At 56.1% G+C, this 486,170-nt stretch overlaps 26 protein-coding genes and 3 long non-coding RNA genes across 95 annotated transcripts; 21 read left to right on the top strand and 8 right to left on the bottom strand.

Annotated features, from left to right (window-relative positions):
- Positions 1-849: 849 nt before the first annotated feature.
- Positions 850-60,218, top strand: XPO6 (exportin 6). 7 transcript variants are annotated; one of them, XM_085592506.1, is made up of 25 exons: positions 866-1,136; positions 16,910-17,000; positions 18,617-18,729; positions 21,550-21,747; positions 24,200-24,359; positions 25,262-25,339; positions 31,145-31,598; positions 31,691-31,720; positions 34,614-34,740; positions 35,787-35,896; positions 38,112-38,220; positions 39,561-39,653; positions 41,643-41,712; positions 43,776-43,935; positions 46,099-46,191; positions 47,378-47,552; positions 48,131-48,277; positions 49,467-49,656; positions 50,611-50,766; positions 51,931-52,045; positions 52,531-52,702; positions 53,950-54,111; positions 56,668-56,766; positions 58,024-58,254; positions 59,457-60,218. In XM_085592506.1, exons 1-25 carry the CDS (start codon positions 1,134-1,136, stop codon positions 59,556-59,558), a joined length of 3,438 nt encoding a protein of 1,145 aa, XP_085448632.1. In that variant the 5' UTR covers positions 866-1,133; the 3' UTR covers positions 59,559-60,218. The 7 variants fall into 7 exon arrangements, with proteins under 7 accessions (XP_085448636.1, XP_085448632.1, XP_085448633.1 ...); XM_085592507.1 differs by having other exon boundaries at positions 39,564-39,653; XM_085592508.1 differs by having other exon boundaries at positions 867-1,136; positions 47,408-47,552.
- A 2,196-nt stretch (positions 60,219-62,414) lies between these two features.
- On the top strand, positions 62,415-65,994 carry LOC110482680 (nucleoside diphosphate kinase D, mitochondrial). 2 transcript variants are annotated; one of them, XM_021552095.4, is made up of 5 exons: positions 62,421-62,867; positions 64,261-64,391; positions 64,468-64,569; positions 64,640-64,740; positions 64,801-64,961. In XM_021552095.4, the coding sequence occupies exons 1-5, from the start codon at positions 62,780-62,782 to the stop codon at positions 64,919-64,921; spliced, it is 543 nt and encodes a 180-aa protein (XP_021407770.3). In that variant the 5' UTR covers positions 62,421-62,779; the 3' UTR covers positions 64,922-64,961. The 2 variants fall into 2 exon arrangements, with proteins under 2 accessions (XP_085448661.1, XP_021407770.3); XM_085592535.1 differs by lacking the exon at positions 64,640-64,740 and having other exon boundaries at positions 62,415-62,867; positions 64,801-65,994.
- Positions 65,995-66,389: 395 nt separating this feature from the next.
- DECR2 (2,4-dienoyl-CoA reductase 2) lies at positions 66,390-73,868 on the top strand. 9 transcript variants are annotated; one of them, XM_085592526.1, is made up of 9 exons: positions 66,390-66,527; positions 66,604-66,672; positions 66,789-67,119; positions 69,430-69,565; positions 69,866-69,990; positions 70,480-70,573; positions 70,827-70,931; positions 71,797-71,985; positions 72,841-73,868. In XM_085592526.1, the coding sequence occupies exons 1-9, from the start codon at positions 66,412-66,414 to the stop codon at positions 72,873-72,875; spliced, it is 1,200 nt and encodes a 399-aa protein (XP_085448652.1). In that variant the 5' UTR covers positions 66,390-66,411; the 3' UTR covers positions 72,876-73,868. The 9 variants fall into 9 exon arrangements, with proteins under 9 accessions (XP_085448652.1, XP_085448654.1, XP_085448657.1 ...); XM_085592528.1 differs by having other exon boundaries at positions 67,068-67,119; positions 70,767-70,931; XM_085592531.1 differs by having other exon boundaries at positions 67,068-67,119; positions 71,797-72,014; positions 72,489-73,868.
- Positions 73,869-76,224: 2,356 nt separating this feature from the next.
- On the top strand, positions 76,225-155,811 carry RAB11FIP3 (RAB11 family interacting protein 3). Of its 3 annotated transcripts, XM_031506123.3 has the most exons (15): positions 76,228-76,956; positions 97,265-97,358; positions 116,234-116,325; positions 128,481-128,668; positions 133,995-134,168; positions 138,383-138,517; positions 141,504-141,539; positions 143,990-144,083; positions 145,490-145,593; positions 147,678-147,818; positions 148,637-148,718; positions 151,312-151,449; positions 152,362-152,517; positions 152,899-153,039; positions 153,704-155,811. In XM_031506123.3, the coding sequence occupies exons 1-15, from the start codon at positions 76,390-76,392 to the stop codon at positions 153,815-153,817; spliced, it is 2,256 nt and encodes a 751-aa protein (XP_031361983.3). In that variant the 5' UTR covers positions 76,228-76,389; the 3' UTR covers positions 153,818-155,811. The 3 variants fall into 3 exon arrangements, with proteins under 3 accessions (XP_031361984.3, XP_031361983.3, XP_021385363.3); XM_031506124.3 differs by lacking the exon at positions 138,383-138,517 and having other exon boundaries at positions 76,225-76,956; XM_021529688.3 differs by lacking the exons at positions 76,228-76,956; positions 97,265-97,358 and adding an exon at positions 103,563-103,707.
- A 3,679-nt stretch (positions 155,812-159,490) lies between these two features.
- LOC110470205 (uncharacterized) lies at positions 159,491-170,248 on the top strand. Its single transcript, XM_077786792.2, has 11 exons — positions 159,491-159,600; positions 161,882-162,811; positions 167,423-167,638; positions 167,997-168,125; positions 168,288-168,369; positions 168,464-168,601; positions 169,029-169,146; positions 169,223-169,318; positions 169,436-169,532; positions 169,741-169,792; positions 169,896-170,248. Exons 1-11 carry the CDS (start codon positions 159,546-159,548, stop codon positions 170,038-170,040), a joined length of 2,058 nt encoding a protein of 685 aa, XP_077642918.2. The 5' UTR covers positions 159,491-159,545; the 3' UTR covers positions 170,041-170,248.
- A 143-nt stretch (positions 170,249-170,391) lies between these two features.
- Positions 170,392-172,091, top strand: LOC110470225 (myeloid-associated differentiation marker-like). The gene has a single exon (XM_021529709.4). The coding sequence runs from the start codon at positions 170,964-170,966 to the stop codon at positions 171,822-171,824; it is 861 nt and encodes a 286-aa protein (XP_021385384.1). The 5' UTR covers positions 170,392-170,963; the 3' UTR covers positions 171,825-172,091.
- A 1,672-nt stretch (positions 172,092-173,763) lies between these two features.
- On the top strand, positions 173,764-181,043 carry LOC110470237 (cytoplasmic phosphatidylinositol transfer protein 1). 4 transcript variants are annotated; one of them, XM_085592533.1, is made up of 9 exons: positions 173,764-173,894; positions 175,085-175,199; positions 176,153-176,301; positions 177,911-178,172; positions 178,618-178,689; positions 178,768-178,863; positions 178,958-179,113; positions 179,189-179,252; positions 180,173-181,043. In XM_085592533.1, exons 2-9 carry the CDS (start codon positions 175,152-175,154, stop codon positions 180,436-180,438), a joined length of 1,113 nt encoding a protein of 370 aa, XP_085448659.1. In that variant the 5' UTR covers positions 173,764-173,894; positions 175,085-175,151; the 3' UTR covers positions 180,439-181,043. The 4 variants fall into 4 exon arrangements, 3 of the variants coding, with proteins under 3 accessions (XP_085448659.1, XP_085448660.1, XP_077642917.2); XR_014958549.1 differs by lacking the exon at positions 173,764-173,894 and adding an exon at positions 179,708-179,843 and having other exon boundaries at positions 174,868-175,199; XM_085592534.1 differs by lacking the exon at positions 173,764-173,894 and having other exon boundaries at positions 174,864-175,199; positions 178,958-179,053.
- Positions 181,044-181,045: 2 nt separating this feature from the next.
- MSS51 (MSS51 mitochondrial translational activator) lies at positions 181,046-184,461 on the bottom strand. The gene is made up of 6 exons (XM_021529708.4): positions 183,640-184,461; positions 183,218-183,373; positions 182,868-182,992; positions 182,135-182,698; positions 181,574-181,667; positions 181,046-181,500 (listed from the first exon to the last, which is right to left on the bottom strand). The coding sequence occupies exons 1-6, from the start codon at positions 183,930-183,932 to the stop codon at positions 181,230-181,232; spliced, it is 1,503 nt and encodes a 500-aa protein (XP_021385383.3). The 5' UTR covers positions 183,933-184,461; the 3' UTR covers positions 181,046-181,229.
- A 109-nt stretch (positions 184,462-184,570) lies between these two features.
- Positions 184,571-209,996, top strand: CFAP70 (cilia and flagella associated protein 70). 6 transcript variants are annotated; one of them, XM_085592519.1, is made up of 28 exons: positions 184,582-184,774; positions 186,107-186,221; positions 188,420-188,606; positions 188,901-188,996; positions 189,324-189,403; positions 190,429-190,602; positions 190,996-191,178; positions 191,594-191,685; positions 192,730-192,826; positions 193,853-193,987; positions 195,482-195,616; positions 196,124-196,204; positions 196,672-196,763; positions 198,379-198,439; positions 199,609-199,800; positions 200,374-200,505; positions 201,298-201,423; positions 201,948-202,081; positions 202,179-202,294; positions 202,450-202,605; positions 203,482-203,577; positions 204,250-204,326; positions 205,044-205,196; positions 206,521-206,682; positions 206,830-206,919; positions 207,895-207,996; positions 208,775-208,822; positions 208,937-209,996. In XM_085592519.1, the coding sequence occupies exons 2-28, from the start codon at positions 186,111-186,113 to the stop codon at positions 209,015-209,017; spliced, it is 3,189 nt and encodes a 1,062-aa protein (XP_085448645.1). In that variant the 5' UTR covers positions 184,582-184,774; positions 186,107-186,110; the 3' UTR covers positions 209,018-209,996. The 6 variants fall into 6 exon arrangements, with proteins under 6 accessions (XP_085448640.1, XP_085448641.1, XP_085448645.1 ...); XM_085592514.1 differs by lacking the exon at positions 196,124-196,204 and having other exon boundaries at positions 184,571-184,848; XM_085592515.1 differs by lacking the exon at positions 196,124-196,204 and having other exon boundaries at positions 184,578-184,724.
- On the top strand, positions 209,102-241,843 carry WDR90 (WD repeat domain 90). Of its 5 annotated transcripts, XM_085592503.1 has the most exons (42): positions 209,102-209,217; positions 210,118-210,209; positions 210,294-210,470; positions 210,747-210,864; positions 211,440-211,610; positions 212,784-212,907; positions 213,210-213,277; positions 213,372-213,478; positions 214,574-214,801; positions 215,470-215,538; positions 217,138-217,248; positions 217,334-217,479; positions 217,726-217,783; positions 218,988-219,106; positions 219,512-219,667; positions 220,336-220,463; positions 221,686-221,802; positions 222,321-222,556; positions 222,953-223,092; positions 223,587-223,717; positions 225,298-225,428; positions 225,771-225,932; positions 226,208-226,336; positions 226,857-226,990; positions 227,071-227,108; positions 227,528-227,647; positions 228,046-228,225; positions 229,592-229,692; positions 230,572-230,674; positions 231,291-231,412; positions 232,157-232,316; positions 233,518-233,708; positions 233,957-234,125; positions 235,115-235,226; positions 236,083-236,254; positions 236,847-236,969; positions 237,050-237,236; positions 237,693-237,823; positions 238,763-238,906; positions 239,985-240,104; positions 240,475-240,559; positions 241,188-241,843. In XM_085592503.1, the coding sequence occupies exons 1-42, from the start codon at positions 209,208-209,210 to the stop codon at positions 241,337-241,339; spliced, it is 5,472 nt and encodes a 1,823-aa protein (XP_085448629.1). In that variant the 5' UTR covers positions 209,102-209,207; the 3' UTR covers positions 241,340-241,843. The 5 variants fall into 5 exon arrangements, 4 of the variants coding, with proteins under 4 accessions (XP_085448629.1, XP_085448628.1, XP_085448630.1 ...); XM_085592502.1 differs by lacking the exon at positions 209,102-209,217 and having other exon boundaries at positions 210,076-210,209; XR_014958548.1 differs by lacking the exons at positions 209,102-209,217; positions 241,188-241,843 and having other exon boundaries at positions 210,076-210,209; positions 239,929-240,104; positions 240,475-240,504.
- Positions 241,844-241,922: 79 nt separating this feature from the next.
- RHOT2 (ras homolog family member T2) lies at positions 241,923-254,814 on the top strand. 4 transcript variants are annotated; one of them, XM_021529680.4, is made up of 19 exons: positions 241,923-241,978; positions 242,203-242,261; positions 243,105-243,186; positions 243,293-243,336; positions 244,434-244,487; positions 244,844-244,896; positions 245,565-245,673; positions 246,089-246,190; positions 246,775-246,873; positions 247,285-247,393; positions 247,659-247,779; positions 248,740-248,824; positions 249,872-250,017; positions 250,098-250,198; positions 250,270-250,400; positions 250,819-250,899; positions 251,074-251,196; positions 251,355-251,557; positions 253,113-254,814. In XM_021529680.4, exons 1-19 carry the CDS (start codon positions 241,942-241,944, stop codon positions 253,228-253,230), a joined length of 1,857 nt encoding a protein of 618 aa, XP_021385355.3. In that variant the 5' UTR covers positions 241,923-241,941; the 3' UTR covers positions 253,231-254,814. The 4 variants fall into 4 exon arrangements, with proteins under 4 accessions (XP_021385355.3, XP_085448646.1, XP_021385357.3 ...); XM_085592520.1 differs by having other exon boundaries at positions 251,358-251,557; XM_021529682.4 differs by having other exon boundaries at positions 242,208-242,261.
- Positions 254,815-256,891: 2,077 nt separating this feature from the next.
- On the top strand, positions 256,892-263,709 carry RHBDL1 (rhomboid like 1). Its single transcript, XM_021529720.4, has 8 exons — positions 256,892-257,083; positions 259,175-259,333; positions 259,547-259,771; positions 260,338-260,486; positions 260,567-260,679; positions 260,923-261,023; positions 262,708-262,768; positions 262,843-263,709. Exons 1-8 carry the CDS (start codon positions 257,045-257,047, stop codon positions 263,112-263,114), a joined length of 1,119 nt encoding a protein of 372 aa, XP_021385395.1. The 5' UTR covers positions 256,892-257,044; the 3' UTR covers positions 263,115-263,709.
- A 1,209-nt stretch (positions 263,710-264,918) lies between these two features.
- Positions 264,919-268,629, top strand: STUB1 (STIP1 homology and U-box containing protein 1). The gene is made up of 7 exons (XM_021529679.4): positions 264,919-265,130; positions 266,029-266,227; positions 266,329-266,494; positions 266,631-266,721; positions 267,229-267,285; positions 267,402-267,518; positions 267,871-268,629. The coding sequence occupies exons 1-7, from the start codon at positions 264,945-264,947 to the stop codon at positions 267,994-267,996; spliced, it is 942 nt and encodes a 313-aa protein (XP_021385354.1). The 5' UTR covers positions 264,919-264,944; the 3' UTR covers positions 267,997-268,629.
- A 249-nt stretch (positions 268,630-268,878) lies between these two features.
- Positions 268,879-271,009, bottom strand: JMJD8 (jumonji domain containing 8). 5 transcript variants are annotated; one of them, XM_085592543.1, is made up of 9 exons: positions 270,836-270,954; positions 270,675-270,758; positions 270,337-270,385; positions 270,141-270,237; positions 270,006-270,074; positions 269,818-269,881; positions 269,474-269,541; positions 269,190-269,324; positions 268,879-269,118 (listed from the first exon to the last, which is right to left on the bottom strand). In XM_085592543.1, exons 1-9 carry the CDS (start codon positions 270,922-270,924, stop codon positions 269,102-269,104), a joined length of 672 nt encoding a protein of 223 aa, XP_085448669.1. In that variant the 5' UTR covers positions 270,925-270,954; the 3' UTR covers positions 268,879-269,101. The 5 variants fall into 5 exon arrangements, with proteins under 5 accessions (XP_085448669.1, XP_085448668.1, XP_085448667.1 ...); XM_085592542.1 differs by having other exon boundaries at positions 269,190-269,392; XM_085592541.1 differs by having other exon boundaries at positions 269,190-269,413.
- Positions 271,010-271,175: 166 nt separating this feature from the next.
- WDR24 (WD repeat domain 24) lies at positions 271,176-278,974 on the bottom strand. 4 transcript variants are annotated; one of them, XM_085592537.1, is made up of 10 exons: positions 278,907-278,974; positions 277,435-278,347; positions 276,918-277,095; positions 275,475-276,150; positions 275,285-275,400; positions 273,423-273,544; positions 273,022-273,126; positions 272,613-272,950; positions 271,678-271,862; positions 271,176-271,564 (listed from the first exon to the last, which is right to left on the bottom strand). In XM_085592537.1, the coding sequence occupies exons 2-10, from the start codon at positions 277,913-277,915 to the stop codon at positions 271,396-271,398; spliced, it is 2,370 nt and encodes a 789-aa protein (XP_085448663.1). In that variant the 5' UTR covers positions 277,916-278,347; positions 278,907-278,974; the 3' UTR covers positions 271,176-271,395. The 4 variants fall into 4 exon arrangements, with proteins under 4 accessions (XP_085448663.1, XP_085448665.1, XP_021385394.2 ...); XM_085592539.1 differs by having other exon boundaries at positions 277,435-278,377; XM_021529719.3 differs by having other exon boundaries at positions 278,889-278,974.
- Positions 278,975-280,653: 1,679 nt separating this feature from the next.
- On the bottom strand, positions 280,654-294,446 carry FBXL16 (F-box and leucine rich repeat protein 16). Its single transcript, XM_021529676.4, has 6 exons — positions 294,314-294,446; positions 285,033-285,743; positions 283,767-284,275; positions 283,355-283,439; positions 282,766-282,829; positions 280,654-282,025 (listed from the first exon to the last, which is right to left on the bottom strand). The coding sequence occupies exons 2-6, from the start codon at positions 285,726-285,728 to the stop codon at positions 281,877-281,879; spliced, it is 1,503 nt and encodes a 500-aa protein (XP_021385351.2). The 5' UTR covers positions 285,729-285,743; positions 294,314-294,446; the 3' UTR covers positions 280,654-281,876.
- Positions 294,447-301,342: 6,896 nt separating this feature from the next.
- METRN (meteorin, glial cell differentiation regulator) lies at positions 301,343-305,745 on the top strand. Its single transcript, XM_021529704.4, has 4 exons — positions 301,343-301,492; positions 302,459-302,880; positions 302,999-303,058; positions 303,659-305,745. The coding sequence occupies exons 1-4, from the start codon at positions 301,407-301,409 to the stop codon at positions 303,964-303,966; spliced, it is 876 nt and encodes a 291-aa protein (XP_021385379.2). The 5' UTR covers positions 301,343-301,406; the 3' UTR covers positions 303,967-305,745.
- A 6,419-nt stretch (positions 305,746-312,164) lies between these two features.
- Positions 312,165-315,321, top strand: ANTKMT (adenine nucleotide translocase lysine methyltransferase). Its single transcript, XM_085592566.1, has 5 exons — positions 312,165-312,377; positions 312,940-313,044; positions 313,599-313,739; positions 314,228-314,278; positions 314,832-315,321. Exons 1-5 carry the CDS (start codon positions 312,180-312,182, stop codon positions 315,018-315,020), a joined length of 684 nt encoding a protein of 227 aa, XP_085448692.1. The 5' UTR covers positions 312,165-312,179; the 3' UTR covers positions 315,021-315,321.
- On the bottom strand, positions 315,256-334,066 carry CCDC78 (coiled-coil domain containing 78). Of its 8 annotated transcripts, none has more exons than XM_085592548.1 (16): positions 331,823-334,063; positions 331,474-331,602; positions 331,215-331,301; positions 330,466-330,582; positions 325,718-325,861; positions 325,579-325,629; positions 324,830-324,918; positions 324,091-324,268; positions 323,541-323,666; positions 322,577-322,788; positions 321,900-322,071; positions 320,949-320,992; positions 319,088-319,154; positions 317,351-317,451; positions 315,984-316,166; positions 315,256-315,915 (listed from the first exon to the last, which is right to left on the bottom strand). In XM_085592548.1, exons 1-16 carry the CDS (start codon positions 331,853-331,855, stop codon positions 315,597-315,599), a joined length of 2,052 nt encoding a protein of 683 aa, XP_085448674.1. In that variant the 5' UTR covers positions 331,856-334,063; the 3' UTR covers positions 315,256-315,596. The 8 variants fall into 8 exon arrangements, with proteins under 8 accessions (XP_085448674.1, XP_085448676.1, XP_085448675.1 ...); XM_085592550.1 differs by having other exon boundaries at positions 324,091-324,169; positions 331,823-334,060; XM_085592556.1 differs by having other exon boundaries at positions 315,778-315,955; positions 316,055-316,166; positions 331,823-334,061.
- Positions 334,067-338,407: 4,341 nt separating this feature from the next.
- On the top strand, positions 338,408-341,373 carry IGFALS (insulin like growth factor binding protein acid labile subunit). 2 transcript variants are annotated; one of them, XM_021529667.3, is made up of 2 exons: positions 338,408-338,517; positions 339,060-341,373. In XM_021529667.3, exons 1-2 carry the CDS (start codon positions 338,502-338,504, stop codon positions 340,874-340,876), a joined length of 1,833 nt encoding a protein of 610 aa, XP_021385342.1. In that variant the 5' UTR covers positions 338,408-338,501; the 3' UTR covers positions 340,877-341,373. The 2 variants fall into 2 exon arrangements, with proteins under 2 accessions (XP_021385342.1, XP_021385343.1); XM_021529668.3 differs by having other exon boundaries at positions 338,457-338,517; positions 339,063-341,373.
- Positions 341,374-342,220: 847 nt separating this feature from the next.
- On the bottom strand, positions 342,221-346,746 carry NUBP2 (NUBP iron-sulfur cluster assembly factor 2, cytosolic). 4 transcript variants are annotated; one of them, XM_021529672.3, is made up of 7 exons: positions 346,712-346,746; positions 345,200-345,318; positions 344,420-344,612; positions 344,029-344,183; positions 343,779-343,889; positions 343,432-343,501; positions 342,221-342,855 (listed from the first exon to the last, which is right to left on the bottom strand). In XM_021529672.3, the coding sequence occupies exons 1-7, from the start codon at positions 346,743-346,745 to the stop codon at positions 342,713-342,715; spliced, it is 825 nt and encodes a 274-aa protein (XP_021385347.2). In that variant the 5' UTR covers position 346,746; the 3' UTR covers positions 342,221-342,712. The 4 variants fall into 4 exon arrangements, with proteins under 4 accessions (XP_021385347.2, XP_085448685.1, XP_085448683.1 ...); XM_085592559.1 differs by lacking the exon at positions 343,779-343,889; XM_085592557.1 differs by having other exon boundaries at positions 345,200-346,746.
- Positions 346,747-347,067: 321 nt separating this feature from the next.
- On the top strand, positions 347,068-355,895 carry SPSB3 (splA/ryanodine receptor domain and SOCS box containing 3). 5 transcript variants are annotated; one of them, XM_085592564.1, is made up of 7 exons: positions 347,068-347,123; positions 349,614-349,747; positions 351,248-351,425; positions 352,026-352,213; positions 353,994-354,096; positions 354,512-354,637; positions 354,875-355,895. In XM_085592564.1, exons 2-7 carry the CDS (start codon positions 349,634-349,636, stop codon positions 355,219-355,221), a joined length of 1,056 nt encoding a protein of 351 aa, XP_085448690.1. In that variant the 5' UTR covers positions 347,068-347,123; positions 349,614-349,633; the 3' UTR covers positions 355,222-355,895. The 5 variants fall into 5 exon arrangements, with proteins under 5 accessions (XP_085448690.1, XP_085448686.1, XP_085448689.1 ...); XM_085592560.1 differs by having other exon boundaries at positions 347,074-347,123; positions 351,245-351,425; XM_085592563.1 differs by having other exon boundaries at positions 347,089-347,182; positions 351,245-351,425.
- Positions 355,896-357,422: 1,527 nt separating this feature from the next.
- Positions 357,423-366,389, bottom strand: LOC116184164 (uncharacterized). The gene is made up of 2 exons (XR_014958554.1): positions 364,299-366,389; positions 357,423-357,876 (listed from the first exon to the last, which is right to left on the bottom strand). It is a non-coding gene; the product is annotated as an uncharacterized LOC116184164 (long non-coding RNA).
- Positions 366,390-366,402: 13 nt separating this feature from the next.
- Positions 366,403-370,734, top strand: NME3 (NME/NM23 nucleoside diphosphate kinase 3). The gene is made up of 5 exons (XM_021529673.4): positions 366,403-366,457; positions 366,709-366,839; positions 367,233-367,334; positions 367,790-367,902; positions 368,602-370,734. Exons 1-5 carry the CDS (start codon positions 366,412-366,414, stop codon positions 368,717-368,719), a joined length of 510 nt encoding a protein of 169 aa, XP_021385348.2. The 5' UTR covers positions 366,403-366,411; the 3' UTR covers positions 368,720-370,734.
- Positions 370,735-373,392: 2,658 nt separating this feature from the next.
- UBN1 (ubinuclein 1) lies at positions 373,393-400,884 on the top strand. 12 transcript variants are annotated; one of them, XM_085592545.1, is made up of 18 exons: positions 373,393-373,463; positions 373,936-374,351; positions 375,920-376,006; positions 376,900-376,995; positions 377,525-377,659; positions 378,106-378,209; positions 379,331-379,760; positions 383,994-384,064; positions 385,746-385,875; positions 386,388-386,506; positions 386,968-387,090; positions 387,915-388,058; positions 390,811-390,861; positions 391,910-391,952; positions 392,261-393,484; positions 394,853-395,105; positions 395,411-395,500; positions 398,432-400,884. In XM_085592545.1, exons 2-18 carry the CDS (start codon positions 374,112-374,114, stop codon positions 398,539-398,541), a joined length of 3,450 nt encoding a protein of 1,149 aa, XP_085448671.1. In that variant the 5' UTR covers positions 373,393-373,463; positions 373,936-374,111; the 3' UTR covers positions 398,542-400,884. The 12 variants fall into 12 exon arrangements, 8 of the variants coding, with proteins under 8 accessions (XP_085448671.1, XP_021385334.3, XP_085448672.1 ...); XM_021529659.3 differs by having other exon boundaries at positions 398,451-400,884; XR_014958550.1 differs by having other exon boundaries at positions 394,853-395,500; positions 398,451-400,884.
- Positions 400,885-401,551: 667 nt separating this feature from the next.
- On the bottom strand, positions 401,552-428,450 carry PPL (periplakin). 2 transcript variants are annotated; one of them, XM_077786787.2, is made up of 22 exons: positions 428,277-428,450; positions 419,117-419,216; positions 417,808-417,962; positions 417,261-417,381; positions 416,659-416,784; positions 416,321-416,362; positions 416,043-416,204; positions 415,537-415,644; positions 414,935-415,030; positions 413,883-414,005; positions 412,860-413,006; positions 412,064-412,215; positions 411,497-411,594; positions 411,085-411,242; positions 410,064-410,242; positions 409,826-409,964; positions 408,316-408,509; positions 407,832-407,982; positions 407,460-407,543; positions 406,792-406,908; positions 406,069-406,161; positions 401,552-405,100 (listed from the first exon to the last, which is right to left on the bottom strand). In XM_077786787.2, exons 1-22 carry the CDS (start codon positions 428,336-428,338, stop codon positions 402,416-402,418), a joined length of 5,292 nt encoding a protein of 1,763 aa, XP_077642913.2. In that variant the 5' UTR covers positions 428,339-428,450; the 3' UTR covers positions 401,552-402,415. The 2 variants fall into 2 exon arrangements, with proteins under 2 accessions (XP_077642913.2, XP_085448670.1); XM_085592544.1 differs by having other exon boundaries at positions 406,069-406,157; positions 406,788-406,908.
- Positions 421,555-428,475, top strand: LOC146766093 (uncharacterized). The gene is made up of 2 exons (XR_014958555.1): positions 421,555-426,412; positions 427,622-428,475. It is a non-coding gene; the product is annotated as an uncharacterized LOC146766093 (long non-coding RNA).
- A 9,410-nt stretch (positions 428,476-437,885) lies between these two features.
- Positions 437,886-438,457, top strand: LOC146766094 (uncharacterized). The gene is made up of 2 exons (XR_014958558.1): positions 437,886-438,057; positions 438,187-438,457. It is a non-coding gene; the product is annotated as an uncharacterized LOC146766094 (long non-coding RNA).
- A 2,086-nt stretch (positions 438,458-440,543) lies between these two features.
- Positions 440,544-482,988, top strand: LOC110470215 (syntaxin-binding protein 4-like). Its single transcript, XM_021529699.4, has 22 exons — positions 440,544-445,826; positions 447,298-447,371; positions 452,664-452,759; positions 453,563-453,632; positions 454,629-454,703; positions 462,777-462,862; positions 463,576-463,696; positions 466,131-466,272; positions 466,460-466,566; positions 467,313-467,466; positions 469,036-469,108; positions 472,021-472,118; positions 473,704-473,800; positions 475,817-475,944; positions 476,434-476,526; positions 477,020-477,085; positions 477,181-477,369; positions 477,819-477,935; positions 479,053-479,102; positions 479,956-480,086; positions 481,320-481,377; positions 482,145-482,988. Exons 1-22 carry the CDS (start codon positions 445,603-445,605, stop codon positions 482,245-482,247), a joined length of 2,352 nt encoding a protein of 783 aa, XP_021385374.4. The 5' UTR covers positions 440,544-445,602; the 3' UTR covers positions 482,248-482,988.
- The last annotated feature ends 3,182 nt before the right edge of the window (positions 482,989-486,170 follow it).

Consider the following 486,170-nt stretch of genomic DNA (forward strand, 5'->3'; position numbering starts at 1 on the left):
CCAGGCCAAGGCAATCCCAGGACATGGGAACAGCCAAAGGATTCCAGCCGTGGAGCTTTGCTGTCCTTGCTGGGGAGGGCTGGAAGGGTTGGGGCTTTGCCTCGCCCTGGTTCATGTCATTACTTAATTAGCCACAGGAGCCACATCCGGAGCCCTGGGAGCTCTCTGTGGGGCAGGAGGCAGCCATGGGGGCTGGCTGGGGCCGAGCCCAGGGCCACATCCAGGGACAGCTCCAGCTCCAGCTGCAGGCCCAGCTGCAGGCCCTGGCTGAGGTCTGGGTCCATCCCCCTCTCTATTCCTAACCCCATCCCAGCCCATTATCCCATCCCATCCCAAATCCCAATCCATCCCATCCAGTCCCCAAGGCAATCTCCAGTCCAGTCCCCAATCCAATCCCATTCCATCCCATGCAATCCCCAATCCCATCCCATCCCCAATCCAAATCCCATTCCCAATCTCATCCAAAATCCCAATCTCATCCCATCCAATCTTCAATCCCAATCCCCATCCCCAATCCCCAATCCCATCCCAAATCCCAATCCATCCCGTCCAATCCCATCCCCACCCCAGGCCCCGCCCACACGGGGCGTGACCAATCATAGCCACGCCCACCAAAGAACAGCCCAATCACCTGCCATTTCCTGTCGCGCGGGAAACAGCCTCAGCGCATGCGTAGTGCTGCGGGGGCGGAGTCAGCCGTGCCCTTCCCTGAACGCCCCGCAAAGGGCCGCGCCCTTCTCCAAGATGGCGGCGGGCGCCTCGCCGTGGTGCGCGTGCGCAGAGCCGCTGCCCGGCTGTGATTGGCTGCGGGCGCCGGTGAGCGGTTCCGGTGGGCGGGCGGGGCGGGCCCGGGATGCGCCTGGCGTAGCCCCGGCACCGCCACCGACCCGCACCGCGCGGCCGCACCGCCGCTCCGCCCGCCCGCCCCGGCCCTGCCCGCGCCCCGGGGCTCCCCGTCCCGCCGCTTGGGGAGGCCCGGGGGCTGGGTGCCGGCAGCGCTCCGGTGCCCGTGGCTGCGCCGCCGGCGGGAGCTCGCCGGTGCATGGGCGGGGGGCCCCCGCCGGGTCATCACCGGCCATGAGATGAGCGGAGCGCGGCGCCCTGCGTAGAGCCGCCCCGGGGCCGCCGCGGCCATGGTGAGTGGGGGCTAGGAGGGGTGGGAGCAAGGGGAGCCCCCCGAGCTCCGCCGTGGGGACCGGGAGGGCGCGGGTGGCTCCCGGGAGCGCTGGGCCCGGCGTGCTGGGGTTGCGGGTTCGCGGCGGTAACGCTGCCGGGGGCTGAGGGGTGCCCCGGGATCCCCGGCGGTGCCGGGCCGGGCGGGGCTGGGGAAGGTGGCCCTGGACGTGGCACGGACGGGCCCCAAGGTCCCTTCCAGCCCAGACCGCTCGGTGGCTGAATTCCCTCCCCGGCGGCAGCTGCGGGCTGCCCTCACGGCCCCAGCGCGGGGCATGACCTGGACTCTGTTGGGCGCTGCAGACATCGGCCTGCAGCTGCCCCGCAGCGCCCGGGGCACAGGGACACGGACACGGACAGGGACAGCCCGCTGGGATCTGCTCAATCCCCTCCTCCCCTCGGTACGAGCCCCACCAGAGGTCTCGGGCCGCGTGGGTGCCCGCAGAGCCGGGCTGGCAGGTGGGAATTGCCCCCAGGCCTCGCTGTCACCATCCCTGAGCTGCTGCTCTTGTTTTCCCCCTGCTCTACCCACAGGGAGAAATTGTATCCCAATATGTCTTGGGGTGACAAAGGGCAGGCACAGACGTGCCCTTTGCAGGTGGACAGGAGTGGGGAGGAACAGCTTCTTGCTCCTGTCAGCACCCCTGATCCTGTCCCAGGATCTGCTCCTGGGACTCTGCCCTGGCTCACCCAGAGAGCCCCACTCAGCTCAGCCTCGAGTTTGTGGCCTGGTTCTCACCCCACTCTACCCTAACCTGCCTTTAGTGGTGTAGGATCAGGCTTTGCACCCCTTTTCTTCGAAATTTGGGTTTCTGGTTGTGAATTTCTTCACCCATGAGCTGAGGTAATTACGTTGCTCACTGTGTGATGTGCTCCTGGTACATGAGTGGTGTTTTTTTTGAAACTTTGATCTCTGTAGCCCCTTTGATGAGCTTCATTAGTCCCTTGGAGAGGTTTTGCTGCTTCATCTGGGATGTACTGGCGTGGGACACAGTCTTTTCAGTAAAATATGTATAAATATATGGTATTTATATCTCTAAATACTGGTAATATTTTATGGCAGTAGCCTGAGGATGCTCAGGGTGGGCTCCTGACGTGTCTGCCACGTGTCCCAGCTCTTTGTGGCTTTAGCTTCAGGCCAAGGGTGACATTTTTGTGGTGGATTCTTAGTGAACAGCCCAGGTTCAAAAAGGTGAATAAATGCTTTGCAGGGTTTGCCAGGCCCCAGAGTGTGCACTTCACAGTGCAGGTGGCAAAAGGACTCCTTAGTTCTCGCCTTGCTTCCTTGTGGACACACACATTTATCCTCCTGAATTACACCTTATTTTCTTCTTTTTTTCTCCCTTGAACATCCACTTTTTGGCTGCCTGTGGAAGTTGAGAAGCAGTCCCTGGGCTGTGCTGCAGGATTTACTGTTGTAACTCATCATGTGACTCCTGGGCAAGATTTTCCTTCTGTTCCCATTTCCCTGGAGCCTACAGATGGGCATGTTCTGCTGCTAGTGCACCCTCCTTCCCGGAAACAGTTGGGAAAGTGTGAAGATGAGCTGCTGGAAGGCACACAAGGAACAAATAAAACATAATTAAACTCTGCTCCAGAAGAGCAGGCTGCTGGGAGCAGGTTTTCCTCAGTGGGGCTGAACTGGGCTGATGTGGAAGGTCATGAGCAGGGGTGAATTAGTGCTTGATTAACTGGGCAGGAATTTTGGGAGGAAGTTGGGAAGGCAGGAGGGAATGCAGTGATGCACAGTGAGCTCAGGCACTGCAAATGTTGTGGAACAACCTCCTGTTTGCTGGGCTTAGTTGCCACTCATGGCTCAGAAATCTTAATGCCACTCAAAAGTTGGGTTCAGAGGAAGCTTTATTGTTTCTTTGCTTTCAGAGGTGTTTGCAGAGAGCTCTGTGTGGTGGTTCTTGGGGCTGCTCCTGCCTGCTGTGTGTGTAAATAGTGCTTGTGCACTATTTTGGGGGCCCAAACTCCAGTTTGGGCTTCCTGAGGGAAAGGAGGTGAGGATGCTGTGGTGTCTGTAGGGAAAACAGGATACTGCAAAATTCCCGTGGGTTTCTCTGGAGCTCATCTCTAAACACACAGAGCAGATCCAACTTCAAGCTTTCCTTCCACGCACCACAAATTATTGCATTGTTTCCTCCTCACCTTTTAGGATCCTTTTGAGGATTTTATGAACAGCTTCAAAGTAAATATTGTTCGTGGAGCTATCCTTGAAGGGCTTTATTTTCTGTCCACATTAGCCATGTCTTTGTCTCATCACTTTCCTTCACTTTTGTTCTTTCCACTGGTGAAGACAAACCATCTTTGAAGCCCTGGGAGCTCAGCTGGGACCTCCTGAGCAAACCCTCACCTGGGAATTGCATTTGCATCTCCCATGTGAGGCTGGAATTTCAGTGGTTGCCCCCTGGGAAATACATTCTTCACTTCTGTGGGATTTGTATCCTGCCAGCAACTAAAACAGCTCAGGAACAGGGATTTCCAGGAAATGCTGCTATGTGAGGTTTGGGATGCAGAGCTGCTGGAGAACTGCAGCCAGGCTTCTCCCAGAACCAATCACACTTCCCCCAGGCTGTCCCTGGGCCTGCCAGGCGAGCAGACAATGGAGGTTCCCAGTTTGGGGATCTCAGTCCCTGGCGTGAGTGAGGCACTGGAGCTGCTGCAGTGGGAGCAGGCAGTGGGTGTCTGCAGCTTGGATGTTCCCGAGTTCCCCACAGCAGCATCCTGGCTTTCATTCCACAGCCTCCCTTCCCACCTTCCCGTTTCTTACCACCGAGTGCTGTTGTTTTCTTGTGCCTGAAGCTGCCTGGTGATGTTTGCAGCCTCCCATTCAGGAAGGAGTGGAGTGTGTGTGGATTGCAGCGTGTCCTGCCAGGTGAGCCCTGGGTTATCCTGGTGCTCGTGGTTGCCAAGGAGCTGCTGCTCCATTACCAGAATAGCTCCTGTTTGTTCTGTCAGCCTCGCTGAGCTGCTGGCCCTGAGGCTGGCTCAGCCTGTGCCTGGGAACCAGAGCTGCTTTGGGGGGCACTCCTGCTCCTTGCAGGTGACCCAGGACATTGTGACAGGAGGGAGCAGCAGCTTCTTGCTCCTGCAGAGCCCCTTGGCCTGGCTGTCCCATCACTCTGGGGATACTTGGGCCCCATGTGGACTGTGCTCCTTGTCCCTGGCCCAGGTGAGCTCAGGGGTGCTGTGCCCCTTGTCCCTGGCCCAAGTGAGCTCAGGGATGCTGTTCCTGGCCCAGGTGAGCTCAGGGGTGCTGTGTTCCCTGGCCCAGGTGAGCTCAGGGGTGCTGTGCCCCTTGTCCCTGGCCCAGGTGAGCTCAGGGATGCTGTTCCTGGCCCAGGTGAGCTCAGGGGTGCTGTGCTCCTTGTCCCTGGCCCAGGTGAGCTCAGGGGTGCTGTGCTCCTTGTCCCTGGTGCAGGTGAGCTCAGGGGTGCTGTGCTCCTTGTCCCTGGTGCAGGTGAGCTCAGGGATGCTGTTCCTGACCCAGGTGAGCTCAGGGGTGCTGTGTTCCCTGGCCCAGGTGAGCTCAGGGGTGCTGTGTTCCCTGGCCCAGGTGAGCTCAGGGGTGCTGTGCTCCTTGTCCCTGGCCCAGGTGAGCTCAGGGGTGCTGTGCTCCTTGTCCCTGGTGCAGGTGAGCTCAGGGGTGCTGTGCTCCTTGTCCCTGGTGCAGGTGAGCTCAGGGATGCTGTTCCTGACCGAGGTGAGCTCAGGGGTGCTGTGTTCCCTGGCCCAGGTGAGCTCAGGGATGCTGTTCCTTGTCCAGGTGAGCTCAGGGATGCTGTTCCTTGTCCAGGTGAGCTCAGGGATGCTGTGCTGTGAGGAGATGGGAATGCTGCTGCCCAGGCAGGAAGTGCTGGGACATGGCCAGGTGGGCTCAGCTTCACAGCAGGGTTTTGGGATGAAGAGGGAGCTGAGCGTGTTGTCCCTTCCCTCTGTCCTCCAGCAGCGCCAGCTGAGGTGCAGCATCACAATTACACCCCTAAGCCTGAGGTTCTGTCTGCTCTCAGTGCATCCCCTTCATGAGCAGTTAAAATAAAAGAAACCCTCTGTAGAACCCTTCTGACTCAATCAGCTGCTGAGCAGAGAAACCAGGGAGTAGGAACTCGGAAGTTCCGGCCTCAGCTCCAACATCTGGCTTCCTTTTTTTGGCCAGCAAGTCATATTGGGAGTTTGTGTGCCCCCAGTTATCTCCCCTCTATTAAACCATCAAACTGGAAATGCTGATTAATGCTGGTGAACTTTCCCAACTCTGCAGCAAGGCCTGGGTAGCTCTGGAGATGAACCAGGAATGGGAACTGTAGCAGGAGAGAGCTGATCTCTGCTCAGACGCTTCCTCCAAAAGCAGAGCTTTTTCTCTGAAGAAAACAGCTCATTTAGCACAATGGTTGCACATAATCCCTTCCAGGACCTATAATAATTCCAACACATCCATATTTCAAAGACCTGGGTAGCTAAATGTAGGCTTCAGGAGGACTAAAAGCCATCAAGGCAAAATTGTGGAGCCTCCAGGTTCACTAAATGAGTTTGAAAAGCTCATTTCCACTGGCTGTTGCTGATGGATGGGTGGTGGTGGCTGTTAATTATTTCAGCAGAAAAGCATTAAAATCTGGCAGGTACCACAAAGCTCCTGCCATGGGGTTCAGTGCTGTGCAGAGATCACTCCATGCATGGATACCCAAAAACTCCAAGAATTTTGGGTTCAGTTGGGTGAATTAAGTGCACGTTGTTAGGTGGTGTCATTTAGGAACCAAGGAGCTGCTGTTAATGTTGGATTTATACATTAGTATATGCAAAGTAGAAGGCAATGTAGCTTTGAGGTGTATAGGCTCTACCTGCCTGGTAGAATGTGCTCTAAAATCCTTCCAAATTATTATCCTTTATCAGACAGCAGATATTTCCTCTTGGGAACTGTATTTATATTTGGGTCACTGCTGCCTTGGCTCTCTCTGCGTTTTCCACATGACAACCTTCTTCTCTGAGAGAAAGAAAAGAAGGTGTCTGGTGCTTTGTTTTATCAAAATAAAATGTTTAGACTCCCATTGATAGAGAATAATTTTTGGAATCCCATTTCCAGCATTTATGAAGTGTGCAGCATGTGCCTATTCTGCCTTGTAGGCCTCATTGTTCCAACCAAAATGTAAATACTGATATTTTGCTAGGGGAAAAGCAATTTGCTTTTCCCCTACTGATTCTGATGGTCAAGGACTTTGCTACTTGTCTAGGCACTCTGTGGGGTTTATTTGTGGGTTCTCTGTCCTCTGGAATTTTGGGATGATGGAGCTTCTCCTGGGCTAAGAAGCTCCTACAGGTTATGGTGAAGCAGTTCTTTTCCAATCTTACCTTCCTTCCACACACATTTGATTCCTTTCTTTATGCATGTTTCTCTTTTCTGTTTACACTCAGGATACTTTCACTCCACAGAACTATTCCAGGCTCTTCTAGCAACACCACGAATTCTTTAATTTTTTTTTTTCCTTCCCTGATCTTCCCTGACCCTTCTCCTATGTGGATCATGCCCAGAATTCTATTTCTTTTCCCATTTCCAACCCTTTACATTCCAAATTATCTTTTATTTGTTCCAGCATCTCCAAGCTTGTGGCTGGATCTCTGTGTGTATTTTTAGCATTTTGACTTAATATTTTATTAGAGCTTTAATTGCAGCGTGGAGCTCTTCCCAAGAGGGATTGTCCTGGTTCCTTTTTGTCCCCTCTTTGGAGAAAGGAGTGTGCTCATCTGTTTTGTGTACTGGCTTGTCAGGATGCCAAAGCCAGCATTGGATGCAGCTTTCCAGAGGGGAATGAGGGCTTTTTTCTGCCTTTGGAGAGATGTTTTGCCTGAAAAATCCGTGTTGTGCTCAGCTGGTTCCCTGCTGCTTCATTGAGTAAGAACAGAGCAGGTTTCTTCTGCATTGCAATTCCACCTTTTCTTTGGGATGAGGAGCAGTTTCTGCTGTGAAGGTTTGGCTCAGTGGTGCTGGTATTCAAAATTAGGTCTGGAGAGGCTACAGCAAAACCAGCTCCTTGGCATGGCTGCATTTGTTCTTCCTCATCCCATCCCCTAACCCTTGGGTTGTGGAGGATAAACCTGCATTTTCTACATTTCCTTGGCTTTCCTTTTTGCAAGTTGAAGGAAACCAAGAGGAGGACAAGTGCTCCATGACCTGTGGTCTCTGATGTGGAAGTGTGAGGTCAGTGCTCAGGAGGCAGTTCCTGCTCCCAGCCCTTCCTCTATCCCAGGAGCTGCTGGGTTTGGGGCTGGGGAAAGCTGCAGGGGGAAAAGGCAGCTTTGGCTTTCAAAAGCTGCTTTTTCCTGTGTTCTGCTGGTGCTTGATGGAGCTGGTTGGGTCGTGGTGACCCTCTGGGTCCCCCAGGACAAATATCCCCATGTTGGCCCAGCAGAACCCCCTGTTGTTGACAGGGAGCCTGGAACCTTCCCCAGGGCTGGGACACCAGAGCTGCAGGGCTGAGCAGCAAAGGGCAGTTGTGAAATCCCCAAAAGTGCAGCAGCATTGCAGATGTCAACATCTTGTTTTTCTTTAATTGGACTGGATGTTCTCCCTGCGTGAGCTGTCCTTTGAAAACATTTTAATTAACAAAAATTTTAGTTATTCCCATGGTAGCTTCATTATACACTCTTAAATGCCCAACACAAGTTTAAATGCTCTTGCCAGGAATGAAATTTAGAGTATCACAATCTTTTTTTTCTTTTCTCTGACAGGGGTGAGGGTCTGAAAATTCCATATTTTCATGTAGCATAATCACACCTCCTTGGAAATCAGATCTGGCTGCTGTAATGTATTGGATCAGGTATAATCCTGCCCCAAGTTTGCCTTAAATCTTGCACATTGTGTAGCCAGGTGTTGGGACAGCTCTTCCCCATGGTAATGAGCTTAATCCTGCCAGGCAGAAGAGGATGTTGGAGGAAAATCAGCAGGATTTGCTTGCTGGAGTTACATCAGAGTAGAGGTCCCCCTTTAAGAAACATGCTGAATAATAGTTTTTTTCTTACATTCACTTTCTTTTTTTTGCTTGCCCTGGTGCTTCCCATTTCCAGCTCTGCATATGTGCATAATTCCAGAGACTCCTTCACTTGGGGCTACAAACAACTGCGATTCAGAGCCTTCCCTGGGTATTATTGGGACTTGTCTGGAGGCTGAGATAAATAAGGGTTTATTTGGGGCTCTGCTGACAGTGAAGGATTTGAGAAGTGTTCTTAAAAATCTCTTCATGCATCTTGGGTTCCTTAGAGCTGCTACACAACCATGCCAGGTTCTTCCCTCCTGTCACTTGGGCATCTTCTTTTCTTGGCTTCTCTCTGGTAAAGGAGCTGCTACATTTGTACAAGTGGGGAGGAACAAGGGTTTTTTAAGTGTGAGATTTTCACCTGTAAGGGCATGAAGAGTGTTCTCTGTAGGAAGAGTCATTGTAACCACAGGAAGGATGTGGAGCTGCTGGATAGAGTCCAGATGAGGCCATGGAGATGCCCCAAGGGCTGGAGCCAGGCTGGGAGAGCTGGGGGTGCTCCCCTGGAGAGGAGAAGCTCCAGGGAGAGCTCAGAGCCCCTGCCAGGGCCTGAAGGGGCTCCAGGAGAGCTGGAGAGGGACTGGGGACAAGGGATGGAGGGACAGGACACAGGGAATGGCTCCCACTGCCAGAGGGCAGGGCTGGATGGGAGATTGGGAAGGAATTGTTCCCTGGGAGGGTGGGCAGGCCCTGGCACAGGGTGCCCAGAGCAGCTGTGGCTGTCTCTGGATCCCTGGAAATGTTCAAGGCCAGGTTGGACAGGGTTTGGAGCAGCCTGGGACAGTGGAATGTGTCCCTGCCCATGGCAGGGGTGGGACTGGATGAGCTTTAAGGTCCTTTTGGCCCAAACTATTCCATAATTCTGTGATAGGTGAGGGGTTTTTAAACAGACTTCAGCTCAGGAGGCTGTACTGGGTACGGTGTGAGTTCATTTGCCACTGCTGCACATCTCTTGGTCTCTGCACTATTGGAGTGAGATGATGAGGGCGTTTTTCTTAACACCTTTTACAAATACTTTCTATAAGGATTTTTTTTAACATCTTTCACAAATACTTTCCTCACCAACCTACTCATTTCCAAAGGATTCCTTGGGGTCTTTTTTCCACCTGCCTGGTTAGAATTTGGGTTACTTCACCTAAACCTCTGGAGGAAGTGTTGTCTCAAAGTGAGTGAAGCTGCACTTGGGGCAGCCCTGTGGTCCTGCCTGGTTTGTTTACGTAGAGAAAAAGGAAGAGATTTGTTGTTTGTGCCTGTGCTCCTGGGGCTCCTGCACAAGCACTGCCTTACAGGGAAGGATGGGATCTCCCTGCAAGGAGTCACAGGCTGGCTTGGAGTGTGGGGCATCCTGGAGAACACAGCAAAGGGAGAGTGTGAAGTGAAAGGAGCCATGCAGCTTCAGAGGTGTGAGTTTCTAGACTTCACTGGGGGAATTTAAGTGAGTTCTGAACTGAGACAACCAGAGTCACCTTGCAGTGTTTTCACTTCTGGAAGCAGCTCCTGCCCAGCTGAGTGCCCTTGGCAGATGCTCAGCTGTGTCAGTCTGAAGAATAGATTTTGTTTGGCTGGTTTTGCTGATAACCCACAAAATGAGAAGTTACAATCATTGATGGCTTAAAAATTGGTGGCCAGCAGCTGAGAACTGACTGAGCCAAGTATCTGCTGAGGAAAGGCTGTGGCTAGATTGTCAGGTTTAAGTTGCAAGTCCAAAAAGTGACTCCAGAGCCATCTCTGCCTGCTCTGCTTTGGTGATATTCAGGGTATTGATCTTGAGGAATCTGCTTTGGGCGCTTCTACACTTCTCAGCAGTGTATTGCTGTTTTAGCAACTGCTTGTTTGGGAAAATACTGTGTTGCTGAGCCCTTTCCAGAAGCTAAACCACAAGAAATCAATTAGGAAGTGAGCAGCACGTGACCAGCTGCCTTTCCTGGGTGTCAGGGACTCAGAAATTGCTCTTGGGCTCATCTTCAGCAAGCGTGGCTTGAAACAACACTGTGCCTAAACCACCCTTTGCTTTCTCCAGCCTGCTGGGATTGTTCTATTTCTTTGCTGGGTTTCTAAGAGAATTCCTGGGAGCTGCTGGGTGGAGGACACACTGCCTGCTGGGCTTGGTTTTGTGGGTTAAGAGTTACTGGGTTAGAAAGAATCGGACTCGGACACTTGAGCCTGTTAATCAAAGTTCAACCTTCAAACCTGATGCTTGGTTAAGTGAATCTGCCTGTCCAAGAGGGTTTAAGAAATCAGATCCCTTGGGTATTGAAAAAGGTGCTGATTACTCGTGGAGCAGGCAGTGTTCCAGGTAAGATGATCTCTGGTACAGAAATCAGGTTGGCACTGCTGGCTCTCCATGGCCTGTTCCACACAGCTCTGCTCAGCCTGGGGTCCTACTGAGTCTTTACCTGATATTTAAACTAAACACTCTGATTCCTGAAGTGCAGCCAGGTTCCTAAAGGAGGAAGTTGTCCAGGCAGAAAGGCTTGGAGCAGTTCTGGAGCCGGCCCTGAGCTTTGGGACCTCAGGGACATGGAGAGGAGCATGGTGCCTTTGCTCCTCTGCCAGTTGCCTTGAGGTACAGCAGCAATCTGTGACTTTTATCCTACAATTGAAGCAAAAAAAATCTACTCTAAGGAGATTGCAGAATCTCCATGTTGTTAGTGATGTGCTGACGTGGTGGTCTCTGAGATGAGGGAGCCAGGAGAGGGGTGAGCTCTGCTGCCAGAGCTGCCTTGCCACAGCCCCAGGAGCTGAGCTGTGCTGGGAGCACAGAGAGGGGCCCAGGCTGCTTTCGGTTCTAGAAACCACAAAAACATCTCTGAAGTGCAACAAGGAAACTGAGAATGAAGGCTGAGCCCTGGCCTGATAGCATCAGCTGAGCACTGCTGGGGAGCACGTAGGCTCTGGGCTCCTCGTGTCAGACCTCTGCTGAGAGACCCTGCAATGAGGGTGAGCCCCCAGGTTCTGCAATTTTTGATGGAAGGGATTAAATCTAATGAGTAACATTGCTTTTGAGCTCCCAGCTCTGCCTCCCTGTAGCGTATGTTTCTCTTTTCTGGAGGATGTTTTGGGTGTCCTACAACTTTTTTTAAAACACTTCATAATTCTGCTTTTCTTGCTAAAAATAATAGTGTACTTCTTCCATGAATTTTACTGTCCTGAGTGACCCTGGGCTGTCCCAGGGGTTCTCCAGGCTTTTGTGAGCAGGCTTGAAATGACCCACAAGCTTCCTGAGAGTGTGATTTCTAATTTCCCTGTTCATTACCATGTTGTGTTAGGGCTGAGGCAGGGAGGGCCTCTGAAAGACACCCTGGTAATCCTTCAATGAGTAAATTACTACCTCAGTACCTGGAGATGTTAGTATTGTTAATACTCACACCACATATGTGCATCATTAAGTTAGGCTTGACTATAAATAATAGAGAAAGAAAAAAATTCAGCAGCTGGAGTGTGGTTGTTTGTATTTTTAGGTGTGTGACTGCTGTTAATTAACTGCACAACACTGGGAGCAGAAGGCTCTGAGGTGGAAGAGGATGGGACATTGCAATTAGCAATGACAGGGTGATGATGAGTTATTTTATACAGGGGCTGTGGATGAAATTTCTTATTTCTTGTCTGTTTTTTTAACCCTGTGCACTTGCTTGTTGGTGGCATAGCAATTCCAAGTGGGAATTTTTCCATCAGCCAGGATTCTCCTTGTGTGCTCCCCTGCAATCCCTCCTCTCCTGGGAGAGCTGTCCCCAAGCTGGTAGACGTAGCTGATAGTGATTTTAACAGCTAAATGTGATAAAATCGGAATCCTGATAGCTGGGAGGAGGCTGAGCTGTGCTGGGCTGTGTGTCTTGCACTGGAAATGGCAGGAGAGGGGGGTGGCTGGGATTGGGGTTGGGATGGGGAGGAAGCTGCAGAGGGATCTGTGGGTGAGAATCAGAATCAGAATCCAAACCAGCATGGGTGCAGGGGGTGGGAACAGCTCCCCAACACAACTCCCAGCTGCAAATAAAGAGTTTAGAGGTGCAGAAGGGGAGTTTGATGTGCTCTGAGGGCTCCTGGGGTGCAGCAGAGCCTGGGCTTTTCCACCCTGCCACTGGAGGAGGTGTTGGGAGCTTGTGTGGTGGAAAATCCATCCTTCCACATCAGGAAGGTGCTCCAGCGCTGCCTGAAGGATGAAGTCACCTCTGTAACATTGCAGCTGCAATTAACATCTTACTAAAAAAAGCTCTGGAGAGGGAATGCCTTAAATTTGTCTTGGAGTGGTATCCATTTGCAAGCACATTAGGGAACAACTGAGCAGACCTAACCCTTCTCTCAATTGTCATTAGCCCGAGTTGCTGTATTTAGAACATCGTTTGTGTGATGGATGCTCTAATGGCAAACATTACAAGGTGTACAGCTTGTGTTTTTATGGCAAAGCAGTAGAGAAAATCTTTCCCCTCAACGAAAAAAATCCCTTCAGAGAGCATAAAATGAAATAAAAAGAGGAAGTGAACTCTAAATGAAAGCGCTGTGGAGAAAATGGCTTTAGAAAGCACTTCCATGTCTTGCAGAACGAGCAGGTGCTTCTTTAAGGGCTGTGATTGTGTTTGGTGATATGCAAACTAAAATTAGCTTTGTATCTGCTCTTCAAGTGCATGTGCAGTGTCTAAAGTGCAACCCAAGGATCGCTGCTCTGTTTGCTGGAGCTGCATGAGTAACTGTTCTACCCCAGTGCTTTAGTCACAGTCTCCATCTGAGCTTGTGATGGAGTCAGCAGCAGAGTACAAAGATTTTGCTTCTCCAGAGCTCACTGAGGTGCAGCTGCAATATTGAACAGGCTGAAATGCAGGAGGTTGGCAGCTTTTTTTTTTTTTTTCCCTTAATCAGCAGAAATCTGTTAATGAGTCATACAGCTTAAAACATAACTGGAGGATAGTCCTAATCAGCTGGTGGGGTGGGTCCTTCTTGTGGTGCTTTGGTGGATGGAGAATGTTGTTGGATGTGCAGGTTCTTGGTAGCAAATCTGGTGTTTTCTGTCAGGAAAAGGAGCTGTTGGAGCTCATTTTCCTGGTTGGAGAAGGGCACAGAGGGTTGGAGTCCAGAGGTAACTGGAGTGAGTAAGCAGCTCCACCCCTGATCTGATAGTGGTGTGGAACACTTTGAGCAAACTAATGAGGGGAGAGGGATGGGAAGGACACAGGCTGGCAGTGGCTCTCCCACCCTGATCCACAGCGAGTCCTGCTGGGATCAGAGGGGACAGTCCCAGGAGGAGCAGAGCTGGAGCAGAGCTGCTGCCTGCCTGCTCTGCTACCCAGCTCAGCACTTAGAGGTGCCTATTTTGGGGACAGTCACCTGTGACACACCTCCCAGAGATACTGTTTTGACCCAAATTCCAGGTCAAAGTATGGATGTGCTGCTGGAACACAGGAATCTGCAGCTGTGCTAGATTTAGCCCTGCTTGCTTTCATCTCTCATTGCCTTGTTCCCCCTAAGGGAGCTGTGACAAGGACATCACCTTTGGCCCCAGGATCTGCTGAATTTGGCAGCCAGGACCCTCCCCGTGGTCAGAACTCAGCCATGGTGTTGAGGCAGTGGAGCAGGAGTGGATGGTGACGTGGCACATCTTATCTCTCCTGCTTTTTGTGGGCTGCAGAGTTCTCTCTGCATGGGGAAAAGCTCACATTACCTGCTCTGCAAGAAGGACTTGGAGAACTGAATATATTTTCCTGTAACGGTTGGCAAAGGAGAGAAATGGTATTTTCTGATGTTTGATCCAGCCCTGGGAGACACTAGGGGTGAGAGGGGTCAGGTTTGACTTGTGAAAGAGAATGGGAAGTATTTCTGTTTTAGTGATTGCATATTTATTAATGCCTCTGGGACATGAGGCAAACTGCCAGCCCTGACACTGAATACTAGGGTAGATTCTGTTACTGATGCTCCACACTTTCCTTGAAAAACCTTGGAATATGAAATCTGTGCATGACCCAGAATTTCAGACCAGAACCTGAACTCGGCACTGCTGGTTCTGCCTCTCCTTCTGCTCAATGCAGAGTGAACTGGGAGCTCTAAAAGAAAGCAAACTGCTTGTTGACATGGGAATGATGCTAGGAAATATCCCAGGTACAGCCCCAGGTGCTCAAAACAGCTGGACTTTTATTGGAGTCTCACTAATCAACTTCCCAGGTGTCTGGGTCCAGGTGCAGGCACCTTGCCCTGCAGCTCTGCACAGAGTGTGACCTCCTTATCTCCAGTGGCCTCCTTATCAGAGCCTTGCTGGACAGCTGGGGGATGACCATGTGCCTCCAGGATCTGGGGAACTTCAGGAATACCCAAAGGCATCAGCAAATGCAGGTCCTTGGTAAGCCCAGCCTGGAGTAAGAACAGGATCCTGAGCTGGGCTTTGGTTACCTCAGACAATTTTTCCTTCTCGACCTTCCTTTGGCCAAACCTCCCAAAGAGCCACAAGAAGTCAAACGAGAGGAGGGAACCATCTTGGAGGTCCCACCTGTATCTTTGTGCCTGAGGTGACCTTGGCTGCTCTCCAGCCTGAGCTTTTATCCATGAAATCATGTTGTGCTCTCTGGTTTCATTTTTTTCCTGCTTTTGATGTGTTCAACATCGTGATCATGGTGTTCTGCTTTGGAAGATTAACTGTGTTCCTAAGGAATGGGATCTTCCAAATCTCAGTGCTGAAGTCAGTGGAGCACAAGGCAGGCGCTCAAGATTTATAAGAACTCCATAATTTATTTCCAAAAGCAGGATATAAATCTTGAAACTTGGAATAAATATATTTATGTCAACTGCTCTTGCTGAAGAAGAATTGCTGAATTAAATATCCAGAGATGTCTGAGCCCTTCCACCCTGTGAAGAACCAAGAGTTTTCCATGGATTGAGGTGCTCTTGGTATTGGATGGTAGAAGGTGGAGTGGGGAGAGCAGTGCTGCTCTTGAAGAATTTGCATCAAATTGAGATTGAAAACTCATCTTTGTGGGTTTGGCATCAGAAACTGCTGGTGAGACTCACTCTGTGTTGAGCAGCAGAGGATGAAAGTGCAGGGATTTAGGAAAAACACCGGATTTGTATGTGTGGATCTGCTTGGGAGGAGCTTAGGACAGCTTAGCTCCCACAAATGGCAGTGTGGCCATATCCTAAGTCATTAAGGATGCCACTTAGTCAGATATTTCTTTTTAAAGTGAGGCTCTTATCCACAGAGGTGCTGTTATCTGGGAACAGTGACTGGCAGGACGCTGATCCGTGGCTGAAGGGAAGTTTGCAGCCCAAGCAGAAATGGATTAAAGCTGGAAACTTGAGCTGCAAACGTGCCTCTTCTTGGATTGTTGGTTGTTAAAAGCCAATTTCCCACTATACCAACATCTCTTGGTAAAATAGTCCTTGATTTCTAGAGCAGGGCTTTAAAAAGCAAGAAAAAAAGAAAAAGCAGGGCAGGAAGAGGAAAAGGTAGGATGGAATTCAGCATTCCTTTGTAAATAGAAATGCTCAGTGTCCTGCAGAGCCCTCACTGTGGAGTTGTTGGTGTTCCTGGGGGTTAATCCAGGGAGGAGAGGCTCGTGCTTGGCCCTTGGGAAAACTGCTGTGCATGGAAATAGGAATAAGCAGCAGCCTGGAGTGTTTCTGCAGGATGTCTCACATGCTCTTCTCTGCAGGAGACTGCCAGGCACGGCTTTTGTTTCTGGTTTGGCTTTTTTTTTTTTTTTTTTTTTTTTCAGCAGAAATAACAGTTTTGTTAAATGTTTACTTTGTTCCTGTGCTTGAAGGTCTGGGCTTGAATCTTGAGGCATTTATTATTGATAGTGTGGGTTGAAAACATTGGGGACACAGCTATGATATGGTTTGTGCTGTAGAAGGACTGTTTCTGAAGCTGCTACCTTGCCAGAATAAAATCATTCCTACTCCAGAGCGCTCCAAAACTACAGCTGGATGTTAATCTTGATAATTTCTTTAGGATTTAAAACTGTAACTAATGATATCCAAGAATAAAACCTAAATTTGGGGGGAGGGGTGCTGTTCTTGAATCAGATTGTTCAATACTGGTGTATTGGTATGTACTGGTATACTGCTTTTTAGAGTGCTGGAAATTCCTTAATTTTTCAAGCTTCTTGATCAGCCGGATGGCATCAAGGCAAAGACAGGAAGAGGTGTCAGGGGTCACAGGATCATGGAATAACTGAGGTTGGAAAAAGCCTCCAGGATCATTGAGTCCAACCTATGACCCATCCCCACCTTGTCCCCAGCCCAGAGCACTGAGTGACACCTCCAGGGATGGAGACTCTACCACCCACCCAAGCAGCCCATTCACTATTTGATCACCCTTTCTGAGAAGGATTTCTTCCTGATGTCCAAGAGAAATCCTCTCAAAAGTTCATGCTTCCCATTATAGGATATTTATGATGTCTAAGCATCTGAAAACGTCTTTATCTGAAATTGCTGTCTTTCTGATAATTATTTATTTCCTTAAAAATCCTGAATGCCAACAAAAAAAGTGATTTTGTTGTGTTCTTAATGTAGCTGAGCAAATGGTCCTTCATGTCCAAAGCTTTCACCTGCAGTGGACAAATCTTGCTGCTCCTTGCCACCGGTGAGCACTTTGAGCTCCCAGTTACTTGCCCTGTACCGGTCCTGCTTGTGTTGGATTTTGGTGCATCTGTGATGTTCCAATGCCACTCTCCTGTGTCAGAGTGGGAATGAGTTTCCTCTCTTTTCTTCAATGTCCTTCCCAGGCATCAGAGGAGGCCTCGCTGCGGGCTCTGGAGAGTCTGATGACGGAGTTTTTCCACAACTGCACAACGAACGAGAGGAAACGGGAGATAGGTGAGTCCTGCTCTTCCAGAGCTGCTCCTGCCCCAGCAGAGGGGTCTGGTGCTGTTCACACAGCTGTGCCTGCACTCAGCATCTTCCCCTCTCCTGCTTAGGTGGGAAAGGTTTCCAGAGCTGGGGTTCCAGGGGATCTCTGGCAGCTCCTATGGATGATAAACCAGGGAGATTTGCTCTGTACACTGTTGGGTTGTGTGTCCTGGGAAGCCTCTGCCTGGAGATGGAGCACAGCATTCTGCTTTAGGAATGCAAAGCTAGGCTGTCCCAATTCTTGTGGAATGACAAGCAGGAATAATAGCAATTCTGTCTGGGTGGGGTTATTAAATATGTCCTGAAAGGCAGCAGAGATCCTGCCAGGTGCTCTGGGGGAGCTGAAAAGGGGCAGATTCCTTCTATTCCCAAACAGCCACAGGGATGCTCCAAGGGCTGGAACCCCTCTGGAGCCAGGCTGGGAGAGCTGGGGGTGCTCACCTGGAGAGGAGAAGCTCCAGGGAGAGCTCAGAGCCCTGCCAGGGCCTGAAGGGGCTCCAGGAGAGCTGGAGAGGGACTGGGGACAAGAGATGGAGGGACAGGACACAGGGAATGGCTCCCACTGCCAGAGGGCAGGGATGGATGGGATATTGGGCATTAGGAATTGTTCCCTGTGAGGGTGGGCAGGCCCTGGCACAGGGTGCCCAGAGCAGCTGTGGCTGCCCCTGGATCCCTGACAGTGCCCAAGGCCAGGCTGGATGGGGCTTGGAACAGCCTGGGACAGTGGGAGGTGTCCCTGCCATGGCAGGGAGTTGGGATGGGATAAACTTTAGGGTCCTTCCAACCCAAGCCATTCTGGGATTGTTCTGTTTCTACCATTTCCTACCAAAAGTGTGATCAGCATGAAAGACTTGCCCCAGAAATCTTGTAAAATAAACAGCACAAGGTTTTTGTTGTGGTTTTCTGACTATGATCTCCTGCTGTGGAGAAGGTATCCCTCATTTTCCTGCTTAAATTGCAGGAAAGAAAACAATTAATTAAGCCTTAAACTTGCTTAGCCTGTAAAGCAGCCTTTGTGGCTTTTCTTTGTCACGCTGTCACCTCATGAGAGATGACCAAATCCTTCCCTGAGCGTTCAGGGAGGTCTCTGACCCCCTGAGCTTCCACCAAGTCAGCAGCTCTTGGAGTTGCATTAAAAGAAGCTGAGTTTAAAACACTGATCTGAAGTGCTCCTGCTCTCTCACAATGACCTGAAATCCCAGCATTTGGCTTTTACAGATAAAATAACGGTGCTTGTAACACAATTGCTGTGTGATTTGTTTTAATATTCACCTCTTATCTGCTGCAGTTATTTATGTCAAAACTGATTTGAAAATGACACATCAGTTTTGTTTTCATTAAAGCCTGTTGTTACTTTGCTTTAAACACTGTAGAATGTGGTTTTATTATATTTTTTGCCCTCCTCCAGGTTGAGTCATTCCCTGAACACAGGGTCTCTTCCCTGCTCAGTTGCTGTGCTATCACTATACATTGTTATGGCTTTGTTTACAGCTAAAGAATTTTAATGGACTATTTTATATCAAAGTCAAATTAAAACTGAAGTACGTTTTAAAGTAATTTATGTACTTTTATGTTTTTTGCAGAGGAGCTTTTAAATAACTTTGCCCAGCAGATAGGAGCCTGGAGATTCTGCCTGTACTTCCTGTCCAGCACAAGGAATGATTATGTGATGATGTACAGCCTGACAGTGTTTGAGGTGAGGCCTGAGCTCCTCACTGCTCTGCCTGGTGCAGCTTTATCTGGCAATCAATTTTTTGGGGGAGATGTTTGTCTGAAATGGCATCCCTGGTAAGTACAGTGATGAAGGATGCTTTTATTGCTCTCTGCCAGAGAGGTTGCTTAATGGCAGGCTCAGAGTGGGAGACTGAATCTTTGTACACAAATTGAAGAATTCATTTCCTGGCATCTCTAAGCACAAATTACCTCCAGTTTCAGAGGCTGCTTCAGTTTCTGCACGATGCTTTTAAGGGTGTTATTGCTTTTATGCTGTTTTTATGATCAGAAATATGGGGGTGATTACCTGCTCCTGGCTCCTGCAGGCTTTGAGTGCTGAGAGGGAAGGCAGACTTACTTTTATTTTTCTGACATTTTGTAGTTGTGGTTGGTGCTCTTGAACTGCATCCTGCAAACCTGTGCTGGTTGGAGAGGTGAGGTCTCTCTTAGCCACATCCCGCTCTTCACCTACTTATAAAAGAAGAAAATTTGGGTTAAAAGGCTTGATATTGATCTGTGTCCTCTGGAATAAGCAAAAGTATTCTGTGAAGAGCACTGGTGAGTCACTGATTTGTCAGTGACCAGTCTGTCTCTGGGGATGTGCTGGGGTTTGCTCAATGTCACAACTCAGTCTGGGACATTTGTGGCCTCTGTGTTGTGTTCTTGGCTGGGTGGGCACTCTGAGCTGTGCCCCTAAATCAAAGGGGTTTACAGCCTTTGCACTGGGCCCCTTTTTAGACAAAATACACGTTTAGTTAAAAACTCTGCTCTTAAAGTTGTGTTGTTTTTACAAATTATCCACATCATTGTTGATTTCTTCTCTTAAATATTCATGTTACTTATTAGGGATTGCAGAGGGAGTCTGGACCCCATCTGCAAATTGAATCTGCTTTACCTTCCCCTCAAAAAGGGGTGATCATGGCAAGTGCCATGGGAATTATTCCTGCTTAGGGGATGGTGTCCCACTGATGATGAACAAAACAGGTGCAGGGCCAGGAGGTGAATTCAGTGATCCTTGGGATCATCCCATGTGGATCCTACCAGCTCAGGATATTTTCATGGAGTTTGGTTACTGAGCCTCTGCTTCCCTGGAGGGGCAAAAAGTAGCATTGAAAAACCTAATTGTGCCCAGAATAAAGAAATCACTGTGCAAGTGCAGAGGGAGGGACACGATTCCCAGCCCAGCTGGGAGATGGGGATCTCTCCATGGAGGAGCTTGAATTCCCAAAATTAACTGGTGCAGTGCTGGCCATTAACTGGTCCTCAGAGCCCTGGTCTGTCCCAGTCTGCAGCTTCCCCAGCTATCCTTGGCTGCTGGGTCATCAGAGGGGTGTGAACACAAGGATCACTCCCAAAAATGCCCAAGGACATGGATTTCCCAGACTGCTTAGGAAGGTAGCAGTGGATTTGGAATAAAACTCTTCCTGACCCCCTTTCAGATGAATTGTTTTCACTTCCTGCTTTTTGGAAATTAAAATATCTTCCCAAATGCATTTATAGGGAGAAAGCTGCTGCTGCCAGGTGGGAGGAGGAGGACAGAACACAGTGGACATGAAAGGATGGATGTTAAAGCTAAAACATCTTCCAGTTTTATTGGGATTCTGGACTTGCATCAAGGAACCCTCAGCTGGTTGGGCCATTGTTTCCAAGCAGTACTTGTATATTTTCTCTGCTAGGAAACACCAAAAACAACTTCTTTGAGGAATTTCTGTGTAATATCCCTGTGTAGCTCTGCACTGGGAGCTGATGTCTCTGTGCAGTGCATCCTACTGAGGATTGCATCTCTTTTGACCATCATCTTCCACTTTTGGATATTTGAGGTTTTTTCTAGGCTGTGATTGTGATCTCCAGCATTCTCGTTCTGCAGGCTGAATCCTGCAGATGGCACAGGATTGCTTCAGCCTCCTCTCTGGGTTATCCCAAATATCCCCAAGAGATTCAGCTCCTAATGCTCCAGAGCCCTAAATGGGATCAGGGCAGGGAAGCAATTTGTAACTCTGCTTTCCTTGGGATTTTGTCTGGCTTTAAGTGGACTGAGAGCTTTCTGTGCAGTGGTGCCTTGTCACTGCCAGGCAGTGCCTGCACCAGTGACCTCCCAGCTCAGCTTCAGGAGACCTGGGTGGCATCAGAGGCCTGGAAAACCAGATCTCCTTCCCTGTTCATCCTTCCTGCTTCATCCAAGGCTGTACTTCACCCTTTAGAGGGGCAACCCTTGGTGCCCAGGGTTAAAAGATAGAGGAAATGGTTCTGTGCCTGCCACTATAGTTCTGCTTAACCCAAAACCAGTTAATAAGTCAGGAACTTCAGCTCCATTGTGGTACTGCCAGTCCTGGGCCATGAGATGCAGCAGCCTTGCCAGATGCTCTGTCCCTGATTTATGTTGTTTAGCCTGGAGAAGGCTCTGAAGAGACCTCAGAGCCCCTGCCCCTGCCTAAAGGGGCTCCAGGAGAGCTGGAGAGGGACTGGGAACAAGGGATGGAGGGACAGGACACAGGGAATGGCTCCCACTGCCAGAGGGCAGGGATGGCTGGGATATTGGGAAGGAATTGTTCCCTGGCAGGGTGGGCAGGCCCTGGCACAGGGTGCCCAGAGCAGCCCCTGGATCCCTGGCAGTGCCCAAGGCCAGGCTGGACACTGGGGCTTGGAGCAGCCTGGGACAGTGGAAGGTGTCCCTGCCATGGCAGCGGGTTGGAACAGGATGATTTTTATGGCCCCAACCCAAACCAGCCTGAGATTCCAGATTCTCTCAGTGTTTCTCTCACATCCAAGATGAGCTCATTTGGGATGTCCATTGCTTTTGCAGAACCTGATCAATAAGATGTGGCTGGGGGTCCCATCCCAGGACAAGATGGAGATCAGGAGCTGCCTGCCCAAGCTGCTGCTGGCTCACCACAAAACTCTGCCTTACTTCATCAGGAACAAGCTCTGCAAAGTCATCGTGGACATCGGCCGCCAGGACTGGCCCATGTTCTACCACGACTTCTTCACCAACATCCTGCAGGTGAGAGCTCTGCCCATGAATGGAGCCAGCTTTTCCCTTAGAAACAACTTTTTGTTTCCTCGAGGAGGGATTGCTTTGATGAAGATCAAAGAGTAAATGTTGCTTTGTAAATTCTTTTTTAATTTTATTGTAGCTCTCAACACTTTACATGTTATGCTTCTCTCCAGTGTTAAAAGTGTTTTGTGGAAGGAACAATACTGTGGCACAAGTATTCACTTTGAATTTTAAATATTATGGGCTAGTTCTTGAAAATACAAGGAGTATGGGTTGTTCTTTAAACAAAACAGAATATAATTATGGATGTGTCACTGATTTTCAGAAGGGCAGTTTTCTCAATGGGGCTGTTGCACATTTTTCATCCAACAACCAAGGACACCCCAAAATCTCTGGTACCTCATCAGTAATGTCATGGGATGGTGGGATCCCATCCTAATGGGATGTTGTTGGAGTGTTCAGGAGGGCTCCTGCAGGAAGGCTCAGCTGTGAGCTGAGGACCCTGACTGAATCCATGTTATTAGCTGGAATGTTGGGTGTAACTCGGCATCCTTACAGGGAATCCTGAGCCTGGCTGCTGCTGGAGCATCACCAGGCTGGTGCAAACCTCTTTTTGTTGGATTATTTTGTCTCCAGTTCCCTTAAAATTGTTCCTAATTGGCTTAAAGAGGCTGAGTGTAAACTGAAGTGCTGCACTGGCTTTTTCTGCTGACATAATTACATGATTTGAATGCAGCAAAGCCCACAGCCAAGCCACAAGGCAGTTATTGAAATCTAAGTCCTTGAGTGGCAGGAGTTCATTTGTTAAGGCAAATGGATGTAGTATTAATTGCAAATTTTTTTTTTAAGTCCTGTCTTGGCTGCAGAGCTCATCACTGGCTTGTGTAATCACTTTTCTGATTGTTCTGGAGTAGGACATGCTGCAGTTTTTGCCTCAGTTGTCAATTTGACAAGAAATACTTGGAGATAATGCTATCCATGTGGAATTTCGCCTGTCATTTCACCTGGATCTGAACTGAAAGGCAGCCTGAGCTCTCCTGGCCTTTCTAGCACTCTGGGGTTATCTTAAAGGATTGCAGAGCTCACTGGAGCAATCTATTTTCCCTTAAGCCTCTCCTTGTGAGCTCAGCAGTGGAGGGAAATGTTTCCATAAATTAATTTATGTGGCAGACACATTCCTAAAATGTTCAGAGAAAGTGGAAGAAAACCAGTAATGCTGAATTCCAGGGCCTCGACAGAAGGCAGAGCAGCACAAGAGCAGAATGATTTGCTGTTGGAATTGCAGATGAGCCCTGTCTCAGGACTTTTTTCTGAGATTATTTGCAGCATGTTCTTTGTTCTTCAGTGTTAAATTGTATCCCAGTACTCTGAGTAGTCTCTAGACCTTTTACTGAACCACTGGAGGGGTGGAGAAGAAAGGTAAATTGGGATATTGTATTGTCATTATGAAAAGCCAGTCATGCTACATAAAGTACTGTTTCCTTAGAGGTGTAAAATTTGTTTAGCCTGACTGAGGTACTAGTGCCTGGTATTCCTAAAACTCCCTGGGTTTGTCAGAAAATATCCTGAGAGATGATTTTCGGTCCCTTCACAATTTACCAGTAAGTTGGGCGTTTCATTGAGTTCTTTGCCATCAACTCCTGTGTCTGGGACTTCCTTTTCAAAAGCCAAGATGAAGAGCTTTTAGATGGGCTATTTTCTCCTGAAATACTTCACCAAACTCTGTTTTTTTAGCAGTGTTAACTGAGCCTGGCCCTCCTTTGGAGGGTCGGGGGATCAGGAGCAAAGTCAGCCTGTATTATAGAATTATGGCTTCAAGGATTACTTGTAGCAACTGGGATTGGCTTTGGACTTTTTTCTCCCAGAGGGAGCAGTGCATAAATCACTTTGGATGTGTCTGGGCCACAGTGAAGAGCAGTGCTGTCCTTCAGCTGGAAAAAAAGCTTTGTCCCACTTGAAGTCTTTAATAACCCTGGGGCTGATGAAGGCACAAGGCAGCTTTTTGCCCAGTCCCATTGCAGCACAGGGCAGAAGTTGCTCTTTTTGGGGGAAATGCAATTTCCAGTTTGAGATCCAGTGCAGGTGGAAGGGGAGGTCAGATCCCTCGGGTGGCATCTGCTCCTGGCTGCAGCTCTGGGCCATGTGGGAAGGGGGAGATTTTTGGGGACGGTGCTGGTGCTGGGCAGGGCATGCAGCAAGCAGAAGGGACAGGCTGTTCTGTGACCGTGCTGGGGCACACAATGTGTGCAATGACATTATGAAAGCTCTCCTAAAGCCCCGAGGATTCCCATGGGGCTCGAGCTGTTGCAACATCTGAGATTCATGTCTGGGGAAGTCAAACGTGTCTGTGGGAACTGGAGTGCCCTCAGTGCTGAAGCTGTTGTAAACTGTGAGTAGTGTTGCTAATCCCTGTCTGTCAGTGCATGTTGTCATCACACTGCTCTCCTGTGCTCCTCAGCTGATCCAGTCTCCTGTGACCACTCCCCTGGGGCTGATCATGCTGAAAACCACGTCGGAGGAGCTGGCGTGTCCCCGCGAGGACCTGAGCGTGGCCCGCAAGGAGGAGCTGCGCAAGCTGCTCCTGGAGCAGGTGCAGACAGTGCTGGGGCTGCTCACAGGTACGGCCCACACCTTGTGCCATGAGCTCTGTGTCCCCTCAGCACAGAGCTGCTCACAGGTACGGGCCACACCTTGTGCCATGAGCTCTGTGTCCCCTCAGCACAGAGCTGCTCACAGGTATGGGCCACACCTTGTGCCATGAGCTCTGTGTCCCCTCAGCATAGAGCTGCTCACAGGTACGAGCCACACCTTGTGCCATGAGCTCTGTGTCCCCTCAGCACAGAGCTGCTCACAGGTATGGGCCACACCTTGTGCCATGAGCTCTGTGTCCCCTCAGCATAGAGCTGCTCACAGGTACGAGCCACACCTTGTGCCATGAGCTCTGTGTCCCCTCAGCACAGAGCTGCTCACAGGTATGGGCCACACCTTGTGCCATGAGCTCTGTGTCCCCTCAGCATAGAGCTGCTCACAGGTACGAGTCACACCTTGTGCCATGAGCTCTGTGTCCCCTCAGCATAGAGCTGCTCACAGGTACGAGTCACACCTTGTGCCATGAGCTCTGTGTCCCCTCAGCATAGAGCTGCTCACAGGTACGAGCCACACCTTGTGCCATGAGCTCTGTGTCCCCTCAGCACCCAGAGGTGCTGCTGGCTGCCACTCCTGGGGCTCCGTGGAGCCCAGTGGTGATGATGCAGTGGCTGCTGCTGCACTGTGAGCAGCCAGTTCTGCCCTCCAGCACTTAATATGAACCAACCCATGTGGCAGAGCAGCTGCTGAGCTCCCTCCATGGAGAGGGATGGAGATTGTCTGCTCTTAGTGAGCCCAAAGCCATTATGAAGTGTTTCTGTCCCTCCCAAATCAGTCGAGGCGTGTTCTGCCGAAGTTCTCCTGCAGTCTGTGCTGTGTTTGTGGATCAATGTGTCTTTGAGAAGGCACTTCTGAAAGGTCTCTCTTTGGCCAGGTATTTTGGAGAGCATCTGGGATAAGCACAGTGCTACTGCTGCCACTCCACCACCATCCCCAACCTCAGGAGAAAGTGGTAAGGAAATGTGGGAAATGAATTTGTGGAGAATTTTTAAAGCTACAAGATGGGATTTCTGTGTACTTAAATCTGCAGTATCAGGCACAGATTCTTTCCTTTACTGTCTAACGTCTCCTAATAACCTTTTCCCAGAGCTTTTCACAGGCCAACAAATTCCTGATTGGAAAGAAAAACCCTACACAAAGAAACAAATTGCACTATAGGGACACCCCACTGCAAATGTCATTAAAATGTGCCCACAGAGCTGCTTGTTGTCCTCAGATGGCAGAAACCTCCCTGAAGTTTGAGTGCAAAATGCTCTAATGACAGTTAACATCATGGAATTGTTAAGGTTGGAAAAGCCCTCTAAAGTCATCAAGTCCAGCTGTTATTCCAGCACTGCCAAGGCCACCACTAGCCCATGTCCCCAGTTGCCACACATGTAAGGCCTTTAAATCCTCTCAGGGATGGTGACTCCACCACTGCCCTGGACAGCTGTGCCTGACCACCCTTCTATGAAAAAGTTTTCCCAATATCCAATCTGACCTTCCCCTGACCCAGCCTGAGGCCATTCCCTCTCATCCTGTCCCTGTTCCCAGGGAGCAGAGCCCAGCCCTTACCCGGCTGTCCCCTTCTGTCAGGAGTTGTGCAGAGCCACAAGGTCCCCCTGAGCCTCCTTTTCTCCAGGCTGAGCCTCTTCCCAGCTCCCTCAGCCCCTCCTGGTGCTCCAGCCCTTTCCTAGCTCTGTTCCATTCCCTGAACACGCTCCAGCCCCTCAGGGTTCTGAGTTACACAGGACTGGAGGTGCCTCAGCAGTGCCAGCACAGGGGACAGTCCCTGCCCTGGTCCTGCTGCCACCCCAGTGCTGGTCCAGACCAGGTGCCATTGCCCACCTGGGCACACTTTTCCACTGAGCAGCTTTGCAGCTCCTCTGCCCAGAGCCTGTGGCCTTGCATGGGGTTGGCATTGTCCCCTGAATTCCAGCTGTTGGCACATCAAAGCCACTGGAGCAAAACTGAATCCTACCTGGGAAAAGGAAAATAAAAGTAGCCAAGTCTCTGTGAGATGGCACTGGGTGCCCAGAGAAGCTGTGCCTGCTCCATCCCTGGAAGTGTCCAAGGCCAGGCTGGATGGGGCTTGGAGCAACCTAGGATACTGGAAGCTGTCCCTGTCCATGGCACTGGGTGGGTTTAAGGTCTCTTCCAAACCAAACTGTTTTGTAATTGTGAAAGTTTTTCTATCTTTTCCTGTTAGACTTCTGTGTGAGTGCTTATCTGATGTTAACCCGTTTACATCTCTACTTCTTGGTTACCTCCGAAATGGAGAACACATTTTTGTGTCCTTGGCACACATTTCCTTGTCCCTGGGACCTTGAACAGTTCCCTGGGAGCTGCAGATCACTTCCTTGTGGCCAGATTGCACCAGGCAGCTCCAGACTGCTGCCTCTGATAAGCTGCTGGCAGTGTTTTGCTTAGTGCTAAACCTTTCACAGTGAAGCTTGAGCAGCATTTTGAGTGCTCCTTTCCTGTAGAGGAGCTTAAGATATTTCTATATTTGTATACAACCACAAACTTTAATGGGAAGAAATATTCCTTTAGTTTGGCAGGGGGAGAGTGGATTTTGCTGTAGCTGGGAAGAATTTGGACAGGAAATATTTACAGAAAAGATCAAAGCTTCTGGTGTCAATTATCAAGAATGGTGCTGGGGGAAGGGCACTGGTGGAACAAATTCTGGGCTGGCTCTTGTGGAAGCCTGGTGGAGATGTCCCTCAGTCCCCTGGGGCTTGTGCTGAGGCAGCTTTCATCCACCTGTGTGCTCACCTCGTGACTTGGGATCGTGTTTCCCAAACTGGAAATTGGCTGCTCTTCTGTGCTGGGCTTTTCCTTTCTCCCCTCTCAGGGAAAACAAACAAACTTTTCACACAGTGTTTTTTCAGGAGACTTGCTAAGAACCAGGACCACACAAGCAGTGCCTTTAGAAGTTTCATTTTGCCTGTGCAAACTCGTTTGTGTGAAATGCTCTGTTTTATTTTTCTGTGCTGTGTTTTTGCTGCCTCCATGGTAAAATTAGTTGTGCTTCCACTTCTTGAAGTCACAGAATCAGTAAGGCTGGAAAATACTCTAAGATTGAGTCCAAGCATTAACCAGCACTGCTAGAGCCACTGCTAAACCATGTCCCCAAATGCCATAGGCACATGGCTTCTGGATACTTCAGAGATGATGATTCCACCACTTCTGAAAGGAGCACCAGGTGCTTCCCTCTGATCCACTGCTTGCTCATTTTGTGTTCCCTGAGACTCAGTTCCCTTGTACTGGTGACTCTTGGGTGTTTTCATTGCTTAAGTGAGGCCACCACCCTTTACTCTTTCCATTCAGGTGAGATTAAAGGTGTTCCAAGAGGCAAAACCAGCTCCTGAGTCCCCATAAATGTTTAATATCTTCCATCAGAGACCAAATCTCTTTAGGAACTTGGAAAACCTCTGCTTCCCATTTTTCATTTGCACAGGGAAGTGGAGTGAAATGGTTACTTGCAAGTCTTGCATGGGTTTTAAATAGCACTTGAAGACAACATTAAGCTCATTTCTCATATCACTTAAGCAAAGCAACTCTGATAATGTCCCAAGCTGGACAACATTTGAGTTATTGCCATGGTGTAGGATTTACTCAGCAAGAGTCTCAGCCTCCAAATGTTGTTTTTGCATGATTTATAGCTTTATAGCACATTTCCTGATGAGTCCCTTCCTCAGGAGTATTCAGTCACCTATGGCAAAATGAGTAGCAGGAGTATTTGTGGCTGCTCTCCTGCTGCAGAGCCAGTCCCTGGGAGTTTTCTGCTTTGGCATGAATGCAGCTGATGCTGTGAATTTGTCACCTGTTTGCAAAGACACTGAAAATCCCTGAACCTCAGAGCTTCAGTGATTTAACTGTGTGCAAAGCACTTGAACCAGCTGCTGTGAGTTACAGGAATGTAATTGAGAGTTTCTGGTGTGGCTGGATTAAAAGATGAGAATCTTTAATTCTCATTGATTTTTGTGAAGTTGGAGAATAACAGTAGTTGGAAGGGAATAGTTAGGTTGGAAGGGAGCTTAAAGATCATCCCTGCTGTGGGCAGGGACACCTCCCACCATCCCAGGCTGCTCCAAGTGGCCTTGGGCACTGCCAGGGATCCAGGGGCAGCCACAGCTGCTCTGGGCACCCTGTGCCAGGGCCTCACACAATTCCATCCCATCCATCCCTGCCCTCTGGCAGTGGGAGCCATTCCCTGTGTCCTGTCCCTCCATCCCTTGTCCCCAGTCCCTCTCCAGCTCTCCTGGAGCCCCTTTAGGCCCTGGCAGGACTCTGAGCTCTCCCTGGAGCTTCTCCTCTCCAGGTGAGCACCCCCAGCTCTGCCAGCCTGGCCCAGAGCAGAGGGGCTCCAGCCCTTGGGGATCTCCCTGGGCTCCCCTGGACTCTCTCCAGCAGCTCCAGGTCCTGCTGCTGTTGGCCCCAGGGCTGGAGCAGCTCTGCAGGTGGGGTCTCACCTGAGGGGGCAGAGGGGCAGAATCCCCCTCCTGCTACCCATAGCAGGGCTCAGCCCAGCCCAGGGGGGTTTCTGGGTGCTCACAGCCAGGGCAGGTCCAGCTCTCATCCTCCAGCACCCCAAATCCTCCCCCAGGGCTGCTCTCAGTCTGTTCCCTGCCCAGCCTGGGTTTGTGTTTGGGATTGCCGCAGTCCTGGTGCAGTTGGCCTGGTTGAGCTTCAGGTGTGTAAAAGCACAGTATGAGCTGTGCAGATGTTCCAGGTGTGGATGTCCCCACAGGGGGGTTCATTGCTAAGATTGAAGGGCAGGATTGTCTTGCTCAGCCAGAGCCATGTGATGCCTTCAGTTTCTGGAGCACAGGAGAAAGAAGCAATGATAAGGCTTGGCAGGGAATTATGAATTTAGTGATGTAAGACATCAATCTTGGTGAAAAATGATGACTGAGAAGGGCTGTGTTCATCCCTCAGACTCTTGTGTACATTGGAAGTAGCTCAGTAAATCATAGCTGTTATTTTGGCACTGCTGGTGTGTCATGATGTTTCACTTCCATAAAAAAGTCACTCAGATTCTCTAAGAACTTCAGATTCTGTAGCCCAGCAAGTGCCAGATTTTTAAAGATGAAGAGGTACACAAGAAGAGAAGTGTGTTGAACAGCTTGGGGAAGGTGAAGAGTTTCGCAGCAGGTGGAAGCCTGGAGATTGTGGCAAAGGCAGCCTGGCTGGGGCTGGCCCTTGGGTTCTGAAAGCTTTTGAGGAAGCAAAGGCCACCAGGGCTAAGGGAGTCTCTGGGTTATTGGTGGCTTGGTTAGAGGTGGGAGGTGAAAGGTGAGTGCATGTGGTCCCTTCTTGCTGTGAGGGGGGAGTTCACCCTGGACTGGGCAGGATTAGCTTCAGAGCTTCTCCACATCATTCTGCAGAGAATTCACAGCAGCAGCAGTCAGGAATAATTCCCTGCTGTGCTGCTCTGTGGAACTGATGATGCCTTAAGCAGCTGGAACAGAGGCTAAACAGTTAAGGGGAATAAAGAGGATATTTATTAGAAGAGCCTTTAAAGGCCACACCCTGGCAGTACCAGAACCACAGCCCAGATGGCTCCAAGATGGAAGCAAAAGAGGGCTTGGTCACAAGATCTCACATTTTTGTAAGTTTGGATCCATTAACACATTGGAGTTAATTGTCCAATTACAGCTTCAGCCCATGCAGTCCCATCCTTCCTGTTTTTCTCTCTTCAGCCCACGTTGTTTATGCTTCTGGGCCTGAGATCTGGATTGACTGTCCTTGATCCCCAGCTAGAGAAGGAATTGTTGTTTCTACCTGTTCTGTGAAGAGAGCTCACCATCCCCTTATATGAAACCCTAACCCACACACCTAAGCAGCACAAAATCAAAAACATAAAAAGCTAAAACCCAAGGTATCAGAACTAAGGCTCATCTGCATCTTGAGTGGTGGCTGCAGTTCTGGTCTTTCAGTACCAGTAGGTGCAGAGGAGCAATGAAGGTTTTGTAAAGGTGATGGAGGGGTTTGAGTGGCTTCCCTGTAAGTAACAACAGAAGTAAAATCTTCTTTCTGTCAAAGAAACTGAGCAGGAGCTGGGTTAGAAACCTACTTACACAAAGAAAGTGAAAGCAGGGATTATTTCTGTTCCCTGTTTGGGTAGAAAGTGAAAGTAGCAGCTGGCATGCCCCAAACAAAGCAGCTTCATGGTGAAGCTGTGGAACTCTGTCACGAGATATTGCAAATATTAACTTCCTGTGGCTGCAGTTGGAGAATGGAGGACGTAATGGAAGATAAATCCTGAGGCTGTGTCAAGTTTTTCAGATTCCACTATTCTTGGGAAGCCTTTGTCATGTGGTTGGGAGCCTGGGGGATGTAGTCTGTGCCTGTCATGGCATTTGATCCCTGGGAAGAGGTGCTGGCCTGAATGAGCTTTTTGGTGTGACTGGGAACATAACCAGATGTCCTACAGGCCAGCAGAAGCCTCTGTGATATTCAGTGTAATGGGAATGTGCCATGTTTACATCAAGGATGCTCAGCCTTGCGGGGGAATAGAATTTTATAACAAATTCCTAAAATACACCCCATGGCATTGTATTTCCTGAAATACCACGAGAGCCCTGCCTGGTAAGGCCAGAAGGGTTGTGTGAGGCTGATTCCCGAATACAGAAATCACCAGTTCTCTCAGCCAAATAATCTGCTGGATCACAGGATGTGCTGAGTTGGAAGGGATCCACAAGGGTGGTCAGAGTCCAGCCCTGGCTGGGCAGCTGGGGGTTCGTGCCCTGCCCGACACCCCTCTCTCCCCCAGGTGACCTCTTGAGTAGCCTCTTGCAGAGCCCCAGCGCAGCCAAACTGCTGAACCAGCCCATCCCCATCCTGGACACAGACAGCGAATACATCTGCTCCCTGGCCCTGGAGTGCCTGGCACACCTCTTCAGCTGGATCCCTTTGTCCACGAGCATCACCCCGTCCCTGCTCACCACCATCTTCCACTTCGCGCGCTTCGGCTGCGACACGCGCGCCCGCAAGATGTCCTCGGTCAACGGCAGCAGCCACAACGCGCTGCTGGGCCAGGAGCGGGGCCGGCTGGGCGTGCTGGCCATGGCCTGCATCAACGAACTCATGTCCAAGAACTGCGTGCCCATGGAGTTCGAGGAGTACCTGCTCCGCATGTTCCAGCAGACCTTCTACCTCCTGCAGAAGATCACCAAGGAGAACAACGCGCACACGGTCAAGAGCCGGCTCGAGGAGCTGGACGAGAGGTAGGAGCAGCTCGGGGCCTCGTGCTTCCTCTGAAGGACTGTGGAGTTTGGTTGGGGGTCCTGCATGGTGTGTCTGATGGCCTTTCTTTCAGAGCACTGAGCCAGGGCAGCCGGGCAGAGAGGTAGGTGTGCCCAGGTAAGGGCTCGCTGCTGGGGGAGCTGCTGGCCCAGGGTTGTGCTCCTTGCTGTCCCTTCCCTCCCCTGTTGCTGTTTGGCTGCAGGTCTGAGGTGGCACCAGAGCTGAAGCTGTTGTCACAGAGCACAGAAGAGGCTCAGTGAGGTAAAGGCACTGCAGTGTCCCCTGTGGTCACTATCTGCCACTCTGCCCACAGCACACAGAGTGGGGACACATCCTGTGAGTCATGACTTGGGAGAAAACAGCAGAAGCTTCCTACCCTTCACTGAGCCATGGCCACTTCTGATTCTTTTTTATTTTGCTTTTTAAATTTATTTTTAAACAGAACAAAACACAGCTTGGGGAGCTCTCTTCAGTGGTGAATGGCTCCACAAGCTTGGCTGGAGGCAGCAGGGAAGCAGGAGCACCTTGGGAAGCTGTGTATTCTTTTTCCAGGGTGTTACTGCCACCTCTTGTTCCCTAGGACAGCTCCACTCTCTTAGGTCACATATTCTTACTTGCAGGGGACAAAGTGAGGCTCCTCCTGCTGTTGTGTTGAGTGGCTAAGCCTGGGTGTGAGCAGGGTGGTGACTTGGTGCTGCCTCTTGTCACAGGGCTGCTGGCAGTGGCAGAGGGGTTGTAACTGTGTGAAAGTGCTGAGTATCTTACTATGCCACAAGAGTGGCAATAAATTTCCACTCAGGATAAAACATCTAGGAAAAAAGTTGTGGGTCCATTTGTACAGAGGACTTGCACATTTCTGCTGTAGAATTCTCATTTTCAGTATCCTTCAATAAAGGTGTAACTTTGGGGTGGTACATCCAGACTCACAGGGAACCAGGAGTTCTCCTCTGGATTTCAGAAAAGCTCTCCTGGAAACCCACAATCCCCTATTTAACTGTTCTTTCTTTTATGGACACTATCAGGCAGCCTTTGGGGCCAGCTTTCAGTGGAGGATGTGGAGCTGTGCTGGCCTGGGCAGAGGTGGTGTTCCCATTCCTTGACATTCCTTAGACCTGTTCTCCACAGACACTGCTGGTGTCTGGAGCTGGGAGAATCCCTTTATTCATTGCTAAGGTCTGAAATAGGGAAGGAACCAAGATTTTCTGGAGACTGAAAAAGTCCAGCTGGCTTCTGGGGGAGTGGAGTTTTCTTTTCTCCTTGTCTTCTCTGTGGAAAAGGCCATGAGGATTTTCCTGTTGTCACTTAAGGGCACAGCTGTACTTTTTGTGTCCAAAACTGAAGGACTTAGTGCCTGGAAGTGTCATCCTGGCTTGGACTAACAAAATCCTGAAGGAAAGGGGCACTGAAGAAACCCCCTTCAGTAGAGGGGTGTGCTCAGAATTTGCAGGCCCTGGAGTCCTTCCTTGCCTTCCTCTTGTGCTGCTGGTTATTTTTGTTCTCTTAAAAGTCAGTCTGAACACTTTGGAACTGCCAGACTAGTCCAGGAAAAAGAGTAGGTTCAAATTGCCTTTTGCTTTATGTGTGTTTGGCTTTGAAGATCCCAAAAGATAGGAAGTGGCTGGTAAGGATCCAGGCAATGGCTCAGTGGTTGGAGAAAGGGACTGGGGGGCAAGGGAGAATTTCACTGGTCTCAGGTCAGAGCTGTTTAGAAAATAAAAATTAAAAGGATGAAGATGTTTGAGTCTGGACTTTTTTTTTTCCCAGCTTTTATTTTGAAGTGTTTAATCTGTGCTCAGGTGTGCTCAGTGATCTCCTGGCAAGTAGGCAGTATCAAATAAAGAAGGAACTTCATCTTTTTTGCATATTCAAAGCAAAGTGTGTGGTTTTGAAGGCTCACAACAACCCCCAGTGCTGCAGCTCTGTCAGCTGGCAGTGCTGCTAGTCGTGAGGGAGTGCTTGTTAGAAAGAGTGGGGATTCCCAGAAAAAAAAGCCCCAAATCCTGAGTTTACATCAGTACAGAACAGGCAGAGAGTAAAACCAGGCTGCTTATGCCTGTCTGAAACTGCTGAGCTCAACTGTTTCTTTAAAATACAAACTTGAAGTAGTTTCATGCATTTCAGAGCTCTAGGCATGAGGGAAGGCTGGCACTGCCTGTGTGGTGCTGCCATCCCTCCCGTGGCTGATGGAGTGTTTAACCCTCGCTGCACAGATGGATCTGGAGGTGGTTTTTACCCTGCTGGAGCTCGTGCTGTCAGGGTTGTTTGTTCCCCAATAAAAGCTCATCCCACTGGGGGCTTTGCCCTTTTTTCCCCAAGAACTCTCCCTGCTGCACTGAGGTGGTGCTCTTGCTGCAGTCCCTGAAGATTTGGTGGCAGGCTCCTTTTGGGAACTGCACTTTGTACATCCCCTGAGGAGCCCCATGCTTTGCAGGAAGATTTCTCTTTTATTTCCCAATTCAGGCCCAAGCCTGGGCTCAGCTCAGAAACTCTTGGATGGCTGATCTCCACTGCAGGAGGGATTTTCCTTTCCAGCTCTCAGCTCCCTGGCTCTCCCACCCCTCCTGTAAATGTAACCCCTCTGTTGCTGATTCCTGCATTAACTTCCTGCTTCCAGCTGAATTCCTCAGGGGTGTGGTTCATTTCACTAATCCTGTCTCCATCAGTACAACGACCTTTGCTATCAAATTATTTCTGCAGGGTGGAGGGGGTTGTGTTCATTTGCAGGCCTGGTTGAACTCAGTATTTATCTGAATATTAAAGTTGCTTTTGACTAGATTGTCTTTTCTGCTGTTTCAGGTGTTAATGGAGTGAAGGGTTGCCCATCCTGTAGGTAATTGTTGCAGGGCTTTATATTTTAATTGTTCTACTGATGCTTAATTGTAACTTTGCTTTGAATGAGAAGATTTTGAGTGGCTTTTACCACTATTTCAATGCAATTGCTTTCCCTTGGGGCACCTTTGCTGTTTTTTCTCAGTGCTTTCTCCTTTCCCTTGTAGCTACATTGAGAAGTTCACAGATTTCCTCCGACTCTTTGTGAGCGTCCACCTGCGAAGGATCGAATCCTACTCCCAGTTCCCTGTGGTTGAATTCCTGGCCCTGTTGTTCAAATACACTTTTCATCAGGTACAGCCCCACATCCTCGTTTTTCCCAATCTGTTCTGTTGTCCAGGGTCACCTTGTTTGCCCCAGTCAGCCCAAAAAAAGAGCATTTAACTGGTCTTACTGGCACTTCCCAGTGGTGCTGGGCACTCGGAAATGGCTTCATGTGCTCTTGGATTTAGAGGTCACAGGTGGTCAACCTGCAACAACAATTTGTATGATGTCTAACTTTGCTTCTGCTTTAATTATTTTCTAATCTTTGGAATGGACAATGTGTGGAAAAGTCTCTCAGATTTGCTTGGTTTGTGTTTGGGGATTTTGTTATTTGTCCTCAATCTGTGGCTTTCTTGTAGCTTTTAGTTTTTGTACTAAAAACTCCCAAGCCTTGTGGCTTTAGGTTGGTTTTACCTTGCTGTAGAAGCTGTCAGTGCAACTCAGCCCCATTTGCACAGGAGCAATGACAAGGAAACACAGCTTCATAATATCACAGAATCATGGAATAATTTGGGTTGGAAGGGATCTTAAAGCCCATCCAGTCCCACCCCTGCCATGGACAGGGACACCTCCCACTGTCCCAGGCTGCTCCAAGCCCCATCCATGGGGCTTGGACACTGCCAGGGATCCAGGGGCAGCCACAGCTGCTCTGGGCACCCTGTGCCAGGGCCTGCCCACCCTCCCAGGGAACAATTCCTTCCCAATATCCCATCCAGCCCTGCCCTCTGGCAGTGGGAGCCATTCCCTGTGTCCTGTCCTTCCATCCCTTGTCCCCAGTCCCTCTCCAGCTCTCCTGGAGCCCCTTTAGGACCTGGAATGCTGAAAACTGGTGTAGCAAGCCATGCTTAGGGTTAACACTGAGACCAGCCTTGTCATTCCTGGGTTCCTGCCCTTGTACAAAAGCTCTTGTTCATCTTTTGACAGCTCTGAATCTCTCCAGTGACATCCTAGAAGTGTTTCAGTAAAGCAAGAAGCTCTTCCCATAGACTGAAGTGGATGTTAACTCCTGTTTTCACTGTGTGAAATCCATCTTGCCATAGCTTGTGGTACTCATTGGGAATTTTGGTGTCTTTCAGCCTACACATGAAGGTTACTTTTCTTGCTTGGACATCTGGACACTCTTCTTGGACTATCTGACCAGCAAAATCAAAAGTCGCCTGGCAGACAAGGAAGCAGTGCTCAACAGGTGAGGGCTGGGGGCTGCCAGGGTGGGACAGCCTGGAATCATGGCATGGCTTGGGGTGAGGGAACTTAAAACTCATCCCATTCCACCCCTTCTACTATCCCAGGCTGCTCCAAGCCCTGTCCAACCTGGCCTTGGGCACTGCCAGGGATCCAGGGGCAGCCACAGCTGCTGTGGGCACCCTGTGCCAGGGCCTGCCCACCCTCCCAGGGAAGGACTTTTTCCTACAGCAGGAAAAAGCCTTTGTGGTCAGCATGGAAGAGCTGTGAGAAATAAGCTACTGCTTACAGCAGCCTCCTATGTGGTTGAGTCCTCTCTTTTTCTAAAATCATGAAGTATAAAAAGCATAAACCTCAGTGTCTCACACTCATTCACAAGAACTCAGGCTGAGCAGGTTTGGGTAGATAAACTGTCACTTACATATGTTGTGTGTGAGCCTTGCAGGCAGAGGAAGGAAGCTTTGTAGTCTAAAATAGAACTGGAGCACATTTTAGCACAAATTAAAGGAGGAAACTACAACACAAGTTGCTTTCTTAGTGTTCACACAGCTCATACAACTAATTAAATAATTAGGAAATAAATTTTATTTAATTAGGATTTTAAATTTCCTCTTTAAATAGAGGATGTGTTTCTGTGAAATACAGATGATACTGGAACTCAAAAGCTGCACTTGCTTACTACTATGTGCATGAGTTACAACAGTGGTTGGCAGCTCTTCTTTGGCAGATGCTGACCTTGAAAGGGGGTGAGTTTTGTTTGAGAAGAGTCTCTTTGCTGCCACTTTAAAAATCTCATGAATATCCTGGTGAGTTGTTTGGCTTTTGGGATTTAAAAGCACCATGGTTTATTCCATGTTTAGTTCTGCTGAGTGCAGAAGGATTCCCTTGAGCACCCTGAATAGCAGCAGTTGGTTTTTTAAAGCCAGCCTGGCATCATAACCACGAGGAAAAGTGGAACTACTGTAGAGCAGACAGGTCTTCCTTTCAGCATGGGAACTGTGGGGTTTGAATTTCTCAAGAAGTAGATTTGGGTTGGAAATTCATGGTTTGCTCCTAACGCGCGTGTCATGCGTGTTGTCTTGGTGTCACTCAGATTGTGATGGAGAAAATTGTAACAAAAAGCTGTCTCTGGGTCTGTCAGACTACAAAATCCTAAATAAAGCTTGTGAGTGGTTGGGGCTGTGCTGTTTGTCCTCAGTGGCAGCTCTGACTTCGCAATGTCCCTGCACACCCTGAGCCGTGGGAACCCTGAGCTGGGCGGTCTGGGAGTGGTGACAACACAGGGGCACAGGGGACATTTCCTGTCTTGTGCTTCAGAAACTTTGCATTTTGTACACTTTCACCACTGGAGAAGTTGCCAAATCCAAGGTTACATCACCTTGCCCAGAGCTTGCAGCTGCCTGGCTGGTGGCACAGCTGACTGGCACATCTGACACTTGGCTTGCGTCATGCTCTGCGTCTGTTACTCTTTTTTAATGCCTTTTTTTCCAGCCTGATGTTCGCTAGAAAAAACAGGATTTTTTAATGAGACCCCAGCTGTTTTGAGAAGGAGGTTTTTCAAGGAATAATCAGACTAACCCTGCTTGAAATCCCTGAAGTTTGGTGTTGTGGCACCAGGAGTGGCTGTGTGCTCTGCTGAGTTTGCAGCTGGGCATTATTTCTGCTGGCTCTCCGGTGTGCTCTGGAGCAGCTCCCTGGCTCCCAGAGGTGCAGGGACATTTCAGTGACATGTTAGTGCAAACAGAAAAGGGGCTGGCTTTGTTTCAGGGGAGAAGGGCCTGAATTTCAGTGTGGGGAAGGAGACAGCAGCTCAGACAGGCTCGAGGTCACACCTGAGGCAGCAACAACTGCTCTGGTTCCTCTGTTCCTCGTTCAGTGCCCAGAGCAGAGCAGCAGAGGCTGCTGAGGACAGCCCAGGCTGCAAGAGGCTCTTGGTGCCCCTTCTTTGTGGACACCTGGTGTTGTTCCTGGCAAGCTGCTCCTGCTTTTCCTGTTTTGAACTCTGGGGCCGTTTCTATTGCTGGCAGTCCTCTCTTTCCCTTCCAGAGGCAGAGGGATATTGGGTATTGCCAAGGCTGTTTCCTTACAGGTACCTTGTGACCTGAAATGAGCTGAATACCTTGAATCCCAGGAGCTGCTTGGTGCAACTGTTCTGTTTTAGATTTCCTTTGCTGGAAGGGTTTTACCCAGCTCTGTGTGTGTCTCCCTGGTGGTTGCAGGTACGAAGATGCCTTGGTTCTGCTGCTGACAGAGGTGTTGAACCGGATCCAGTTCAGGTATAACCAGGCACAGCTGGAGGAGCTGGATGACGAGACCCTGGATGATGATGTAAGCTGGACAGGACAGGGTCACCTCTGAGCCCCTGCACTGCTGCCACCTGCAGTGGCTTTTCCAGAGCTTGCACTTGGGAGTATGGGCTAAACAGCTGCTTCTCCCCTCCCTTCTGTGTGGGGTTTGAGCTGTAAAACAGCTTCAGATGCTTTTCACCAAAAGTCACACTGGAGATGTAACCTTTGGGTTTAATTTGGTTGTTACTGGAGGGAAAATTTAGATCCTTGTGTTCTGATTGTCAGAGGTGTTAGATGTCCATGTCTAAACACCTTTGGAATTTAAAGTGTTTAATTAGTTTGGAATTAATTCGCTGGACACTTGGGAATTTAAATGTTAAAATATCTCTGAAGCAAAAGCCTGAAGCTGTGTCTTGTTGATGCTTGTGTTTAAGCTTATTTCTCCTAAATTGGTGTTGATAAAAATCACCTTGAAGCTGATAAATGTCAAAATGGAGTAGGTGGCCAAAATGGGTGGGGCCAGAGCCCTGGGAGGGCAGGTCAGCTGTCACAGGAGGGTAGGTAAAGGAGCAGAGGAAATTTCATCATGGATGGGATCAGACAGAAGTTTAAATTCTGGGGGGATGAGGGCTGGTCACATCACTGCTTGTGAGCCTGACAGCAGCACCATTTCATAAGCAAAATAAATTATTTTCTTGATTCATTTGCCACTTGTGTCATCTGGATCTGTCATACCCCTGTAAAGACCATGTTGCTGTTTGGATGCCTTTCCATGGTGATAATAATGTCACAAATAAGGATATAAATTATCTAGAGCAGTCCTGATGATGTTGTCCTTATGCTTCCAAAATAGGGTGGCAAATGATGATACTTGCAAGACTTCAAGCTTTTGGTGTAAAACTTGAAAATATTTAGTTCCTTATTTAATGACCAAATGAAGTCAGGACATGGTGCTATTGATTCTATTATTTATGTTGCTGTGTGTGTTTCTTGTTCCATTTTTACCTTCTCATATTAATGGCAGGTTTGAGCTATGATGGTACGAGTCAGCTTCTTTCTCAGTCGGCTGTGTAGCTGAGCATGGAAAGAGCCTAACTGTTAAAATAATTGTTTAATTCACCTTTTAATTTAATTATTTCATTCACCTAAGTTCTTGCCACTCTTTCCCCTCCCTTCTCCTGCACTGTCCCCCTGGTTTCATCAATTCTGTATGAAAATAGAATGAATTCTAACATAAAAATAAGTTCCAGTGGAATGTGCAAGTTGCATTTCTCCACGGTGTTGTTTTGGAGGGGTTTGTCCCTCCTGTCCCTCCCTTCCCAGAGAGCTTTTGGGGCACGGGGAAGGGCAGTGCTGACCCCAGTGTCCTTTTGTGTGCAGCAGCAAACGGAGTGGCAGCGGTACTTGCGCCAGAGCTTGGAAGTGGTGGCCAAAGTCATGGAGCTGCTGCCAACCCACGCCTTCTCCACACTGGTAAGTCCTGCCCCAGGCCAGAGTGCCACCACCTGCAACCAGCACCAACTGCTGTCGATTTTTTTTTTTTTTTTTTTTTTTTTTTTTTTTGGCAGATGCCTTAGTGCCAAAAAAAAAGTAGGGAAATCTGGGGTTGGATGCTAAACTTGGCAAGGAGAGATTAGAAATTGAAAAGAAAAAATTGTTTCTTTGGCTTTGTTGCATTTCTTGGTGTGTTGAAGAGAGTGGTTCAGTGTCCAAGTCTAGTTTGGTGGACACTCTAGAAATTCTCACCTCTCAAAGTGTAAACATTTGGCAGCAGCCCCTCCAGGCTGTTTATCTTGGCCTTTATCTCAGAAGCAGGGCTGTGAATTGGGCAGATAAGTGTCACTATTAGGGAGATTTAAAGAGAATGGAATTTTTATTTTAATTAAAGTCTAGATAAAAATGCTGGAGAGAGGCCTTGGACTATTGGGAAGCAGATCTGATCTGGACAAGTGCTTCTCTTCAGCTGCTGTCACTAACTTTGGTGGAGTAAAATTTGTCTGCGCTTGTAGCATCCTAACAATTCTGAGGAGGAGATCTTGAGGATGGAAGTGTGGCTCAGAAATCAGAGCAGTCCGGGTGGGGTTTTGCTGGGTGAGGAGAAAGAGAAATAACAGCAGTGGGATCTCAGCAAATGCATTAATCCTGCTGGGAACACTGCACACCTCGACCTGTGAACTGTATTCCCAAGAAGCAGAGGCAGAAGGTGCCTGAGCTGAAGTGCCTTTGCAGTTGCTGTTGTTCTTGAAGCAGGGAAGCAGAAGCCTGTCACTAGGAGGAGGAACAAAGCAGAGGCTGCTGTGCAGCTTTGGTGTGAGCACCAAGGAGCAGAGCAGCGTTTCAGGGAGCAGATGGATCAGATGGAGCAGAGCATGTGGCTTCCTTGGAGTAACACATTCACATGAGGAAGGCTCTGTGGTGTTTAAAACTCCCCTCAGGCAGTTACGCAAAGACACTCCACTGTTAATTAGGCACAGCAGGTTGAAAGCCTGGGGAGTGTTTTCCTGAGCCCTGCATTTCGTTCTGGTGGACTGGGCAATGTGGGAGCCTCTCCAGCAGTTCCCAGTGCTCTTCCCAGTGGCTGCAGGGCTGGTGGGTGCAGTGGTTAGTTTAGGGCTTTTAGCAGTGGCAACTAAAGCAGTGGACAGCAGCTGCCATGACTCCATCCCATGCTGGGAAAGGAAAGGCTGCAGCTCCTTCTGCTGATGGGCGAGAGAACTTCCATCAAACCAACCACCAGCTTTAACCATTTCCCCCAACAGAAATTAAATAGGGCTGTGCCAGGCTGAAGGGGTTGAGAAAGATTCTTCAGCTGAAGCATGAGCAGGACCTGGCATAGTTTGCTGTCAGTGCTGAGTGATGGAGCTGGGCTGTCACCCTGCTCCCACACTGCAGTGCATGAGCACTGTGGTGTTTATTCCTTTGGCTGTTTTCCCCATGGAATTTCACTGCTGCAGCCTACAGCTTGCTGGCAGAGTGCTGCACTGCTTCCCTTCTGTACCCTGGTAGAGGCACTGAACTCAACTTTCTGGTGGCATATTTTGGGAGATTTTTAAGGATCACCTTTTGAGAAGGGGATTCTTGCAGGTGAGGTGTCACAGACCTCATGCACTTCAGACTCTGCCACTCCTCTGCTCCTTGGCCTGGGTTGTGCCTCCAGCTGTGTATTCCTGGTGCTGTGCCCTCACTTCCACTGTCAGACATTTCTCTTGTCAGGCTGATTGCTGGGGTTAGAGGCAAAGGAGAGGTGCCTTCAGGGAGTGATCTTTGTTTTCCTGACAGCTGTCAGGACCTGGGAAGTTGTGGGATGCAAGATCAGCCCGGAGCCCATCCTGCCCTTCTTCCAAATGTCTGTTTGAAGGCACTGGGGAGAAATGAGAGCACTCTGCTCTGGCAGAGCAGTCAGTCATTGGGTGTTACTGTCTGCCAAGCCCCAGGGTCACAATCAATTCTTCTCTCTTCCAGTTTCCCGTTCTGCAGGATAACCTGGAAGTGTATCTGGGGCTCCAGCAGTTCGTGGTCACTTCAGGAACAGGTAATAACCACCCTCTAACACTGTGCTCTTCCCTCTTTCATAATTGCAGAACCACTCTAGAACTGCTTTGGTGGTGTTTTTTCTATGTTCAGTTGATCCAAACCTGTGTGGTGTCCCATGGCTCACTAGTTAAACTCCAGCAGCAGATAGAAATCTCATAATATGATTTCTTATTATTGGCTTGATACTTCCCTTGTTCTGGCATTTGAAATGAAGGTACCAGAGGTGTTAAGAGCAGGTGTGCAGCACCAAATACTACAGCTCCTTCCTGAGAAACAAGGGAAGCAGCAGCAGTGAGATCTGCCTGAGGGGAGGCTGTAATTTAAGGTAATACTGAAATTCCCTGGTGTGACCAGGAAAGGAATCTGTCACATCTCCAATACTGCTGGACATGGCAGTATGGTGACTGTTGTATAGCCAGTTCTAGAAAAAATATTCCCAGTTTTAGGATCATTTTAGCCCTAGGATAAGCAAAGTGTAGGGGTTTAGTGCTGTGACACCAGCCTGTGCTAGAAGCTGTCCTGGGGTCTGGATCAGCTGCAACAGCTCAGATGCAGCTCTGGATTGAGCTGTGGTGGCACAAAATCCCAGAATGGGTCTGGGAGGGACCAGAGTGAGCCTCTGATCCAACTTCTCTGCTCATCCCAGAGCACGTGGCACAGGATCATGAGTTTGTGTTGATGGCACAAAAAGGAGAGGTTGCTGCTGAAAGCTTGATCTGAGAATAAATACAGGCAGTGAAAAGAAAATCTGTTTTTCTTCAAAAGATGGCATTGCAGAACATATTTGCTTTTTTAGTAGAAGCTCTGGACTGTTTGAGCCCAGGTGTCCACACCTGAGCAGCAGGAGGATTGTGTGGGGCTGGGAAATCTCATTAGTGGGTACCTGAGAAACATGGAAGTGCACAACACACCTCACATCAGAAGTTAAGTCATTAATTCTCTATCCTAAATCTGCTGTTGGATCACTGAAACTGCAGCCAGCAGAGGGAGTGTGGAAAACCACCTTCTCCAGGTGGAAAACCACTTTCTGCATGTGGAAAACCACCTTCTCCAGAGCTTAGGAGTGCTCCTGATGGCAGCAGAAAACAGAAAGGCTCCTGTTTGTGTAGGAGTTAACACTGAAAAAGGCCAATCACTTGGTTTTTAAAATTTTAATAAAATGGTTGTTAAAATAGTAATACAATTAGAGTAATAAAATTTAGAGTTAGGACAATTACAAGACAACAAAAAGCAAAGAATTAACAGATGTCCGGTACTCTCGGACACTAAGTCATGAAAAGCATCCCTTATGAACATAGGAATAACCTTAAAAGCAACAGCCTGTTGCATATTCATATACATCACACATGATGCATAAATTCCTTGCAAATTAAGAGCTTTTCTGGTTTTTACCAACTTCTTCCCCTTAATCCTGGTGGTTCCTTAAAGACGGAGAGAAGGTGGAAGGATGTTTGTCTTTTCTGATAAGGAGGCTGTAACTGTGGGCCCCAGACACTGCCATCTCTGTGTGAAGAGTTTCTTGATTATCTCATCTCTTACTTGAGCTAGTAAAAAAATCCTACATTGCAGAGTTTCTATTTAAAATTATGTTGTAACCTAAAACTATATTTAACACATTACTTAAGAGAATTAATACAGCATAACTTTCTAACATTACACATATAATATTCATTGTAATATTTGTGAAAAGCCAATCGTAAAATATGCATTTTTCACAACACCATACAGAAGGAAATAAAGGTGTAAAAGGCTGAAAGTAGTTTACATCTTTATCAGCCCTTGAAGTGCTGTCAGAAGAGCTGAGCTTCCTTTCCAAGCTCGAGTGCTGCAGTGCCTTGTCCAGCGCTGCCATCTGACCTGTGACTTAGTGCCAAGCCAGTTTCACAGTGGAATCACAACAAACTTGACATTTCCTGTCACTTTGTCACCAGCTTTCCCATCCCAAGTGCTTCAGGGATCAATCACAGAGCAGTGAGGCTCTCCCCTTGCCCGGGCAGGCATTTCCAGCTCTGGGGGCAGCTATTAGAGAAACTCTGCTTTGTGGCTGGGGTGTCCCTGCAGGTCACAGGCTGAACATCACGGCAGAGAACGACTGCAGGAGGCTGCACTGCTCGCTGCGGGACCTGAGCTCGCTGCTGCAGGCCGTGGGCCGCCTGGCCGAGTACTTCACCGGGGACGTGTTCGCCGCCAGGTTCAACGACGCGCTCACCGTGGTGGAGAGGTGGGTGCAGCTCACTTCCCTTTGATCCAAGGGATGGCACCACCATTAATGCTTTTTCTCTTCAAGCCAGGTTTTATAAGCTCTCAGAGATAAGCGTTTATACCCTTGATAGCTCAGCTACCTCAGGTGGCATCAAAGAAGTAGGATGGCTCCCGTGAAATGTTGGAAATAAAGTTTTAATAAAAGGCGAAATAAATAAGCTCTTTACAGAGAAAAACCGAGCCAGAGCAAGAGGTTCTTGCTCCTGCTAAAACACTTCAAAATTTACTTTTGTTCTCTTCTTTTTCTAGTGAATTGCTTGGGCAGGACTTTTTGGCTTCTGTCCAATTAGCTATCCTTAAGTTCGAGGTGAAGTCTCCAAGGTCCTATGAGGTGTCTTTTAAATAAATTGAGGAGAGAAACTTCTGGGATTTTTCCTTTTTAAGGAGACAAAGGGTAACTTGTTTACTCAACAGGGAGCACATTGCTACACACATCAGACTAAGAAGGGTTTATTGCTTAGGTAACACCAGTCTCAAAGGCCATGAGATTTAGAAGATAGCAAGCAGTTGGGCATAGTCTAAGATGGTCACAAATTCTTTGTTGCAAAACAGTATATAACTTTCTAATCCAAGGGACTGTCACCACACAGTATGTTTTGCTTTTCTGACCTGTCACCTTCACTTCTTCCTACTGCAATCTGGATATTTTTGCCCAAGAAGGTCTTATCACATGTATACATGTATGTCTCTATTACAATATCTAAACTCTTAGCTTATTCTATACAATCACAATTTAAGGGAAAACATGGTTGTGCTGAGAAGGGAAAATGTCCCTTAAATGTCCCTTACTCCATTACTACACTATAAAACCCTTCATCACCTTATCTAATACAGGTTCTTACTTACTTAAGGCATGTTCTTACAGCTATAGAAACATAATATTATTATTTCTCTGTTCAGTGTCTGTCTACCTTGCTTTCACATCAATCTAGGCTTCTTCTAAGGCTGTAAATCAAACCCTCTTAAGTCTGTGAAGATTTCTATCTCTCTGATTCCCACATACAGCCACTGCCACTCTGCAGGCACAGGGACAAACAGGGCTTCTTTCTGCCTCCCCCTGGCCTGAGGAGATGGAGGTGTAAGGAATTGGATGGGCAGAATGTGAATTGTAAAGAGTGTGCTGGGCTGAGCTCCCAGTGTGGGCAGCAGGGGTTGGGGTTCTGCCCCTCTGCTCAGGTGAGACCCCACCTGCAGAGCTGCCTCCAGCCCTGGGGCCCAGCACAGGAAGGATGTGGAGCTGCTGGACAGAGTGCAGAGGCTGAGTCCTGTAGCCAGGCTGCAAGAATTGGGATTGGTTCAGCCTGGAAAAGAAACAGCTCAGGGCTGACCTGATTACCCCTCCTGAAGGAGCCATCTGGAAAAATGGAGAGAGACCATTTACAAGGGCCTGGAGTGCCAAGACAAGGCTTCCCACTGCCAGAGGGCAGGGATGGATGGGATATTGGGAAGGAATTGTTCCCTGGCAGGGTGGGCAGGCCCTGGCACAGGGTGCCCAGAGCAGCTGTGGCTGCCCCTGGATCCCTGGAAGACCAGGTTGGACAGGTCTTGGAGCAGCCTGGGATAATGGAAGGTGGCCCTGCCTATGGCCAGGGATGGAATAATGTAAACTCAGTCACTTGAAAACATTGAGGAACTTGTGTTCCAGCACCTGCATTTGAGAGGCAATTAAATGACACGTAGACTTTGATTAGAATTGTGTCTTTCAAAACTAAATCACCGGAACCTCCTTTGATGGTTGGACTTTGTGATCCTCAAGGTCTTTTCCAATCTTGATGATTCCATGATTCTTCTCCTAAATGAAAAGACCTGTGAAAGCTGAAGGGGCAGACATTTTATTTTTCCTTGCCAAGATACTTAGTGAGCACATACATAGTTACAAATGGCAGAATTTCAGGCTTTTACACAGGTTTTGTGTTTTCATTTCTGTGCAGGAGCATCCGACTTGTTCCATTTTACCCCAAACAGTGCAGTAGGCTGTGGATTATTTTAAGCTAAATGGTGAAAATCCCATCTGTGTATAAGCTAAATATTGACCCAGACTGGGAAGAGCTGCACTAGCTCAGGTGCCGGAGCAGATTTGTACATTCCCTTTGCACTGCCACGTGTGTGTTTGCACCTCCAGGCTGGTGAAAGTGACGTTGTATGGATCCCAAATCAAGCTGTACAACATCGAAACCGCCGTTCCTTCCGTGCTGAAACCTGACCTCATCGATGTGTGAGTGTGGGCTGCACCCAAACTGGGCACTCACGGGGTGGGCAAGGCTTGCAATCTGCTGCTCAGACCCCCTCCTTGGCAGATCCTCTGGGAAACAGCCTCTCCAGCTGTTGGCAGCTCCCCAGGAAAACACCTTTTTCAGCTGATGAAAGTCAAGGCTGCTGCCAGCATTTTAGCCCAGTCTTTCCTCTAATGGAAGTACCCAGGTCATTTAAGGGAAAGCATGTTTGTGCTGAGAAGGAAAAATGTCCCTTAAATCAGCTCTGAAAGCAAACTGGGATTGTGCCCTGTGCTGGTGGCTGTAAAAGCAGGGTAATTAATGACAAAATAAGTGTTAACAACAGTGATATTTTAAAGAAATGGATCCACTGTGTAGCATGTAGTTCATTTATAAATCAAATTGATGGATTTTTTTGCTACCAAAGTCAGATCTGTGGCTCAGGTAAAAGAGGTTTTTCCCAGTTGAGGGTTTCAAATCCTTGTCTTCCAAGACAAACATAAGCCTTTCAGCTCTGCAAGCCATTTCTGGGACAAACAACTGCCTGCCATCCAGGCACTGCCATTCAGTGTGAAATCTTGGTGCTGCTGGTCACAGATCACCTCCCTCTGTGACAGACTTTTAGGGACCCTCCCTTGCTGAGGCTGTGCACACAAACCTGTTCCCTGCCAGCTGGAGCTCTGTGAGTAGAATTTAAGGTTTGAACTCTTGTTCTGGTTTGTAATTGCACCTTTAGCAGCTCCTTGAAGACCCCCTCTTGATCACTGTATAACTAATGGGATTTCTCCTATTAGTCCCAAGTTAATGGCACTGAAATTTATGGAGGTGATGTTGTCATAATGGTTTTTCCGGTTTACAGTAACTGGGGAGGTGTTTCCCATGATTTGTCAGCAAAGGTTCACCCTTTTCCCTGTCCCTGAAGAAAACTGTGATCCATTTTTAATGCCTGCCTAATGTGAGAAAGCAACACTGTCCCACATTTGGGGGTCACTCTCTGAAACACCCTGACTCGATGTTCACCTGATCAAAGTGTGATTATCAAGTGTGGTTACAGTTGGTGATAACTTGGCTTTATCTATTCACACCTTTGCCATGGTGGGTCCGGAACCAAAACCAAAACAGCAGCAAGGATTTTTTACAAACCCTGCTGCCAGCTTTGCCTGAAACACCACTGCTGTGTCCCCTTAGGGTGCTGACTGTGTCCCCTGCTGTCCCCAGGCACGCCCAGTCCCTGGCAGCCCTGCAGGCCTACTCTCACTGGCTGTCCCAGTTCTACAGCGAGGTGCACCGGCAGAACCCCGAGCAGTTCATCTCCCTGGTGTCCACGGCACTGGAGGCCATCACCCCCCTCATCAGCTGCAAGGTACTGCCCCCCTGGCTCCCCTGGGGGCTGCACTCTGCTCAGCTGGGCTGGGCTGTGCCCCAGAGCCACAGGAAATGTCTCAACTGCACTGCAGGTCAGGCTAATACAAGCATTAGCAACTTGAAGGGTTTTAAACCCAGTCTAATGATTTTATGGCTTGAAAGCAGGCAAGTCTCTCTCTCTCTCTCTCTCTCGTGGTATTAAGGGAACTCAGCTATGCTCTGGTAAACAAACAAAGCATAGAATTGTTTAGGAAAAGCTCTCCAAGATCAACCATTCCTCCAGTACTGCCAAGGCCACCACTGACCTATGTCCCCAGATGCCACATCCACACAGCTCTTAAGTCCCTCCAGGGATGGGGATTCCACCACTGCCTGACCACCGTTTCCATTAAGAACTTTTCCCAAAATCCAGTCTAAACTTTCCCTTGCACAGCTCGAGGCCATTTCCTCTCATCCTGTCCCTGTTCCCTGGGAGCAGAGCCCAATCCCCCTGGCTGTACCCCCAGGTCCTGGCAGCTCAGTGAGCTGACCCTGGCTGTGTGTGCTGCTGGGACTGACCACCCCTGTCTCTCCCAGGTGCAGGAGAAGCTGCTGCTCTCTGCGTGCCACCTGCTGGTGTCCCTGGCCACCACGGTGCGCCCGGTGTTCCTGATCAGCATCCCAGCCGTGCAGAAGGTGTTCAACAGGATCACTGACACCTCTGCCCAGCGCCTCCCCGACAAGGTCAGTTGGTCAGAGCTGTCTCACGTGCAGGTGTCCTTGGGAAGATGTGCCTCAGGTGGTGAGGGAAAACCTCAAAAATCAGCAACCATCTCTATATTGTGGATATCCGCAAATTACAGTGATACTGTATGTAATTAATGATCTGTTTTGAGGAACAGCATAAGGAAAAAACCACAATTGCACCTCTTAGATCTGATTCTTTTCTCATTTGTTGACACCACCCTCAGTTCTGCATCATCTTCACAGTACAGACACGTTGATTCTGACCTACACAAAGAGCTTTTTTGTAAAACTCGAGTATTTATATTGCAAAAGCAATGTAAACAATATAAATGTATTCCATTTATAGCACTGAAAAGCCACAGTGCTGGGATATAGTTGTTGTGTGCTGGCAAGAAAGCACAAAGTGCTGCACAAGTGCAGAAGCTCAGCACGTAAACCAGAGAAGGAGTAATGAAAGTAAAATCATCTTTGTTTTTGTAAACACCAGAGATTTACTGCTGCAGGAAAGGGCTGACAGAGCTGGGAGCTGCTTCCAGGCCTTAAATCCTGGAGCTTTGCTTCTCTCTGTCTTTGCAGAGCTGGTAATTCTCACTTGGGCTCGTGTTCTGCTGTTGAACAGTGAGCACTGCTGGTGTCTTGGACAGCCATAAAATATCTCTTCACTCCAGGCTTGTGCTTTAGCAAAAATTAGCTTGGGAAAAAAGTTAAAACTTTGTCTCTTTGATTAATGTTGCTCAGAGAAGCTGTGGCTGACTCTGGATCCCTGGAAGTGTCCAAGGCCAGGCTGGACTTGGAGCAGCCTGGTTTGGTGGAAGGTGTCTCTGCCTATGGCAGGGGTTTGGAAGTTTGTGACCTTTAAGGTCCCTTCAACCCAAACCATTCCGTGATTCAATGGTTTTGCTGTCAGTCCAACCCTGGTGCTGTCTGGGCTCTTGTGGGTGGCTTTCTGCTTCCACATCTCATTGTGGGTACCAGGAGCTCAGGGATGCTACCCACCTGTGTGGGTGTTTTGGGAGCTGCAGTCCACCCTCAGTGTCCAAGCAGCTCTGCAGAGCTCATCCCACACACCAGCGATGCGCAAAGCAGGGGGGGAACGCCAGGAGCTTTAACCTCCCTTCCCACCCAAGCCATTGCACGACTCTTCCCACCCAAAGCGTTCTGTGGCTGTGATTGCTGTCCCTCCCAGGCCCAGGTGCTGGTGTGCAGGGCTCTGTCCAACGTGCTGCTGCTGCCCTGGCCCAACCTGCCCGAGAGCGAGCAGCAGTGGGCCGTGCGCTCCACCAACCACGCCAGCCTCGTGTCCGCCCTCACCAGGGACTACCGCCAGCTCAAGGCCACGGCCAGCCTGCCCCAGAGGAAGGTGCAGCTGGAGGACAGTGAGTACCTGTGCATATTCTCAGTTCAGTCACAGAGAAAAAGAGAGATTTCTGCCAGGCTAAGCCTGGGAAAAAGTCCAAGAGGAATGTAAACAATCTATTATCTTGCTTTCTGTTCACATTGTTTATAGATATGTTCTACCACACTGACCCAAGTCCAGTGTGCCAATCAGGCGAAATGTTTTTACTTTAAGACCAATGGAATTAATGTTCACGATGTTCTCTATAAAAGAGAGAAGTGCTTTTGAATAAACGCTCATTTTGCTTTCTGAAATTCTGCGAGTCTTTTCACCCATCCCTGGCTCAACAGCGTCAAGCACCAGTGTGCTGCTCACTCCTGCTGCACTGGGGAGTGTCATTAAGCTGATTTGCCAGTCGTTATTTTGGCTGAGAAACTGTTTTGCATATAGGGAGGGTGGGAAAGGAGCAGGTTGGGTTTTCTTTCTGTTTTTAGAGCCTTTTCTGCTCTGTACAGGGCACTCTTTATTGCAGGTCACCTGTAACCTCTTAAAATAAAGTGCTGTCTTGCTAAGGAAGGTGGGATAAGGGTTAAATAGTAAGGATTGCATTGGGAATACTGTATAGCCTCTTGTATGGTATTAGAAATACTGGCTGGAAGCAGCATTAACGAAGATTATGGTTGTAAAAAGGAAAGAGGGACAATAAGAATTCCTTCCAGACTTGGGAATAACTGGAGAGGGTTTGTTTATATAGAAGGAATGCACAGAAACTCCTGGCAGAGGTGCAGGGAAACTGCTGTATATGCTGCTTTGGGCCTGGTTTTGGGTGATTTTTGGGTTTTTTTCATTGAGGATCACTTTAGAAACCATTCAGAAATCTGCAGTGTCACACGTCAGTTGTTTTAATTACTCTGTGTGTGAGCTTCATTGCTCTTCCTCTTACCTGTGAGCAGTTTTGGCACATGCAAGAAGCATCACTCCTCTTGTTTTGCAGCCAAAGTGATCATCCACCAGACACTGAGCGTTCTGGAAGATATTGTAGAGAGTGTCTCTGGAGAATCCACCAAGTCCCGGCAGATCTGTTATCAGTCGCTGCAAGAATCCGTGCAGGTCTCACTAGCCCTCTTCCCAGCTTTCATTCATCAGTCAGGTATAACCTCAGGCCAGGGGTCGTGCTGTGAGTAGCTTTCTGAGCTCCTGGTGACACCCAGAGCAGCAGCACAGAGTTGTGGTGTGCGTGTGGAGCGTGGGTTTGCTGTGCCTGGGTGTGCTGGGAGAGCTGGGCTGAAGGGACATCCCTGCCAGCCAGGATCCAGGCAGGATTGTCACAGTTTCAAAGAAAAGCTGGTCCTGAGCAAAAAACAAGCTTTAAAATACCCTCTCTGGCTGTGTTTGCCACTTACATTATCTGCAGAAGCTTGAAGACTAAGAGGAATGAATAATTGTCATCAGATTGGGTCAAATGATGATGTGGGATCTGGGGATTTTTTTTTCCCTGAGATGGAACCAGGACTGTCACTTGGCAGCCTGCTGGCCAGCAGCTTGCACTTTGTGTCACACCAGGCACTCTCCTGTTCCCCTTGGAGCTGGGTGGGATTTTCTCAGTGATGGGGATTGAGGGGGAACAAAAGCAGTGAGATGCAGAGGATCCAAGGCAGCAGCAAAGGTGCTGTGACTCCAGGGAGCTGTTGTCTTCAGAACAGGCTGGCAGCCTCATCAACTGCAATTTAGTGGCTATCAAAGGCTCTGTGATGAGGGAGGAGCTGAGCAGCTCCAGCTTGGTTATCCAGTCTTTATTGGGATGGATAAAGGATCAGCTGGGTGCTGATCAGCTCACTGCATCACCACGTGCTCACTTCTGAAGATAGAAGGGTCATCTCAGTTCCTGCCAAAAAAACAAGCTGGATTCTGTCTCCTCCACCCCGAGCTGTGGGGATGATTTGGATTTCCTGGTGTTTCCTGTTAACCCTGTAGGAGCAGTGAGAACTGGGGATGGGCCTGGAGCTGCCCCTGAGCTTTGTCCCAGCACTCTGAGCACACTGAGGCTGTGCTGGCAGGGTTGTGGTTGTTCTGAGGGGTTGGGTGCTGCCTGTGCTTGCATCCCTGGCAGGTTTTGGAAGGGGATGAACAATCTTGAAGCCCTGTAGGAACCAGCTGATGGTTTCGGTTTCTCAAACAACCCTGTTGGTAAATTCCCAAGAGTAAATGGGGTTCCCTGAACAGAAGGAGCAAACTTTAGATTTAAACATAAAAGACTTATTGATGCACTTGGATGTTTCCTTAACATGTTCTTATTGTTTTTCTCTTCTCTTAGATGTGACAGATGAGATGCTGAGCTTCTTCCTCACCCTGTTCCAAGGCCTGAGGGTGCAGATGGGAGTGCCTTTCACTGAGCAGATCATACAGACCTTCCTGAACATGTTCACCAGGTACTGCTCCACCCTGGTCACTTCCTTCTTACCCCTCAGGATGGTTTATCTGAGGAGCTGCTCACCCAGCTGGTCCCTGTCCCTAAAGTGGGCTGTGTCCAGCCTTTGTGGCCAAACTTTTGTCACATCCCAGGGCTGAATCTGAGGAAAACACTTTGAGTCTGAGGAGACCCCATGCATGCTCATCAGTCATACCTGCCATTGTGCAATGCCAGCTCTCCCACAGACTTTCTGGCTGTGTGGGGTGTTGAACTGGACTCTCACATTCCCTCTTAGCTGCTGCCCAAGGTCTGAGAGCATCCTCTCACTCATCTTCTGTTGGGGAGGGGGGGTCTGTCACCCTCAGTCACAGCCTCCCTCCTTTCTGTGGCTTCGTGTACTTGGCCAGTATTAACTGAGCATTTTAGAGGCATCACCTATTTTCCCGTAACCCAGGTGAATCTTTGGATCTCTGGGAATGTTCCTAATGCCTGTTTGTGTCCCAGGGAGCAGCTGGCAGAGAGCATCCTCCACGAGGGCAGCACGGGCTGCCGGGTGGTGGAGAAGTTCCTGAAGATCCTGCAGGTGGTGGTGCAGGAGCCAGGCCAGGTGTTCAAACCCTTCCTGCCCAGTGTGATCTCCCTGTGCATGGAGCAGGTGTATCCCATCATTGCAGAGGTATTCACCTCCCAGGGCAGGGAAGGGGCAGGGAAGGCATTGCTGGGGGGTGGAGATGCCTTAAGGAGCTGGAACAGAGGCTAGATGGAGTTAAGAGGAATAAAGTGGATATTTATTGAAGTGCCTTCAAAGGGCACACCCTGAAAGTACCAGAGCTCAGGTCCTATCTGAGCCTGTGCTCTCTGGGCATGGGAAGAGGTGAGAGATGTCCTGGGACTAGCTTTGAACTACTTGGAAGTCCAGGGCAGGATCTGGGGGTTCTGTGCCACAGCCTTTGGGTGCTTGCCTTGCTGCAGGTGGTTGGAATGGAGTTACCACCCCCCTGATACTGGGACCTGGGAATGGGAGGGATCCCAGCTCCAGGCAAACAAAGCCTGGGTGTGTTTCCTGCTCTGACAGTGAGGGGAAGCAGAGAACACCCAGTGACAGTGAGGTGTGTCTGGGGAAGCAGCAGCTGGGACCATCATGGGACAGTGAGTGCCTCCAGCATTCCCACCTGGGCAGCTGCAGGTGTCTGCTCTTCCCAGGTCACTGGGAGTCTCCTCTCTTTGGATCCCTCCTCCACAGTTGTGGTTCTGCCCAGTTGGCTCCAAGATGGAAGCAAAAGAGAGAAGACCAAGAGGATTTGGTTACGAGATCTCATTTTTTTATAACTTTTAGTCCATTTACAAACAGCAGCCAACTGTCCAATTAACAGCTCCAAATGATGAAGTTTCATCCTCCTGGCTTGCTTGCCCACCCTCTTCTTTTCATGTTCTTTGTGCTTTGGGCCTGAAGTTTGAAGAGATTCTTCTTGAGTCTCCAGCTGGAATAGGATTGTTTTGTCTTCAACCCCTGTGAAAAGATCCCAGTAACACTTCATATAAAGTGCTTAATATAAAAGCTGCACACCAAAACAGAACAGAAAAACTTAAACCCCAAGGTATCAGTGGCAGCAGTGAAGCTTTGATTTGTCAAGAGCTGCAAGTGTGGAGGGAAAAAACCCTGTGGGAGAGCAGTCAGTAGGACTGGAAGCAGCGTGGGTGGAGGATTTTGTCAGGGGTTTCAAGAGAAGCTAAAATTAGGGAGGTGGTCAAAGCAGGGGGTACAACTCAGAGTCAGGGATGTGATTTCAGCATGATCCTACAGCTGCTGGGTCTGGTGCTCCCTTAGGAGAAGTGCTTTGATGCTTGGCTGCAGAGCCCTGGGTGGGTGGGTGGGATCCCAGCAGAGGAGCCTGCCCTGAGCTCTGTCCCCTCTCCTGGCAGCGCTCATCCCCTGATGTGAAAGCAGAGCTGTTCGAGCTGCTCTTCCGGGTGCTGCACCACAACTGGAGGTACTTCTTCAAATCCAGTGTGCTGGCCAGTGTCCAGAGGGGAGTGGCAGAGGAGCAGATGGAGAACGAAGCCCAGTTCAGTGCCATCATGCAGGTAACTCACCTTTCCCACCATTGCCCTGAGCCTGTCCTGCAGGGGAGCACTAAACATGGAATCACAGAATCATCAGGGTTGGAAAAGCCTTCTGAGATTGAGTCCAGTCATTCCCCCAGCACTGCCAAGGCCACCATTAAACTTGTCCCCAGTGCCACATCCACACGGCTTTTAAATCCCTGCAGGGATGGGGAGCCCACCACTGCCGTGGGCAGCTGTGCCAGGGCTTGACCACCCCTTCCATGAAGGGATATTCCCAAAATCCAATCTAAACCTCCCCTGACACAGCTTGAGGCCATTTCCCCTTGTCCTGTCCCTGTTCCCAGGGAGCAGAGCCCAAAACCCCCTGGCTGTCCCCTCCTGTCAGGAGTTGTGCAGAGCAACAAGGTCCCCCTGAGCCTCCTTTTCTCCAGGCTGAGCCTCTTCCCAGCTCCCTCAGCCCCTCCTGGTGCTCCTGACAGTTCCCAGCTCTGTTCCCTTCCCTGGACACGTTCCAGCCCCTCAGGGTCTTTGTTCTTGTGAGGGTTCCACATAGGCACATGTGGATGATGGGTTTAGATGAGTTTGAGTGAGGTTTTGCCTCCCCAAACTGCTGAAAATGAAAGTTGCTGAGGAGTGCCCCAGCTGCTGAGCTCACAAGGCACAGAGCCATGCAGGCTTGAGGAAGGAATGACTATTTCTTTGCAAGCCTCTTCCTGAAATAAAAATACATTACTGCCACTGACCCATTTAATTCTGAGTGTTGTGATTGGCACTGGGAAGAGCTGCCAGTGCTGGGAAGTGTTCCTGAGTGTGTTTTGCTTTCCAGGGGCTTGTTGAGTGCTGTACCATGGGCCCTGGTGGGGAAGGGTCAGTGGGGTAACCCCTGACAGGCTTTGGCCTGGGGAATAGAGAATTATGGAATGGTTTGGGTTGAAAAGAACTTAAATCCCATCCAGTTCCACCCCATGCCATGGGCACGGACACCTTCCACTGTCCCAGGTTACTCCCAGCCCTGTCCAGCCTGGCCTTGGGCACTGCCAGGGATCCAGGGGCAGCCACAGCTGCTCTGGGCACCCTGTGCCAGGGCTGCCCACCCTGCCAGGGAACAATTCCTTCCCAATATCCCATCCATCCCTGCCCTCTGGCAGTGGGAGCCATTCCCTGTGTCCTGTCCCTCCATCCCTTGTCCCCAGTCCCTCTCCAGCTCTCCTGGGGCCCCCTGAGGCACTGTAAGGCAGGGACAGAATGTGCACAGAGCCAGCTCCAACCTTCCCAGGCTGGGCTATTGAAATTTTTAGGAATAACAGGCTGTGTTCCATGTGTTACTTCAGTCAGAGCTGGCCAGATGAGTTCCTTTGCAATTCCTAGATCACCTTAGTCTGCAGGTGGGAGGACTTTGGGAGAGTTTCCCCATGGTGGAGTGCCTGGAGAAGCTGGGTTCCCTGTGCTGCTCGTGTGGAGAGGGAGCTCTTGCACTGACATAAACTGGGTCATGTTTCTTCCTGGCCTTCCCTTCTCCTGCCACCTTTTGGTGTCAATGAAGGCCAGGCTGGTTCCTGTGCAGGGCTGTCCAAGCATCTCTTTCACCTACTGCAGCTGTGTAACACTTCTAAACTCTCTTGAATGCCTCACTCTGGAAGGTATTTATGTAATAATCTCAGTTCAGGCTGGGTGACAATACTGCACTGCTTGTTTTGCTCCTTGGCTCTTGTTGCTCCAATACAAAACTCTTACTTCATCATCTGTAAGTGTTCCCACAGCCAGAGCTTTGTGTGGGGGTTATTAATAGTTTGTATGCTGATTTCCACCTGATATCTAAGGCCAGAACTGGCTCAGTCTTGATGGGATCTGGGTCATTTTTGTCCATTTGACAATAAATGGGTCATGTGGGAGAATAAACTCTTCTGTTCACAATGCCTTGAAGAGGAGCTGTTAAAATCCTGCTGCGTGTCTCTGTACAGAGCTGACCTCACCCACCTTCATCCCCTGTACAGTGTTTTGGAGGTGATCAGGGTGGAAAAGATGTTTGATCACACACTGTGCAGCCCTGCCAGACCAGCTCAGGCTGCAGCAGGTTTTGTTCCGGGCTCTTCACTGCACAGGCTCCCAGGGCCCATCTCCAAATCCTAAATCAGGGCAGTGACATCTGCTTGGTCTCCTGGCTCAGACTGAGGGCCCACCCTGGGCTGTGTCCTGGTCTGTTCCCCCATGCTGTGGTGTCTTAGGTGACATCCCAGAGGAGCAGCCCTACCTTCCTGAGAAGCCTGCCTGCCCAGGGAGCTGGGCTCAGCATCCCTGGCCCTCTGCAGAGCCAGCTTGGCCTGCCTGTTCCCAGTGCAGCCAGCTTAGCAGCTGCTCTGCAGGGGTGTGCCCATGTTCCCACCAAAATGTCATCCCCATGGATCTGGTGGCAGCACAGTGATCTGAACAGCTGCCTGTCTTTTGTTAGCTTGCTGCACTGAGGCTGCCAGGGGTTTGTCCTGCTGTCAGGGTGAAAATGCTGCTGTTTTGCCTGGCAGCTCTGATGTTTGTGGTGGTCTCCATCCCCTTCCTCCCACTGTGCTTTGTTCCCAGGCATTTGGCCAGTCTTTCCTGCAGCCTGACATTCACCTGTTCAAGCAGAACCTCTTCTACCTGGAGACACTGAACACGAAGCAGAAGCTGTACCACAAGGTGGGTCCTGCCTGAGCCTGTGCTCTCTGGGCATGGGAAGAGGTGAGAGATGTCCTGGGACTGCTTTTGAACTACTTGGAAGTCCAGGGCAGGATCTGGGGGTTCTGTGCCACAGCCTTTGGGTGCTTGCCTTGCTGCAGGTGGTTGGAATGGAGTTACCACCCCCCTGATACTGGGACCTGGGAATGGGAGGGATCCCAGCTCCAGGCAAACAAAGCCTGGTTGTGTTCCCTGCTCTGACAGTGAGGGGAAGCAGAGAACACCCAGTGACAGTGAGCTGTGTCTGGGGAAGCAGCAGCTGGGACCATCATGGGACAGTGAGTGCCTCCAGCATTCCCACCTGGGCAGCTGCAGGTGTCTGCTCTTCCCAGGTCACTGGGAGTCTTCTTCTCTCTTTGGATCCGTCCTCCAGGCTCTGTAACCAACCCCCAGCTGCTGCCATGGAGGATTAAATCTGGAATCCAGGGGACCTGGTCAGCCTGGGAAAGCAGAGCTTGCAGTTTCTCATCTGTGGTCACACCTGAAGGGCAGCCCTTTGTGTTCACAGGTGCCTGGGGCAGACTTCAGGCCTCTGGCCACATTCCCTGGCTCCCAAGAGAACTGTGCAGGGAATACTTGGCTGGAATTGGAGTGGACTTGATGGTGGTGGCTTTGCCAATGCTTAAAATTTGGGTCAGAGCATGGAATCATGGAATGGTTTGGGTTGGGTGGGACTGTAAAGCTGATATATTTTTAACCCCCTGCCATGGGCAGGGACACCTTCCACTGTCCCAGGCTGCTCCAAGCCCCATCCAGCCTGGCCTTGGGCACTGCCAGGGATCCAGGGGCAGCCACAGCTGCTCTGGGCACCCTGTGTCAGGTCCTGCCCGCCCTCACAGGGAACAATTCCTTCCCAATATCCCATCCATCCCTGCCCTCTGGCAGTGGGAGCCATTCCCTGTGTCCTGTCCCTCCATCCCTTGTCCCCAGTCCTTCTCCAGCTCTCCTGGAGCCCCTTTAGGCTCTGGCAGGGGCTCTGAGCTCTCTCTGAAGCCCCAAACTATGAGGTAAGTGTGGCCAAATTCAATGTTAACTTTCAAGCTGATACTAATTGAGCTTATTTTAGCCATTTTTTACCTGGCTTGGCTTTGAAAATCATCTCACTGCTCACCAGAGTTTGCAGATGCCAGTGAAGCCATGACTGCTCTGTCCTTGCTGGATTTGTCATCCCGTGGGAGGAGTAAAGTCCCCTAACCTTGTGCCCCTCTCCCTGTGCAGAAGATCTTCAGGACCACGATGCTGTTCCAGTTTGTGAACGTGCTGCTGCAGGTGCTGGTGCACAAGTCCCACGACCTGCTGCAGGAGGAGATCGGCATCGCCACCTACAACATGGCCTCGGTGGACTTCGATGGCTTCTACTCCGCCTTCCTGCCCGAGTTCCTGGCCAGCTGCGACGGCGTGGACTCCAACCAGAAGAACGTGCTGGGGAGGAATTTCAAAATGGACAGGGTAAGGAGGGGCCTGCAGCACTGTGGATGCACAGTGCTCCCCCAGAACACGCTGGCAATGTCTCCAGGCAGTGCTTTTTGCTCCCAGCACTTCCATGCTCAGCAATCCCCAGGCAAGGATTTCTCAGTGCAGGTAGCAGAGCTGCCATCACCCCTCAGGGTGCAGGATGCTGAGGGAGTCAGGGAATGTATTTCCTGGAGGAAGGTTTCATTGGACTAAGCTGATGGGTTCCCAAGTGGGATGCTCAGATCCTTGCCTAAATCTCGCTCCAGCTGCTGGCCAGATGTTTGAGGGTACAGTAAGGACAGCAGAGTACCTGCACCAGGCTCACACTTCCTGCAAACACCTCATATATGGGAAGAAAACCTGTGGAACATCATGGCAGAGCAGCAGGTTCTGGTTTCCATTGTCTGAGGGTTGTCCATAGAGTGCTCCCTGTCCTGAGGGAGGGGATGGGAATTTGAGACCAAGGGTGAAGATAGGAATGGAACCCTGGGGGAATTGCTTGGCTCTTGAAGGGTAACTTTCTTCAGGAATATCAGCTCTTGTTAGGGAGTGTGTGACACCCTGGAGCCTTGGCAGGAGGGCAGCAAGGAATTAGTGCTGCATTTGGCTATGGAGCCAGGCTGGGAGAGCTGGGGGAGAGATGGATCCAGGGAGAGCTCAGAGCCCCTGCCAGGGCCTAAAGGGGCTCCAGGAGAGCTGGAGAGGGACTGGGAACAAGGGATGGAGGGACAGGACACAGGGAATGGCTCCCACTGCCAGAGGGCAGGGATGGGTGGGATATTGGGAAGGAATTGTTCCCTGGCAGGGTGGGCAGCCCTGGCACAGGGTGCCCAGAGCAGCTGTGGCTGCCCCTGGATCCTTGGCAGTGCCCAAGGCCAGGCTGGAATGGGGTTTGGAGCAGCCTGGGACAGTGGAAGGTGTCCCTGCCCATGGCAGGGGTGGCATAGATGAATTTTATGGCCCTTCCCAACCCAGAGCATTCCATGATTCCATGACCATTCCTCTGGGGCCTCGCTGCACACTGAGAAGCTGGAGACAGGAGCAGAGCCTGGGTCCCTGCAGTCAGCTCTGAAACCATCTCTGCCCCAGAAACTGGAGTTCCCTGGGCTCAGACTGAGCCGGGGTGGATCTGTTCACACATGAACTGTGTGTGCCTGCTGTGGGTCCGTTGCCAGCTCTTGTTCTCTCCCTTGCAGGACCTGCCCTCCTTCACCCAGAACGTGCACAGGCTGGTGAACGACCTGCGCTATTACAGACTGTGCAACGACAGCCTGCCCCCGGGCACTGTCAAGTTATAGTGACTGCGGGGGCTCCTGCGCTGCGCCGGGCACAGCCCCGCGTTCTCGGGTCCGCCAGCGTCCCCCTGCCCTCCCTTCCCTTCCCCTCCCCTCCCCTCCCTCCCCTCCCCTCCCTGCCCTCCCCTCCGGGCCGTGCCGGCGCTGCGGGCCGCCTCCTGCCGCGGCCCCGCCTGGATTCACCGCGCTCCGCCGCTTCCTTCGAGCTCTCCCAGCCCACCCGAGGCCTCAGCTGGAGCCAGCAGGACGTGTCTTAATGAATGCCCACCCCCGGGGCATCCCGGCTGTCGGGAAATCCCTCTCCCGGGGCTTTCCCTCTGCTCCCGTAGCACTTTGTTGCATCTGGAGGTGTCTGGAGAGATCATGTCCGTATCAAACACGAGGCAGAAGCGCCAAAGACCACTTCAGACATTCGTACCTTCGTGTCATTCCACCTTCCTGCCCCGCCCAGCTCTCGGAGGAGGAGTTTCCTGACGTTGGGACTGGTTTGGCACTTCTGTCACTCCCTTTGTTTTTAAATTGCCTTGAAAACCTCCCCGATGTTGGCGGGGATTTAGAGACTTTTTTTGGGTTTTTTTTTTAAACGTTTTCTCATCATTCCATTGTGATACTAAAACAACATGCTTAATGGGAATAAAGTGCTTACTTTGTTGTTTTAAATAACTCGGGGCTGGGTTAGTTTCCTTCTAGGTCATTTTGTAAATGAACACTCAGTGATCCACAGCTTTTCCCAGGATCAGGAATGAAGAGCAGCCAACAAGGATCCAAACAAGTCCAGCAGCTCCTGGAAGGTGCAGATCAGTGGTGGCTTCTTCTTTTTCTACTATCTCATTGTTCTCCTCCTGTGTTTTCTGTCACGAGTCGTGGTGATCATTCATTCCCTCCAGCATTTGTCTGAATCGATCGTGGAGTGCCTGCAGGAAGAAATGCCCCATTCCCAGGGAGCCTGGGGCTGAAGTTCACCCCTCTGCACAGTGACCAGTGGAAGCATCTGGTAAAATCCCAGACACCAGTCAGGCATTGTGTGGGGCTTGTGGATCTCTGATCATGCAGCTGGGAATGATTTCTTTTCCCTGAGGTCTCTGGTCAGGAAGCAGTATTATATCAGTCCTAATTTTTATATTTAATAGATCAAATTTGAGAGGAACTTCTCACAGGGGCATGGAGTGACAGGACAAGGGGAAACAGCCTTAGGCTGAATGAGGGCAGGGCTGGATGGGATATTGGGAAGGAATTGTTCCCTGGCAGGGTGGGCAGCCCTGGCACAGGGTGCCCAGAGCAGCTGTGGCTGCCCCTGGATCCTTGGCAGTGCCCAAGGCCGGGCTGGATGGGGTTTGGAGCAGCCTGGGACAGTGGAAGGTGTCTCTGCCATGGCAGGGGGTGGAATGGGATGTGCTTTAAGTTCCTTCCAACCAAACCACTCCTTGATTCTGTGGAATCAGTCTTAATTCTCTGTGGTTACGTGGCAGAAGCAGCACCATCCTCTGGGAAGAGAGCACTCCTGGAGATGTTCTCCTGGGAATGTTTGGAGATGTGGGTGTGCTGCAGCTGCACCTGGACAGCTGGGGGGATGTCAGGGGTGAGCTGGAGCATGGCAGCACTTCCTCCATGGTTCCTCTGTTTCAGTTTTGTGGACAAGCCACTTCCCTGTGCCCGTTTGTCACGGGGAGATGATGGATGCTGTTTGGATAATCTGTGCCATCCCTGCATCCAGGCTCTGCACTGGCACCAGCTGGATGTTTGAGCTCCCTGCCCTGGAGCAGAGTCCAAATGCCCAGGATGTGCCTCAGCTGCTCCAGCCCGTGCAGTGAGGGCCGAGCTGCCTCCAGAGGGGTGAGGGAAAGGGGGTGATGGTCTGTGCCAGCCTTCCCGAGCTCCCTGCCAGCCACACCTGGTGACACTTGGAGTGCCTCTGTGTGCAGGTGAAACTTGGGAGTCTGGTTGTTCCTGCTGGTGACGGTGCCTGAGCACCCAGAGTGGAGTCCAGACCTGGCCCTGCAGCCTGGCCCTGCTCCTGAGCTCTTCCTGGGCACTCTCAGCCCCTGTGCCCTGCCCTGGGCTGCACTGGGGGCACGGGAAGCTGGCAGCCACCTCCTCCACCACTGCCTGCTGTGGCTCCCTCTGGGGCTGAAGGAATTTCATCCCAGCACAGCTCTCCAGGCTCAAGCTGCTTCTCTTTCTTGGCTTGACAGAAGGTGAAAGTACAAGATTTTCCCTTGGTCAGTGCCAGCAGCTGCCAGGTGGCCAAAGCCCAGGCTCCAATCTGCCACCCTTGTCCTAAAACCTCCTCCCCTTTGCCACCCTTCTGCCCTCTTCCCCTGGGCCTGGCAGACCCTGGAGAGGGATCTTTTCCCCACCCCAGCCCCTCATTTGGGGGTGGAAAAGTCTTTCTTCCACAACCTGTTGAATCCATTTGCCCATGGGAAGGCACTGGGGTGTTTTTTGCCACGATGCTGAGCACAGCAGGTCCCCAGGCTCTGGCAGGGGTTCTGTCCCCCCACTTTCTATGCCTTGGGAAGGCAGGGTGGTGACTGGGACAGTGACATCAAGCCCAGCCCCCAGCTCGTGTGTGTGCCTTCAGAATACTCCTCAGTCCTTCAAATCAGCACAGATTTGGGAAACGGGCTCCAAGCAGCCAGGCTTCTCCATGAACCTGTCAGGCTGCCCTCCCATGAGGTGTGTGAGTGCAGGGAAGCCCAGAACAGTGATTTCCCAAACTGGGGTCTGGAATGGGGCTTGCAGAAGTGATCAGAGGGGCTCCCACCTGGGCAGTTCCTCTGTCCCCAGGGCCTTGCACCCCTTCCCCAGCAGCCCCAGTGTCCAGGGCAGGTCTGTGCCCCACGGGGGGACACTGCCCTGGCTGCTCCCGGGGCTGGGGACTCCAGCTCGGCCTGGCATGGGCTGACCTGGCCTCTCCCTGCCTGCTGAATCGAGGGCACAGCACGAGGCAGGTTTGGTTCCTGGCAGGGTCTGGCTCCCCTGGGACGGGTGTGGGCTGTGCTGCCACCCTGGCAGGGCTTGGGATTCCAAACCGGGATGTTCCGAGTCAGGATGCTCTGTGCTGGAATGCTCTGGATGGGGAGGATGCTCCGGCCCGGGCTATCCCGAGCGGGCGCGGCGTTCTTTAAGGGGAGGGACGGAAGCCTGACTCGTCCCCGGGCTCGGCCGAGCCCTTAAAGCCTCCGCAGACCGACCGAGCCCGGGTCCGAGCCGCCGGGGCCGCCATGGGCTCCCTGGGGCGCTGCCTGGCCCGGAGCCTCCCGCGGGGGCAGCCGGGCCTGAGCCCCCCCGGACCCCGCTGCTACGGCTCGGGTGAGACACGGCCCCGTCCCTGTCCTGCCCCGGGGACCCTGTCCCCATCCCCGTCCTGCCCCGGGGGACCCTGTCCCCATCCCCGTCCTGCCCCGGGGACCCTGTCCCCACCCCTGTCCTGCCCCGGGGGACCCTGTCCCCACCCCTGCTCCAGAGGACCCGGTCCCCATCCCTGGGGGCGTTCAGCCCCTTCCCCGTCCTGCCCCTGGGGACCCTTTGCTCATCCCTGTCCTGTCCCTGGGGACTCTTTCGTCATCCCCATCCTGTCCCCGTCCCTGCTTGTGCTGCCCCTCAGAGCTCCTGTTCCCACCCTGTCCCCTCGGTGCCCCATCCCCTCGCAGTGTCCCCGGTCCCTCGGTGCCGGTTCACGGGCTGCTGTCGCCCCTTGGGGCCGAGTCGCTGCCAGGCTCTGCTGTCCCCAGCCCCGCGTGCCGGGATGGGGCAGAGGCCGGAGCTGGCGCTCCCTGAAGGTCCCAAGGGGTTCAGTGTCCCCAGGATGTGCTGGGGGACCCCGGTGGAGGGGACAGGGACAGGGCAGGGCCCGGCAAAGCCGAGCTGTGCTCAGCAGTGCCCGGGACGGGGTGAGCTCGTGGGCTCCGTCTGCCCGGCTCGGTCCCCGCCAGCACCGGGACCACCCGGCCCCGCAGCCCGGGACGGGTCCCCGAAGCCCGGGACTGGCAATGAAGTGTCCCCTCTCCCTTCCCCTCCTTCCTGTCCCCTCTGTCCCTCCAGCGGACGGGATGCACTGTCCCCTGGGGGCTTCTGTCCCCTCCTGCGGCGCAGCTGCGGCAGGGCCAGCAGCGGCTGAGACCCTGCTGTCCCACGGGTGACAGAGGGACGAGACCCTGCCGTCCCACGGGTGACAGAGGGACGAGACCCTGCCGTCCCACGGGTGACAGAGGGACCGGACCCTGCCGTCCCTCGGTCACCGATTTTCTCCTCCAGCAGCGGAGCGCTGTGACCGGGCGGGGGGGAAGGCCCCGGGGCCAGGCAGGGGACAATCCCCAGCACAGGGACACGGCACAGACATGGCTGGCTTGAAGGCCATTTCCTGGCCACGGACACGTCCCCAACACCCGTCAGGGCTTTGTGACACGTCCCCTGGGACCCCACCAGCCTGAGAGGCACAGCTTGGCCGGGGGACACGCCCCAGGATGGGATGGAGACAGGGATGGGGACAGCGATGGGGACAGGGATGGAGGCGGGTTCCCATCGGCAGCCTCGGGCCGGGTACAGCGCCTGGTGCGGCGGGGACAGCGCGGGGCCCTGCTGTGCCCGTGTCCCGCGGTGGTGACCGTGTCCCGGGGTGGTGACCGTGTCCCGCGGTGGTGACCGTGTCCCGCGGTGGTGACCGTGGCCCGGGGTGGTGACCGTGGCCCGCGGGCCCGCGCAGCCCCCGCGGCGCTGCAGGAGAAGACGCTGCTGCTGGCCAAGCCGGACGCGCTGCAGCGGCGGCTGCTCGGGGACATCATCCAGCGCTTCGAGCGCCGCGGCTTCCAGCTGGTGGCCATGAAGCTGCTCCAGGTAGCCGCGCCGGAGCCGGGAGCGGGGGTGGCCGGGGGACACTGCCCGGGTGTCACCGTCACCGCCGCTGCCTCAGGCGGACCGGAGCCTCGTGGAGCAGCACTACGAGCAGCTGCGGCTGAAGCCCTTCTACCCCGCGCTCGTCGCCTACATGACCTCGGGGCCGGTGGTGGCCATGGTGAGGGGACAGCCCGGGGGTCCCGGGGGTCCCGGGGGCCGCGGGGGGCTCAGCTGTCCCCGTCCCGCAGGTGTGGGAGGGCTACGACGTGGTGCGGTGCACGCGGGCCATGGTTGGGGACAGCAGCGCCGTGGGGACAATCCGGGGGGACCTCAGCGTGCACATCACCAGGTAGGGCCGGCGGGCGGGACCCCGGGCCCTGGCACCGTCCCCATCCCCGTCCCCTCGCAGGAACGTGGTCCATGCCAGCGACTCCGTGGAGACGGCGCAGCGGGAGATCGGCTTCTGGTTCCGGCGGGACGAGCTGGTGGCGTGGGACAGCCGGGACAGGGACGACATCTACGGGCCCTAGGGCCGGGGCAGCCCCGCCCCAATAAACCCCGGCGCCCCCAGCTCCGACTCCGCTCTCCTCCCTCGCATGGCACCAGGACGCTCTGGGTGGCACTGGGAATGTCCCCAGAGCGCGCTGGGATGGGACTGGGAGGCTCTGGGATGTCCCTGCGAGGCACTGGGATGTCACTGGGAGACCGGGGTGGTACTGGGGAGCTCTGGGATGTACCGAGGTAACACCAGAGGGCACCGGGGCTGTTACAGGAAGGCTCGGGGAGGCACTGGGTGATCATGGAGGGCACTGGGAGGTCCACAGAGGGCACTGGGGTGGTACTGGGAAGCCTTAGAAGACCCTGGCCTGTCCCTGGGGAGTTCTGGGGCTGGTTTGGGAAGCTCTGTGAGGCACTGGTACATCCGTGGAAGGTTCTGGGCGGTACTGGGAAGCTCTGTGAGGCACTGGTACATCCGTGGAAGGTTCTGGGCGGTACTGGGAAGCTCTGGGATGTCACTGGTACATCCATGGAAGGTACTGGTCGGTACTGGGAAGCTCTGTGAGGCACTGGGTGGTACTGGGAGGCTCTGAGAAGCTCTGGGAGTCCATGGACACTGTTCCTGAGGGACACTGGATTGGTACTGGGAAGCTCTTGGGAAACTGGGGTAGTGCTGGGAAGCTCTGGGATGAACTGGGAGCGCTGGAGCTGTACTGGGAGGCGCAGTGAAGAACTGGGCTGTGCCTGGGGGGCTGCAGGGGCTCGGCAGCGACGGGAAGAGACCGGGGCGGGGTCTGAGCTGTAAAACTGGGGCTCCGGGCGACACGGCGACACCGCTGGGTGGCACCGCGACACCGCTGAGAGGTGCGGGGATGCCAGTGCGGAGCGCTGAGACGCCGCTGGGTGGCACCGGGACCCGCTGGGACACCGCTGGGAGCACTGGGACAGCGCTGCCACAGCAATGGGATGTCACTGGGTGTCAGTGGGTATAACTGGAGTGTCGCTCGATGTCCCTTGCTGTCACTGGGTGTCACTGGGTGTCACTGGGTATAACTGGGGTGTCACTGGGTGTCACTGGATGTCCCTTGCTGTCACTGGGTGTCACTGGGGTGTCACGGGTATAACTGGGATGTCACTGGGATGTCCCTCGTTGTCACAGGGTGTCACTGGGATGTCCCTGGGTGTCCCTGGGTGTCCCTCGCTGTCCCTCCTGTCCCTTGCTGTCCCTCCTGTCCCTGGGTGTCCCTCGCTGTCCCTGGGTGTCCCTCGCTGTCCCTCCTGTCCCTGGGTGTCCCTCGCTGTCCCAGGGTGTCCCTCCTGTCCCTCCTGTCCCTCGCTGTCCCTCCTGTCCCTCCTGTCCCTGGGTGTCCCTCGCTGTCCCTCGCTGTCCCCGGCCCGGCCCCGTTCGCCCCGCGCTGCAGTTCCCGCGGTGGCCGCTCGGTGTCGCTGTGTCCCGGGGCGCTCCCCGTTGCCAGGCGCCGGCGGCGGCGCCGCGCAGGCGCAGTGAGCAGCGGCCGCCGCCATGGCCGAGGCCGCCATGGCCGCGCGGGCGGCCCCGGACGGGGACGGAGACGGGGACGGGGACGGGGACGAGTGTCTGCCCCGGTACCGGCACCTGCTCTGCCCCGACCTGCTGGCGTGAGTCCCGCCGCTCCGGGGCGCCGCGGGGGCCGCCTCCCCGCGGCCCGGCTCTGACCGTGCCTCTGTCCCCCAGGGGCCAGGTGGCCTTCATCACCGGCGGCGGCTCCGGCATCGGCTTCCGCATCGCCGAGATCTTCATGAGGTGGCACGGCCCTCCCTCCTCCTGTCCTCCGTTCCTTCTTCTCTTCCCTCGCTTTCCTCCTCTTCACCCCCTCTCCTCTCTCTCCCCGTCCCGCCCTTTCCCCGCCGCGCTGCCAGCCCGCGGAGGCGCCGGGACAGCGCGGGGACAGCGCGGGGACAGCGCGGGGACAGCGCGGGGACAGCGCCGGGACACTGCGGGGACAGCGCGGGGACACTGCGGGGACAGCGCCGGGACACTGCGGGGACAGCGCGGGGACAGCGCGGGGACAGCGCGGGGACACCCAGGGATGCGGAGCCCTCGGGGCGGCTGCGGGAACGGGGCTCGGCCTCTCCCGCCCCGCGATCCCGGGCTGCTGCTGAGCGGCCCGGCCGCCCTCACCTGCCCCTTCCCTGCAGGCACGGCTGCCGCACCGTCATTGCCAGCAGGAACCTGCAGCGCCTGGCCGAGGTGAGACCGGGCTCCCGGGGAGCTGGAGCACCTGGATCCCTTCTGCTGGAGCTGGGAGCCCCCAAATCCTTCTGCTCTCTCCCGGTGGAACAGGGAGCCCCCGAAATCCTTCTGCTCTCTCCTGGTGGAACAGGGAGCCCCCGAAATCCTTCTGCTCTCTCCCAGTGGAACAGGGAGCCCCCTAAATCCTTCTGCTCTCTCCCAATGGAAAAGGGAACCCCTAAAATCCTTCTGCTCTGTCCTGGTGCAGCCTGGAGCCCCCAAAATCCTTCTGCTCTCTCCCAGTGAATCAGGGAGCCCCCAGCATCCTTCTGCTCTCTCCTGGTGGAACAGGGAGCCCCCGAAATCCTTCTGCTCTCTCCCGGTGGAACAGGGAGCCCCCGAAATCCTTCTGCTCTCTCCCGGTGGAACAGGGAGCCCCCGAAATCCTTCTGCTCTCTCCCAATGGAAAAGGGAACCCCTAAAATCCTTCTGCTCTGTCCTGGTGGAGCCTGGAGCCCCCAAAATCCTTCTGCTCTCTCCCAGTGAATCAGGGAGCCCCCAGCATCCTTCTGCTCTCTCCCGGTGAAACAGGGAGCCCCCGGAATCCTTCTGCTCTCTCCCAATGGAACAAGGAGCCCACAAAATCCTTCTGCTCTCTCCCAGTGAAACAGGGAGCCCCCAGCATCCTTCTGCTCTCTCCTGGTGGAGCCAGGAACCCCCGGAATCCTTCTGCTCTCTCCCAATGGAAAAGGGAGCCCCCAAAATCCTTCTGCTCTCTCCCGGTGGAACAGGGAGCCCTGGGAGTAGTGCAGTAGGAGGAATGGCTTCCCAGTGCTTCCCAGTGCTTCCCAGGCTGCCAGCCCCAGGCACTCCAGTGGTGCCGGGCAGGGTGGGTGCAGGTTTGGGGGGGGCTGCACCCACGGCACCTCCAGCACAGCTCAGTTAACCTGGAACCTGCTTTGTGGGGGCTATTCCATGATCATGGTGGCTTTTTAGGGGGGAGAGGCAGAAATGAGCTGTGGGGGAGGTTTGTCAGCAGGGCAGAGCCCAAGGCTGGACTGAAAGCTCAGCACAGAGTAGGAGCAGACCCCAGGGGCTGTGTGGCTCGTGGGCTGCACAGGTGTGCTGTGTTTTGGGGCAGAGGGGAGGGTGCAGGTGTGGGTGCTGTCATTTCCTATCCCCTCATGCTGACGTGCCAGAAGAAGCTGAGTCAGCAGGTTTTTAGTCCTCAGGGGCCAGAGTCTTCTGAGGCCACAGAATCTGCAGTGCAGGACTCCAGCTGCTCGTGCACCCGTGTGTTTTTGGAGCCCAAAACAGAAGTTGGAGCAGCTCTGGGTGTTGTGTGGAGTTGCTGCTGAGCTTGTGCTTAATTTCCTGGGGTAAACCATACTCTTAATGAGCCACAGGGGTGGCTTGTGACAAACTCTCACAGCCCAACACCTGGCTGCTCTGTCTTTGCCCTTTTGCCCACTGGCCTTTTGATCTAAAGGGGGATTATGCCTGGGCTCATGCCAAAAATGCCTTGCTGGGGTCCAACCTTTGTATTTGCCCCTCAGAAACGTTGCCTGGACTGTGCTGTATCCATGGCAGGTACCTGGGCTTGTCAGAATCTGAGGTATTGATGATTCCAAGGTTGTAGAAAGTCTCTGTCTGTCAGCCCCACTGCCAAAGCAGAAGCCATAATTGGTCTGTGCTGGTTTCAAGGTTGTTTATTCTGTTTATCTCTAACATGTTCTGCTGCCCTGCCCAGCTCTGTCCTGCAGGGCAGCGTGTGGGGCTCTGCCCTCAGTGGGATGTGACAAACATTAAATACCAGAAACTCCCTGGGCTGGATTTACAAGAACGTGCCAATATCTGTCACCTACGTTGGACAGTGTGTCCCCAGCCTGACCCAACAGAAAAATGCCAACACCACAGTGACACATGGAGGGCATGAAGAAGGAGAAAAAGGACAAGGCACACCCAATTTCCTCCATCTTGTCCCCTTTGGACCCCTCATCTAGAATCCTAAAATTTTACTTTTGCACCCGTGCCAGACTTAGTTATTACTGATATCAAACACTCAGAGCTTCTAATTCATGCTGTAAGATTGAAAACTCTTTTCCATGGACAGAGATCACAGCCAGTGTCTCTGGGGGCTCTGTCCAGGGGGTTCCTGAGCCCTGCCAGGGTCCCAGGGCAGCCAGAGGGAAGCTCTGGACTCCCACATGGGCTTAGCCAGCCCAGCATCCAGCGTGGCTGGGATACACCATGCAGGAGCTTTCCCTGGTTACTCCAGGACTAGCAGGGTGCAGCCAGGCTCTCTCAAGTCTCTTTTGGTTCTTTCAGGCCTCGAAAAAGCTGGTGGCAGCCACGGGGCAGCAGTGCCTGCCCGTGTCCATCGACGTGCGGCAGCCCCAGAGCATCGCGGCAGCCGTGGACGAGGCGCTGCAGGAGTTCCAGAGGATTGACATCCTCATCAATGGTGAGGCTGAGAGGGCAGGGGCAGCGTTTGGGCTCCCTGCTGGGCAGGGTGTTTTCCTGGGAGCACAGAGGAAGCAGAGACCTGTGTGTGGTACATGGCCATCCCTGTTTGTCTAGGTGTGGGTCATCCCTGCTCCCTTCATGCTGGCGGTGCTGCTGGGCACCCAGAGCCACCAGTTTATCCCTTACCAGGGCTGTCTCCACGTGCTCTCCAGCATGCAGACATTGTTCCTCACCCTCCCTGTCACAGGAGGGCCCTGACGTCTGTCCCAGCCCTGTCTTGCCTGTCCCTGTGCTTCAGGTGCTGCGGGGAACTTCCTGTGCCCAGCCAGTGCCCTGTCCTTCAACGCCTTCAAGACAGTGATAGACATCGACACCATGGGCACCTTCAACACCTCCAAAGTCCTCTTTGAGAAATATTTCCGGGTAGGTGGCATGGAGCCAGGGGACTCTGAGGAGAGGCTCTGGTTGGCAGAGGGTAGTGTCAAACCACACTGTGCTCCTGGGGAAATCAGGGGAGTGCAAGGACCCAGAGCCTCCCTGCACAGATCCACTCTGTTCCCTTCCAGGGATCCCAGCCCTGAACTGGGGATCCTCCTGTCCCTTGCCCTGGTTTTTGTGCTCCTGCAGCACCTTTCCATGCTCTGCCACCTGGAGAAGCTGTGATCTCCTGCTCCCTCTCCAGCTCTGGCACTTTCCCTTGGCCTTTCCTTCTACCCTGCATGTCCCATCTCTCCAGCAGGGCCCCGCTGGCTGCCCCACCCCTGAGATTCAGTGGGTAGAGCTGCCCCAGTGATGGCTTGGCAGTGCCTGTGGGTGACTGTCCCTCCAAGCCCAGCTCTCCTGTCCCCCAGAGCCCTCAGTGACCCTTTGTGCTGCTCCCTGGCTAACTCCACATCTCCTTCCCTTCCCCAGGACCATGGTGGGATCATCGTTAACATCACGGCGACCCTCAGCTACCGAGGGCAGGCCCTGCAGGTGCATGCTGGGGCTGCCAAGGCTGCCATAGGTACCTCAACACACCCTGCTGGGGCTCTGAGCCACGTGGGGCCAGGAAAGAAGCCAGTTCTTCCTAAATACTGGGATGGAAGATACCCTAGGGAGGAGCAAACGTGAATTGGTGTGGTTACTGCGTGTGTGGGTTTGGGATGAGGCCCTTTGCTCTCAGCCAGACTCTTCTGTGGGTTTCTTTCTCCCCTCAGAAGAAGCTGCTGGCATGGCTGTGCTTCCTGTTTCTCACTGCTGTTGCAATCCCTCCCCAGATGCCATGACACGACACCTTGCAGTGGAGTGGGGACCCAACAAGATCCGTGTGAACAGCCTGGCCCCCGGCCCCATCTCGGGCACCGAGGGCTTCCGACGCCTGGGTGAGGCACTCCCTGCTGGCACTCCCTGCCAGGGCACCAGGAGGGACACCCAGTGCCACACAGCTCCTGGGGGTTGCTGCTGTGCTGTGGCTGGCACAGCTCTCTGGGAACAGCCCTTCCCTGGTACCTCCCAGGGCCCTGGTTTGGCAGCAGTTTGGGCTCTCTGATGCCACGATGGAACGTGCTCCCCCAAAACTCAGCCCTGCCTGAGGGGTTGGCTCTTGTAGTCCATCAGCAGAGTGCTGGTGCAGCCCCAGGGGATGGGAAAGACCTGGAGCTCTTAGAGGGGTCCAGAGGCCATGGAGATGCTCCAAGGGTTAGAACCCCTCTGCTCTGGAGCCATGGAGACCTCAGAATCCCTTCCAGGGCCTAAAGGGGCTCCAGGAGTGCTGTACAGGGGTACAGGGCTTCCCACTGCCAGAGGGCAGGGTTAGATGGGATATTAGGATGGAATTCCTGGTTGTGAGGGTGGGGAGGCCACGGCACAGGGTGCCCAGAGCAGCTGTGGGTGCCCCTGAATTCCTGCAAGTGCCCAGGCCTGGTTGGACCAGGCTTGAATCCACCTGGGATAGTAGAAGGTGTCTTTGCCCATGGCAGGCGAGGAGAAGGAGAGATCCCTCCCAACCCCAACCATTCCATGATTCCATGAGGTTCTCAAGCTCGCTGTGCCAGTACCAAATCCCTGCTGGGTTGAGCTCCCCTCCTTTAAATCTTCCTGGGTTTGTATCCCAGGGCTGTGCCAGGATCTCATCCCAGTTTCCTGCAGCACTCAGCCAGCCCCACAGGCAGTGCTGCAGTGCCTGGCCAGCCATGGTGGTGGACAGTCCTCCCACGGTGCCAAGTGACTCTTTCCTGCTCCCTTTAGGTGGGAAGTTTGCCGAGCAATCCAACCAGTTCTCGGCGATCCCGCTGCAGCGCGCGGGGAGCAAGACGGAGATCGCGCACAGCGCGCTGTACCTGGCCAGCCCCCTCTCGTCCTACGTCACCGGCACCACCCTGGTCGTGGATGGTGGCAGCTGGCTCACCTCCCCCAACAGCTTCTCTGCCTTGCTGGGTATTGCCTCCTCCTCTGCTAAACTCTAGGTGACTGCATTTCCCCCTCGTGGGATTGGAGCAGGGCTCCTCAGGGAAACTCTGCTTTTCCCTGGGGCACAGGGCACGGGTCCTGTGAGGAGCGTCTGAGGGAGCTGGGAAGGGGCTCAGCCTGGAGAAAAGGAGGCTCAGGGGGAACCTTGTGGCTCTGCACAGCTCCTGACAGGAGGGGACAGCCAGGGGGAGTCGGGCTCTGCTCCCAGGGAACAGGGACAGGACAAGGGGAAACAGCTTCAAGCTGTGCCAGGCGAGGTTTAGGTTGGGTATTTAGAGAAAATTCCTTCATGGAAGGGGTGCCCAGGGCCGTGGGGGAGTCCCCATTCCTGGAGGGATTTAAAAACTGGATGTGGCAGCTGGGGACATGGGTCAGTGGTGGCCTTGGCAGTGCTGGGGGAACAGTTGGATTTGATGGTCTTAGAGGGCTTTTCCAACTTAAATGATGATTCCTAACCATGACTCTCCCAGGGCATGGCTGCTGTAGCAGTGGGTGCACTTGTCCTCATGGATAGTCCTTGGGATGAGCAGAACCTGCTGGATTTTCCCTTTGAGCCCGGCTTGTGACGTGGTGTCTTGTGGATGTTTGTCCAGACACCTCTGAGATTCCCCCAAAGCAACACAATGCCCATTTTCTGTGCCCCAGCAGCAGGATTGAGCACAGAGAATCCCAAGAGCCTCTTCCTTTCATGAATTCCTGCAGCCTGCCAGGGGAAGGGATCTCCTGCCTTCCTCTCCTCCCTGCCTGTGTCCCACCTGGCAGCCTCCAGGAGCTGGGCAGGCCCCAGCAGGGCTCTGTCCCCACCTCCACCCTCTCTTGCAGATGTCTGGGCTGCGGGAGCAAGCCAACCCCACTGACGGACAGCCTGGGACTGACTGACGGACAGATGTGACATGGGACACCGTGTGGGGACATCTCCCAGAGCCAGTGCTGACAGCCACAGCCTCTCCTCGGCCACTGGTGGTACTGGTGACGCTGCCAGTCCCGTGTCTGCCTGAGGGACACAGCTCTGGGTGCTGGGTGGGGACCAAGGCCACCCCCATCCTGTGCCATTGCTGCCTTCTGAGCTGGCCTGGCTGTGGGTGCACAGACAGCTGGGAGGGCTGAGGTGGTCTCTGGCCCTTTGTGGCTCCCTCCAAGCTGCTCTGGTGGCCTTTCCCAAGCCCCCAGCAGTTCCACCCGTGGGTACCCATCCTCTTAGTCCCCTCTCCCCTGTCTTAGCCTGAGAACTTCACGAGACCCCCAGCAGCAGCTCCTTTTTGGGAGGGGGAGCAGCTCAGCCCGCCTGGGGTCACCCAGCGTGGTGGGCTCAGTTCTGCCCTGGCAACTCTTGGAGGGGAAACCCTGGCAGGGGGAGGTGGCTGTGTCCCCTGAGGGGTCCTGGGTGGGACAGTGGTCCTGGGAGGCTGCCAGGGATGCAGCTGGGATGCCCCTGCAGGAGCAGAGGTGGTGTGAGGGCAGATCCCCCAGGTCCAGTTCTGCACTGCAGTGTCCAGTGGTCTGTCCACACCCGTCTGTCTGTCACACCAGTGTCATGCTGTCTCCTTCTGCTCAAGCTGAGGCAAAGTGAAGGGCTGGAACTGGAATCTAGTCCTTTCCTCCTGCTGGGCTGCAGGAGGCACAGCAGGGCTGCACGGGTGGCGCTGCTGGAGCCAGCCCTGTTCCTGGTGCTGGCACCCCAGGGGACACACGCTGCTCATGTGCACCCTCCTGCTGCTGCTGGTAGTTCGTAGGCTCACCCTGGATTCCATGAAGCTTGTTTTCCCACTTAATTGTATTTCCTATTTGATTGTAGACTTGCCAGGTTTTACCCCTCCCTCCAGGCCACCAATAAAGAATTTTCCCCCTGAGCAGTGATGCCTCTCTCTGCTGCAGGAGCACCAGTGCCCTGCTCAGCTGACTGGTCCAAACTGGGTGCTGAGGGAGGGGGAAAAGCCACTGCTCCCACTGCCAGGGCCTTGTGTGGCTCCAGTCCTTGGCTCTGTGGTGCCTCAGTGCTCCAGGCCACGGGGCTTGGGGACCTGCCAGCTCCTCATCCCCAGGGGCTCTGGGAAGGTGGTTCCAGAGGTGGTGGGAGGTGCTGAGGGCTTTGGTGAGAGGCTCAGCCCTTCACGGGGACAGGGATGCAGTGCTTGGGCTGGAGTCTGGGTGGATCCTTAGTCTGGGATGTGGCTCCAGCTGCAGTGTTCTCTTGCTGGATCCCAGGATGTGTTTTCTCCTGGGGAAGGTTCCTGTGTGCTGTGTGTTGGCCCTTCTGCCCAGCTGCAGCCTTGTCTCTGGGAGGCTCCATGGATTTTGCTGTTCCACCATGCCCAGGTGACCTGGGCACTCTCAGGGCTGTCCTGGCTCCGTGGCCATCCCAGGAAGGAGCTGAGCTTGTGTCTCCAGCAGCAGGGGAAGGACAGAGCTCCGGGCCCAGCCTTGGCATGGCCCGGAGCTTCAGGAACCCACCCAGGGGTGCAGAGCTGCCTCTCACAGCATCAGGCTGGCACCTCGTGCCCTGCCAGCCCCATCCGTGCAGGAACCCTGGCTGCTGGAGCTGTCTGGAAGTTGGGAATTGCCCAGGGGATGGCTGAGGCAGGTGCTGCTGTGCTTCCCCTGTGGGGCTGACCAAGGAGCTCCCTACTGCCCTGCTCACCTTTAGGAATGGCTGTGCTGAGGAGGATTTGGAATGAAGGATCTGGAGGATTTGTGGGGCTGACCAAGGAGCCCCATCCTGCCCAGCGCTGGGCTGACTGGACAGGGGTGACCTCTCTCTGGGGATGCTGCTGAGCTCTGGCTCCCGGGCTGAGTGTGCTGGGGGTCACACTGTGGCCCAACCAGGCTGCTCATGAGATGTCACACACATCCGTGACCTGGGCAGGGTCACTGGGGCCAAGGATGCTCCTGCTCATCAAGTTTGCTGCTAATTATACCCAGGGGCTGTAATTCCACACGCTGGGCAGCTCAGGAGTGTGTTAGTGGGGTCATCCACAGAACCTCCATCAATGAACCCATTGATGAGGTGCCAGGGCTGTCCCGGTGCTCAGCTCCCTCCGGAGCACTCGGGCATCCCGGGGCACAGTGCTGCCCCACTGGGGTTGGGGGTCCCAGCTCCTCTCCCCAAGGGATTTGGGGTTCCAGTGCACAGTTCACACCTGAAGCAGCTGGGCAGTGCCATTGCACAGTTCCCCCCACAGAGGTTTGGGGTCCCAGAGTGAGGTTTGGGTTTGGGGTCCCAGAGCATGGTTTGGGGTCCTGGAGCACAGTTTGGGTTTGGGGTTCCCAAGCGCGGTTTGGTTTTGGGGTCCCAAAGCAGGGTTTGGGTTTGGGGTCCTGAAGCACAGTTTGGGTTTGGGGTCCCAGAGCACGGTTTGGGTTTGGGGTCCTAGAGCACAGTTTGGGATCCCGGAGCAAGGTTTGATTTTGGGGTCCTGGAGCGCAGTCTGGGTTTGGGGTCCTAGAGCATAGTTTGGGATCCCGGAACGCTGTTTGGGTTTGGGCTCCCGGAGCAGGGTGTGGGGTCCCGGAGCAGGGTTCGGGTTCGGGGTCCCGGAGCAGGGTGTGGGGTCCCGGAGCAGGGTTCGGGTTCGGGGTCCCGGAGCAGGGTTCGGGTGTGGGGTCCCGGAGCAGGGTTCGGGGTCCCGGAGCAGAGTTCGGGTTCGGGGTCCCGGAGCAGGGTTCGGGGTCCCGGAGCAGGGTTTGGGGTCCCGGAGCAGGGTGTGGGGTCCCGGAGCAGGGTTCGGGGTCCCGGAGCAGGGTTCGGGTTCGGGGTCCCGGAGCAGGGTTTGGGGTCCCGGAGCAGGGTTTGGGGTCCCGGAGCAGGGTTCGGGTGTGGGGTCCCGGAGCAGGGTTTGTTTCCCAGCAGGGGGATCTGGGGGTCCCCGCTCACAGCGCCCCCCGGCCCCACGTGCTCGCGCTCCGCCGGCCCCGCCCCCGCCGCGCGCGCCCGGGGAGGGGGCGTGGCCTCGGTCGGGCTCGCGCCGCGGAGGGGCGGGGCGGACCGGCAGGCGAGTGACGTCACCGCCCCGGCTACTGCGGCGGCGGGGCTGGAGCTGCCGCTGGTCCGCGGCGGCCCCGGAGCGGGCGGGCGGCCGGTGGGGTTGTTCCTCGGCGCCGCCGCCGCCTCCCCCAACCCCCGATCCCGGCCAGGACCCGCAGCCCCGGCGCTCGGAGCCGCCGCTCCCCGCGCTCGGAGCCGCCGCTCCCCGCGCAGGGCGGGACCGGCGGGGCCGCCCCCGGTGTCGGCGGGCGGGGCCGGCGTTCCTCGCACAAAGCCGTGAGTGCCGCGGGGACCGTACCGGTACCGGCACCGCCCCGATGTGAGCGGGGCATGGCCGCGGGGCATGGCCCGGGTCGGGCGGCGGTGGGCGCGCAGCGCCGGCGGTGAAGATGGAGCCGCGTCCGCCTGGGACCGAGCCCCCGCTGCCCCGGGGGCCGGGACCCGGGCCCGAGCCGGAGCTGGAACCGGAACCAGAACCCGAGCTAGAGCTGGAACCGGAGCCGGACCTGGACGTGCAGCGGGAACCGGAGCCGGAGCTGGAACCAGAACCCGAGCTGGAGCTGGAGCTGGAACCGGAGCCGGAGCTGGAACCAGAACCCGAGCTGGAGCTGGAACCGGAGCCGGAGCTGGAACCGGAGCCGGAGCTAGAACCAGAACCCGAGCTGGAGCTGGAACCGGAGCCGGAGCTGGAACCGGAGCCGGAGCTGGAAGAGGAGGCGGACCTGGGCCCGGAGCTGGATCTGGACCTCTGGGCACTTGAGCCCGCCGCTCCCGGCGCGGGGCCGCCGCCCTGGTGCCCGGGGGAGGCCGGGGACAGCCCGGGGAGCCCCGCCGAGCCCCCGCCGGAGGAGGAGCCGCGCCTCCGCCCGGTCTTCGACGCCCTGGACCGGGACGGCGATGGCTTCGTGCGCGTGGAGGAGTTCGTGCAGTTCGCCACGGCCTACGGCGCCGAGCAGGTGAGCACCGGGCACCGCACCTGCCCACCGCGGGGCCCGGGCCGGGGCACCGGCCGTGGCGGCACCGCTTGTTGCCCGGTGCCCCGCCGCCCGAGGCTGATGGTGGTGGTGGCTTCTGCCCGGCCTCCGGCCCTTGGAGAGCTCCGTGTCCCCAAGGCCGGCGCTGGCATCCCGTCGCCGCGGGTGAAGGGCACGCGTGGCTCCCGGAGCTGCCGTGCTCCGGGGGAGCGGCGCCGCCGGCTGCCCGCAGCTCTTTGTTCTGCAGCGCTGCCGCCCCGGGGCTCGCCGGGCAGCGGCACATCCCGGCCCGGGGGCTGCTCCGTGCCAACCCTGCTGACCCCGGCTCACCCCATAACGGGGAGCATCCCTGCCCGCGGGTTGGAACGAGGTGATCCTTCAGGGCCTTCCCAACGCAGACCGTTCCCTGCTTCCCTGCTACCTCGCTCGTCCCGGCTTTGACAGCTCGAATGAGGATTTCCCCCATCCTGCTGCTTTGTGCCCTGCCCAGCCGGTGTTCCCCTGCAGCAGATCACGGGCGATGTAATTTGAAGCTGACTAAAAATGGAGCAAGCTCCGGCAGCGCTCACCAGGGGATGGAGATGGATTTCTTGGTGTTTAGTGCATTGGCCTGGGCTGGCATCGCTACCAGGAAAAGAAAATTTATTTTTTTAAGGAATGCAGGTATTGCTGTGAAGTTTTCCCTGTGCCTGCCCGGATCTGCTCTCGTTCTCCATCCGTGGCAGCTGCGCGGGTATTTAAGTGCCATGACAAAGCAAATCATGTGTGAAGGAGGCTTTTGATGGAGGAGAGCTTTTTATCCCCGTCCTTGTGCCAGAAACACCTCTCAAAGATAAAACAGAGGTATTTATTTTAGAAAAACAGCCCTGCAAAGTGGAGACAGGGAAGACAGGGAACTTCTTGGTGTTGCTGAGGGGTGCAGAGGGTTGCTCTTGATTCCTAAATCCTCTCTCCTGCCCTGCCTGGGCCAGGCTCCTGTGCCACCACTCCGGTGTCCCACTGCTGTCCCCAGCAGAGGAGACAGGAGCAGACAGCCCACGGAGGCTCCTGCACACGGTGCCACCTCCCGGGGGACTGTTTGCCTTTGTGTCCTTCGGCGTGGAGCAGCCCAAGGACGTGGGAAATGGGGACAGGAGGTGGCGTGTGCGTGGCAGGGGACGTGGCGGGTGGCTCTGGGTGTGCAGCTCAGCCTGGCGGTGCCGGTGTCGGCGTGGGGATGGTGCCAGAGCTCCAGAGGGGCCTCACTGAGCCTGGAAAACACCCTCAGACCATGGCTGGGGAGTGGCTGTGGGCTGCTCAGGTCACCCCAAAGCTCAGGAGGTTTTGTGCTGTTGGATAGTGTCTGTCCACATGGATCCGTCTGGGAAGGGGCTCTCTGCAGGCTCCCCGTTCTGGCCTGCTGAGGACAGCTAATGCTGCCATAAATGATGCTTTGAAAACCCATTTCTCTTCAGCAAGAGGCTCTGGCGTGCAGGACAGCTGGGTGCTGGCACAGCGGGTGCTGAGCCCCTTGGGGAGGTTGGTGTGGCAATGCCTGAGCCAGCAGGTCCTGGGCACTCCAGGGGACTGGCAGAGGGGGAAAGGTGATGCCTGTGTGTGCAGGAGGACTTGGTGTGAGTCTGCAGCTTAGAAAGGACCAGGACACGCTGAGGGAGGGCGAGAAGGGGTTGGTGATGGGGTCTGTGAGCTCTCAGCAGATCATATTTGTTCCTCATTAACTGCCCTTTGTGATTACCCAGGCAGCCACCACACCCCAACCTCTCTCTCGCAGCATCCCAGTTCTGGTTGTGGCACAACCTCTATTTACACCTTCAGGTCCCATTTAGTGGGAAGGGTCCCACAGGAATCACTGGGTCCAGACACCCCAACAATCCCACCCTGGGCATCCCTGAGATCATTGTCCAAACCCTCCTGGAGCTCTGGCAGCCTTGGGGCTGTGCCCGTTCCCTGGGGAGCCTGGGCAGTGCCCAGCACCTCTGGGGGAAGAACCTTTCCTGATCTCCAACCTGAGCCCCCTGATTCATGGAATAATAAAGGAAGGAGTCCTGGGGAAGTTCCTTGACCTGTCTTTCATGAGGCAGCTGGAACCTGGACCCAGAGTGGATCTTCTGGAAAACAGAGATCAGCTCAGGTGGGAGTTAAAGGGGAGGAACATCCCCGTGGTAAAACGTGATCAGGGGACTAAATGGGACCTGGAGGTGTGAATAAAGGTTGTGCCACAGCCAGAACCAGGATGCTGTGAGAGAGGCTGCCTGGATAATCACAAAGGGCCCTTAATGAGAAATGAATTCCTGCCCTCTTGCTGGAGGTACCTGCTTCCTTTTTCCCTGCCCTCCTTCCTCTGCCTGCTGCCCATAGGGGTGGCTGTGTAATGGTGGAACAAATGGCTAAACTGAAGCCCACCAAGCAGCTGATTCCCGGGGCTGGAGGAGAGGCTGTGTGTGTGTGTGTCCACATGGACGAGGAGCTGGAGAGCAGCAAGTGTTGTCTTTAGCGCTCAGTCAAACACCAGAGGCATTCATGGGCTGCTGAGTGAGCACTGTCAGCTCGTTTGGCTGCAACAATTATTAGCTAAATGTCAAAGGGAAGGCACCAGCTGGCGTTTATTCCATAAACACCATGGGATTGTGGCTTTCTGGTCGGATGAATTGGGTGTTTTTCTCTCCATGGGGATAAAAAATGGGATTGGGACGGGGTTTTGCTTAAGCAGCCTTGGGGTGTTGGGGGGCTGTGGTGCTGGTATGGGGAAGGGATCAAGGCAAAGATAAAGGCAATTTGTTTTGATCTGCACTGATAACAGCTGATAGGGTTTGAAGCTCTTCATTTTCGGTACCAAAGGGGTGGTGAGAGGATGGTGCTGGGGGTGACACCTGAGCCAAGGGAGGCCTTGAGCAGGGAAGGGACAGCCTTGGGATGGTCCCCCACAGCCTCTCCCAGGAGGGTGTTTGTCCAACAGGGATTGTTTTGCCACTAGGAAGGCTCCCGTGGACCCCTGATACGCTCCATGGATTTACAAACAAGATGTGGGACAGAAAGGTCTTGAGGACAACTTAACTTTCCTTGAGAACCACTTGATTTTTCATCCAAAAGCCCTGGCCTGCTCCCAAACCACCTGGGAGGCAGCTGACAGTGGTGCTGTGTTTTTATTGTGTCTTTCCTCCCCCTTTTCCCTGCATTTCTCTGGGATCTGATGCTCCCTGGAGCCACTGGCTGGGACAGAAGGATGGAGTAAGATTGGCTGAAACAGCGAGCAGGGATGTGGGGACACACTTGATGTCACTTTTATGTCACCTTGTAAAGCAGGAGGAGTCGTGTCTTGCACTTTTGGGGGTTGCACAGAACCCAAGGCCATTTTGCAACCACTTTTGGTTTAATTTTTATTCCAAAATTAAATTTTACGTGTCTTGCCCTCTGTAGCCCTGCATTGTGTCTGGCTGGCTGAGGTGACAGAGCCCAAGGCTTTTCTCCCTGGATTTATTTCCAGCAGGCTCAGAGGAGAATGGATTGCTTGTAAGGCTGAGGACAAGCATCCTGCTGGCACCTTGGGTTGTTTTTCCTTTTTTGTTTTGATCTAACAGACAATTGGAGAAGGAAAAGCCTCTTGCACCACATGATCTCAGTGTCTTGGCTCAATTAAGAGAAATCCCAGAGTTTGTCTAACTCACTTCCAAAGGCTCCTGTTCCAAGGGATCTTCAGCCTTTTTGGTTTTGTTTTATTTTTTTCCCCTCTGGATAATCAGTTTGAGCTTCATTTCAGTGTGATTTGTTTTGCTTTCTTTAGCATTTCCATCCCTCAACACCTGTCCTGCCACCACATCAGCTCATCCTCAGCTGAGCTCTCCATATTCAGCTTTTAACATTCCCTCTGGGGATGGTTTCTGAGGGGTTGATCAGGTTTGTTGTACTTTTCCCAGCACTCTTGGAATGGGGTGCCCAGCCTGAGCTGAGAGCTGCAGAACGAATCCCATTTTGGGGCCGGCAGGGATCACTCCAGAGAGTGCAAAGAATCCTGGAGTTGGTTTTTATTTTTGCATAAAACAACCTGAAAACCTGGCAGTCAGTTCCTGTAGTGAAGTCTGGACAGTGTCAAACTGCAGCTTTTTAGAGGTTCCTCTGTGCTGATGCCAGGCTGGCTGTTCTGCTCCCCTCTGATGGATCCCTGGGGAAGTGGGTACCTGGATCCAGGCTTCTCCTTCCATCTCCCTTGGCCATGCTGACCTTCAGCTGATTTGGGATGTCCTCCCTCTTCCCCTTGGTTTTCTCCCACTTCCCTGTGAAATCTAATGATCTCTGTCATGAGGAAACCCCTGTTTTGGTTTTTTTTTTTGGTTGTTTGTTTTTGTGTTTTTTTTTGTTGTTTTTTTTTTTTTTTTGGTTTTCCATTTTCTCATGGTTCTTACCCAGCTTGAGCAGAGGAAATGCTGGTTTTATGAAGAGATTTCTAAAATTACCTCTCACGGTTTCACAGGCAAGTGAGGCTTAAATTGCCTCCAACTGTGCTGCTGCTGCTGCTGTACCTTCCAGAGGCTTTAATTGCTGTTTAACTACATGGAATATCTTGGCCTACATGGAAGGACCATCAAGTCCAGCTCCTGGAATTTGGTTCCTGCTGTGGAGAGGGGCTGGGATGGCAGTGAGGGATGCTCTGGGTGTGCAGGAGGTGCCTGTGGACACCCCTGTGTGCTTTGGAACAGCAACAAACTGGAATATTTTGCTTGCTTTGACCAAGGGCCCAGTTCCCCCCCCCCCCCCACCAAAAAAAAAAAAATCCTGGCAGGGAATTTGTGGGTTTTGTGAGATTGGATGGGAGCCCTTTCCTCACCTCCTCCCTCCTCTCCTCCCTCTTCAAAGGGCTTTAACCACCATCAATAAATAACAGGTCTGTGTGCTCCAGGAGCTCCAAGACAGGAGTTTTTCTTTCTCCCTCAGAGAGGAAAATGCTTCCAAGCCAACATATTTTGTGTAATTTTGGGCGAGGTGGTGGCTGGTTTGCAAATTCCATTTTCAGCTCGCTTGATTCACTTATAATAATCCCAGAAGACTCCAAGGAAGAGATGATTTCTGTGCTCCTGGGTTGTTGTAGCTGCTCCTGGGAGTGGTGGGGAGGGCTGGGAGCAGATCAGAGCTGGGCAGAGCTCTTGGTGATGTGTTTGTGGCTGCAGGCAGATGGATGGATGGCTTATCCTGGAGGGATGGGGCTGGCAGGACTGTGAATGCTCAAAGGCTGGGCTTGTCTGCCTGGGCTGGGAGGAGGGTGCTGGTGGTAATTTTATCCCACCTACCAGTTGATTAAATCAACCTTTTTAATTCTGCCTTGCTCCTGCAGGTTGAGAGTGCAGTGAATGTGGAGTGGGGTGTGGATTTTTGGGAGAGGGACTGGGGACAAGGGATGGAGGGACAGGACACAGGGAATGGCTCCCACTGCCAGAGGGCAGGGCTGGATGGGATATTGGGAATTGGGAATTGTTCCCTGGGAGGGTGGGCAGGCCCTGGCACAGGGTGCCCAGAGCAGCTGTGGCTGCCCCTGGATCCCTGGCAGTGCCCAAGGGGAGATTGTGGGATTTAGGGTCCCTTCCAACCCAAACCATGCTGTGATTTGTTTTGATCAAGTTAGGTTGTGTTCCTCTGGAATTGGAGTTCATTCCTGCAAATAAAGGAGCACAGGTTACCCAGGAGGAGGAGAAGGTCGGTGCCACCTTTGCAGAGCTGGCAGTGCTGTGCTGGGGGAGCAGACTGGGCTGTCTGGGGAGGGGCTGTGGGTGCCCCCCTGGTCCTGGGCACTGCCCCAGGCTGGGACAGGAGCCCCAGCAGCAGGACAGGAACCATCTGAGGCTTTGCAGTGTTGGGGTGGAAAGACCTTATGCCCACCTCATCCCATGCCATGGCAGGGACACCTCCCACTATCCCAGGCTGCTCCAAGCCCTGTCCAGCCTGGCCTTGGGCACTGCCAGGGATCCAGGGGCAGCCACAGCTGCTCTGGGCACCCTGTGCCAGGGCCTGCCCACCCTGCCAGGGGAGAATCTCTCTGTAATGTCCAATGTAAATCTACCAGTTCAAACCCATTCCCCCTTTACCCTGCCTTTGTAAAAGTTATTCTCCCTCTCTTTTTATAGACCCCCTTTAAATACTGAGAGAAGAGAGGTGGATGCACAAGAAGCTTCCTCTCAGGAGCAGGGTATTTGCTAAAGCTGTGATTGATTAAAAGTGGATAGGGGTCATCATAATGAACAGATTGGAATATGCTAGGGCACCACAACACAGGGCTCATTTTGAGCTGCTCTTGCTCACAGAGCCCTCTCCCAAAGCATCCCCAAGCTGCTGATAGCATTGTGTAACTCAGCCCAGACAAAAATTGATAATCATCACAATTGCCCCCAGAATTCCTCTCCACTTTATTCGTGTTTGACTTTCATTTGCTGCTCATTGCTGGAGGAATGATCTGCTTGGAACCCAGGGGCTTTTTTTTTTTTTTTTAATTCCTGGGTTTGGAATTTTGCAAAACAAATGACTTCCCTTTTTCCTCAGCCTGCCTGGGCAGGGAGAGCTGCTGCTGGGCCACCCTCAGCATCCCCTCTGCCATGGCACCAACATTGTTCCAGCTCTAGGAATGTGCTGGCAGTGAACCATGGCTTGCTTCTCCTGTTCCTCATGCCTGCCTCCATCTTTCCATAATTCCTGTGTGGGTTCCTGGCCTGGCACCCCGGGCTGGTCCCTGCTGAGCCCTCAGGAGCAGTGTGAGCCCTTCCCTCAGTGGCTGTGTAAATTCAGGCACCCGTGGAAAATGGAGCTACAAAGCTGCCAGACTGGTTCTGCTGGGCTGGGAACCAGGGAGGCTTTGAGGAGCTCTGGGATCACTGAGTCCAGCTGCTCCATCATTGCCAGGGCCACCACTGAAACGTGTCCCCAGGTGCCACATCCACGTGTTTTGGGAACTCTTCCAAGGTTGGGGACACCACCACTGCCCTGGGCAGCTGTGCCAGTGCCTGACAACCTTTCCCACAAAGCCTTTTTGTTTTTTGTTGTTTTTTGGTTTTTTTTCCCTCTGGATGATCAGTTTGAGCTTCATTTCAGTGTGATTTGTTTTGCTTTCTTTAACATTTCCATCCCTCAACACCTGTCCTGCCACCACATCAGCTCATCCTCAGCTGAGCTCTCCATATTCAGCTTTTAACATTCCCTCTGGGGATGGTTTCTGAGGGGTTGATCAGGTTTGTTGTACTTTTCCCAGCACTCTTGGAATGGGGTGCCCAGCCTGAGCTGAGAGCTGCAGAACAAATCCCATTTTGGGGCTCCCCTGGCACTGCCTGGGGCTGTTCCCTCTCATCTGTCCCTGTTCCCTGGAGCAGAGCCCGATCCCCCTGGCTGTCCCCTCCTGTCAGGAGTTGTGCAGAGCCACAAGGTCCCCCTGAGCCTCCTTTTCTCCAGGCTGAGCCCCTTCCCAGCCCCCTCAGCCCCTCCTGGTGTGTTTGTCCCAGGCCCGGAGCTGCCCCAGCAGGGCTGGTCCCAGCCTTGCCCCAGTGTGGTCAGTGCCTGTGACACCTGAGTGACTCTGGCCTCGGGGATTTGTGCATTTTGTACCTGCAGTGGCTCTGCCAGGTGCCAGGAGCATTCCCAGCTCCTCTCAGAGCGCAGTCCATGCTCTGGCTGTGCTCTGAGCTGCTCTCCTGTCGAGGTTTTTTGGGACATCTGCAGTGCAGCTGTTGGCTGAGCCAGCCCAGTCTGCAGACATTGTGCTTCCCTCATTGTCCCACGCCAGGCAGGGCCCCTAAAGCTCCTCTCAGCTTTTGTTTTCCACTTTCAAATCTTTGCACCTTGCAGTCCCCTTCCCACACGTGGCGTGGTGCTGGGGGCTGATGCTTTAGGCTCAGGCCTGAGGCAGGACTGCAGCCACAGTGGGACAAACGTCAGGGATTTCCTCAGGCTGCCCTCAGAATCGCTGCTTGCTCGTATCTTCGTGTGTCTGTGCTTTGGATCTTCCAATATTTGGGTGGGAAGGGACCTTAAAGCCCACCCAGTGCCACCCTCTGCCATGGCAGGGACACCTTCCACTGTCCCAGGCTGCTCCAAACCCCATCCAACCTGGCCTTGGGCACTGCCAGGGATCCAGGGGCAGCCACAGCTGCTCTGGGCACCTGTGCCAGGGCTGCCCACCCTCACAGGGAACAATTCCTAATTCCCAATATCCCATCCAGCCCTGCCCTCTGGCCGTGGGAGCCATTCCCTGTGTCCTGTCCCTCCATCCCTTGTCCCCAGTCCCTCTCCAGCTCTCCTGGAGCCCCTTTGGGCCCTGGCAGGGCTCTGAGCTCTCCCTGGAGCTTCTCCTCTCCAGGTGAGCACCCCCAGCTCTCCCAGCCTGGCTCCAGAGGGGCTCCAGCCCTTGGGGATCTCCCTGGCCTCTGGAATGACTCCAGCTCCATGTCCTGATGCTGGAGGCCTTTGATGTGCTGGTGGCAGCAGACACCTCCAGGCTCAAAGAGAGCTCTGTATTCCCAGAGGAGTCACAGTTCATCTCAGGGGTACCTGGCAGGAACCTTGTTTTGGGATCCCAAAACTTCCATCCCCAGGAACAGCCCTGAATTTGCCATGGAGCAATGGCAGTGCTGGCCTGGGCTCTCTGCATGGCTCGGAGCTCTGCACAAATGGTCTCTTCTCCCCAAATTTTGGGTTCTGGTGAGGCTTCCCCTTCCCTGTAGAGCTTTTGCTGGAGTTGCTGTGGGGCAGAGTAAGTTATTAATGGTCCTGTGGGTTGTGGGGGGAGGGAGGAGGAGGGGACAATTCCTCCCAAAGTGCCAGTAGTGCCAAGCTGGAGGGATTGGTGGTGGCTCCGTGGGGAGGGCAGCTGGAAAACCCCAATAAATCCCTGTGAGCCCTGCTGGATCCCTCCCTGCACACAGCTCTCCTGCTTGTGGGGCTGGGCCTTTCCTGCAGGGAGGAGAGGATGTGAGAGCCCCATGGGGCAGGGATGGAGCCCCAGCACTGCTGGCACGAGGGTTCCTGGGGCTGTGGGCTTGGCCCAGGCACTTCATTCCTGATTTTGGTCAGGGTTTTTCCCCTCTCTAGGGAGAAAACTGCTCTTCAAGCAGGGAATTGTGGAGGCTGCTGGGAGGCTTCTCCCATCCAGCTCCTTCCAGTGCCACAGCAAATCCCCTTTTCCCAGTGACTGAAGTGCCTTTGCTCCCTGTTCCCATGTTCTGTGATCCTGTTGAAGCTGAAGCACTGAGTGGTTTTTGCTGGGAATTTGTGTGCTGGATGAAATGATATGAATTCCTGAGTTCCTTTCTGTGTCCTGGTGTGTCCCAGCCCCATGTAGCATGGGCTGGTGACAGCTGTGGGGATGTCCTGTGAGGCTGTCAGTGTCCTGGGGGGTTACAGCTTTGTCTCCAGGCTGGATGTCCCTGTCTGAAATGTGGTGAGCAGCCTCAGAGCATCCCCATTTATTTAGTTCTAACAACCCATTGCACTTTTGCAGAAGAGAGGGCTCCTGCTCCCTCTGTGCAGTGTCCCGTGGTGAGATGCCAGTGGTGTGACGTTGTGTTTGAGTCCCTGCTGCTGCTGGAAGGGCTTTTCAGCCTGTTCCTGCTTCCTCCTGTCCCTGGAGGAGGAGGAGGAGGAGGAGGAAGGGCAGAGGGAGAGGAGCTGCTGTGGGAGCTGCGTCATCTGGCAAGGCCCAGCTGTGGAAAATCCATTTGCCAGAGTCCAGGGGGAAGCTGGGCTCCAGCAGAATGTGCAGAAGTGCAAGGAGCCCAAACCAGGAGTTTTTAGAGAGAAGAAGCTGCTGTGGGCAAAGGGTGAGACTGCTGTGGGCACAGGGCACGGGGCTGCTCTGCAATCCCACATCCCAGACAAACCCAGCAAAAAAATAAATAAAATAAAAAAAATAGAATCCCCAAGCAAGTACAGCAACCAGGGGCTGCCCGAGGGGCTCTGCCTGCAGGAGGTGTGTCTGTCTGTACTGAAAGTCTCCTGATGGGGAAATAAATCCAGTCCCAGCTTGGCTCTAGGAGCTGATGGGGCTGCTGAGGCTGCCTTTGGCTGGGCAGGGATGGAGAGGCAGCTGTTGCCTCCCTTTTGCCTGGCCACATTCCTTGTTTTTTCCAGGGGAGTGGCTGTTCTTCACCCTGCTCACTGGGGGTGTGTGTGAGAGAGAGAGGAGTTTACAGCTGGAGGAAAAACAAAATTTGGATATCCTTGTGGAATTTATTCCCTGTGCTTGCTAAATGGATGCAGCAACCAGCTAATCCTCTCCTGGCTGCTTGGAGCTCTGGGACTACTGTCCTGGCAGGGAGGATGCCAAGAGCAGAGGAAGATTTGTGGAACCTTCCCTGAAGGGTCCATGGGGAATTTTGGAAGCTCTGGTGAGAGTGCTGTGCCAGAACCCCCGGCCTGGTTCAGGGGTTCCGTGTGGTGGAAAAGTCTCTCCTCCAACCCGAGCTTCCAAAGAAAACTCTGCAGCCTCTTGTTCGGTCTCAAGGCAGTTTATTGCAAGTTATCTAAAAGATTTTCTTCTGGGGCTGCTGTGGTTTGCTCAGAGCTCAGGCAGAGGCACACACACACCCTGACAACCTCTCTGACTGCTGTCTTCTTCTTCTCCCTCTCTGCCCAGGGCTGCTGCTCTCTTTTACATGGGACATTACGTGTGACATGGTTACAGTTTTTCCCAATGCCCATTACCTATATTAAATTATGCTTTTCTATCTTTTATATGGTACATTACATGTTACATGTTCACAGTTTTTCCCCAATGCCTATTACCTATATTAAATGGTGCTTTTCTACTCTAAACCAATCTGTGAGTGCCAGCATCATCAAGAACATGGAGGTGAAGAAGAAGAAAGAGGAGGAACAGGGCCGGCCTACATTCCTCCATCTTAAAACCTCTGACCCCCATGTACAAAGTAAAAACCCCCCTGGACAGGTGTTAAAACCCCCTTGTACAACACTAAAAAATTCTTCCCTTTACTTTGTAACTACTTCTACTCTAATATCTAAACTTTTGTGACTTCTTGTTCCACCTCCAAAGTTGGTAACTCATTCCATGGTTCAAACCCAAAATCACAGTTGTTTCCAGCTGCCTGCCAGGGTCTCAAATGCTTCTGACCAGGGCCTGGAACCTCCAAAAATGTCTGAGGCACATTTTGAGTTCCAGCAGTGCTGGAGGTGTGGGTGTGGAATAGGAACATTCTGGAGACTTTGGTTGGGAGCAGGAGGGTTCCTGGTGTGCAGCAGGGAATTCTCTCGTGCTCTGAGCTGTGCCCCAGGCTGTGTGAGCATCCATCCCACGGGGGCTGCTGCTGGCAGCCCAGGGCACAGAGGTGGGTGCCCGTGCAGGGCAGGCTTGGCTGCCAGCCTGGCACACACCTGCAGAGTCATGGAGCAGGGTCCAGGCCTCTGGCTGCTGCCCTGCTTGGGGAGCTGCTGGGGGATCTTTGCTTGGTGTGCTGGTGCCTTCGTGCCCAGTGCTTGCAGTCCCTGAGCTCCTGGGCTTCCCAAACTATGCACGGCATCTCAGCCTCTTCTGCCTTGCTCCAGGAATCTACCTTTGAGCCTTTGATCCCTTCTGGGCTCTTTTTCCCCCCTCTGGCACGTCTGCTGTGTGTCCCTCACACAAACAGCCCTTTCTGGAGCTGCCTGAAGGAGTGCCAAAAGGAGGGGAATAACCTGGAGCAGCTCTAAAAATGAAACGAGTCTTTATGCTTTGCTGGTCTCTGGTTCAGGCTCGTTTGTGGCACAATAAGCTCAGTTTTGCCAGGGTGGCAGGCACAGCAGGGCTGGGCCAGGCAGGTTCCTTCTCTCCTGCCCAGCTGCTCGTGTTTGCAGCTTCTCCCCTGCTGCCCCAGAGGCTCCCTGTGCCCCCCAAATCCTGGCATTTCCAAGCTGAGAGGAGCAGATCTCTGCCCCCAGCACAGGAAGGACCTGGAGCTGCTGGAGAGAGTCCAGGGGAGCCCAGGGAGATCCCCAAGGGCTGGAGCCCCTCTGCTCTGGGCCAGGCTGGGAGAGCTGGGGGTGCTCACCTGGAGAGGAGAGAGAAGGGTCCAGGGAGAGCTCAGAGCCCCTGCAGGGCCTAAAGGGGCTCCAGGAGAGCTGGAGAGGGACTGGGGACAAGGGATGGAGGGACAGGACACAGGGAATGGCTCCCACTGCCAGAGGGCAGGGCTGGATGGGATATTGGGAAGGAATTGTTCCCTGGGAGGGTGGGCAGCCCTGGCACAGGGTGCCCAGAGCAGCTGTGGCTGCCCCTGGATCCCTGGCAGTGCCCAAGGTCAGGCTGGATGGGGCTTGGAGCAACCTGGGATGGTGGAAAGTGCCCCTGCTCATGGCAGGGTGGCACTGGGTGGGCTTTAAGGTCCCTTCCAACCCAAATAAGTCAATGAGTCAATAAATAAGTCAAATAAGCCTGTAATCCATGGATGAATTATTACAGCCTGTGCTTTGTGTTTTGGGGAGGGTGAGTGTGCCAGGCCAGTGGGAGGATTCATTCTGGGTTGTGCCATGGGTGTTTTGTGCTGCTTTCCAACCTGGAGGGGAGCACAGGGAAGCAAACACCAGAAATCCTGGATTCACACACTCAGAAATCCTGGGTTTCTGATGGAACCAAACTGCCCCATCAAACAAACACCTGGGTTTGCTGCACAAAGCCACACCAGGCAAAGCATTCAGCATCTTAAAATGCCTCATCCTTGCTATGTGACCTCCTGGGGTGTTTGATTGTGTTGGGATTCTTTGTTCAGGTCAGCTCCAAAGCCCGGGGAGGCTCCTGTCCCTGTTCTGCAGGACAGCCCGGGGTGGCTCTGGGGTGGCCCTGGCCTCCACCCAGGTGTGTGTTTTACCTCAGCCTCTAAATCTTTTATTCTTGTTTTAACCTGGCCTCCTGCCTGCGTGTGAACAGGTTTTCCTTGTCATCAGAGGAACAAAAGCTAGAAACAAAGGCTTGGAGGAAGAGCCCTCTTCAAGTTCATTAAACAAGTAAATGTTTAGAGTAGAGCATCGTGGCTGCTGAAGCCCTTGAGCACTTAGGGTGAGACAGGAAATCTGGACCACTTGAGACAAACAATTAAATTTGGATTAAAACCATCTCAGCGTAACTTCTATTCCTGTTAATGTTTCCAAACCATCCTTGAAGTTGTTTGTTTAAATACATTTTTATGCTTCAGTGGCAACAATTGAGGGATAATTTGGAAATGTCACACTTGGCATTTGAGAACACACTCAAATACCACATACTGAGGCTCCTGAAGCCCTGCTGAGCATAGAGGTGTTCCTGCCTCCAGATACCCATGGGGCTGGTGGGGTTAGTCCAGAAAGGTCCTGTACAGACCAGGGGAATTTCTACCAGCAGGGAAAATACCCCAAAATTCCAGCTGTGAGCGCTGCAGTGGTGGAGATCTCCTACAGTTCAGCTCCAGGCTCTGCACGGGGGCCTGGCTGGAGGTGTTTGTCCTGGTTTCTCGTGGCTGGGGGCAGGAAGGATGTGGGTCCTCAGGCTTTTTTGGCTGCCAGCTCTTTGAAACATATTCTGCTTTTTTTTTCCTGCTTCCTGGTGAATTTGGAGTGTTGGAAGGGAAGTCTTCTCCTCTGCTCCCGATGTGTGGTGAGGATCTGGTCCTCAGCATCAGCTCTGGGCTGGTTCTCTCCAATCCCTTCCTCCCCCTTCCAAAAGGGGGAACAGGAGTTCGGTGGGGAGGTGGAATTCTCTCCTGCCCATTCTGTATTTGCATCTCTCCACTCTGGCATTTCCTGCAGAAGGAGTCTGGGAGAGGCTTTGGGGTTTGGGGTGAGAGTTTGGGGGAGAAGCTGCCCCAAGGAGGTGATGAACAGCAAAAGCTGTGGCAGGCTGAGAAGCTTTTCTCTTGGATTCTTGGGGAAAAGGAGGATTTGTTAGGCAAGTGGGTGTATTAAATGGCAAGGATCTGGTCTTCCTGGGAAAAAGATCTGTCTTCCCCTTGGGAACTTGCTTACTTTGTTCCTTTTATCTCATGGTTTGTGGGTGCTCTCTGTCCCATTCCTCTGCTTTTGATACTTGCAAGCTTATCCTTACCATAATTATTCCCCTCGTAAATACAGGAGGTTTATTTCCCTTCTACCTTAAATAGTAGTTTGATTATTCCTCTGTGGCAGGAAAAGATGAGAACAAACCAGGCTGAGGCTTCCTTTGTCTCCTTCTGAGGAAGGTGCCTGGATCCTGCAGTGCTGGAACCTCGGGAGGAAGGGATGGGAGGGATGAGCTGATCTCTGGGCAAGCTTAGGGAGGGATGTTGCAGAAAACATCTTCACCAGGGTTGTTTGTGGTGGACCTTTAAAATAGAAAAGCAAAAATATAAATAAAGCCCTGAGCAGGCTCAATCTGCCTGCTGAGCTCTCCTGGAGCTTTGGGAAAGGCTGGGAGAGCAAAATCCTGGCAGCAGCCCTGGGTCAGTGCTGCCACTTGTGAAATAAATAATGCAGTTCTTGCACTGCTTACTCACAATTGGCCAGGGCTGCTCCTTGTAATGAGATCCTCCCCTCGGGGGTGTTTTAAAGGTTACTTAATTAGGTGTAATTGCAGCAGAATAGAAACCTGCTTTGAGGTTCTGAGTGCTTTGTGGAGTGCCAGCTCCTTCAGCAAGCTGGGGAGTGAGATCCCAAAACCAGGGCTGGAGCCAGGGCTGTCTGCTGCCCTGGGCCTGGCTGTTTATGGTGGTGAAGCTGCATAAGTGAAGTGCTGGGAGGTGTTCCTGGCCTTGGGGATGGTGCAGCTGTGCTTCCCATCCCTCAGCACCCAGCACGGGGGATGGATGGATGTGCCCTGACCCCAGAGCAGTGCTGCCTTAGCAGGGATCAGTGCATTTCAGCACTGGGGTTAGGGAGTGTGGGATCCAAGGAGAGCTCTGTGGGGACACCTGGGTCTTTGGCACGTTTCCCAAAGGTGAAAAAAGGATCCTCTGACTTCTGTCATCAGCATTGAAAAATATGACACGTTTATCTGGGAAAGGATTGGTTTAGCTCGGACAGGCAAGCTGGGTTTTTAGGGACAAAGGAGTGCTTTGGCTCATCCCCTTGTGTTGAACGCGGAGGGTGGAGGTGCTGCATCCACCTTTGTGCAACCAGGAGAGGATTTATACAGCATCTCCTCACTCAGGTGAATTCCTGTGGGCCACTCCAGGCCACACACCTGGCCAAGCAGAGAGGAGAGCAGCTTCTGTGAGCCCTCCCTCCTTTTTAGTACTAAAAATCCCTCAGTTTGGCACCTCTGCCAGTCTGGTGCTCGTCCTTCTCTCAGCTTGAGTTCAGGGATTGTCTCACAATGCTGTTCCCCCCCAAAGATACAGGATGTTCAGAGCAGATCTGGGCTTCTGGCAGTCAGAGGAGAGCAATTAAAGTTACATGAGAAGTACTTGGATTTTCACGTCCTGTCTCAGCCAAGCAGGACACCAGGACCTTTTTCTCTTTTCCTTTTCATTTTCCCTCCACATTTGCTTGGGTATTTGGGGGTCTTTATCAGGAATCTGTCAGTATTCATTCCTCCTCTTTGTCTCCTTTAGATTCGCTTCCAGACTCTGTGCAGATTAAAGCAGCCCTGAGAGCTGATTTTGTTCCAGGGCAGCACATGGAAGCACCATCCCTGGGAGACACCCCATGATTTGATGCTCTGAGCTCCACCAGCTCTTCTTGGGGGGTGCCTGGCTGCTGTGGCCACTAGAAATCTCCCACCTCCCCTCCATCCTCCAAAGAATGTCTTTTTGGGATCTGGTTCAGCCCTGAGCTCTGCCAGGGTATGAGGCAAAGCTGCTGGCAGGCTCAGGGGTTGCAGGGGGTGTTGGCTGCCCAGCACAGCCCTGAATTCCCCCAGGGATCACACCTAAAACAAGCACAGTGGATGTTCTGTCCTGCTGGATCCATCTGGAGGAGACATGGAGCATCCATAAGGATAAAGAGGAGAGGCCCGGAGCTTCCTTTTCCTTTTCTAAACAGGGAATTCACAGCTGGGGAATCCTTCACCTCCGTGGGAAACTTCCACTGCCAAGCCTTTGTGTGTGGATTGGAATGTGGAGTTGTCACTGCTGGGGTCATTTGCTGGGCTGAGTTCAGTGCCTCAAAGCAAGGAAACTGTGCTGTGAGGGGCCATTGCAGGGTGGGCTCTGAGGGCTTCTGCAGCCAAATCCTTGGGTTTTGGAGGTGAAGCAGCCTGGAGGGTGCAGAGGACACTGGGGACGGGGGAGTGGGGATGCTGCCAGGAGTCCTTGTTGTGTTGTTGAGGTGCCAGGTGACCTCCCCTCCTTGTCCCCATCTGCTCCATGTCCTTTTCCAGGAGGAATCCCTCGGCCTGGGCCGTGTCCTGCCCCAGGGGTGACCAGAGCCCCCCTGGCAGATGGCACCCCCAGCTCTGCTCCTGCTGTGTCTGTGCTCAGCTCCAGGCAGCCTGGCTGGCTTCAAGCAGTTTAAACCTCTCACTTTCCAGCAGGATTTAAGTCAGCTACTTAAACCTCCTCATCCTCTTTCCCTCTTTAATGCTCTCTGTTTCAGCTCCAAGGAGGGTTTGTAACCAGCCACAGACACACACAGGAAGCAAAACCTTTATTCCAAGTGTTCCTTGCTGGCCAAAAGCAGGACTGTGGCTTCTGTCTGGTGGGTTGAGCTTGGTGTTTTTGGTGGAGTGTTCCTGTTTGGGGTTGTGCCAGCAGGAGTGTGCTGGGAGCTGCTGTGCTCAGGCTTCAGCTGAAACCCCCAAATCTGTGAGCTCAGAACTGCTCACATTGGCTGCATGGATCTAAAGCACCACAGTGCTGGTGGTTTTCCCAGCTGCCCTGGTAAGGTCCTGGGTTTAGCCCAATGAAGAAATGAAGAAAACAATCCCAGGCTGCTCCAAGCCTTGTCCAGCCTGGCCTTGGGCACTGCCAGGGATCCAGGGGCAGCCACAGCTGCTCTGGGCACCCTGTGCCAGGGCCTGCCCACCCTCCCAGGGAAAAATTCCTGCCCAATATCCCATCCATCCCTGCCCTCTGGCAGTGGGAGCCATTCCCTGTGTCCTGTCCCTCCATCCCTTGTTCCCAGTCCCTCTCCAGCTCTCCTGGATCCCCTTTAGGCCCTGGCAGGGGCTCTGAGCTCTCCCTGGAGCTTCTCCTCTCCAGCCTGGCCCAGAGCAGAGGGGCTCCAGCTCCATTGCTGGTGATGCTTGGTGAGAGGAGGAGTCCAGGGGCTGTGGGGACCAGGCAGGCACAGCAAATATTCTTGTTTTCTGTACTGTGGGTTCTCAGGAGTTTCAGCAGGCACTCACCTCAGCCTGGTGGTGGAGTCTCAACTGGTAATGGTGATTTTAAGCCTGGCCAGCAAATACAGGCAGGTTTGGATCAGCACAGACTGATCCAGCTTCTTCACCGTGTGCCTTTTGTTGTTTGCATCCATAATGTCCAGGCTGGGAAGTTTACAGAACCATTTCCCCCTGCCCACAGCCCCATTTAAATACATTTTTAGTTTTTCTCTTTTGCATCAAGCAGGTACTTCCCTGTCTGTCCTGCCTGAGCTCTGGGTGGGTGAGGTGCCCTGCTGTGGCATTGGCACCAGGGTCTGAAGCCCTCCGTGATCCTGAGGAGCTGAAAACCACAGAAACTGTAATTTAGAGTGTGTCATGCTAATCCCTTATAGGCTTATCAAGTCTGATTAAATGTCACTTGCCTTTCTGTTATCTCTGTACACAGATAACAAATTAAGTGACAGTTTAATCCAGGCAGCTGCCAGATGCATTAACTGGAACCGACACATTCCTACGAGTTGTTTTTTTAGTCTAAAATACCTTTGTTTAACATACAAGAAACCTGACTCACCCAAGATGATGAATGCCATGTGAGTTTAGGAGGTCTGTCTGCCAAAAAAAGTACTCTGGAAAACTGGAGAAGGTGTTTGTGTTGTCTTCTCCCATTCACAGAATCTCAGGTTAGCTTGGGAAGAGCTCTGAGATCATCGAGTCCATCCTGTGACCCATCCCTGCCTTGCCACCAGCCCAGAGCCCTGAGTGCCACTTCCAGGCTTTCCTTGGACACCTGCAGGAATGGGGACTCCAAACCTCTCTGGGCAGCCCCCTCCAGTGCCTGACCACCCTCTCTGGGAAGAAGTTCCTCCTGATGTCCAGCTGGAGCTGGAGTCAGCTGGCACGGCTGTGCCCTGGGGGATTTGGGTTTCCTCTCGTGCAGTGCCACAGAGGCACAGCCTGCAATTCACTGACAGGACCCAGGGAAGGGCTGGAGCTGGGTCGGGCTGGATTTTGGGAAAGGTTCTTCCCCCAGAAGGAGCTGGGGGAGCCCAGCTCCCCAGGGAATGGGCACAACCCCGAGGCTGCCAGAGCTCCAGGAGGGTTTGGACAATGATCTCAGGGATGCCCAGGGTGGGACTGTTGGGGGGTCTGTGCTGGAGGATCCCTGTGGGACCCTTCCCACTCAGGATATTCTGTGATTCCAGAGTTTTATGGTCTCAGCCCTGTGGGTTCCTCCATGCCAGTGGAATTTTTTGCTGCTCCTGTGGGAATGCGGGATGACCAAAGCACATGGACAAGTGAGTGAGCAGCTCCAAGTGTGCTGTAGATGTGATTTTCCTATAGAAACACATAGCTGACTTTCAGAAAAGCAAAAAAAAAGCTGCAGGGTGAGCAGGGCATCTCTGAGCTCCATGGGCTGAGTCTCCTCTGAGCCCTTTGTGAAAGGAGAGGTTTGGTGATTCTACAGCTCCTTCCCCAAGAACAAACTGAAACCCCAGTTGAAATGTAAACTTTAAGGAATTTAGAGATTTTAGAGGAACTAAGATTTTAGTTAGAAATAAGCCTTACTAGAGTTAATTAAAATAATAATAAATGAGTAGGCTTGATGAAGTTAGGAGTTAGTACTTAACTAATAATTGATTGCTTGTCAGCACAATGTTTAATTAGCTGGGTTTATAATGAAGAATACACAAACTGACAAATAGCTTTTAGGAACATAAGACAATTGTGGGCCTCCTCTGTTCTGAAACCAACTGAAGACAAGGAATGGGAGTTCTACCAAGAGTTCATTTGTCAGATTGGCATTGAAAAGGTAGAAAGGTCAGAAGGAGGAAGACTTCATTGACTTCCTCATTTTGGGACCCCTCCCCATGGAAGGGACACTGACCCATTTCAAGGAACAAACCACGCATGCTGAATGGCTTTTGGAGTGATTAGCATATGAAGCGGGGAATGGGATGTACCAAAATGATGAATATGTATTTGTATTTTGGGTATTCAATACCTGTATGGATAAAAGGACTCTGTAATCACCTGGAAGGTGCAGTGTGGATTTGGGAGATCCCACACACAATAAACACACACTTTCTAACTTTAAACTGTTAGAGAGTTTTTGTCTGTCACAGTTGGATATCAGTACTAGATCAATATCCATATTTTTTAATAAATCACAGGAGAGCTGCACAGATGCAGCCCTGGAGAGTCCCTCCTGTGCATCAGGAGGAGGAGGAGGAGGAGGATGTGTGTGGCAGGTCAGGGCAGCTCTGGAGTATGGAGCACTCCTCTCTCACCTCACCAGCTTTCTCCTGGGATTGTTCCTCAGCTGAAGGATGTGCTGCAAAAATAGACACAGGTGCCTCAAAAGCTCTTAAAATGAGGGATAAATGTCTGGCTGTCTGAGCTTGAGAAGCAGCTGGTGTAAAGGATTTTTTGCTCGTGGCAGACTGGAAGGAAGGAACCAAATGCACCTTTTTGAGACACTTTGGGCCCTGTGGTTTTGCCCTTTTCTCATTCTCTCTGAATGTCCCAGACCATCCTCAGCAGGTCTCAGAGTGCCCCTTGCTGCAGCACCCCCATCCCAACCCTGGCCAGCTGACGTGATTCCCTCCCCCTCAGGCATTGTCTAATTGGGAAAATGTTTCAATTATACGGCCTAAATTTATAACATGGAGCAGTTCATTATCACTGAATCCCCTTAATTGGGCCCTCCTACCAGGCAGCCTATTACAGAGTTTCCCAATTAAGGCAGGACCTCTTTAAAACCCATAAAAATAAACAAATCCCTGGCAAAGCAGGCCCATGTTACAGGAGACACTGCCCAAAGTGCTGCTCCAAGGCTAAGCAATAGTTTCAACACCAACCAAGTCCTAATTAACCCATTTGAACTGATTACTTAACATTCCCTTCAAGGAGAACCGACACAGTTACGGGTCAGCTCAAGAAATTGTTATTTTCTCAAGTCTTTCTGATAAAGAGGAAAAAGTTGGTTGCAAGGTGTTTCTGTGCTGGAAGCTGCTGTTTCCTGCCAGGATTCCATAGAGAACTCTGGTTTTTTTTTGGTTGCAGGTAAAGGACCTAACAAAATACCTGGATCCCAGTGGATTGGGAGTTATCAGCTTCGAAGATTTCCATCGGGGCATCAGAGCCATCAAAAATGGAGGTGAGTTTCCTGCTGTGCTCTGAGTGAGGATGGGAACAGGCCAAATTTAACACCACGGTTGAGCTGAGAAGATTGTTCAGAGAGCTTGGGGAAAACCATCTGGGTTTGGTTTTCTGAGAGTTCCTGCTCTGTGCTGAGAGGAGAAAGGAGAGGTTGGGGACATTTAACAGGGGTTGAAAAAGGTGGTACAGCAGTCATGGTGGTGGTTCCATGTTTTGTTGTTTATCAGGAAAGTTCCTCCCTACAAAGAAACATCACTGGGAGAGATGTCACTGGTTTGGTGTCTCTCACCTGTGTTTTTTGGGGGTTCTTGCTCTTGTAGAGTGGTTGCCATGCTGCTGGAGCTGGCGGTGTGCTGCTGTCTGTGACATCTTCCAAAACTGGCACTGAGCATGGAGTCCTGGAATGGTTTGGGTTGGAAGGGCCTTAACACTCATCTCATACCATCCCTGGCACCTTCCACTGGAATGGAAATTACCATGCCTTTACCAATTCATTGATGATTTTACAATGCATTTATAACCTTCAAGTGTTTGGAGGATCAACATGCTCAGATGGTTTTTAGCAAGCAGCACATGAAACCAGAACTTTGAACTCTCTGGCTGGAGTCAGGATGATTTTCCAACAGACAATCCCCACGTGCTCCTGAGGGCTTCCTGCAAGTGCTTCCAGAGCAGAAGCTTGGTGAAATGTGAAGTATCTTTCTGGCTGGTTGCAATTTGAACCACTTTGCTGCAGAAAAGGTGTTTTTTCAGTTGTTTTTTTTTTCAGTTTGGGATTTCTCTCAGAGTGTCAGAGGGTCATTTTGGGCCAGGCATGTTGTTATGGGCAGGGTGTGAGAAATCTGGGTATCTCCCTTCTGAGCAGCTGCAGTTCTGAATGTGCAAATGTGAATTATTATCCTTGCACAATAGTCAGCCCAGAGATGCTTATCTGGGATTCCAGCCCTGCTGCCAGCCCTGCCCATGGAGTGTGCTGCAAGGATGGGAAAGAGCCATCCTTCCCATACAAACTGTGCCGTCCCAGGAGTAAAAACCCCTCAAAGCAAAGGTTTCTCCTGTTCTTCTGTCAGCTGTGCATCCCTCCTCCTTCTCCCCTGTTCCACCCCCACTTTAGTTATTTATTTACTGCAAGTGTGCTGAGGTCCTGGCACAGGTTACCCAGAGCAGCTGTGGCTGCCCCTGGATCTCTGGAAGTGTCCAAGGCCAGGTTGGACAGAGCTTGGAGCAGCCTGGGACAGTGGAAGGTGTTGGGGTTGGAATGGGATTCAAAAGTTACCCAAAATGGAGTGAGGGGTGCCCAAATGCTGCAAGAATGCAGCTGCAGAAAAGGTGATTGTGGGACTGGGACTCTCCAGACCTTGGGGTCCTCTTAGAATCCTGGAAGTGCAGAATATCCTGGGCTGGAAAGGACTGAGGGGATCATCCAGTCCCACTCCTGGCCCTGCACAGACCCCCAACAATCCTGCTGTCAGACACTTGGAGCTTGGAGCTCCCTTCCCACCCAAAGCACTCCAGGATGATTTGAGCTCAGGACTGCAGTGTTTTATGGCAGCTCCCAAGTTTCCTGGTGTAGCCTGACCAATTCCCAGCTGCCAGGAAACAGGAGGAAGTGCAGCACACTATTAATTTGTAATAAATTGCCATTGGAGTAGAGCGTTTGTGAAAGCCCAGGCTCGTGTTTCTCCTCAATAATTCATCCCTTTGGTGTTGTGTTCTATTAATTGAATGGGAAAAGCAGACCCAGGCAAAGCTTTTAGGGGCTCTATTTATTAAATTTGAAAGAGATTGATACGTGTTTATTACAGTGGTTAGGAAGGGCTGAGCTCTCTAACAACACATGGCATTAAATGGTTGTAAAAGAAGCCCAGGGCAGGAAGCAGAGGAGGTTCTTTGAGTGTCACAGCTGAGCATTGCTCACATTGAAGCCATCTGAAGGATTTGCTGCTCTTGAGACAGTCAATATTGATCATCCCTTTGTAACCAGAGCAGAGGTTATGCTGCTGCTGGGTGTCCCTTTTAACAAGGTTTGTTAATTAGCTGGGCCTATTTTTAGTCAGGGAATGCTCTATTGGATTTCTTGGTGCTGCGAAATTCTTGGGTCAGTCATAGAAGTGAGAGCTGGTGTCAGCTTGGACCTTTTGGTGTCTGTGTTAATGCAGGGTTTATTTCTGGGGATGTCCCACTCTTCTCTGCCTCTCCTCTCTGGAGAATCCCTTTAGGAGAGCAGCTGGGGTCTGCCTGGAGCCTGGCAAGGAGAAGGTGCAGTTACAAACCCAGCCAAATTTCCTCTGTCAGCTGCATTTCTCACCACTGCTTGGTGTCCCCTTGGCCTTTCCTTGCAGGATGCTGAGCTGCCTGTCCTGTCCCTGTGCCAGAGGCGTGTCCCACTGCCTGAGGAACAGGCTGATCCTGCTGCCTGCTCTGCCCCAGCCCACACAGGAGCCACTGAAGTCCCCACAAAGCCCCAGTGCCACCTCTGCCCTGCCATGGGCCAGCTCTGTCTGTGTCTGGCCAGCTCACGCTGACTGAGGGGCAGAACAAAGGGTTGGGATTTGAGGCTTTAGGGAGAGCTTTTAGCCACTTGTGGCTGCCTCCTGGCCTGCCCCCAGGGGAGGCTGGATGGGAAGCGTGGTTCTCATGGGTGGGTTTGTGCCTGCAGCGTGGCTGGCCAAGGAGGGCTTCCAGGGGCTTTCCCTGCTCTGGGAAGTGCTGAGCCTGTGGCTCTCAGGTGCCTGGAGGCTGTGGGGACAGAGGAGCTGCAGGGACAGGTTCAGCTCCCCGTGCTCTGCTGTGTTCCAGCCCTTCCTGCTCGTGGGATCCCCCTGCCCTTCCCTGCTAGCCTTAGCTAGCCTCACAAAGAAACCTAAGCCAAGTAATAGGCCAAGAAACACAGTGTACTGTAATTAGGAAATAGTTGGCTTCTGATTGTGATGGCATGAGTTATAACACCTGTATTGTCTCGCCCTGTGCATGAGACTAAAAATGGAATACAAGTTTTTGAAACACCTCTCAGTTGCCCCACCTCTGAGTCAGAAAAAGGCTTAGTCTGACAGGATCCCCTTGTCCTTCCCTGCTCCACAAGGAGTGGCTTGTCTGCTTTTAAAATCTCTGTGCATGGTGCCTGAGTGACTGCACAGCAGAGGGGGAAATGTGGATCCAGCACTGGCAGCGTGTCAGGGGGGATAAATAACTCTGAGAAGTGGATTTTTACAGCCTTGGATTGTAAAACTTGAGAAACTGATAATGGAGGGAAGGCAGTAAAAAAGGAGAGTATGATATTGAAAAAAGGTGAGTTTTGAGGCCTGGAGAATTCTCAGCCACAGGAAGACCTGGTGCATCTGGCTACCATTGTTAGATTAAATTTTTTTTTTTTTTGACTTAGAGCTGGGGTAACTGAGAGGTGTTTTAAAAACTTTTATTTTATTTTCAGTCTTATGTGAAGGGTGAGACAATACAGATGTTATAATTCATGCTGTTATAATCAGAAGCTAATTATTTCTTAATTATAATACATTATAAGCATTCCTTGGTCTATGAGGTTTTGTTACACTATTGTAAATGTCTTAAAGCTAGTAACTTAAATTTACTCTTCATGGGTCTCACGGCAATGTATCTTTTATAGTTCTCTTTCTCTAAAGTGTCTAGTTTTATTTGTAAGGTTATTTTTGGAACTTGTTTCTAGTTCTATTTCTCTCTTAATAATGTCTGTCTTATTCTATGGTATTTCTAAGTTAATATTTTTTATCTCAAGGTTTGTATAGATGCATAGTATGTGAGCCTTCTGTGAGGCTTCGAGAATTCTCTACAAATTCATTTCCCACATTTCCCTCTTTTTCTTGAATGGAAAAAAATATTTCCCACAGCCATCAGTGAGATCTGAGGGCAAAGAAGCAGGGAGGGAGCCAGTGTGACTGCTGCAGTCATCATAGTGAGGAGCTCCAGCTCGTGGAGAAACAGGAACCAGGGATCACACCCCAGCCCCTTGGAAAGCTCACCTGGCAGTAAGGAGCCTGTTTGTGTGGCAGGGAGCTGCCCTGGGATGGGGCAGGGAGATTCCAGGGGGCTGGAATCACAAGCTGAGGTGTCTGGACCAAGGAGCAGCTCGGCTGCTCTGGGTCCTGCATGCAGGAGAAGCTGGAGGAGGAGCTGGGTGGCAACCACGAAGGATGGGCTGGACCAGCCCCAGCTGGCTGCACACACAGCCAGGCCTGTGCCCACCAGCAGAGTCCTTTCCTCGTCCAGCTGTTGAAAACCTTTAGAGCTTCAGGCACCTGGTGGGCTCTCAGCACTCAGCAGGACAAACTGAGCATCTCCCTGCTCACGCTGCAGCTCACAAGGGTAAGGAACAAGTTGTGTCATGCACACACATCCTAGGAGCTCAAACATCTGTAACATCTGTCTTCCAGGGAGCAGCCTGCAGGGAAGGGGCTCTGGGAGTGCCCCTGCACACAGGGGGACTGCTGGAGGTCTCAGCCAGTTCAGGGACCTCTGTGCCAGGCAGGGAAAGGTGCATTCCTGGAGCTCCCAGCCTCATCCAGCCCTTCTGCCTTGGCTTCTGATCCCTGAGCAAAGGGGGCCCTATGCACTGGGAGCACACAGTGCATCCACAGAGGGATGGGTGTGCCCAGGGGCTCAGGGGCGGGCCCGAGGATGGAAATAGTCACAGCTCTCTTTTTTATTATTGTTTATTTCTTAAATGCTTCAACTAAAAGCCCGTTGGATTTGGGGAGGTGGAAAATCCAGCTCAAAAACCAATACCCAAACCTGGAAAACCTAAGAGAGTTCCTGTTTGCAAGGAGGAAGAACGGAGAGACCTCTGGCAATGCCAGCTTTGGAGGAGCTGGATCACAAATCCACTGGGCCAAGATACTCCAGGGGCTGAGTGAGAGGCTTGGAGCAGGAGGAGCACCTACAGCTCTCCAGAGACTCTTCCAAAGGCTGGCTGGAGGGAGAAGCCTGGAGCTGGGAAGCTGGAGCAGGCAGGGCAGGATGCTGAGTAGCAAACACAGGGCTGGGGGGTCAGGCTGTGGCTCTGCCCCGAGCCTGGGTGGGACCACACCTTTCCTAATTGGAGCTGAATGAGCTTTTGTGGGGCTGCAGCTCTTCAGTCCCCATCCTGGGAGCATCCCTGGGAGGATCTCGGGGTGTTTCCAGGGTTTCTGCTCTCCAGTCCCGGGAGCATCCCTGGGAAGATCCCAGAGGGCATTCCCAGGGTTTCTGGAGCCCTGTCCAGAAAGGTTGGTGAGCTGCTGGCAGCTGAGTGTCAGCTGGGAATTTCCTGGGAGGAAAGCACACATGCAGCCCTTCTCTGAATGAAGGATGTGAATGTTACACCTTGTGGGAAAAATGGTAAGAAGAGGCAGAACCTGATCCACCAATTTTTAGGCATTTTTCAAATACCAAACAGGTGAAACTGAAAGAAAATCCCATTTTAATTAGAAGCCCTGAGCTTCTCACCTTTACTGTTTTTCCCACCATACCTTAAAGGCTTAGAGCCAGGAGGGAGCTGCACATCAGCTCCCAAAACCAGATCCACGGAGTTACCCACGTGCAGGTTGTGTTCCACATTCCCTGCTCCCACTGCTCGGGCTGTACCTTGGGATCTGACAGTGCTCAGATGCCACCTCAGAGCCCGCCGTGCCCAGAAGCCACTCGGTGCCACTCGGTGCCACTCAGAGCCACTCAGTGCCACTCAGTGCCACTCAGAGCCACTCAGTGCCACTCAGTGCCACTCAGGGCAGCACGTGGTGGCTCGGGATGGGCCTGGGAGAGCCAGGCTGGCTGCCCCGCTGTCCCAGATGCCTCTGGCTCCTGGGGGCATTCCAAGGTGTTGGATATCCCGTTAAGGTAACCCCTGTTTGCTTTGTGTGGAGGCTTTTCCCCCCTGTGTAGGATCTGCATTGCAGATGGGTTTTGCTACGCAAAAGGAAAGCTTCCCTTGCCCAGGGATAATTCCAGAAGCCAAAGCTTGCATTCCCTTCCACTCCCAGTCTCCAGTTATTTCTGTCTCCGTGCATCCTCCGCGCTCTCTGTCCCACCTGGCTGCTGGAGGTGCAGTGGGTTTGCAACAGGGGCTGGCCAGGCCCAGCTGAATATTCCAGGCGTTGCTTTTGAGAAGGGAAGCCTTGCCCAAGGCTCAGCAGATGGAAGCAGAGCTCGTGTGCACGTTTGACTAAACTCGGTGAGTATCTGGCACCGCTCTGAGCACTTCCTACGTTCCCCTGGGATCTGCTGATCCCTGGATTCACGCAGCACTGCTGCAGTGGAGACCTCCCCGCTGCTCCTGCCTGCTCCTAACCCTGCCTGAAGCACCATCCACGGGGACACAGCTCCTTTGATGGCTGAAGGTAGGACAGATGCCTCTTTGTGTACAGCTGGCGTGCAGGGAACGGGGGCTGCCGTGAATGGGAAATCAAGATTGATTCAGGAGCGAGAATAAAACCCAAATTGCTCTCATTATGTCTTCCGCTTTTTTTTTTTTTTTTTGCCTTTGCATCTTGCTGTGCTCTGGCAGATCCGTATGGATGTGCAATACATACTGCTGGTGGGGATAAGGACTTTAGGAAGATGAGTGTTAATTCTGCCCCTGAAAGGAGTGGAGATTTAAATGGCTCTTTAAAATTTATATGGATGCTTGAAAAAAATATAATCCCTGTGCTGTTCTTGGGAGCTCGGGAGTCTGCTCATCTCTGTGGTGCAGGAGGATGATTGTAGCACCAGGATTGTGCTTGTCAGGTTTGGAGTCCATGTGCTGGTCTGTGCCCCCTTCTGCCAGGGACAGGAGCAGCCAAGGCTTTCTCAGAATTAATTTGGATTTTTTTCCCTTGAAATAGTGGTGCTTAGAGGGTTGTGTTGAAAAATACTGAGGGAAAAGGAGGCTCGGGGGCACCTTCTGGCTCTGCACAATTCCCTGACAGGAAGGTGGACGCAGGTGGGGGTCGGGCTCTGCTCCCAGGGCATGGCCTCAAGCTGTGCTAGGGGAGGGTCAGTTTGGACATCAGAAGGAATTTCCTCGTGGAAAGGGTGGCCAGGCCTGGGAAGGGGCTGCCCAGGTGGGTGTTGTAGTCCCCATCCCTGGAGATGCCCAAGGAAACCTGGATGTGGCACTCAGTGCTCTGGCCTGGTGACCAGGTGGGCACCGGGCACAGATTGGGCTTGATGATCTCAGAGGTCTTTCCAGACTCAATAATTCTGGGATTCTGGGATTCTGGTGAGTCTGTAACTCCATGCTCACAGGGAATGGGGAATTAGGAGCGTGAGGGATGGAGCTGTGGTCGCAAGGACCTGGGCTCTGTCTCCATGCCTCTCCTGACAGGAGGGTTGGGTGTATCCAGGGCACAGAGACCCCCTGTGAGGGGCTGATGCTCTCTGGAGATGCAAACAGCAGGAGAACTCAGCAGGTGTGAATCCAGCCCAGCTGGAGGCTGTGCCAGGGGTGGGCAGGACACAGGTACAGCCCCAGGGTGGGGGCATGGAGCTGGCTGCTCCTTTCCTCCAGCCCCAGTGTCCTTGGAGAAGAAAAGTCCCTCTTCTGCTCCCAGGAGCCCCAAAACTCTCCTGTGTGTGTGGAGAGCTTTCTCTCTGGCTGTGCAGCCCCAGGATCCCGCAGATCCTGGCTGCAGGCCTCTTCCTCATGGCAGGCTGAGCAGGGGGCCTGGATGAGCAGGGGTCATTTTCTGTTCCCCTTGGAAGCTGGAGCAAGTGCTGGGAGAGAGGAGCTGTGGGGCAGCTGGGAGTGGAACCACAGCCCACACCGTTCTCGAGCTCTTTTAAATCCCCGTTTCTGCTATAATACAGACATAGAATCATTTAGGTTGGAAAAGTCCTTTAGAATCATTGAATCCAACCATTCATGGGTTTGATCTAATGACAGTATACCAGGGCAAGGTGCTGATGGAGGGGCACTTCTGGCTCAGCAGAGCAATGTTTTTCACGTGCATTTCTCTTTTGATTTCCATAAACACTTGTTTGGAGTGAATTCATCAGCGTGGCAGCTGGGTGAAGGGTGACCCGGGGGAGAGGCTGCTGTGCTCTGGGTGCTCCGTGGCTCAGAGGGAGCTGTGCCTCCCAAAAGCTGCCTGGCAGCTGCCATGCTGCATTGACCTACTTTTGGGAGAGGCGCAGAAGTGTTGGGAGAGCTGTGTCCGTAGGCAGCTCCGGGATGGGAGCAGCAAGGAATGGCTCAAACACGCTGCTGGAAAATGCTGTGAAGGTTCTGGGGGCCAGGGATGGGAGATTGGCATGAGAATGTCCTGGTTTGAACAGGCAGGTGTCTGCTGAGGAAGGCAGGAGCCTCCCTTGAAGTGGAAAATGTAACCCCCCTCCCTTTGAATTATCATAATTTTGAAATTAAGGGGCTCTCAGACAAAGATATGGGAGCAGGAATAACAGTTCTTTATTAGGAAAACTAAAAATACAAATGCAATTGTACAAACACAAAAAAAACCCCAAAACAACACTGCCAGAATCAGAACAAGCCCTGTCCCCTGTGGGTCAGGGAGGTGGCAGCAGTCCCATCCCAGGGTGGCTCAGCCCTCCTGCAGTGCCAGCTGTGCTTCTGCTGGAGCAGGATCCTGCACAGGGGGGAATTTTCCTCTGGAGCTCCAGGGCTGGGGGAGATGGGCCTGGGCTCCTCTGGGAATGCAGTGGGAAGAAAGCTGCTCCTCTGGGAATGCAGTGGGCAAAGGCTGCTGTGGTGTCCCAAAATCTCAGATTGGATCCAGGTAGGAATGCTTGGCTCCTGGGCAGAGCATCTCCCCATGGATGATGGAATTTTCTCAGCCATGCAGGGACACTCACTGGCCATGGACAGCAGAGATCTCCTGCAGGGAGGATGGGTTGTGGAAGAGATAAAGAAAACTGCCCAATGAACAGAAGAGAACTGCCCCAGCTCTGACAGATGGGAACAGAATGCACTCTCCCAGCTACATCTTCCAACCTAAGACAGAATCTCTGCCCCTCTGAGAATTCCTTCTTTTGGAAGCTCTCCCCTTTTATGAATTCCTGCTTTGGAGCATATGCCTGAGAAATCTGGCTGTGTCCAGTCACCGTCATGGAGTGTAACGGGTCCAAAATAGACCCCCAGTTCTGAGGGAATTCTGGTTCAAAGCTGGGATTAAATCCCCAAAGAATTATTGTTGGTTCAACATTCCTTGGGAGGGAAAAGCATTGCTGTGTAGCCAGATCTCCTGGAAATCAAAGCTAATTCCAGAGTGGAGAGGCTTCCATGTGTCCTCAAGTGAAGGAAACCTGTGGTGGCTTTTTGGCCCACAGACCATAACCCAACCTGCTAAAGACAAATCTGATGCCCAAATGAAAACAAACTTTTCTGGGAAATGAGGATAAAACCCACTGCAGGGACTACCTGTTTTCCCAGGAAGATGAAAACAGGGAGCAATGCTTTATTGGAGCTTAGGAGCAGTTCTTAGTGTGAAAAACATGTTCACTCTCCTGTGAAAATGTAAAAAGTTTAATGAAGGACAATAGGAGACAAGGACCATAGGGCAAAGGTTGTTATGGCCAGGTGCATCTGGGCACTCAGCCAAGAGCACCCTGATACCTTTGGGGACACCCCTTTAATACCTTTTAATCACATCAGCCTGTTGTATATCCATAGACCCTTATGCTGAGGAAAGTTTTCCCCAAACTAGTTTACATGTTGCAAGAACTGTTTAGCATGGCTGCTCCTTGGATCCACGTTTTTAAAGCATGCAGGTTCCTTGGTTGTGGTATTAGTCCATTCTTATCACGTCCAGTTTTTGGGCCTTGGTCCACTCTGTCTTCAGATATTGAGTGCTGATAGTTGGCAGATCTATGCAGGTGTCCTCATCCTGTGTTCATTGGGTGTTATCCCACCCAAGCAGGCATTTTAACACAAGCATACTTCTATCAGCTATTTCACTACTATGTCTAAGCTTAATTAACAATAGAAATAAAAACTGTATCTTTAGAACAAAGTTACTTTAACGTTACACATATAAAATCCATTTCAATATTTGCAAAAAGCCAATATTATAACATGTATCTATAACATTAGCATGCTCTTCTCTGGAGATGATGACTAAAGAGAAAAGAGAGGCAGGTTCTGTTAAATAACATTGCTCCTCTTGCATCTGCTGCCTCTGTTTCTCCAGTGCAGGATTCCCTTTCTGGGCCATGCTGTTTTCCTCCACATCTGGTGCTGGAAATGCTTTTGGGAGCTGGGCTTGTGGTTTGGGGAGTGCGTGGGAGGAGGCTGGGCTGGGCTGGGCTGGGCTGGGCTGGGCTGGTGGCTCCACGTGGGTGTGGGGAATGGTTTCTGTCCTGCCTGTTCTGCTGTCTCAGGTGTGGATGTTAGGTCAGAGTGAGGGGTTGTCAATGCTTGCAGCAGCCCAGGGAGGTGGGGAATGTGTCCTTCCTCCTGAGCAGGAGCACCTGGACAGGGCTCAGTTTGGGGAAGGAAAGGAGCCCAGCGCCCTGCAGAGCTGTCAGCTCCTTTCTCCTGAGGAATCCAGTCTGGAGTTATTAACAAAGGGATCATTACTCAGCCAGGACTTCTGCTCCTCCCTGCCTGGCTCTGTCCCAGCCTGGGACTGCACCTGGGTGAGCTGGCACCCCTGTGACACCCTGACAGGTTGATGTGGCAAAAGCTTTTTTCTCCAGAGCGTTTCCTTGGACAGGAGAGGCTGCTTGTGATGTGGATTTCCTGGAAATCAGGAATGATTGGGAAGCAGCTGGGTGGGTGAGCAGCAGGTGAGATGGTTCCAGTGGGCATCCACACACTGGGAAAAAAACAATTTTCCCAATTCTCCAGTGTTCTAGCTGAGCACAGCTCACATTATCTCACTTCCATTCTGCCCATCCCAGGCTGTGTCCCCTCCTGGCCTGGTCCCTTTCTCCCTCAATATATTTCTCTTTCATGATCCTCTTTTCCAAGCTCTTATAGTCCAAACTGCTCCTGTAAATCACTGGCAGTTTATTCCTCTTTAGAACAGGAGCGACTCCTGTCAACAAGACAATAGGAATTTTTATTAATGTAGTTAATAATTGCAGAGAGCTCAGCAGAATGATGTGACAGCTTCTAATAAAAACACCCCTGATGAGGGTGGGCAGTGGCTTGTTTGGACCCTGTTTCCATGTTTGGAATTGATGATCTTGGAGGTCTTCTCCAACCTGAGCAATTCTGTCACCTCTCAGCCCCTCCTGCCTTCCTGGAGCCCTCGTACTCTGAAAAGGTCCAGTTCTTCCCTGTGCTCTTCCCCCTGCAGGGGAGGGCTCAGGCACAGGTAATAGCTGGAAAAATTATCAAACCCCAATTTTACAGCACCCCCCTCCATGATTCTGTTTTATTTTGGGTGATGTTTCCTATCCAGAAGCCAGCTGGAGCAAAAGCACTTGAAAGAATGCATCTCCCCTCTCCTCCAGTGACTGGTGGCACATGATTTGGTTCTGCTTCCATGGGATTTTCTTCTGGCAGTGTTGGAGTTAGGGGGACAAACAGCGAAGGGGAATCAAACATGCAACTTCAGGAGAATTTCCCTGTTACTCTGCATAGCTTTAGGGGATTTTGGAGGACTGGGAAGGACTGGAGGACTTCAAACTGCTCTACTATGGCCAAGCAGCAGGAGGGCACAGGGGTTGCTCAACCCTCCCTGTAACACACAGGACATTTTTGAGCAGCACAATCATAATTTCCAAGACATGGCTCAGAACTGTGGAACACCACCTTGGGGAGAATTCTTCCTCTTAAGTATTTTCTGTCCCCAGTTTCCCCTGAACCCAGGCTGGCTTCTTGTCAGGACCCAGAGGGTGAATCTGAGGTCAGAGGCTTTATAAATAACTTCATAAATAATTTTCATTGGTGATTTTGCAGCTCTGTTGTTGAGGTTGGAGCCTAGGCTGGCCCAGGGGGTGTCTGTAGTGCCTGCCCAGGCTCACAGCTCTCCTGTCTTCTCCAGAGGCACATTGGTGGTTCTGATCCAAACCACTCCCCAGGGCTCAGTGACAGCTTTGGAGAGGCTTGGCATTAATCGTGGTCAGTTTTTGGTGTGGTTAGTGGAGGGCAGAAATGACAAGTGAGACCTAATGCCTGAATATCCCAATATTCAATATTCATGATCCTCTTTTCCAAGCTCCATCAGCTTGGAAAACTTCCACCATCCAAGCTGATGGAAGTGCTGTAGGTGTTGAAAGTATTCCCTTGAATCCTTGTGGGTCTGGAAGCTGTGCCTGGACCCGCTCAGGCATTGCTCTGAAAATGAGATTCTGCCATGCTTGGAGGTAAGAACATTGTGAGCATTTCCTGGGCCTGGGCTTGGAAGCTCTGAGCTGGGGAGGGTTGAACTGGGTTTAAGTCTTATCCTCATTTCTCCATGTGGGAGCTTTGAGCTGGAAGGCTGAAGGATGGAATGGAGGCATCCAGCCAGTCCCTGCCTGTGAACTGCCTGGTTTCTGCCTGTGTTATTTGGGGTGTCACTACCTCTGGTCCATTTGAGCTCCTGAGTTAGGGTTCTCTTCATTTTGTTTGTGCGAGAAGCTTATATAAAGATAAGATTAAAGATAAAGATAAAAAGATAAAGATAAAATCTATAAAAGAATCTATAAAATATTTTTATCTATTTATAATATATAAATATAAAACAGAAAAAATATAAAAGAAACTATATAAAGATAAAGATATAAAGATAAGGTATCTAAAGATTGTCTTGTGTGAGCTTCTGGGTGTGGAGAATCTCAAGGAGTTTCTGCTTCAGGGTTCTCAAACCCTTGACAGGAGAGGTTGTGTCAGCACTGACGTGCTCCTGGAAGCTGACTTGGGATGTTCTGCTGCTTCCAGGAGCTCCTTCAAGAGGTCCTGCCTCAGTCCCTTCCCAGAGCAGGGAGTGCAGGGACTTGGGGTAGTGGCGAGCTGTGCAGTGCTGGGTTAATGGTTGGGCTCAATCTTGGAGCTTTTCCAGCCTTCATGATTCTGTGATCTCTGAAAAATCCATCTTAGTTCCCAGAAGTGTAGAGATTTGGAAGTAGGATGAGTGAAGGAGCTGGAGGACATCAGGAAGTCTCCTCAGCAGCAACAAGTGCAATTTTGGAGGGTCAGTCTCTCCACCACAAAGTGGCTCTAAGCCACTTTCTGTTGGCCCCAGGCAGCACCTCATTTTCCACACCTCCAGCAGTGAGCCTTTGTTCCTGCAGGAGCCTGCAGGAATCTGAGCTGGTCCTGGTGACTGGCACACTCTGAAAAGACCACTCAGATGGCAGGGAATTAAAAATGAGACCCTGTGTTTTAAACTCATCATGAATTCCAGGTGTTAAACTCAGCACAGATTCCAGATGTTAAACTCAGCACTAATTCCAGGCGTTAAACTCTGTGCAAATTCCAGGTGTTAAACTCAACTCAGCAGAAATTCCAGGTGTTAAACTCAGCACAGATTCCAGGTGCCAGGGGTGCCCTCCTGCTCTGTCTCTGGGGCAGATGCTCACCAGGCCTCTGGATGAAGGGAGGGCAGCTGGGTTTGTGCCTCCAAAGGGCCTCCATGCCACGAAGGGAATTCCTTTCCGTGCTGTGTGTGGAGGAGGCTGCAGGGCCTGTGCGTGGGAAGGGGATCAAAGGGAATGTGTGCTGAGCCCTGGTCAGTGAGGGGGATGCTCAGGAAATGAGGGACTGCTGAAGAGCATTAGCCAGGCTTGTGTAAGCAACCTTCCTTCTGCCACTGCCTCCCTGGGAGCCTGGGCTGCCTTTGCTCCCTCCCCTGGGGCATTTTTGGGAAATGATAGTTTGCAGAAAGTGCTCCTGCTCGTTGGTGCATCTCCGGGGAAAGCTGAGCTCCAGGGGAAGCATGGAGCAGAAAGCTGCTCTTTGGTGGGAGCATCAGATTCTAAATGTACTCCTGGGCCACTCTGGGGAAGGAAAAGGTGGGTGGGATTGGTGCTGGCTTTATCCCACAGGGATCACACCAGACCCTGAGCTGCCTCTGGAAATCAGAATCCCAGAATAATGAGGTTGGAAGAGACCTCTGAGATCATCGAGTCCAACCTATGCCCTAACACCTCAACTAGGCTAGAACACCACGTGCCATGTCCAGTCTTTTTTTAAACACATCCAGAGATGGTGGTTCCACCACCTCCCTGGGAAGACAATTCCAGTACTTTATTCTTTTGGTGAAATTTTTTTTCCTAATACCCAACCTAAACCTTCCTTGACGTAGCTGAGGCTGTGTCCTCTGGTTCTGTCAGTGCTGCCTGGTGGAAGAGACCAACCCCACCTGTCTGCAACCTCCCTTCAGGAGCTGTAGAGAGCAATAAAGTCACCTCCAAGCCTCCTCTTCAAATGCTGGATAGTGGCTTCCCCTCTGCAGGATCCTCCTGAATTCTTGCAACTTTTAAATCCTTGGTTGTGTGTCTCTTGTTTTCCAGCAGCATTCCCAGTAAGGGAGCTGGATTTACATCACTTTTTCTTCCTTAAGCCAACCAGAACTTCATCCTGTTCCTTTCTGGGGTCTGTTTTATTCTGTGCCATTCAGGCAGGTTCCAGGCCTTGCTCTCACACTGAACCATGCAGGTCTGTGAGCTCAGAAAATCCATCCTTTTGGAATCACTCGGAGTTGGAGGCTCTGTGGCTTGCAGCAGTGTGTACAGTGTGTTGGTAGATGACTTAAATGCTCCTGAAAGGCTCTTTTTTCTAGGTCACTCCTATATGCAGCCGATAAAACTGGCTCTGTGTGACCCATGTGTCACTGCTGTACCCACAGCCCTTCACTCAAGGTGCCTTTTCACTGTGATCCTGCCTTCTGGAAGCAGTTTTTAGAATCTATTTCAGGAGCTTTATCCCAGAACTGCTCTTCCTGAGGGTTCCTGGGAGAGCCCAGGTGACTCTGGCAGATCTGAGAGCTCTGAAGCTCAGCAAGACATAGGAAGAGGTCTCATCCACCCCCATGGAGAGCCCATGGAATTATTCAGGTTGGGAAAGCCCTCTGAGATCATTGAGACCAACCATTCCTCCAGCCCTGCCAAGGCCACCAGTGACCCATGTCCCCAAGTGCCACATCCACAAGGCTTTTAAATGGTGGCTTTCAGTGACAGGACAAGAGGAAATGGCCTCAAATTGTGCCAGGGGAGGTTTAGGTTGGATATTGGGAATATTCCTTCATGGAAGGGGTGGTCAGGCACAGGCACAGCTGCCCAGGCAGTGGTGGAGTCCCAATCCCTGTGTGGATGTGGCACTTGGGGACATGGGTTAGTGGTGGCCTTTGCAGTGCTGGGAGAGCAGTTGGACTTGATGACCTTAGAGGGCTTTTCCAGCCTGAATGATTCCATGATTCTGTGGTGGTTTAGCAGTAAAGCTGCCTGGAAGGTCTCTCAGAGCCTGATTTGTACATTCAGGGTTTTTGGATGTTTATAGATGTGACTGGCCTGGCAGTGACAGTGATGGATAGAGCTGGAGGTGCAGGAGAAGCTGGTCATGGGCACTCAGAGGACAAAAGGCAGTCCCTGGTGCCACCCCCAGCCCTGGGTAAACGCTTGGGTTTGAGCAGAGTAGGGCAGAGGTGACCCCAGGTGTTGTGACCACCTGGGGAAGGATAAAGAGAACTCAGGGATGGGTGTGAGCAAGGAAAGGCTCTTTGTGCTGTGAGGGGCAGGGAGAAGAGCATGTGAAGCAGAGCAGGGGCCAGCTGGGACTTGATTTTAATGTCCAGGGTGGAGAGCAGAGGGAACATGAGGGTGTGAGCTCAGCCTGTGCCACAGACTGGGGCTATTGAGTGCTGCTGGTGGCCCACAGCCATCCCAGGCTCTGTTCCTGGTGTTGGGGGAACAAACCCCTCCAGCTGTCACCTCGTGGTTCCTCTGCACCTGGGGACAGTGATGTCCACATGGGGAGTGCCACTCCACACGGAAGGTCTCCAATTTTTTGGCTCCCAGGGTTTTTTGGTTCTTTTGGGCAGGAATTTGCAAGCTTAATGCAGGCTATTGTGCTGGCAGATTTGCAGGCTCTCCATGGCAACTCTCCCTATACACAAAGCACCATATGGCTTTTTTTTGGAGGGGGAGGGAATGAATCCAGCAGAAAAATCAACCTTTGTTTGTGGTGCTGTTTGTCTTTGCTCTCTGTGACATGTGGGGAGGTGGAAGCATGGAGTGCTGGCTCCTGGGCACGGCTTGTGCTGGCCATGCCACCACGAGTGTGCAGGTGACCTCTCAGGTGGCCTTTCCTGAATTTTTACACTGGAATTTGCTGTGAAAATAAACCCACGTTACACAGAGACACCCTGTTTGGGCTGGGCTCTCTGCACACAGATGGAGCAACAAGGATCCCATTGATGCCCAGCATGCTCATTCCCTGAAGGGCTGGGAAGGCTGCAGAACCCCTGGTTTGGGCAGGAGCTGGGCAGGAGGCAGGTGATGGATGGCAGGAGCTGCCTGTGCCTGTGCTCTGCCCACGCTTCATACCCCTGATTCCAAAGGGAAGTCTTCACTTGCCTGCAAATCCTCCCTTTTCCAGCCCCTCTGGAAGGAGTGAGGAGAATAAATATCTTTATCTGTGTCTGTAGAAGAGTAGGAAGTGTTTGTATGTCTACTTGGAGGGGGAGGAAAAGAAATGATGAGGGAATATGGAGAAGGGAGCAGCCTGTGCCTTTAGGATCTGGTTCCAGGGGCTGCTGTGGGGTGCAGCAGGATCTGTGGAGATGCCTGGAGCTGACCACTGCCTGTGTGTGCTGGTGGGCAGGAGGGGTGCTGTGACACAAGTTGCCTTCTAGGAGCACTGTTTGGTTTTAGTTTTGCCCCAGATGTGGGCAAAGGCTCCTCTTGGTGGCACCCACTGAGGTGAGCAGGTCACTGTCCCCATCCCCTCCCTGCTGCCAGCCACCAGGCACAAATCCCAGGATAGCACCAGGGATAATTAATGGGAAAACTCCTCCAGATTGTAGGCTCAGGCTCATGGGGGGAGCTGTGCAGGTGGGGACAGAGGGACACTGAGGAGAGGCACAATGCCATCTTCAGATGATAGACTCATTAAGGTTGGGAAAGACCTGCAAGGTGATCAAGTCCAAGATCCTCCTGTGCTACCCCAACAGTCAGAGCAGGAGGTGACCCTGCCCTGAGCAGGGTGCAGGCAGCAGCAGCACTTCCAGCTGCATCCCAGGGCCCTGCTCTGGCTTTGCAGCTGGAGGGGAGCACCACTGCTGCTGCCACAGTGGGACAGCAGTGGGCCACCGAAGGCCTAAGCTGTGACCAAGAGCTCCTTTCCCCTGCTGCAGCCCTGAGCCTGTGGAGCACAGTGTTGGGTATGGCACTGGAAAAGCAATTTGGGTCATTCCTGGAGTGGATTGACAGCCTGACCCTGGGAGTCAGGCCCAGGTGAAGGCAGGGATCATTTCTTGGTGCCATGTGTTCAGCTTCTCCCACCCCAGGGAACTCCTCAGGTTGCTGGCTGCAGTATCTCCTGGTGGTGCAGCATCTCCAGGGTGCCCACCTGTGTATGCATTTAATGGTCAGCTGAGAGGCCCTGGCATGGTGTTTAGGTGGGAGACGTTGCTGCAGGCCTGTGCCCTAAATCAGAGATTCTCAGAATGCTTTAGGTTGGAAGAGATCGTAAAATTCATTTCATTCCATGTGCAGGGACACCTCCCACTGTCCCAGGCTGTTCCAAGCCCCATCCAGCCCGGCCTTGGGCACTGCCAGGGATCCAGGGGCAGCCACAGCTGCTCTGGGCACCCTGTGCCAGGGCCTGCCCACCCTCCCAGGGAACAATTCCTGCCCAAATCCCATCCATCCCTGCCCTGTGGCAGTGGGAGCCATTCCCTGTGTCCTGTCCCTCCATCCCTTGTCCCCAGTCCCTCTCCAGCTCTCCTGGAGCCCCTTTAGGCACTGGGAGGTGTCTCTGGATCCTTCTCCTCTCCAGGCTGAGCACCCCCAGTGCCTTGAGCAACCCCTAAACCCTTGACCTTTTACCAGATGTATGAAATAACCACAGCGTGATTCCTTAATGAAAAATGGCTTTTCTTGCTACCTGGAGAAGGGCCCAGAGCGGGAGCTCTGCCTGTGCCTCTGGATGAGGCTGGCACTGTCCCATCAGGGCGGCCACAGCAGGACAGCTTGTGTGCCCCTTTGGGGGGGCTGGGGTGGGCTCTGAGGGCACAGAAAGTGACCCCTGTCCCTCCCCAAATCCTTGTGCATTCCCTGGGAGCACGGCCCGGTTCCTCGGAGCAGCCAGGCCCGGTGGCGCAGCCATGGCGGCTCTGAGGCGTGTGGGCTCGAGCGTGCTGCTGCCGTTTATTTTGGGACTGCAGCAGCGCTCCGATCCGGCGCCTCCAGCCTGGCATCGGGGCTGCCTGCCGGACTGGGCACTCGCCCTGGCTTCAGGGAGCGCGGGGAGATCTCGCTCCCTTCCTCACTGGAAGGAACAACGGGAGCGGGGCTGCGGGCTGGGAGCAGGAATTCGTTCTGAGGCTCCCTCGCTGCACAGCTCCCGTTCCTGTGCGGATGCTCCCGATGCAGAGCTGCAGCCTGCCTTCCCCGCCGTTCCCATGGCGCTTGGCTGTCACACACACATCCCCGGCACTCCCTGCCCACGGCGGGATTAAAGCCTTCTGCGAGAGGAATTAAAGGATGCGGGCAACGGGGATGGGGAAGCGAGTGGAGGGCATGGAGGGGTAGGGGTGGATCCAGGAGCTGGCCCCACTGGAGCACACGGAGCCTCGTAAGGTTTGTGGAAGCCGTGCCCTCAGCCCTGGTGCAGGTGGGGTGCCCGGGAGCAGAGCCCCTTCCTGAGGGCTGCGGCACCCGTGCGAGCACGCGCAAGTTCCTGTGCCACCGCTGCCACGTCTCCCAAACCCACCCTGGGCGTGAGGGTGCAGGTTTCCCTCTGGCTGATTGCAGCTGTGTGTTTTTTTCCCCGTGCAGACCCTGACAGCCAGCTGTATGATATGGGATATACCCCCGAGGAGGAAGCCCCGGCCTGCCCCGATGAGTTTGATGACTTCGTCACGTTTGAGGCAAGTATGAGCTCTGTTTGTTCCCATAAATGTTGGAGTGGGATTTGGGCATGGAGGCTCTGCCTGGGGAGAGAGGAGTTTGCTGTGACAGGACTCAGGGATGCTTAACATGTAAAGACAAATTCAGTCTCTGGGTGACGGGCCCGGAGAACCTGCACCAAGCATTTGATGCATTTGAAGTTAAAATTGGTGTTGATAAAATGGAAAGAGCAGAGCACGGTGCCCTGGGTGGAAAGGGAGCCCGTTCTGTGGTGAAACACGGTGACGTGGGAAGGGGACCTGCTGCTCTTGGGTTTGTGTTCCTGCTGGAGTTTCTGAGCCTGGAAAACCTGAGCTTGGTTTTGAGATGTACCAGCCAGGAGCCTACCTGAGAGGCACAGCTGAGCAGTGGGACATTGACATTTGGTGCCTTTTGGCCAATAAAAGGCAGAGCAGAGGACAAAAGTCTACATTTTCTCTCTATTCTTAGGCTTGATGAAGGCTGTTTCTCTGATTTGGGTTGTTTTCCTCTAGTTAAAGCCTCCATGCCTTGGTTCCCTTCTGCATTCCTTACCACAGGGGCACATTGCAGCAGTGATCCTGCTGTTCCCAGCTGGAAAGGACAGACCCCTTGTCTGTGCCTGGGGGTTTTGGGCTTGGCTTGGAAGGCTTCACCCATTCCTGCTCTGTGCCTTCCAGCCTGGAGCAGGAGGTGCTGCAGGAGCCTTGGGAGTAAAGGGATGGCTGGGTCCCTGTCCCACGTGGGGACTGAATCACTCCCCTCTGCTTTTTCTTTTCCAAACTTGCCTCTTCGGAGGTGTGACACCTATGTTGTGGTAGCCAGGACGTTTTTGGAATTGTGCTGTGCAGGACCAGGAATTGGGCTCTGATCCTTGTGGACCCCTTTCCACTCAGGATATTTTATGATTCTTTGTGATTTTTATCACACTACTTGTTGCTGGCAATGAGACTCCCGACCTGCTTTGTATTTGCATGCAGATTTATTTATTTACATTTGTATGTAGTTTTGCTTGGTGTGGTCTGTAGTACATAATTTTGGACTTGTGATTTCTTGATGAGAGGTTAATGATAGCCTGTGTGTTAGGCAGCTGGTCCTAAATCATGGAATTATTTGGATTGAAGGGACCTTTAAACTCATCCAGTGCCACCCCCTGCCATGGGCAGGGACACCTTCCACTATGCCACATCACTCCAAGCCCTGTCCAACCTGGCCTTGGGCACTTCCAGGGATCCAGGGGCAGCCACAGCTTCTCCAGGCAAGTTTGAATATTGGTTTATTTTTCCTCTTTTGAAAGGTAGTTCAAAGCCCCAGGAACAGCTGAGGAGAAGTGGGACAGGAGAGCAGGGAGGGAGATGGATTTCCATGTTTTTTAGGTGATGCAGGGTCACAAATGTACATTTTAACAGTGGTCTGAGCAGTGTGGAGGCTGTGACAGGAAAAGGCTTTCACTTTGTGCTCCTAGACCTGTGTCAAGGGACCATCTTGCCTGAGATTCCGAGCAGGGATGTTTTCCAAGGGCTAATTTAACACAGATGAGCTCTGTCAGCACTGGGAGCTATTCTGGGCAGCAATACCAACAAGGCAGGTGTGTGCCCCACTGGGATGAAATACTTCTGCTGCTGGGCCAACTGTTCCTTGTAAAGACAAGGTGACCCAAAGGAAAAAGGTGATGAGTCCTGAAATCTCCTTTTCCAAAAGATCTGAGTGGATTTTTATACTGAATTCAGTGTAGTCATCTAAGGGACAGCTCTACGTTTAACATGCTGGGGAAGAATTATCCTTGTTGTCTTGGATACATGATTCGAAATAATTTCCAGCCTGCCAGGATTTCATAGAGGTTCAGCAAATGAGAACATGCTCGAGAAATACCACTCAGCCTTGGGAGTGTAAAAATAAACTGGAGTCTTGGGGCGAGGGGGTTTTTGTTCTCTTCTGGCTGAGCCGTGAGCTCCCAACGTGCCTTTTGTCCCACACGTCCTGGAGTGCTGTGCCTTGGAAAGCTGGAGCTGGCCCAGGGAGGGAGAAGCCGTGGTACAAAGCATCCTGCTGGGAGCAGCAAAGGTGTGTTCCTCACGGGAGCACTGGGGAAAGGCCTGGAGAGGCCTCCAGCACACCCTTCTTCCTTAGGGTATCAGCAAGGCAGAGAACAGAATAAACAGCTGCTCCCAACACCTATAATAGGCCCATCTTGCTTGGATTCTCCAGAAGAGATTGGTGGGGGAGGAAAATCACCTTTAAAAGTGAAACCATCACCTTTCCTCAGAGTAGACTTCTCACTGCACCAAGTTTGGGCTCTGGGGTATCCCCGTGTCAGCCCTGGAATGATGCTGCACCAGGACACACAGCTAAACACACCCCAAAACACAGCTGGGACACCTCAGGCACTGCGTGAGCCCCTCTGGGTGCGGCAGGGCCATGGGGGTGAAGTGGCACAGCTGGGATTTCTCCTCCCCTGTCACATCCGAGCTGAAGGAGTTGCTGCATTTGCAGAAGTCCTGGGAGCAGTTGTGGTTATTGAGTGGAGCACTGGCTGTGGTCCCTCTTAAACAGCCCAAAATCCCAGTGGCTGGAGTGCTCAGCTCTTCCTAGTGCTGGGGTCTGCCAGGAGCTTTTCTCCTCAGTGTTTGTTCAAACAAGTATAAACAAGTGCTTTAAGCAGTCTCCAGGAAAATGTCTTCTCTTTGTTAATAAGGTTGCTCTGCTTGATGACTCATGTCCTCTCCTGGTGGCTGTCATCAGGAGAGCTCAGCATCCATGGAAAACCCTGAGAGCTCAAAGCTGGGGACTTCACCCAGTATTTGCTCTCCAGAGAGGACCACCAACACCTGCTTCCTCCAGGAGAAGGCTTTTGAAGGGGACAAGGTGTGAACTCAGGAATTTGTAATGTTGGATACTGCCCCAGTTCAGCCACTGGTGTGGCTCTGGATGTGCCATGGATCTCCTGGCTCCTGTTGCACCATTCCAGGAGTGTCCAGCAGACAGGGCTGTCTGTAAAGGTGCTTCCAAAGAGGATTTCTGCTCCTGTGGCTCCACTGAGACAGCAGCTCCTGCGGCCATGTGGCTTCTCATGCCTCCAGCTGGGCTTTCAGGGGGCTCATCCCAATCCCAGCAGCTCTTCTGTGGCACGTTCAAGAGGAACCTCATCCCTGGGCACCCAGCTGGGAGCAGGGAGAGCATCACCTGGCTGGGATCACCTCCCAGTGTGTTCCTCCTGCCTCAGGTGGAAGCGTGGTGGTTGCTGGGTGAGAAACCACCAAAAACTAATGACAGCCTTCCTGCTTTGTCAAAGTCACGTTGAAGGGAGCTTGGAGCTTTTCCATCTGGACACCTGAGCCCTGTTTTCCCCCAGGCTGGGCTGGCAAAGCTTGGCTGCTGACTGCCTGGAAGGTGGGAGTTCTTGCCTCCCCTCAGAGCTCCTGTGGTGCTCATGACTCAGTGCTGAGGCACAGGACTCGTTTAGAATGCTCTGGGGAACATGGAGGGGAATTTGGAGTTAGTTTTGTTGGGATCATGGAAACATTAAGGCTAGAAAAGACCTCCAAGCTCAACCATCAGCCCAGCACTACAGCCTGGCACCTGCTGTGCCTTGCCCTAGGGTGAGGACTCTGTCCCTCTGCTCTGCTCTTGGGGCAGGTGAACCCCCTTGGGCAGTCCAGAGTGGGAAGCTGACTCTAGAAAAAGGAAAATGAAGCATGAAAATGCTGAGATTGGGCTGGGATGGGCATGGAGGTGTATGACTTTAGGTAGGCTGGAGGAGATGCTCAGCCAGTGTTCCGTAAATGCTGCCTGGGAGCACCATAAATACCCCAAACAGGGATTTTTGACCCTGGGAATTCGTGTTTTGGGCCAGCAGGGTCAGAGGAAGGCTCTGTCTGAGCTCTGCAGGACAGGGCAGCCATAAATCCTGCGGATGCAGTGCAGGACTGTTGCCATCTGCTGGGCAGCTGCCGTGGCTCCTGCTGGAAGCAGCCAGGAAATCACATTCTGCACAGCCACAAGAGGGGAATTTGGCTTTCCCTGGAAGCCTTCACTGGCCCAGGCACGTCCCCTCTGCTATTTGTCTAGAAGGGAGTTGTACAGCATGAAAGGAGTGGATCTGGGAAGGAAAATGGGACTTGGGTAGGTCCCAAGTTTTGTGTATTTTGGGAGTAGGAGCTACTTCTGGCTCTCCCATCCTGCTTGCCTACAGGTGCAGCTGGGAGAACTCCAGCTCAGAATATTCTGTGACATTCTGTGCAACACTGAACAGCAGCTTTAAGGCCAACACATCAACTTGGTGAAACTTTAACTCTGTTAAAGCCAGGATTTTTTTTCCATGTTGAGCAATTGTATTTAAGGTTTCTTTGAGGGCAAAAATCCACATGGCTGGGTTTCTTCAGCTGCTCAGAGCTTCTGCAGAGGGGACCAGGGACTTGCAGGGCCCCAGCTGTGTGTTGAAACACAGAAGCTGTTGTGGGAGCAAGTAGGGACGTGCTCACAGCGGCATCACTGTCATTCTTGGTGCCTTGTGTTTTGCAGGGAGCCCATGTGGGGTGGCTGCTGCAGGTTCCTTGTGTCCCCTCCTAGTAGCCCTGTGGACCTTCTGAGGCCTCCTTTCCTAGTGCAGAATTAATTCCCAGGAAAATATTTTCCTTCCCAAAGGCAGAGCTGGGCCAGGTGAGCACAGAGTGTTTGGGAGGGCCCTGCTTTGCAATCTGTGGCCTTTTAGGTGAGTTTTTTTCCTCCTCTTCCTCTCCACACCACTGTTACCACAGGGTGTATGTGTAGCAGGGGCCAGCCAGGCTGAAAAGATGGGGTTGAGCTTTGTAACCTCCTCTGAGCTGTCCAAGGGGCTCAGAGCACAAGGACAGACCTGGGTTCAGCTGTTCCCTGCCTGTCCTAACCCAGCTGTGAAGATCTGCTGGTTGGAATGGGGACATGGAGGTGAGAGCTCAGGTTTTCTGTACCAGTGCCATTCCCACCGTCTGGAATGGCCTCAGCAGGCCTCTGCTCACAGGGCTGACTCGAAAGCACCATGAATGAAATGCTCACAAACCCCTCTCCAGGGGCTGCCTGCTGGAATTGATGATCTTTTTGTCCTGAACAGCTGGTGGACTTGAAATCTTGCAGGTGGCTGGAGCTGCAGGGCTGTGGAATATGACAGATGCAGTTCAGTGCCTGTTCTCCTGTCCTTGGGGAAGCACATGGAGCCCTGAGCAATGTCCCCATTGTCCCCAAGGCCTTTCTGCAGTGAGAGATGAAGGGCCGTGAGTCCTGTGGACAGCAAGTGAACAGTCCCATATTATCCTTGTATTCACAGAATCCTGGAATGGTTTGTGTTGGAAAGAACCTTAAGGCCCATCCAGTGCCACCTCTGCCATGGCAGAGACACCTTCCACCATCCCAGGCTGCTCCAAGCCCTGTCCAACCTGGCCTTGGGCACTGCCAGGGATCCAGGGGCAGCCACAGCTGCTCTGGGCACCCTGTGCCAGGGCTGCCCACCCTGCCAGGGAAAAATTCCTGCCCAATATCCCATCCATCCCTGCCCTCTGGCAGTGGGAGCCATTCCCTGTGTCCTGTCCCTCCATCCCTTGTCCCCAGTCCCTCTCCAGCTCTCCTGGAGCCCCTTCAGGCCCTGGCAGGGCTCTGAGCTCTCCCTGGAGCTTCTCCTCTCCAGGTGAGCACCCCCAGCTCTCCCAGCCTGGCTCCAGAGCAGAGGGGCTCCATCTCTCCCAAATCAGTCCACGATGATAATTTGATATCTTAAAGCCTGAAAACACCAAGGAAATTAATTTATTGTGTAGACTCCGAACTGTGTAGAGGGAAAGGCAAGAGTGTAAATGTGACAAGGATAAGGATATCCCTGAAGGCAGGACCCAAGTGCAGGGCTATGGTGAGAAATTTCTCTGCTGGTCAGAAAAGATCCGATTTGAAGTGTTTGCCCTGTAGGAAATAGGCTGGAAGGAGTTTGGAAAACAAAGTCCTTGGAGCCTTATCTTGAACCACAAGCAGATTGTGTGTGGTTGGGAACGTGGGAACTGGACGGGAGGGCCGGGAGGTGAGGGGGCAGCAGTGCAAGCAGAGGTGTCTCAATAAGAGTTTGAGAAGTAAAACGGGCAGGGATTGGGATCTCCTAATTCGTTTTGGTGTCTGATTTTGGGCTCTCATGGGAGCTCAGATGTTCTTCGAGGTCCTGAGGCACAAGCAGAGGAGCACAAGGGCTGTGACCTGCTCTGTGGAGGAGCAGAGGAGCACAAGGGCTGTGACCTGCTCTGTGGAGGAGCAGGTCCAGGCAGGACTCGGGTTAAAGCATAACTCCTTCCTGCCGTGCTCGGAGCAGGAATCTGGGCTGGCCTGGGCTCGGCAGGTCAGCTGCTTCCCGAGCTCTGCACCTCGGCACAGCGAGGATAGCCCGGAGAAAAGGGGAGAACGTGCTTTGGGAAGGTAATGGAAGGAAATCTGTGTGTTCGTGCTGGGTAGGCAGCTGAGGTAGCTTGATGTACTTGCGGTTTCTGCGGAGAGGAAACAGAAAACCCGAGGAGACCCTCAGAACTTGTGGGTGCAAGCAGTGCCGAGGGCTGCCTTGGGAAGGGGAAAATCCCATGGATCAGCTGTCCCACAGGACTGGGCTCCTGTTGGCAGGGACGGCTCAGGGCTGCCTTGGGAAGGGGAAAATCCCAAGGATCAGCTGTCCCACAGGACTGGGCTCCTGTTGGCAGGGACGGCTCAGGGCTGCCTTGGGAAGGGGAAAATCCCAAGGATCAGCTGTCCCACAGGACTGGGCTCCTGTTGGCAGGGACAGCTCAGGGCTCCCTTGGGAAGGGGAAAATCCCAAGGATCAGCTGTCCCACAGGACTGGGCTCCTGTTGGCAGGGACGGCTCAGGGCTGCCTTGGGAAGGGGAAAATCCCAAGGATCAGCTGTCCCACAGGACTGGGCTCCTGTTGGCAGGGACGGCTCAGGGCTGCCTTGGGAAGGGGAAAATCCCAAGGATCAGCTGTCCCACAGGACAGCTCTGCTGAGGGCAGGGTGGCATTGGGGTGTTTGTGACCATCCTTTGGGGTCACTGTTGTCACTGAGAGACCACCCTCCCAGTCACCAGAAGTTCTTCTGACCTGCCAGCAATCCAAGCTTGATTCATCCCTCTATTTGTGGCTATAAGGAAGGCATTTGTCACTTAACGCTTAATTATTCACCAGAAACACCAGGAAGGCCGAGATAAAAGCTGGACAGGTCGCCTTTAGAGTCAACCTTTTTCTCTGGGGATGGATTCGTGGGAAGTGTGAGCGCCTGGAGCGGGGCTCCCAACAGGAGCTTTTATTTTGGAATCGGGGGGAGCGGGAGGAGGCTGCAGGGAGCTGCCGGAGCTCCTGCTCCTTATCGGGAACAAAAGGCGCTCTGTTGGGACTCCAGCTCGCTCCTTAAGCCTCCCGGCTCCCCTGGACTTTGCTTCCCTCCTGCCTCGCAGAAGCAGCTCCCGGAGCTGGCTCTGGCTCCGGCTCTGGCCAGGATGTCTCCACAGGTGGGTTTTTGCGAGCTGACACAAAGTGAGGAGGTTTTGGATTTCCAGAGGAACCGGGCTCAGCGCCGGAGGTGCTGGGAAGGGGCAGGCTGGGGATGCACCTGACTTGTTATATGGGCAGATCCACCTGATTTTTTTTTTTTTTCATGGGAATGGTTTAGATTAAAAGAGGAGAGATTTAGATGGGATTTAAGAAGGAATTGTTCCCTGGGAGGGTGGTGAGCCCTGGCACAGGGTGCCCAGAGCAGCTGTGGCTGCCCCTGGATCCCTGGCAGTGTCCAAGGCCAGGTTGGATGGGGTTTGGAGCAGCCTGGGACAGTGGAAGGTGTCCCTGGATATGGCAGAGGTGGGACTGGGCAGAACTTTAATGCCCCTTCTAACCCAAACCATTCCACAGTTCTGTGATTCCATGGGCTGTGGTGTAACCTCACACTCCTCTCTGCCTGGCTCTCCCTGGGGGAGCTGGACCAGCAGGGACAGTGCCTGCTGGTTTTTGGGGTGCTGGGGACAGCCTGCCAGGTGTGCTGCTTTGTGAGCTGGTTTGGGGTTTGTTTCTGGGCTGGGTGAGTGTTTTCAGTTTGCCCCAACAGATGCAGCACGTTTCTCTTGCCCAGCCTTGATGGAGGCTGAGCTGTGCAAGTTGCCTTCGCCCAGGGCTGAGCAGAGGCTCCCCTGGTTTCCCTGAAAATCTGGCATTGCCCGGGTGTGTGGGAAGAAGGCAATATTGGGACCCAAAGGTGGCAGGCCCCAAAGTGGCATTTCAGAGGCTGAGCTGCCCTGGGGTGTCCCAGGGCTTTGGGGCCAGCTGCATTACTGTGGAACTATAAGCACAACTGTGTCCCTTCTCCCTGGCTCCCAGCCTGGCACTGTCATTGCTGTCTGGGCCACAGGGTGTCCTTGGAGGGGGATTGTTGTAGCTGATCTATCTCCTCTGCATCCTGTGCACAGTCAGGGCTGGATTCCTCAGAACAGGCTCACACTGCTGGGAAAACAGAGTTGTTTTTCCTTTTCCTTGTCACTCACCTCCCCTCTCAACCTTCCGAGTGTTTGTGTTCAAGGACAGCAGAGCTTTGGGATGCCAGGACAGCTCCAGGGACAGCCCTGCCTGGAAGGAACCTCCCTGGGAGCCAGACTTTGCCCTCCTTTCCAAGGCAACGCCTTGGCAGAGCTTGTGCTGAACCTTCTGTCCCTGCCTAGACCTTGCAGGTGATTCCCAAGAGTCTGTCTTGTCACACTGCAGCAGCTTTTTTTTTAATCCATATGTTTTTATAGGACTTTACAACATCTAATTAGGTAATCTTTACTCCCATGTGTCACCAGATGCCTGGGAGGGATGAGCTGCTGCTGGAGAAGACCCCTAAAGGCACCTCACCTGTCTCATCAGGACACATTACATCATCTCAGTGCTGATTTCACCATTTATTTCCTTTTAGAAGCAGGAGTGTTCACCTGGGCCCTCAGATCCCTGGAGTTTCCCTGAGCAGGCAGAGATACCTCTCTGTCCTGTCAGCCAGGTGTGGCTCAGGGGAAGTACCTGCTGGAGGAGCTGGATTTGGGATTGGGAGCCTCTGTCAAACCCTGATCCTGTTCCAGCTCGGAACTCTGCGTGTGCCTGAGTCCCTGTTTTAATGTCTGAGGTTTGCCTGAGGCACTTCAGGGTGTGTTTTATTCGATAAAAAATCAAAATGCACTGATATTGGTGACACCAGCCCCTCTCTGAACATGGCACCAATGTTCCTGGCAAGTCCTCTGGGGTGGGTGTAGCCCAACCTGGCTGTCCTGAGCCCATGGATGTTTTTTAAGTGTGTATTTGGCTTTTTTTAAGCTGGAAAGAATGTTTACTTTCTGCTCACCGGAAGGCAAAGCTGGCTGAAGGAGAGCTGTGGCAGGGGGATTTGAAGGGTCAGTGCACAAACCAGCTGCTCATGAGGCCATAAATAAGAACTTTCTGTACCCACACACTTGCCCAGGGACAGAGATTTGGCTCTGTCAGGCATTTGGCAATACCTGAACCTCCTCGGTTTGCCTATCTCCTCCTGGCATCTCTTCTTGAGGTTGAGTTACTGATTCTGTGGTGGAATGTGCAGCAAAGTTCTCCACGCTCGTGCTCAGGAGAAGGACTTTGTTTGCAGTTTCAGCTGCTTCTTAACTCATTGTCCACCCAGGTTTAATTTTAATAGGGCTTTCTTGCTTTTGAAACCTCACCTAGGCTGGTATCACGAAGGAGAAATACAATTTTTAGGTAATAAATCAGTGCATATCTTTGGTGTGGCTGAAGGACAATGGTTGATGTGCTGTGCTGGTGGCTTCTCCTACTCCAAAAGGGTTGCTCCCAAATCCAGCCTGCCCATGTGTGTATTTCCCACCAATGAGGAGTTTTAGAACAATTTAATAGAGAAATCATAGAATCATGGAATGGTTTGAGTTAGAAGGGACCTTGAAGATCCTCTTGTTCCAACATCTGCTTAAGGGCACTGTTCAGCTCCTGGTTTACTTCATGTTGAGAGGGTCAGCAGTAACCACAGCAGGGTTTCTAATCAAATTACTTGTGAATTGGAGTGTTTGGAGGTTTTTTGGCTTCTTTCAATAGTTGTCTTTACTCTGTGCTCATTATAGTACTTCAAATTGCTCATTATAATACTTCAACCTATGCTTAAATTTAGGCTTTTCTAGTGAGAAGGAGGGGCTGGGGTGGGTATTTAAAAAGCAGCCTTTATTTTGCCTTTATTTTGTAGTGTGCAAGTAAAATTCTTTCCAATTTGGCATGAAATCTTTTTCAAAGAGGCAAGAGGGAATGTGCAGCTGGGGGTGGCTGCTGTCACCTCTTGGGCTTTCTCTGTCTGTGACCAAGCCAAGGCAGGTCAAGCCTCTGCTTCCCCTTGTCCCTCCTGCTGGAGCATTAATGGTGTTTCTAGAAAGTGCAGCATAAATCCAGTAAAGCACTTAAGCAAGTCCCAGCTTTAGATGTGTAAGTGGTTTTGGTGGATTTATGCTTTTTTAAGTGGGTGGGGGCTTTAGAGGCTTTTGTTTCTCTCTGCAAGACAGGCACAGGCTCTGCCCTGGTGGAGTTCACTGGAACTTCAGACTGGTGGAGTTCACTGATTTCAGACTTGAGCTCTGGGCAGGTTTGTGTTGTGTTTAACTTCAGGAAGGTGTCCTGGAGGTGCTGGTGTCCACAAGACAGGTGGAAGCTGAGCCTGGCTTCCAAGAGGAGCTCCTGGCTGTGTCCATCCTCCTGAGTGTGGTGGGCACAGAGGCTGGGAGGGCAAAGCAGGGCTGGACTGAGTCACTTGGCTGCTCCCAGTGGCCGCATGGAGTGGGAATTGCTGTTATCAGCTCTCTCTCCATCCCTTTGAGGGTTTCTATCCCTTTTTGCCCCTGGAAGTGTCCAAGGCCAGTTTGGGTGGGGCTTGGAGCAACCTGGGGTAGTGGAATAGGCAGGGAGTGGAATGAGATGTGCTTTAAAGTCCTTTCCGATCAAAACCACTCCATGATTTTATGCATACAGTGCTTTGAGAAACATCATTTTCTCCAAAATCTTCGGAAAAAGCCCTGAAAGCTGTTCTGTACACCCTGGCAGAGGAAAAGGGTTTTGTTTCAGCCATGCCTGCATTCACACTGCTGCTCTTTTGCTCTGCTGCTGTGCTGGAGGGGCAGCTGAGCACGTGGGATCCCACAGGTGAACTTCAGGTGGAGCAGATGCTTTCCATGAGCAGCTCTTCACCTGCAGGCCAGGCAGGAGGGCTCCCACCCCTCTGTCTGACCTCTCCAGTGACAGGGGACCAGCTGGAGCTTGGCACCAGCACTGGCAATCCCAAAATTCCTTGATTTGCTCCCAGGCGTGCTGGGGAAATCCCCAAATCTTAGGAAAGGGGCTGGCTCTGTGAGGGGTAACGAGGTTTGGGGGGGTTCTCCTGCTGCTGCCATGGTTCTCCAGAGATCAGGCTCAGAAGGGATTGTCCCTGCCCGTGTGTGGGAGCAAACAGGCAGCCCTGAGGCTGATCACTTGCCTGGGGTGCAGAGCTGGAAAACGCAGCTCTCCTTGCTCGTATCACAGTCTCTTACAACACAAACCCTGCTGCTTTCCCAGAGCCTGCTCAGTGATGGGTTTGAGATGCTGCTCCAGCTGATGTGTGGAGATTTGAGTCCCTGCAAATCAGAAGCTGTAATGAAGATTTAGAAACTGTTTATTTGCTGTTGAGGGATGGAAGGTTTTACTAGACAGGACAAAAAAAAGGTGCTCCAAGGGCTAATTGGGAGTTTTGAATGGTGGTTTTTGCATGGAGTTCAGATTAATAATAACATGTCCTCTTGGAATGGGTGGGAGAAAGCAGCAATGATGGGAACTGCTGAGTCAGCAGTGGGTAATCCCTCCTGCCCTGGCCAAATCCATCCTGGCTCACAGCAAAACCTCCCTCCAACTCTTGTTTAGTCCCTCTTTCTGTGATCTGCTTCCCAAGCCCTGCAAAGGCTGAGGTGCACCCCGTGGTACCCACGGAGAGCACCTGGACTTGGGGCGATTCCAGAGGTTGGATTCCTGCTCTCGAAAACGCAACACAGCGAAAATCCCCTCATCCACGTTCTTCCTGCTCTGCCACGAACCCACACAGCTGTAGGATCTTATCATTTTGCTTCTTGTGTGTTTTTTAACCAGGCAAATGAGGTGACTGACAGTGCCTACATGGGCTCGGAGAGCACCTACAGCGAGTGCGAGACCTTCACGGATGAGGACACCAGCACCCTGGTGCAGCACGAGATGCACGACGAGGTGGAGACCGACAGCGCCATCGACTCCACCGTGCACTCGGAATTCACGGATCCCATCGAGGAGCCGGAGCACGGGTGAGGAGCAAACCCCCACCCGGGGCCTGGGGAGGCACAGCCCGAGGGTTTCACACCCAGCGGGCCGAGTTTGTCCTGCTGGAACTTGGGTTGTTCTTCTGGTGCCTTGGGAAGGCTGACCTAGAACAGAGACCAGACAGAGCTAAAGAATAAAGGAGGGATTTATTAGGAGGCCTCAATGGATCCACCTTGGGCAGCACAAGAGCCCAGCCAGGGCTACACCTCAGGTGAATCAAAATGGTCACAAAATGCACAACTGGTCACGAGGTCTCATATTTTTGTAAGTTCTGGTCCATTTGCATATTGAAGTTAATTGTCCACTTATAGCTCCAGCCCATGAAGTCCCACCCTTCTTGTTTTTCTCTCTTCAGTCCATGTTGTTTCTGCTCTTGGGCCTGAGATTTGTCTCATTTGTCCTTGGTCCCCATCTAGAGCAGGAATTGTTTTGTCTCCCTACTCTATGAAGAGAGCTCACCATCCCCTAATATGAAGCCCAGACCCACACACTATGCAGCAGAGAATCTGAAAAATATAAAAGCTAAAACTTAAGGCATCACTTTGTGTTTGTAACGATGTGCAAGACCAAAATAGCTCTTCTGGAGGAATAACGAGAATAATTAGGCTGGTTTGTGTAGGCTGGTTTGGAGCCCGGCCTGGCAATCTCTTCGAGTTAATCGTTGCTTGCCTTGGGAGATCTTCTGTACCCTCATTAGCATCTTTAACCTCTAAAATAGCTTCTCAGGTGATCCAAACACCTGAAAGACTTGCAGTTTTTAATCTATCACTTAAGCCAGAAACACAACATATAATTTTCCAGTCAGGAGGGGAACTCGTTCTATTTTTGTTTTCCCTAAAAACATGCGTGTGCCCTTTGATGTGCAGCCACCTCCTGTAATAACTGGTTTGAAATCTCTGCCTGGAGCACAGAAATGTGAGCCAAGATCTCCTTCCCCGGGTCTGAACCGCTGCTGGCGAAACTGCTCGTGGGCCCACCTCATTTTTGGAGGAAAAGTGGGGTTTGGGGTGAAACTGGGATGCTGGCAGGCAGAAAGGCAGGGAAAAAGTCCTTTAGGATCAGAATCACTGAATGGTTTGGGTTGAAAGGGACGTTAAAGTTCATCTCATTCTACTCTCTGCCATGGGCAGGGACACCTTCCACTAGACCAGGTTTCTCCAAGACCCATCCTGGACACATCCAGAAATGGGACAGTCACAGCTTCCCTGGGAAATCTGTGCCAGTGCCAGATGAGTGCCCCAAGAACACAAATCTGCACCAAAACCTCTGGAATCATCTTTGTTTAAGATCTGTAACACACAGGATGAGGTTTGTCCCAAAACACAAGGCCCAGGGTTGGTGCTCCAGGGAGTGCTTGCAGCCCCAATGCTTTTTGGGAGCTCCAAGCTTCCCTCCCACCCTCAAATCCCATCTGGGGATGTTGGAGAGGCATCGAGCAGCGCCGTGCCCCGGGGCTGAAAGAGTGCTGTGGATTAGAGCAGAAATGGGATTATCAGCTGGGCTCTTCTCGCCACAGAGGGCTCAGTGACAGTTAAATTGGGAGATAATCAGCGTGAGCTCCCTGCCAGGAGCACAAGGTCCTTGCAGGGTCATGGCAGCCTGCGTGTGCTCCCGCCCGCTGGGGAAGGCAGCCTGCCTCCGACTCACCTGCCTGTAGGTACAGAACTGCCTGGGGAAACGGGGTCTGGGAGATCAGCTTCTTCCTTCCCCATGCTTGCCAGCTGTGGGGTCAGCAGGACAGGAGGGATGGACTTGTTGGAGAGAGTCCAGAGGAAACCACGGAGATGCTCCAAGGGCTGGAGCCCCTCTGCTCTGCAGCCAGGCTGGGAGAGCTGGGGGTGCTCACCTGGAGAGGAGAAGCTCCAGGGAGAGCTCAGAGCCCCTGCCAGGGCCTAAAGGGGCTCCAGGAGAGCTGGAGAGGGACTGGGGACAAGGGATGGAGGGACAGGACACAGGGAATGGCTCCCACTGCCAGAGGGCAGGGCTGGATGGGATATTGGGAATTAGGAATTTTTCCCTGTGAGGGTGGGCAGGCCCTGGCACAGGGTGCCCAGAGCAGCTGTGGCTGCCCCTGGATCCCTGGCAGTGCCCAAGGCCAGGCTGGACAGGGCTTGGAGCAGCCTGGGACAGTGGGAGGTGTCCCTGCCATGGCAGGGGGTGGAATGGGTTGAGCTTTAAGGTCCTTTCAACCCAAACCATTCTGTGATTCCCTATTACCCTAGCTGTGGCCTTGGGAATGTCAGATGCCCTTTGGGTGCTCTGTCCAAGCACAGTGGGGCCTGCTCCCAGATTGTTAAATGTGTGCAAATTCCAGGGAGCCAAAAACTTCGTTTGATTTATAGATTTGAAAGATCTGAAATGGGAACCTGTGGGAGTGCTGAGGGTTGGTTTTGGTACCATCAGACCCCACACAGGAGCACACCTCTGTGCCCAGGGACAGCCAGGGAGTGCAGTCCCCCCCAGTGCAGCTGCCAGGCTGAATCAGAGCTTCAGCATCACTTCTCAGGAGCTCTCATACCTGAAATGGTTTGAGCTTAAAGCTTGTTTAGGCTGTGTGTAGTGAAAATTAGTTGGACTCTGGATCCTGAAACTGCCTGAGTCTCAAGGTGCGAATAGGAAATAAAATTTACTGTCCAAAGCACCCAGGTTGAGGGTTTCCAGGTTCCTGATCAGATCTGCATCTGTACAGTGCTTATCAAACCACAGCCTCGAGTTTAGAGTTCTGGGCTTGGGTTTTGCTTCTGAATTAACAACTCCACCCCCTGGCTTCTATTCCTGGAGAGATTTCCACTGCTTTTGGTGAGGGTCTGACTCACCACAGAGATGGATGGGTTCCAGTGGATCCCACTGTGGAATATTGGTGCTTCTCAAGGGCAGGAGGAGTATGTGCAGATGTCCACAAACTGGGCTGGATTTGTTTGTGGTTAAATAGAGATCTGGATGGTTGACATGTTTTTATTAGCAGGATAACGACAAATCCTTCAGATGGAGCAGGCGTTTTTTGGTCATAAATGGCTTATGTGTAATCTTTTTTTCTTTCTGATCTAGTCCACCAATCTGCTCATACCCCATTTGCCTCTCCTAGCCAGTGCGTGGAGATAAGGGCAGAGCCAATACCAATTTCTGTAATAAGGCAATATTATGATGATTTTCAGTGTAGAAATTTGGAGAGCAAAGTGTTGTTAAACCCCCCAAAACACAAAGCTTGGCTCACAGCCCTATGGCCACCTTCACAGTCCAGTTGTTGTAAATCCCTCCTGTCTTTTCTCCATCTTAATTGGAAAACTTCCATAGTCCTGGGCAGAAAAGGGGGCTTGGCATGGTGGGGTGGCCCTGACACAGGGTGCCCAGAGCAGCTGTGGCTGTCCCTGGGTCCCAAGGCCAGGCTGGACAGGGCTTGGAGCACCCTGGGGTCGTGGAAGGTGTCCCTGCCCATGGCAGGGGGTGAAATGAAATGGGCTTTAAAGTCCTTCCAACCCAAACCATTCCAGGATTTTGTGTCTCCATGCAATGGAAAGACTTCCAGGGACAATGACTCTGCTGAGCTGTGTCCCCTCAGGAGCAAGGGACATCCCAGGAGCTGTGCTGGGTGTGTTCAGGATTTGCTCCGAGGCTTAACATGCTGCAGCCTTGTGGTTCTGGTGTTAAAAACACATGGAGCAGCATTCCCCACTCCAGGATTGTCACACAGTGTTTTCCCAGATGGAGCAGGGAAGGGGCTCCTTTGTCTTGCTGGGGGTCTGTCCCAGCTGCCTGAACCCTTCCCTCCCCAACATCAATCCCAGGAGTTATGGGGTTAAAGCCTTGAGAGGATTAGGCAGCAACAAGCAAGTGTGAGCCTGGCACAGGCTGCTGTGGAACTCACAGCATTTCGGATGGGGCTGGGACATGCCCAGCTCTTTCTCTGCCATGTCAATCACAGAAAATTGTATTTTAGTCAAGCAAGGGCTTGTCACCAACCCTGGGCACTGTCCAGCAAGTCTGAGTGTCCCCAAATCCTGTGTTGCAGCTGCCAGTGAAAAAAACTTGGTTTACTGGGGAAAAAGTCACCATAAACTTCCCACTGGTGCCTGGGTTTTTTCTGTCCTGTCCTGCTCTGCCAGAATGGGACACATCACTCACTTGGTGGGGTGGGTTGACCCTGGCTGGACACAGGAACCCACCAAAGCTGCTCCATCCCTGCCCTCCAAAGATGGACAGGAAAAGAAAATATAACAAAGGGTTCATCAGTTGAGATAAGGACAGGGAGAAATCACTCATCAAATACCATCAAGGGCAAAACAGACTCGAATTGGGGATATAAATGTAATTTATTACTGACAAAATCAGAGCAGGATAATGAGAAGTAAAATCAGACCTTAAAAAAACATTTAAACCCCCCCCCCATCATCTCTCCTTCCCAGTTCCCCCTCCTTCCCCCCAGTGGCTCAGGGAGATGGGACTGGGGGTTGTGGTCAGTTCATCACACATTGTTCCAGCCACTGCTCAGGAAGAGGAGTCAGAGTCCTCCCTCTGCCCCAGTGTGGGGTCCCTTGCACAGGATCCAGCTCTCCATGAACCTCTCCAACCTGAGTCGATCCCATGGGTTCTCCAGGACCTGCTGCCCTGCGTGTCACTCTGCTATGGGGTCACTCCTTCAGGCACAGCCTGGGTCCCCCACAGGGTCACAGATCCGACCAGGACTCTGCTCTATGAATCCCTGCCAGGACCCTGTCCCAGCACAGCTTCCCACGGCCCAGAGCCCCTCTCAGGCACCCCCTGCTCCAGGCCTGGGCTCCATGGGCTGCTGGGACACAGCTGCCTCCCCATGGGCTTCCCCCCAGGAATCTCAGGGCAATCTCAGCTCTGGTGCCCCTCTCCTTCCCTGCCCTGCAGAGCTGTTCCTCTCCAGTGTTCTCACCCCACTCTTCTCTGCACTCAGTTCATTGCTCCATCTCTTTTTTGTGTTTTCCCCCTCAAATCTGTCATCCCAGAGGTGCCACCAGCATTCCTGGTGGGCCCAACCTCAGCCAGCAGCGGGTCCACCTTGGAGCCACCAGGGATGGGTGTGGGGGAAGCTTCCAGGGATGGACTCTGCTGGATGTGGGGAAAGCTTCCAGGGATGGGCTCTGCTGGATGTGGTGGGGAAGCTTCCAGGGATGGGCTCTGCTGGATGTGGGGGGTGAAGCTTCCAGCAGCTTTTCACAGAATCCACCACTCTTGTACCAAGTGCTGTCCACACAAAGCCAACACTCTGCAAAGAGGCTGTCCTGGATGCAGTGGAAGGCTGCTGTGCCCCCTCCTCTAACATCTGCCTGTCTGTTGCCACAGGTCCCATCCCCACGAGCTGGCCCTGGGCTCCGAGCTCAGCCACTCCATCATCACCGTCATCAGCGGGGAGGAGCACTTCGAGGATTACGGGGAGGGCAACGAGGCCGACCTGTTCCCGGAGCCTTTGTGTAATGGGGAGAGCAGCTTTGGCAGCTCCTCCTTCCTCTCTCCCAGGTAATGCCTTCACTCTGCTCCGTGGGACAGGGGTTTCCTCGGGATTTGCCAGCCAGGGGGCCTGGCAGAGTCTGGATCCAATGGGATAATGGGCTTGGAAGTGGAAGAGGAATTCCCCCCTCAGTGTTTCCTTTCCCTGGTCAGTGCCCATCCTATGACACCCAGCAGGAGGTGGAAGAGCTGTCTGCATTTCCAGTGTCACATTCCCACTCCTGTTAGAGATGTGGCTCCTCACTGAACCTTCCAGGAGAGAAAACCACCTGCAGCTTTACCCCTGATCCTGCAGGGTGCCTCTAATGTTTTTTTTTTCTTTTTTATTATTTTGGTCTTTGATGCAATGTTTGGTTGGATTTGCACAAGCTGCAGCAGCATTCCTTCTCTGGGGATATCTAGAGCAGGAAGCAGGCTGTAGCATTTCCTCCTTGCTTTAGGGTCTGAAACCAGGAAAAGTCAATTTTCCAGCCTGAGCAGGGTGGGCCGAGGAGCTGGTATGGTGCTACACACCCCATCAGTACTTTCTTTCTAAAGAAAATTAGTAAAAGCTGGAATATCATCCAGTGCTGCAACCCACAAAGTGTCTGGGATTTTGGGTAACACTGGGAATGTGTTCCTCCATTGAAAGCACATCTCTGCACAGGGCAGAAATGTTCCCTGCCACTCACTGCTGAAGACAAAAATATACTTCTTTCTCTTTGGAACGACACATTTGTGCCTTTCTGCAGCCGTGTAAACATCTGAAAACTTCTTTTTTTTCCTGTCTTTCCGTTTTCTCCCTGCTTCCCAAACCCCTTCATGGAGTTTGGACAATTCTGGTTGCACAGGGCTGGCAGGGAAGAGCAGGTCAGGGCTCATTTCTTTTTGGCTGGTGCAGCAGCAGTGTTAGAGGTGTTAGTGGCAAATAGGAGAGTTGCTGTAAAGAATTCCTAAGCTTTTCCTTCAGGAAACCAGTGCTCCAGCACTGGGATACCCTGCACAGTCTCTGATCCCTGCTTGTCCTTGGCTTGCTCTGTGCAGGAATGTAGGGCTGGCTGTGCTGGTGCTGTGGCACAGGAAGAACTCTGATTAAAACCCAGCCTTGGTGTTCGTTTTCCCTTGAGGATGAACTACCAGCCTCATCCAGAAGGCTCCTGGCAAGAAAATACCCACCTAAAGGAGCTTTTCAATCACTTGAACTTTTTCTTTAACATCAGGCCAGAGCTCCCAGTTTGCCCACGCTCCCAGTGTTCCAGTCGTGCTCTGCCAGGGCACCAGCTCTGCTCTGCTCTGCCTCTGGATCAGATCCACACCTTACCCCATCTTCCCTCTGCTGGGAGGGGCTCGCTGGGCACGTGGCCACACAGGTTGTGGTGGTTTCTGCTGGAGACTCTGCTGGGGCTTGCTGGGGAGGGAGGCTGGAGGTAAACCCTGCAAAACCTCCAGAGTCAGGAATGTGGGGCTGTTAGAGAAGGATTTCCTCATGCCTCTCAGGTCTAGCCTCCCCTTGGATTATTGCTGGGTTTGTGAAGTCCTTCCCTAAACATTCCCTGAGTCTGTGCAGCTCTTCTGACTTCGGATAGGAAGGGACAGGACACAGGGAATGGCTTCCCACTGCCAGAGAGCAGGGTTAGATGGGATATTGGGAAATAATTGTTCCCTGGCAGGGTGGGCAGGCCCTGGCACAGGGTGCCCAGAGCAGCTGTGGCTGCCCCTGGATCCCTGGAAGTATCAAAGGCCAGGCTGGATGGGGCTTGGAGCAACCTGGGATAATGGGAGCTATCCCTGCCATGGCAGGGGGTGGGGTGGGATGAGCTCTAATGTCCTTTCCCACCCAAATTATTCCATGCCTGAGCAGCCCCAGTGTGTTTAAGCACACCCAAGGGGACACAGGCTGTCCCTGGTTCAGGCTGAATGGGTTTTTTTGGTTGTATTTTGGCTGTATTTTGTATACAAAGAACAGCAGCATTTCTAAAGGGCCACATCACCACAGACCCTTTCTATGCTACAGGGGTCTCTAAATGGGAATAATTTCTATAAATTCTCCTGCCACAACTCCAGAAGATAAGCACAAACCCCAAGAGCCTTCAGGGAACACTGTGGGGTGCAGTGCTTCCCTGCCCAGTGCTTGTTTTCTTGTTTGTGATCTCTTCTCTTGAGTCTTCCCTTGCATATCCATCCAGTAGGAAAAGCCTCTTTGCAGCTCTCAGTGGGAAATAAAGGGAAAAGCCCCTTGCCCCCATCCCAGCCTCCAGGAAGCACCCAGGACCTGTGGAAGACAAATGTTGCTCCAGGAGATGGAGGGAGGCCCATGGAGGCTCTGTGTTGTAGAACCACAGGATCTGCTGAGCTGGAGGGGACCCATCAGGATCCTGGGGTGGGTGGGGACAGCCCAGGGCTGTGCTCTCACCCACTGCACGGGCAGGGAGCCAGGGCAGCCGGAGGCCAGCAGGATCTGCACACACCCCAGGAGCTGCCAGCCTCGCCCGGGGCTCCTCCTCCACACTTCTCATTTTGATTAGTGCTGGTTAAATTTGGGTTCCCACCTGGCCCAGGCTGCACCACCTGGAAAGGGAATGCACCCAAGAGCACCCAGAAAAAGGGACATCCCTTCCCCCAGGTGCCACACGGCTGCTGTCACTTCTTCCCTGCACAAACCCTGAGCCACCGACCTGTCTGCTGCTGGGAGAAGGTCAGACCTGCCTGGGACCAGACCTGCCCTGAGGCGTAGGGGGAATGGTTTTCAATTCAATTTTTTTTTTTTTCCAGGAATGGGAAGAGATGATAATTTGGCATTTGCTGGTGTCCAGCCTGTCTGAGGGGGCTGGGAAATACTGTACAGACAGCACAGACTCCTGGGCTGGGGGCTGAGCCAGGGCACCCCTGGGATGCCTGGGCCAGGAGTTTCTGGTGTGTTTGTGTGTCCCAGGATTCACTGCCCCTTCCTGATGCCTGTTAGGTTTATCTTGCTGGTGTTTGCTCACACCTTTACCTGCCTCTCTTATCAATCTGCTTGGGTTTTTCACTATTTAACTTTTCTTTGATTCACATCCGTGGCTTCCAGAAGCACATTTTCTTACAGGAAGGATTTGTGGAGTCTGGCCCCAAATGAACACAAACGATTTGCTGTTGAGAATCCCTTCTGTCCTGCCCAAATCATGAGGAAGTGTCTCCCAGCTTCCCAAGCTGTGAAAGTCCTACAGACCCCCATGGCCCTTCCCAAATGGCATTTCCTACAGGAGCACAGCACTGCTGCTTGGCTCTTCTGGGCTGTGCTTTGGAGGAGAGAGGGCTTAAACTGCACCTGTCCATTTAAACTTTGCTTAAAATCTGTTTGCAGTGAAAATCTGACTCTGTGCTTTACTAAGGTGGGTCTGCAGCAGCACAGCTGCTCTACTTTTAAAGCATCCCACTGGAAAATGGGCCTCTGACCAAATGATTATGAATCCCACAATATCCTGAGTGGGAATAGACCCACCAGGATCATCCAGCCCAGCTCTTGGCCCTGCACAGACACCCCAGCAATCCCACCCTGGGCATCCCTGGCAGCGCTGTCCAAGCACTCCTGGAGCTCTGGCAGCCTCAGGGCCGTGCCCATTCCCTGGGGAGCCTGGGCAGTGCCCAGCACCCTCTGGGGAAGAACCTTTTCCTAAAATCCAGCCTTAACCCCCCCTTAGATTCAGCCCTGGCTGACAGCACCCAGTCCTGCAGTGTGCAAGTTCATTCTTCACTTACTGAGACAAACCAGGAGCCTCCTGAGACCGATTGCCTGGAAAATCATGTTGGAAAATAAACTTTGCAATGGTGCAGGTTTGTGAGAAGCACTTACCTCACCTGCCCTGGGCTCTTGGGGATTGAAATTGGCTCAGGGGTTTGGAAATGTGGGCCAAGCTCAGCTGCTGGGAGTCTCTGGGAGGAGAGTGACGGAAGTGTTCCTAATTATCAACCATATAAATTCTATTGAGCAATTACAAATTATCAATTAGCTACATATTGTTATAAACTATTCTAAATTAGGAATTATCTAGATATTATTATAAGCAACCTCACATTGGGCTTTAATTTGACTTTGAAAACCATAGTGGGAGGCAACCCAACCAGCCCTGAGTTTTTAATTCAAATTTCCTACCTCCCACCAAAAGTTCCCCCTACCTTGAGGTACCCTGAGCTTGTGGAAGCCACGGCTGCAGCTGCTGCCTGTGCGTTCTGTGCTGCTGACATGACCCTTGTGATCTCTCTAGCACCAATCCGCTCGCTGTCAAACTGCACAGCATTCTCGCAGATGAAGCTTTTGAGTTTTACTGTAGCCAGTGCCACAAACAAATCAACCGCCTCGAGGATCTTTCTGCTCGCCTCAATGATCTTGAAATGAATAGGTAACGGGGCTCGTGTGCGTGGCCATCCCAGCCTGGGAGGGCTGTTCTGGCCGGGAAGGCTCTCCTTGTCTGGCACAGCTTTTCCCTCGCTCCGCGCTGCTGGGGAGGGGATGAGTTTCACCCGGCCACGGGAGCCTCTGCAGGTGCTCGAGGTGGTGGGGAGCTCGTGGAGGGTGAGCAGGAGGTGCCTTTAGTGCAGGCAGGGGGCTGGCAGACAAGGAGAGCAATCCCTGCCCTTTGCATGCCTCTGCATGGTGGGTTCCGTGGGAGCCACGAGCTGTACAGTATTTCTGTCACCAAGGAGAGACTGGGAGTGGTGTGCACGGGCAGCCTGGAAGGGCAGGGACAGCCCATCCTTCTGCTGCAGGAACAACGTGAAGGCATCAGCCTGCTCCACAGGAACTGGGGGCAGTAAAATCTTGTCTCACCCAGCTTCTTCCACAGCCTGCCCACCCCGGTGTCACCATGGGCTGGGGAGACGTGACAGACACCAGGAGCATTAGGAGGTTTTGAATGGCATTTTGGAGGTCTCCCAGGCAGCAGCTGGATGTGTTTTCTGAAGAGTGGAGATGGATTTCTGCCTGTTGATTTGTTCATTCAGAACTGGTTGCAGCCCTCTGGGTAGAAGGATGGTGGCATTGGTGATAAATCTTTCATCTCTTGGCTATTGTGGCTATTCAGATATGCTTTTTGTCATATTATTGGTCTCTGTCTGTCCTTTGCAGGGACAGTGTGATCTGGGAGCTCTCCTGGTCTATGGGAAGAGAACTGGAAAACAAATAGGAGCTTGAATTCCGTTCTTTTTAATGAAAAAAAAAAATCTCCCTTTATTTTTCTTGGCTAAATAGTTGTCTTTGCTGTTGGAGGCCTTGAGGGTCAGTGGTGGGTCTCAGGTTATGCAGGTATTAAGGAGAACACTGGTTTTCCCTGGAAGCCCCACTCCATTTCAGGTTTTCTCCACGACATCTACTTGCAAAGCTGAACTAACACCTCAGAGCCTCCTGTGATGGGTGAGATTTCTTGTGGAGCTTCTCTGTCCCGTGCTCATGGTGGGAATTCCATAGGCTTTGATTTGCCCTGTGAGTAGGTACAATTCCTCCATCTGTGTTCAGGGTTTCCCAAGTACAAATGTACTGGGAATATGTTCCAAGAGCCTTTCTGGAAGGGGCAGTGCCCCCTCTTTCTGTGCTGTGGATGGGAGGTGTCCTGTGCAGCAGCGTGTGGGACATGCAGGACCTGCTGCTCCTCCCTGTATCACCACAGACATGAGGCCCTCAGAGCAGGGGACAAGTCCTGGAGCAGCAGGAACTGGACCAAAATCTGGGACAAGCCTGAAGACACCTCCTCCAGGGGATTCTGGCAGCTGGGATGAAGCTCAGAGCACCCCAGAACAGCCTCACTCGTTAAAACTGCGGGCACATAAACAGTGTTTTTATCCTTGGAATAAACTGGGGAGCTTGCTCCCAGCATTGGGGTGCTGCTTCCTGAGCCCACAGCATGGAAAAGCAGGGAAGACTCCTCCAGGAGCTTGGAATGAAGTGGTTTGTGCCTCTGTTTTGTTCCAGTGCCCTTGCTGGTGTCTCAGTTTTTGGACACTGCAGGTGCCGTCACTTCCCCGGGAGCTTTTTCCAGAGGAAAATATTTTCCCCCCAGTGCTGGGGCCATTCCTTACAATTCCTGGCAAACACCAGGGCCTGACCTCCTCCCCTTGGGCGCCAAGCAGCCTTGAAGCCCAGCCAGCAGCAGCTCTTGTGCTCCCTGGAAATCTGGGATTTGAGGATGCTCTTTGACCCGAGGGCTGGTCACCCTGACAACATCCCCCAGTCAGGTTTGGGGGTTGCTTTACAAAGCAAATTGTCCTAAGCTATTTTTAATCCCTCCTTCGAAGAACTCATGTTGCAGCTCCAGGCAGGAGTGGACTTCCAGATGATTTTATTTGTTATTTTTTCCTAAAACTGAGCTAAGCACCAGGGAATGCAGTTGCTGCTTCTTGGATTGGTGCTGTTCCTGCTGCCCTTGCTGAGTGAGGATTTGGTGTGGCTCGGTGACATCTTGTGACACCAGCATGGGTGGAAGATGAGGAGTGAGATCCAAGCCCTGTCCACTTCCCCAGCGCTAAGTCAGGACTAGAAGACTGGAAGGAGCATCTCAGCAAGGAGCTGATTCTGGAAAAGGCTGATTTTTTTCAGCAGGGAGAGCCTGCAGCCTGTCCCCTGCAGGTGGGACACGGTGACACAGCCCTTGGCTGCTGGTCCTGTGGTGACACTGATCCCTGACCGTTGTGGTATGGTGGCAGCTGGCTCAGACATGGATGCAAGGAGTGTGAGAAGGAGAGAGAGCTCATCCCCCTCCACAGCTACTGCAACAGTGCCCTGCTCAAAATCCAGACGGGGACACCACCAGCAGCTCCTGAAGCCTCTGAGCCAGGAGCAGGCAGCACTTCCCTGGTGATCCAGAGCCCAGGAGTGGGATGGTGGCTGTGGAAGGGCAGAGGGATGGATTGGTCCAGTGGGATCATGGCTGGATCGTTTGGGATCATGATCCAGTGGGATCATGGCAGAAGGATGGATGTGCCGTTGGTCCCCAGTCCAGGGGAGCTCTGGGGGTGGCAGGGGAGCCCTGGGGTGCCCTGGGGTGCAGGACAGTGGCTCAGTCTGCCATCAGCACCGGGCTGGAGCCCCCCCAGCCTCCCTGCTATTCTTAGCTCTTTCCTTGGGGATCGGTTTTCAGGCAGGGATCAGCAGGAGAGCAGAGCCTGGCAGGGGGCAGCGAGCTCTTCTCCAGCATTATTCCATGTGCTTTGTTATTCCTTGTTGTTCAGCACGGGAGTGGCCCCTCTCCTGCCCTTTCCAGGGGTTTGGGGGTGCATGCCAAGGGCTCCCTGCCAGAGCAGAGGATGTGCCCCGGAGTCCATGCAGTTTCCTGTTTGCCTGGCTCTCCACTGTCAGCTTTTCTAACTCTTTCCTGTTTTTTCTTCATTTTGCAGCCCAAATAAAAGACTTTCCAGCAAGAAGGTGGCAAGGTAAGCTCATACTCCTGTTGTTGTTCGCTTGATCCGTGCGAGCTGCCGGCTCCACGGAAGGAAAACTCAAAATAAGCTTGGGGAGTTGTAATTCTGCACATATTCCATAGTGCTGGGGAAAAGCGGGTTTAATTCTGGTATCTTTTTTTCTGGAATGGGGGTTTCTCACTCATGCACACAGCTGAAGGCTGCTGGCAACCTGATTTCTTCCAGGAAAAAATGGGGGGGCTTTTCCTCACGGTCTGTCCTGCCAGTGCCATAGCAGGGGGCTCATGGAGGAGGGAAGGAGTCTCTAGAAGGACATATCCATCTGGGATATGCCCCAATCTGGGATCCCTCCCAGTATCACCATGTTTGTAGAATTCTGCAGGACCAGACCAGTCAGTACCCCCACCTGGAGGGATTCTCCAGCACCCCAAAATTTCCAGCTGCCTCAGACAGCTCTTGGTCCTGTTTTACTTAACTCCATGTCACCCTCAACACTTGGCTTTGTGGGATCAGCTCACCCTGCTCAGGGGTCAGGGGCTCTGGGGCACTGACTGGGCTGCAGGTCACTCTAGTTTAATGGTTTAACCCTGGTTTAGCCCTGGTTTAAGCCCAGGTTTAATGCTGTGCTGCTTCTGTCCTGCATGACCACCTCGTGTGATGTCAGTCACCTTTTCCGTGTGGCTATTGTGACCCGTGACTGCACAGGGATATTGGATATATTGGATATATCCAGACAGTTTGCTGTGGATCTCTGGAGCAGAGGGTCCTTCCCTCCCCTCTCAGTGTCACCTGGTGCTCACCTTTCCTCTCCCAGCTCCCCCACCCCTCCTGTTCCTGTGCCATCATGATTTTAAGGATAAATTGACTCTTACCTCGCTGTTCTGCCTCTGCCACGCTCAGGAGGGAGATTCCCCTCTGCACTTGTTGGATTTCTCCTTGCTGGATTCCCAGCAGGACAGGGACACTGTGGAGGAACAGGCAGCTCAGTTTGGGAATGTTCCTGTTCCTGACACTCACTCTGCTCCCTGTGCTGACCCAAGCAGCTTCCCTGCACCTCTTCCTCCCGCTGTGCTCTCACACCTTTCCCTTCTCCATTTTTCCTGCACTCAGCAATCTCCCCTGGCACGGGTCCCCCCCTGGAAAGGAAGCAGATCCTTGATATTACATTTCCTACTTCCACTCATCTTACTTTCTCGAGCTTTGTTAAAAACACTGGCAGGAAGGAGGGCTGAGGGGAGCAGCCTGTCCCCAGGTTTCCTGTTTTAGGACTCGTTTTTGTCCCGTGCCTGGCACAGATAATTTTGGCAGGATTTGAGTTAAACTTTTGGGAATAGAGATACCCTGTTTTATGGGGGATTGAGCCCTCCTGGCCCTTTGCTCTTCTGAGGCAGTGATGTGTGGGCTTGCATAAATATTAGTTAATTCAAGAGCAGTCAGGTTTGGTTTGTGATAAGGAGGGAGATAACAGTGTTTTGCTGAGCCAGATCCTTAAGCTCAGCCCAAAGCAAATCCTTTGTTGCAGATACTGTAATTAGTGAATAATCCCAAAACATTTGCTTTTAGAAAATTGATTTTATTTTGGTAAGGGCTCTTTCCTCACTTTTCTTATCCGACTTCTGCTCATGCCAAGAAATCTAGGCTGCTTAAGCCCTGTTGTGCTTGGCAAGATTTAAATGACAAATGTGCCTGAGACTTTAAAATCTAAATATAAACTGAGGGTGAAGGTGCAAAATCAGGCTGTGGTCTCTTGGTAAATGCCAGTTGTGCTTAGTGAGTCCTGGCATGAACAAACTGTAGTGGGTGGAATTCAAGAGCCAATGGTACAAATTCCTGGGAAAAACTGAGGTTTAAAGAGACCTCTGTGGTTTTGTCATCTGTCCTCTGCTCAAAGCAGAGAGCAGAGTGTTCTCCTCCTGCCTGGGGTTCCAGGGCTGGAGCACACCCCCTCTCCAGGGCAGATCCACAGCCGTGCTGAGGGTGCAGCCCCTCTCCAGGGTGTCCTTTAGCTTGTCACAAAGCTGGGGACACCGCTGTCACCAGGCCTCGTTAATGATTAACTGGGCTGGGGGGGTCACAGCAGCCTCAGGGGGGTTTGCCCCTCTCCCTCCCCTTCCACCCTCACTTATTCCCAGCCTTATCAGCACTGGGAGTACTCTGGCCTTTGCTGGATAATCCACAGCCTTGGCACTGGGCTGCAGAAAGAGAGTGGGAAGAGGGAGCCCTTATCTCGTGCCATTCCAAAGAGCAGTGATCCGGCGTGAAGTCCCGGGAGCGTGTCCACGTTGGAGCGCTGGGTTTCCCGGGGGAGCTCGGGCGTGAGGGGCCACGCAGCACTGCCAGGAGCAGGGCTGCCAGATCCCTGTCACCTGGTGTCACCTGGTGTCACCTGGTGTCACCGTGGTGCCGGTGCTGGGGCTGATGCCGGTGCTGCTGTGGGTGGGGGTGGTTTGTCTCTGTTTCAGGCAGCTGCACCAGACCAGCTCGCTGGCCGTGGGGGTGATGGAGGAGTCCTACCGGGAAAACCTGGAGTGCAGCGAGGAGGACATCACGGACAAGGTGAGGCCTCCTTCCCTTCTGCCCTGGCCTGGGCCAGCAGGTCCCGCTGCTTCTGCGCTGGTGCCGCTGAGCTTTTCTGGGGTGTTGAGAGGAAAGGGTTAAGAGGGTGAGGTCTGTGTTACCCTGCAGGATTCAGTGCCTTGCAGTGCTCCAGTGCTCCCAGGCAGGATCAGGCTGAAGCTCCTCATGGAGCCCTCCCCATGGAGGGGATGGAGGAGGAGAGGAGCGCTCCAGGAGCTGTGTGGGACCAGGAGGTGACACTGGATCTTCTCCAGAGGCAGTGGATTCCCCCAGAGTGCTGGGAGGAGGAATGGGCTGTTCACAGGCAGCATTTTCACTTCTCCTTCACACAAGAAGATGTTCTCAGGTTCTGCTTTTCGGAGGCAACCCACCCAATGTGAAACAGGAGCTTCCCCTTCTTGGCACACTCTGCTCGTGCTGTCAGGGTAGAGTTGATTTTGTGCTGGTGCTGATGACTTTTTGTGGGGTATTACAAGAAAAGAGTTGTAGGATAAAACGGGAGCACAGAGATTTTCTTTGAGTATCTCTAGCTAAAAAACAGGGGGAAGAAGCTACAGGAAAGAAGCTGAGATTGTGTAGATATGTACTGAAGTCCTGAAAGTCCTTGGAAGTGGCTTTTTATCTCTGGAATAGGAATGTCCTGAGGAGCTGTGCGTGAAAGAGAAATGTGTATGTGTGGCTACACTTGGAAATAATTATAATGCAGGGAAGACCTTTAAAAATAAATAAAAATTAACATTTTTCCAAGGCTGGAAGTTGAATAAATTAGTTGTGTTCCTTAAGGCATTTGACTTGGGAAACCTTTGATGGAAAGGGCACTGCTGGAAAAGGCTTTGTGTGTCTGCACAGCCTCTTTACTACTCCCATATCTCCTGCCCTTCTCCCAGAGCCATGGTTTGGCTTTTCCAGACATGCTCCTCATTTCTTCTCCCGCAGGATTGTTTTATATGGAATTTGAATAAATTAAATGCAAATACAGCTGGAATAAACCCTGTACAGGTAGAGGGAGAAAATCCTCATCTCTGGTCCTTCCCCACCAGCTGGCATTGACCCCTCCATCTGTAAATTCAGGGTTTCCATCCTGTTCCAGGCAGTGGGGAGTTACGTGGAGCTCTGGAGATCCACCAGGATCTGTCCCTCTAGACTCCTTTTAGGATGTCATCAGGAAGGGATTGAAGAAAGGAAAGAGTGAAGTGTTTGACTCCAGACTGGTACATGGGAGCCATCAAAACCTGGGAAACGGACTAGAAAAAGATGTTTTAACGGGATGCTTTAATCAAAGCATGACAACCCAATTCCAGTGGGAACCCTGCTTGTTTAGGGATGCTGTGGGGGCTGCTGTGGGTTTGGGGCTGCCCAGAGGCTGATCTGTGTCTCTGCTGCAGGTGGTGTTCCTGGAGAAGCGGGTGACGGAGCTGGAGAAGGACACGGCTGCCAACGGGGAGCAGCACAGCCGCCTCCGCCAGGAGAACCTGCAGCTGGTGCACAGGTAGAGCCTCACCTGGGGCCTTTCCCCCTCCTCGTGCTTCAGCTCCCTTCCCTGATCCAAACCACAGCCCTTAGCACGGATATTGACTCCATCCCAGCTGAGAACAGGACTCAGTGACGTGGAGATTTTATATTTTATGGGCTGAAGTTCTCTGGAGCTCCAGGAGTAGCTTTTGGTGATTTTTACATATGGCTTTTAATTGCTGGAGCTGTGTCAGGGAGGGTCAGGGTGGTGATCAGGAAAGGTTCTTCCCCCAGAGGGTGCTGGGCACTGCCCAGGCTCCCCAGGGAATGGGCACAGCCCCGAGGCTGCCAGAGCTCCAGGAGTGCTTGGACAATGATCTCAGGGATGCCCAGGTTGGGATTATTGAGGTGTCTGTGCAGGGCTGGCAGTTGGAATCCATGATCCTTGTGGCTCCCTCCAACTCAGGATGGGTTTTTGTTGTTATTGTTGTTGTTCATCTTTTGGTTTGGGATTTTTTTATGTGCTTCCCTGCTCCATGCATCCCTCTCAAAAGGTCTCTGGAATGCTGGGTCTTGGATTTTTAAAATATATTTATATTTATATTTATATTTATATTTATATTTATATTTACTATCTTTTCCTGCCCCACATGCCCTTTCCAAACGGTCTCTGGAGCCCCAGGGTTTGCCTCCTGCTGGATCCTGGCCAGGGTGCAGCCCTTTGGATCCCACATGGTGTAATCCCTGTGTGTGCTAATCTGCCAGGCTCCTCTCTCCCAGCATAGCTTTACCCTGGGCAGATAAACCCAGCACAGTTTATCTATAGGGCTGTAATTCTGTTAAGTAACAGTTGTGTCAGGGAACTGAGCCACTCAAACAAAGGTTTCCCTAAGCCCTGATAAATGTGGGAGTGAGGGAAATGTTTTCACTTCAGCAGCTTGGCCCGGAAGTGTCAGCTGGCTCTGGGTGAGCTCGGTGCTGGGGAGGAGTGGGAAAAGCCTTCCCTGGGCAAAGCCACTGCAGAAATTCCAGCTCCCAGCCCCATCCCTGGAAGTGCTCATGGCCACGTTGGACAGGGCTTGGAGCAACCTGGGATAGGAGCCAGGCTGGGAGAGCTGGGGGTGCTCACCTGGAGAGGAGAAGCTCCAGGGAGAGCTCAGAGCCCCTGCCAGGGCCTAAAGGGGCTCCAGGAGAGCTGGAGAGGGACTGGGGACAAGGGATGGAGGGACAGGACACAGGGAATGGCTCCCACTGCCAGAGGGCAGGGCTGGATGGGATATTGGGAATTAGGAATTGTTCCCTGGGAGGGTGGGCAGCCCTGGCACAGGGTGCCCAGAGCAGCTGTGGCTGCCCCTGGATCCCTGGCAGTGCCCAAGGCCAGGTTGGACGGGGCTTGGAGCAGCCTGGGATGGTGGAAGGTGTCCCTGCCATGGCACGGGTGGGGCTGGATGAGCTTGAAGATTCCTCCCAGCCCAAACCCTTCTGGGATTCTGTGATCTGCAGTTCTGCTGGGACACAGGGAAGGGTGACCTGCAGATCCCTTGGTTTTTGTTGGGATCACAGAGAGTGAAAAGAAGAAGGATTGAGGCTGTTGCCTTTTCTCTGAGCAATGAGACCACTTCCTAGAAACAGCTGAAGGAGGATTTCTCTGCCATGGCTACTGCAGGTGGAACCACAGCCCTGGGATTCATGTTTGGATTAGATGCTCTTAAAGGTCTTTTCCAGCCTCAGTGATTCTGAGATTCCCATTAAGAGATGTGTATGTGTGTGGCTGCTCTTGGAAATAATTCTAATGCATAGAATACATTTGAAAATAATTAAAAATTAAGTTCTTTCCCAGGCTGGAAATTGAATAACATGCTTGTGTTCCTTAAGGCATCTGACTTGGGAAACTTGTGATGGAAAAGGTGCTGCTTCTCCTGCTGCATCTGCTGGGATGCAGTGAAGCTCTTTGAGGTGGTGATTGGTGTATTTTCCCTGGAAGCTTGTTCTGTTTTACCATCTGCTTCTCCCAGCTCACCTGAGGGGTGGGAAAGGGGCTGGGAAGAGAGTCTGGTCCCTCCCGTGGGATGGCAGCCTGCTCCTAAGGACAGTTTAATCCCCTCTTTGTCCTCCCTGCAGAGCAAACGCCCTCGAGGAGCAGCTGAAGGAGCAGGAGCTGAGGGCTGACCAGACCCTGCTGGAGGAGATCAAGAAGCAGAGGGAGCTGCTCAGCAAAATGGAGAGAGAGAAGAGCATTGAGATCGAGAACCTGCAGGCCAGGTGGGGCTGGAGGGGGCGGCTCTCCTGGAGCCACCCCAGAATCTGTGCCCAGGCAGTCTTGGGGGGACACAGGGAGGCAGGCAGGGAGTTTAATGGGTTTGAGGTGGGGCTAAAGTCACCACAAACCCTGAGTTTTGGTTATTTCCATCTTTGGCCCACAGACCTAATCTTAGATTCTTTGTTTGAGTTGCTCTGATGCATTTTGAGTTTAGCTCCCACCCTTTATCCATGTGCCTGCCCTGCAGCGTGGGGATGAAGAGGGGATTTGTTAATGCTTCTTCCCATAACTAACTCCTTGGAGTACTTTTGATGCCCAGATGTTTTCCACTTTGATGGAAACAGGCAAATATCTGGAAAAGAAGAATCCTCCAAAGAGGCAGAGTGTCCCAGCCAGGGTGGGTGCTTCATGCTGCCTGGTGGATTCCAAAGGAAGAAGTGGGGTGGGAGAGGTGTCAGTGATTTGACAGGGGTTTTCCAGGTTTCCCAGAATGTTTTGCTGTTGTTCATCCCTTGCAGTGCATGGAAGGTGAAGGCAGTGAGGTTTTACCTGGGAATGCAAACCCAAAGGCCTCTCTGACCCCCTGTTCTGATGTCTCTGCTGCTGAGGCTTGTGCAGGGACTGAAAAAGGAGCAGCCCTGGAGCTGATGGATATCAGCATTGTGTGGATGCCCCTCTCTTTCCCCTGGCAGCAGAAATATCTCAGGCTTTGCCTTGAACAGATGAATCCCTGCTGGCTTCCCCTTGGTTTAGTATTCCTGGGGATGTTTTCTCCCCCTCTTTGGATGCTGGGATGAGTCTCACACCCGTCCCTTTGCAGGCTGCAGCAGCTGGATGATGAGAACAGCGAGCTGAGGTCCTGTGTCCCCTGCCTGAGAGCCAACATCGAGAGGCTTGAGGAGGTGAGGCCAGAGGGTGCCTGGTTTTGGGATGAAATTCTGGCTTTGGGATGAATTTTCATGAACATGAGATCCATTTAATGTTACACACCAGTTGCTTCCATTTTCCAGTCTTTGGACAGCACTATCCCACACAGTTATCCTTGTAGTTTCCCACTGTTCAGCGTGGAAGCTGGGAATAAACCCCTGATAAATCTCTCTGTGGCAGTGCCTGCTCAGGAGGGGACTCGTGCCCTCTTGTGGAAGCTTGTCCCCATCCCTGTCCCCATCCCTGTGGCCAGGCCAGTGCAGGGGAGGAGGAGGAGCAGGGATGCTCCATCTCCATGTCCTGGGATTTGGGAGTTGAGTTTCCAGAGATCCGTGTCACCTCCCAGCCCCTCTCCCTGTCACCCTGCTAAGGATCCAAGGCCCTGCAGGGCTGGGGCATCCCGAGGCTCCTTGGGATGGGAAAGAGCCTCACCTTTAGGGATAGTGTGGGTTACAGGTGGGACACCTGCAACAGGGGCTGCATTTTGTCTCTGCCAAGCTTGGGGCAGAATTTAGGTTAAAATTGACCTGAGATCAAACCTCCTCTCCCAGCTGAAGGGCCTGAGGCATTTTATCCGTGTTTAATCCCACGGGAGAGTGCTGCAGCTCCATCCCTCCTGATGCGCTCTTCGTCTGCCAGGACCTTGTGAGCACAGCTGAGGCTGGGGGCAGGAAAACCCCAGTGGCTCTGAGGATAAATTCCCTGCCATGGTGTGTTTCAGCCATGGGAAGTTGGTTTTGATCCATGCAGAGCCATTCTCCCTTTCTCCCCAGTGAATGGGATGAAGGAGGAGCAAGAGCTGCAGTCACTGCCCCTCCCTGCCTAAAAGAAGCCTGGCTGGTGAACTGCTCTCCTGTCTAGTGCCCAAAAATCAGGATTCTGTTGCCAGCGTTGCCTTTCCTGCTGGTGTGGTGCCTTTGGTGCTGCTCCATGGAGCAGGACACCCCCGAGCTGTGGAGTCTTTGCTTCTTTTCTGCCAGGGTCAGGGTTAAATCACGAGATGGAATTTCTTGTTAGCACTCAGATGATTATCAGTTCTTATCTATGTCACAGTCTCACAAACCCTGAGTTCTACAGCACTTCACTCTAACAGACTGAAAATGGAGCCCCGTCTCTCTCTCTCTCTCTCTACAAGGCCTTTTAAGGATAAACTGTCTAATTAAGAAATGACACCTAAATTATTTTCACTTTTAACCCAATAACCAACCACCCATGCCTGCAATGTGGACTTTTTTATCCAATTACACAAAAACACCCAAACCCGTGGAGAAGAAGGTGAAGAAGGACCAGCTTCCACCCTAAAACCTCCATCTTGCTTTATATATATTAGTGTATTGTAAAACCTTAAACTCTAAGTTTTCCACCATGTAATATTACACACTTCTATTCAAACTCCACAACCACAATCCCAGTGCCATCATTCCATTTTGGAAGCTTCTCCACGGCCTCAGGTCAATGCAGAGTTCTCCTGGGGGTCAGTGCCTGGCAGCACAGGAAGGCTGAAATTCTCAGCAGCCAGGGTTCCAATACTGAGCCAGCCTCTGGAGCTCCCCACGGAGCTCCCTCAGCCCTGCGTGCCACGGGCCGTCCATCACCAGCCCTGCAGGAGGTCCTGTGGCATTTGTGGACTTCTGAAAGCCAAAACCTTTCCCATGGGACTGGAAGCTGTGAGCTCGGGGAGGTTTGGAAGGGCAACAATGGTAAAACTTGTGGGTTGAGGGAAAAGACAGTTTATTAAGTAAAGCAAAAGCTGCCCACAGAAGCAAAGCAAAACAAGGAGTTGATTCACTGCTTCCCAAGGCAGACAGGTGTTCAGGCATCTCCTGGAAGGCAGAGCTCCATTATCGAGCAGGGAGCCTAACGGTGACTTGGGAAGACAAATGCCATCACTCCAAACACCCCCTTTTTCTCATTCTTCCCCTACTGATGAACATGTTGTCACACAGTATTAAAAATCCATTTTGGCTTTTGGGATCCCTCCCAGCTCCTTGTGCACCTCCAGAATCACTGATGGTGGGGTGGAGTGAGAAGCAGAAAAGGCTGGTCACAGGCAGAAGGTGCTGCTCTGGGGGCTGTTGGCACCTTCACCTGCATCCCAAACATTCTGCCAAGGCTTTGGGGAGGAGAAGGGAACAGAGCTGGGCTGTGTGTTTTACATCCTGGCTTCAGCTGGTCTGCTCCTTCTTGGATCAGCCCTCAATTAAAACCATTCATATGTGAAAACCAAGAGGGAGGTAAAGATCTCAGATTCAGGACTTTTCTGAAATCCAGACATAAGGAGCCTTATGATTTAATGTCTCTCCTTGGCCTGGAGCCCCGTGCTGGCCCCAGCCCATCCCACACCAGCATCGTGCTTCCCAGAAAACAGCACAACAGTGGATATTCATGTGGAGTCACCCTGGAGCCATCCCTGACTGCTTCCCTCAGTGCTGCCAAAGCCCCAGGCTCTGAGCAGATGAGATCCCAGCAGGCAGAACCTCCTGGTGCCTCAGGAGAGGAGCATTCCTTGGGGAGCCAGCACCCAGCCGGGCTCCAGGGCCTCTCACTGGGCTGCTCGTGTCCTTGTAGGAGAAGCAGAAGCTGCTGGATGAGATTGAGGACCTCACTGTGCAGCTCACAGAGGAGCAGGAGAAAAAGAGGAAGATGGGGGACAAGCTGAGTCAGGAGAGGCACCAGTTTCAGAAGGAGAAGGAGTCAACGCAGGAGGTGAGTGGAGCCTGGGCTGGCCGCAGCCCTGTCCCCAAATTGTGGGAATGTGGCCTTGGCAGCCTCTCCAGAAATGGGTGCCTGGAGCAGTGAGGGCTGCCTGGGCAGAGGAGAGGGGTTCAGCAGCAGCACCTCAGTCACTTCTGCTGCTCTGGAGTTCATCCAACATTGTCCCTGCAGGGGCTGTGCCACCCTGGCCCCTTCCCTTCCTGCAGGGAAGGAGCAGTGGCAGAGGCACAAGGAGCCAGCAGGCAGAGCAGAGGGGGTGGGAGCTGAGTGCTCGGGGGCTGGATCACACCCTCAGTGCTCCCATCATCTGCCTGCTGATTCCACCTGGAGGCCCAAGCAGGGCTGCTGGTGGTGGCAGGACAGGACTCTGGCCCAAAGTGGAATTTGTTGTCACCGTGGTGTCACTGAGGGCTCTGGGGTGAGGTGGGGACCCAACCCTGCAGCAGGAGGAAGCTGGCTGGGGAGGGACCCGCATTGCTGGGGGGTCTGTGCTGCTGAAGACCCAAACCCAGCATCTTCAGCCCTCCAACAAGGTCCTTGTAGGGCTGTGCTCATGTATTTCAGTAGCTCTCCATCTCCTGCTTGCTGGATGTGTGAGGAAGGAAGAGGAAGCCAAATGCCCCCCAGAAAGGAACTCAGTCATGGAATGGGTTTGACAAGGATCTCAAAGTTCATCTTGTTCCAACCCCTGCCATGGGCAAGGACAGCTCCCACTGCCCCAGACTGCTCCAAGCTCCATCCAGCCTGGCCTTGGGCACTGCCAGGGACGGGGCAGCCACTGCTGTGGCCAACAGCCCTGCTGCAGCAATCCGTGGGGCTGCTCCCACAGCAGTCACATCCAGAGGGTGCTGCTGGGTCTGCCAGGCCTGTGGCACTCAGCTGTCCCCTTGCCTTGCTCTGCAGCTCATCGAGGACCTCAGGAAGCAGCTGGAGCACCTGCAGCTCTTCAAGCTGGAGGCGGAGCAGCGCAGGGGCCGGAGCAGCAGCATGGGGCTGCAGGAATACAACAGCAGGACACGGGAGACGGAGCTGGAGCAGGAGATCAAGCAGCTCAAGCAGGTAAGGAAGGCTGGGCTGGCAGGGAAACGATTCCCTGATGCCAAGGGAGGACCAGCAGGGTCTGGGGGCTCTCTCCCAGGGGATGGAATGGATCCTGGAGCACAGTGCTGTCTTGTTTTCCTGTCCTGGGAGAGGGAGGTTGGTGCTTCCTCAGGGACAGCAGGAGCCATTCTCTCTCTGCTCTGTCCCCTGGATCTTCCCAGTGTGTCTCATGCTTCCCAAGGTTCTCCAGGCTCTGCTGAGACGGAGGCAGCAGCCCATGTGCTGTTCCCAGCACTGTGTGAGCTGTGCTAGGATGAAAGTCCCTGTGTGCCTTTGCTGGGCTGGATCAGCTCTGAGCACCAGGTGCTGCAGCAGCGTGTGGTTTGTGTGTGTGAGCAGGATAACAGGAACCTGAAGGAGCAGAACGATGAGCTGAACGGGCAGATCATCAACCTGAGCATCCAGGGAGCCAAGAACCTGTTCTCAGCCTCCTTCTCCGAGTCCCTGGCAGCAGAGATCAGCTCTGTCTCCAGAGATGAGGTACGTGCAATGACGAGCTGCTGGCTCAGACTGCTCCTTCCTGGGTGCCTCCAGCTGGCATGGCCTGGCAGGAGTGGATGTGCTCTGTCTGTGGCTCAGCCCGTGCCCAAAATTCCCCTGAAAGCTGTCAAGAGCAGAGAAATCCCCACACTTCAGAGCTCTCAGGACTTACCCTGCCAGCCCTCCCTCCTGGGGACAGGGAAGCTGCTCCCTGCCCATTTGCTGATTCTGGCAGCTCTGCTTTGCCTGCCCTGGGACAGCCTTCCCCTTCCAGGACAGAGCAGCCACCACAGGCTGTGTCCGTCAGTCTGGAGCTGTCTTTAAACCCCTGGGAGATCCCAGCAACTCTCTGAACACCAACCAGAGGTGCCTGAGCCTGCACAAACACTGGAATTAAATCTTTAACACCTCGGGAAGTGAGGAAACACACCTGGATATTTTGGGGATCCAGTGGAGATGCGATGCTCCCTGCTCTCTCCAGGGCTGAGAGCTCAAGGGGAACAGGAGTGAGCAGAACCAGTTTTTCCGTGGCCATTTAAACAAGGTCAGGAATATCCCAGTCCAGAGTGAAGAGGCAGGGAGTCAGCCCTGGGTGCACAGAGCCACGGGAAGCCCTGAGCAGTGTCAGGCAGTGACCTCTCCCTCCCTGTCCCCTCTGCTGCAGCTCATGGAAGCAATCCAGAAGCAAGAGGAGATCAACTTCCGCCTGCAGGATTACATCGACAGGATCATCGTGGCCATCATGGAGACCAACCCCTCCATCCTGGAAGTCAAGTAATGCAGCCGGGAGGATTTGGTGCTCTGAGAGGATGATGAAGAGGGACTCCAAACGTCTTTGCACTTGATGAAGGCACAAGGAAGCCTCAGGTCGGGGAGTGACTGAGCCACGGACCAGGGAAAAGGAAAACCAGCAGCCAGGGTTTGCTGTCTGACTCCGTTATTTTGAAGCCCTCCTGGCTGTGGAGGCGTGAAAGGGAACCTGGAGAAGGAGCTCAGGAAAGGGACACTGCAGGAAGTGCCTGTGGCGCTGGGGACTGTCCCGACAGGCACCGCCCCTCCGAGGGATGCTCCGAGCCGCGGGAGCTCGGGATGGAGATGGAAGCGACAGCGCTGGCTCTGCCCTGCTGCCCTGCCCGGCCGAGCATCGCCGTGCCAAAGTGTCCCTGACACACCCACCGGGCAGAGCTGGGAACCAGGGAAGCGCCTCCCGGACTCGCACAGGGCTGGGGTTTGGTTTTGGTTTGGGGTTTTGGGTGTTTTTTTTTTTTTTTTAATTAACTTAATGCAAATGGCCTCATCCAGCTGGCTCAGCCCATCCTTGCCCCGTGCTGCGTGCAGAGCCCTCGGTGGCTGCCGGGGCTGCTGGGGACAGGGCGTCAGCTCACTCGGTCACCTGCCTCCTTATTTATTTTCGGTGTCTGTGGCTCGGCACGTCTCGGCATCCCGGCTCCACTCCCTCCTCCTCCCGCCGGGCTCGGGGGGAGCTGTCCCTCGTCCCCACTGGGGACAGAGCCGCGGGGCAGGGCTGCAGCTCCTCACCCCGCGCTGGGGCCGGCCCTGGCCGCCTCTCCTCGGCCTGGCTGGGACACGCAGCACCTCGGGGGCTCCGCAGCTCCCGAAGCCCCGGGGACAGCGGCCTGGCCGGGCTCTGCCGGTGCCAGCTGCGGTCCTGGAGGGAGAGCCCGCCCCGCTGCCTTCCCCCGCTGCTGGGCTGGCCAGGGGCTGGAGGAGCCGCGCTCGCTCCTCATCCCGGGCACCGGCCGGGGCTGGAATCTCTGTGCCGAGGGAGGGGAGCTGGAGAGCACCAGCAGCTCCCTGGGGAACAAAAGCCATGTTTACATCAGACAGCTCCGGGAGTGGCCGCTGTCCCCGCTGCTCCGCCGGGCTCCCGGCAGGAGCCAGCCAGCGGGAATCCCAGGGATCGGCTCCAGCCCCGCGGTTCCTCTTCCTGCTCGTCAGGTTTTGGGAACGCCAGAACGGCCTGGAAGCAGAAGCCACAGCAATCCCGGGGGGGGCTGCTCCCCCCGGGTCCCTGCCAGCCCTCGGGGTGACTCTGGGCAGGGGACGTGGCTGCTGTCACCGCCCCATCCCAGGGGACAGCGACGAGCCGCGGCCACCTCCGGGGCTGATCCCGCAGAGCCCCCGCGGGGCAGCGGGGTCGGGGCGAACCCCGAACCCCGGGGAGCTCCCGCACCCAGCCCTGCCTCCCCCCTGCCCCGAGGCCGCGGGAAGAAGCCACGTAATGTACATTTCCAGAGAAGCTTTGGGTGTAAATCAGTGTATACTTGGAGAGGGAAATTTTTTCTATCTTGTAGAGTAGGTATTTTTATAGAATGAAGGTTGATCCATTTTTTTAATACTTTAAAAGAAGAGAGAAATGTATCTGTGTATACACAAAAGCATATATATATATATATATATATGTATAAATATATAAATATTGGAGATCTGCCTTTCTCGACTTGGGATCCTGGATCCCCAGGTCTCAAACAATCGTTTGTTTTTTCCTGTCGCTCTCACAGAGGTACTGTAACTGTAAATAAGCACCGGGAAAAAAAGAGTTTTAAGCAAACAAAAAGCACTGACTTGCACATTCACCATGCTTTAAAGTCCCTATGGAGAGAGAAAAACAAAACAAAAACTGTACATCCTGAAAATGTTCCTCTTTCCCGACCAGTATGTGAAGGAAGTCCCCCAAAAAAGAGGCAACAACGGTATTGTCTTAACTGATGTATCAATTCTTGTCGGATTAAAAGCTGTTACTATTCCTGCCCGGAGACTTTTTTTCCACAGAGGAGGATTGGAGCATCCTGAGGGTCTGAATGCTGGATTGGAGCATCCCAAATATCCAAGTGCTGGATCTCCAGTGGGGTGGATCGAGTGGAAATGTTCCTGCACCAAGGAGTGCCCTAATTGTGGGAGGATGAGGATGATGAGGATGAGGGTCAGGATGAGGGAGGCTGGACATGGTTGGAATGCTCTGATTTTGGGAGGATGAGGATGAGGATGAGGATGAGGACGAGGATGAGGATGAGGATGAGGATGAGGGAGGCTGGACCCCCCTGATTCCATCCGGAGGAATCAAGGTCGGAGGGAGCCAAAATCTCCCCAGCCAGCCAAGCTGTGTGGGTGGGAATGGGGGAATTCCCCCTTCCCCTTCCTGGAGGATCCAGGTGGGACCCCCGGAGCTGCTCCTGCTGCCCAGGGCCGGGGGGGCAGGCTGGGGCAGGGACACGGAGCTTTCCCTTCCCTCCGCACCGGGAGAACCCCCTGGGAGCACTCGGCTGTTCTGAACTGCTCCAAAAATCCCTTAAACGCCCTCACCTCCCTGCTAAGCTGCTCCCCACCCCTCTAAGCCTCCTCCACCCCTTTAAGCCGCCCCAAAGGGCCTGAACGTGCAAAATCCCCTCCCAGCTCCCAGCTCGGATGGCTCCAGACTTTCCTCTGAAGCGCTCGGGGCGGCCCTGGAGCTGCAGCAGAGCTGGGAAAGGCTCTGCCCCACCCTGTGAGCTCTGAAAACCCCCCCAGATGCCTTCAGACTGCTCCACGCTGCTCACAGCAGCACTGAGGCTCCAAAACGTCCCCAGAGCTGCTCCAGAACATCCCTGACGTGGTCCAAAATGTCCCTGAGCTGCATAAAACATCCCAGAGCTGCCCAAAAACATCCCAGAGCTCCTCCAAAACATCCCAGGGCTGTCCCAAAACATCCCTGACATGCTCTAAAATATCCCTGAGCTGCATAAAACATCCCGAAAACATCCCAGAGCTCCTCCAAAACAGTCCTACTGTGCTCTAAACTGTCTGTGAGCTGCTCTGAACCTTCCCTGAGCTGTCCTAAGCATCCCTGAGCACCTCAGAAACATCCTGGAGCTGCCCTAAACCATCCCTGGTCTGCCTAAACCACCACTGATCTGCCTGAAACATCCCTGAGCTGCTCTAAACCATCCCTGTAGCTGGACCTACAACATCTCTGAGCACCTCCAAAGCATCTCTGAGCATCTGTAAATCACCTCTGTAGCATTCCCAACTGCTCTACACCCTCCAAGCAGCTCTGGAGTGCACCAAAGATTTCCCTGAACACTCTAAAACTTCCTTTTAAAAATTCCTCTGAAATCTCAACCTCCGACATGTCAAAGCTGCTCTAGAAATGGGGTAAATAAATAGCTCTGGGGGTATTTCTGGGGTGCTGGGCTGCTTCAAGGAGCTGTAAATCTCCTCGGAGCAGCTCAGGCTCTGGAAGGATGGAGCTCTGGCCATTGCTGAAGCACTTGAACTGCTCAAACAGCTCTCGTGCTCCTCCAGCCAGCCCCGAAAGGCACCAAGACGCTCAAATTGCCTCAAAGTAGCACTTGAAGCCCTCTAAACGCTTCTAAAACTCCTCGAAATAGCTCAAAATGGATCATAGCAAAGGTCTCCTGGCAGCTCTGAAGCTCTCCAAGCCTCCTCTGTGCAGCTGTGAAACTCCTCGAGTGCCCCAAGAGCCTCCAAAAGGCCCTTGAAACCCCTCTGGACCCCCTCTGGACCCCTCTGAACCCCCTCTCTGGACCTTCTTCATGTGCCTCTCAAAAGAATTAAATTTTTTAATAACATCTCTAAACTCAAACAGTTTGCAATTACCCTAAACCCCCTCTGAACAACAGCAGAGGAGCACAGGCAACCCTAAAACAGCTCCAAAGCTTCTCAAAAACTCATAAAAAAAAAATAATCAGAGCTGCTCCACGCCATTCTAGCTCTTCTGCACCTCCTCTGAAAAGGGCTTAAAACCTCCCCAACTTTTTCATAACTGCTCCAGGAAAGTCCTAAAGCTCTGAAGGCCTCTGCATCCTTCAGAACAGCTCCAGAGCTGGTCCCAGCCCAGCCCAGCTCTGACCCTTCCACCCAGCTCGGGGGCTGAGCACGGGGACACACCCCCAGCCCTGGGGCAGCTCTGGGCCACTCGTGGCAGGAGGGACACGGAGGGAGCAGGTCCAGGGAAGGGAACAGAGCCAGGGAGGGTCAGGATCACCAGGAGGGGCTGAGGGAGCTGGGGAGGGGCTCAGCCTGGAGAAAAGGAGGCTCAGGGGGGACCTTGTGGCTCTGCACAACTCCTGACAGGAGGGGACAGCCAGGGGGGTCGGGCTCTGCTCCCAGGGACAGGAGGAGAGGGAATGGCCTCAACTGTGCCAGGGGAGGTTTACACTGAATATTGGGAATATTCCTTCATGGAAAGGGTGGTCAGGCACTGGCACAGCTGCCCGGGACAGTGATGGAGTCCCACCCTTGGAGGGGTTTAAAGACATGGATGTGGCACTTGGGGACCTGGCTCAGTGCTGGCCTTGGCAGTGCTGAGGGATGTTTGGACTTGATGATCTCAGGACTTTTCCAGCCACAACAATCCTGTGGTTCCATGGGCCAGTGGCACTTCTGAACGCCCCCAAAGCCTGGCCACGACCAGGGCCACCACCACCAAGTGCCAGGTGCCCTGGTCCCTGTGCTGTGTCTCCAGAGGCTCCACGGCCGTGTCCCTGTCCCCAGCCGTGGCAGGAATGTGCTCCAGCCCAGCCGGGGCTCTGCCGCGGGAGGGGAAGGGATTGCTCTGTGTGCAGAAGGGATTTCCAGCTCCTTCCCCTCCCATCTGCTGCCGATCCCGGCTGGGATGGGGTTAACCCTTGGCGGCCGGGCTGGGGGGGCAGGAGGGGCCCAGCCCTGGGTTAGGGGGGGCAGCCCCAGCGCAACCCCCACCCCGGGGTGCTGCCGGTGCCACCCTTGGGACTCGCCGCGGGCACAGCACCGCGATGGCCGCGGGGAGCGCAGTGCCCAGGGATGCTCCAGGCGCTCCAGCACGGCACCCAGCCCCTGGCAGGGACACACCGGAGGGTGGTGACACCCCAGCAAAGACCCCGCGCCCAGCCGGGACACAGCGACAGCAGCCCTGCCGGTTCCAGAGCATTTTCCTCCTCCTGCTCCCAGCTGGAAGTTCCTGGGTGATGCAGAACCTGGGGAGGAGAGGCCGCTCGAAGCCCCCCGCCGCTGGAGCCTGGCAGGGCCCCCCAGCCTGCCTGGGACCCCCAGCCCGGCCAGGCTCCCTCCCCGCTCCTCCGGGACCTCCAGCCCTGCCCGCTATCCTCCAGCCCTCCGGGGCCCCCCAGCCTTCCCGGGAGCCCTCCAGCCTGGCCAGGAACTCCCCCCGACTCTCTCGGGGACCCCCAGCCCGCCCGGGACCCCCAGCCGGGGGCTGCAGCATCCCAGCGCCCCGGGATGGGGCGGGCGCGGCGGGGCCGGCGGAGCTGCGGGGCCGGCCCGGGGAGGAGGGGGGGGTCTCGGGCCGGGGCGGGGGCGCAGGCGGGACCTCCCCCTCCCCTCCCTTTCCCCTCCCCTCCCCCGGCCGGTCCCCTCCTCCTTCCCCTCCCGCCGAGGGCAGGCGGCGCCGGCCCGTCCCGTCGCGGGGCTCGGTGGGCTCGGCCGCGCTGCCCCTCCGCGTGCGGGGGTCGCGGGTGGGCGGCAGCCCCGGCCCCCCCCGCCCCGCCATGGCCCGGCTCTCGGTCAAGGAGCACCTGGACGGGATCCTCTCCGACTTCGAAGGTGCGGCCGGGGCCGCGGGGCCCCCTCGGGGCCGTGGGAGGAACGGGGGATGTCCCGGGGGGGAGCGCTGCTGCCTGGGCGTCCTGGGGCCGGGGGTGCCCCCCAAGGGCTGAGCATCGTGGGGGGCTGCGCTCCCCCCGCCCGGACGCTGATTTTGGGGGCGATGCTGCTGGCTGGGCTTTTTGTGGGGGCTGGGGTGTCCCCAAGGGGGGAGCACCGGGCACGGGGCTTCGGTCCGGGGGTTTTGCGGCTGCTGGGCCGGGGATCTCGGGGTGGGCTGAGCATGGTGGGGGCTGCGCTCCCCACAGGGGGCTGCGATTGGGGGGGGATGCTGGGCTGGGCATCTTGGGGGGCCTGGGGGCTCCCCGAGGTCTCAGCGTCGTAGCGGGCTGCGCTGCCCTCCGGGGGCTGGGTATTGGGGACGGGGGCTGCACATCGTGGGGGACTGCACATCGTGGGGGGCTGCACATCGTGGGGGGCTGCACATCGTGGGGGCTGCACATCGTGGGGGACTGCACATCGTGGGGGGCTGCACATCGTGGGGACGCGGGGTGGCCCCCGGGACTGGGCATCGTGGGGGGCTGCTCTCCCCCAGCGCGGGGGATGCGGGGTTGCTCTCGGGGGGCGCGGCTGTGGGGTGGGCACGGGGGGCGACCGAGGCTGGACCGAGACCCGAGGTCGCGGTGTCCCCGCGTGTGCGCGCTCCCCGCGTGTGCGCGCTCTGCCCGCGGGCCGGGGGCTGCGGGGGGAGCCGGGGCCGGGCCGGGGGCGGGCGGCGAAACCCGACCCCGGGGCTGCTGCTGCCCTCGCCGGGGAGGAATGTGTGCACCTACCCCGGGCACCTTAACCCCGCCGCTGCCGGCTGACCCCCCTCAGTCCCCCCCAAACCCCTCTGAACCTCCTGCCACCACTCCTTTACCTCCCACCATCCCCCGAGCACCCTGCCCCCCTCTAAACCTCCTGCCACCCCATCCGACCGTCTCCCCTTCAATCCTGCCACTCCCCCTTCGCCCTCTGCCACCCCCACCTTGCCCTGCAGCCCCTCGTTGCTCCCCCTGCCCATCGCTCCGGACACCAGCTGGATGGAGCCTGGGTGAGGCTGGGTCAGGAGCCAGAGGCAGGTTTGGGGTAAAAGGAGGCATTTTGGGCGGTAACAAAGCAGAGACGTGTGGGGGGATGTGGGGAGGGGGTCGCCGGCCTCCTGACCCCGTGGCCCCCGGCAGCCCGGCCGCAGAATTACCTGCCCCGGGCAGAGCTGTGATGGGCAGCGCCACACCCCGGCCTCTGCCCCCTGCCCTGGCCCGGCCACGGGGCACCGGGGGAGGGACGGGCAGGACCCTCACGCCCCGCTGTACCGGCACCGCGGCGGAGGAAGAGGAGGGTGGGGGCGGGCTGGTGCCAGCGGGTGGCTGCCGGGACAGGCTGGCACAGGCGGACAGGATGCAGGGGCGCAGCGTGGGCCGCCCCCACGGAGCCCCCGGGGGAAGCAGCCGCTCGGCGCTTGGCAGCGAGGCTGAGGGAGGCTCCGGGGGGAACCTGGGCCCCCCGCGTTCCCCCGGGACCGCGGACCCGGCACCGTGCGGAGCCCCTCGGGCAGCGCCGGGGGAGCCTCCTGCGGGGCTGGGAGGAAGGAGGGGGCGGCTGCACCGTGGGGGCTTCACCAGGGTCACCCCCGTGGGGTCGGTCCCACATGCAGTGCCAGGCGCCCGGAGGGGGGACCAGCAGGAGCTCCGCACGGGCTCAGCGCTGGCTGCGGCACCCTGGGGAGCCAAGGGGCCCGTGGGGGGCACGTTGGCACCCAGGGCTGTGCCCTGGGCTCGGGGCCGCTGTGAAGCCGCGTGGGAGGCGCAGCAGCAGCCACCAGAACGGGGTGTGACAGTCCCCGAGCGTGGCAGTGGCGCTGCCCCCCCTGCCATCAGCGGGCTCCAGGGTTAAGGCCCGGGAAAGGGCAGGAATCCTTCCCGGCTGCCCGGATGGGTGCAGGGGGAGAGGGTCAGGCGGGGATCCGGTTACTCGGCCGGATCCCTTTCAGGGGGAATAAAGCAGGCAGTGTGCTGAGAGGGGAGCCGGCGGCACCGGCCAGATCAACCGGGGAACAATGATAAAACCCTCGGGGACAGCGCCGCGGGGCTGGGGAGGAGCTGGCGCCGGGCCGGGGTCCTCGCTGGGACGGGCTCATAAATCGGGGGCACCTCTGGGTGATGGGGGGATATACATGGGGCTGGGGAGGGGACGAGTGCCATCGGGGAGCATCCGGTGCCATCTCTCTCTCTGTCCCCAGCGCTCAAGAAGTCATTTGAGGCAGAAGATGGGGACGAGGCACCCGGCTCTTTGCTGTCCTCAGGCACCGGCGACAGCCCCCAGCCACTGCAGCCGGGCCACCCGCCCCGCCTGGGCAGCGGCCCCAGCCCGGCGCCCAGCCCCGTGCTGCGGACGCGGCTCGGTACCGGCCTGGCCACCGGCCGAGCCAACGGCACCGGCATCGCCCGCGCCGCCTCCTTCCAGACCCGCCAGGCCTCGGCCACGGGGCCGGGCAGTGACGGGGAGAGCCAGCGCAGCTCGTCCTCCAGCCTGGAGAGCCCCGCGCCCACCGGGCCCCCCCAGCCACCGGGCAGCTCCCCGGCCGCCAGCCCCGGCTTGAAGAAGGTCCCGTCGCACGGCAGCGTCTTCCCGGTGGAGCTGGATCATCCCCTCCGCGGGGCCGCCGCCAGCCACGGCTCTCTGCCGGCGCTGGACCTGCACATCGCCGAGGAGCCGGGCCTGGGGACGCCGTGGGGCACCCAGAGCTCTGCAGCCCAGCCTCGCACCCCCCAGCCTTCCTCCTCATCCTCCTCATCCTCCTGCCTGCCCCCATCCGATGGCACAGAGACAGCCCCGGGGCGCTGGGACACGGCGCAGGGCGCGGGGTCCCGGCCGCAGCGGAGGGTCACGCTCAGCGCCAGCCCCGTCCCGTCCCGCCGGCCCCCGGCTCAGCCCCGGGCACGGGGAGAGGCAGCCCCGGCTGGGGGGAGGCCCGAGGGGCTGCCACCGCTGCCAGCCCCCCAGGCCGCCACCTTCAGGCTGGTGTCGCAGCCGCAGACGGTGCAAGTGAGCTCCCAGCCCGCCTTCCTCGGGGGGCTGGTGCTGGTGCCGGCCCTGGGGATGATGGCACCGCGGGGACCCTGCGTGGTGGCCGCGGCTCCCGGCGAGGCAGCGGTGACGCCAGAGCACGGTAGGATTTGTTCTTCTCCCCGTCCCTCTCTCCGCCGGGCCCCCCTCGGCGGGCGCGGCGCTGCCAAAACCCCGCACGAGCTGATGCCGGGAAGAGTCACGGCGACTTTGGGGACAGGCGCCCCGCCAGCTCCCGCCGCTCCCCCGTGCCGGGGCCCGCGGAGCTGGCGGCGCTCCCGGCCCGCCCGTCCCCGCGGTGCCTGGCGAGCCGCCCGCAGCCCCGGCGCTGATGCTTCTCCCGGCGCTGATGGTTCTCCCGGCGCTGATGCTTTTCCAGACAGGTCGGGACACATGTGCCCATCGCGCCGGCCCCGCGCGTGCCGCCTATCGCCGCGATCTTGTCCCGCGTCCAGCGCTTTCTTCCCCTCTCCTCCCTCCTGGCTTGGCACGGGGCTGGATCCTGTTCCTCCCTCCCCGCGGGGCGCGGGAGGTGGCGGGGGGCCAAGGTGCGCCGGGGCGTGCTCGGCGTGCGCCCGGCGCCGCGGGGAGCGCTGCCCGGCTGTGCCCGCGGCTCCCGCCGTGCCAGGGCGGGCGCTGCCAAGCCCGTGCCCGTCCCCAAGCAAGGGGAGGGGGCAGCCAGTGTCCCTCCTCCCAGCGGCCGCTCCGGGAGGGCCGGAGGGCGCCGGGGTGGCCGGAGACGGCCGCCACCGCCGCTGCTCCGTGGCTGGGCGCTCGGGGCTCTTTGCCCGTCTCGCTGGGTTGTCGCGGAGCCGCCGCGGCCGGGCCCTAAGTACTGACGCGGCGAAGGAATCCATACATCTGCTCCGGGCCGCGGTGAATCATCCCCCAGCAATGCCCCTGGCCGTGCTGCCCAGCCAGCCCGGCTGCCCCGCTGCCCGCGGCTCCCCGGGCCGGGCATGGGGCCGGGCACGGCCGGGGTCATGGGGACACGGGGGAGCAGAGCCCGAGGCTGAGCGAAGTGATGGGGGCACTGAAGGACAGTGCTCAGGGCTGAGACAGGTGATGGGGACAAGGATGTGGTGTTCAGGGCTGAGTCAGGAGTGATGGGGACACAAAGGGACAGCAGCTGGGGCGGCGCCAAGGTGACGGGGACATGGGGGCACGGTACCTGGGGCCAAGCCGGGGGCACGGGAAGACAAGAGGCAGTGCTCAGGGCTGTGACAGGGACACGGTGCTCAGGACCAAGCTGTGGTGATGCAGTTGTGCTCAGAGCAGAGCTGGGGCCACGGGGACACGGTGCTTGGGGACAAGCCAGGGTCACAGGAAGACAAGGGACAGTGCCCAGGGCTGTGACAGGGACACGGTACTGAAGAGCAAGCTGGGGTGGCAGGGAAATGGGGACACGGAGCTCGGGATGGAGCCGGGGTGATGAAGGGACAGTGCTCAGGACAGAGCCGTGTTGGTGGCCGGCAGCCGAGTGCGGTGTGCCCAGGCTGGGGCGGGACAGGAGCCAGCGGGCAGCGGGTGGCACCGGCTGCCCTGCAGATGGCCCGGGCTGGCAGGGGGCTGGCAGACACTGCTCGGGCACAGCGGTTTCTCTGCCAGGAAGAGGTGGGAACGTGCTGTTTCCCCCGCCGGGAGGCCACCCCGGCCCCCAGCCGCTGACACCCGCGGATGGCCTCGGGGCGCCGTGGCGCGGTGGGTCCCACACCCCGCAGGAGGAAGCTCCGAGGGAGCCGCCGGCCGCAGCATTTCACTTCCACGCCGGGTCGCCCACGCAGGGCCCGGGGCAAGGAGGAGGAGGAGCGGAGGAGGAGCCGTGGGCAGCAGCCGCCCTCTGCCTTGCACCCCAGGAGCCATTTGGCCCCGGTGACCAGCTCTCGGCGGCAGCAGCCCCGGCTCCGGCCGGCTCGCCCAGGTAGGGATGGCGTGGTGGCAGCGGGCAGGGCGGTGTGAGGGCAGAGGGTGCTGCCACCGGGGCTGGGTGACTTGTCCCCTGTCCCCAGCAGCGCTGCAGGCACAGGGTTTCGCTCGATGGTTCACTTCTGCTTCTGCTCACCGACGGTCCCCAGCCACCCCGTGCCCTGTCCCGTGGCTCTCACGGCCAGACGGACGGGCTGGCTTCGAGTCTGCCTGCAGATGGGGACTGTCACCACTGGCCCTTAGGTCGTGTTTGGCACTGGGACAGGCACTGGTGTTTCTGGGTCAGATCAGCTGGGAAGGCAGAGCCGTGGTGTGACCGGGGCAGTGGGTGCATCCCCAAAACCTGCATCCCTGTGCCAGAGGGGTCAGCTCCCTTGTGCTGGACCCAGAGCCAGGCTCTCCCCATCCCGTGCCCGGCTGCTCGGTTTGGAGCAGTGGTGAGCAGCCGGACAGGGAGCTCCTGTCCCAGCTCATCCTCTCCCAGCACCCTCCACCCTTGAAGCTTTATTACAGGCTTCCCAGGGAACTGGCCAATTAACCCTGCATCGGTAATTAAATCCATGGAGGAGACCACGGACCCGGGATTACTTGTCCCTGTCTGGAAAATAAGAGCATCCGTGATTAGTGCTGGAACAGGTCTGGCTGCAGGAGCCATTTGCCCCGGAGCTCCGTGGGGATGCCAGGGAGCTTCCACGTGCCACCCACTGCTGGCCATTACCAGCGGGGCTTTTTGGCACTGAGGGCAGGGACACGGAGGGCTCTGGACCCGTGGGGGAGGCAGCAGTGGGTGCAGCACCCAGTGTCACCCCAGACATGCCCTCCGGCTGTGGGTGTCTCCTTGGTGTTGCCCCTGACGGGGTGCAGGGCAGTGGCTGAGCCCCTCTGTGGGAACTGCACCCAGGGAGCTGGGGGGTGCAGCACCAAATTCCACCTGCCCCCTGCCTGCAGTGCCCACCACCCTGAATATCCCACCTGCCCCCTGCCTGCAGTGCCCACCACCCTGGATGGCTCCATCGGCTGCACCACTTGGTTCTGGATCTGTCCTGGCGACTGCCAGACTGGCAAGGACTGGGAAGGGGGGCCAGGCTGGGGGCACGGGGGGCTGCAGTAGTTTTCGGGGTCCTCTCCCTGATGGGGACCTCCCTCCCCACGTCGCTGCCAGCCTGTGGAACCCCCTGTTGGCAAGGCCGGTGCCGGGTGGGTGGATCCCCGCCGGAGTGAGCATCCTGCCCTCCCCCAGCCCCCAGCCGGGTGTCACCGCTGTCACCAGGAAATCCGCGGCTGTTTCACCACTTCCGAGGAACATCCCGACCCAGGGGGAGCAGGGGCAGCTGGGACATGCGACACTGCTGTCCCCAAGCCTTCCATCACTCCGGCACCCAGCGGGCACCGGGGGCGGGGTGGCTGCCACGCCGGGATGCCGTTGCCATGGCAATGGAGGTGTTCAGCTCCATCATCCCCTGGCATCCCGGGCTGGCTCGGGCCAGCCCCTGCCCGCATGCCCCTTGTCCCCTGGCTGCGTGGCACACGGACACGGTCTCAGCAGGTCCCTCGCAGCCTGGGCCGTCGCAAGCTGCCGCTCCAGCCTCGCCGGTGCCAAGCGCCGGCTGGCACATACGGGGGAGGCTGCGGCGTGGGGGGACGCAAGCGCCGTGGGGCACTGCGGCAGTGGGGCGGCTGGCACGGCCGCCACCCCTTCACCACCCCGCCGTGCGGGGCTGGGGAGGGTGGGGGGCACAGAGCAGGGTGGTCCCCGGTGCCCGTGGGTGCCAGTGGGGATCGTGCCCACGGCCAAACACTCCCACTGCCATTCAGTGCCACGCAGCCGCTCGGGGGGTGATGGGGGACAAAGTGAGGGGTGGGGGTGTCCTGTGCCATGGGAGGGGTCCCCATCCGTGCTGGCCATGTGCCGGGTGGGCACAGTCGGGTGGGCACAGCCCTCCTCACCCACCAGTCCATCACAAACCGGGCGCAGGGGCCTGGCTGTGTGGGGAGGGGGCTGCGGGGGGCGGGTATTGCCATGCTGGTCATGCGTGGGAGCCGCAGCCTCGGCGGAGCCGGGTTGGTGCCAGGCGGGAGCTGGCGGAGGGAAGGGGCCGGGCTGCGGCGCCGCCGGGGCTGGGGGTGCGGATGGCGCCCCGGGGACCCCCCCGGCCCTAACGGGGCGCTGAGCGAGGGCACCGCGGCGCCGAGGTAGGAGCCGAACAATGGCCGTGCTGGGAAGCAGCAGGAGGAGGAGGAGGAGAAGGAAGAAAGGGGTTTGGGGCTGCCGCACAAAGGGCTGGGGCGGGCACGGGGCTCCCGGTGTGGGGCACGCTCCGGGCACCGTCCCCCGGGCAGACCCCGCGTGTCCCTGGGGGCTCGGGGTTGTGCCGGGGATCGCGGTGCCCCCCGGGCAGCAGTGCCCGGTGCCGGGTGCGCTGTGGGGCGGCACGTCCTGCCCGGGGCCGGAGCCCCCGCTCCGCTGTGCCGGGCCCGAGCGGCGCCGCGGGTCCGGGCTGCGCGCACGGTGCCGGCCGCGGTGCCCGATGCTCGCGGGGCAGCCGGTGGCACCGTGGGCTCCGGTGGCACGACCGCCCCAAAGATGCCCCCGGCAACCCCTCGGACCCTTCGGCGCGGCGGGGGGGTGGCGTGCCCCGTTGCCATGCCGAGCCTCGCCGGCTCCCGGGAATGTGCCGGGGCTGCGTGCCCGCCGGCTGCTGGGGCAACGCCGCCGCCGCAGGGGTGGGCACCCAGGGGTGGGCACCCAGGGGTCCAGGCTCACCGCTTTGCCCACCCCGCGGTGCAGGGAGCAGCCTGGAGCCCGAGGAGCGCAGCATGGAGCCGCCGGCCGTGCCGGAGGAGGAGGAGGAGGAGGAGGAGAAGGAGGGGGCGGTGCCCCTCTCCATGGCGCCCGGCCCCGTGGGCTGCCAGCTCTTTGGATACGTGGGAATCGAAGCTGTGCTCGACCAGATGAAAATCAAAACCATGAAGACGGGCTTTGAGTTCAACATCATGGTTGTGGGTGAGCGCTGGGCGTGGGGTTTGCTCCTGGGTGGGGTGGGAACACTGGCTCCGATTCCACCATGCCAGGGAAAACATGATTTTAAGGGATTTTAAGGAAATTTAAGTTATTTTAACTGATTTAAGTAGCAAACAGTTGAAAAGTAGTAATATCCCGTACCACATAGCATATAATGCTGATAGGTGAACTCATCCCAGCCTCTGGGATGCTCCCAAGTGGATTCCAAGGGGTTATTGACTTGGGGAAGAAATTTATTTGGGGATAAACCAGAGTTGTCCCAACCTCTGGGTTGCTCCCAAGTGGATATCGAGATGTTACTGCCCTGGGGGACAAACCAGAGCTGCCCGTGTCCCCTCAGGGCAGAGCGGGCTGGGGAAGTCCACGATGGTGAACACCCTCTTCAAGTCCAAGGTGAGCCGCAAATCCTCACAGCCCGGCCAGGAGGAACGTATTCCCAAAACAGTGCAACTCCAGTCCATCACCCACGGTAAGGTCACCACCACGGGGTCGTGTCCCCCCAGCCCTTGGGACAAGCAGGGGACTGGGCTGGGGGCCTGAAGCTGCGTTCACAGCCTCAAAACATCCCTCACACCTGGTGCCCTGCTTTTCCCCAATGTTTCTCCCCCCCTGACCCACCTCTGTCCCACAGTCATCGAGGAGAAGGGGGTGAAGATGAAGCTGACGGTGACCGACACACCAGGGTTTGGGGACCAGATCAACAATGAGAACTGGTAGGACACAACGGGGAGCAGGAGCCCAGCTCGCTGGGTGGCAGTTTGGGGTAGGGGTTGAGCTCAGGGCTGTCCCTCAACTCCTCATCCTCAGCTGGGACCCCATCATCAAATACATCAACGAGCAGTACGAGAGGTACCTGCGGGAGGAGATCCTCATCACCCGCAAGAGGAAGATCCCGGACACGCGGGTCCATGGATGCGTCTACTTCGTCCCCCCCACAGGCCACTGGTGAGTCCCCACTCACAGCACGCGTAGGGGATGGGGTCACCACGGCGTGGTTGTGCCACCCTGGGCTGGTGGTGGTGGAGTCACCCTGAGGTGATGGTGGTGGAATCTGGGGTGATAATGGTGGAGTCACCCTGAGGTGATGGTGGTGCAGACTCCTCAGGGTGACTCTGGAGTGGTAGTGGTATGGTCACCCCATGGTGACAGTGGCGGGGAGGTCACGGTGGTGGGGTTGTGTCACCCTGGGATGATGATGGTGAGGTCACCTCAGGGTGACAGAGATAGGGTATCAACCTGGGGTGGTAGTGGGGAAGGTCCCTCAGGGCGATGCTGCTGGGGTCACCTCAGAGGGACCCTGGGGTGGCAGTGGTGGGGTCATCCCCCAGTGGCAGAGGTGGGGACACCCTGGAGTGACGGTGGCCCTTGTCAGGCTGCGCCCGCTGGACCTGGAGTTCATGCGGCGGCTCAGCAGGATCGTCAACGTGGTGCCGGTGATCGCCAAAGCCGACACGCTCACCCTGGAGGAACGGGCAGAATTCAAGCAGCGGGTGAGGACGGGTCCCCGAGGGGCTCCCGGGCTGCCCCACGTCCCCACAGCCCCGGCTCAAGGCCTGTGTCCCGCAGATCCAGGAGGACCTGAAGACCCACACCATCAGCGTGTACCCACAGGAGGATTTCGACCAGGACCCCGAAGACAGGGCACTGAACGACAGGATTCGTGTGAGTGCCGGGAGGCTGGGACGGAGGGGGCCAGCCCCTGGGGAGCAGAGTGGGGGACAGGGACCCTGGGGAGCCCAGGGGAGCAGCACCCGGGGCGAGCACAGCCTCTGCTGGCAGGAGAAGATTCCCTTTGCCGTGGTGGGGGCAGACCAGGAGCACCAGGTGAACGGCAAGCGGGTGCTGGGCCGCAAGACCAAGTGGGGCATCATTGAAGGTGAGCAGAGCCCCTCGCACCCCCAGCACCCACGGGTGCAGGGAGCAGCACCCCGGCTGTGTCCTTGCCTGGGTGGGTGCCGAGCCACGGGTGGCACGGAGCTGTGCTGGGCTCCGGTGGTACCCAGAGCGTGCCAGGATGCGCTGCCCGGGCATCCCAGAGCCACCGAGCCCTCCTGCCAGCCCTGCCCCTCTGCCTTGCCTTGCAGTGGAGAACCCAGCACACTGCGAGTTCCCCCTCCTGCGGGACCTGCTGATCCGGTGAGCGGGGGGCAGGGTAGGGAGTGCTGCAACCCCACGGGGTGACAGCAGGATGGGGGGGACAGCGACATGATGCCCTTCCTCCCCCTGCCACCCCGGGCAGGTCACACCTGCAGGACCTGAAGGACATCACCCACAACGTCCACTACGAGAGTTACCGCGTGCGGCGGCTGAACGAGAGCAACCGGCCGGGGCTGAGCCCCCTCAACGGGCTGCCTGGCAAGGGCGAGGCCAGCAGCCACCTCTGAGCCACCTCGTGCCCCCCAGATCACCACTGGACCCCATGGCAGCGCCCACCCCTGCCCACCATGGCTGTGCCAGGAACCTGCCTGGGGTGAACCCCCCAAGAGTGCCCAGCTGCCCTGACATGGGTCCCTCATCCCCAAGCTCTGCCACGGGCACCGACCCCTGGACCCTGTGTGACATTAAAGGTTAATCCAGAGCCTTCAGCCTTCACCCTCCTGCTGGACTCCCAACTTTTGATGTGCCATCCTCCTCCTGTGCCACCTGTGGGGTGTGACCAGGGTGCAGATGCCCTCCTCATGGCCGCCTCACCCGCGCTGCCCAGTCAGGCAGCTGGCACAGCTGGACTTTAAACCACTTATCAGGCGGTGGAGGTGCCGGGAGGGGAGCAGAGGTGCCGGAGGGGTGTGGAAATGTTGCCTGCAAGGGTGTGAAGGAGTTACACCCAGCTGTGGCACCCTCCTGCCAGGGGCACCATACTGGGTGCAGCCCCTAAAACCCTCAGGGGCACCCAGTGGGTGCTGCCCCGCTGTACTAAGCCCTGGTGCCTGTCAGAGCGTCGGGGTGCCCCCCCCGGTACTCTGGGGGTGCATGAAAGGCCCTTTTGTACCTCCTGCCGTAGGCGGGGCTGGGGCTCGCTGCCAGGTGGCACATGGTGGCTTCCTGCCCGCCCCCACGGAAGGTCTCAGGTCTCGGTGTCACCACCCTTTGCCCGGCCCCGAGTTAATGATCCACCCGCCGCCAAGCCCCCAGCAGCACCCGGCGTGGTGGCAGCGGCAGCGGGGCCGGGGGTCCCTGGCACGGGTGGCTCGGGAGGGGCTGGTGGCTCCCTGCCCTGGGCCCCACCCCTCTTCCCCAGCTGCCAGATAGGAGTGGCTGCGGGCAGCACGCACTGCCCGGCGCGGCGTGGGCACAGAGCGGCCGCAGCATGGCCACGGTGAACCTCCGCGCCCTCACCTCCTGGGTGGGCATCGCCCGGCTCCTCGCCGTCCTGCTGTCCTGCCTCACCTTCAGCTTGGTGGCCTCCACCGGGCACTTTGGGGGTCCCTACGGGACGTGGTGCATGTTCACCTGGTGCTTCTGCTTCGCCGTGACGCTGCTGGTGCTGCTGCTGGAGCTGCTGGAGCTCTACCCTCTGCTGCCGCTCTCCTGGGACGACTTCACCTCGGCTTTCTCCATGCTGGCCGCTTTGATGGTCTTCACCTCCTCGGTGGTCTTCCCTGCCACCTTCATCCACAGCCCCTGCAGCAGCAGCCAGTGTGCCCGGCAGGCCGTGGCCACCGCCGCCTCCTGCCTCTGCTTCCTCGCCTACGCCGTCGAGGTGTCGCTGACCCGCGCCAAGCCCGGGGACATCAGCAGCTTCCTCTCCACCGTGCCTGGGCTCCTCAAGGTCTTTGAAGCCTACGTGGCTTGCCTGATCTTCTCCTTGCTGGATGAATACAATACAGAACCTGGCCTGATGTGGTGCGTGGCTGTCTACTCCATCTGCTTCATCTTCACCCTCCTCATCATCATCGTCACCATCGGCCGCTGCCTCACCTACATTCCCTGCCCGCTGGAGAAGGTGCTGGTGGGCTACAGCTTCCTGGCCCTGCTGATGTACCTCACTGCCACCATCCTGTGGCCCCTCTACAGCTTCCGGGGACAGAGCCGCCCCGACCCCTGCGGCACGGACTGCTGGTGGAACAAGCACCTGGGGGTCACCTTCCTCACCATCTTCAACCTCATCGCCTACTTGGTGGACCTGGTTTACTCCACCAGGATGGTCTTTTTCAGGGCACCTCCCTAAGGGCTCGGGGCGGGGTTGGGGGTGGTGGGACGGGCTGGGGGCCGGTGCCGGTGGCGGTGCCGGTGCGGGGCTGCCGGTGGAGCTGAGGAAGAGGCCGGGTGCCTCGGAGAGCTCCTTGTCCCCGCGCTGCACGGAGAGCCAGGGGTGCTCCCAGGGCTGCGCTCAGCCCGGGGCCCCACGGGCTGCACAGACACGGGGCTGGAGGGGCCACGCCGGGCTCACTCTGGAGCTTGAGGGGGCTTTGGGATTAAACTGGGTCATTTTTCACTTGTTTCTGCTTCCTCTTTCTTCCCCTTCCCAACCCTCTGCAGGATCCCTGCTGGGGGGTAAGAAGCTGGTGGGCACCATTGGCGCTGGCAGCTGCGGGTGACTTTGGGGGGCACCAGCAGCACTGTGGGAGCACCAGGCTCCAGAAATTCCTTCCCACTCCTTGTTCACCCCGCACTGCAGTGAAGCAGGGCATGACCAGGAAAAGCCCAACCCGGATGCCTCTTTCTTGGTACTTGGACGGGGCCCTGCCAAACAGGTTCAGAAGGAATGCAGCTGTTGGGGGGGCTGACAGCCTGCCAGGTACTTGTCACCAGCATGGCCAGGTCCTTGTCACCACCACAGTCACCCCAGTGGGAGCCCTGCGGGGTTTGGTTCCAGCCACGGAGGCTGGAGTCCTCCTTTGGGGGCTGCTGTGGTGTCCCCTCCCGGGGGAAAACGGGGAGGGGGGGTGGCTGCCACCCAGTGCCAGCAGAGCTGGGGGCACTGACACACATTGTCCCACGGGGGGACAGTGACACCAAAGGCTGGTACGTGGGAAGAAGGCAGCAGTGCAGGGCAGGCAGGGAAGGTGTGCCAGCGGGCAGAGCTCCTGGCACCGCGCTCCCGGATGTGGGATGGGTGCCCGTGGGGCACCCTGGCAGGTTTTGGGGCCACTGTCCCCATGCTGCTCCTTCTGCCACTGCTTGTCCTGGCCACAGCCTGGGGCCATCCCTGCTGCCCTGGGGCTCACAGGGTGACACAAAGTGGGGCTCCCACCGCCAGCAGGTGGCACAGACTGGCAATCACGAAAGAGCCCACAGGTACCCCAGTGCCTGGGCAGGTGGGACTTCTATGGCCAGTGCCAGGGCCACCGCAGTGATGGGCCACCGCAGTGCCAGTGATGTCAACACCACAGGATGCCCTGGGGGGCATTCCCTTTGCCCGATCCCTGTCCCCACAGTGGCCATCACGCTGGCACTGATGGGCAGCAGGCCTAGAGGGCATGGCAGAGTTTTAGGAGGAAATAACAGGAAAATGACAGTGGCGAGGCACAGCCCAGTACAGCAATGCCCAGGATGATGGAAATCGGCAGAGGAAGGAGGACGGGAGGCACAGGGAGGGACAGCGGTGTCACTGGCGAGGAGCCGTGCTGGTAACGCGTGGCTGTGGGTGGCCCGTGGGCAGTGCCAGCACGTGGGGTGCGGGGGGACAGGGGCCAGGCTGGCAGCGGGGGGCAGGTGAGTGGCTGGAGGAACTTTGGGGGGTCCCGGGGGGGTGCATCCCAGGAGCTCAGGGTGGATGCCCATCCCATCGGGGCATCTCCCAGCTGGGGCACAGGGCGGTGCTGGGGGTCGCTGGGAGGACCTGAGACCTGGTGGGTGCGGGAAGCCCCGGTGCCGGTCTGTGCCGTGCCAGGGGTGCCCCGGTGCCGGTCTGCGCCGTGCCAGAGGAGCCCTGATGCTGGAGGGTCTCTCGGTGCCGTGCCACGGTGCCGTGGTGCCGGTGTCGCTGTCACTGCGGTGCTGGTGCGGTGCCGGTGCCGGTGCGGTGCCGGTGCGGTGCCGGTGCGGTGCCGGTCCAGGCGCGGTGCGGTGCCGGTGCGGTGCCGGTGCGGTGCGGTGCCGGTGCGGTGCCGGTGCCGGTGCGGCGCCGGTGCGGTGCCGGTGCCGGTGCGGTGCCGGTGCATTCCTCCCCCTAGGGGTCGGTGTGCCGCGGCGCGGGAGGCGGTGCGGGGGGCGGCTCGCTCCTGCGCACGGCCCGGGACGGCCGGGGCACGGCGGCGGCGGCGGCGGCGGTGGGAGCGGGCACCGGCGCGGGCCGGTGAGTGCGGGCAGCGGGGGGCGGCGGGATCCGGCCCGGGGGGGATGCGGCGGTGGGGAAGGGGCGGCTGAGCCCGGCCGGGGGGCTCCTCCTTCTCCACCCGGCGGGGCCGTTCCGAGCTGCCGGGATGGGGAGGGGAATGCCGTGCCCTGCAGCGCTCCGGTGAGTCCCCGGCGTGTCCCCTCCCGTTTGCCGGGGCTGCCTCTGCCCCGGTATTGGGGTTCCTGCATCTGGCACCAGCACCCAGCCCTCTGCCCTGTCAGCAGGGTGTCTGTGTCCCCCAGGGATGCCCCTGTAGCCTCAGATGGCTTTGTGGCCTCAGGGACACTCCTGTGTCCCCCGGTGCCCCCAAAGACGCCTTTGTGTCCTGCTGTGACCCTGTACCCCCAAGGATGTTCCTGTGTCCCCAGCTGGACAAGTTGCCTCCAGACAAAATCCCATGTGAGCTCCCATCTGCCTTTCCAAGGCCTAACCCCCATGCGGGGTGACTTTCAGGAGGGCCCACGTCCCCTCTCTTCTCTGTGGGGCTGGGGGGTCCACCCAGGAGCCCCCTGAGCTGTCCTGATACTCACTCTGAGCATCCCCAGCCCTAGGAGTGTGACAGGCTGGCAGTGCCATGGGTGTGGTGGGTGCTGGGGGGCAGCCCCGGGGTGGGTGCTGGCTGGGACAGGTGCTGGGGGAAGGGATCCAACTCCTGCCCGGGCAAGGGATGTCCTACATCAGGGACATGATCCTCTGCTGCCGGGGAGCACCCCTCAGGACAGGACAGTGTGGGTGCCCAGGGGTGGGTCCTCAGGGGCATCGGGCAAGTCTGACCGCATCCTCATGTCCCTGCAACCCTCTTGCTGCACTGGCCGCCGCAGCTGGCTGGGGATGTGGCACCCCGAAGGGACGGCACCCTATTTTGGGGAGACAGGCGTGCTCCAAGCCAGCCGGGTAGGGGCGCGTTTGTCGGCCTGGCAGGGAAAGGATTAACACCGGGAGGGTTTTGGGGTGCCGGGGTGTCCCCAGCTGGGTACACCCAGGCTGCTCCTCGCACGGGTGACCTCACGCCACTGCCATGGCAACGGCTCGTGAAGTCACGGCGAGCGGGCGGCCGCCTCCAGCGCGGGCGCTGGGACGGGAGCGTGGGAGGCGGCGGCGCGTCCGCCCCGCTCCGCTGTCCCCAGCATGAGCCGCGTCCCCGGCAGCGCCGACGCCTCCGCCTGACCCCCGTGCTGCCCACCCTGCCCGTGCCACCCCGCCCGAAGTGTCACCATGCTCGTCAAGGAGTACCGCATCTGCATGCCGCTCACCACCGAGGAGGTGAGGGGCCGCGCCGGGCCAGCGGGGACGGACGCGCCGATGGAGGGGTGGGGTGCGGGTCTCACACCCCGAGCAGCTCCCCGGGATCGGTTCCTGCCCTGGGAGGGACGCGGTGACCCCTTAGCTGGGGCACGGCTTGTGGCAGGGATGGGGATGGGCTAGGGCCGAGCCTTGGGGTGCGGGTGGGGGGACATCCCGACCCTGAGCACGGCGACCACGGGGCACAGAGCCCGACGGCAGCACCGGGGCACGGCAGGACCAGGGGATGGACCAGCAGGAGAAGGGCACCTGGGGTTTGGATGCCCGTGGCACGACAGGGACCATAAACTCCATCCCTGCCCCGGCAGGGAGCCTGAATGGCATCGGCAAACGGCGCTGACAGCTGGCAGCACCCCCGGGCAAAGGTCTCTCGTGGTGCCAACGTTTTGGGGAGCGGGGACCTACAGTGGTGCCCACCCCTCCTTGGGGTGTCATCCCTCCTTGGATGCACCTGGAGAAGGTTTTTGTTTAGGTAGAGTGGGATGGTAAAATCCTGCTGGTGATTGCGGTGGTGAATGGGATCTTCAGCAGAACAGTCAAACCCTAATTGCACAGCTGCATCACCAAATGCACATCTACACCCTTATGGCTATATACTGACACAGACACATCCACATATATCATAGAGATACATTTTGCCCTGGCTCCCAGGTAGTTTGCCGAGTAGAAAACCTCCAAGCATTCTTCAAGGCAGTGGGAGCACAGGGAGAGCAGGATCCAGCCCTCGCCTGGGAGCTGGGACAGCCTAGGGACACGGGAGCTCACACAGGGTGCCCCAGGAATGCCCTGCCCGCTGCACGGCTCAGGGTCTGCCACCCCTTGCTCCGTGCCTCAGTTTCCCCTCTCGGCAGCGTGGCTCGGCCCCCAGGCTGTGCCGGGGCCGGCGGCACTGAGGGCGGGCTCTGCGCTTGCAGTACCGCGTGGGGCAGCTCTACACCATCAGCAAGCACAGCCACCAGGAGAGCGAGAAGGGCGAGGGCGTGGAGGTGGTGAAGAACGAGCCCCACGAGGACCCCGTGCACGGCCCCGGCCAGTTCACCGAGAAGCGTGTCCACCTCTCCAGGTGAGCCTGTGCTGGCTGCTGGGGGGGGCACGGCGTGGGGGGCACGGGCAGGCAGCGGGGTGGCCCCAGCTCTTCCTCCAGAATTCCTGGGGAACCTCCATCCTGGCTCCTGGACACGCTGCAGAGTGGCTGATTCCCAGGGTAACCCCATTATTTCCTGGGCTCCCTCCATCATTTCCCAGGAGTGCTCCCATCTCCTGGGGTGCTGCACCGATCTTGGGGGGCTGCACCCATCTCCCAAGCACCCACCCACCCATCTCCAAGGGCTGCATGTTTGTGTCTCCCAGTGGGGTCTCCAAGTCCTGGGGTGCACCCATTTTTGGGGAGTGCATCCAACTTTGGGGACTGCCCTTATCTCTCAGGGTGTATCCATCTCCTGGGGTGCTCTGATCTTGGGGGGCTGCACCCATCTCCTGGGGGGCACTTGTCTTCAGGGCTGCACCCATCCTTGGGAGCTGTCCCAGGGTGTTCACCTGGGGTTCCATCCATCCTAGGGGTTCACCCCATCTCTGGGGGGCTGCCCTCTTCTCATGGGCTGCACCCACCCCAGGACATGCACCCACCTTGCAGAGGTGCACCCACCCCTCTCTGGTGGGCACCCACCTCTGGGTGCTGCTGGGTGCCTGGTCGGGGGTTTGGCAATGCCCTGGCCCTGGGGTGTCACCGTGGGGCAGTGGCTGCCCCCCAGCACCACTGTCCCCGTGTCCCCTCCCCTGCCTGCGGCCACGGGCTGCTCCCCACCAGGGGCTGCTGGTGTGAGACAGGTTATTTTTAGCTGCAGCGCTCACGATTCACTCTCGCCTGAAATTTATTTATAACGCCTGAAAATTAATCAAAACCCACCTCCCGACTCCCCAGGGGGTCCCGATCCTGCCGGGGTGCTGGGAGGGGACAGGAGCACCGGGGGGGCTCTGGGAGGTGGAGGGGTCCTGGGGAAGGGGTGAGGGTCCAGGATGGAGGGTGGCTGTTCCCTGGGGAGGGGGTCAGGGTGCCTGGGGAGGAGGTGGGGAACCTGAGGAGAGGATGGGGGCACTGGGGTGGGGATGAGGAGCTGGCACAGATCCCTGGGGGGTCCTGGTGTGCAGATGAAGGTGCTGGGGAGGTGGCAGGGGTCTCTGGTGGCGGAATGCTGGGACCCTGGGGAGGTGACAGGAGTCCCTGAGGGTGTTGTAAGGAGCAGGTAATGATCCAGGGCTGTAAATGAGGCTCCTGGGGAGGTAACAGGTCTCCTTGGGGATGTTCTGAGGTGCAGGTGAGGGTCCCTGGAGGTATCCTGGAGTGGAGGTGAGGGTGAATGGTGAGGAGCTGGGGCAGGGGTGAGGGTCCTGGGAGGTGACAGGGGTCCCTGGGGTGCACATGACAGTGTTGGAATACAGATGCAGGTGCTGGGGAGGTTGCAGTGGCTCCTGGGAGAGGTGCTGGGATGCAGATGAGGGTCCTGAGGTGCAGGTGAGGGTCTCTGGGGGTATCCTGGGGTGGAGGCGAAGGTGACAGGTAGCAGGTGGGGTTCCTGGGGTGGCAATGGGGGCCCCAGAGCCAGGCTGTGTTTGGCAGTGCAGGGCTGGGTGGCACCTGTCCTGAGGGGGTCCCCCTGACACGGTGCCCACAGCAAACTGCCGAGCTGGGCACGGGCAGTGACCCCCCGCATCTTCTACATCACCGAGAAGGCCTGGAACTACTACCCCTACACCATCACGGGTGAGCCCCGGGCAGGGCGTGGGATGGGCACCCCAGGGCACCCTGTCCCTGCCCAGCGGTGGGGGGCTGCAGGAGCTGTCCCCAGTCTCACTGCTCCCTCTCTCCCCTGTGATGTGACCCGGCGATGCCACCCTGTGATGCCGCTGTGCCATGGTGTCCCTGCAGAGTACACGGTAAGGAGGTGGCATGGGATGACCTGTCCCCTCCCCCAGCAGATGGCTGGAATGGCGGTGCTGTGAGGGGCATTTTTGGGGGCGGGTGTCCTTTGGGACGGGTATCCTTTAGGAGTGGGTGTCCCTCAGGGTGGGTGTCACCATGGTGGGTGGCCCTTGGGTGGGTGGCCTTAGGGCTGGGCATCTCTCAGGGTGGGCGTCCCTTGGGGCTCAGATTTCCTTGGGGATGGGATTCCCCTGGAGAGGGTGTCCTTGTGGCTGGGTGTTCCTTGAGGATGATCATCCTTGGAGGTGGATGTCCCTCAGGGTCAGTGTCCCTGGACTGCACATCTTTTGGGGATGGGCATGGTTGGGGCTGGAGTGTCCCTCGGGGTGGGGTGTCCCTCAGGTGGGCATCCCAGGGAATGGTGTCCCTGGGGGAGCAGCTGACAGCCACTCCCTGCAGTGCTCCTTCCTGCCCAAGTTCTCCATCTACATCGAGACCAAGTACGAGGACAACTGCGGGGACAGCGAGAATGTGAGTGCGCACTGCAGCTGAGAACTGGCAAACTTGTCACCTGTGGCCCATGTCACTCACCCTCCCTCCCCTCCCCAGATCTTCCACAGTGACAAAATCCTGGGCGACCATGAGGTCTCTTTCCTGGACATCGCCTTCGATGAGATCCCTGAGCGCTACTACCGCAGCCTGGAGGTACCAGGGATGGGGATGAGGGCGTTCCATGGAGCCACCCCTTGTCTCCTGTCCCAAGGAGGGACTCTGACCCTGATGTTCCCCATCCCCCCAGGACCCCCGTTTCTTCAGCTCGGCCAAGACGGGCCGGGGGCCGCTGCGGGAGGGCTGGCGCCAGCACACCCAGCCCATCATGTGCTCCTACAAACTGGTGAGCGTCAAGTTCGAGGTGTGGGGGCTGCAGACGCGGGTGGAGCAGTTTGTGCACAAGGTGAGGGGGGCCCAAGGCGGGGCAGGGGGGCACTGGGAGGACAGTGACAGGGTGCTGACTCCTATGGTGTTGCAGGTGATCCGGGACATCCTGCTGATCGGACACCGTCAGGCTTTTGCCTGGGTGGACGAGTGGTGTGGTGAGTCCGTGGGGTCACCCCAGCACAGTGGGGAGGGGGGCACACGGTGCCCAGGGAGGGAGGGGCTGCAGGTCAGACTGCTGATGCCACTGACCCCACCACAGCTTCTGCTCGTCCTCTGCCTGTGCCTGCTCTGCCTGCCCTGCTTGCCCTGCCTGCACTGCCTGCATTGCCTGCACTGCCTGTGCTCCCTGCCCTGCCTGTATTGCCTGTGCTGCCTGCATTGCCTGCCCTGCCTGTGCTTCCTTCTCTGTCTACACTTCCAGCTCACCCCTGCACGCTGCACGCTCCCCTGCACCCCTCGGGGAGGATGGGCAGAGGAGTCTCAGCACCCTGCCTGTGCTGCCTGCACCTCCGTTCTGGCAGGGACATGCACGTGCAGGCACAGGGACAGGTTTGGTGACAGCTGGCGGTGGGTGCCAGGCCAAACCGGTGAGCAGCTCTCTGCCTTCCAGACATGTCCCTGGAAGAGGTCCGGGCCTTCGAGACTCAGATGCAAGTGGCCACAAATCAAAAGCTGGGGAGCCAGCACCCCTAAGCCCCTCTGCCTGCCAGGGACGGACACTCTGGACCCCGCCTTGCTGCCAGGGGGTGGGTGCAGGCAGGGGGGCTTGTGCCCCCCCTGCACCCCGCGGCAGAGTGTCCCCCCTTCCGGCTGCCCTCCCTGCGTGTCCCCTGCCTGCGCTGCCTGCGTTGCCTGCCCATCCCTTCCCCTCTGCTGGCTGGGCTGGCGCTGGAGTTGGGGAGCTCTCTGTGATGCCCAGCGTACCCTTCCCTGCCCGTCCCCCTGTCCCCAGTCCCTGTCCCCTCCCTGTCCCCCAGCTCGGTGGGGATCGGGGCGCGGGGCGCAGGCTGCCCGGGATGAGGGGGTGCCGGACGCGGCCGTGCCGAGCGGCCCCAAGCCCGGCTGTGCTCGGCAGGGATGACGATGGAGGAGGTGCGGCGCTACGAGCAGGAGACGCAGGAGGCCACCAACGAGCTCATCGGCCTGGTGGCACCGGCCATCTCGGTCAGCGAGGTGGGGCAGCCCGCGGCCACGCACTCGGCCCCTGCCAGCGCCCCCTCCACCCCGCTCAGCGACGAGGCCCCCGAGTTCCTGGCTCCCCCCAAGACTCGCCCGCGGAAGAAGTCGGCGCCGGAGACGCTGACGCTGCCCGCGCTGCGGGAACGCGCTGGCGCCGAGTGACGCCGGCGGTGCCGCTCCGTGCTGGACTGTGCCCGCTCTGCCGCCCCCGGCCCCGCCGACGGGCGCGGAGCCCAGCCAGGGACCCGGAGCCGCTGTCAGGGCGCGGGCAGCCCTGCGGTGCGCTGGCGTCCCTGAGCCGCCGTGGGTGCCCGCACGGGTCAGTGCACCACTGCCATGCTGGCCGTACCAGGAGGGGCCAGCGCGGGCCCCGGCAGCATCGGGCAATGCCGCAGGAGCCGCTTCCCTCCACTCCACCCGCCCCGGGGCTTCGCAAGGGCCACCGAGGCTGGCGAGCAGTGGGGAGGTGTCAGCTGGTGCCCACCTGCCGTAGCCGGGCCGGTGCCAGGCTGGAGCAGTGCCCTGCGGGGTAGGCACCAGCGTGGGGGCACAGTGAGGGTGACAGTGACAGCCAAGCGCTGGGCTGGGGCTCCCCACCGGACCCCAAGGGGCTGCAGGGCCCTGTGCACGGCTGGTCCCACAGTCAGGGTCCCCTTCGCTGTCCCTCCAGAGGCCGTGGCTGCTCGAGGGGGGCTGGGGTGGGCTCAGCCCCTCGTTTTCTTTGGGAAAACAAAGGCCTTTTTGGAAATAAAGCTCGAGACACGGCAGCTGGCTGCTGAGAGTGACTTATTTGATGCTGTGAAAGGGTGCCATGGCTGTGCTGGGGTGCTGCATCCCCCAGGCCTCCATGTGTGCAGTGAGGCATTTCTGGATCGTTGATCCCAGGATGGGGTCCTGGATGGGCAGCGAGGCTTTGGAGGCTATGGAGGTCGCACGGTCAGGGCAGGCAGGAATCAGCCCAGCCCTGGGGCAGTGCCCCCAGCCACAGCAGCAGCACTGGGCTCTCCTCCCTGCCAGCCATCATCATCCTCCAGCTCCTCAGCCCCCGGCACAGCCTCTGCTCCCAGCAGGGCGATGTAGTGGGAGCTGCAGTAGACGGGCGGCTTGTTGGGGCTGGAGTAGACCTGCTCGGGCCGCAGTGAGGCAAAGGGGTTGCTGGCATAACCCACAATGTGCGTCTCGAGCTCCACAAGGATCTGCAGGGAGGCCTTCAGCTCCTGCTCACTGCCAGAACAGAGGACAGGCGTGGTGATTGGGTGCCTGTGCCAGCTCACAGGGGCGCTGGGGCTGTGCTCACCTGTACACGGTGAAGAGCACGGGCAGGCGATAGTCCCGCAGCAGCAGCAGGGTGGGCAGCCAGCCCGCCAGCAGGTCTGGGCAGGCATGGAAACCTATGGGGACACAGCCATGAGGATTTCACCTCTTTCCCATCCCACCCTGGCCCCGGGGAAAGCCGGCTCTAACTGCATCCACTCTGTGCTGGACACTCCAAGTATGCAGTGAGTTTGGCAGCCCTCAGCAAGATGGGGTCTGGCTCCCCACCAGTATGTGGGGCACCCCAAACTCTGGGACCTGGGCTAAGCCACAGCACCGAGACCTGAAGGGAAGGATGCATTTCACCTGCAGATGGGTGACACAGGCAAGACAGAGTGCCTGATGGGGAGACAAGGCAGCTGTGTCCCAGGGGTTCCCCCCAGCTGCCCAATGTGCCTTGGTGCAAAGCCCTGAGTATGTCCCAGGCCACCTTCAGGCCAAGCCAAAGGTGATGCCAGGGTGCTCAGGTCCCTGTGCCCTGTGGTTGTCCCTATTCCAGCAGTGGGATGTGAGGGTCCAACCCCTCCATGGTGCAGTCACTTACCCGGGTGAAAGCCCACCACCAGGTCAGGAGGGGCGGCCAGCTTGGTCTCCACTTGACTTTCCCAGAAATCGTGGTAGAGCCCCTTGTAGCTGCTGAGATAGACTTTTCCCCGGGGTGCCAGCGTGGTCAGGGGTGGCCTCATGATGGGTCCGTCCACCACGTCCACCCCCACCATCACCATCTCCACGCCCTGGTGCCCCGGGAACATCCGTGTCAGCTCGTCGTAGTCCGTCAGCCGCGTGTTGAGGGTCTCCACGTGGGAAGCCCCCACCACGTGCACGGTGAGGGGCCTGGTGAGAGGGTCGATGCCAAAAAGCCGCAGTCCCAGGCCGATGGTGAGCGGCCGCGAGTGGAAGTCGGTGACCAGGCGCCGGATGGATTCCCGCAGCTCCGCGTCCTCCGGCCGCGGCTTCCCGGCGTTGGCCCACAGCAGGGTCATGTACCGCCCGGCCACGATGGCACCCAGCTTCTCCTCCAGCTGCTCCTGCATGGAGAACCAGTCCTCCCAGCCCTTCACGTCCCGGGCAGGTTTTGTCCAGGTGTCCGTGGGAAACGGGATGTCTCCTGGGGCGTCAGGAGGAGGTTGGAGGATACAGTGGTGGTGCCACAGCCCAGGTTGCCTGTCCCACCTGTGCTGTGGGAGTGGGGCTGGCAAAAAGACACTACATCCCACCACAGCACCTGTGCAGCCGGGGATGGGGGTCAGGCAGGTCCAGGGGGACACATCCCTCACCTGTGAAGACAAGCCACTCCACCAGCCGGTCCAGGGCCACCAGCTTCAGCTTCTTGCAGAACTTCTTGTGCAGCGGCCAGTTGGCGCGCTGGCACGCCACGCCGCAGTAGTACACGTTTTGGCACCTGGGCAGACAGGCAGCATGCCCAGCCATTGGGAGGGGGGGCACAATCCAGCCCACCAAGCCTGGCTCCTTGCCACACCCCCTCAGGGCTGTGTCACTGTTCTGGGGGTGCCCTGTGGCTGGAGGTGGGCACTGGGGTCAGAGACCCCTCACTTCACCCCAGCTACCAGGCTGGAAGTGAGGGATGCACCCATCCCTGTGCCATCAGACCATCTCCCCACCATACCTTTTACAACGCCGGAGGCTTTTGGGGTCCGGGAGGGCATTAGGGAGCTTCTTGCACTCAACACAAAACTTGAAGGTGTCCTCCATTTTCTGGAACATGTCAAAATACGTCCGGATGCCGAAATCGCTGCCTCTCTTCCTCCCATCCATGGCAGACCTGCAGATGTCAGAAGGTGAGCAGAATCCAGCCCTGTGCCACAACGGTGGGGCAGATGTCCTCTGAGGCTGCCAAGCTTTTTAGCTCCAATCAGGAGCATCCTGGCCTGGGTAGGGAGAGGGAGCCAGGCACTCTGGAGGGGCCCACCCAAGAGCTCCCTGTGGGCTGAGCCGAGAGGGTGGGATGAGCCATGGGAGCTGGGGACACACGGGATGCTCTTCCCGGGGGAAGGGGTGGGGAATAGGCACCCATGGGTGCTGACTCACTTGTAGTCCTCATAGCTCTTCATGTTGAGCTTCTGCAGGATGACGTGGGACAGCCCCGGCACGTTGCGGTCCATGGCCTGAAAGCCCAGCGAGTCCACGTCTGGAGCCCTCACCGCTGACTCCACCGGGGCCTTCTTGGAGCGGCCGGTTCTGGGGGCAGCGCCGGCCTGTGGCTGGGCCGTGGTGGCTGCAGCAGAGAGAGGCGCGGGCGCGGAGGCCGGGGCGGGGGTCCCCGGGTGCTGCCGGGCTCCCCCGCGCCGCCCGCCGCCCCCGCGCCGCCTGCCGCCCGCCATCCCGCTGCTGTCCCGGAGGGCCTGGGGAGCCCGTCCCGTCCCGCGGCTGGGCTCAAATGTCAGCCCCGGGAGCCGGCGGAGCAGACGGCCGTGGCCCCTCGGAATCAGATAGCGGAGCTATTCTGGGCATCCCCTCCCCGGGAACGGGCCAACCCGCTCCGGGGGTCCGGCTCCCGCCCCACAAGCCGCGCTGCTGGCAGTGGCGTGCCCTAAAACCCTGTGCCTTAAAGCACACTGCAAACCTGCGGGGAGCTCGGGGGGCTCAAGCCCTCCGTGACCACGGGGACACAAAGTCATTGCCCCCGCCACAGGGACGCCACCGCAGCCCGGCCCGCGGGCACCCCGCTCCCACCGCCCCAGGGCCCCCAGCGGGTGTGAGGGAGTGCCTGGGCGGCCTGTGCCAGCCCGGGAGGCCAGCAGTGGGCTCTGGCAGCAGCCGGGCACACCAGGCTGCAAAGGGGACGTGGTGGCCGTGCAGCACCGCCAGCTCCCTCGGGACGGGACGGGACGGGGGGACCCCCGCCGCACCGGGGCCGGTCAGGGCTGCCCACACCCATCATGGCGGCGGGCGCGGCCTCATGGGCACGCCCCCAGCGCGCGGGGCCGGGCCGGGGTCCCGCGAGGCTTCGGGGGCCTGCGGGAGCGGCCCCGTCGCTGTGGTGACGGGACGCGAGCCCTCCGCCGGGCCGGGCGAGCCGCAGGTTCGAGCCCCGGCGCCGCACGGTGCCCCGGCGAGCTCCCGGTGAGGGGCTGCAGGATCCCCCCGGGGCGGAAGGGCCTCCAGAACCGTCGGTGAGGGGCTGCAGGACCGCTCTGGGGCAGGAGAGCTTCCAGGCCTGTGGGTGAGGAGCCCTCGGGTCAGCAGAGCACCTCGGCTGTAGTGCACCCTAGTTCGGGAAGACCCCCGGGACCGTCGGTGAGGGGCTTTAGGTTCTCCCCCCATTCTGGGGCAGGAGAGCCGCCAGGCCCGTGGGTGAGGGGCTGCTGGAGACCCCCGGGCCGTCGGTGAGGGGCTGCAGGAGCCCAGCAGGGTGAGAGGAGCCCCGGGCCCATCAGTGCTGCCCTGAGGGCGCTGCCAGGCCCTGGGGTGAGGCGAGGGGGCCGTGGGGTCCCTGCGCAGCCCTGAGGGAGTCCTGAGGGATTCACGAGCCTGAGGTGTCAGAATCTGTGGTATTGATGATTCCGAGATTGTAGAAAGTCTCTGTCAGCCCCGCTGCCAAAGCAGAAGCCATAATTGGTCTGTGCTGGTTTCAAGGTTGTTTATTCTGTTTATCTCTAACATGTTCTGCTGCCCTGCCCAGCTCTGTCCTGCAGGGCAGCGTGTGGGGCTCTGCCCTCAGTGGGATGTGACAAACATTAAATACCAGAAACTCCCTGGGCTGCATTTACAATAACGTGCCAATATCTGTCACCTACGTTGGACAGTGTGTCCCCAGCCTGAACCAACAGAAAAATGCCAACACCACAGTGAGACATGGAGGGCATGAAGAAGGAGAAAAAGGACGAGGCACACCCAATTTCCTCCATCTTGTCCCCTTTGCACCCCTCATCTAGAATCCTAAAATTTTACTTTTGCACCCGTGCCACACTTAATTATTACTTATATCAAACCCTCAGAGCTGGTAATTCATCCTGTAAGATTGAAAACTCTTTTCCATGGACAGAGGTCACAGACAGCGTCTCTGGGGGCTCTGTCCAGGGGGTTCCTGACCCCCTGCCAGGTTCCTAGACCTTCCAGGGCAGCCAGAGGGAAGCTCTGGATTCCCACACTGAGGAGTGGAAGGAGCCTGGTGCCCACGGCATTTAGGAGCCATGAAGGGATGGGCTGGTGGCCGCTGGCCTTTGGCCCATGGGGTCACCATTAATTTAAAAAGGGAGTAAAAGAGAGCCAGGGATGTACCAGGAGCCAAGAGCAGCCTGGCACAACAAATCTTTCCTGGGAGCTGCAGCTGGGTGAAGCTTACAGAGATGGATAATTTTCACATTACATTTTTCCCAGTCCTCCCCCTGCCCCTCGTGAGAGATTCGTCACTGCCAAAGCCCTGTGCTTTCAATGGTGTTTTGACAGCCAAGCCCTGAATAGCGCTTGCAGCCTGCAATGCTGTGTCCTGCAGAGGTATCTAGGAGAGGAATGGAGCAGTTTCATGTTTCTTTCCTCATTCTTTCTCCTGCAGAGCCATGGAGGTCCCTGCGGGGCTGACTGGTAGGAAGGAGCCTGCTGCTGCAGCTCTTCCCAGCATATCACAGCCAATACCAGTACAGATCACAGTCGTGAATGCGCAGAACCTGGTAAAGTTCTGAAAATATCTCTACTAATTTAATAAACAAGGCCAGAGCAATTCTGTGTGCACAGGGATCCCCTGTGAGAGCAGGCGGGGGGTGATAAGGCTAAAGGAAGGAGTGGTGGGAGTATCAGAGGTTCAGCAATGCCACACTGGCTTCCTGCTCCCTGCTGAGGAGCTCACACAGAGGAGAAATCTTGTGAGGCACATAAATTGGGGAACACACCTCCCTAGCAGCAGGCCAGAGATACTGGGGTGAAATGTATCTCTCTGCTTCCTCTAACTGTATGGAAATGGTAGGTTTTTTAAGCAGAACACAGCAAAAATGTGATCAGTGAGACAAAAACCTGTGAAAGCACCTCACCTTGGGTGTAAAGCCAGATTTCCATCCCAGCTCCAGCTGTGTAAATCATATTGGAAGCAATAGGGTGGCTCTGGTTTTAAAAAGGCAGTGGATCCAGTTCAAGGCTATGAGCTGGTGCCAATCAAACCACCAGTGCTGTGATTTCCATGTGATGCACCCAGCTGTCCTTAAAGTCTTCCAGAGGAACTGACATTTGGGAAGGAATGTGGAGGAGAAGCTCAGCTCCTGCTGCAAGCAGAAAACATGCAAATCCCTGCTTCTGCTCCTGCAGCAGACAGAAAAAGCAATCCAAAAGCACCTGCTTGAGGCTTTCACATTGTAGTATTGAAGTACCTCTTACACTGATGGATTCAGCAAACAGCAGCTTAGGTGAGGTATGAGGTGAGAGGAGGATAAACAAAGCTGGGAAGAAAAGACTGCTGGATTGATTGCATCTGGAATGTTGCTTTGTGGTTCTGATTGCTCCGCCGTGAGAAAGGGCTGTACAAAAGGGAGGAGGTGTTACAAAAGGGCAATAATCACAGCAACAGTATGAAAAAAAAATCTGGGTGTAAGAATGTGGAATCCACTTCTAGCTATAAGTGTGGAATCTGCTTAATTAGAGGCAACTTAGAAAAGGATGAGAGAGGAGTCTTGGATAATTAATGGTACAGGGAAAGGTTAATTGGATTCTTCTGTTTAGCCATTCATAGGATGTATGCTCAAGGAGACAGTGAGAAGGGCTGAAAATTAAAACCAAGTGAAAGAGATCTCTTTTTGTGTAAGAACCAGCATGGAACTAATTACCCCAGTGACAGGGAGAGAGGGAGCTGAGGGCGGGGTAGGCATCCCTGTGGCTCAGCACTAAGGAAAAGCTGGGTTTGGGTACAGTGGTCCTTGTGTTCAAACACTTTTCTGTGGATTGAGAGCTAAACTGTGTTTCTGCTGCCCAGCACTTCCTCTGCTGTGGAGGTGCTCGATGCTGCCCGTGTGGGTCCCCACTGCCATGTGCTGTGCCCTCACTGTCCCTCTCCAGCCCTGTTTTAGCCCCTCTGTTTAGACATTTGAAATTCAAAGTAAAATCTGAATTTACTCATCTCTGAATAAAGCAAGCGGTATGAAGGTAGTGTAACAACAAATTGCAGAGCTCCCTAAGAGCTTGCTGGAGCCCTTCCTTTGATTTCATAGAATCATGGAATCATTTAGGTTGGAAAAGGCTTCTGAGACCATCAAGTCCAACCTTTAACCCAGCACTGCCAAGGACACCACTAAAGCATATTCCCAAGTGCCACATACACGTGTCGTTTGAACACTTGCAGGGATGGGAATTCCCCCACTTCCCTGAGGAACCTGTGCCAGTGCCTGACTGCCCTTACAGTGAAGAAATTTTACCTAATACCCAACCTGAACCTCCCCTGGTACAACTTGAGGCTGCTTTCTCTTGTCCATTTCAGGACAACCACAGGTGTCCTGTAAGCTCATCCCTGTAGTTCAGGAACTGTTTTCTTAGGAGACAGCAAAGGTCTCAAGCTTCCTGGAAGCACAGAAATTTCAGTGGAGTATTTTGGGACTTGTTTTAGATGTGTCTTTCCTGAGGTGAAGCCTGAACCTCTCTATCTCCCTTGCCACAGCTCCTGATAGTCTTTGGCGCATCACAGCATGGTGTAACAGGAAATTTCCCTCCTAAAGACAGGGAATGGTGAGGTCTCAGTGTAGCCAAGCTCTGCTCCTCTTCCTCATTCCTGTGGTAGAACAGACAAGTGAGCCCAGTCCTGGTCATTGACCTGAGCTGCTGCCAGAGGAACTCTGATGCTGGGATGCTGCTGCAGAGCCAGCTGCTCTCTGAGCTCTTTTTTTGACAGAAAACTCTCAAAAGCAATCTGCTGGTTACGTTGGTGAGTGTGGAGTACAACGGAGCAGTCCTGGGAGACTCCTCCAAGACTGATGTGCTGCCAGATGGCACAGCAGAATACGACTTCAGCACCAGCTTTGAGTGCAGCCCCGATGGGCCCAACTCCTTGGATGTCCTTGTGCAGAAACCACTGCTCTGTAAGTAGCTGGTTCCAGATTTCCCACCTCGGGGCTGGGTGCTGTCGCTGCAGGAGTCACTGGTTCAGGAATAGCACGTCAGCAGCAGTGGTGGGAGGCTCTCAGCACTTCTTGTCCATCTCTGCCAGCTGGAAGAATCCCCTTTCATGTTGGCCCATGCTCCTTTGGCTTTGCTGTGCTTGTCAGCCTTGGGAGGTGAAGAGGAGCTTGTGCCAGAGCTCACACAGACCCTCCCTGGTGCCTGACCTGCTGGTCCAAGGAATTCTGCCAGCTCCTCTCTTTTTATCTCCCTAGTGACAGTGCTAGAAGTGATGCCAAAGGAGAAGAAAAAACCAGAGAAAATCACTCCTCTTGGCCAAGCTGTGGTGGACCTTCTACCTCTGCTGCAAGGTACAACACTGAAGTTTCACAGCCTCCATGCCCACTCCCTGCTCCCTGGCACTTTGTAATCTCTGCTTATGGACCCCTGACTACATTTTGTCTCCTTTGGATAAAGTAGCCTTCATACCTCTGCAAAATCTGACTCAGGGGGAGAGAGGGTAGCTCAGCATTCAGAATTAGACCATGATTTTGCCTCATGTAAAGTGTCCCTTCCCATGGCGAGGAGCTGGAACAAGAAGATCTTTAAGGTCTCTTCCAACCCAGTCACATTCCATGACTGTGATTCTTTGCAGAGGGTCTCACTTCAGGCTGTTCTCATTCCTGTTTTTTTCCCAGGAGTGCATTCACTGAAGGTCTTTGCTCCTTTGTATGCAGTGCCTGACTCCCCATCAGTGAGCCTTCACCCCGAGGCCATGGTATGTGGAATTTGGAACTGTTCCTTCCCTCATTCAGCTTTCTGCTGCTTTTTAATGGGAGGGAGAACATGACTCAGCTGCCTGGCTCATCGCGGATGTGGTACAGCCCTATATGTTACAGGCTTGGAGGCCTTTCCCTGCTCCCTCTGACGTCTGTCCCTGCTTCCCTCTGATAGGTGAGGTCGTGCTGGGAAATGTTAATGTGTGCAGCTACCCAATTGCTCTGCAGAAAATTACAAAGTTGGAAACCACAGTGCTGAAAACTCCCCAAAGGCAGTGGCAGGGTCACCTGCCCAGCTTTATTAGCCTTCCTTTCTGCAGATAAAATGTCTGAGTCCATTATTGTACAAACTCTGACTGCCTTTCCTGCAAGGTCCTTATTCATTCAGCAGGTTGCAAAGTACTCAGTGACTGAAACAGGGAATGAAGTATGAGGCTGGGAAAATGTGTCCAATTTTGCTGCTGAGCCTGCCTGCAATGAGCACCGGGGGCAAACTGGAGGGGTGGATATCCCATTAACAGATCTGTGTTTCAGAGGAGTTCACAGTGAGCAAGGTGGGGGGCACTCATTAGGGAGGACAGGTAATAAATGCTGGCCAGCTGGTTTTCCCTCACACACCATCCATCCAGGGCTGGGACAGGTAATTAAAGGCTGCACACAGAGCATGGAGATAGGGCAGAGGCAAAGCTGTGGCTCTCTGAATCACCAGGGGAAAAGCATGATTTTCCACCCTTGATGTTCTTTCTCTGTGGCTCCTTTCATGAGACTTTGCCTCTTTCTCCACTGCTCATTTTAGGAGACCCTTGGGGCATATGCCATACCTCAGCCAGGCTGTGATTTAAACAAACAAATGCCACAATTGAGCCAAATTGGTCCTGAGATTCCTTTCTTGTGCTGGGCTGTTTTCTTTTACATCGAAGATGAGGCACAAGATAACATTATATGTTCTGGCATTGGGTTTCTCCCTAAGAGCAGGCAAGTTATAATTGCTGTTTACTGGCTTGATTTTATCTTCGTCTCACAGGCTGGCCTTGAAGTGACAGTGAGCACCAAAGAGCTCCTGCTCTCTGCCACCCAGTTCTCAAGTGGGAACCTCCTGAGCATCACGCTGGAGGCAGCTTATTCTGTCCCTGAAGCCTTTAACCCTGATGCCCAGCAAAACTGCATGGCTTGCTTGCAAATACCAGCAGCTGGCGAGGTGAGAATGGTCCAGGCACAGTGACAGGGGGTTTGGCTGGCTTTGGGTTGTTCTTCCACCCTATGGAACAAGTGTCCAGGCATGTGGAGTGCACAGCTTCCGTGCTTGTGCCACCAGCAGCCTTCAGTGGGAGATCTCAGAGTCTCTGTGGTGTGACGTGTTTCTTTAACACAAACAAAGGTCTGTTTGGAAAGATTTGGATTCAAACTGGCAGGGTTTTTTCCACGTGGCTCTTTATTTTTATTCCATTGTTTGTATGCGTGTGGTGGAGTGCATTTTCCAAGCCAGGCACCCTGTACTGTTGCTTTGCTTTGTTATCCCAGCTTGGAGCAGCTGGCTCTTGGTCCCGCTCCTGTTAGAAATGCAAATCCTTTGTTTCTCTTGCCTCTCTAGAAAGAATTGCTATTGCTCTTCAAGAATGGCATCCTGAAGGCTGATGGTGAAAAAGAGCCATTGCCCCGGCCCAAAAACTGGCCCTTAGATCCCATCCTGGCCCCTGGTGCTCTGAATATACCCGAGTCTTTCATTGTTGGTGGGCCCTATGAGGATGAGGATGGAGAGCTCACCAAAAGAGAGGTGAGGAAGGACTGGAAAGTTTGGAAGACAACAAGGAGTGATGGAGAGACTTGATATGAGAGGGAGGTGGGTGGTCACTGTGCAGTGTCCAGCACAGGCACAGGGTGGATCCCCTGGGGCAGCAGACATGATGACTCACTGCTGGAGACATCCCAAGGGAGAATGTGGCAGGTCTGGTCCCAGAAAACACCCACACTGAGCTGCTGGGCTGGGAGCTGTGTTATCTCCCATGAACCAGGCACTTAACGCTGATGGTGTCTGCAGGAAAGGCTGTCAGCCTCTCTGTGGGGCTGTCCTGGCTATGGGCACTTGGACACCTCTGTCTGACTCACATTCTCTCCCAGAGACACTTTTGAGGATGATGCAGGCTGTGGAGTTTGCTGTCCTGGCTTTGACTGCATGCTGTTTCTCACAGGACATGGAATTCAGGATCCAGGCTGAGAGCATGAAGAGAATCGTGTGGGACACGGAAATGCGCTGTTTCCTGGACGCTGCTGCAGTGGCTGTGTAAGGGACCTGGGCAACCCAGCCCAGAACATGCTCAGAATGGCCTGAGGCAAGGAGCTGCAAATACAGGTGCTCTCAGACCCCTTAGGGGTCAAACTGTGGCTCTGCCTCACCTCCCATGGCTGCTGTGGCTGTCTCTTGGCCACAAGCATTCACCTGAGCAAGGGCACAGCTCTTGAAGTGCCTTGAACTGCTGGCAGCAACTTTGTTCTGCTGTGCTGGGAAGAGATGAATTATCTGGAGCTGCTGTTTCCATGCCACAAATGCTCTCTCCTGCTGTCAGCATCTGGGGCTGGGGCCTGGTCCCTGCATAGTTTGAAGGAAGGGGCAGCAGTTATGGTGAGCAGACATGGACTAGAGTGGCATCCACAGTTCTCCTCTGAGCTGCTAATTAAGTTTTTACTGAATTCCAAATACATTCAAACCTTTCACTCCATGTGGGCACTCTTCATTTGCTTTTTTATTGGATAAGTGTTGCCTTTAGCAGCTCCAGATATGCTCAAGATCAGGATGAGTGTTCCATTTATCTTTGAATCCTGCTATTTTCTGGCCTCAGCTGCATCATGGCTGCGCATTTCACAGCCAAATTACTCCTTGTGTGGAAATACTCACTTCTATCTCATTTGATTATTTAAATTCTTTTTCCTTCACATCCATCCACCTGCCTGCTGGTGTCAGAGTCACCAGCCACATTGAATGCAAGCTCAGGATCCACTTGCTGTGTACAATTCAGGTTTTAAACCAAAGTTAATCACATTCCTTCTTACTTATTTCTTAAGTAACTGGGGGAGAGAGAAAACCCAGTGTGTTGCTCTCACAGTTGTTTTAAAGCTGGCTGTGCCATAAATCCACACAGCAACGGGCAGAGAAGAAAATGTATCCAGCCTGCCCCAAATCAGTATTCCCATGGCCTGAGGGTGTTTGCTGAGGGAATAGAGAGAAGCAAAGCCAAGAGGAGCTGCTGGGGCACAAAGGAGGGTGGTGGAGCTCCCCAGCTGGGTTTCTGCATCTCCTCAGTGCATCCTGCATCTGCTTTGTGCCCAGCCTGCAGACGCGCATTGCCGAGTGCTGCTACTGGCCCGTGGAGCTCTGCATGTTCACGTCCTCAGGTGGCAAAGGGAAAGCCAGCAAACTTGACAAGGTAAAAGTGGGGTCTGGCTTGTGGAGTAGCATTGCATTATCAGGCATTTTCCTCTTGAGGCCTTTGTGATACCAAAATCAGCCTTGAAGCTGCCGAAGTGAGTCGGAGAACAGGAGGCTTTGTGAAAAATCAGCTTTATAGGGCTGTTGAATAGATAGAGGGTCATATTTTTTCCTTATCACTCTCACTGATGGTCTATGGTAGTTCACTGGAAAGGGGACAGGGAGAGGGTGCCTTTTAAAATTACAGAATAGTTTGGGTTGGAAGGGACCCCAGAATCCATCTCCTTCCAACCCCCTGACATGGGCAGGGACACTTTCCACTATACCAGATGTCTCAGAGGCTTGTCCAGTCTGGCTTTGAAGATAATTAAAAGTAATTCACTGAGCTGATCTTTGGCCAGTGAGGTTTTGAAACAGCTTAAGGAAGTTCTTGCATTCTTTCTCAGGCTGTAGGTAAGCTATGCTTTTGCATCTAAACCAGGGTGATTTAACAGAGAAACAGCCCTTTAGAGACAGGTTCTGCTCATAGTAGATTGTTGTGTGAGAGCTCCTAATCTATCCCAGGGCAACACCATATAAGTTGGTGTAAATCCCTTTCAGCACCCACAGTGCCAGGATTTTACAGCTCTGATGATGATCAGGCCTCCCACACCTCCTTCCTAAGCCACTTGGTGTCTGTCCAACCTGAGATGCACAACTCTGGTAGGGTCATCTGGATTTCTAACCACACAGCTGATAATCTTCTAGCTGTATCTCAACAAGACCATCCGGAGGAACAGCAGAATGCAGGAATTAGAGAGAAAAGCTGCCCCACAGGGATTGGGATAAAATTAATATTCTACATATGGAATGGCTCCAGTGTATTTATCCAGGTTGTCTCGGCTGCGTGCCAGTGACAGAACCATGGGCTCATCAGGTGCATCAGTTTTCTGTGTGGCCTTCTCTTAATGAGATTGGTGACCTTGTTCCCTTAAGGAGAATAACAGCGTGTTCAGGATCTCAGTCCCTTGCTCTGTGTTTCCAGAGAGATGAGGACAAGCAGATTGCCTTCCATGGTGTGGCATATGTCAACATGATGCATTTGCTGTGCCCTGGGGTGAAGCAGATCCGAGGGGCCTTCCGTGTCTTTAACTACCAGGACAGCGAGGTGTTTGAGAAGGTGAGAGCACCAGGCTCTGCTCCAGCTCTGCAGCTGGGTTTGCACTGAGAGCTTGGGAGCAGGGACAGTGGGCAGAGGGGTGTTTGGGAGCAGGCAGGGTGGGCAGGGGGTATTTGGGAGCAGGCAGGGTGGACAGTGTGCTAGTTGGAGCTGGATCTGAACCCTGAGTGCCCTTCTGGTAATGGAGTAATGATACAAGCTTTTAGGTGCAGGTTTCTGCTAGGCAGGGGATTTCTGCGGGGGGGTGTTGAGCAGGTCTGGGGGCTGAGAAAGGCTTTGAATCTCACTCCACTGCCTCCTATGCCAGCATGATCCACTCTCCCCAGTCTGGAGCATGAGCAAGGGAGCGGTGTTGCTGGGAAGAGCAAACAGTGGCTTTAAAAGGATTGCGTTACCCCCGGCAACCACCAAAAAAGCTGTCACTGGAGCTCTTTCAGCTCTAGCTCACCGAGGTTTATTTGTCTTTTAGTTTTCCCCTCTCCGTTACTAGGAGTGACAGTTACATCTTCATTTTCCCACAGCCTCTCCCTCCTGGAACAGAGCTGAGCTTGTTTCAGGAGGGCAGATGTACAGCCTGGTTTTACCCCCCATGTTCCCTGTGGGGCTGTGGTCCAGGTGCAGGGGCTGGGTGAATTCCAGCCCTTCTCCTGCCTCCCTGCTCCCACCAGCTGCTGCAGAGCTGGGCTGGGCACAAGTGTGTCTGCTGGGCTCTGCTTCCCTGCCATGAATAATGACCCCTTGGCTGCACGGTGCTGCTTGTCCTGTGCCATTTATCTGTCGTAAGTGAAGTCCTTCTTACTTCCCAGGTGCTTTTGGTTGCCTCTTGGTCTAAGATGTTTCTCTACAGCTGCTCTATCCTCTCCCCAGGATCCCCATAACTCTTGCTAGCCCAATTCCTGTAACCAGGATGTGTGGGAGGGAACAGCCTGTCTAGGTGGTCAAACACTGTGTAAACACACAGTCTGACAAACCTATTCCTTGCAATTCCCTGATGTGTGTCAGGGAAGCTGCTCCACACCAGAAAATGTGCTGGGAGCCAAGAGATGCTGTCAGGCAGGTGGGGACCCCCAAAAATGTGTGGAGCAGGCCTGGTGAGAGTAGTCAGATTCATCCAGCAGCCCTCATCACAAGGCAAATCCATAGCTGTGAGGCAGGTCTAGGATCCCACCAGGAATTCAGGATCATGGATCTGGGTTCCAACATGTTCACCACATATCTCAGGCAAGGATCAAGGGCCAGTCCTTAGTGAAAACACAGCTCTTTGAGGGTGGATGGAGAGACCCTACTGAGCCTCATGACCTGAGGCTTCACAGCTACACAGGATGAGAGCTGGCCTGGAGCACCAGCAGCTGAACTCTAGGAGGAGAGAATGAGGTTACAAAACTTAAGGCATTTAAGACCCTGACAGTGTGTTTTGTGATGAGAGAAGTTAAGGCAAATGAGTGAGGAAGCCTGCTTTGACCCTTGATTCTCTCTGTTGCCTCTATTTTTCAGACCAAAATTCAGTACAGTATTTTTCGGGATCGCAAGTCACAGCTTAGTCTGGCCAAGGAAGTGTTGGTCAACTCTCCTGCTACCAAAACTGCTTCCAGTAAGGCTCAAAAGGAAGGGAAAGATTCCAGTGCAATGGTAAGGTCTAGGGAGGCACATGGCATGCTCTGTTTCTGATGGAAGTTGGGACATGCAGGAACCAGGGATGGATGTTGTCTCAGTTGCCTCAGCCAACTGAGAGGTACTCATTATCTTAGACCCATAGAATCTTCTCAACATGAAGGGATCCACAAGGATCAAGAGTCCAACTCCTGGCCGTGCACAGACACCCCAACAATCCCACCCTGTGCCTGACAGTTGTCCGAGCACTCCGGGAGCTCTGGTAGCCTTGGGGTCGTGACAGTGCCCAACCACACTCTGGGAGAAGAATCTTTCCCTGACATCCAGCCTAATCCACCTGTGGTACGGCTCCAGCCATTCCCTCAGGTCCTGTCACTGGTCACAGAGAGCAGAGATTGGAGCTGCTTCTTGTAAGGAAGCTGCAGCTTTCCATTATCTGAAATCCTAGGACATGCTGCCTGACCTTGCAAAGATTCAAGATTTATTGAGTCTGAAACAAGAGACCTATTTTCTTTTTCCTAATAGTTACTCAACGCATCCAAAATCCAGTTGTCAGATGGCACTGGAGAATCTGAAAATGTCACAAATCTCAGCCTTGAAGGACAGGTAATTATGTCTCTCCAAAGAGAAGGAGAGACTGTAGAGCATCACTGTGCTGGTGTCTCACACCTTTCACACAATTAAATTCCTCAAGAGTGAGTTGGACAAGGGATGTTTTACGTAGATGTTGTCCCAGAGTTTTTCCAGTGACGTCCACCTGAAGAGCAGGCTGGGACTGGGCTAGAAGGTCTCTGTAAATTGTCAGGCATTTATTGAAATTATCCCTTCATATTTTGTCTTCTTCTTCTGGAATGCACATTCATTATGCAGGCAGATTGATTATCTGGGCTCTCTCCTTTTCCCTAGCCTGGTTTCTCAAGCTGGATTATGCTGCTGTAACTCATTCCGAGGGTGGGTTATAAAACAAGCTGGATCTCTGCAGTTTGGAGATGTGTGGCTGTGTGCTCAGTATTTCACTGTGCCAGCACTGGCTGCAGACAGCACGACACAGAGAGCAATGTTTATCTCCACAGCAATACAGCGAGGCAGGAACGTTCCTGGTGATGGAGATAAAGCTGGACAGGCCCTTGGTCCCAAAGCGGCTGCGGGAGGAGCTGGTCCAGCGGTAAGGATGGGCTGTGGGGCTGACAGCTCCTCTCTGCAGGCTGGAGAGAGGCTTGTACAGCAAACCCCCCTTGGAATCCTTCATAAAGAGGGCCTGAGACAAAGCCCACAGGAATCAGGGGGAGGATTTGGCCAGACTGCTTTATACATGGCATCTGGTGTGTTGGGAAAACACTTGTTCATCCCAGCTGGCATCTCCCTCCCATTCCTCTCAAAACAAGAGACACCAGAGCAGCACAGCAGTGTCTGTGTTCCTGTCTGGGCTTTGTTTCCCTCTAATCCCCATGTGCTTGCCTCTTGCATGTGATGTTCAGTGGTTTGGTCATCCTGGCCACCAGCATGGACTGCCCTGGGTAGTGCTGCTGTTGCTTCACCAGACCATTCTCTGATTTTTAGCTTTCCAGAAGTTTTCTCATGGTGTTTTACCCATTCCTCAGCTTTTATGTTAGTTTTTATGTTGTTCTGCTGCAGAGCTGCTCTTTTATCTCTGCTGCTTTGAGACTTCAGTTCCTGTTCAGTGGCAGCCCTGCTGTATTATGGGTTATAAAAGCATAAAGCATCTAATTTATGGAATTAAAAAAAAAAAAATGCAGCAGATGGATAAGGTATAAGAGGTGCAGGTTTGTATCTCTCAAACGGAAATGTCATCCATTCATTGAAGGTATATGTGTTGTCCTCACTGCTCCCTGCTGTCTTCCAACAGGAGCAGGCTGAGGAAGGTGAATGCCTCTTAGAACAGACCTTTTCCTGGCCTATTTTATACATTTCTACTCTTCTGAAATGTGTGTGGATTCAGTGTCACTCCTCCTTGCTTGTGTGCACCTGAACAAGGCCCGTGGCACCTTGGCTTGGTGGGATGGATCATGTTCAGAGGACTGAGGGTGTTCTGGAGTCCAGCATGCAGCAAATGTTGAAAAAATTTTTAATTCATTAAGGCTGGTTTGGCACCAGGGATTTTGATTCCAAAATACCAAAATGACTCAGTTTGCAAGGGACCCCTGAAGGTCACCTAGACTAACGTTCATGTTCAAGTGTAGTTCCCCAGAGCACATTACTCTGTGTCCAGATGGTTTTTGGGTATATGCAGAGAAGGAGACTCCACAGAGAATCCTGCTCCAGTGCTCAGCCACCCTTACCTTAATAAAATCTTAGTTAAAAATATGCTAATCCTAATGGAAAGTGATTGTAACTCCACAGAGGCCCAGGCAGGGCTGGGTGGTGTCTGGGGTCGATGTGTGGCCGAGGGTGCCACAGCCAAAGTGGGCGACGTTGGAACTGATAGATTGGCTGGTCTGGGCTGTTTAGTGACCAAATTCTGCAGAGCTTTCCTCAAGCTGGTTCCTTCCTTACACCTGTTCTGCAGAACCAGGAGCTCCAAGATACAGCTCTGCTGCTCCAGGAGAGCAGTTTGGGTTAGCAGTAAATGTTAACCCTGTATGACAAGCCACAACCATCAGTTGTAGGGATCTGTTCGCTCTTGGACTGAAACTTCAGGTTTCCTTCCAGGTGCCTGTGAGCTGTCTCAGGGACACGATGGCAGGGTGGAGCCCTCACATTCCACAAGCCAATATCCCTGGCAGTGGATCTGCTGATCTCTCCTCTGCTCTCACTGACAGGGTCAAGGAGCTGATTCCTCCCCGCCCTGCACTGCCCACCCGGACAGATGGAGCCAAGAAGGTACGTGAGAGCCTGTGACCTTGCCACCATTTTGCCACCCCACCCTGCCCTCAGAGTCTGCATTCTCAGCCCACAGCAACATGGGGATGAGGTTTGAAGAGGTCAAGGGTGCAGGGCCACAAAGGTGGTGAAGACTCTAGAAGGGCATAGGAGGAGTGGTGAGGTCACTTGGAATGTTCAGACTGGAGAAGAGATCATTGGGGTCTGCAGCTTCCTCCCAAGGGGCAGCTTTAATCTCTGCTCTCTGTGACCAGTGACAGGACCCAAGGGAACAGCTGGAGCTGTGTCAGGGGAGGTTTTAATGGATTTTAGGAAAAGAGTGGCTGGGCACTGATCAGGCTCCCCAGGGAATGGTCACTGCCCTGAGGCTGCCAGGAGCATTTGGACAATACTCCCAGGGATGCCCAGGGTGGGATTGTTGGGGTGTTTGTGCGGGGCCAGGATCTGGACTTGATCCTTATGGATCCCTTTCCAATTCAACATATTCTATGAAATACACAGAAAAGGAAACTTCTGTATGGGCTATCTCTAAAACAGTGTGCCTTGGGAACCCATTAATCACTTGTGTTCACATCCCATTCAAAGGGAAGCCATGAAGAGATGGAGCAAAGGGAGGGAAGGCAGCCATGGGGGGATGTTTGGAAGGAAACAGGATGCTGGGAGAAGAGGCTACCAGAACCTTACATTTATATCCTGGGCAGTCCCAACAGTTTCTTGTCTAAGACAAGAGACAAGTGGTCTTGTCCCTGTGCTTCATCAGACTCAGACAAACCTGAACAGAATCAGCCCTGACCTTTCTCAGGTCACCAAGAATTTTTGAGCATCAAGATGATGGAGATTACAGGTTTTGCTGAAGAGGGCTGGCCATGGGTTTCAAGGCTCCCAGTAAATGAGATATATTTTACTCACAGCCAATTATATTGCTATAGGAGAGATAGCAGTGACTGGAATACTGGATTGTGGTGGAAAATCCTAGCAGGAAGGAGCTCTTTTATGTATACCTGCAGATATTTTCTCAGCCCTCAGGCGTGGACAGGAAAGGATGTGTGACAGACTAATTGAGACTTGAGTCAGGTGGAGTTAATGGGAGGCGTGGGCTGTGGCAAATCAAATACATACCAAAGTTGATTGCATAAATGGCTTGTGAAATTTATTTATTTCTTTCCTAGGTGGTGGAAGATTATCACAAACGTGTCACCAGTGTTGCTGTTGCTATCCTGAGGGAGTACCATGAGCTTTTTGGGAAGCAGCTGCCTGACCAGGGAGTGATGGACTATGAAACCATGGAGGAACAAAAGCGTCAGCTCAACTACAAGCTCAATACGTCTGGAAAATATTTTGCTTTTAAAGAACAGCTTAAGGTGAAGACTTCTTTGTGCTTTTTGCTTCCCTATTTGTTTTGTCCAGACACTTTCTCAGTGAGGATCTGCTGCTCTGTGGTGCTCCAGAATCCTTTTCTGCCACCTGGAGCTATTGAAGTGAGCACTGAGGGGACAGGATTCCCCTCTAATGGAGCAGGCACCAAGCTGCTTTGGCCCCACACCAAGAGAACACTTCCTATCATTGGAAGCTACTCACATCCATTTGCCCCATGCTTATAATCTGAGAAAGGCAAAGCTGGCTGCTCTCACATTCCCAGTCTGCCCTGGCAGGGAAAGGAGGTTTCACTCTCTCAGCTGCTCAGCATCAGCCACACTCTTCCTGGAGACCCCCTCTCTGTCCTGAGGAGATGAGCCATCCACATGCTGTCCCTAAAGACTGTGTCAGGGAGGTGGGAAAGGAAATCCCCTTTGCTTGCTTTTTTTGCTTTTATCACTGGTGGGCTGGATTTATTTCTCGGAAGCTGGAACTTCAGGTTCTGTCTCTGTCTGATTGCAGAGCTGGTGGGGGCATGGGAGTGAACCTGCCTTGTGCAATGTCCTTTTTCTCCACAGTATTCTGTGGTGAAGATTGTGAGGGAGAAATACCTGAAGACCACAGCATTTGACACCAAGGAGCAGCTCCAGGCATTCCTTAGTGAGCTCTATGTGTACCTTGTGGACCACATGCACATTGCCCTGAACAAGGTAGGGAGAAATCGGGGTGACTGGGGCCATGGCTTCACTGTGGGTCCAGGGCAGGTGAAGGACTTTTATCTTCAAGGCAGAAGCAGGCTCGTGCTTTCATCTGCTGGAGTTGTCACATGTAGACCACGAGCCATACTCCAGGCAGGGATCCAGTGCCTTTTTATCCCACTGTTCAAAATCCTGAGATAGGTGTGAGATGCCATAAAAAAGCTGCTGTAGCTGGCACATGGTGAGGCTGGCTGAGCAGAGCAGGAGCTGGGGTCACCAGTGAGTGGTCCCACTGAAGTTTGTCATCACCTTGATCTAGGGAATGCTGTGAATAATCATAGGATCAGAGGCAGGTTTGGGTTGGAAGAGACCTTAAATATCATCTCATCCTACCCCTGCCATGGTCAGGGACACCTTCCACTGTCCCAGGCTGCTCCAAACCCATTCAGCTTGGCCTTGGACACTTCCAGGGATCCAGGGGCAGCCACAGCTCCTCTGGGCACCCTGTGCCAAGGCCTCCCCATCCTCACAGGAAAGAATTCCTTTCCAATATCTAACCCTGCCCTCTGGCAGTGGGAAGCCCTTCCCTGTTGTCCTGTCCCTCCATGTCCTTGTAAAAATTGATATTTGTGCCTGTGTGGCACAAGTGTGTCCTACCACAGAACAGCTTGCCCTTCCCAGTGCCAGCCCCAGCCATACTGGTCTGTAGTGTGTGCAGTGCTGGTGTGGGACCTGCTGCCATACTGGGATCACACAAACCACTCTAACCTTCTCCAGGGCTAACACTGTCTCCTTTCCTACCAGCTCCTGTCTGAGGAAGATGTTTCTCCTGCCCCTCCACCCAACACAACCATGAAGCAGCTCTTGCTCTTTGCTCGTGAGGCTGAAGCCAACAAAGACTTGAAACTGGCCTCTCTCTTCCACAAGCAGGTGAGGGAGCCCCAGATCTTTCTTGCCATCACCTGTGTGGACTGACACAGCCCAACATCACAGTGGGGCCACTGCTCACAGCTCAGCCAGCCCCCACTGTGGTGGAGGGAGGGAGGAAGGAGCTGAGCATCACCAGGATACTCAGGCTGAAGTAGGATTTGGGAGGGATTTCCCAGGGAGATGCTGCTCTCTGCAGGATGTGAGATTGTCCCTGGGCAGGTCACTGAGGACTCCAACCTTGAGGCCAGGGAAAATGGGATCAGTTGCTGGATCAGTTCTGGGGACACTGGGCCCTAGGAGGTGTCAGCTGGAGCTGGAGGACACGTGTTACGTGGAGAAGGCTCAGACAAAGTGGGCTTTCAGCACGATCCCATTTAGGGAACACCTTTGCATGTGATAGACAAGGGCTTGATTCCTGCTCAACTGGGCTGGGGTGGCCAGGGAAGCTGTGGTCATTCCAGAACTGTCTGCCCAGTCCATGGCATGTGCTGAGCCTGGCTGCAGTGATGATCTCTGTTGTGCAGAGGATAGCTCGGGACCAGCGCCACATCCAGTCCTGGCTGGACTATGGAGCCTTCTGCCTCCTGTACGAGGACGCCACCAAAGCCCTGGAATGCTTCCAGCAGGCCCTTTGTCTGGACCCTCAGCACACCCAAAGGTGCTGAGTACTCCTGGTGGGAGGTGGGGAGGGTGTGGAGTGTATCCCCCACACCACTGCTGGGGCTGCAAGGCTGACTGCTCTGCCCCTGCCCCAGCTTGCTGCTCTGTGGGATTGTGGCTGTCAAGCTGCAGCGCTATGAAGAGGCAGAGATTTTCTTTGAGAATGCCTGCTGCTTGGAGCCATCCAGCATCATAGCCTGGACCCTCTCAGGTACAAAACCAAGCCAGTCTGATGCTCAAGGTATTTCTGTAGAGCCAAGCATTGTTCCTGCCTGCAGTCCTCTTCTCCCTGCTCCAAGATGAGGGCTAAGGGAAGGATTTTGCTTCCTTTGGGTGTCGGCTGATGCTGCTCTGTGTCTCCCACAGGTTTGTTTTATGAGATGCAGAATAGTTACATTCAGGCAGAAAGGAACTTCCGTGAGGCTAAGAAGCTCCTGCGAGCACAGCTTGAGGAGGAGAGGAGAATCCTTGAGGCTGCTGAGGGAGAAGAGAAAAAGCCCAGTTCTCCCAGCACAGACCCAGGTAACAGGCAAACCCAGGAGGTGCCCTGACACCAGCAAGGAGGGCTGGATCCATGTGGTCAACAGTGGAAGGAGAGGAGAGTTTTTAAGAGGTGAAATACAAAGGGTAAATGCAGAAGATGCAGACTGTGAGCTACTGTCACTGTGAGTTCCCAACACAGCAATCCAAAGGGCAAACCAGCTGCTTGGCAGTGACCCTGAGGCCAAGGCTTCCTTTGGAGCCCCTCTGAGTTCAGCCGGAGCTGAGACTGTCTGTCCTGAGTCCCAGATACTTGGCCAGGCTGCAGGAAATGCTGACTGGTTTTATTTTTATCATTATCACCACTCATGCACAGTGCCTCAGGCAGGCAGGCTCATGACACATGCAGGTTTTTGTCCCTTCTGATTATGAGGAAAGGGATATTCATAGAATCCTGGCATGACTAAGGCTGGAAAGGACCTCCAGTACTGCTGTGTTCATCACGAGCCCATATCCCCACCTGTCACATCCACATGGCTTTTGAGCTCTTCCAGGGGTGGGGACTCCACCACTGTCCTGGGCAGCCTGTTCCAGTGCCTGACCACGCTTTCTGTGAATAAATTTTTTACTATCATTTAACGTAGAGCTCCCTGGTGCAACTTGAGGCTGTTTCCTCTCATCCTGCCTCATTTACACCTGTATCTGTCTTCACATGGTAATCTTGTGCTAAAAATCTCAGCCCCAGGTATTGACTCCTCCAAAAACATTTCTTCCCAACTTTGAAAACATGATAGATCTTTAATATTTTCTCTTATTTTCTCTTTTTTTTCTCTTTTTTTTTTTTTTTTTGTGGAATCATGTTTTAAACTGGGAAGTTTATGGCTTTCCACCTAATGGTTGTTGGGGGTTTCATTCCAGAGAAGATTCCAGACGACTCAGCTGACAAACTGCCAGAAGTCATGGAGGGTGTGACATCCAAGGAAGAGGCTACAGCAGTGCAGGAAGTCCTGAAAGGTTTGGGAATGGGGACATGGAGAGCTGGGAGATGGTCCTGTGCGAATGGTAGGGAGTAATGTGAGAGCAATGAGCCGTGGCCCCTGTGCTGACGAGGCCTGTTGTCTCTCCTGAGCCAGGGAAATCTGCAGGCAAAGCAGGTTCACTCTGATTTTCAGAGCAGCACATCTCAGGATGGACAGGCAGCAGGTGGATGCAGCTCTCTACCTCATGTCACTGCACCCTGCACCTTCCTTTTCTTCCTCCTGAGATGCCAACTCTTAAAGTGTCTCTAGGGATCCCCTCTGGTTGTGTGGTGTGGGATCTGCCTCCTCCACAGCCCCAGTGGTGCTGGAAATGGCAGTGCTGGGTGCCTCAGGGCCCCCTGGTTGGTTTGGGGAGGCAGGAGCCTCACTGTAGTTGTATCACAGTTCATAAATTTCCACCTTTTTTCATCTGGGTTTGGACTGGAAAATTAGTGGGTGAAGAGTGTAATTTCTTTCCAGATCTCCTACAAAATTTAAGTCTTTCAGAAAGAAATGCTGGGTTAATCTCTGCTTCAGCCTCCCCTGCCACTTCCTGGGTTTTGCTTCTTGCAGGGATTTTTCTGTCCCCACTGGGATGTCAGGACCTGCTCTGGCTTCAGAAGTAAAAACTTGACTTTGGGACTGACAGAGACACATTTTCTTGCAGCTCCAGCACCTCAGCCACCTCCCTGCACAATCTTCATGAAGACAGTGGAATTCCTGATGAAAGTCAATGCTGTCCAGGTCAGTTTAGCAGGAGGAGTGGGGAGGGAGGCTGGTTTATTCCCAAAGAGCTCCAGCTAGCCCCTTTCTGGGCCTCAGGGAATGAGCCGTGGCTACTTCAGAGGCTGAGCACAAGAGGGAGCAAAGCCACCACTGCCCAGAGATGCAAAAGTGTGGCCAGGCAGGGTATGGAGCCCACAGTGTGGCTGTGGACACACAGCCCAGCACTGCCTGCTGCAGAGGAACAGCCAGCTCAGAAATGGCACAGGGTGCATTCAGAGATGGGACCCATTATTGTAGTGCTTCCAAGATGCCTGAACTCCTTCAATTCAGACACTTGTGTATGTTGGAGTGATTTTTGTATCAACTGTGGAATGTGCCTGTCCTACCAAATCATCTCTGGGACCTCTCTGGTTGCCACATTGTGCTGCCTGCCTAAATTTGACATGGCAGAAAGAGTTGCTTAAAGCATCTAAATGTAATCCTGGAATGGTTTGGTTTGGAAGGGACCTTGAAGTTCATCTAATTTCAACCCCCTGCTATGGGCAGAGACATTTTCCACTAGATCAGGGATACCTTCCACTAGACCAACACTCAAAAGAGGGGAAAAATAAATGTCCTTTGTCTTTTCTGTTTGTGGAAGTCAGAGAGCTGTCAGCCAGCTCTCCTGCCCTGTCCTGCTCGGGTGTCCATGGTGTCCCTGCTCCCCTAACCACCACCTGTGCTGTTCCTCCCCAGTTTGTTCACAAGGCACTGGCCCACGAGCTGCTGAGCCTTCAGGGAGGCCTCAGCTGTGCCTACTACCTGGCCCTGGCCTGGACCTACATGCTGCAGGAAGAGTTGCCCAGATGTGCGGAATGTCTGTGCGAGGCCGTTCGCATCGACCCCCTGGTAATGCCCGTGCAGTGCTGGTGTGTGAGAGCCCAGAGCCCCTGCTGTGTTCCCACTTTGCCATTCCAGTGCTAGGGCAGAGCATTTCAGTGGGAGGCAGACACTCCAGGCTGTGGCTGCAGCACTGCTGTCTTTGTTATCCCGTTGTCACAGCCTCCTGTCACTCCCTGCACAGGCAGGCAGCATCTCTGAGCCTGTCTTTGTCTTTCCCTCTGCAGCATTTGCCTTTCTTTTCTGTCTCAATAGGTATATCCTGATCCTCTGTCCCTGGGTGGGGGAGCTGGGTTCTGTTTCATGACAAACAAGGTTGCTATTGAGCTCTCTGTAAGGAGGGTGGCTTTGGGGAGGCAGACTGAAAGGAAAGCAGGGGGAAGATGACACCTGGGAATGCTGTGTGCAGGCAGGACACTGGGCAGGGAGCTGGAGGGGGATCCTATTGCTGCAGGCAGCACACTGACCTTAACTCTCTCCATAAAACCTGCCCTGATATCACAGAATCATGGGATTGTTTAGGTTGGAAAAGCCCTCTGAGATTATCAAAACCAACCATTCCCCAGCACCATCATGTTCACAATTAAACAATGTCCCCAAGTGCCACATCCACACAGCTTTTAAATCCCTGCGGGGATGGTGACTCCATCACTGCCCTGGGCAGCTGTGCCTGTGCCTGACCACCCTTCCCGAGAAGATATTCTCCCAATATCCAGTCTCAGCTTGTCTTGGCATAACTTGAGGCTGTTTCCTCTCATCCTGTCCCTGTTCCCTGGGAGCAGAGCCCGACCCCCACCTGACTGCCCCCTCCTGTCAGGAGTTGTGCAGAGCCACAAGGTCCCCCCTGAGCCTCCTTTTCTCCAGGCTGAGCCCCTTCCCAGTTCCCTCAGCCCCTCCTGGTGCTCCTGACAGTTCCCAGCTCTGTTCCCTTCCCTGAACACGCTCCAGCCCCTCTGTCTTTCCTGTCATGAGGGGCCCAGGACTGAACACAGCACTGGAGCTGTGGCCCTGCCAGTGCCCAGCACAGAGCCACAAGCCCTGCCCTGCTCCTGCCAGCCATGCCATGGCTGACATAGGCCAGGGGCCATTGGCCTGTTTGCCACCTGGGCACACCTGGCTCTGCTTCAGCTGCTGCCAACCAGCACCCCCAGGTCCTTCCTTTGCCACCAGGCAGCTTCCAGCCACACCATCCCCAGCCTAGAGCAATGCACAGGGAGTTGTGATAATACAGTGAAACACTGCTCAGCTCCTCCTTTCTACTGCTTGCAGTGTCCCAGCCCCCCTCTCAGGTGTTTCTCCTGTCTGTGTCTCACTCCTGGTTTTTGTTGCACAGAATCCAAATGTCTGGGCTCAGAAAGGGCACCTGTGCTACCTGCAGAAGGACTTTGACAATGCAAAGGAGTGCTACGAGCGAGTCATCAGCTTTGTGGAGGATGCTGTGGATATGCACTTTGTCTACCTGCGCCTGGGCTCCATCTACCTGGAAGAGAAAGAGGTGAGGAGCCAGCAGGTCTGTGGAGGGGAAGCTACCACAAAACAAATCACTCCTGCAGCAGCAGTGGGGCCCGTGGGTGTCTGAGCCCCATGGCAGCAGGGTGTTTGACAAACCCCTGTCTGTAGATGTCTGTCTCTCTCCTGGCAGTACGACCGGGCCAAGCACATCTACCTGCTCGCCTGTGACAACTCTGCCTCCTGTCTCACCTGGCTGGGTGTGGGCATCGCTTGCTACAGGGTGAGTGCAGCTGCTTTCATGTCCTCTGGGCTTCACTTGGTGCTATGGGACACGGGGCTTGGCTTTTGCAGGATCCCCTTGTTTAAAGCAACTCCTGGCTGCCTGTGAGCCAGTGCTCCCAAAGGCCATCGTGTCCTGTGTGCTGTGTGCTGTGACAGCCCCTGTGTGGCACCCCGCTGGTGTCACCTTCAGCTCCTGCTCTGGGAACAGCCATTCTTTACCCTCATCCCAGATCCTGCCAGCACCTCCTTCCCAGGGTGTCATGGCAAACAGTCTGGGCTCTGCTCCGAGTTCCTGCCTGCACATGACCTGCATGTCACCAAGGCACTGAGTGGGATGTCAGCAGGCAGGAATCTCGGTGTTTTCCCTGTCCAAAGGAATCCAGCACTTCTGAAGGGCTGCCAAGCCACCTGCAGTGCAGTATCTCCCCAAGGGACACCTTGCCAGGTTCCTCCAAGAGATTTTGGCTGAGGAAGCAATCAGGGAAGGAATTTGAACTTTGTTTCCCACTTGGTCAAATGTTTACCTCCTGGGAGGCTGTGGAATCAGGTTAGGGAGGTGAGTGGTGGCCTGGGGACCAGCTACCCCTGCATGCCCAGAGCTGCTGCATGGCAGGAATAGGGAGCAGGAGCACAGCCATGTTTCCTCATGGAGCTGGATCACTCAGTTCCCAGAGGTGAAGGGATTTATGCTGCTTTCCTTACAGCTGGAGGCTAGTTTAGAAATAGTGTGTGATCCCATGGGGGTCAGCAGTGGAAAGCTCCTGCTCCAGACTGGAGATCTGGATGCTCTGGCCCTGAGGATAACTCCTTGTCTGTGCCCTGAATCCTTTCCCCCATGTTTCTCTCAGGGAAGCCCTCCTAGGAGCTTCTGTTGCACTGATTTCTTCTGCTGTTAGAGCAATGCCCGTTCAGTTGGGAAGCCCTTTCTGCCTGCTCTTTGTCATTTGTCCATGCCTCTCCTTCTCTCCTCAAGCTGGAAGAGATGCTGGAAGCAGAAGATGCTCTCTCTGAAGCCAATGCCCTAAATAACACCAACGCTGAAGTGTGGGGGTATCTCGCCCTCATCTGCCTGCAGGTGAGTGCCCAGCCCCTGCCAGCCTACTGGAGTAGGGGTTTAGGGGGGGTTTGTTGTGCTGGTGTGGGGGTTGGCATCTGCTCATGAACCTGAAGAGCCAGTGTAGAGCTCTGTGATAAAAAGTCTGGGGGCTGTTCTCGGGGAAAGTGAGTGCTTGGATGGCAAAAGCAGCACCCTCAGGCACCAACTGCCTCAGGGCATGTCCTCCCTGCTGAGCTTCTTACAAATGTCATTTCACAGAGATCCCATGTCTTTCCTGGGGTGCTGGCCACTGCTGAGGCACCCTAAATCCTGGGATTCTTTTAGGCCCCTTCATGACAGGACAGACATTGAGGGGGCTGGAGCAGGTCCAGGGAAGGGAACAGAGCTGGGAAGGGTCAGGAGCACCAGGAGGGGCTGAGGGAGCTGGGAAGGGGCTCAGCCTGGAGGAGTTTCAGGGGGGTCCTTGTGGCTCTGCACAGCTCCCTGATAGAGGGGACAGCCGGGTGGGGGTCAGGCTCTGCTCCCAGGGAACAGGGACAGGACGAGGGGAAAGGGCCCCAACTGTGCCAGGAGAGGTTTAGGTTGGGTATTGGGAAAATTTCTCAATGGAAAGTGTGTCAGGTGCTGACAGAGTCCCCATCCCTGGGGGGATTTAAAAGCCGTGTGGATGTGGCACTAGGGGACATGGTTCAGTGGTGGCCTTGGCAGTGCTGGGGGAATGGGTGGATTTGATGGTCTCGGGGGTCCTCTCCCGCCTGCTGCACGCCAGGATTTGCTCCCCGGTGCTGTGTTGCAGGGCGGGCGGCAGCTGGAGGCGGAGCAGTGTTACAAATACACCGTCAAGGTGCGTGTCCGGCCCCGCGGGGCTGCGGGCAGCACAGCCGCTCAGCGGCTCCCGTCCCCGCGTGTCCCGGGCAGTGCCCGCAGCCCGGCCTGACCCCGCTCCCCCTGTCCGCAGCTCGGCCTGCAGAACGACGCGCTGCTGCGGGAGATCCGCGCCGCCCAGCAGCGCTCCGGCTTCGGCGACCCTTCGCTCTGAGCCCCGGGCACACAAAGCCCCGGCCCCGGGTGCCCGTGCCCGGCTCCGGCGCGATCGCGGCGCGACCGCGGGGAAGGGCGGGGGGCGTGGCCAGCGCCCGGGGCGGGGCGGGGCGGGGACACGTGACAGGCGGTAGCGCGCCGCTGATTGGCTGCGGCCGCGCGGGACGGTTGATCCGGCGGCGCGCGCCATGGCGGCAGGTGGGGGGGCGCGGGGGGCGACAGCGGGGAGCGGGACACGGGGTAACGGGACCGGGGGCACATGGGATGAGGGTTCGGAGCACGGCGGTGCCGGCCGTGTCACCGCGATGGAGCAGCTCCGGCGGGGCTGGGAGCACAGCGGGAACGGGGAGGGCGCCGGGGATGGGGAAGCTCTGGAGCACGGCGGTACCGGGGGTGAGTGGCTTGTGCGTTTGGAGAGAGCGGTAACACGGATGTCAGCAGTGCTGGGGTTGCTCGGATTCGGGCTCAGGGTCGTCCCTGGGGCGGGGGGCTCCGGGCGCTGTCACGGGTGTGCGGTACCGGGGGTGTCACCGGGCGCAGGGGCAGCGCTGGAGCTGGGGCGCTGCATGCACCGGGGTACAGGGGCGTCACTGGGCCTGGGGGCTCTGCACGCGGAGTTAACGCCGTGCCACCGGGGCTGGGGAGGCTTGCAACTGGGCTGACACCGCGGGGCAGGACCCGCAACACGGGGTTCCGTGAGCAGGGATGTCACCGTGCTCGGGGCACAGAGACAGCGCCGGGGCTGCAGGGTCAGCGGGTGGTGGGAATGTCATTGGGACTGGAGGAGCTCAGGGCTTGGAGGTTCCAGGGACATTCCCGGGGCTGGAGGGGCCTGGAGGAGGGGAGTAATGGGACTCTCAGCAGGACTCTGGGCCTTGGGGGTGTCACCAGGGCTGGGGGGAATGGGGGTAAGGAGATAATGGGGGCATCACCAGGCTTGCATCATGAGGTTCACACTGGGGCTGGGGAGAGTCGGGACATGCAGACACTGAGGGGGTGCTAATGGCACAGGGGACCTCGGGGCATACAGGGGGCAATGGGGGGGTGTCCAGGCTGGGGATCCATCCCCCCGCCCCCCGATGATCCTGGTGCTGGCAGCCTGGCAGCGTCCCTACCTGAACATCTTCAAGCACTTCCGTGTGGAGGAGTGGAAGCGCTCTGCCAAGGAGGGGGACGTGACCGCCCTCACGGTAACGGGGCCACCGTGGGGTGGGGGGCACTGGCTAAGGGTGGGCAGTGCTCACCCACCCCCCATCTTTCCCTGGTTTCCAAAGGACACAAGGATGAAGGGAACAATCTACCGGATCCGAGGTTCCAACCCAGCCAGCAGCTACCTGCAGCTGCCACGGGCAGGGACACAGTCCCTGGGGCTGACAGGGCGCTACCTCTACCTGCTCTTCAGGCCCCTGCCCCACAAGCACTTCCTCGTGCACCTGGATGTTGCCACTGAGGTCCGTGACACGGGGTGGCCTCTTAAACTGCCATCGTGGCTGATTGAAGGACTGGGGATGGCACTGGTGGGCTTGGGGCCTGCAGGGTGTGGCTGCTCTTTGCTGCTACTGGGTCACTCCAGACTGGTGATGATTTCCATCCTGGTGGCATCTCTACTGGAGCCAGGGGATGTGGAGGGGACAGAAGGCAGGGCCACATGCCTTCTCTGCAGCACTTCCCAGCCAAAGCCACCAGGGTGACTAAAGCTCCGTGTGTGTGTGTGTGTCTCTTCCCAGGAAAACCAGGTGGTTCGAATCTCCTTCTCCAACCTCTTCAGGGAATTCAAATCCACTGCCACCTGGCTGCAGTTCCCCTTCGTCTGCGGGGCAGCCAGCGAGGGCATGGCCCAGCGGGGTGAGGAGCTGGGGCTGGACTGGCACACCACCACCAAAACTAACTGTTAGAAAGTAAATTGTGTTCTCAAGTTGGCTTGATGTGTTTGAAGAGAAGCTGTGGCTGCCTCATCCCTGGGATTGTCCAAGGCCAGGTTGGATGGGATGTGAAGCAACCTGGGCTAGTGGAAGGTGTCCCTGCCTATGGTAGGGGCATGGAATGAAATGGGTTTAAAGGTTGTCTCTCCCAACCCAAACCATTTCAGGATTTTATGATAACAGTGGTGGGCCTGAGCAGGAACCCCTCTGCAGCCAGGTCAGAGCTGTGGCTCCTGGTTGGGCTGTCCCCTATCCCTGTTCTCCCAAACAGTGAGGTGCAGTGTCAGGCCAAGCATGGAGGTGGTAGGATGCCTCTCTGTCCTTCCCCACCCTTGAGCCTACAGATGTTTTCCCATCTCCCACTTGGCACAGGCCTGGTGGAACTCTTGCCTGGCAGATACTTCATACTGAGCCCTGTGACCCTTGTGTCTCCTGTCCAGCAAGGTCCATGTCTGTAGCCTCTTTGCCACCATCCCTTTTCCCACCTCTCCTCCCCAGGTGTCCCCGGAGCAGCCCCGGCTGACGTGCGCTGGACGTGCCTGGTGCTGGACCTGCCCTCCATCCTGGCCCTGTACCTGAGCCGCAGGCACAGCCACCTCAGAGGGGTCAAACTCTGCTGCAACCTGCTCGTGAAGAACCTCTGCACCAGCGACCTGCTCTTCGAGCCAGGTGAGGAGCCAGGAGCTTGGGCTGGCCTCTGCTTCCTCCTGAGACGCCAGCCCAGCCTGAGTGGAGCCCATGGGGGTTCAAAGCTGAGTTTGCAGCTCTGTGATGGGAACAGAAAGGGTAAAATACTTGGTACAATGTTAGGTTTCCACACAGGCAGGGACACCTTCCACTGTCCCAGGCTGCTCCAAGCCCCATCCAACCTGGCCTTGGGCACTGCCAGGGATCCAGGGGCAGCCACAGCTGCTCTGGGCACCCTGTGCCAGGGCCTCCCCACCCTCCCAGGGAACAATTCTTTCCCAATATCCCATCTAATGCTGTCATCTGGTAGCTTGAAGCCATTTTCCCTTGTCCTGTCCCTCCATCCCTTGTCCAAAGTCCCTCCCCACCTCTCTTGGAGCCCCTTTAGGCACTGGAAGGAAATCTGGAATGAAATACAGCTTTCCAAACTCTGGAGGAAAGCATCCTCTCATTTTCTAGCTGTAAAAGTGAATGAAAAGAGCAGAGTTAAATATCTTTCTAAGGTTAGAAACTTTTTCAGGAGTAAAAATGAAAGGTGTCATCAAGCCTCACTTCTGCAAGACTTGTGCTTTCATCTGCTGGAAGTGTCTGTGCTTTTTTTGTGTCAAAAATCTCCAACCTGCTTTTTTTATCCACCTGCTCAGTGTGGCAGAGGGACTTTGGTCAAATCCTTTGTTTTCTCTCTTTCCTTTTTCGTGCTGGAATTCTGTCTGAACTGGCTGGCCTGCTGGGAAGCACCAGTGAGGAAGAAGTTATAGGGGCTGCTTTGAAATTCCTGAAACATATTGTATCTTTCTTGAAACCTTTTCTGTTTCACTTTCCTAAATTTAAAAATTCATGGAGGAAATAAGAAAATGGGCAATGAGCCTTAAGATAAATCTTGTGAAACTGCCGAATCGGTGAACAGACATGACATGAATCTTGAGCCTGGGGGTTTATAACTGAAATCCAAGGGTTTATGCTCTGGGCTCTTCTTGGAGGTTGAGAGTTACAGGAATACAGCTGTGCAAGGTGGGTTTGTTGCAAACCTCAGTTTTGTGCTCTTTGTTTCTCTGGTGGGAAGTGGTGTGTGCCCGTGTCGCTGAGGGAGTGGGATTTCAGGCAGCTCCCTGGGCTTGGAGAGCTCACTGTGCGTGTGTGTCCCTGTCCTGCCAGGTGTGACGTTCACCAGGGCCCGCCTGGGTGACCTGTCCTGCCGTGGGGTGGCTCCCATGCCCCGGGAACTGGCCTTTCCTGTGCCCAAGGGGGAGAAGTGGCACGACCTCTATGACTACATCAGGTATGGCTGCTCCGGTCCCACTGCAGCTCCCAGGCCTTCCTGCACCCCTGGGAGGGGCAGGATGGGCAGTGCCACTTAAGGATACAGATCCAGGTGAACCTGGGCCTGGGTTTTGGTTCCCCCACCTCCAGCATTTAGGTGCTGGTAACAAAGACACCCTTGTGTCATTGCCTTTGGTACCCCTGTGTTTGGAGGACCATGAGGCACAAGGGAAGGGATCTACAGGAGAGAACAAAGAGTGCCAGGCTGAGGTGCCAATGCAATACCCCAGTGACACAGTGCCTTCCTCTGGTTCTGCTCAGGTTCCCATCTGACGGGGCTAAGCTGCTGCACTACTCCATCCAGAAGAACTTTCCACATCCTGTGGCAGGTGGGAATGCTGGGAACAGCAGCCAAGGCTGTGCCACCCCAGATGGGTGCCCTGCGTTTCCAGAAGAGCTTGACCTGCTCCTTGTGTTGCCCAGGTGACCAAGTGCTAGAGGAGCCCAGCTGCCCACTGACCCAGCCGGTGACACTCTCCAGAGCAGTCTGTGACCTGTCCCTCATCCAGCAGACAAGCAGTCCCAAAGCTGTAAGTGCACTGTGGAGGAGGCTGCAGCTCCTTCCTTCCTCCTTCCCATGGAGCATTTCCCTGCATCTGTGTCTTAAATTAAGATGTAGAAGCTGCTTGTTGTCACTGGCAGCTGTTCCAGGCATGGTCTGGTGACCACAGCCCTGCAGTCACTGCCTAGGGGTTCAGTGTGGTACAGCACAGAGACAGGATGTGCTAAGTACCTTGGAATCTCCAGACATCCATCTTCCCTGTCTCTGTGGAGGCAGCAGATCGGTGTGTCTTCAAATTATAGATAAGGCAGTGAAGTCTGGAGAGGAGGGAATGTGAGCAGTGCCCTCAGGAGCAGAGCAGTTTGTGGAGCTGGCACTGCTGGGGCTGCAGGCAGCTGCTCTCAGCTTGGTTTCCCCTTCTGCACTGGGGGTGATGTGAGAGCTGGTGTCCAGACTGGCTTACCAGTGTGGTGGTGGGTGTTGGGAGAGGGACTGGGGGAAGCCATCCTCATGCTGTGGAGAGGGAGAGCTGAGGAGCACAGCCTCTCGTATTAGAGAGTGTCCAAAGGATGGCTGTGGAGGTGGTGAAGGGTCTAGAGGGGAAGAGTAAGAGGTGCAGCAGTCACTTGCTTTAATCAGAGGGAGAAAAAGAGGCTGAGGTCAGCTTTTGTCAGGGGCTGCAGTTCCTCCCAAGGGGCAGCTCTGATCTCTGCTCTTTGTGACAGGGATAGGACCCAGGGAATGGCTGGAGCTGTGTCAGGGCAGGTTTTAATGGATATTAGATAAAAGTTCATCCTTCAGAGGGTGGTTGGGCACTGACCAGTCTCCCCAGGGCAGTGGTCTAAACCTGCCAGAGCTCCATTTGGACAAGGCTCTGGTTGGCTGTCAGGAGGAGATGAACTGTGCACAGACAATGCTGGGGGTGTAAGGAGAGAGCTGGTTAACAACCTGGCCAAGCTAGGTAACCACAGGGCTGCTCTGCCTCCACATTTTTTCCTCTTTGTTTGTGTTGCTATGCAGAGCCCTCAGGACAGACATGGCTGTCTCCCTGTCTGTGCCCCTGGGCAGGTGGAGGGCACTGGGAGGAGAACTGAGCTCTGTCTGAGGCTTTCCTCATTCTCAGGTGCCACATCGATGTCCTGCGATCACGAAGAGCATCCCTGAGGTTCACCTGGCAGTCCCAGGGCCTCTGGGAGCTGTTCCTGCTGGAGACCCTGTGCTGGAGGAGAAGCAGAGGCTGCACAGTGCAGGGGACACGGGGCAGCCACTGCCACTCGGTGATGGAGGCATCCATGTCTATGCTCATCGGAGGAGGGGACAGACAACCCGAGCTGTCCCTGGCTTGGAGGAGGTGTGTGAAGTTCTGGAGGGTCACAGGGGGGCTTTGGGGTATTTCTTTGGAGTATTTCCCTTTATTTATGATGAAGGGAGAGAGGGAACACAAGGTTCACGCTGGAGTTTCAGTTAAACTCACAGTCCAAGAGATGCAGAGGAGCAGTTCTTCCCACTAGCATTCTACTTGCCTTGACAGAGGGACCCTGTGTTCAAAAGTGCTGACCTTGAGCCACAGGTTTGCCAGGTGTGTACAGGAAGGGCTCTGGCCCTTATGCCATCCCACAGGTGAGCCCCAGCCTGCAGGACAGCCCTGGCAGTGTCCAAGGCCAGGTTGGACAGGGCTTGGAGCAACCTGGGCTAGTGGAAGGTGTCCCTGTCTGTGGCCAGGGGGTGGAGGTGGATGGACTTTAAGGTCCCTTCCAACCCCAATCAGTCTGGGATTCTCACAGTGGCCCCAGGGCATCCCTGGGGCGGGATAGCTGCTTAACTCAGAAACCCCAGCTCCTCCTGCTGCCAGCTTTGACTCTGCCAGGTTAAATGCTTTCAAGTTATCCCCTCTGACAGGAGAAACCCAAAGCTGCCTCTGTGCTTCAGAGAGCCAAGCCCTGGGGCTGGGGTGCCCCATGGAGGGTGGACCCTAGCCTGGCTCTAAGCGTGATGGTTCTGTCTGGTTTTGTTTTCCAGGGGCTTGTACCAGATCCCATCCTGAAGCTGAGAACAATTATTGGCTTTGGAGGCTGCAGCACCAAATGGGTCAGTGGCTTGGGTGATCTGGGGAGTTGATCTGTCTTTGTGTGGCCGGGATATGGATGTTTTGGAGGTTGAAATGCAGCTGAGTGTGGCACTGCCTGATGTGGAAAATGATCCCAAAGTGGGTGGGCCTGTGCATCTGTGGCAACTGCTCTGCTGTTAGGATGATGAATTAAAAATGATGGGGCCCATTAAACAGAATCATAGGATGGAAAAGCCCTCTAAGGACATCCATGCCAACTGGTTTTCCCAGGAATCCCAGGCCTTCCACTGACCCATGTCCTCAAGTGTCTTTTAAATCCCTGCAGGGATGGTGGCTTCACCACTGCCCTGGGCAGCTGTGCCAGTGCCTGACCAGCCATTCTGTGAAGAAGTTTTCCCAATATCCAATCTAAACCTCCCCTGGCAAAACTTGAGGCCGTTCTTCCCTGGGAGCAGAGCCTGATCCTCACCTGGCTGTTCCCTCCTTGTCAGGGAATTGTGGAGGCCCCCCAGCTGCTTCTCATCAGACTTGTGCTCCAGACCCTTCACTACATTTCACTTCTTTTTGATACATTAAAACTGGTGCTGCTTTGTTGGATGCTGGAAAGGAAGGGCTGTGTTTTGGGTTGTTTCTGTGGCACACTGGGCCTTGCTTGTGATCTGTGTTAGGGTAAAGGAAGGGTTGGTTTAGTCAGTTCAAGGCTCTGCCAGTGTCGCTGTCCAGGCAGGACAGGAATGGATAGACTTGACTCAGAAGGCTGTGAAAGTAAAACTCCAATTTATTCAAAATACACTGCTCTTTTATACAGAGCTTCGTAAGGATCAAATCCATTGGTTCTGAAGTGAAAACAACCCACCACCATTGGTGCAGAGTGCTTGACACACAGTGATAGAACTTAACTATAAACAATGTGAAAAACAAGAGAGATAAAGAATTATTTACATTCTTCTTCAGCTCTTTCCCAGGCACCTGCCTGGCTAGAAACTCTCAGTTTCTTTCTTTGACTGAATCTGAGTCCCACATGCCAGCAATGTCATTTTCCTTGTATCTGCTGTTCAATAGTAGGGAAGGGACCTTAATGCCCATCCCATTCCATCCCCTGCCATGGGCAGGGACACCTCCCACTAGCCCAGGTTGTTCCACAGCCCATCCAGCCCGACCATGGGCACTTCCAGGGCTGGGAAGAGCTCTGTGCCTGGGCTGTGGGGCAGTTCTGGAGCCGTGTCCCCCCTCTCTTGGTGCTGCAGGCTCTGTGGACACAGGACAGCACGGCCGTGGTGTACCCCTGCCATGGTCAGGGACACCTCCCACTAGCCCAGGTTGTTCCACAGCCCATCCAGCCCGACCCTGGGCACTTCCAGGGCTGGGAAGAGCTCTGTGCCTGGGCTGTGGGGCAGTTCTGGAGCCGTGTCCCCCCTCTCTTGGTGCTGCAGGCTCTGTGGACACAGGACAGCACGGCCGTGGTGTACCCCTGCCATGGTCAGGGACACCTCCCACTAGCCCAGGTTGTTCCACAGCCCATCCAGCCCGACCCTGGGCACTTCCAGGGCTGGGAAGAGCTCTGTGCCTGGGTTGTGGGGCAGTTCTGGAGCCGTGTCCCCCCTCTCTTGGTGCTGCAGGCTCTGTGGACACAGGACAGCACAGCCGTGGTGTACCCCTGCCACGCTGTCATCGTCACCCTGCTCCTCAAGACTGGCGAGCAGAGGTTCTTCCTTGGCCACACGGACAAGGTGAGTAGCCCCTGCAGGCCCTGATGCAGCTCTGCCCTGCAGCCTGGGGCTCTCCTGGGCTCCTGGCTGGCCGTGCTCCCCGCAGGTGGCGGCGCTGGCGCTGGGCGGGAGCGGCACCGTGCTGGCCTCGGCGCAGGCCGGGCCCCGCAGCCTGGGCCGCCTCTGGGACTTCCCCACGGGAGCCTGCCTCTGCCTCTTCAAAACCTACCTGCAGTCCCTGCTGTGCCTCAGGTGGGTGGCAGTGCGTGCAGGGGTGTGCTCAGCACTGCAGCACAGCAGCTTTTCCCTGCTGTTCCTGCCTGAAAAGCCAGGCATGGGTTACAGCTGGCTGTATTTGTCACCGAACCTGCTGCCAGCTCTGTGCTGAGCCTCAGGTCTTGCTGTCTCCCCATCCCCGCTATTTGTCCCCTTTTATGCCCTGTGAGGATGAACCCAGGGTACAAGGAGCTGTTTTTTACCAAGTCTCTCTTCTTGCAGCTTTTCCCACAGTGGAGCTGTTCTGTGTGGTGTCGGGAGGGATGTGCACAGCAAAATGGTGAGAGCTGGCACTGGGGCAGGGAGATTTCCCTGAGAGAGCTGTTCTTCCAGATTCTGTAGTTATTTTCCAGGCAAACTTCTGCTCTCAGCTTTCCTAGACATGTACTCGGGGGGCATCCCTTTCTCCTTAGCTGCCAGAGAATACTTTCCCTCTGCCTGATGCTTGTGGATGTTCCTCAGCTGCAAGTGAACAAATCCTTTTGGAAGCAGCTGGAGAGACCTGCTGGGGTTGTGCTATGGGGCTGTTCTGTCCCTGGTGTGGTCCCAGCCAGGACCCAGGCAGGGTGATGGGATTATATCTTTATTTTAATAGCATTTAGGGCAAGATACGAGGTGAAACCTTCCAGCTCCAGGCATCGCTGTGGGAAGGGATGCCTGGCACTGGAGCTGCCGCCCAGCTTTGTAGCTGGGGATGACGCAGATCCCACGTGTAGCAGTCAAAAATAAACTTGTTCCATGGGACTGGGGGTTTTGTTTTGTCAGTGGAACTGTTTTTTATCCTTTAGTGACGACCATCAGCAATTAGCTGTGCCATCACTAAGTGAAGGAAAAACCACACAGTGCTCTGTGTTTTTCCCAGCACGTGGCACTGTTCTGTGATCCGTGTGGGAGCTGGGGAGGTGGATCAGTGGGTGGAAGCAGGGTGGGAGAATGGGGGTGCTGGGGGGAGTACCTCTCCCAGGGTGATGCCTCAGCCCATCCCAGCCTCCGAAGTGATGCTGGGTTTGCTTTTAATGCTGTTCTGGAATGCAGAGCATCCTCCTGCATTTCTGCAGGCATCTGCCCCTTTGCTTTGTGCAGAGGGTTTGACTCTTGGCCCTGGTGATGGGCACTGAGGGCACACAGACCTGTACTGAGCAGTGGACACGTGCTGCCTCCTGCTCCCTCAGCCCTGGGACAGCTCCTATATCCCGTCAGGCAGAGTTCCCACTGCTCTGTGGGTTTTTTTTTTCAAGTCTGAGCCCTGTTGCCAGGCAGCCCTGGGATTTAGAACCTCTAATTATGGATTGCAGACAAGGATATTGCCATGAAGCTTTGCAACGCTGTTGGACTGTCCTAAACCCTCTGTGCAATGGGTTTTATTTCCCTGCTCCAGCTCTGTTATCAATACTTTGTGCCCAGCTCTGGAGCAGCTGTGGGATGAAAAGCTCTTCTGCTGCCAAGGTTTTGAGCAGCTTTCCCATCATATTTTCTTGCTTCAGATGGTGGTGGTGTGGAACACTGCTCAGGTGACCCGTGGTGGAGGCGTGACTGTGCTGGCCAAAGCACACACAGATGTGGATATCCAGGCCATGAAGATTGCTTTCTTTGATGACACCAGGTAGTGTGCCAGGAAAAGAAATTGATAGTATTGATTCTTATATATTGGGAAGGAATTGTTCCCTGGGAGGGTGGGCAGGCCCTGGCACAGGGTGCCCAGAGCAGCTGTGGCTGCCCCTGGGTCCCTGGCAGTGCCCAAGGCCAGGCTGGATGAGGCTTGGAACAACCTGGGACAGTGGAAGGTGTTGCTGTCCATGGCAGAGGGTGGAATAAGATGAGCTTTAAGGTCTCTTCACCCCAAACCAAAATAAATATTTTATTTGATAACTCTGGCATGGCTGGGGGGGATTGTGGTGGTTGCTGTTGCTGCTCTCAGTCTGTGCTGTCAGTGTCCCCTGGGACACCACCCTTCCCCCAGGGGCCTGGGGAGCCTGCCCTGGTGCTCAGGCCGTGTCTCCCGGGACAGGCTGGTGTCGTGTGGCCGGGACAACATCAGGCTGTGGCGCGTGCGGAGCGGAGCCCTGCGCTCGTGTCCCGTCAGCCTGGGCGAGTACCACTCCCTGGAGTTCACCGACCTGGCCTTCGAGGCGGGGCCCGCGCCGGAGCCGGAGGACCGTGCGCTGTAAGGGCCCGTCACTGTCCCCCGTCCCTCGCAGCATTCACCTTCCCCCCGTCACGGCGCTTTGCTGGGGCTCTCCTCAAAACTCAGCTGCCTTCTGGAGCTGGGAGAGGTTCTCCCCACTCAGCACGTGTCACCTCCCGAAAGGGGTTTGGCTGCTCACAGAACAGCCTCTTTGCTCTTGCCATGCTGCTCTTGTGCCATATTTAGTGACTCTCTTCCTCTTTGCTCTTGCCATGCTGCTGTTGTGCCATATTTAGTGACTCTTTTCCCACCTGAAGCTCTCTGTTGGATTCCTGGGTCAGCGGGAGGAGCCTAGTACACATCCTCTTGCATACAGACACACACTTTGTTGCTTATTTTAATCATCAAAGCCAGACCTTTGTTGCCACCCTGTGTTGTCCCACAAAGGCAGAGCTGTCAGCTCAGCCAGCCTGTGGCAGAGGTAGGCTTCTTTCTGGAGTTCATGGCAAGCTTTTAGCTCTTTTACTAATTTCTATTTCAAAGGCTCAGAAAACTAAATAGGAAGCTCTGACTTCTTTGGAGGTGTGTTGAACACTTGAACACCTTGTTGACCTCTTATATTACATGGGAGCCAGGATTGCTTTACACAAACAAGGTAAACCAAAGTGGTTTTTTACTAAAAGCAACTCTCCTGGTTTTTTTTACAGCTTTGTGTGCAGCAGGAGTGGCCACGTGCTGGAGGTGGACTACAAGAACATCTGTGTGAGGAGTGCACGGCGCCTGCTGCCTGCACAGCCCCAGGGGGACAGGCAGGAGCAGGCAGGGAGCAGCTCAGGTGGGAGCAGGAGAAGGCAGGGAGAGGGTAAAACCAGCCAGTGACCACCTCCACCACCATCGGGGTCAGAAATCTGCTCAGGCCAACCAGCTCTTTACCTACTGCTGAAGGATTATTTTGGGGTTGATTAGATCATTGCTATTTGCCTCTTAAGGACTGCAAATAATCTTCCTTAGTACAGCAAAGTATCGTTTTAAGAAAGATTTTAGCATTTTAAATGCTGATTGCACTTTCAGAGAAACACTACTTTTAGAAACATGAGACAAGGTCTTCATTTGCTGATGGGAGGCTTAATGGAGAGATGGAAAAAGAACTAAGATTAACAAAAAAGATGAATTTGGGGATTTTTTCATTATTCAGCTGGTGTAGAGTGTTTGGGGAATCTTTGTTGCTCTACATTAAGTAGACGAAGTTTCAGCTCTTCCATTTACTTGAACAGCAGGAAGAATTCACTTTCAAGTGTGATTGCTCTGATATCTTAAAACTTAGTGCATAGTTTGATAGTTTGCTTTGGCAAATTGAGCTAATTAATCTATAATGTGGCCTTTGAGAGGCATGTAACAGTTCTCACTTCATGGGCAAGAAGGGGCCCAAGAGGAGATGAAGCAAAGTCCTTGGTGCCTCCTGGTCTCAGTGCTGGCTCTGACTTATGGCCTTTATACCTGAATTTAGGTTGGATATTGGAGAAAATTTCTTGACTGAAAGTGTGATAGGCATTGGAACGAGCTGCCCATTCTATCCCTGGAAACGTTCAAAAAGCCTGTGGATGGGCACCTGGGGACATGGGCTGGTGGGGGGATAATTGTTGGACTCAATGAGGGTTTTCAGCCTTAATGATTCTATTAATCAAAATCTCCCAGTTTGTGGATCTGTATCTCCCTTTTGCAGAGAGGCTTTGGGACAGGGCAGTGAAAGGGTTTGTACCTCAGGCAGTTATCTAGGATATCTTTTGCTACAGGATCCTGTTTGAGGCAAAAATATGGCAGGGGTAGGAATCTTCTGTGCCTGGCAAGAGTTTCACAATGGTAAAGAGGAGTTTGGAGCCCTGAGAAGGGCTGGCTGAGACCCTTCAGCCTGTTCTGCAAGTCACTGTGGGGTTCCTGCATCCTCCTCAGGCTCCAGCTGGCTGTGGGGGGACTACCAGACTCAGCTCTTGGGTGGGCCCCCTCTCAGGTTGAGTTTTCTTGTTTCACCTGTATAAGGAGTTATTTTGGGTTTCCAGGCCCTGGAATTGCTATAAACAGTATCAGCATGTCCTTGACCTTCTGTGCCACGGGATCAGAGGATGGCTACATGAGGCTGTGGCTACTGGACTTCTCAGCTGCTGTCCTAGAGGCAGGTGAGTAGAGGTGGCAGTGGTGCTTCTGAGCTCCCCATCTCCTGCTGCAGATCCAGAGCTCCACTGCCACAGCTCCCACAGCAATCCTCATGAGTCAGGGCTGTGTTACGTGTGCTGCCTCCAGGGCTGACTGCCTTGGAAGTCTTCAGTGGCAATTATTCGTGTTTATTCTTGTAACTCATAGGAAAAAGGCAGGATCTCCTGGGAGAGAACAGACTTTCCATCTTGATTTTTGTCCCCTTCTTGCCATAGCTCATCTGTCCATGAAAAATTAGGGGAGAAGTGGAGCAGTTCTTGATTGTTTTTGAAACACACTCACCATTACAGCAGAGCCCAGGGACCTTAGGAAGGGCAGAGACTAATCTCTGTAATCTGTCACAACTCACACCTGCAAATGTTCAGTCTTCAGGTGGTGGGCTGCTCATTCCCGTGGGCATTGCTTTCCTAAATGCGGGTCTGTAGCTGTGTTCCAGCTGCTCCTTCCCCAGTGGATTTGTTGACTCCTGTGTCTTTCCCAGAGCATGAGGCTTCCGTGAGTTCTGTCTGCATCAGCCCAGACAGCCACAAAGTCCTGTCCACAACAGCTGCTGGGGCTCTGGGCTACCTGGATGTGCAGGCCCGGGACTACAGCACGCTGATGCGCTCCCACGAGGGCTCCGTGCTGGGCTTCTCGGTGGAGGGCAAGTGGAAGCAGATAGCAACAGTGTCCCAGGACAGCACCATCCGAGTGTGGGACCTCGCCTCCAGGCAGCAGGTGGGTGACACAAGAGGCAGGTGGTGTCTCGTGTTTGTTGAGAGTCTTCCTGGTCTGTTTGCTGCATCTATCAAAGCCCCTCAGTTCAGGAGCCCTCCCTGAAGCCTGAGGGGTACCGTGGGCAAGAGACCCTTTAGAAGTACAGAGTTCTGAAGTATTGTTAGGCAAAACTATTTCCTTTTCCTCCATCTTTTGAAGATTGCTTTTTAGCACAAGCCATAACACCCAAGGGCTTTATTTGAGTGCCCAAAGACCCAGGACTTCAGTGGGCTTTGGATCCATCCAGGCAGGAGCAGGGACATGGTCATGGTGGAGATGTGAGGCTGATCAGTTGTTGGGTCCAGCTGCAGCTCCAGTCTTCTCCAGTTTCATGCCTGTGGTGTCTCTTCCCTGCAGCTGTATGACTTTTCAGCTGCAGAGGAAACTCCTTGTACTGTGGCCTTCCACCCCTTCTGGAAGATGCTGGCCTGTGGCTTTGACAGCGGGGTAGTGAGGACCTTCAGCCTGGCTGCCTCTGACCTCCTGCTGGAGCACAAGTGAGTGGACTGAGAGCTACACGGGGTCTAACCAGGTGTGCTGGTGATGAGACAGAGCCACAGTGACACTCGCGGAGCTCCACAAGCCTCAGGTCCCAGCTGGGTGGGTCTGGGGCAGATCCCACAGCTCTGGGTGGTGAAAGCCCAAGCTGTGAAAGCCATGAGGGCTTCCCAGTGGACAGCAGTAGGAAGGAGCTTGTCCTAGAGAGCAGCTGGGCGGGGAACCCTTGTGAGCCTCTGTGGGATTTGGAGGATGCTCAAAGGGAGGAGGAGCAGGTTCCATCCAGGCTGGAGCCTGCACTTGCTGCTCGGTTTTCCAACAAGTCACAGTGTTGGGTGTCCTGGGCTGATACAGGGTGAGCACAGCAGGGTCCTGCTCTGTTCCTGGTTAATTTATCCTCTTGGGTTCTTCATTGTGTTACACTCATCATCACCACTGTTCCCTCTGTCTGTGATTCCCTTTTCCCTTTTCCACGTTTTCTGCCCTCTTTCAGGCAGCACCGCACCGCGGTCACCGGGCTGACCTTCTCTCCAGATGGCAATTTCATGTTCAGCTCCTGCTTGCAGGGAACTCTGGCTCTGTACAAACTTGCTGCACGGAAAATCCAGGTTCTGAGAGTCGTGGGTAAGACTCTGGGGTTGTGGTTGCCTTTCTTCTTTTTCTATATTAGTAGAGACATCTTGACCCCAGAGCCAACCCAAACTCAGCCTGCTTGGAGTGATATTTCCCAGTGAACCTTCTGAGCTTTGTCATTTCCCCCTGCACTGGGCATTGCTGAGGCACCTCTAGTCCTGGGGTCAGTTCTGGGTCCCTCACAAGACAGACACAGAGGGGCTGGAGGAGGTCCAGGGAAGGGAACAGAGCTGGGAAGGGGCTCAGCCTGGAGAAAAGGAGGCTCAGGGGGAACCTTGTGGCTCTGCACAACTCCTGACAGGAGGGGACAGCCAAGGGGGGTTGGGCTCTGCTCCAGGGAACAGGGACAGGACAAGGGGAAAGGGCCTCAAGCTGTGCCAGGGGAGATTTAGATTTGATCATGGGAAAAATTCTTCATTGGAAGGGTGGTCAGGCACTGGCACTGGAAGGATTTAAAAGACATGGGGATGTGGCACCTGGAGACATGGTTCAGTGGACTTGATAATCTTAGAGTGCTTTCCCAACCTTAATGATTCTGTGATTGTTGTTTGTACCTTCTGTGTGAGCAAACCTCAGTGACTGCCAGCACTTCCCTGCCTGTCCTGGTTCAAACCCTCTCATCCTGCTGGTGTGATGATTTCATGAATGTGCTGGGGTCACAGAGATTTATTCATGCCCAAGCCCTGATGCTTTCCATTCTGTACATGTGCAATTTAATTTGTTTGAAGTGGATTGTTGCCCTAATCCTGCCTGCAGCAGAGCTGCTCTGTGCTGGTGAAAGGAGCTGGTGGAGAGCTGGAGGCAGGGCAGGGGCAAGGCAGTTTGGGAAAATTAGTGTCACATTTAATGTATACTTTGGAAATGAGTTGTGACAGCACAAGCTTGGGCAGGGAAAGGGAACTCCGATTTTTATACTGTGCAATATTGCACAAAGAGGAGGAACCTGCCCCAGAAAGTGTGCAGGAGAAGGAACAGAGGTTGGAGGAATCAGGGAATTCATCCAAAACAACCCAGATTTGGTGTCAGTGCTGCAGCTGGACTCTGGTGACTCTGCTCTGAAACTGTGTTTGCTGCTTTGCTGCCTGGTCACGTTCCAGGGACAGAACAGTGGAATTATGGTCATGGAATAAATACAGAGAATTGCTGTAATTTCTGTGATTTTCAGACCTCTGGGTCTCTCTGCCCTCTGGACTGATATCAGTGTGGTGGTGTTCAGCACTGACCTCATTCTGCTCTGGGTTCAGGCACCCAGGCTGCAGCTCAGATCTCAGAACTCTTCATCACAGCCTCTTGTAACACTAAAAAATTAGCCCTAAAATCGATTTTATTCCTTTGGCTTTGTTCTACTCTCCTTGAAAATGCTGTGTGTTCACTCAGGCAACAAGCTGTGCATCTCAACCTTGGTTTTGAGGTGGTTCACTGCACACTCTGGGAGTGTAAATAAAATTTGTAGCATCTCCTACAGTACAGGTTGCTTTTTTTCTCAGGCTGCAGGAGGAGCTGCAGCTGCTGCCCAGCAGCACCATCAGAGTGGGCTTTGCTGCTCCTCACTCTCTTGCTGTGTCCCCCAGGCAATGTGGTGGCCCGGGATGCTGGGAGTGGCGTGGACACTCTGGTGGTCAGTGGGGACAGTCGCCTGCTGGCCTTCGTGGGGCCCTCCAAGTACGTGGTGACAGTGATGGAGGCCTGCTCACTCGATGAGGTACCCAGCAGAGTCCCCTCACTCCTGGGGACAGGGCTGTCCCCTGGAAACTCCATAGGTGAGGTGGATCAGGGCGTGGGGCTGACAATGAGCTCCCTGCTTTCCCTTCTGTGAGACAGAAATAACAAATTTGAGGTTTCTTCTCCTCTGCCTTCATTCCCCTCTAGAAAGATAATTTGGAGAAGTGCTGTGGAGGCTGTGAGCTCTCACCTGTCTCTTGACCTGCAGCCCCTCATTAAGTGGGAAGGGAAGGGTCCAGGGGGCTCCATAGCCTCATGTTAGGAGCACAGGAGCAATCCCAAGGCTCCTGCAGTGGTTGTTCAGTGGCTCTTTGTCCCACAGCTGCTGAGGGTGGACGTCAGCATCCTGGACCTGCACAGCACCATCTTGGACTCTGCAGTGAAGGTCTGCTTTGGTCCTGTGCCTCAGGGCGAGCTCCTGGTGTCCACTTCTTCCAATAAAATCCTTGTGCTTGATGCAAAAACCGGACGGCTGGTGCGAGAGGTAGGACACTGAAATTCATCTATGAGGTCTCCTGTGGGGGCTGGGCACTTCTTGTCTCTCTGGGAGGTTAAATGAGAGAAAAACTCCCCCTGGAGCTCACAGCCTTCAAAGAAACACAAGTAGGAAGCCTGAAGCTGCCCCAGCATTCTCGTGCTCAGGGTGAGCCGAGCTTGTCCTTGTTTTCCACACTGTCACACTACTTTTCTCATGCTGAAATGTAAATCAGGATATGAACCAGCTCAACTGAGGCTGCTGGTGCCATTTCTTGTCCTCAGGTGTCCCCTGTGCACAAGCTGAGCTGTTCCTCCTTGGCACTGAGCAAGGATGGCCAGTACCTGCTCACTGCTGGTGACAAGGTCATCAAAGTGTGGGACTATCGGATGCGCTTCAACGTCAACTTCCAGGTACTGCCCACCCGGGAGGGAAGGGGGTGGTGCTGCATTGCTGAACCTCCAGAGAAGAGAGAAGCAAATGGACTCTGTATGAGCCTGGCCCAGTGTCCTCAGTCCCATTTGCCTAGCAGAGAAATGCAGCTCCAATCCCACACTGTAGCAGTGCCTGGCAGTGGGCACAAGCTGGGGCTGCCAGAGCACCCCTGTGAGACCCTCTGCAAAGGACAGAGATAGGTGACAGCTCTGTGTTAGGGACAAAGACAGAAAATGGAGAGGAAAATGGTTCACCCGAGGCTTCAGAGGCAGGATAAGACTTTGGACTCTTCAGCTTTTGCTTCCTTCCCCAAATGAGTGTGTTGGAGGTTGGCCCTAGGTTGAGCAGCCCACCAGTGTGAGAACTGTAGGTGTGATAGATCCTCTTCTGGACCTTCTGCTGAGGCCTGTAGACCCTGGCTGGGCAGGACAGGGAATGGAGTAACCCCATCCTGACAAGACAAATGGTGATGGGGATTTGAGGTGTGCTCTCTCCCAGGTGTTCATCGGCCACTCGGAGCCCGTGCACAAGGTCGCCTTCACCCCAAACCAAGAGCACGTCATCAGCGTTGGGGATGCCATCTTCCTCTGGGATTTCCTAGCTCCACCTCCAGTCAAGTCATCCCCAGCCAGGTAATGGTGCTGGCAGTGCCTGCCTGTGTCCCCTTTCCCTGCCCCATCCCTGTGTGACTCCAGTCTCCTCACCTTCCCAGGGCTTGTTCCCCCGCGTCCACCCTGGTGCTGAGGTCAGGTGAGTTTGCCTCTTCCCATGGGTTGTGCTAGCAGCTTTCCCAGAGGGTAGGGATTTGGGGGGATGGTTCCCTCCCTGAGGGAGTCATGTAGTGGGGGGAAAACCAGCTAATTAGCCTTGAAGGACAATCTCAAATTAACTGGCAGCACCTCTCAGTCTGCCTAGGTGGAGATGTTCTGAGCAGAGCCACTCTGGGCTTTCTGGTAGATTTTCACCTTTTACCTTCTGTCCTTCTCTGCCTCCATCTGCTCTGTCTTCTTTCTCCCTCATTGTCCCTCTCTCTCTGTCCTTCTCTTTCTTAAAACACAGAGAAGTGGTTTCTATGGAAGCTGGAAAGCTGAGCTTGGAGGTGTCACTGTCCAGAAGGATGAGAGGAGCATGGGGTGAAGGAAGTGACACCAAGCCTTTTCCTTTCCCAGACAGCAGCTCTGAGATGCCCAAGGATGTCTCTGAGACTCCTCGGCAGACAGTGCCTCTTCCACTGCTGTCCTCCCCACCGTGCCTGGATATCAGCTCTGTCCACCCAGCAGGATTTCAAAGTAAGATGAACTGCTTGCAGGAAAGAGGAAAACAAACCTCATTTTGGGAAAAACTTGCCTAGTTCAGCAGCATCCTTGGAGCCATCCCTACCTGGGATCCCTTCTGGCAGACTTGACAGACCAGTCTGCAATTCCTTCCCCTAAACTGGGTTTAGCTGGGGTTCAGCATCCCTTTATCCTCTGCCCTCCTCCATGTACTGAGCTGCTGGCACAGCCTCTCTAACTGTGCTAAACACCTTGTTGGTCATTCCTAATAGGAATTGTCTGCTTTGCCCTCCATCATAACAGCTGAGCTGTTCCACAGAGCAGGGGAATGACACTGCCAGAGGTCAAGGGGTCAGGCACACATGAAGTGGTCCTGAAGGATGTGGATGATTCACACTGATTTTTCTCCCCAGGTATTTCTTCTGAGTCGGACAGGGAGGAGGAAGCAGATCTACCAGACAGCAGCAGGAAGGTGGCAAATGAGCACAAAGATGCCTCAGTCATTGTGGTGGAATCAGAGGGAAATGAGGAGCCTGTTGTGAGGCCCAAAGTGAGGCAGGAGAGCTCGAGGTCTCCTGAAAAGCCAGCAAACGGTAAGTCAGGAGTATTGCCAGTTTGTACAGAGCTGCAGGCCTGCATGGCAGCTTGGTCTATCCCCAAAAACAATGAAAGACCATTATTATTACAGGGCAGAGAGACCCAGACACGTGCTCTGAGCTGTGAGGTGAAAGGCTGCAGCATGTTCCTTAGGAGTTTTCCCTTGGGCATGACCTTCAAGGGAAATCAGTATTGAGGGAAGCTCACACTGATCCCTAAAACTGCTCGTTTTTCTGGCCCTTTCCCTGCTGCTGCTTCTGGGCACACCAGAAGCCTGTCTTCAGCCTGAAGCCAGTATCATCTCTGAGTGGCACGTCCCATTAAATCCAGCTGCAATTAAAGCTCCCAATGGCTCTATTAATAGCTGCACAGCCTGGGAGCTGCAGTGGTGTGTGGCAACCTGCCAGGAGCAGGCAGCTGCCAGTGCTCAGCTTCAGCAGGACTTATTGGAAAACCTCAGGATAAAACTGCCCCCAATGCTCCTGTTGAAGACCTGGAGCTGTGGGACTTGTGGTTTCACAAGGATGCCCAGAGGATGAGGCATGGTTGTCCTTAAGCTGTTTGCAGTGTGATGTGACTGAGTGGGTGGGGGAAATTTAGGATTCTTGAATAACTAATTAGCATGATTAAGTATAATCTGTTTCTTGTTTACATTAAGTACTTATTTATATATTATAACTCTTCTGTATAAGCTGATTATGAATTTTTTATTGGTGTTTTTGTTTGTCTATGTGTTTTGTATGTACTTTTCAGAATATGTGATTGGTTATAGTTTAGGTGGTTTACAGTTCTTTGTTGCCTCTTTTTTGTGGTCTTGGAATTCGTTTTTTAGCTTCTTCTTTCTTATTTTAGTGCAGTTTATGTCTTAGTAACTTTGATGAATTTTAGAGAGCTTTGAGCAAGTTCTGGTAAGAGCAGTTACAAGTGAAATGGCTGGTGCATGCTGTAGTCCAAGTTGTTCAGACACATTAATTCAAGTGGGAAAGGACCTGATCCAGGGAATGGCTGGAGCTGTGTCAGGGAGGGTCAGGCTGGATATCAGGAAAAGGTTCTTCCCCCAGAGGGTGCTGGGCATTGATTGAGCAGGCTCCTCAGGGAATGGGCACAGCTGCCAGAGCTCCAGGAACACTTGGATGGTGCTCTGACGTGCAGGTGGGATTGTTGAGGTGTCTGTGCAGGGGCAGGGGTTGGACTCACGATCCTTGACTCCTTCCCACCTGGGATATGCCACATGTGACACTGCAGTTTGCTTTTTGCACAGCACCTGAATATAAGCAAGGCAAGGCACAGCCTGGGTGCTGCTCCCAAACCCTTCCCAGGAGCAGCATCCCATGGGGTACCCTTTTCTCCTTTGTGTGGCAGAACCCAGGAAGGCGACCAAAACTCCCAAATCCCAGTGTTCCATCCGCCCAGATTCCTACCGGCATTTCACTCCTCGCTTCAAGGCATCAGTGCTCCCCCAGGTGAGAGCTGTGTTGGTTACCAGGTGGAGAACAGGCATTTTGGGGCTGGGGTAGGTGGATTTTCCAAATTGTTTCCATTTTCTTCTCTGTTGGAAAGCAATTTGGGAAATATGCCCCTGGGCCGATGTTCAGTGAGAAATCCTAATGTTAAGTCCCTGTTCTCCTCTACATGTAGCTCTTCCCAGACTAGTAAAATCTGAGTTGTGCTCAACTCTATTTGTGTTGCCCAAATCTGCATACATTTTTATTCAAAAGGAGTGGAAATGGCATGTGCTATTGAGAGTGAAAGACGAGTGAGCAATGGAGTGATTCATTGTGCTCCCATATTTGCGAGCAGCTGCATTGGCAGAGCAGGCTGGGGAAGGCAAATCCATGGAGCGTAGTGAGGAGAGACACAGCACAGCTCCTGCTCTGTTAACAAACACAGCAGGGATAAAACAGAAACTTAACTCAGCCCTTCCCTAAGCTCTGCTTCTAGTGCTGGAGAACAGCTACATCCAGATTTCACCCCCAATCCCCTCTCTGTCCCTCCACCTGACAGCATTTTAGTCCCAGTTCTCTTCCTGTTGAAATATCTGCATTCCAAGTCAGTGGAACTCTTTCCCAGCAGGATTAGCAGCTGCTCCTCGGCTGGGCATTTGCTGCCAGCCTATTTTGTGCCATATCTAAAAGCATCTGTGCCTGGCTGTGCTGGGGCAGTGTCTCTTTTGTTACGGAATGTTATTTGTCTCTTCCGTTATGGAATTGTGTGAGTTTTGGCATGGATCTGTGTGGGATGTGTTTTTGAGGACACTCACTTCTTCCTGTGTGGGTGTTGATGCACCTGACCAGACCATTCTTCCAGAGATTATTTTAAGCCAGTGTCTGTTTTTCTTGTAGAGTTTCTCATCTCCTCCAGCGGGCAGTGAGGTGCTGAAGCTGAAAGCAGTGATCGGCTACAATGGGAATGGCAGAGGGAATATGGTGTGGAACCCGGATACAGGTACACTGGGAAGGCTCTGGAGTGATGGAATGTGTTGCCAGAGAAGCTGTGGCTGCCCCTGATCCCTGGAAGTGCCCAGTGCCAGGCTGGACAGGACTTGGAGCAGCCAGGAATAGTGGAAGGTGTCCCTGCCCATGGCAGGGGGTGGAACGAGATGAGCTTTAAGGTCCCTTGCAGCCCAACTCATGTGTGATTCTATTCTGTGATTCTAGGGATGTGCACTGAGTGAAATTATGATCTCACTGTTGGATTGGGATCTTTGCTTGAACACAGAGGTTCTTTGTCTTAGAAAAATCCAGTAGCTCTTTGCTGTTGGCAAACTTTAGTTGGTGGGGCAGACTCAGGCTTCAGTTGTTGAGTGGACAGAGCAGGAGGGAAGCTCACAAAGCCCATCCTGCTTCCTTTCTCCAGCTGGAATGATGCCCAGCAGCTCTGCTTTACTCAGGGTAGGGAAAGTGAGATTTCACCCTGCTCCCAACCTGCTGCTGCTGAGCTGCATCAAAGAGTCAGCTTTTACGTATTAATGAATCATAGAATTTTCCACGTGGGTTGTGGTGGGGGCTGTATGTGCAGCCTTTCCATGAAAACATCCCCTCTCCTCCCCCTCCTCTGCCAGGCTTCTTCGCCTACTCCTGTGGCTGCGTCATCGTGGTTGAAGACCTGCACTCAGGGTCCCAGAACCACTGGCTGGGCCATGCCGAGGAGATCTCCACACTCACCCTCAGCCACCATGCCCAGGTGGGAGAGGCTGCTCTGCCTCAGGCCAAGGCTTGTCCCTGTCACTTTGCAATCCCAGAACCTAAAATCCCATTTCTCTCTTCCTCCTTCTGCCTGGAGGCTATGGAGATTATTTTAGAGTCAGCTATGTTGTGCTGGCTCAGTGTGGGCTGCAGAATGTCCAGAAAAGGGAACAGAGCTAGGGAAGGGCTGGAGCACAAGTCTGATGAGGAGCTCAGTCTGGAGAAAGAGGCTCAGGTGGGACCTTCTGGCTCTCCACAACTCCTGACAGGAGGAGGCAGCTGACAGAGGTCAGACTCTGCTCCCAGAGAACAGGGACATGATGAGAGGGAACAGCCTCGAGCTGTGCCAGGGGGGGTTCAGGCTGGACATCAGGAAGAATTTCTCCATGGGAAGGGTGGCTAGGCATTGGAAGGGACTGCCTGGGAGTGGTAAAGTCCCCATCCCTGGAGGTGTCCAAGGAGGAGCTGGATGGGACACTTCATGCCCTGAGCTGTGTGACAAGGTGGGGATGTCACAGGTTGGACTTGATGATCTTGGAGATCTTTCCCAACCTCAGTGACTCTGTGATTCTGAAAAGGCTGTTCTCTTCCTCTGGGTGATGCTGCCTTTCCCTCCTGCCATCAGCTGAATGGTTGTTTCTCACTGAATTCTCCATTTGCCAGCTACATCCCTTTAATGTGGGATAACTGAAAAAACCGTTAAGACTAATGAGCATTCTCTAATTACACATTGTTCTGTTAGGTTCTTGCCTCTGCCTCAGGGCAGAAGGATGGAGACTCTCACTGTCAGATCTGCATCTGGAGCACCCAGGATGGGGCCTGCACAGCAGAGCTGTTCCACCACGAGACACAAGTGCAAGCCATGGCATTCTCCTGTGATGACAGGTTCCTTGTCACCATAGGTGAGCACTCCTGCAACAGCAGCTGGGGGTGTGGGGGTGCACTCCAGAGCAGACAGCTCATGGCAGGAGGGTGCTGTGAGCACCAAACACCTGCCAGATGTGCAGCAACTTGTGGGTAGGAAGCTGCTCCGTGGTATCCCTGGGACAGCAGGGAGTGCAGCAATTACAGCTTTCTTCTCCTGACTCACTGGTGCTTCTTAAACCCCCTGTACATGGTTTGTGGTTGCTATTTATAGAGTGCAGAGGGAAAAGCCTTCTTCTGGACTTGTTATTGCTGCCTAGACAGACTTGGACAGAAGTATCCAGGCTCCCAACTGTGAGCCTCCTGCCAGGGAGCCATGCCAGCACAGGATGGATGCTCAAGCTGTCTTCTTTGTTCAGGCAGGGGACATTTAAAGGACAACATGCAATTAGGAAGCTCTTGTTTTGCATGAGAGGGGACCTATGGAGCAGGCAATACTCTTGCTCCAGGCTGGTGAGGCTGCCTTTGGAAAGGAAAGCAGGCTTTGCTGGAGAGAAAGGGAGCTTTGTACTCTTCAGGGAGCAGTGTGGGAGAGGAGCTCTCCTCCTCCAGTGCTGGTCTGGGCTGCAGGGGAGGGAAAAGTTGAAAGTCTCCACCGAACTTGTGGAGCCTGGGAAAAGCAACAGGAGAGCAGTGTCCTGAGCTCTCTGGAAGCTTGGGAATTTTGCCATCACTGAGGCCAATGCCTTCTGCTCCCACCCAGCTGTGGTGGCTTCCATGGAGGTCAGCTCCCACCTCAGCTGAGACCTTGACAAAGGTGACATCCTGTTCTTTGTAGCCCTGAGTGCCCAGTGTCACTGGAGAGTTTGTGTGAGGCATTCCCCAAGGTGTGCAGCAACTCCCAAGGATGGAGAAACGGCAGAGAAACTGCTCTGCCTGCTCAGTCCCAACCCTGGCTGCTCCAAATGACTCCACTGCCAGGACAGCTTTGCTGCAATCTCCAGTGTGAAGTGCTGGGCCAGTCCTGTCTGTCCTTAACTTGGGCAAGCATCTGTTGCGTTGTGCAGCTTGTACTGTGCACAGGAGGAGTTGTGTCCATGCCTGGAATGGTGTTTGGGACAGTTGTCTCCCAACAGCTGGATGAGGGGGTGATGCTGTTGATGTGTGTGTGTTGTGTGGATGCTTGTGAGCATCCTGAGGCAGCAGAGTTCTTCCTGCTGTCTTTCCCATTCTCCTTAGGGGACTACAATGACCAGGCCATGGCTCTGTGGAGCACCCACACCTATGAGCTCATGCTGTCCACTCGTGTCTCAGAGCCTCTCCATGATGTGGCTTTTAGCCCTTTCGCTCACCAAGACCTCGCCTGTGTGGGGAGGGGAGCTGTGACATTCTGGGTGTTGGACCAGCAGGGAGCTGCTGTCAAATTCAAGGTAAACCTTCCTTTTACCTTTTAAGATTTATTTTCAGCATCTCTGACTTATTTTCTAAGCCCCTGGTGAGGGCTCTGTGAGAGCTTATGATTTCTCTCAGTGATGTGATATTGACTGTGTACAAACAGCTTTTGGTTGTATCTGAGGCATTAACTGCAGGAATTGAGGGGAGGAGGATGTTTTTTCTCTTGATGTGCATCTAAGCATGTTCATTCTCTTTGACATTGCTGGTTTTTGTGCTCTGGCAGGTTCAGCGTGCCCCTGCCCCGGACGTGCTGGGGCTGGTGGAGCTGACATCTCTCTGTTATGGTGCTGACGCTCTCCTTTACAGTGGGACCAACTCGGGCCAGATCTGTGTGTGGGACACAGAGACCAATTCCTGCTTCATGACGTGGGAGGCTGATGAGGGCGAGATCGGTGGGTGCAGTGCCGGGGCTGTAACAGGGAATGTGTTGGGAAAGAAGCCCTGAGCTCACAGACTTCCCATTTCAGCTGTGCTCAGAAAACCAGTTTGCTGTGTTGGATGCAAGATGTGTGGTGTGGCAATGGATCTCTGACCTGTGTTTCCTCAGGGTCCTGGGTTTCCTGGGGGCTTCATAGAATCATTTATGTTGGAAAAAGTCTCTATGATCATCAGGTCCAACCATTAACCCAGCACTGCCAGGTCCAGCATTAAGCCATGTCCCTGAGCACCACATCCACAAGCTGTTTGAATCTTGCAGGGATGGTGACTCCACCACTGCTCTGGGCAGCCTGTGCCAAAGCACCTGCAGTCCTCTAGTCTGTAAAACAGTGCTGGGCTGTAGAACCCTCCCACTTTGCTGCCCAAGTGGCTGTCAGGAGCACCCTTGGAATGATGACAGGGTGTCATTGTCACCACTTGTAAGAAAGGGATGGGACCATTGTCAGGCTAAGAACAATTTATTGCTCACATAAACATCAGTCTCAGAGAACATGAGCTTTTAGAGGAGCAGGGAATTGTCCATAGCACAAAGTAGGCACAAGTTCTTTGTTACAAGGCAATATAGAACTTTCTAACATATCACCTTTACTTACTTCTGCTGCACTGTGGATACTTTTGTCCAATGGCTTCTATCTCACTTGCACACATATGCTTCTGTTATAACTTCTAAACTTCAACGTATTCTATACTATTACATTACTACACTAAAACGCCTTCACCATCTTACCCATTTTACAGTTTATTACTTATTTAAGGCATATTCTTACTTACAACTATAGAAACATAAGACTTTTCTACTTAATCTCTATATATTGTATTTTTACATCAATCCTGGCTTCTCCCAGGGCTGCAAATCAAACCCTTCAGTGTCTGTGGAAGTTTCTGTTTTTCTGATTGCCACAGCAGGGAGCAATGGACACTGAGAGGTGCCCTTCCTCCCCAGGTGTGCTGCTGTGTCGGCACCAGCAGCTGCTCAGCGGCAGCAACACGAAGCGCATCCGCCTGTGGTCCGTGGCCACCGTGCAGGAGCTGAGGCTGAAAGGGCCCAATGCCAGGTAGGAGCTGGTGGCCCCTCACCTGGCAGCCCCCAGGACCTGTGAAAGGTGGCTTTTCGCAGGCAGACACCATGTGCAGCCACACTGCTCCCGCTACTCTTCATCCCTAGCTTCTTCTCTCCATCCCGTGACTGCTGATTCTTTCTGTCTGGATCTTGTGACTGAATTTTTGCCACAGGTAGCTGAACCCTCTTAATAGTGGAAGGGGGTGTTTATTGTGCCTGAAGTTTGTGTCAGTGGTTTGTAGGAATTCCTTTAGGAGAACTAGAAAAAATGCATTGCCTTTGTTTATTCTCTCATGCTATTGCATGCCCTATTTTTTTTTCTTTCCTGTGAAAAAGTAGTTGAAGTACAAATCACAGAATCATGGAATGGTTTGGGTGGGAAGGAGCCTTCAAGACCATCCCATTCCAACCTTCCCTGCCATGGCCAGGGGCACCTCTCACTATCCCAGATTGCTCCAAGCTCTGTGCAGCCTGGTCTTGGACACTTCCAAGGATCCAGGGGCAGCCACAGCTTCTCTGGGCACCTTGTGCCAGGGCCTTCCCACTCTCATAGAAATAATTCCTTCCCTATATCCCATCTAACCCTGCCCTCTGGCAGTGGGAAGCCTCTTTCCCTTGTCCTGTCACTCCAGGCTCTTGTCTGAAATCTTTCTCCAGCTCTTTTGGAGTTCCTTTGGGCAGTGGAGGGGGCTCTGGGGGCTCCCAGGATGAACAACCCCAGCTCTCCCAGTCACTGTTCCATGGACAGGAGCCCCTCATTGAACTGGCTCACTAGAAAGTTGGATTTAAAGCAGGCAGAGCGGCTGTTCCAACATCTGAGCCAGTCCTTCTCCCACCCTGCCTTCCTCCAGGTCTGGCTCAGTCCTGCTGGAGCACGAAATCACCCTGGATGGGACCATTGTGAGCGCAGCCTTTGACGACTCCCTGGAAATGGGAATTGTGGGCACCACGGCAGGGACCCTGTGGTACATCAACTGGGTGGAGAGCACCAGCATCCGACTCATCAGTGGCCACAAGAACAAGGTCAGAGGGGCCGGGCCTGCTCTGAGTTTTGCTGTTGCTTCAGGGTGTCTTTCTGCTACAGAAAAAAAGGGTTCAAATGGTGGGGGAGAAGGTATTTTATGACAACTTGCAATGCACCTTGCCTGGTCCTACCTTTGGGGTTAGGTTTACTGTGCATAGTGCCTGGTCCTGCCTTTGGGGCTGAGTTTTTCCCATGACTGATAATGTTGGAAAAGACCTTTAAGATCATAAAGTCCAAGCACCAACCCAGCACCACCACAACATTCGCCAGCAAACCATGTCCCCAGGTGCCACATCCACACATTTTTTGGACACTCTTGAGTATGGTGACTCCACCACTGCCCTTGGCAGCCAGTGCTCTTACAAAGCTTTCTGTGAAGAAATTCTTCCTAATATTCAATCTAAATCTTTCCTGGTGCAAATTGAGGACGTTTCCTCTTGTCCTGTTAGCCCAAAAGCAAAGCTTTGCACCATCCTTTATGTTCCCTCTCATCTGGTGTGTCCCGTGAGCAGGATGAAGGGGCAGGGCAGGTGGTGTGCTCTGGGCTGTGGCACCCACGGAGCCCTGTTGCCTGCCTTTTCCCTGGAGCAGGTGACCGAGGTGTGCTTTAGTCCCGACGAGAGTCACTGCGCCACGTGCGGGGAGGACGGCAGCGTGCGCATCTGGGCTCTGGGCAGCACCGAGCTGGTGCTGCAGTTCCAGGTGCTCAACCAGGTAAGGGTTTGTGGCACATCAGTCCCTTCCCTCGGGGAAGTGGCCCCTGTGTCACCAGCTCTCTGCCAATTTCCTTGCAGAGCTGCCAGTGCCTGGCCTGGAAGCCTCGTCCCATCGGGGTGTGGCCTTTTCCCGGTGAGAGCGAGCACGTGGTGGCAGGGTACAGCGATGGCACTGTCCGTGTGTTCAGTGTTTCCAGGACAGAGATGGAGCTGAAAATGCACCCCCACGCTGCTGCACTGACAGCAGTCACCTACTCCACTGATGGTGAGGCTGCTTGAGGTGACAGTGGGGACATGTGACCTCGGGGAACGTGGCTTGGTGCTGCCTGGGTTTACCCTGACCTCCAGGTGTTCTGTGTCCTGGCCACCTGCCCAAAACCCCAGGGCCAGGGAGAGCCACAGAACTTGTGTCAGTGAGCTCTGGTGACTCTGCCAGCTGAGCACATGGTGGTTTGGACACAGGAGGTGCTTTGGCTCTGGCATAGCCAAGGGGTTTGAGTACAACAAACACCTTTGTTTTATATTTACTGTGGCTCTTTTCAGTGTGGAGGTTTAATGGGTGTCTCTGAGACATCTCATCATACCCAGCCCTTGACTGGGATGTTCCCAGCCCTTCACAGTGTTTCAGGACACTGGTATCCCATAGTCTTGGACCTTTCTCCTCTGACCTTTTTTTCCTTCTACAAGAAATGTCCCATTCTTTCCCCTCCTCTGCCATCAGGGGAAATGATCTTATCAGGGGGCAAGGATGGGATAGTGGCTGTCAGCAGCCCTCGCACTGGAATGACCATCCATGTCCTGGCTGACCACAAAGGCTCCCCCATCACCGTTCTCCAGTGCACCAGGAAGCAGGTGAGACCTCAGGAGTGAGTCCAGTCCCTATCTGTCATTGCACAGCTCTGGGAAGCAGCATGGTCAGCAAGCTTGATTTGGTGTCCCTTGCTTTTCCTCTTTGGAAATCTTTCTCCATCCCCTCCAGCAACTTCTGAGCAGTTTTTCCAGGGATATATTCAGTGGAATAAATCTCCATGTGTTGCCGACGCAGCCTGAGTGAGGCTGTGCCTGCAGGGGGACCTTTGGTGGCAGTTGTTGACACCCTGCACGCAGGTGTGACATGAATCTGTGCCACAGCTTCTTGGAGAGCAGCACCCCTCAGGAGCAGCCCAGGCTGTGAGCCTGCAGCCCCTGTGGCCCCCAAAAATTGTCCTTGGTAGCCTGTACCATTCCTCTGGGGAGCTGGGAAGACTTGGCTGTGCAGCCGTGGGATGGTTTGAATACCTCCTTTATCCTCCTCTTTGTGGAGAGTTTTTTCCCTTTGCACAGCAGAAATGGGAATAGTTTTCCCTAAGCTCTCAGGCTTTAAGATCACCTACATTGCAAGGCTGTGTTTCCTGGTAATCTGAGACTGAGGAAATCCTCCTTGATTTGAGGTGAAGGACATGTTAAGGGGCACATGGTATTGGAAATAACTCCCCTAGGAGATGTGCAGATCCAGAGGGTGTTCCACGGAAGAGAACTGTGTCGTTCAGACCAGGATTTGGGTTAGAAAGGACTTTAAAAATCATCCATTTCCAGCCCCCTGCCACGGGCATGGACCCCCCTCACTAGACCAGGTTGCTCCACGCCTGGTCCAGCCTTGCTTTGGACACTTCCAGGGATGGAGGAGCCCCAAACAAAGGTTAATCCTGGCTTTCATCCCCTAAACACAAGCCCCATGTTCCCATGAGTTCCTGTCCCCTGCTTCAAAGCCTCTGTGCCTGCAGAAGGACAGGGCTGTGTTTCTGCTCACAGTACCACGACCTCGGGGTGGAAGGAGGGGAGCTCTGGCTGGCCACCAGCTCCGACCGCCGGGTCAGCGTCTGGGCCTCCGACTGGCTCCAGGACAAGTGTGAGCTCCTCGACTGGCTCAGCTTCCCAGCCCCTGCTGGCCCTGAGGTGAGTGTGGCACCTGCCAGGCCCTGCCTGCTCCTGGTAGGAGGCTAGACACTAGCAGAGATAGAGGAGGGAGGCACAGGGCTCTCAGAGACTGAGTGTGTGCTCAGGGAAGACATCTCTGTTAGTCCAGTTCACAGAACTTCTTGCCAATGCACCTTCTTGGGTGTGAAAAGAAAGTGTGGCAGTGCCAGGCTGCCCTGGAACACTGACTTTTAAGCATAAGAAACCCTAAACTGCACCTGCAAAGATCTGACAGCCCTGTGCCAGCAAAGCAGAGCCCAGGCAGCAGTGAGCACAGTGTGCAGGAGGGAGAGCTAATTTTGAGCACACTGCTAATTGTGACACTCCTGAGGAGTGTGAGTACTCTGAGCCAGGAGCGTGGTGATGGCTTCCCAGAGCCAAGTACTCAGCCCTGTGTGTCCCTGCTGCTTGGCAGAAGCCACTGGCTCCAGCCCAGGGGTAGGGTTTGGGCAGCAGGACACCTGCTAGAAAAGCAGGAGGATCTGCATTGGAGAGGATGGAGATGGTCCCTGGTGCAGGTGACATTGGCAGACAGAAGGGAGCTGGGTGTTTTTTGGGGGTGCCTCAGCCTGGGTCCATACAGCAGCTGGGTTCTGTCAATAATTCTGTTCATTTCCAAAAAGATGGATTTCCTCTGGAAAGAAGCTCATTACAGCTCTCCCTGCAGCGTGAAGGTTTGATCTTGCATGCTCTGCTCAAGATCTGCCTCCTGGGCCTTGTTTTCTTATGTTAAGCTGATCCATAACCAAATCGCAGCTTCAAGCCCATGTAGCAGTAATATCTCAGTGGGAATTCAACCTGTTGGACCCTCATGGGACCTGCTCCTACAACACTAAACGATTTGCTTCAGGTTTCCATGGCAGAGTGTAGTTGTTCCTTGCTTTCCCTGAGCCAGAGATGGGAATGCAGGAGGGAGGGAGCAGCTTCCACCATACTCATGTGCCACTGCTCAAAACACTCACTGCCCTGGGGTCCCTCAGTGCTCTCCTTTTATCTCTCAGTGATCCAAACAAGAGAATCCAGCCTCGGTTTTGTTGTCTTCGGTTTCCCTCATCAGGGTCTTGACAGCCTCCCTCCCAGCCTGGCTGCGTTCTGCCCTTGGGAACACGGTGTCCTGGTCTACGTGGGCTTTGGGCTGCAGAAGGAGGCTTTGTTCTACAGCCTGAGGAAGAAACAGGTACTTGTCCTCTGCCATGGGCAGTGAGAGCTGGCAGGCACAGCTGCCCTGTGTGTTACCTTTAGTCACAGGGCTGGGGTGGGCTCAGGCAGCTGCTCAGGGAACAGATTTTCATCTTGCAAAGTCCCGAGTGTGGCCCAGGTGAGCAGCAGAGCCCTGCCCCTGCCTCGGGCTGCATCCAGGCAGGCAGCCAGTCCCTGATCCCAGGGAGGGGAAGGCATCTACTTCCAGAGCACACTCTCTCCATTGTCTCCTGGACGCCTGGGGCAGCTTTAGGAGCCGTGCACCCTCAGCCTCCCCATCACCCTGCACAGCTGTGGGCACTGCCTTCCCCCTTTGAGCTGCCCGTGTTTCTCTTGCTGGGCTGCAGGTGTTCAGGAAGATCTCCCTGCCAGCCTTTGCCACATCCCTCAGCCTGTCCCCTGCTGCACCTTTCATGGCCCTCGGCTCCAGTGGTGAGTGCTGCGTGTGCCTGGGCCCCTCCTTCTTCTGCCAGAGGGGAAACAAGTGTCCTTATTCCTCCAAACAAGAGATATGTCCTCAAACCTGGGAGCTATGGTCCAGGGCAAGGAGAAACCTTCCAGGAGACTCCTGGATCACAAAGGAGATGCATGAGATCAATCCTGCTTGTCCACGGGCTGGCACTGGAATGAAATTCCCAGGGTTCTGGGCTGTCTCCATTTCTTCAGCCTCTGGGGCAGCAGGGACCTTCCCACAGCACAGGGATGGGCAGGACCCTGCTCCTGGCAAGGGCTCCTCGCTCCTGGGCAGGGTGGGTCCATTTGTCCCGTGTCACTCAGCTCAGCAGCAGGGAGAGAGCCTGGGCAGTGATTGGGAACGGTGCTTCTGGCGGAGAAAAGACCTAGAGAGGGGCTGGGGGTGACTGGAAACAGGGCTGCTGGCTGGGAGAGGGGCTGGGGCTGAAAGGGAATGGTGCTTCAGGCAGGGACTGGAGATGGAGAAAGTGTGCGAGTGCCAGGGCAGGGTGGTGGTGGCACGGACAAGCCCCGGGGAGCGGGTCTGGAGGGGGATCGGGGCCGGTGGGAGCCTGCTGGCCCAGCCCTGAGCCGCTCCTCTCCACAGACCGGCTGCTGCGGCTGCAGCCCTGCCCCGCCGGGGCCCCGCAGGACTATCGCGGCCACGACGACACCGTGCAGCTCTGCCGCTTCGCGCCGTCCGGCCGCCGCCTGCTCACGGCGTCCCACAGCGCCGTGCTCGTCTGGGAGCTCACCTGAGCCGGGCCGGCCCCGCACAGCGACGCTTCTGCGGCCCGGGACAGGCCCGGCTGCGGCCGCACCCCGCCCGAGCCGCCGCCCCCAGCGCTGCCGGCCGGCCCCGGGCGCGTTCCGCGGCGCCGCTCGCCGTGCTCGCCGTTCGGTGCCGTTCGCTGTTCACCGTTCGGTGCCGCTCGGTGTTCACCGTTCGGTGCCGTTCGCTGTTCACCGTTCGGTGCCGTTCGCTGTTCACCGTTCGGCACCGTTCGCTGTTCACTGTTCGGTGCCGCTCGGTGCTGTTCGCTGTTCACCGTTCGATACCGCTCGGTGCCGTTCGGCGCCGTTCGGTGCCGTTCGCTGTTCACCGTTCGGTGCCGTTCGCTGTTCACCGTTCGGTGCCGTTCGGTGCCGCTCGCTGTTCACCGTTCGGTGCCGCTCGCTGTTCACCGTTCGGTGCCGTTCGCTGTTCACCGTTCGGCGCCGCTCGCTGAGCGTTCTGTTCTCGTTAATAAACACGGAATTGCAGCGCTGGAGGTCCGGCTGTGCTGGCGCCGCCAGGGGGCGCCGCCCGCGCCGCCGCGCGGCGGGGCGGCCGGAAGGGGCCGGGGGGGCCGGGCGCCGCCATGAAGCGGGACGTGCGGATCCTGCTGCTCGGGGAGGGTGAGGGCCGCGGGGCTCCTCCTGCGCCGCATCCCCGGGGACAGGGCGGGCGGGGGGCCCGGGTGGAGCCCCCGTCACTGGCAGGACCGGGGGTTACTCCGGGCCCGTCGTTGTCAGCGGCCGATCCGCGGTGTCACGGCTCCGATGGTGGCTCCCGCCGGCCCTGTCCCCCTCAGGCTCCGCCGTGCCGGGGCCAATGTCAACGTCCTCCCTTTATTTCCTAGCCCAGGTGGGGAAGACGTCCCTGATCATGGCTCTGGTGGGAGAGGAGTTTCCTGAAGAGGTGAGTGGGGAGGGGAGGCGCGCCGCCCAGCCGTCCCTCGCAGGGGACAGCTCTGCCCCGTGGCCCCGCTGGCACGGCGGAGTCTGCCCGACAGCCGCGGGGCTGCTCCGGGTCCGGCGGTGAGGACCGCCCGGAGCTCCGGCTGAGCTGGTGTTTGCCTCGCTTTGTGCTCTCATTCCGACTCGGGGGCTGATCCTGGCTCGCAGCTCTCTGTGCCCTGAGCAGGGTGTTGGTGCTTGCTGCTGCTGGGGGTCTCTGTCACCAGCACAGCAGGGCTGGCACCACCGCAGAGCCCTTGGAAGGGGCCAGCCTCATTCCCTGCCCGCTGCACCCTCTGGAGATGGGTGAGCTAGGCCAGCTGTGAGCAGCAGCATCCAGCCAGCTGTGCCCCTCGACAGCTTGCTGTGCCAGCACAGTTTGGGTAGGGAAATGGGACCAATCTGTCCAGGCACGTTTTCCCTGAGCCTCACATGGTTTCTCCCACTGCCCATGGGTGCCCTCCATGGTGTTGTGATGGGCAGCATCAGCTCACGGGTTTGGGGGGACCAGCCCTGCACCCTTTCCCTGCTCCCAGCCCAGCCCACACAGGCAGCTCAGCGCTGCTCCCACAGGAGCCCAGAGCTTATCTCCACCAGCTTCAGGAGCTTCGTGTGAGGGAGGCAGGTGGAAGTTGCACCTCGAGGACACTGCCTGTACAAGAGCTGGACTGCAAGGGGCTGCTGCAGCCCAGTGGGCCAAGAGCAATCCATGGTGCACAGCTCATCCAGCCCTGGCAGTGGCCAAGGCTCTGAAGTCCCTTGTCACCTGTCCTGCTTGGCTGGACGGGGTGTGCTGCCTTTGCAGGTGCCCCCCCGGGCAGAGGAGATCACGATCCCAGCCGATGTCACCCCTGAGAAGGTCCCCACACACATAGTGGACTACTCAGGTAGGGCCCTGTCCTGCCTGGCTTCTCCCGTTCCCTGCCTGGCTGAGGGGATTGGGGTGGGGTGGCCCTGCCTGGGCAGGTGGTGATGGCTTCATTCCCCTTCCAGAGTCAGAGCAGACGGAGGAGGAGCTGCAGGAGGAGATCGCCAAGGTGAGCAGGGCTGGCCAGGATGGGGACAGGAGGCTGTGGTCCCCAGGGGAGACATAGCTGCTCCCCTCCCTCCCTGTTAGCCACCCAGAGAGGCACAGGCAGTTGATTATCCACGGATTAATGCTCCTGGTTTGTTTGGAGGCTTGTTTAATCCTGCTCTGCCTTGTAAGCTGTTGTGTGTGGCTTGTCCAGGCCCTCCAGGGAGCCTCCAGAAGGCGAGCGGCAGGGGCAGCTCGCTGCCCAGGGCAGGAGGAGGAGGCAGGAGCAGACATTGTGCTCTCAGCCTTGGGATATTCCCCACGGACTCAGAAGAGGGAGAAGCAGTTGCTGGGTTTGGGCAAGACCCCTGCTCCCTGCATTAGATCCCTGTGGCTGCCTGATGAAGCGGTAGCACAGAGGAGTTAATTTGGGAGCTGGAGCCCCTGAGCACTGGGCAGGGAGGGTTGAGGGAGCCCTCAGAGCAGCCATGGAGGAGTAATTAAGTTGTCTGGCTGGGTTTGACCCAGCTGCTCTTTGCCCTGGGATTAACTTTGATTCTGCAGACATGAAGCCCTTTTAATTATGGATAATAAAACCATCTCTCACGTGAGCAAACCTATTTAATCTCCCAGCCCTGGTGGCTAACGGCCGAGGAGGTGGGCACGGGGGTCCTGCTCCCTCCACCCAGACAGGAGGAGTACACAGAAGCTTTAAATGGCTCCAGGAAATCCTGCCTAAACCCTTGTGTGTCCTCGGATTAGCATTAAACTCTCTGCTGAAAGGACCAGTGATCCCTCTTGTCTGCTTCCGATAAAGCCTCGGTGCTGGCCCTGTCTGCAGGGGGTCAGGAGGGGAGGAGGGCTGGGACACGGGTGGTGTGGGAGGGGGATCTGGGCCAGCAGGCATGGGAGCAGCAGCTCCCGAGGCACAGGAGCTGCTCCCAGCAGCTCGTGGGCTTGTGCTGAGGGCAGGGGGGCTGTGTACGTGTCCATGCTCATGTGTGCTCGGCCGCTGTGCTTCCCTGGCAGTCCAGGCAGCCTTCCCTGCTGCCCTGGCCTTCCCTGCTGCCACAAGTGTGGCAGGGACCCCTTCTCCACCCTCTCCTGCTTCTCTTGCAGGCCAACGTGGTCTGCATGGTGTACGATGTCACCAAGGAGGCCACCATTGACAAGGTAACCCATCCCCACCACGGCCCTGCTCCAACAGCAGGGCCAGAGGAGGTTCCCAGGGGTTTCCATGCTGCCCTGTGGTGTGGGCACGTACTGATGGCCTCTGGCTCTGTGGGATTTTGGGTCAGAGACTCCTGCAAGCCAAAGCTGAGCCCCACCCAAGGTTGCTCCATCACAGCAGGACAACAGGGTTGTTGCATCCTGGTGCTGGCATCCAGCATCCTTGGGGCTGCTCTGCCTGCTGGTGTGAGGGAATGCTGGGGAGCAGATGGCTGCAGGGCCCTGTTCCTGCCTGCCTGGGAGCTGCCTCTCCCTCCCCAGGCTGTGCTAACAGCCCTTTCCCTCTGCTCACCTTCCAGATTCGCACAAAGTGGATCCCCATGGTGAACGGGGGACTTGAAAAGGGATCCAGGTACTGTGTGGGGTGTGATCTGTGGATGCAGAATTTGGGCATTCTGGGAGCTGTGGGGTGCCCACCATCCTCACCTCCTTCTGAGGATACTGAGAGCAAACCAGCTTTGTGGTTTGATCCAGGCCAGATTGAATGGGGCTTGAACCATGGTCTAATGGAGCTGTCCCTGCCCATGGCAGGGGGTGGGATGAGATGAACTTTAAGGTCCCTCCCATCCAAAACCATTCCAGGACTGTGGTTTGTGTCAGACCACTTAGAGCAGAAGCACACGGGCACTTTGCTCCACCAGAGATCCAGCTGAGGCAGGGGGTCACTGAGCAGGAATCCTTCTCCCCCCTTGATCTCTTCTCAGCCAGGCAAGGAGAGGAGGCTGCCAGGGGGAACTGGAAACACAGAAGCTTTAGTCTGTGTGTGGATCTCTTGGGCAGAAGGCTGTTGTGCTGGATTAAAGGCTCCTGAGCATATTGTTGCTGGGTGAAAGCATAAGCAGGATCAGGCAGTCTGTTTCTCCAGATGGATGCTCCCGGCTGTGGGAGGCAGAAAAGCTGCTCTGGACCTTGCAGAGGAGAGTTGGGGCTTCCCTAACCTGCCCATGGGAGCAGCAATGGCTGGGACAGCGCTGGGACCAGGAGAGGGGAGGCCTCACTTGTGCTCTGTGTGTTTCCTAGAATCCCCATTATTTTAGTGGGAAACAAGTCTGACCTGCAGGTGGGCAGCTCCATGGAGGTCATCCTGCCCATCATGAACCAGTTCTCGGAGATTGAGACCTGTGTGGAGGTGAGGAGCTGGGGGGTGTGCAGATCCTCCCTGAGGGGTTGGAATGCTGCTTTGGTGGCAGTCAGGGAGCCTCTGTGCTCCTGGAGAGCTGCCCTGGTGGTGTTGCTCTACACAAGTCCAGGGGTTGAGAGCCTGCCCTTTGGGCTTTCTGTCCTTTACCCCTTGCCAAGGAGCAGCTTTCAGTGTCTGCCCTCTGTGGCTCTCTAGTTGGAGTTCCACACAGCCCTGCTGGTTCTGGGGCTGTGGAATGGGCACAGCAAAGCAGGAGCAAAACCCAGGAGATTGTCCCTTTGGATTTTTCCTCACAGTGGACAAATGTTGCTCTGGGCTTTGAGGCACAGCTAGTCTGGCTGGGGGAGATTGTGTCATTCTCCTCCAGCCCTTTTCGTCAGGGCTGTCTCTTCTGAATCCCCAGTGCTCTGCCAAGAACCTCAAGAACATCTCTGAGCTCTTCTACTACGCCCAGAAAGCTGTGCTGCACCCCACTGCCCCGCTCTACGACCCGGAGGAGAAGCAGGTGGGCTCCTGGAGGAGTCTCCTTCCCGTCACACTACTCTGGGCTGGAGGTTTTGGAATGCAAGTGGAGGGTTTGGGCTGGCACAGACAGGCCAAAGGAGCAGTGCCCATCTCCTGTGCTCAGTACAGCCAGCTGGGCAGACAGACACCTGCAAGGACTTGGGTGTGTTGGGGCAGAAGCCCTCATGCTCCAGGCTATGTCTTGGTTGTGGAGGGAAGGGTCTGGAAGAAAAATTCCCCGTGGTTTGTCCTCTCTGACTTTAGATGGGATATTAGGAAAAATTTCTTCATGGTAAGGGTGGTCAGGCACTGACACAGGTGGAGGGGGGTCAGCATTCCTGGAAGGGTTTAAAAGTTCTGTGCATGTGGCACTTGGGGACATGGGCTAGTGGTGGCCTTGGCAGTGCTGGGGGACTGTTCTTGGAGGGGTTTTCCAACCTTGATGAGTCCATGACTCCCACCTCCAAGGAGGCTGTGGTCCTGGCCTAGAGGTGCAGGAAGGGAGCCCTCTGTGTGTGGGGCTGCAGGAGGCAGGGCCAGGCTGTGGCTGGTGCCTGTCATTGTCACCGTGGTTGGTCCTTGCAGCTCAAACCCGCCTGTGCTCGAGCACTGACCCGGATCTTCAACCTCTCGGACCAGGACAACAACCAGATCCTCAGTGATGATGAGCTCAACTACTTCCAGGTAGGGTGGCTGCAGAGCTGAGGAGTTCCCAGTGCCTGGGATTCCCTTTCCAGCAGGGAATCTGCCCCTCCCTAGCATAGCTGTCCCGTTCCTCTGTGGTGTTTCTGTGGCACAGCTGAAGCACTGCAGGGTGCATCTCTGAGCACGTGGGGTTCCATCTTCCTAAACTTGGGCTGATTTGTTCTGCTATGTTAAGGCCAGGAAGCTCTGGAGATTCTGAGAGTCCTGAATTACTGGGATATTGAAGAACAGGGGTTTGGTCAAGCAAGGCCTGAGGCAGAAATCCATGAGCTGGGTGGATTTTCCCTCGGTGGAACCCCATTCCTTGCCAGGGGAAAGGGAACCTGGTGAGACAGCATTGTGCTCTCTGGGTGCTTTGCTGACAATGGCCTTCATTCTCTTGGGAGGCAGAAGTCTTGTTTTGGAAACCCCCTGGCTCCCCAGGCCCTGGAGGATGTGAAGATGGTTGTGTGGAAGAACACGACAGACGGGGTGCAGGACAATGGCCTCACCTTGAACGGTAACAGCCCGAGGGCTCCCTGCTCCTTCCCAGGGGATAGGGGGACCCACCTCCTCCAGCACATCCCTGGGGGCCCTGTCCTTGTCCTGAGCCTCCTGGCTCTCATTCCAGGCCTAATTAATCCCTCTTGTTAAAACAAGCCTGCTGTGGCTGCTAGGTGTCTCTGTCCCAGCAGTCTGTTTTCTCAGGGAAAGCATGGCTGAGGAGTGCACCCCTGAGCCTGAACTGACTCCACTGTGGCTGAGCCCCCTGATCTCTCCTGCAGGCTTCCTCTTCCTCAACACCCTCTTCATCCAGAGGGGCCGGCACGAGACCACCTGGACCATCCTGCGCCGCTTCGGCTACGACGACGAGCTGGAGCTGACAGATGACTACCTGTACCCACAGTGCGTGTCCAGGGCTGGCAGGGGGTCTCAGCCCGTGGTGCACGGCAGCCCCAGCACCTTGGCTGCATCCTTCTGTACCCCAGGAGCTGCTCTGGGCCCTTAGCTCAGGGTCAGGTTCGCAGTCCTTGCCTTCCCCTGGGGCAGGAGCTGACACGTGGGGTCAGGGGCTGCTGATTTAGGCAGACAGGAAGGTTGGGAATGAAATCCAGACTTGCCTTGACATCAGCAAGGGGTTCTTGGAGGCTGCTGTATCCCTGGCTGAGCAAAGCAAAGCAGCTCTGTCGGGAGCAGTGAGCTGTCAGCAGGGCTGATTGTGCGGCTGCTGTCTCTTCTCTGCTGCCTGCCACTCTGGAAATGGGGAGCCGGCAGGAATGGAAGGGTTTGGCTTGGGAGCTGCCTCCTCCTCTTCCCAGAGAGCAGGCTGCAGGAGGTGACAGGGACACGCTGATGGATGGCACCCCGGGGCACTGCTGTGCCCTGCTGAAGCCCTGGGCATGAGGCAAAGCGAGGGCACAGCGTCTCCTGGGCTGCTTGGGATGTGCCAAGGAAAGGCCACTGTGCATCCTCAGGGGATCCTCCTTTGTGTGAATGAATAGCCAGGCCTGGAGGCAACAGCTGACCTTGAGCAGGGAGGGAGTGGGGAGCTGTGTCCTCTGGGTGAGATGTGCTCACACACTGCCCTTCGTTCAGGGCTTGAGGAGGTTCATTTGGGTGTCTGAACTGGAGAATAAGGTGTGAAAGATAAAAGGGAGGTTTAGGTTGGGTAGTAAGAAAAATTTCTTTGCTGAAAAGGGTGGTCAGGTACTGGCACAGCTGCTCAGGGCAGCTGGAGGGATTTAAAGCCATGTAGATGTGGCACTTGGGGATGTGGGTCAGTGGTAGCCTTGACAGTGTTGGAACAGTTGGACTAAATCAGAGAGGACTTTTCCAACCTAAATAATTCCATGATTTTCCCAACAGGTTCCGTGTGCCCCCGGGCTGCTCCACGGAGCTCAACCACTTGGGATACCAGTTCCTGCAGAGGCTCTTTGAGAAGCACGACAAGGTGGGCAGCAGGGCAAGGGCTGCAGGGGAGGGGATGCTCTGCTGGGGCTGCACACCTGGGCACACCTGCTCCCCTAAGCACCCCTCTGTGCCAGGGAGCCCACAGAGCACCAGGGAAGGGCTTTCCTCTGCCCCAGCATTCCCTCCTTGGAGGCTTTGGGAGCAGGAAGTGGCCACAGCAAGCTGTAGGTAGTCTGATGGCCCGTCAGGGACGTGGGGTTGTGGTCACTACTCCTGGCCAAAGGGCAGTTTGGATTTTGAGGGACTGGGTCTGAGTTGGCATCAAGCTGGCATGGCCCTTGTAGTGCCCTGGCTGCAGCAGGCAGGGAATGGGGCAGGGAGGCAGGCAGGGAAGTGGGCACAGCTGCTGGCCAGCAGCCATGGACTGAACACCAGCATCTGCCAGCCTGGTGGAGGCTGCCAGGCTGGAGAGAAAGCAACACATTTGTGCCAAACTCAGGCTCTTGGAGCGTGGGAGAAGGGGATGTATTGGATCTGCATGCACCTGCTCGGACTGGCTATTCAGATGTTGATGTGCATCTGGGGTATGGCAGCTCCGTGGCAACGGGGAGTGGCTCAGGAACAGCAGCAGAGGGTGGACACACATCCCTGTGTGTCCAGGTCAGCTCTGTAGCCATGGGAAGGGCAGAACTGAGTGGATGCACATCCCTGGGTGCCCAGGTACCAGCAGGTCCCCTTCAGGCACAGCAGCCTGAGTGCTGAGCTGGCCTGTGGAAGGCCAGGCTGGCCTGATGCAGGCTGCTGTGGGACAGCTGCCTCCAGGACTGCCAGGAACGGCATCTCGGGCTGTGGGGTGGGCGTGGACAAGTCCTGCCTGGTTGCAGCTGCAGTCCCACAGCATGTTTGCTGTAGTGCAGTGCTGGCAGTCCCTGAGGCACAGGCTCTGAGCTCGCCCAGCTCCGGCCTCGCTGCGGTCGATCGATCCCTGCCATTGACGGGCACAGCGGGGAGGTGGCCGGTGTGGCAGGGCCCCCTCTGGGCACGGGCTGGCTCCTGCCTCCCCTGGTGACTCGCTGTGTTTTGGCAGGACCAGGATGGAGCCCTGTCGCACACAGAGCTGCAGAACTTCTTCAGCGTGTTCCCCTGCGTGCCCTGGGGCCCCGAGCTCTACAACACGGTATGCACCACTGATAAAGGCCTGCTTTCCCTGCATGGATTCCTCTGCCAGTGGACGTAAGCTCAGTCCCTCTCCCTGGCCCTTGGTCACATCACTCAGCCCTTGCTGACCCTCCTGGCGTGCCCTGTCTCTCCAGGCTCGTGGCTTACCTGGACGTACGGCGCTGCCTGGAGTGCCTGGGCTACTTGGGCTACCCCATCCTCTCGGAGCAGGACTCCCAGACCCAAGCCCTCACAGGTACAGCCATGCCCTCCCCTTCTGTCACAGCTCGGGTCCCTCCTGGCTCTCACCACCCTCTCTCCTGCCAGTGACCCGGGAGAAGAGGATTGACCTGGAGAAAGGACAGACCCAGAGGAACGTCTTCCTGTGCAAGGTGCTGGGAGCGCGGGGCGCAGGCAAGTCCGCCTTCCTGCAGGCCTTCCTCGGCAGGAGCCTGGCGGTGAGTGGCTGCTCCCTGCCTGGCCACGCTCCCAGGGTGGAGCAGGAGCCACAGCTGGGGGTCCTGGAGCGATCTGTCCCATGGTGGCACCTCCCTGCCCCTGGCCAGACCCCCTGTGTGATGCCCTTCCTGCCCGTGCTTCACACCCTCTCCATGCTGGTGGCTTTGGTGTCCTTATTGTGGCTAAAGCAGTGGGTTTGCTCCCTCTGCTTGTCCCCAGGGGCTGTGCCTTTCCCTGCTCTGGCCACAGTGGTGCTGACTTTCCCTGCCTTGCTAGCAGCAGCCCCACGTCTCACCACAGGCCCTGGCTGCCCTTCAGGGGACTGTTGGTTCAGCAGGGCTCAGGGCAGCGTGGAACAATTCTCACCCAGCACTGCTCCTGTCCCCACTGCCTGAGACGGTGTTTTCCTTGTGACAGGCCCAGAGGGAGAGCCCGGGACAGCCATCCCTCTACACCATCAACACAGTGCAGGTCAATGGCCAGGAGAAGTACCTCATAGTAAGTCTGGGGGAGCAGGGAATTGTGCCTGGCTCTGAGCAGGGCTGGGCTGTGTCCCTGTATCCTGGCACGGGGGGCTGGGCCGTGGCTGTGCTGGCACGGTCCATGTGCCGGTGTGAGGAGCAGCTGGCCCTGGGACACAGCAGTGCCACAGCCCTGTCCCCTCTGCCCCAGCTGTACGAGGTCAGTGCTGACACCACGTTCTCAAAGCCCTCGGACACAGCCTGTGACGTCGCCTGCTTCATCTACAGCCTGAGCGACCCCAAATCCTTCAGCTACTGTGCCAGCATCTATAAGGTAGCTGCCAGGGACCCTGGGGGACTTCACTGTGGTCCTGGGCAACCACAGGGGTCCTGTTTGACTTCACCAGGGTCCTGGGGGACATCAGCCTTCGTGGCAGTCGTCTCTGCCAGGGGTTGGTCCTCAGCCCCTGACTGGGGTTTCTCTCTCTGCAGCAGCACTACGTGGACAGCCAGATCCCCTGTGTCTTCGTGGCCTCCAAGACAGACCTGCCAGAAGCCAGCCAGCAGCCAGGGCTCTTGCCAGCTGAGTTCTGCTACAAGCACTGCCTCCCTCCACCCTTCCTCTTCTCCTGCCACAGCCAGGGACCGCCCAGCACCGCTGTCTACACCAAACTGGCCACTGCTGCCACCTTCCCGTTAGTATCCTTCCCATGGGGGGGGCTCTGGTGGGAGCACAGCCTGGGGAGGGGGCTGTATCCCAGCCTTGCCTCTGCCATATTGCTTTTGCTTTGGTTTCTCTGCAGCTTTTGGTGTCATCTAGGGCATGCAGTGACAGGACAAGAGGGGATGGCCTTAAGCTGAAGGATTAGATGGGATATTGGGAAGGAATTGTTCCCTGGCAGGGTGGTGAGGCCCTGGCACAGGGTGCCCAGAGCAGCTGTGGCTGCCCCTGGATCCCTGGCAGTGCCCAAGGCCAGGCTGGACAGGGCTTGGAGCAGCCTGGGACAGTGGAAGGTGTCCCTGGACATTGCAGGGGGTGGAATGAGATGAGATTTAAGGTTCCTTTCCAATCAAACCATTGCAGGGTTCTGTGATTCTGTCACGTGTTTATACAAATAATTGAAACAGAAAAGCCATTTCTTCCTCTAATTGCAGAGGGGGGAGGTTTTCTTCTGCCTGTGTGTATGTCTCTGGTAGATTTAGTAGATAGATCCTGCCACAGGAGTGTTTGTTTTTGAAGCCTAAGATAAAAAAATGCTGAAGAGGAGTAGCCAGCTTAGTTTGCCAAGGCCCACGGGCAGTGGGGGGGGAGGTGGCAGCTATTTTCTCCTGATGAGAAGGATCAGACTGAAAAAGAGGTCAGTGAAGCAAGACCTCTGTCACACAGCCTCTCTGGGAGGAGCTGCACCCCAGAGGGGCTGGGAATGGGGTAGGACAGCACCAGGCAGGTCAGAGGAGGTGAGGAGGCTGTGGGATGGGAGGAGGATCCTTGTGAGTGGAATCACTCTGCTCCGGGGCTGGGAAGGACGAGCACAGCTCCAGGGGCTGAGCCCTGGCGGGGAGAGCATGTGGGAGCATTGGAAGGCAGGATGGGATTACTAGTGAGTAGTTTTCCCTCCAGCTTCTTTTCAATAAACAACTTTATTTTTAGAGCTGACGCGTTTTTTTTTTCCTCCCCTCTGCAGTATTAAAATTTAAATATTCTTAATATATCTTAGGGTATGTGGTATAAATAAATAACAGCGTAATGGAGGGCCGGGGATTGGCTGTGCTCCCCGGATGTAGTGGGGAATGAATTATGGATGGAGAGAGAGGAGAGGAGCACGTTAGTGCAGGACAGCACGTGTTTGGGAAGGGAATGTGTACACTGGGGCAGCACCCAGCCCTGTCCCTCGCTGCCCTTTGGTCCCTGTCACCAGTGTCCCCGTGGTGGCATCCCGGCTCTCCATGCACTGGGAGTTGGAAAGGCAGCTTGACCTAGAAAGGCAGATACCTGTATAATTATTTAGGTGTTGGAGAGCTGTTCCAGGGGAGGGGAGGGGACAGCCACATCCGTCCCACAGCCCTCCCTTGGCTGGATGGTGATGCCGGGTGACGAGAGCTCTGCTTGCAGGGTCGGGGAGTCTCTCAGATTCTCACTGGGCTGTTCCCCCCTGTGCTGGGCTCACCCCTGGCACCCCCAGGCTCCCTGTGTGGGGTGGGAGCAGCGGGACAGCCGCGCTCAGCAGCCTCTCCTGTGTTTGCTTGCAGCCACCTGAACGCCGTGGAGCTGGGAGCCGCGTCCTTCTGGCTGCGGCTGGCGCTGGGGGCAGCGGTGACGGCGCTGGTGGGCTTCACCCTGTACCGCCTGCTGGCCAAGAACAAGTGAGAGCCACTCCCCGCTCTGTCCCTGTGACACCAGCTCCCATCCCCAGCGACGCCCAGAGGGGCCCCGCCTCAGGCTGGCCCCTGGTAGGAAATCCTCCCTTGCCCCAGCCTGGATTGCAGGACCAGTGAAGCCAGACCTCTCAGCACCAGCAGGACCCACCCCTGGCACCGGCCAGCCTCACCCTGTGGCCTCCTGGCCCCCGTGGCCACAGGGCAGGCAGCTCTGCCAGGAGAGTTCTGCCTCACCAGCAGCTGGAGGATCACCCTCGTATTCTATTCTGTTCAATTTTTTTAACGCTTGTTTTTAAGCTCAAACATGAGTGTTTCAGTGTCTGTTGGCACATCCCCTCCGCTGAGGGCTGTTCTGGTGCCCTCAATTCTGGAGGGCACAACGCTCCCGGGGCCTCTGGGAGCTCCAGCAGCAGCTGAGCTGTCAGATGAGCTCATGGCTGCAGCTCCCTGGGGCACAGCTCCATCTCCTGCCCCGGTTTCCCTCAGCCAGCGCTGGCAAAGGCAGCCGGGGAGGGAGGGCCAGGCACCGACACCCCCAGCCCCAGTGTGTGGCCAGGCCTGGCCCCTCCTGCTGGGACACAGGGGGGCAGTGACAGCCAGGGTTTGTCCTCAGCTCCTTTCTCTTGTTCCTACACAGAAATCCTGTGAGGCCTGCAGCGTGCCAGGCTCTGGGTCCATCTGCCCTCCTTTCCTGCCTCCTCCCCACCCCTGGCCACCAGTATTCATGGCCAGCAGTATTTGCAGGCTCTGGGAGCCCTGGTAAGGACTGGAGGGCATTGGATGTCCACTGTGTGCCCAGTCTTTCCCTGGCAGTGCCATCACTGAGCTGGTGCCACACTGTGCCCTAGGTAGGCCCTGTGACCTGCTGTCCCCTCTGTGGGGGCTCTGTCCAGAGTGTGGGGCTCTGGGCATTGCATCTCCTGGCACCACTGGAAGCTCCTTCTGTCCTGTCTCCTGTGCCGTGCCCACACCTGAACTGGTTTCAGCTGCTGGGGCTGAGCTCAGCACCCACTGGGGCAGTGTCCCTGTCTGCAAGTCCCAAAGAGCAAGGCCAGCACCCATCCCTGCATTCCTGTCCCCCCAGGGGAGCCTGGATCGGCCCTGGCACCAGCCTGGCCCTGGCACCAGCCTGGCCTTCCCCAGCACGCTCAGGGTTGCACTTTCTGGGCAGCTGTGGGGGAGCTCCTAGGTAGCACCCAGAGCTGCTTTTTCTGTGTTTCGTCTATTTAAATGTTTTATCGTGGCCTGGAGCCAGCAAGGGGATGGAGAAATCACAGGGTAGCACTGGCATCTCCCAGGGACACCCCCAGGGTGGTGTCCCCATCCTGCTGTCCCCAGCTGGGTGTCCCTGCCTGTGCTGGAGCTGCTCTGCCCGTCGGGCACACACTCACTGCTGGCCCCTGGTCCCTGGCACTGCCAGGGCCACGTCCCTCGTGTTCAGTGTCCTTCTCTGTGCCCCCGTGCGTGGCTCTGCCAGCCAGGCCCGTGCCTGGTGTCTCCCTGCTCCACATCTGCTGGGGCTGTAATGTTTTGGGTTTGTTCTCTACGGCAAAATAAATTTTTACACACCTTGCGCTTGCACACCGTGTCCTGTGTCACCTGGGGAGCAGGACCCTGCCTGGGCTGCCCCGCTGGGGGCAGTTTCTGCCATTTAGGGCCTGGTGTGGTGGGATGAGGCTTGGGGCTGGCCAGGACTCCTTGGTGCTTGGGGACACAGATCCTTCTACAAGTGCCAGCCAGGGTGGAGAGACAGGGAAGGAGGCGATGGATCCATGCCGTGGTTCTCTGCCCGGGATCCATGGGAAGCAGGAGCTCTGGCTGCCCTGGGAGCTGTGGATCTCTGTGCCTGTCCCCGTGTGGGGTTTGGGGCTCCCCACTTCCCTGCAGACACTTTCTCCCTGCACCTGCAGCTCCCAGGGTTGTTCCACCTTCCCTCCCTGCTCCTGTTTTGCCATGGCAGCTTTTCCCTCAGCTATTTCTGTCTCTGCAGCCTCAGCCACGGGCTCTGGGCACAGGCAATGTGGGCGCAGCCAGAGAAAAGGATTTTCCAGAGCCTCTGCACTGGCACTGGATGGGGTCGGACCGCTCCCACATGAGGGGGGATGGCTGTGGGCTGGGGGGTGGGAGAGGGGACCCTTCCCACACGGCCGGCCAGGGGACAGGGCTGGGGGACACAGCCGTGCTGCCGTGCCAGCAGAGGAGGCGATCCCGAGGGGGACGGGACGCGCGCTGCTCCCTGGTGACTCCAAACCAGGCTGGATCCCACGGGAGCTGCGGGCCCACGCGCCCTGCTGGGTGTGAATAGCTCTGGTGTGCGGGGCACGGGCGCTGTGCTGGCACAGACACAGCTGAGGGACAGGGCACACGCCTGGCAGCCGGGGGCCCACGGCCACAGCCCCTCCCCAGGGAAAAGCCTGCAGGGCTGGGGAGCCCAGAGCTCCCTGGGCACCTCGCTGGGGCTGAGCCGCGGCTCTGGGAAGTGAGGACAGGACCAGGGATGGGTCCTGGGGACACCCCTGCCCTGCCTGGGGAGCCAGGGGAGCCCGGCCTGGGTGACACTGGGCACGTCCCGTAGAGGTGCCAGTTGCAGGGGCGCAGTGCCAGGCTGTCCCATGAGCACGGTGCTGGGCAGGGGACAGCAGGGCAGGCTCTGTGGCCCCTGTGCCTGTGGGATGTACCCGGACTGTGCTGGCCTGTGGGTGCCGGCTCAGGTTGAGGGGATGTTTGCAGTCACCTCTGCCAGATTCAGCAGGTACCTGGTGCTGGCATGCTGGTGGCCATTCTGGGATGCTGCTGGCCATTCGGGGCTGCTGGTACTGTACCAGGATATGGATTCCTCTAGCAGGGTGCAGCTGCAAAACCATGTACCAGGATGTGGACGCAGGAATACATGCACCTGTACTGGGATGCAGTACTGGAAATGCAATACAAGTCCCCATTCCAAGATGCAGACCCTGTCCCGGGACACGGAGATCACAGAGGACCCAGGTCCCATACCAGGGTGTGAGTATCAGTGCTGGGACACGGGGAGCGGGATGCAGGAATCCACACAGCTGTTCTGGGAGGCAGGAACTGGGCCAGGATGTGGGTACCAGTACTGGGATGTGAGTGCCAGTGCTGGGATGTAGATACCACACTGGGATGCAGGTGTCATGCCAGGATGCAGTTATCAATTTGGGATGTGGGTATCGGTACTGGCATGTGGGTACTGGTACCAGGATGCAGGTGCCCGTACCGGGATGCAGGTGCCCATACCGGGATGTGGGTACCTGTACCGGGATGCAGGTTCCCGTACCGGGATGGAGGTTCCCATACTGGGATACAGGTTCCTGTACCGGGATGCAGGTTCCCGTACCGGGATGCGGGTTCCCGTACCGGGATGTGGGTACCTGTACCGGGATGTCCGCAGCCGTACCGGGATGCCGGCACCATCCCGCGCTGCGAGCGCCGGGTGTGGGCTCTCCGCCCGTGCCGTGGGCCGTGTCCCGGCGCTGCCGGCGGGGCGGGTCCCGGTTCCCGGGCGGCGGCGGCGGCGGGGGGTGCGGGGGGGGGGGGCGCTGCGCCGCGCGCTGCGGCGGGGGCGGCTCCGCTCGGCTCCGCTCCCGCCCCCGCCGCCGCCGTCGCCCCGCTGCCATCGGCGGCTCCCGGCGCCGCCGCTCGCCGCTCGCTCCCGGGCCCGCCGCAACGCGGGGCTGGCGGGGAGAGCCGCCCCCGCCGCCGCCCCCGCCGCCCGCGCCGCTCCCCTGCCCGGCTCGCCGGCCCCGGGCGCGGGGGAGCGGCGGAGCCCTCAGCCCGCCGGGTGCATGGACAGGAGCTCCCTGCTGCAGCTCATCCAGGAGCAGGTGAGGCCGCCCGGGGGGCACCGGGCACCGGGCTGCGCTCGGGGGGGGCCCCGCCGGTCACCGGCCATCGCTACCGGGGCGAGGATGCTCGCGGCACCGGGCACGGCTGGCGCGCCGCGGGCAGCGCTGCCCGCTCAGAGCGGCCACCGCGGCCGTGCCAGCCCCGCCAGCGCCCCTCGGCGCCCCTCATCACCGCCCTGCGGGATCCCCCGCCTTGTGCCGCTGCGAACGCGCGACTCGTCTCACTTGTGGCCTCTCCCTCCGCCAGCGCCGCTCGGATCCTGCCCGGTGCGCCCTCAAGGACGAGGGGTGCCGGGCACGGAGCCCCGGCGCCGCCGGCGGGGTTTGGGTGCCGGATGGAGCCCCGGGGGTGCCGTGGGCTCGGTCCCGCCGGCGGGGCGGGGGTCTGCACCCACCCCCGTGACCTGATTGCGGGATGAGGCCGTGGAGCATCAGCGCTGCGCGGCGTGGGGCTCTGCTCGCGGCACCTCGGGGCCTCCAGGGGTTTCCACCCGCGGTCCCCCGGCCCCCAGCAGCCCCCCTTGAGCTCCAGCGCCTCGTCCCTCCATCCCCGCCCTGCCCTGGCCCAGCTGGCAGCTCTCCCCTGGGCATGGGGAAGGAATTTCCTGGGGGTCAGGAAAATGAACTGATCCCCCACTCGCCCCCCGCTGTTTCCGTGACCTTGGCTGAGTCCCCCAGCCCGGGAGCCGCGGTGCTGTCCCCCATGTCACCCCACCCTCGGGCACGGGGACTCCGTGTGAACCCGAGCTCGTCGGGAATGAGCAGCATCTTCCCCGGGAATGAGCAGCGCTGGGAGGGCTGGGGGCTGGGGATTGGGCCCTCCCGGGGGGTCGTAGGGTGCCAGTGAGGTTGGGGTGGGGGGACAGGCACCCCAAAAGCAGAAAGGGGTTCCCTGGGTGCTGACAGGGCTCTTGGCACTCTTGGGGCCGGTGGCTCAGTATGTGCCAGCGTGGGGACAGCGTGTGCCAGGTCCCGGAGTGACACACACACACGTGGAGCCTGTGGGGTGACTGATGGGTGCGGGGCAGGGGGACGGGTGACACCAGGGTGCTCCCGCCCCCCATGGCTGGGGCTGCTCCCATGGGCTGGTGGCTGCTGAGAGGTTGTAGGTGCTGCCTGCACCCCCATCCCACCCTGCACCCCTCATCCCTCCCTGCACCCCCCATCCCACCCTGCATCCCTCATCCCATCCTGCACCCCTCATCCCACCCTGCACGCCCCATCCCTCCCTGCACCCCTCATCCCTCCCTGCACCCCTCATCCCACCCTGCACCCCCCATCCCTCCCCGCACCCCTCTCCGGGCAGCCAAACCCCTTGGGAAAGGGGCTGTGGCTGTTTCCTGCCGGGGGAGCAGGGAGGGACAGGGTGCCCACCCGGCGGGGATAGGATCCCATGTCCCAAGCACTCCCTTTCCTGCCCATCCCACGAGGGTGAGGCTCCTCTCCCGCACTCCCCTCCCCGCAGAAGCAAGGAGCGAGCCCCACAGCACCTCAGGGTGATTGCAGGGCTGTGCTCTGGCCGTGGGTGCCCTCTCCCCATCTCCACTCTCCCGTGCCATCCCGGGCTCTCTGTGCCCATGAGCGGTCCCGTGTCGGGCACCCCGTGGCGCTGGGTGCCCGTGGGGCGCTGTCCCTGCAGGGCTCGGGGTGCCCGGCCCGCTCTGGCCCCCGAGGGTGGCGCGGGTGCCCCGGGCAGGGCGCGGTGGGTGCCAGCGGCCGGCGGCAAGGGCGGCGGGAGGAGGAGGAGGAGGACGAGGAGGAGGAGGAGGAGGAGGAGGTTGGTGCCAGGGCTGCGCGTGTGTTTAGTTTGGTGGCTTCCTGGCTGGCAGGCTGCTGGCGGCGAGGAATAACTGAGTGGGAGAGTGTTGGCTGCGCCGCGGGGAGCCGGGGACAGCGGCACCGCACGGGGCACGGCCCAGGGCGGCTGCAGGCTGCCGTGCCCCTCGCACAGGCAGGGACGGGTGTCGCGGAGCCAGGCGTGAGGCGCCAGGGGCAGCGGGAGGTGTCCCCAGCCGAGCGGGGAGCCGCAGCCGCGGCGCCGCCGTGACGCTCCGCGCCGTGCCCCCGCAGCTCGACCCCGAAAACACCGGCTTCATCGGCGTGGAGACATTCGCCAGCCTGGTGCACAGCCATGAGCTGCCCCTGGACCCCGCCAAGCTCGACATGCTGGTGGCCCTGGCACAGGGCAACGACGAGGGGCAGGTCTGCTACCAGGAGCTGGTAGACCTGGTCAGTGCCGGGCGGCCGCGGGGGCGGCGCGGGTGCCAGCCCGGGGCGGGCGCCGGGCACCTCCCCGCGCCCCTGGGGAGGGGGGCGGACACCGGCGGTCCCCAGGGTCTCCCCTGGCGCGGGGTGGCTCGTCCGGGCTGTGGCTGGAGGGGGCGGCGGGCCGGGGGCGGCCCCAGGCCCGTCCCGAGCTGCCCCCGCGGTCTCTCCCCGCAGATGAGCAGCAAGCGCTCCAGCAGCTTCAAGCGCGCCATCGCCAACGGGCAGCGGGCGCTGCCCCGCGACGTCCTGCTGGACGAGACCGGCCTCGGCATCTACAAACGCTTCGTCCGCTACGTGGCCTACGAGATCCTGCCCTGCGAGATGGACCGGCGCTGGTACTTCTACCAGCACCGCACCTGCCCGCCCCCCGTCTTCATGGCAGCCGTCACCCTCACCCAGGTACGGCACGGCGGGAGGGTCCCGGGGACCTCGGCAGGGATCAGACCGGGGCGGGCAGCACGGTTGTGAGCTGCTGTGCACGCAGAGCTGACCTGAAGGGATGTGTGACCCTGCAGGTGACAGCTTTGTGCCCACACCTGGCGCGGTGGGGCTGGGGGGCCCCAGTCGTGATGTTCTGGTGCCCACAGAGGGGCTCAGATAGGGGGTGAAGGTTTGGGTGACCCTCGCTGTGATGTCCTGGTGTGTTTGGTGGTGCTGAGACCCGGGACAGAGGTGGGTGGGTGACCCCAGTGGTGATGTTCTTGTGCTCATGGGTGGGACCCATGGAGGGGCTCAGATCCAGGGTAGAAGGAACGGGTGACCCCAGCTGTGATGTCCTGGTGCCCTTGGGGGGCTCACATCTGGGGCGAAGGGAGTGAGGACCCTGTCTGTGACCTCCTTGTGCCCACGCGTGGGACTCAGAGCTGGGGCAGGGGGGATGGGTGACCCCAGCTGTGACATCCTGGTGCCCTTGTGGGGCTCAGATGTGGGGTGAAGGGGGGTGACAGCCACGGGGTTTGTCACAGATCATCGTGTTCCTGTGCTACGGGGCCCGGCTGAACAAGTGGGTGCTGCAGACCTACCACCCCGAGTACATGAAGAGCCCCCTGGTCTATCACCCCGGGCACCGGGCGCGCGCCTGGCGCTTCCTCACCTACATGTTCATGCACGTGGGGTAGGTCCCGCTGGGGGGGGACGCTGGGGACACCCCGGGGGCTCTGCAGGCTGAGCCTGTCCCCTCCTGTGCCCGGGCAGGCTGGAGCAGCTGGGGTTCAACGCCCTCCTGCAGCTGATGATCGGGGTGCCCCTGGAGATGGTGCACGGCATCCTGCGCATCAGCTTCCTCTACCTGGCCGGGGTCCTGGCAGGTGGGTGCTCCCCGGGGGGACTGTCCCCATCCCCCCCCGTCCCTGTCACCAGCCCGGGGGGGCACGGGGAGGTCACACCGAGTTTGGTGGGGATGCTGGGCTCTGCTGGCTGCCACCCTGCAGTGCCAGCATCACTCGGCCGGAGGCTGGGGGGCAATGCAGGCTGTAATTAATTAATGTAGACAGTAATTAATGAATGCTGTGGGGGCGAGACCCCGTGCTGAGCCCTGTCTGTGCCCCCAGGCTCCCTCACGGTCTCCATCACGGACATGAGGGCCCCCCTGGTCGGGGGCTCGGGGGGGGTCTACGCCCTCTGCTCTGCTCACCTCGCCAACGTCGTCATGGTCAGCCAGGGGACAAGGGGACACAGAAGGGGGGACAGGGGTGGATGACTGTAGGGTGGGCAGCACGGTGGGGGATGCCATGGGGTGACAATGGGGACGGGAGCTGTCTGCAGGTTGGGCATGGTGGTGGGACATTATGGAGGGATGCCATGGGGTGGCTGGCACTGTGGGTGGGCAGCATTGGTGGGGGATGCTGTGGGGTGGCATTAGGGGTGGCACTGTCACAGAGGGACCACCTTGGGAGACATGGGGTGGGTGTGGGTGGGAAGGAGCAGGGACCTGAGGGGGCTTCATGGGGCATTCCAGGGGCTCTGGCAGCAGTCCCCACCTCTGTGCTGGAGCATTGCTTGTGCCAGCCCATCATCCATCCATCCATCCATCCATCCATCCATCCATCATCCATCCATCCATCCATCCATCCATCCATCCATCATCCATCCATCCATCCATCATCCATCCATCCATCATCCATCCATCCATCATCCATCCATCCATCCATCCATCCATCCATCCATCCATCCATCATCCATCCATCCATCATCCATCCATCCATCATCCATCATCCATCTATCCATCATCCATCCATCATCCATCCATCCATCATCCATCCATCCATCCATCCATCCATCCATCCATCCATCATCCATCCATCCATCCATCCATCCATCCATCCATCATCCATCCATCCATCCATCATCCATCCATCCATCATCCATCCATCCATCATCCATCCATCCATCCATCCATCCATCCATCATCCATCCATCCATCATCCATCCATCCATCATCCATCATCCATCTATCCATCATCCATCCATCATCCATCCATCCATCATCCATCCATCCATCCATCCATCCATCCATCCATCATCCATCCATCCATCCATCCATCCATCCATCCATCCATCCATCATCCATCCATCCATCCATCATCCATCCATCCATCCATCCATCCATCATCCATCCATCATCCATCCATCATCCATCCATCCATCATCCATCATCCATCCATCCATCATCCATCCATCCATCATCCATCCATCCATCATCCATCCATCATCCATCCATCCATCCATCCATCCATCATCCATCCATCCATCATCCATCCATCCATCATCCATCATCCATCTATCCATCATCCATCCATCATCCATCCATCCATCATCCATCCATCCATCATCCATCCATCCATCCATCCATCCATCTATCATCCATCCATCCATCCCTTGTCCATCCATCCATCCATCATCCATCATCCATCCATCCATCCCTTGTCCATCCATCCATCCATCCATCCATCCATCCATCCATCTATCATCCATCCATCTATCCATCATCCATCCATCCATCCATCCATCCATCCATCTATCATCCATCCATCCATCCCTTGTCCATCCATCCATCCATCCATCCATCCATCTATCATCCATCCATCCATCCCTTGTCCATCCATCCATCCATCATCCATCATCCATCCATCCATCCCTTGTCCATCCATCCATCCATCCATCCATCCATCATCCATCCATCCATCCATCCATCCATCATCCATCCATCCATCATCCATCATCCATCCATCCATCCCTTGTCCATCCATCCATCCATCCATCCATCCATCCATCCATCCATCCATCCTTCATCCATCCATCCCTCCCTCCCTCCCTCCTCGCTGCCGTTCCCGCAGAACTGGGCCGGGATGCGCTGTCCCTACAAGCTGCTGCGGATGGTGCTGGCGCTGGTGTGCAGTGAGTACCGCCCCCGTCCCTGGCCCCGGCCGCGCGGCCCCGGGCGGGCTCAGCAGCTCCGGCCCGTCCCGCAGTGAGCTCCGAGGTCGGCCGCGCCGTCTGGCTCCGCTTCTCGCCGCCGCTGCCGGCCTCGGGGCCGCAGCCCAGCTTCATGGCGCACCTGGCGGGGGCCATCGTGGGCATCAGCATGGGGCTGACCATCCTGCGCAGCTACGAGGAGAGCCTGCAGGACCAGTGCGGCTGGTGGGTGCTGCTGCTGTCCTACGGCACCTTCCTGCTCTTCGCCGTCTTCTGGAACATCTTCGCCTACGACCTGCTGGGGGCACAGATCCCCCCCCCGCCCTAGCCCGCCCCCTCGCCCCGACCCTGCGGTTCGTTTGTTTGCCGAGCCCGGCGGAGGGGCTGGGGGGTCCCCGCGCGTGACATGGGGACAGGCCACCCCGCCGCCCGTCCCCTCGGTGCTAGCGAGCGCGCCGCCCGCCCCGGTGTCCCCGCCGCCCCCGCTGTGCCCGGCCCCAGGGGAAGCTCCGGCCCCGCCCCGGCGCCGCCGCCCCTCGGGAAGGAGCCGGGCCCGGGGACCCCCGCCGGCTCCCGGACCCCCTTTCCAGGACCTGCACTTGCACACGAAGGACTGGTGCCAAAAGAGGAGCCATTTATTTTTCTATGCCAAAATAAATATAAATAAAAGAAAGAGGAATAATAATAATAATAATAAAAAAAAAGAATAAAAAGAAGGATACGGGGAGAGCCCGGCAGGAATCGGCTGAGACCGGCACAATCATTTTGGCAGTGCCCTCGGAGGCACAGCCCCCCTCCCCGCGCCCCGGGCCCGCTTTGCTGACCCCCGGCACGGGGGCCTGGCTCGGGATGGGGGCGCGGGGGGTCCCCGCTCTAACCCCCCCCAGACCTTTTTGAAGTATAAATAAATATTTTGCACACTGCGGGGCTCGTGTCTCTGTCGGGGGCGGGGGTTTGGGGGTGCCCCCATCCCCGATGGGCGGCGGGGCGGGGGCTCAGCCGGGCTCGGGAATTACTGGAGCAGAAAACTCCGGGATCAGTGGAGCGGCGCCGGGCCGGGCCCCGCGGGGCTGGGGCGCGGGGGTGAGGGGGGGTCTGCAGACCACGCCGCCCCCTGCACCCCCCGCTGCAGCGCACACAGCCCTGGCTGCAGGCGCCGGACCCGCCCCACTCACACCCCCAAACCCCCAACCCCCTACTCACACCCACCCCCCATCAGCTCCGTGCCGCCTCCCCCATCCCCCTTTTCATTCACCCCCATCCCCTCCAGCCAGGCCCCTCATCCATCCTGCACTACTCTGTACGCCCCCCTCCCATCAAACCCCATAAACCCATAAACACCATCAACCCCTTCAAACCCCATCAAACCCCATAAACCCCATAAGCCCCATCAAACCCCATAAACCCATCAACACCATCAACCCCTTCAAACCCCATAAACCCCACAATCCCTATCAAACCCCATCAAACCCCATAAACCCCATCAAACCCCATAAACCCATAAACACCATCAACCCCATCAAACCCCATAAACCCCATCAAACCCCATAAACCCATAAACACCATCAACCCCATCAAACCCCATCAAACCCCACAGACCCCACAAACCCCATAAACCCCACAAACCCTATCAAACCCCATCAAACCCCATAAACCCCACAAACCGCATAAACCCCATCAAACCCCATCAAACCCCGTAAACCCCACAAACCCCATCAAATCCCATCAAACCCCATCAAACCCCATAAACCCCACAAACCCCAAAAACCCCTCAAACCCCACAAACCCCATTAAAGTCCATAAACCCACAAACCACACCCCAATGCCCTCCATGCACCATCCCCTATTCAATCCCATAATCCACACCCGGCACTGACCACGCCCCCACCAATCTGTCTTTAGCCCCGCCCACCGCGGGCGCCCCGCCCAATCGCGCCGGGCTGGCCACGCCCCTCATATGCATATCCCCGCCCCTTGCCGTTAGCCCCGCCCACCGGGCACCGTCCCGTCCTGCCGAGGCCCCGCCCCGCCCCGCCCCGGAAGCGGCGCTGTCGCAGTGCGCGGCGGAGCCGGAGCCGCCGGGGCTGCCGAGCCAGCGGAGCCGCCGGGGCCGCCGAGCCAGCGGAGCCGCGGCCCCAGCGCCGGCCCGGGCCGCGCCATGAAGGGCAAGGAGGAGCGCGAGGGCGGCGCGGCGGGGCCCGGCGCGGCGGGGCCGGGCGCGGGGGGCGCGGGCGGCGGCAGCCCCGAGAAGAGCCACAGCGCGCAGGAGCACAAGGAGCAGGGGAACCGGCTCTTCGGCGGCCGCAAGTACCCCGAGGCCGCCGCCTGCTACGGCCGCGCCATCGTGAGTCCCGGCGGCGCCCCCGGCCCCAGCGGGACCGGCCCCGCCACGGGAGCTCCGGGGAGGGGACGCCCCGGCCTGGGTACCCCGGGACGGGACACACCAACCTCCCCCCTGGCCTCGATGGCCCCGGGCTGGAACCTCCCCCCTGGCCTGGACACCCGCCCGGAGCTGGCCTGGCCAGCGCTGGGTGGGGTCCCCAGGGATGGGACACCCCCCACACACCGGGCCGTGACTCCCGCAAGATGGGACATCCATCCTGCCTCCCCCCTGCCTGGACATCTCCCGGGCCCTGGCCTGGGCATCACCAGGATGGAACCTCCTCGGGCTGGGCGCTGTTCTTCCTCAGGGCCTGGCCAAGACACCCCTGACATGGGACCTTTTAATCTGGACACTGTTCCCTCCCTGAGCCTGGCTCCTCCTGGGGAGGGCTGGACACAGCTCTGGGCCTGCTTCCCCCCATCCTGGGCCTGGACTACCACCCCTAGGCCTGGCCTAGGCACCCCCCGACCCTGGCCCGCTCTCTGGACTTGGACACCCCCAGCCCATCCTCTCCCCACCCCACTCCAAGCTGGCCTGCCCTGCACCCCCTGAGCCTGTTTCCCCAAGCCCCGCACTGTCCCCGGGCTGTGCTGGGTAGGGCAGATCCAGCCTGGGACAGTCGAGGTGTCCGGGGGACAGTCCCCTGTGGGGGCTGGGCCATGGGCTGCCCTATGGGGACCGGCCCCAGCCCGTCCCCAATCCATGCCAGCACCTCCCCACGGGGTGCACACCCTGGCTGGCACTGCTGGCTCTCCCTGCCCAGGGTGACGGTGCCGTGCCGCTGGCTCACCGAGTCACCGGGCTGTCACCAGCACGTCCCGGCCCTGCCGCCGGCACCGACATGGGCCTGTCCCTGCAGAACCGGAACCCCTTGGTGGCCGTGTACTACACCAACCGGGCCCTGTGCTACCTGAAGATGCAGCAGCACGACAAGGCGCTGGCCGACTGCAAGCGGGCGCTGGAGCTGGACGGGCAGTCCGTGAAGGCTCACTTCTTCCTGGGCCAGTGCCAGATGGAGATGGAAAACTACGACGAGGCCATCGCCAACCTGCAGAGAGGTGAGCGGGCACGCTGCCACTGTCCCCTGCTCCTGTCGGCTGGGAAAGGGCCAGGGAGGGCGACAGGGACGCTGGCGCTGGGGTGCCCTTTCTCTCCTCAGCCTACAACCTCGCCAAGGAGCAGCGGCTGAATTTCGGGGATGACATCCCCAGTGCGCTGCGCATCGCCAAGAAGAAGCGCTGGAACAGCATCGAGGAGAAGCGCATCAACCAGGAGAACGAGCTGCACTCCCACCTCACCAAGCTGATCGTGGCCGAGAAGGAGAGGTAACGGGGCACCTGGAGAAGCTTTTTGAGTGCCACCAGGCTGTCACTGCTCTGTGTGAGGTGTCTCTGCAGAGCCCTGCAGCAGGGAAGGGAGTGCCAGTGTTCCCCATCCTCCTGATGTCCCACTCTGTCCTAGGGAGCTGGCGGAGTGCCGAAAGACTCAGCAGGAGGAAAACACAGACGAGAGCCGGAGCCGTGTTCAGCTGGCCAGCATCGAGGCCAAACACGTGAGTGGGGGGCTGGGGGCTTCCCTGTCCCCATCCTCGTCCCCATCCTTGTCCTCAGGCTCTGCTGCACCCAGGGAAGCGGCAGGGCTGCAGCTGTGCAGGTGAAAGCTGGGAGACCTTGGGACCGTAGCCTTCATTCTGTAGCTTGAGCCACCACTGCAGGGCTGTTGTGTCCCCCCATGATGGCTTCCCCTGCTCTGCCACCTCTTGTCCCAGCCTGGCAGCGGTGACGCCTGCTGTGCCTGTTGTTCCCTGAGGAAACACAAGTGGCTCTCAGCCACATGTGGGTCTGGGTGCTGGGGACTAATCCCAGATAAAAATAGGCCCACAAAGGAAGGTTATTTGTAAGCTGGATTGCTCCTGCCAGCTTCAGCCAGGAGCTGCACAGGCAGAGGGGGCACCAAGGACCGGCCACAGCACCCATGATGGGAGGCTTTGGGGCTCTCCCTGGGGTCCTGTAGCCCCTGCACACCAGGGACCCCTTGTCCTCAAGAGCTTCTCTTTCAGGACAAATACCTGGCAGACATGGACGAGCTCTTCTCCCAAGTGGACGAGAAGAGGAAGGTGAGGGTGGCCCAGCCTGTGCTCCTGTAAACCTTCTGCGTACCCTGCTCCCCGCTCTGAGCCAGCACCACCTCCCAGCCCCCTTTCCTGACCCAGCTGTGCCTCTCTCGAGACAGAAGCGGGACATCCCTGACTACCTGTGTGGGAAGATCAGTTTTGAGCTGATGAGAGAGCCCTGCATCACGCCCAGCGGGATCACCTACGACAGGAAGGACATTGAGGAGCATCTCCAGGTACTGCAGGGGGCTTTCCCAGGACCTTGCCTGGGTGGGAAGGCATATTTTTGCTGAACTCGGGGCTCCATAGGCTCCTTGGGTTTGGTCCCAGTTACCTGCCCGGGCAGCTCCCTGTGGAGCAGGTGCTGCCAGGCCCTGCCCAAAGCGGAGGCGGCTCTTGGCGGGGGTCTCACACCTTGACCTGCCCTCATCCTGCTGGGAGGCACCTCTGAGGGGCTCTCCCTCTTCCTGCGGGCAGGTGCCCGGGTGCCAGGGCAGATGCCACGCGGCGCTGGCCTCACGCCGCCTGCGCCTCGGGGCTGAGCGCGGGCACGTGGAGTAACCGGTTCCCCCGCGCTCCTCCCCGCAGCGCGTGGGGCATTTCGACCCGGTGACGCGGAGTCCCCTGACCCAGGACCAGCTGATCCCCAACCTCGCCATGAAGGAGGTGATAGACGCGTTCATCTCGGAGAACGGCTGGGTGGAGGATTACTGAGGGGCCGGGGCGGCACCCTGGCACGGCTGGCTCTCCGGGCTGGCACCCTGCCTTACTCGCTCTCCGGCTGTTCCCCCTCTGCCCCGGCTGCCCCGGCCCGGCGCTGGGCGAGGGCACGTCACCACGTCCCCTTCCCGAGGAGCCGCGGCGGCTGGGCGGGCACCACGGCTCCCTGGCTGCCCTCTCCGGCTCCAGGACCTGCCCGGGGGTTGGAATGCTGGCTCCTCGGCAGTGGCCTCGCCATCGTGTCTGTCACCCCCCCAGCCAGGGCAGCCACAAGTCCCCAAAGAGCACGTCCCGCTCCAGGGATTGCCACAGGGGGCTTGCCGGGAGGAGCACCTGGAGCCCCGTCCTTCCCTGTGTTTAGAGTTGTTTCCTCCTCCTCCTTCCACCTCCTGCCTGGCCAGGGTTGGGTCCTCTTCCCAGTAAACAGCCACTTACTGGGATGCTGATGCACCCTCTGGCTTTTCCTGGTAAACAACTGCCCCAGGGCTGGAAGGGGGCTGCTTCCCCCTCTCCTTGCCCACTGGGACTGTAGTTCCCTAAGAACAACCACCTGGGTTAAAGTTCTTCTTCCTTTTAATGAAATCCCTTAAAAACCCCACAAAAAATAACCACCAGATTTGCATCCAACTGAGATTCCAGCATTGTGGTCTGCTGACGGCCTGCCTGGCTTTTGAGCACCCTCTGGAAGTTTGCCAATGTCCATTAAAAGAATATATATATATATATAAAAAGAATAAAGAAAAAAAATCAGCAATAAACGTGGAAAAGGACCTGGAGTGGTTCACGGCAGCCATTTCTGGGGATATCCAGGCTGGGAATCGGTGCCATTCCATGGAGACCAGGTTTGCTCCAGGGACGTAGCAACACAGAGCGTGCTTCAGTAGAACAGCTTTAATCCAAGGGTAAAGACCAGTAAACACCAGAACTTTCCCAGGCAGTTGGTCCCAACAGCAGTGGCCTTTCCCTGAGGGTGGCAGGAGCTGGAGCTCCTGGCCTAGCTGGGATGGTGGCGCCACGTCCTTGTCCCTGCCAGCCCTAGCCCAGGAAGGTGGAGATGAAGACGCTGGTGTCCAGGTTGAGCGTGGCGTGCCACCAGCGGTCAGGGAAGTACAGGACCTGCAGGGAACACCAGTAGGTCCCACGGCTCTGGCCGGGACTCCTGGGGTGCCCTGCAGCCCTGGCCTCACCTCCCCGGGGCGCAGGGTGCACTCCAGCGGGCGCTGGGCGGGCGGCAGCGTGGGGTAGATGTGCTGGAGCCAGGCCAGCGTCGTCTCGTTGGGGTGGAAGTGCGGGGCTTGGTCCGGCGGGTACAGAAACCAGCGCTGGAAAACACCGGGGGCACATCCCCTCCCACATCCCCTCCCGCCCCCGGGGCTCAGCCCCAGGGGGGCTTCCCCGTGCCCAGGGACACCTGTCAGGGGCTTGTTGCTCTGCCTCTCCCCAAATCCTTCCCCTAGGGCTGAGTTCTCACCTTCCTGCCGAAAATCACCTCGGAGAAACCAGGGCCGTGCCAGTGGAAGGGAACACCAGAGCCGGAGCCTGGCAGGAGCGGGGATTGGTGCTGGGGAGAGCCCCCAGCCCCGGCCCGATCCCATCCTGATCCCATCGATCCTATCCCAATCCCATCCTAATCCCATCCCAATCCCATCGATCCCATACCAATCCTATCAATCCCATCCCAATCCCATCGATCCCATCCCAATCCCATCCTGATCCCATCCCAATCCCACAGATTCGATCCCATCGATCCCATTCCAATCCCATTGATCCCATCCCGATCCCGTCGATCCCATCCCGATCCCATCGCACACCCACCTGCGATCCCAAAGCTGTAGGCGGGGCTGGTGCCCGGGATGCGGAAGGGAGGGGGCACATAGTGCTGGAAGAGGGGGCCCCACTCGGTGAAGTTGTTGTCCCCGAAGAAGTAGAGGGTGTCTGGGGGGACACGGGAGCTGAGCCCGGTGAGGGGAGGGGGCTGCGGGGGTCGGGACGGCGCTACCCACCACTGCCCAGGCGGGCCGGGTCCTGCGGCTCCAGCAGGTGCTGCACGTACTCCTGGAACGGCACATCCACTGCGGGAACGGAGGGATGAGCGGGGGCAGCGGCAGCCCCGCAGCCGGGCACGGCCCCGCGCTCACCTTTGCGGTACGAGTAGGTATTGGCCGTGCTGAGCCGCACCGGGAAGGGCCCGAAGGCGGCCAGCAGCTTCTCCCGGGTGCAGAGGGCTCGGAAGGCCTGGGGGATGGAGCGCAAGGAGCCGGGATGCTGCCGCCGCTCCCGGGGCACCGGGAGGTGCGTCCCACCCGGCATCCTCTGCCCCGTCCCGGTACTCACCGAATTGTCCGTGACCCCACCGAGGATCAGTGGCCGGGAGAAGGCGAACCTGGGGGCGGCATCCAGCGGGGTCCCGCACGGGCGGAGCACGGGGACCGGCACTGACCCATCCCGGGACACCGAGACCGGCCCCGACCCACCCCGAGGCATCGGCACTGGCTCCAAACCACCCCCGGGGCACCGGCATCCGTCCCGACTACCTTCCCCCCGGTTCTCCCCCGGGACTCCCGGGTCTGTCCCACCGGTTCCCCCCGCCCCTCCCCGTTAGCCCGCCCGGTGCACCGGAGCTGTTCCCCCTCAGTTCGGCGGGCGCCGGGACCGTGCCGGGTGCCCCGTACCGCTGCAGGAAGAGGGGGTAGGTGAGGGAGGCATCCGCTCGCTCCACGGTGCAGCGTGGCTCCTCCGGCACCGTGCCCGCCAGCCTGCAACGGGAGACTCCGCTCGGTACCGGCACCAGGACCGGCACGGGGACCGGTCCCGGGGCAGCCCCTGCCCTCACCAGCCGCCGCCCGGAGGGTCGGTGCAGGCGCCGGGCCGGACCCAGCCCAGCGGCAGCAGCAGCAGCGGCAGCAGCCGCGCCGCCGCCATGGGGGCCGGCACGAAGACAGCGGGAACTACAACTCCCGGCATGCACCGCGAAACAAACGGACACGGTCATTGGCTGGGCGCGCCGCTACGGGTCCCGGTAAAGACCATCATTTAAAAGAACAGCAAAAGCCGGCCCCACCACACGGCTTAAAGCGAGGCACAAGGGGGACACCGGGGACACCGCCGGAGCGGCGCCGGGGCCCAGCCCAGGGACCGCTGCATCCCGGCGAAGCAAAGACAGGACTCATGGCTCGATTCAACTGCTGGTTTGTTTTAATCCAGTAAAAAACGGCCGGGCAGGGGGTGCACCCCAGCCCTTATTTACACAAATAAATACAGGGAGGGCGGTGCCAGGGGTATCGGGCAGGGCACGCTGCCTGCCCTGCTCCGCCTCTGCCTCACCCCGCTGCCAGCTCCACGCGGACGGGGGCTCAGGTGCACCCTGGGGGGCTCAGGTGCACCCTGGGGGGCTCAGGTGTACTCGCAGAGGTGGCCACAGCCAGCAGGGCAGTGGGAGCTGGTCTCCAGCCACTTCATGATGTGCTGCAGGTGGCCGCCGTGGCTGCAGCCCTGGCACCAGACGAAGAGCCCCTTCACCACGTGGTGACACACGGCACACATGCTGGCACACTGCCGACACCTGCTCGGGGAGATTCGGGTGGGTGTGGGCAGGAAGAGCCCTCAGGGGGGCAAGAGGGACCAGGGGCACTCACCCATGCCCCTGTCCCCAAAAGCCCCTCAGGGCCCCCTCACCTGTCGCAGATCCAGCCCCTGTTGCTCATGGGCCGCTTGCAGTTGCTGCAGTTGACGTGCAGGGTGGTGGAAGCCTGGTTGAGGCAGTTGATGGCACGGCAGGTGCTCAGCTTGATCACCTCGTTGGAGATGTTCCAGAGCTGGAAGCGCTGCAGCAGGTCGATGTAGGACGTGTACCAGTGCTCCTGGGGACAGCCACGGACAGCTGAGCTTCCACATCCACCTTGAAACCCCCTCAGGACCCCAGCCCTGCATCCCAAAGGCAAGATTCCCCTGGGGGGCTCAGCCTGGAGAAAAGCAGGCTCGGGGATGGGAACTTCTCACCCTACAAGTCCCTGACAGGAGGATGGAGGCGGATGGGAGTCAGGCTCTGCTCCCAGGAAACAGGGACAGGACAAGGGGAAATGGCCTCAAGCTGTGCCAGAGCTGGTTTAGTTTGGATATTATGGAGAATTTTTTCATGGAAAGGGTTGTCAAGTATTGGCACAGGCTGCCCATTGCAGTGGAGTCACCCTCCCTTGGGAGGATCTAAAAGCTGTCTGATGTGGCAGTTGGGGACATGGCTCAATGGTGGCCTTGGCAGTGCTGGGCGGATGGTTGGACTCGATGATGTTAGAGGGCTTTTCCAACCTAAAGCATTCTGTGGTCCTCCAATCCCTGCAGTGGGAGAATGGCTCTGCAAGGCTGGGGAACAGCATCCTTCCCTGCATCTACAGGGCCAGGGCACCTCCGCAGGGCCCACCCCAAATCCCTGCCAGGACTGGTGGTGGGGCAGGCACCGGAACCCTGGAGCTGCTCACCCTGGCTCAGAGCTGGCCTGCCAGGGGCTGGAGGAGAAGGGATGTGCCCCAGCCCCAGGCAGGACCCCATCCCATCGGGATGCACCCCCTGTGGGTCCCGGCAAGGCGTGGTGACCCTGCCCGTGGGGGCTCTACCTGCGTCTGCTCATCAATCTCCTTGCGGATGCGCTCTCCCAGCACGATGAGCACGGACACGGCCGTCTGCACGTCGCCCTGCTCGGCGTAGAAGAGCAGCGTGTCCCGCACGATGGGGTTGAAGAAGTCGGAGGGCAGGCGGTTCTCGTAGAGGGAGTGGGAGATGGAGATCAGCGAGAAGGACTCCACGGGGGTCAGCGACACCGTCTCGGCCTCGTTGCCGCTGACGTGGGGGGAGTCGGCCTTGTCCTGCAGGTGGTCCAAGGCCGATGGGTTGTCCACGATTTCGTGGCGCAGCGGGAAGGCTTCCTGGGGAAGGCTGTATTCCTGCTCCTCAGCTGCAAGAAGAGTAGGAATGAGCAGGAGAAAACCCAGCTGGGACAGACAGCACCTCCCGCTGTGCACTCACCGTGTGGGTTCTCGTGGTCCATCATGTACAGGTCATCCTCATCTGCCTCCACGTCTCCCAGCAGATAATCCGCAGGGACGTCGCTGCCCTCCGTCTCCTCATTGTCTGCACGCCCAGGGAAAGAGAAATCAGCTCATCACGCCACTGGATCCACCTCCCAGTGTCCTGCCCAGCATGCCAGGCTGTGCCCGAGCCACACAGCTCAGTTCCCCACCACTGTCACCCGGGTCATGGGGGAAAGCTGTCCCTCTGCAGGGCCCTGGGGCTCGGTGTCCTTCACCGTGGGGCTGCAGCACGTTCAGCCACCCCAGGTCACGGGATAAAGGGCCCAGTTTATGCCCTATCTATGGGTGAGGAGGGAGGAACTGTGGGACTGGACTGTGCCCACCCAGGAGCGTTACCCTCATTGTTGATCAGGGTGGAGGAGGAATCCATGAGGATGTTTTCCGTGCGGCTTTCTCCTTTGCTGCGGTCCAGTCTGGACTCGCTGCCCAGCCCAGCAGGGATATCTTTCAGGTTAAAGCTGGGGAAAAAAGATGAATTTAACAGTCAGAGGAGTATAAAGTTTCCATTTCAGCCAGCAAACAGCCTGGATACAAGTGTCCAGTTGCAATTTGAATGGAGAAACATGAGATACAGTGAGCAGAAGTCACCAGTTCCCACTGTGTGACTTAAAAATAAAGACACATTGTGACCGCTGCGGTCACAGCCCTTCCTCCAAGCCTGGTGGCACTGCACAGGCACTTCAAAGGTCTCTGAAGAATTCCAGAGCTGAGCAGGCTCTTGGCTCCATCTCCTTCCCCTCAGAGGCAGGTGAATGGGAGCTGCCTCACTCCAAGGTGCCTGGCTGTTAGTTATGCATCACCATGCTTGGCCTTCACCGAGATGGAAAAGGGAGGGAATGGGGCTGGAGCAGAGCCCAGCTCCCCAGGCTGCTGCCTGCCGTGTCTCAGACAAAGCACAGCCACGCGGCTGGAGGCACAGCTTGGTCAAGGACAGTGCTTGTTTCCTTTGGTGTTATTTGAGGATCTGTCACTCACTGTGGGAACCCGGTCCTGTGAGGTCTGACAGCTCATTTGGAGTCCTCACCCCACACGTTTATGTCATTGAGAAGAGGAAAAACAAGTTTTCCTGCTTCATCAGCCCACAATGGGCTCTCCACACCAGTGAGCTGCTGGCAGAGCTGGGCTGTGCTCTCCCCTGGAAAGGCTCCAGAAGAAAACCTCTGCACACCGGCAGTTCCAGCTCCAACCATGAGACACCCCCTCCATCCCCAGCCCTTGGTCACCACCACTGCACTGGCACTGCTGAGGCCTCACCTCACATCCCCCATCACTTTTGGGGCCCTCATGACAGGAAAGACACTGAGGGACTGGAGTGTGTCCAGGGAAGGGAACAGAGCTGGGGAAGGGACTGGAGCACCAGGAGGGGCTGAGGAAGCTGGGAGAGCTTGGACTGGAGAAAAGGAGGGTCAGGGGGGACCTTCTCACCTCCACAACTCCCTGACAGAAGGGGGGAACTAGGGGAGTCAGGCTCCCAGGGAACAGGAGAAGAGGAAATGGCCCCAGATTGTGAAAGAGGAGGTTTAGATTGGATCTTGGGAAAATTTCTTTATCTCTACCCACCACTGGAGATGTTCAGCGTCATGTGGTGGCTTTGGCAGTGCTGCTGGGGGAATGATCTCAGAGGACTTTTCCAACATTAGAGATTCTGTGATTAATTCATTCAGTAACTGTAAAACTGATCCCAGCCCCTGCCCCACCACAGCCCAAACTTTGGTTGAAGGAGAGAAGGGAGCAGTGGTGAGGCTGCAGAGCTCAAGGCCAGGCTGGGCACTCACTTCCCACACCAACATGGGAAATGGCTGCATTCAAACAATGCCAACATGCAAACCAGCACAGCCTGAGGGAGAGCTGTCCCTGCTCGCTCCCTGTGTCTGGGGCAGGTTAGTTATTATGCAGAAATTGTTCCCTAGGAGGGTGGTGAAGCCCTGGCACAGGCTGCCCAGAGAAGCTGTGGCTCCCCCTGGATCCCTGGAAGTGTCCAAGTTCAGGCTGGACAGGGCTTGGAGCAGCCTGGGACAGTGGAAGGTGTCCCTGCCCATGGCAGGGGTGGAACAAGATGGGCTTTAAGGCCCCTTCCAAACCAAACCATTCCAGTATTCCATTATGTGATTCTATAATCCCAGCCAAGGAGCTGTTCCCACTCCCCCCCTCATGAAGCTATCCCACTCATCCCTCCCTGCAGCTCCCTTTCCTGGTACCTGTTCATGAGTGGGAGGGCAGTGCTGCCTTTCCCCATGCTGTGGTTGAGGTTTGTGGACGACACAGTGCCGAGGCTGGAGTAGATAATCCTCAGCATCGTCCACGTCTGAGCCACCTGTGTTGAGCAGAGTCCCTGTCAGACCTCCCCGGACTGGCACCCCTCTGCAGCCCCACGGGCCCGCAGCTCACCTGGTTGCGGTCCAGCCCCTTGGCCACCTTGGCGTTGTGGTCGCAGAGCTCGGCCAGCGGCCGGCCGGCCAGCGCGTACTGCTTGGCCGTGTGCACGAACCAGTCCATGCTGCCGCTCTCCACGTCCGTCTCGAACACGCTGAGGGCGCTGGAGGACGAGATGTACTCGAACTGCTCCGTGGGGTCCAGCTTGCGCTTGAAGAAGATGGGGTGGCGCCGGTCGCCGATGTAGGGCTTGCGGTTGGAGTCGGAGGAGATGAGGCTCTCCTTGGCGGCGAAGGCCAGGTCTCCGTAGAGGCTGTAGCACAGCCCCTCGGGGTTGGCCCGGTCGATGGGCTGGCTGGCGTCCTTGAAGATGTGCTGGTAAAGGGTGCTGTCTTTGGAGCCCGAGAGGAGGAAATAGGGGTCGTGGAGGTGCCGCCACACGATGCCCGTGGTGACGTCCTTGTGCTCCTCGAACATGGCGGAGGGGATGAAGGGGCGGCGCACGTCCCACACGTAGATGTTGTGGTCCACCATCATGGAGCAGGTGGCGATGTGGTGCTTGCACTCGGGGCGCCACTTCACCCGCGCCACCGAGGCGATGGTCTGCACGCAGTAGATCTCCTTGGCCCGCGTCGTGTTCATGTCCCACACCTTCACCATCTTGTCACGGCCACCTGTGGCCAGCCAGCCCCTGGGACAGGGACGGATCAGTGTTCACCTCTCTGTCCCCACCGTGGCACAGAAATGCTCGCAGCACAGGTGTGAGCACATGCACGCCGCAGGAGGGTGGCTGGGCTGCAATGCCATCCTCCCGTGAGCTCCCCTGGCACCTCTGCTCTGCAGCAACCAGGCCAGGCAGCACTCTCCTGCCCGCTCCCAGTTACAGCCCTGCACCTCTAGAGCCACATCCCAGTCAGACCAGTTGCCTCTGGCTCTGCTTTCCACTGGCCAGGCACAGCAGAGAGGAAAACGCCCATCCTGAACATATTTCAGTGCTCTCCAAGATCACGAGCAGTGGCAGCACTGCCTGGCAGGGAGTGAGGAGGGACATGCACACTGTAACAGCTCCTTTTAGATCCTTCTCAGCAAACTCCCAGGAAAGGCAGGAGGGAAACATGACTCAACACAAGCGAGCTGTGTCCCAGAGCAGCCAAGTTGTGCCTTCCTCAACCTGAACACTGGAGCGAGAGGCCACTGTGACACTGCTCTACACAACCATAAGACACCCAGTGCCACAAAATCCCCTTATTTATCAAAAACCAAACCTCAAACACCCTTACACCACCCCAAATGCTCCAAGTAACAATCACTCCTATCTCCCAGCAACATCCCAGCTCCTGACACAAGGGGACAGGGTATCACAGACCATGCTTTCCCCCACAAAATCCCAATCCTGTTTTTAGGGTCTCTCTTGTCCTGCAAGTTTGGGTGGCTGGCAGGGCCCAGCCCCACTCTCACCTGTCCTCTGGGTGCCAGTCGCAGCAGAAGACGGGCCCGTTGTGGGCTGTGAACATCCTCTCGTAGCGGTCGGGCCGGCGGATGTCCCACAGCTGCACGTTGCCGTTCTCGAAGGTGGCGGCGAAGGTGAAATAGTCCCGGATGCTGAACTGGACATCACGCACACTCTCTGACTGCCCTGGGAGGGGACACAAGTTAGGAGCTCCAGCAATGCTAAAAATCCCACTGGAAGAGCTGTGGCACAGAGAGAAGGTAGCAGGGAGTGCTGTGACTGTCTTCCATCTCACACACAGACCCAGCTAGCACTGAGAGGCAAGGAAAGGCACCAAAATGCCTCTCAGCTCCTTCTTTCCCTGCCCTGGGCATCACCCCCTGAGCAAACCCTCCTCCTGGGCACAGGGAAGGACAAAGCCCCTCACCCCTGCCTCTCCTAAGGGTGAAGGGACAAGCAATGAAAGGACAAAGCTCCCAAAGTGTGCTTCCCCACAGGGAAACAGGACAAGAGCCACGTTAGTACCAGAGAAGGTGCTGACAGAGTCCTTCTTGCGCAGGTCGAAGCACTTCATGTAGCCGTCCTGGGAGCCGCTGAGCAGCATGTACACCTCGGTGGGGTGGAAGCACACCTTGTTGACAGTGCGCTTGTGCTCCGTGAACAGCTGGTCCTGCTTGTTGCGGGACGGCTTGCCCAGGTTCCAGGTGACCACCACGCCGTTGGTGGCGGCGGTGGCCAGCAGGTTCTCGTCCATCTGGTGCCACACCACGTCGGCACAGCTGAAGTTCAGGGAGGGTTTGCGGCCCACGCGGAGGTTCAGCTTCTCCACAAACTGCTCCTCCTCGATGGAGTAGATCTTGAAGATGTTGCGGCCGGCCACCACCACCTGGGCGGCGTCCCGGCACACGCTGATGGCGTTGGCAGGGGCGTCCAGGTGGCAGAACATGGTGCGGCCGGTCAGCGCGTTGCCCCCCAGGGCAGTGGTGACCCTGGCCATCTTCTCCATGGCTGTCCTCGGGGTGCTGTCCCCTCTCCAGCAGGCTGCCTGCACACCCACACGGCCAGCCTGCTCCAGCTCAGCCAGAGCTGGGCAGGGACAGGCTGGGCTCCTGCCGGGCCCTGGTGGCTCCGACCGTGGCTTTGTGCAGCTGCATCAATGGGGTGTGGAGGTGAGAGGCCACAGAGCTGCCTGTGGGAGGGAGATACGGCCCCACTCTGGGTTCTCCTCCTGCCACCCTCTGTGGCTCCCTCTCGGAGAGTTCCTGAAAACCTTCTCTGGGTTCCTTCTTCCCTCCTTGGCCACACCCTGAGATGTTTCACTGTTGCTGACAATATAGGTCAAGTACAGCACTGTGGCTGAAGTGAGCAGCGTCCGCAGCACGAGGTGGGGTGAAGTGAGGCCACGGTCACCTCCGAGGGGCACTCGGAGCTCCAGAGCCTGCAAGAACCAAGGGATGACCGTCCTTCCCTAGCAGAGTAGGGGCAGCAGTTACTCCAGGCTTCTGGAGGGATCACGGGCTGTGCCCTCCAGAGCCAGGCCGAGCTCCTGCCACAGCACTGCCCTCCCTTGCCAGGTCCCACAGACCCCTCACACCGCACATTCCCACCCCCTCAGGGCCCCTTCCCACCTTGAGCGCACCCTGAGGGGCCCGTCCTACTCCTGAGCCAGCCCAGCGCCTCATATCCCACACTCCCACCCCTCAGGGCTCTCCTGACCCACAGCCCCCCAGGACCCCTCAGACCCCTCACCTCCCGCTCTGCAGGGCCCGCTCCTGACCCAGAGCCCCTCCAGGGCCGCCTCCAGCCCTTCAGAGCCCACTCAGGGTTCCCTCAGAGCCTCTCCCGCCCTATATCCTCCTCAGGGCCCCTTCCCGCCCCTCAGAGCCGCCGGCGCCTCTTCACAACCCCCTCCCGCCACACAGAGTCCCCTGCCGCTGCCCCCTCCGTGCGCGGCCCCGGGGCCGCTCCCAGAGCCGTACCCGGTGCTGAGGCCGTACCCGGTGCCGGTTCCCCGCCGGCCGCTCGGGCCGAGCAGGCCCCGCCGCGGCCGCCCTCCCGCCAGGCCCCGCCCGTTTCCGCCGATGGACCCGCCCCTGCCGCCAGGCCCCGCCCCTTTCCCGGAGCGGAGCCCGCCCCGGCCCCCGCCGCCCGGGCCCGCCCCCTGCTCCTGACCACGCCCCCTCCGTCGCGATCGCCGTTCAGCCCCGCCCCTCTGGGACACGACCGCGCCTGCTCCCGCCCGCCGGCCCGGGCCCCGCCCCCTCCGGCACCGGAGCCCATCAGGCCCCGCCCCCGGTGCCGCCCGAGAGGCCCCGCCCAGAGGCGAGGCCCCGCCCCCCGCGCGCCCCACACCGGGGATCGGGGGGACAGGGGGGCACCGAGCCCGGGGATCGGGGGGGACAGGGGGGCACGGAGCCCGGGGATCGGGGGGACGGGCGGGCACGGAGCCCGGGGATCGGGGGGACAGGGGGGCACCGATCCCGGGGATCGGGGGGACAGGGGGGCACCGAGCCCGGGGATCGGGGGGCAGGGGGGCACGGAGCCCGGGGATCGGGGGACAGGGGGGCACGGAGCCCGGGGATCGGGGGACAGGGGGGCACCGAGCCCGGGGATCGGGGGACAGGGGGGCACCGAGCCCGGGGATCGGGGGGCCAGGGGGGCACGGAGCCCGGGGATCGGGGGGACGGGCGGGCACGGAGCCCGGGGATCGGGGGGACAGGGGGGCACCGAGCCTGGGGATCGGGGGGCAGGGCGGGCACGGAGCCCGGGGATCGGGGCAGTGCGGGGGCCGGGGTGCAGGGGGACCCCGAGGGGGTCACTGGGAGTGGGGGTTCGCTGGGATGGAGTGGGAGGGGTAGGAGCTGTACTGGGGACTGGGGGGGGGCAGGAGGAGAGAGTACCAGGGGGTTCCGGGGTGTTACCAGGGGTGGGAATGTCCGGGAGATGTGGGATCCGGGGGGAACGGGGATGGCAGAGAGGCACCCCAGAGGGACTGGGAGCGCAGGAGAAAATGGGGTTTAGGGGGATGTGGGGTGCATTATGGATCAGGGTGGGAAATGGGGGTGCCGAGGGGATATGAGGTGCATTGAGGGTGTAGGGTGAGCTGGGGTGTTTCAGGGGTGCACAGGGGTGTGTGGGTGCACTGGGGGGCTTGGGGCACATTGGAGAGGGTGCCAGGGAGATGTGGGGTCCAGGGCATTAGGGGTGTCAGAGGGATGTGGGTGCATGGAGGTTGGGGAAGCAAGGGGATAAGTGGGGGTCAGGGGTCTGTGGGAGCCTTGTGGGTCAGGCTGCAGGGGGGGAAATGGGGGTGTCGAGAGGATGTGGGGTGCATTGGTGGTGTACAGATGCACTGGAGGGATATAGGGGTGCACAGGGGAGTAGGGGTGCAGGGGGTATGGGGACCACTGCCATGGGGGGTGCAGGGGAGGGTATGGGTGCCGTCAGTATAACCGGGACCAGGGGCTTGTGCAGGGCTATGGCACCCCAAAACTGCTGCTGTCACCTGCAGGGGTGGGGGGACCCTCTGTGTGCCGCTGTCCTGCCTGGCCCCGGCGCCCAGGGACACTGCAGGGTTTGGGGGTGCAGGCAGCCCTCCACCCCCGTGCCAGGGTGCTCCAGGCCCCAGCAGTGCCACCTTGTCCCGTAGCCCCGGGGACCCCCAAAACCCCTTCCAGGGCCACTTTGCGCCATTTTGGGGTCAGAAAGGGGCGTTTCGGACAAAGCAGGGAGCGGAGGCGGCAGTTGGTGCAGCAGTTCCTTCCCGGCCGGTACAAAGGCAAAACAAACCGAAAGCGTGTCCGTGTCCGTGTCCGTGCCCATCCCGTGTCCGTGCCCGTGTCCGTGTCCATATCCATGCCCACGCTCCTCCCCCGGCTGCCGTGGCAGCGGGCAATGCCGCGGGGGCCACCGAGCCCCTCCCGCGCCGGGTCCCCGTGGGCACCCCAGCCCCGCGCCGGCTCGGTCCTGTCTCGGCGCGGCCCAGGGTCCCCCCGGTGCCCCGCTTTCCGCCGGTATCGAGGCGATGGCTTTTCAGCTGGAAGAGCGGTGGCGGTGGCAGTGGGTCCTAGGTGCCACCTCCTGTGGTCTCTCTGCGCTGCCGCGGTGGCTCAGACCCGGCCCTGGTCCCCCGGGATGTCCCATCCCAGACGGATGGGTCGCTCCTCGGCGGTGGCATCACCCCCAGAGCCCCGCGGGGTGCAGTGGGGTCCCCAGGGCGGCGGGGGATGCTCGCCAGGGGAGCCCGGCTCCCGGGGCAGGATCCGGCCGGGGCGAAGCCGCGTGGAGGGGCTCAGTGGGGCTGTCACTTGTCACCGTCCCCCCGGGTACCCCGAAACCTGCCGTAGCACGAGACTGAAGCAAGCGAGCATGCGAGGGCGGCGGGCGGGCGGAGAGGGGCATCCTATTCACCGGGAGAAAGCGCCCCAGAGGCGGGGCTGGGGGCTGGAGGGGACACGCAGCACGGGGAGGTGGGGGGGTGAGCTCGGTGACCCGCTCCAGGGGCGTGAGGGGACCCATCCAACCTCCGCCGCCACCCAAAAATAAGCATCCTCCTCTGGCCCATCCCTGGGAGCATCCTCGGTGCCCAGAGCATCCTTGGCGGCGGGGCCGTGTGCCCGCTCGGCACCGGGGCGGGGGGAGCAGGATGCGGCCGGGGTGGGGGGGGTCACACAGCGTCGCCTTCCCACTCTGGGCTTCCGTGATGTCCGTTCGTCTGTCCGAAGGGATTGGCAGGACACCGGGACGAGCGCGGGCGATGGCGGCGGGGGGGAATTTACATGGCAGCCGGGGGGCTCCGGCCGGGGGCGACGCCTGCCCCCATCTCCCCCCGGAGCCCCGCGCCCCTCGGGGGCGTCGATGCGGGGGGATGTCCGGGCTCGGTTGGAATCGGGGGCGTCTCTCGAATCCCCCAGCAGCCAGAGGGAGATGGGGTGGGCGATGGCGGCCGGGGTGGGCCGGGTCCGGCGCTACTCGATCACCATGCAGCACGGGAGGTGCTGGGAGAAGTACTTGAAGAGCTCCGGGGTGGCCCCGGGGCAGTTGGTGAGTTCCAGCTCCTCCAGCTCCTGCAGCTGCACCAGCCCCGACAGCCCCGTGGTGGTCAGCAAGGGGCAGCCTGCAAGGGGACAGGGCGCACTGTCAGCGCAGAACACCAGCGCCCCTCAAAAAACAGCATCCCAAAAAATAGCATCTCAAAGGCACCGACATCCCAAAACGCCAAAATCCCCCCAAACAGGACCAAAGGATCAGGACCTCAAAATCCCAGCACCTCAAAACTCAGCACACAGGACCCAAAAAAAAATAGCGTGCTAAAAAAATGTACCCCAAAAACCCTAACAGTACAAAAAAAATCACTCAAAAGATCAGCAACCAAAGAATGCAGCACTCAAAAATACACACAAAAATGCACACAAAAACCAGTACCTTAAAGCACCGGCACCCCAAAATACCAAGACCATCAAAATTAGCACCCACTAGAACCCAGAAAACCAGCATGCTAAAGAATAGTGCTCCGAAACACCTGCACCCCAAGGTCAGCCTAAAAACCCAACATCTCAAAGGGCCAGTATTAAAAAAAATAAAACTAAAGCATCCCAAAAAGCAGTGTCCCCTAGCTCCTCAAAACCCAACACCCCAGAAAACTTGAATTGCAAAAGCATAGCTCCCGAAACACCACCACCCCAAAAAACAGTGCACCCCAAGAGCCCAGCCCTGCGTCTCTCCCCACAGGCTGGGCTGGGTGCAGGTGCCTGCTGGCTGTCCCCAGGCTGTCCCCAGGGCTCTGTCTGTCCCCATGCCCCGTGCCTCCCCAGCCCTGTGGTGTCTCTGGTCCCCGACAGAGGGTCAGGGTCTCACCAGCCAGCGAGAGGAGGCGCAGGCTGCCCATGCCCAGGAGGTGCTTCAGGCCAAAATCCTGCACCTGGAAAAGAAGATGGGATGGGGATGAGCAGGGGACAGCGGGGACAAGCACGGCACCAGGGCTCAGCATTGCCAAGCTGGGGGAGGGAACGGGTGGCAGGGCTGGGAACCTGAAGCGGGGTGCTGAGGCTGGCCCTGTGATGGGACAGGCTGCAGGGAGCTGGGCGCTGGGGAGGGCAGCCTCAGCAGGATGTGGGATGTTGCAGCAGGATGCTGGGGCAGGATTTTGGGTGCAGGGCTGGGTGCTGGGTCTGGGCTGTGCGACAGGGAGGGGAGCCAGGGCAGGGAGCCTGCAGCAGGTACCGGGTCTGGGGATTCTGGTGCTGGGGCAAGGATGCAGGGTCAGGGTGCCAGGGCTGAGTCCTGCTGAGCTCACAGGAGCTCTCTGCTTCCTGGCACCCAGTCTTGGGGTCTTCAGCCAGCCCCGGGAGCCCGCCCTGAGCTCATGGCCCGTCCCCAGGGAGGTGCCACCATGCCCTCTCTGCCGTGCTGAGCCAGGACGGGCGCAGCCGTGTTCCACACCTACCTGGCAGCACCAGCGCAGGTAGAGGCTCCGCAGGGATGACATGGTGGACAGGTAGCTGAGGCCGGTGTCGGTGATCCGCACGCACCTGCCGGGACACGGGGTGTCAGGGCCAGCTGGTCACCCATGGGTGTCCCCAAACCATGGCCCCCAAGCTGCACCCTCTGCTTCCAGCGTGGCTCAGCATGGCACGGCTTGGCACGGTTGGCATGGTTTGTCATGGGGTGACATGGCACGGCACAGCTTGGCATGGCGTGGCATGGCATGGCATGCACGGCATGGCATGGCTCAGCACGGTACGGCATGACTCGGCATGGCTTGGCATAGCTTAGCATGGCATGGCATGGACCGGCACGGCTCAACATGGCATGGCATGGCTTGGCACGGCACAGCACGGCTCAGCACGGCCCTTTACCTGTCGAGCACCAGCTCCTCCAGCTTGTGCAGGTCGCAGGCGATGTACTCCAGGGCCATGTCAGTGATGCGGGGGCACCAGGACAGGTCGAGGCTGCGCAGCTTCCGCAGGTTCTCGGCCACCAGCTCCACGCCATCATCCGTCACCTTGGAGCAGCCCGAGAGGCTGAGGACGCTCAGGTTGGGCAGGCTGTGGACCATGTTGACCACGCCGTGGTTGGTGATCTCCCAGCAGGAGTTGAGGCGCAGGGTGTGGGTGGTGTAGCCCTGCTTGGCGGTGAAGTAGGCGAGCGCCGTGTCCGTCACGTGGTAGGCTTGCAGGTTGAGCTCGGTGAGGTTGGGCAGGAGCTGCGAGATGGCGGCGATGGCGTCGTCGGCCACGTTGATGCAGTCGCTGACGCTCAGCGCCGTGATGCGGGCGTTGAGGCTGGACCACAGCCCCGCCTCCGTGAAGTCGTTGCAGCCCGACAGCTCCAGCCGCACCACGCCCTGCATCTGCTCCAGCATCACCTGCCGAGGGGCAGGGGGTCAGGCCGTGCCAGGTGCTGCCACCCACCCTTGTGCACCCCTGTGCCCCCATCCCAGCTCCCTCTGGGTGGCTCTTCCCACCGCTCCCAGACTTGCCTGGGTCCGGTCTTCTCCCTGGGACCTCCCTGTCATGGGTTCAATGCCTGCCTTGGGACACGCCAGCACCAGTGGGGAATGGGAGGGGACAGGCAGGGACCCCTGGGTGCAGCCCCGGGTGCTGCTGGCAGGGTTGGGATTGATACCCGCTCCCAGCACAGGAACTCACATCGGGTGAGATGTGCCCACGAGCAGCTGGTGCTGTGTTTGGCCATGGCACAGGGCAAGGACCTCAGTGGGGACCTTCCCTGAATTGCTCCATCTCTGGCCCTCAGCCCCTCACTTAGGTGACCCCCTTGCTGGGGAGCAGCCAGCCAGGCAGGAATGTCCTGTTCCCAGGGCTTGTCACCCACTGCCACATCACCACCCAGCAGCACGGCCACCTCACCTGGCCCTGCCTTCCTGGCAGCACCCACAGGCAGCAGGGATGGAGCCCCGACAGCCCCCTGACCCTGCACGGGCTGCACCCACCCCGCTGCCCTGGCCACAGGCTGCCAGCACCTGTGGGGTGCCCATGCCACCTTCCTGCTCCTTCACTGTGGCCACTGAAAGCTCTGCCCGTGCGTGTGTCCCCAAGGCCACGGGGACCGACCCGCCACCAGCACATCTCAGCCACCCCGGTCACTTCAGCAGGGTCACCTACCTCCAACCCTGCATCTGTGATGGTCGACCTCTTAAGGCTCATGGACTTGACCCCCTTCTTGGAGAGGGGGTAGTTGTCAATGAACTCACAAATGTCCAGGTCAGAGACGCCCACGAGGCAGAAGCCATCGAAGCCGCGGACGGCGAAGCCCTGCAGGCTGACGAACTCCTTCTCTCCACCGGGCAGGATGTTGTAGAGCTCTTTGGTGTGCAGGACGGGCGTCAAGCCCACCCAGAACTTGGGCTGGTAGAGCACCCGCCGCCATGCCTTGCACACCTGCGCCAGCACGCACTTCTCGCACGCCGAAAAGTACCAGAACAAGCGGTTGAGGATCTTCTCGTCCACGGCCAGCTGCCTTTCCGAGGGAGAGCCTGGCAGCCGCTCCGGAGAGGGCTGCTCCGAGCCCTCGCTCGCGTTCAGTCCCACCAAGGAAGCGCCGGGAGGGGAGGAGATGCTGGCCAGGGTGGCCAAGGAGAGCGGGGAGGCCAGGCTGGGGATGGGCAGGTCGCTGCGGTGGGCTAAGGCCGGGCTGAGGATGGCAGGCACGGAGGAAGGCTGGCACAGGCGGTTTTTCACGGCAGGGGTGCCTTTGGTGATGCTGGCGGAGCCGAGGCCGTTGGCTTGCGTGGGGATCTTCACCAGTCCATTGCGGGGCAAACATGGGGGCTTGGTGTCGCCGTTTCTCGGGTTCGACATCTTCCACAGGTCTCTCTGTAACACAGGGGTGTGGGGTGAGGGGCTCTGGGTCTGGTAGGGGGGTGGCCATGGCTGGGGGAGGTGGTGGCACCAGTGACGGGGGAGATCCTGGGGGCCCTCAGCAGGGTGGCACATGGCACCAGGTGGTGCAAGGCTGCAGGACACAGCCACAGAGGGGACATGTCTGGGACACAGAGCAGGGTCCTCCCAGAAGCTGCATAGCCCTGGCGTCCCCCTGTGATGAGGGATGGGTGGGGATTTATCCCTGGTCGTTCACATGCCTCTCTGAGCCTAGAATCCAGCACGGCTGATGGCAGTCGGAGAAGGATCCACAGACTGGTTTGCACTGGAAGGGACCTTAAAGCTCATCTCATTCCACACCCATGACATGGGCAGGGACACCTTCCTCCAGACCAGGCTGCTCCAAGTGGCCTTGGGCACTGCCAGGGATCCAGGGGCAGCCACAGCTGCTCTGGGCACCCTGTGCCAGGGCCTGCCCACCCTGCCAGGGAACAATTCCTTCCCAATATCCCATCCATCCCTGCCCTCTGGCAGTGGGAGCCATTCCCTGTGTCCTGTCATTCCATCCCTTGTCCCCAGTCCCTCTCCAGCTCTCCTGGAGCCCCTTTAGGCCCTGGCAGGGGCTCTGAGCTCTCCCTGGAGCTTCTCCTCTCCAGGTGAGCACCCCCAGCTCTGCCAGCCAGAGCAGAGGGGCTCCAGCCTTTGGTGCATTTCTGTGGAGGAGAGCGGGCAGAGGCAGAGGAGCAGAGCTGCCCGTGCCCACCATGCCAGCCAAGCCCTCAGCAGTGAGCCCGTGCCAGCCGTAGTGCTGCCGATCTCTGTGGAGCCCCTGGCAGCCGGGCAGCACCCGGCAAACCGGGCCAGAAAATGTTGCAGTGGCAGCAGGGCCGGCTTCCCTAGGGCCCTGCCACGCCTGCCATCCATTATTCAACGCATTTCCCTCTATAAATATGGAGATGAATTATTGATGGGGGCTCAGCCCCCTCCCCCTGCCCAGCCCGGGCCTGGCACAGGGCCCTGCCCGACTGCTGCCTGCCCTGCCCGCAGCCTGCGTGCCAATGCCACGCCAAACCCTGCCAAAAATCTGATCCTGGATACCCCTGGGGGCACAAGGAGCTGAACGCATGGAGCTCCCAGTGCACGGAGCAGGGGACAGGGAGCTGGCCCTGAAGCCCCAAGGGGTGGTTGGCACATCCATCCATCAGTGACAGGAGCTGAGGACCTTCTTGGCTGCCAGCTCTTCCCAGACCCGAGATTAAAGCAAGGGAATTATTATAGCTGCTTGATTTGGGATGGAGAAAGTCAAGCCCTGATGGCCCTGAGAGAAGGGCATCCTGCTCATGGCCAAGCTCCGTGGTCCCCGAGCCTGGAAGCAGGATGCAGCCAGACCCCCTGCTGCCCATCCCCTTCGCTCTCACAGCATCCCCGGCCTCATCCAACTCTCCTGGAGCAGCCAGGGACGGAGCAGCCACCCAAAAAAGAGCTCGGAAGCGCAGTCAGGTGCCGGTGGCACGTCTGGAGCACCCGCGGGACGCGCGGCACACGGCGCCTCCCGAGGACCCGGTTCCCGGCACAGCGGGAGCGGCCGCAGCCCGCCCGGCTCGGGGGCGGCTCCGCCGAGCTGCAGCCCCGGGGACGAGCCCAGCCCTGTGCAGACAGCCTGGCGCCGCTCCCGCCGCCCGACGGCGGAGCCGGGCCGCCGGTGCTTGGACATGTGTTAAATCCGCCTGAAAGCAGGAGAAGGGGAGGGGAGAGGAGAGAGCAACTTGAAACCAGCGGCTCGGCGCTTGGCAGCAATTAGGGAAGTAAACAGAACGTGCACCGGGGTGTCTCACAGCCGCAGAGCACCAATCCAAACAGATAATTAGCAGGTGGCACCGAGCCCGCAGCCGGAGCCGCTGGGCACGCTGGCTGGCCCCGGGGACAGGGCAGGTGGTGGCACAGGGGCAGCCCTGGGCCTCGGGAGCCCAAGGGGACAGTCACAGGAGGAGACAGATGCCGACAAGTCGCCGGACTCACATGCAGCCAGCAGGAGATTTTGGCACCACATCCAAGCAGCTCGGAGCTCGGCTGGTTCCTGAGGCTGAGCTCAGGGGGCTCAGGGGGGCTCAGGGAGGCTCAGGGGGCTCAGGGGGTTCAGCAGCTTTCCTTGGAAAGCTGAGCCAGGCCCGCAGCCCAGGGAGCTCAGGCTGCCTGAACAGAGCACAGAAATCCCGAAGCTTGAGTGAGCTGGAAGTCACTTCCAATAGAAAGATGAACAGAGAATCGAGTCTCTGGGCACAGGAGGATCTGGGCAGCGATGCAGGGAAGCCAGGCAGGAATTTCTCTCTGGGGAGATGAGCTGGGAAGAATTTGGGTGCTCCTACCACCCCCAGGCATGGAACTGTGCTTGGGGAAAGACCCCAGTGTGGAGATGGTGGGCACGGGCTGGGAGGGGAGCAGGGTCCAATAGCTGCTGTGCCTGGCAGCAAGGGGCAGTGCTGGCATCTGCCCTCCCGTGCCACAGGAAGGACCCGGCCTGCAGCCAGGCAGTTCCTGCAGCCCAGGGCTGAGGCCACATTGCTCTGATGTCCAACGTGCAGCTCCCACAAGCCCTGGAGGTCAGAGCTGCTGAGTGCAGGGACACCTTGAGCCCACCCTGAGCCTCCCCAGGCACTCCCAGCCCAGAGACAGCGGATGGACAGACGAACCCGAAGGTGTCTGCCTTGGAGGTGCCAATATAGACCCTCCCAGATGTTCCATCAGTTCCATAAACACCTCCATATACTTTTTGGCCACTGCAAAGCAGCAGGAGAGCAGAGATTTGTCCCTTCCCCTTCTCCCTGTCATCTCACTGTTTGCAGATCGCATGACTGGGCCAAGCTCACCATCTTCATCAGGATTGTTCAGCACTTGGTGAACCATCCTTGCTCTGGGGTCCCACAGGATGGGCCCAGATTTGCAACCCCCCTCTGTCCCAGCCCCCCTTTTCTCTCTCACGGGGAAGCGTTTCCCAGCAGTGGAGTGCCAGCTCCCAGCCCAACGAGAGAAAACCTGACAAAAGCAAAGGCCAAAGCCCTTCAGCCTCCCGGATCCACTCCAGGGTGCACATTTCACAGGCTACGTCACTGGCAGAGAGGTTTGGAGGGGTTTGTCACCCACGGCGAGTGATGATGCAGCGGTGGGGGGAGGATTTGACGCAGGGAGAGAGAAGAAAGCCGGGGTCTGAGAGCCTGTCACCACAAACACTGCGCAGACAATGAGGATGCTGGGATGCCAGGAAGACAGAGCTTGCTCAACCTGTTGGCGAGTTTACTATCTCCACGTGGTAGTGAGGAGGGATGAGGCCTTAAGACACGGGCAGGGCCATCAGCCACCCTGTTTGTGCATTGCCTGGAGATCCCTGGCTCCTGGATCAGACAGGATCGGGGCTGAGCTGTGCGACAGCCACAGGCCAAGGGACAGCCCGGACTGGCCGGCATGGGAGCCCCCGGGATCCCGGCCCTGCTGGGGCAGCACCGAGGCCAGCGGGATGTGCCGGGTAGCACCGAGGGCAGAGGGATGTGCCGGTAGCACCGAGGACAGAGGGATGTGCCCGGTAGCACCGAGGACAGAGGGATGTGCCCGGTAGCACCGAGGCCAGCGGGATGTGCCCGGTAGCACCGAGGACAGAGGGATGTGCCCGGTAGCACCGAGGCCAGCGGGATGTGCCCGGTAGCACCGAGGACAGAGGGATGTGCCCGGTAGCACTGAGGCCAGCGGGATGTGCCCGGTAGCACCGAGGCCAGCGGGATGTGCCCGGTAGCACCGAGGACAGAGGGATGCGCCGGTAGGACCGAGGACAGAGGGATGTGCCCGGTAGCACCGAGGCCAGCGGGATGTGCCGGTAGCACCGAGGACAGAGGGATGTGCCGGTAGCACCGAGGGCAGAGGGATGTGCCGGTAGCACCGAGGACAGCGGCCCCGGCAGCACCGAGGACAGCGGCGCTCCGCAAGGACGCGGCGCCCGTGTCCCTGCCAGCATCCGGCCCTGTCGCGCCGGGCCCTGGGAGGATCCGCTCCTGCCGCACCAGGTCCTTGTAAGGGAGCCTACATCCCCCCTCTAGGGCTCTGTGAAGGTCCAGTATTGCTCCAACAGATCCTCCCAGCAGGCAGACCTGCTACCGCCCCGGCAGATCCCGGGAGAATCCGTGACTGCCCCACAAACCCCCCGCGAGCGCTGCTGCCACCCCGCCGGGTCCCCGCAGCCCCCGCTGCGGCCCCAGCCCGCCTCGGGCCTTGTTATGGCCCTGCCAGGACCCAGAGCTGCTGCCGAGGGTTTCGGGTGGCAGAGCCGGCGGAGCCAGCGGGCAGCGCTGCCTGCTCACACTCACACACCCACGGGATGGAGACACGCACACGCGGAGCCGCACAGCCACGGGGAGCGGGGGGGCTGGCACAAGCCACGGCTCACACTCGCACTGACATACACACACTCACACTGACACACTCACACTGACACTGACATACACACACTCACACACACACACACACACACACACACTCACACCGGCGCAGGCGCCGCCGTTGCCGCCCGTGCCCGCGCTGCCGGGGTTGCATCAGCTGAATTCATTAGCCCGTCTATTTTTACTAATGCAGCAAATCAAGTCTCTCTCCGGGCGGAGCGGACCCGCCCGCCGCGGAGCGCCGTGCCGGGAGCGCCGTGCCGGCCGCGCCGCCGAGCCTTTTGTCCGGTGCCCCGGGGATGCGCGGCCCGCGGCTCCCCGGCCGTGCCCGGCGGTCCCGGCGGCTCTGCCCGGGGCACACGGCGGCGATAAAGGCATCCCGCTGCAGAGCTCCGCCGCCTGCAGCCGCCCCGGCTCCGGTGCCGCGGGATCCGAGCACCGGCCGGGCTCTGAGCGGTGTGCCAGCCCAGCCCCCGGCCGCGGCCCTTCAGAGGGCTCGGGTCAGCCAGCAGTGCAGAGCGGCCGCTGAGGACTCTGGAGGCTCCCCCGGAGACGCAGGGCAGCGGTTGTGTTTGGGGAGGGACGTGCTGTACCTGTCTGTGTGTGCGTGCACAGGTGGATTTGTGCTCCAGCCCTGCACTCACACAGGTGAGCTGGGACAGAGGCTCGGTGCACAGCTCCCAACTCAGTGCTGCTTTTCCTTGCTGCACAATCCAGGAATTCAGGCTAGGGAAGGGCTTTGCCTCTCCACCTGGCCCTGGAGACCTGCTGGTTGTGTGATGGGAGCTGGGAAACTCCCTCCTGGGGCTGCCCTGAGGGCTCCTGGGGAGACCGAAGGGCTGAGCGCAGCTTTCCCACTCCCCTGATGGCTCCCAGCGGTGCCAAGGAGCTCATCCCACCTCGCGGTGGCCAAAGAGGCTTAGGAGGGTCTGGGAAATGTCTGGTTTGAGTCCCATTGCTGGGGGCTGCTCCCAGTGCTGGGCAGACTGGTGAATTCAGCTGGCTTGCAGCTCATGGCCAAGCAGAGGAGCTGTCACGATAGGAACCCCCAGCACTGCAGTCTCTCAGGTCCCACAGAGGTCAGGCTCAGGCTTGGCAGGGTTGGCCCCATCCCCAGGGAGTTGGGAAAAGCTGTCTGAGGTGCCAGCACCAAGCTCTGCTCAGGTCCCCACCGCTTTGGGCTTTGCTGAGAAAACTGGGAGCACTGGGAGCACTGGGAGATGCAGCTCCTGTCCCCCAGCCCTCAGCCCTCCAGCCCCAAGCCTGGTCGAGCAAAACTTCCAACCAGCAGGATTCCCTCTAACCACCCAGCCCCTCCTGCAGCAGCTTTCACTTCTCTGCTAAACCCCCTTCTCCCAGACACAGCAAGTTCTGACCTGTCCCCTTTTTCCAGGCAGCCCCCTGTCCCCTTGGGAGGAATCCCCCACTCTAGAGGAGTACAGGGGGGACAGGTTCAGGGCAGAGCTGGACCCCTGCTCCCTTCCCCTCCAGCCTCCTCTGGGCATCTTCACTCTCACCCCATGGAAGGATGCTCGTGCTTAAGCCAAGCTGGTCCCTGCTCCCGCTGCCCGAGGCAAGGAGAAGAGGGAGCAGCTCCTCATGTGCTGGATCCTACCCAGCCTGGCCTCCTCTCGCTGCAAGCCCAGCCAGAGCCCAGTGACAGCTCCCAGCGTGTCCCAAGCCCTTCCTCTGCCCCTCCTGGGCCCGGGAAGGGGTGAAATGCAGGATCCCCTGAGGAGCCAGGAGAGCTGTCTCCAAGCACAGGGTGTGGATGTGCTCCTCAGGTGCTGCTGGGACTTGTGCCTCCCCAAACCCTTCATCCCTCCAGACACGGCGACAGCCACACAAGCACTGATGCCCCTTTGCCCCTGGGCTCAGGGATCCGGCTGGGAGCTGGGGTAAAGCAGGGGCCCTTGGCACGAGGCTGGTGGACACCAGCCGGGCAGTGCCCAGCCGTGGCACTCCTTGATTTGGTGTGCTGTGGGTGCTAAATGTCAGCACGGGCTCCAAAAAACATCAGGCACCATTCTGATCCTGCTCCCAGCACAAGCCCCTGGCCTTCTGCTTCTCTTATCCAAGAGCTGGGCAGGGATCATCCCTCCAGCAGGGAGAAACCCTGGAAAAACAGCTTCTGCTGGCCTGTGCCCTCCCCAAACCCTGTCCTCTTCAGCCCCGAGCTCCTCCCGTGAGCCGCCAGCCCTGGAGCACCCAGCACACGTGGCTGGTCCCCGTGGCAGGTGGGCAGAGGTTGGCAGGGGGTGGGATGCTGCCAAGGAGCTCTGCTCGCCTGCACACCCAATCCTGCTCCCTCCCACACCAGCAGCACCCACTCGCCTCCCAAATTCCCTCTCTCCTCTCCGGTGCGGCTCCTCCTGCACAGGCACTGCTGGGGAGCAGCAGGAGATGGAGATGGGGACACAGCTACAGGCAGGACGATGTGGCTTTGCCATGGAGCTGCCAGATGCTGAGCCAGGCACAGCGTAAATCTGCAGAGCAGAGGGGCAGGATCCAACCTCCCAACTCCAAGTGCTCCCACTCCAGCTGTCCTTCTGTCTGGCCGCCTCCCCACAGGATGGTCAACACGGCTGTGACCCCACTGGAGGGGACAAGGGAATCCTTTCCCCACTCTCACCTCACCCTGGCCCAAGTGAGGGTCACTCCTTCCCCAGGAATTTGGGGAGGCAGGAGGGTCCCACTGCCAGGGGTGCTTGTCCTGCTGCTCCCCTCTGCCGTGGAGCTGCTGGCACGGGGAGGGGAGCAGGCAATGGATCGATGTGGGGGAAGCCAGCTCGGGGAAAAATAGATATCTAGCTCATTAAAAATGGATGCTTGAGCGAGTCCTCCCCACTCCAAAGCCACCTCCCTCCCTCTTCCTGGTAGCCGGAGTGAAATCAGCACCCAGCTTCCAGAGGAGGGGAGATGCCAGCACGGCACAGTGCTCACTCTGTGCCCGCTGCTCCCAGCCTGCTGTGTGCTGAGCCCCTCGGGGTGCTGTGCAGGGGCCCCGAGACCCCCCCAGACCCTGGGCAGAGGGTGGGCATGGAGAGGGTCTGCCAGGAGAATCCCTGCTGCAGGGACTCCATGCTCTGGCCTCCCCTGCCCAGGCACCGGCAGGTGCCCAAGAAGCAGAGCTACCTCAGCCCAGCGCCCCATGGCACCCCTGGACCCCCACATGGCCCAGACCTTGGGGATATCTAGCTGGTTGTTGCCAGAACCCCGTGCCTCAGTTTCCCCCAGCCATGCTCAGCCCCAGCCATTCCGTGGGGTCGAGTCTGCCTGGTCCCCGACCCCACGCCCTGATCCCTCTGCCCGTCCCCATCTTCTGCCCCACCAAAACAAACCCCGGGTTCCCATCGTGGGCTGATGGGAGATCCATGGCCCCGTGCTGCTCTGCAGGACCTGCTGTGGAGCTCGGCCCCATCCCGGCCAGGGCCTTCCCCTTCCTCCATCCCCTGGGCTCTGGGAATGGGGCAGGCTGCCCCTGTCCCCCCATCCCTTGGCTGGCGTCACCTTGCATCCACAGGAAGCCACACCGAGGTTTTGGGGCGTTTGGGTGTTTGAATGCAGCATCGGGGATGCCAGCGGTGCCACCAGGGAGGACAAGAAGAATTTTAGAGGCTGGCAGCAGAGGTGGAAGAGGGAAAGCATCAAGCCCACACTGGGGAGACCGTGTCCTTACAGCGCGATCCCCTCGCACCTCCATCCCAGAGCCGCCCTGCGTCCCGCGGGACCCACCTGGTCCCCTTTCCTGCCTCTGCCCACCCGCTGATCCGGCCATGCCGGGGCGGGGGGGACACGCAGCACATCGCCTCACCCCCCACACCCCCTCCCCAGAGCGAGGGGGCGGAGGGGGCAGCATCACTGGGGCGGGGGAGGGTCACACCGACCACCATCCTCTGCTGAGCTACCGGGAGGCGGGGGCGGAGGGGGGGCACCGGACCGGAGCCCCGGGGCCGGGCCGGCTCCGCTGCCGTTATATAACGCGGCTCCATGATGCGGGATGCGGCTGGGGGTGGTTGCGGTGCCTGTGCCGGTGCCGGTATCGGTGCCGGTAGAACAGGCACCGGCACCGACCCCGGCATCGGCATCGACCCCGGCACCGGCTTTGTGTCGTGAAGGGTTTTCCCGAGCGGCTCTTACCTCCAGCCCCGTCTCCCGAAGCTCATGCCATGCCTTGTGCCCGTCTTCTTTCGGTTGCAGCAAAAAATCCCACCAGGAAGAAAGCGGCGAATAATCCCCCCAAAAATCCCCGTTGGCAAAGGGGCCGGATCCCGCCCGGCCCCCGCCCCAACCCCGCGAAACAACAGGAAAAATAAGCGGGGAGTGGAGGGGGGGAATGGGGCCGGATCCGGATCCGGGGGGATGGAGAAGGGGGGCCCTGCTGCCAGCCAGCCCAGGGAGCTGGGAGCACACGCACACGCGCGTTTGCACACACGCACACGCGTGTCACCGGCGGAGGCTGTTAAAGGGACACGGCCACCGGCAGCGGGAATGGAGCGCGCCGGGAAAGCAGCGGCGGCGGCGCCGGGAGAGGCGAGGTGAGGGCGCGGGACACCGGGAACGGTGCGGGGGGAGCGGGCAGGGCTGGGCTGGCAGCGGGGGGTGCAGGGAGAGGGGCGGTGGGTGGGTAATGCAGGGGTGGAAGGATGGGGGATGGAGGGAGCGATGGAAGGATGGAGGGGGGATGGAGAGGTGGAAGGATCGAAGGAGAGATGGAAAAATGGAGGGAAGAATGGGGAGATGCAGGGAGGATTGGAGGGAGAAATGGAGGGGTGGAAGGATGAATGGAGAGGTGGAGGGATGGAGGGAAGAATGGAGGAATAAGGATGGAGGGGTTGGAGAGGATGGAGGAATGAAGAAATGGAGGGAAGAATGATGGGAGGAAGGGATGGAGAGGTGGAAGAAGAAATGGAGGCATGGATGGAGGGATTGAGGGAGGGATGGAGGGATGGGGCGGATGGAGAAATGAAGGGAGGGAGGGTTGGAAGGCTGAATGGTGGGATGGACGGGAGGCTGGAAGGACAGACAGATGCTTGCTCTGGTTCTCTCCCCAGCAGGGAATGGCAGGCTGGAGATCCTGGTGCAGATGCTGCTGCAGACCCCGCTCAGCCCGGCAGCCACCTCAGGCTCTGCTGACAGCCCCTGGGGCACAGCGGTGACACCGGACACTGCCCCAGCACCCCCAGGGGCAGCAGGCACCCAAGCCAGGCAGCTGTGCCCACATCTGGGGGGGAATCACCTACCCAAGACACATCTGGCACTGCTGGGCTTGTCCCACTGCTGTCCCCCATGCCCCAGCAGCCCAGCTCACCACACACCCACCCCCCCCCCCCCAGCTTGGGCCCAGCTTCACCACTGCTCCCCAGACTGGAGGGAACTGGTGAGCAGCCACATTTAACCCCATCCTCTCTGCCTTCCCCTGGCACGGCCCCACGTGAGCAGCAGGTCCGGCCCTGGGGAGGCTGAGGGAGCTGCCTGCATCCAGAGCCTGCCTCCTGCTTCCATTATTTATAAGGCAGGTTGGGTTTCACACGGGCAGCTGGGAGGGGGCTTCGGGGAGGAGATTGTGCACACACTCACACTCACACTCACACTCACACTCACACTCACACTCACACCCTCAGCACACCCTGCCCAGCGGGTGACAAATGCTGAAGGGGACAGTGGCTGTAGGGCTGTGTGGATCCATGGCCTCATCCAAGTGCCACGTGTGTCCTGAGGAACTGCAGGTCTTTCCCCCACAGTCCCTTGTCCCCCCAGCAGTGTCCTGTCCCTCGTGCCTGCTCCCCAAGGAGGGGTTCCAGGGGAACTGCCCAGCAGCAGCCTGGGAGCGAAGGCTGTGGTGCAGCCCTTGGGGATGCACTCTGCACCCAGAGCAGGCCAAGTGCCACTGGGGCTGGCAGGCACTGGGAGGCACTGGGAGGCACTGGGACCTGCGTGGTCCCTGATGTCCCCTTGGTCCTGGCACAGGCCCGTTGTCATTAACCCCTGCCACCTCCAGGACTCAGAGGGGACAAGTTGTTGCAGCCCCATGTCCTGGGGACATTTTCATGCCAGGAAAGCTGAAAACTCCTTCAAGGGGAGTTCATCACTGGCAAAGAGGAGACTCCACGTGTGTCTGTGTCCCTGAGGAAGGGGACACAGCAGGGGTGCCACCAGTGCAGAAGGTACCCGCACCCTGGTGCCTGACGTGGGGTGCTGCTCACCCCACCTCACCCCACAGCCACAGGTCACCAGCACAAGCCTCCTGAGCCCCGTTGCCCCACACGGCCTGTCCCCACGGCGCCGGGAGCCCGGGCCGAGCCCCGCCGGTGCCGCGGGAGCATCGCGGGGCCGGCGGGAGCGGCGGGGCCGGCTGGACCGCAGTGCGCCGGGGCCGTCGCCGCAGCAACCGCCGTCGCCTAGCGCCGCTGTCTCCCGGTAACCCGTCGCCTAGCAATGGGGGATTTTTCACAGCTCGGGATGAAGAGTTGAAAGTTATTTTTAGCCCGGGCTGCGAATCAATAGGCAGCTCCATTCGCTGCCCCGCAGGATGCACGGACGGGGCCCGGCGGTGGGGGGGAGCAGGGGGGTCTGTCCAGCCTGGGCTCACCGCGCTGCCAGCCCCGGGCTCGGCCCCTTCTGTGCTGACCCCGCCGGGCTCGGAGCTCTTCCCTGCCAAGGATCTGATTCCCCTTCAGGTTCCCCCCATCCAGGCCACGTGCGGGTGAGGGTGGGCGAGGACGTGGTGGCTTTCAGGCTTCTGTGGGGATCCTCACATGGAGCTGGGGATGGCCACACTGCTGCGGGACCATTGGGACTCTTCTCACTCTGGAGACCCTCATTTTATTGTGGGGACTCTCAGCCAGCCATGAGGACTCTCCTCCAGCTGCTGGGAGCCTCATCCTTTCCTGGGAACCTTCTCCCACTAGTGTGGACCCCCAACTTGCCATGGGACCCCCACCTTGCCATGGTGACCCCACCTTGCCATGGTGACCCTCACCTTGCCATGGTGACCCCACCTCGCCATGGTGACCCCACCTCGCCATGGGACCCCCACCTTGCCATGGGACCCCCACCTTGCCATGGGACCCCCACCTTTCAATGGTGACCCCACCTCACCATGGGATCCCCTCCTTTCCATGTGGACCCCTGCTTGCACATGTGGACCCCATCTTTGCTTTGGGGATCCCCACCTTGCCCTTGGGGACCCTTGCCCTGCCTTGGGGACCCTCCCCCGTGTGTCCCCTCCCGGCAGCCCCCTGAGCTCCCCAGGGCACATTGCCACTCTCAGGGACACCAGCCTGGGGGTCTGGGCACTGCGAGGGGACAGAGCCAGCGGGGTTCCATGGAGAGGAGCTCCCTGCAGGTCCCCAGGCATGGGCTGGGAGCTGAGCTGAGGCTCCTGAGCTATTTTTTAAAGACAAGGTGGGTGCCTCCCACAGCCGCAGCTCCTTCGGGTGCTCGGCGGGGCGGGCGAGCTCCCCACGCAGCCGGGGGGGATGGGAAGCTGTGTGGGGACAGGCTAGGGACCCCCGGCCTCTGCGCAGCCCGCCACGGTCCCAGCTGCCCCAAATGTCCTTTTTGCCTTTCCAGGAGGGTTTTAGCCTGGAGCATTCCTGCCCGTGCCACCACCCACTCGCGGCACAGCGTGGAGGGTGCCCAGAGCCACCCCCCGAGGACATTTTGTGGGCAGCATGGATGTCCCAGGGACCTGCCAGAAAGTCCAGGAGTGGTGAGGGGAGCTGCCCAGGATAGAAAAACTTTGGGGTGACCCAAAGGAAGAGATAGGATCATCAAAATCCAAAGGAAGCTGCTGCATGGAGCACGGAGCGCTCCACCAGTGGCAGATGGGTCTGGGACAGAGCAACCCTGGATGAGCCACAGCGGGTCCGGGGGGGACATGGAAATGCTCAGGGGGCTGGAGGAATCTGCCTTGTGGGGAAAGGCTGGGAGAGCTGGGGCCATCCAGCCTGGAGGAAACCTTCTGGTGATACCTAAGGGATCTTGGAAGGGTGACAGAGAGAGGCTTTCGCCAGGAGCTGTAGAGACAGAAGAAGGGGAAGCAGTTTTCAGCTGGAAGAGGGTGCGTTTAGATCGGATAAACGGAGGAAAGGCGTTGTGGGGGAGACGGTGAGAAGCTGGAGGAGGCGTGGGCGCCCCACGGGGCTGGAGCAGCCCGGCCCGGTGTGGGATATCCCCGCCCAGGGCAGCGGTGGCACCGGGTGCTCTTCGGAGGTCCTGCTGGCCGAGCTGAAGCTCTGCTCCCCTGCGGGACGTGTTTTCCCCCAGCCCCACCGAGTCCCCGGTCCCCTCGCCGGGGGCGGCGGTCCGGGCCGCCGTGCCGCGGTCACCAGAGGGCACTGCGAGCCCGAGCATCCCGGAGCGGCCCCGGGGCCCCGGGACACGCGGCAGGGACCGGCGGCAGCTCCGGGGGCGGCCGCACCCGGACCCCCCCTCCTCCTCCCCGGTCCCACGGGGACAGCACCCTGCGCCGGCCGGGGACAAGGAGGGGTGGCCAGGGGACACGGTGGCGCTGGGGACACAGTCAGGGGACGGCCGCCAGCAGAGCTCCGGGCACGGCTGGCAGCCGGAGGTGCTCAGCCCCGGGGGCTGCTCCGCAGGTCTGAGGCCATTGCGGGGCCGTGCCCGGTCCTGCTCAGCCCCGGCTGCGGCGGCTGCTCCAAGGGGGCTCCGGGACCCCCCGATGGCCGTGCCCCGACTGCGGGGGTGCCGCATCCCGCGTGGAGGGAGGGAAGCCAGGGCTGGTGGCGCAGCTGGTGCTGGCGTTTCTCCAGTAACACCCAGTTAAGGTGGGTCGGGGGCTGTGGAGGGGGCAGGCTCACCCCGGGGCGCTGGCATTAGGGCAGACACTGCCATGTGCCTGCGAGGATGGTGGCACCGTGCCCCAGCTTCCTGCATCCCGGGGTGTCCCAAGGGAGCATCCCCGCAGGGTACTGAGCACGCCACTGGGCCGGGGATCAGTCTCGGAGGGGACACCAGAGCCTGGTGTCACCCCGCCTCTGGTGGCACGCCTCCCCTGGTGCCACCTCGCCCCTGGCACCTGGCCAAAGCCATTGGAGGGGTCCTTGCTTGGCTTTCCTGCCCGCCCAGCCGCGAGCCCAGCCGGTTCCACCTCCTCCCTGTGTCACCGGGTGGGCCCCGGGAGCGCGTCCCCGCCATGCCGGGGTCGCTGTGACCCTCCGGGCACAGCCAGACCCTCGACCCAGCCACCCTCCGGCAAACCCCCCATGGTGCTGGTGGGCTCAGCACGAGGGCCAGCGGGCAGAGAGCCCCCACCCGAGCCCCAGCCAGCCCCCCGACACCCCGACACCCCGACCCGCTCCACCTTAACCCACTGCCCCTCCGGCCCCGCATTTGCCACGGATTCCAGCAGCATGACTTCTTTCAGCATCATTTCATGGCCGGAGGGCTGTGAATCCTCTTCTCCCCGCCTGCCTCCCCCCTCCCCTTCCCCCCCTTCCCCTCTTTCTTCCCACCATCCCAATTTACAATCCCTCATTTCCATTCCGCTCCACCCTCTGGCCGGGGACTTTGTTCCCGGCCTGTATCATCCCATCCCAATTGTTCCGTGTTTATTTCAAACATTTTGGCGGGCTGTCACTGGATGGAAACTTAATTAATGGTGGGGTCTGTAGTGGTGGCACAATAGCGGCTGGAAGGGAGGGGATGGAAAGAAACCCCCCGGTTCGGAAGCGGGGAATTCGGGGTTCAGATGTGCTTGACCCCCGCGTCAGGCCCGGCGCCACGTGCCTGGGCTCCCCCTGGTTAGAAAAGTCTCCGTGGGGAGGGGGACGCTGCTGGTGATGGAGGAGGTTCTAAGGAGTTTGGGGGGATGTAACTTTTGGGGTACACAGTTCTGGGGGGTGTAAGCCAGGGGGCTGTAGCATGGGGTGTGTGTGGGCTGTGAGAGGTTGGGGAGTGCGTGAGTTAGGGTGTACAGAGCCTGGGGTGCAGGACTCGGGGTGCAGGGAGCCATGGTGTGTATCTCAGGGCTGGGGTGTGTGCAACTCTTGGGGTACACAGGTCTGATGTGGGGGTACGTAAACCAGGGGGCCTGTAGTGTGGGGTGTGCAGAGCTTGGGGTGTACCCAGCCTGGGGTGCCTGTAGCCCCACATGTGCATGGCTTGGGGTGTCCATGACCACGGGTGTGCATATCCTGGTGTGCACCTGGCCTGGGGTGTGAGCAGGTTTTGGGGTGCACAGTTCTGGGGGGATGCATAAACCAGAGAGCTGCAGCCTGGGGTGTTCATAGCCCGGGCTATGCCTGTGGCCTGGCTGTGCACAGCTGGGGTGTCACAGACACGGCTGGCTGCAGCCTGGGGTGTGCAAATTTGGGGTGCACTTGGCCTGGGGTGTCTATAGACAAGGGTGTACAAGTTTGGGGTGTGCACAGTTGGGGTGTACATTCTTTGGGGTGTGCACAGTTTGGGGTGCGCACAGTTTGGGGTTTTCACAGTTGGGGTGTGCACAGTTTGAGTGCACACAGTTTGGGGAATGCAGTTTGGAGTGTGCATAGTTGGGGTGCAAAGAGTTTGGGATGCGCACAGTTTGGGATGCGCACAGTTTGGGAAGTGCATAGTTTGGGATGTGCATAGTTGAGGTGTGCACAGTTTGGGTGCGCACAGTTTGGGTGCGCACAGTTTGGGGTACGCACAGTTCGGGGTATGCAGTTTGGGGTGTGCACAGTTTGGGTGCGCACAGTTTGGGGTGTGCACAGTTGAGGTGTGCACAGTTTGGGGTATGCAGTTTGGGATGTGCACAGTTGGGGTGCAACGATTTTGGGGTGTGCACAGTTTGGGTGCGCACAGTTTGGGGTGGTCCTAGCCCGGGGTGCTGCAGCCACGGCTGTCACAGCCACGGGCCTACAGAATTCAGGGTGCACCCCTGGGGGGCGGATCTGTAACCCGGGGTACCCAGCCCTGCTCCGGGTCCTGTGCCCTGCCCCAGCCGTGTCCCCGCCCGGTGTCCCCCCGTGCCGCGGGGCGCGGAGAAGCCCCGGGGGGCTCCGGGGATGCCACTGCGGCGGATGCCGGTGCCCCCGGCGGTGGGGAGGGGGCCTCGGGGGCGGCTCCCGTGCCCGCCCCTCCGCGGCCATTGGCGGAAAGTTCGGGGCGCGACGCGGGGTGGCGGCCGCGCTCCCCCGTCCCCGCCACCCCGGCCCCGGTGCGGGCAGCGGTGCGGGCAGGGCCGGGCCGGGCCGGGCCGCCCGGGGCCGCCGCGGGCGCGGCCATGTGGGCGCTGCGGGCGCTGTGCCTGGCCGGGCTGGGGGCGGCCATCGGCGGCGGCGCGGCGGACCAGTGCAGCTGGAGGGGCAGGTAGGCACCGGGAGCACCGGCACCGGGAGCACCGGCAGCGGGAACGCCGCACCGCGAAAACCGGCAGCGGGAACGGCGGCCCCGGGGCGGCGCGCCGGGCGGGCGGGGGTGGCACACGCGGGTCCCCGGATCAGGCAGGTTCTTGGGGGAGGGGGATTCTGCTCTCCCCGCCCCCCCTCCATCCTAGGGCTGAACCCCTCCCGCATCCGTGGGGAGGGTACGGGTGGGATGCTGCGAACCTGTGCCTGCCTCAGTTTCCTCGCCCCTGGGTGCCGCTCCCCCCCGCTTTTAGGCATGCTGGTCTCCCTGCGGGGCTCCGCGCCTCTCCGGGACCCCTTCCCTGAGCCCCCCGCCCGTGAAACCCATCCCCGTGGCCAGCGGGACCCCCGGCCCCCGGCAGGGCCCTAAGCATCGCCCGAAGGCGCCGGACTCCGAACAAAGAGCCGGGGCCCGCCAGGAGGGGCTGCCCCACGCGAGGGGCGTGGGGGACACGGGGGCCACGCAGCCACCAGCGTCCTGTCAGAGACAAAGCGGCCCCCCGATGTCCCCGCTCCCCCCAGGCTGACACCAGGCGTGTCCCCCCACAATGCCGTGGGAAAGAAGCGGCTCCAGGCATCCTCTGTGAGAGTAGGACCCCAGCGTCCCCTGGGGATCCCCAGAGTGGCAACAGGTGACCCCAAGGTTGTGGCCACTCTAGGGGTGGTTTGGGAGCCCACACTGGATGTGAAGGGGGTGTGCTGCTGCCCCCCAGCCCCTTAGCTCCTTCCGAAAGGTGCTGGGGGAACACAAACACCTCAAAATGATGTGGTTGAACCCCAAGTCGCAGTCGTCGAGGGTTTGGTGCCGTTCCTGCCTGTGGCCATCCCGCACGCTTCTGTGGAGGGGCTGCTCGGGCGTGCCGGGGGACGCGGGCTGCGGGGTCCCTGTCCCTGGGGGTCCCGGCTGACGAGGCGCTGTGCCCCACAGCGGGCTGTCACAGGAGGCTGGCAGCGTGGAGCAGCTGTCCCTGCACTGCGCCGAGGGCTCGCTGGAATGGCTGTACCCCACGGGGGCCCTCCGCCTCCGCCTGGCCCCCCGCCTGCCCCCCACCAGCGCCGCCCTCAAGGGCAGGAGCCCCCCGCACGTCACCGCCTGCATCAAACCCAGCGGGACATTCCGGGGGGCTCAGCTCTACCTGGAGAGGGAGGGGGTGCTGGAGCTGCTGCTGCCGGAGGCCCCCCGGCCCCACGCCCGCTGCTTCAGCTGGCTGCCCCAGGAGAAGGTGGCTCTGTTCCTGCAGGCCACGCCGCACCCCGACATCAGCCGCCGCATCGCCGCCTTCCGCTACGAGCTGCGGGGGGACTGGCTGGCCCGCCCGGCGCTGCCCACCGCCAGCCTCGGCGCCGAAGGTGAGCGCCTCACCCTGCCTCAGTTTCCCTTTCCCCCACTGGGTGCCCACAGCGGTGAGGAGGGGCTGGGCTGGGGTGTTGTCCCCCGGGTAGTGACAGGCTGTGCTTGGGCTCGCAGGCGCGTGCCGGCCGTGCAATGACACCGAGATCCTGATGGCCATTTGCACTAGTGACTTTGGTGAGTGCAGCCCCCAGGGCTCGGGGACGGGGATGGCCCCAAAAGTGGCACTGGGACAGCTGGCCGGGCTGGCCTGGGCCGGGCTGGGCTGCACAGAGCACTGCTAGGGATGGGGATGGGCATGGGAATGGGGATGGGAGTGGGAATGGGAGTGGGGATGGGGTTGTGGGTAGGAAATGGGGATGGGGATGGGGATGGGGATGGGGATGGGGATGGGGATGGGGATGGGGATGGAGATGGGGATGGGGATGGGGATGGGGATGGGGATGGGAATCGGGATGGGGATGGGAATGGGAATGGGAATAGGGTTGGAGATCAGGATGGAAATGGAGTTGGAGATCAAGATGGGGACTGGGATGGAGATGGGGATGGGAACAGGAGTGGGAGTGGGAATGAGACAAGAATGGAGATGGGGATAGGGATGGGAATGAGAATGCAGGTGGGGAAAGGGACTGGGATGGGGATGAGGATGGGTATGTGCATGGGGACAGTGATGGAGATGCAGATGGAGACAGGGATGGGGACAAGAATGGGGATGTGGATGGCAGTGGGGACAGGGACAAGGCCATGCTGACACCCCTCCCCGCCTCCCCCCCGCAGTCATCCGCGGCAGCATCCGGAGCGTCTCCAACGACGCAGAGCTGCAGGAATCCATCATCGGGGTGAGCGCCACCCGCATCCACCGCCAGAAATTCCCGCTCTTCCAGGCGGGCGGGCGGCCGGTGGGCAGCATCCGCACCCCGCTGCGCTGCGGGGTGAAGCCGGGCCCCGGCACCTTCCTGTTCACGGGGTGGCTGCACTTCGGGGAGGCCTGGCTGAGCTGCGCGCCCCGCTACCGGGACTTCCAGCGCATCTACCAGGGGGCCCAGCGCACGCGCCAGAACCCCTGCGAGTTCCCCGTGGACTGAGCGGCTCCGGGAGCGCGGCCCGGCCCCGCGGGCGCCGGGGGACCACGGTCCTGCCCTCGCGGAGAGTATCCCCGGGGGACACGGGAGCGGTGCCCGGAGGGAGCGGGGCACACAGGCCTCGCCACGTAGCCGGGCTGTGGCAGCACCCGCCGGCGGGCTGGGGGTTCTGGGAAAATCCTGCTGGAAGGGAAGGGATTTTCCCAGGGCGTGCTCGTCCAGGGTGCCCAGGGAGCTGCCTGGGTGAGGGGTGCGGCGGCGTGGGGTCGGGGCTCCCAGGGGACCGGGGTGCTGCATGCTCAGGGGATGCTGTGGGGCACAGTGGGTCTGGCAGCGGGGGCAGCCGGACCCCCAGACCCTGGCAGGGCTCAGGGGCGGGTGGCCGTGGTGGCCGGTCCAGGGGCACGGTAGGCACAGAAGGGAGTGGAAGAGCCAGGAGATGGATCTGTAAGGTTGGGGGTGGAAGGGGGAGCAGGCAGCAGTGAGCCTGGCCCTGGCACGGGCAGGAGCTGCGGGGCGGATGCTGAGGAAGAGGAGAGAAGCTGAAGGGAGCGAGAGGAGCGGTGAGGAGGGAGGAAGGCTGGTGCAGGGGGCAGAGGTGTCCCTGGCACGGCCAGGGCAGGACCAAAGCGCCGGCGCAGGAGGTGCCATGCGCAGGGAGAGGTGACCGTGCCACCCGTCCCTGCCAGCCCTCGGGTGAGCGGGGCAAGCCGTGCCAGCCGCGGGGAATTCTTGACCGTGGGGTTAGGGGGGCATCGTATGTGCACTAAAGTTATAACTATACCAAATTTGTGACTTCCTTTTTATAAACTAAGCTGTATTTGTAGCGTGTGGCTCCTGTTTTTAGCAAGCTGAGCGGGACATTCACTGACAGTGTGTGCCACCTGCTCCCCTCTGTGCCAGCTCCAAGCTGTGACCCTGCCTCCCACAGGGCTGGAAACAGCCCTAATTCTTGGATATCTCTCTGTACGGAGAGATTTGTTGCTATTTGTACATTCTGCACCCCAGTGAACCCCAGCATGGGTCACTTTGGGGTCCCTCTCCCTCGGTATCCCTGGGTGTGGGGACCAGGGGCGGGTGGCCCTGTGCTGGGTGGGTGACCCTGCTGGTGGAGCCCTGTCAGGACTGATTCTCGTCAGAGGCACAAGGCCTCATTGTGCCCGATTGTGCCGCGCCAGCAGCCCAGCCCTGCCCGCTCCCAGCCCGCCGCTGCCCCTCCGGCCCCGGCATCGCCTCTGCTTCCCTGGGAACGCCGAGGGGACACGGGAATCCTGCGTGGGGATGGGCAACAGAGCCCTCCCTCAGGGAAGGGACACAGAATCCCAGCCAGGGATGGGACACGGGAACCTCAGCTGAGGATGGGACACAGGATCTTCCCAGCCAGGGATGGGACATGGGGCACCCAGCTGGAACCGGGGCACTGGACCCCCCCTGGACATGGGAATGGGGCACAGCACCCCCAGCTGGGAACCTTTTCGCCCCACCAATGATGCCACAGGGCTCAGCACAGGAAATCTCAGCCCCTGAGCACCCCTCAAATGCCCTGAGCCCCCCAAACCACTCAAGCAAAGCTCCTGCCACAGGTCTGCTTGTACTTAACACCTTCGCGATTTTGTTTCAATAACGCCTTTTCAAATATCACAACCAGGATGAACTGCTGAATATTTTGTGCCTCTGCTGACCAAAATGTGTTTTTCCTTGCCAGAAGAAAAGTTTCCAAAGAATGCTGTGGGCTTTGGAGCATAATTAAATATAAACATCTATATGTGTGTGTGTATAGAATGATCTGGCTGTGATAAGATCCTGGTGGGTTTGATATACAACACATGTTTTCCCTTGAGAAGAGTTTGCTGCTTACTTTATGCTTCACTGCCAATTTTATACTTGGATATTTTGATTTTATCCTTTTTACTGCCCCATTTTGGGGCCAGGCTGGGCGCTGAGGGCTGGATCTGGCCCTGGGGAGGCTGAAGCTCCACGCCGGGCACTGGAGGATGCCAGCATCCCCCTGGATTTTGGCAGCAAGCAGGAGCCAAGTGAGGCAGGGGGAAGGGGGAAGGAGTGGGAAACCCAGCGGAGGAGGAAAAATGAAGCTGGAAAAGCCATAAATGAGGTGCAGAGGGAATTGTGCTGCCCACGGCATCCTCTGTATGCACGGGGGTAAATGCCGGCTGCTCCGACCCCGCCGCAATCCGGCACATTCCTCTCGGCTAAATGTCGGCGTTTAACGCGAGGCATCCGGCACTTTTCTACCCAGCAGCAAAACCTCTTGTTTTTTTTCCCATCTGTTTATTTGGCCAAAGCAGCTCGCCGTGCTGCTGCGGAAAGGGCTGTTACTCCGCTCAGTTTCTGGCACGGAGGTTTTTGGGCTGTTTTTGGTGCCCTCTGCCCCCTGTCGGGTTGGGTCGCTCGCCCTGGCTTCCCCCGGCTGTCACTGCTGGGCCCCGGCCAGGGCGCTGACGCTTTCCTGCGGGACAACCGGGCAGCCCGTGCCTCAGTTTCCCCACTGAGAGATGGGGCTAGCAGCCCTTCCCTGCGGCTCAAGGGAACCAGGTGGAATCCCACAGCTCTGGGATCTCCATCATTCCAGGACTGGTCATCCGAGCATTTCCCCGAAAGCAGAGTCCAGCCCTGGCCGAGCCAAATTCCCACCCGGCCTCTTGGCACAGAGCAAGGCCACGAAGATGAAAACACAGTGAGACCGACTCCATCCCGGGGAACGTTTGCTCCACAGGATGGAAAATGTGCTGTGAGGCAGCACGGTGAGGGGAGCGGGCTGGGGGTGTCAGGAGGGGCTCAGGGGCGGGTGACCACGGCGAGGGGCTGTGGCAGCACCCTGGGAGGACAGACAAGGGTGGCCCTGCCTGTGGGTGCCGTGGTGCCCACCCAGCAGAGTGGGGGTTCATCTACGGGGACGATCCAGCCAGAGCCGCTCCAAAAGCCCCCCCACTCCTCAGCCTGCCCCGCACAGGGTGGGCTCTGAGAGCAGAGCCCCAAAACATCTCCCTGGGTGCAGATGTGCCGGGGACGTGCCTGGGGCTCCTCGTTCCGCGGGATCAGCCCCACTGCGGGTCTAGGTGCGCACCCAGCCCGGATCGGAACCTTCTGGGGGCTGCGCGGCTCTCCAGCCACGCTGCGGGTGGGCGTCCGCACCGGGGCGGCGGCCCTGCGGGGTGTGCCCGGTCCCTGTCCCCATCCCTGTCACACAAAGGGACTCTCCGTTTCCCGCCATTTCCCCCTCCAGCCCCTCTCCCCCCTCTCCTGCTCCTTCGCCCTCCTCCCTCCCGGCTGCCGGATAAAAGCCCGAACGTGTGAATCGCGGGGCACAAAGGGGAGGCACAAAGGCGGCCGGGCCGCTCAGCCCTCCCTGCGGCCCCCAGCACCGAGTGGGACCCCCAGGGACCCCCGGGCAGCCTGCCCGCCCTCCCGCAGCGCCCCAGAGCTCAGGAGCTGCCGTGGGGCAGAGGGGTGGCCCTGAGACCCGGGGATCCCCAGTAGGGTCAGGATGATGTCCCTGGGGCTCAGGGATACCCGATAGGGTCAGGATGAGGCCCTGGGGTTTGAGGATGCCCCATAGAGTTGGATGATGTCTCTGGGACCTGGGGAGGCCCCATAAACTCACGATAAAACCCCTGGGGCTCAGGGGTACCCCATAGGGTCAGGATGATGCCTCTGGAGTTTAAAACTCAGGATGAAGCCCCTGGGGTCCAGGATGCCCCAGAGGGTCAGGATGAGCTCCCTGGGGCCAGAGGAAGCTATTACCCCACAGCCCTCGGCAAGAGGAGAAGCAAAAACCTGATAACTCTGAGGACACCCCCCCAACGCTGCCACCCCCTGGGGAGCTGCACCCCAAATCCTGGCATCAGGTCTGCTTCCAGCCCCCATCCTCTGACCGGGACAAAGCCAAGGCAGCGCCATCCCAGCGCGGGGAGGGATGCTGGGCTGGAGCCGGACCCCGGCCCGCAGCGGGGCCCCCTCGGCCCCTCACCCCCGTCCCCCGCGTCCGGCTGCCGACAGCTGGTGGGAAGCGGCTTTCCCAGCGCATAGCGACAAATTCCTGGCGGTCAGGGCTGCTTTGCAGCCGCCGCGGCCCCGGCGGGGGAAGCTGCCCTGGAAAGAGGAGGATTAAAAGCTCTTTGGCTCCAATGACACATCGCGACCGGTCCCCTCGCACGGCCACCTGCTCGTCCCGGCGCTCCGAGATGCTGCGGGCACCCCGGGGCAGGGGCAGGAGGGGACCGGCCACCCCCCTGCTGAGTCCCGGGGGCCCGGCGAGGAGGGCTCAGCCCTGCCTGGGTATCGCCTCCGCAATGAATTCGCCCCGCAGCAGCGCAGGGCGCTCGGGCGGCTCCAGGGAGCGGCTCATCCCCACGGAGCATCCTCCTCCTCCTCCTCCTCCTCCTCCTCCTCCGCAGCCCCCGGGCTCCCCCAGCTCCGATTTCCCTGGATTTTCTGCTTTAACCAGCTCCAACTGCCAGCAAGAAAGAGCAGAAAGCGGAAAATCGGGGTGATCCCCGTGAGCCCCGATTTGGCCGTGCCGGGGGTGGCTGGAGGGGGGAGCAGCCCTGGGATGTGTTTTGGGGGCGGCTTCAGCTCCCCGCTGGAGCCCCAGTGCTGCTCTCGGGAACGCGATTAATGGGGTGTGGTTGTAGTTCAGCGCCTGAGCTGCGTGTTTGGGGGTAGAACACGTGTGTGGGTGCGTGTGCATCCTCATCCCGCTCGGTTCCCACAGGTCGGGGGAGGTGGGAGCAGGAACACTCCCGCTCCCCCCCCAAAGAGGGGCTCTGGGGGGCTGGGAGCGGGAATCCCAGTCCCCAGTTCTGCTTCCTTGCACCCCAAAGCCATTCCCAGCGTGGGGCTGGGGTCTCTTCTCCACTGGGAATGGCCCCACAGACACTGAGGCGTGTGATGAGCCGGGTGGTCCTGTGGCAAGGACACGGGGACCACCAGACCACCCGGGCTCTCAGGGGACACCCCGATATGGTGCTGGAGGGGGACCCCCAGCAAACCCCACAAATCCTGGCCCAGGGGCGGAGGAGGGAGCAGGGGCAGGTGACAGCAGCGGCATCCCCGGGGACATGTGGCTGCCCTGGCAGGGGCCGTGGCCCTTTGTGCCACCTGAACGGGCGCTGCTCCCGCGTTTGGGCTGCCCTGGGGGGCACTGACTGGGGCTGGGCAGGGGCTGAGGGGCCGGGCCGGCCTCGCATCCCAACGCCCGGGATGCCCAACAGCCCCACACGGGTGTGCACACACCCACACAGGTGTGCACAGCCCCAAAAGCCCCACATGGGTGTGGACAGCCCCAACAGCCCCACACAGGTGTGCAAAACCCCCAACAGCCCCACACAGGTGTGCACAGACCCACACGTGTGTGCACAGCCTCAACAAACTTACATGTGTGCACCCATGCACCCACACGGGTGTGCACAGCCCCAACAGCCCCACATGGGTGTGCACAGCCCTCAATGGGTGTGCACAGCCCCACACAGGTGTGCACAGCCCCAAGAGCCCCACACACAGCTGTGCACAGCTGGTGACGGCTGCACCCCACCGTGCACAACCCCACACACAACTGCACAACAGCAGCGACCACACACAAATCCATGCACAGCTGAGTGCCAGCACTCGTGCAGGGCCATGCACAACTGCACGCAGCTGGGCACAGCTGCATGTGGCCATGCACACACAGCCGTGCAGGGACAGTTGTGCACAGCTGGGCACCACTGCACACAACCCTGCACACCCATGCACACCAGGACAGCTGTAACAGCCCCGCAGGACCGTGCTCAGCTGCACAAACCTGTGCACAAGGACACACACAACCACAGCCAGCCCCGCACAACACCACTCACAGCTTCACACAGCTGTGCATGGCCACGTGCAGCCAGCAGAACCCTTCACACGAGTGTGCACAGCCCTGCACAACCACACAGAGCTGTGAGCAGTGCACACACAGAACTGGGTGTCACAGTGCAGACACACAGAGCCGTGAACAACTGTACCTGGCTGTGCACAACTGAGCCATCATTCACCCCTCACACAACCGTGCTCAGTCACACACAGCTGCACTCACAGCCTGACACAACTGCTGATCTGTGCAAACTGTGCACAACACACACAGCTGCAGTCACTCACAGCCTGACACAACTGCTGATCTGTGCAAACTGTGCACAACACACAGAGCTGCAGTCATTCACAGCCTGACACAACTGATCTGTGCAAACTGTGCACAACACACAGAGCTGCAGTCACAGCCTGACACAACTGATCTGTGCAAACTGTGCACAACACACACAGCTGCAGTCACAGCCTGACACAACTGCTGATCTGTGCAAACTGTGCACAACACACAGAGCTGCAGTCACAGCCTGACACAACTGATCTGTGCAAACTGTGCACAACATACAGAGCTGCAGTCACTCACAGCCTCACACAACTGCTGATCTGTGCAAACTGTGCACAACATACAGAGCTGCAGTCACTCACAGCCTCACACAACTGCTGATCTGTGCAAACTGTGCACAACACACACAGCTGCAGTCACTCACAGCCTCACACAACTGATCTGTGCAAACTGTGCACAACACACACAGCTGCAGTCACAGCCTGACACAACTGCTGATCTGTGCAAACTGTGCACAACACACACAGCTGCAGTCACTCACAGCCTCACACAACTGCTGATCTGTGCAAACTGTGCACAACACACAGAGCTGTTCCCAGCACACACGGCCGTGCCCATCGTGCACAGCTCACAGCAGCACATCCCTGCCCACGACAGCCGTGCACAGCCTGCACAAACACACACACACACAGCAGGGCACACCCATTCACCACCCACAGCTCCACATAAACTGTGCACAACAACTGTGCAAAACTGCCCTGGAGCAAAACCAGCTCTGCACACACACAGACACACAGAGAGATACACAGAGCTGTAATCACACTCACACACACACAGAGCTGTTAGCACACTCACACACACACAGAGCTGTAATCACATTCACACACACACAGAGCAGTTACACACACAGCTATTATCACACTCAGAGCTGTTATCAAACACACACACAAACACACACACACACATAGCTGCTATCACACACAGAACTGTCATCACACACACATACAGTTATCATACACATACACAGAGCTGTAACCACACTCACACACACACACAGAGCTGTTATCACACACACAGCTGTTGTCACACTCACACACACACAGCTGTTATCACACACACACACAGCTGTTATCAAACTCACACACACACACACAAACACCCACAGAGCTGTTGTCACACTCACTCACACAGAGCTGTTATCACACACAGAGCTGTTATCACACTGACACACAGCTGTTATCACACACATACACACACACAGAGCTGTTATTACACACTCACGCACAGAGCTGTTGTCACACCAGAAACACAGCTGTTATCTCACAGAGAGCTGTTATCACACACACACACACACACACACACAGCTGTTATCACACTCACACACTCAGAGCTGTTGTCACACTCACACAGAGCTGTTATCACACACACACACACACACACAGAGCTGTTATTACACTCACACACACAGAGCTGTTATCACACTCACACACAGCTGTTATCACACACATACACACACACAGAGCTGTTATCACACTCACACACAGCTGTTATCACACACACACACTCAGAGCTGTTATCACACACACAGAACTATTGTCACACACACACACACACACACACACACACACACACACACACACACACACACAGAGCTGTTCTCACACTCACACACACTCACACACCCCTGTGCACACCCGCACACAACCACGCACGGCTGTGTCCCTCCTGCAGCCCGGGGGGCAGCGCGGGTTCGCGGGGCCGCGTCCGTCCTGTGCCGGGCCCGTGTCCCGGTGTCCCGGCCCGTGTCCCCGTGTCCCGGCCCGTGTCCCCGTGTCCCGGGCCGTGTCCCCGTGTCCCAAGCAGTGTCCCGGTGTCCCGGCCCGTGTCCCGGTGTCCCGGGCCGTGTCCCGGTGTCCCGGGCCGTGTCCCTACGCTCCCCCGTGTCCCCGTGTCCCGTATCAGTGTCCCCTCGGGTGTCCCCCCGTGTCCCGGTGTCCCGTCTCCATGTCCCCCGTGCCCCGCCGTGTCCCGGCGCCCGGGGCCGCTCCCGGCGGAAGGGGCCCGGCCGTGCCGCCCTGCCCTTCCGCCGGCCATGGAGCCGGGCTGGGAGCCGGGCTGGGAGCCGGGCTGGGAGCCGGGCGAGCCGGGCGAGCCGGGCTGGGCCCGGCCCGGGGGCGCGCTGGGCGCCCGGGGGCTGCTGGCGCTGGCCGCGGCTAGCGGGGCGGCCGTGTGGGCCACCTGGGCTGTGCTGCTGATGCCCGGCTTCCGCCGCGTCCCGCTGCGCCTGCAGGTACCGGGCACCCCGGCACCCCGGGGCCTCCTGCCCGGGCCCTTCCCCAGCACCCCGGGCCCTTCCCCAGCACCCCGAGCCCTCCCCAGCACCCCGAGCCCTTCCCCGGCACCCCGAGCCCTCCCCAGCACCCCGAGCCCTTCCCCAGCACCCCGAGCCCTCCCCAGCACCCCGAGCCCTTCCCCAGCACCCCCAGATCCTTCCTGTCCGAGCCCTTCCCCAGCACCCCGAGCCCTCCCCGGCACCCCGAACCCTTCCCCGGCACCCTGAGCCCTTCCCCGGCACCCTGAGCCCTTCCCCAGCACCCCCAGATCCCTCCTGTCCGAGCCCTTCCCCGGCACCCCGAGCCCTTCCCCGGCACCCCGAGCCCTTCCCCAGCACCCTGAGCCCTCCCCAGCACCCCGACTCCTTCCCCAGCACCCCGAACTCTTCCCCAGCACCCCGAACTCTTCCCCAGCACCCCGAACTCTTCCCCAGCACCCCGGGCCCTCCCCAGCACCCCGGCCCCCTCTGCCCACCCAGGCCCCTCTGCCCGCCCGCCCCTGACCCGCTGTGCCCACAGGTGCCCTTCCAGCCCTCCAGCCCCCGGCAGGTGGCCAACAGCCTGGCCCTGCTGCGGGGCCGCGCCGGCAAGACCGTGGATCTGGGCTCCGGAGACGGACGGCTCGTAAGGCTCCCGGGGCTTTGGGGTGGCCGAAGGGCAGGGAGCGGGGCGGCACGCAGCGGCGGGGTGAAGGGGAGACCCCCGCCCGGCTGCTGGCCGTGCTGCTGGGTGCCCTCCTGGCCGCGGTCCACGACCATCCCAGGTGGTCCCAGAGGGTCCCCGATGGTCTCAGGCAGCTGCAGGTGGTTCTAGGTTGTGCTGGGTGTCCCTGCGTGTTCCTAATGAGTGTCCTGGGTGGTCCTAGACTGTCCTGGGTGGTCCTAGGTGACCCAGCATGGTCCTAGGTGGCTCTAAACAGCCCTGGGTGGTTCTGGGCAGGCCTAGGTGGTCCAGGCCAGCTCTAGATGGCCCTAGGTGGTCTTTGGCAGCCCTAAAAGACGCATGCAGGGAGCAGGGTGGCAGCGAGGGCTCTGGGTGGTGCTGAGCTCCGAGGTCACCCTGCCTGTGAGCCAGCAGGATGGGGTGAGTGGAGCTGGGCAGCAGCCCCTGCCCACCCAAATCCTGCCCCAAAGCATGGAGGTGCTTTGGCTTTCAGCCCTCCCTCTCTCCCTCTCCAGGTGCTCGAGGCTTACAAGCAGGGGCTGAGGCCAGCCCTGGGCTATGAGCTCAACCCCTGGCTGCTCTGCCTGGCCAACTACCGTGCCTGGAAGGCTGGGTACCACGGGAAGGTCTCCTTCCTGAAGAAGGATCTGTGGAAGGTAACAGCATCCCGAGGGTCTGGATGTGCTCAGGGCGGGGCCAGAGCTCTGTTTGCATCTCCAGGATGGATTTGTTCATGACTGCTTGCCCCATCCCACACTTCTTCTGGGAGGTGGAAATCCATCGTCCTTTCCAGGGAATGCCAGCTGGGGCAGCCCATGGCCACTTCTGCTGCTTGGAGCAGCTCTGAGGAGAGGTGTGGGTGCTGCTGACAGGCTCACCTGCAGACATGAGCTTCTCAGGCTGACATGAGGTAGTTGCAGCCTGACCAGAGAGAATCCATCAGGGAATGTGGGTCTGGGATGGTGCTGGAGGCAGGTGTTTCCCAAGACGTGCTGCTTTCACACCCACCCTTCCCCATCCCACATCTTTTGTGGCATCTTTGCTCCCTCCAGGGTTCCAAAGATCACCCACAAGGTTTGGACACTCAAACAGTTGTTCCTGCTCTGCCTGTTGCTCGTTATTCCCCTTTTCCTTCTCTTTTAAGGTGAATCTCTCAGACTGCCACAACGTGATCGTGTTCCTGGCCCCCAGCGTGGTGAGTCAGCCCCTCACACCCTGAGTTGTTCTGGGCCAGCTCAAGGGGACTTTTTTTGGGAAAGAGAGGGGATCTGGGATGGAATAAGGCCAAGTGAGCATCTCTGTGGCTGAGTGGTTTGGTGCTACGCAATATTTGGATTTATAGAATCATGGAATCATGGAGGTTGGAAAATCCCTCTGGGATGGAGTCCTGCCATTCCCCCAGCACTGCCAGGGCCACACTGAGCCATGTCCCCAAGTGCCACATCCTTGTCTGTTAAAGCCCTGCGGGGATGGTGACCCCACCACTGCCCTGGGCAGCTGTGCCAGTGCCTTTCACCTTTCAGGGAAGAAATGTTCCCAATATCCAACCTGAACCTCCCCTGGTGCAACTTGAGGCAATTCCTCTTGTCCCTTTGCTCACGGCTTGTTCAAAGTCCCAGCCTTACCCAGCACCAGCCCTGTGCTCTGGAGGGTTGATGTCCCAGCAGCTTCCCCACGCTCCCTGGTGGCACTGCCACTGTGTCACCGTGTCCTAAGGCTGCCTGTCCTGGCTGTGTCTCTCTCCCCAGAAACCTCCCTTGGCCACCAAGCTGCTGGCAGAGCTGCCCGACGACGCGCGGGTGGTGGCCGGGCGCTACCCCTTCCCCTGCTGGACCCCCAGCAGCACCCTGGGCCAGGGCCTGGACCAGGTCTGGGCCTATGACATCAAGGAGGTGCGGCGAGAGGTGCAGGGCAGCGCCCAGCAAAGCCAGATCTGAGCCCAGCCTGGCTAAGCCTGGCTTAACAGCAGCCTCCTGCAGCCTGGCACTGAGGGGCAGAGCCACTCCAGCCCTTGGCTCGGCTTAGGACAGAGTGCTCGGCCAGCATTTGTCCTGGGGACTCGCAGGGTGGCAGATTTTCATTTTTCCAGAGTGTGAGCAAAGCAAGGGAGGAGAAAATCAGACCTGGAAATCCTGGGGTTAACGCAGGATTTAAGGGATGAAGCTCCGGTGCTTCTTTTTGGATGATTGCTGCTTTATTTCAATTTAAGTGTTAAAAATAAAGCTTTGGTTGATTGTTCCTCTGAGGTTTTTGCTTTGTCTTTGAGCTGCTGGATGGTCTTGGAGTTGGAGCAGCAGCTGCCCCTGGCTTTGCTCTGCCATCCTTTCCAGCTCTGCTCTGTGCAGGATCAGTTTTGCCCTGCTCATCAATATAATATTGCATTTTCCACTCAAACACAGAGGAAAATGGGGTTTTCCCACCACAGAATCACAGAATCATGGAATGGGTTGGGTTGAAAAGGACCTTGAAGCTCTTCTTGTTCCACCCCCTGCCATGGGCTGGGACACCTTCCACTATCCCAGGCTGCTCCAAGCCCTGTCCAGCCTGGCCTTGGGCACTGCCAGGGATGCAGGGGCAGCCACAGCTGCTCTGGGCAGCCTTTCACCACCCTTACAGTGAAAGAGCAGCTCATCCCTTTGTCCAAGCCCAGAACAAATCCTGGTCTGAGCCAGCCTTGGCGCTGTCTCCCAGGGGAGGGGAGTGAGGCAGGAGCAGCCCTTGGTCCAGGTCCAGGTCTCATCCAGGAACAGCGTTCCAGCAGGAGCAGGAGCCCAGCAGTGAGAGCTGCCTGGGATCCAAGGGGTGCTCGGGGGAGAGCAGAATTCCTGCAGCCTGATGGGCACGGATGAGCTGCACTTGTCTCATTTTAGTCCTGTGAATTTAGGAGCACAAACACCCACCTGGTTCCTCTCGCCGTTCCCACCTCCCAGCCCGAGGAGGATCCTTGCCTGGCAGCCCATGGAGCACAGACCTCCCTTGGGGTGGGCTGTTCCCACAGCTGGGGCTGCTCTGGCTCGTGGCTGGCACCGGGCACCAGGGGCACCTCGCTGGTGTTCCTCAGCCGCAGGAGCTCCTGCTTGTACCTGCGTGGAAATGCCACTGTCACCCCTCACAGTGAGCAGTGTGGAAGTGCCACTGTCACTCACAGCAGTGTGGAAGTGCCACTGTCACTGACATGAGCAGTGTGGAAGTGCCACTGTCACTCACAGCAGTGTGGAAGTGCCACTGTCACTGACATGAGCAGTGTGGAAGTGCCACTGTCACTCACAGCAGTGTGGAAGTGCCACTGTCACTGACAGTGAGCAGTGTGGAAGTGCCACTGTCACTCACAATGAGCAGTGTGGAAGTGCCCGTGTCACCACTCAAGGTCCCCGGGCAATGAGCCGTGCCAGGAGCTGAGCCTGGCATGCAGGTCCCGCTGCTTTTCCCAAAGGAAAGGCATTCCTGGGCTGTGCCAGGTCAGGGCAGAGCCTGAGCTGAGCCCACAGCTGGGCAGGCACAGCAGGAGCGGGGGCATCATGCCCTGACACCCCTGCCCTGCTTGTCCTCTCCCTGCCCTGCTGTTCTCCCTGCTCCAGGGCAGGATGAGCCCTGGGAGGGGAACACAGATCAGGGCTGCTGGGAGCACTGGGGTTAGAACCTGTGAAAAGAGGAACTCTGAAGGTTTCAGGCTTTAGATTAGGCTTTAGATTTTAAGTGCCTGTGAAGGTTGCAAGGAAACCTTAGAGCCCCTTCCAGTGCTTAAAGAGACTCAGAGAGTGGGAGAGGGACTTTGGACAATGGCATAAAGTGACAGGACACAGGGAATGGCTCCCACTGCCAGAGGGCAGGGATGGATGGGATATTGGGAATTAGGAATTGTTCCCTGGCAGGGTGGGCAGGCCCTGGCACAGGGTGCCCAGAGCAGCTGTGGCTGCCCCTGGACCCCTGGAAGTGTTCCAGGCCAGGTTGGACAGGGCTTGGAGCAGCCTGGGACAGTGGAAGGTGTCCCTGGACATGGCAGGGGAGCTGGATGAACGTTTGTGTCACTCCCAACCCATTCCATGATCCTGATTCCTCCCAAGGATGGGTGAGCACACGGGGAAGGACACGAGTGGTGTGTGGGGTGTGTCTGTCCTGCTGCCCTGTGGCACAAGGGGTGGTGGCAGCTGCCTGCACAGCTGGAGGAGCAGTGGGACATGGGCCGTGCTGGCAGCGCGGTGGCAGGGCTGGCAGTGGGCACAGGGAGGGAGCTGGCACCAAGCCTGGAGAGGGGTCCCCATCTCACCTGGCAAGGTGCTGATCGATGTACCCCTGCAGCTCCGACACCTGCTCCTCTGCAGCCACAGCCCGAGTCAGCAGCTGGCTTCTCTGCTGCTCCAGGTCCTCCTGCAGGGCCAAGAAAACATGGAGAAAACGTGGAAAAAAGGAGATCTGTGCCATGGGAGTGAGGCGCTCAGCCCCTCTGTGCTGTGTGAGTCCGACCTTCTGACCACTTCCCCACCACTCCAACCCCTCTGCCACAACATCTCCCTTCTTCTGACCACAGAGATAGGCCCCACGCAGGTGTGGAGCTTGACATCCCCAGGGAATGGGCTTTACATGCCCAGGGAATAGGCTTTACATGCCCAGGGAATGGGCTTTACATGCCCAGGGAATGGGCTTTACATGCCCAGGGAATGGGCTTTACATCCCCAGGGAATGGGCTTTACATCCCCAGGGAATGAGCTTTACATGCCCAGGGAATGGGCTTTACATCCTCAGGGAATGGGCTTTACATCCCCAGGGAATGAGCTTTACATGCCCAGGGAATGGGCTTTACATGCCCAGGGAGTGGGCTTTACATGCCCAGGGAATGAGCTTTACATGCCCAGGGAATGGGCTTTACATGCCCAGGGAGTGGTGGAGCCCTCCCTCAGGTTGCTGTGGACAGGGGAAGGCAGGACATGGAAGGGAATATCCCTGCAGCCAGCAGGAACCAAACTGGAAAGCTGGTTCAGATTCAGCCTAGACGTGAACCAGGCTGAATAGAATCAAAGAATCGTGGAATTCTGTAGGTTGGAAAAGCCCACTGGAATCCAGGTGTTAATCTGGCACTGCCAAGGCCACCACTAACCCATGTCCCCAGGTGCCACATCCACACGGCTTTTAAATCCCTGCAGGGATGGGGAGCCCACCACTGCCCTGGGCAGCTGTGCCAGTGCCTGACCACCCCTTCCATGAAGGAATATTCCAAATATCCAACCTAAAGCTCCCCTGGCCCAGCCTGAGGCTGTTCCCTCTCCTCCTGTCCCTGTTCCCAGGGAGCAGAGCCTGACTCCCCCAGGCTGTCCCCTCCTGTCAGGAGTTGTGCAGAGCCACAAGGTCCCCCTGAGCCTCCTTTTCTCCAGGCTGAGCCCCTTCCCAGTTCCCTCAGCTGTTCCTGATGCTCCAGCCCCTTCCCAGCTCTGTTCCATTCTCTGGACCCCTTCCAGCCCCTCCATGTCCTTTCCTGTCATGGGTGGCCCACAACTGCCCCCAGGACTGGAGATGTCCCAGCAGTGCCAGCACAGGGCAGCAATCAGCCCCAGTTTATTACAGAGATGCCAAAAGGTTGTTCTGAAATGAGGAGTGACAAGAGGCTGCTGTCCCTGCTTTAGCAGCGGGGACAGTAAAGCCTGGAGGCACCAGCAGCTGGGACCTGCCAGCATTGCTTGGAGGGCTGAGGCCAAAGCCACAGCAAGGCTCCATGGAGAGTGATTCCCCAGGGAATGGGCACAGCCCCAGGGCTGCCAGAGCTCCAGGAGGGTTTGGACAATGATCTCAGGGATGCCCAGGGTGGGATTGTTGGGGTGTCTGTGCAGGGCCAGGAGCTGGACTGGATGATCCCAATGGACCCTTCCCACTCAGGACATTGTGTGGGAATAACTCCATGGAAGTTTCCTGCTCCAGCCTGGAGCAGCCCCAGGGCAGGAGTTGAGCAGCACATCTCTGCCTGTGGCTGAGAGATAAGCCTGCCCTCCAATGGGCTGTTCCAGACTTTTACCTGGGTGTTGAGTGTGAATTCCCGGAGCTTCTTCCTGACCTCTGCCCAGCCCTCCTCATCCAGCTGCCTGTGACAGAAAAGCTCATTGGGGTCATGCCCAGACACAAATCCAGCCCCTGTGCAGGTCACACAGCTCCACGCAGCCGGTGCCCGCCCCACCCTCATGCCCAGAACGGGAACCTTTCCTCTCCCAGTGCCCAGATTTCCCCAGGGCGTGTGGCACAGCCCTGCCCACAGCCTGGGGCTCCCCAGGCACGGCCGGGGCTGTTCCAAACCACATCAAGGCAGAAGAGTGTTGCTATAGGACACGTGAAAGCACAACGCCAGTTCCTGCTATTAGTGAGGAAAAGAAGAAGGGTTCTTTTTTGATTCTAATTTTTATATATTTTTTTAAAGGTGACAGTGGATTGGAGAGTGAATGTGTTATTTTTTTATTGGGTAAACTACCAGTATATTAAGTTTCTTTACCTTTATGAAGGAATGTAAAATAATATGTTGTTTATAGAAAATTGTGTGAGAAAGTTTTCTAACAGAATGTAAACTTAGAAAATCTTAAGAATCGGGGTGACAGAAGAGCCCTGACCGTGCTGGCTCAGGGAGCCCTGGGTGCCAGGGGCTGGCACTCGCCCTCGGGAGCAGGGCGCCGTGCTGGGCACCGAGCACCAGGAGAGGTGAGCTGTGTGCCCAGCCTGGCCTGGGAAAGCCCTTCCCAGCCTGTCCAGCCCCCGGGAGGAGAACACAGGTCCCGCAGAGAAGCTGGGGGAATTTGGGCTGTGGGGCTGTGCAGGAATGCACCGTGTCCCCTCTGGGTCCCCGTGGGAGCCAGAGGAGAAGGGAACACTCAGCAGGGAGCTGGTGCTGCTGGGGAGCCCCAGGGCAGTGCCAGCAGCAGGGCTCCAGGTGCCCCATCCCAACCCACCCTCCAACAAAGCCAGAGGCACAGGGACTCGGAGCTGCACCAGGGCTCCTGTCTCAGCTGGAGGAGCAAGGGGATGGCACGGATTAACCCAGCAGAATTTGGAGTGCATGGGTCTCAGGGCAGCTAAGAAAACCCCAAATGCTGAGATGCATCACTGAAATTCAGGTTCTGGACTTTGCATGCCCCGCTCATGCAGTGTCTGCCCAAATTGCTGCATTTCCTCACGGACCACTGCTATTTTCAGTGTGGAACACATGACAGAAGCTGGTTGAGGCTCAAGCTTGTGCCTGAGACACCCCTCCAGAGGCCAGGGGCTCTGGCACTCACCCACTCCTCAGTGCTGGCATCCAGCTAATGGAATATTTGACATGTTTTCTAGGTGACCACGTCTTTTAAAGGGCTGAAAAAACCCAGCTCAGGTTTCTCCTGCGCTTTGTTCCACCTCTCCACAGCTATAGCTGGTTGAGTTTTAGCAGGATAATGGAGCAGGAGGAAGAGACCCATCAAAATTTAGCAATTTCAGGGTTTGTTGGGAAGCCAGGGAGGTGTCAGCACAGTGGCACCAAAGGATTCCAGCCAAACTCCTGGGCTGGGAAGGAGGAAAACCAGGACCATCCCAAACTGGTGGTTATCCACCAGGTTATCCACCAAAGCACTTGGGCATATGCTTAACTTCGGTTTTAAAGAGGTCAGTGGGGCTAAAAACATGATTAAATCAAATATGTGCTTAAGAGCTTTCTTGGATCGAGGCCCAGTGACCTTGTCTGCAGGAAATCTCTTCCTGCAGGAAGAGGGGACAGCTGCCTCTTCTTCCCAGAGCAGGCCCAGCAGCTCCCTTTCCCTGCTTATTGCTGCCCCCAGCCAGGCAAAAAAAGATCCTTCAATCCACACATCCACGAGAATCTGGAATGGCAGATATCCCAAGAAAGAAACAGCACTCACTGCTCCGGAGGCGCTGGAAAGGCAGAGGCTCCCTTCAGGCTTTTCTGGAGGCAAAGGAAGAACAGAATTCCTGTAACCATGAGCCCATTCAACCCCAGATCCTGCCACTCTCAGGAATGCTGCCATGGAATGGGTTAGGCTGGAAGGGGCTTTAAGGATGATCCCATCCCACCCCCTCACCTTCCACCATCCCAGGCTGCTCCAAGCTCTGCCCAGTCTCCCCTTGGGCACTGCCAGGGATCCAGGGGCAGCCACAGCTGCTCTGGGCACCCTGTGCCAGGGCCTGCGTACCCTCCCAGCCAGTAATTCCTTCCTTACATCCAACCCAAATCTCTCCTCTTTTAGTTTAAATCCATCCTCTTTGTCCTGTCACTGTCTGCACATGTAAAAAGACATTATCCCTCTTTTCTGTGCCCTTGGAAGTGGCACAAGGTATCCCAGCACTCCCACAGCCACCAGTGCCACAGCAAGGAAACCATGGGTTGTACAGTCTGAAGGTTTCAGGTCTCCTGTCTGAATTTCTAAATAAATGCATCTTGTGCAAATCAAGACCCACATTTGCCCAGTGGGAGGACATTTCCACATCCCTGGAAGTGTCCAAGGCCAGGTTGGACAGGGCTTGGAGCACCTTGGGACAGTGGAAGGTCCATGGCAGGGGTGGAACAAGATGGGATTTAAGGCCCCTTCCAACCCAAACCATTCCAGTATTCCATGATTCTGCCACATGGAGATGACTGTTGTGTTCCCTGCCTGTGCCACAGGCACAGCAAACCCTCAGGGAGAGCGTGGAGGTGGCACCTGGGGACACGGCTCCGTGGTGGCCTTGGCAGTGCTGGGGGAACGGTTGGACTCGCTGATCTGGGAGAGCTTTTCCAACCTAACCAATCCTACAAATGCCTTAAGGAAGGGGCTGATGGGACCCTTCCCACCAAGCCCCAGCTCCCTCCCCACCTGCTGCAGCTCCTGGAGCTGCGTCTCCAGCTTTGCCTTTTCGTGCCGCAGGCGGTTCAGCTCCCGGGAGCTGTTGCTCAGCAGCTCTGGGTCTGTGATGGACAAGTGGAGCTCAGCAGGGCCACAGTCCATGGCGCTGGTGCCCAGGGTCCGGATCTGCTCCCGCTGCAGCCTGCAAGAGCACAGCTCAGTCCCTGCTCCCTGCTCGGGGACACCACCGGGCAGCCCCGCTGCTCCTCCGTGTGCCACGCGCTGGATCTGCCGCTCCTGCCCGCCCTGGGAGAGCTTCTGCAGGGAGCTTGTCCTAGAGCTATTTGTGGCTTTCCTACCACAAGTATTTCTGCTGCTTCCCACAGCCCAAGCTGCCGAGAGAGCTGAGGGCGCTGCAGGGCCGGGCTGGGAGGTGGAGCTATTTGTGGTACCTCTGCATTTCCACACCATCCACCGCGGGATCCATCTCTCACCCTGCATTCTAAGTGGGAGGAACATATGTGCAAAGCAGCTCCGTGGGGTCCAGAGCACCCTGATGTGCAGCTGGAGGCAGCTTGATCCCGGATTGCCAGGAGCAGGGAGATAAATGTGCATTCCAGACCCTCACCTCCTTCTAGGGCAGGGGATGGGTGTCCTGGGGCTTTCCCAGCTTTTCCCAGCCCTGAGGAGCAGAGGCTGAGCCTTACCCGTAGGCAATGAGCAGGTTCTCGTGCTTCTTGGCCAAGTCCTTCATGCGTTTCTTGTAGCCCCGGGCTGCCCGAGCCAGCTGCTCCTCCCGGGACCTGTAGGAAGCCCGGATGTCCCCGAGCATGCTGTCCACAAAGTTCTTCATGGCAGCGTGGCCAGTTGGGGCTCTGCTGGGTCCTGTCACGCTGCTGGGTTTGCTGTCCATGTAGTTCTGGAAAAGCACAGAGAGGGAAATCCAGGGGGAATGGCTTCCTCCTGCCAGAGGGCAGGGCTGGATGGGATATTGGGAAGGAATCGTTCCCTGGCAGGGTGGGCAGCCCTGGCACAGGGTGCCCAGAGCAGCTGTGGCTGCCCCTGGACCCCTGGCAGTGCCCAAGGCCAGGCTGGACAGGGCTTGGAGCAGCCTGGGACAGTGGAAGGTGTCCCTGGATATGGCAGGGGTGGCACTGGATGAGATTTAAAGTCCCTTCCAACCCATTCCATGATTCTGTGGCAGCCCCCCCCACACACCCAGATTTCCTGTAGGGCCACACAAAATTATTGGTGAGCTTCTGCTGGGACTTTTCTTGGTCAGATTACAGGGATTTAAAAACCCCTTTCTTTATGTATTTACTCTTATTTATTGGCAGCAGCCTACAAGAGGAGGGTGCCAGTATGGAGACAGCTGAGGGAACAGCTGGAGCTGGGCCAGGGCAGGGTCAGGCTGGATTTTGGGAAAGGTTCTTCCCCAGAGGGTGCTGGGCACTGCCCAGGCTCCCCAGGGAACGGGCACAACCCTGAGGCTGCCAGAGCTCCAGGAGTGCTTGGACAATGATCTCAGGGATGCCAAGGGTGGGATTTGGGGTGTCTGTGCAGGACCAGGGGCTGGATCCATGATCTTTGTGGAACCCTTCCAGCTCAGGATATCCCATGGATCTGTGGCACCTCCCAGGTGAGCCAGGAGAGCCCCGGGTGGGCACCCACCGCCAGGTCCCTGATGTGCTGCGCCAGCCGGGAGCGATATTCCTCGTTCAGCTCCTTCAGCTGCAGCTGCAGCCGGGAGTTCTCCGCCTCCACCTCCCGGAGCTGGCCCTGGGATGTGAGCAGCACCTGGCACAGCAAACAAAAATCCTGCTGGCCTGGTCCTCCAGCCGAGGAGCGGGAGCTGAGACACTTTGTAAGAGCTGAGGGTCTTCATTTTCACATATTTGGCTTCACTAGAGCTGAGAAGGTCCTGGATTTTCAGAGGAACCTCCTGGAAATGTTTATAATCCCTATTCCCCTGCTACCTTCTGTCATCTGCCACCCCCAACCCCGGTGATTCCACCAACTCTTTCTGAAAACCAGCGAGCAAAATTCCTCCCACCAGCTCTGCAAGCAGCACTTCCACCACGTGCAGGAGGAAACCGCACGGGGAGAACCTCGGTGTGCCACAATCCCCGGAGAGGGAGAGCTGCAGGAGCACCTGGATTCAGGGCACCGCAGCCCCGGCAGCCCAGGAGGAGGCGGAGGGGAGAAGGCAGCCCGAGCTCACCGCTGATTGCTGCGCCAGCCTGTGCCGGCTGTCCCCGGCCGCTCCCTTCGCCTCCTGCAGCTCCTTCCCCAGCGCCAGCCTGCGCACACAGCGGGAAACTGGGTTTATTTGAGCTGCCCAAACTCCTTCTCCATCCCTGGAAGTGTCCAAGTTCAGGCTGGACGGGGCTTGGAACAACCTGGGATAGCGGAAGGTGTCCGTGCCCATGGCAAGGGGTGGAATGAGATGGGCTTTAGGGACCCCTCCAACCCAACCCATTCTGGGATTCTCCATAGGTCCAACACAACCAGCTTTGGGAAGAAAAGCACTTTGGAATGACAGAAATCTCCCGGCAGCAGCTGCCAGCATCCAAATATGTGTAAAACCAGTGCCACAAAATCTCTCCCCACTTAGGATGAGCACCCAGTGTTCAGAGGGGTGAGTCTGTAGCATTCCTGCTGGGGCAGCCTTTCCTGGGACACTAACCCCACTCCAAGGTGATGGAAAACCCACTGTGTGGGCAAGGGCTGGGGTGTCACTTGTTGGCTGTGTGTCACAGAGAGTGGATTTTCAAGGTGTCCCTGAACACCACCAACTTTCATCTGGCAGCTCTGAAGAGCCTTGAAAACATCTGGTTTTCCTTCCAGGCCTCGTTCCTTCCCCGTACCCCCCAGGGCAGACTGCCCCTCTCCTGCTCCCATGGGTCAAATCCAGCTGCAACAAGTCCCACAAACGCCTGGCCAAGCAGAGGGACACTCACACTCGCTCCTCCAGCTTCTGCTGCTGCTCATCGTGCGTTTTCTTCAGTTTTTCCAGCTCCACTTTTATGTGATCCTGGTTTCCAAGCAACTGAGGGACAAACGAAGAGGAAGATGAGGCAGAAGGCTGCGTGAAGAGAGGACAAAGTGAGGAGAACCTCGAGCTGAGCACTTGTCCAGCTGAGCAGTGACGTGCTGGGGGAAGTACTGGTTTGAGTGGGAGGGACTGGTGCCCTGCAGCGGGCAGGAATGGTGTCTGAGGCACAGCCAGGGCACGTGGAGGTGCACATGTGTCGCTCTCCCGAGGGAAACGCTCACGTTGAGAGTCAGATTCCCAGCAGGAGCTGGTGGCGGAGCCCAAGCTGGTTCTGCAAGGGCTGCAGATGGGGAGGAGGCAGGAACCATCTCCGTGCTCTCCGTTTTGGGTGCTGCATCACCCCCAGAGTTCTCAAGTGTGAGAAAGAAGGAAGAAAGTGTCCTCTGCACTTGTTGGCTTCTAAGCTCCTGTATGTGCTCCCCCTGCCAGGGCAAGGACCCAGGGAATCACCTCTGCCCTCCTCAGCTCTGCCTGCACATCTGGAGTTATTCCTGTCTTGTTTTGCCATTGCAGGGTTTAAAAAAAGGATTTCAAATGAATCGAGGCATCAGCTGATGCACAAAACTCAAGTTAGCAGCGGGAGGTGCCAGCCGCAGCCGGAATCAATCCCCCTCTGCTTCCCAAGGATCCTGCAGCAGACCCCCGCTCACTCACGTTTCTCTGCAGCTCCTGCTGCTCGTGTTCAGAGGCAGCTGCATCCTCGGGCTGGTTTAGGGAGAGAGGAGGACAGGAGAAGGGGGCTGGCAGGTCTCTGTTCTCCGAGGGGCTGGTGCAGGGGCAGAGAGTCCCTTACCTTCCCCCGCCGAGCAGAGCGGGGGTGTCCTGCTGCTCCCCCTCCTCCCAGCCCCGGGCAGGATGGATGGGCTGAGCCAGGGGGGTGGCTGCTCCCTTTGGCCAGGCTGAGCAGCTCCTGGGTCAGCTCCTCGTTCCTCATCACCTGCAAGGTCAAACAAGAAGGAAAGAACTTCTGAAATCCCCCTCTGGCCAGCACATCCCTGCTGCTCCTGGTGTGTGCTCCAGGCAGGCACTCCCTCCCCAAATCAAATTTTCATTTTAGTTCTGTCTCCTACATCCAAAGATAGGATGATGAGCACCAGGTGATTTTCGGGTTCTCAGGGAATGCACTGCCAGGCAGCGGGGTTATTCCCATGGAATGGCATCCCTCTGCACATCCCACACTCACATCCAGAGCCCAGTGCCAGCCCTGGGCACAGCTCTGCCACCACCTCTGCAGGCCTCCAGCTCCCTCCTGCCCCCACTCTGCACCCGCCGCTCAGCTTCACACTTCAGCAATGTCCAAACCCATGGGACAGCTTTGAGCAGTGCTGGGCTCCACAGTGCAAGGGCCAGGTCTCCATCCATCCGTCCATCCATCCATCCATCCATCCATCCATCCATCCATCATCCATCATTCATCCATCCATCATCCATCATTCATCCATCCATCCATCCATCCATCCATCCGTCATCCATCCATCCATCCATCATCCATCCCTCCATCCATCATCCATCCATCCATCATCCATCCCTCCATCCATCATCCATCCATCCATCATCCATCCATCCATCATCCATCCATCCGTCCATCCATCCATCATCCATCCATCCATCCATCATCCATCCATCCATCCATCCATCATCCATCCATCCATCCATCCATCATCCATCCATCCATCCATCATCCATCATCCATCCATCCATCATCCATCCATCCATCCATCATCCATCCATCCATCATCCATCCATCCATCCATCATCCATCCATCCATCCATCCATCCATCCATCCATCCATCATCCATCCCTCCATCCATCCATCCATCATCCATCCATCCTTCCATCATCCATCCATCCATCCATCATCCATCATTCATCCATCCATCCATCCATCCATCATCCATCCATCCATCCATCCATCCATCCTTCCATCATCCATCCATCATCCATCCATCATCCATCCATCCATCATCCATCCATCCATCCATCCATCCCTCCATCCCTCCGGATGACATTCCCAGTTTGGCTGGAACGCCTCTCCTCAGCAGCAGCCAGCCCACAGCCCCTGTAGGCAGCTGTGCTGGTGCCAAGTGACACATTTCCAAAAGATAAAGAGGATCGGAATGAGAAAAGCTGGTTACAGGTGATCTGGAGGGAACACTGGGGGAATTCATGTCTCCCAGGAGGGTTTCTGTGTAGATAACAAAGCTCCGAAGGGGTTTATGACTGGGGACAAGCTTGAGGAATTGTTACCATGGCAGTGAATCGGGAGGATGGGAGGCAGAGGTCATCTGAGTCATCCGTGGAGAGAATAGCTTATCAAAAGATAGCACGGGGTGGGCTGGGGGAGAGCGGGGAGAAAGGAGGCTGACAAAGAGGTGAGATATACAGCTGTGAAACCTGACAGCTCGGCAGAGACAGCTCCGCTTGTTCCCGGCCCGCAGCGATCCATCTGCAGCTGTCAGCCCTGACAATTTGATCGCAGGGGTCACAAGGACCGGTTTAGACCCCCCCAAAAAAAAAAAAAAAAACAAAAAGGGCAGTTTGAGTTGGGCTTCGCTGCCTTTTCCTGAGCTCCCGAGCCTGGCGTGGCTCCAGGGAAAACCCCGGCGTGGAACCCAGAGCGGGTTTGGGTCCCCTCGGGGGCAGCCGGAGCGAGCCTGGGGGACAAAGGGAGAAGGAAACGGAGAGCGGGGAAAGGTCAGAGCCTTGAAAAGGAAGAATTTCCAGCGAGTCAGCAAACAGCCCCGAGTGCCTGGCCGGCATGTCCCGCTTCCCCAGGGCCGGGCAGGGCCGGGGCCGCGGCGGTGCCGCATCCCCGCACAAAGGAACCGGAGGCTCCGGCTGCTCCCGGACAAGGGGCCGTGAATGAGCTCGCCGAGCTGCTCCTGCGCCGAGCAGCCATGACAACATATTGGCAAGGTCACAAGTAGCACTTGTAATTGGGAATGTGTAAAAGGTTCATTGTCTCCCCCAGAAGAGCGCGGGGAAGGGGAGGGGGCAGAACCGCAGGCTGCTTTTCCCATTTCCTTTGGGAAAGTCCGCGCTGGGAAAATAATGAGCGAGAGGCCCATGTCGCGACAAGTCCCAGGCTGCCAAGTCAGAGCCTCTCTGGCTTCAGGCAGGGATTTTTGGGAGTCGGAGCCAAGGAACTGGGGTAAACTCCTCGGCATATGGAGGACATCCAAGGAATTCACCTCTGGCTTCTGGCCCTGCTTCAGCACCGCTTGGAGCAGCCTGGTCTGGGGGAAGGTGTCCCGTGGCAGGGGCTGGAATGAGATGGGCTTTAAAGCCCCTTCCACCCCAAAACATTCCTTGACTCTATGGTTCTTCAGGATGCTGTCTGGCACAGACCTGAATCCACGTGCTTTCACCTTCGGAACCATCCCGGGATCCATGTGAAAACTGTGTTATTACCTTTAACCTGCTAAACCCATCGTTTAGAGATGTCAGCTGCCTGAAAATCCAGATTTCGACAAACACATTGCACCCCCTTGGGGACAAGAAGCAGCTGAGGCTGCTGATGGCTGAGCGATTCCTCCTGAGCCCGGCACAACTGGGAGCTCAGCCCCGTGCTCCAGCGGGCTCGAAGAGTGGGATCACCCCCTGCGAGAGCCGAGTTCTCCTCCTCGTGAGAAATTCCCATTTCTCAGCTGCTGGGAGGCAAACGAGCTCTCCCCAAGGGTCACTAACTCACGGGTGATCATTATCCTGCTCTGCCAGAGCCCATCCACACTGGACCAGAGCAGCATTCCTGCTGCACATCTTCCCGGCGTGGAAAACCAGGTCAGCGAGCTGAGGCAGCCAAAGTCTGCTGGGGGAGGGAGGGAGCAGGAGGTGTCAGTCACTCCACTGGATTCAAAAAGAAGGAGAAGCAGGAGGGGGAGAGGGAGGGGACACAGGAAGGACTATTGAAGTAGCCAAAGAAATACACAAATCTGGGTCCAAAAGCCTCTGCTTAATCTTTGCTGAGCTAGCAGTCAGCGGGAAGGCGTCTGTCCCTTAAGGAACCGTCAGAAAGTTGCTTTGAATTGGGTGTTTTTATAAATTTGTCGACCTGAAAGCTGCCAGCCCCTTCTCGCCGCCGCTGGGAATGAGAGCGGCTCCAACCCGTTCACAAGCCAAGCAGAAAAAAGGGGAACAAAGCGGCCGGCGGAGCGGAGGGACCGGCCCCGGCCCCGGCACCGCCGCGACCCCCGCGGGGGCTGCGCCCGGGGCTGCCGGGGCCAGGGGTCAGCACAGCCCTGTCCCCAAACTGTCCCCAAACTGTCCTCAGCCTGTCCCCAGCTCTGTCCCCAACCCTGTCCCCATCCCTGTCCCCAGCCTGTCCCCAGTTCTGTCCCCATCCCTGTCCCCATCCCTGTCCCCAGCCTGTCCCGAGTTCTGTCCCCATCCCTGTCCCCAGCCTGTCCCCAGCTCTGTCCCCATCCCTGTCCCCAGCCTGTCCCCAGCTCTGTCCCCAAACTGTCTCCAAACTGTCCCCAGCCTGTCCCCAGTTCTGTCCCCAGCCTGTCCCCAACCTGTCCCCATCCCATCCCCATCCCTGTCCCCATCCCGTCCCCATCCCTGTCCCCAACCTATCCCCATCCCTGTCCCCAACCCTGTCCCCATCCCGTCCCCATCCCTGTCCCCATCCCATCCCCAGCCTGTCCCCAGCCTGTCCCCACTGAGGGCAGCTCTGCAGGCCATGTGAGGAGCTGTGTTACATCAAATCCCTGGAGACAAGCCCAGGGCCAGGCTGTGCCGTGTCACAGCTCAGAGCTGGACATGTCCTGGCCGTGTGTGCTGGGACCCCGAGCCCCCCTGGGCTGGGCTGAGCCCTGCCATGGGCAGCAGGAGGGGGATTCTGCCCCTCTGCCCCCTCAGGTGAGACCCCACCTGCAGAGCTGCTCCAGCCCTGGGGCCAACAGCAGCAGGACCTGGAGCTGCTGGAGAGAGTCCAGGGGAGCCCAGGGAGATCCCCAAGGGCTGGAGCCCCTCTGCTCTGGGCCAGGCTGGGAGAGCTGGGGGTGCTCACCTGGAGAGGAGAAGCTCCAGGGAGAGCTCAGAGCCCTGCCAGGGCCTAAAGGGGCTCCAGGAGAGCTGGAGAGGGACTGGGGACAAGGGATGGAGGGACAGGACACAGGGAATGGCTCCCACTGCCAGAGGGCAGGGCTGGATGGGATATTGGGAATTAGGAATTGTTCCCTGGCAGGGTGGGCAGGCCCTGGCACAGGGTGCCCAGAGCAGCTGTGGCTGCCCCTGGATCCCTGGCAGTGCCCAAGGCCAGGCTGGATGGAGCTTGGAGCAGCCTGGGATAGTGGAAGGAGTGGCACTGGATGGTTTTTGTGGACTCGGTGGCCTTTAAGAGGTCCCTCAACAAGAACCTTTGTACAATTTGTGCTCCCTGGACCTGAGCCATGAGGGGGGTGCACAAAGGAAAGCCAAGCGAGGCTCCTGTGCAGCAGGGAATGTGACTGGAGCTGGATCTGTGGGATGAGCCCTGGGATGAGCCCTGGGATGAGCCCTGGGATGAGCCCTGGGATGAGCCCTGCAGCCTCTCTCACCTCCTTGTCCAGCTCTCTGCCGAGGGCCAGGTAATTGCTCTTGAGGATGATGAACTCCTCGCCCAGCTCCTGCCGGCCCCGCTCCAGCTCCTGCAGCCGCCTCTCCAGCGCCTGCATCTGCTCGGGCCACAGCAAAGGGGCTTTAAAATCATGGGGATTTAAGGTTAAAAGGAAAAATAAGTTTAGTAGGGCCTGGAAAAATGAACACCCTAAGCACATGAAGAACTTGTACTTGCTAGAACTGCACCTGTACATGATAATTGATAGAATTGTTAGATGTGATGATTGTTTAGTGATTAAATATAATTACTGTTTAATCATAGGAATAATCATGAGAAACTGTGGTCAGGGACCTAAGAAAGATCACGAGAAACTCATGTCAATGTATACAATAGAACAACATAAGATTAATAATGAATATGTAAGTTATATAAGGATAGAATATAAAATACGTTCAGCTCGAAAGCCGTGTCGGAGTCAGATTTGGGTGTGCACCCCTGATTGCCAGAGCTCTCAATAAAGCACCTGCATGGAATCACATCCTGGGATTCTGTGTGCTCCTGAACGCTGACAAGGGGACAGCACAGGCTCCAAAAAGGATTGCCCGGGAGCTCCTGGCACCTGGGCTGCTGGGGGAACTCAGCCCCCCAAAGGCAGGAGGAGGCAGGCAGAGTGAACAGGCTGCGTGGAGCTGCAGGGCTGGGGAAGGCTCTGGCAGGCTGGAACTGGCTGTTCCCAAAGGTGGCTACCGTGGTTTTCAGCTGGAAGTTCTCAGTCTCGTAACACTCCTTCATTTTGTTTGTCTCTATCTGGAGATCCAGGAGGTCTTTGGAGATCTGGGAGAGACAAAGGCAGTGAAGGCCAGGGATGGATTCTGAGGCCAGTGTGATGTTTGAGCACAACACAGCCCCCCACCAAAGGAGGAATTTCCCCCCAGATCTCCCCCTGTGGATCCACTGGCCTGACACAGCATCACAGCTCAGTTCCCTCCAACTCCCAAAGTTTTACCTTCAGTTTTTCCTCTTCACCGAGGACCATCCTGGCTGGGAAGTCTGTCCTGGAGCCAGGCAGCTTCCCCATCTCCTCCTGTGGGTCTCCAGGCTGGTGCATCTCCTGCTTCCCGTCCTCCAGCTGCACCTGCAGGCACAGAGCAGCCCCAGCTGGGCTCTCCTCTCCCCCTGCCTCTCAGTCACCAGAGCTGCTGGGAGAGCTCAGCCCCTCCAGCTCCTCAGGAGCTGAACAAACCACAGCATTTCTGCCCTGTGGTTGGCATTTCCCTGGCAGAGTGCTGTTGAAGGGGCTGCAGGCCTTCAGAGCTGGATTTTCGGGCGGCAAGGTGCTCCATCAGAATACTCACATCCTCCTTCCCTGCAGCAGTTCCAAGATCCATGTGCTCAGAGGCCAGGGGCTCTCACAGGGCTGGGCAGGCAGCGACTGAGGAGCCAAGGAAGGAGCTCTAAGGAGCCTCTCCCGGGAGGTCCAGCGCTGTTGCTACCAACTCTGGTTACCAGAGGCTTCCACCTGGGTTTTAAGGTGGCTCCAAACCTTACAGCCACCCTGGGAGCTGCTGGAGGGAAAGCAGTGGTGCTTCCCAGGAGGGTTCTGTATTCCCAGCTCAGCCCACAGCAGACACTGGAACAAGGAGCTCAGGAACATCCCCGGGGCAGCCAGGGAGGAGGAACCAGCCCCTTTATGGACCACTCCCAAACCTGGCTGCAGGGATGGCCTCCATCTCCAGTGCAGGGATATTCCAGTGCTCCAGGGGCTGATAGGAGAGAGGGAGAGCGACCCTTAACAAGGGCCAACAGTGACAGGACAAGGGGAAAGGTTTTTAAAGTAATAGAGGAGAAATTGAGAACGAGTAAAGAGCAGGGATGGATGGGATATTGGGCAGGAATTGTTCCCTGGGAGGGTGGGCAGGCCCTGGCACAGGGTGCCCAGAGCAGCTGTGGCTGCCCCTGGATCCCTGGCAGTGCCCAAGGCCAGGCTGGAGCAGCCTGGGACAGTGGGAGGTGTCCCTGCCCATGGCACTGGATGGATTTTAAGGTCCCTTCCCACCCAAAGCATTCCATGATTCCAAGGGCTGATTAGCCCAATAATTAACCCACTAAACCAATCACCTGCTCCAAGCCCATCCCACTGTATCTGATTTTCTTCCAGGAAATTTCCTCTTGATTCCTACAGTCCTTGAACCTCCCATGCCAACGAGCTGCTCCAGTGCTCCCAGGATCTGAGTTCTGGGTGCAGGAAAGGCCTTTCCCAATTCACCCCTTCCCGTCAGAGCTGCTGTGTGGAAAAAGATGTTTTAAAGAAAAGCACGCACTGAAACAAGCCTGACAGTGCTAGAAATGGCTTGTGCTGGTCTGGGTGCTGCTGCTGGCTCCAAACTGGGACCTGCCAGGCTGGAATGGGACAAATCCCACAGCCAAAAGTGTTTTGAGAATCTCCAGGGTCAGAGTGAGGGTAACAGGGAATGCAGGAAACACTGGAAAACCTGAAACAGGGAACAATCAGATGGACTGGGAGACCTTTAGAGGGCCCTTCCAACTCAAACTCTTCCACGATTCTAGAATGAATTCCAGCTCTTAATCTCCTCATTTCAGGCTTATTATTGCTGCTATTTCTGGAGAGTGGGTGAGTTTAGGTAAGGATCTGTCTCCCACAGAAAAAAAAAAGCTTTGACAATATAATGTTCAAAAAAGCCCAAAGCTCTGAATAACTCCTCAGGATCTGTCAGAGCTCAGCAGATGAGAGGGAGAGGGGCCACCCTGGCACAGCTCCGTGACAAGCAGAGCTCCTCACCTGCTCCAGGAGACCCAGAACCCCCCAGTGAAGGTGCCCAGGGGCCAGAGCCAGGGGCTGAGCGTTTCGGGGGGGTCAGGGGAAGGAGAAGCCAGCAAACCCTGCAATGACGGCTTGTTTTTCTGCAAAAGAACTTAACAGACCTGAAGTAATTTTATTAAGGTAATGGGAGCGTTGATGAGAATTCACAGTCTCTTCACACCCGGCGGAGCCGAATTCACACCCTGCCCACGGCCGGAGCCTCGGCAGCTGCAGCTCCGCTCCCCGGGCGGGTCCCAGGGGTCCCAGCCCCACATGGACACCCCAGGGATGGGCACCCCCATCCCACAGCCCCGGATGTCGTCCCGGACCCCGAGACCCTGATTTGGGGGGGAACAGCCCCACCCATCACACCGGCGCTCCCCGAGCCGCAGCGAGCCCGTTCCAATTAACGGGCAATTAACATACGCAAACACGGCGTTGTTTATGCAATAAATAACCTGGGTGCCAGGTGCCCTACCGACACCAGCAGTGACAGTGACCACTTTTTCCGGGGGCTGGGAACACGAAGCCAGTTTTGTGCCGGGCAACACCACAAAAAGCAGATTCGGGTTGAGAAATGAAGTTTTGGGGCGTCACTGAATCTCCACCAGCACTCCGGACTAAACGCAAGCCCAGCAGACCCAGATCCCGGCTGTGCCCTGGGGGATTTTCACTCTCCTTGTCAGGCACACCTTAGACCTAAAAGCAGCCCCGGAGCGCGGCTTTAGGGGATGGAGCCGCCCCGAGCCCGCGGAGCTCGGGGGAAGCTTTGGGGCGCTCAGTCCCGCACCGAGCCCGCTGCTGGCTGCCACCTGTCCCCCAGCCCCGCAGGGTCACACGCGGCCCTGTGCCCCCCAGGGACCCCCGAGCGGAGCAGGGGGAGCGGTCCCGGCTCCCGGCAGAGCCGCACGGGCTCAGCGCAGCGAGTGGCTCCATCTGGCTTCCAGCGCCAGCAAAGGGAGCTCGAGTCCACTCCCGGATCTGCCAGATTCCACCCGGGATGCCAGGGGAGCCCTCTGCCACCCGGGATGCCAGGGGAGCCCTCTGCCACCCGGTGCCCGAGCCTCGCTGCCCCAGGGATGGGCAATCCCCGGGCACCCCCCTCCCACCGATCCCCCCAGCACATTTTCTGTTTATATCCAACCTAATCCAGTTTAAAACCACCACCGTTTCTCGTGGCTTGAGGAAAAGCTTTTCTCTGTCACTTTTCCAAGCCCTCAGGCTGCCACAAGAAATTCTCCAGGCTGGACAGCCCCAGCTCTCGCAGCCCGGAGAAGGGAGGGGAGGGGGCTGCAGAGCCTCGCTCAGCTCCCCCAGGAGGAACAGCAAAGGTTCTTCCAGCCCCGGCCATCTCCAGGCTCCCCTCTGGGTCTGCCCTGTCCCACCCAGGCCTGCCCTGTCCCGGGGTGCCAGGGCTGGGTGTTGGTGTGCTCGGGGGGCTGAGGGCAGAACCATCTCCCTGCCCTGCTGAACACCCCTCTGCTGATGCAGCCCTGGGCTGCTGGGCTTGTGGCTTGCTGTGGGAAATGGATTTGCAGCTTTTAGGGTTTGATAGAAGGCTTACACAAGATGTATTTGTATGTAAACTTCGAGATAAGAAATGTCTCTCCGTTGGCCCACCACTGGGTCCGACAGGTCGCCAGCACCCACTGCCACCCCACGTCCCTTTTGTCACCCCCTGGCACCTCCAGGCGCTGCCCTGCAGGGCTGGGAGGAGAGCTGGGATGCGGCGGGCGGGGATGCGCTGGAGGATGGGTGGGGCTGCGATGGGGGCAGGAGGAAAGCTCTGCTCGGCCTGCCACGCTCCCAGCCCGTCCCTCCACCCAGGCACCCCGAGGAGCAGGCTGCTCCCTCCGTGTCCGGCTCTGGAGAGCCGAGGTGGCACATGGAGAACACCTCACCCCGCCCTGGCACATGGAGAACACCTCCCCATGCCCACCCTGGCCCATGGAGAACGCCTCCTGCCCGCCCTGGCACACAGGAGAACACCTCCCCATGCCCACCCTGGCACATGGAGAACACCTCTCCCCTCCCTGGCACACAGGAGAACACCTCACCCCTCCCTGGCCCATGGAGAACACCTCCCCATGCCCACCCTGGCACATGGAGAACACCTCCTGCCCGCCCTGGCACTGCCCTCAGCATGCCCTAGGCAAGGTGGCTGCCTCGTTCCCTCTGCTCCCTGACCCAGCCCGGTTTCATTCTGGCAGCCACGGCTGTTCCCTGCCTCCATGCACCTCCAAATCCCCGCTCCCAGGGCCCCCTGTTTTCCCCACGCCTCAATGTTTGGGAATTTTCCCATCTTTGCCTCCAGCAAGGGCTCTGGCCAGCCTGAGTCACCTCTTGGGGACATCCTCACCTCTCCCAGTTCAACCAGCCCGGCCAGGCTGGTGCTGGTGACGTGGTGGCCACGCGGACCACCAGGACAGAATTGGCATCCCTGCAGCTGCCAGGACACGGGGCACCTTTCCCAAGCTCCACACGAGGCTCTGCAGCCGCAGCAGGGCAGCAGGTGGCACTCAGAGATGCCCACGGGGACCTTTACCAGCAGCTGCCACCGCTGCCCTGTCCCCATGTCCAGCAGCAGGGACCAGGATGAGCAGAAACGTGGGTGAGCATCAGGCAAAGCGCCACTCCTGGGGCTGGGTCCCTGCTGGGGTGCCCAGGAGAGTGGCACAAGCCCCGTGGTGCCGGTGCCACCCCTCCCCTCTCCGTGGGGCACGTTTTTGGTCCTCAGCAAGGAGCAGGAGCGCTGGTTGCCCTGGCAACGCGAGATGCTCTCCTCCAGACAGGGACAATATTTGGCAAGATTTGCTAAAAATACTCCCTAACTCAGCTGTGCCATGCCACACGTGTCACCTCCCTGCTGCCCAGGCCTTGCTGGGTGGGTGCTGTCCCTGCTGGTGTCCAAGTGTCCCTGGTCACTCACCCTGATGGGTGGGGATGCAGCAGGGACCTGCCGGGGTCCCACAGCAGATGTGGCCCAGCCCTGTCCCCTCCCCAGCCCGGGGACAGAGCAGGGACACCAGGGACAGCTGGTGGCACGTCCCACCCAAAGGGACTGGGAAGCTCCCTGGGGAGGGAGCTGCAGGCACAGGAGCTGCTGGGGAAGGTAAATGATTCTTTAGAGTTTAAATAGGTTTAAAAAGTACTTTTAAATGATTTTGCTGCTTTTCCTAATACCATTACAGCCTTCTCCATGGCAACCAGGGGAGGGGCTCAGACTTTGGTCCGGGCTGGGAGTTTATCTGCCGGGCTGAAGGGGTGGGGGATCACACGGGGGTCCACACTGGCCAGGGACACGCTGGGAAGGGGACACGTGTGGTGGGGACCAAAGCCAGGTCCCCACGGTGGCTGAGGGTGCAGGGACCACCAGCTGCAGGTCCCAGCATCTCCTGCCACAGGAGCCACCTGGAGATGAGGGGGCCAGGGAGGTTGAGGGGTGCAGACAGGCCTGGAGGAGATCCTCAAGGATCTCTAAAGGTGGAGATGCGTCCACCTCCTCCCTGCACTGCAACCACTCTGGGAAGGGATTTCCTTATTTACCCTCCTTATTTTCCCATTGCATCTCATTCGATATTTCCCGGGGAGGGCTGCTGGAGGCAGGGATAAACCTGCTCCCAGCTGAAGGCAGGGCTTGTTTAAACTTCCCAACGAGGTTTTGTGGGTTTTGGCTGGCTGACCTGTGCTGGTTCAGCTCTTTTTAGCTTCCAGATTGATTACACCTTGTGTCAATATGTGCTCAGTGCCTATTAGGGGGTGCACGTATCCCTATCTCTCATTTCTCCCTCCTGATCTATAAATTCCCAGAAGGAAGGATTAAAATAGAGGGAGAGGAGAATTCCACTGCGGCCAAAAGGGAAGAGGGAGACAGAGCCTGTGGGAAAGTTGGGTGGCAAGGCTGGAGCCTGGATGTCCCTCTGCAACTCCTGGTCCCGTGGGCATGGCCGTGCCTGGTGGGAGCTGGGGAGGTGCCAGGCTCCCAGGGGAAGGGCCAAGCTGGGGTATTGTGGTGTGGGAATGCTGGGGGAGAGAACCCCTGCTCCTCCCAAAGCAGCCTGGGGGAACCAGGGCAGGGAAGAGCAGCTGCAGGGCAGGGATTGCTGTTCTGGAGCTGTGGGTGTGAGTGGTGCCAGCCTGCTGCATCTCCAGGGAGCAGGGGACAGGGAAGGTTCAGCCATGGCTTTTCTAGCTGGCTGCCCAGGCTCCTCTTGCTGGGGCTTTTACTTTCTATTTCTTTCCTGGAAACTGGTAAAAGATTCCACAGAGCCTGTGCTGAAGCCTGGTGGGGAAATAACCTGGGACACAGGATGAGGTCAGCGGCCTCCCCGGGGTGGTTTTGATGAGCTGCCAGGGGCAGAGTGTGGTCTGCCAGCCCTGGAGCATCACCTGCTCTCAATCCCACTGGATGGGGGCTGCCAGAGGAGCGGGGGACTCCCAGAGCCACCAACCTCAGCAGGGGGACCCCGGCTTTGCTCTCAGCTCCCCCTTTGGCACAGAGGCACTGGGCAGAGCAGGGAGCTCCCAGCACCGTCCCCACCCACCAGGCAAGCCAGGAGGGAAAACGGGAAATGCCCGGGAGGGGCTGAGGGCTCTGCCGCCGAGGTTTTTAGTGCCACACAGGGAACAGTTTTTTCCCTTTTCCCAGCTCATTTCCCATTGCATCACCACAAATCCTCAGGTGTTTCCCATCCCGAACTAAGGCTGTTCCCCAAACCTTTAAGCCCTGTGTCCTACAGATGCTCCAAGCTCCAGCACGTGGTTTTTGTGTCCCGATGGAAAGTGAGGACCCACTGGCAGGGCTTATCCCAGGACATCCCCGGCAGAGCAGGGCAGGGCAGGGTCAGTGCTGCTGCCCAGGACCCCCCAGGAGCTCAGGGCACGCTGGTGGGACACCCTCTGAGGTTGCCCCATTCCTCCCCTCGCACTCAAAGCCCACACAAACCCCATGTCTGGCAGGACCACCCTGTGCAGGATCCCCACCAGGCTCCTGGACTCTCTCCGTGCCCTTGTCCCGAGCTGCCCCAGGGCAGTCCCGAGCAGCCCGAGGTGCCGCTGCCCCGGCCGGGCTGTGCCGGGGCTCAGCCCAGCAGCACTGGGGTTAAGCCCGGCCGGGCGGGTGGCTGGACAGGCGTCAAGGTGGTTGCTCCATCCATCCCTGCGCAGTCGGAGGGGCCGGAGAGCGGAGCGGGAGCCCTGCCCTGCCCGCCGCCATGAGCGCAGGCAAAGGTGAGGCTGGGACTGCCCGCGGCCAGGCTGGGGGGACCGGCCGGGACCGGGGGGGACGCGCTCAGACTCTGCCCGGGCTCCGGTCACCCTTTAGCTGCTCCTCCTCCACTGCTAACAGGACATTTTGGGGGGCCCCGAGCTGGCCGGGGGGCTGCAGGCGCTGCAGGGCAGAGCCCAAAGGTGGATGGGGAGCGCAGGGACGGGCAGGGACCGGCACCGGGACCCTTCGGCGCTGAGGGAGTCACAGGGGAGGGAGGGGGAGAGGGGTCTGGGGCCTTTCCCCACGAAAGGGAGAAGCTGCTGCTCCATATGAAGCGCGGGGGTCCCTGCAGCCGAGGAGTCAGAGCTGTGGCAGCAGCGGGGGGAGATCTTGGGCCGTTTCCCAGGGGATCCAGCCGCTGCAAACCCCGGGAGCGAGCCCTCCATCCCCCGCGAGTCCCGGCGCTGCGGGCACCCGGCCGGGGGTCCCGGGGGTGTCCCGGGGGTGTCCCCCAGAGCAGCCAGGCCCTGCACTGACGCTGTCCCCATTCCTCCGCCCCCAGCAGGCATCCCCCTGCTGCTCTCCCTGGCCCTGCTGCTGGCTGCCGCCTGCCAGCCCCCCGCCGGGGACCCCCCGAAGGAGCCGGGGGACGGGGCCGGGCCGCGCTGCCCCAGCCCCTGCGCCTGCAGCCTGGACGATTACAGCGAGGAGCTGAACGTCTTCTGCAGCGGCCGCAACCTGAGCCGCCTGCCCCAGGACGTGCCCGCCAACGCCAAAGCGCTGTGGCTGGACGGCAACAACTTCACGCTGCTGCCGGCCGCCGCCTTCAGGAATTTGTCGGCCCTGGACTTCCTGGACCTGCAGAGCAGCCAGCTGGGCTCCGTGGAGCAGCACGCCTTCCACGGGCTGCGCAGCCTCTACCACCTGCACCTGGAGCGCAACCGCCTCAAGCACCTGGCCCCGCACACCTTCCTGCACACCCAGAACCTCGTGTCCCTCAGCCTCAACAACAACCACTTCAGCAAGGTGGAGGAAGGGCTCTTTGCCGGGCTCTCCAACCTCTGGTACCTGAATCTGGGCTGGAACTCGCTGGTGGTGCTGCCTGACAAGGTGTTCCACGACCTGCCCAACCTGAGGGAGCTGATCCTGGCCGGCAACAAGCTGCCCTACCTGCAGCACCAGCTCTTCTGCAGCCTTACCGAGCTGAAGGAGCTGGACCTGAGCGGGAACGCGCTCAAGGGCATCAAGATCAACATCTTCGTCAAGCTGCAGAAGCTGCAGAAACTGTACCTGAACCACAACCAGATCAACGCCATCGCCCCCCGCGCCTTCGTGGGCATGAAGTCCCTGCGGTGGCTGGACCTGTCCCACAACCGCCTGGTCTCGCTCTACGAGGACACCTTCCTGGGCCTCCTGAGCCTGCACGTCCTGCGCTTGTCCACCAACTCCATCACCAGCCTGAGGCCCAGGACCTTCAAGGACCTCCAGTTCCTGGAGGAGCTGCAGCTGGGGCACAACCGGATCCGGGGCCTGGCGGAAAGGACCTTCGAGGGGCTGGGCCAGCTGGAGGTGCTCAGCCTCAACAACAACCAGCTGCAGGACATCAGGGCCGGGGCCTTCCTGGGGCTGCACAACGTGGCCGTGATGCACTTGTCTGCCAACTGCATCAAGGTCCTGCCTGACTTTGTCTTCAAGGGGGTCACCAAGCTGCACAGCCTCCACCTGGAGCACAGCTGCGTGGGCAGGATCCGGGCCAACACCTTCTCCGGGCTCTCCAGCCTGCGGCGCCTCTTCCTGCAGCACAACAGCATCTCCGTCATCGAGGAGCAGAGCTTCAGCGAACTGCACGAGCTCCTGGAGCTCGACCTGAAGCACAACAGGCTGAGCCACCTCTCGCCCCAGCTCTTCACGGGGCTGAGCAACCTGGAGTACCTCTTCCTCTCCTCCAACCACCTCCTGGAGATCTCCCAGGACGCCTTCAGCCCGCTCCAGAGACTCTTCTGGCTCGACCTCTCCCACAACCAGCTGGAGACACTGGACAACAGCGTCATCTCCCCCCTGGCCAACCTGCGGCACCTCAGCCTGAGGAACAACTCCCTGGAGACCTTCTCGGTGGCATTCCTGTGCCCGCCCTTCGCCCTGGAGCAGCTGTGGCTGGGGGGCAACAACTGGCACTGCAACTGCTCGCTGAAGGGGCTGCGGGACTTCTCCCGGCAGCACCCGGCCGTGGTGCCGCGCTTCGTGCAGTCCGTGGTGGCCGAGGGGGACGACGCCCATGTCCCCATCTACACCTACAACAACCTCACCTGCCTGCAGCCCCCGGGCCTGGCGGGGCTGGACCTGCGCGACGCTGCCGAGGAGAGCTTTGCCCACTGCTGAGCGGGGCTGGCCCTCCCAGGGACCCTCACCCCGGCCCTGGCTCTGTGGCCACCCCAGCCAGAGCACAGATCTGCCACCACCTCCAGCAGCCGCCCTGCTCAGAAGATGCTGGATGGGCACCAGCCCCCCCCCCCCGGGCTTCAAACTGAGTATTTCAGTGCTTTAATATTTAAATAGCAGCCCTCAGGGCAGAGCGTGGTTGCTCCCAGCTCCCAGCAGGAGAATCCCTGGATGGGGGAACGCTGCACCCCCAGCCCTGCAGCCACAGCAAGGGGCAGCCCTGCCCAGGCCAGGACTTTTATGAGATAAAACAAAACATTTTCCTGCCATGAAGCATTGGAGAAATCCTAAAAGCCCCCCTCCCCAAGCTTAGGGAAGAGGGCAGAGGACTTGCTGTAATGATTCCTTGCAGCAGCAGGTGTAGGCAGGGCACAGAAAGCCCTCATTACTCACCTGATAAATGGCAGCAGACAAATAAACCTTTGGAGCTATTGCAACCCACCTCGTAAGTTATGTTTTTTCCAAGGCTCGTGCTGCCCACAGCCAGGATTTCTCCCCAGAGCCCCTCAGGGTGAGAGATTCAGGCCCCAGGGGGCTCCCAGCATGTCCTGCAAGCCCTGGGTGGGTGGCACGTTCCCAGGGAGGGAGCAGAAATGCCCAACTATCCCACAGAAGCCAACAGTCCTGACAGATTCCAGCGCTACTGCCCAGCTCTCCAAATCCCAGATAAGTGTCCAAAGGTCAGACAAAATTTTCCTGGAAAATTGCATGAAGGGAAAGCTGCTCGGGTGTGGGTCCTTGCGCAGCGGGAGCAGGGCTGGATGCTGCTCCTGCTCCTGCCTGCTGGAATCCAGTCTCCTTAGTGGAAATGCAGGATTTCCCTCCCTTCCCAAAGCCTCACCTGAGGGTGAGTCCCAAAGGCAGAGAGGGAGGCAGGCAGGAGGGGCTCAGAGTCCAGGAGGGAGGGAGATGAGATGCAAGGCCACCACCTTCATTGCCTCCCCAGCTTAACTCAAGCCTGCAAGAGGAGGGCAGCTCTCATAGGAGCAGCAGCCCATGGGAAGAAGTGCAGGGAACAGGACATGGGGAAGTGAAAGAAGCAGGAATCACCAGGGGACAGGGAGGAGCCCCAGGCTGGGGCTAGAGAACAGCTCCATGAAGGGCTGCCAGGGCTGGCTTACAGCAAGACAAGGGACAGGCTGGATCCTGATGCTGCTACAGGATTTAGCTGAATTCCAGCGAGGAAACCAGGGAAAAGCAGGAAGCACCTTGATGTACATGAAGGGCCAAGACTCAGAGATACAGCGAGGCCTGAAGCCATGGAGAAACAGAAGTTTTGCAGACTTGCATTTTAAGAAAAGGTTTTACTGCCTGGAACCTTGAAAAATATTCCTGAGTCACAGAAGCCCAGCAGGCCCGAGGGCTCCTTCCCAGCATGATGGGATGCAGCTCCCAGACATCCTGAAGGCGTTTCCTCAGCTCAGCCCACGCTGTGCTGTGCCCTCACGGCCCATCAGGAACCAGCCAGCCGAGAATGCCGAGCTCAGAACATGGCCTGGCTCCACATGGGAGCACCCAGCACGGCCCAGCCACTGAAGCAAGCCTGGTGTGATCCATCAAGCAGAGGCAACAGCACATGGAGCCATGATCCAGGTGATCAGAGCCATGTGGGAATGCTCAGGGAAGAACAGCAGTGGACACTGCAGCTCCAGAGTCTCTTTGAGTCTGAGGGGATGTGGCTTCTTCCCTCTGGGACTGCCAGCAGCAGCAGAAATCTGTGCTCCCCACCTCACACCCCAGTTCGAGTTGAACAGCTCCTGCATCCCTTTCCCCTCCTCAGGAGCTCCTCTGTGATGTATCCAAGATCTGCTGGGCAATGTGAGTCAAGGCAGGGAAGGCAGAGCTCTCGGGAAACTCTTGGATGAAGTCTCTGCCTTCTTCCAAGCTCTGGCTGAGCTGGGGGTCCAGGGGGACGCAGCCTGCGGGACAAGGGAGGGAGAGTGAGAGCTCGCTCCCTGCAGGGCCCACGTCTGCAGCCAGGGATAGAAAACACACTGCCAACAGTCAACTGCAGGGAAAGTGGTAGGGGAGAGCCACCACTGCCCTCTCTGGGCTCTCCAGGAGAAAATTCCTACCTGCAACCACTTCCTCTGGCTCCAAGACCCCACCCCACCCTGGTGCTTCATGACAGGGGCTCTCCCACCTGATCCCAGCCCTGTCAGGGGCAGGGTTCAGCCCTCAGCCCCCATTTCTCAGGAAGACTCCAGACATTCCAACATGGTTCTCATGGAGCTCCAGGCCTGTTTACACTGTCACCATGATGTCAGCAGTCAGAGCAGGCTCCTGGCATCACTATCTCTGCCCCAGCAGGGCCAGGGGCCCACTGTGAAAAGTTTGGATGGCAAAGAAGCAAAGCAGAAGCCTCAGCTCTGCCCAGGTGCCTGGGGCTCACAGCCCAGGCCATCTGCTCCTGTGATGCTCCTTCCCTGTGCTCAGCCCTCCCAGAGCACCAGGAGGTCAGCCCTGAGCAGAGCTCTGCTCCAGAGGCCACTCACCCAGGAAGGGCACCCCGGCGTGCTTGGCCAGCTCCTCACCTCCCCCTTTGCAGAAGATGTTTGTGCATTCCTGAAGGAGGAAGAGCAGTGAGTCAGGAAGGCCAGAGCCCTGTGTGACAGGGCAGCAGCTGCCAGGCCCTGAGCGGGGCCAGCTCCTCTCCACCCTGCAGCCCCAGGCATTCCCTGTGCCCCACCCTCTCCCAGTGCTCCTCAGGACAGCAGAGCCCAACGTCCCCTCCCTGGCTCACAGCACCACCCTCGTGGCATTTCCCAATCCTCCACCCCACCACCACAAGGAAGGGCCCACAGCAGCCCTGAGGCTGCACAGCAAGGTCAGGAGAGCTCACAGAGCAGTGGGGGCACACGAAGCCGCTCATGTTCTCCACGATGCCGAGGATCTGCAGTCCTGCCTTCCTACAGAACGTCAGCTCCCGCCTCACGTCCCCCACGGACACAGCCTGAGGGGACAGCGGCAGCTGGGATCCCTCTGGCCACGCTGATGTGGCTCCAGAGAACACGTGTGGAACATAGGGAGCCCTGTGCAAACCTGGGTGCATTTTCCCCCCTCCTGCCAGGAACTCCAGCCCCGTGTCCCACCTGAGGCGTTGTGACCAGGACTGCCCCGAGCAGCTGGAAGGGCCTCAAGGCCTCCACGGTGGAGATGTGCTCGTCGGACGTGCCCGGCGGCGTGTCCACGATGAGGAAGTCCAGCTCCCCCCAGGCCACGTCGGTGACAAACTGTTTGATCAAAGCTATGGAAATAAAAGGGCAGATAAAAAAACCCAAACCACAACGGGCTTCAGCAGGTGGTTTGGGAGCCGTGGGACAGGGAGAGGGGACAAGGCTGCTGTCAGCACAACGCGTGCTGCACTCTCCCCATCTGAGCGATTTCAACCCATCCTCGTGGAACAGGAGCCTCGTTCCCCAAGGAATAACCTCTCCAGGAGGGCTCACAGGAGGTTCCTCCAGCAGCAAGCCCCGGGGTTACCGTTTTTCTTGGGGCCCCTCCACACCACGGCGTCGTCCGGCCGCTCCAGCAGGAAGCCGATGGACATGAGGGCGATGTCCTGGCCCACGAAGACGGGGACCCAGCCGCTGTCACACTGGTGCACGGCACTGTCCTGCGCCCGCAGCATGCGCGGGATGCTGGGCCCACACAGGTCCACGTCCAGGATCCCCACCTGGGGACAGCCACAGCCCTTCAGACACGCCCGGCAGGGCGGGCTCGGCAGCCCCCGACCGCCCAAATTTGGGCTGCCCACAGCACCCTCACAACAGCCCCGTTTGGAACACAAATGCTTTGAATTTCATATCCCTCCTGACCTCCTGCTCCCCAAGGAGCATCCCCTGGGTGTTTTCAAGTGCTTCATGCCAGAACCCAAGTGACACGGGCTGCACAAAGCCTTTAAAAAGATCCTCAGGGAATTCAGTCTGTCTCCTGCCCACTCATCCCCTTTTTATCCCCATTTTAAGAGTCCTTGAGCTCACCTACTTCACCCCACAGAGGCAGTGAGGGTGACACCACAAAGCAGCAAAGCCACATCCCAGTGCCAATTTCAACAATAAATATTGGGTGGTTTAATAAAATAGATAAAAGAGAAACAAACTGCAGTGCCTGAACTGGATCACACTATCACCAATTGCATTTTCACAGAGAATGCACACGCTGCCCACCAAGGACACCCGCATGGAAAGGATGTGCAAAGTCCAGCCCAGCTGAAGGCAGGAAGGGACAAGGCAGAGCTCAGCAGCCCAAACCCTCACTCACCCTCTTGCCGGCGTGCCGCAGCGCCAGGGCCAGCTCGGTGCAGAGGGTGCTCTTCCCAACGCCGCCCTTCCCCGACAGCACCAGCACGATGTGCCGCACCCCGGCCAGGCTGGCTCTCTCTGCAAGTGCACCACACAAGCAGGGAATATCCTGAGTGGGAAGGGAGCCACAGGGATCATCCAGGACAGCTCCTGGCCCTGCACAGACCCCCAGCAATCCCACCCTGGGCATCCCTGGCAGCGCTGTCCAAGCACTCCTGGAGCTCTGGCAGCCTCGGGGCTGTGCCCATTCCCTGGGGAGGCTGGGCAGTGCCCAGCACCTCTGGGGGAAGAACCTTTCCCAAAATCCAGCCTGACCCTGCCCTGGCCCAGCTCCAACTGTTCCTGTCCCTGTCACAGAGCAGATTGGAGTTGCCCCTCGGAAGGAGTTGCAGTCCTGCTGAGCTCTGCCCTCAGTGTAAGGCAGTGGGAAAGAAGAGGTGGACATGCCACAGGTGTTTTGTCATCAGAACAGGGACAACGAGAGCAATGGCAATAAACACCGTGTGTGGGGAACAAAGGCTGGTCCCGATGACCTCAGTGGAAATTGGGCAGCAGAGCAATAAACACGCACGGGGCTCGTGAGGCTCAGCCGGGCCATGGCCCGAGGCTGATGGTGAGCTCAGGCCCTTGGCGTTTCCTTCCTCCGTGCCACACCAGTCGCTTCCTGCCAGTGCCACGCTCCTCTCCAGCCCTCCCCGCACTCCCGGCTGTGCTGCCAGCGCTCCCGGCTCTGCTCTGGGCTCAGCTCCCCGGAGCAGGGAGCGCTCGGCACCGGAGTCCCCGGCCCGGGGCACGCAGGGGCAGCCGGGCCGCTCCAGCCTCAGCCGGCGACCGCCACCCGCCCAGCCGGGACCGCGTCCCCCGACACGACCGGGCACGGATGAACGGGCCGGCAGCGCACGGCACCGGCGGCATGGAGCCCGCACGCACCATGGCAGAGCTCATCCGCTCCTCCGCCGACGGTAAAGGCCACGGGCCCCAACGGGGAGGGGGGAGCAGGGGCCCGGGGAGGGGCGGACGGGGCTCCGCAGCAAGCTGCTCCCGGGATACCACCCGGTGCCGGCGAGCTGCTCCCGGGATACCACCCGGTGCCGGCGAGCTGCTCCCGGGGTACCGCCCGGGGCCGGCGAGCTGCTCCCGGGGTACCGTCCGGGGCCGGCGGCAGCCTCGCGCCCGGCCCGGTTACTCGGCGCTGTGTGCCGCGGGAGCCGGGCCCGGGCCTCTGGAAAGGCTCGGCGGCACCTCCCGACAAGCGGTGCCCGCCGCCTGCGGGAGCCCGGCCCGGCCCGGAGCGCTCCTCACCAGGAGTCGGGCCGAACACCGCGTCAGCGGCTCGGCCCGAGCACTTCGGAACTCCGTGGAACCGCGTCCTGACCGCCCTCCAGGCCCGGTCATCCCGGTTCGGACGCTTCCCCCGAGGCCGAGACCCCGCATCCCTGTTCCCCCAGCCCGCGGCCGCCCCGCCGCTCACCCCCGGCCGTCTCCTCCATGTTGCCTCCCCGCATCACCCACTTCCGCCTTCCGCCGGCCCACGGCCCGCCCCCTCAGACTGACAGGCGCTGTGCCCAATCGCAAGCCGCATGTTCACCGAAGAACCCGCCCTCCAGGCTTCACAGCCAATCCACGTCTCGCACTCCCTTCACATCAGCCAATGGACTTAGTGCTTTCCCTTCGGGAGCGGCCACCCAATGGCGCCGCTCTCTGGCGATTGGCACATGGGGTAGCCAATAGTGCCGGGCTCTCTCAGGCCCCGCCCCCTTTGTCCCCCTTCGCCTGTGAGTGACAGAGCGCTCAGCCAACGGCGAAGGGGCGCGGCGCGGCCGCAGCCAATGGGCGCCAGGGGGCGGTGCCGGAGCCGATTGTTTATGTCCCGGGAGAGGAAAGTAGGTCAGGGCGCCGCGGGCCGGGCTGGGGCAGCACCGGGCCGGGCCGGGCCGGGCAGGTGGGCCGGGACCGGGGGCTGGGCCGGGGCCGGGAGCGGGGTTGGACATTGGCTGAGGGCGGGCCGGGGCCGTGCGGCCGAAGCGCCGCGGCCTGGCCCGGCCCGGCCCGGCCCGGCCCTGTCCGGCGCGCCCCAGCCGCCGGGCTCCGGTGCCCGCCCTCGTGGGAGCCGCTGCCCCCGCGGCCAGGGAGCCGAGCCGGGCCCGGCCGGACCCCGCCGGGGCTCCCCCGCGCCGCTTGGTGCCCGGGGCTCCGCGGGTCACGCCGCGGCATCGCCTCGGGCCTTGGGAAGGCCTCGGCGGGCCCAGGACCGCTCAGGGTAAGCGGCTGCTGCGGCAGCGGGAGTGGGACGGGGCCGTCCCGTCTGCCGCACTGCTCCCGTCCCACGGGCTCTGCTCGAGGAGGACATTGAGGGGCTGGAGCGTGTCCAGGGGAGGGAACAGAGCTGGGAAGGGGCTGGAGCCCCAGGAGGGGCTGAGGGAGCTGGGAAGAGGCTCAGCCTGGAGAAAAGGAGGCTCAGGGGGACTTTGTGGCTCTGCACAACTCCTGACAGGAGGGGACAGCCAAGAGGGTTGGGCTCTGCTCCCAGGGACAGGAGGAGAGGGAATGGCCTCAACTGTGCCAGGGGAGGTTTACACTGGATATTGGGAATATTCCTTCATGGAAGGGGTGGTCAGGCACTGGCACAGCTGCCCAGGGCAGTGATGGGGTCACCACCCCTGAAGGGATTTATAAGACATGTGGATGTGGCACCTGGGGACATGGGTTAGTGGTGGCCTTGGCAGTGCTGGGGGAATGGACTCGTTGGTCCAAGAGGTCTTTTCCAGCCATACTGATTCTGTGACTGAGTCTGCCATCAGTGCTGGGATCTCTGTGCTGGCTCTAAACCCCAGCCTTAGCGAGGGCCTGGGGGAGCAGGGCAGCTCTGTAGGGCTGCCGTGGGTGCTCAGCAAAGCTGGAGGAGGGGTTTCTGCTGTGGTTTGAGGTGCTGTGCGAGCCCTGTGGTTTCAGCAGGTGGGATTTCCAGAGCCCTTCAAAGCACCAATGGGCAGCTGCACAGCTGGCTGTGGCTTGGCCTGTCCTGCTTTTCCAGGAGCTGCTCTGCCCCTGGGGATGCAGGCACAGGCAGAACAGGGCCTGGTGCTTTATGGCAGGCTCTGCCTTGGGGCTGAGCTGAGGGAGAGGGTTCAAGGGTTACAGCCCTGCTGGTGCCTCTTGGTGGGGAGTTGAATCCTGCAGAGATAAACCTCGGGTAGATGAGATTGGAAGCTGAGGTTTGGTTTCCCTGTCACATCCAGTGCAGTGCTCCTGTGTGGGAGCTGGTGTGGCCTGTCAGGCTGTGCCCAGGGAAGGAGCCTTGGGAAATCTATCTCTGAACAACATCCCTGATGGGCTGGGAGACAGGCAGCTGCTTCTGGTGCCCTGGGAAGGCTGGATCAGAGACTAGACAGAGCTAAAGAATAAAGCAGGGATTTATTAAAAAGCCTCTATGGATCCACCTCGGGCAGCACAAGAGCCCAGTCAGGGCTACACCCAAGATAAGCCAAAATGGTCACAAAATGCATGGCCTGTCATTTTTATAAGTTTTATAAGGGTCTCTCACTTTTTATAAGTTCTGGTCCATTTGCATTTTGGAGTTCATTGTCCAGTTATAGCTCCAGCCCATGAAGTCCCATCCTCCTTGTTTTTCTCTCTTCAGTCCATGTTGTTTCTGCTCTTGGGCCTGAGATTTGTCTCATTTGTCCTTGGTCCCCAGCTAGAGCAGGAATTGTTTTGTCTCCCTACTCTGTGAAGAGAGCTCACTATCTTCTAATATGAAGCCCAGACCCACACACTAAAGCAGCACAGAATCTGAAGAATATAAAAGCTAAAACCTGAGGCATCGCTTCCCTTTTGCTTGTTGTCCTTGAGGCAAGTTGGGACAGGTTTCCTTCCAGTGAGCAGGAAAGTGGTTTCTCTTCCTCTCCAAGCACTGAGGGCAAAGTTTTCCATCAGAGGGCAGTTGCAGGTGGACAACCTTCCCTGGAGACAGGGCCAGGGCAGCTGCTGGGGGTCACTGGGCACCAGGGAGGCTGTCTTGGAGCAGCCTGGTCTAGTGGAAGGTGTCCCTGCCCATGGCAGGGGGTGGAACAAGATGAGCTTGCAGGTCCTTCCAACCCAAAGGACTCTGTGATTCTGAGAGCCCTGAAGCTCCCCAGGCCAGGTGAGAGGTGGCTGCTGAGCCCAGTCCCTGCAGAGGGGCAGCTGCTGCCACCACAGCTGGATATTGGGAGCATTCCTCATGCCAGCTGGCTCGGGGAGAAGTTGACCCTGGGTGGAGAAAGAGGTTGAACTTTGCAGAGGCTGATCCCCCTGGGGCGTTTGGTGACCGGGGAGTGGCCGGGCAGGTGACAGAAGCGTAACAGAAGTGTCATTTGGTGTTCCCTCCCCAGCCTACCTGCGTGCGGGCAGCATGGCGCGGCGCCCGCGCAGCAGCCGGGCCTGGCGCTTCGTCCTGAGCGGGGTCCGGCGCGAGGCCGACGGCTGGGCCGGCGCGCGGGGCTGGGGCTGCGACTCCGACGGCCAGGTAGGCTGGGCTCGGGGGCTCCGGGTGGCACAGGGGGGGCGTTCCTGTCCCTGATACCAGGTGTGAGCTGGCCAAAAGCAGGAAGGATTTAGTAACGGTCAATATTGGTACTAAACGAAATGCTTTTTCAAGTGTAGAATGGGTGTGTCATATCTAAAGTACATACAATATTTCTATATTTTTTTTTTTTTAAGTAGAGCTCTAGATAAGTGTTTGAAGTGGATCGGTTCCCTAATCTCCCTAGCTGTGCTCCCTCCTGGGCTGTGAGGGGCTTGGAGATGGTGGTGGAGATTGCAGAGAATTTCTGAAATTTCCTCACAGTTCCTGCTTTGCAATGTGAACCTCACTTCTGAACCTGGTCCAGGTGTGCTGGAGATGGGAACACAGCAGGCAAGAGCAGGAATAAAACAGTGCAAGGAGTGACTGATTTGCCTCTGCCATCCTTCCCTATTTCCCCAATTCCTGAGTGTGTGCATTGAGGTCCCTGTGCAGTGGTGGGGGCACAAGGAGCTGCTTCAGGAGCTTCAGAGCCACACTGAAGCCAGGAGGCTCTGCCAGAGCACAGTGCCCAAACCCAGGCACTGTGCTCCCAGAAAATGAGCAGTTTTCTGTCCCTGCAGTCAGGGGAATGACAGGATTTCTAGGTGCCTGTACTTGGGAAAGTTAGAAGTTAGGAAAGACAGAGCCCAAGCTCTTGGATCTGCAGGCCAGAGAAGGAGGCCTGGGCAGTACATATGTAAGCCTAAGTAGTTTCAATTCCTTGTCTTGCAGAGCTGCAAGAACATGAGTTTAAAAGATTTTTGTCATTAAATACTCCTGACCATGGTGGTGAATAACAAGCAGGTACAGCTGAGCAGCATGTAAACCTAGAGTAACTCTGCAACCAGTGATAAGAGAATCCCTTAGGCAACACCATAACGCAGGAGTGAAACTGGGCTGTGACTCTCACCATGTCCAGTCCAGGATCACTTTGGTCTACTGGCATTGGGGAACAGTAAATCAGGTTTTAGTGTTCATGAAAGTAAACAAAAGCCCTTTAATCCTGCTCTGGGTTCCCTGTGGGCCTGTCTGCAGTGCTGGCCTGAGGAGCTGCAGCCATGCTGCTCAACTGGCTCCCTTTGTTCTGCCTCCTCTCCTTTCTCCTCCTGTGCCTCTCAGCCTCTTCACGGCCTCTCCAGAGCAGTGCTTGGCTCTGCTGATGGCTGGAACCTGCCTGGTGAGAGCCAAAGCTTTAGCACAGAATTTCCTGCAGAATGTGTGTGTTCCAGACTTGGGCTGTCACCCTGCTGTGACAGCTTCATGTCCCAGGCAGGAACACAGAACGTACCTGCACTGCAGAGTGTGAGAGGTCCCTGCAGCTCAGCAGGCCCTGTCCGTGTCCCAGAGCAGGATAATTCCATGGGCACAGCCTCCCTGTGTGACAGGAGCCTGGGGATGTCCCAGCAGAGCCCTCCCGGAGCTCTGCCAGCCCAGCAGTGAGCGTTCCTGTTCTCCCAGCAGCACAGCGACTCGGATTCGGAGCCGGAGTTCTCCTCCCTGTCTCCCTCCATCCCGAGTGCCATCCCTGTGACTGGAGAGTCCTACTGCAACTGTGAGAACCAGAGTGAAGCTCCCTACTGCTCCAGCCTGCACGCCCTGCACCGTGTCCGCGACTGCCGCTGCGGCGAGGAGGACGAGTGTAAGGGGCTCTTGGGATGGGGACACCCCTGCAGTGTCCTGTCCTGTCCCAGCATTCCTGTATTTACATCCCCAGGCTGTAGGAGGATTACCAGCCCGTGCCTGCTGTCGTGTTTCCAGGCTCAGGGCTGATGCTGTTACAGCGTCAGCGCTCACCCCTGGGACCTGCTTCCCGATCCAGCTTAGGCCCCAGTGAGACAGAGCTGGTGCTTAGGGCCCTCCTGATCCCTGCAGGGGTTGGCAGGGTGCCTGGCTCAGAGCACAGGGTGGGCTTGGGCTGGGGGGAGAGCCTGTGGCATGGCAGAGCCACCCCTTGATCCTATGAGGAGTGTGGGGAGAAGGGAGGCTCTGCCAAAATTCGGCCTGGTGAATGCTGACAGCTTTGGAGCACTGGTCCATCCCTGGTGGGACACTGCAGAGTAGTTCAGGCCTCAAGCAGTTCTTTGATGTGCACAGCTTAAGATTTATCCTCTTAAACAAAAAGAAATAGAAACAAACCCACTGACAGGCCTTCAGAACAAGCATCTGCATGTGCTTTGGCTTGGGGCTTGTTCCTGGAGGGTCTTTGCCCATCTTTGTCCCCTCTGTGTTTCCTCAACAGATTTTGACTGGGTGTGGGATGACCTGAACAAGTCAACGGCCACGCTGCTGACGTGTGACAACCGCAAGGTGAACTTCCACATGGAGTACAGCTGTGGCACGGCCGCCATCCGCGGCAACAAGGAGCTGGCAGAGGGCCAGCACTTCTGGGAGATCAAGATGACCTCCCCGGTGTACGGCACTGACATGGTACGTGTGGGGCACACAGAAGTGCCCAGCATTGTGGACAGGGGTGGCGGGATGAGGTTCCACCATGGCAGATGAGGTTTGAGGCTGTCTGGAAGTGCACAAAGCCGTGGGGAGCTAATGAGATGTATCCGTGGGATCTGAGGGAACTGGTGGATGAAGTGCCTTAGCCACTATCTATCATACTGGAGAAGCTGTGCAGTCTGGTGAAGTTCCCAGTGACTGGAAAAGAGGAAACATAACCTCCATTTTTAGAAAGGGAATTAAGGAACATCTGGGGAAGTACAGGCTGACCAGTCTCACCTCTGGGCCTGGAACAGATCCTTTTGGAAACTATGCAAAGGCACGTGGAAAAAGTGGCTGTGATTGATGACATCCATCATGGCTTCACTAAGGGATTCGGGCCTTCTGTGATGGGGTTGCAGTGCTGGTGGAGGAGGGAAGAGCAACTGATCTCATCTACCTGAACTTGCGCAAAGCATTTGTTGCTGCCTTGCATGGCATCCTTGTCTCTAACCTGGAGAGACATGGATTTGACAGAGGCACCACTTGGTGGATATAGAATTGTCTGGATGATCACATACAAAGAGTTGGGAGTCAACAGAGACCAGTGACAAGTGACATTGCTCAGGGACTGGCACTGGGACCAGTATTGTTTCACATCTCTGTTGGGGACATGGGCAGTGGGATCGGTGCATCTTGGCAAGACTGGAGCTGACACCCAGCTGTGTGGGGAGTTGACACCCTGGAAGGGAGGGATGGGGCATCTAGAGAGACCTGGACAGGCTGGAGAGGTGGGGCCATGGGAAAAAAGCTGAACAAAGCCCAAGTGCTGGTGCTGCACCTGTGTCACGGCAATCCCAAGCAACAATCCAGGCTGGGCAGAGATTGGAGTGAGAGCAGCCCTGGGAGAAGGACATGGAGTGTTGGAGGATAAGAACTGGACCTGCCCTGGCTGTGAACACCCAGAACCCCTCCTGTGCTGGGCTGAGCCCTCAGCGTGGGCAGCAGGAGGGGAAGATTCTGCCCCTCTGCCCCCTCAGGTGAGACCCCACCTGCAGAGCTGCTCCAGCCCTGGGGCCAACAGCAGCAGGACCTGGAGCTGCTGGAGAGAGTCCAGGGGAGCCCAGGGAGATCCCCAAGGGCTGGAGCCCCTCTGCTCTGGGCCAGGCTGGGAGAGCTGGGGGTGCTCACCTGGAGAGGAGAAGCTCCAGGGAGAGCTCAGAGCCCTGCCAGGGTCTAAAGGGGCTCCAGGAGAGCTGGAGAGGGACTGGGGACAAGGGTCTGGAGAAGGGAGAATGGCTTCCCACAGGCAGAGGGCATGAATAGACAGGATATTGAGAAGGAATTGTTCGCTGGGAGGGTGGACAGACCCTGGCACAGGGTGCCCAGAGCAGCTGTGGCTGCCCCTGGATCCCTGGCAGTGCCCAAGGCCAGGCTGGATGGGGCTTGGAGTGACCTGGCCTAGTGGAAGGTGTCCCTGTCCATGGCAGGGGTGGGAAGAGATGAGCTTTACAGTCCCTTCCAACTCAAATCATTCTGTGACTGTGAACAGGACAGTGACCTCCATCATTTTAGCTGGGCCTCCTCACTTAGGAAAGGATATCAAAGCTTGGAGCCTTCTGCTCCACCCTGAAACCTCTGACTTGGTTTCACCAACCCCTCTGGGTGTTTTGGGCTGAGCCAAAAAGAGGAGGAAAGAACTGGAGGTGGAATCTTGGTTGTGTATTGTTGCTTGAAAAGGCACTGAGCTCGTGTTCTTCCTCCCTGCTTTGCCTCCCAGATGGTGGGGATTGGGACGTCGGATGTGAACCTGGACAAGTACCGCCACACCTTCTGCAGCCTGCTGGGCAAGGACGAGGACAGCTGGGGACTCTCTTACACAGGTAACATGGCCTGGGTGGCTGGGTGGGCAGCACTGGCATTAGAGGTGCCACCAGGCCTTTGTTAAGAATCCCTTTGTTAAGACAGCAGAGCAGCTGCTGGCAGCTCGCAGCCCTTGGAGCATCTCTCCTGGCCTATGTTTTGCAGAGCCCCTTTAGATCTGGTGTGGGACCCTGCCAGGGCACCAGGGTACTACTGTCACATCAGCACTTTGGGGTTTCAGTGCTGCTCCCTGTGCTCTGGAGTGTAAAACCTCACTTTTGCCTTTCCACCAGCCACTCTGGGATGGAAGGGCAGGGGTCAGAAATGCAGGGATGTTTTTGGCACTGAGCGAGGCTGTACCAGCAGCATGGGAGTTGGGATGAATTTCTGGAGTGAAAGTTTTCCACAAAATGCCATTTTTGAGTGTATTTTCAGGACTGCTGCATCACAAGGGGGACAAAACAAACTTCTCCTCTCGGTTTGGCCAAGGCTCCATTATTGGAGTGCATTTGGACACGTGGCACGGGACACTCACGTTCTTCAAGAACCGCAAGTGCATAGGTGAGAGCCAGGGATGGGGTGGGAGGAGCTCGGGTCTGGCTGCAGCAGAACACACTGGGAAAGCAGAAGACCAAGGTGTGAAGTGAGTGGGAGGAAGGTCACGTTTGTTGTTTAATAGATCGGGATTTTGGAAAGCTTTTCCCGACAGCTTTGCAGTTAATGGGTTTGGGGTAGGTGGGAGGGGGGAGATCCCTCTGTCTAAACTAACGTGGCCTCCCTGGTGCTGTGCCCTGGCAGGGGTGGCAGCCACAAAGCTGCAGAACAAGAAGTTTTACCCCATGGTGTGCTCGACGGCGGCCAAGAGCAGCATGAAGGTGATCCGGTCCTGCGCCAGCCGCACGTCCCTGCAGTACCTGTGCTGCTTCCGCCTGCGCCAGCTCCTGCCCGACTACGTGGACACGCTGGAGGTGCTGCCCCTGCCCCCGGGACTCAAGCAGGTGCTGCACAACAAACTGGGCTGGGTCTTGAGCATGAACTATAGCACGTCGAAGCCTTCCTCCTCCTCATCCTCGGGGAGCGACTCGGACAGCTCGTGCGGCTCGGATGCGGAGGCCTGCCAAAGGAAGAGGTGCAGGAGGACATAATGGCTCTGCACAGCACGTGCGTGGGGGTTCATTGTGTTGTTGCAAGGGCAGTCAAGCGTGATGCACCTCTTCCTTCTGGGGACATCCATCTGCTGGCAAAGATTTCTCCAGTGCTGTGGAAATCTTTGGCCTTGACATCCATCACAGGCATTTAGAAGAGCTGCTGGCTCTAAGAGATGCCAGTTCTGACACAAGAAATTTGTGGTGAAATATCTGAGCTTCATCTCCTGACTTGCTATGGAAGCCAGCGCTTCTTCGTGAAGGATCTCTCTTCTTCCTGCTGGCACAGACAATGTTTAAGAAATTGGACTTGATGACAGGAGTTGATCATCTTCATGGCTCCCTTCCAGCTCAGGATGTTCAGGCAGTCTCCTGGTTGGAATGTACTGAACTCCAGTCAGACAACAGACCTGACTCATGGAGACACAGTCCCAGGCCAGTCCTCTCCTCTCTGTGTGTGTAGGTTTGGTGTCTGCCATGACCCCGTCCCACTCTGGGGCAGCAGCTGCAGGGAAAGGGCCCCCAGAGACACTGCTGGGAGCAGGTACAGCAGCTGAGCTGTGGGGGTCTTCCTCCAGCCCCTGGGGACTTTTAATTGCTTTGCATGTTGTTTTCTGCTGCCTCTCCTCTGTCCAAGCCTGTGTTAAACTGTAATAATAAATGTAGAAGCTGTCTGTTGTTCCTCTTGGGGCCCTTGAAGGCAGGAGGCTGCAGGTGCTTGTCAGAAATAGGCTGGGCAGCAGCGTGGAGGGGAGGTTTTGGGTGCAGCACTTGTGTCAGAGCTGGAGGAGGCGAAGGCAGCAGAGCTGTCCTTGTCTCTGCCCTGTGCAGGGCTCTTGTGCTTCCCACAAGCAGAAACCTGGCTGGGGTGATGTTTAGTGGAGCCAGGCTGATGCCTGTGGCTGTGCACTGGAAGGGAGGCTGCAGGCTTTATATGGCCTGTCCTCTGGCAGGTCATGCTGGGAAAAACACCCCAAAGCCCCACCCCAGAGCCTGGCAATCAGAGCTGCCCCTCCAAGACTTAGTGGTCCTGCTGAGGGGAAATGCTGGATTAGGATCTGGAGAAGTGACTTACTGTGCCATGGCCACATGCCATTGCCAGGGACTGGGCTGTGTGCTCCCACAGGGCTGCTGCCAAGCCAGGCCAGTCCCTGCAGGCCTGTGGTCAGCCCATGGGACTTTTCCCCAGCCTCTGAGCTCTCCTCTGGTGGACTGAGGAGTCAGGGCCGAGCTGCTGCTGCCAGCCTTGCAAAGGGCATTGGAAAGTGGAACAGGGCTGAGGTGTGGATGGGAAATGGCTTTTAACCAGTTCTCTCTGTGGGTTTCCTTCCAATATGTTCCAGCTACTACCTTCTCTGCTCCCATCACAGACCCCCAGAGGCTCAGGTAAAACTCCTTGCACCATGTGCACTTCTTCCCTGCTGAGCTCATGCCCAAATCCTGAAGCAAAGATGGCTCTGCTGCTCTGGGGCCAGGCTTTGAATGAGAACTTTAGTGCAGTAGGTCAGCCTCTGTCCATGCCCCTGGACTGGTGCTGCAGCCAGAGCAAGCTGCTTTGCTGGTTTGCTCTTCCCCAGCAGCTGCAGGCAGAGCAGGGAGGAACATGCTTTGGAGGGGCTCTCCTGCAGAACTGGTTGCTCCAGGGCTGTGGGAAGAAGTTCAGGAGTTCTGTGTCACTGTGGAAAGCCCCAGTGAACAATCCTGAACCTCAGCAGGCACTGGGGGAGCCCTGACCCACCCCCATCCTGGCTGTGGCTGTTTCTGAGTAATAATGGAGCACTTGCTTTGGGAAAAGAGAATTTCATCCTAACCCACCATTTCTTGTGGATTTTCTGGAGCTTATTCAGCATTTTGTCATGTTGGGAGTTCAGTGAACAAGCTGCCCTGCCCTGAGCTGTGTTACCCCAAGGAAGTGGTTCCTCTCCTCTCGGCTGGTTTTGACAGTTGGCAGGTGTTTTCCAATGTGACTCAAACAGGATCCACATGTCCCTGGAAGCCACAGCAGGATCTACAGAAACAGAGCCAGAGCAGGACATGGGAAGTCAGGACATGGGAAATCAGGCTTGTCCAGCACCTCACCTGCAAGGACAGAGTTACACCAGCCCCTGTTCCAACATTCCTTAGCTCTCACAGGAGACAGGCAGCGGGAGAGAAAGCTGGGGAAGCTGAAAGAGGAAATGAGAGCCAAGAGGCTGAGGAAAGCTTCTGTAATGAGACATTTATTGATGTGCAAGTCCCTGTTCTGAAGGAGAATCAGCTGCTTCCCCTGGCTGGGCTCCCAGCTGCAGCTCAGCCACAGCCACGCACTGGCAGATAAAAGGAGTGACCAGCACCAGCCACGGTCCCTCTGTGGGGACTAGGACAGAACCAAAACAGGGCTGGGCTTAGAGATGTGCCCCAATGCAATGGTCTTTGCCACTGATGTCCCATGTCACTGGGATGCTCAGAGGGTGTCACTTGTCACCTTGTGTGCTGCATTCTCCATAGGCCTTCGAGCACAGAAGAGGAGGGAACAGTTAGCCCAGATGCTCTGGAAGATCCCAGTCTTCCCTGCAGTACTCAATCCCATTGTTACAATGAGGATCCATGACTGAGCCTTCATCCAAACATATCGGGATGGGGAAGATGAAGCTCAGAGCAAACAAGTATCTATAACTTGGAAACAGAATTTGCACACACTCAGTTGTGTGTTATCTGTCCAGAGAGAGCTGTAAGGCCACTTCATAAAATCCTAGAATGGTTTGGGTTGGAAAGGACCTTAAAGTGTATCTCATCCCACTCCCTGCCATGGGCAGGGACACCTTCCACTGTCCCAGGCTGCTCCAAACCCCATCCAACCTGGCCTTGGACACTTCCAGGGATCCAGGGGCAGCCACAGCTTCTCTGGGCTCCCTGCCAGGGCCTCCCCACCCTCCCAGAGAACAATTCCTTCCCAATATCCCATCCCAATATCTGTCCCTGCCCTCTGGCAGTAGGAAGAAACTCATCTTCCAGAGAGGCTGTGCTGAGGCCAGAGACCAACCAAGGCTCCAGGGCAAGGGAAAGGATGGGGGAGTATTTGACTACATGAGATTATATAAAAAAGTTCTGACAGAGTTCCTCATCCAATAGTTTTATATGATTAATGTTCACAAAAACAAGCACCTGCTGATAAAAATGTGCCTTCATCCATTGGCTGAGCTGCTGTCAGAAGGGTCAGAGCATCCCAGTCCAGTCCTGCTCCTGCCATTCTCAGGAGCAGCAGAAAGCTCAGGGACGTGGTGGGAGGGAGAAGTTGGTGAGCTCAAACAGCTCCTTGAAGGATCAGAGAGCAGAAGAGCAAGGAAGGTGTGGGGTACACCATGAGGAGAGCTTGGTGTCCTGTGGAAAGCAGCCACTGGGACATCAAACCAAGAGCTGAGGGACAGAGCATGGGGGACAGTGGCTGCCCCAACAACCACTGAGCTGCCCTGGCTGGGTGGGCAGCCAAAGGTATCAGCCAAGGTGATGTGAGCAGGTCCTGGGAACGGAGACCACAGCAGGGAGAGGCCTGGGAGGGCCAACAGGAGGGTGAGCAAATACTACTGGAACAAGGCTCTGGCTTAATCACACACCCAGAGACAAGGCTTGCTTCCCTGGGGAACTGGTGGCACATGCAGGGCTTGGTTGCTCCATCAACACAGAGCTTTTAGTGAAGATTCCCATGACAGCCCTCCCTGCCCTTGTCCTCCAAGCTTTAACAGGCCACAGAGGGCTTTGAGGGCACACCTGTAGCAGGGAGGGGTTGTTTCTACTGTAGCTGCTGCTGCTGCTGCAGGGCTGATTCTGTTCTACTGCTAGAATTGTTAGTTCCACACCTGCCAGAGTCCTGGGTTGTTCTCCTCTTGCAACCCCTGACCCTAGAAGGCAGGAAGGAAATTCCTGCAGCTCCAGCTGTCTCCTGTAGAAGGAGCTGGGAGCAAGGCCTGAGGCTGCTGTGTGCCCAGACCCCAGAGTTTGCAGCCCTCCCCTTGATGCCTTGGGAAGGCTGGCCTAGAACAGAGGCTGGACAGAGCTAAAGAATAAAGGAGGGATTTGTTAGGAGGCCTCAGTGGATCCACCTTGGGCAGCACAAGAGCCCAGCCAGGGCTACACCCAAGATGAACCCAAAATGGTCACAAAATGCACGGCTGGTCACGGGGGCTCTCACTTTTATAAATCCTGCTCCGTTTGCATATTGGAGTTCATTGTCCAATTACAGCTCCAGCCCATGAAGCCCCACCCTTCTTGTTTTGCTCTCTTCAGTCCATGTTTCTGCTCTTGGGCCTGAGATTTGGACCATTTGTCCTTGGTCCCCAGCTAGAGCAGGAATTGTTTTGTCTTCCTACTCTGTGAAGAGAGCTCACTATCTTCTAATGTGAAGCTCAGAAGGACACACTAAAGCAGCACAGAATCTGAAGAATATAAAAGCTAAAACCTGAAGCATCACCCTGGCATTAAGCTCTGGGCTTCTTCTAAAGGCCTCTTTCTGCCAAGAGCTAATATTTTTTCCCCACTCAATCTTCTTTCCTTTCTTGGACATCTCCAGAGCACAGGGGTGAAAAGATTTTCCTCAGGTCATCTTCCCTCCTTCCCTAGTGCTGAGTCACCACTGCATTCACCATGAGAACAGATTTTCATCTGCAGAGTCTCAAAAGGATCTTGAGACACACAAATAATCTGGGCCCTTCCACTGACAGCATCAAGGACAGGCTGGCAGCCACAGACAAACATTCCTGTTAACTTTCACTGAGGCTTCCCAAAGCTCTGGGCTTGGGATGTGAGGAAAATAACTCACTTGTCCAGGTGCTTTGTTGTTGCCCTTGTCAGAGAGGTGCTGGCCAAATTGCTGCTACACACAGCACTGTGGTGTTACCCCATGGCTGCAGCACCCAGAGAAGTGAGAGTGAAACATGGAGCAAGGCCTGGGTGAGCCAGGATGGCCCGAGGTTCTCACCCTCTTCAGTCCTGCTAGAGCTGGTGTCACCAGTCACCTGCTGGGAGCAGCAGGGCAGTGCTGGAGTCACCAGCCCTGGGAGTGGCCAAAAAACCAGTGGATGTGGTACTTCCTGATATATATGTGGCTTAGCGGGCACATTAGTGGTGTTTGGTCATAGGTTGCACTTGATCTTGGAGGTCTTTTTCAATCTTAATGATTCCCTGAAGGCACATGGGTTGGACAGTTCCCTGGGCGAGATGAGCCTGGGCTGGCCTGGCAGGGGAGGGAGCCCAGGATGGGAGGGCAGGGAGCGGGATGGGAGAGGAGGGAGCCGGGATGGCAGGGGAGGAATCGGATGGGAGAGGAGGGAGCCGGGATGGCAGGGGAGGAATCTGGGATGGGAGAGGAGGGAGCCGGGATGGGAGAGGAGGAATCCGGGATGGCAGGGGAGGGAGCGGGATGGAAGGGCAGGAAGCCGGGATGGGAGAGGAGGGAGCCGGGATAGCAGGCAGGGAGCCGGGATGGGAGAGGAGGGAGCCGGGATGGGAGAGGAGGGAGCCGGGATAGCAGGCAGGGAGCCGGGATGGCGGGGCAGGGAGCCGGGATGGGAGAGGAGGGAGCCGGGATAGCAGGCAGGGAGCCGGGATAGCGGGGCAGGGAGCCGGGATGGGAGGGCAGGGAGCCGGGATGGGAGGGCAGGGAGCCGGGATGGGAGAGGAGGGAGCCGGGATAGTGGGGCAGGGAGCCGGGATGGGAGAGGAGGGAGCGGGATGAAAGGGCAGGGAGCCGGGATGGGAGAGGAGGGAGCCGGGATAGCGGGGCAGGGAGCTGGGATGGGAGGGCAGGAAGCTGGGATGGGAGAGGAGGGAGCCGGGATGGCGGGGCAGGGAGCCGGGATGGGAGGGCAGGGAGCTGGGATGGGAGGGCAGGGAGCTGGGATGGGAGGGCAGGGAGCCGGGATGGGAGGGCAGGGAGCCGGGATGACAGGGCAGGGAGCTGGGATGGGAGGGCAGGGAGCCGGGATAGCAGGCAGGAAGCTGGGATGGGAGGGCAGGGAGCTGGGCCGCCAGGGCAGGGAGCCGGGCTGCCCAGAGCTGTTTACCCACCTGCTGCAAAGCTGCTCATCTTTCTTAGCTCCCCGTAAGCCATGACTTGTAACTCCCTCTGGGGCACATTCAGGCAGAGCAGGAATTTAGTTCAAGGGATATCAAGCCAGGGTTTAGACGGTGTTTGACCTACTTTGTGACTGCTGTGGCATCACAAGGAGCACTGCTGGGGGACACAGGCTCTGCAAGGCAGGGAACTGAGGGAGAACCAACAGCCCCTTTCACAGCTGAGCAGCTGGTGGTGGATTTGGAGAGGGGAGGCTGTGCTCAGGCCCCCCTGAACAAGAGGCTCCAAATACTGCCTCAAAGTTTGCAGTTCCTCCTCAATCCCACTGCCAGCCAGGGTGAAGGTGTAAGCAAGTGGATACAACCTGATCCAAGGCAGCCACCACCTCCCTGGCAAAGCATTCCTTTACAGAACTCACACACGTGGGACTTTGCCATCAGCCCGACCCAAGTGACAGAAAGCTTCAAGGACTCTGTTTTACCTCCAGTATCTCCTTGTGAGGCAAAGGAAGCTGCTTGGGAGCTGGGGCTCTGCATTGCCAGGCTCAGGGGCTGCTGCCTGCCCTGCCCTGGGCACAGGGCTCATGCAGGGGCCCCACACACTCACATTCCAGGGCTGCTGTCTGCAAAGAGGGAAAGGTCAGGCTTAGTCCCACATCTGCCACCTCTGATCTGACCTGCAGCTGGAAATAAAGGTGTGGCAGCAGCTCCCCTGTGAGTGAGAGGAGACCACCAAACCATGGTGAGACCCACTGGCTGCCTCTGCTGGCAGAACTCCATAGGCCACAGCTGGGTTTTTATACAAAAACATTTATCCTCACAGGTTTAGGTGAGGAGCCAAGGAGGTGGTGAGACAGGAGCTGTCCCTGAGAAATCATCTCTGATGCCCCAAGGGCTGGAGCCCCTCTGCTCTGGAGCCAGGCTGGGAGAGCTGGGGGTGCTCCCCTGGAGAGGAGAAGGCTCCAGGGAGAGCTCAGAGCCCCTGCCAGGGCCTAAAGGGGCTCCAGGAGAGCTGGAGAGGGACTGGGGACAAGGGATGGAGGGACAGGACACAGGGAATGGCTCCCACTGCCAGAGGGCAGGGATGGATGGGATATTGGGAATTAGGAATTGTTCCCTGGGAGGGTGGGCAGGCCCTGGCACAGGGTGCCCAGAGCAGCTGTGGCTGCCCCTGGATCCCTGGCAGTGCCCAAGGCCGGGTTGGACGGGGTTTGGAGCAGCCTGGGACAGTGGGAGGTGCCCCTGTCCATGGCAGAGGGTAGAATGAAATGGGCTTCAAGATTTCTTCCAACTCAAACCACTCTGGGATTCTATGAAATACTCCAGACAGAACAGGAGAGACCAAGCTAGTGCAGCTGCATGTGTGCAGGAGTTTTGGATGTGATCCCAGCATCAGCACAGAGGAGACTCCTCTGCTGTGCACCTACAGGACAGGAAGGATTGGGAGCAGCACACAGGTGACAGAATCAGAGCCCACAAGAAGGGCTCCAGGCTGTGGACATCTCTCAGGGCACTGAACAGCAACCAGTGTCCTGCTGCCCTCCTGGCTCACCTCCAGAGCACCAGCACCCAGCTCCTCATTGGCACTGCCTATTCCAGCCTGTCCTTCTCTGGCCTTGGATGGGACTGGATGGACTGGAATTTCTCAGAGAAGAAGCCCAGGCTGTCCAGACAGGTATAAATAAAATGCTGTAGCACTGCACTGAAGTGAGAACTAACATAAACCTCTGCTTCAAAGTGCAAGTGTTTCCCTGGGCTGTGGACCCTGAGTGTTTCTTTCCAGGAAATCTTTCATAGACTCGATGAGAATGGAAAAGCCAAATGCAAGGAAAGGCAAGGTTTGAGCTGCTCCCTCTGAGGAAGCATCACCTGTCCTGGGGTTAGAGATACATCCCTGGAGACCTTCTGTTGTACTCAGCTACTCCCAGTTTTCAGAGCACCCCTCTCTGTATCAGAGCTTTGCTTCAGGGTGGAGCAATGGCACTTTGCAATGGATCCTCATCTGTTCCATGTTCCCTTGCTGTGGAGCACTTTGTGTAGCTCTGGCTCTGACATCTGTACCCCCTGTGTCCAGCAAAAGGTGCTTCAGGAAATATTCTGGCTCTACCAACCCCTCTTTATCCTGAGAAGTGAAATATTTCCAGCAGGATCAGTAGTCCAGGATGAAAGTAGACAGGTCTGCACCTGTGCAGAGCCCACTCTGTGAGAAGCACCAACACTCCAGGCTGTGCCAGTGCTATGCTGGTGAAAAACCACAGCTGAACTGAAATGTGAAAATCCTCCCCAAACAAGCAAAAAGGTGCAAAAAGAGCCTGAGAAGGAAGGCAGTGCCAACTGCAGAAGTTGCTGAGTGTGATGAAAGGAGACAAAAAGCCTTTGTCTGCACTGCACAGTGTTGGATGGCCACCTTATCTGCACCTACATGCTCTGGGGTCTCTTACATAACTACAGGATCTGCAATGTTCTATCCAGCAGGAGCAAAAATAGAGCTCTGCCTCCGCCTGAAATTCCTGCAGTGGGGGCGAGCAGGGGAACAGCCCCTCCCAGCCTCCCCTGCCACTCTGGGGTCCTCCACACTGAACCTTCCCACTGAAATTAGAAGGTGTTTGGTGCCAGAAGGTACCTGGCCATTCAGGCTCCCTGTGAAGGGTTCAAAAAGTGATCACTGGGCTTTCCAAACAAGGCAGCAAATTTGTTCAGCCCTTCCAGATGTGCAGCTGCTGCCTGTGGCACCATTCCATGCACACATCTGGGATGGGAATGCTGAGCACCCAAGTGAAAGCTCTGCAGGAAGGATCTGTAGTCTCTTTCTTGCTTACTGCAGCTTCCTGTGCTCACCCTAGCTACACACCTGCCTAAAACTGTGCCTAAAAGACTGGCTCAGGAACAATCTGCCTGGGAATCAGGCCCAGCTCCATTTCCTAAGCCACCTGGAAAACAGTAATCCACATTTCTGGGAATCCTAGAGAGGGAAGTCAAAGACTTCTCCCCACAGCACAGCATTATCAGAGAAGATGAGAAGGGCTCACCCAAGCAGAGAGTGTTTGACATGTTTCTCCTCCAAATTCTGCTGCAGGGAACTGCCTGAGGCTCCAAAGAACATTTACAGTCCAAGGAAATGAAAACCTTCACCCAAGTGCCTGCACCAGGATCTTTGAGAAGACCTGTGGAGAATGACAGAACAGCCCTGGTATGAGAAAATGAGGTGTTTCATCAGCATTGAGAAACAACAGAAATAAAACAAGTGTGAAATGAGGGATGTTGCCTGTGTGGAAGTCTGGCTGCCTGCAGCACACATGAGTGCTGGCTGGGCTGGGGACTGAGCTGCTGACTTCATCACTGACACCTCTGCAGGAACCTTGAAAAGGGTCCTAGAATAAATCTTAGTAAATTGACAGAAACATCACTATTTTTGAACTAGCCTTCTGTGAAGGAAGACTGAGATCAGCCATCTGGCTGGAGTTAGGAAGCTGAGTTTTCACCACCACACTCCTTCAGCCCCACTGCCACTCCTGTGTGGAAGAGGTTTTACAGTGACTTTGGTAAGCCAGAGAGAAGTTTGATTAGAGGATCCATGTTTACCCCTGCAAGAATTTCCTACCAAGGTCATTGACACAGAAACCACAAAAGAAAGAAGGATAAATAAGAGAAACCTGCAACTTACTATTCCAATGAGCACTTTGTTTGTCTTTCCTGACCAATGAGTAAAGTGTAAACTTTTGAGTCCTGTGAGGATGTATAAAAATCATGCATACTAAAATAAAAACGGGTTTTGAAGCCTTCTGAAAATGGAGTGTTGCTTTGTATTGTCTCAATTACGATGCTCCCACACCAGGACACACACAGGTTGGACACACACAGCTGTCACCGGCAGCACATGGAGAATGTGGTTCATTAGTGGCTCTGTGAGCAGCTAAATGAGAGCTGACACCATCTCTTAGGCACCTTCCTCAGAGTCCTCTGCAACCTTTCCAGACCTGTGAGAGCTGTTTCCCTGCACTTGATAATCCAGATGGGATTTGTTTGAGATGTTCCAACAAAATAGCCCGGCAGTCCCTAAGAACACGAGGGGAGGGCTGACAACGCTGCTTGTGCACCTGGAAATCGCAGCCTTGTTCCAGGGCAGCCCCGGCGGGCCGGGACGGCCCCGGGCTGCGGAGGGCTGGGAGCTGCTCCGCGCTGCCTGCGCTCCCTCTGCCGGCACCAGGGCTCCGGGAGCAGCCTCTGGGAACATCCCCTGGCACCGCCCTCGCCTCCCGAGCAGTGCCCGCGGCTCCGCAGCGGGCAGAGGTCATCCACAGAGGATGTTCCACTGCCACCGAAACAACCAGCGCAGCGCGACTCTGTGGAGCGGACGGGCTCAGCTTTCCTCGGGCAAAGCCACGCTCTGGGCCTCCAGGCTGCAGCCACTAATTGTTTATGAGTACAAACGCAGGAATAATTTACTCAAAACGATGTTGGATAAAGCAGCTGGATCCCTGCTGTTTGGAGACGGACCCCTGCGTGTCCCAGCCAAGAGCTGAACCGAGGAGAAGGAGCAGAACAGCGTCTCTGAACACGAGAAGCGGGATGGAAGCAGACCCAGCACCAGCCCTCCACAGGGCAGCTGGGCGCAGGTATTTCATGGGCTGGTGTTTCCAGAGGCTGCTTTTGGAGGGAGCTGAACTAAGAGGTGAATTCCTGAGAGCAGAAATGGAGCCCTGGAGCGCAGTCCATGCCCTCCCCAAGCCCCTGAGGCTGAGGTGGCGTTAAGAGCCGGGCTTACAGCCCAGAACGAAGGCAGCAGCGTGTGCCCCGCACGGAGGAGCTCCCCAGCCCGGCGGGGCTGCAGCTCTGCCCGGGGCAGCGCAGGGCTCCCCTTCCTGGGCTCGGTACCGCAGCAGCTGCCCCGTGACCGGACTGCTCCAGCCACGGCCAGCGTGCAGGGACAGCGCAGGGAGAAGCCTGATAAGCAGCCGGGAGGCTGTGGCCGGGCCGGCGGCGCAGGGGGGCTCCGAGGCGGCAGGGAGGCCGCACACCCCGCCCCGGCGGAGCGCGGCCGCCCGCGGCCATGGGAACGCCGTCCCGCTGTCCCGTGTCGCGGCGCGATGTTCCGCGGGGGCGGTGACAGCGCGGGGCAGCACGGCCCCTTTCAGAGCCGCCATGATCTGCCTGGTGCTGGGGCTCTTCGCCGGCCTCTTCCACGGTGGTACGGGACGGGACGGGACCCCCGGGCCGGCTCTGAGGGATCCCCCTTGTGCCTGAGGGCCTCCCTTCCCCGGGGAGACCCCGCGGCTGAAGGGCCGGGCCGGGCCGGGCCCCCGTGCCCTCCGCGGCCGGACCGCCCTGCGCTCCCTGCGGGAGCCTGGGCCCGCCCTGAGCCCCGCCACCCCCGTGCCGCTCGCCTGCAGGCCCGGGGGCGTCCCCTTCCCCCCTCAGAGCTCTGCCCTGTCCCTGCAGCCTTCGGCGGGGTCCATGAACGAACCTTCGTGGCCATCAAGCCGGACGGGGTCCAGCGGCGCCTGGTCGGGGAGATCATCCGGCGCTTCGAGAGGAAGGGGCTGCAGCTGGTGGGGATGAAGCTGCTGCAGGTGAGCGGCTGGGCCCGCCCAGGCTGGGGGGCCCCTGCAGCCCCCCGAGCCTCGGCTGCGCTGCTAACTGCTGGGGGTTCTGCCTGTCATCCGGCCCCTGCAACCTGCTGCTGTCATTCCAGCGGCAAATCCCCGCAGCTCAGGGGAGAGCTGGCACTGGGAGGGGCGATTCCAGCTGTGGGGAGCATGTCTGCCCTTGCTGTGCTGTACTCCAGGGCTGTCACTGTAAGCTGGCAGCTGGAAACTCCTCTCTGTGTCAGGCTCCTGCTGTTTCACTCCCGGAACTGAGCATCTGTGCAAGAGCTTCATTCTCTCCATTTCCTGCATCCCTGAGGCGCAGCCCTTGCCCAGATGCCCCGTGTGGGAGCAGACTAAGCTCTGTGCTCTGTGCAGGCCTCGGAGGAGCTGCTGAAGGAACACTACATCTCCCTGCGGGACCGTCCCTTCTACGGCCGCCTGGTGAAGTACATGAGCTCCGGGCCCATCGTGGCCATGGTGAGTGCTGGCAGGGGCCCTGGGCCAAGGAACAGGGACAAAGTGCGAGGTGTGAGCAGCAGTGCCTGTTAGCACAGTGGAAGTAATGTGATATCCCCCCTCAGAGGGTCTCTTGAAGCTGTACAGAACTGCAGGGATGTTTTCTGTTGTAAATTAAATCATAGAACAGTTTGGGTTGGAAGGGACCTTAAAGGTCTCGTTCCACCCCTGCCATGGCAGGGGCACCTTCCACTAGACCAAGGTTGCTCTAAGCCCCATCCAGCCTGGCCTTGAGCGCTTCCAGGGATAGGGAGAAATCCACAGACCATTTGGATTATTTTCCAAAATCAACTTTGTAAGAATAATTTGGAGAGCCCCTTTGCTGTCAGCCGCGTGGATCTGGTGGGGAATTCAGAGGGCAGATGTGACCTGCTGGGGCAGCTGTGGAAGTTGATCCTGGTTTTGCTCTCCTGTAGGTCTGGCAGGGCCTGGATGTGGTGAAGACAGTTCGCACCATGATCGGGGAGACCAATCCAGCTGAATCCAGGCCTGGCACCATCCGAGGAGACTTCTGTGTTGAAGTCAGCAAGTGAGAGCTTTGACTTCTTCTTCCCTCAGTGTTTCAGGGCATCCTGTCCAGGCCTGCCTGAGCCACATGAGTCTGCATTCCCAGAGCAGAAGTTCTCCCTTTTGTGCTCAGACCAGAGCTGAGCTCTGCTTTCCAGGGTTGGCTTTAATAGGAAGAAGAGCCTGGGTTGTGTCTTTCCTTCCTCCTGAGTCCTCTGTTGAAAGCAGGAGGGCTTTGCCTGTTTTCCTCTGGTAATTGGGACTGTCAGGCTGTGAAGAGGAATGGGAGCTCCCACTCAGTCCTTTCGTGGGAGCAGGTGAATATGCACGGGTGGTGACCTTGGGTGGCCCCAGCCTGGCTTGTGGTAGACACAGCTCTTACTGAACCATCCTGGCTTAGATCTGTTTCCTGGTGCCTGATACAAAACCTGCTTTGATGGAAGGGGGAAAATCTGAAAGCACAGATGGAATCACTGACATAAAAAATGTACATCCCAGAGCTACAGCCACTTGCAGCTCCTCCTGTAGCAAACAGAAGGTTCCTCAGCATAGGAGGGGCAAGTGCTGGGAACTGGCACTGCTGGAAGGATGAATGGTGTGGGATAGGAGGGGATATTGTGGGACAGGACTGGCTCCATTGCTTTAATAAAATTGGTCAAGGAGGAATTTTGCAGGTTGCAGCATCCCTCTCCCACCTTTCTCCCTCTCTCCTTGCCCACAGGAACGTGATCCACGGCAGTGACTCGGTGGAGAGTGCCCAGCAGGAGATCTCGCTCTGGTTCCGCCCCGAGGAGCTGCCGTGCTGGGAGGACACGGCTGCACACTGGATCTACGAGTGAGCAGCAATCCCAAGGGAAGTTATCTTCCTGCTGGGACACAGCACACTTCCATCCATTTCATGGCAGCTGCTGGAGCTGGCTGCAGATCCTCTGTGGGATTCCTCTTGTGTCTGTGGGATCCTGGCAGCTGGGCTGTGTGTGGAACTCTGGTTCAGCTCCTGCCAAGGGGAGCTCTTCCTTTTTTTCTCTCTTTGCTCTAGTAATTAGTTGGTATTTTTGCTTTGTTTGCTGCAGCATCTTAAATCCCAGGTAGCTCAAGCTGATTAATTGTAGCAAAACTTGGGCTCTTGGCCCATTCCTGGGTGTTCTCATCCCTGCCTGGAGCAGGAGAATGCGTTTTCCTTGCTGCTGGGAGAGCTGCTGGTCACGAGGTGATGGGCTTGGCAATTTACCTGCATTTCCAGAAGGCTTTTCACCAAAGGCTCTTAAAGAATTGGGCTGCTGTAGGAGAAGGGAGCAAATTCTCATTTTGGAGTTTATTCCAAGACAAGGAATGCAGGATGGGACAATTCTCTCTCCCTTGGTGGGAGTCCTGTGTGTTGGGACTGGCAAAAGCTCACCCAGTTTCAGACGTATTGAGTGAGTCCGTGGAAGGAAGATTCTCCAAATGCTGCTAACACACAATTCCTCAGGCTCTGCTTCCTGGGCTGTGGCTGCTGGGAGTGGGAAGCAGCTCCTTCAGGCCTGCTCTGGTTCTCTGGGGCTGCGTGGCCCTGACGCAGCCTGACACCAGACTGTCCCTGCATGGTCACTGATGTGAGGCAGCAGCACTGGGGCAGCCACAGGAATAGAAGGGGGAGAGGGAGGCAGGGAAGGATTTGTGGATCTGGGGCTCAGGAAGGACTGTTTAGGGGAGCATTTATTTCTCTCTTGTGCACAGCACAGGCTGTGGAGTCCTGGCACTGAGCTCTGGCAGGTCTTGAGATCTTCCTTGTCCCCCTGAGAGCTTGCAGAGGAGCTTTTCTGCTGGTAGGGTATCTGGACACCAGTTTGTAATGGGCTGGACACCACCTGTGAGCTGTCCCTGGGCCACCCAGCTCCTCAGAGTTGTGCTGTGTCTGGGCTCCCTGTGCAGCCTCACCAGAGCAAAAGGACAGGGACAGTGACATGGAGTCCTGCCATGGAACAGGGACACAGATGAACTGAGGGAACAAGATCCCCAGGGCATTCCTGTGTGCAGGATGAGTTTGACCTGTGCCCTAAAAGCCTGTCCCTGTGGGTCCTCAGCTTTGCAGGTGCTGGGGAATGAGGGCAGCTCTTAGGGAGCAAAGTCACCACCCCCTCCTGTTCTGTGCTGGTCCCAGGGTGGTGGGGCTGAGCAGGGCAGGGCTGGGAGGTCTCCCTCCAGTGAGTGGGGCTGTCCAGCTGCCTCAGCCAAGGCTCCTCCTGCCTTGGGGCCTTCTTCAAGCACTTGTGTCCAGTTCTAAGTACCTGACAGATCCCATTTGTTCCTGGAACTTGTCCACCTGGCTGAACTTGGAGTCTGGCTGCAGCAGGGCTGCAGGAGAAGGCGCTGGTGAAGACCGAGGCGTGAAGCCAGTGGGAGGAAGGCCATGTTTGTTGTTTAACAGATGCATTGGGAAGAGCTGTTTGCACCAAGAACTGCCAGCTCTGACACAGGAAAACTCTGCTGAGCTTCATCTCCTGCCGTTGCCTCTTCCTGGATGATCCCTGTGATCCCTGTCTACACAGACAGGATTTAAGATGCCTCCCAGTTTGAAAGTGCACTGAACTCCAGTCAGACAACAGACCTGACTCATGGAGACACAGTCCCAGGCCAGTCCTCTCCTCTCTGTGTGTGAAGGTTTGGTGTCTGCTATGACCCCGTCCCACTCTGGGGCAGCAGCTGCAGGGAAAGGGCCCCCAGAGACACTGCTGGGAGCAGGTACAGCAGCTGAGCTGTGGGGGTCTTCCTCCAGCCCCTGGGGACTTTTAATTGCTTTGCATGTTGTTTTCTGCTGCCTCTCCTCTGTCCAAGCCTGTGTTAAACTGTAATAATAAATGTAGAAGCTGTCTGTTGTTCCTCTTGGGGCCCTTGAAGGCAGGAGGCTGCAGGTGCTTGTCAGAAATAGGCTGGGCAGCAGCGTGGAGGGGAGGTTTTGGGTGCAGCAGTTGTGTCAGAGCTGGAGGAGGCGAAGGCAGCAGAGCTGTCCTTGTCTCTGCCCTGTGCAGGGCTCTTGTGCTTCCCACAAGCAGAAACCTGGCTGGGGTGATGTTCAGTGGAGCCAGGCTGATGCCCCAGCACCACACGCTCATAGCAGCAGGAACAGCAGGGTTTGTGCTCCTGCAGGACTCACAAAATTCAGAATAGTTGGGGCTGGAAAGGATCTCTGGAGATCATTCAGTTCCCTGTCAGAGCAGAGTCACATGGAGCAGCCATTACAAGAATATGTCCAGGTGGGTTTGGAATATCTCCAGAGCAGGAAACTCCACACCCTCCCTGGCACCTGCTCCCGTGCTTTGCCATCCTCAGGGTAAAGAAATTCTTCCTCATGTTGAGGGGGGACTTCTTGTGTTTTAGTTTCTGGCTGTTGTTCCTCCTCCTGTTGCTAAAAACATTGAAGAGCACCAGCCCTCGAACAGAGCCCTTTGTATACAGCCCCACTGGTGACTGTCCTTTTTCCCTGCCCTGGAAAATCTAGTTCCATGGGATTAATGGGATTTTCTCCCCCTTTTCCCTGGATTTGGAGGGGTCTGCTTTCATTCCATCCCCATCCCAGCTTTGCTGCCATATCCAGTCACCCAAATCAGGGGATTTTTTGATCTTCCTGCACATCTGGATGTCCCAGCCCCTTCCCCAGCATCCCTGGAAATTCCAAGAAAATCGGGCTGGATACAGGGAAAGCCATTTGGGGCCATTCCCGATGTGACCCCATTTATTTAAATCCTTTGAGTTTGACCCGGCACTGCCTGCTAACCCCAAAGGGTGGAGTCCCTCACTGTGTGAGGGACAGTTTATCCAAGAGTGTTAGAGATGGTAGCAAAAGCTTTGCTGAAACCCCAAAACCACCACATCTACCATCCTCCCTTGGTCAGCACAAAGATGACTGACACAGCTGGCAGGAGGGGCTGATACCTCGAGGGTTGTGTGGCCCTTCGGAGGGATCTCAACAATGGCAGAGGGGCAGAGAGGAACCTTCTGGAATCCAGCACAGGCAGAGCAGGGTCCTGCATCTGGAGAGGAACAGCCCCAGGCACCAGGCTGGGCTGGGGCTGCAGCTCTGTGGAGAAGAGGGTGACACCGACTTGTTCTGGCCAGCCCAGGGGCCAAGGGGGGTTCCTGGGGGTGTGAGGGAGGGGAGGGGATCCTGCCTCTCTGCCCAGCCTGTGAGGCACACCTGGAGTGCTGTGTCATGACAGGAGGGACATGGAGCTCCTGGAGCTGGTCTGGTGGAGGCTGTGAGGATGCTGAAGGGTCTGGAGCATCTCCCTGTGAGGAAAGGCTGAGGGAGCTGGGCTGCTCAGCCCTGGTGTCCCTGTCTGTCCCTGTGTGCAGGGAGGAGCCGGGCAGAGCCAGGCTCTGCTCCAGGGCCCAGCAATGGCACCAGAGCCACGGGTAGTGACCGAGCCCAAGAAGTCACAAATGAACACAACAAAAAGCTTCCTTGGACACTGGAACAGGCTGCCCAGAGAGGGAGTGGAGTGTCTGTTACTGGAGATACTCCAGAACTGTCTGGACACAGCCCTGTGCTGACCCTGCCTGAGCAGGCAGGGGGGACCAGATGAGCCACTGTGGGTCCTTCCAGCCTGAACCATTCTGTGGCTCTGGGGAGTCAGTGCCTGAGCTTCTCACAATGGGAAATTAAGCAGATGAAGCAGGACCTTCCCCAGTGAGCCCACACTGGCTGCGTTGTCTCTCAAGGGGTTTTCAGCAACTCCCTAAATAACCTCCAGGATTTCAGCAGACACTGAAGTGGGATTGACAGGCTTGTAGGATGTAGGGTCTTCTTCCTTAACTCTGCTTGAGAACTGGGACATTTAGCACCTTCCACTTAACAGAGACCTGTCCAGAGTCCCCAAACCCAAAAATAACGGCGAGGTCCCAGGATGACATCGGTCAGCTCTGTCAGTGCCTGGGATGGTTCCATCGTGTCCAGCTGGGGTGGCCAGACCTGAACAGGTCCAGGGTCTGCGAGGAGTTTGTCATCTCCAGCCGAGGTCTTCCAGCACAGGCCTGCAGCCTTATCCACACGAGCCACTGTTTAGATATATTACATTACTCTGTTGCCCGTTATACACATTCCCTACGTTGTATTTCATTCTATGGAAGAAATACAGCTTGTTTAATGACACGAGAGGCAGGACGGACGCAGCTTCCTGGAGGCTTTAGGCCACCGCTTCCTCTGCGGCTCCACCAAACGCCGCTGGGTGAGTGAAGCGGCCGCGGGCAGCCTCCCCGGGCGCTCCCCGCCGCACCCCCGCCGCTCCCTCAGGGGCCGCCGCCATCTTGCCGTCGCTCCCGCCGCCGCGCGCGGGCCGCCGGGACGGGGCGGTGCCGGCGGCGGGGATTGGTCCGCTGCGATCACGTGGTGAGGGGAAGCCGTCCGCGAGCCTTTCCCGCGAGGTGTGGCCGCGGCGGCGGCCGCTGATTGGTCGAGGTGCGAGGCGTGGTCGCCGGAGCGCTCGCTGATTGGCCGCGGCGCGCGCGGCCCGGCGCGAGGGCAGTACCGCCCACGTGACGCGGGCGCGGGCCCGGAGCGGGCCCGGAGCGGCGGCGGCTCCGTCCCGTCCCGTCCCGCCGGCGGTGAGTGAGGGCGGGCGGGCCCGGCCCCGGCGCTCCCCTCCGCCCCGCGGCCGCGCTCCCTGTGGCCGAGCTTCCTTCCCGGGCCCCGCTTAGCCCTGGGCCCCTCTCGGCCACCGAGCCCCGCTCGGCCCGCGCCGGGGCCGCTGTCCCAGGGACAGCGCCGAGCGGGCCTCGGTGCAGCGGAGATCAGGCGGCCCGAGCGCAGCCCCGGCCCCGGGAGGGGCAGCACAGCCCGGTGTTTGTGCCCGGGGCTCCTGGGCCGCGTCAAAGCGACTCTGGCGGGCTCGTTGTTTCCCCGGTGCTGGATTTCCTTCAGCCCTTACAGATGGAGCGCTGTGGCGTGAGGAGAGAGAGCTGCAGTGGAGCTGGAGGGATAGCGAGGAACTCCCAGTGCTGCAGGGAAGACTGGTACAAGGACTGACTTCTTTCTTTCTTCCTTTCTTTCTTTCCTTTTTCTCTCTAACGATTGCAGCAAGCGCTCGCAGCACGGCCCTTTGTCGCTTGCCGGGAAAGCTCCAAAAGCAAAGCACTTGTTCCGCTGTCAGCGTCCTCGGTGATCCGTGGTGAAACCCAGCGACGCGGCCCGCCAGACCTTTCCTGCTGCAATGGGAACGATGCCGTGAGGGCTGGCAGGGCTGGGCCATAGCCATGACAGAGCCCCACCGGGTGTCGTTCACCACTCTGCACGGGCCCCTGAGCAGCAGCTTCCTCAAGAGGTCTCGCAAGGACGAGGCGGAGCAGCCCCCGGAGGCGGAGCCGGCGGCCACGGCCGTGCGCATCACCCTGACCCTCTTCGAGCCCGACCACAAACGCTGTCCTGAGTTCTTCTACCCAGATCTCCTCAAGAGCTGTCGGGGGAAAGTAAAAGGAGGTTCTTCAGGTGACAAGGTGAGTGTCCCTGGGGGGCTGGGGGAGCCTGGGTTGTAGCTGAAGGTCTCAAGGGTTCTGGGAGTTGGGTCTGTGTTTGCTGTGAGGTGGGAGGAGGGTGGGTGAGCGTCCTGCAGGCAGGAGAATTGACCCCCAGGCTGGGGTTCTTGTTGTCAGGCCACACCGTGTCACTCCTTTGCCCTGGCTGCATGTTGGTGTTGGGAGGGTGTTGTGCTGGTGGCAGGTGTGGCATGTGGTGCTCCTTCAGGTTGGAGTGGCTGGATCTAAAGTGAGTTTTGGTACCTGGGTGGCTGGCAGGGACAAAGAGCTGTTTTCCAAAGAGCACCAAAGGAGATATGAATGAAAACTCCTGTAGCATTGAAAGTTTGAGTTAGGAGTGTTTGTCTATGAAAAGAAACTTACTGGATTCTGTTCCTTTTACTGTTTGCCTTGAGGACTGTTAGCAGTCAGTTGATGTTTTATGCCACTTAATTTTGGGGTTTTTTTGAGGGTTGGGAGGAGCAGAGCAGGTAAAAAAGCAGAGCTAGGAGAGTACCCAAACCACAGTGACACTCTCAGAATCCCAGCATAGTTTGACTTGCAAAGGGCCTTAAATCTCATCCCATTTCAGCTCCTGCCATGTCCAGGGACACCTCCCACTGTCCCAGGCTGCTCCAAGCCCCATCCAGCCTGGCCTTGGGCACTGCCAGGGATCCAGGGGCAGCCACAGCTGCTCTGGGCACCCTGTGCCAGGGCCTGCCCACCCTGCCAGGGAACAATTCCTTCCCAATATCCCATCCATCCCTGCCCTCTGGCAGTGGGAGCCATTCCCTGTGTCCTGTCCCTCCATTCCTTGTCCCCAGTCCCTCTCCAGCTCTCCTGGAGCCCCTTTAGGCCCTGGCAGGGCTCTGAGCTCTCCCTGGAGCTTCTCCTCTCCAGGGGAGCACCCCCAGCTCTCCCAGCCTGGCCCAGAGCAGAGGGGCTCCAGCCCTTGGGGATCTCCCTGGGCTCCCCTGGACTCTCTCCAGCAGCTCCAGGTCCTGCTGTTGGCCCCAGGGCTGGAGCAGCTCTGCAGGTGGGGTCTCACCTGAGGGGGCAGAGGGGCAGAATCCCCCTCCTGCTGCCCATAGCAGGGCTCAGCCCAGCCCAGGGGGGTTTCTGGGTGCTCACAGCCAGGGCAGGTCCAGCTGTCACCCACCAACAGCCCAAATCCTTCTCCCAGGGCTGCTCTAAATCCCCTCATCTCCCAGCCTGGACTGATCCTGGGGGTTCCAGGGCAGCACCAGCATTTGGCTTGGTTGAACCCCATGAGGTTCCCATGGTCCCAGCTCTCCAGCCTGCCCAGGTCCCTCTGGATGCCCTCCCATCCCTCAGGTGTGTCATGGGCTGTTTGGCATTCCAGCCCTGCTGGGAGTGCCCTGACCCCACTGTCCATGGCACTGATGAAGATGTTGATCAGCTCTGTCCTAAAGGTTGATTTATCTGAGCTTCTGCCCAGCTGCTCCAGTCAGGATGGGTTTAACTCCTGTGGTTTTCGTGGCAGTGTGACAGGATTGGCTGTCATTTTTTTACCCCTTTTGTTTCTGCAGAAGAAAGACCCAGCTGATCCCTTCAATGATGAGGAAAAGGAAAGGCATAAAGTGGAAGCTCTTGCTAGGAAGTTCGAAGAAAAATATGTAAGTGTTTCCTCTTTAAGTTATGTTATTCTTTGGGCTGGGCAGTGCTGTTCAGGTCTCAGGCAGTGCTTTTAATGCCCACTGGCTCTCAAGGTCCTGTTCTCCCCCAGTCCTTTATCCTGGCTGCCATGTGCTGTTTTTTATGTTCTTTTTCTGTCTCAGGGCTGCAAAAATAGTTCAGATTCATTTATAAATCAGATGAGTCTGATTGAAGCAAATTACATGAACTAAAGTGAGCAGCAAATCACTTACTGTGATTGATAAAATTGAGTTTTCCTTAAGCAAAAATGAATTCCTACGCCTTGTTGCTGTGGCAGGATGGAATGTTCCAGGTCTCTGAGCATGGGGCTGTGATGAGTGCACTGTCCTCAGGACAGTGCTGCATGGATCTGTCTTACCCCTGCCTTTCTGTTCTTCCTTTTGCATTAGTTCTGTGGTTGGCACTAAAACCACATTGTGGTTTTTATACCCTTGGGCACTTTGGGGCTGCAAGTTGTGTGTTGTTTTGTGACACAGATTTGGCCCATGGGTCACCCTGACACACTCTGTGTGTGTTTGATGTCTGTAGTACTGAGTCTGTACCTGCTGGAGCACCTAGAGAAGAGCAAGCCCTATGGAAGAGAGCCCTGGCAGGAATGTTGGAGGGATGCACACCCAGTTCAGTGTGGGGTCTGGCTGGCAGTTTTTCATTTGGCTGCACTGTTTTGTTTCTGTTTGGCAAGGCTTCAAACTGGATTTACCACACCCCACGAGTACTGTGTGATGGGAGCCAGCCCTGGTTTGGTTCTGCTGTAGCTTTTCTGTCCTGGAGCCAGTGTTGCTGCCCTGTGTCAGGGTATCTCTGTGGTACTGGGAGAGAAAAGTGATCACAGTGTCCATGTTTCCTTGTCCAGGGAGCCAAGAGGCGCAGGAAGGACCGGATTCAGGATTTGATTGATATGGGGTATGGCTATGATGAGTCCGACTCCTTCATCGACAACTCGGAAGCTGTGAGTGCTGGGGGCGTGTGAGAGTGGCTAAAGGTGCTGCCTGGGAGGCTGAACCTGCACTGGGAGCGAGCCACGAGGCTGCCAGGGCCAGGGAATGAGAGCTGCTGGGGCAGCTGATGGCAGGAGATGCTGTAGGCATTCCAGCCTGCTCCTGGGGGAGCACAATCTCCTCAGTCTCCTGACCATGGACAGCTCTTGAGATGGCTGGAGCCGAGTCAGGGAGCTTTACGTGATGTATCAGGAAAAGGCTCTTCCCCAGGGCATGGTCAGGCATTGGAACAGCTTTCTCAGGGGTGTAACCACAGCACCAAGCCTGTGTGAGCTCCAGAGCATTTGGACAACGCTGTCAGGGATGCACAGTTGGGATTGTTGGGGTGTCTGTGCAGGGCCAGGAGTTGGACTCAGTCCTGATGGATCCCTCAGCATGTTTTGTGATTCCATGAATCCCACTGCATCTTCCAAGCAGCTGAGCTGTGGAACGAAGTAAGCAAGGTCCCAATGCCAATAAAGTGTTCTCTGTTATTTCCAGTACGATGAGCTGGTTCCTGCCTCTCTCACTACCAAGTACGGAGGGTTTTACATCAACTCGGGAACGCTGCAGTTCCGGCAGGCCTCTGAGTCTGAGGATGACTATGTCAAAGAGAAGAAGAAGAAGTGTCCCAAGGTCAGGAAGGCAGCTTTCTCCATGATTCCCTCTGTTACAGCTCAGAGCTTGCTGCGTGGAAGTGTGTTAACATCGAGAGTGGGAGAGATTCGTGACTTGGTGTGGACAGAATAGGGATAGGCACTTGAAATCCCATTGTATCCTAAAATTTCTTAGTAAAATGAAGCATGTCTGGCATGGGTAAAACTCTGCTGGGTTTACCTGGCTACCTGGTTCCCAGAGAGAGGTGACAGCAGCTCCCTGTCACCCTGGAAGTCACAGCATTATGGGGATGCTGTCAAATGCTGCAGGCAACATGTGCCAGAACCGTGGTGAGGGATGTAGGGGCATTGAGTTAATGAGTCTTGTGTTTTCACATTCCTGGGAGAGGTCCCAAGGTGGCTCTGGGAGTGCTGGTAATGTTGTGGGAAACTCTTTGATTGTGATTTGTTTTTAACCCTCTGCAGAAGCGGAAGTTGAAAGATGGGGGTGAAAAAATAAAGAAGAAGAAGAAGGATGATTCTTATGACAAGGAAAAGAAATCGAAGAAGTCCAAGTTTCCAAAAGCTGGGTAAGGAGGGGAGGAGGGAATTCTTGCTGCTCAGCTCCTTGTTTCAGGCTTCCAGGTGGCTGCAGTAGGAGCCTGTTGCAGTGTGGGGTGGCTCGAATGCACATTGCAAACACCAGCACATTTTCCAAACCCCTGTTGTTTCCCAGGTGGGAAAGAAAGGCAGGGGATGATCAGGAAAGGAGCACAGCTCCACAGCAGCAGTGTGTGAGCAAAGAGGGGCACAGCTGGCTGCAGGAGTGGTGTTTTTGGAGCTCTGTTTAGGCACTGGCAGTGGGAACAGATATGGAGAAGAGAGAGCAAGATAAGAGCTGTTGGGATGAGGCTGTGGGAGGAAAGGCAGGTGGGAAGGGCTCGGGGTGCACGAGTGTGGGGCTGGCAGGGAGGGAGAGGTTACAAGGCAGGCTGTGTTACTGCTCTCTCTGGGCAGTCCTTTGTACTCCTGCCCAGAGTATTTCTTGGATGAGTGCTCAGCTCTTTTGTAGCTTGTGGGCTGTAAAATGGAGTGGTTTTTCTTTTTGTTCTGAGTCATCTCCTGCTGTAGCTCTGTCCATGTTTTGGTCTGCCTGGCCTGTCTCTTTCAGTATCTATATCTGTTGCTTTTCCATTCGTTTCCTGTATTTTCTTCCTAAGCTTTTTCCTTCTTCCTTTAACTATTGTTTATAATTTATTTTTTCCTGCATGGATCTGCTTTTGGGCAGCAGCAGCCCATGTGTCTGATGTGGTGTCACCAGTGTGTGATTCCTTCAAAATGAGCAAGGAAAGGAATTTGCTCTCCTGGTTTTAACACAGCAGAAAGCTTCACACTAGCTCTGTCCTGCCTCAGTTCCTCTGTACTAATTGTGCATTTCCCAACCTTCCTTGCTGGAATAACAATAATATCATGTAGCTGAATGCAAGCAGAGCTCTGTGGAGGTGGTTTAAGCCCCAGCACCTCTCTGCAGTGAGTCAGCTCTGAGCTGAGATGAACAGCCAGAACCTTAAGACTTTTAGAAGCTGTAAAATACTTTTTCTGGAATACTTTTTCAGGGAATTGTGCCTGAAGTGAACTGGGGGAGAGGGGACCCTGTCTGCTCCTTGATCTTGCATTTAGTTCCCTTTCTCCCTCTATACTTCGTTTGCAGCTTCACAGCATTAAATGCAAGTAAGGAGAAGAAGAAGAAGAAATACTCTGGAGCTCTCAGTGTCAAGGAGATGCTGAAGAAGTTCCAGAAGGAGAAGGATGCTCAGAAGAAAAAAGATGAGGAGCAGAAAGTGGTGACTCCTTCCCCAGCGGACCCTGCAGCCCCAAGGGAGGCAGAGGCCATGGCTGACCCTCTGCTGTCCCTCTTTGGCCACGCCAGTGACAGTGACCTGCTCCAGGCAGCCACAGCCATGGACTCCCTGAGCGAGCTGGACCTGGAGCGGCTCCTCAGCGAGTCCCCGGAGGGCAGCCCCTTCCCTGAGGTGGAGGATGGCAGCGACCCTGGCTTGGAGCAGGAGTTCAAGCAGCCACCATCCCTCCCAGAAGGGCTGCCAGCCCCCCTGGAGAAAAGGATCAAGGAACTGGCTCAGGTACAGCAGCTCCTGGGGGCAGAGGGGCTGGTAGGGGGTCCAGCTGTGCTGGGAGTGTTTGTGTGTGACTGGAGGGTCCAGCTGTGCTCTGTGTGTGTGTGACTGGAGGATCCAGCTGTGCTGGGAGTGTGTGTGACTGGAGGGTCCAGCTGTGCTCTGTGTGTGTGTGACTGGAGGGTCCAGCTGTGCTGGGAGTGTGTGTGTGTGTGACTGGAGGATCCAGCTCTGCTGTGTGTGTGTGACTGGAGGATCCAGCTGTGCTGGGAGTGTGTGTGACTGGAGGGTCCAGCTGTGCTGGGAGTGTGTGACTGGAGGATCCAGCTGCGCTGGGAGTGCGTGTGTGACTGGAGGATCCAGCTGTGCTCTGTGTGTGTGTGACTGGAGGGTCCAGCTGTGCTGGGAGTGCGTGTGTGACTGGAGGATCCAGCTGCGCTGGGAGTGCGTGTGTGACTGGAGGATCCAGCTGTGCTCTGTGTGTGTGTGACTGGAGGATCCAGCTGTGCTCTGTGTGTGTGTGACTGGAGGGTCCAGCTGTGCTGGCAGTGTGTGTGTGACTGGAGGGTCCAGCTGTGCTCTGTGTGTGTGTGACTGGAGGCTCCAGCTGTGCTCTGTGTGTGACTGGAGGATCCAGCTGTGCTGTGTGTGTGTGACTGGAGGGTCCAGCTGTGCTGGGAGTGTGTGTGTGTGTGACTGGAGGATCCAGCTGTGCTGGGAGTGTGTGGCAGCACCCAGGGACAGAGCACATTCCCATGGGGGAGCTTCTCTGATCCACTGGGATCACACCTTTGTGTCACTCAGTTTCCTCTGAGTGATATTCTTGAAGGGCCAGATGTCAAGTGATGTCCAAGTGCTGGACCTGGTTAGTCACTGAAAGTGACACTTGAGATTACACCTGATCACAATTCCTTCTTTACCCCTCTCACAAAAGTATGGACCTGATGCAAGAAGTAATTTCCAAAGTCAGTTTGACATGAGTGAAATGTGAATTACTGAGGTTGGAGGGCTACTTTGGGCTGGGATAGAGGAAATTTTCTCCACAGTAGCTGTTTTGGGGCAGTTTTGAATTGTGCTGTAAAGAGAGCTGATAACCCAGGGATGTTTTTGTTACTGTTGAACAGGGAGTGCTCAGCCAGTGCCAAGACCTTTGCTGCTCCTCAGCCCACACTGCCAGTGAGGGGCCTGGGGGGCAGGAGGAGCTGGGAGGGGACACAGCCAGGACAGCTGATCCCAACAGGGGTGTCCCAGAGCAGGGGGGTCATGCTCAGCATATAAAGCTGGGGAAAGAAGAAGGAAAAGGGGGATGTTTGGAGTGATGGCAGTTGTTTTCCCACATGATACGTGTGCTGGAGCCCTGCTGTCCTGGGGATGGCTGAACACCTGCCTGTCCATGGGAAGTGGGGAATGAATTCCTTGTTTTGCTGTGCTTGCGTGGCTCTTGCTTTCCCTGTTACACTGCCTTGTCTCAGCCCATGGGCTTTCTCACTTCTACCCTTGTGATTTCCTGCCCCATCCCACCTGGGGGAGGGAGCAGCAACTGTGTGGGGATGAGTTACAGGCTGGGGTTAAACCATGACAAGGACAAATCCCACCATAATATTTTTAATGTGCTGTGCTGGTAAGGCCACTGAAGGGGTGCCCAGTGTTGTGTGTGTAAAATGAGAGGGTGCAGCTGGAAAGCATTGCCACAGTTCTACACTGGGAGAAGGCCTGGAAAGCCCTGTAGATGGGGCTGAGGATTTGCTAGAAGCGTTTCCGTGTCACAGGCAGATCCTTTGCTGAAGCTTGGGTACCACTGGAGCTGCACCAATTTGGCAGTTGGAGTCCTTTTTAACATTTGGTTGTTGGGGTACCAACAGGGAGTAACAGATTTTTCACTTCTTTTCTGTCAAGGTTGGGATTAAATCACGAGATGGTATTTCTTGTTCAGACTCAGATGTTTATTAGCTCTTATCTATGTCACAGTCTCACAAATACTGAGTTCTATATTATTTTGCTTTAACAAGGTATAAAATGGCTATGTATCTCTCTCTGCAAGACCTTTTAAGGATAAACTGTCCAATTAAGAAATGACACCTAAATTATTTTTACTTTTAACCCAATAACCAACCACCCATGCCTGCAATGTGCCTTTTTTATCCAATTACACAAAACCACCCAAACCCATGGAGAAGAAGGACTAGCCTCTGCCCTAAAACCTCCATCCTGCTTACTGTATTTATAGCCCTAAACTCTGAGTTTCCCACCAGGTAATATTACACACTTCTGTTCAAACTCCACACCAACAATCCCAGTGCCATCATTCCATTTTGGAAACTTCTCCACGGCAGAAGTTCTCTCCACCCATATGCAGAGTTCTCTTGGGGGTCAGTGCCTGGCAGCACAGAAAGTCTGAAATTCTCAGCAGCCAGGGTTCCAACAAGGGAGTGGAGCATATCAATGTCTAGAAGGATGATTTTATGTCTTTTCATCAGTAACTCCTCCTACAGCTGGGCTCCTGGGGGACTCACCCATCTTCTTCATAATGTGCTTTGGGAAACTGCAGTCTGTTTTGGAGAAGGAAAATATTGGGTGCTAGATCTGGGATCCCTTTCTAGCATGTCAAAGTGTGCTTGAGCTTTGTGGTGTGAGGGCTGTCACCATCAGCCTGTCAACAAATGCTGGGAGGTTTTGTTCCTGCTGCTGATGTGGTTTTAAACATTGATTTTAAGTCATAAACATGCCCTGTGGAGCTCTGCCTCCTGGGGCACTTCAGTTTAAAGCACCTCTTACTTAAGTGAGAGATGCTGAGTAACTCCTGTTACTGTAGATAAGCTGCTCTTAGAGAACTGTTCTGCTGAGTTGTGCAGTGGGGGTGATGAGGTGGGAGGAGAGGAGGAACTGAAACAAGTATTGCCACAGCTGATAAAAATAATGGGCTCTTGGTGGATGTTTCTGTTTCAAAAAGCACCAAAATAGCTGTTTGTAACTGTGAGTTAAAGGAGAATATTTTGGAAGTTCCATGGAAGATATCAGGTTAATTGTTATGGTGTTGTGAAACAGTTTAATAGCACAGTCCCCACTGATTTTCCTGCTTAGATTTTCTTGCTGCTGTGTCTCTTTTGCTGGGTTGTGGGTGTTAAGAAAAGAGACAAACTGAAACCTCTGGGTTGGTTAGGACAGTGGGACATGAGCTCAGGTGGCAAGGAAGAGGTGCTGTGCCTCTGCCTGAGAGGCAAGTCTCTTCATCCCGGAGGTGGGAGCATCTCCTGAGTTAAATGGAGCCTCCAGGCATTTCCTTTGACTTTAACCCTCTCCTTCCTAAGTAATTTTCCTATTGAGGATTCTCCTTAGCATGGAGTCTTCTCCTTTGAGAAGACTCCTCACCTGCTGCTGGCAGGGAGGAATGTTCACCCTCTGGGCATAAATTACTTCTGAGTGATAAATCGTGGGATTTCAAAATCCTCTCCTGGTCTGCTTTCCCATGCAAGGAATCACTAACTCATGGTGGTGCCTTGTGCCAAATCCCAGTTCTGTTTATATCCCCACTCAGAAAAAAACTGAAAGCTCTTGGCAATTTGCTACTACCTCATTCATCTTTTGGAATTATTTTTCTGCTGGACATATTTTTCATGGGTGTGATGTTTTTGGGCAGCACTTTGTGAGCTGCAGTCATGGCTCAGGAAGCTTCCTGAACAGGACTTTTTTTTGTTTCCATGGTGTTGACTGGGAGTAACACATCCCCTGGGGCTGTGACTCTTCTCTCTTGGTGTCTTGGCTTAGTTCTCAGATTGATTTAGAAAACCCGGTGGTAATTCTCCTCAACCTTCCTTACTTGTGATGAGGATGAGCTTTCCTGGTCCAGGGACAAGCTCTGTGCTCATATTCCACCATCTACTGAGAAGCTAAAACCATGTCCTGAAGCTGTTGTTGTCCCCATGGCAAATTTGCCAAAGAAGTCACCAAGCCACCTCCTTTGTCCCAGGAAACAGAGGACTCTTCACTCCAGAGTGGTAACTCCAGTGCATCTGGAGAGGAGAATCCAGACTGGGAAGGTCACCAGATGTGCAGGATGTGGTGTTACCAGGTCAGGCAGGGCTGGGCTTGAGCTGGGGAGGTTCACACTTCTGCTGTGACAGAGTTTATTTAATAAAACTGTGCCTTGTTTTGCAGTAGTTCTGTGGTGGTTTCATAGACACCTGGTTGCTTGTGCCAGCTGTGAAGTGCTGATGATTTGTGTTATTTCCTGACTTCCAGGCTGCCAGAGCTGCTGAGGGAGAAGGCAAGCAGAGATTCTTCACTCAGGACATCAACAACATCATACTGGAGTAAGTGCTACCAAGCAGAGAGGTATGGGAAAGGAGAGCATTAGGCAGAGCATTTTTGGTAAACTCAGGAGCAGGTTCAGCAGGAATTGTGGGGTTGTCCTTGCCCAGGTCTTCCAGGCAGAACATGCCCAGAATAAGATGAAAGTCTCCTATAAATGGCTTTCAGTTGAAATATGATGAGCTAGGAGAATGTTGGAGGGAATGTATCCAGGTCTCCTGTTCTCAAGATGCTGCCTCATATTTCTGTGCCTAAATTTGGTCATTAACCTGTGAGTTTAGCTTGATGCAAGACCAGTAAATATCTCCCTGTGAGAAATGTCAAGTATGTTTTTGCTACTTAACATGCTACGTAGAATTATTTATAACTGGGATAAGGCTGCTGTGCTCAACTGGTTCTCTGGGAAAACTGAAGGAATTCCATTCCTGCTCTGTGTTTTGAGGCCCCAAATTACAGAGTGCCAGTGTTGCTCAGGCAGCTGCAGATAATGGCTTCATTCTTCTGCCAGAGGCTGGAGAGGGCTGATGAATGCACAGGGTTTTGTGATCAGTGCAATAATACTGACACCCAGGCTTTAATTTTATTAAGGTTTATCCAGGCACTTGCAGGGAACTGCCAAAGGGAGTTTGGGACTCTGTTTCCCTCTCATTTCCAGGGCTGATTACCACCTTCCAGCATTCCAGTGCTGGCTGCACAAATAGTCCTTGTCTGATGTCAAACTGATCATTTCAGCCTCGTTCAGAGGAGATTTAGACAGATTTGTACAATTTTGCTGTACAACTGGGATCAGGGCAACCCCAGACATGAACACACACAGGAAGAATAACTCACTGTGAGCAGCCCTGGGGGAGGATTTGGGGTGCTGGAGGATGAGAGCTGGACTTGCCCTGACTGTGAGCACCCAGAAACCCCCCTGGGCTGGGCTGAGCCCTCAGCGTGGGCAGCAGGGGGAGATTCTGCCCCTCTGCCCCCTCAGGTGAGACCCCACCTGCAGAGCTGCTCCAGCCCTGGGGCCAACAGCAGCAGGACCTGGAGCTGCTGGAGAGAGTCAGGGGAGCCCAGGGAGATCCCCAAGGGCTGGAGCCCCTCTGCTCTGGGCCAGGCTGGGAGAGCTGGGGGTGCTCCCCTGGAGAGGAGAAGGCTCCAGGGAGAGCTCAGAGCCCTGCCAGGGCCTGAAGGGGCTCCAGGAGAGCTGGAGAGGGACTGGGGACAAGGGATGGAGGGACAGGACACAGGGAATGGCTCACACTGCCAGAGGGCAGGGATGGATGGGATATTGGGAAGGAATTGTTGCCTGGCAGGGTGGGCAGGCCCTGACACAGGGTGCCCAGAGCAGCTGTGGCTGCCCCTGGACCCCTGGCAGTGCCCAAGGCCAGGCTGGACGGGGCTTGGAGCAACCTGGGACAGTGGAAGGTGTCCCTGCCTGGACATGGCAGGGGGTGGAACAAGATGAGCTTTAAGGTCCCTTCCAATTCAAAGCATTTTGTGACTTTGATGATGATGATGGGGGCTCTGTCCAGGGGGGTTCCTGACCCCTGCCAGGGCAGCCAGAGGGAAGCTCTGGATTCCCACACTGAACCAGGCCGGGGATCCGACACTCTGTCCCTGCCTGGCAGTGCCCTCGGGGTGGCACTGCTGGCTCGGGGTCTCTTGCATCCTGCTGACTCTGCGTTTGTCCCACAGCATCGAGCTGCAGACGCGGGAGCTCAGCAGCCAGGTCCGCTCGGGGGTCTACGCCCACCTGGCCGCCTTCTTCCCCTGCAGCAAGGACACGCTGCTGAAGCGGGCCCGCAGGCTCTACCTCTACGAGCAGGTAGGGACAGGCTGGGCAGGGGGTGGCCCTGCTGGGCACCCCCAAACCGCTGTGTCCTCCGTGGGCACTGTCCCAGCACGGTGGCTGGGCTGGGGGCTGGAGCTGGCTGGATTTTGGTGTCCCAGCCATGGGAACGCTTCAGGGTGTTCTGTGTGGCAGCAGCTCTCTGGGCACAGAGAGAAACAGACAACTTTCCCAGGCATCGCTCTGGGATAAGTCTGTGAGAAGATCAGAGAAAAGAATAAGAAACAATTCTTATCTTGCTGCACTTGGTATTGTGAATGTGTGGAATGTGTTACAGAGATTTGTTTACCAAAGGGTGGTTTCTTAATTAACTACTGATGACGATGTTTTAATTAAAAAAATAATGAATTCCACCTGAATTGAACTAAGGTGTGAAAGTATAGGTTTCTCAGTAAAGATTATTGATCAGCCTTCTGTAAATACATGGATTCTGTGTAAGTTACTGCCCAGTCTGGCCCGTTGTGCTGACAGCTCCGTGCTCGCTGCAGGGTGGCCGGCTGAAGGAGCCTCTGCAGAAGCTGAGGGAAGCCATTGGAAGGGCCATGCCAGAGCAGGTGGCCAAGTACCAGGAGGAATGCCAAGCCCATACTCAGGCCAGGTTTGCCAAGTAAGCTCCTCATTTGCTCATTCCCCATCTGTAGCTTTTCCCAGCAGGCTCCCTGTGGCCTGGAGGCTGCTCTCCTGAAGTTTGCCACCTCTTTTTGTTCTGTAGGTTAAATTTGCTGATGGGCATTGATTGGCCTAATTAAGCTGTGTGTGCTCTTTGTGCTGTCTGTGGCCATGCCAGCTACAGCAGCACTGATGGGACCAGAGCTTGGCTGAAGGGTTTTGCCTGTGCAGGCATGTTCTTGGGAACATGGCAGCCTGGGAACAGTCAGGCTGGATTAGTCCCATCATCTCTATTACAAAATATTGGGAGATTTCCTAACCTTCAGCCCATAGCTCAGTTTGCACCCAAAGGCAGAGATTGCTGATACTGAGCCCTCTGTCCAGTGCTGTTCAGAGATACTTAATCCTCCCCTTGAACCTGCAGGACGATCACTTCCACCTTTTCTGTCTCCATTTTAGGATTCTGGAAGAGGAAAAAGACAAAGAACAGCGAGTTTGTTCTGATGATGATGAGGATGAAGAAAAGGGAGGGAAGCGTGTCGCGGGCCCACGGAAGAAATTCCAGTGGAATGATGAAATCAGGTTTGAATAACTCAGATATTAAGCAAACTCACGACCTGTCTTACTCTTTGCAGTTGGCAGTGAAGCATTTTGGTGTCTGTGTTCTGTTTACAAGGCAGTGCTGGTCACCTGTAGGAGCAGTCAGCTTGGAGGTTGGTGGCACATGGTGTTGTTCATGGAAGCCATTACTGCATTTATTGCATCTCACCCTGAGAGAAGTGCTGAGAAGCCTCTGTGCAGAGTCCAAAAGAGAGAGTCAGATCTTTGGGAACAGAAGGGATTCAGCTGAATTGCTGACGTCCTACAGCCCAGACTCTTGACATGCCCAGGTTCTGGCTGTGGAAGCAGTTGAAGCTGTTGGGCTTTGCTCCCCCTGGCACTTGGGGGACTGACAGAGATGGGAGTGCTGAGAATAGGGGAGAGTGACAAAGAGTAAAAGGAAAATCAGTCCTGCTGTCTTTTTCTTCTTATTCTGGATCCAATCAATTTGTGCTGCTGATCCATGTAGGACGTAGCCAGCTGTGCTTCCTGCCTTCTCCTTGCTGAGAGGTTCAGTTCTGTGTTTGTTACTGGTGCCTGTGGCTCTGGCACTGCTTTACTGCCTCAGCTGCTTCAGGAGGTTACACTGGGAAGGGGTAACAAGACTTTTCTCCCTGGTGCATCCATGTGTGTGCACACACAGAGCAAGAAATGTGCCTTTCCCTTCTCCTTTCCTGAGGAGGCAGTGCAGGATTGTATTAGCAAGGTGTGTCTTGGTGTATTTATCCAGCCTGGATAAAGAGAATGATCTCCAAGTGGGAAAGGTCAATCTGCATAACTGTATGTGAAATCTTCCTGTTCCTCAGGGAGCTGCTTTGCCACTTGGTGAAGATTAAATTGGATGGTTATGACCTTGACAAGAATAAGGCTCAGTCTCTAGAGGATTATGTGAAGACCTTCCTAGAAGGAGAGGTGAAGCCCCTTTGGCCAAAAGGCTGGATGCAGGCCAGGTGAGCAAGAATCAAGGGATTCCTTGTCCCAAGGGACCTGGGAAGGTCATTAGTCCTGCCCTTGCTCAAGGAATTGCTGGCTTCAGCATTAGATCAGAGTGCTCAGGGCTTTCATATGTGGAATTTTGGAAATTCCCAAGGATGGAGATTACCACAGCATCTCTGGGCTCCTGTTCTGGTGCTTGATCACTCTTCAAGAAATCTTTGCTCCTTATTTCCTATAAGAATTCCCCTTGCTGCGCTGAACTGAATATTCCCAGCTTTTGTTTTTTACTGTGCACCTTTGAGAAAGGTCTGGTTCCATCTTGTTCCTGTCCCCACCACTCTTTAGGTAGTGGAAAACTGCCATTAGACTCCTCCTGGGGCTTCTCCTTTTCCAGGTTGAGCAAACCCAGTTTCCTCCACCTCTCCTTGGCTGTCATGTGTGCCTGTTTCTTGGGATGTCTCCAGTTTGCTGGCATCTCTCTTGGATTGTGGGGACCCTGAAACTGGATCTGTGTCCAGATGTGTCCTCCCACGTGCTGAGCAGGGGATGGTGTGCTCTCAGCAGGACAACTCTGCAGCAGTGGCTTCCCTTCCCTTGCCCCACAGGTCCTTTCCTGCAGGGTTGCTGCCCAGGGTTGTTCCATTCCAGCTGCAGGACTTGGTGCTGGATTTACTGAGCTTCACAAGGTTTCTGTTGGTCCCTTTCTCCAGCCTGGGAAGGGCCCTGTGAATGGCAGCCCTGCCCTCCAGCATATTCTCCCCTCTCCCTCTGTCCCTTTTCACCTCATAGGTGCCTGAGTGCAGCCAGGGCTGTAAATGGCAGTGCTGAGTAGCCCTGGTGCTGTGTTGATGTGAGGCAGGTGCCACTGGCAGGTGGAACTGGCACTGAGGTCAGGCCCACGGCCAGTCTGTGCTTTCTCAGCTCTGTATTACAAAAGATCCTTTATAATCACAAGGGATACATTTTTCAGACACTTTGGGAAGTCTTCTCTGGAGTATTCCCAAAAGAAGGCAAAGTAGTAAAGTTTTAGGGGCTTATTAGAGTCAGTAGAATTTGGTGTGGTTTCTGTACCCTCACTGCTGTTTCCTGCTCTTTCCCACTCTCCATCATCCCTGCCCTCAGCTGGCAGTGGCAGAGAGCCACACAAATGGCAGAGTCCCTCTGCTGGGACTGTCATGACCTTCTGACCTGCTTTGTTTTGCTCGGTACTTTTAAAGAAAGGACAACTCTGCAGTCTTACTTGTGGAATCTTTAAGGTTCCTTCCAACCCAAGCTGTTCCATGATCTGTCTCTTCGCATTTCACCAGCTGGGCAATGCTGTCTTCTCTGCTGAATTTGCTTTTTGGGTGTTGGGAGCTAAAGGAAGATGTGGGTAGCAGTTCCTAAGATCAGGAAGTACGAGTGGCACATCAGAGATCCATTTGGAGATGTCCAGGGCTGTTTGTTGCAGTTGCACGTGCACAGGAAGCTCAGTGCTGAGCGTGGTTGTAGTGTGCTGGTGCAGGAGCTGAAAGATGGCAGTAGGAGGTGGGGGAAGTTAGTGCTTAGTTAATGAAGATTTACCCAGCCTGAGGCTCTCAGCTTGCCAAGTTTTAAAAACTTTTCTTTGAATAAATGGAAATTAAAATCTTCAACTCCAAGTTTGATGTTGTTGGGCATTCAGGTGTTCACCCAAGTCTCAGTGTAGGAGGCACTTCCAGTGGTACAGTAAGTAGTGCCTCAGTAAAAGTGGATTTCCTGGTTGCTTTCCAGTGGCTCAAGGACAATGGTTTCTTCTGCTGAGACTTGAAGTTAGATTTGATCTTTCTGGGTCCCATCCAACTCAAGATATTCTCTGACTTGGTTTAAGGACAGAGGGTAGAGTGACAGCCACAGGAAGGGATTAGTAACTCTAGGAAAACTAACAATTTTATGGATAAGTCAGCTTGATTCACTGTCATAATGGTCTCAGAAGTTCATCTGTAAGAAGAACTTGAAGGTGGACAGAGCAGCAATTTCCTGGATGAGTTAGAGAGACCCTGCCATGAGTCTCTTTCCTCCTTTTGAACTAAGAGATGATTAACAGAATGTTAGGTTAACATAAGCTTGCTTTTTAAGAGAAAAATGATGACAAAAGTCTGTTAATACCAGCCAGGAATCACATTCCACGTGCCAGTACTGGAGGAATGTCTGTAACTCCTCCCTGACATGTAAGAGGGCAGCTGAATGGCAGCTGCTTTGGGTCAGAGAGTGATTGAGGAGGCTCTGGTTGACCCTCAGTAGTGCAGGGCTTTGAGTGGAGCTCAGTCTGTTGGCTGTGCTCAGTCAGTCCTTCCAGAAGGGGCTGTGATGTACAGAGCCACCTCAGCTCCAGGCTGGGGCACAAAGGCAGCACAGACCCTTCTGCATTGCTGGGTGAGAGGCACAGGAAGGCAACTTTCTCCCTGGAGAGCTCTTGGATGATCTCTGGCAGCAGGAGGGCCCCGAGTGATGATGATCTTGCCTCTCCAGTTGGCTTTATAAGCTGGCAGAGCTTTTTCCTTAGGCTTTGTCCAACCACTGCCTTAAAGGCCTTTCCAGTGCCCACAAGCATTGCTCCCCAGAGAGAGAACTGTGTGGGGCAGCTTGGGATGATCTTCCTGGCAAAGGGCTGAATATTTGTTTGCTCTCTGTGGTTTCAGTTTCACCAAGTCCCCTGCTGTACTCTGCAGCTCTGTCTCCAGTGATCCCAGCTGCTCTACTGGGTCTTGCTGGATATCACTTCTCATTGCTCTCTTCCCTTCTTAGGACACTGTTTAAGGAGAGCAGGCGTGTACATGGACACCTCACATCAGTCCTGTGAGTATCACAGCATTCCTTTGGAGTGAAAACTGGTGATCTCCATTCCCTGGGGCCTGGGGGGATCCTGCAGGAGCACCTGAGCTTGCTTGGCTCCCCCCACATATACATCAGCACTGCTTCCTTTGGGGAGCTCTAGGGAGAGCAGCTATTGTGTGTGACATCTCCCAACACTTTCCTCAGATGCTTTAGCCTTCAATAAGGTCAAAAAGAACAACTTTAAAGCCAGGTTGTCTCTGGTTCAACAGCCTGGAGTCAGGCCTCTGTGCTGGGGAGTGGAGTGTGATTACTGCAGCCTGTTCAGTTGGTCCTTGCTGGATTCTGGATTCCCTCTTTCTTGTTGCCTGGTTCAAGGAGGGTCACCATGAGCTCAGACTAGTGAAGGTGGGTGGCACACCAAGAGCCATCAGAATCCAGCTGGGCAGGGGCTTTAATCCAAAGGGTCTCATGGATCTTGCTGGTGGTTGATAACAGATGAGGACGTGGATTTAGGCGGGTGTCAGCTTGGCAGACAGTCCTTTTCTTGGCATGGGTGAATGAGGGGAAGTGGAATAGGGTGTAGAGTCATCCTTCCCTCAGCCACACCACCCAGCAGCTCAGGGATGTCTTGTACCAGAGATTGCATCTAACCAGATCTATTCTCTGGGAGTTTGGCAGATGCTTTTGCATCCTTGGCTTCTTCTGGGAACCCAAAAGAAGGGTCTAACTTCTGCAGAATAGTCTCTGTGCCAGTTTCTCTCTGGGCATTGCTGTAGGAGGGCAGCAGTGGGGTCCTGCAGTGGTGCAGGATGTGTGTGTGGGTGTTTCACTGCTCTGCTGCCCTTCCAAGACTGCTCCACTCCCTGATCTGCTCCCTGGGTGGGAGCTGGGGCTTCCAAGAGCGGCAACCAAATGTCATGTGGTTTTGAATCCTAGCAACCTGAGATGCTGCCTCTTCCCTGCAAAGACTCAGTGGATCATCACTAGCAGGGCCCAGGTGTGCTCCCCAGCTGGCTCCTTCCTTGGGGGCAGTCACTGAGCCATGTTTCTCTTGTCTCCCTCCAAACAGGGCAAAGAAGAAAGTTATAGCTCCTACCAAGGTGAAAGTGAAGGTGAGTTCTATTTTCTGATTCTTATGGCTGGTGTGTGCCAAAAGTCAAGCAACTGCCACCCTGAGCCCTGTGTTTGAGCTTTGTATCACCTACTGTGAAATGGCTCTGCTCAGTATTTGGATTGGAAAAAACAAGTGGAACAGCAGCTGAAATTGATGGCAGTGGCAGTTGGGAGGGAAGTGGAGGAGCATGGGCAGAGAATATGTGTATCCTGCCTTTTATCCCCAAATTGTGAACCTTCCCTCCCCTTTTCAGCAGTAAACCCTGTCTCTCTTCTGACTGTGCCTTCTCCTGTGATGCTGTTCCAGGACTCTTCCTGCAAGCCAGAGAGGAAGCTGTCGGTGTCTGTCCCTTCCCTGCACTCGAGCAGCACCTTGGCCATGTCCTCAGAGCCCCAGGGAGGAGCCTTGGGCATCAGTGCCCAGACCAGGGAACTCTTGTCCCTGGGGACAGCCCAAGCTGCCAGCAGCACTGCCACTCCTGCCACCTTCAAGGATGACTCCTTGGATGAGGACTTGATTCACAACCCCACCTCCTCCCTGGAAGCAGTGTCCAAGGAACTGGCTGTGCTGAACAGCAGGGCAGCAGGGAGCCCTGACTTTACTCTTCCTGCAGCTCCAAAAGCTCCAGCAGAGAAGATCCCAACTCTTGCATCCTCAGAGGAGAAGAGGACATTTCCAAAGCCCAACCCTTCCCCTACATCATCCTCTGGTTCCCTCCAGTCTCCTCTAAACTTCCTAGCTGAGCAGGCCCTGGCGTTGGGCCAGTCTTCTCAAGACAAGAAGACAGAGAACTCTAATTACAAAGAGCATTCCTGCCAAGCCTCCCCCAGCAAAATCCTTCCTGACGCCCACCAGGCTAAACAGAAGCACCACAGCCTGGTCAGGCCAGGCCACGGGCCCCCAGCCTCGGCGCCGGTGCCGGGCTCTCAGGTGAAGGTGTTCCACCCTGGGGCTCAGCTCCAGAAAACCTTCACCTCCCCAGCTCCCTTTGTCAAACTGCAGAATCCCAAGTCCTCCACCCCTCTGCCCCAGCGCTCCCTCCTCCAGCAGGTCAAGTCATCAACCAAAGCTCAGAGCTTCCATTCCTCCACGTCCCCAAGCAGTGCCCAAAACTCCAGCAGCTCCCACAAGAGCCAAGGCTTGTCCTCATCATCTCTCAGCTACGCCGGGAAGCACTCGGGTGGCTCCAGCTCTTCAGGACAATCTTACAAATCGCCTTTCGTCGCTGGGTCCCTCTCCAAGCACGGGGCTTCTTCCAGCAGCTCCTCTGGAGCTCCTGCCAGCCAGGGCAGCTCCTCTGGGGCTCTGCTCCCCAGCGTTCCAGCCCCTTCCCCGGGCTCGGCCTCCGGCCGCCCGGCCTCGGGCTCCTCGGTGAAGAAACCTCCCGTTCCCCAGAAGCTGACCCTGGTGGCACCTCCCGGGGGCTCCAACGGAGATTCCAGCGGAGGCACCCAGGGGGTGGCCAAGTTGCTGACCTCGTCCCTAAAGCCAGCTGTGGTCAGCAGCACTGCAGCCTCTACCTCTGTGCCGGTAAGGGGGCTGTGCTGGGAGCTCTGCCCCTTTCACCCCCCAAAGGGGGCACTTCAGAAGCAGTTGCTGAAGTTCTTGAATGACTGTCTGGGTTGCAGCTGCTTTAGACTAGAAAGTTGTGGCCTTTGCCCTGGGCTTGCCCTCCAGAATTCCAGCTTTCATTTTCAGCTTAAATAACCACTAAGCTGAATACTGTGCTGCCTTCCAAAGGGCAATTTTTGCCCTGGCTATGTCATGATCCTGCCCTAGCTTTGCAAGTTATGGGGACAGTAGGGCTCCCGTTTGGATTAAGAGAAAGTGCAGTAAGGTAATTTATCACAAGAGATTAAATTCATTGCATAAACTTAAAGTATAATGATGACTTTGTCATTAATTAGATCTATAAACTTAGCCTTCTTTAAATTATTCCAAGTAATTTTAATATTATTACCACTTTTGTCATGACTGGCCCATAGAGTAAATTACCTGTGGTTATAGAATCGTGGAATCATTCAGGTTGGAAAAGCCCTCTAAGATCATTGAGTCCAGCCACTCCCCCAGCACTGCCCAGGCCACCTCTAACTCAAATGCCACATCCACATGGCTTTTAAATCCTCATAGATATGGTGACTCCACCCCTTCCCTGGGCAGCTGTGCCCCAGTGCTCCATGGAGAAATTTTCCCAATATCTGTTGGGACAGAACATTTCAGGAAGGACTTCTGGGTTGTCAGTACAGACTTGTGTTATTACAATATTGTATGACTTAATGGTATAAGTGGCTTAATTTTTATCTATAGGAAAAAAGTAATAATTCCTAACCTTGTATTCATTTGTTGTTGGCTGCTTATGCCTGCCTTCCTTTGTGCCCCATGGAAAGAGCTGGGAAACACAAGGAGTGTGTTTAAATGGAAAGCATGTACTGCTCAGCTTATATATTTTGTCTGTTCCTGAGCTGGAGAGCTGGGAAGGCTCAGGCTCCCCAGTGGTGCCTGTCTCCATGAGAGAGATCCTAAATAGCATCCTGGGGTGCCTTGGGTGTCAGACCATGGTGCCTGGAGTTGTCAGCAGTGTGTGCTGCCATAAGTGAGCAGGAAGGATACCCCTGGAACTCACAGGCAGTGTGGAAACTTTTTCTCTGCCTAATGAGGCACAATTCCAGAGCAAGGGAGTCATGGAGGCAAATCCAGCGTGGCCACATTCTGAAGAGCTGGCTCGCCGATGGCCATTTGCAGATGGCCTCAAGTGTTGGCATCTCTTGGGCCCTGGCTGGGAGGGTGCTTTTTCCAAGGGGGAATTCTCAACATTCCATGTTTTGCAGATCTGTAAGTATGAATGATGCTGTACCTTGATTCTCCCCCTCCTGACTGACCTTTTCCATTGCTTTGCAGAAAGGAACTAGTGGAGCTGTGCTGCTAACAACCTCTTCCTCCTTAAGTGTACTGGCTCCATCCTACAAGTCCAACAACCCAAAGCTGCCAGCTGCCCTGAGCTCCACCCCGTTAGGTATTATCTCTCCTATTCATTCTTTCCCTCTCCATGTCATCTCCTTCAGTTCCGACTCCTCCCCAAAAGCAGGAGTTTCCAAGGATGCAATAGTTACGGGACCTGCTCCGGGAACTTTCCACCACGGCCTCGGGCACAGTGAGTATCCTGCTGCTCACCTGGGTGTCACTTGTGCCTGTGCTGTCACACAGAACATCAGTGCTCTGCTGGGCTGCCCCATTGCACACCAGCCCATCTCTCTGGCTGTTGCTTTGTGCTGTGGTCCCTGCTTTTGTATCTCCAGCAGTTGCATTTGGAGAACCTTGGGCACATCCCTAGAGCTCGCCCAGAAGTGCCAATAACTGGAACCCAGCCTCTGCTAACTGCTGCAGCTCCTCTGCTCATTTCTGTCTTGGATGTGTATTTGTTCCTTTTTCCCTCTCCTCTCTTTGTTTTCTCTCTAGGTCTTCTGGCTGGTTTGCACTCCAGCCCCCACCACGCAGCGCCACTCCCACACTCTGCCCTGTCCACTCATTTACCACAGAGTTTGCCAGGTAACTTGTCAGATGCTCGTGTTTGTCTTCTCCCTCGTGAGTCTATCTCAGCAGATCCTTCCTTCAGGGCTGGAGCCAAAGGGGTTCTCCATGTTTTCCAGCTGTGTGGTTGTCACTAAAGCCTCTCTGAGGTACAGAGTGAGGGGCTGGGAGCAACCTGGTGTGGTGGATGTTGTCCCTGCCCATGGCAGGGAGTGGAACAGGATGGGCTTTAAGGTCTCTTCCAACCCAAGCCATTCCATGATTAGGGAGAAATTCTTGGCTGTGAGGGTGGGAGGCCCTGGCACAGGGTGCCCAGAGCAGCTGTGGCTGCCCCTGGGTCCCTGGCAGTGCCCAAGGCCAGGTTGGACAGGGCTTGGAGCAGCCTGGGCTGGTGGAAAGTGTCCCTGCTCGTGGCAGGGGTGGAATGGGATGGCCTTTAAGGTCCCTTCCAATCAAACCATCTTGGATTCTGTGATTTCTGGAATGATGAGTCCTCAGTGGTTACAGCAAGTGTTGTTTCCTGCAGATACTCGGAGTTATCCTTCCAGGATGAAAGCTGTGCCTGTTTGTGCACAGCCTGCCAGGACTGCCCTGGAATGAATATTCCAGCTCTGGGGAGTTTTATTCCTGGTGGCCTACATAAAATGTGTCAGACCAGACTGTCTTGTGTCTGTGCACTGAGTTAATTGCCAGCATCTCCTTCATGACAAGTTTGTAGTGTAAAATGCAGATTGCTCCACTTGCTGCTCACAACGTGAGGATTTGGCAGTTAAGCCTGTTCCTGCCCCAGTTTGATGCCTCCAGAAGTGATGCATAAAACAAGACTTTTCCAAAGAAGGAGAGAAGTAAGGAAAATTCAAATTCAGCGCCAGCAGATCATGTTTACTTGCTTCAGGGAGCTGCTTACTCCCCTGATAACTCCTATTTCTGCTTTCTTAGGTGTGTTCTTTAGCACTTCAGTGCAGTTCAGTGCCATTATCTTAGTACCTGCTCCTGTTGGGATGTTCTTCCTGGGCTAAGTGAGCCTGATTTAGGAGTGCTAGCCTGGTCCTGTGTGCATGGATAACCATGTAGCATCCTGGAGGAGTCATGGAATAAAAGGCCTTTGCTGAGCACCGTGCTTGTTTGCTGAAGAAGGAAGAGTGTGTTGTGCACTCATGGAAATGCAAAGAATCGGTTGGGTTTGCTTCCTTTGCTGAAGTTTGCTGTGGGTTGTGCCATGCTGCTGTGGTAGAGCTGAAGAAGGTCCTGGCAGTGATCACTGGTGTGACAGACCCTTCCTTCTTGTTTGTAAATCACATTTCCTGGAATGAGACCAGAGATTGCACCTTGAACATGGCTTGTGGAATATATTCCCTGTCACTGAGGAGCAGCTCTTTGTCCCTTTAGCTGAGGGAGTTCAGAGTGATCACTTCACTGTTGTTCATAGGGCTTATAACAGAAGAATTTTTTGATGTACTCTTCAGCAGGATGTAGGGCCAGAAGAGAAAAGACCACTGGGAATAAGTGAAGGAAAATTGACCATGGATCCAGCTTCAGCAAGGACCTGCTTTCTTACTCGGTGCTTTCACTTAAAGATTGAGATGGAGCCTGGTGCTGCCATCTCTTGGGACATTCCCAATTCTGGTGTTTTGGAGGAGAACACAGTAGATATTTAAGTGACTCCCATAACCTTAAAATGAATTCCTGTGTTTTGTGGCACAAGCTGTGTTTGGCTGTGCCACCACGTGCCCACAGCTACATTGCTGTGTTTGAACACTGCAAGGTGCGTGGGAGGTTGCTGCAAATGCAAGAGAATCGATGACTTAAATAAAAGTGCTTTTGTCCATGTTCATCCGAAAGCCTCTGAGCAAAGAGCATCCAGTGCTTGTCTGTGTGTGGTCGGTGCTTCCGTTGCTGGTGGAGGTTCCTTGTGCTGGGGCTGGGAATGTGGTGCTGGGAATGTGCTGGGCTGAGCTCTTGCATGCAAAGGAGCTGTTCTTGGCCTGCAGGAGAAGCTGCTGCTGGGTGCCTCTGCTGCTTAGCCACACGTCTCAGTACTCCCATTTGTTCATCACAGTCTGAAGTAGTTTTAATTGCTCCTGGAAAACTTTTGCTTCCCTAAATTTCCTTCCTTTTTCTCTCTTCAGTGCATTTTCTCTTGTCCTCCACATCCATTCCTTTCTGTTCCATCAGTGGTGAGATTCCTATGGATCCTGATGCTATCACTGGCCACCTAAAGCCTTCATTTAAAAAGCACCTAATTCAATAATTAAAAAAATAATCAATAAAGCACCTAAATCCCTTCCTGAAAGGAGTTTCTAGGTTAGGGGTTTGCCTCTTCTCTCACAGAATCAGTGACAGGACAAGAGGAAATAGGAAAGTTGAGGTTGGACATCAGGAGGAGTTTCTGTATGGAAATGGTGGTCAGGCATTGGCAGGGGCTGTCCAGGGAGGTTTGGAGTCCCCATCCCTGGATGTGTCCAGGGAAGGCCTGGACATGGCACTCAGTGCTCTGGGCTGGGGACAAGCTGGAGATGGCTCACAGGTTGGACTCCGTGGTCTTGGAGGTCTTTTCCAACCTCAGTGATTCTGTGATTACAACAGCAAAAATGTACAACAGGTTACTTCCAACCACCTGTTGGTAAAGCAACCACACCATGTATTTTGGGATTCCTGGAGGGGGAGATGTGGCAGGGCGGCTTTAGAGAAGGGCACAGGCTAAGGAGTTCCCTGGCAGCTGGAATTGTGCTGAGGGGCTTCTGCTGGGAGCCCACAGGGGACCTTCAGTGCTTCCCTTGTCCCTTCCCCAGAGGCTGGGCTGCTCCCAGTGGAGAGATGTCTCCAGGCACATCCTCTTCTTCTTGATCCCTGGGTGCAGGGAAGGAAGAGTAGGTCTTTCCCTCTGTGCAGAGGCCTGGCTGTCCCAGCTGCCCACCCTCCATGGGCTGGTGCTGATCCCCTTCCCAGCTGTTTTATTTTCTTTCAGATGCTTCTCAGCTTCACGGCAAAGGGTCCAATGCACAGCAGCGCAAGTTGTGACGCCTGCAAGGAGGGGAGCTCCAGCACCCATAGGATAAAACCCAGAGGAACAGGTCATGGACTTTGGATACCAGCTGTGTCTTTTGATTTTTTTTTTTTCCTATTTCTTCTTTTTTTATGACAACTGGAGAGACTGAACTGCAACAAGGAACTCATTGGGGTGTCTGCTCAGAGGCTTTCAGAGCTGAGCCTCACACATGGGGCCACCTGGAGCCATGCCCTGATGAGAGGAGCCTTTTGTAGCACTGTTTATTGCTGCTGCCCTTCCTGCATTCCCTGGCACTGGCAGGAGCTGGAACTCACAGGGAGGCTTGGGTGGTCCTGCAGTGGATTCCCACCCACCTGTGTCTGTAGCTGCCAAGTACCTCCAAGTCCAGTTACCTCCTTGGTCTCCCCGTGGAGGGTATGAAAGGTGCTTCTTTCTTCTGCTTTGGATTTACTTGGATAATTCTAGCATTGCCAGTGCTTTCTCAAAGACATTTGAGTAACTTTCCAATTGTACTATAAAACTGTGCTACACTTAATTGGAGGATTTAGCATTTCCTGTGTGGTGAATCTGAGGAACCACCTGATGTTCCCCTCTGGAGGAGAAGGAAGACTCTAGAGACTAAAGACATTTTTAGATGCAGTCATTGACTTTTAGAATTCTACTTCTTTTGAGTTTTTGGATTTTTTTCCCTCCAAAGGGATGCTTTTTTCCTGCTCAGTTTTATCCTCATTGCCATCGAATGCATTGGATTGAATGAGATACTTCTTAGCATGTCACATGGATCGGAAGACATAATTCCAGTGCCTTTTATGGTGGAGCAAGAATGGACTAGTGACACACATTTCAGCCCTATTTTGTGTGCTCCTCAACCCTTTTTTAATCATTCTGTATTTAAAATGTATTCTGGTTTATTTAATAGAGCTTTTTATGGTTGCACATCAGAAAAAAACAAACAAAAAAAAAAAAAAAACCAAAAAAAAAAAACCAACAAAGCTGCACTGTCTGGACTTCAGTGGTGACCTGGTGACTGAGCACAGCCCCAAATCCAGCAGGAGCACCAGTTCTCATCCCAGTATGTGCAGGCGGGTTCCAGGCCCTCCCCTAAAGCCATTCTTTCCTAGGGTTGTGAGTTAGGATCAATCTGGTGGGCAGAGGGAATGAGCGAGATGAACCAAGGTCACGACCTGTCAAATGAATTCCAGAGAAAAACACTGCTCTCCTCAATCCTACACCAGGATCATGTGCTCAGCACAGCCGCAGGTACAGGAACCATCTGCAGTCAGGGGGTGTCTTTTCTTATTCATTTTTTTAACTTTAGAGCTAAATACTCCCCCTGTGCACCCCCTTTCAGGCTAAGGCAGGCTGAGGCTCCACCTGAGCTTTCTGAGGTTTGGTTTCCTGCTCTGCCCGGTCTGTCTTCTCTCAGGCCCCCACAGCCACATCCCAGTTGTGTAGGGGTAGTGCTGATCCATGTAGAATTTACTGGTATTCCAAGGAAAAGCTTGTAGCTTCCTCCTTGAGCTTTGGGGAAGCATGCTGACCCCAGGATATCAGCAAATGTCTGCTTTAGTTTCCTCTGGTTTTTATTAGGATCGGAGAAAGAACTTGTTTTCAATTTGAGCTGATACATAACTGCCCAGGATCAGTGAGTTGATTGTATTTCAAATTAATGGAACAGCTCAGATTTCAAGTCTGTTGACAGAAAATACCTAGGCTGTAGCAGAAGAGCCAAAAACAGAACTCGTGTGGGTAAAAGGAAGCACAGATTTCTTGGTGGACTCTGAGCAGTGGATGTCGCGTGGTTCCTGTTGAAGGTCTCATCCTGAGGGGTGCTTGGCACCTTCACCTTCCCCTGGGAGCCAAAAGCTTGGGACACCTGGCAGGACAGGGGCTCTCAGTGAGTGACTCGAGGTACTGGTTCTCCTCCCTCTCTTTGCTTTCACTTGAATGCTTCTGCTGGGAAGCCCCTGGTGCACGGCCGGAGCAGAATGCCCTCCTCCTAGGAATTCAGCGAAGCCTCTTGCCTCAGGGAAATGTTTATGTGGTGGAAATTCTGTGGGATATTTTTTCTTTACATGCTATAATGAATGAGTGAGTGGTGTGGAGCAGAGTGGCAGCAAGGCAGGCCCATGCAGAGCAGCTGATGGGAAGCCAGGCTGGCACTTCTGCCTTGGTGAGGCAACTTGCAGCGCTTCCAGGATGGAATGGGGAGGGATAGGCTCCCTTGGCACTTACCTGGGGATAGCAGTTCCTTTTGGGTGTAAGAGCTGCAGTTTACTATTCTATTTTTTTTATGTGTGTTGGCACTGTCTTGCTTAAGATGGTGGGGGTGGTATGAAAAATGTTAATCTTGTACAGAACAACTCAATAAATTGTTTCAAACTTTCCAAAACACTTATTTTCCCCAATCTCCTTACCTCTAGTTCCCCTCATTTTTTTCCCAAGAATTTTCTGTTGCAGCTTGGATGCTCATCTGTATCTCAAGTGAGTAATGAATTATTGACTGTTTTAAAGTCTCCTACATGGTGAGTGAATGGCAGCTGTGTTACAGCTGTTGGCAGGGGGTAGGAATGTTTCTTCTCATTCCCTGTGCTCCTAATGGTGCTTGAAGTTGGTCTCTGCTTTAAAGGACCCCAGAGGTGCTCAGACCCCAGAGCACCAGTGAGATCCTGATCCCTTCATTCACAAAGATAAAATAGTAGTGTTAATTCCCAGAGCCAGGAGGAATAAGCAGGGAATGCTTGTGACTGCTTTTGTGGACATCAGAGCTCCTCAGGGCTTGGGTATTAGTTGAAATTTGGTCAAAAGGAAGTGAATGGGCTCTGAAAGGCACCATCCCAGTGTAATCCACTCTTCTGCAGGCAGTCACATTCTTTAGTGCACTTCACTCCCATCTAATGCTGCTCATTAGTCCCAGCTTCAATGCTGCTCCAGCAATTTCCCTTTGGAAAAGAGCCAACAGCTAAAATGAATAATCTTAGTGTTTTAATTCTGACTCCTAAATGGCAGCTTCTTGTACAGCCAAAGATCAGGAGCTGCCATAATAAAGGTCAAACACCTTCTGACTGGAACCACTGCATTTTTATTTTGTACTATAAATAGAATTCCCCTCTATTCCCCATTCCCTTACACAAGTAAATGAAACATGTAGCTGCATGTAACTCCATCCAGGAAAACACCAGCACTAACAGCTTTTACCCACAAGTGAAGGAGCTGTCTGTGGGAGGCCCTCTGCACTGGGTTCCCGTGCATGCTGTGCGCAAGTCCTTGTGTCTGGTGGTTCTGCCATCTCTTCATGTCCTTCTCCTTCACCTCTGGGGTGTGTGAATGCTCCTCCTGGATCAATGGCTGGTGCCATCCAAGTACACCTTCATTCTTCCCCAGCAGCACAGGCACAGAGGTGAACAAATGCTGGTGAGTCTTGACGTGCTGATCCTGGGCTGAAACCTTGGCTTCCACCCAGCTGGTTTTCTCAGAGGACGAGCCCATCATTGAGTCAGTTGTTCACGGTGGGACTGTCTGGCTTATCGACATGCAGCTGATGTAACCAGCTCCTGCTGGTCACCTCGGAGTCACCTGGACCTTCAGTCTCCTGACACGGCTTCGTACACGACTATGTGAGTAGGAGTCGAGGAAACTGCAGGTTCTACTGAGTATTTTGGATTTGAGGCACTTCGCTGTCCTAAGGCTTTCTCTTGTTTTCTGGTAGGCAGGGAGGAAGAGGGGTTTCAGGAGGTTGGCAGATGTTTTCCACTACTGGTGGTGGTTTCTGCAGCGTGTGACAACAAGCGGTGTGGCTGCATAGCATGGCTGGGGCAGAGGCTGTAGCAGTTTGGAAGACGCAAAGGAGGGCGAGGCTTTGCAGTGATCTGGATGTCTGCAAGGTGCTGCAGCTCTGACTGGCTGCTCTTGAAGTGAAGTTTCTAAAGTGGAGCGAGCGCTGTGTAATTGCTTCCGGACACCAAGACTGCCAGCTCCTGGATGGACATCTCCTTGTTGAGGTAACTGTCGTACTGGGCCGTGGTGAGCCTCCCGCTCTTCAGGGCGTCCTCGATGGAGAACTCCCTGCCAGACTTCCTGTCGAGGATCACAGACGATTCCCCGTTGGGACCCTTTATTGAGATCTCCTCCCAGTCACATTCCTGGCTCTTCAGCTTGACAAACAGGCTCCATTCAATGAGGCCAAACACGTGAGCTTCCTCTGGAGACATCTCTTTTCCTGTGTCGGGGTCAATGACCACGATGGAGCGCCTCAGGTGGTTCTCCCGTTGCTCCCTCTTGATAGCCACTGTCTTCAGGCGATTCTGGAGTTGCTCAATCTCTGCATCTTTTTCTCTGGACAACTGCTTCAGATCCTCTAGCTCTCTTTCCAAAGCTTGGAACCTGGAGTCCAGGTTTATTCCACTGTCCACATGGGTCATGTTTCTTAAATCCTGAGCTTCTGTTGCGGTGAGTTCAATCTCTGACTGCAGTCTCCTTGTTTCCATCAGTAGGTTCTGTTTCTCGAGGTGGAGCTTGTGGTTTTCCTCCCTTAACAAGTCTAGCTCCTTTGATGACTTGGAGTTGTTGAATTCCACCTCGGACAGCCTGGTTTCCAGGCGGTTGAGATCTGCATCCAGCTCCCTCTTGCGCCTACTTTCTTCCTCCAGGTTGCTCTTCAGCTTTTGAATCTCGTACTCCGTGTCTCCTTTGTCCACTTGGACACTCTCTGAAAAGACCACTTTCTCCTTGACCTCCATCTTCTCCAAAGAAAGGAGCTTCTTTCTCAGGGCTTCTAGCTCGGTTTGCAGGACTTGTCTGCGGTGCTTCTCTTCTTCTAACTCCAGCTTGAGGAGGGAGTGCTCCTTCTCCTGCTGGGGATCTTGCTGAAGGATCACTTTCTGTTTCACAGTCACTCGTTCTGTCGTTTCTCTTTCCTGTTCTTCCAGCTCGCTCAGCCGGATCCTGAGCCTCTGCACCTCCAGCTCGGCCTCCCTGCGGGCCTGTCTCTCCTTCTCCAGCTCCTCGAGCTGCCGTTCCAGCTCGGAGCGTCTCCTCTGCAGCTTGCGCAGCTCTTCACGGAGGCTGTCAATCTGCTTCAGTTCGCTCTCGATGCTCTGCGAGAAGGAGTTCACCTCAGCTTTCAAGGCAGGATCCTGCTCATACTTCACTACTTCCTGTTGGACCACTTTCTCCTTCACTTGGGAAAGTTCTTCCTCCTTCAGTCTTACTTTTTCTTCTTGGAGAAGCCGTTCCCTCTCCAGGTCGATGTGCTTCATTTGTTCATCTGCCAGCTGCACTCGCAGCGACTCTACCTCCTCTCTAGTCTTGGGGTCTTCCCGAAACTGGAGGATTTCTTGAACAACTTCCTTCATTTGCACTTGAGGTTTGGTGTCTTTCAAAGCTTGTATCTCTTGTTTCAGCTGGTAGATCTCCAGGTCAGCTCTTTCGATAGCTCCAGTCCTTTCTATGATTTCCTCCCGGAGTCGCTGTAGCTCCTTTTCGGTTTCTGGATCATTCTTGTACTTAATGACCTCCTTAATGACTTCTTTGACTTCTACCAGAGGCCCCCTGTTCTTCAGAGCAGCCAGCTCGTTCTGGCAGCTCTTCAGCTGTTCGTCTCCACCACGGTACCTCCTCTCCTGCTCTACCAGCTCCAAGCGAAGGTTGGCAACTTCATTCTCAGCCTTGGGGTCTGGGCGCACAATCTCACGCACTTTCTCCTGAACGACCACCTTGGAGTTCTCCTCCTCCAGCAGCTGGATCTTCCTGAGCAGTTCAGCCTTTTCCCGCTCGTTGGAGCGGCCCTTGGACTTCTCATCTTCGTACTGGCGCCGGAGCTCGTTCACCTCCCTCTCAATGGCCAAATCTTTCTCCACCTTCAGCACCTCCTTGACGGTGATTTTGCCCTCGGCGATGGCTCTTTCCTTCTCCAGACGCTTGAGCTTGTCCTGGAGGAAGCTGAGCTCTTCCTCGTGCTTCTGCCGAAGGGCGCTCTCCCTCTCCTTGGTCTCCTGCAACATCCGGAATTCCATCTCCAGCTGGGGATCGTTCTGCAGCTTCAGCACCTCCTTCTCCGTCACCTTCTCCTGCTCTTTGTTCTTCTCGCTGGACAGCACAGCAATTTGTTGGCGTAAGAGGATGACTTCACTCTCCCTTGTCCCTTCCTGCCTCCTGAGCTCTTCCAGTTCCTCTTTGAGTTTCAGGATTTCAGCGGCTTGAGCCTTATCTTGTTCAATCCTCAGCACCTCTTTCACTATGTACTCCTGCCCTCCTTCCCTCTTCTCGTGCTCCAGGACTCGCAGCCGGATTTTAAGAGCCTCCAGCTCATCCTGGAGCGCCTGGTTCTTGCGCTGCTCCTCTGCCAGGTTTTGCTGCAGTCTGTGAAAACTCTCCTCCAGCTGGGGGTCAGGTACCTTCTTCACCAGTTCTTTCTTCACCACGGTTTCTTGGGGCTTCTGGTTTTGCAGGTGGACAATGTTGTTCTGAATGGCTTCAATCTCCGCCTCGAGCTGTTGCCGACGCTGAGTCTCATCCTCAAGCTCTTTCTTCAACTTCCAAACTTCTTCCACAGGCCTTACAGACTTTTTGGTCTGGGCAGAGTCTTGTGTCACCTGAATCTCTGGCTGCTGTTGTTGGCAATAGGATCAAAAAAAATTAGTCCAAAAAATCCAGTTAATCACACTTTTGGTGTTTATCATCACAGAATCACGGAATCATTTAGGTTGGAAAAGACCTCCAAGATCATCAAGTCCAACCTGTGACTGATCCCCACCTTGCCAGCCAGCCCAGAGCATGGAGTGCCACGTCCAGTCGTTCCTTGGACACCTCCAGGAACGGTGGAACACATCTGACACCTCCCTGGGCAGCCCCTTCCAAGGCCTGACCACCCTTTCAGTGGAGAAATTTCTCCTGATGTTTAACCTGATTCTCTCTGTTTCCCCTTGTCCTGTCCCTGTTCCCTGGGAGCAGAGCCCAACCCCCCTGGCTGTCCCCTCCTGTCAGGAGCTGTGCAGAGCCACAAGGTCCCCCCTGAACCTCCTTTTCTCCAGGCTGAGCCCCCCCAGCTCCCTCAGCCCCTCCTGGGGCTCCAGCCCCTTCCCAGCTCTGTTCCCTTCTCTGGACACGCTCCAGTCCAAGTCCTTCTTGCCATGAGGGGCTCAAGGTGCTTCAGCAGTGCCAGCACAGAGGCACAGTCATTGCCCTGGTCCTGCTGGCCACACTGTTCCTGACCCAGACCAGGAGATCGGTGCCTCCAACAAGCAACAGGAGAGAGTTGAGCTCTGGCAAACTCTGAGCAGGGTGCATTTGCAAACGGACCTCTCCGCAGGCTCCCAGCCTGAGAAGTCCTTTCTGCCACAGAATGGCAAAAAAAGAGTTAAAAACTATGTGGAGCTTCCTAGGATGAGTGGGCAATGGGACTGGGGGGTGGTCTGTGCAATTTAAGTGCTGATTAATGATTCAGGGGGACAAGACACCAGCTAGACTTGTTCCCAGGTCAGCCTGTATTGGCAGAACCCCACATGTGCCGTTGACACGTGTCCTCGGGTCCTACACGTGTGTCCTTCAGCATCACCTTGCTCCTGTGGTCACTCACCTGCCGCAGGAGGCTCTGGGCAAACTCCAGGTTCTGCAGCCTCTGCTTGTTCACAGCGTTCACTTCTGTGTATTTGGCTGCCAGAACAGCTTCCTGCAGAGCAAAAACGTGTTGGGAAGAGCTTGAGAAGGCCAGAAATAATCAGGCCCTAAACTGGTAGTTCTGGGTGCTTCTCTAAAAACCTACAGCAGTGAACTGCTGAGTTTTGGGGGAGGGAGAGGGATTCTCATGCACAGACACATTCACGGTCATATTGTGATTTTTCTACTCAAGCAAAAACAGGTGCAGTAAGAAGCAGGTGAGGAAGCTGAGGAAGAACCAGGTGGGCACTTTTGCCTTCTTCTATAGGCAGGATGAGTTTGAGGCAGGTAGCAAACAGATCCTGCATAAGTAAGTAGCTCGTGGCCTCATCTCACTGTAAGTATTTCTATCTTTGGTGGTGAAATCTCTCTGAAAGTCTAGAGAAGGGAAAAACTTACAGGTTTTTGGCTTTTCTCCTCCTTTTTCCTTCCAGAAGTGTTAAATCCGGTATTTTCCCTCCCTCATTCTGGCCAGCCCAGTTCAAAAAAATGATGAAAAATCACTTCCTCCTGATTCCCTGCCCTTCCCTGTGGTTCCCTGTGGGACCAAGGTCCCCACAGTAAATGTAGATGTTTGCAAACCCCCTGTGGTCCCAGCGAGCTGCCCTGTGCTTTAGCTCTCCTCTGGCCAGCCCTGACTTACCTCCTCCTTCACTTTGGCAGCTGGGGACTGCAGCCTGGGCTTCTTGCTGGTGTAGCCATTCCGGCCGTTCTCGAGGTCCAGGATGGACCGCAGCTTCTCAGCCTCCAGCTCGTAGTCCTGTGGAAAGACATTCCCAGGAGAAATGTGAAATTACTGCATCCCCTTCACACACAGGCTCCTCCTAAGCTGCCCTGACTTTAACGACTTCACCCCTTGACCCATTTTTTGGGAAGGCCACAAAACCCCACCCTCTGTTCTGGAGCCAGGCTGGGAGAGCTGGGGGTGCTCCCCTGGAGAGGGGAAGGCTCCAGGGAGAGCTCAGAGCCCCTGCCAGGGCCTGAAGGGGCTCCAGGAGAGCTGGAGAGGGACTGGGGACAAGGGCCTGTAGTGCAAGAAGAAGGGGAAATGGCTTCCCACTGGTAGAGGGCAGGGTTAGCTGGGATACTGGGAAGGAATTGGTCCTGGCACCAGTTGCCCAGAGAAGCTGTAGCTGCCCCTGGATCCCTGGAAGTGTCCCAGGCCAGGCTGGATGGCTCTTGGAGTGACTTGGGATAACGGGAGGTGTCCCTGCCCATGGCAGGGGATGGAATGAGCTGGGCTTTAGGGTCTCTTCTAACCCCAAATACTCTGTTTCTCTGTTCTCTCACAGGCAGAATTTCAGTCCTTACCTTCACTGCCTGCTGGTACTGCTGAGCTGTGGCAGAGACCTTCTGCACCTCCTGTTCCTTGCTTGCAATGTCACTGAGCAGTGCCTGGGTGCACAGAGATACAGGTCAGAGGGAACACAACATCCAAATGCATCCTTCAGCCTTTTTGGGGGTTACCATTAAATTTACAACCCTGAGAATTCCAACCTCCTTGAGCAGCCCTGCTTTGTGCAAACAAGGCAACAGGAGGACCACGGCCCCTTAGAGCGCAAGAATAAATCTAATAAACATTTATATTTTTCTATTTGATGTTCAGAAGTTATCTAAGCTCTGTTTCTTTTAGACTTGTTCCCTCTTCTCTCCCTGTGGAGCCCGGGGTGCTCTGGGAATTACCGCTTGGCTCTTGAGCTTCATCTCCACTTGCTGGATGTTGTCAGTCTCCTGGGGCTCGTAGTTGGGGATGTTGCACAGGAACTGGTTCACCTTGTCGTAGTTGGTGCGGTAGTTGGAGTAGGCACTTCTTGCTTTCTGCAGGGTTTGTGTTCTGTGGGGGAAAGCAGCTCAGCTTCAGTCCTGTCCCAACTCCTGTGCCTGCTGCAGACACCTCTTCACCCATCCCGCTTCCCCTGCTCCTACAAACGTGGATTTGAGCCGGAGTTGTTCTCTTGGCACCTCTGTTGCAACTCATCCTTGTTTTCCCAGCTCTACCCAGCCAGCCCGTGCCAGCAACCTCTCCCTCTTCCTGCTCAGACCTCCCTGGAAGCCCTTCTGCAACTCCTCCTTCCCAGGACGGCGTTGTGCCTCCTCCAATTCCAGTGTGGTTCCACCTGCCCAGCAAACTCCTGGAAGGAGGAGCAGAGGACTGCTGGAGTCTCACCTGTGGTCGATCTGCTTGCTGAGGTTGTTGAAGCGCTGGTTGAGCTTGTAGAGCTCTGCCTCCTGGCGCTCGATGTCGGGGCAGTGCTCCTGGAACTTGCTGGCCAGGGTGTTGGAGCACGTCTTGGTCCTCTGCAGGTTCTGCTCGGCTTCACTGAGCAGGAACTTCTTGGACTGGAGCTCACTGCCCATGGCCTGTGGGGAGGAAGCAGGAGAGGGGGATTCTCTGGGGTTTCACACTGTTATCACCCACATTGACTCCAGCAACTGCACTGGAGCTGCAGGGCTGAGCTGCAGCAGTGCCACCTGTTGTGGAAAAAAAACAAGTTCAAGGCTTTCATGGTAAGCAGAACCACCTGGTACAGCTGACAGGGAGAAAAACTACCTCTTATTCCCTCCTCGACCTGCTGACCTTTAAAAGTAACCGTGCAATGTGCAAAATTGCTGCTGAACCTCATGCAAAGCTTAGATCCTGTTCTTGCCAGTGCAGCAACTGTGAAAGCTCTTCCATGTTAGTCTGAACTTGGGATTTGATGGAAAAGCTGAAGGAGCACAGAAAATTCTGGTCTAGCCAGTTCTTGGTCTTTCTATAGCAGAAGAATTGCCAGTTTGGGAAGTTTTTCCAAGCAATAACTGTTCTCAAAGCCTTGCCAGGCCCATCTTTCCAGAATCGGGCCACTGTGTTGCTTTTCCCAGACCATTTTATCCTTCACTTCTCTAAGAATGAAGGTTTTAGTTTAGAAAAAACTTAAAGCTCATCTCATTCTATCCCCACCATGTCCAGGGACACCTCCCACTGTCCCAGGTTCCAAGCCCCATCCAGCCTGGCCTTGGGCACTGCCAGGGATCCAGGGGCAGCCACAGCTGCTCTGGGCACCCTGTGCCAGGGCTGCCCACCTTCCCAGGGAACAATTCCTGCCCAATATCTAATTCAAATCTTTCCTCTTTTAGTTTAAAACCAATCCTCTTGTCCTGTCAGTATCTGCCCATGTAAAAAGTCTCTCTCCCTCTTTTTTATAAGCCTCCTTTAGGCCCTGGAAGGGGCTCTAAGGACTCCTTGGAGCCTTCTCTTCTCCAGAGAAGAGCACCCCCAGCTCTCCCAGCCAGGCTCCAGAGCAGAGGGGCTCCAGCCCTTGGAGTGTTTTCTCTGGACCTGCTCCAACAGGTCCATGACTTTCTTGTGCTGAGGACTCCAGACCTGAACACAGCCCTGCTGTGGGAGGGTCTCACCATTAGAGAGGGAATGAGGGAATCAATCTGCATTGATCCTTTCATCAAATCACAAGACTTCAGGTGGCATTGGATTGGATTGTGTTGGATTGGATTTGAGGATGGGAGGTGTTTGTGTCTGAAGTAGGTGGGGATCACTGCAGTCAAGGTGAGTTCTCGCCCCCAGTTGGAGGAGCCCATCCTGTCACCAGCAGATCCAAGCTTGTGAGTTGAGCAGAAATCACCACAGCTTTGGAAAGTGTTTGTGCAGGTGCAGCACACAAACAGGGTGGGACACTTACCAGCAGCTCTTCCTTCTTCCTGTCCACCACCCTCAAGTCCTCCGGTACCGTGTCATCTATGACCAGCTTGTTCTCATAGGTTGACAGCAGGTCTCGGCCTTGCTGGAGGCTCCTCTCCAGGCTTGTGGCCACCTCAACTCTGCAAGGACACGAGAAGGTGTTTAAGCACTCCTGCACCCTCCTCCTGCAGGATCCTGCCCTAGGTCAGGCTCAAGCTGGGATTGAAGCCATGACTTACTTCTCCTGGGCAGCGCTGAGCAGCTGCACCACGCGCTCGTACTTCTTATTGGTGTTCTCCACCTTGTTCCTCACCAGGGTCGCGCTGCCCGTGTTGGGCACGGACTCGATGAAGGCCTCGCACTCCTGGATCTTCCTCGTTTTCTCAGGCTCGATCCGACGGACCTCGTTGGTGATGTTCTGCAGGAGGAACAAAGCTTTAGAGCAGCTGAGCCAGGACCTGGTGGCTACAGAGGAGGAAGGAAGTCAAAGCTGAGGATTTGTGTTTGGTGGAAGGTGCCTTGCAGCCCTGCAGAGCACAAAAGGATATTTTTGGCTGACTTTCTTTTGACCTGTCTCTCCTTAGCGGGGAAACTCCAGCTGGGGAGTGGTTCCCAGCAGCTCCAGCTCTGTCAGGGACCTGCTGTGTTCATCTGGGCTGTTGGGTTCTGACAGACAGAGAATCCTTGCCTGGACATCAAAGTGCTGCAGGCAGTTGGGCAATTTGCTTTCTCTTGTGGTAGCACCTGGATTTTGACACAGCCCTGGGCAAGTGATGTAACCAGGACCTGAACTTCCTCCTAAACCAAGGGAGGTTTGTGGCACAGAGCCTGGCTTAATTAGGGGTCTGAAAAAGAGGAAAGGAGCTGGATGCTACTAGCACTGGAGCCTGGAGGAGCAGGCCCACAAGGAGAAATTGCCTTGGACCACAAGGGTTTTCCTGTTCCTCTCTGAGCTGGTGATAGTGGTGGCAAAGCTAACTGTGCTCAGATGATAGGCAGGATCAAAACCTGAGGGCTCCTCTCTCATCCTCACAGCCACCACCTGCTCCCATGAGCTGGGCCAGAAGCAAGGCAAAGGTTGTGGGCTTCTGAGGCTGCTCATAGGGCTGCTCCCCATCTCTACTGGAAGAAGCTGTGAGCATGGCTCCACACCCCATTTGCAGGGCTCAGGCAGCACTCTGAGCACCCTTGGCTATTGAGAACCCTGCTGGAGAGCCTTTGGGAGCACGGTCTCTGCCAGGCACCGTCCCTCAGCTCCACCTTGAGATCCTTGGAGCGCTCGGTGCTGTCCTGCACTGCCCGGCTCTGCTCCAGCGGCGGCCGCAGGTTCGCTGTTATTGCTTTCTCCTGCTTGTCCAGGTCACTGTTGACTTTCTCCAGCCCTGCCAGGAGCTGGCGTCCCCGAACTGATGCAGCATCTGGACAACAAGAGGAGACCAGGTTAAAGCTGGTCGGAGCTGGGTGTGGGCTCAGTCCCACTGCTGAGTGCCAAGCCCTCATCCTACTGCACTCGCTGAGCCTGGCCTGCTGTGACCACAGCCTGGCTGCTCTGCCCCCCACCCACCCAGCACTTTGTCCCCAGGACCCTGAGGAGATGGGAACATCCCCATAAAATGCTCTACCACCTAAGTTCAAGTCTTTTTGTGCCCCAGGCTGCCCTCCTGTCCCACACCTCCGATGCTGTCTGCCTTCAGCCCCTCATAGCGCTGCTGGAGAACGTTCTTGCAGTTGTTGGTCTTCTCCTTCACGGTCACATAGAGCTTGGCAATTCTGCAAAACGGGACAGCAGGAGGTCAGTCAGACCCTCAGCCTCTCCATCACCCCGTCACCACCCTGGCACTGCTCCAGGAAGGAGCTCCAGTTCTGGAGAGATTGTGGGGGCTGCTCCCTCGAGGCAGCCATGAAGCAGGTGGGGGAAAAAGCACCCTCACCCCGTGTTGGGGTAGAGCAGCATCTTCATTAGAACAGGGGAGAGGCAGGCAGGCAGGTACCTGCCTGCCGAGGGCAGGGTGGGCAGCTCCCCCTGCCATAATGACCCCCCAGAGCAGGGGGAGCCTGGGGGGCTCTGAGCCGGCCCCCCGTTTGCCAGGTGGGATTTTGTGGGCTAGCAGGAAGGGCCAGGAATCCCTCCGGGAGGGAGCCCGAGGCTTCCCCAAGGCAGGGCTTCAGTGTGGGAATGGGGCAGGACCCTGGGGATCCAGCCCGGATCCGGGGCTGGGGCAGGGCAGCGGGCACGTACTGCTCTGCCAGGGCTATCGCTTCTGGGTCGGGCGGGGGGATCATGAAGCAGACCCCGGGGGCGCTGATGGTGTCTCCTGCGCCGTCGGCCACTTCCCAAACGTCGCCGCTGTTCCTGTGCAGGGTGTAGTGCGCTCCGCGGCTGATCTGGCCCTGGGGACAGAACCGGTCACAGCAGCACGGCCGGAGCCGCCGGCCGGGCCGCGGAGGCAGGGCCGGCACGGCCCCGGGCCCGCTCGGGCCGCCCCGCGGCTCTGCCCCGCGCCAGCCCCTCCTGCGCCCGCAGCCTGCCCGCACCGAGCGCGCCTCTTGCGACAGCCACGGCCAGCGGGCTCCCACTCGGGCAGAGATGAGGAGGCGTTTCCAGGGCCGTGCCCTGCCTCTCCTTTTCGGAGAAGCAGGCAGCTGAGCTGGCTGGAGCTGCTGGCCCCTGTCCCACGCCTGCCGCCGCCGTGGTGGCTGTGGCCAGCCCCGCTGAGCCGGTGGCGGTGGGCATCAGGGATACGGGCGGCGGCGGGGCGCTCCTTTGGCCGGGAACACGCTCCGGGAGCGTGGGAATGTGACAGAGCTGTGCTGTCGCAACATCCCCGGGCTGGGTGAGAGGCAGCGAGGCTGCGTTTCCCCCAGATCCCCCCTGCCCCTCGGCTGTGAAACCGGCTCTTCCCACCGCGGCGAGGGCGACCTTTGCCTCCTCCCGCTGCAGCAGCCAGCAGCACGCTCGGGGAAAGCCGCTCGTTCCGCCGGTGCCGCTGCCGGTGCCGTGCCCCCGAGCATCCCCCGGCCGAGGGTGGCCGTACCTGCTCGCCCTCGTACTCGCAGAGCGCCTCCACCGGGACGGGCTGCGGCGGCGGCTGCCGGCGGTAGCGCAGGGGCAGGACCTGCTGGCTGCGCTCCTGCAGCGACTTCACCACCGCCTCGTACTTGTCCAGGGCCTTCTCCTGGTCCTGGCGCGGGGCAACAAGACGAAACAATAGGAAAACAGGGGAAGAACGAACTCCTGGGCTCTCACAGCCAGGGAGGAGCTCATTCCCACGCAGCCGGGACAGAGAGTGTGCTGAAGGCACCTCCTGCAGCCCTGTGTTCCTGTTCCAGATGCTCCTGCACACTCCTGCCTCCTTCTACAGCCGGGCTGAGGACTGGGACCGTGCCCGGGGGTTGCCATGCCAGCGGACAGTGACAGGGCTCCCTGGTGCCCGGCCCGCACTGGCATGGCTGTGTGTTGGTGGATAGCTCCACTCCCAGCTCTGATTCCAGCCCTGTCACAAGGCTCTCCAGCAGCTGCTCTATTTCTAGCCCTGAAGGTGGAGATCCCGAGATGCCGAGTGGGATGGAGCATGCAGGAGGAGAAGGGACAGCTTTTGGGAAGAGTTATCAGCTGTCCTGGGACACCTGCATCAGCTGGGCCAGCTGCAGCATGCTTGGGCTTGGATTTAGGCTTAGGCTCGGGCTCAGGCCCAGCACAGCCCTTCCCAAGTGGGTGATCTCCAGCCCAGCTCACTGCAGCACAGCGAGTTCCACAACCTCCTCTGGCAGCAGGTCTAATTATGCTCCCACCCTTAACGAGCGCTAACTCAATGAGAGAACAAATAAAAACCAGCCCAGTGAGCAATTACGTTGCTAGGGGAGAGGCAATCTCTAGCCAGGGGGAAAGGAAGAGCTGGGGGAAGGCCGGGCACGGGGAGGCAGCAGCACGGCCCTGCTGCTCCCCGTGGAGAAAGCTGGGCCAGGTGCCCACACGGGCAGGGACGTCCCTGTGCCCGTGCCATGGGGACAGTGGCTCCTGCCCTGCCTCCCCTGCAGTCCTGCCTGCAGACACTCACATCCAGCTCGTGGAGGAGAGACTCCAGCTGGTATCTGTCCTTGAACTCTGGGCTGAATTTTTGGTCCAGGTCTGTATCCACCTTCTTCAAAAGATCCTGAGCATCCTTGGAGTCCTTCTGAAACTGCAAAGAGGGAAAGTTTCTTGTGAGAGAGGATCCTGCTGAAACATGGAGCCGACCCTGCATGGTCTTTACACAACCACCAGGAGCTGCTCTGGGCATCTGAATACCTAGAACACGTGGAGAAAGGCAAGGGATCACTATTGCCCTTGCTCAGGACATCACATCAAAGGAAACAAGAACCAGGAAGGAGCAGCTTATTCCATGCAGAGTTGTTAAGTCCCACCTTTCCCTGCCCTCACTTTTGTTTCACCGGCGCAGCATCACCACGGTGTGTGGTGCCACCACTGCCAGCGCCAGCAGAAGGGAGAGCCAAGCCCTTCCACACACAAACCATCCCCTGGGGCAGCTGTTCTGGCAGATCCCCACAAAAGGCTCTGCCTGGGCTGGGCACCGTGGCTCAGCTTTGGCAGGAGACTCATCGGGTGGCGAACACGCCCAGGCTGTGGGAGAGGAATCCAGCCCGACCTGCTCCCCTGCAGAGCCTCCCTGGCTGTCGGATGCCATTTATCCAGCAGACATCTGTCTGCCCAGCTCAGCCGGGACACTCAGCCCTTGTGCCCGGCTCCCCGGGGACACCTCAGCTTGTGGCAGCTTCCCACGTGGACCTGTCCTGCTTCCCAGAGGAGCATGCAAGCTCTCCCCATGCCCTGTTTGGGGGTGAGGGATCTCTGCTGTCCTGGGGACGAGGAAGCTGACACCGACCGTGGTTCATGACACTTCTGCTGGGGCAGAAGCTTCCTGCAAGTCCTGAGCAATTATCACTTCTGTTCTATCAGCTCAAGGTGCTCTCCTAGCCTTAAAAATCCTGATCACTCCATCTCTTCTACTCAATTTCCCCAGCAGCAGGAATTTTTGTATTCTAGGATCTCTCACGACCCAGCACCCGCTCTCTGGGCTCCAACAAGTCACTGCTCCCAGGGATGTGGTACCTTGTGGAAGTCCTCCATGAACTTGAGGTGGCTCTCCTCGCAGATCAGCAGGTTCAGGTACTCCTTCCAGTCGGCGTGCACAGCCTCGATGTGAGCCTGCAGCACAGGGTGGGAGGGGACATCAGCGGGACCCCCGTGGCAGGAGGAGCCTGAGCTGCCCACCAGGCAGTCCCAGTTGCCATCCTGAGTGAGCAGCTCTTTGGCTGCTTCTGGAGCCCCCCAGATGCTCTCAGGGGGAGCCCAGGACGGGAATACCCAAGGCTGGGATGATCCCATGGGAACACAGGCTGTGTGCAGGTGGCACATCCTTGTGTCCATCCTCCCACCAAACAGGGAAGGGTTCCACCATAGTTTATCCTCTCTAGGTGGGCACAAGGTATGTGCCACAGGAATGAGGAAGACGGGAAGAGCTCCTCAGGTTTATCTTTCCTCCTCCTGTGGTGTTTACACATCTGCAAGTGAAGGAGGCTTTTCCTCCTTTGGCATCTCAGGAACTAAAGTCACGAGTGGTGCTGGCACTGGGCGCCACTCAGGAGAAGGGCTGGGCAAGTCCTGCATGCTCCAGGGTGGGTGGAGAGCTGGGACCCATCCCTGGTGCTCACCTCGATGGCATTCTTCCCGGGGTGGTTCTGGGCCAGCAATTGATCCCCATCAGTGTGCAGCTTGTTGATGGCCTCCTCCTTCTCCTCCAGCTTCCGGTGGATGAAGTTCTGGATGGAGAGAGGTGAGATATTGATCCCCACGCAAAGGAAAGGGACCCTGGCTGTGCTCTGGGACTGAGCAGCTCCACAAGACAGTGTGCTGTTCTCCCACTGCAGCTTTCACTTTTCCTTCCCTTGCAGATGTTGCTAAAGATGTGACTGCTGCCGAGCCAGCGCTGAGATAAAGGACAGGAGGGTGAGGGAGCTGTCCCTATCATGGGGACACTTCCCCATCACGTTCTCCTTGGCAGAGGTAGGATTAACCTCACTATCCCTGTACTATCAGCTGCTCATCTCAAAGCCCTTCACGCTGGGTTGGGGGAGACTGAGGCACGGGAGAGGGAACATTTCCTGCCCCCGTCCAGCTCCCCTTTGCCCAGCAGGGCCAGGCTGCGGGGGGCTCAGACCTCGTACTGGCGGCGCCGGCTAGGGTAGTCCAGGTTGTGGTCGCTCCAGTCGTAGTGGGTCCTGTCCTTGGCCTGCTGATCCAGCCAGTAGAGCTTGTTGGTGCAGCGCTGCATGTAATCCTGCAGCGAGTTCAGGTCCTGCTGCCGCTGCTGGGAGCCGGCCTGCCGAGGGGCACGGGACAGCTCAGCCCAAAGCTCCTCTCCGTGGGTCCCCCAGGGCCACCCTGACAAGGGGCTGCTCCAGGAGGGCTCTTCCCCAGGATCCCAGGGGCTCTTACCAGCAGCTTCTGGTATCTGGCTTGGAAGTCGCTCATGTTTTCCTGGAGGAGGAGCAAGGCAAGGGTTAGGAGCGGTGGCTGGAGAGTGGTGCTCTGACAGGGGCTCGAGGGTGCAGAGGGGTGAGGGTTTTGGCTGGAAGGGGATGTGGTTTGTGGGATTTGCCTCACTGTAAAGCCAGAGCCAGCGTGCGATGCTGGGCTCTCAGGCTGGGAGGGGATCTGGGCACCCACCCAAACGTGCCCTGGGCTGTAGCACCTGGGATGGTGGGACACCCTCCCCTTCATCCAGGGCTCAGGGCAGGGCTGACCCTTCAGGGCAGCAGGGCAGGAGAGCTGACCTTGCTTCCTTCCTTGACGATGTGTGGCCCGATGGCCATGACCTCGTTGTGGAAGATGTTGTGCTCTTCTACTTGGCTGTTGACCAGCGGCAGGTCAGTCCCAAAGCCTTTGCTGCTCAGAGCATCCTGGGGTGCACAGGAGTTGGGGTTAGCGATGGGGGAATGGGGTGAGGCTGCCAAGAGTTAGGAAACCCCTCTTGGAGCTGGGCTTGGGTGAGCTCCAGTGGCTGAAGTGTGTGGATGCCCCAGGAGCGTGTGGGTGAAATCAGCTGTGCTGGAGGGCAGCCATGGGAAAACCAGTTCTTCTGGCTGGAAGAGTGTAGGGAGTGGGATAAAATGAAAAATAAAGGCTGTGGAGTAGAGCCCAAAGCAGGCAGTGACTGGGGATGCTGAGCCAGGAGTGGTGCCACTGACTCTGGTGCCACAGCAGCCGGCCTTGTCCCACCACCTCTGCCCCTCCCCTGCCACCCAGCTCTTTGCAGCTCCCAGGATGGAGCTGCCCAGAGGTTTTCCAAGAGCCAGTTTCTCTATGGGGAGCTGCAGCAGTACCTGCCCAGCTGGTGCTACTGGCCAGGCAGTGACACTGGTGGCCCCCTTGGTACCTGTTTCTCCTGGATCACAGTTAACCAGTTGACCTGGGGCTCGATGTGCTGCAGGGGGAAGTTGTAGATCTGGCTGTGTTTCACACGCAGGTTTTCCACGCGTTCCTTCAGCTGCCGGATGCTGTGGGAAGGGAAAGGTGAGGCTGGGATGCAGGATGTGGGCATGGGCTGGCATTAGCTGGCATTATTGGTGGGTGTAGCTGATCCTCTCCAGGACCCCCTGATGGGGGGCTGTCCTTAGGGGAGAGCCCAGCGGGGATGGCAGCAGCTCTGCTGTGCAGTGGCTGGGCAGAGGTTCCTGTGCTCTGCCCTCTGCCAGGGGCTGCTCAGGGCTGGACCTGACACAATGTGGGGCACAGTGGGCAGGTGCCACCTTGCCACGCTGCCATCACCTCACACTCCACGTGCCCGGGATGGTGTGGGTCACACACCCTAACGGGAGCTGGGATGCACAGGGGACCCCCACTGCAGGCAGCACTGAGCAGAGCCCCTGCAGGGCCTCCCCCTCGTCCAAGGGCTCTGGGGACAGTGTCCCCGTGGCACTCACTCTTCTGTGATCATGTCCCCCTGCGGGTGCTTCATGTGCCGGGCCACGGCCGCGTCCCCGTCCAGCACGTAGAGCAGCTTGTCGGACTCGGAGAGTTTCTGTGCTGTCAGCTCCTTGTACTGCGCCAGCTGGCACGCCTTGATCTTGTGCAGGTCCTGTGCCACGGGGACAGGAGGAAGGGTCACCACTCGGTGGCCAAGAGGTCATCCCACCCCTCTCTCTGGCACTGGGGAGGAGCAGAAGCTCTGCTGTCTCCCATCCACCTAGGATGGATTTTACTTTCCCCATTCCTGTCACAGGCTCATGGAATGGTTCGGGTTGGAAGGGACCTCAAGGACCATCCAGCTCCAACTCCCTGGCCATGGGCAGGAACCTTCCACCTGACACGGCTGCTCTGATCTCACCTGCTGGGGAAGGGCTGGGGAGCTGCATCACCTCAGGATGCATCCTCTGGGACCACGATGGTTCAGGCCTCTCCTCCTCCAGCCCAGCTCCCTGCTGGGATGCACACCCCACTCTGCACTCCTGACCCTGGGCAGGGCATTTCGGGGCCCTGCTGCCTGGAACACCCCCCCACCCTCTTCCCAAGAGTGGGGGTGACCCCAATAACACTTAAATGACCCTTAAATGATCATCACAGTCCAGGGCCCAGTGCAGGGCTGGGCAGCCACCCACAGGGGAGAGGAGAGGAGAGGAGAGGAGAGGAGAGGAGAGGAGAGGAGAGGAGAGGAGAGGAGAGGAGAGGAGAGGAGAGGAGAGGAGAGGAGAGGAGAGGAGAGGAGAGGAGAGGAGAGGAGAGGAGAGGAGAGGAGAGGAGAGGAGAGGAGAGGAGAGGAGAGGAGAGGAGAGGAGAGGAGAGGAGAGGAGAGGAGAGGAGAGGAGAGGAGAGGAGAGGAGAGGAGAGGAGAGGAGAGGAGAGGAGAGGAGAGGAGAGGAGAGGAGAGGAGAGGAGAGGAGAGGAGAGGAGAGGAGAGGAGAGGAGAGGAGAGGAGAGGAGAGGAGAGGAGAGGAGAGGAGAGGAGAGGAGAGGAGAGGAGAGGAGAGGAGAGGAGAGGAGAGGAGAGGAGAGGAGAGGAGAGGAGAGGAGAGGAGAGGAGAGGAGAGGAGAGGAGAGGAGAGGAGAGGAGAGGAGAGGAGAGGAGAGGAGAGGAGAGGAGAGGAGAGGAGAGGAGAGGAGAGGAGAGGAGAGGAGAGGAGAGGAGAGGAGAGGAGAGGAGAGGAGAGGAGAGGAGAGGAGAGGAGAGGAGAGGAGAGGAGAGGAGAGGAGAGGAGAGGAGAGCCTGTGAGTGTGGGACCGTGCCTGGCTTACATTTTGCATTCGAGAGTCGGTCTCCACGATGTTTTTCTCCACCTGGTCCGCATTTTTCTGCAGGCGCTCGATGAGCTCGGTCAGCTCTTTGCTGGAGATGCTGGGGACAGAACGGGGGTCTTGTCACCCACGGAGGCGGCCGGGGGTGCCGTGACCCCGGGGGTGGCCGGGGGCCAGCCGAGCCTGCCAGGCGCTGCAGCTGTGAGTGACTCACTGCTGCCTTCCAGCACTGTCCAAAATACTCAGCCAGTGGGCCAGGAGGGGGTGGGGGACGGCTGGAAACGGGAGCGATGCCTGAGCCTCCCCCAGCTTCAGAGCAGGAAAGAGAAGAGCTCTTTGCAGGGACAGCGAGAGAATCACAGAATATCCTCAGCTGGAAGGGACTCACAAGGACCATCAGCTCCTGGCCCTGCACAGACACCCCAACAATCCCATCCTGTGCCTAGAAGGGGGGTCCAGTGTGGAAACAGTGGAGCTGGAGCAGCAGGGAGGCCCTGGCCCCCATGGCCTGCAGCCCTGCTCTTCCCTCTCTGCAAGGAGTTATTCACCCTTTAAACCCAGGAAAGGGATGGGATCACAACCATGGCATCTCCTGCAGAGCTTTCCCCTGTGCTGGGCACTGGTTTTGCTCCCAGGCTGGCAGGGTGCAGGGCCAGCCCAAATATTCCCATCCCAGCACAGGGACGGCGGAGCTGGAGCAGAGGCAGAACAACCCGTGACGCAGCCTCTGCATGGCTGGGGTTATTTTAAACATTTCATCTCGTTGCTGTCACTTGGCTGCAAGGAGAGGCTGCAGTGTGCCAGGGCCAGCTCCAGGGGTGCGTGCCAGGCACTGCCCGCAGCAATCCCACCCCTGACCGGGGCAGGAGCAGCGTGTGCCCCCCAAATCCTGCAGCCAGAGGGAGCTGAGGCTGCTGGCAAGGCTGGGGTGTCCCAGCTGTGCTGCTTTGCCATCTGGGCTGGCTCAGTCCAGTCCCAACCACCTCAATATGAGCCTTAGTGGCCTCGTTATGTGGTGGCAGAAGAATCTTTGTGTGGCACTTGGAAGTGTCAGCTGCTGTTGGGGCTGGCTGGGGGAGCAGCAGCATCCCAGCAGTGCTGGCTCATGGCACAGAGAGTTCCTGCATCCCCAGGTAGAATCCCATGGGATTGTAAAGGTTGGAAAACCCTCCAAGAACATCGAGTCCAACCATTCCCCCAGCGCTGCCAAGGCCACCACCAACCCGTGTCCCCAAGTGTCACCTCCACATGGCTTTTAAATCCTTTCAGGAACAGTGACCCCACTGCTGCCCTGGGCAGCTGTGCCAGTGCCTGACCACCCCTACCATGAAGGAATATTCCCAAAATCCAATCTAAATCTCCCTTGGCACAGCCTGAGGCCATTCCCTCTCCTCCTGTCCCTGTCCCTGGGAGCAGAGCCCGACCCCCCTGGCTGTCCCCTCCTGTCAGGAGCTGTGCAGAGCCACAAGGTCCCCCCTGAGCCTCCTTTTCTCCAGGCTGAGCCCCTTCCCAGCTCCCTCAGCCCCTCCTGGTGCTCCAGCCCCTTCCCAGCTCTGTTCCCTTCCCTGGACCTGCTCCAGCCCCTCAGTGTTGGGAGGGCCCAGAAGTGACCCCAGGGTTGGTGCTGCAGCTCCCCCAGGACTCTGGTGCTGAGTTTCAGGACCTGTTCCTGCCTGCCCCGTGTGCTGTTGCTTCAGTGCAGCAGAACAAACTCAAACCCCAGCTCTGGGCTTGTTCCTCCCTACCTCAAAGCTGCCCCGGGCTGCAGGAGCGTTGTGGCATCCAACAGCTCCAGAAACGTTCACACTTCCCTGGGAAGTTCTGGTATGGGCATGGTTTACACTGATTTTTTTCTTTTTATAGAAGCTGCATCATCAGGTTGGTACTCGGAGGTTTGTGCCCATCGCTGTGCCTGCTGCCTGCCTGGCACCTCCTGCACCAGCAGCAATGAATCCACGGGCATTCCTGGGCACAGGAGACAAGGAAGGGGTCACTGGGAGTCGTGGTTGCAAGAATTCCAGGCATGATTCTCATTCTGTGTTCAATGATCACAGCTGGAGGGTGCAGGGTGCACTGGGAGATGGGATGTGGCTGGCTGGTTCCTGCTCCAGTGGTAGAAGTAGCTCCTCAAACTCCACTTTGGGGTTTCTTCCCACCTTCACAGAGAGCAGGGCAGAAGTCAGGTGGCATCAGTGGTTTGGAGCAGGTGACTGAAATGTGCTGCACGAGTTTGGGTCTCTTCAGGTGACAGTTGCTCAGAGCTGGCATCTCCTGCATCCTGCAGAGCTTGTGGCCACCAAGGAGCCTTCCTCACCTCCCAGCCGTGCGCTGGGGGCCACCCCAGCTTGGAGGGTGAGGGAGGTTCATTGCCCAGGTGGGAGCTGGGGATGCTCACAGTGAGGGCTGGGAGCTGGACTCTGAGCTGGACTCTGAGCTGGGGACGAGCTGGGGACGAGCTGGGGACGATCTGGAAGCTCTTGCTGGCTCCTCTCCCTGTGCCCTGCCTTGGTCCCAGTGACTCCAGCAAGTCCAAGGATGGATCTTCAGGGTTTCAGTGGATCTGCAGCATGGATGGGAAAACCATCCTAAAACCCAGGAGAAGTCTGAGCTTTTTCTAGTTCTAGTTCGGACTGAAGCCTCCAAATTGTAGGGAGGAAATAAACCTAAGGCAGGGATTTTTTGGATCCGTGGCTGTGGTTCAGGCTGCTGACCTGGAGAGCTGAGCCTGGAGCCTGGGCCCAGCCTTTTGCTCACTTTGCATGAGCAGAACTGATCCCAGGTGCTGAAGCAGTGAGTGCAGCACCCAGCCCTGCCCCTCCCCGTCAGGTACCGGCTCTGCCGAGCCACTGTGGGGTGAGGATGTTGTGTGTGGCCAGGGATGAGTCCCCTCCTCTCTGCTCCTCTCTCAGGCTGGAGCCACAAGATCTCCTCGTCCCTGTCATCACCTGTGCCCTGCCAGCCCCTTCCCAAGCTGGGGTGCTGCCCCTGGACCCCCCTCCTGCCCTCGGTGACTCCAGGGCTGAGGCAGAGTCACCCTCCAGCCCCGTGGCACCCGGGGACGGTGACATCTCTTCTCCATCCCTGCAGGGCTGGGAGCAGGGCAGGGAAGGGCCATTCCCTGTGTTGGAGGGATCCAGAAACTGCAGGTGTGGGTGACCAGGGCAAAGAAATGCAGCCTTGCCCAGAGCAAGCAGGGACATGCTGGGAGGTGATGTGGGCATGGCTGGGCTCTCCCGACACCCCAGAGCAGCCCTTTGCTCTCTCCACCTCTGTGGTTTACAGGAGAGTCACCAGCTGAGGCCGTGGGACAGGGAACTCTCATAAAAACTCCCATGGGAGCTGCACCCCAAAGTGCAGCATCGTGCAGCCTGGCCTGAGCTCAGCTGTGCTCCACCCACTCCACTGCAGCTGGAAATGCAGGGATTGCAAGTGTGCAGGAGCTAACAGAGAAACAAGAGAGAATGGGAACCTCTCCTGGAAGATCTTGTCACTTTGGTGCCACTTCATAAACCAGCTTGGACATCACTGGTGTGAGAATATCAGGCCAGTTAATTACCACCAGGCCAGTTAATTACCCACCTGTCCCCAGCACAGCTGGGGCTATGTGGATAAAGCAGAGGAGGAGCCCTGTCCCTGCATCCAGCTGGGTGTTAAACAGGGAAAGCTGAAGCCTGGCTGAAATCTCCCTCCCAAGGGATGGAGGAGTTTGGCTTCACCTGCTGCAAGGATGCTGGAATGCCAGGAAAAGGAGGAATGGCTCCCACTGCCAGAGGGCAGCGATGGATGGGATATTGGGAATTAGGAATTGTTCCCTGGGAGGGTGGGCAGCCCTGGCACAGGGTGCCCAGAGCAGCTGTGGCTGCCCCTGGATCCCTGGCAGTGCCCAAGGCCAGGTTGGACAGGGCTGGGAGCAGCCTGGGACAGTGGGAGGTGTCCCCATGTCAGGGATGGGATGAGATGGGCTTGAAGCTCCCTTACAGTGCAACCCATTCCATGATTCTGTGCAGAAGGAGCACAAATTGTTGGCCAAAGCAGTGAGGAAGCCTTGGCTGTCCCAGGAAAAGTGTGTGGATGGGATTGACAGGACGTGGCTCTTTTGGGAAGCTGTCAGGAAGAGCACTGGATGCATCCAGGCTTGGAGCAGAGCTGCTGCCAGGGGAAGACAAAGGGATGCCAGGGCCAAAAAACAGGCTGGGGGGGGTGGCTGGAGAGTGGAGCAGAGCTGGGGAGGGAGGGAGGGAGAAGGGCAGAATTTGGCCAGAGCCCAGCTGGGATGGGCAGCAGGCACGAGGTTGGGCAGAGCCAGGGCCAAAGGTGCCCAGGGCACAGCCCCTGCCAGGCTGCAGCCCAGGGGGAGTGCAGAGCTGCTCTGCTGGAATAGATAAGGCTTTGTTTGAGAGATGAAAAAAAAAAAAAAAAATAAAAGCCTGGAAAAACTGGCTTTGCCATTTCTGGAGAACTTTAACATTCTCTGGTCAGGAAGGAAAAAATGATCTGTCTCATGGAAAGCTGTGCTCAGCAGAAGAGTTGAGTTTTGTCAGTGCCATTGCCTGGCTGGGGTGAAGGACCCCAGGTCAGTCCCATGGCAATGGGAGCTGCTTTTGGGGTTTCTCCCAGCTCAGGGACCAGGGGGAAACTGCACCTGGCAGGCAGCACTTCATCCATGTACCACAGTTCTGCCCTCAAGACCTTGCTTTCACAGGGGTTCAGCTGCTTCTGAAGGCTTACGGGGACTTTTAGGATTCAGATTTTTCTTTCTTCTGTTTTCTTAGGGTTTTGGTGATTTTTCTTTGTATTTTAGTTGTGATTTGTTGGGGTATTTTTATTAAGAGAGGTTCTCAACAGACAAATATGATCATAATTATTGTAGTGTGAAAACTTTGCTGCTAAAAACTGGACTTTTCCTCTATTCCTTTTTCTTTTTCTCTTCTCGTTAGGTTGCACCCTCACTGGTAAGAGCGGGTTTTGGAGCAAACCTCCCTGAGATCAGTTCCTCCAGGATGCTGGCAGGTGGTAGAAAATCCCTTTGATTTCTCACGTTTCCTTTTTTCCAAACAAGGAGGCTGTTTCCTTAATCCCTCCAAGGGAGGACGTTCAGACACCCCTGAATTTTGACTGCTCCAGCTGACCGAGCTCGCTGGGAAGGCTCCTGCTGGGAATTTGTCCCGTGAGCCTGATCCCTGCTGGGAGGGGTGTGGGGAGGGCTCTGTCCTGCTCGGGGATGCTGCTCTCCTGTCAGGAAACCTCCCCATCCCAGAGGCTTCTCCTGCTGGGATGGCTTGGCCAGGGTCAGGGGAGGTGGGTGAGGATGGGTCTGACCCCACCTGGGAGGGACAATCAGCACAGCAGGCAGTGCCCAGCCACTGCTGCCCTCAATTCCATCCCCATTCAATGTCCATTCACAGGGATTCCATAGGAAGTTCTCCCATGTCAGCCCGACTTTAGGAGGAATTAAACGGAATGAATCCTCCAGAAGGCCACAGCACAGAGCTATAAATGTCCTTAAAGCTCCCCCAGCCGCAGCTCCCACTGCATGAAATTCCCTCGTGCTGCATTTAATGACACTGGAGTGAAACTGTGGCGGGGTAGAGAGCACAAGGGCTGGGCTCTGGCTACGGAAATTCAGGTTTGGGAGAGATTAGGATCTGGCTGAAAACTCAGAGCAGAGCTCTGTCAAGCTGCCCACGTCAGGGTGTAGCTGGACAGCAGGGTTGCTGTGCTCAGCCCAGCCTGCTCCAGTTGTATTTATCTTCCCTCGTAGGAACGGTGATATTTTTTTGTAATCTGCATGGAAATGAGGGCAGAAGTGGGGCGGGCGATGGGAGGCTCGCTCCGCCCTCAGCCCTGAGCAGCTCCTGACTCACCTGCTGACTCCAGCCCTCCCAAACAGCCTCTGGAAATGGGTGCCAGCCCTGCAGGCAGAGCTGTCCCAGTGCCTGCACCCCCTCTTACCTGGGGAGGGACACTGGCGAGGATCTCCAGGGCTGGGAGCGCTCCTGGGTGGGTGCTCTCACCCCGAGGACCCCGAGGATGGACACATTTCCTGCTGCCAGGAGGGAGAGTTTCAGCAGCAGCTGTGAAAGCTGAGCTGTTTTTATCATAAAATTATCAAATGGTTTGAATTAGATGGGCAGGGACACCTTTCACTATCCCAGGTTGCTCCAAGCTCCATCCAGCCTGGCCTTGGGCACTTCAGTTAGGGCACCTCCCTCACTGTTTTCTACCTGCCAAGCCTGGGCTATCAAAGAAAGAAGCCAACCTCCTGTTTTCTAAGCATGGCGAGTGTTTGAGGAACATGCTGTGGAAGGAGGCTGATGGTTTTGCCCACACTGTGGCTTTGTTCAAGGCTTGTGCCTTCCCTTCCAGGGACACACATCCACATAACAATGCAGCGGTCACGGCTGGATTCCCAGGGCCTTCCCATACCCAGGGATGAGAGCAGAATAAAGCAATCAAGTCCTTGAGACAAAAGAGATGTCACCAGGATGAGAAGACAAGAGATGTCATCATCCTCCAGGATCCCCAGCCAAGGCCAGGAGATGCCCAGGGATGGGTGGGGATGGCTACTGAGCCTGGAGGCTTGGAGCCCAGGCAGATCACAGAGCTGCAGCAGATATTCCTAAGGAGAGACTTGGAATCTGGTGCTGCTGAGGGCCACTGTGGGGTTGGGACAGGGTCACATCCAGGGGACAGAGTTGTTCATGGGGAGGTTGCAGCACCTGGCTTGGGTGCCAGTGCTGTTCATGGGGTGTTCCTACCCTGGGCAGGCTTTGTCCCGAGGCTGAGGAAGCCTCCAAGGCTCCCACAGCTCCTCTCCAGGCTCTGTCCTGCTGCTGGACGATGTTCCCCGGGCAGCCCCTGCCTCGCAGAGCTGAGCCCGTGGCCCTGGCTCCCGGGGGCGGCAGGACACGCTCCGGTGCCCCTCTCTTGCCAAACCGGTGCTGGGCTCTCGCCCCGTCCCTCGGTGCTTTGAAGGCTCCGTCACGGCTCCCGCGGTGTCGAAATCGCGGTCCCTGCTGCCGGCGGGGGCGGGCGGCTGATTTTAGGAGTGTTGCTCTGTTTTCCTGGCAGCAGAGCTGGGCGGGAGCCGCCTGGGAGCCTGGCAGCGCCCGGAGCAGGGGACGGGGCAGGAGCTCCTCGCTTCTTCTTCGCAATCCTCCTCCAGCAAGTTGTTCAACCGGTCGGGCACCGGCACCGGCTTCCCCATCTTGATGGTGGGGCTGTTTCCACACGGTGGGAGTGTTCCCTGGATTCGCAGATGTTTGTAAACTCCAAGGCAGGAATTAACAAATTGGGGTAATAAGCACAGCTCTCCCCGAGGTGTGCACGGACAGCCGGAGTGCAGGGAGGGAGGGAGGCTGGCCCCGGGCACAGCCCTGCGCGGCTTCCTCAGCCATCAGCAGCCAGAAAAACAGAGGTTTCGGCCTGGCCCGCAGCCTCCGGAGGTGCTTTGGCACCTGCCCAGGGCCGCTGGGCTGCAGGCAGGGCGGCGGAGGGAAGCTTCTTCCTTCCTGAGCCGATCCCCGGCGGGTGGAGAGGGCGCGGGGTACCCAGGGCTGGCAGCGCAGCCCCACGGTGGGCACCCCGCTCTCTGCAGGTCTGTCTCCTGCTTCACAGCGTCCCGATGCTCCGGGAGTCCTGTGCTGCCAGCCCCGTGCGGGGTTTCTCACTTTCGAGCCGCCCACTAACCCCCCCCGAAGTTCAGAAATGCGCCTGGGTATTGGCACCATCCTCCACCTGGGGCGATGCCGGGGCCACCAGGGAGGTGCGGAGCCTCCGAGGGCTCCGTGCCACCCCCGTCTCCTCCTGCCTTGCCCTCCCCGGGGCAGGATCCGGCAGCAGAGCCTGCCCCGGGCTTTGGCAGCCTGGGCGGCCCTGCCGAGCCAGCCGGGCTGCCCGGGAGCCTTGCCCAGGGCTGGAGCCTCAGCGCCAGGAGAGAGCTCCGCGATCGCTGTGCCAGGGCAGCAGCGGGCAGAGGCTCCCTGGCAGCGCCCTCCCAGCGCCACAGCCCCGCTCCCTGGGCAGGGAGCAGCCAGGGAATGCTTGGGCAAGGTCGGCGCCTTCTGGGCTGGCCGGTCCCTCTCTGTGTGCTCAGCCCCTGCAGCAGCTCCCCAGCTTCCTTCCCAAGGGGGATTTTTGGGAGAGGGCGGCTGCTCGGACTCCACCAGCCAGGGCTGGTGCCGGTGGAGAGGAATGGGAGGGGATGAAGAGCCACGGGCTGGGATCATGAATCCTGGAATCACTCAGAATCCTGGAGCACTCCACATGCTCCAGAGCCCCTGCAGCTCCTCTGGGAAACAGGGGACGCGTCTCTGAATTAATCCCAACATCCACCTATTCGGAAAAACATCCCGGTGCAGGCAGAGGCTGGGGACTGTTCACCGTCCAGCCCAGAGAGGCTGACCCTTCCAGGGGAGGGATTTTTACACCTTTTCCCTTTTATCAGTGACCTTTCACAGGGTGCATTCAACACGCTGCTTTTTTTTTTTTTTTTTAACCAACCAGTACAACCGAAACGCGTCCCCGCCCGTCCGAGGGAGCCGAGGGAACGACGATGGACCAAATCCCGAGGGAACAGGGGCGAAGGACAGAACAACCAGAATATTTTTCCCTATGAGCTGACCCAGGACACACCTGAGAAGCGAAGGAACCTGCTCGCTGGAGCTGCTGCGATGGGAGGGGACCTGGGAGACACAACCTCTGTGCAGGAGATGGACCCGGCTCGGGAGGAGCTGACACTTCACGGGGGGGGCAAAAATCGGAGTTCCCACACGGTTCTCAGGGGCTCTCCCACCACTCAGAGGGTGCCCGCACCTCGGGGATGTCACACTTCAGGGTCCCCCACCTCGGGAATGCCCACTCCTCGGGGGGTGCCCACACTTAAGGGTGTCCACATCTCGGTGGTGCCCACACCTCCAGGGGTACCCATTCCTTGGGCGGAGCCGACAGCTGAGGGTTCTCACTCTCGAGGGTGTCCACACGTGGGGGAATCCCACTCCTCGGGAGGGTTCCGACTCCTCGGGAGGGTTCCCACTCCTCGGGAGATCAGCTCTGCCCAGCCCCGGCACGGAGCTGGGGGGATGCTGCGGGACGGGATCCGCGGGGTGGCGGCTCTGCTCGTCCCGGGAGGAGCGGCTCTGCCCGGGGCCGGGTCACTCACCTCTTCTTCTGCACGGAGGGGCTGTATTTCCCTTTGTTGCGTTTCCTGAAGAGCGAGTGCATCGCGTCCCCGCACGGCGCCCGCCGCGCTCCTCCTGCCCGTCCCCGCCGCCGCCCGCAGCCTCTGCGCCGCCACCGGGCCGGGCCCCGCCGGGAGGCGGGCGGGGCTGCACCGCCTCTGCCTCCTCCTGCCTCCTCCTGCCTCCTCCTGCCTCCTCCTGCCTCCTCCTGCCTCCTCCTGCCTCCTCCTGCCTCCTCCTGCCTCCTCCTGCCTCCTCCTGCCTCCTGCCTCCTGCCCGCCGCTGCCCGGCCCGCCCCTCCCACCCCGCAGCATCCTCCCCTGGCTGTGGGGGAGCCCCTGAAGGGGTCCCGGCAGGGTTGGAGCCCCCGGTGTGCAGCGCCAGCCTGGCAGCCCCAGGGGCCGGGACAGGGGTGGTCCCTGGCCTCAGCGGGGCCGGGATGGGCGCAGCGGGGCAGCCACGGGGTGGCTGCGGCTCCTCCCGGGAGGTTTCTGTGCTGGGGGTGAGCGGCGCCCGGAGCAGCCCCGCTCCTTCCCGGGGCATCACAACACAGGCACGGAGGGGCTGGAGCAGGTCCAGGGAAGGGAACAGAGCTGGGAACTGTCAGGAGCATCAGGAGGGGCTGAGGGAGCTGGGAAGGGGCTCAGCCTGGAGAAAAGGAGGCTCAGGGGGACCTTGTGGCTCTGCACAGCTCCTGACAGGAGGGGACAGCCAGGGGGGTTGGGCTCTGCTCCAGGGAACAGGGACAGGACAAGGGGAAATGGCCTCAAATGGTGTCAGGAAGGTTTTGTTTGGATATTGGGAAAATTCCTTCATGGAAAGGGTGGTCAGGCACGGGCACAGCTGCCCGGGGCTGTGGTGGGTCCCCATCCCTGAGGGGATTCCAAAGCCCTGTGGATGTGGCCCTCGGGGACACGGCTTAGCGGCAAATGATGGTGCTGGGGGAGTAGTTGGACTTGATCTTACAGACCTGCTCCGACCTCAAGGACTCCATAAGGCACGGAGATGCCTCCCCCAGGCCCCCCGCAGCCTAAGAGGTTTTGCTCACACATGCACACAGCAGTCAGCAATTAGGACCAGCTCTGGCCTTTTTATCCCGGGATTTTGTGCCCATGCAGGATTAAAGCCCTGATTGTGGCCTCCCCACCAGCCCCAAATCCTCTGCTGATTTTCGTTCTGGGAGCAAGTGAGTGCACGCTGTGACCTATTGATCCCGATCCCCGCCGGATCTCCTGCGCTGCGGGCGCCCTTACAGCGCGCAGGGCGCTGCGGGGCCGGGCGCTCCCGCCGGCTCCGGCTGCGGCTGCGGCGCGGGAGGCGGCAGCGAGCGAGCAAGGCAAGCGGCGGTGTGACTGTCTGGGTGTGTGTCTGTGTGTGTGTGTGTGTGTGTGTGTGTGTCTGTGTGTGTGTGTGTGTGTGTCTGTGTGTGTCTGTGTGTGTCTGTGTGTGTGTCTGTGTGTGTGTGTGTCTGTGTGTGTCTGTGTGTGTGTGTGTGTGTGTCTGTCTGTGTGTGTGTCTGTCTGTGTGTGTGTGTGTGTGTCTGTGTGTGTGTGTGTGTGTGTGTGTGTGTCTGTCTGTGTGTGTGTCTGTGTGTGTGTCTGTGTGTGTGTCTGTGTGTCTGTTTGTGTGTGTGTCTGTGTGTCTGTCTGTGTGTGTGTCTGTGTGTCTGTGTGTGTGTGTGTCTGTGTCTGTGTGTGTGTGTGTGTGTCTGTCTGTGTGTGTGTCTGTGTGTGTCTGTGTGTGTGTCTGTGTGTGTGTGTGTCTGTGTGTGTCTGTGTGTGTGTCTGTGTGTGTGTCTGTGTGTCTGTCTGTGTGTGTGTGTCTGTGTGTGTCTGTTTGTGTCTGTGTGTGTGTGTGTGTCTGTGTGTGTGTGTGTCTGTGTGTGTCTGTTTGTGTCTGTGTGTGTGTGTGTGTCTGTGTGTCTGTGTGTGTGTGTCTGTGTCTGTCTCTGTGTGTGTGTGTCTGTGTGTCTGTGTGTGTGTGTCTGTGTGTCTGTGTGTGTGTGTCTGTGTGTCTGTGTGTGTGTGTTTCTGTCTGTGTGTGTGTCTGTCTGTGTGTGTGTCTGTGTGTCTGTGTGTCTCTCTGTGTGTGTCTGTCTGTCTGTCTGTGTGTCTGTCTGCCTGTCTGTCTGTCCATGTGTCTGTCTGTCTGTGTGTCTGTGTGCCTGTCTGTCTGTCCATGTGTCTGCATGTCTGTGTGCCTGTCTGTCTGTCCGTGTGTCTGCCTGTGTTCCTCTGGGTCTCTGGGAGTCTCCTCCATCCCAGCTCCCATGGTTTGCCCTCCTGGCCCGTCCAGGGCCGGGAGGTTTCCCGGCAGGAGCCGAGCCTGCTGCGGGCTCTGGCTTGGCGCTGGCCTGGCCGTGCTGCCGGGCTGTGCCGTGTCCCCTGGGGGCTCAGGAGCCAGCCGAGCTGTGAGCCCGGAACCCAGAGCCACAGAGCCTGGAGCCCGCTCGGGCTGGGCTGTCACCCCTGGCCGAGCTGTGAGCCTGGAACCCAGAGCCACAGAGCCTGGAGCTCGCTCGGGCTGGGCTGTCACCCCTGGCCGAGCTGTGAGCCCGGAACCCAGAGCCACAGAGCCTGGAGCCCGCTCAGGCCAGGCTGTCACCCCTGGCCGAGCTGTGAGCCTGGAACCCAGAGCCACAGAGCCTGGAGCCCGCTCGGGCCGGGCTGTCACCCCCGACAGCAGCGCTTGCTGTGCCCATGGGCTCCTCCAGCCAAGCACCTCCCAGCCTTTGCTTAGCAGGGATGGCTTTAGAACTCCCAGGAGCCCCGGGCTGTGCTGAAGGTGGATCTGCTGGGGGTGGGGATGGCAGGGTCCTGCTGGGATGGAGTGCAGGGTGTCACTCGGGCCCTGCTGGCTGCTGGGCGCGGTGGTGCGAGGCTGGCACAGCCCCCGACAGCCAGACCGGGGCTGGGCCTCACCCTGGCCCGGCTGGGGCCAGCTCTGGGCTCTCCCTGCTACCAGCCATGGCACAGCTCCGTCTGAGCTATAACTGAGGGTATGACTTGGTCTTCATGGTGCCCAGCTTCCATTCTTACTTCTAAATAGATTGTGAGGATTCCCTGGGCAGGGATCCTCAAATCCTCTGATTCTCAAAACCCGTTGATCCCTTGGGATCCCTGGCAGTGCCTGGAGCCTGGCACGCTCCCTGCCACAGCCATCAGTGCCAGGCTCCTGTCCATGCTGAGGAGCACACCAGTGTTCCCCTGATTTTTTGGGAGGAGGGTTCTGCAGGTGCTGTGGTTCCTTTGGAGGCTGTGAGCATCCCCCTGCAGCCTGCCCAGGCAGCACCTGCATCCCCATCCTCCCTCCAGCCCCACGCAAGGCGAGCTGAGGAGGGAGAAACCCAGCCCGACTACTTTAGTTTCACTGCGTGAAATCCTGCACGTCTTTCCTCGCCACTAGAAAAACTTTCTGGTTTTTGTGCTTTGGGATCCCCCCATCCCTAGCAGCAACATGTTCTGGATGCTCAAAAGGACCAGTTGCTCCTCTTAAATCTTCCAGAACCATCCCAGAGCCCCCCTTCTTAACCCTGTGCAAAGGTGAGCAGAGGTTTAGGCATGAACTGCCCTGCCTACCAGAGGGGTTTGCTTTCCATCTCTTCCTGTGCCAGTTCTGCAGCCTTAATCCTCCTAATCTCCCCGCATCTCCGGTGTGGCTCATTTTTGTGTGCAAATGCCCTTGAGAGCAGCAAAATTGCAGCTGCTGGGTGAAACACCAGGCGGAGAGAAACTCCGGTGTAGTGGAAAACTCTGCCTTATGTAAACTGCCCAGGTATTCTGCCTTTACCTTGGCTTGGGATCAGAGGCACTGCACAATCCTCTGTTACACAGGGTGGTTTTGGGGACCTGGGGGCCTGTGCTTTGGGGGTGCTGGCAGCTCTTCTTCAGGCTCTGGTGCCCGCCCAGAGCACCGCACAGCCCGTGCTGAGGTTCCCTCCTCGGCTGGGCTCTGCCAGGGTTGAATTTGCAGCGTTTATTTTGCAAATGAGCCTTTCGGTGGCTTTACCGCCGCAGCTGCTCCCTGCTGCGCTCCGTGCCCTCCCCTCCGCTGCTGCTGCCAGGCCGGGCACGCCCCGGGTCGGGATCCAGGCATCCAGCCCGGTGCCACCGGCTCCTGGGAGCCTCGTGAGGCCGGGCAAGTGGGGCTGTCCTGGCAGCCTGGAGCCGCCGTGCCCCACGAGCTGCCCCAGGGGAGGGTGCCGAGCCCCAGGGTGCTGCACCCACCCAGATGTGTTCCCTTGGCTCCTTTCCAGCCCTTAAAACACCCACGGAGCTCCTTCCACGGGGCCGAGCACCTCGACAGAGGCAGCAATGTGGCAATATTGACTTAACCCGGGTGAGAAGCTCTTGAGCTGCTGCCGCCGCTGCGGGAGGGGAGCGGGAGAGGAGCACGTTTTATGCAACACATTGACATTCCCCTGGCAAGCCCTTCTCTGGCATCCCGCACCCTGCTCCACCCTGCGCCAGCCCCGGCACCCGGCCGAGGCGGACCCCGCTGCCCAGGCACAGGATGGCACCAGCTCGGGGGTCTCACTCCCTGCTGGCACCCGAGCCGAGGGCTTGCCCACCCCACTGTGCCCCACCCCACACAGCCCATTGTAGTTCGGGATGGCACCAGGGCTGGGTGGGTCAAGCCGGCTGTGGGGTGGTGGCATCCCCTTCCCCACGGGTCCCAAAAGGCACTGTGGCACTGCTGAGGGGTTTTGGGGACCCAACGGAGCAGAGGAGCCAGGCATGGAGATGATCAGCCCTGGCAGCTGTTCAGCAATGCTCCTCAAGGAGGAATTTTCAGATTTGACTTCTGATGGAGGGGGGGGGTGAGGCAAAACCACTTGGAAATCTCTTCCAAAAGCTCGATGGAACACAAACAGCAGTTGATGAGCCAAAATCTCATTTATTTTCTGGGTGGGGAGTTTTTGTCAGTTTTTGGAGGGCCCAGCTGAGCTGGCGGCCCCCACGGCAGGGATTTGGGATGGGAAGGGAGTTCCTGCTCGCACGGAAGGAAAGCAGGGCACTGAAACACCTCCGCGCTGCCGCTTCCTCCCGGCGGCTCCCACCTGCGCAGGAATGCGGCCGTGCTCGTTCCGAACTGGTCCTGTGCCGGCGAAACCTCCCCCAGCTCTGTTTGGGGCTGCTTTGCTCTGAAATCAGCACGGCTCCGGCCCCATCCCAGCCCCTGCCAGCCTCGATGGCTTTTGATGGCTCTGGTGGGACGTGGTGGCTCAAAGGACCAGGCTCGGGGTTCCTCAAACTGTAAGAAAGAAATAGAATAACACAAGCGCATCGCTGCCGATGCCGAAGGATGGAAAGCTCCTGTCCCAGCAGGGAAGTGCCTTTTTCTGCTGCACTTGCTGGTTTGAGCCAAGTGCCGTCAAGGGACTTAATATTGAACAAACACCAAGCGAAAGCAAGTGCAGGCAGCCAAGCAAAACAAAGGCTGAGAGAGGCCGGTGCTCTGACTCATTTGGCACAAAAATGCAGATTGGAATAAATGAACTTTGCCTCTTCCTCATCCTCCCAGCACAGTTGGGAGCAGGAGGGCTGCGTTGTCACCAGTGCTGGGGTGGCTTTGGGTGCTGGTGTGCACAGCAGGCACTGGGGACATCTGCACCAAACTGGGGGGGAAGAGGCAGAGGGGAGCGGGCAGGGGGGACACGGCCACCCTGGCAGGTCCCTGTCCTGTGTCCCCAGCCATGACTTTTGGAATGGCACTGAACAATGTACCGGTCCCTGAATGGGCTGGATGGTAAGGTCAGAATGTGCATCCAAGACAGCAGCAGCTTCTCGTGGTCCTTATTCTCCTGTCTTATGAAGGGATGGGGGTCCCAGACCTCCAGTGGGGACACACAGGTGTCATCATCATCATCATCATCAAATCATCATAGAGTGGTTTAAGTTGGAAGGGACTTAAAGTTCATCTAGTCCCCCCCCCCTTCCAAGGGAGGGACATCTTCCAGTAGCCCAGGTTGCTCCAAGTCCAGTCCAACCTGGACCTGAACATTTCCAGGGGCATCCACGGCTCCTTTGTGTCCCCTGTGCCCCTCGGGGGCACGGTGCTGCAGCCCTGAGCACCCATGCAGGAGCACTGATCCTGGCTGGGACCGCTCTCTCACGGTCCCTCAGAACGCATCGAGAGGAAGAAAAAGGTCAGGGCTTCACTGCAGGCTTTGGCCTGTGATGTAAAGACTGGGAATTTCCGGGGTGTAATGTTTGCAAATCTATAAATATGCAGCTGGAGCGCACCCAGGGGCGAGGGAGATAATGCCCCGCTTCCGCCAGCGCGGAAACGCGCGGGGGGAAAGGGCAGGGCAGCGCCCGGCCCCGCAGCACGCCGCCGTGATTCAGCCCAGAGCCTGCCTCGGGGGATGCTGTGACCCCCAGGCTGTGGGCGAGAGGGGGACACGGCCATGGGGCGTCCCGGCAGGCTCCCGGCAGCCGCAGGGAGGGCGGTGGAGATGATGTCCCAGCGCCCCGGGTGCCTGGGCACAGCCGGACCGGCGGCACCGGGGCAGGCTCGGGGTCCCGGGGCACCCCGCCATCCCCGCGGCCGCTGGGTTCTGTCCTGCCCCAAAGCGGGGTGACACCGCCTGGGACAGCCCCGACTGGTGGGACTGGGAGAGGCCGGCCCGGCCCCGAGCCGGCCGCGGCACCCGCGCCCCGCTCCCCGCGGTTTCGGCAAGCCCAGCGCCCGTCCTCTCCCGGCGGCACAAACCGGTCCCGGGACCCAGCCCGGCACCGCCCGGGCCCGCGTTGCGACAGCCTCGGCAGCGGGCAGCTCTCCCCACGCCAGCACCCCTCGGCATCGCTGGGCTGGGGAGTTGCACCCCAAACGCTCCCCAAACGCCCCGTGGGGTGCCCCGATGGATGGGGGGCCTGGGCTGGGACCCCTTAGGGCTGCCCCCTAAAGCAGAGCTGCACACCAGAGCGGGGTCGTGACAAGCTGGAGGCGGCTGTCCTGGGCGGAGGACAGGGCACTTGTCACCGGGCTGGGAGGCGACAGGTGAAAAGGATTTTGGCACCGGCACATCCTGCACAGTCACTCGCAAAGGATGCCGAGCGGGATCGGCCTCAATTCCCCGCCTTGTCCCAGCAGCAGCGCCTGCGGGCAGCCCCGGGCCCGCCCGGCCGGGCCCTCCCTGCGCTCACCCCAGGGATCCAGGGCTCCCCATTCATGCCACACTCTGGGCTGCCAGCCCTGGCAGCTGCCGCGGGATGCCCCAGCTCGGGGCTGGGCAGCAGTGGCTGCACAGACAGGTCACCATCGCCTCGGCTGCTCAGTGCTCTCCTCAGCTCGTCCTTGCGTGTTCCGTCCCGAAGCAGTGACATGAAGCTGTGCCACGGCGGGTTTAGGTTGGAGATCAGGAAAGGTTCTTCCCCCTGAGGGTGCTGGGCACTGCCCAGGCTCCCCAGGGAATGGGCACGGCCCCGAGGCTGCCAGAGCTCCAGGAGGGTTTGGACAATGATCTCAGGGATGCCCAGGGTGGGATTGTTGGGGTGTCTGTGCAGGACCAGGAGCTGGACTGGATGATCCCAATGGACCCTTCCCACTCAGGATATTCCAGGATTTCCTGTCCCAGCACTACCTGGAGCTGGGGGGAGTGGTGAGCACAGGACCTGGCCCTGGGCAGGCTGGTGGCTTTCCCGGGCCGTGCAGGACACAGACAGATGCATTTCATAATCCCCAGGTCTCACCTAATCCCCAGGTCCCAGCCAACCCCCGCTGCTGCCCTGGGATCATAACTGACGGGGAGAGGGAAAAATTAAATACACAAAATGCAGTGGCTTGATGCTCATTTGGGACTTTCCGTCACCCTGAATCAGGGCACGTCTGTCCATCCTGCTGTCCATCCGTCCCACCTACAGCTAGATATGGACAAACATGACTGAGCTGGCTGTGGCTTCATTGCTCTGGGATAATTCACATTCCAGGATAATATCCAACTTCAAACAGTTTCCATCTGCCCACCAGCACTTACTCTCAGGTCTTTCCTTATAGTATAAAGGGTAATTTGGTTGCTGAGATAGGATCAGAAAACCTTAAACGGGGGGGGGGGGGGGGGGGGAAATACCCAAATGCAAGACTTGTGCCCCATATTAAATTATATATATATATATATATATATATATATATATAAAATATTATCATGCAGTGGCTAAGGAGCAGGGGAGCCCTGAGTACTGCCACAGCCCATGCTTAGTGCAGGTCAGAGACGCCTACAATTGTCTTTAAATAGTTTGTGGTGGCAGGTTAACCATGGATTATAACCATCATTAATGATTATAACCATCATTAATGATTATAACCATCACTAGCAGCCACTGCCAAGTGCAGGGTGAAGAAGGGGCTCGCTGCTAGGGGGCTGAAGGGGCCCTTGTGCCAAAACTAATGCTTGGTTTATGGAATCAGGGCCGCGGTGGACAGGGCGAGTGGGACGCTGGCACACGGGGACGCTTCGCTGGCTGCCGTGGGGGTGCCGTGGTGGGGTCCCAGGCGTGGCTCAGCCCCGCTGGCTGCAATCAGCCGCACCGCGACCCCCGGCCCGGCCGCTCGGCCCCGCAGGCTGAGCTGTGGGGCCGCAGAGGGGCGATCACATGCTCGCCCGCCCGGGATTAGGTGCAGCCCTGCGGCGGCGAGCCGTGCCAGGAGCCGGGGCGGGCAGCCCGGCGCTCGGAGCCCATGGCCCCGCGCAGCAGCCGCCGGCCCCGGCTGCCCTGAGGCCCGGCGGCCCCGGTGATGTCCTGCCTGCAGCCCCCCGGCCGGCCCCTGGAGCGCTTCGATGGGCTCTCCCTCATTTACTGGTGAGCGGGGCGGGAGCTACCGCACCGGCACCGGGACCGAGACCGGGAACGGGAACGGGAACGGGAAGGGGAACGGGCATCCCGCGGAGCTTTGGAGCCGTTCCGCAGGGATGGCGTTAGGGAGGATGCTGGGCTCGGTGACCCCGCGGTTTTTCGCGGTGTTTGTTTGATTCGGTTCATTTCCGCTTCATGCTGGGGCAGGGTCCGCTGGGGGTCCCACAGCACCTGCAGGGCAGCGCTCGGGTGAGGCCGGGATCAGCCAGGGGTGTGAAAGGGGATTTATTTTCCAGGCAGCCACCGGGGAAGCGCCTACAAACTCTGCGAGCAGTTGCGGGTGCTGCCGCTGCGGTTGCGGTGCCGGGCTCTCCCCTTTGGCAGAAGCCCCGCAGAAGGGCCCCGTGCCCCTTGCCGGTGCCCGGGAGCGGCTGGGCGCGGGCGGGGCGGCGGAGGGCACGGGAGGTGCCGGCGGCTGCCGGTGGCTATGTAGGGCAGGGAGGCCCGGCGGAGCGCGGCTCTGCCCGGGCCAGCTCAGAGCGTGCGGCTTTAGCCGATTAACGGGGGTCAGTGGGCCGGAGCCAGAGCCGGCGTGGGCCCCGGCGGGGTCCCGGACCACCCCGAGCTTTGCCGGAGGCTTTCTTGGGCTTGGCCAGACCCGGGCTTCTCCCCAGGCGGGGCCGAGAGGCCGGGGCACGCTGGAGGAGCGGGGCCGCGGGGCCGGCGGTGCCGGGACACGATCCACCGGCGGCTGAAGTAGGTCATCGGAGCGGGGGCCGGGGGCGGCGGGCGCGGCCCCGGGGCCACGGCACCGAGACGGCGCCCGGAGATGCTGTGCCGATGCTGCCCTGCGCTTTTGGGTGCGGAAAGGGCAGAATCAGTTGCCGGTCGGAAGGAGGTGGCGCAGGATAGCGTGACCGGGGCTGTGTCTGGGGCAGCGCTGCCGGATGGGTGCTGATGCTGTGGGGTGCGTATGGGAGCAGCCGCGTCACCTCGCTGGGGGCCCCTGGCCATCCCTGGCTCCACGGGGCTGGTAAGCCCTGGTGCCCTGCCCCTGCGAGGCAGAAATGCTCAAACTCCATTTTCTACCTCACAGATCTGCTCATAGGCTGGAATTTTGGATCGAACCCTCCCTCAGCTTTGTCCACGGGGCCGTGTTTGGTTTGGAGGAGAGGGGTGGTCAAGGGGACCGTCGCCCGCATGTGGCGGCTGCCAGATGTGCCGGCTGGTGTCCGGCTGTCTGCCGGCTCCGTCGGGACGCGGCGGAGGATGGCGAGCAGATGGCGGGGAGATAACACCTCCCCGGCTCTCCGATAAGCATGACCCCGTTCTGCCGCTGATTAAAAGATTAATTTTGGAGTTTGAAATAGGAATTTGATAAATAAACGTGAGCCGTCGGCAGAACCCCACCCGGCAGCAGCAGGACGGGGGTGGCGCCCGCCGCGGCTCATCCATCCCTCATCCCGGCCTGTCCCGGTGGCGATGCCGCTGTCACCCGCTCCTGCAGAGCGGCTGCTGGGAGCTCTCAGCAAGTTTTGCGGTGGTGGCTGCTGTGCAGGAGCTCTGCCAGAGCCAGAGGGAAATCAAACAGCCCTGAAGGCGCCGGCGGTGCCGGGCAGGTGCGGTGGCCGGAGCACGCTCTGTGCTCGGGGGGTTTTGGATCCGCTGCCGGCTCCTCGCCGGGCGTGGCCCGCTGCGAGACTGGCGTGCGCTTCCACCAGCCCTCCTGGAATGGTTACTGCTGTCCGTTTATGGCTTGTGCCAGGGAGCGGATTGGAGCAGGGGAGTGTTTGCAGCTCAAGCACGGGTCAAAGCTTCTCCCAAAAGCTGCACTGCCAGTTCAGCAACATGTTCTGAAATCTTGCCCAAAAAGATGTGATTTTCCCATCTTTCCACACCCAGCCATTACCCTCACCTCTCTCTTTCCATCTCTGTTTTTAGGGATTCACTTGGGTGAATTTCCTGCTGTGATTCTCAGGATTTCTCCCATTAGTGCAGGTGGACAGAGGGTGGCCAGGCTGGCAGAGCAGGTCCTGCAGCCCCCACCAGCCCCTGTTAATAAGTTTATAACCAGTCCAATCCCACAGCCCAGGGGATTTAGGCAGGCAGGATGGTTTATAATCCTGTTAACCCTTCACAGCAGTTGACACCCAAACAGGGCCCGCGGGACCAGTCCCCAAGCAGAGCAGCAGAGCACCCACCTGATGGGAACGGGGAGGAGGAGAAGGAGGAAGGCTTCCTCGTGGGAGAGGTGCTGGCACACCTTGGAGCTGCTGCAGTGAAAATGAAGGCACCTGTTGGAGCTTTCCCATGTGACTGGGCTGTGTTAATCCCCGTCTCAGGGGGTACATCCAAGGGTTGGGCTGGAGCAGATGTTGGGGGATGTTCAGCTCAGCTGGGCTCTGGCATAAATGCCTTTCCTAAAAACTTCTGGGCAGACCAAGCCTGACTTTCTACCTTAAACAATCTCTCCTAATTACTGCAAGACAGGCTAATTGAAGGGGTTGTTTTTGCCCTTTCCCCAACCAAAATCTTTTGGAACAGCACAGGAAGAGCTGTGTGTTGATGTCCATTGGAAGAGAACTGTAACTTCTAGTTGTGGTTTGGCCAAGCCCCAGCAGTCTCCAAGAGCAGCTCTGCCAGGCAGGTGCCCATGGACTCACCATCTTCTCCCTGGGCAAGAAGAACCTCCAGAAAATGCTCCACCACTCTTGACTTGATGTATAATTGTCAGGTGGCATCAGCTGCCTTCTGCAAGCCCCTCTCTGCCAGGGGGTGAAGGGGATGGGCAGCAGAGTCTGACTTTCAGACAGAAAAGGTTCATTGGGATTAACCCCTCGTGCTGAAGAAATCCACTGGCTGAGAAGGATGTTGGGAACAGGGATGAAGGCCAGAGGAAGGTGATAAAAGGAGTTGCAGAATAGGAAAGCCTGGCCAGCAGTGAAGTGGCATCTCTGTCTGCCTGAGGTCTTGGTGGCCTGCTGGTGCAGATGTCCTGGGAGAAGGGACCTTCCTCTCTGAGGAATGAGAATGTGCCTCAGCCTCAGGTGGAGACACCCTCCTCCAGCAGAAGGAGGGAACAAGCACTGGAAAACCACCCAGCCATCAAATGCTCCTCAGCTCTCCATCACCAGGCCTGGCTCAGGTGGGAGTGAGGGGTGACACCAGCAGAAGGAGCGGGGAGGGTGAAATGCTCCCCAGGAGCCACCCTGTGACCTCTGGAGGGGTCAGAGGAGGGGACTGAAGGAGCACTGAGGTCCACATGGTCCTTGGAAGGAGGAAAGTGCCCGGGGGTGTGGGGACAGGGATGTGGGATGGTTGGCAGCCCTGCCCGTGGGGAGGAGGACCACAGGCTCGGAGGAGCAGCGTCACCCTCCAGGGCTGGCTGCAGCTGCTGCCACCCTCTGCCCACCTGCAGCTGGGTGCCCAGGGAGATGCTGAGCCCAGGGATGGGGTGGGATTGCCCATCCCTGAGTGCTCCCCGTAGGACCTGCCTGCTTCCTTCACCAGTAATTTTGGCACTGCGGTTCCTTTGGGTGCAAGTTACTCCGGGGGTGGTTCCAGCTGCACACGAGAGGAAAACTTCTCACAGTGGGAACAATCAACCTCTGGAATCACTTCCCCAGGGAAGTGGTGCATCCCCCAGTGCTGGATACTTTCAAGGTTCAGCTGGGCAGGGTGCTGGGCTGACTTGCCTAGACTGTACTTTTGGCAAGAAAGGTTGCACCAAGGGCTCCTCGAGGTCCCTTCCAATCTGGTATTCCATGATTGTTTGTTCCTTCTTCTGTTCAGACTTGTCTGTGAGCATCTCTGATCTCCTGAGCTCATCTGAAGTGACTCCATGGGTGTTATTATGAGAACACCATGGGCTGCACTGTGGGCAGCTCCTTCCCAGCTGATTGGTTTTTTGATTTATTCCCAATGCTTTGTAGCTGATCCTGCAAGCAGTACGGTTGCAATTTTCCAATTTCTAATCAGATGTAAAAGCCTCTGCAGCCTACATTAATATTCTTGTGTCATGAAGTGAACTCACTCAGGAATGATCCAAAGTTCCTGCTGCTGCCTGGGCAGCCCATGCTCCTGCTGCTGCTCCCAGGGTGGTGGGAGGATGGCAGAGACGGTGACCCAGTGCCCTGCTGGGGTGAGCCCTCCCACCTCCCACCTCCTTAATGCTGCTTTCTGGAGCCAAGAGGCCTCAGACACATCTCACTTCCACTGCAGGATGTCTTTCCACTTCTAATCTCCACCCACACAAACCTACTTGGACTCTTTCCTCTGCTCAGCCGGGCACAGAGGCTCCCTGTGGGCTTGGGGTGCTGCTGTCAGCACAGCCACGCCTTCCTCTTCCCTTTCCCCTTCCCCTTCCCCTTCCCCTTCCCCTTCCCCTTCCCCTTCCCCTTCCCCTTCCCCTTCCCCTTCCCCTTCCCCGTCCTTGTGCCGCTGCCTGGCCGAGCTCAGGATCCTTCCTGGGGCTGTCCCATTTTTGGGATGGTGTGGTCCTGGATCTCTGGGATCACCCAGGATGCTGCTGTGGGATGCGGCCAGGCCAGGCATCCCCACGGGTTCTGGCCATGCGTGGGCTCAGCTGCTCCCACTCCTGGTTCCTGGGTTTAGCCTCGATATTAGGGCTGGAAGAACTGAGGAGATGATGGTTCCATTTCTTGTACGGCCTTAGCATGGCCAGGAGATGACCCCCATGGTTCAAGACAGCAATTTTTGGGCACAGCTAGACATGGAATACAGTAGCATTTTGGGCTGCCCGGGACACCCCGCCTGAGCAGGGCTGTGAAATGGAAATGTGTTTCATGAGAGAGGAGCCCTGGGTGATGCCTTCCCATGGGATTTTTCATTTGCTGCTGGACGTGCTGACCGTGCCATGCCAACACTCCCAGTGACATTAAACCCGTCACTCCCCTCGTGGTCCAGCTGTTCCCAGCTCTGTTTGCTCCTTGTCTGGGTAGGAAGGACAAGGGCAGAGCTGAGTTCTTTTTTATCATAACTCTACCTTTGGTTGTACTCGTTTCAGCCATTCTCTTCCCCTCTTTTCTTTCTGAAACCCAAACCCACCACCATCACCTTCTCCACTTGGCAGCAGTTTCTGTGCCTCTCCCCAGCACTCCCAGTTTCACTCTCCCACACTTTTCTCTTCATGCTCTCCCAGAAAAATGTACTGGAAATGCACATGACTTATGCTGACCCAGCATTTTTAATCCTATGCTCCTGCTCCAAGACTCATTTTGATTCTATTTACAGTTTCACCATCCCTGCTTATAAATGGTAGTGTTAAGTAAAGCTGACTTATACAGTTTCACTCAACTTCTATTAAAACTTTTTTTTTCTAGCAAAAATATTTTTTCCATTTAGAAAAAAATAATAATTTTTCAGTGAGTTTTAAACCCATTTTTCTATCAGTCAGTGAAAAAGTGAACAAACAAGTGAAACGTGTTCATCTGCTGCCCAGCCCCATGGGGTAACTCCGTTCTTAATTCATACTCCTTCTATTCTCTTGTTTATTTAAAAATCTAAGGTCTCACCAGCAGCTCTCTGGGATAAGAATCCTGGGTGAGCTCGGAGTGGCTCAGCTGGGTCCCAGCTCCGTAAGGATCTCGAGCACACAGCACAGGCCCTTTGCCTGTGGGATCTTTGCCTTCAACACTGCTGTACAAATTAGCCCTGGGACCCTTGGGTAGATCATAGGGGCCTTATAAATCCTTCCTGAATGTGATTCCAAGTTTTAAACCACTGAAAATCCTTGGAATTGTTTCTGTTGAAACCTTCTCTGATTAGAGTCGTGTTAATGAAGAGGAGCAGCAGCAGTGTCTGTCTTTTGCCAGAGCTGGTGTGTGTTTTGGAGGATGGAATTGAGGATCTGAGTGTTTGGAAAGAAAGTTAGAAGCTGAGCACTGCTCCTTTTCCCTGAGGGCCTCTTGGATTTGGTTTTCATTTATTTCACCAGCTTGTGGACAAGCATGTGGTTTATTGCAACATCCCACCCAGTGGGAAGGACCAGGAATCCCAGCCTTGGGCAGCTGAAATCTTCATGCCAGAGGTGTGGAGCCACAGACACATCTGTCTAACCCTGAGTGTAGAAATTGTTCCCTGAGATGCAGAAATCTGGGTGGGTTAATTACTGAAATGCCAGGCAGGAAAATTTCCCCATTTTCCTGCAAGTTTTGGGTTGACTCTAGTGAGCTTTTCTGCAGCCCCTCTGAAACTGGTCAAAGAAGTGACCTTATCACAGAGCCACAGAATGGCTTCAGTTGGAAGGGACCTTAAAGATCACCTCATTGCCCTCCCTGTCATGGGAATGGACCCCATCCTACCTGGCCTTGGAGATTTCCAGGGATGGGGCAGCCACAGCTTCTCTGGGCACCCTGTGCCAGGGCTTCAACTCCATCCCATTGCCATTGCCTCCATCCCTTCCCTTCAGCAGCCCGGATTGACTCCAGCCAAGACTGGCCAGGGATCAAGGCAGGAGCTGTGGGACAATGCATCAGCAGAGTCCCACAGGATCTTGGATGGCTGTACATGGTATTTTGGTGGTGGGATGGAACGTCTCTTTCTCAGACTAGGAAGGTTGTTGACGCTTCAGAGGACTTGGAGTGTGGTCCTGAGCGTGAGTAGCAGGAGGCTGCTGGGTGAGGGGTGCCCAGAAAGGTCACCCCAAGCTGGGCATGGTGCCAGGACTCTCCTGCCCCTCGGGGAGCTGTGCCCTGGTGTGGAACATCTCCCACTGCACAACAGGCACAGAGGGAGGTTCCCAGAGCCCAGCCTTGAATTTCTGTGCATGTTCTGCCACAAAACCTCCTGGCCAGCCTTGAACGAGTCACCGAGACCCAGAGCTGGTGGTCATCAGGTACTGGAATCTCCTGCCTTAATTTTTGGCTCTCCACACCCTGGTCCTTTTCTGTGGGATGGCAGCAGAAAGAGCATCTCCCTGCTGTTGGGTTGCTGAGGGATGGGCAGGTTTGTGGGGCTCCTGAAGGCTGCAGCATCAGGCAGGTTTGGAGATGGGCCCAGGTACCACCCCTCGTGCTTAGTCTGCTTCAGCCAAAGCCTTGGCAAGGGCACGAAAACATCTTGCTGTGTTCACAATGTATCTATCACCAGATGCATCTATGTTTGTATAGTCGGCATTATTTATCCAAATTTTATTTTTTTTAGCTAGCTAATTTAATTTTTAGGAAAGTTTTGGCCACCCAAAAGTCAAATCTACTCAGATTCTAAATGTTATCTGAATGTCCTCAAATGAAAACAATTTTAAAAAAGAAGACCAAATGCAGAACTTTTCCAATTTGTTATAGTTTTGAAGCACTTTGCATTTGCCCAGCGAGGCTTCACACGAGGCCCTTGGGGAAGCTCCAGCTGATAAAATCAGTTGCTCAAACATGGGAACAGCAATATCCAGCAGCTTGGACTCAAGGGATGGTTTGGCAAGGAGTGGCAGTGCCAGGCAGGCACGTCCACAGCAGCTGCAGTCAGAGCTCCACTAACGAGGCCAAGAGCCACTAATGGGAGCTGGCCAGGAGCCTGCTGAGACACTTGGGAACAGCACGAGGAGGACTTCGGTGGAGTCAGGGCCAGGAGCTTCCCTGTGACCTCAGATGTCCTCCAGAGCTGGCTGGGATGCAGGACCCGTGTCCTCCTGCAGTGTTTCCCTTCTCAGGAAAGGTCACCAGATCTTTCCCCCTGCTCCAGCCAAGCCCTGAGGTGGGCTGGTCTGGTCCATCCCCATTCACTGGCAAGCCCTGGATAATCTTATTTCATCCCTCCATCCCCCCATCCCACAAGACAGGGGTGCTGCAGCTTCTCCAGCTGGATGATGGCACCAAGATAGGGATGGAGGACTCAGTCTCAAGCTGCATCAGAGGGAATATAGGTTGGATATTAGGAAAAGGTTTTTCACAGAAAGCCTGATAAAGTTCTGGAATGCTCTGCCCAGGGAGTTGGTGGAGTCACCATCCCTGGATGTGTTTATAAAAAGACTGGATGTGGCACTGGGTGCCAGGGTTTAGTTGAGGTGTCGGGGAACGGGCTGGGCTCGATGATCTTTGAGGTCTCTTCCAAGCTGGTCATTCTGTGATTCTGTGGAAGGAAGGGGCTGTCCAAAGGCAAATCAGGCTTCTGACCTCCCAGCAGACAGGGGACAGCTGAATTTGTTCTGCATTAGGAAGGAAAAACTGTGGGCTGGAAAAGATGCTAAAAGAAAAAAAAAAATCAGCATCAACCCTAAACCCCCTAAGTGCCACAGTCTGTTACTGCTTCCAGAGCTTTGCTATGGATTTTAACCCTTTAGGGATGGTGGCTGCACACATCCCACACCCAACGCTACCCTCCGTCCTTGGCGGGGCCAATCCAGGAGCGCATCCCGGGTAATTCCCCTTGAGCTGAGGATGAGCCCCAGCCCTGCTCCGGCCCCGCGCTTTGGGAAGGCGCTCCGAGGGGCCGCGCTGGCTCCGGCTTGCGTAAGCTTTAATCTAAAGTTGGAGATGTTTTGAGCTGATCTGTGTTAATGTTGGGAGGAATTAACATGCATACGGGGAGACCACGTGATGCCCTCCGACCTCCCCTTTTTTTTGTTGTTGTTTTTTTATTTTTTCTCATTTTTGTTCCTCCCATCCCTTTAACGGATTCCTGCCAAATCAGAGTGGCCGGAGCCGGGCAGGGCCGGGCTGCCGCCGGCGGCAAGATGCCCGCGGTCTCTGTCCTTTACAAGGGAGCCATCATCATCAGCAGGTAACGTCCCCCAGCTGCGCTGGGGATGGCAGGGGGCCCCGGGGGTCCCGGCCTTCCACTCCCAGCCCAGGTTCTTCCCGTGGCTTCTCCAGGAGCAGGGTTGGGAGGCAGGGACTGCAGGAAGAACCCAGGACCTCGTCGCTGGTTGGGTTTTCTGCGTTGGTGGCGTTCGCAGGGCTCGGGGCTCAGAGTGGGGATGATGAGAAGAGCTGATCACAGGGGATGATGAGAAGAGCTGATGGTGTCAAGGAGGCATCTGCTCCGCTGGAACTGTGGCCGTGGGGTGCCTTCCCTCCCGCCCGGGGAATTTCCTCGGTGATTTACTCGAAATACCCTGAAAATCCTGCCCGGGGGATTGAACCAGCCTGGGCCCAGGGCTGCTCTGCCTTCCTGGGATGCCTTCGAGCTCCATTTGTCAGCAGCCAGATGTGGCCAGTTGTTTGTTCAGTCTTCAGTACAGCGCAGGGATTGCAAGGAGGGGCATTTTTTGACATAGAGAAAATGCTTCCAGTCCGAATCTTAGAGGTGGAAGTTAATGGCTTTGCTGGATAGCTCAGTATTTTGAGTTTTATTTTGGACTCCTGGTAAGTCCCTGCAGGTTATTCTTATCCTGCATCCTGCCGGAGCAGCCTCTTGTTTCCCATGCTGCTGTTCCTCCTCATCTGTGCTCAGATCTGGGACCTGGTATCGATTGGGAAACACCTTCTCTCTCGCAACTTAAATTTTGGGGAGTGCTTTGGTGCCTCTTTACACCTGGCACATCTGGGTCGGGGTTTCTCAGATCAGGGCTCATCCATCCTGAGGAGCCCAAAGAGAAGCACTGATGGTCCCAGGTTTGGAGTCTGGCACCTGTGGTTGGGGCAGGGTGGTTTTTGGGTCATTCATTTGGGGTCATTCATTTGCCTAAGGTGTTTAGGGGAGAGTGTGAGATGTTTTGGGGAGTTACTTGGCCTGGGGGAATCTCAGGTGTGTGATGCTCTTGCACCTGCTCTGGCTTGTGGTGAGAAGCTCCCACCAGGCCAGGCAGGACTTGGAGCAGCTCTTGCATCCCCTGTTGCATCCCTCTGCCTGCATTAAAAACCTCGAGAGTGGATTGTGCCCGGCTGCGCTCATCACAGGCTGTGTTTGTGAAACTGCTTTATTCCAGCTCTGATCTCATTTCCCGGGTGCTGCACAGCTGTGCAGCCCTGATAATCTGGGGTAATGAATCACAGACAGGTCCATCAGATTTGCTGGGTGGGGAGGATGATGCTCAGCCCTGCACATATTCTCTCATTTATCTGTGTAGAGGCCGGGGGGGCTGGCTGGGGGCTGTTTTGCCCGTGGGGGTGCAGTGGTGGGGCTGTGCCTGGGTGTCTGCAGTGCCTGCTGGGCTGGCAGGGACAATGTGCCTCTGTGTGTGCAGGCAGGGCACCCCTGCCTCTGTCCTCTCTGGCCCGTGGCAGAAAGCTGCTCCTCTTGTCTCCCCCAGGACACTGATGGGACCGTACGGGATGGATCGAGCCGTGCACTGCTTCGACTTCTACGAGTGTGCAAACGGGCTGGGTGAGTGCCAGGGGCAGCAGGCTGGGCTGGGATACCCAAACCTCCCCCCAGTCCCCAGGGCCTGTGTCAGGATGTGCCTCCCTGTGTGAAGGCTGCTGTCTCTCTGGTTCTTGTGTCTTGTACCTGCCTGTGCCGAGTATCTTCTGCTGCTTTTGCAGCCGAGACATTAAAAAAATGTCAAAATCCCAACTAATTCTATGGTAATGGTGAGCAGCCAGTGCTGGGAGCTGTGCAGGAGCCCAGGGCCACAACCCCTTCCCTCAGCAGGCTGAGGGGGAGAGGCCTTTCAGAATTTTCTGGATTAAATCAATGTAAATGCCAAATAAATAAATAAATAAATAAGCAGAATTTCCAGCACTCCCCTGCCCCTCTGCAGACTTTGCCCCCAGAAAGCCATCCCAATGAGGGATGGAAGGTGCTTCCTGCTCCTGAGGACTGGGATGAGCTGGGTTTGGGAAGTTTGGCCCACGGGGAAGGGAATGAGCACCGAGTGAGTCAGGTGTCCTTCCACAGCGCTCTGAACTTCAAAGCATGGGTGAGAAGGGAAAAGAGAAGGTCACATCCACCAGAACGTGAGAAAATCCCAGGCTCATGACACTCAGCCCAGAGGGACCCAGCAGAGCATTTCTTCTGACCTCTCTGTATCCAGTGGTGCTCTGCCATGGACTTGATAAAAATCTGTGATCCTGCATCAGGATTTCACAGTCTCTCCCCTAATCCTTAGTGGTGAGTGCAGCCCACCCTCCCACAGAGCAGATGGGGACCTCTTGGAAAGACTCCTGAATGACCATCTGGGACAGCTCCTGAGGAGTCACCAGAGAAACAAATTCAGCTTTCCCGAGACCTGAGATTAATTAAGGATTAATTATTGGCTGTTTCCAGCTCTGGGGTAAACAAGACTTTCTGCCATGTAGGGATGGCTTTGCTGACTCTTTCCAGGTTCATGAGGTTCATGGGAGCTCAGAAAAATGACTTTACTTGGTGAACATGATATTTTAATCTCCAGAGGTGAAATCCCATCACCTCAACCAAATTCACCTTTAGCTCATTAAAGGAGGAGGCCCAGAAAAGCCTGATGGGGCCATCACTGACCTCTGGAAGAAGTGACAGATGTGGCAGCCCTTTGTGAGCCACTTCACTCTAGCAGAACCTACAAAGCAAATTGTGGTGTGCTGGAGGAAGCTACAATAATGTGGATTTCCTAATGCCATCAACTGCTGGCTTCATCCTCTCCTGTGAGGCTTGAGGCACTCAGGAGGAGTGATCATCCTCCAGAAATCATGGAATTGGCTTGGAAGGGGCCACAAAGCTCATCTCATCCCACCCCCTGCCCTGGGCAGGGACACCTTGCTCTGTCCCAGGCTGCTCCAAGCCCTGTCCAGCCTGGCCTTGGGCACTGCCAGGGATCCAGGGGCAGCCACAGCTGCTCTGGGCACCCTGTGCCAGGGCCTGCCCACCCTCCCAGGGAACAATTCCTGCCCAATATCCCATCCATCCCTGCCCTCTGGCAGCTTAATCACCTCTCTCTGATGAGTGCTGCTTACAGAATCCCTGTGTTTGCAGAGGTGTAGCTGCTCAGAGTGGGTTTATTTGGGAAAAGAAAGTGCCCTGAGTTTCTCAAGCTGAATGCAGGTGTTATCCCAGCAGTTTCCCAGGTGGGATGAGGGGTTATCCCACCAGTTTCCCAGGTAGGATGAGGCATTATTCCAGCAGTTCCTTTGGAGCAGCATCACTGCTTGGTGCCAGGTCAGCATTTGGCCCCGGGTCTGTTGCTCTGTGGCTTTAGGTGGAAACCCACAAGTGAACCTCAGCAGAAGTTCAAAGGGGTTACCTGGCAGCTCCTCAAACCTGCACCTCGAATTAAAGAATAGCCATCAAAGGGAAATGCTGATTAAGGAGCATTTCTCAGAAACACTAAGATCCCATTATCTTGACCTTCATCTGCTTAGGACAGGGCAGCGAGTGATTCACCTCCAATCTGTCCCTTCCTCCAGACAGAACAAGCTGGCGGGGGCTGCAAGATCAACAGGGGGATTAAGGGAAATGTAATTGAACATTGGCAGCTTAGGCAGAGAGCGGGTGGCCCCTCTCTGTGGCCAGCCTGGCAGGCAGCGGGGTCAGGATGTGCCCGGGATGATCCCAGTTGGACTAAACAACCAGATTAGCCAGGACACCCCCTGACCTGTGTGGATCCAGGAGCAGGTGAGATTATAGCCTGAGAACTGTGACTCTGGCATTAGTGGGAGCAGGATTAGAGGCACCAGAGAAGCCTGAGGGTCTTGGAGACATCTACAGGATCGTTAAGAACCTAAAGAAAACACAGTCTTGGTCAGTCTTACCTCTAGGTCCATCTGGAGTTTTTCTGGCAAACTCTGGTCTGCAGAAGAGAAAAAAAACAGGGACATGGGCATCAGCTCCAGGACCTTTGCCAGAAAGGAAAGATTAAATAGAGGGATCCAAAATAGGCTAGATTATCTGGCCCTAAGTATGACTTAATAAGCATTATACTGGGACTTTGATGCTGTGATAATTAAAGAGCCGTTATTTACCTACACTGGGTCCCAAATAGAAATGTGCTTGAAATAAATGTTTATAAAATACGTAAAAAATTACTGTCCCAGGAATGCTGCCACCACAGTCCTGGATGATCCAGGTTTGCTGCCATCCATCAGCTGCTGTCCCCTGGAGTGGTCTGAACCCTGGAAAGGGTGAGCCCTCCCTCCTCCTCCTCCTCCTCCTCCTCCTCCTCCTCAACCTCCACCTCCTCCTCCTCCCTGCCCCAGTGGGGACCCTCCAGTGGATTTTGGGGGGCAGGACTGGCACCTAGAGCACGTTCTTGGTGAGGTGATGGGTGTGAGTAGTGGGCAGAGCTCAGCAGCATCCAGCTGCTTTTCCAACAAGGAAGTTCAAACTCGGGGATTTTTTTCTCCTCCCATCCAAGTTTGAGTGTGTCTGGAGCAATACTGTGAGTAATCACTGATTTTAATAACAAGATCGGATTTTCTCATGACATCGTTGGGGATAAAGGAGGATTTGGAGATACTTCAGCTATATTAAGGCATTTTTACAATTGATTTGCAGACACAAAAGGGAAATGAGTCATTATTGATTTGATATCTCGGCACACACTGGGCTGCTGGGGGATGCTGTGGCTCAGCCTCTGCAAGGTGCAGATTTTTATATTATTTGTCCAGTGTTCTTCATCATTCCTAATTCCTGTGTTTTAGGGGTGAAGAAAGATGTAGGATGAGTTCCTCAGTCATTCCCTTGGCTTGGGCTGGACTTCCAGGCTCTGTTCCACCCAGGGAAGCGATGGGGCTGTGTCTCTCCAGGACCCCTCTTGCTAAGGTTTCTCAAGCCCACCCCTGGGGTGCCCCTGTTCCCTGGGGTGTCTTTGCACAGCCCAGAGAGATCCTCTGGCTCCACAGGGAGCAGAGGAATTTCCAGCTGAGCATCCCTGGCCATGAGCACGTTTTACCTTTGGCCCATGGCCAGAGCATCTCCTCCCCACTTTTTGTGCCCAGGTGCCTTGACCTCACCCACACCTTGGTGAGGCTTGTGCTGCTTATAGGTACTTTTTTGGGGGGCAATATTTCCAATTTGAGTGAATTTCTTTTATAATGCAATAGAAAATATTATAAATTATAATAATATGATTATATAATACTATACTATTATATTACTAATTAGAAAATATTAGTGCCAGTTCCTGAGGTGTTCTGCTGTGAGTTCCCTGTGCCAGCAGTAAAACAGCTCCTCACAAGTGCCTGGTTAATGCATTAAGCCCAGTGAATAAACTCCAGCAACCAGACAGAGCTGGGACTTGGAGCTCAGGAAAAGAAGCCATTGCTGCATATAGAAATAGAAATGTCTTTATGGGAAATTGTAATGATTTCATTTTAATCTAATTTAATATAAAGTTGACGTGAGACACAAAGTCTTTCCCTAGAGGCAGATGAAAGCTCTGAGGGGCCTGAGAGCAGAGCTTGGCTTATGAAAGGAAGGGAAGCAGGGATGGGAATGGTGCTGTGTCCTGAGCAGCCCCGACTCGGGATCCTCTTCCCTCCCGGTTTTAGGGCAGCTGTGCCTTGTTCCTACACAGGGGCACAGGGCTGGCCTGGCGCTGGCTCGGTGGCACTGCCCGTCCCCAGCCTGTCCCCAGCCTGCCCCTGCACCACAGCAGCAAAATGCCCGACCGGGGGGCTCTGGGCAGAGATTTCTTAATTAAAGCCAGGCTTTTTAATCCTTCTGTGCATAGCCTGGATCTTCGAAGCAGGACTTCATGAGGCCTGGGTAAATAAGTCTCTTGGACCTTTTCCTGCCAGCCGGCTTATGGGGACAGGAGGGGTGGCTGTGAGGAGCAGGAGCCCTGAGCAGGTGCTGCAGGGCACCCGGGCTGCCCTGTGCCGTGGGGCTGATTTTTTACATATTTTATAAACATTTACTTCAAGCAGATTTCTATTTGGGACCCAGTGGAGGTAAATGGGGAGTGGCTCAGACATGGTGCAGGGGTCTCCTCTGCCAAACTCTGACCCAAGTGGCCACTCCTGGGGTGTGGCTCTGCCATCAGGGGCTGAGGTGCTGCTGGGGCCTGGCAGGGGCGTGGAGATGTCCCCACCACTGCCCTGCCCCTGGGGCTGTCCAGGTGTGCACAGGGGGGAATCTCCTGCGGGAAACACTCGTCACCAGGAATGTTTTGATCTGCAGCAGGAACAGATCCTTTCCCATCAGTGATGAAGTTGGAACTGCTGGAGAGAGTCCAGAGGAGCCCAGGGAGATCCCCAAGGGCTGGAGCCCCTCTGCTCTGGAGCCAGGCTGGGAGAGCTGGGGGTGCTCACCTGGAGAGGAGAAGCTCCAGGGAGAGCTCAGAGCCCTGCCAGGGCCTAAAGGGGCTCCAGGAGAGCTGGAGAGGGACTGGGGACAAGGGATGGAGGGACAGGACACAGGGAATGGCTCCCACTGCCAGAGGACAGGGATGGATGGGATATTGGGAATTAGGAATTGTTCCCTGGCAGGGTGGGCAGCCCTGGCACAGGGTGCCCAGAGCAGCTGTGGCTGCCCCTGGATCCCTGGCAGTGCCCAAGGCCAGGCTGGATGGGGTTTGGAGCAGCCTGGGACAGTGGGAGGTGTCCCTGCCATGGCATGGGTGGCACTGGAGGGCCTTTAAGGTCTGTTCAAACCCAGATCATTCCAGGATTCCATGAATTTAGGGTTGGGGCTACATCCCTCAGGCATGGCCTTTGCCAGCTCTGATTCTCTTGCCTTTGTGCATGGGCTGTGTTCTTCCTGCAGGCATTAAGGTCATTGGTGGCATCAAGGAGCTCACTGGAGAAGAATATGGAGTTTACGTCAAGAGGATCCTTCCAGGGGGTGTTGCTTACGCAGATGGTGAGTGGAACACGGGGCAGAGTGCCATGAGGTCTGAGAACAGCCCAGACTGAGGGTATTTATTTCACACATTTGTTTCATCCCTTATTAGATGTTTTGGGTGCTCGCTTGGAGATTTTCCAGTGATTGGGGTATTTTTTTAGTGTGGCAGCTGTTCTAACGTCTGACAGCAGCCTTGGACTGGCTCCTCAGCATCTGTACTGTTGCTCTGTGTGTGTAGAGCACGACCCACCTCTGCCACACAAGAACTTCCCTGTCCTTTCCCACCTCCCTGTGGCCCCGCAATGACCAGAGATCCTTTTGCAAACTCAGCTCTGCTCTGGGTCACTGATTTCATTGTGAATATGTTCACCTAAGTAGGTATTACGGGCTTGCAGAGCTCATATTTTACAGCTTCAGCTAAAAAGATCTCTTTTTTTTTCCCCAGCTGTTACATCATTTTTCCATCCAATAAAGGAAAATAAATCCAGAACAGGTGGAAGTGCCTCTCATGGTTTTCTACCTGACCTCGAACTGAACTACTTGACCTCAAAGCAATTTAAGCAAAAGCTTTATTGCAGTTTTCAGTATTTACTTTTGCAACTTCCTAGAGCAGAGGAAGTGCTGGGACATTGGCACGGGTTGTTCCGTGAGGTTGCAGAAACTTCATTTATGGACATCTGGAAAAACAGGTCGGGCGAGCATCTCTGGAACAACAAATGCATTTCTCATGCTGTCTCTGGGCACAGGGGGGAACTGCCCAGCCTCTCCCAGTCCCTTCAAGCTGTATTTTCCAGTTTCTATCCATGAGTTTTCTTTTCTAGGGCGCCTGCAGCCAGGAGACCAGATCCTGGAGGTCAATGGAGAGTCCCTGATTGGGGTTACAAGCGAGAGGTACCCTATCCACATGGAAATTTCCCATTCCTGTTGCTTTTGTGGGACTCTGTGAAGCAGCTTAGGCTGTGAGTTGTGTGGAGGGCACCAGGGCATCACTCTGGGTGCCGTTCCCAAGAGCCAACTTGGAAATTATCAGACAGAAAGATTCAATCTAAAAATAGACCAGAGGGTCCAAATTGGATCTGAGACATTCCCCCAAAATGCTGAGTTTTTAAACATCTCCTGGCACCTCCACTGCATCTGTTGCAGCTTCCCAACACATCCTGCAGTTCCCAGCACTGGAGATTAGCTGGTGCCTGAGCCTGACAGTGCTGCTCCAGTTCCTTCTGGAGCCACGATCCAGCCCCTCAGCTCCCCACCAAGAGAATCATTCACAGCTCCACAGGAGCACCAACACCTTGGGGGTTCTCCTTTCCCATTAAACCCTGTGCTATCCTAGTGCCTCCCTGCATTCCTGCACCAGGTGCCGAGCCTGGATGGGAAGCAGCACGAGGAGCTGGTCCTGATGCCCAAGCCCCAGGGCAGCTGGGTTTGGTGATGTCCATGAGAACATCTCTGTGGCTGTGGGAGGCTGTGCCTGGCTCCCAGCAACTGCTCTGGCTGCCAAGGGCACTTGTATTTTGACCCAGAAAAAGGCTGTCCCTGGGATGGAAACTTCCCCAGGTCGGGAATTACAGAATCATGGAATGGTGTGGGTTGGAAGGGATGTTAAAGACCACCTGCCACAGGCTGTGCAGGGGGATTTGCTCACCACCACAGGTGTCTTCTAGGTTTTGCTATCAGGGACTTCTCAGTTACTGCAGAAGTGGGAAAATCAGGATCTGGCTGGGCTGCCCTCAGCCTCGCTGCCAGGGCAGGGAAGGGCATCCAGCCAAGGCCTCGGCTGCTGGCAGGGTTTGCCCAGGTCAGGGGTCTCTGCCCAGCTGTGAGATGAGCAGGGCGAGACCAGTGGAGCTCCAGTGGGATTGACATGTCTTGGTCTCTGTGTTCCAGGGCCGTGGACATCCTGAGGACGGCGTCGGCCACCAGCCACATGCGCCTCCTGATAGCCCGCGATGACGACGCCAAGTAAGGGGCACGTGGCAGCCTGGGAAGGGAGATTGTGGCACTCCTTGGCACCACAGCTGTAGAGCCTTGGGGCAAATCAGGCCCAAAGCCCACGGGGAAGGCAGAGGTGGCCGGGGGTCTTTGCTAACTGTGCACGGGTGGGAATTCAGTGCAGCTGGAATGGAAGGAAGCAAAGCTTCCCTTGGTGGCTCCCAGCTCCAGCCCTGCCTGGGTGGGGTCTGTGGGACATCCCAGCACTGAGCAGATTTCCACAGGTGTTTCCCCAGAGAGGACCAGGGCTGCTCCAGTCTTGGCTGTAGGTTGGCACAGCTCCCTCAGCTCTGCTGTGTGGTGTTTCAGCACATCCTGCACAGAGATCTGGATGAAGATGTGCAGGGATACCAGGATCTTCCCTCTCCTTTCTGGTTGGATACATTGAGTTCAGGTCTTCCTTCCCCAGAGGTTTCCTCCTTCTCAGGGAGGATGAGAAGTTTCTCCCTGAGACCTGTCCCCTTGTTGCTCCCTGGGAAACCTTGCTCTCTCTGGAGAGACTCAGAGGTTTGGAAGGAGAAGGAAAGAGTTCAGTCCTGTCTTGACTGGATTTAAGCTGTGTGGGACAATGATGGTGCCATGGGAGCGGGCAGAACTGTGGGAACCAAGGTATGGATTAGTGGGGTCTTTGCTGATATCCCACGGGAGATCTGGCACAATGTGTTGGCACATCCTCTCCCTTGACAGAAACAGGGCTTGGGGAAGCTGAGGTGCTGCAGGAAGCAGAGGAATGAGGGTGGGATTTGGCAGAGTGTGGCTGTGGGCAGGCAGGCTGTGCTCTGCCCGTGGCTGGCCGCAGCTCAGAGTCCCCGCTGAACGCACCCAGGTCCCGTTAGCGTGGAGATGATGGGTGATTAATGATGGCTGCATTCCTTATCCATCAGCTGCTGTGCAGCCTTCCTGCCTTGGCAGAGCAGTGAGAGTGCTCTAATGACAGGCGTGAGACTAATTCTGACACAGCAATACGCTGCTGGAAGAATTATTCGCTATTAATGACGGGCTGCTTCTAGCCACCCTCTTCCAGGGGAAATGGCATCTCCTATTATTACATTAAGTGCAAGTCCTTCAGCAGCTCTGAGGAAATGCTGGGTGAAGCAAGTAGGTCACCAGGGATCCTCTGGTCCAAGTAGGGATGCTCAGGATGCAGCTCTGGATCTGCCCCTTGGTGGGGCAGAGTGCCAGTGGGCAGGAGAGATGGGATCCCACAGCTCAGCTGGGATCTCTGTGTCCAGCAGCAGCAAGACTTGCTCTGAAACACTTGATTCCTCAGCCAGAGCCCCCAGGTTTTCTGCCTCCACCATGATCTGTTTCAAGCTGTTTGTGTAGCTCCTGATATCCCAAATTGCAGCAGATGTTTCCTGCAGCAGGCGTGGCTGCAGCTCCCCCCTGCTCCCGCAGCCCGGGTTGCCCTGCAGGGCGCTGGGGCAGGCCGGCAGGGCAATGAAACTTTAAGCAATTTATTTGGCCTCCGTTCCCTGTTGGTTATCTCTTAAATCTGCAAAAGGTTAGCCAGAGAGAGAGGGGGGAAGTAATCAGTTTATTTATTCTTTTTTCCAAAAGATTTGCAGAGATTTCACTTACATAATCATCTCGCAAACTGTTTGATACACGAATACATATCTCCAGGATTAAGGGCTGTGGGAACATGGGGAAGGATTTTTCTGCTCTCCACTTTTTTTCCCACTTAGTGTTGTCTTTTATTGATGCCCTGCTATCTTTTAAGTCTATCCTTGAGCATGGGTGAGCAGCCAGCCGGGTGGAAAGGGGCCATCAGCTCTGGGGGTGATGCCTGTGGAGTGCCATGCCGTGAGCTGTGGGCAGCTTTCCCCCTTCCCACCGCCCAGCAAAGCAGCTCACAAGACCCACAAGCTGAGGAGGACACAGGACAGAGAAAATTCGGTTTATTTTCAGATCCTTCCTCACTCAAAGCACTCTGGAGGAGGGAACGTCATGGCTCTGGGTTGGATCCAACACCGCTGCCAATTTTCCCAATGACTCAGCTGAGTAGCATTTTGTTGTGGTTGCCCTTGGGTGAATTTGAGTCATAAACGCTATTATTTGTCTCTGGAGTTAATTATAAGCCCAAATTACCTGTGCTTTTCATGGAACTCAGTCTCTGGCATGTATCAGATGCATGTTTTGGGCCTGTCGCATCAGCTGGGCTGCAGAGAGCAGCAGTAATGCCAGGGCTTAAAGCAGAGGATTCAGATTTGGAGCTGGACTCACCAGGTTTAGGTCATGCTTAAATCTGATTTTCATCTGTGCTCACCTTCAGCTAATGAGGATAATTTATTGCATAGTCATAATTATTGTTTATTCATTCTCAGCCTGAAAGTTACAATAGTTCCTTGTTTCTCTGCGTTGCACAGATATCGGCCTGGTCTGTCAGGTTTATCACTGGGAGGAGCCAGTTTGTGCTGCACCTCTGAGTCCTGGCAGGATGAAATACTAAATTCATTGTCTGCGCACGAGGTGCATCCCCAGCATCCCAGGAGCAGGGGCTGTTGGATTAGCAGGGCTCACACAAGCAGCAGGAAGGAAAGGCTGCTTCTCTGCAAGTGCTCTGGCACTATGGAACAGCATCAGACTCACACAGGATCGCTGGGGTTGGAAAAGATCTTCGAGTCCAACTTCTGACTGGTCTCCCAGCCCAGAGCACCGAGTGCCATATCCAGTTGTTCCTTGGACACCTCCAGGGGTGGGGACTCCACCACTGCTCTGGGCAGCCTGACCACCTTTTCCATGGAGAAATTCCTCCTGATGTCCAACCTGACACCCCCCCAGCACTACTTGAGGCCATTTCCCCTTGTGCTGTCCCTGTTCCCTGGAGCAGAGCCCGACCCCCTTGGCTGTCCCCTCCTGTCAGGAGCTGTGCAGAGCCACAGGGTCCCCCTGAGCCTCCTTTTCTCCAGGCTGAGCCCCCCCAGCTCCCTCAGCTGCTCCTGGTGCTCCAGCCCCTTCCCAGCTCTGTTCCCTTCCCTGGATCTGCTCCAGCCCCTTGTGAGGGGTCCAGAAGTGACCCCAGGCCCTGAGGTCCAGGCCCAGGAAAAGGGGCAGAATCAGTTCCAGGTCATTCTGTCTGCACTGATTTTCCCAGCAGAGGGGCTGTGGCTGGAGCTGGTGCCTGGCCTGGTGTAGATGCAGGATATTCCCTCCTGCCCTGCGTGTGACAGTGACAGCTCAGCCCATGCCACTGTTGTTTTGAGCACTGGCTGCTCAGCTGGCAGGGAGGGCTGACTCCAGCAAGCCTGGGTGTGCCAGGGACAAAGGCTGTGCTTTGGGAAAAGCTGCCAGCCTTTCCCAGAGCAGTGAGGTGCACTTGTGCCTGGCACTGCTTCCATCCCACCCACAGAGAGGGAAGGCATCAAACAGCTTGGATTGGAGGGGACCTCAAATCTCATCCCATTCCACCCCTGCCATGGCCAGGGACACCTCCCACTGTCCCAGGCTGCTCCAAGCCCTGTCCAGCCTGGCCTTGGGCACTGCCAGGGATCCAGGGGCAGCCACAGCTGCTCTGGGCACCCTGTGCCAGGGCTGCCCACCCTCCCAGGGAACAATTTCTGCCCAATATCCCATCCATCCCTGCCCTCTGGCAGTGGGAGCCATTCCCTGTGTCCTGTCCCTCCATCCCTTGTCCCCAGTCCCTCTCCAGCTCTCCTGGAGCCCCTTTAGGCCCTGGCAGGGGCTCTGAGCTCTCCCTGGAGCTTCTCCTCTCCAGGTGAGCACCCCCAGCTCTCCCAGCCTGGCCCAGAGCAGAGGGGCTCCAGCCCTTGGGGATCTCCCTGGGCTCCCCTGGACTCTCTCCAGCAGCTCCAGGTCCTGCTGCTGTTGGCCCCAGGGCTGGAGCAGCTCTGCAGGTGGGGTCTCACCTGAGGGGGCAGAGGGGCAGAATCCCCCTCCTGCTGCCCATAGCAGGGCTCAGCCCAGCCCAGGGGGGTTTCTGGGTGCTCACAGCCAGGGCAGGTCCAGCTGTCACCCACCAACAGCCCAAATCCTTCTCCCAGGGGAGATTATGATTCCTTCTCTGCCCAGCCTGGACTGGGGCTTGGAATTACCCTGACCCAGGCACTTGGCTTTGTTGTACTTTATGAATTTTGCACGGTTTCCCCTCTCCAGCCTGTCCAGATCCCTCTGGATACCCCATCCCTCCCCTCCAGGGTGTGACCTCCCCACACAGCTGGGTGTCAGCCCCGGGCTGGCTGTGGGTGCCCTGATTCCACTGGAGCTGTGTGAGAAAATCTGCCTTTGTGACACTTTTGGAGTGCTCTGGGTTCATGGCTCCCACTCACCTGCAGGTTTGTTTTTTTTTGGAGACAAACCAGTAATTTCTGATGTCACAGGCTCCACTTTCTCTCCCAGCTGTGGTGCAGAGCTGAGGTTTCCAGACGCTGTGCAACCTTTGATGTAGGATTCATCCTTTGTTCTTCCAGGAACAAAAGGGCAGGACAAAGAGGCATTATGAGATAAAAAAAATTTCTGCAGAGAGATTGACCCTCTGCTGCTTAATCTGTAGCAAAGTCATCCTGGAGCTGACTGCTACTGGCAGACCCCCCATCCCACCCTGGGGCTGGCTGAAGGCTGCTCAGGGCCAAGCTCTATTGCAAGCATCCTCCAGACCTCAAATGTTTGCATCCTAATGAAAAAACAAAACTGGAGAAGGGCTTGTTAAAATGAACTTTCCACCTCATACAACGCCACGGTTGTTGTTTTTTAATCAAGCCGGGCATTTTAGTCCTGCAGGCACGTGACAATTGCCAATGTTTTAGTAAGGGGTCAAATTTTAAATATTAAAGACATCTTCTGAAGCCTCTTGGTGTCTGAAAGCACAAAGCAAGGCCTGCTGGCATTCCTTCAGTGCCCTCATTCATTAATCGGCAATGTTTGGGCATTGTCTGCCCGCATCCAACTCCTCCAAACACAGCGCTGAGCACAAAATTAATTCCCAGGAGACTGGCACCAGAAAGTGCTTTACTTTCTGCTGGGATGTGTGCCTCAAGTTAGTCATGTGTTTGTGTCCCTGGTGGAACTGGGGCTGGCAGGACTGACCAACAAAGCAGGAGCTGGGACGGTGGCATTTGGTCACATTGTCCCTGGGCTGGACCCAGTCTCACAGCTCATTCAGGCTCCTGAGAAAATAATGATAAACCTCCTTTGTGGATGAATTTCAGGACACAAAATAAACAACAACAAGGAGCGCTGAGTCCATGCATGTCCTCATTTATGACAAAGTTTGGCAGCGCAGGTTGGTGACAGGGTTTGCAGGGTCACAGAGCTGCTGCACCAGTTGCATTTGCATTAACTAAGAGTATTTCAGCCATTGTGTGGTGTTTATAACCTCCTCTGTGCTCTGCTGGATTATTATCTGAGGAAAATGGAACAATAGATGACCACAGAAATACTCAGCCCAAAACAAAACCAAAGTGCTGGTGATTTGGTAACCACTGGGAATAATATGTGAGATTCCAGCATGTTGGACCTGCCCCTGCAGGGGTCAGGGAGGGGTAAGGCCATGGCTGTGTGAGCTGCCAGTGAAACTGGTGTGAATCAGCTGCAGAAACACAGAGGCTTTACTGGGAAACTGGAATCATTCCGCTGAGATCCACCCAAGGCTCGGCTCAGGGATCCACGGATCAGCAAACCAGGGTCTGATTTGTCCTTCTGCTTTCCCGGTGCTTGTGGAATCATTTAGGGTGGAAAAACCCTCTGAGACCCTCGAGTCCAACTCTTAACCTACCACTGCCCAGGCCACCAGTAAACCATGTCCTCAAGGGTCACATCCACATGTTTTTTGAACCACATCCCTGGGCAGCCTGTCCCAGTGTCTGGCATCCTTTCAGTGGAGAAATTTTCCTAATATTTTATGTATTTACCTTACATTATGAAACTGCCTTCCCCTCATCAGGTCACACAGGGCTGGCCCCACACAGCTGTCCCTTGGTGGGCCACCAAATGCCTGCCACTGTCTGAGGGGTAGATCCATTAAAGAATTCCAGTGCTTGGAGAATGGCCTTGATCATCTTCATGTCCCCTCTACTGCTTTATCACCACCATGACTGGGAAGTCACAGCATCTTCTGGGGGTCCTGGTGGCATCTTGGCTGTTCCTGAGAAGTTTGTGCCCAAGAGGTGAAAGCCAAAAGAGCTCTGTGAGATGTGGGGTTTCTGAACAAAGTCACAGTCTCGTTTAAGGCCATGGGTTTGGTTGATAAAGACAGTAGTATGGATGCAAATATTGGGATTCACCAAGGGATGTCACTGAGCATTGTGTGACACTTGGGTTTTAAATTAGCATTAAATTGAATGAATAAGGCATACATTTGATGGCAATATTAGATAAGGCATGAACTGGTCTTTGAAGTTCGTTAATGAGCTGGTTGTGACTGGGAAGATGTAAATTACTGAGAGCATTTCCAGCAGGAACCTGAGGAGCTCATGATTCATTCATCATTTAATATTGTTGACTCTAATCTAGCCAATAACACCCAACATCTGTCCTGGTGAGGAACGCAGATGACGCAGCGTCTGCGAGTGTGTCACAGCAGTCTCCTCGCTCAGGGAACTTTGCTGTGGCTGGGTTCCTACAGGTTCACCTCTTGAGCTTGTGTCTGCCAAGCCTGAGAAGGAGCCACTCATAACCAGGCTTTTCCTGGGGCTATGGCATCAGGAAGGCACCTTCCCATGGGGATTCCCTCCTGCCTTCAAAGACAACATCTAATGGTGTTACTGTGGCCACTGAGAAAACATTTTCAGGGTCTGTCCCACTGCCTGGATGCTTATTAACTGGCATGTGTAAGAAATGAGTCATCCTTGAGGATCTCTCTGCCAAAAGGTCGGATCGGTCCGGTGGGGATGGGTTATGAAGGGAGAGAAACATCCCCCATTGCAGAGGGACAGCAGGAGAGCAGCGTGGCAGGGCTGGATCAGAAGGCTGCTCAACGTGGGCACGATGAAGATGTCACTCCTTTCCATGCCTCCTCATCTGAAAGGATGCGAGGGGCTCACAGCAACTCAAAGAAAAGTTACAGAAATGAGGCAGGAGCTGGTAAATGTGGACAATGGTAGCTCTTAATGGAGTTTAAAAAAACGCAAAAAAAGATCATGAAGAAAATCACCTGTGGTGTACAGGGAGTTCCAGCTCGACACATGGTGGTCAAACTCAACCTGGAACAAAACATCTGGTGCCTGAGCATGGAGATCAGTTTCCAGGGGATTTTGGGGATAAGATTGCATGCAGATCTTGGTTGAGGTGTCATGCTCCAAGGGTTTAGCTTGTGATGTTTGTGGAGAAAATCATCATGGATGGATTGAGAGAATGGGTTGATGCTTTTGCAGGTGCCCCATAAACCATCTCCTTTACTCCAGCAAGAGCTATGAGATCTGCTTTCTATCCAGGAAAAGAGGAGAAAAAACAGAGAATAACCTGTATTTAACTGTCCTAGAAGGAGTCACAAACAGGCCAAGAATTTTTGGGTTATGTTTGCACAGTTACCACTCCTTCTGGCAGGGTTTAATTTGTGTGGTGCGTTTGCAAAACTTTTGAGCCTTATTGTTGGGGGTGAAAACATTCCCAGGAGGGTCCATGAGCAGGGGTGGAGGGCAGGATGAACACTGGAGTCCTTCCAGGATGTAAGGCAGGGCTCCAGTGTTCATCCTGCCCTCTCCCAGGATGACAGTTCTCAGCACAGAGCTGTCCATAGAATCATAGGGTCATAAAGATGGAAAAGACCTTTAAGGACATGACACTTCCCAGCTCCTCATGCCCTGAACACACTCTGGGCACGGTAGGAGCACTCTAGAGCTGCAGCCCATCACAGGAAAGCTGCACTGCCATGACATTGATTATAGACCTGAAGCCTTGCACAAGCTCTTGAAAGCAGAGGGTGTTTCCCTTGTGCATGAGGAAGCTTTGTCTGCTCCCCACAGCTGGAGAGCACCGGCCCTGCAGCCTTGGTACCCAGTCACTGCCATCGGGGGCTCTCTTGCCATATAATCATGGAGAGGGAGTATTGAGCAGCAGCTGACTGCACCATGGTTTTGTTTACAGGAGAGAATTCTCGGAGCTGCTGGAGAAGTTCGGCTCCCAGAGCAACACGGGCTCAGCGCGGAGCTCGCCGGTCCTGCACGGTGGCAGTGAGTAGCTTAGCAGGGAACTGAAAGCCCCTCTCTCTGCAGAGGGAGTTGCCTTTATCCCAGTGTCATTCTGAAGGAGCTGTGGTTGGATTTGAGTAGGTGTTGGGGTGGAGGTTTGAAGAAAGCTTTTCCTTATTGCAGATCCCTGGTGCATGCCAAGAGCGTGGCCAGTGCTGCCACAGGGTGATCGAGGGAGACTTGAATTGGGGTCATAACCACTCCCCTGATCCCCAGATTCTGCCTAACTGATGTTCTGGGCAAGTGACTCCATCAGTAAATGCAGCTGTACAGTTTTGCTCTGGATTTCAAGGTGTTTCATCAATAATTCATTTAAACATAATCATTTTTCATTTGCAAATCGGAAATGTTTAATGAGATGCAACGAGGTTAACCTTAGCAAGATGCCAGCATGAAAAGCCTTGTGTGCCTGGGGAAGAAAGCTTTCCCTACGGCTTGGCATCCCACCAGACAGCTGCTGGCCCTTCCCCTGTGGCAGAGGTGTGTAGGGTTGGCAGAGGGGTGACAGTCCCACGCTGGAATTGTAACCAAGCAGGCTGAATGTTTCATCTCCTTCAGCCGTGTCTTGATGCCTTTAACTACCATGTGGCTTTCCCCAAAAATCCAGGAGTGCAGCATCAGCTCTCAGCAGCAGAGCAGGGGGGATGCTGCTGGAGTGTTTGCGTGCCCTGGACTCACTCTGCCTTTGCTTTCAGGTCGATACCTGGAGAGCACCTCCTCGGGCTCGTCCTCGCGCTCCCAGAGCCCGCTGCTGCTGAGCCCTGCCAACTCCCACGGCCCCTTCCTCGGGAGCCTGGCGCACACTCCTCACGCACAGTACGTACAGATGCCACCAGCCTGGCCTGGCGGCTCACCAGGAGACCACCAAATGTCAGGGGGCTGCACCCAGGAAAGGACTCCAGTGCTTGTTGAACAGTTTTGCTCATCCTTGTGGCCTCTCTACTCTTCTGTCGCCACAACAGTCCAGAGGCCACAGCATCTTTTGGATGTGGTGGCAGCATCTTGGCTGTTCCTGGGAGGTTTGTTCCCAAGGGTGAAAAGGTTCCCAGTTGAGACAATCAATATGTCTGCACCACGGTTAACCATGCAGCAGCTCCTCTTCCTCCCCTCTGAATCCCAGGGAGAGGCCATGGTTTATGGCCAGCTGAGAGGGCCCTGCACATCACCTTGTAAACCACAAGCAGAGTGTTCCTGCAAGGCTGCTGCTGCTTTCGGGAGGTGTTTTTGGAGCTTGTTTCCTATTGTCCTGCTCCTTTCACTTTGACCCTATGCTCCAAGAGCACCAGCAGCTCTCTATGATCCCTGGATGCCCTTTGCTTTGGGGTCATCAGTCTGCAGTGACTGCATCCTTTGGAGGCCAGAGCATCTCCCAGAGTGTGTTTCATGTGGTCATCAGCCCTTGCACATTCCGCAGGGTCAGAGGTTTGGACAGGCAGAGCTGGTTTTTCTGCAGTCTCGTCTCCAGGGCCCTTTTCCAGAGGAACAGCTTGGAGGGTGTTCACAGTCATGGAATGAGGACCATTTGTCCCCAGGGCTTGTAGCTCCCCTCCTTTGCCAACACAAACAAGTCAAGGCACTGGTAAAGAGAATCAGCCCTCACTGCAGAACCAGTAAATCCTCTTGCTAAATACCAGCTTATTAGGGATTTGCAGAGGACAAATATTTGGCACCAGAGGTTTAAGCTGCTTGCATGGAGTGAGAGACCCACACAGAGGAGACACCAGATCATCTGCTTGGCAGCTGCTTTGGACAAGCCATCCTTACTGTGCTGTTAATTCCCTCCAGGCTGAGATGTAGAATCCAGAATGGGTTGGGTGGGATGGAACCTCAGAGATCATCTCATTCCAACTCCCCTCTGTGGGCAGGAAAATGGGCATTTAGGCTAGAGGGCCCTGTCTTGGTGGCCTCCTTGCCATGCTGTGCCATGTTCTGCTTGTCTCCATGCTGCTGCCAGGCCCCAGGGGTCTTCCCCTGGAATCACAGATCTCTGGTTTCACCTGAGCATTGATGGGCAGCTGTGAGATGTAATTTGGGCTATGGGCCTTTCCATCTGCTCAGCACAGGTTGTCCCCAGGCTGTGACTTCTCATTGTGGTATCACCTGAGGCCCTGCCCCTCCGCTGAGCAATGGGAGTTGGGTGCAGTGCAATCTCACCACAGTCAGTGTCTGAGATTTTGGGCTGAACGGAGCATTTTAATGCTGTATTTAATTACACCATTTCCATAAGATTGTTCACCTTAAAGCAATGTTTTTTCATAAGACTGAGGCCCATGCACCCCTTCCACTGGGGTGTCTGACCAGCAGGGAGGGCACTGCTTGGGAACATGTGCTGGTGTCACCGTGGGACACAGGATGCACAGCTGCTATTGTGTCTGAAGTTCTAACACGAGGAGCCAGCACGGACTGTTTGAGCAGTGGCTGCTGTGGAAATAAACTGAAAAACAAAAATTCAGCTGCACCCACCAGCTGCACCCATCCCATTCGGAGGAAAAGGCTTGCTGATCCTTATATACCACCAAATCCTTCCCCAAACCCTGCCCTGTTGCAGTGCTGCTCATGGGAGCTCAGTGAAATCTCTGCTCCCACCACTCTGCTACTGGCAGACCTCCCTGCTGGCACAGGGCCTTGGTGGCCTGTTGAGTCCTGTCCAGCAGCTCCTGGAGGGAAGGGGCCAGTGTGTTTGTTGCTCCTTTGCATCCTTGACTGGGTGAGCCACCTGCTGCAGCAGCAACGTACAGTGTGGTGGGTGTTGCTGTAAAGGATGCCCACTTCTTGGGGCATCTTGCACGATTTTGGGTCCAAACCCTGGTTAAGACACACCCAGCTGTGTATCCCAAGCTTCACTTTGATGTTTCCTAAGAACTGCTTGATAGCTGATCCATCTGTACATTGCTGTCTGGTGATTTAGTTGGATTCAAGCAACAACCGTGTTGATCATTTGTGTGCTTTTGGCTATAAAACCAGGAATGCCAAATATATTCTGGTTAAATTTTTAGTTTCTTCTCTAAATTAGTATTTCCCTATTGGGGATTAGGGGAAGCAGTCACCTTAATAACACTGAACAATGTCTGCCAAAGAGCAGGAAGCCTCACTTCCCCTTTCCAATGGTGGGTGAAAGAAAGGATGCAAATAAAAGGCTGGGAGAAGGTAGAAGGATCACACATGGAAATAAATCCAGGCAGTTTGTTCAGCGATACGAGAAGATAACCCAGATCACCTTGAGTCACCTGCTGACTTCTCTCCTTTGCAGCTACTCCATTGACTCAGGAATCCAGAGCATTTCTATAGCAAACTCCTCCGGCTTGGGGCTGACAATCAGTGGCGGATCCAACAGGCCCGACGGGCCCATGATTTATGTCCAAGAGCTTTTGCCAGATGGGGACTGTTACAAGGTAAGCTGGCGTGGAGACCCTCAGGAGCTCTGCCATGGGGACCTTTCCTAGAGGCTGTGGATGTTCTGAAGCAGCTTTCTAAGAGTGGATGGATAATTGCATGGGCTAATGAGGATTTGTGTTGCAGGAGAAGGCTTTGGGCAGAGATACCCTTCTCAATGCTGTGTCTTTCTCCCCGTTTGTTTAGGATGGTCGGCTCCGACCTGGAGACCAACTCATCGCTATCAACAGAGATTCTCTGGTGGGCAGCACACATGAGGAGGCCAGAAAAATAATTGAAAAAGCCAAATTCAGGTAGGCATAGAAAGTATTTCCTCTCATCATCAGGTGCTGTTAAGTCTTAGGCAGAGCACTTCATACCAAGGTTTGGCTTCAAGAGCACTGTTTGTCTTAAATGATTCTTTAAGGTGGTCACATCAGGAAATCTTGAAGGCATGTATCATCCTGAAGTGTAATCCAGACCTTCCCAATGTTCTGGGACTCATTAGTATCTCCTATCACTGCCCAGCAGAGATTTGAAACAGAACTGAAGATTAAAAAAGGAAAAAAAGGAGACTCAGGAGACATCTTATGGATCTGTACAGGAGGGTGGAGCCAGGATTGGGCTTTTTTTTCCAATTAAGAAGTGACAGGACAAGAGGAAACAGCCTCAAGTAGTGCCAGGGGATGTTTAGATTGGATATTAGGAACAACTTCATGGAAAGGGTTGTAAAGCCCTTGGCACAGGCTGCTCAGGGCAGTAGTGGAATCGCCTAGAAGTGTTAAAAAGCCATGGAGATGTGGCACTTGGGGACATGGGTCAGTGGCGGCCTTGGCAGTGCCCAGGAAATGGTGGAACTCAATGATCTTAGGGGTCTTTCCCAACCTTAACCGTTCCATGATTCAATGGAATGCAGCTGGTGAAGATCCAGCTGCACTGGTGCAGGCTACTCAGGCTTAGGTGAGGTTATCCTGGAGAGAAAACCACAAGCATGGGAGCTCTGCAAATTTGTGCCTTTTGTTTTGTTAATAAGCTGTTCTGTGTTTGTTGTTTGTTGAAGACACGAGGGAAGCACAGAAGTGGCCTTTATCCCTGGGAGGGGACGGTTACATCCCGGATTGTCAGTTCACAACAACAGCCCATCCCCACCTCCAAAGGCTGTGGGAAACGGCCTGAGCTCCTGCAGGCTGAAGGTCCATGTGAGGTCCCCAGAGGTAGGTGGAAGTTCATCTCTAAAGAGATATTATAGCAATCCTGGAGACAGATACCAATCCTGGGATCTTTCCTTGATCAGAGAACTCTTCTTTAGGGAGTCCCTAGTAATATTCTGGAAATCCAGTGGGAAGTCTGTACTGTTGATGTATTTACCTGCAGGCAGACGTTTTTAATCTGAAATAATTTCTTCTCTCTTGGGTTTGAGACAGAGATGGATCTGTGGAGGTAATGACAGGAGTTTAATCTCCAGGGCCTGCATTCAGACGTGTTTCAAGAGTCTCAGGTTTAAAAAAAAAAACAAAGCCCTTCTGTGCATAGCAACCTGCATCTCATTCAGCACCAGTCATAAGGCTGGAAGGGATCTCTGGAGTCAGTTTGATCTAGGCTCCTACCCAAAGGCAGGCACAACTCTTTATTCTTCAAGCCCTCTGATGAGGATGAATCCCCAGCATTCCTGCACAGCCCATTCCTGCTCCTGACTACTCTAATGATGTCTGGCTCATTCCTCCTGCAAAGCCAAGCTCCATATTGTGTTTGCAGAGAAGTGCTCGAGCTGTGAATGGCTGGATGGGGTTTAACCACACGACCTTCAGAGTCTGTAGCTCCATTCTGTGCATTTGTCACTTCCCTCCTGGACTGGTACCATGCTGGGTATCCTTTCTGCCCTCTTCCTCACAGATTTCCTTCAAAAGAGGCCGGCTGGATCTTCCTTTCATACAAGACCAATCATAAACCACCTTACTTTCCAGACCTGTGGGGACACAGACTTACACGAATGTCACATATGTGTTGACTTTGGGTGCACCAGGTGGAGACATGCCCTAGAAAGGCACAGAGCTCCTGGAGCTGTGGCCTGGTGCTGTGGTTGGACCCCTCACCCCCAGCTTGTGTGATGCTGTGCACTTGTATGAAATCACACCTTGGCTGGACTGAAATGCTTTCCTCACTTTGCTGCTGAAAGATGGAACTTCTAATGAGGTCTGGATTTCCACACCAGGGAAAGAGTGCCCAGGCATGTATGCTGCCTGTCTGTCCTCACGCCCGTCCTGTGCCCTCTTGGCACCCAAGACCCCAGCTGTGTCACAGCTGTCTTGGTGGTGCTCACCCTCAGATTATTTTTCCCTCTTCCTTGTGCTTTCAGTCATGACATAGCACACAAGAAAGGGTCTGAACTGATCTCAGCTTCCTGCCCTGCTCACTGGATAATTATGGGTTTGGGGTAAATGTTACACCTGGCTGTGGTCAAACTTGGGACCTCCCTGCTGGATTGGATGCAGAGCTTCAGGGAGAACCTCTGTGGAGAAGCCAGGCAAGGTCAAAACCAGCCTCAGCACTCAAGCACAGTTACAGTAAGGACAGAGCTGTTTGCATGTGACCAGAGGTTTTGGGGTGGCTCAGCCTGTGCCAGGTGCTCCCAGAGAAACCCCTGGAATCTCTTTAGGCCGACCTGCACAAGAGATGTATGTGGTACCCTCATGGCTCTGTCTCGAACTCTATCTCCTGCCCATTATTTACACCAACAGATTCTTCTTAGCAACTGTCTGTGCCATTTTGTCTTGTTTTTCTAGAATAGACGTGAAAATCCTTTTCCTGTGCCTTCTTTGTCTCCGGACATTTGCCCACCAGAGCTTACGGTCTCAGGTGAGTCCTGCTCAGCCATTCTCTTTGTGTGGGTGACAAACAGCTGTGGCTCCTCAGAGCTGAGGATCTTGAAATTACAGAGTCACAGAATCACTGAATGCATTGCCTTGGAAGGGACCTTAAAGCCTATCCCATCCCATCCCCTGCCATGGGCAGGGACACCTCCCACTGTCCCAGGGTGCTCCAAGACCCATCCAGCCTGGCCTTGGGCACTGCCAGGGATCCAGGGGCAGCCACAGCTGCTCTGGGCACCCTGTGCCAGGGCCTGCCCACCCTGCCAGGGAACAATTCCTGCCCAATATCCCATCCAGCCCTGCCCTCTGGCAGTGGGAAGCCATTCCCCTTGTCCTATCACCACATTTTTTTATCAGTGTTTATGCTGTTGCAGTGGAATTGAATGGGGTGATAGTGACACTCAGCCTGCTCAGAGAGAGGGCAGGCAGCAGCTTGGTTTATTCAACGAGTAGTAAAAATGTCCATGTTTGCCCATAGTAGCAAAACTCTTTACTAAGGCATTTGAGGACTGAGATATTTGAGGAGACAAATTCCTCCACTCTCAGCCTGTAGTTCACTTGCAGCAGTGACTTTGCCCACGTCAGACATGCAGCAGGTTCTCCACAGGCCACATCCCCTTCTGGGAGGAATGGGGGGTCTTGGACACACAGCATAAAAAAAGTCAGGAAATGAGAGTTGGGGTGTACACAGCAACTCTGGGCTCTGAACAGGCTTTGAGGATGCCTTCAATTGGCCAAACTGGGAAATGGCTTAGAGATGTTAAATAAATCAGATTTCTCTCTACATCCGAGGTTCAGTTTTTGCTTATTTTTCCATTCTGTGTTTTATCTCTATGCTCTGGGTCTCCTGAACTCTTACCTCCTGTAGAGAGAACCACTCTGCTCATCCAACAGTGTGACAGCAATGGGGGGTGAACCTGAATCACCCTGCAGCTTCCCAAATCCCTTAATACGATTGAGGAAGCCTCAATAATCCCCAGAGCCCAAGGAGACAACCTCCACCAAGGTATCCCATACCCCTGTGACAGGAAGGTTACTTCTGCCCTGAGGGAAAGGTGGATTTACCCAACAAATCCTGAACAAGTGCTGCCCACCATTCTTGCAGCCTCAAATCCAACAGCCCTTCCTTCCCTGGGACATTGGCTCTGCTTACAGATCCCTGTGCCTTGCTGCAATTCCCCTCTGGAAGGCTAAGAGCAAGCCCTGGGGGTAAACTGTGGTTAGTCCATAGCTGGGGTCAGCAGGAGATGGAGCAGCTGCTCCCAGGGATGCCTGGCTCACCTTGGGCAAGCTCAGCAGCTTCAGCTCTGCCTTCCATGCTCCCCTGGAGAGGCTCTGGGACAGGGATGAGCTCTGTCCTCCCTGCCCTGAGCAGGTGCCAGGGACACTCAGGTGGCCACCATGAACAGCCAGTCCTGGTGATGGGGACACAGCAACCCAGGACCAGCAGCGACCCACCCACAGCCTGACTTGGCTGGGGGATTTGATCACTCCAGGATTGGAATGTGGGATGCCAAGGAGGCTTTGTGTCAGTGTTGTCATCCATGGAGGGAGACAACTGGCTCTGAGAGAACAGCCAGGCTGGGGGCCTGGGCCAGGCAGTGCCTCTCTCTGGGAGGCTGATGGATGCCCTGGATAGGGCTGTGTCCAGAGCTGACAGCAAAGGCACATGGAGCTAATCCTGATTAGCCATGGCTCGAAGGGTAATGGCTCTGTCCTTGAACTTGGAGAGGGAAGTGGTAGTGGCTGATCCAGCAAACCCATTTGCTCCCTCTTGCTGCTTCCCAGCTGCTGGCCTTAGCAGAGCAGATGGATGCCTGGATTAGGAGGATTATGCAGCTCCTCTGCTACTCGCTGCCTTCTCCTGGCACCTGGGCTCTGCCCTGATGGACAGGAAGGTGAGGGAGAAATGCTGCAGGGATTCCAGAGGAGCTGTGTTACTTGGCAAAACAGGGCTCCAGCAGGCAACAGGAATTGCTCCCTGGGCAAATCTTGTGACTGGCACCAGAAGGAATTTTGTCACCTGATGGTTTGAGGGTGGGCAGGGGCAGGCACAGTTACCCTGCACCCTTCTGGAGTCTGGCTGGGTTCTTCAGGAGCAGGTAACACCTCCTACATGCCTCTTCCCAGGGAGTATCATGGTTCCTCACAGGTAAGGGTTAATCACAATGGAAAAGGTGGGGTTCCCTCCAGGGATGGAGGGGCAGGGTTTGTGCTCTGGACCTTTTCAGCTGTGCAGCAGTGCTGGCAAAGCTGAGCCAGCTGTTGGCAGCTGGATCCTCCAGCTCATGACAGCTTTTCACCAGTACAGCAGCTGCTGCCTCTGCCTCTCTCTGCCTCTATGCCTGCCTCACAACACATGTGGTTCCTTCTACCCAAAAAAAACCTTCCTGCCCAACTGAGGGAAAAAAGGTTCAAGGCTTTTTGCAGTCTTGAGAAGGGAAAAAATCTCAGAATGGTGCTCTTCCACATCACTTTTAATCTGTTCATTCTCATGGGTGTCAGGAATTCTTTCAGTTTTGCTTAATCAGCGTAGACAAGAACCAGGCATATTTTAATTTGTTTTTCTTACAGTTTACCATAACTCCAAGACTTCACAAAACTTCATGATTGGAAATTTCCAAAGTGCTGGAAATATTCTGCAGTCCTTTGTCCCTGGATGAAACATGTCACTCTAAACCACGCAGAAGCCCAGTTTCAGAAGGATTTGCCCCAGTATCCAGTCTTTCCAAGACAGGCCTAGTTCAGCCTTCCAGAGCTGGTTTTAGTAAATCCTGGACTTGGATTTTTGCCCTACTGCACACACTTTATATTTCATGCAACAAGAGATCTGAATTTTCTTTTACAGACACCTCTACCCAAATGCTTCCCCATTAATATTTGGGTTTGATTTTTCAGCACCTGCTTCAGCTTCTAACTACAAAGCAGCTTCAGGCACCAAACCTAAAGTAGCACTGGATCCCCATATTCGGCTCAAGGATGGAAAACTGGAACTGGTAAGTGGCAGGATCCCTCTCCACAAAGCAGTCTCCTTGTGTACCGTGCAGGAAATAGTCCATCTTCAGATGAGTTTGCTGGAGTTTGAGTCCAGGCTCTGAAGGTAAAGAGGGTGAAACATCCTGACTGTGTCCAAAGGGGCATTTAAACATCCATTGGCTCATCTTGGGTATTCCTTGGTCCTCCATGAAGCTCCAGAAGTCTTTTCCTGGCAGCTGCACCTCCCTTGGACATCATGCCATTGGCTAAGGTTGTGCCCTCCAAACTTTTGGTGCTGCTGTCACTGCTAGGGTGACCTCAGACAGCCTAGTGTGGGGGAGGGAAAGGTGAGATAAGAGATATCTCATCGAGGAGCCATCCAGAACTACTGATTCCTCCATCATTTTATGGAGAGCAAATTCCATGGGCACGGAGCGGAGCTGCTCATCTGCGCACCGACACCCTGGGGAGGGCCAGGGTGCCTTGGGGGGCCGTGTCCCAGGCTGGCACTTGGGTTCTCCCGGCGTTCGAGGGGGGCTGTGGGGACAGAGCCCTTTGCGGGGCCGCGGCGCCACGGAGGTCCCGATGTGACGAGCAGCTGCTGCCACCCGACGGTCGCGCAGCGGAGCCGCTCCCTGCGCCTGCCCAATTCCCTAAAGCGGGATCCAGGACGTGTCTGCGCAGCGACCTCTGCTCCTCGCCGGGACCAAGCAGCTCCTCTGGGCTGGCAGGAGCGGAGCGCTCGGCCTCGCTTCTCCAAGCCGTGTTAGGTGCGGGGTGACACTGGCACAAGCCGAGGTGGCTTTGGGGTGCCCAGGCCCGCCAGCATGCCAAAGTGTGGGAGCCCGCAGCGCTGCCTTGCACAGGAGGTGGGACTCGGACGGGACAGCCGATGGTGCCGGGAAGGCGAGCGAGGAGAAAGGGGCTCCCTCCGCAGCCCCTTCCCAGGGAATTCCCGGGAGGTGCTGTGAGCAGGAGCTCTGAGTGCAGCCTGGCACAGGTGAACCTTTCACTCGGGATCTTTCCCAGAGTCTGCCGAGCTCGATTTTGTCTTTTAAAAGCTTCCAGTTGCTGTTGCCAGCAGGGAAGTGGGGCTTGCACAGGTTTATCTGCTTCTGTGTGCTGCCCTGAGGTTGAACTGATAAATATCAGTAGAAGTTAGGGCATCTGGAGTAATGAGAGTGCAAAACATGCATGGAGGAGCAAAATGCTTGACTGTCTCCTCTCTCCATGAGAAACACTGTTAATAGCTTTTATCTTCCTGATCCCAAACACAATTGCTGGGCAACAAGAGAAAGGAGAGGCTGAGCTCTTGCCAGCTGAGTCTTGCTAAAACCCACTGGCTTTTGATAAAAGTCCGGAAAACTCATCAGAGCCATAATTCTGATTGCAGATAAAATGTTCTTGGAGGGCTGTGAACCTGTGTTTAGGAACAGACATTTCTGTACCTGTGCAGCAAAGGAGAGACTGGAAATCCAATCCAAGCCTGTTCCTTTGGGAGATGCTGCCTGGAGAAACCCAGCACCAAGTGTCTTCTCAGTGCTTACCCCAAAGAATTGTTTTTCCAGTATTTTTCTTTTGAAAGGCTCCTTGTTTCTGCTCAAGGTTCTGCAGTACCTTGGTCTGGATGTGACCGAGGAGAAGAAGAGGCAGCTCCGGCAAAGCCTGACCACGGACTCGCAGGGGACTGTGGCCTATGGAGGTGAGCAGGAGCTCTGCCCAGGGGGATCTGACATTTCTCTGCAGCTTCAGTGGCAGCTAAAAAGGGAAAAAGAGACAGAAGTGGCTGGTGAGACACCTGCCTGGGATGGGATGGGATGGGATGGGATGGGATGGAGCCTATAAAGAGGGAAAATCACAAACACAAAAGAAGGCATTCTGTAGAATCATGGAATCCTGGAATGGTTTGGGTTGGAAGGGACCTCAAAATTCACCTCATTCCACCAGACACCTTCCACTATTCCAGGTTGCTCCAAGCCCTGTCCAAGAGGACACTTCCAGGGATGGATCAGCCACAGCTTCACTGTGAAACCTGTGCCAGAGCCTCACTGCCCCCACAGGGAAGAATTTCTTCCTAACATCTAATCTAAACCTACTCTCTGTCAGTTTAAAGCCCTTCCCATTGGCTAGCATAGGTAAAATCAGACTAAAAGAAAGTTGGTGCAATGGCTTGCTTTCCTTAAAATCCCAGCTTTCCTAGCAGGAACTGGCCAGAGGAGACACAGAAGATGGAAGCCAGTTCCACTTTCTGTGGCCTTCCAGAGCATGGCTGGCCCACAGGGGCTGCTCCCCAGAAGGCTTTCAGCAAAAATCCAAAATCAGCAATGTCCCCAGCAGAGAGAACAGTCACAAGGCATCTGGATCAATGTTTTGTGCAGAGGAAGGGATGGGACATAGAGCCCCGACCCTCTCCTACGAGTGAATGGCGTAGTTTGTGGAAACAGAAATAAGGATGATTGGGGGTATTTAGCAAATGTGCTGGTTTTGCAGACAGCCTCTGGCTCCTGCTGCAGCCCAGGGACTGAGCACCATCCAGGACAGGCTTCAAGGTGGGACCATGTGAACCTCATCAAGTTCAACAAGGCCAAGTGCATGTTCTGCACCTGGGTCAGGGCAGTCACAAGCACAAACCCAGGCTGAGCAGGGAATAGACTGAGAGCAGCCCTGGGGGAGGATTTGGGGTGCTGGAGGATGAGAGCTGGACCTGCCCTGGCTGTGAGCACCCAGAAATTCCCCTGGGCTGGGCTAAGCCCTGGTATGGGCAGCAGGAGGGGGATTCTGTCCCCTCAGGTGAGACTCCACCTGCAGAGCTGCCTCCTCCAGCTTGGGGGAGAGCTCAGAGCCCCTGCCAGGGCCCAAAGGAGCTCCAGGAGATCTGGAGAGAGACTGAGGACAAGGCATGGAGGGACAGGACACAGGGAATGGCTCCCACTGCCAGAGGACAGGGATGGATGGGATATTGGGCAGGAATTGTTCCCTGGCAGGGTGGGCAGGCCCTGGCACAGGGTGCCCAGAGCAGCTGTGGCTGCCCCTGGATCCCTGGCAGTGCCCAAGGCCAGGTTGGACAGGGCTTGGAGCACCCTGAGATAGTGGGAGGTGTCCCTGCCCATGGCAGAGGATGGAATAAAAAAATCTTTCTGGTCCCTTTGTGCCCAAATCATTCCATGTTTCTGTGATTCTGTGACTGGAATCTCTGGGACCTTGGTGCCACCTCCCTGATGGCTCCCACCTGTTCCACACAGCCCCTTCTCCTGTGCTTTCCTTCATGTCTGAAGGTAAAAATTAATGTGGATTTTCACACTTGTCAATTTAACACCTCTTCTAAGTGCTGAACTCACTGAGTTGTCTTTTTGTTTAAATTGGTAACATGAGAAATGGCAGCAGGTGCAATTTTGTCAGGGTAATGTGGGTCTAGCTTAAAATTTTAAAACTTTCAGAACCACAGTTGTGAGAACTCCCCTGTGAAAATATCTGGGGTTTTCTCGGTTTTAAAAATGTCAGTTTTTTCAGTTGGATAAGCAACAGGAGTCTGACAAAGGCTGTCAGCAATAGATTTAAATCTGATGGGATTGCTGACAAACCCAGGATTATTAGAGAAACCTGTGTGGCATCTCTAAATCCTGCTTGGCACCAGTGGATGGCCCCAAAGTCAGCGGCATTTCCTCCTAACACACAGCAATTTTCTTTTAGCCTGGTAAAAACTGATTGTTTCTCACAGATGTTCTCCAAGCACTCAGGGATCTGATGCAGCAGGAGCTGGACGAGGCTGGTCTGGATTCCAGCTCTGTGCTCTTCACTCAGCACGAAGTGGCCAATTTGCTGGATACTTCAGCTTTTCACTCCCCGGTCAGTCACCCCAGAGCTCTCCTTCATTGAATCCATGGATCTTCTACATTGAATCCATGGAATTCTGAGATGGAAAAGCTAAATTACCATTTTATGGTTGTTCTAGAGTTAGAAAGACAACGCCAAACTACACATTAATCATTTTTTAATAGGAAATTCTGTAAAGGACCTAAAACTTCTCATTTTTATTAAGGAAGTAACAGTATCTATGGGATAATAAGAGGAAGCAGCCTGGCAGTTATACAGAAGAAGAAACAGCCACAATTAATAAATTCTAAGTAATTTCATTTGGTTCACAAAGTGAAAATTCACTCTAGCTCAGCTATTTCAGCAATGATGGGGATCAGAGAGTGAAATTCTGTGGGGCGAAATGAACCACCCTGGAGCTGAATTATTTAATGTGAATTTTGATCTATTGCATAAAAATGCTGACTCATTTTTTAGGCAATTTTGATTCAATGTGTGATGAGTCTGTCCCTCTCCTTGCAGACCTTTGACTCTCTCAACTGCAATGGCAGCGAGGACCTGGAGCAGCTGCAGCTGGAGATGAGGGATCTGCGGCACGAAGTCCGCAGGCTGAAGGTGGAGCCTCCTCTCAGAGCAGATTTCTTGGCTGGGGTGCTCTGCTGTAGCTCTCTGTGGGGGTAATGGGGTGGCCTGTCCCTCTGGAGAAGTCACCAGGTTGCATTCTGTGCATTCCTCGTCGCACAGGAGCCTCTCACCCTCCACTCTCCTTAATTGCCTCTTTCTTGCTCTTAACCTCAAAGGAAAACTTATTTGTACTCAAGCATGCAGTCCCTTCTCAGCAGGGAGTTAATATATTTAAAAAGCAGGTCTCATTAAGAATTCCAGTGTGTGATTAACAGAAGCAGCACCTGTCCTCTCACCCATACCTGGCTGTGAGCACCTCGGCTGTGTCCAGGTGGAATTCTGCAGGTCACAGCTCTAAAAGCTCTCCCTGTGTGGGGGGGAAAGTGCATACAACTTCTGTAAAATAATATTCTGGTGGATAGGAGCATTCTAGAAAATGTCCTGTCATTTGTTGCTTCTAATCTGGTGAAAATATTTCCCACAGTCTCTCCTGAGAGAAGTGGAGAGCAGCAAGAAGTTGATGGAGGATGAGCTTCAGAGGCTGAACCAAGTTAGTGAAGGGATTTCTGGGGTGCTTGGGGTGGGCTGGGGGTTGGCAGCTGAGGGGGACGTGGTGTGTTCATCAGAAGTTCCCCGTGCTTGCAGAAGGCGCTGGGGTTCCTGTCGGAGAACCGGACCCTGCACAGCAAACTGCAGATGGCTGAGGTGGTGCAGAGACAGGCCCACAGCGCCGAGCAGGACTATGAGGAAGTGATCCACCTGCTGGAGGCTGAAATTGCAGAACTGAAGATGCAGCTGGCAGGGAAAAAAGCAAAGCACGTGTCTGAAATAGAGGTAATGCAACCCCCTGGAAAAACTCACAGCTCTTCAGACTCTTCTTCTGTGGGTTCATAGAGTTGTGCAATGATTTGGGCCAGAAGAGACCATAAAGCCCATCTCATTCCAACCCCCTGCCAAGGGCAGGGACACCTTCCACTATCCCAGGTTGTTCCAAGCCCCATCCAGCCTGGCCTTAGAAACTTCCAGGGATGGGGCAGCCACAACTAAGGTTACCATGCTTCTATTTACACAGGAGAAAATTAAATACCACATAGATGATTTGCTGTGTGGGACCACAAGGCCAATACAGACTCTGGATCTGTGTTATAATTTGCATAATTTCCACTGTCCCTTCCCAAAGGACACTGCTTTTGCTTGTAGCAAATGCCACAAAGTGTTGTTTCCAAAAGCCAAGGCTGGAGCATCACCACCACCTTTCTCCTCCTCTTGTGTCCCTGCCTCAGGAGGACATCCTGGAGCTGAAGAGGCAGCTGTCCCTGGCTGATGGCCAGCTACGAAAATCCGAAGTCTCCCGGAAGCGCCTGGAGATCTGCAATAGGAAACTGCTCCTGTTTGTGCAGGTGAGCTGTGGACCTGCCCCGGTGCTGCAGCATCACCATGGCCTCTTTCCTTCAGGGTGGTTTTGCAAATCCAATCAACTTCCTGCTCCATAAGCAAGAGGGTTTTTTTTTTCCTGTCTCACTCAAAAAAGTCACTTTCGGTTGGTTAGGAGGAAGCAGGGAATGAACTCAGATCTCCTCATAGCCCTGGGAGCAATGCAAACTCTGTGGTGCAGGTTGTGCTGGTGGCTCTGCTCTTCCTGGCTCCCCGTGCTGAGGCTGTCAAAATCATCCGTGCTCACCTTCCCCTGCTATAGCTCTATAAATAGGAACCTAGAGAGTGGCTTTGCTCTTCCAGTGCTTTTCCCCCTGGATTCCCTGCAAAATCACAGTTTAGTCTTTCATTTGGTGGGTTTTCCATTTCATTCCCTATATTGGGAACACCAGTATGTGTCATTAATAAACTGGCCAGCATGGGAAGCATTAGTAGTCAGTGTATCTGCTATGGCTACTGGTGGCCTGTCCCAAGAATTCTTGAAATCAAGCAAAAACAGTGGAGCAAAAGGAAATGTAGGTGCTGTGTCCTCTGCTCCAGAGAAGGAAGAATTAAATGCATCCAGAGCTTCAGCACTATGTGCTAGAGCCTGTGCAGTTTGGGGTCACACTTTGGAAATATATCTCACTTGACCCCAGGGTTGAACATCACAGGATTTTTGAGCACTGGAGCAAAATGTCTTCCTTTTTTCTCCAACCCTCAGTAGTGTTGGAGAAGTGCATGGTAATGAGAGCTTACACGTGCAGGTCCAACCCAGGAGCCAGGGATTGCTGGCAGCCATGATCACTGAAATGCGGCCTGCAAAATTGTTCCTTGGAAGAGGATTTTTGTGTTGCATTTCATACATTTTAGCAGTGATATTAAAATGCAGAATTCAGATGTGTCTGTAGATTCATGAATGCTGCCTAAGCTGCAAAAGGCCTTGAGATATTCGCTTCAAGGGCAATGAATAAGCAGAAGCTGATTACTGTCATATTAAATCTGATCATCAGGCAAAACCCATGGGGTTTGTTCTCAGGAATTATTCATTTCTACAAGTTTGAAACCCTTTTTTTTTTTTTTTTTTTTTCTGTTGCATGACAGAACATTTACAAGGTCCTGAGCACACACAGTCATTTACCAGATGAGAAAAGGTAGGAGATGGCTTCTGGGAATGGTGAATAGCAACATGAAATGTCCTTTTCTGACCTTTCTTTGAGGAAGGAGCTTCACACATAACCTACCCAGAGTTTCTAAACATACTTTCACTTTGGAAGTGAAGCCATGGGAGAAAGATGATCTGGAGGCTGCTGGTGGGTTGGTGCTGGAGGACTTTGGCCTCTGTTCAGGCTTTTTTTGGGACCGAGTAGCTGAAACTCAGCTTGGGTTAAATTGCTCTTGTCAGCAGAGACCCCAGGCAGGTTGTTTCAGAGCAGCAGAGTTTTGACCCACCTGCTTTTCCAAACATAAACCAGGTTTTGGCTCCAGGACCACATCCTTTTTTATCAGCAGTTAGAGAAGACAGAGTGTAAACAAGGAACTCTCCAGACTCTCAGCTGCATGAATGGCTGCAAACACAGAGCTTAAGCTTCTGGACTCCCCTCCAACCTGAGCCTATCTCCTATCACTTGGGCATAAATGTATCACAACTCTATGTGTGTTTTTAACTGATTAAATCATTGAAAAGTCGCTGTCCCATCGATAATGACCTGTCCCTTTAAAAGCCAGTTTTTAAGAGGGATGGAAATCAGTTTTTAAGTTTCCAAGTTGGTTATTTCTAATATAAAGTGAGGGAAATGCTTTTGACAAATTCTTAAGAATACTTTGCTATTTTCCTGTAACAAAGCAATGCAAGTGTGTCTAACAGACACTTGAATGCAGAGGGATGGAAATGTAACCCCCCAAACACACAGAATTTATGTAGCAGATCCTTCCTGAGAGGCTGGCCAGGATTGTCAATGACCATTCTCTGATAGAAGTATTGATGGCACTTTCCGTATTTATAAGCATCAACCATGAAACAGAAGAGGATAAAACAGATGCAGTCTCAGACACATCTCTTCCACCTTCAGATCTTGTTGACCTCTTGCTGTCAGAAGCTAAAGAACTGTTAGCACCAATCCTCTCCAACAAGGACGGTAAGCACTAAATTAACTGAAAGCCGAATCCCAGCAAGTCTCAAGTCAGTGTTATTGACAGTTTCCAGCACCTTCCATATTTTTCCATACCAGTTGAGCCTCCCTGATTCTTTCATGCTCACTGAGATGTAATTGCCCTATATCCTTGTGACTCATCTGTGAATCTGCAATGCAGACTCACAGGGTATGGAGTCAAAGACTTGTGCCCAGGGCCAGAGGAAAGGCATTTATCCAGGGGGAAAACCCAAACAGGCAGGAGGAGGGTTTCACAGGATCACTGAAATGCTGGTTGAAAGGGACTGCTGGAGATCAGATCTTCTGCTCCAGGTAGGGCCATCCCAGTAGAGGGATCTGCAGTGGGTTTAGCCAGCCAGGATGGAGATCCACAGCCTTCCTGGATGGTGTTCCCTCACTGCTTTGTGACAAAGATCTTCCCAGAACACAGCCTGAGCTCCCTCAGGGGCAGCCTGTGGCCACTGCCCCCACTTACACTGGCTGCGCTGCCAAAAACAGCTCGGCTGCAGCATCCTTTAATTGCCCCTGACGTAGTGGCGGGGGCTGTGGAGTTGCCTCTTGGCCTCCTCTTTGCCAGGCTAAACAAGCCCAGCTCCTTCAGCCCTCCCCAGCCTCTCCCTGCAGGCCTAGGGCTTCCCTTGCTGGATCCTGTCCAATTTCCCAACAGCTTTAAACCCAGGATCCAAACTTTCCTTACACCATCCAGTATAGTAATGCTGAATGGAAGGGAACAGTCACCTCCCCATTTCCTTGGAGTAAAAAACAGCCATGCTGCCTTTTCCTCACATCTGTGAGAAAATCAAGGAGCAGGCATCCAGCTCCATGGGAGTCTGGATTAGCTTTCCCAGTCTGGGACACTGAGCTGGTCCATAAGCCTTAAACATTTCTTGGCAGCAATTATTTGACCCTGCTCATCTCTTCCGCCACAAAATGAGTGTCTGACCTCCTCAGTGTCACGTCTGGGTGAATGCACAGCCCCAAACAGGTGCCCAGTCCTTGCTCTTTGATGCTATTCACCAGCTCAGCGTGGCCACGGCCCAGCACTGGCTTTGTCTCAAAGCACAAAGGAAATAATTGCAGCCTTTCAGGAGCACCTCTGGTTTATGAGTGCTGTCAGCATTTTCTGAGCTCCTGCCCCATTTAAATGTGCATTATCATAATGCAGCAGCATGGGCATGTTCTCTGCACTAACACTTGGCTCTGTGCTTCCATCTGCAGCTCTGCCATGGGACAGGGACCAGTGCCTGCCTGCTGAAGGAATCCCAAATTACAAGGAGTAGGTGTCAAAACTGATGTGGTCTGTAATTTGGACAACATAGATACTAAACATTCCTGTTTGTTTTGTTAGGTTTTTTTTAACCAAAATTGTTGCTTGACAACTTTTGATCAGATAGCCTAGGAGAGGCTTCCAGATGGCCATGACATAGAAATACTGTGAAATTCCTAGACAGAAAGAGACTTCCGACCCTGCACGGTGTGAATTCCTGGAAATCTCTTTTGGTTTATAAAATGCTGGTTTTCCTTCAGGCCAGATGGGAATTTGTGGTTCTGTGGCTTGTCTAGCCAGCATTTTTATAGTGCACTCTGTGTAAGGGAAAAAGCATCACTGCATATGTTAATCTTTTAAGCTGTGATATCAAGATGCCATGAAGCTCCAGACAATGAAAGCAGGATGACATGGCTTTGTTTGGACGTTAAACTGTTAAATTTCCCTGAAACCTCTTAAACTCCTTGTATTTAACAGAGCTATTTCCTAAAGTTATCTGAAAGAGCACTTTGAGACCTAAATATCTCCTACAGCTTTCTTAGCTTAACTCAACCTGAAGATCTGCCAGCACAGTTTTTTGTTTAGGTACAAAGTACCCATTTGCAAATGATAATTTCAAGGTTATGAAAAGCATTCTCAGACAAAACAGGCAGCCTGCACAGTCTAACCAGGCAAGATCTGTGGCTTCCTCTTCTTTCCTAAATAACGAGTGCTGTCTTCACATTCTCCTCTGTGTCCTTCTCCCAAACTACCTAAGGCATATTTCTCCTTTTCAGCCACCTTCATCAGAAGACCACGTGGCCCCCTCCTGCAGGCCAGGCCAAGAGTGACCAACCACAGCCACCAAGCCCAACGGAACTGCCTAAGAAGTCAACATAAACATCCCATGGCTTGGTGGTGCTCCGAACCACGGCCATCATCCCACGGGAGACAGGAAAGACACCCCCCAGGCACCTCAGCTTCCAGGCCAAGCAGACTGAGAACAAGCTTTCTCACACAAGAATCATTCTTCCTGACTATCCAAGACTTTTTCAGCAACCTCCCCTGCGTGTCTACCTCTGAGTTATCATACAAGGCTTTTTGCTCACAGTTTGCAGCTTTATAGGAAAAATATTCTCATGAGGCTACAGAGGCCTGGATTTCTGTGGCAGCCTTTTAGAGCTTGTATTCTGGGTAGCATGAATGTACCTGAGGGACTCAGGGGTCTCCAAAAGATCCCTTTTGGTATTTCAGATGAAAAACCAAAGTCTATTTAGTGACTGTAATCAAAGCAGCTTAATCCCTAGTGTCCTAGTTGTTTTGGGATTGGTACTTCTCTTTTTATTCTTTTTGTATAGCTTGTCCCAGCTGCAGTGCTTGGGGTGGGAAGCAGCACCTCAGGCAGTTGCTGGCCAGAGTGCAGGACAGCCAGCAGGGTGCTCCTGTCCCAGCGTGGACACCGAGCCCTCCCTGGAACGCGGGCAGGACATAGTGGGCATAGTGAACATAGCTCAGGAAAGGTCCCTGGTGTCACTGGGAAATGAGATCCACATGATGCAAGACTAAGACAGCAGTGGATAGGGATCAGATCTGAGATGGGCATAGATCTGGAAAATAAAATGGAAACACTCCTTACAAGGAGTTTGCTCTCTGGGTTCTGATTGCAGCTGCTGCATTCAGCGTCTCACAGACAAAGACACAGCCTGAGACCATTTTTCCTCCCTCTTATTTTGGCAGCTCCTGGGGAGATGCATTGAGAAGTTGCAAGAAAATGGGGTACAATCTGGCTTTTACAAATAATTTGTTAAGATTACTTCAAATCTTCTTTGTGGGGGTTCAAAGCATGTGGATCCTTTATTGTCTAAATTAAAGGTTTAGGCAAAATCATGACCCTCACCAGTATCTCCTGCACTCGAGGTATCACTGCACTGCTAAACTAGCAACTGTATGGTGGAATATATCACATAAATAACCAGTCTGAAATTTTAGGTAAGCTTAATTTCATAGCTTGGGGTAAATTAAATCTTTGGAGTGCATACCTCAGAATATAAATTAAAGGACCTCTTTTAAAAGGAGACATAATCCTTTGGACTGCTTACAAGGAATATTCCCAGGAAGGAGAAAATATTCAGCTTGGGATATCATGTGTTTAATAGCTCATTCCCCAGTGCTCTCTGCTGTGATGGAATGATAGCAAATCCTGGTGTTACCTGTGGGTTTGGCCCTAGAGCTTTGTTCTCATCTCCTGTGTTACTCAGACAGGTAAGAAGCACACACAGCAAAAGCCAGTCTCACCTGTCTGGCTCTGGAAAAACACGTCCAGCTCCCCTGGGGTTAACCAGCAGATCCCAGTCTGCCCCTGGCAGGGTCTCTCCAAAAGCATTTGGCTGGAAGTGGCATCCTAGGGAGACATCTCCAGCCACTGCTTGTCACACTTGTCAGGGAACAGCACAAACAGGATTTTGTGAAGGAGCAGGTCTTGGGTTGTGCTGCATTATTTCATATACCCAGTGTCACTTGAGACACCTGGGAGAAAAGGGTGAAGTTATGGGGAAAACACACTCCTTTAGGCTGCACTTAATCAGCTAGAAAATCAACAATCTGTTGTGGAAATCAACAGAAGTTTCAAAATCTCTGACAGTCATGGAATACTTTTCTCAAAATACACCACCTCCAAGAGTGCTGGAAAGGCACAGACGAGGACTGTCCCAGCAGGGACCAGTTACATGGTCTGAAAGAGAAATTCTTGATGCTGCTTCCACAGTCTGTATTATTCCATAGATCTGTATTTAAGGTCCCAAGAAAGAAGATTTTGTTTTAAAGAATCAGAGTGGGTGAGGGTTTGGGTGAAATAAGCATTGTGCAGTTGGTGCTGGCACCTGGAAAGGGCTGGCAACAAGGGGATGCTGCTCCAAGGTCACTGTATTTGGGGTCTCCTGAGCTGTCTGTTTCCAAAAGAGCTGTGAAGTTCTCAACCTTTTAAATAGCCCAAATAGCTCTGTGCTCTCAGCTTACTGGCTCTGGGAAGGAAATCCTCCATGTTCCCATCAGCCACTGGAGAGCCTCACATCAACCAAGGATCAAACACTGCATGCTCCCCAAAGCTTTCATGTTTCTCAGCTGGTTTCCAGTACTTCCTCTGAATTTACCATATTCCTTTTGCCTTTGCTCCGAGCTCAGCAGACTTCCCTCTCTCTGTTAACCCCGCTGTTCCAACTCTACCTCTGCAGAGCAGTGCTCAGAGCTAAGCTCTGACAAGAGCTGTGCTCCTGGAGATGACACTTATTTTGGTGACCCAAAATAGCAAACCTGTGTCAGGCTTTACTCCCAGGCAAGGGGAATCAAGCAGAACTCAGCAAGGCACAGGGTGACATCTCACAGAACTACCAAGAGGCAAAAGGGGAAATGCATAAAGGAACAAACAGCACAGAAAGAGAAGTTATTTAAACAAGATGTTCTTCATTCACACAGGGCCTGTCTAGCACTCTACAAGAGAGCTGAATACTGGGTTAATTTGCAATACTTTTGGTTTGCTTGTAAGATTGTGGAGATGTGCTGCTGTCACAATGTGCTGTGTTTGTCTCAGAGAATGTGCCTCGGAGGGTCCCAGAATGACTGCACAGAAATGAGGAGGAGTATTTGTGATAAAAATGAAACCTGAATTGCATTAGATCTTCCTGAGTGGCCTTCCAGATCCTGAAGGGATCCTATACAGAAGATGGAGGGGGTGCTCCAAGAGCATCTAGTAACAGGACAAAGGAGAATTCTTCACACTGACAGAGCAGGTTTGGATTAGGTATCAGGAAAAACTTCCCTGTGAGGGTGGTGGGGCCCTGGCACAGAGAACCTGTGGCTGCCCCATCCCTGGCAGTGCCCAAGGCCAGGGTGGACACTGGGGCTTGGAGCAACCCAGCACAGTGGAAGGTGTCTCTGCCTGTGGCAGGGGGTGGGACTGGATGAGTGTTAAAGTCCCTTTCAGCCCAAACCATTCTGTGTTTCCATGACTCTGATAGGCTGGAACAGGGCAAATATTTTATGAGCCAAAATGCAGAGACCCCACAAACAGAGCATGTCAACACACTGCAGGTGATAAACTCAAAAAGATGCATTTAAAGAGTATCAGTGGGATCAGCTGTTGGGCTGGAAGCTTTGTGGTTAAATATTACTGATGTGATGGGTTTATTTTGTATTTGTCTTATACAAAGCAGAAATTCAGTTCTTAGCTGCTGGTGGGTCAGAGGGCGGGAGACCCCTCTGCTTCATAAAACAAACCAAACCAAGATTGGAGCATCTATTTTAAAAGCTGCAGAAGCAAGGAAGGCAGGGCAGGGAGCCACCTCGGCATTGTCTCGGAAGGTGAATGTAGGAGAGCCATTAGCAAACTGTTCATCTGCAGTCCCGGGGGAAAGGAACCCAATCTCAGTCTGCTGGTCTCCAGTTTCATCCCTGCCAGTGATCTCTGCCATCTGGCTGGGTGACCTTGGGCAGCACATTTCATCTCAGTTTTGCACCAAAAAACAAACGGGACTGAGAGCGGCACGGGGAAGGCAAAGCCCAAAGGGATCCGTGGGATGTGGGGGCAACCTCTTGGAACAAGGGGGCCTGTGAGTGCTGTGGGGCTGGGTACTGCTGGTCTGGTTTCAGTGAAGAAAGCTCCAATATTTCAATGTTTCCTGGCTCTCAGAACAGCAGATCCAGCTTCTTCTCAGCTCTGGTGAAACAGAGTGAGATTAAGTGCTTAAAAGATGTCTTTACAGAGGTGTGGAGGTGGCAGAGGTGAGCTCCAGCCCAGAAGGGTGCGGTGGCATAGGCTGCTGTGTCTA

This window comes from Lonchura striata, chromosome 14, assembly GCF_050655825.1.
Source record: "Lonchura striata isolate lonStrDom1 chromosome 14, ASM5065582v1, whole genome shotgun sequence".
Lineage (NCBI taxonomy): Eukaryota > Metazoa > Chordata > Aves > Passeriformes > Estrildidae > Lonchura > Lonchura striata.

Bases quoted from the DNA above. Each gene is read 5' to 3' on its own strand.
- UBN1 (XM_085592545.1), top strand. From the start codon at position 374,112: ATGACAGAGCCCCACCGGGTGTCGTTCACCACTCTGCACGGGCCCCTG. The intron at 376,996-377,524 runs GTGAGTGCTGGG...TGTTATTTCCAG, and splicing joins TCATCGACAACTCGGAAGCT to TACGATGAGCTGGTTCCTGC. The intron at 395,501-398,431 runs GTAACTTGTCAG...TCCCCTTCCCAG, and splicing joins TTTACCACAGAGTTTGCCAG to CTGTTTTATTTTCTTTCAGA.
- SPSB3 (XM_085592560.1), top strand. From the start codon at position 349,634: ATGGCGCGGCGCCCGCGCAGCAGCCGGGCCTGGCGCTTCGTCCTGAGC. The intron at 354,097-354,511 runs GTAACATGGCCT...GTGTATTTTCAG, and splicing joins CTGGGGACTCTCTTACACAG to GACTGCTGCATCACAAGGGG. The intron at 354,638-354,874 runs GTGAGAGCCAGG...GTGCCCTGGCAG, and splicing joins CAAGAACCGCAAGTGCATAG to GGGTGGCAGCCACAAAGCTG.
- RHOT2 (XM_021529680.4), top strand. From the start codon at position 241,942: ATGAAGCGGGACGTGCGGATCCTGCTGCTCGGGGAGG. The intron at 243,337-244,433 runs GTGAGCAGGGCT...CTTCTCTTGCAG, and splicing joins TGCAGGAGGAGATCGCCAAG to GCCAACGTGGTCTGCATGGT. The intron at 244,488-244,843 runs GTAACCCATCCC...CTCACCTTCCAG, and splicing joins AGGAGGCCACCATTGACAAG to ATTCGCACAAAGTGGATCCC.
- FBXL16 (XM_021529676.4), bottom strand. From the start codon at position 285,728: ATGTCGAACCCGAGAAACGGCGACACCAAGCCCCCATGTTTGCCCCGC. The intron at 283,440-283,766 runs GTAAAGGGCCGT...GTGTCCCGGCAG, and splicing joins GAGGAGCTGGTGCTCGACAG to GTGCGTGCGGATCACCGACA. The intron at 282,026-282,765 runs GTGAGACCCTGA...GTCCCCTTGCAG, and splicing joins GCGCCTCCTCTCGCTGGCTG to GCTGCCCCTTGCTGACCACC.
- XPO6 (XM_085592506.1), top strand. The intron at 52,046-52,530 runs GTACTGCTCCAC...TTTGTGTCCCAG, and splicing joins TTCCTGAACATGTTCACCAG to GGAGCAGCTGGCAGAGAGCA. The intron at 52,703-53,949 runs GTATTCACCTCC...CTCTCCTGGCAG, and splicing joins TGTATCCCATCATTGCAGAG to CGCTCATCCCCTGATGTGAA.
- LOC110470225 (XM_021529709.4), top strand. From the start codon at position 170,964: ATGGCCACGGTGAACCTCCGCGCCCTCACCTCCTGGGTGGGCATCGCC.
- STUB1 (XM_021529679.4), top strand. From the start codon at position 264,945: ATGAAGGGCAAGGAGGAGCGCGAGGGCGGCGCGGCGGGGCCCGGCGCG. The intron at 266,228-266,328 runs GTGAGCGGGCAC...TTCTCTCCTCAG, and splicing joins CATCGCCAACCTGCAGAGAG to CCTACAACCTCGCCAAGGAG. The intron at 266,495-266,630 runs GTAACGGGGCAC...ACTCTGTCCTAG, and splicing joins ATCGTGGCCGAGAAGGAGAG to GGAGCTGGCGGAGTGCCGAA.
- LOC110470237 (XM_085592533.1), top strand. From the start codon at position 175,152: ATGCTCGTCAAGGAGTACCGCATCTGCATGCCGCTCACCACCGAGGAG. The intron at 175,200-176,152 runs GTGAGGGGCCGC...CTGCGCTTGCAG, and splicing joins TGCCGCTCACCACCGAGGAG to TACCGCGTGGGGCAGCTCTA. The intron at 179,114-179,188 runs GTGAGGGGGGCC...ATGGTGTTGCAG, and splicing joins TGGAGCAGTTTGTGCACAAG to GTGATCCGGGACATCCTGCT.
- CCDC78 (XM_085592548.1), bottom strand. From the start codon at position 331,855: ATGGATCTTGGAACTGCTGCAGGGAAGGAGGAT. The intron at 331,302-331,473 runs GTAAAACTTTGG...TGTCTCTCCCAG, and splicing joins GTGAAGAGGAAAAACTGAAG to ATCTCCAAAGACCTCCTGGA. The intron at 322,072-322,576 runs GTAAGGCTCAGC...GTGCTCTTGCAG, and splicing joins AACCTGCTCATTGCCTACGG to GCTGCAGCGGGAGCAGATCC.
- MSS51 (XM_021529708.4), bottom strand. From the start codon at position 183,932: ATGGCGGGCGGCAGGCGGCGCGGGGGCGGCGGGCGGCGCGGGGGAGCC. The intron at 183,374-183,639 runs GTGAGTCAGCAC...TGACATCTGCAG, and splicing joins AAGAGCTATGAGGACTACAA to GTCTGCCATGGATGGGAGGA. The intron at 181,668-182,134 runs GTAAGTGACTGC...GTGTCCCCATAG, and splicing joins GGTGGTGGGCTTTCACCCGG to GTTTCCATGCCTGCCCAGAC.
- ANTKMT (XM_085592566.1), top strand. From the start codon at position 312,180: ATGGAGCCGGGCTGGGAGCCGGGCTGGGAGCCGGGCTGGGAGCCGGGC. The intron at 312,378-312,939 runs GTACCGGGCACC...CTGTGCCCACAG, and splicing joins GCGTCCCGCTGCGCCTGCAG to GTGCCCTTCCAGCCCTCCAG. The intron at 313,045-313,598 runs GTAAGGCTCCCG...CTCCCTCTCCAG, and splicing joins GCTCCGGAGACGGACGGCTC to GTGCTCGAGGCTTACAAGCA.
- PPL (XM_077786787.2), bottom strand. From the start codon at position 428,338: ATGCACTCGCTCTTCAGGAAACGCAACAAAGGGAAATACAGCCCCTCC. The intron at 417,963-419,116 runs GTAAGCCAGGCA...CCCGTGGCACAG, and splicing joins CCGACTCTCGAATGCAAAAT to GACCTGCACAAGATCAAGGC. The intron at 416,205-416,320 runs GTAAGAGCCCCT...GCCCCTCGGCAG, and splicing joins CCAGATACCAGAAGCTGCTG to GCCGGCTCCCAGCAGCGGCA.
- NUBP2 (XM_085592557.1), bottom strand. From the start codon at position 345,685: ATGTCCACCTCTTCTTTCCCACTGCCTTACACTGAGGGCAGAGCTCAG. The intron at 344,613-345,199 runs GTGAGTGAGGGT...GGCTGTCCCCAG, and splicing joins TGCGGCACGCCGGCAAGAGG to GTGGGGATCCTGGACGTGGA. The intron at 342,856-343,431 runs GTGAGTGGCCTC...CTTGTCCCGCAG, and splicing joins CGCCGGGGTGCCCTTCCTGG to GCTGCGTCCCCCTGGACCCC.
- JMJD8 (XM_085592540.1), bottom strand. From the start codon at position 270,994: ATGACCGTGTCCGTTTGTTTCGCGGTGCATGCCGGGAGTTGTAGTTCC. The intron at 270,238-270,336 runs GTGAGTACCGGG...TCCATCCCCCAG, and splicing joins GTGGGGTCACGGACAATTCG to GCCTTCCGAGCCCTCTGCAC. The intron at 269,119-269,189 runs GTGAGGCCAGGG...TGTTCCCTGCAG, and splicing joins GCACCCTGCGCCCCGGGGAG to GTCCTGTACTTCCCTGACCG.
- DECR2 (XM_085592526.1), top strand. From the start codon at position 66,412: ATGGCCGAGGCCGCCATGGCCGCGCGGGCGGCCCCGGACGGGGACGGA. The intron at 70,574-70,826 runs GTACCTCAACAC...ATCCCTCCCCAG, and splicing joins GGCTGCCAAGGCTGCCATAG to ATGCCATGACACGACACCTT. The intron at 71,986-72,840 runs GTATTGCCTCCT...CCTCTCTTGCAG, and splicing joins CAGCTTCTCTGCCTTGCTGG to ATGTCTGGGCTGCGGGAGCA.
- WDR24 (XM_085592537.1), bottom strand. From the start codon at position 277,915: ATGGAGAAGATGGCCAGGGTCACCACTGCCCTGGGGGGCAACGCGCTG. The intron at 275,401-275,474 runs GTGAGCTGCGGG...TGCTCAACACAG, and splicing joins AGGGGCTGGACCGCAACCAG to GTGGCTCAGACGTGGACGAT. The intron at 273,127-273,422 runs GTAACGCTCCTG...CTGGGCGTGCAG, and splicing joins CACCCTGATCAACAATGAGG to ACAATGAGGAGACGGAGGGC.
- WDR90 (XM_085592502.1), top strand. From the start codon at position 210,099: ATGATCCTGGTGCTGGCAGCCTGGCAGCGTCCCTACCTGAACATCTTC. The intron at 212,908-213,209 runs GTATGGCTGCTC...GGTTCTGCTCAG, and splicing joins GACCTCTATGACTACATCAG to GTTCCCATCTGACGGGGCTA. The intron at 227,648-228,045 runs GTAAGATGAACT...TTTTCTCCCCAG, and splicing joins CCACCCAGCAGGATTTCAAA to GTATTTCTTCTGAGTCGGAC.
- RHBDL1 (XM_021529720.4), top strand. From the start codon at position 257,045: ATGGACAGGAGCTCCCTGCTGCAGCTCATCCAGGAGCAG. The intron at 257,084-259,174 runs GTGAGGCCGCCC...GTGCCCCCGCAG, and splicing joins TGCAGCTCATCCAGGAGCAG to CTCGACCCCGAAAACACCGG. The intron at 259,334-259,546 runs GTCAGTGCCGGG...CTCTCCCCGCAG, and splicing joins ACCAGGAGCTGGTAGACCTG to ATGAGCAGCAAGCGCTCCAG.
- NME3 (XM_021529673.4), top strand. From the start codon at position 366,412: ATGATCTGCCTGGTGCTGGGGCTCTTCGCCGGCCTCTTCCACGGTG. The intron at 366,458-366,708 runs GTACGGGACGGG...CTGTCCCTGCAG, and splicing joins CGCCGGCCTCTTCCACGGTG to CCTTCGGCGGGGTCCATGAA. The intron at 367,903-368,601 runs GTGAGAGCTTTG...CCTTGCCCACAG, and splicing joins TTCTGTGTTGAAGTCAGCAA to GAACGTGATCCACGGCAGTG.
- LOC110470215 (XM_021529699.4), top strand. From the start codon at position 445,603: ATGTTGGGAGGAATTAACATGCATACGGGGAGACCACGTGATGCCCTC. The intron at 477,370-477,818 runs GTAATGCAACCC...TCCCTGCCTCAG, and splicing joins AGCACGTGTCTGAAATAGAG to GAGGACATCCTGGAGCTGAA. The intron at 477,936-479,052 runs GTGAGCTGTGGA...GTTGCATGACAG, and splicing joins AACTGCTCCTGTTTGTGCAG to AACATTTACAAGGTCCTGAG.
- RAB11FIP3 (XM_031506123.3), top strand. From the start codon at position 76,390: ATGGAGCCGCGTCCGCCTGGGACCGAGCCCCCGCTGCCCCGGGGGCCG. The intron at 76,957-97,264 runs GTGAGCACCGGG...TTTTGGTTGCAG, and splicing joins CGGCCTACGGCGCCGAGCAG to GTAAAGGACCTAACAAAATA. The intron at 97,359-116,233 runs GTGAGTTTCCTG...TTCCCCGTGCAG, and splicing joins CAGAGCCATCAAAAATGGAG to ACCCTGACAGCCAGCTGTAT.
- LOC110470205 (XM_077786792.2), top strand. From the start codon at position 159,546: ATGGCCCGGCTCTCGGTCAAGGAGCACCTGGACGGGATCCTCTCCGAC. The intron at 159,601-161,881 runs GTGCGGCCGGGG...CTCTGTCCCCAG, and splicing joins GATCCTCTCCGACTTCGAAG to CGCTCAAGAAGTCATTTGAG. The intron at 169,147-169,222 runs GTGAGGACGGGT...TGTGTCCCGCAG, and splicing joins GGGCAGAATTCAAGCAGCGG to ATCCAGGAGGACCTGAAGAC.
- LOC110482680 (XM_085592535.1), top strand. From the start codon at position 62,780: ATGGGCTCCCTGGGGCGCTGCCTGGCCCGGAGCCTCCCGCGGGGGCAG. The intron at 62,868-64,260 runs GTGAGACACGGC...GGGCCCGCGCAG, and splicing joins ACCCCGCTGCTACGGCTCGG to CCCCCGCGGCGCTGCAGGAG. The intron at 64,392-64,467 runs GTAGCCGCGCCG...CCGCTGCCTCAG, and splicing joins TGGCCATGAAGCTGCTCCAG to GCGGACCGGAGCCTCGTGGA.
- METRN (XM_021529704.4), top strand. From the start codon at position 301,407: ATGTGGGCGCTGCGGGCGCTGTGCCTGGCCGGGCTGGGGGCGGCCATC. The intron at 301,493-302,458 runs GTAGGCACCGGG...TGTGCCCCACAG, and splicing joins CAGTGCAGCTGGAGGGGCAG to CGGGCTGTCACAGGAGGCTG. The intron at 302,881-302,998 runs GTGAGCGCCTCA...TTGGGCTCGCAG, and splicing joins CGCCAGCCTCGGCGCCGAAG to GCGCGTGCCGGCCGTGCAAT.
- CFAP70 (XM_085592519.1), top strand. From the start codon at position 186,111: ATGGAGGTCCCTGCGGGGCTGACTGGTAGGAAGGAGCCTGCTGCTGCA. The intron at 192,827-193,852 runs GTAAAAGTGGGG...CTGTGTTTCCAG, and splicing joins AAGCCAGCAAACTTGACAAG to AGAGATGAGGACAAGCAGAT. The intron at 195,617-196,123 runs GTAAGGTCTAGG...TTTTCCTAATAG, and splicing joins GGAAAGATTCCAGTGCAATG to TTACTCAACGCATCCAAAAT.